The 576716-nt window shown below is 34.9% G+C and overlaps 1 protein-coding gene across 15 annotated transcripts; it reads right to left on the reverse strand.

Annotated features, from left to right (window-relative positions):
- Positions 1–37677: 37677 nt before the first annotated feature.
- NCAM1 (neural cell adhesion molecule 1) lies at positions 37678–476548 on the reverse strand. 15 transcript variants are annotated; one of them, XM_074304234.1, is made up of 21 exons: positions 476054–476424; positions 121830–121904; positions 119533–119751; positions 118254–118397; positions 117063–117200; positions 114499–114616; positions 113697–113863; positions 98094–98236; positions 89856–89885; positions 86090–86240; positions 85567–85751; positions 85129–85225; positions 84589–84759; positions 82317–82448; positions 81148–81162; positions 60194–60318; positions 56515–56692; positions 43185–43392; positions 42502–42618; positions 40490–41287; positions 37678–39176 (listed from the first exon to the last, which is right to left on the reverse strand). In XM_074304234.1, the coding sequence occupies exons 1-21, from the start codon at positions 476103–476105 to the stop codon at positions 39056–39058; spliced, it is 3384 nt and encodes a 1127-aa protein (XP_074160335.1). In that variant the 5' UTR covers positions 476106–476424; the 3' UTR covers positions 37678–39055. The 15 variants fall into 15 exon arrangements, with proteins under 15 accessions (XP_074160335.1, XP_074160334.1, XP_074160340.1 ...); XM_074304233.1 differs by having other exon boundaries at positions 56515–56695; XM_074304239.1 differs by lacking the exon at positions 89856–89885 and having other exon boundaries at positions 476054–476422.
- Positions 476549–576716: the final 100168 nt, after the last annotated feature.

A 576716-nucleotide genomic window follows, 5' to 3' on the forward strand; every position in this document is an offset into this window, starting at 1 on the left:
TCTCTGGCATTACACTATGTAGATTTATCCCTTTAATCTCTTGGTTTATGTCTCACTTAGTAATCCCCATTAGAAAATTTTATCCTCTTTGCCTGCTTTATTTCAATAGACATTATCACATGAGTGTAGCCCGAGGAAACTGACTATACAAAATGGCTTGATTATTTTTGTAGTAGATTCTTAATCTGTGTGTGTGTGTGTGTGTGTGTGTGTGTGTGTGTGTGCACGTGCGCATGCGTGCCATGTACTTTTTTGATAGTCCTGTGAAATCAATAGACCTCTTTTAAAATAATGCTAACATATAAAATAAAATATATCAGATGTCAAAAAATTCAATTATTTTAAATACATATTTTCCCCATACAAGTTCAAGGACATCCCAAAATCATCCATGGAGCAAAATAAGAGAATATGTTAAAACAACTACTGGGTAGAATCAAAATGATGAATAAGCAGGAAGAAATATAGCCTAGCTATTCCAATATACTTGTTTATCAAAAATCTAGAAAACATTCTAGACTAAGTCCTTGTTGGAAAAAACCCCTTTCCAAAAACAAACAAACAAACAAACAAAAAAAAACAAATAACTAGTGAGCAATTTTTCTAACCCAAGTTTGCTTAGGAAGGGTCTGACTAGAAGCATGCCCTAAAGAGCATTCTAGGAGCCAGGGATTCAAAAAAAGATGAAAATTTACACCAGACAAGCATGTTGACTTCAATCATGGTGCAGGAACAAATGCCAACAGGTAGCTTTGTTGTTCTTATTTCCAAGCCGTATATACAAGATGAAGTCAAGATCCATAGATGAAGAGACCTTGCCTCAGGGATGGCATTTCAAGGTAGGTAGCTGTCATAAGCCCTAGACTGCATACTGAGTGAATAACAAGTTCAATGTTAGCAGCAGCTGTGGGTCTCTGACCTTTGGAATTGAGGTCCAACCTAGTCTCAAATCTCAGTGAAAAAACAGAACAGATTAAAGAGTAGCCTACTGTTCTGTCATTCTGAACTTACAGAGCTTCTCTGCTGATTGATAGTAGTTGAACCAAACAGTAGTTTATCGGAACTTCTAACCAGGAATAAAGTTACAATAATATTACTCAGACCCAAAGGCAAGTCAAGAAGTTGGTGAACTCAGAGCAGGTGGGCAGGGATCTTGGATCACTTTAGAACCCTGCAGGTCTCAATCTGAACTGTCCTTGAGATCCTGGAATAATACCGAACTCAATCTCCTAAGAAAGTAGTAGAAGCATCCAGGAGGACAAAAGCTTAGCCCACACATTACTCCTAAGAGTGTGCAGAGCCCAGGCTTTACATATAGTCCAAATTTAATAAGTAAACTGTAAAAATGAGGAAACACAAAAATAATCCCACCATAAAGAACTATTATATTGACATGGATACACAAGAGATATATCAGCAATAATAGATTGGTTCCAAAATATCTATAGATAAAGCCTCAAAGAAAAACACAGTTTGTACAAAAGTCAAACTGATGCGGGCATAGCCCCCTTTAAGATTCCTTGCACCTTTGATTTACAAGATCTGGTCAAAACCCCAAGGGGAAAGATCAGTATCTGAGCCAGTTTGGGCTTGTACCCAGCCCCTCCACTGGATCTGAGCTGGCTTGGATTTTCAGCCCCCATTCTAATGATCTGCTCAGATAACCCAACCCCCAACTATCTGCTTAGGTTTCCCCAAAACAGTTTCTTCCTTATCTGAAAAGTCCACCAAAAATATGGCCTTCCAGGAATCAACCTGAGCTCTGCCCTATGCTGCTTTAAGCAGATAAAAACAGCAAAGGTGGAGTCATCTTTGGTCAGAGAGTTGAAAGATGCCAGCCAAGATGCTTTGCATCAGAGACTCTCTGTCCCCGCCGCTGCTGTCGGTGTGTATCTTCTTCTGTCTAATGCCTTTTGCTAACCAGACTTTAACCTTGCTTCCAAACCTTGCAATAAACCTTGTTTTTACCCATATAGGTTTTCAGGCTTGTAAATTCATTTACAAGTGACTCTCGCCGCCACTAGACCTGATTTAACTTTGTATCCTTGCACTGAATCCTAAGGGGTTGCAGGGGAGCTCCATATGACTCCCTGTACCCCAATCCTGCCACTAGACCTCAATTAATCCTATTGAGATATATACCTCACCATTAGGTATTTACCTCAATTATTTGGGTCCATGTTACCTCATCATGTTACCTCATCACAACCAGAATTTGTGGAAAAGATGAAAGATTTTTTAAAAAGAAAAGCAGTTAAAAAAAACAAGTGAAAGTAATAGATGAAAAATGGGAAAAGAGAACTACAGAAGAAAGATTTAGCAGGCTGGCATAAAGAGTGTCTTACCCAAAAAGATAACTCCTAAAAATTATTGACCAGAGGGAAGCTAATAATTTCATGAGGTAAAAATTTTAAAACAAACTTAAAATTGTGAAAAATAGGAGAAAGTGTAAAGTAGCTTATAGAAAAAAGAAGATAAAAGAAAAAAAAACACCTGGAAAATAGACTGAGATAAAACAAATTAAGAATTATTGGGCTTTATGATGTCATGATCAGAAAAAGAGCCTAGACATTATAATTAAGAAATCATCAAAGGAAAGTATCTAGGTCTCTTAGAACCAGTGAGCAAATTAAAAATCAAAAGGGTCCACTTAATAGGGTGCAGCTTCTAAGGGAAATGTCTAACTCTGGGGTTCCTTGGGCTTAGGAATATAGCAGTACCTCTGAGTCCCCTTGGCTTTAGAAGTGCTATTGTTCTAATAAATAATCCTAATGTCTCCTGATCTAAGGAATATATTGGTAACAACAGATCTGTTGGTTGGATAAAGTTCCTGAGACAATACTGAATGGACCACCTCTCAAACTTACCTGTAAGACAAATAAACAAGTAATATGAAGTTCCTGGTATCTTAACTTTTTTCTATAAATTTATTTTCTTGTTTCTGTTACCTTGCTAAATTCTTTTGGAATTTAGTTTGCTTCAATTGGCATTACAATGATAATAACTGTTGCCCCCTGACTTGGAAATGAGTTCAAGTCTGCAAATTCTTTTTGTGTGTTTATCTCCTCCTATTTCCCACCACCTCTTAATTAGTACTTCTTTTTTTTTAAGTACTTCTTTTAAAGGTGATGATGGCTTTGAATTCTTTTATTCCAGGATAACTGCTTGTATAGCAGTTCTCTAGGGAAATTTAAATTAAGAATTTATTATTGACTTGTTTGTATTCTTTTATTTCTGAGTTAAATTTCTGAGATTAGAATATAAACCCAGATTCCCTCAAAAATGGGAAAAATGGTCAGTCCAGGGTAGAGGCTTCTGCATTCAGAGTATTTGATCTTGTGTTTTGCAGTTTTTACTTTGTATGCTTCTTTTGCTGACAAACACCTTGTCAGATGGGAGATACCCTTTCTGAAGAGAGCATAATAACCCCCCACTTTTTTTACTTTAAGAGTCTCTGATTGTTTTTGTGGTTAATACAGTCTCATAAATTTTGATTCACTTTTGATTCACAATTTCTGCAATTCCAACCTTTGAATGTCAACACATGGGTGGCAGGGGGTGAAGTCTGAGTATTGGTAAACAGTGGGAATTTCCAATCAATCTGGTTCTGACAGGTTGGGGGTAGGACCATAATTTCTGATAAACTGGGGAGTAGTTAGTTAAGAGACAGAAAGTCTGGAACTCAGAGACAGAGGATACCAATTAGGTATCTGAGATAGGACATGTGGAGTTTTATCTTTTGGAATGCTCGATCTCTATAGTCCTAATCATTTCAGTCTTAATAATCAAAAAGTGGGGTTGCAACCAGGGAGAATTGAGACAGAACAATTCAAGGAACTGAGGCAGGACAATTTAGAGAAACCGAGGCAGAATAATTTAGGGAAACTGAGGAAGGACAAGTTGTTTTTGAATTATTTTTTACTCATGTATATATATTCATCTATAATCAATTTTTATTCATGTTTGTAACCTCTTTTTGTTTTTGTTTTATTTGTTTTTCTTGGCAAACATACTAGAGTGGTTTGTGATTTCCTTCTCCAGTTCATTTTACAGATGAGGAAATTGAGATAAATGGATAAGTGACTTGCCCAGGGTCACACAGTTGGTAAGTATCTAAGGCCAGATTTGAACTCAGGAAGATTCATCTTTCTGACTTCAGGCTCAACACTCTCCATTTTGCTTTCATTTAGTTGTTCCTCTTCAAAGAAACCCTCAAAAGAAAATTACAGGAATATTATTGCCAAACCCCAAAGCTTTCAAATCAAAGAACAAAATACCAAAAGGAATTAAAGAACTGAGGAGCCACAATTAAGATCACAAAAGCTTTAGCAGTCATCACCATTAAGGAATAAAGAGCTTGGAAAATTATATAACATAAAGCAAAATATCTAAATTTACAACCAAGAATAACATTTATTAAAACTGCATAAGTGCAAATGAATCTCTAATACAATAGAGGACTTCTAAGCATTCCTGATGAAAAGACTGCAATTGGATAGACATTTTGAAATGCTAAAAACATGACTCAAAAGAAGCTTGAAAAGGTAAACATAGGTGAGCAATCACAAGGCACTAAAAAGGGACAAACAATTTACACTATAATATTGTCAGTTTGTCAGTAAGCATTTATTAAGTACTTACTATTTGTAAGGCATTTGTACTAAGTGCTGGGAATACAAATAAAAGAAAAAAAAGTTTCTGTTCCTAAGGAATATACATTCTAATGAAGGAAGACAGTACATTAGAAAAGCTAAAGGGGAAATATGTGAGAATTCAGGTGAATAACTAGGTAGTCTGGAAGAGTGCAGCCTAATGAGAAATGAAAATTTGGAGAGAGATTACAGACACCTTTCAGAACTCTTATCATCAAAGGTCCTCAAGAATATCTAATTGATAAAATAGAAAAACCTGTGAGTAGTTTTGGTATGTTTTGATGATTAAAAAAAAAAAACAGAAAGATAAAGGGAAAAGAATACTTGTGGAAGGAGAAGAGAAAGGAAGGATGGGGAAAATTATATCGAAGAAGGGACCCCAAAACTCTAAAACTCCTTGAAGGAGAAAATCTTCAACTCTGCTTCAGTGAGGAACCCCACCCGAGGGAAACAAGACAGTTTCATTCTGTTATCTATGTGGGGTTGGTTCAGTCCTGAACAAAAGAACTCCAATTTTATTGAATTAAAGAAATTCATTCAATTCTATTCAAATTACAGCTCAAGCTGAAACGCAGCTTGTAGAGAGTGAACTTGGGACTCCACCCACTAGCCTCCTTCAGCTTGTAGTCAAACCTCCTATTATAAAAAAGCCAATCTAAAATCCTCTTTTTGCAGAGGTTCTAAACATGCCATGCTATGCCATGCTAGGCTATGCCATGCTATGCCAAGGAAGCCTCTGCCTACTGGAATAATATTTTTTTCCAGTGCGACCTTCTCTTTACCCTCACCTATTTCCCTAATGAGACTTTATGCCTATCTATCGGGATTTCTAACCTTACTTCCCAATCCCTATAATAAGCCTCTTTTATCAATCTAGGTTTTTGGGTTTGTAAATTCCTTTACAGAGAATCCCACCACTGCTAGAAGGGGGTTCCCCAAACTCCCTACCCTTGCACCAAATCTCAAGGGGATGCAGGGGAGCCTAACCTCTTCATTTGGTTCCTTGAACCCCAAACCTGCCACTAGACCTTATCATTTAATTCCCTGACCACCAGAAACCCTAATCTCATTTTGGTTCCCTAAATCTAGACCTTATCATTTGGTTCCCTAGAAAAGGGAACCCCAAAACCTAAACCTCATCAATATCACATAATTGGGGTATGTTAAGTAGAAGTCTATAAACAAGAAGGGAGGCATGGGGAACATTTTTAAAATAATAGCTTTTTATTTTCAAAATAATTGGAAAGATAATTTTCAATATTTATCCTTGCAAATTGTGTTCCAAATTTTTCTCCCTTCCTTTCTCTCACCTTCCTCCCCTAGGCAGCAAGTAATCTAATATAGCTTAAACATGTGCAATTCTTCTATACATATTTCCACATTTATCATGTTGCACAAGAAAGATCAAAAAGAAAAAAATAATGAGGAACAAAAAAAAAACTCAAAACAAAGCAAATAACAAAGTTGAAAATACTATGTTGGGATCTACATTCGTCTCCCCAGTCCTCTCTCTAGGTGCAGATGGCTCTCTCCATCTATTAGATGTCTATTAGAATTGGCCTGAATCATATCACTGTTGAAAAGAGAAATGTTTATCAGAGTTGATCCTCACATAATCTTTTTGTTGCTATGTTCAATGTTTTCTTGATTCTATTCATTTTGATGAGGACAAAACTGAGGCTCTAAGCTGAGATGGGTCAGTCTTTTCTGGCTGTCTGATTATCTCTTTCCCTCCTCCTTCCCAAAGTACCAATGTGGGTTTAGGGAATGAATTCACTACTCAATGCTGTGTTAAAACAAAATCTTTATTGATTAGAAAGGGAACTCCACAGGGTGGGGGGGGGTGGGGGAGGGCAAAGAGGCTACAAGATATAAGGCCAATTTTCAAAGAACAGGATTTTGGAGATTCATTTTATACACAAACAAAATCATAAAATAGAGTTTGTATTTGAAAAGGAGTTTTCTGCTTCCTTTGGATATAGAGATGTTTATATATCAAAGACGTTCCTGAGAGACTTGTAAATAAGACAGGAATTCCTCTTAAGGATGCAATATTCTGTTAATCATTTGTGTCTCAGTTTATCTCCTTTAACCTCTTCTAAGACAGGAATTTCTCTGTTAATCATTTGTGTCTGGGGCTATCTCTTTTGACCTCTTCAACTTCACTCAGCATCAGTTCATATAAGACTTTCCAGGCCTTTCTGAAATCATCCTGCTGATTGTATCTTTTAGAACAATAATATTTCATAACATTCATATACCATAACTTATCCAGACATTCTCCAATTGATGGGCAATCACTCACTTTCCAGTTCCTTGCCACTACAAAAAGGGGTGCTATAAACATTTTTGCAATATGGGTCCTTTCTCACTTTTAATAATCTCTTTGGGGATACATATCCAGTAGGAACACTGTTGGATTAAAGGATATGCACAGTTTGATAGCCCTTTGGGCACAGGAACATTTTGATACTTTGTCTTTAGTCTCATCTGAATTGGTCAAAGGAGGGAAGAATATACAGGCAGAGTTGGGAATAGACATATATTTCACTCAGAAACAGGAGGGAAAGGGGAGAGAGGAAAAGGAATAAAATAGCAAAATAAATTAAGGAAGAGATTAGTTTTAAGTAAAACAAACTCTCAAGGAGGGGATGAGAAACAGAAAAAGAAAAATTAAGAGGATACAATGTGATGAGAATTGGTAAAGGGTAACCCGTTTTGGTTCGGGGCAAGGATACATAGTTAAATGCAGTCTAGTAGCTGCACAGAGTCCCCTGTAAAGGAATTTACAGGCCCGAAAACCTAGATTGATAAAAAAAAGTTTATTGTAGAGGTTTGGAAGTAAGGGTAAAAGTTGAAAGACGCCAGCGCCAGAGCTGGTTGCCGGGCAGACAGGAACCGTTAACATGGCCGGAAGGATACCATGTTTGGGGCTCCTGCAAAGAATGGACTCCAGGGTTCCCCCTTTTTATAATGGGGTTGTGGGGGTTGGGGAAACCTGAGCAGATCATTAGAGTTGGGGCTGGGAAAGCCCAAGTTAGCTCAGATCCAGTGGGGGCTGGGAAAGTCTGGATATCATTGGAATTCAAAAGGGTGCTTTTGACCAGGATTTGTGAATCAAAGATCCTAGCTTCTTCACTCATGGAGGGGGCTGGGAATCAGAAAAGAATCTTAAAGGGACCTCAACCCATATCAAATGGAGGGCAAAACACAAACATAACATAACTGACAATACAAATGAGATAAACTCACCTGTAAAATGCAAGAGGATAGCAGAATGCATTAAAAACCCAGAATTCAACAATATGTTGTATACAAGAAACAACTTGAGATAGATATTTGTAAATAGTATGACAATAAGGAGCTAGAGCAACTATTATACTTCAGTTGAAAAAAAAAGATAGCAAGAAAATCACAGAAATTGACCTAATTAAAAGAGAAAAAAGATTTTTCTGAAAGGTAGACAATGAATTAATATTGATATTAGCCATAAATAATAATCTGTCAAAGGAAACAAAAACAATTACCAGATAAATTTGAAAGTGAATTCTATTACTTAAAGAACAGTTAATTCAAATACGACATAAACTTTGAAAAATGGGAAAAAGAGGAGCCTTATCAAATTTATTTGTTCAGTTGTTCAGTTGTTCAGACATTTCCAACTCTTTATGCCTCCATCTGTAGTTTTCTTGGCAACAATACTGGAATGGTTTGCCATTTTTTTCAGCTCATTTTTATAGATAAGGAACTATCTGAGGCCACATTTGAACTAAGAAGATGAGTATTCCTGACTTCAGGCCCAGCTCTCTATCTACTATGCCATCTTGCTGTCTCTACAAGTATACTTTTGAGGTTTAAACAATAAGGAAAAAACATAAAAATAAATTGTTAATATATCTAATGAATATTGAAGCAAAAATTTTAGATAAAATATTAACAAGAAGACTATAGCAACATAACACAAAGATTATACAGTTTAACCAGGCTGAATTATACTGGAAATACTGGACTAGTTTAATATTAGGAAAATTACAAACATATAGACATATAGACAGTTAGGAGAAAAAAAATTAATATATGTGGAAAAAAACTTTTTACAAGACACAGTTTCTGTCAAAAAAACAGTTGGAAGCATAGGAATAAATATTTCTTTCTTTACTATGATTTATTATGATTAGTATTTATCTAAAACCAAGAGCCAGAATTATTTGTAATGGCAATAAACAGATAGTTTTTCCAATAAGATTAGGGATAAAACAAAGATATCCATTATTATAATTACTATTCAAAAGAGTTCTAATAATGCTAGCTATAACAATAAGAAAAGAAAAAGAAATTGAGGGTAATAAGCATAGGCAAAAAGAAAACAATTAGGCATATGACATAATGATTTCTTTATAGAATCCTAGTAAGCAAAAACCTCCAGTCAACTAAAAAGCTAAAACAATGAATATTTCAGCAGAGTTGTAGGATATAAAATAGATATATAAATCAGCGTTTACATATATTAGCCAAAAAGAATCCACCAAGAAAAGATAAAAAAAGGGAAATTTCATTTAAAATTACTACAAAAGCATGAAATACTTGGGAGTTTACCTGCCAAGACACACATAAGAACTATGTCAATACAATTACAAAATAGTCTTTATGCAAATAAAGACATTCAAATAATTGGAAAAAATATTAATTGCTCATTGGTAAACTGAACATAATAAAAATGACCATATTACTTAAATTAATTTGCTTATTTAGTTTTACTGAGTTCCATTTACAATTAATTTCTTTATTCAGTGCCAAACCAATTAAATTACAAAAGCATTGCTGTATAGAGCTAGGAAAAAAAAAACTACAAAATTCACCTGGAGGAATAGAAGATAAAGAATTTCAAGGAAATTAGTAAAAAAGGGGGTAGGTAGAAAGAGACAATATGACACTACTAAATCTCAAACTATATTAAAAAACAATTAGGTACTGGTTAAAAAGTAGGTTGATAGTAGAACAAATAGATATATTATACACATAGAAACAGTAGCCTAATATTATAAATACAAAGATTCCAAAAGCTCATTATTCAACAAAAACTTTTGATAAAACCATAAAGCAGTTTAATAAAACCATGTATATACCAACATCTCAACATACCAAGACAAATTCCAAATAGGTACATGAATGAGTCATTGTAAGGAAGATGCTACCTCTCAGATCTATGATTGAATAAGACTTAGAGAGGATCAAAGAAGATAAAATAAATAATTTTTATTACATAAAGTAAATTTATCATCATCATCATCATCATGCTCTGTGTGGCTCCAAGAAACTGTAGCATGCTCAATGGCCAGTAACCAATCTCAGAAGATGAGCTAAACCAGGTTGAGGGTAAACAATGGGTCTCAAATCTGTCAGTGAATTAGGGGGATTTCTACCCCAAGCATATGAGGACTTCCCTCATTTAATAGGCAGAAGTTAATAATTTGCTCCAATGGGCCATGAAGGCATTAGAAGCAGGCACTGTGGAATGCTTAGAGCTTGGCCAGACATTGACTATGCCAAGGTCATTCAGTGTATCCTAAGCCATTGTCAATCCATCTTGACTTTTGAGTTGTCATTGCATTCTGATGACCGGGAGAGAGAGCAAGGCTAACAATATGGTTCAACTCTGCCTTATTTAACTCTAATTCATATGTTATTCAAAAGACATCACCCAGACCATTGTACCATTTTTACCTAACTCAAAGTCCTGTGGCAGTGGACAAGTGATGAAGCAGCAAATGTAGATAAATTGGTAATTATAGTTACAACCCTGCACTCAGGTGGCCCAGGTCATAAGATCACCTTCTCACTAGACTGAAGTAGCAGTGAGATTTGGAAGCTTTTTTTAATGGACTGCATTCCTGCCATGAGGAGGGGGCTAGAAAAGGTGCCCTAAAAATTGTCTGTTTTACCAATCCTAACCCTGGTCTGCTTATTGGTTGTAGTGGTTGTTGTCCTTTGTTCTTGAAGAGGTTCCAAAAGACATCACTATGTGAGATTCAAGTTATAGTGTGTCCCAACTGTGGCTGATCAGACCAATACAAGCTCAAAAATGCTCTGAGAGATTAGGCACAAGTAGCTCCTATGTGCATTTGGAATGTATTCTTTAACTTTGTGGATCTTGCAATTTTCTGAACTAATTCAATTTTGTCTTTGCATAGTGCACAGCACCTTCTCTGGTGAGGGCATACTATGTTGGGAAGTCTTGGGCCAGTATCTCCCATGTCATACAATCAATTCTAAAGTTCCTAACAGAAACTTTGAAACTGTTCTTGTATTGCGTTTTCTGATCACCTTATAAGCATTTGCCTTGCATAGTTCTTCATAATCTTTTTGGCAAGTGTACATTTGGCATTTGAATGACGTGGCCAGTCCAACAGAGTTGCAGTCTTTGCAGTAGAGTTGGAATACCAGCTATAGTATCTGCCAGTTAATGCTCAGAATTTTCCTAGGACAATTCAAATAGAAGTGATTCCGTTTTCTGGCATGGTATTTGCACAATGACTCCTCTTCCACACTTTCCTTTGGAGCCTCCCAAACACTGTGTTAGCTCTGACAATGTGTGTATCAACCTCATTATCAATGTGGACATCCCTGGAAAGTATATTGTGTAGGTAAGTGGAATTACCCACAGCATTTAAAACTTCTCCATTTGTTATAACCAATGGTTCCACATATGAATAGTGTGGCACTGGATGATGGAGTATCTGTGTTTTCTTGGTGTTAATTGTTAGGCAAAAAATAGCACAAGCAGCAGAGAATTGATCCTTATTTTGTTGCACCTCAATTTTGGAGGCTGTGTTTAGCTTTCATATGTAACCTTTTCAAGTTGAAGAATTTATCTTAGGGCTGATTTTGATGCCATGTTTATCCTCATAAAGGCATTTGATAACATGATTGAAACCATCATGCTCAAAAGCATGGGAGTAAGCACACCATCTTGTCCATTGCTGAATAGGAAAGCTTGAGAATATTGTCCATTATCCAGAACCAAGTGCAACATACTATACTGAAGAACTTCTCTGGGCAATCTAATTTTGACATAATTTTCCATAAGCTCTCATTAGTAATAGTAACAAAGGCCTTGGTCATATCTATAGATGTATACAGACCTGGCCTGCTTACCACAATGAAGATGATTCCACTCATCATTGGTACATGGAATATACGCAAACTTATGAACAAGAAGAAATCCAGTAGACCTGAAAAACAAACAACTCTTGTTTTGAGAGAACTCAGCAGGTGTCTCATCTAAATAGTAACTAAGTGAAATAAGACTGGCAAATGAAGACCAGCTTACTGTAGTGGAGCTAAATACATGTTTTTCTGGAGTAGTTACAGTGATGGGGAGCATTGTTAAGCAATCAAAACTAATCAACAAGCATATATGTCTCCCAAAAGGAGTGAATAATAGGTTAATGAACATGAAATTGCCACTTGTAGGAAAGCACAGTGACACCATTATCAGTACATATGCATATGCTTATATGACAAACCTTAATGAAGACAAAGAAAATTTTATGAAAATCTAGAGACCCTTATCATCTATGTTTCAAAAAGAGAACAAGTGTATAATTCTAGGTAATTTTAACATCAAAGGAGGCACAGACCATCAGATATGGCAGGGAATCCTTGGGAGGAATGTAGTTGGAAATAGAAATAGCAATGTCATTTACCACTGAAGACTTGTTCATCTCATTACTGCATCACCAATATTTCCTTTTGTTCACCTAAAAGCAATAAAACTTTGTTAATACATCCTCATGGTAAGCTTTGCCATTTAATAGACTATGTCATTGTAAGGAGAAGGAGAAGAGATGTTATAAGGAGAAGAGTCATTGTAAGGAGAAGAGGATGTGAGAGTAATGAAGACAATATGTGGAGCAGAGTGCTGAACTGATCACAGACTTATCCTTTCTAAGCTAAACCTTCATATTAAAAAATGGTGGCCTCAAGATAAGACAACTACCACAAAATTTAATGACAACAAATTAGAACACTTCTTGAACATTAATAGTTTGTTGCTAACTTGGAAGGAAAGCAGAGTCAACATATGATTGGCACTTATGGAGCATAAAAAGTGTGAGAAGTTTTCAGAGATTTGTTTACAGCACTGAAGTTACTCATCTAGGCCAAAATCATCACAAACATTAAAACTGGCTTAATGAAAATGATGGGGAAATTCAGAAGCTATTAAGTGAAAAAAGAGAACAACACAGGGTTTACAAGGAGGATGGTTTGTTCATCTCAAAGAAGGCAGTATTTAACTCTATTTACAGTAAAGGGCAAATGAAGCTTAGAGAGATGCAAGATTCTTAACTCAATGAGAAGACAGATAAAATTCAGTTTTACACTGATATTAACAAGCCAAAGTATTTGTATGATGTCCTGAAGGTTACTTATGGAACAAAGCCTTATGGTGTATCTCAATTATTTAGTGCTGATGGAACCACTTTACTTATGGTAAGGATGTGATCCTGGAGAGATGAGCTGAATACTTCTATAGTATTCTTAATTATTATCAATTAGTGCTGAAGCCTTTGACCGTATACTACAGGTTGAAGTCAATCCTTCTATAGCCAAATTTCCAACTGAAGAAAGTTTTGAATGTCATTAGGCTCTCTTGAGTGGCAAAGCATCTGATTCTGATTCTATTCCAGCTTAAATTTATAAGGCAGAGAGTGCACTACTTGTACAAAAGCTGATTTTAGTCCAGGTTACACATGGCAGGAGAAGGTTATACTTTAGGAGTTCAAGGATGTTTTCCTTGTCCATCTCTATAAAAGAAAAGAGTCATTCTTAATAGGCTAATCTTTCACTTGGAAGATAATCTTCTGCCTGAGCTGATATGGTATTTGCTCCCAAAAATTTCAGGAAAAAAGGAAGGAGCAGAAGAGAGGTTGATAGAATATATATATATATATATATATATATATATATATATATATATATATATATATATATATATATATATATATTGCTGAGGCAATTGGGGTTAAGTGACTTGCCCAGAGTCAAACGGTTAGGAAGTGTTAAGTGTTTGAGACCAGATTTGAACTCAGGTCCTCCTGACTTTGGGGCTGGTGCTCTATCCACTATGCCACCTAGCTGCCCCTTTATTTTTCAATTATATGTCAAGACAACTTTTACAAGATTTAGAGTTCATTTTTACAAGTTATGATTTTTTTCTCCCTCTCCTTTCTTTCTAAAATGGTAGGCAGTTTGATATAGATTATCCATGTGCTATCATGTAAAACCTACTTCCATTTCAGTTGTGAAAGAGGAAACAGATAAAAAACATATGAAAAAGAATAAACCAAAAAAAAGTGTGCTTTGATTAGTTTTCAAAGTCCATTAGTTATTTATCTAGATGTGGACAGCATTTTCCTTCACGAGTCCCTTATACTTATTTCTTGAATCACTGTGGTGCTGAGAAGAATTGAGTCATTCATAGTTGATCATCACATAATGTTGCTGATACTGTGTACAATGTTTTCCTGGTTTGGCTCATTTAACTTTGTATCAGTTCCTACAAATACTTCTAGATTTCCCAAAATCTGCTTGTTCATCATTTTTTATTGCATGATAGGATTCCATTTCATTCATATAATACAACTTGTTTAGCCATTCCCCAATTGATGGGTTTCTCCTGTTTCCAATATTTTGCCACCATGAAAAAGGCTACAATGAATATTTTTTGCACATGTAAGATCTTTTTCTTTTTTAATAATCTATTTGGGATATAGATCTAGAAGTGATACTGCTGGATCAAAGGGTATGCATTTTGTTTGCTCTTTGGGCATAGTTCCAAATGATTCTCCACAATGCTTAGATCAGTACACAACTCCACCAATAATGCACTAGGGTCCCAATTTTCCCACATCCTCTCCAACATTTATCCTTTTCCTTTTCTAGTATATTAGGTAAGCTGATAGGTGTGAAGTGGGAACTCAGAGTTGTTTTAATTTTTATTTTCCAATCAAAAGTGATTTGGAGCATTTTTTTTTCATACAACTATATTATAGATAGTTTCAATTTCTTCATCTGAAAACTTCCTGTTCATCTCCTTTGATCATTTGTCAATTGGGGAATGGGTTGCGTCCTGATAAATTTGACTGTTATCTATACATTTGATAAATGAGGCCTTTATTTGAGACACTTGCTCTAAAGATTTTTTTCTCAGCTTTCTGCTTTCCTTCTAATCTTGGTTACAATGGTTTTGTATGTGTAAACACCATTTAAATTAATATAATCAAAATTATCTATTGTTTATTTCATAATGCTCTCTTATTTGGTCATGAACCTATAACTCATGTAACTTCTTTAAGAATTCAGATGTTATGTATTAGTCAACCTGCCATCTGGGGGAGAGGGTGGGGGAAAGGAGGGGAAAAATTGGAACAAAAAGTTTGGCAATTGTCAATGCTGTAAAATTACCCATGCATATATCTGGCAAATAAAAACTAAAATTAATTTTAAAAAAAGAATTCAGATGTTATATACCACTTGGTGGTATTGCTAGCATCGATATTATTTTATTGTGATGTAGTTTCCTCCCTTATCTTTTAATTAGGCCTTTTGTTGCTTTTGCGTTGTCTGAAATCAGGATTGCTACCTGATTTTTTTTTAAACTTTAGATGAAGCATAATTGATTCTTCTCCCAATATTTACTTTAACTCTGTATCTGTCTCTCTGCTTCAAGTGTGTTTCTTGTAATTAAATTGTAAAATTCTGGGTTTTGATTTATTCTTCTATTCATTTCTGTTTTATGGGGAAATTCATACAATTCATATTCACAGTTATGATTACTGTGTATTTCTGTTAGAATTATTTTCTTCCTGTTTGTCCTATCTCTCTTTTCTCCCTTTCCCTCCTTAACAATGTTTTGCTTCTGTCTGCTGCCTCCCCCAGTCTGCCTTTTCCTTTGTCAGGTCTTCTTTTTACTTTATCTTCTCACCTCCTACTTCCCATCTGGTGATATGGATTTCTATATTCAACTGATAGAGTATATTATTTTTTCTTTGAGACAATACTGATGAGAGTAAGGCTGGTTTTAGGGTTGTTCCACCACATTGAAGCTCAGGATTTACACTGGTTTGTTGAGGTGGGGCTTATGCTGGCTTCCTATCCTGGACTGTGTTCCTCTTTTACCTGAGTGAGAAAGACATTTCTTGCCAATCTTCCAAGTTTCTTGGGTTAAAAGATTGTCTCACCCTGTCTTTTTGATGGTTGTGCTGTTATAGGATTTTATGGTTGTTTGGAGATGAATATGGGAGAGTTAGAGTGATTTATTGCTTACTCTGCCATCTTGACTTCAGGAAGTCCCTCTCCTATGCTTTTTTTAACATGATGTTTTCAGTGGCATTGTCAGCTATCTTCAGTGAAAATAAAAATAACATCATTCAAGTACTACATTGATGGTAAATTATAATTGGAGAAAGAGTTGGTGTGTGACCTTTTTTTTTTTTTTTGCTAGATGCAGTTTATTCAATGTAGCTGAAGATGAGATACAACAAAATATACATCAATTATCTGCTGGTTGTGCTAATTTTGGCCCAACAATATCAACATGAAAGCACAGGTTCTCCACCAGACAGCACCTCAGCGTACATATCGGTCAAATATCAAATCAAATCATAAAAAAATAAATCACCAATCAATCTACCAATAACCATCAATCAACTCAAAACCATCAACCCCCCCCCCCCCAGCAAATGGAATAATTTTGAATACTCTGGATAGATTTATTTGGCAGCACACTTTCTACAATTGTACAGGCAGATGATGAGGTTGATACATACATTGACAAAGATAGCTCATTGTTTGGGAATTTCTGAAAGAAAGTATGAGAGAGTACATTAGACTGCTTAGCAAACTGTAGGGCCACAGAATCATTGTGTTGATTTTATTATATGCCTGTGAAACCTGTACAGTATACCAGCATCATGCCAGGAAACTGAATTACTTCCATTTGAATTTTCTTAGGAAGATTATGAAGATCACTTAGGTACAAGATCAGAGGTCCTTTTTTTTTTTTTTTAACTAAACTGCTAATTATACTGTTTGAGACAAATGTGTGTGTTTGCTTAAAAGATCATTTTTCAGAGTACTCATGCAAGCAATACTCACCTCACATGGATATCAAAAAAGGACACTCTCAAGTTCTGACAAACTTTGGTATCGATTTTGAAACATGGTAGACATTGGCACAGAACTGCTGCATCAAAGAAGATGCTGTGCCCTATGACCAAAAACAAAATTACTTAAATGACCTGCTAGGTTCCCTGCGCATCTTAATCTGTGAACCTATGGTCTTAAACCTAGGCATTCCATGAATATGGGTCAGATGTTTTGATCTCACCTTCAACTGAATCGAACTTATATTCCCAACTATTGTTTCACTTGTTTTCTAGAGGATTAATGATAGTCAACTGAAGGACCCAAGGGACTGCTTTCTTCTATGGTTACTTTTTTCAATTCATTTTTCTGTTATGACTTGGGAATTCTGATCCTTTCCTCCAGTCATTTCCTGATGCATTTGTTTTGTTGGCCATATTACATGGAGTCTTAGTCACTCCTCATGGTTTGTTCATTGTAGTAACTGATTCCTTTGGAAGCCCTGGTGAAAAGAAATGACTATTCTATTCCTCTTCCTAATTCTTCATTCCTTGAATGTCTGCACACTTGTATACTGCATAATTTTTATCCCAGAACTTTGATTCTTTGTAGCTTCTCTTGGCACTATTGGCAGTCAAGTTTGATAGGTAGGACTGGCAAAACATAGTGCTCAAGACTAGTCATCTGGGATTTAGATATAACCCCTTCTGGCCTAGTTGAATCTTCTTAGACTAAAGTAACAATGAGGAATTAGACGCGTAAAAATTCTCCATAGTAAACCTAGGTCCTTATTATCTTATGATATTGAACAAATGACTTTCCCCCTTTTTGCCTATGAAGAGAATTTGATTAAGTGACCTGAGGATCCTTCCAAGTCTAAATATATGATCCCATGATCTTGGGAGAATCTTTGGCACACAGATTATGCTGTGTAGGCTTTTTTGCCCCAAATTCTCTTGTTCTTGGCCTCATTGCTTAGTCCACTTTCTTTATTCTATTTCTAATTCCACATTAGATTAAAGACATTATTTTCTAACATCATTTTCAAGTTTATCTTTAATTTTTGGTAACTCCAAAAAGATTGCCTGTGTCAGGAAAGTTAGGTAGCAGAGAATGGCATAATGCCCTTCCTCACATTCTACTTGTAAATCAGAAGATGCTCTGTATAGTTGTCTCAGATCTATGTTCATCTTCTCAGCTGGAATGGTTTTATAGGTAATCAAGTCACTATTTCTGGCTCACTGGATCAGGAACAATGCTGGGAGATGGGAGCTGTGAGGAACTATGTTTGCAGAGCTGGACTACTTGGGCCTCTCCTTGAAAGGACCAAATAAATGCTTTCTCTTTGTATCTGAAGATATCGCTGATTAGTCAGTTTGGCTTAAGGGGTCTAGTACTCATCTCACACAGTTCATAGGGGCTCATCCAGGAACTGTGACTTCCCAGAGAGATGGCTGGAGTTCTGATTCAATCAGGTATCAGGTTGGGTTTTCCTTGACCATTCTTGAGATCAAACTCTCAGGCTCTCTCTCTCTCTCTCTCTCTCTCTCTCTCTCTCTCTCTCTCTCTCTCTCTCTCTCTCTCTCTCTCTCTCTCTCTCTCAAGTATGGGCCTAAAGAGAGGCACTCAAATACAAATCAGAGTACAGATCTCTGAGGAAGAAGTCTGAGGGATAGTGGCCAGTCAGGTAATTTATACATGTATAATTAGAAGGAAGGGGAAAGAGTAGTCCAGATATAGGACTATTGGGCTGCTCTTCCTAGGGCATTGCCTGTGCCCTTGAGCTGTTCTTAGTAGCCAGAAGGAAGTCCTGATAAATGACACAAAGCCAGGGCCACTCTGGATGACTGCTGGATTGGCTTGTGAATGTGAGTTGAGAAAATGGCTCTGTGTATTATAGGATCTCAGGCCATGAGATTGGAGCTTCTTTCCTCAGAGGGTGAAGGGAAGGAGCAGTCCAAAACAAATCTTCAGAGTAAAAGTGCACTTAATGAGATATTTCTGTGAGGGGAAGAGATGGTCCTCTTCCATGTAATCTTTGTGTTTGTGTCTTTGTGAAGAATGTCTTTGTCATGTCTGTTCTCTGAGCTAGGTTTTGTTAAAAAGAGAACAAGGCCTGACTTATCCTGTAGGCTTCAGCTTTGGCCAAGCTGGGGACTGCAGAAAAAGTTAGCTAATTTTTGAGAGCAATGATTGGGAAGTTTGGCAATTGGTCATTTCAAGATTGCAAAATGCTTAGCATAAAACAAAGGCTATATGAATGTTAACTTCTTTATTAGATTTAATTGTTTCATATCGGTAACTTTATATGGGTTTTAGATGTGAACAACATACAACACCAATGTTGAAATAAATTAATTTTGTGTGTGTATGTGTGTAAAGTAATTTGGAAGCAAATTCAACTAAATTAAGGCCTCCATGAGGAAGATGGTGCATATAGTAAAGAGAGTTTCTCTTTTCCTTCCTCCTTCCCCCACTCCCTGACTACACAAGGACACATGGATGAAGGGATGAGAGAGAGAGAAAGAAACTATGCTCAATCAGTTTGGTGAAATTTGTTATTTGAGATATGACGCTAAAAGCAGTTTTATGTAAATTGTAATCCTTTTGTACTGACTTTGGAAAAATATGATGAATCTCTTACAATTATATGAGGTGATCACTATTAAATAGTATGTGCTAGAATTGTGGATTGGTTTATTTTAAGTGCAAGATCGTAGAAATTTGTGTGCAAATACTGAAACATTACAGCTGGAAATTTAAAGCTGTATTTGATTTGATTTTAAGTTAAAATATAGGTTATTAAAACAAAGTTCTGACAGCTTATCTTAGGGGGGTCACATGTTTGTAGCTCCTAATTAGATGAAGTATGTTACTTTCTAAAATATATATTTAGCAATTTGTAAAAATTACGAGTTATGGTTTAAAATTTTGTCAGCTCTGTTGGACACACACACACACACACACACATATATATATATATATGTATATATATATATATAAGCTTTATGAAATTTGGTCCAGAGTTATTTAAATATTAGCTATATTTTGAATCTTAAAGTTAAAAAATGAGTTGATTTTTAATGGAACATCTAGTTAGAATATCATGGTAAAGTACTGATTTTAAAAATAGCCTTTTAATTGGTGTGTATGCTAAAAATGGAAACAACTGTAAATTACATGAGATTCCTATCCATTTTTGTGATAGGCTATGTTATGTTTATTTGGCTATCACATATAAAGATTATGAACTTGCTAATTAAATTATTTTGAGTTATTGGAGTAATATTGAAACCGAAAATTGTTAGATATTATGTGGGTTTATGTAGGCAGCAGATGAAGACAAGCACCAAAGTTGGGGTTTGATCATATGAAGAATTCTCATTGGCCATTATCTTTGGTAAAAGGTAGATTTACTATGGAAAGGGGCAAGCTCCTAGTGGAATTTACCATTTGCCAGGAGAAAAGAGACACCCCATGAGGTTGGGGCATGTCTTAGCTGGCAGGCTAAATACTGGGGGGACTTGGTACCCTAAAAAGAGTTAGCTATAAGAAGTGGGGTCAGGAAGCATTGTGGAGTCAGGAAAGATACCACATGGAGTGGGGGAAAGGGAAGACAGAACAGGAATCTGTTCCACCACACCTACTCTTCTCTCTTTCCCTCCTCCATATGCTTCATCTTCTCCTCCTCCTCTTCCTCCTCAGACCATTGCTCTACTCCCAATCACCAAAATCACCAAAAACAAATAAAAGTGATAGATGAACAATGGGAAAAGAGAACTATAAAAGAAAGATTTAGAAAGAGATTTAGCAGGTTAGTATAAAAGAGTATAAAGCCTTACCCAAGAAGATAACTCCTAAAAATTATTATTGACCAGAGAGAAGCTAATAATTTCATGAGACAAAAATTTTAAAACAAAGTTAAAATTATGAAAAATAGGAGAAAGTGTAAAGTAGATTATAGAAAAAAGAAGGGAAAAAAACACCTGGAAAATAGACTGAGATAAAACAAATTAAGAATTATTGGGCTTTATGATATAATGATCAGAAAAAGAGCCTAGACATTATAATCAAGAAATCATCAAAGGAAAGTGTCTAGGTCTCTTAGAACCAGTGAGCAAATTAGAAATCAAAAGGGTCCACTTCATGGGGTGCAGTTTCTAAGGCAAATGTCTAACTCTGGGGTTCCCTGGGCTTAGGAATGTAGCAGTAACCCTGATGCCCCCTGGCTTTAGAAGTGCTATTGTTCTAATAATCTGTCAATAATCCTAACATCTCCTGGTCTAAGGAATATATTGCTAACAACAGATCTGTTGGTCAGATAAAGTTCTTGAGATAATACTGAATGGATCACCCCGAAAACTTACCTGTAAGCCATAAAACTAGCAAATAAATAACATGAAGCTCTTGGTATCTTAACTTTTTTCCTATAAATTTATTTTCTTGCTTCTGTTACTTTGCTAAATTCTTTTGGAATTCAGTCTGCTTCAATTGGCATTACCATGATAATAATTGTTGCCTCATATAGGTGAGAGCTGGGAGGACAACTTTAACCTTGCTCAAGATGGGATCCTTCTGACTCAATTTCCCAGTTCTATTTCTTTGCTCCCCACCTGATTACTCCTGAGTTTGGCTATGAGGTGGAAACTGCATGATTGATTTTCAGAGCCAATGATGTTTTATCCTGTAATGTATGTGCTCTCAGATTGAGGCCCTAAAGAATGTTTTGATTGATTATATTATATTATAATCATGTTCCTGCTTTTCCCTCTTATAGCAAATTTCTATAATTAGAATAAGTGGGTGTAAAGGCCCACTTTGCCAAGTATCTGGGCCATCTCCCACTTTCCTTTTGCTCACTAAGAGAGGAAGCAGATAATCTTAGCACACCCTGATCAGGTCAAGGTTCTTAGGACCCTGAAAACTAAACTAATTTCTTTCCTGGGCCTTAGACTTATCTACATTGATGGAAGGAGGGCCAGGTCCTAGAGGTCTCTAGAACCCTATACTAGAACCCTTTGTTTACTTCTCAAAGAAACTTGGTATCTTTTGGGTGAACCCTCCTTCCTTAGAGCTAGCTGCCACAGCCTTCTAATTGAGGAAGCTCCTAAGTTCATCCTGGACCAATGGTTGGAGATTCTGGCACCTTCCCCAAATGCTTCAGAGCATTTTTGCCTATATCAGAGCTTTAGAGTTGGGGAAAGACATGAGAATGAATGTCTATACTGACTTCAAATATGTTTTTCATGTTTTCCATGGCCATGGAGGCTATGTGGAAAGAAAGAGGGTTTTTGATGGCCAAACATTCCCCCATTAAGTATGCAGGGGAACAATTACTGCAAGCTGTTAATGGACCTAGAGAGGTTTCTGTTGTTTTCTAAAGAATGGGCAATTCATTTCAGGCCAAGGGAAACAGGCTTACAGTTCAGCTGCCTGTGCTGCTGCCTATTTGCCCCTTACCATGGCACTTTTAATTCCCCAACTCCTATCTCCTGCATTCCCCCATATGGCTCCCAGGAAAGTAAATTCTGAGAGGACTGTTAAAAAGGCCTGCACACAGGCCCCTTGCAGGGGCTTCCAACTGCTTTCGATTTTGTTAACACTTATACTAGTTGGGGAAAAGACCCTCCCTTGTAAGACAAAGGCTCTAGAGTTTTTGCTAACAGAGTATGATAACGGAGATCATACTCACTTAAGGCCATTAATGCTATATCCATTGCCCCTACTTCTCTGAGGAAGCAAAAGCAGGAATTTGGGGAAAACATTCTTTGGTATTTATCCTAGGAAAAGCTGTTTTAATGAGAGCCCTTTATGACAGCCTCATCTCTCCTCCCTCCCCCCAGTCTTCCTCTGAGTGGAGTTCTTTGTTATTATCCCTTGTAATCTCCATATTAAACTCCTGTTTATTCTGTTTATTCTTTTTCTTTTGTCCATATCTAGTCCTTTTATTTTTTTAATACACTTGTGAGAGTTGCTTCTTCCAGACCCTAAGCCTTGATACCTGGTTCTGACATTCAGCACTGATGCTGCTGATGTCACCTACAAGTCACTGGTTCCCCTCTTCAGTCCAGACCCCACTGGGCATCCTGAAGCAGCTCCAGAAGATGCACCTTTGCCCCTTTGTCCCAAATGCATCTGGGTTTGGGCTGCTTGAGGGGGAATGATGGGACAATGGCCCCGACGCCCTCGGGGCCTCCACAGTGCTGCAGTTCTCTGGATAATTGGCTGCCCATCTGTGGGTCTGTGGTGACAGGGTCTCCAGGACAGACAGTGGGAGTTGGTGGAAGTGGGGCCTCTGATTCCTGCTCATTGCTTTAAGCATCTGCTTGCTTATGCACTTAATCATTAGAATAGTTCAAGATTTCTTAGCTAACAGTTCCTGAAAGTTTCCACTGATGTGGGTGTTGGTTTTCAGTGGGAGAGGGAGAGTTACAATGGTTACTGAAGAGAGGGACCAGCTTGGAGTCACAGGTAACAAAGATGTCTTAGTGGAAGAAATACATCGGGATTGGAGTGAGAAATCTTCAAAAAAGAGGAGGGTCTTAAGGGGACTAGGTGAAGATCTCTCAAAAGTCTATGAGATGGATTAGGTGAGGCCCTAGGCCTAAGTCGCATGATCCCTGTTCCCAAAGGGCAGTAGGGCAGGAAATGTCGTATCTACAGGAAGTAGACAACATTGGTCAATGGTTTTTTAGTCTATCCAATGAAATGACTTGGGCCATTTGCTACTTAACCAAATTCATATTTCCAGCTCTCCAGGGCCAGGCGGCATGCTGGGAGATGGGAGCTGAGAGGCCCTGGGTCTACTCGGTGTGGGCTTCTCCCAAGGACTGAATAAATGCTTTCTCTTTGTATCTGAAAGTGCCCCTGAGTAGCCAGATTAAGTGGGAGTCTAGCACCCATCCCACTCCCTGCCATTGCTTTTGGAGCTTGGAAGGTATAAAAGGCAAAGCCCATTCCAAAGCAGCAAGAAAAGGAGGGATCCTCGCTTCTGGAAGCCCAAAGAATATGATTACATCAGAAAACTTGATGGCGGATGTGTTCCCTCTTTTGGACTGTCACACAGGCAGCCAGGAATGGAGGACCACAGGGAGAGACAGCCCTTGTCATTTTCTGCAATTCTCAGAACTGACCACTTGATGGCACTCTCACATCACACTATGTGCTACCCAACTCTGCCTTCTGCCTGGTACCCACTGATCTGAAAGGAAGCTCAGCTCCCTTTTTTTCTTTTCTTTTCTTTTTTGTCTTCTTTCCTTTTCTCTTCTTTTCTTTTTTCCCTTTTTTCCCTTTCTTTTCTTTTTTGTCTTCTTTCCTTTTCTCTTCTTTTCTTTTCTTTTTTTGTCTTCTTTCCTTTTCTCTTCTTTTCTTTTTTTAAAAACTTTTTATTGACAGAATAATGGGTAAGTTTTTTTTATAAAACATTATCCCTTGCACTCACTTCTGTTCTGACTTTTCCCCTCCTTCCCTCCCCCCTCCCCTAGATGGTAAGTAGTCCTATACATGTTAGATATGTTATAACATATCCTAGATACAATATATGTGTGCAGAACTGAATTTCTTGTTGCACAGGAAGAATTGGATTCAGAAGGTAAAAATAACCTGGGAAGAAAAACAAAAGTGCAAACAGTTTACATCCATTTCCCAGTATTCCTTCTCTGGGTATAGCTGATTCTGTCCATCATTGATCAGTTGGAATTAGATTAGATCTTCTCTTTGTCAAAGATATCCACTTCCATCAGAATACATCCTCATGAAGGTGGTCTAAGTGTACCTGATCTAAAGCTATATTATATAGCAGCAGTCACCAAAACCATTTGGTATTGGCTACGAAATAGACCGGTAGATCAGTGGAACAGATTAGATACAAAGGACAAAAAAGGGTACATCTATAGCAATCTAATCTTTGACAAACCCAAAGATTCCAACATTAGGGATAAAAATTCATTATTCGGAAAAAACTGTTGGGAAAACTGGAAATTAGTATGGCAGAAATTAGATATGGATCCACACTTAACACCATATACCAAGATAAGATCAAAATGGGTCCATGATTTAGGCATAAAGAGGGAGATAATAAATAGATTAGAGGAACAGAGGATAGTCTACCTCTCAGACCTGTGGAGGAGGAAGGAATTTATGACCAGAGGAGAACTAGAGATCATTATTGATCACAAAATAGAAGATTTTGATTACATCAAACTAAAAAGTTTCTGTACAAATAATACTAATGCAAACAAGATTAGAAGGGAAGTAACAAATTGGGAAAATATTTTTAAAAACAAAGGTTCTGACAAAGGTCTCATTTCCAAAATATATAGAGAACTGACCCTAATTTATAAGAAACCGAACCATTCTCCAATTGATAAATGGTCAAAGGATATGAACAGACAATTCTCAGAGGAAGAAATTGAAACTATATCCACTCACATGAAAGAGTGTTCCAAATCACTACTGATCAGAGAAATGCAAATTAAGACCACTCTGAGATACCACTACACACCTGTCAGATTGGCTAAGATGACAGGAACAAATAATGACAAATGTTGGAGGGGATGTGGGGAAACTGGGACACTAATACATTGCTGGTGGAGTTGTGAAAGAATCCAGCCATTCTGGAGAGCAATCTGGAATTATGCCCAAAAAGTTATCAAACTGTGCATACCCTTTGACCCAGCAGCGCTACTACTGGGATTATATCCCAAAGAAATACTAAAGAGCGGAAAGAGACATATATGTGCCAAAATGTTTGTGGCAGCTCTTTTTGTTGTAGCTAGAAACTGGAGGATGAATGGATGTCCATCAGTTGGAGAATGGTTGGGTAAATTGTGGTATATGAAGGTTATGGAATATTATTGCTCTGTAAGAAATGACCAGCAGGAGGAATACAGAGAGGCCTGGAGAGACTTAAATCAACTGATGCTGAGTGAAATGAGCAGAACCAGAAGATCACTGTACACTTCAACAACAATACTGTATGAGGATGTATTCTGATGGAAGTGGAAATCTTCAACATAAAGAAGATCCAACTCACTTCCAGTTGATCAATGATGGACAGAGGTAGCTGCACCCAGAGAAGAAACACTGGGAGGGGAATGAAAATTGTTAGCACTAATATCTGTCTGCCCAGGTTGCATGTACCTTCGGATTCTAATGTTTATTGTGCAACAAGAAAATGATATTCGCACACATGTATTGTACCTAGACTATATTGTAACACATGTAAAATGTATGGTATTGCCTGTCGTCGGGGGGAGGGAATAGAGGGAGGGGGGGTAAATTGGAAAAATGAATACAAGGGATAATATTATAAAATATATATATATATATATATAATAAAAAAAAAAGCAAGAAAAAAAATGAAACAAAAAAATTAAAAAAAAAAAACTTAGATTGTATGTAACCATTATTTAAAATAAAGCAATAATTGAACTTTAAGCATATCAATCATTAATTGGAAAATAGTGCTGCCATTAGCCAGTAGGAAAATAAATATTTTATATTGTACTAGTTTTTTTTTTTTTGTTTGTTTGTTTTTTTTTTTTTTTTTTTTTTTTTTTTTTTTTTTGACAATTGCTTTGATGGCTAAAAAAAAAAAAAAAAAAAAAAAAGAATTTTTATCTGGCAGTAAGAAAGCTCCTACCATTTCCCCCTAAATATTTACACAAGCGAGCATTTTTATTTTATTTTTGTTTTAAATCAAAATGCAGAAACAAATTTGATGCAGAACCAGATTTAAGATTGTGTTTCATGTTGAGCCAAATATTGCTATCTTTTGTTCAAATAAAAGTCCAACATTGAAATTAAGTTTATATATAACTATTGCATTATGTTAAACAGATTCCAAATTGTAATTTGTTTTTATTAAAAATGTTATTTATATTCAACAAAATCTGCAAAATAAACAATTTTAATATGAAAAAAAAAAAAAGAATACATCCTCATACAGTATTGTTGTTGAAGTATACAACGATCTCAAGTCCTGCTCATTTCACTCAGCATCAGTTCATGTCAGTCTCTCCAGGCCTTTCTGAAATCATCCTATTGGTCATTTCTTACAGAACAATAATATTCCATAATATTCATATACCACAATTTATTCAGCCATTCTCCAATTGATGGGCATCCACTCAGTTTACAGTTTCTGCCACAAACATTCTTGCACATACAGGTCCCTTTCCCTTTTTTAAGATCTCTTTGGGATATAAGCCCAGTAGTAGCACTGCTGGGTCAAAGGGTATTCAGCTCCCTTTTTTCAATCTCTTAAGTCCTTATGCTTGTCTTTGGTCCCAGATATCAGGAAAGAGGTTTAAAATAAGGAGAATAAAAGAGAATTGGGATATAACATAATGGTTCAGGAGCAAGAGCACTATAAAAAGGCAAAATTGTAAATATCTTTTAAAGTCCACTTTTCATAGGGTATTTTTTTGGGAAATCCCACATCATGTATAATATTGAAGCCTCTGCTTTTTGCATGGAGATGGACAAATAGAAATGAAAGTGAAGATGGGGATTTTGGGGAACAGAATAATTTTATTTCTGAATGTGATCACACATAATTCAAATGACAGGCAGGGGTTGAACAGTCAAGGAATAGAAAAACGTCAGATATGAAAGGAGATTTCAGAGATCCTAGAACTAAAATTATACTAAAATTGTTGCTGTCCAATTGTCTGGCTCTTCATGATCCCATTTGGAGTTTTCTTGGCAAAGACTTTAAGATGTTTTGCCACATATTTCTCTAGCTTATTTTACAGATGAGGAAATAAGGCAAATAGGGTTAAGTGACTTGTCAAGGGTCATACAGCTAATAAGTGGCTGAGGTCACTTTTGAACTAAGGTTTTTTGACATTATGCCTAGCACTCTATCCACTGCCCCACATTGGAAAAGGAATTCCCTTATTACATTTCTAACATACTCATCCAGCCTCTAGTTGAAACCCTTTCAATTTTGGGGAAATCACTGTGGCTAAAGATACCCCAGTTTTTTCATCATGTAGGTTGCTTTCTCCCTCTGTATATATTCCACTTCATCAATATATTCCCTAAAGTTGGATACCAAAAACTGAATACAAAACTCCAGATACGGTCTGACCAGACTAGAGTTCCTTGGAATCTGAAAGTCTCAATCTTTTAAAATTGAACTGTTTAGGTACATCTGCTTTACTTTTTACTTGGGTAATTATTTTTTTTTGGTACCTTAGTTTCAGATATATACATACATATATATATGTACATGTATACATATATATATATATATATATAATATCTGAACTTCTAACTTAATTTTATTTATAAATTTGAGGAGCCAGCTTTCATCTAAATCATTTAGAAAAAAATATAGTTTAGAATTCTATCCTTATAAAATATAGACATTGAAAAAAATTCTTATCATATTAATAACCAGTTTTGTTCAACGGACCTATTTTCCCTCATTTAAATGTCTCAAAGGCATTTCTGACCTTGTCCAAAGAATTCAAACCATTTTGTCTAGATGGAATTCTTACCTTGCCATTGTTCCTTATTCATTGACTGGGTGGAGGGGATTCTTTTGAAGAAATTGTTGGAGGCAGAATGATCTAAGAGTAAGGACATCAAAGTTTGCTCCCAGCTACTTATTAGAAAAACTCACTCCTCATTATAATATTGTTAATTATTAATTATTGTTAACCAATCAGTGTTGATTTTCACTCCTAGGAATACCCCCTTTTCCAAATCATTTCCAAATCATATTGTCTTGATTGCCCAAATAAATTATTGATCTAGATTTACTATTTGCTAACCATAATTAATAATTGGCTATTAATTATTCAGAAACTAAGTCTCTTGGACTTTTCATTTGTCTCAACTTCTTTATGTAATTCACCTTACCCCTACCACCTCCACCCCCATACATCCAATCGGTTATCAATACTTATCCATTTTATCCATATTACCTTTATTATCCTTGGCCACCAACCTGGCCACATCCTTCATATGTAGTATTATAATAGCTTCCTAATTAGATTTGTAGGTTCTAGCTGAGTTAAATGGGAAACTGAGGACTTCTCAGAATAATCACTTGATAATTCCAGATTTAGCACTAAGGGTTTGTGAGGGATTATGTGGTTTCTCATAAAATCACTAAGATAGACTGGTTACCTACCATTAAGATTTTAATGTATGAAGCAAATTGACAAGTTTGGGAAATGAAATTCTTTGTATAAATATCATGTTAAAGAACTTAAAATAGTTTAAGTAAAGTATTGTGACCAGCTAAACTTGAGCAAACATTTGTAATAAGTCAACCAGATGGGTTTGAGTAAGCATTGTAACAGACTGGAATGCTACAAACATTGTAACACTTTATAACACTTTTACCATGGGTAGAATGGGAAACTGAGGATTTCTCAGAACCAAGAGTTTAATCATTAGGTTCTGGAAAGAAGGAAAAGACTTTCCAAGGGAAAACATTTAAGAAACAATTGCTTAGAGAAGAATCTATTTAATGGCCTGGAGATATTTGAGAGGTCTATATACTGGCTAATCTCTATTGTTGATTGAGAAAAGCCTGAGGTAAAACCAAGTCTCCCTAAACTATTTTAATTGATTATTAAACTTAGAAGCAGAATAGACTCTTTTTTTTTTTTTTTTTTTTTGAAACAAGTCTTGTATAACCAAAATCCTGGTGCCACACAAGCCCACTTACATTCCAGAGACAAATAAAGGAATAAACGTCAAATTTGCCACTGATTTTAGGAGGATTAAGAGGAGTGGGTGGGCAAATAGTTTCTGTAATTTTTTCCCCTCTTACTTAAATTATTTTACAGCCTTTGTGAGACCTACCCTCCTTTCCCTGGGACTCCAGTTTCTTGGGAGATCCTAATAAAGCTTCTATTCTTCACTTTGAGATATCACTAAGTATTTTTTTTTAATTGGGGTTTGCCATCCCATGCATTTCTTCATATGTCTTCCTCATAAATTCCAAAATGATCTTTCAAAAGAACAAGCCCGACCAGATCACTTTCTTAGACAATATCCATTTTTATAGATTCCATTTTTTATCTTATCACAATGATTTGTGATTATATCATCAGAATTTCATTCTTCAGGGCTTCTACCTCTAGTGGGCCTGCTTCTCTTATATAATTCCTGAGATGAGTCCCAGACCTCAAGGAGTTTATGTTTTTATGAGAAGAATATGTACACAAATAAAGTAATTTCACTGGGATGGTGTGTTAGCAAAGACTACAGTGGGGAGGAAGAGGATGTCAGGAAAGACCTCAAATAGGTGGCATTTGAATTGAATTTTGACCAAAGGCAGGGACTCTAAGAAGTGGAAGCCAATCCTTTCCAGTCAGTCAATAAACATTTATCAATTACCTTCTAAGAATCAGTCACAGTGCTAAGGGTGAGGATATAAAAAAAGGCAAAAAAATAATTCCTGCCCTCAGGGAACTCAGAAAGAAAAGAAAGTGGAGATATCCAATGTAGATGATATTTTTGAAGAGTTTGGAAATGAGTGAGAGGAAGAGATAGAAACGATTAGGGTAAAGATGGATTGTGGCTCACATATCAGTTTGTGTGAATTTGTAAAGATGGGAAAGCAGTTTGTGGAGTCCATTCTGCAGTATTAATCAGGATGTAAAGTACTGAAACAAGGTCAGAGGAGACTCCCAGGCTACTTGGAGGTGAGCCAGTCTGAAAGAATAGTGGCTGTGAGCAGTGAGATTCCCAGTGACCTCAGGAGGACCATTGTGAATGAGACCTGACTCCTCTCAATTCTTATGGGAAAGAAGGGAGAAAAAAATCAGATAAACTTTAAGACCAGAAGAAATTGACCTGCCAAAAACAGAGGTGAAGGGAAGGCTTAGAGCCAAGAGCAATAGCAGATTCCCCATCCATCCTAGCCTCTCTTTCTCCAAGCCCACTCAATGAGGCAATTAAAGTGATAATTAGACTTTTCAGCCATCTGTAGTAACTATTCAGCTCAGCTTTGCTTGGCAAACCAGTTTCTTCTTTGTCCTTTAATGTTGCCCTACTGGATTGACAGGAAGGAAAGTTTGAGGAAGGGTAACCTGAAGGGACCTACAGCAGCAGACTTCATCTTTGTAGACTATATCCTGGAGCTGTCTCTAGTGTAAGCCTTTTAGAGTTTCTGATCCTTTTCAGTTAAGAGCAGAGAGACTTTATACTTACACTAAAATGCCAAGTACACCTGCCCATTACCTCTAGGACTCCCACTGATGCTGTGATGTCTCCTCACCACAGCTGAACAAGTCAGTTAATTTATAGAAATGAGTATAAAAAAAAGTCTTCAGGGCAGGTAGGTGGTACAGTGGATAGAGTACCAGCCTTAAAGTCAGGAGGATCTGAGTTCAAATTTGACCTCAAACACTTAACAATTCCTAGCTGTGTGACCCGGGCAAGTCACTTAACCCCAGATGCCTCAGCAAAAAGCAAAAAAGAAAAAAATCTTCATTTGTGTCTTATTTTTCAGCTCATTTACATTGCTGGTTAAAATGCCCAGAAATTGCACAGAAACTGGTGAGCCAGCCCAGTCTCAAAAGTCTCTAGTTGAATTCTGCTTCAAGTCATCCAGACTTGATTTCAACAATGAGTAAGGTATGGAGAACAGGGAGTTGTGTGAGATGAAAATCACTCTCTAATCCTTGTCCCCAATATTAGTATAGTATTGTCCATTCTACCTCCTTAGCATCTCAACCCCTTCTCTCAATTCACACAACACTTAGTTCATCATCTCTTACTAGGACTGTTTAACAGTCAACTGGGATATAGAACTATAGATGATGACTCTCTCTTCTCTCCCACCTCATCTAGTTTGAGAGTTTTGCACTAATTCATAGGGCTAGACATTATGGTTTCTGGGGTACTTAGAGTAATTACCCCTCCCCCCACCCCCAAGCTGATTCCCATCCTGCAAAAGAAGGTAGCTAAAACTCAATTCCTGAAATAGAACTTCTTCTTTACTAATTTATCCCTTGTTACCATTTAGAGTCCAGGTGACAAATACAATTCAGATAGTGAGTGGTTAGAGGAATTACAAGCAACTTGTGAATTTAGTATTCACATGCTTTTGTGCCCATGGCATGTATAAGTGCATATGTATATGGAACAGATAATTTTCTACCCGATTTGGTTTAATCTGAGGTAGACTGAAATTTCTCTTCTTCCCCTTTTTCAAGATACATATCTTTCTTGCTAGTCTGCTATAGCCTATAGTCTAAGAAATGTTAATTATTCATCTTTGGAACCAAAAAACCTCTGAAAAATGTAGGTAGTTCTATTTCTAATCACACACACATTTATAAAGAGTAGCAAGTTAACAATAGCTTTGCAGTTTCACGTACAATCATATTTTTATTATTTGTGTTAATGGAAATGCATGTTTTATTTCATAACTTAAAAAATAAAATAAATAATGTAATTGTGTTCTGGAGAGGAATTACATACTGAAGTAACATATGGGAATGGCTCAGGTTTTCAGATTAGCTAACTGTCATCGTAGAATGTGAGCAAAAGATACAAGGCAGCTAAACGTTTATGGAATAAGTCTGGAGCACGGGGTGCTGTCTGAACAGGGCAAAAGAGGGAGAGGGTCCTTGATGACTGGAACAGCAGGTGGTTAGAGGAACAAACAGGGCAATGAAGGTGAGATGTCCCTAATTAATGACTGGGTCAGATTGGCCCAGATCCAGTTGAACACATGGGCACAGCTTCTGCAAATGAGTTCCCTAGAACAGCCAGTTAATCAGCAACTCGGCAGAGCACTCACTATTTTAGGTTCTAGGGAAATAACAAAGATATAGTTGTTGCCCTTGAGGAGAAAATTGTTGTTTTTTGAGGGATCTACATATTTGTAGCAGTCACAGCCTTTGGGGCAGCTAGGTGGAACAGTAGATAGAACATTAGCTCTGGAGTCAGGAGAAACTTAGTTCAAATTCAGCCTCAGACACTTAACTGTGATCCTGAGCAAATCTCAAAAAACAAGACAAATAAAAAAGGAATGACAGACCTTTAACTTTAATGCCTTCTGGGTTCTAAGAAAGTTTGAACTCTATTATTGTCAGCAACTCTTAAAGTCTGATATTTTAGGGTGCCAAAATTATTTGAGTAAGCATACAGTGTGATAAACAGGACAAATTTCAAACTGTTCCCCATTAGTACCTCAAATAGTATCTTTCCCCTAAATTCCTTGGCCTTCCATGTTCCTTTTCCCTCTGCCCCAAACTTGTCCTGTTCTCTCCATTTAATTGGAGTTCCTAGTGCCACGTGCAGGAGTTACTTCTGTGGGCTGTCTCTTCCACTGTTACTTTGGATTTGGATTCAGATACTTGGGCTTTGGATTTAGCCTCTGCATAGGCTGCTTCTGATACTTAGTAGCAGAGCTTGATTATGTGACGAGTCAGCATTAAGTAATCTTTCCTTTGGGCCTCAACTAGTACAATTCTCTTTACCTAAAACTGTTTCTTGGTATTTCTGGACAGAATTGCAGGTGAAAGTAAGAAATAGAAGGTTTTTCTTTGGATCTGTCTTATCTCCTTCTGTCCCATTCAGGTCTTATCCATCCCCTATCTCTAATTCAATTCAATTCAACAAATATTTATTAAATATTTGCTATGTTCCTGAGACTACAAAGATATTGAGACTACAAAGACAAAAATGGCATTCCAGTCTCTAAGTACATCCTATAGGGCCTAGCTTCTTAAACTATGGTTCATGACCCCATATGGGATTTCATAGCTGTGGAGGTCACAAAATTATTATTTATTATCTGTCCATGTTTGATTTGTATATCTATTTTATATATCTATATACCCAGGATTAAAAAAATTCTCTAGTGAAAAGGGATCATGAATAAAAAGTTTAAAAATCTCTGCCACAGAAGAGATATTGGGGCTTTGTAGATGAGTATGAGAGAGGTAAGGAAAGGCAGATATGAAGGGACAAAGGAGAGTTAGTCTTCTAGTCAATGTTTCTAGTCAATGATTATAATTAATAAGCATTTATTAGGTGACTACTGTATGGTAGGAATATTTGATGGAGAGAGTATAAATAGATCTGGAAAGGAGGCAAGGATCAGGGAAAGCTTCATGAAGGATATGGCTCCTGAGCTGAACCTTGATGAAATATAAGAAATCTCAAAGATAGAGATGAGAAAAGGTATAATCCATAGAATGGACATAGGAAACCACAGATTCACAGAATTTCAAAAGTTATCTACTACAATCTAAATTCGAACAAGAATCCCTTCTAGAATACACCCAAAAAGTAACTATGTAGTCTCTCTGTGAAGATTTCCAGTTAGAGGGTTCCCAGTTCAAATTTTGGAAACAGCACTAGGGTTGGAATGTAGAGTGTATAAAGGAGAATGTCTTGATTTTGGGCTTATATTCTGGGTTTTGTTCTACTTTCATACCTTTTCCATGTCTGGAAATGTATAATCAGATAGTAAATGCTAATGAGTGCTTATGGACAGTTATAAACTTATAAACTACCTCTCTGGGGATATTTTCATTTTACAAGCTTTTCCAAAAATGTAGAGAGAAATTTTTCTAATAGTGGCATTCTTAGCTCCTTTGATAAGCTTACAGAGAAAGGTTTTGAGAGAGTACCCTTTAAATTATAACACACAAGAAAAAATTCTTGTAGCTGATATTTTCCTTCACAACTAACTGTTTGTGTGACCACAGATGAAACTGACTGAAGCCCTTCTCTCTGAACATTCAGGATTGGTAGGGTAAACATAAGTCTGGCCTCCACAGGCCTCTCCTGATCTGTGATTTCTTTGGTGTAGGAAACTCCCTCTTCCAATTCACATCACTCATCTTGTCACTTAGAGAGATGCCATGAGATATTGAGAGGTTAGATGCAAGTCCAGGATCATCCATTTATTGTGTATCAGAAGCAGACTAAGCCCTGATCTTTGAGTCTTTGTCCATGTGTCAGGATGCCTCTCAATTTGTGTTATATAGGAAAACTGATGTTTCTATACCACAGATATTTCTGGCTCATCCTACCCTAGATAGCAACAGGCACATGGTTAAGATTCAAAGAATATGGTTAAATCCGCAGAAAGGACCAAGCAGGATGACTTTAAGCATTATTTTAATGGGGCATTAGGTCAGGTACAGACCTCTGGGATTGCAATCATTTCTTGGAGGGTCTGCATGAAAGTTAGAGGAAGGATGATCCAGAGTGGAAGAACCCAGGAAATCTTATCCCAAACATAAATCTAATCCTCTTACAGAGAGAAACTCAGTTCTTCTGTCAACAAAGGAGAACATCCTACTCAGAGGATAAGGACTAGGGAGACACAGAGTAGTCAAATAAATCCCAGAGATAATGCTTGAGAAGGAATCTTCTTCTGTTCTTCTGGAAAAAGTACCTTCTCTTCTACAAGTAAGAGGACCACAAGTGGAATTTGAAACACGAAGACCATAGTTGTTGAATGAAGTTTTGCTGTTTGGGAGGAAAAATATCTACTGGCTATTAGCAGAAGCTTGGGCATTTATGCTATAAAAATCTTTGCTAATGCAGATATCCTTTTATCAGTCTATCTGTTCAGTAGGGTGGGGTCAGAACCTATCCCAGAAACAAGTGGACTACATTTCTGGCTTCTCCAGAAATCATCACCTTTCATAAAAGGTAGAGATTACTCATCTGTTTCTGCCAAAGGGAGCCATATTTCAGTCTTACTCATGTAGAATTTCAAGCTAAAACAATTTTTTTCTTCTTCTTACTAAGTCTTGTTGAGTAAATGGGGATAAATTTTGGATAATCAAAATAGGATTTGGGGTAGAGAACTAGTTGACAGAGGGGCTCTTTCATCCAATTCGCTGTTAAAATTCAAGTGCAGATCATTATTCTAATTAGCTGAAGTGACTTTCTGATCCCCTTTGTGGCTATAATGGAAGTCAACTACTACTACTATCAAGAAGTGGGAGAAGAATTAGAAACTATCCAGGAGAAAACGTATCTAATTTTTAAGAAAAGGACCTGTCAGAAATGAGGTCTCACTAAGCCCCTTCATAAATACCTGAGCTGTTTATTTTTTATATGGGAGAGAAGAAATCAAGAGTTTGACTTCAAAGACTTTTTTTTTAATTTTTATTGAACACAAGTATTCTGACAGAATGCAAAGTCAAAATTCTCAGTTAGTACTCAGTATTTACACCAGTGAGAATGGAAATAAAGGTGGTGTCAATGTTTCACTTGGTAAAAAGATTTATAACAAGAGAGAAGGCCCCCAAAGTAGGGAATGCTGGGTAGGGATGTTAATGGAGGTCTGAAAACCACTATCCAAACAGCCTAAAGAGAAAACCTGGGATTTGGAAGGCTCCATAGAAAAGTGTGAAAATATAGTTCCACTTTGCAAGCTGCACACTCCAATACACCTTTATGGATTTGTGTGGCCTGGGGTGTTGAGTGATTGCTCCACTGGTAGAATTTGACCATTGATGAGTGTTTATATAAATACATATGCATACACATATACATGTATAAACACATTGAAAAATGGATAAAGTTGGTCCCTCCTTCAAAGGATTAAAAAAAACTAAATTGTTCCATTAAAAAAAAAAGATGGATACCATGGAAGTAAAGTAACTCCCTCTGACTTTTTAGAAATATTAAAAAAGGAACAGGAGAAAAAAATAACAAAAAAGAAACTTCGAGAGGTGAGCCATACCTAAGTGTAATGGGAGAAGCAGATCATGACTGCTGTCCTTAATGGGACTGATGTTTGGTACATCCAGAGCCCCTGGTACCTCAGTTCTCCTGTAGCAGAGGTGATAATGCAGGCCAGTTAAGTGCTAAATATGCTTCCACCTATTCCTAGCCACTGGAATGTGACTTCCACTTTCTCATTTTAGTAATCACCTATGAGGTATAGAATGGTGTTGGCCAAATGGGCTGAAGCCATCAGCATCATATCATGAGGGAACTGGTTCCCTTGGATAACTCTGGTAGCACATTTCCCCCCTGTGATCTCAGAGAAGTTCTGGGATTTTCTTTCTTGACTCACAAGCCCCACTCTCTCAATGTGCTGGACATCTTATGTTTCTTTTACTATTATTATTTTCTGAAGGCCAATGCATTTAAAACATACACTTATGCAAGCCCTAGTGGACAGGAACAGGCCAGGGTTGTGCATATGGGGCCTCCATTTCCATCCCCAGGAGCTGAAAAAACTGCAAAAATAAATCCCACAACCCAACTGAAAAAAAAAAGCACCCCACATTTAGCAAATGACAAGACCATTGTTTTTCACAGTTTGAAATCATAATCTAGCATTGCCATTGTTTAGACTACAGAATTGTGAGTACACTGGAGAGTGTGGCTTTAATGGAACGAGCTCAGTTGACAGTCTCACCACCCTAACCTCTTCCCTTATCATACCTTAGGAAAGGAATGCATGCCGGAGTATTGGTTTTTGTTTACTTATAATCACCATCATTATTATTTAATTTTCTTTGTTTAAAGGCTTCTGTTCCTTTTAAGAGTTATTTTATTTCCTGAATAATTTTCTGAACTATCTTCTACACCTTCCACAACCAAACTATGTTGAAGTTTTATTTCAATACTATGACAAAAACACGTTTCACACTAAAATATTCACGCATCCACAGTGCACAAGCTTGCAGTTCTAAAGTAGAATGAGGAAAAAAAAAAAGAAAAATTTCTATACAAAGGGCTGGTCTTACCCTTCTTCCCTCCCACCCCCTTTTAAAGTCACTGTATTTCCCCCCCACTCAGTTTCTAATCCAGGAGAGTTGTATTATGAATCAGGACGGCAGATCTCACTGATGCTGTCCAAGTGAACAGAAGGCCGATGTTGCTTTACTTCGACAGATTTCCAAAAAAAGACACCAATTCCCTGAAGCATACATGCTCTTCCGCTCAAATCTAGATTTATGGGCTAAAAAGTAATTGTTTGCATATACCTTTTCATTTGGTTTTCTAAATAAAGGGGGGATGGTTGGGGTTAAAATGTGTTTGCCAAGACCAGCCCCAACTGTACAATCTCCGCCTCACTTAGCAAAACCTAGGGAGAATCATCCAAGAAAAGGGCCAGAATGCCTAGAAAAGCAGGCTGTTTCTTGAATGTAGCTAGTGGGTAATCAGCAAGCAGACTGCTCCCTCTGCCCAAACCCAAAGCAAAGAGCCAGAGAAAATCTGGTTTTTACCCAGGTTAGCCAAAGGTAGAGGAAGAAAACAGAATGGGAAACAGTCACTGTCAACATTCAGATTTTAAAAAGTCTCCCTGTGTCAAGCAAGTGTGTGAAGAACTTACTACCTCTAGACTGTATCCATTATGTTTAAAAAAAAAAAAAAAAGAAGAAGAAAAAGGTAGCTATTTTATATGGACATTGAAATGCAAACGAAAGTCAAACATTTCTTGATTTGTAAACACTGAAAAATAAAGTTGGCAAAAAAAAAAAAAAAGAAAAAAGAAAGAAAAGAAAAGAAAAGAAAAAAAAAAGAAGTCTGAATACTGCAAATTGAAATCTACCCCCAGAAGCTGCAATTTGGCATTCTTCCTACAAAACGAGTCTACGTGGGAACTGAATTCAGCTAGAAAGGGTGACACACTTTGCATACTGAACAAATACAAAGTGAACAGAAATTATAACTTATTTATGAGGCTTTACATAGTTCAAACTCGACTGAAAAGTATAAAAATAAATTGTGGACTTTGTTCATTCGGTTAGTCATCGTGCCTGAAGAAAGTACTTCTCTGAAGCTGCTCGGGTGCTAAATCCGAGAAAGCAAAGTATTGTCTTCCTAAACCTAGATTTGTTCTGAGCTTCCTAGATTCTTAACTCGGTGGGGTTTTTTGTTGTCTGATTGTTTTTGTTAATGGTTTCAGGGAACGGAGTGTCCTAGTTTGGCTGTGGGCTCAACTTTTTTCTTTTTTTTTTTTTTTTTTTCTTTTAAATTTCCTTACAAGTGAGTACACAACAAAGGGATCCTTTTAACAAACCTACAAAAAGGAGATCCCAATTTGTTTACTTATTTGTCTGATTTTTTTGATTTTTTTTAAAGGCAAAAGACACTAGAGGAATGAGATATGTGTGAGTGTGAGTGTATGTGTGAATGTGTATGTGAATATGTGTGTGTGTGTGTGTGTGTGTGTGTGTGTGTGTGTGTGTGTGTGTGCGCTTGTGCACACAAGCGTGATGCTAGAAATGTTCCGGGGAAATGGTTCTGTCACTTTTTAATTTGATGTTTGCGGTTTAATTTCCCATCACTGATCACGCTTTGCTCTCGTTTCCATTTGTTTGTGTGGCTTCATTGGGGACCGTCTTGACTTCTGCTGGAGCTGGCTGGGTTTCTGTCTCCTGGGGCGCAGACTTTGCTTCTACTGGGGCTTTCCTGCAAAAAGTTAAGGAAACAGAACTGATCAGTGGAAGCTCAGGCAGCCCCCTTCCCCATTAGCAGGTAGCCAGGTCTTCCTAGGAAGTGCCAGTTTGAGAGGTGGTCCCTATCCTATTGAGTCTCTAAGCTTAGAGACAGGTGAAAAGAGGGGCAAATGCAGCCCATTTTTTAGACTGTTTGGTCTCAAACAGCTCCCAATCTTAAGCCTCGGGGCATGTAAAGATGCAGTAATCCTGACTTTGCACCCATGGTATAAGGGAAACTCAAAATGAAGACTCCAGAGGACACTATTTGCCAGGAATCTTAGCATAGTTAAGAAGACCATGATGATCTTAAGGACTCTATCGGAGGCTTTCCTGGGCCAATTGCACCTGTGGTGCTGCTGTGTGTTCCTGGGAGGCCCTGGTGTGGAATGAGTGCTTTGGGCCATTGGATTCCTGCACACTAAAATGCTTAGTTCTTCTGGACTGGGTTGTAGGGTTCACAATACAGCCTGTGTTTATAACACTAGCTGCTCACCATAGGGATCTCTCCAAGGGGAGAATGAAAGTTCCCATGCTCTTCAGGGCAAAGGAGCTACATGAGGCAGGAAGTTTGTATGCCTTGGAAGATCTAAAAGGCACAAGGAGCAGGGCCTAACTGTGGTCCTGGGGCAGGATTCTGCCATGGCCTTGGCTTGACTAACTATCCAGTACATAAGCTGTCTGTGGGGAAACAATGGCTCCACTAACGCTCAGCCTTAAGTCACCTTATACTGGTCCACCCCCAGAGAAGCAGGTATGGGAGGAAGAGCTCTGGCCAGAGAGATGAAATTAGGCTCTTGAAAAAAAAGAAAAAAGGAGATATCTGAATGTTCTTGGCCTTTTAGTAGCATGGCTTCTGGTTGGGTACCCGGGAGATAACAACCTCTTGGTGCCTCCCAGAGAGAGCCCTGGGTAACCTGCCAGAGCACCTCATTTTGCTTCCCCAGAGGGTGGAAGTGAATTGATACCCTTCTCACCAGGGCATTCCTTTCCCATCCAGAAAAAAATAGAAGCTCCTTTCAAAAATTTAGAGGCAAAACATAATTAATGTGGCCTAATTAGTGATCAAGTGGCTGCTCTCTGGGGCCTCCCCATCTCTCTCCTCCACAGCCTTCGCCTGAATCAGCCCTCTGTGAGCTAGCCGACTGTTTCCTTCTCCCCCCTCCCTTAACAGACTAAGAGAACACCAACGTCAGTGGAAAGGCACATCTAACAAGGAGGACACAGTACAGCACCAACGCACAACACCACGGGATATAATCGACAGCAGATTAAGAGAGGCCATACTCGGTCTTTGTTGGTGCAGGTGACAGAGAGTTGTCTGCAGGGGAAGAAGCAAGCTCAGGGGCTTGCCCACTCGCTGCAGGGGCAGGAGCAGGAGAACCCAGGGCTGCAAAGACATCCTTTGCAAGGTCAATCTCTGGGGTCTTGAAGGTCCCTTCGTCCATTTTAAAGTCCTCGCCCTGGGTGGGTTTTGCAGTGTTGACGGAGGCAGCTTCACTCTTCGGGCTAGTGAGGGTCGTGGCTGCCTCTGTCGGGCTCTTCACCGCGCTGGGCGGAGCGGGCTCCGGGTCTGGGCCTTTGGTGGCAGCTGGCTCCTGTTTGGCCTGGGCGGGCTCTGAAACAGCAGCCAGGGGACTAGTGGAATTGGTCGGGGTTGGAGTAGGAACCGCCTTATTCCCAGGAGGAGTCTTGGAGGCCTCAACCACATTGGTGGGGGCACTGGGGCTGAGGACGGCCCCCTGGGTGGCCAGGACACTAGTCGACAAATTGCTAGCTGCAGGAGCTGAGGTCGGGGTATCGCTCAGGTCAACGAGCGGGGCGACTTTGGGGGCGGGCGCAGGTGGTGGGGAGGAGGCAGACACTACTGGGCCCTTAGAGGGAGTGGCCTGGCCAGCTGGCACTGAATTGGAGTCCGGCATGGCTGTGGCTGGAGGGGCAATGCTAGAAGTCAGGGTTGTGGTCTCACTGGTGGGGCTGTTCTGAGCAGTGGCAAAGGTTTCGGTGATAGTGTCAGAATTAGTGGTGATGGTGGTGACAGAAGGCAGCATGTCCTCAACAGTGGCTGTGGTGTCAGCTGGCAGCCTGTGGGGAGGACAGGAAGTAGAAGAGAAGAGACTGAGACGTGACAGAAGAGCAGGCAAGCAGCGCCCAAGCCGAGGAGAGAGGGACGGGAGCGGCGGAGCATGCTGTCACACACACGCACACACACGGACACGGAGAGCCAGAGAGGAAGCGCACCCGCAAAGCGGGAGAAACAGAGAGACGACAGGGCCTGTGTTCCCTGGCCTGGAGGAGAAGTCGGCCTCTGGCTCTTCCCTTCCCCTGATCCTGCCAGGCCCCACTCAGGCAGACTAGGCTCGCTCTGGCTACTTCCTACGTCAGGGTTCGGCCCAAGAAGGCTCCTCAAGTACTAGCCCTGAAAGCTGTCAGTGGGGGTCCACTGGAGAAGGGGGGGGAGACAGGGAGAAGGCAGCACAGCAGCACATCAGATACCTCTACTTATTGATTGGAAAAAAAAAATCAGTCCAATGTTGGAATCAAAGTAAACCAGGAAAACCCCTAATGGCCCACGTTGCTGACAGCTTTACAGCCTTGAAACCAAATTCCATTTAGCCTAATGGTATCTCAAACACCCAACAGGCAGCCACATGTATTATCATCTTGAGAGCTCATTTTTCTAGGCTATAATGGGGTCTACAACTGTCTCGGTCCAGAAAAGCAGGAGAAATTTCCTCCAGATTCAGTTCAAGTGCTACCTTTGACAGTAATGCCTTCCCTACAAATTACCTTGCGTTCATTTTGCATATACCTGTTTATTTGTTTATTTACAGGAGGTCTCGGTTAACAGAATGTAAGTTCCCTGAAGGGAGGGGTTATTTCATCTTTGTCATTGTATTTCCAGGGCCTAGCAAAATGCATCCAACATAGCAACTGCTCAATAAATATTTGCTTGACTAAGGCACCCCACATTGGAGGGTAAACCGGCTCTCCCTACCCCCAGAGCAATGGGCTGCTGATTTTCTCAATTAACCTTCTCACATTTTCCTGAGAGGTTATTCTCCTGAGATCTAACAAGAATGGGGGTGGTCACATTTGACTCTGGGTAGGTGGGTTTTCTCAACCAAATTGCTCTTGAAGTTAAAAGTGATTAACTTACAGTTTAGTGAGAATTGTTGTTTCTAGTGTACCCAGGAGATGTGGTGAGGGATGGGTGAAGAGCAGGAATTAGGAAGATTTGTGGTCCTGCATTGGAAACCCAGACCCCACCCATGTTCCCAGGTCCCTTGCCCACATACTCTGGCTCTGTCAGTGGTGTGGTCTCATTTGGCTCTGTGTGTTTCCCTCCATCATGGTTTGGGGTCCGTTCCTCTTCTGTCCGCACCTCTACTATGGGCTCCTTGGATTCATCCTTCCTGTAAAGAGAGAAATTGCTGGCTAGATCCCAAGGCACCAACCCAAGGAGAGCTTCTGATCCAGAGACTTGTTACAGCTACAGGGAATTGAGTTTCTCTCCTGAAAATGAGCTAGTGGGATCCCAATGTTCCTCCTTCTCTGCCCCCAGCCTAATCTAATGAGTCTTTCTAACTTTCTGGGAAGAAGGCAGCATGGGACTCCTGCCGTTGGAAAAGATTCCTTCTCTCAAGAGAAATGTGATCAATAACTGGCAAAGGCTACATTCTCTTTGGTTTCTCCACAGTCTTTTTCTCTTTATTCTCTTTCTCAGACCTGGGTAGCCTCTGCTGGTGACCAGCTGTATGACATTAGGTATCACTTGACTTCTCTGGGGCTCAGTTTCCTCATCTGATAAATGGGGAAATCATTTCCATTTTAACATTCTGAGATGGGTCTGGAACAAGGCTTCTTCACTCCATTTTCTCCACAGGAAAAACTGAGGTCAGGAGAGAGGGATGACCTATTCTGAGAAGAAAAGCCCTTGTCATAGTCAAAGCTTTCTGTCAGGGTGGCTGTGGGTACTCACGAGAATGCAGCTTTGCCTTCCTCCATATCTTTTCCTTTGGCTCCTGGGCCAGCTTTTCCACACAGGTTGACAGCAATGCACATGAGCAGGCCACACTTGTTCAGGAAGTAGCAGGTGATGTCCACAGCCACCAAGAGGAGGACAAAGATAACAATGAGGATGCCCACAATGGCACCGGTGCCCAGGCTGGTGGTGGGGCTGCCATTGGCTTTAGAGGCCAATCAAGAGGTGGAAAAAGAAAAAAATAATGGCTGATGGTTAATGGATGATAAAAGCCAAATACCCTTTAACCCTGAAAATCAGTCCTGATAGGGTCTAAATATAGGATATCAACTTCCAGTGGTAACTTTGACCTCTATTAGGTATTAGATAGTTAGACATCATGACCTCCTTCTTATCACATGCCAAGGAGATCAAAATGGCAAGGGTGAGATTCAGTGGGATCTAGCTATTTGGGAGTAGAGACGGGATCAGAAGCCTTATCTCCCAATTTGCTCTATTTCCTCCAACCAATCTCACCCACCTTCTTCCACTGTTATTGCTGGTTAAAACCAGAGGAACTGTTCTACCTATAATCCCTCAGACAGAGCCCATACCCTTCCACAGTTCAGTAGCCTTACGATGGACTGTACTCCTGGGAGCATACATTGAGCCTGTTGGCTTAATCTCTGGGGTATCTGCTTGTTCACCCTGTGGATGCACTTTGTGCAAAGTGGAATCTGGTGAGGGCCAGAGAGGAAATTTCTTTAGGATCTCTTCCTGTGAGTGCCATTTAATTCCTTGGGTTTAATTATTTCTCACAATAATTTGTCCTTTCTTCCCCTGTTTAGGAAGAACCCAGAGCATTCAGTAGCTAGGGTTTGCTTTGGCTCAAGTTCTGGTCATCCATATCTGGGGACATGAGGACTTGAGCAATTTAAGTAGCGTTTTTTCTGACAGTGTGATTTCCAAGGTCTCAGGGTTTGAGGGGAAGGGAGAGAGACAGTGAGGGTTCTGTGAATACTCACCATTTGTGAACTCAGGCTTGGCTTGGCTCAGATTCCATGTTCGCACACAGATGGAAGCACATGCCCCCATCAGACAAAATATACATGCCTTAGTGGATGACCCCTCACTCACGCACCTCATTCATTCACAGACACTCCTAGATTTGGCTAGGCTTACCTCCAATGAGTCTGTTTCCCAAAGGGCTTTCATACCACTTGGCATTCATTTCTCCTCATCTTGCTTTTTTGTAATCCCTTAAAAGCACAGTTCAAATCCCATCTGCTATAGTCTGCCTTTTATTGTTCCAGTTGTTACCTCTTGAAACTATTTTGTATTATTCTATTTTATTTTTGACTGGACCCATTAACTTCATCAGTAGTGATATACAGTATTAGAGAGGTGACTGGGGTTCTTGCTCAGGAGGGTCACACAGTCAGTGTCAGAGACAGAAATATGTCATTATATCTGTAAATATCTCTATATAGTATTTGCTTATCCTTGTATATGTTATAGAAAGAAAAATTCTGGTAGAAAGAAAACTTCAATGGCTAGAGCTTTTTTTTTTGCTTTTGTGCCCCCAATAAGTAGCCCAGTGTTTCTTTGAATGCATTAAATGCTTAATGAATTTTTGGTGAATGAATTCCAAACTCCTCAGGGCTCTTACATATCATCAAAAAAGTCCCTATCTTTTACTTCTGAAGTCATTTCTCTCCTGACTTCCTTACACCCATCTTTTTGACAATGTTACTATATCAGTACTTGGGAAAGTCTTGTCATCATGCCCAATTTCAGCCTAACTCTAACGAATGAGATGATTGTATGTAAAGAATGAAGACCATATAAGTTGACTTTAAATAAAGGGTAATGGGCAGAAAAGGATGAGAGAAATCAGAGACATAGAAACTACTTCCTAAGGAAGAAAAAATTTTTTTTCCTGGAAAGATTGTGGCTACAAACTTCTCTTCCTTATCCCTACTGATTCATAGCGTCAAAGAATAGAAGAGTTGTAAGTTTAGTCAGAGTACATCTATTCAAATTGACATCTATAACATTCACCCTTTGTGTGAAGATTTCCAATGATGGGGTACCCATTATCTCATAAATCTGTACATTTCACTTTTGGATAGCTCTAATTCTAATTCCTGATATTAAATTGAAAACTGCCTTTCTCTGCCACCTGTTATTTACTTCTTCCCACAGAGCTAAGCAAAACATATTTTAAAAATCCTTTCCCACTTGACATCCCTTCAGATATTGGAAGATATCTACCCACTCCTTGGAGGTGAGAAGCTAAGCAGGACACTGGCCCAGAACTGACTACCAGTTGCAAATATTGCCATAGCCCTTGCTTCAATCAGCATCCCAACCCATTATATCTCTTCAGACCTGTGCCAATGTGCCTAGCAGTATTCCAGCCCCATCTATCATGTAGGATAATGAAATGAACACAGTCCATGGTCCTTGGCACCAGAGGTTGGGTCATATATCTTCCTCTTTTAATGTAGTCAGAGTTCCTGAGAGGACTATTCAGTTCATGGCAGACTCCTCCTCTCTGACTCTGCAAGTGGTTTATTTGTGGATAGTCACATTACTTTTCCTCACTTCAAAAATTGAACTTGCATATGGCCCAGAAGCCAATTTCCTTAGAAATATACCTTAGGGATATTGATGAGAAACCAAATTCTGTGATGAAGGGGAGCTCCAGATATAACCTGCTTCTTAATCTTACAGCTGTAGGCAAATGTGTGAGGTCTTTGGAAATACATCTGATATCACTGGGTTTTCTGCTGGGTACAACTGTAAAGCCTGCCTTCCTCTTTATTTCCAGAAGTTTTTTCTCCTCCCCAATCCTATCTTTTCTCTAACATGCCAGAGAAAGACTGGTTAAGAATCTTTCAGTGTCACTTCATTTACTAGGCCTCCAGGGCCAGTAGCACAGATGTTGATGCCCTTATGATTTTTGCTACAGATTAAAGAGTATTCTTAGCCTTTTGCCCTCTTTAACACTTTATTAGTGAAATGCTTTTTTGGTAGTTTTAAGAATATTTTCAGTTATTTCTTCCATGTCCTTATCTCCCATTTACTCTCAACTCCATCTATAATCTAAATAAGAGAATAATAGTATATAATCCACCCCAGTTGCTCTTAGGTAGGCCCTGTTATGTTTCTCTGTATGTGAAAATTATCCTGAGCTTGGGATATTTTTCCATTATCAGGGAGACACTTAGGGGATGGAGCTTTTAAGTGACTGGTTACTATTAATACCAAATATTCAGCTTAGACAGAAGCCCCAGGTGCCAGATAGAACATCATTTATTGAAGAAAAAAGAAAAACTACTTGGAAGATAAGAGTTTGGTATACACATTTTTCTCTTTTATCCCCCTTATGGTTATTGGACAGGTGAGGAGGGAATGTCTATTATATGTATTTATTTGTACCATCCATCAGTTCCAGAGTTCAAAAAATGAACATCATCTTAACTGGGTAATGTAGCTTTGAAAAGAGATTATTTGAAAAATTATATTCCAGTACTGAAACAGTAAATGCTATTCACCGCTCATGTGTAATGGCCCATTGAGATCAGTCTCTGTTATGATGGTTACTTGAAGGGGGATTTCCCTGTTGATATTAGACAAGGGATAAGAACTGGATTTGTGATTTCACTGATTATAGGGCATTCCCGGATGAGAAAACTCTACCAATGCAGGTCAGCACCTTTTCTCTAGCTTATGGTCTAGAACAGTGATAGCAAACTCAAATAGAAATAGAAGTCACTAAACCCTTCTTAAGGATCTCTGAAAACTGCATATTGACTTACATTTTTATTTTAATGAATGTTTTATTGTATGCTTATTTATTTTGTTAAATATTTTCCAATTACATATTAATCTGGGTAGGCCAAATTAGAGTGTGTTGCTGGCCCATATTAGACCTCTTTAGTCTAGAGCACTGAGAGCTTAAAGTGATTTGTATGTGAACAACCAGTATGTATAAGGGACAGTACTTGGACCAGAGTCTTCTTGATTTTGAGGCTGACTCTCTATTCATTATATTATGTTGCCTATTAATATTGAAGAAAAAATATCTGTTAACTGTTGTCTACAGACCCCAATAATTATTCCCCTCCTTCCTCAATAAGCTCAGTACATGATTCCAATTTTTCTCTCTTCTCTAACTACTATCCTTATACTAGGGGTTTAACACATAATAACTCTCCCTCAAACATCCTAGTCACTCAGTTTCTTGACTGAGATTCTTCTCCAACCCACCTCAGCCACACATTAAGATGGCCATAACCTTGATCTTGCTATTACCGATACCAGTACCATCTCCATATTAAAAAAAATTCAGAAATCTCCTTATCTAACCATGATGTTGGTTTTTCACCTTGATTTCTGTTTTCTAATACAAAACCCCGCTCTTTATCCACACCGTGACCTCTGATCCCATGGGCTTTCAGTTCTCTTCTAGGCCATCCCTGTACCAGTTAATGTCTCTTCTTTTCTCTATCCTGAATTCTTGGGTGAACTAATTTAATTCCACATTATCCTTATCATATTACTGATTTTACCCTGCTACACTGTAGCTTTGGATTAGTCCCACCATTCACTGCCTTTCCTCCTATATATGTGCTGCTGAATAAAAGTGGAGAAAATCACACAACTATTCTGATCAGGCCATTACATAGTTATGGTTCACAGACTCAAATGGACCCTCCCTCACTGATGTTTGGCAGTCCTACTATACTTACCTTGTCAACCCATTATCCCACTCTCCACAATGGTTCTTCCAGACTTTTTCTTCCCTCTTCAAACCTCCTGTGATTCCCTCCCCCAGTCTTTTCATCTGGGAATTTTGCCTTATAATAACCAAAAAAAAATTGAGGTAATTTGCCATGAGCTCCTTCTTCTCCCTAGTTCCTCATCTATTATTCAGATATCTTCTGCCACTATTTCCTCCTTTGCTCCTAACTCACTTAATTCCATCTCATTTCCTCCAACAAATTCCACCCCAAGAAATTCCACACTCCTCCATCCCCACTTTCATTTATTTTAAATCTTTCATTTTCTACTGTCTACAAACATGCCCATGTCTTCTCTATCCTGAAAAAAAATCCTTCAATTTTTCTTCAGACTCTATTATCATCCTATTTCTCTTCTGCCCTTTGTAACTCAAAAAAAATCATCTAAGAAACATGTCTTCACTTTATTTCCTCTTTTTCTTTTCTTAACACCTTATAATTTGACTTCCAAACTTATTATTATTCTACTGCAACTGTCCTCTCCAAAATTACCAATGATCTCTTTGTGGCCAACTCTAGTGGCCTTTTCTCAATTCTCATTCTCCTTGACCTCTGCAGCCTTTGATGCTGTTGATCACTCCCTCTTCCTTAATATTCTCTTCTCTCCAGGTTTTCTTCTATCTCCTAATTTTCCCCTACCTATCTGACCATTCCTCTGCTCCTTATGAGCCAGGTGATGTCTTCTAAACATAGGTCTCTCACAAGGCTGTCCTGGGCTCTCTTCTTTTCTCTTATGCTATTTCACTTGGTGATCTTATAAGTACTCATGGATTTAATTACCACTTCTATGCCAATGACTTCCAAATCTAGCCTTCCTTTCCCAATCTCTCTTCCTTCCTCTGATCTTGCCTTTCAGACATCTCAAATTCAATGTCCAATATACATTTTTAACTCAGTACATCCAAAACAGAACTTACAATCTTTCCACTTCTATTGTCCCTCACTCTTACCTTCAACACCATTCTCCCAGTTCCCCAGGTTGTCAATTTAGGATTTATCCTAGACTCATCACTTCCCCACCCCCGTATCCAGTCTTTTAATTTTACCTTTGAAATATCTCCCAAATATGCCCGCTTCTCTTCTCTGACATTGCTCCTACTCATTCTAGTGCAAGCCTGCATCAACTTACACTCTGACTATTACAATAGCTTACTGGTGAGTCTGTCTGTTTCATACTTCTCCACACTCTAATCCAATGTCCATTTGGCCAGTAAGGTGATTTTCCTAAAGCACAAGTCCAATCATGTCACCTCTGCCTCCTCCCCACTCAATAAATTCCAAAGGCTCAGGTATTACCTCTAGGATTAACAAAATGTGGCCTGCTGTTCAAAGCACTTTTAAAACCTCACCTCCTACATTTACAATCTTCTGACTGTACATCCTCTTCCATCCAGTGATACTGGTCTCCTGGCTCCATGGTACTCTAGTTCTCTGCTTTGAGCATTTTCTCTAATTATCCCACTGGCCAGAAATGCTTTCTACTGACTTCACATGTAAAATCCTGCATTCTCCAGGAAGTTTATGCCAACCCCTTTTAACTCTTGTGCCTTCCCTCTTAATTTTATTTATTTTGTATATACTTTGCTTTGTCTGTATTTGTTCCCATATTATCTCCCCATTAGACTGTAAGCTCACCGAGGATAGGGACTGTCTTTGTGTCTTTTTGTATACGCAATGCTTAGCTCAGTGGCTGGCACATAGTAGGTACTTAATAAATTTTAATTGATTAATTTCCAAAGTTCCAAACTTTCTGATTATTTCCAAAAATTTCAAAAGTCTCTGTCAGTTATTTTCAAAGTCCCCAAAGGCTTCTGACACTGCACATCTTCCCTGCTCTCTGGACTTGAGGCTAAGGTCCAAACATGAGTTTTGGTGGCATGCAAGTGCAGCAAGTCTGGTCTTTTAAAGGAGGGGCTAAGCTACTTCAGCTGGAGAGTGAGGGAGCACTTGTTCTACTAGTGAGAAGATCTAGGTATTGAAGACATCAGGCTTGCCAATGAAACACTCTATGATTATGGTCTCAGGAGAATGAAGAGTCTACAAATGCTAGGTAGAAGAAAGCTTGTCCTATGCAAAATCTTATAAAAGAATGAAAATACTAGACCCATCTCATTGTAATCTCCCCTCCAAGTCTTATTTCATGAAGCTTTGTGAAATCTATCTAAGTATTAGGAGAAATCTAAAGAATCCTCCTTTTATGAATTCCCTACTAACTGAAGAGTTTAGAATTGTGCTCTAGTGTCAGTATTTCATGGCCCAGGACCTCTTATCTGTTAGGGGTTGTTGTCTAGAAGAAGACAGTATTCTATTTCTCTAAATTAATTCACAAATATTTATCTTCAGTAACTTCTCTAAGCCATCAAAGCTTTAAAATAGGACCTGAAGGTGCATTGACCAAGCTTATTATTTCTTCCTTAGAATCAGGATGCTGAAGGTTTGTTACATTAGTGCAAGCAATACAACTGCTAGTAGCTAGGTACATGTAGGGTTGTAAACCGTAGTCTCAGCCTCACTCAGGCAGAATGACTTTACCCCAAAGTCTGGAACCTGAGAGTTACTATTTTGCCTCCATTATAAATTCTTTCTGCTAACTTGGGTCTTTGGGTAGAAATCATACTGATTAGGCTACAGGCTTGGAAAGGAGGAGTCTCTAACAGTGGTGGGGAGGAGGAGTTGGTTTGCTTTGTTAGACTTCTGTCATGGTGAAAAAATGGTCTATGAAGTTTTGAAATTTGGTCTTCTGGGTGTCTAGAAACTTTCACTTCTCAGTGCTGTAAAGGCATCAACATTTTTCTTTCCCATCAGGAACTAGAAGAGGCCCAGGAAACCATTAGCACACCTAGCCATTAATGATAGTCTTTTTATTGGCTGTCCTTTTGGACAGAGCTTCACCTAGGTTATAAATAAGGTTCAATTTAAATAATAATCTTAGTATTATCCAGCGATCCAGGAATCCAGTTATACATGAAGAAAACCAGGGAACTAATAAAACTCTCTAAAAGACACAGCTCCAAAATAAACTCAAAACACACTGGGCAGTTCACATGAATTGTTATTTCTTTTTAATAATGCAAAGGTGTAAACTTTTAGAAAGGCCTCACTGATTATCTACACATCAACATTAGCATTTCTTGTTAGTAGAAAAACATGATCCAAACCTGCTGTATAAATATTCCAAGAGTGAGCATGGGGGATCTGGGGTTTGCCCAGTGTATTCAGCCCTGCTGCAGAAAGCAAAGGCAGAGGCTGCACAGCCAGAAGGAAAGCACCCATTACTTCAGTGCTCCATGGGAGACAGTGGTCCCAAGGACTCTTTGCAGGGTGGGTGGTGGGTGTGCTACTGTGGGAAGCTAGTGCCTTCACCAACCGGGTATATGTGTTTGAGGGATCTGCTGAATGTGCGCTAAGGATGACCGCTTCTGTTATAGGGCTCCAGTGAGATTATATATGCTGGTTTGAATAGGCTTATAGGCTTGACCCTGGAATCTTTTCAGACAAGGTTCTGCCTGGATCCCCAGGGTGGCAATGGGAGGCAAGTTCTTCTCTCAACATTTAATTTATTCAAATGTACCAAAGGATCTCTATTGTCAGAGGTACCTGGAGAAACAGCTGCATCCATAACTCCCACAGCTAAGTAGGCAACTGGTTTTGAAAATGAACATTTCCTTCCATGCCCATAAAGGAAGAAATGACGTTTTTTTTTCCCGCCCTGGAAAGTATCTTTGAATTATGCACAACTATCAGTTCACCCCCAAGATTCTGCATGTGTATCTATAGTGATGACCTGTTCAGATGGTTTTAGATTTGTTGTTGGCCTAGAATGTGATGCAACCCATGTGGATTAAGCAGCTTCTAACTGTCTGGAGGGATAGTGAACATGTGCCTGCACACATTTGCAAATAGCACCCATGAGCAGGGGTGGTCTAGGAGTAATTGGTGTGTGAGTTCTTATATGTGAACATCTGTTTCTGCAAACATGAATTTGTACTGCAAATAGACAGAATTGTGCTGGTAAATGTTGAACAAGCAGCTGTCCCAAATCAAGATATACTTTTAAGTTTAATTTGTATTTTAAACATTTCCTCCATGACTTTGTGAAGTCTGGACAATCAACAAAACAATAAATCAAGCCCTTTTTGGTAGCGTTTGCTGATTTCATTGCTCACACTGAAAATTTAACAACCAGCTCTCATCTTGCTCGTTACTTTGAAACGGCTCCAACAGACCCTTAACTATAGGACTGTTACCTTTTTACATTTCTGTTTGCAACCTATCTGCACTATGAATAATAATCCCTGTTTTCATGTAGTGATGTTTAGAGATGAACTAAACAAACGTGGGGATTTGGTCATAATGGGAAGAGTTTTATTAATCAGAAATGCTGAGAATACTGAACAAGCCTCCCTTTCAGGGGGTCATTTTTACAGCTTAACTCACAAGCATCATTTGCTTTGTTCCCTGCCTTCTCTCCAGGGCATTAGAAGAAAGTACTCTTCCCAGCAGGAGGGAGGGCCAAGGTAGACATGTTCCCTGTCATACTACTGTGTGAGAGAACATTAGAAAAAAACAAAACAAAACAAAACAAAAAAACCTCACTAGAGTGCTTAAGCGCAGCTTGAAATAGCGTGGGTTTGCTTAGGAAAGGTTGGCTGGCTACTAATCTGTTCATCTGTGATTATCACACTTGGGCTGAGGACTCTTGGAGTCAGGATTCCTCCCAGTTCTTTAGAGGAGTGGGATGCTTCAGTGGTAGGTTAGAACAGCTATAGATAGCTAGCCTGGGAGATTTAAGCTTGCATTGAAAGCCATAAGTCATTGATGGACAATAACCCCCCCCCCCAAATACTGTTGCTCTCTGTTAATCCATGACATGAAGCAGGGGATAGTCACCCAGAACATTGGACAAATACTTTACAAAACTTCTGTCTATAGTTTTACTTCTAGACCCCAGGCCTGGGGAGCTTCACAAAGAGTTTCATCAACTTTCTTCCATGTCTAGTCCATCCAACTCAATCTTTGCTATATGGGCAGACAGATGACTTACTTTAGCTCAGGTGACCCCTCCCCAAAGTCTGTTCTCTTGTAACTGGCACTTAAAGAAAAGAAAGCCAACTACTTGTTGTGGAAAGGAACTAGGGATCACTTGGGAAACAAGAAGGGAAGCTATGGTGGTTCAAAAAAAATCTGTTGCAAGTTTTAAAAAGACCTTGGAAAACTTCTTGCAACATCATTTGTCTGTGTGAAAAAATATGTAATCAATAACAGATATGCAAGAATTTATATAGACCAGCACGAAATGGTTTTAAATATTGTACTTTCATATGATTTCTTTTTAAAAGGGTTAATGATGGATTTTTTTTACATATATTAAGAAGGGGAAAAACTCATTATAAGCAACACATAATCTCTTAATAGTAAAATTCCTGGGTATAAACCTTTTCCCTTCAAAACCTTCATCTTCCAAACAGAATGCTTGTTTGTGTTTGTTGTGATGCTGTACTGACATGGTCTTCCAAAGAGGGTATTATCCATTTTCATGCCTTGGTAAGAATTGAGCTTGTAAGCAAATTTGATTCCCCACCTGACCCTCCAAACCCTCAAGTTTCTAACAGAGCAAAAGAAGAGTCACTGCAGAGAGAAGCAATGAGACAAAGGTATACGAGGCTGAGGAGCTGCCCAAGGTTGCTGCAGGTATCAAACAATGATTCCCCAGGGGGATGTGGTTGTTTTAAAACAAATATTGGTGCATGTGGCAGTGGGGATGTCCAGTGACGTCCAGGGTGACATGTATGACGACAGACACAGGAAGGGAAGAGGGAAGGAGGAGAGAGAGGGCAGAGACAGAAAGAGAAAAAATAGATAAAAAAGAAAAAAAATTAGGTCAAATATAGAAAACATAAGAATTAAAGGTTAATTTAACTTAGTAAATTAAAATGACAAAGGTTAGAGAAGAGTTCAGTGCAGTAACCACAAGAAAAGGCCAGTTCAGAAGCTCAGCAATGCCGGAAGCAGCACAGCAAGGTTAATCTGAGGGATTAGGAGTTAGCAAGCAAATGAAATTAAAATGGTGAAACAGAAGGCTCCAAATATAAAATGTAAGAACATGATCAGCTTTACTTTCAAGGGCAGTGTTATGTTTTATGAAGTTAAAGGCCTTTAGGTATCAAGAGGCTCATAGTCATAGCCTGTACTTAATACTTTCCACCTCCATATGTAGAGATGCATTTTGAGTTTTGCATTGGATGTCATAATGAAATCCAGATACAGGCAAGGTATTGTTTTACCTGAAAATCAACTTTTTCTATTGCAACCAACAAATACTCTGGGACACTCTAGAAATTGTGAATTTCATCTGAGATTATTCAATTTAACCTAGATGAACCCTAGAATTCTCTTAAATATTGCAATTGTCATTCCAGGATTATATCTTCATATCCCAAAGCAATAGGGGAGCCAGAAAACTCAAATCTAGGAGCTAAGCTTCATTAAGAATCCTTCTAACACCTGAAAAGAGATTACCAGGAAGTGCCTTAACTGAAATATGGATCCTCATGACATTTTCCAAAGCCTTAAAGAGTTGAGCTCAGCACAGCTTCCCATCTATAGAGCCCATCTCAACAAGAAGAAAACATTTACACATCAAGGAAAGCTACTGACTTTGTCTTAGGTCCTCATTGTGGAATCTTCTCATATCCATGGGCACCTTAATTTTGATAGAACTCAAAGCTTCTCTATGTCCCCAGAGCTGATACTGGACATCAAAATAGGGGGCCAGTATTCTAGAACACCAATTTTACAAGTGATGGGGAAGATTCCATCCCCTGGTAATGTATCTCACACAGAAATATGCCTTTCTGTTGTCACTTTTGGCCTTTGATGCCTCCCTAAAGTTTCACCATTCTGACTACCCAAATGCCTAGCAAAAGTCCAGGAAGAGCATAGCTTCATCAGGGCTGAAACTTGTTGACACTCATTCCAGGCTACTGATTTCAAAGAAAGATAAACAAAAGAACCATAGAAAGAGAAGGGACTAAAGGATCAGACTCTGCTCACTATCCCCTATAAATCTGTTTGGAAACTATAACAAGCAAGCAATAAGGAAACTACACTGAAGTTTGTTATTTTGACAAATCACTCAGAGTCTTGTTATCTTAGCAGTCTGCAGAATTGTTGCCACCCTGCTGTGCTCCTATGAGCCCTCTTGTCTGGTAGAGGTGAAGGCAAATGAACATTTTCCATACAAAGTAGGTCCACACACATTCTCCTGACACACACATTCATGCCACAAGCCATCTGTAAAAAACACTTGCCCAGCTGTTGAATCTGCCTGACCAGAGCTCCATTTATCCAGGTGGAGCCTCTTACCTCAGGCTGCCCAGATTTCAACTAGTCCTCCTCTCTCCAAGAGGGGGAATCAAACCAACCAGGCCAACTGCTTCAGTAAGCACCATGGACAGGGCAAGGAAGACAGAAGGATATTTCTATAAGGAGAAAAATCGGTTTGCTCTTGCATAAAGGAAACAAGGCAGGAGGATCTTGTGGGAAGCCTTCTGCTGTGTCTCATATCAGTCTCATCTGCCTCCCTTTTGTATTTGCATGATCAATAAATGACCAAACGTGATTTCTGAAATAGCCTTTCTGTTCTGTAGGAGTTGGTCAAGGGGGAGGAGCATTTGGCTGTCTGAAAAAAAAAAGGTAGCTGGGCCAGAGATAATAACTATTCTACTTCTCTTGTAGGCTTGTGTCTGGCTTCCTGGAGATAGGTCTATAAAATCAAGTAAAGGTTCCTGAGACAAGTGCTTCCACTGGGATATGTCAGACCTGATTTAATTTCTTTTAATTGACAGTGTTTTGTGATACGACTGTCTTATTCTTTGCTTTGGTTAATTTTATCTTTTTTTCCTCTACATAAACAACCATGGCAGAGGGAATTGTTCCTTTCATGGCATCAAAATGAGTAGCATTTTGTTCAAGATTGTGCAGGAAAAAGAAGTATCAAATAATTCCTGAAACAGTCTTGTGGTCTTGGGACAGAATGTCAGATGATGTATGACTGTTCTTCTGACCTGGTTTCCATAAAGGATCCCACCTCTATTAACTTTCAAGCCTACAATGAAGATTTGATTTTTCCTCATTTGAAAAGGCTTCTGGGTTTTTTCATTAAAAACTCCGGATGCAAGGATTTTATAATATTTCAAGATTTTATCCCTAGTGCCTAGCATAGTGTCTAAGAGAGCAGGTATTTAATGATATTTATTGATTGACTTTGCATTAGATTGAGCAGTGAGACTGAAGTCAGTCCTTCTACTCAAGATGAAACCATTCTCCCCAGGATGCCTGGACAAGCTTATCTGGAGGGCACTCAATGTATTTATTACACAGCTATGTACAAGGCAAAACTAAGCTTTGCATGGGCAACCGATTATGAGAATGGCTTTAAGCAAGCAAGTTGTCAGGGTTTGTTCAGGCACATTAGGGGATGCAGCACTTTTGCATTAATTCAAAGCAGGTCAAGAAGAGAAGCAGTGGTTGTTTTATACCTGGGATAGCTGTGGGCTGGGCAGAGGTCCTAAATACAAAATGGGCTGCCTTGGATTTTCCCTGCTGGTTCTCGGCCACCACGAAGACCTCATATTCGGCATTCCATTCCAGGGCTTTGAGCATGACATGGTCACTGCCTGAGGGGAGTCTGATCTCAGGTTTCCACTCTGAAGACAGCTTCTGGGAGAAATGGGCAGAAAAAGATACAAAGCAGTAGATAGCTTTAGTATTTAAAGACAAATTGACAAGTGTGTCTTTTAACTGATTCCTATTGGAACAAAAGAGTTAAAAGGAGAGTGTAGTCTTATTTATTATTTATTATTATTTAAATTCTAAATATTGTTTTCAAATAAAATTAGCACCATATGGCCAACACCTGGGTTCTGACACTTCCTCCCCCTTCCATTACTTCCATACACATATATACTGAGCTGTATTCTGGTATGCTAAGGGGACACATGGTATGAGTATTGAGGGAAATTAAACAAATACCTTATTTCCCACTGAGTTTCTCTAGGCATATACCTAGTACTTGTCTATGCTCACTATGATTCTTGAATCACCTCATATCCCTGACACATCAGAGTGTCTAGACTTAAAATATTTGAGATATAGAAACAAAAGCAATAATTCCACATTTCTCCTAAGAGAAATCCTTGATAGAAACATTTCAATTTCTAGAAGTAGAATAGGGCAGAGAGGGCCTTCTTTACATAAATTCCTATTATGTTGCTGGTTCTAGGACAGAGTTGTTCAGCACATTCATGGAAAGGCTGACCATAGCTCAACAGAATTCATGGAACGTTTTTCAAGTAGGAGGCAATGAAAGGAAGTATGTTGCCTTTCTATTGCTGAATATTTCCCCTACATATCCTAATGAACCACTAGTAGCTTCTGGATCCATCAGTGATTTTTTTGCCTGGGCAGGAGACTATGTGATCAGAATTGGATAAATACCTTTCTCACATATCATCAGTATTGTAATAAGATTTGATGGTACACAGAAGTCAAGACACTTTATACAAGAGACACTGAATTGTGTCATCAATCTCCTCAGAACTTTTGACTTTTTAATAATGATTTTAATAATAAAATTTTCCTAGAAAGTATCATAGTTTTACTTGCCCCACAGTACCTAGAACGATATTGGGCATATAGCAATTGTCTGATGAACATTTGAGGAGCAGTCAAGTGCTAATATTATGCTTTAAAGGCTGAAATTCAGGCAGGTTAACCTGGGCTATCCTATAGCTCAGAGATGTCATAGATGAAACTGAATCAGATTAAAATATAATTGAGAAATATTTAACAAAATAAATAAAAATGTACATTATATTTTAAAATTAAGTCAATGTGTAGCTCACAAAGATGGTGTGTGAATGAATGGCTCTATTTTACCTTGAACTTGATAACACTAATGAAGCTGTTAGGTAGAGAAGGATGTCATCTTACTATGAAATCATTTTCCTATGAAACAATTTTCCATAGAATTGTCAAGATATCTTTGGAAATTCAGCGACAGAAATTTCATGTGTTTTGTTGTAGGAGATGACGAAGAGAATGCTAATTTTATTAAAGACCAATGAGGGAGATTTTTAGCTAACTCTTTTTGTCAGCCAAACTTTGAATATGTCATTATACATTACATTGTCCAGCTTTAACATGGAATAAAGCAAATTCATAAGGTTTATACACACACTTGTACATGTATATTTTCTTTTATCTAATAAACACCATTAATATGCTGTCTTGCCAAGACATGAAGCATGATAAAAAGGCAAATATGTGAGGAGGAGGAGGAACTGGAAGGGCAGATTGTTTCAATAAATAGGGGACTACACAGTGGAAATGTCTGAATGTCTCTGGGTTTTATACAAATCTATTCAGCATGGCTATTAAGTTGATACCTTAAAAAAGTAAATAAGATACCTTAAATAAGAGACCAGCTAAGGACATCTTAAAAAGCAGAGTTCAGATTATTTAAATTATCCTAATAAATAGGCTAAATATTTTATATGAAAAGAAAATTCTTTTTAAAGAGATCTCAAAAAATCATCATCTAAAATTCTCATTTTACAAATGAGGATCATAGCTTCAGAGCTAGAAGGGCCTTCAGAGATTTTCTATTCCAAATAGTTCATTTTACATATGAGAAAACTTAGGGAGTTTAGATGACTTGTCCAAGGCTGCACATATACTATGCAGTCAAGCTGAGGATGAACCTAGGTCTCCCAACTCCAATCTAGAAATCTCTACCACCACATTGCTTTTGTTTAATAACATACAGGCAATGATCAAAGAGCTGGGAAGCAAACCCAGGTTTTCTAATCCCAAATCCAACGTTTTTTCAACTATATCAAGATGTTTCCTGACTAATCGGAGGATAAAAGTATCAACAGCCAACCACATTCTCATTCTGTAGAAAACATGAGGTCACAATCAATCTTGATCAGGGAGAAATGAAGAACTGTCAGCTTGCTATTCTCTACTTCTACACAATGCTTATTAGCATGGATTATCAAGGGTATTTGTGTGTGTGTGTGTGTGTGTGTGTGTGTGTGTGTGTGTGTGTGTGTTTGTTACCTAGTTAATGCTTAGATTCTTTAGAAGCTGACATCTGACAACTCAACTCAGAAAACTGGAATTAGAGTTCTCTTCCATATGCACTCTTATTAGCTGAGAAGCATAAATATAGAGTTCTCTATTATTCTCCGTTCTCTTCCCAATCAGTTATGGGTTTGCTCAGTGATATCTTAAGAGGCAAAGAAATACGAAAAATAGATTCTATGTAAAATATACTTCTGGTGCTCTAAAATCAATCAATTAACCAATAGGCATTTACTAAGTGCCTACTACATGTCAGGCATTAAGCTTGGTGCTAGAGATACAAATACAAAAATTGGAAAGTACCTGCCTTCATGGAGTTTACATTCTACTGATATTCTATCAACACTTAGTTCTTTATTCCTTACTTTACAAAGAAACCATTGGAAGAGGATTCCTCCACTTCTCAAAGACCTAAGAGTCAGATATGGCTTGCTGTTGGGAATAGTCAGTACTAGGCTGAAACTAGAGTAAAAAGCAAAAGGATGGGCTTCTAGCTACTTAGGAAATGAACAGATTTCTAGGATAGAGAGCAAACCAATAGGGGAAGGTAAAACTTGTGGCTATGTTCCACAGTCAAAGGGAGACCAATTAAGGTCATCCTAAATAGCAGAGTTCAGATTATTTAAATTATCTTAATAAACAGACTAAATATTTTACATGAAAAGACATTTTTCATAAAAGAAAATAAAAATTTTAATGAAAGTTTTGGGAAATGGTTTGAATATTAAGATAACACCTTTTGTAAAATAACAACTCAAATAGCTTTCCTGTCACTGCAAGTTCAAACTATATAATCAACCAATCAGCCAGTATTTACTAAATACTTACTAGGTACTAGGTACTATACAAACTACTGTGGTTATGAAGACAAAACAATCTCTTCCTTAAAGAGACATGGGACATAATGTAAAATTTTTAAATGATTTAGAAAGCCAAACTCATATAAACTAATCTTTCCCCTATCCCTTATCTTCAACAAATCTTTTTTTCTAAAATAAGACCCTGTTTTATTTAAGAAGAGAATAAGTTACTGATAAAGAAAGCAGGAAAATATGAAGGAAGAACACTCACCGCTCTGTACTTGACCAGATAGTGTCTAATGGGGGATCCTCCGTCATCTTGTTTGATCAAGTTCACTTTAATAGAGTTCCCATCTTCTCCCATCTGACCTTCTAGCTTGGGTGCACTGGGTTCTCCTGTATTAACCATTCAAATCAAATATAATTTGCAACCATATAAGGGACATCAGACCCAGGCAAAGAGCATTGTAGCAACTGAGATGTTTCTGAGATTGGGTTGATTCCCCTCCCTGCCACCCTGTTTTTCAGAAATTCGAAAGGTTAATAAAACAATAGCTACTAAAACTCAAGTGCTATTACAAATGTCACAGACTGAACTCAAAAAGGTGAATTTTGACATTCTTAGAGAGGTAGAGTGGGTTCATATTTTCTACATAAGTGACACTTGACTTGCTCAATGATATTGCCATTTGCTTGAGGTTGTTCTGTTGATTAAACTTCTACTATTTACATATTTTCAGAATCTGATTGTCTAAAATAGATTATTAAATTTCCTAATTTAATGTCCAAATACACTCAGATGGCTCCTAGATGATACTGCTCCCCACATGTCTAGCTGGTTTGGTGCATCAAAAGGGAAGCTTATGACTCTTATTGGGTAATATTCAAGTACATACAGCTTTGTTTCAACTCTATTGGCAAATAAGAATGCATTCAGGTGATCCATCATCTTTCCACTTAACAAATTTATGTTTTTAATTTATTTTTCTAAAATCCAAGTTCCAAACTGGAAGAAACAAGTTTACTTTGTCCCTCTTCCTTGCCCCAGTCAAAAGAATGATAATTCATGATGTCTCATTTTTAAGTGCTTATCATTAATGTCATTTGCTTTGTAGGATTTGAGAGGAAAATGCATTTGTTTTCAATCTTCTAAATGAAAAAATCAATGTGAATCTTTACTTGTAGTTAAAAACTCTGTCTGTAGCCCTATGAATCCAAGGTCTAGAAGAAATATAAGCTTGTATGTAAAAAATAAGAGCTAAGGTATTGCTTCAGTGGATTTGTTTGTTTTTAAGATATTAGTTGAGTTGAATAAAAACTATTTGATTAGGGAATACTGAAGGAAAAGAGGGAGGATAACATATGATGAAAAGAATTAAAAAAAGATATGAGGCACCTATATGCTTTTTTCCCAAGGAAAGTTATTGTCTCGCCCTTTACTCTTTCTCATTAATGGCAGTGATAGGTTCTATAGAAAGTGGGTATATTCCACACAAGGACATAACCATAAAAATCAAAGAGAAGTGCATAGGACTGAATAATTATCTAGTTGTGGACATCACTAGTGAGATAATTAAGTCTTAGAATTGTCTTCAGTTCCTTATGTAGATGACATGATTTTTGGGCAGAGACATCAGCATCTCAAAAGGATGGTGTCTGTTGTTGTTGCTCTGGTTGTCACTGTTTTGTTTTTACAATCCCTATTTGCAGTACACTATACTCTCTCCTTAAGCAGATGGAAAGGAAGTCAGAGAAAAGGATGTATGAGAAGAAAAATAAAAGAACAGAGAGAAAAAATAACCTCAGAAGTCTGAGGCAGGAGATACTTGGAAAAAGCATGCTTATAGTTTTAAATTTTCTTAATTGAAGTAGAAGTTAAGAATTAAGTGAAAAATACAATGGATCTTAGATATAAGGAGAAAATTACTTAGCTATATTTCATCTACTATCTGAAAAGCAATCACAACATTCTGTGGGAAAATATTTGGAAATTTTGACTTGCACAGTAAGTACCAAATTGTGCTTATTTTGGGTCCATTCTGCAAGATTGTTGGGTTCTACAACACAGTTTAGTTATATCTACACTGTTAAAAAATTTTATGCCAAACTGAAACAGTTTAGCATAAGTGACAAAGTATCTTTTAAAAATATAACAGGCGGGTAGTGTAGACATACCAATTTTTACATATGAAGTGCAAAGAATATAAAGTTGAGATTTGGAAGTCCTTTTATTTTCTTACAGAATGGATATTATTCATTCATTCACCTTCCTGCATTTAAAATTTCAATATTGACCACAATGAACAGCTTCTTTGTTATAGGGGAAGAATATTTTTATCAGATAATTTCTGTATTCCATCAATATGTATCAAGTAAGTCAATACTGAAGAGTTTCTTCAGTTCTATATTGATAAGGTGAATAGGTATCAATCCATAGAGATTGATCTTGCTATTCTTCTCATTATTTTCAATAGTGATATTAAGAGCATAAGGGACATCAAGGTTGCTAAATCAATAACTGAAAAGAAATCTTTCTCTGTGTTCCACCTTTTCAGGCTGGAACTAATATGTATACTTGGAAAAGGCCTTTCTTGCAAAATTTTCTAATGATACTTCTGCCTTTGCCTTTTGGGGGTAGTGGTATACATAAACAGACCATTTATGGCCTTTACCTTCAGTAATTTACACTTACAACATGTTACCAATTATATCCAAATTACTACTCAACACACTGGGAAGGCAGTGCAAAATCAATTTTGATATAGTACATTCTAACTTCCAACGTGGCAAATGACCACTCTTTTGATCTTTAATCCTATACTTTTCACAGGGAAATTGACAGTGAATAAAAATAAGCAGAGATATAAATACCCTTGGATTGGTTCCCAAAAAAGCTTGATGTGGCTATATACCCCATGCCCAAAGTTTCCTCAGAGATATCTGTGAAAAACTTCCTCCAAAGCCCTTGATGGAAGTGTTCCTTCACTTTTTGCAACAAAAATAAGGCAAAAATAAAAATAAGATAAAACCTTTATATAGTACATTGATTCTATGTCATATTCATATAATTCTATGTAACTGGTTACTGAATTATTGTTTAAGTAATTTGTATACAACTTAGAAAAATGTGCATACTAAATAAAATATTATTTATCACGTATCAGGAATAGTTTTAAACATAAGTGGAATATAAGTTCTCTGAAGGAAAGATCTAGTCTCATTCTTATCTTTTTATCACCAGTATAATATATTAGGTACTTAATACAATGCTTGTTGGTTTAATTAACTTTGTTGGCACCTCTACATAAAGCTGAATATTTGGTCAAGAAGATAACATTCTATTATTAAAGAATTTTTCAATAGGGAAATCAGATTATTCATATTTTAACTTAGTCTTTTCCAGATGCTTAGATCTGCTTTTAAAAGTAAAGTCTCATATTTACATTTGGGGAACAGCAGGTTTACTTTGTTTATTTAGATTTGCCTATCTCCAAATGTTTATTTTGAATTTTTTCCTTATATAATCATAAATGACTTTAAAGTACCTCCAGGTCCTTCCTTTGTATTACAGAATAAATTCTCTAAATCTTGGGGACCAGGAAAGGAGTTGCATCTGAGGGCACAAGCTATGGGAAAATTTAGTACTTAGCATTCAGGAGGCAACTTACTGCTTTATTGCACACATTAGGAGGGGAAATTATTTAAAGGGTCCAGGGCTTGCCATTCTCAGTCAACTGCTCTGATTGAATTCATTATGAGTAATTTCAGCAAAACCAATATTACAATTATTTGTAAATGGTGGTTTGTGATTCAGCTGCAATAGGCAGGTTGCTCCAAGAAAACCCCTGGGGTTAATTATATCCTCTGATTTAGCTTAAGCCATGAGTCATAATTTTTCCCCAAAATATTGCATGTAAAGTGTTGTACCTTAAAAAATAAATATTGTCACCAACAATTATGTAGGTACCAGGAAATTCTAGTGCATTTTAACTTAATGTAAATCATCTACTAAAGGCAAAAAAATATTAAACAACTAATCACAGTGGATAGAGGCAGGAATAACTAAAGGGCGGTCCTATGAAATTTTCTCTATAAATTATGTTCCTTAGGATCTTAGGACTGCTTTTCCTTATCAATCATGAGCCTTCTATTACTTAAATAAACAAGAGGGAAACTTAAGAGTGGAAGAAAAGAGAAGCCTTTCTCTTACTTCTGTTCCTTGAAGCTGTAGCATCTAAAAACCATGAAACATTAGGGATCTTTTAATAAAAATCCTAGAAATACAGAAGCTTCTGAGTGACACATGCAAATTTAGGGAAAAATGAAAATTTAAAATTCTGGAAAAATGTCAAGAACTAAGAGCTTATTTCTCTTAATGAAGTATCACCAAGGAATTCAAGCACAATCTTTATTTGCCCTCTTCTTTCATATCTTTTATATTATCTGTTGCTTCTGAAGTTTTTTCTCTTGTAGTTGTTAGGTGCAAGTTTAGCTTCTGAGGGACCTTTTCTGACCCTCTTATTGCTATCTGAAAGTCACATTGTGAAGGCTCTCTCCTAGGAGATCAAATGTGCAGCAAAGATATGGACAGGGACTTTGTCATCTATGTTTTCCTTTTTAAAATTTATGATAAAATACATCTTATTTGCTTTGTATGTCTGAAACTCAACCATTTCTTGTGGATTATTTCTTGAGACTGATTTAGATCTTGTGTACACATATGTTTATACACAAGTTTACATGTAAATGATTATGTACATATCAAACATATATTATATATAGATCAAATATAAAATATCAATTGGTTCCCAAACTTAAGTTATCATTCTGTTTTTTTTTTAAATGTATCATATTAAGGACCTTCATTTGTGCCTTTTTGTAGTGGCTAGAAACTGGAAATTGAATAGATGTCCATCAATTGGGGAATGGGTAGGTAAATTGTGGAATATTATGGAATATTATTTTTATGGAATGTTATTGTTCTGTAAGAAATGACCAACAGGATGATTTCAGAAAGGCCTGGGAAGACTTAAATGAACTGATGCTGAGTGAAATGAGCAGGACCAGGAGATCATTATACACTTCAACAACAATACTATATGAGGATGTATTCTTCAACAATGAGAAGATCTAATTCAGTTCCAATTATTCAATTATGGACAGAATCAGCTACATCCAGAGAAAGAACACTGGGAAATGAATGTGGACTATTTGCATTTTTGTTTTTCTTCCCAGGTAATTTTTACCTTTCTGAATCTGATTTTCCTTGTGCAACAAGAGAACTGTATGGATATATATACACATATATTGTATTTAAGATATACTTTAACATGTTTAACATGTATGAGACTGCTCGCTATCTAGGGGAGGGGGTAGAAGGAGGGAAGGGAAAAGTTGGAACAGAAATGATTACAAGGGACAATGTTGAAAAATTACCCATGCATATGTTCTGTCAATATAAAGCTATAAAAAAACCCCATAAAAAACACAAACAAAAAAACCCATCAAGTACCTTCAACTTCATCAGTGGGAATTCCCATAAAGATTAATTTCTTCATGGGGGTCACAAAAACCGCTAAAAATAGGGTTTGTAACTATATTTTCTTAGCTGTAGGTTCATCCTTGTATCCGTTATGCCATGATGTCTGTCCTTTATCACATTTATTACCCTTCTTAATTTCCTCGTAGGCCTGAAAGATTGGATGATACTCAGAGGGAACAACAATCTTTGCCTGTCCCAGGAATTGAGGTTCAACCACAAATCTCCTGACTCACACTTTACATTAACTTTGAACACCTTCCACTTTATTCTAATTCTTGGCCTCTGAAAAATCTCCCTAATATCTCCATATAGCTCGCTGATTTTGGTATCTTGGGAATTAATGAAAAAGAGCATAGTGGTTACATAATATAAGAATGGAGCAACTATTTTTTGTCTTCCAAATTAAATGTCTATGGTTTCTTTCTACCAAATGCCATGGATCTTGGCAATGTAGCCATTATATTTTTTTGGAGAAGGCCAGAGCCAAAGGAGAAAATATGAGACTGGTATGGCCTTCCATTAAAAAAAAAAAAAAAAAAAAAACTAAGAGATGCTTATCATTTCTGTGGACAACTTATTGAAATAGTGCAATCCACAAGCTCATTTCAATGCCAGCTTCTCTAGGAATTATGATATGTGTGGGGAGAAAGGCAGCACAGAGTGCAAATTAAATGAAAACAAATGAACTCCGACAGACAGAACCGCAAAATACCAATTCTCTTCTCCTGGGTGTCATGAAAATACCAACAGATTAATTGATCAATTATCTTTGTTTCATCACCCTAAAAAGAAAATATGACCAGGAAGGTATGGCTTGTGGTTGTGGGGCTCATCCAAGCTGAGGAAGCTTTGACAGAAATAAACTCTATTCGGCAACAATTAGCTCAGCTTCTGCTACTGAGCCAAGTTGTCTCTTAAGGAAGATTTGTGCATATTTTCAACAGTTTCATGGATGTGAGATTAGTTATTAAGATGCATAAGGCTCATGGGAAGCTAATTTTTAGAAAATTATATTATCGAAGACCTCAGGGAAACTAGGAGAGCATCCCAAACCAGCAAGCACCCCCCAGGATTCAGGATATCAACTGCTGTTTTCCTAATATTCCTTCATATTAACCTTACTGCTAACCTACTAAGCACTATGAGAGAGGTCCCTAGAAACAAAGAAATCATAACGTAAGCCCTGGTGAAAAATATATGTTGATCTGTCAGAGACTGTTGCAATCCAGACACACAGCTGTAGGGGGAAAAAAAGGAGGGTGGGATAGTTAGTTATGTTTCAATCTAAGAAGGAAGATTGGGTGTTAAGGCATTTAGTCGACCAGAACCAGATTTCCTAGCAAGAGTCAGTGTCAGTAGCTGAAGAGAAAAAAATCATTATGAAGGGTTTGGAATGAATACATGCTCAGACATGCAGCTCACTTCCAGGGAGAGCTCTGGAACTTGAGAAGGTACATTACAACTACTTGTTACACACATGCAGGGGGGAATCCCATTTACATAGAGTCCTCAAGGGGGCTGCTGCATGCCCCATCATTAGGAGGAACCAGATGGCAGATCCTCATTGCCCAGGTACTTGCTTCAATACTTGAGGGATAGATAAGAGCATGAACGGTGGATATTTTCTGGGCCATGTGGCTGTGATTCTTGGACACTGTAATTTAGTAGATGGTCTTCATGAGTTGTGGTGTCTTCTGCTGTCTGACAAATTTATCACCTGGGGGGATGTTTTGGTGATAAAGACTCTCTTAATTTAACTAAATTGATTCTTAGGAAAAAATATATGTATATGTTCCTATTTACACTGATCAATTTTTTAATGCAAGCTCCTTTCTGTGGTAATGTAGTATATGCTGAAAACCTTTAATTTTAGGGTATGGCAAAATGAAAATCTTCAAAGTATAAAGCTTATAGGCTGTGTCATTGACTATTCTCTGTTAGATTATGAATTGTGAGTGTAGGAATGAGGTGGTTCAGTGGACAGAGTGCTGGTCCTGGAGTGGGAAGACTTGAATTCAAACTGGTTTTAAATACTTTAATACCAGGTAAGTAAGTTAGTTTTCTCAGTTGTAAAATGGGGATAATAATAGAGCCTTCCTCCCAGCATTATTATGATGATAAATGTAGATACATTTCCATGACTGATACATATTAAGTACTATATCAATGTGAGATATTATTTTTTTGTATTTTACATAGAGCTTAGCACAATACTCAGTAAGAAGCAGATATTTAATAGATGCTTATTGAATGTGATTTTATTTCCTATTTTAAATTTCTTTTTTGCTCTGACAAGGCCAGGAAATGTATTTGTTTATTCTTGGTTCAAACTCTGCCCTGACCCCCTGGTCACACCCCTGGTGAGCTTCTCTGTTCTTTGAGGAACTCTCAAGACTAAGTTTTAGAAAAGGTGCTAACCTACACTGTTAATGAGCTCCCTATACCAATGAATTTATAAACCAGTCCCTATTGATATCCCTTCTTTCACTAGTTTATTCATTTATTCAACATATTTCTTAAACATAAGCTAAAGCACTCTGGGCACTGTAGAGAAAGAGCAGTGTATTACTTCCTAAGGGGGATGATCTATTTTAAGGAAAAAGATCTCCCTTTTTTGTGACATATTAAGGTAAAACATTTCCTAAATTTTCATCAGTTCATAGCTGAAAAGGAGGAATTACTAGATTTGCTAAGGTTCTTCTATAAAGTTTATTTTCTGCTCTCTTCAAATTTCTATAAATTAATTATTAAGGGCCTTTTCATTACTTTGATACCAAACTGGATTTCAGGTGACAGTTATAATTATTTAGTATAGTTGACTTTCTCAATTGCTATCAGGATGCTTCCAAAATTTGTACAACCTGGGACACACCCTCAACTCATCTTTTAAAATAGATGACATATCTTTATATTTTCCAGAGGTGATGATGCCTTACAACATTCAAAACTATTCTATGGCTCCTTATTACTTCTAGGATAAAATAAAATACTCTCTCATATCTTCACAATTTGATTCTAACTCAACATCTCCAGTCTTATTTTATATTTCCCTCCCCATCCCTTTTGCAAACAGAATATTATCTATTCTCTGAATTCACTATTTTGTCTTCCACATTCAGACACAGGCTGTTTTCCATGATTCGAATGCATTCTCTTCTGATTTTCACAAAATTATTCTCTTTCTTCAAGGTTAAGCTCAAGTGGAATCCTCTTCAAGAAACTTGTCCTATCTTAGTCTCAATGGTTGTTCTCTCTTATTGATTTTGTCACCTACCTCAAATCTAATATAGTGCACTCATGTATCAAGTGTTTAATACATGCTTCTTGAGTGAATGAATGTCATCCCTGGAAGACAGCTAAAAAGATAGCTGTTCTGTCAAGGCAAGAATAAGATGTGATGAAGACCAGGTTATCAAGGCTCTTGGTTTTTCCACAGAGTTTGCTATAATTTTTTTTAAAGTACTGGCTCAATTTTCTAGATGGCTAATGCCAACTCTATTTTATGTTTCCAGGGTAACACACATAGAACTTGCCAAGTTTCCAAAATCTGGAATGAGTCTCTCTTTAGGGATTATGGTACTTTTTTCCTCTAGCATTCCTTGTTTTTTTGCTAAATGATAGAGCTATAAAAATAACAAAAGGGAAAAATACAAATGGCTTGCACAGTCTATAATTTAACAGACAGCCTTCAGTCATGGCTACTATCCAAGGAAAAGGTCTTAGGCTTTTTGTTGAGTAAACTAGTCAGGAGGTACAGGTGATCATAGGGACCCAAGGAACTTCTGGTTCCTACAAACTGAAGATCAGTTTGTAGGTAGAGTTATTGAAAAAGGTTTTGGGATAATATTACAAAACTTCATTGTAATTTTAGAATTTTGAAAATTTTAGGTTCATGATATTTATACTCTATAATAGTTTTATAGTTAGATCATATAAATTAGTACTGAAAATAATTCTTACAATGACTTTTAAAATGTATTAGTTTAAATCCAATTGGATTTTCTCTTGTTACTGTTTGTTGAGAACATTTTACTTCTAAATACAATTTAAATATCAAGGATCTTCTCAATGGGAAATTAGATCAATATTTATCCAAGTCTACCCATTCAGGAATCTTGTAAATGGGATCAAATTAGGGCAAAGTCTGCCATTATTTGGACAATACATTCACTATGTCTACAAAGCTGAAGCTATCACAGGAAAAATACAATGGAAAGTTCTGTAACACACAAGGAATACAAAACACAGCACAACAAAACAGGAACAAAGAACATGCTCGACATGATATTCATGCTTTTGTTCCTTATAGATGTCGCCCAATCAGCTCTCAGAGAAGTGAGGTCAAACAGGGACCACTTTCATGCATGCAGTGATGCTGAGGGTTACTTGTGTTAGTTTTCTTTTGGTGAAACACCCAGGCAACTTGCTTCCCAAGTTGCGATTCAAGGCAAAGACTCTGTAGACACAGAGAGGGATGGAAGCACCTATGGATTTTTAGGGCAGATCTGAAAATGGTGAATACCAGGGGAAGCAATGGGGAGAGATTTTCTTTCTTTCCTTTTTTTGGTAATTAATACTGAAAATGTTCAATAAGGCTACTACAGTAATAACATTAACTGATTCTCTTGTTGCTGCTCAAAGCTTAATCAGGCTGTCATTTTATTTCCTGTGATATATGGGTAAATCATTTGTTTCTTGATTAGACAGAAATCTTCACTAAGAGCAAATTGCTCAGTAGGCTAGGCTAATTATTTTTTCTGCCTAGAAAAGTCACATTTTTGAAAAGTAGTACATTAAGAAGGACAGTTAGATGGCTTTGAATTCTTTATGCTTAAATCTTAAGATGTTACAGAATTTTTTTTAAAAGCCAACATTTAACATGCATGTGTTTCATGCTCTTAGATATAAGTCCTCTTTTGGATCAGGGGTATTTGAGATATAAGGGCCCTCAGATTTTATCTGGTCTAATTTTTAAATTTTATACATGAGGAAATGAAAACCTAGAAAGGTGGTGTGACTTTCCTATAGTTTTGAAAGTAGTAATAGAGCCCAGATTGGAACCCAAATCCAGTGCTCTTTCCCCTTTTGTATTGCTATTTCATACATTGTTCTTTTGATAAGAGGTTGCTTTTCAGTTTTCAAAAAAAATTTTTAAATGCATATAGTTAGTTTTAAAGCAATACCAGATCTTTTAGTACTTCCAGACAAAAACTGATGATGATGATGACGATAATAACAATATTATGGATATGGAACCAGGTAGTGACTATGTGTCTGGGACAAAGTAAGAACTTAATAAATACTTGTTGATTGACTCACTTGGTGGAGGTCATATTATTCCAGAGATAGGATCACTCAAGCTTGGGTTCTGGGATATGATTTATACCTACCCTACCATGGGCAAGAATTTATGATAGCCAAATTCACTGGGGTAGGTGATAGGTCAAAGGCAGCCAAGGCATCAAACTATTTCATTTTGGCAGCAAGGAGAAATTCTGAATTCTGCATGCAAATTTAGGGCAGGAATGATGCCATTTTGGGGGAAATTTGAGAGAGTGACCATCCACAGGCGCCCAGTAATGAGGGTCTGGTCCCAGGTTTATATTCCACGAATCAGAACAAAGAATTTTACCTTCTGTTCACCACCGTGGACGACATCGTCAGCACCATGCAAGCCACATGACAAAGTCACATGATACGCACGTACATGATTTGGTTGAAAGGAAAGTAGAGGAGGTCACATGGAAAATACAAAAAAATTAAAAAACTGATGTAAACAATGGGCAGGGAAAATCAATCACAAAAATCACACACTGAATAAAAAGGGGAAACCAAATTAAATCAGCAGCATATATCATATACATCCAGAAAGACAGTAAAAATTGCCTGGAAAGAGAAGAAAACTGTAAAACTATGGAAAGCGTTAACAGTTAAGGACATCACTAGGGGTTAGGAACAGCAGCAACACTGCTTATGGACGCCACATCGAGGAGGAGCGAGTGAACTTTTATTGGGATGGAGAGGTGTAATTCCACCAAGGCGCGGATGTCAAGAGGCATTCCAGGAGACTGTTAAAGGAAAAGAGAGAAGCAAGACATTATTTAGAGATTTCAGCAACACCCTCAACATCCTGGAGAAGAAATAGTCATGGGGACTATCCATTATTTATCAGTTGGGAAACTCAAAATTTTAAGAAATGGTTTACATGTCTCTTGACTCAAATGGAGAATGGGGAAGAAGAAAGTCTAATTTTACCATGGTGGTAATGGATAGTATGCTTGGAAAGCCAGGAACAAGTCTGAAGCAAGGAGGGGCAGTATTGATTAGAATTCTCAATGTCTTTTAAATGGCCCTTGGTTTACTCTTTGCTCCCAAAATAATGGATAGGTCCTACTCCATGAACTCTATAGGTGAGATCATGGGATTGCAGAAAGGTGCCAGATCACAGGCTCTAAGACGGGAAGGCACCATCTAAACTATCCCCTCCCTCATTTTGCAGCTGAGGAAACTATGTGGAGATGTTAAGTGCTTTGTCCAAAGCCTTATGGAGAATAAGCAGTCAGAGACAGTATTTGAACCCTGCTCATTTGAATCAAGTCATCTGACTAAGCCAGTGTTTTTTTTTTGTTGTTGTTGTTTTTTGTTTTGTTTTTTTCTTCTTCTTCACTGTATTGGGTATAGAAAGTCAATGTGCCAGGACACATGGCTAAACAGATTGGATTTTATTGGTAAGCTCTTTAAAGCTTTGTTTCTTGTCAGTTTCTCCCCCTTTTCATTATCTACTAGCTTTATTGCCAATGCTTTTCTTAGTCTCTCTAGTATTTGGCATAGCGTCTGGCATACAGTAAGTGTTTAATAAATCCTTGCTGACTGATCCCTTTCACCTTTTCATCTCTACTAAAAAGATGTCAATTTCTAATTAATCACTGGTAATTCTTTTGGTTAGCCCTCATAGTTTAATATAGAGGTAAGGGTCCCTTCATGCTTTTTTTTTTTAATAAAACAATTTTAGGACCATCTTGTGTATATACAGACAACCTTCTTATAATCCTAAGATCCTAGATGCCAAGACTCAATGAAGAAGGGGTCCAAACTACAGTTTCTGTCAATACTGTGGAGGCCTAGGACAAAAATGCATTGTTCTTATCTACGCTACACAACAGAAATTTTACTCTCAGCCCAACTGAGTTGGCTGAAAATTTGTTATTTAAACAAATACAAGGGACTGCAGATAAAATGTTTGATAAATGTTTTTAGATGAATGCTTATGTTGTCAAGTTACCAATTCAATATTTACAATATGGAGGATGAAGGGAATGGATAGTTGCCCTTGGCTGAATTTATCCTAATACCACTTTGTTCTACTTATGGAGTGAAGCTGATATTTCCAAACATATTTTAGGCCTCAATCCCCTTTAGTTTGTATAGGCCATGGGCAGTTTTAGCAGTATTACTTTGTAATGTGATGGTCAGGGAAGAGAAATATTGGGTAGCTGTTAAGTCAGACAGTACAGGTTCCTTCATAAGTAGTATACTACTATCTTTAATAAAGGCAAACTTCCCTAAGATTGTTCTGAAGAGGATAGTTACTTAGTTTTCAGGAGCTAGGACTTATTAGTGTACACAGTAAGACAGTCTTGAAAATTCAAATGGTCGAAGATGTCTAGAGGAAGACATACTGTGTCTCCTTTCATCTGGGTCATTACTAATTATAAAAGGTGCCAAAGAAGAAAAAAAATAATAATAGCAAATAGATTATTTATACTCAAATCCCATTTTCTTTTACATTTTCCCACAGGTATCCTTCTCTTTCCTGTTTTTTTGGTTGTTTGTATTTAAATTTGTCTCTCTGTCATTAGCTATGATTATGTTAAGCTGTCTCTTTATTTTGGCACAATCTTTATGTGGAGTTACAAGTCTGTGGGTCAAATTGCTGTAAAAATAAAAACAAGGAAGGCCACATTCATACAAAGTCTTGATACTACAAATATTTAAATTCGTTTAGAAAAGAATGATTTGAACTTGTCTTCCCTCTAAAATAGATGAAACAAAATCAAGGCATTTCTTCTAAAAGGAAAATCTGGGTACATTTCTTTTCTTCTAAGGAGAAAACATTTAACCTAAAATGATTCAGTATGTAATATGTAAAACAACTTGTACAAACTCAAGTGTAACATCTAGAATTCTATTACTTTATGACAGACACACATATTGAACTCAAATTGAAAAAGGACAAGAACAAAATCCTTTTCTGTAAGAAATGAAGGCTCTGTTAGTTATAGTCTTTATCCAAATGCAAAAAGCCATAGCCTGAATTCAGCAGAGATACACACACACACACACACACACACACACACACACACACACACACACACTCATTGCTTCTCTCTGCTCTGCTCTCTAGCAAAATGAAACACTTCTACTTCAAAAGCATCAGAAATTAAAAATTCTGTGTGGTGCATACACACAGGGATAGAATGCTGAGAAAGGAAGATGTAAGCCATGTTCTTGAGCAGAAAAGGGACGATTTCATGCAACACATCAAACCACAGAAATCTTCTTATGCTCTGTTCATATGGAATGGAAACTTTGAGAGTAGAAAGAGGGGGTGGTGGAAAGATACATGCTTTATACCTCTGGTTTTTTTGGCTTTCCACATTCAAGCAAAAAGCATATACTTGTATAAGGATGGATATAGTTTAATTTCACTCCACACTCACAGCTAATTTTTAAAAACACAACTCCACTGTTTTCCTTATAGGTTATTCACTGCAATGCACACTCATGCTTTCCTGTCATGGTATCTATGTCCACAACATCCACATCACTATGAATAAATACAAGCTTGAACAGAGTATGTCCCATCAAACTTAGCCCCTACTAAAAGCTTGGCTAAAAATTAAGGGATATGATCTGTGTATGCAAATATAAAAACAACTTAGGATTTTCTTACGAATGGGGAATTCATGGTACTAAGATAGATTATGATCCATCTATAACTTAGTAGATAAACCTCAGGGGAATTTCTTTAAAGATGCAGTAACTTAATAGAGGTTACTCAGCTAGTAAATATTAAAAATTTAAATTCAGATTTTCTTGACTCTGAAGAACAACACTAATGTCACAATGCCTCTCAAGCTTGCATATATGATAATGTTTTTTGACATAAAATACTCTTCTTCTGTAGATATAAATATATCTATAGATATATATGAAAGAACTTGTCCTCTAGTACTTCATGTAGCTCATAACAAATAAAAGCTCAGGCTATTGGCTTCTCTGTATATTCCTTCTTGATGACAAATAATATGAAAGCTTGAGAGAGATAAAATACTCCTCCTGACTAATGTGAAACTCCTTCCAAGCTCTGTTCCTGTGTCCCAGGCACAAAGAGACCAGGCAGAACATATTTTAGGAAGCCGTTATTCCTCACTCTGCCCTGATTCTCACATCACTTTTCACAAGATGTCATTTCTCCCTGACTCTCCCTCCCACTCTCATTTTAAGAACATTTTTTTGCATTTGTTTTGAGGAGAAAACACTCCAGGAGGTGCTCTTCTTTTATCTCATCTCTCCTCCTGGCTCCTTTCTCTGTTCAGCCTGAGTGTAAATATAGAATCTACATTTCGTATGCAGGGTATCCTAGTAATGAGCAATCCAGGTGTTCCCTGCTTAAGGAACGTTTGTCTCTTTGACAAAGGAGGCAGAGCAGCATGCTGGGATGACCACGCCAGGCTTAGAGTCTTCATGCAGTTATAGCTCACTGCTTAATGAATGAGTAAATCAGGGTGGGGGAGATTCATTGCTTTAAACCTGAAGTCTGCTCTCTATCAAGTGACACGCAGAGGTCTGGTGGAGAGCAGCTATTTTGCGTACTCACTAGTTGGTTCTGTGGCTGGAAGGGCAGAAGAAGGCCAGGTTGCTATGGGAACATGAAGGATAGATAGGACATAGAAAGGTGAAGCAAAGCATGGAGATAAATTATAGATTTATACATGTTTATATATATATATGTATACACATGTTTAAATGTATTAAATAATAAGGTAAAGACAGTGACAGTTAAGAAGAAATTTTCTTTCTTCTCCCCAGGGAAGGATTTCTAAGTATTAAATGCAAATTTTTAAGGAAAATTATTTAGTTATCTTGATGAAAAGGCCTGGAAGTAATAGGAAGAAAATATGAGGCGATGGGATGATCCTAGAGCAACATGAGAACAGCACAGGGGTTCCCAAGCAGGCTCTCCATTGTCTTCCTGTTCCCAATCCCCCACACAGCTGCAGGCTTATTTCATCCCTCCAGCAGAGAAGTCAAATTCTAACATTCTAATTGAAATTCCCTAGCGTTTCTATGGCCTTCTGCCGCGGTAGCAGGCACCACCATTATTTTGTACCTACCCTAACTATCCTTGCATCTGTTTTTGCCAAAGCTGACAATTTGGAAATCACAGTGTTGGGGGCTCTAGAGTTAGCAGAGCAGGTGACGGAAAGCAACAAAAATCATAAAATGTGGTGGAATCAGAGATGGACAAGATTCAACTAGAGTGACCAGGAAATATTGTTAACAGGTCTGTGGGTACATGGCTCAAGGAAGGCAAAAGGGGATTTGAAAACTTTAGATTCAGTTATCATCATGATAAAATAACTCAGGAACGTTACTCCCATTTTACAGAACAGGAAACTGAGGCACAGAGAAAGTAATTAGGATGACTTGTTTCTAAGTAAACTTATTCCCAGAGACAACTATGTTCAAACACTAGGCCAGATTTTCCTTTCCTATGCCCTTGACACAAATATTAATGAGAATATATGTTTTTGTAGTTAAGAGAAAACCCATATGACTCATTATCTACTTTTAAGTTCTGAACTCAACTATGTTAATTAAAATATGGTATAAAAATCCACCCCCAAATCTTTTTTTCCCTATCCTCCCTCCTATAACTCAGCCTGCACATTTCTCTTGGCTATTGGGGGGGCAGTGGTATTAAGCAAATTATGAAAAATATACCCCCAAATGATTTTTTTCCTGTTCCTCTCCCTCTTGCATCTCAGCACATATATTTCTCTTGATTATTTTTTGGAGGGGGGAAGTGTTATTGAGCAAAATACTGTATGAAAAATATACCCCCAAATGATTTTTTTCCTGTCTCTCTCCCTCCTATATCTCAACAACACATTTCTCTCGACTGTTTGGGGAGGGGCAATGGTATTAAGCCAAGTTTCTCTTCCAAATGTCAGTTCTGGTCCTATTCTGTTGAGGATATGCTAGATGCTGTAAATATAATGGTGGTGTCGGAGATAGTGCAGGGGCTTCCTACACAGAGCAATGCATTATAACTATTGTTTTCCTGGGAAAGCTCATTTCCCAAGAATCTGAGAGGCCTGATTTCTTTTTGTCATAAGGTTTACTTCCCTCAAGCCCAACTTGAGGTACCTACCATCCAGATACCAACTGAGTTTAATCATCACCTGGCTAAGGAGACAACATTAGGCAGACTATACTGCAGCTGGTAGAAAGCAACATGCAGAGAGATGGATGGGGGAAAATGATACTCACTATCTGAGGCAGACAATGGAGCATGGAAGGAAGGACTAGCGGGAATCACTAAGGAAAGAGAGATGAAGATAAAAAAGGGAAGACATTTCACCAAAATACAATTATCAAATGGAAACCAAAAAAGGAAACTAGGGATGCCAGTATGAGGTGGGGAAGAACCAGGATGTGCGGGAAAACAATGCTAGGGAAAAAAAAGTGAGGGCCACTATCTTTAAACCAGAAAATCAGGAAGGTGCCAAATACTGTCATTTAGGTAAGAGGTTTCTTTTGAGAACATCTGCTGGGATCATTAAGAACTCACTTAAATAAGGAGCCAGTTCCACAGAAGCAGCTGTCACTACAACAATATTAGGTTGGGGATGGAGTAGAAAGGGGTATAAAAGATTATTTCATATTCATTCTAGGATAGGTAGAGTTAGGAGGAAAAGAACTTTCAGCTATTTAGCTTCTTGTTTAGAGTCAGGTCATATTCCCACTGAACTGAATTACATGTTTTCTTCCTTTAAATTTAAGGATTCTCCAGATATGGCATCTAAAAAAGTTAAACTATTTAAAATTTTTATCATTGAATGGGTAGACATTTAATGTTTATTTCTAATAGAATTATTTATAGTTTGTACTATTAAGGTATACATCTATCTCTTCACCTCTCTACCCTCTTTGTCCCCCATGATAAACTTTGAATACTTGAATAACCATGGTATAAGACTTGTGATCTGAAAGATGTTTTCCCTGCGCTTTTCCTTAAGAGAAAGGTGGGAGGAAAGACAATCAATCCTGGCTTCTTTTTATGTGAGCAGTGTTTAGTAGCTTTCACATTTCAATGTTAAATATGTAAAGCATGTCCCATAAGATACCAAATGGCTGAGCTCAACTTGGTCCAGGTAGAAGGAAAGGTCCATTAACATATAACCAACACATCCCACTGCCTTGATTAGATCAAGAAACTCATGATTTGGTCTTCATTGTGCCTCCAGAGGAGGGCACCTCAACCATGAAATTAAAAATCCACTCAAATCAAAACAAGTAATGCAATTACCACAGTGTGGATTTTGAGATTTAGAAAACACAGGCAAAAGTAAAAATTTTGGCTTCAATTACTAAGATAATTGCCTAAATGCTTGACTTATGCGACGTGCTAGATTTTTATGTGCTTTTACCACAACACTCTGCTCTGCATTTTATTCTTATTTAAAACCACGCAGTCTTGAGGGTACCATGCAAAGACAAAACACTAAATTACAGAGTCATCCTGGATCTCCATCTCCAGTATAGGAAGCCATTTTTCCTGTTTTGTTTTGTGGCACAGCAGCAAGTGATAAGGTAGTATCCAAGTAATTAAATTCTAAAGGTTAGTGACTCAATCATGGGAGAAGATTCTAATGACAAATTTCAACACCATCTCTTTAGTCTTGCTTTCTCTTAGCAGTTTCAAAAAGGCAATCAGCCTCTTTATAATCAAGTCTTAATCATGTGGTTTCCATCTAGAAGGAATCTGTTGACACACGGGTGCTTGCTAAACACAAAACACAAATACTGCTTTTGAACTACTTCCAAAGCCAATGTTTTATTTAAGTTTTTGAAATTACCATCCCACTTCTCCCCAACCATCACCACCCTGAACTCATGGGGTGCAATCAAAGGCATCAGTCTACAGGTAAGTGATACCCAGTAAGCTGGTATTTCAGGAGGAGTACGGCAGTGCTGTGATATGTTAGCATTCTAAATTAAAGCTAGTAAGGAAATGGGCACTTTGAGAGCACCTCACCATGTTCTAAAGATAGCCTGAGCATATATGGTTTGGTTCATACTAACTCAGACAGCTCTCTTGTTTTCCAAGGAATTGAATTCAATATAATTCAGCCATACTGGAACTTGTTATTCTCTCCTAGAAAATGCAGGTAGGATTTCCTCACAATCATGGGAATAGTTATTCGTCTAACTGATTCTTCTTCATGATAGATGTGGATAGCAGCATAATATTTCCTGGGTTAAGTTTTCTCCTAAGCTAAATGGGAAAGGTAAGATACTTCCTTAAAGTACATTTTTAGTTCTGTCTCTCAAATATATCTTCTTTATTCCACTTTGCCTCTCATCAGGTTACTCTTTGCTTTGCTGAAATGAAAAATCACTCTCTTATCTCTATAACTATGACTTGTGCAGTTTCTTTTTAACTCTTTAGCCATAATTTTAAGATATGATTGAGAGAAATCTACTTTTATTACTCAGCTAATGGTCCTGAATCTAAAAGCTATTTAATTCCTGCTGCCTCATCAATTTTCATGGTCAGCATAGACTGGGCAGATGACCCCAACAATTTCTAAATCAGACTTTTGAAGGCTTGAGCCATCAATTTTCATCCCATTAGAAAAACTAAGAATTTAAATGTCTTCTTTTTATCAGTCTTTTAACATTTAGTTAGCTATTTATGAGTTTTGCTTAATCAAGAACTAGATTAGCTTTCTGAGAAACTAAATTTTTTTTGCTGACATTTTCTTGCACAAAATCAAAGATATAGTAAGTGATTTGGTATTAAGCGATAAGTTACTGAACTAGTGATTCAGAAAGTCTTACCCCCCTTTTTTTTTTTTTTTTTGACATATCTGAGACAACATTCAGTGAAGAGATGAAACCTGGGAATTTCGTTTTAGGAATAGGCAACCCTGTTCATTCAGGAAAGATGTTCCCTCTTTCCTTCTCTATCTCTGTTTCTATGTCTGTTTGTCTGTCTGTTTCTCTCCCTTTCCTTCCCTCCTCCAGATTATTTACTTAAGCCTACTAAGAGAATAAAATACAAGTCTATAACCACTTTGGGCTGTCAGTCTAATTTGACACCTCCTTCTCCTCCATTTTGGCTTCTTTCATATTTTTGTCTTAGGAGCCAATTCTGATGAGAGAGTGAATTTAACACTTACTAGAAATCTGAGGACATTCACACTTAGCTGCTAAGATTTTGTGCTGTTGCAGTATTCTGGAATAAATTAAGATAGACTAATCTGAAATCTTTGGGAATACCAACTTTAACACTAGAGCTTAAGGTGTTTTTTCACAATATTTCCTTTGGTATGGTTTTACATTAAACTTGCTTCCTCTTTTCTCTGGCATACTGCTTCTGTAGAAAGGGTAAACCCAACCTAGAGAGCAAGAGTGGGTTCATCTATATTATAGATTTCCCTCCTTAAGGTTCATATTATAAAACTGGCACTTTGAAGAGTAGGATGCCTTCTTATTTCCTTGTCATTGTGTGTGTTCTCTTTACTTAAACCTCATAAGATTGGCCAGTCTTATTAATGCCATGAGGCTGGCCTGGTTGACCAATACTAACTAGGTTGAAAATCAATGATCACCATTTACTACATAGCAGAAAGCAGAAACCAGAGAAAAAATTGTTTGGAACTGAAAGGCTGAATTCCAATTCTACCTGCATAATGCTGTCCCCATATCTTATGTTCTGTAATACACATGCTCGTGAACTCAGTGTTTATACAGACAATTACAACTTCACAAATCCAGCTGTTGCATGGACCCTCCACAACCACCGCTTCTTCCAAACGAATTTCTATTACCTTGAGTTGATGCCTCTTGGCTGCCATGAGACGGTCTATAGTAAATGAAGTAGCAACAAGTTCATTTCTCTCTTCTAAGAGTGAACATGGAAATCTCCCCAGATTGCTATGACCTTTGGGTAACTTTGGGTGACATACTAGGACAGGGCAAGAGAGAAGAAAAAAACTGTTCTCTTTTCTGGACAATCAGCTAACATTAGGACGAGTGATGATATTCTATTTGGTTATTCTTCATATTGTGAGACATCCTTCTGCCACACACTGCAGGTAAGCAGTGGTTTTTGCCATAGAGGAAATGTCACAAGCAAAAAAAAAATACACATTAAATACTGCATGCTCTAAAATGGGAATTGTTAGCCTCTTGGTATAACCAAGACAGTCACATTAACAGGAACATGATGACTACACTAGTGTCAGTTTTGTTAGAACCTGGACAATATAATCTACTTCAATTCCTACAGGGCAAAAAGTGAGGTTTCAAGCTAAATTAAAACTATGACAAACATATGTTAACATAACACTATGGAATCAACAGGCAGAGAGGTATGAAGAGGCACTTACGTGAAGGAGGGGTGTCTGCAATTTCCCATGGATGGAACACGGAAGAAAAGAAAAGACAAAAGACAGACCCAAGGGGAAAAAAAATATAAGATGTAAAAGAGATGAATAGAATTGGCAGAGTGTAGGGAGCTGGAAATCCAACTCATCTGTGTTCAGTGGAAATTCAGCTAAAGGTACAATTATTGCAGAAAGAAGATATGGCTGGCTTTCTATTACTGGGCAGGGGGTGGAGCTAATTATTATTATGGATATCCTATGTATTCATAAGAAGGGACCTGATGGATTCCCATGGATGTTCTCTAATTATAGCAATCAGAGGGAATGTCCTGGGAACCTTGAGACCATTCAAGAAAGGTCTAATAGACAAGGACATTTCTAAAGCTTGGGAAACATCCAAGACAAGGGTCTTTGTATAAAGAAGAGGATATGTTCCAGAAGGATATTGCCAAAGCAAAATGAGAAAATGGTGGTGAGGAGAGGAACAGCATATGGGATTTTTTTCTGTATTTTCCTTGGGGAAAACGAATAGAAGGAAACGCTGAAAGGAAACAGTGAAACCAGGAAGAATTACTAACTGGAAGGGATATCAAACAAAATTAAATTCCACTATTTTGGGGGGGATAAGAGGGGAAGATAGTAAGGAGTAAAAGTATGGTCCTTCCTCATCTTTTTATACACTCTTGACAGGTTTTTTTTTGCCATTGTTCATATATGCTTCAAGGGTATTTGGTTTTATGGCAAATTAGTATCCATGCTATTTCAAAAACCTGAGAAGTGATGGCTTCAGGGGCCTAAATTCACTCTTCAGAAAGTGGGATATTTGAGGTACATGTGAGATAGTTAAGTTACAACTAGCAAATTCCTATGTGATGAGCTATTTAATCTCTTTTTGGCTCTGCTGCTATGCTGCTGGATTTTTCCTGTCTGCCATTTTAACAAACTGCACTAGCTAATATGAAAACATTCCCTTGAGAGAGGGAGAAAATTAAAATAAGATGTACATTCACAATCAATGTAGGCCAGAGAACTGAGAGGTGAGCCCATCATGAATGGGGAGATCTGAAAAAGAAACAGCTTGTGGTCTTCACTTCCAGTCAGGGTAGTTATGTACCCATGAGGAAAGGAAGTATGACAGCAGGGAGAGAGATGGGTGAACTGGCTTTACTTACGGACTGGCTGTGTTTTGAACTCAGAGATCCCACTGATCTCCCCTAGTCCTTTTCCATTGAGGGCAGACAGTCGGACGGCATAAGTTGTTTCTGGCTTCAGGCCCATGATGGTGATGATACCTTCCAGGTTTGCTGTTAGGAACACATGAGAAAACAAAAGGGAAGAGGAAAGGATCACTAATGAACCAAGAGATATGTGGTCAAATTAACCCCAAGGAATAGATCAGAATATCACAGAGAGCTTAGAGGTTTGGAAGTCCTGACACTTTAGTTGCTTTTTAACTCTAACCTTGAGGTCATTCCAAATATGAAACCTAAAAAGGTTGATGAAGGTATCTAGAGTAGGATTAACCTTCAATACAAAGTGTTTAGTTGTCTCTGGCTATGGATTTTAATCTTAGGTCTCCAAACTTATTCTATCTCACTTTCTTCTAAAACCACTCTGCTTCCATCCTGAGACTGCAGATTCTCACAGGAAACAAAACCCTTTGTACTAAAACATTAAGATAGAACTTGAAGGAAGTTAAAATTAGGAATAGGCTATATAGATTAAACAAGAAACAAAACCCACTTTACTAAAACATTAACATAGAACCTGAAAGAAGTTAAAATTAGGAATGGGTTAAAAAATGAATCTTGTCAATCGTGCTAGAAGAGCACAATGTTATCCTAAACAGTTCATCAATTAATCAAATGATACACACACACACACACACACACACACACACACACACACACAGAGCCTATTATGTGTGAGGTACTGCACTAAATTCTGGGGATAACAAAAGAGGCAAAAGGCAGTCTCTGCTCTCATGGAATTTACAATCTATGGATGAAAAATATATACAAAGCAAGCTATATACAGTATAAATAGGAATTAATTAACAGAATAGGAATTAACAGTTAATTAATTAATTAACAGAATACTTCCTGTAGAAGGTGGGTTTTTAGTTGGGACTTAAAGGAAGCCAGGGAGGTCAGAAGTTAGAGAGGAGGAGGGAGTTTTCTTGGCATAGGGGAGAGCTAGAGAAAATGCTCATCCAGGAGGATTGAAGAATATAAACTGGGGAATAAGATGTAACAAAATGAAGAGGAGAGCACTAGATTAGAAAGGGCTTTAAATGCCAAACAGAGCATTTTGTGATATGATCAGACTTGAGCACCAGGAAAATCACTTTAGTGGCTAAATGGAGGATGGATTGAAGTAGGCAGACTCAACATTAGGCTATTGCAATAATCCAGGCACGAGGTGATGAAGGCTTGCACCTGAGAGATGGCAGTTTCAGAGGAGAGAGGAAGTCTTGGCAAGAGATTGGATATGGGAGGTGAGATAGTGAGGAGTGCAGAGTAATCCTAGGTTAATGAGCCTGAGGAACTGGGAGGATGTTGTTGTCCTGTGTGGTAATAGGGAAAGCAGGAAGAAAAACAGAGCTTAGGGGAAAAGATCCTCTAAGAAGTCACTGGAAAAACTTTATAGCACTGTATTATGCTCACTTCAGCTGATTTATCTTGTGCTGTGTGTGTATAATATTAAAATAAAATTGCATTTGCTAAACTCATATTACCTCATAACTGATGGTAGCTGTGAATGTGTAGGATGGAAAGATTTATGAATTTGTGACATATATTTTACAATGTAAATCCACAAGCACTGATTAAACCCCTAGTCTGTGCCAGGCACTAGGGATACAAATACAAAAATGGAACAATCCCTACTTTCTAGGACCCTATGAGGTGAGGCGGGTAATGGAGAATGTAAGATAAAGCCAAGTCTTTTGTTATTGCTCTTGTATCTGGGTCTACCACATAGCAGACTTTTAAAAATACTTGTGGGAATGAATGGTAATAACTTTTATAATTCCCATTTTACAAGGGAAAAAACTGAAGCTTAGAGAATAAAGTAACTTGCCCAGAATTACACAGGAAATGTCAGGTCCAGGCTATGGAACTGGATCTTCTAACCTCAGAGTTAATGCTTCCCTGGGTCCCTACTTATTGGCTTTCAATGCACTTGAACTTGGATCATAAAGGCCTGATCCTGACTACTGAACTAAATACTGAAGCCCTGTGAGGTCTAGGTCTGCCTCAAGTAAGGCTGGTAGCATTTATGGCTATGGGCAGTGAGATGCATGACATATGTGCTCCTCTCTCTGCATAGGGACTAATCATCTGAGCAAGCTTCTGGGACCTGAAGGCCATTCAGAAAGTTGCCTATCCCTTGATGAACAGTGTGTAAAATTCTAGATGCAGCAAACGATCTTTCTCATCTTACCTTCCTTGGCATCATACCACTTGAAATGCCACATCTCCTCACCCACTGCTCTCCACTCGGCTTTGTATTTGAGGATGGGCACTCCGCCTGTGGCCTCAGGCTCATCAAACTGAACCTGTGCCGTGCTGGAATACGGCTCCACTTCATCAATGGATGGTGAAGACGGAGTATCTGTGGAGGGGATGGAGCTGATGAGATGGAGAAATCCCACTGTGACTCCGGGCCTGCATTGCATTCCTGCTCACGGCTTCCATTAATAGAATATTCTCTCCTTAAAGTGTGTTCCTTCTGATTTCAAGGCATTATAAAAGCTATTAACCCTCATGGCTCTCAAATTCTGCCCAGACTTCTAGAATATCTTATCCTTACTATCCCAAGGATTCTAAAGTTTCTCTCTCCACTTATGAGCCCAGGACTTGGTTCCTATTCTTAGCAAAAAGAGGTCTTTCCTCCCCATTTCTATTTATTTACTCTTGCTATCTTATTTATCCTAAAACTCCAAATGCCTTTAAGATACAAGAGAGATCCTGGGATATTCACCTGCTTGGACAAGGATGAACTCTAAGGATTCTTGACCAATACGATTCACTGCAGTGCAATTGTAGTTTCCAAAGTCATTCTCAGAGTCCGGCGTTACCTTTAAAAGGAGAAATGAAGGGTCGGGCTTATCAGTTACCCGTGGTAGTAGCCATAAGCATTGCTGGTAATTGATTAGTTTTACCCTATATTACCTATATTTCTTTTTTCTTTTTTTTTTTTTTTTGCTGAGGCAATCAGGGTTAAGTGACTTGCCGAGGGAAGTGTTAAGTGTCTAAATCCAGATTTGAATTCAGGTCCTCCTGACTTCAGGGCTGGAGCTTTATCCACTGTATCACCATAAAGAGAATCCCCAATGGCTGTTGTAGGTCATGTGGGGTCAACCTTAGGCTCTTTTCCAGCCAGTAATCATTGTCCCTACTTAAGTGATGTGACCCTTACCTCTAGGTAGCTAGCAGAGGGGCTATTGTATATCTTGATATTGCTGTAGTTGGAGCTCGGCAGCAGCTGCCCATCTCGGAACCAGGAGATCGTGGCGCTGGGATAGGCAAACACCTCACAGGTGATGTTGACCTGGTTCCCTTCCCAGGTGTACACAGCCACAGGACCCTGAAGCTTGGGGGCATCTGTAACAAATGAAGACGTCAGACTTTCTGTTAGTGTAGTGGGGAGAACTCATACTGATATTAGAGCTGGGGCTTAAATAAGGAAGGGTTGGATTCAGGGCATGTGACCTAGAGAAGTAGCATAAGCACACTCAAAGGAAAGAGAGTTAGTCAGCTGTTTAGGTTGTTGTTTAGGGCTGGCAAAGAGGTAAAATCCTTTATGCAATAGTCTGAATGATGAGTCCAATCTTCTCCCTAGGATATGAAGAAGGGAGCCCCGAGGTTAAAGTGGCCATGATGTCCAAATCCCAGTAATGCCCCTTCCTTCTCTGCCCCTGCCCCTTCCCCAAGTTTCTCACATTGTACTTCGAGGTACATAGCTTGGGAATCCTGGCCAATGGTATTGCTGGCGGTGCAGATGTACTCTCCGGCATCTGTGTACTGAATGCTCTTCAGTGTCAGGGAAGACACCCGCACGTGGCTGCTCACCACAATGTGCCCGTCCAGAGTCTGAGGGGAGGAGAAGGGAGAGAGCGTCAAAAAGGGAGCTGCACAAGGTGAGTGACAGGAAGAGAGAGGGAAGGAAGGAAGGGAGGAGGGAAGGAGTGGACTAAGAGGGTAGAGAGTTCCCTCAATTTGATAAATTTCATATCCTCTGACCCTCCCCTTGCTGCCCCTCTCTAATGGGTCTGAGCTGCACACCAAGAAATTATGGGAGGCTCAAGATGGCACCCAAAATACTGAAGTGATGTGGCAGGAAATCTGAGTACCAATCACACTAGCACTAGATGGGGGAAGCGCTTCAAGGAAAGGAAAAAGAGCCTACAATCCGTCAAGTTAGGTAGATAATGCTTAAGACAAAATTCTGACTGGTGGTTTTCCCACTGACTTTACAAGATTCAAAAAACATCCCTATGTCCCTCTCCTTTTTTGAGAGACTGTAAGCTCAATAAGGGCAAGAATTACTTTAGTTTTCTCTTTGTATCCTCAAGGTATAGCACAGTGCCTAACATGTAATAGACAACAAATATTTATGGATTGATTTTCCAGCAGTCTGCCCATCATTTTCAGTTCCAAGGAGTTGGTGTCCTTCAATAGAAAACTATGATATGCTTAAAACTTCCAGGGAAATCCCTGTCTTCATGAGATATTTCTATTTTCTGTCCCTTTCATTTTTTCTATCAAAATATTCATTTAGAAAAAATAATGCTGAATGTAGAGCCAAGAGAGTAATTGGTTCATCACAGAGTTCATAGTAGCAGAAAGTCTTGGGCAAAGATTTGAAAATCTTAATCATTGCCATACTCCTCCTTGGAAATAAGATGCTGCAATTTGATTCTGAAAGTTCTGAAATTATAATAAGCCAATAAGAAAAAAAGAGAATTTAACTAAGTGGATGTTGGAAGAGCCTTCAGGATTTTCTTAAATGTGTTAAAAAGATAAATTTATTTGACACAAGTGGGTTTCCGGGCATGCTACCCAAGTTTACATGATTAAAGAAGGTGACATACTGAAGGGTAGTAGGTATCCTGTTCTTAAGACACCTTTCTGATTAGGTGTTAGAATGCTTTCTTTTGAACTTCTAAGAATGAAAACCTCTCCTGACTTTGCAGATGACGAGGCTTGACCCTCAGCAGTCCAATGTCACTGACTATCTGCTATTCCCTTGAGCACCAAGGTTCTATCAAGGCTTCAATTGGAGATTGAAAAAGAAGTTTGGGAATGGGTAGGATCTGTTTTAGGATATCTTATTCCCTGTGTAAGAAAAATGTCTCTAAAAGATACTGAAGTTAAAGAGATAAAAATAATTTCCACAAAAAATGGAACAGAGGGAAAAAACAGCATAAAGGAAATAGGGGACAAAGCTCAGGCTATCTGTTTATTTAAAAAGTTTAAAAGAACTTAAAATATAGTCTACTGGGCCTCCTTTCCTCTCCTCAACTTTCTCTGTAAGAAAATTTCTTTAATTTCCTATCAATAGATCTTCTGGGTATACCACATGAGACAATTCTTAACAGATAACAGAGATGGGAAAAAACCTGAGAGAGAAATGATATGAGAATTTGTATCCAATGCCTTCAGGTTTCCCCCAGAGAGAATACACAAAGATTTCGTTGCTTCTAGGCTTGTTTCATGCTGAAACACTTTGCTTGGGCACTAGGATTAACCTGGGAATATATTATCCAAATACTTTTTTATGGTTCAACACTGAAAGAAAAAAAATTCAAGCCTGGATGAAAATGGAGGGAGAAGGCTACAAGTCAAAGACATGGAAGGAAGGATTATAACTATTCCTTCACTCAAACCACTTTCCTGCCTTACTTCCTACAAAGTATATGAAAACAAAACATCCTAGCACCCCACATCCTGAAAAAATCAGTTTTCTTCTACATTTTGGTCTCATTCTCTAAATGAGAGAAAATGGAGGGGAGGGAAGAAGCAACTCCAAGGTCCCTGGGGAATCATTCACCTGGAACACAATTATGCAAAGAGTGAAATATGCTACTTAAGGGCTCTTCTGGAAAATCAAAGATTTTGCCTTCTTTGGGGCTGAGACCATCATTTATTTAAAATAATAATGCTTTTAGTCTCTCCCTCTCCTTTCACATCTTTACTCCCTTCCTCCCTTCCCCACCAGGCTCAGAAAAAGGGTCCAGGGTCAAGCAGAATGAGATTTGTAGCTGTCCATGAGTGGCTAACAACTAACAGCTCATTTTTCTTCTTTCCCATAATCCCAATAATTTCATGACTGAGGTAATAAATCATCCTGCATATGACAGCACTAAGCAATTCCTGTGGTCAAAGAGGGGAGGCATTTTAGAGAGGAAGTGCACTTAACCACACTTCTTTTGACAGAAAGGAAGGTATGATACAAAAAGAGGACATAATGAATTAGATACAACTATGGCAGCATGTACAAATGCAGAAATGAATGTTAATGCCTGGGAGAAGGCAGTAGGTTCTAAATATTAAAGCATTACATATTTTATTTTACCTATGATCTGAACAGGTCAGCCATGTGTCTGTATAGTTATCAATACATCTGAAAATCTAGGAGGATGAATGCATGCACTTCAGCGAAAATAGTATTTCGGATTTCCATAGTTTACAAGGGCTAAAATATCAGAATTAATCTGAAAAAATACTGGGACTCTTTTTTTTTTTTTTGCCATTTTTGGGTGAAATGGTAAGTTTTATAAAGCCTTGACCTTTATCGGAAGCAATCAGTTTTTAACCTGAACTGAATTAAGATAATAGAATGAGAATGATAAATGTGCTCACAAATGGGGTCTTGGGGATGCAGCACTTGGAATATAGTAACTAATAATTGTATTCACTTTTAGAACTCTAGATCTCTCAAAATAATAATGGGAATTTAATAGGCTGACATTTGATGTTAGTATTGGAACTATATGCCACATTTCCCCAGTCGGATGTAAGAAGTATCTTTGTGAATAGCACATCAAATCAAAGTAATTTTTTATAAAGTACACTTGTGTGAAAATATAAAACAATTAGCACCAAAATCACCCTAGGTTTGTGAATTTAATTTTAAAAGATAACAGATAAATTTATTGGTTTCATAAAATTTATATGGTAAAAACACCTACTAAGAGTTGCCATTGTATTATTTGGGGGATGGAATGTGATGCAAACGTTTTAATAAAAAGATTTCTGGTAATAAGGGATATGAGCAATGAGATGAGTTGAGCTGGAAGGAACAAGGATAAGTTGTCAGATGACTGAACTATTACATTTTACGATCCAAAGCCATCCCAGCCAGGTAAGAAATAAAATGTTCTGTAATTTTAAAAGTCCTGGGTCATGAATTGGATAAATTAGTTTCTGTAAACTTAATTCCAAGGATATAATTTCCCTGGCACACTAGGGGATATGGTAGTTTCAAAATCATAGCTTTGGAAAACAAACCTCCATCCACTCCCAACACAACTTTCTTGCTCAACTCCAAATGACACTATTACCAAGGAATATCTATACTATTGACCTATTCTTTAATCAAACTAAATCACTAATTAGTTGAGTATCTAATTATTATAGTAATGTTGGGTTAAGTTATAATGCTTTCAAATGCTAAGAACTGGCTAGTGGTCAGATAAGCTATACCTCTTGCTTCTCTGGTCGAGTCCACGAAGCCTGGAGAGAACAGATATAAAACACAACAAGAAAGCAGTAAAATTTTACAACATGTTGCTTTAGGTAGTAGATGCATCACACTGCATTCCGTGCACATGCAGCTTCCTTTCAATTCAGGACTTTTTTTTTTTAATTTGTCAAGGGCCCATTTTCAGTAGTATGTTTACTTCCCACTTTGTTGTTTAAGATTTTCTTGTTTTAAATTGAATAATCTTTGGAAAACTAAAAAAATTCAAAATGATATGCTCTGTTCTTTTGCATTTTGTATCCACATATATGTATGTATGTGGATAAGCACATAAAACATTAGACTGAACATTCAGAACATCTATAAATATATCTTAGGAGTGCCACTGGACTGTATCTAATAGTCCTGAGCACACAATCCTGAGATATTTATAGAGCAGGTTTCCTTTCTTTTGTTTTATTATATGGTGTCACACAGACACAGTAATAGTGTTGTGTGCTCATGCATTGTACAATTTTTTGCATGCATTCTATCAGAAAAAATTAAATTAATCCCCACTTATAAAAAAGGCAAAAACCAAAGAGAAGAGCAATGAAAATAGGAATTGTGTCATTCCTAAAAATGTGGGATTGTACCAATTAATGGTACAATGAGGCTTTTAGATTTTTCCTGGTGTTGCACGAATCTACCAGTCTCACAATAAGACTGTTTTTAGCAAGAAACATTGATTTCTATTCTGGAGTGAGCCATCATCCCTAATAATGCCAACTCATAAATACTAAGATTTGTATTTGGACTTTTATCCTACGAATATCTAAGTTCTTTGATTAATTTAGAATTGGGGATCTATTTCACTTAGCCAGGAATCAAAAGTCACCTGCTAATATCACAGCTGCAGTGCTCTTTTTATTGGGTAGTATGGATTAATGAATATCATTGATGTTCATATAGCAAGAAGACAGAAGAAGGATGAGAAACACAGAGATGGAGTCCATGGAATATCAGTTAGCAAACATATTGAAAGCCCACTCTAGACAAGGAAGGCATTGTAGGTAGAATGAAAATACTAATGTTGTGTTATTTTACATGATTTTGAAATGAAGCAGAAAAGGTGACCAGAGGAACATGCAGAGCCTAAAAAAACACACTATGCAGTGTGCAAAATATTAAACAAAATCACCAATTCTACATCATTTGGAAGCTTATCTGTCACATGCCAGGGCTGCGTTTCTAAAGAACCTGTGTCCTAATATTTTTATGTGAGGTAGGCCTTCTGGTCTGATACTCCTTCTACTGCTCTACATTAATAGATTTTGGGGGAAGGCAATTGGGGCTGTCTAGGGTCACTTAGTAAGTGTCTGAGGCTGGATTTGAAGTCAGGTCTTAACTGTAATCGTATTGTTTGATTTCTGTAGCTTGACCAGTTATTTCCCACATACCTAGGCTATGCCTTGGTCTTGATAAGACAATTGGAATATAGATGTGACCCATTTTAAGAAAATATATGTTGCAGATAACCAAATTTAGAAAAATTGTTTTATAATTGAAATTGTAAAAGAATTCATCCATGTTTAAGTGAAGCATTTAGGAATGGATATACCATAATGCAGTCTTAAATGCTGAATAAAACAACTCAGGTTGCTATAGATGACTCTCCAAGGTTTAAGAAAAAAAATATAGTAAACTGATTTGATTTTCTTCATAATCACATCTAGTTTATTTGTATTATTCAGACATGAACTTTTTCCTCTAAGCATTCAATTCACTAGAACAGTTTGCCTTCTTTTTTTTTTTCTTTTTCTTTTTCTCTTGCTCTATTCCCCCCTGCTCTGTAGCTCCAGGAAAATTTTCTTTCCCTTTCTTGTTGATTCTTTTTTGAAGGCACATAAATGGTCAAGTAAACTCTTAATGACGAAACTAAAAACTTATTTTGAGAATGAGTTCACTCTTCTGGGTGTTTGAAAGGACAATAAATCATTATTTGAACATTTCTTTGGTATCCTCTACTTCAGTGTCTCATCCTGGCATGGAGGTGATCCTGAGCTTGTGCAGACTGTCAGCAGAAACTAATAAGCAGGAAATTGGTCACCTGATATTGAATGTTGTGGGAGTATTTTTTCCCTTGAAAACTGGAACCCATGAAAATTATTTTGTTTTAGATAGATTGACTAATCAACACTGATTAAATCACAGATATTTCTAGGTAATTAAGAAATCTGTTTGATATATAACACCATATACATTTTAAAATGTGGCAAAATTACAAATGGATCTGGATAGATGGGGATGTTATGAAGACTATGGAAAACACAACTTGCCATGGATCTAGATAATTACAAGGGACCCCCCTTTCTATACATGACCAGACTAACAATTACAATTGTCAATTTAGATTGTGAGAGGTTGTCATGGTGATCATGGAGGAATCAATTGCTAAAGAATGGGTTCTGATACAGTAATCTAATGATTCAAAATAAAATATTTGGTCCAATTATTTCAACAGTTCAGGTAAAAAAAAAAAAAGAAATCAACTCAACTAAGTAACTGTCTAGATATCAATCTGTAAACAAATCAACATGTTAGAGTCATTTATATGAAAAAAAGATTGGGGGCATACTTAATTCCAGGCTTAAGGCACTTCCATAAAGAAGGCACCAAGTATTTGATTAGGAAGTCACTTACTATCTAATTGTAACTGAAACCTTTATTATCTATCACTTAAGCTTGAGAATAATACAAGGCTTAACTCTAATGTGAAGCAAAAGGACAAAGTTGGTCAGAATCTGCGCTAAAACCCTTGTGAGCTAAAGATTATTTCAACTGGCTCTTATTGTAATTCACTTTATTAAAGAAAATTTTTAACATTCCATTGAAGTAATCAGAGCCTATTTAAAACTGCAACATGTGTATATATATTTATATATACACACACGGATATATATAGCTATGTATATATACAAACATACACACACACATATATATATATATATATATAATATTTATTTTTTTCTATAAAATTTTTTCTCTTTCAGAGAAATACTGGATAAACTAATTTAAATGGCTTGGATACATACATGCATGTATATATGCATACACATACATATGCATATATGTAATGTATATCTATATATACATGTGCATATTTATATTTATAGAAATATATAATTAGGTCCCTTCTAAATCTTAAACCCTACAATTTTATGATTCTTTGTCTTCTAGAAAAACTGTTTTTGTTTGTTGCTTTTAATACACTGTAAACACATCATTCTGACTTTTTTCTTTTTCTTCCTTCCTTTCATCCAGACACTATTCAAGCTAACTATAGAGGTATTGAAGGCAAGCTGGAAAAGGTAGGAAATACTTTGTTTAAGATGGGATTGAAGCTCATGAGTAGAAAGGAGATAATAAGGATAATAATAATTCCCTTTAAATAAATTCATCTTTAGGCCTGCATGAATTTCATGCTGGGCTACTACTTACTTTAAAGATCACTGTCTATAATCTTTAATAAATCATAAGAGATGAAAAAGACTTTGTAAAATATGTCCTGGTTTTCAAAAATTGAAAAATGAAGAATAATACAAACTGCAAACTGGCAAATTTGGTAATAACCCAGGAAAATTTTAGAAGAGGTTATTATTGTTGCTCTTGTAGTTGTCACTATTATTATAATTTTATTTTATTTTATTTTTTGAGTCTTGGTCTCCCTATTTCTCTCAGACTGGAAGTACGGTGTTGATGCTGTATTCTGTATAATGCCATTGAGATTCAGGACTCCTGAACCAAGTGACTCACCATCTCAGCCTCCTTGGTAGCAGGCATTATAGGTATGTACCACCAACTCTGGTTTATACAGTTGGATTGTGAGCATGTGGAAAATAAGGTAGTAATTACCAGGAAGCAAAATGGGTTCACTATGAACAAATCATTCCAAACTCAGTTCATTTTTTTACATAGATCAGAGGAATTCTGTATAAATATTGTATTTGGATTTCAGAAACTGAATGATAGTTTAACTAGGTAGATGAGTATTTAATTAAATGACTATACCATAAAAAATGTTGATTAAAGTACAATATCAGCCTACAGAAGATCCGCGGAGATATGCTGTGTAGTTTTATACTTGGTCCTGTCCTGTTCAACATTTTGGTAAATTATTTATTTGAAGTTAGAGACATGTTGATCAAACTTACAAAATGTTGAAAAGGATAACTATTATAGTATATATTAGAACCAAGATTTTAAAAGGTGTTGACAATCTGTAATGAGCAGCAGAAGCCAACAACAAATGCAATAGAAATGACTATAATGCCATACATTTGGATTGGAAAAAAATCATCTGTACAAAGAGAGGATGTAGAAATCTTGGCTTGATAGAATTTTATAAGAAAAAGATCATAAGTACAAAATAACCCAGTAGGGTAACTTGATAACTGAAAAAAAAAAGCAAAAACCAAAACCAAAACCAATTATTCAATCTCATGTTAGATTAGTAGAATTATAGTGTCCAGAATAGCAAAGCAGCATTTCCACTATACTCTGCACTTATAAACACATTTGAAATATTTTGTTCAGTTCAAAGCATCTTGAAAATGTCCAGAAACATTTATAAGGAGTTGCTGTTCTGTCATGTCAGTTGTGTCTGACTCCTTGTGACCTTATTTGGGTTTCTTTTGGCATTGACATTAGCATGATTTGTCATTATCTTTTCTAGATCATTTTACAAGAGTATTTGAGGAAACTGAGGCAAATAGTTAAGGGACATGTCCAAGGTCACAAGCTACTAAGTGTCTGAGGCCAGATTTGAACTCAGGAAGATGAGGCTTCCTGAGGGACATTGAGCACTGATGACTGCTTGATGCATATGGCGCCCACCTACCTGCTCTCAATTAATATTGCCCCAATGTTAGTCTGGAGAATTTGAGACAATGGAGCAAAAATTTATGAAGGCAAGTGTACTTATTGTGCCTCAGAGAGACAAGGTAGAAAGTGATGGGAAGGAAGATTTTACAAGATTGGTGGTTGCATACCTATTATTTAGATTATTTAGAATAATCCCTGCTCCAGAGGAGGCTGAGGCTGGTGAATTAATTACTTGGGCTCAAAGGTCCTGAACCTCAATAGCATTTTACAAAATCTGACACCTACACTGTACTTACAACCTAGGTGAGACAGAAAGATCCTGTCTCAGAAATAAAATAAAGTAAAATTGCAATAACAATAGCTACCATCACCACTTCAATATAAGGAAGAACTTTCCAATAAGGAGGTGTCAGATAACAGAATGGTCTGACATTGTGTAACACTGAAACTCTTCAAGGAGAGACTAAATGGTTATTTGGTATTGATTAATGAAGAAGGATTTTTTGATTTGTGCTAGGTGTGAAACTAAGTGCTGTCTATGGTCCTTTACAGTTTTAAATATGCTGAGGGTAGTTTGTTGGTGCAACGGATAGTGTGCTGAGCTAGAGTCGGAAAACATGAGTTCAGATCCAGCCTCAGATATGTGATCTTGGGCAAGTCATTTAACCCTATTTGCCTCAGTTTTCTCATCTGTAAAATCAAATAGCAAACTACTATCTTTGCCAAGGAAACCTCAAATAGGGTCACAAAGAGTTTGACATGCCTGAAATAACAACAAATATGCACAGCATTCTGTCTAATCCAATCCTTAGTATGTTTCTAAGTAGCCTTCCTTGCTTGCATAATTAGTAAAAAATATGTCTTTTCATCTGCTTGGAACATGTCCCTGAATTTAATGAGGAAAAAGTATCTTCTTTTATAGAAATTTGGATCAGTTCTAATGTTTGGTAATATATTATGTGGTTAAAAGTAAAAAAAAAAATGAACCTTCATTTTGTCTGCAATTAAACCTGTTAAACAAATTCCTATTATAGCAGATAACTGGTAGCCCATATTTGAATTTTCTTAAATGTCATCCACATAACGAGGTTAATCATCCTTCATCTATGCCTTTACTATAACATGTAAGGCATTCTGCATTTTTCTCAAAGGTAAGACATGTTAATAATACTTTGTCATGATATTGAGTGGTTTAGAGAATTTCTGACAATTACTAATGCTACTTCCCATAAAAGTTAAGGCAAAATATATTCAAATAAACTATAATAAAACTAGTGTTATTAGGGTACTCCTAATTAATCAATAGTAAGAAAGATTAGAAATATAATTTGATAAGGTAAGCAGAGTCACATCAAAAATGATTTCATACTATGCTCAAGGCACATATATGTATATACCTATATATTCATATCTATTGTTTACCCACCATGCCCATAGTTTTAAATTAGGAACTTGGTTTCTTGTCTCCATTCTACAAAAAACAGATTTACATTTTTAATTCAGGACTGTCAGCTCATTAATTCAGGCAGCATGGACACAAATCCTAATGGTTTTTCTGGTCTGTCTTGGCCTATTAATATAACTCTGACCTAAGACCTTGAGACTTTAGAAATTAATTAGTCTATGGTTTTTCACCTGGGACAAAGACACATTTTGGTATCCTACTGTGGGTGATGACCTAGATCAAAGACATACATTTCTTCAGTTATTTTGGACATATCTATTTACTAAGCAGTAGGTTAAGCCCTAAAACAGACACTCAATCCATATAACAAACATGCTTAGAAGTGAAATCTGAACTGGAGATTTAAAAACTCCAATTTGAATGGAGGAATTTCTCAAAATAAACACCAAATTTCCTTAATATTCTTTCTTTCTATGATACCAAACAGCACATGTGAAAGTCCAAAAATACTTAGCAGTTTTTCAGATAAGCATCTAAGTGGAAAGGACTCTTTGGAACAATGGGTTTTCTCTTTGGCTATCTGTTGTGAAGAAGGAGATTTCTTCAAAAGTATAAATGTCAAATGGAAATTCCTGATATTATGACTGCATGATTCCTTTTTGTTAACTTGATCCTAGCCTACAGCTTTTAAAGAGAAATATTAGTGAAATTCTAGGATTTGTGGTTTTCTAGTCTCTAGGGAATCCATTGCCAATGTTTTATATAGCTAAGATAATTACTCATGAATAGATGATAATGTTCTGAGTGATAATAATAATAACAAGATAGCTAGTATTGATGTAGTGCTTTAAAATTTGCAAAGTTCTTTCCATATTAGCTCATTTGATTCCCCCAAATTTTGGGAGGAATGTGCTATTATTACTCCTATTTTACAGATGAGGAGACTGAGAGAATTTAAATGGTTTGCCTAAAGTCACTCAACTAAGAAGTATCTGAGATAATATTGGAACTTAAGTCTGGCTGATTCCAAGACCAGAACTCTCACCATTGTACAATCTATCTGCTGGCTAAGAAAAATGGATTCCCAAAAGGATGTGGGAGATGAAACTGGTTAAATGGCAAAAAAGCAATAACATTTTGCTTTAAAATTATATTTCTACAATTGGCATCTTTAAAACCAATAAGAGTCAGATGTAAATGAGATTACTTTATTTTTTGGGGGGAAGGATGCAGATTACTGATAACAAAAAGTAACTTTTCAGAGGCATACAAGTTTATATGCCCTAGAGGTAAATTTTGCCAACTGTTTTCAACTATTTTTTCCATTGAGTTGTAAAGGGTGTTTAAATGTTCCCCAAACCTCTATGAATATAGTAAAGAACACTGTGTAACAAATTATGTGGGAAAAATACTATTTTGAAACTGCTAATTATTTTTGCCTTTAGAACAAAATGATATTGATATGTGACCAACAATACAGGCAGACATGTAGGCAACCAAAGTTTTGTGCATTCATTACAGAGAGAGCATGAGCATACAATATATAAGGAATAGAATTAACAGGTTCATTTTGGTCCCTGTGATGATGGAGAGAAGTAGCCTGATGCTGTTATTTAGTATGTCAGGGTTCTTGGCTTTTCCTCCTCCATCACAGCTTTATAACCCCTGAAGTTGAAATTCCCCAGCCTCTTTCCCCCAAATCTTCTCCTTCTCCCACAGTCTTTCACTCTCTATCCAGTAGCTGCCTACCTATTTGATTATACAGGCAAGATTTTGCCCCACTCTGTTGTGACTGGACTTTAAGGAGATGACATACTGACAGTGTGGACAGAAAGGCACTGGGGCTACTCTCTGTGTGTCCTGATGACAAAATCATGTCTTTTGGCTCACCAGAGAGGCCCAGGCACTGTGGCCAACTGGAACTGTTTCAAGTCTAGGTTCCAAGGCTCTGACAGCCTGGGAGACATTATACCTTTTCTTCATTGCTGATGTTTCTTGTGGAAGTTCTCCAGGTGATAGAGGGGATAGGGTCTCCCGAGGCTTCACAGGTAAGAGTTATCTGCTCCTCCAACTCCATGGCAGTTTTATTCTCCACATAATTAATTTTGGGTTTTGCTGTAAAGAACAAATATTTATGTAAGTTAATCTGAATTTTTTCATCTTTGCGGCAATAAACACACAAAAATGTTGAGACATGTTCTCTACCTTTAATGAGCTTACAATCTAGTAAATGAGACAGTGTGTGCATAAATAATATATATTATCACACATTACATATATTATAGCTATATAAGACAATAGTTGGTAAGTGTCACATAAGTTGGATATAAAACTATTGTGGTAGCTCACAAATGAAAGACCACTTTCTACTGAGAAGATATCATGGAAGTGACATTTGAGAAATTGATAATACCTCAGTAGGAGAATATTTCATGTGGAAATAAAAGTATAAACAAAGAAAAAATAATAAGACAATTGGGGGGTTTGTTAAGGATGTTAAGTTTGTCTACTGTGAAGGGTTCATATAGGAAAATAATATGAAATACCATTGGAAAGATAGATAGAGCCAAGTTAGGGACGGGGCCTTGAATTCCAAGCTAAGACTTTTGGACTTTGTCTCATAATAATTAGGGAGTCATGGATGGCTTATAAGGAAGAGAATAACATAATAAAGACATTATTTAAGGAAGATTAATTTGTGATTGGAATGAGTAAGGAAGTCAGCAGAATGTTTGAAATATCATTGCAAAAATTGAGGTATGAGGTAGTAAGACAGAACTAGGGTTGTGTCAGATGGAATAAAAATGATAGAAAAATATGACAGACCACAAAAGAAGAAATGGCAGAATTTGGAAAATAAGAAACTCATAAAAGATGATTTTGATGTTTTAAATCTATATGACTGGGAGAATGTTTCCAACATTAATGAAAATAGGAGAGTTAGAAAGCAGAGCTGATTTAGTGGGGAAGATGAGTTCATTTCCTAAATGTTTCAGGTGTATGCACATGAATACAAACATTTAAGAGCCAAATTAAACATTAGAGAAAATTGAATTTTCTCAATTTAAAACAATCATACCCTGAAAGCACTGAACCTTTCCCATAAGAACGTGATAATACTGGAAAACCTCGCTAGTTTCACTCATTGGAGAGGGAAGGGGATTAATGAAAATTTTGAGTTCCAAATTGGAGTAGTGAAATGAAGATGAGAGTTGAAATCAGGAGAGAACTAGGTCTGAATACTGGTTATAGCAGGACTTCTTAAACTTTTTGCCTTTGCAACCCCTTTAAGCCTGAGGAATTTTTGCATGACTCTGAGTATATAGATATATGAAATGGGTAAATAAATAAAACATTTACTGATAATATATCATAATTTTGTGACCCCCCCAAAACTGTTATGAGAACCCATGTAGGGTTGAAAACCATATAGTTTAAGAAGCTAGGGCTTACTGCACTCACCAGCTGTGGATCATAAAAAAGCCACACAACTGCTCAATCTCAATTTTCTCATATGAAAAATGGGGATACTCTGTACTTTTGACTATCTGACAGGGTTAATTAATCTCAAATGAGGTAATGTTTATAAAGTACTTTTCAAATCTTAAGAGTGCTATAGATATGGCTTATTAAATTATTTTTCAACAATGACTTTTCAAATTTAATTACTTTCAGGTCCATATAATATTTCAAACTAAGTTAAAATATCCTGCTAAAATATATTTTCTGTGAGATCTTTTTAATTGTAATAAAATGGTACTTGTAAAGTCCATAAAGGTTTATTTCCAAAAGCAGTTTAAATATGTCCCTAGGGTTATATTGACAAAACTTTGCTTAGAAAATCATGTTTTAGTTAAGTAGTAAAAATATAGTTGTCCATCCATTGTGACAAATGATCACAAATTCCAAATTAATGAGGTCTTAGTTTGTCAAGATTATGCTTTTAATCATGACAAATTCATGGTTGGTACTATCTTGGATTTATAGAAACTTGGGTTTAAATATTGGTTCTGTTGCTAACTACCTATGTGATCTGAGACAAGAGACCTTAGGCTCTCTCAGTTTCAATTTCTTCTAAGGTTTTATCCAGTTCTATATCTACAATTCTATGAAAGAGTCATTCCTAGAAGGTGGTAGCTTCTTAGAGATATTTTATCACTGATCTTCAAACCCTAGAAAGATCAATGTTAAGTATTGTCACACAGAGGGTAATATTTTTCTATGCCTATCGAGAACAAGATCAGTAGTTGTCAAGGTTAAAATCCAGTCAGCCACTCAGTTATTTAAGTATCTAGAATGCCAAACACCTAGTTTGATAATTTTTTTCTTTGCGAACCTGTTGTTTTGGTGTCTGGAGATAATCTAGAGATAATCAGAGACAGAGGTTTCTGGCACCAAAAGAATATGGAACTGAGAGCTATAGGACTAGCCTTAGTCCTTACCTTTGAGACTAATTAGTTTTGTTGCCTTAGAAAAAGTTACTTTAATTATTTTGAAGTCAGTTTCCTCATTTGAAAAAAGGAGGCCACCTAAATGGTATTTAAGACTGCTGTCTTTCTCTTCTTCCCTAATTCTATATGAAATATAGAATTATATGACACTATCTATTGTGAATCTGATTTGAACCAAAATGCTTTGGTTTTCAAAACAGAAACAATGAGAAACATAGAGAAGAAATGACCATGGCATTTTAGAATTTGCAATAAGATAAAAAGGGAATGGCAGGAATAGTGTAACATGTATCCGAGATATTAAGAAGATAGATTTCATAAAAGTTAAGGAAAAGATATGTGTAATAGTTTGACCTAAAAAGGGACGTCTACTGAAGAAAACCTTTCATAAACAAAATTTTGAAAATATAGTTGCAAATGATTTCTATATGGATCAAAGCAAGAAGATATTTAAAGAGATGACCATAAGAAGAACTCTGCACTAGACTTGGATTTTTTTAAAAGGATAAATGTTAAAGATGGAAAGGAGAGCAAATCATAGAGACAAATACAAAAGACTGCTATATTCCTAAAAAAGCATCAATGTTGTGAAAAATACAAAGGATATAAAGGGTTTTTTTTGGTAAAGGTTAGATTATGGGCAAGAAGGGATTGACTTGCTGCTTGGGATGAATAGGATAATGGTAAAAAATTGACACAAAAAAGCAGAAATGAATTCCTGATTTGTTTTTCTTTTCTCTATCTAGAAAATTATCTTCATATAAAGAAAGATAAAATAAAAAAGTTAAGGAAATAGTGAAATTCAAGGTAATTGAGTTGATGGTAAGAGAGCACCTGTCCTAAATGAGCACAACCCATCTGGCCTAAATGAAGTACATTTTCGGGTACTGAAATAACTTGTTTATGAAGCATGTAGAGTAGGGGTGAAGTGCTTTTGGAACTGGAGACAGACACATGGCCTAATTGTCAAAAGTGAAAGAAAGTAGTCTTCAAAGTAACACCTAGGGGGCATCTGAATATTCAGAAAAAACAACAACAACAACAACAACACCCCAAAAAACTCTAGAATGGATGAGTAAATGTAACATTTCTCAAACGTTGTTTTGCAGAACTTTGGAATTCCAAAAAGTAGTCAGGAGCTCTACAAAGGGAAAAAGAAAAGCTGTATTGGCATAAAATCGTACCCAACAAAATAATCTAATTTGCTGGATCGCTTGGAAGTACACAATCTGTATGTTGCTGCAATGTGGAAATACAATCATCAAGTATTTTTAAAAGTGTATTGTCTTCCAGAAATGGAAATACAAAGACAAAAACTAATTTTTTTCAAAAGCCCAGATGTAATTAATTACCAATCCAACCCTTTATTGCTATAGAAATATTATTTGGGTTCAATAGGAATGCAATAGAAAGCACAAGGGATACAATTATTGGCAGACTGCAAAGCTGATAACTGTAGGCAAATAATAATAATGATGACGCTATGGATTTAAGACTTGCAAAGTGCTCTACACTTATTACTTCTCTTGATCTTCCCAACTCTGATAGAGATGGAGGATGCCTACATTCCAAGCATGGGGACAGTCTCACAAAGAAAGACAAGGAAAGAAGGGATAATAGCATGTCTGGGGGACAGCAAGGAAACTATTTAATCTAAAGCATAGCAGGAATGAAGAGCAATAATATAAAATAAGAATGAAAGGGCAATCTGGCTCTGGATTGGGACTGAAATGCCAAATCTTGAAGGGAATAGGAAGGAACTGAAGCTTTTTGTGCAGGGGGATGGACTAGTCTGACCCTGTGCTTTAGGAATATCACTTTAGCAGAGAAAATATATTGTTACTGCAATCAGTCACGCATGAGGAAATGAAAATTTGAACTAGAAAGACATGAATTGAAAGAAGAGGGCTATGGGAATGATGTAGAATCATATGTGATAGGACATTTTGTATGGGGAAGAATAAAATATTAAAGATGACTGAGTTACAGAACCTATGTGACTATAAGAAAAGGACTGGTAACAATTATGTGATCCCCATTTTTTACCTAAATCAATTATGGAGCAGGTGTAAAATTGTAGAATGCAAAGATACAGTTGATCCTTGGTATTTTTCAGCAGAGTGCTTGTAAAAGAACCAATAGGCATTTATTTATTAGTGATATTTTTGACTCTAATTTTTTGTACCAATGTCTATATTAAGGATAATTGGGTAAAATCAGGAAGTCTGAAGAGACAGGAAGGCAAAAGTGTTAATAATCAAGGCTCTGATGATGAAACAAACATCTGCAATTGTAGCATGGAGTACACATCCCAAATAGAAGAGAAATGCAAATAAGATGATAAGTCCCCAGGGTGGGTTTACTTCTAGTTATCTCAATGCAGGAAACCAACACAAGGCAAATGGTCACATAGTCAGAAGAAGCAATACAAGAATATTCTCAAGCACTCTCTAAAGAAATTTGGAATTGATTGTGAAAAATAGGAGACAATGGCAACGAACCCCCCAGTATAACTTGTATCAAATAAGGCACTGTGTTCTATGAGCAAAACAGAATTGCAGAAGTTCAAAAGAAATGTGAGATGCACAAATTCAGAACCATCTCCACTCCAAATCTTTGTATGGAATATTTGAGCCCTTTTCTGTGATGGAGTCTTCTAGGCTTGTATTGGTTTGACCAGCTATGCTTAGAAATACTGTATATTGACCTTGATGTGATGATGTCATTGCAGTTTTCTTTGAGAATGAAGGACAACAGCTATGTGTTATGTAAATCAGCTAAAAAAGTGATTCCTGGAGCATTACAAAGACACTCGTGGACAAAGCACAATACATTTACAAAAAAAAAAAAAACAAAACAAAACAAAACAATACAAAACAAAAAAAAAAACCCTCAAGTTTTTTAAAAAATGAAAGAATGATAAACCAAGATGATCTCAAGATATGTTGGCTCACTAAGTAAAGGAGAAAATCAAAAGTGGTTGTGTAATATCTTAGAAGGAGATTATCTAATTTTCCCAATAAAAAGGTTATTGTTAGCAAATCAACATACCCTTCAGGATTCTTAGGTTTGGGAAAATTGGTATTAAAAATTAAAATGTTTTGATTCTTCAAAAAGTCTTTGTTATTTGATGTCAAAAGTAATACACACTAAAACAATAATATAGATCCTGAGTTGGAAGGGACCTTAGAGGCCATCTAGTACAAACCTCTTATCTTCCAGCTGAAAAAACAAAGGCCCAAGCAAATTATGTGATTTGCCTAAGGTCACATGGGTAACAAGTTGCAGAACTGAGATTTTAACTGAGATTCTCTGTGTCCAGAGATAATGTTTTGATCATGAGAGTTTAAGCTGAAGGGTCTCTCACCATAGAGATGCTAAGATGAGTGATTCATCTTCGTGAGCACTTAGAGGGGGAATGGCTATCATCAAAAGGCAATAGTGGTTCATTAAGAAGTTATGATAGACCGAACAAGCTTTCTTTTTTAAATACGGTTTTGAGACTAGTTGAGAAGGATAATTAGACATAGCATATGTGATTTTGGCAAGGTATTCAACAAAATATTTTATGATATTTCTGTGGGCAAGATGGAGAGATATGAGCTAATGTTAGAATATTTAATTAAATTCTGAGCTTGCTAAATGATCATACCTAGAGAGTCTTAGGTATTGTTTGATAAGGTTCAACATTTTTATTATTAACTTGGAGAAAGATGTAGTAGGTATATTCTGTGAAATTGGAAGAATTCTAAATATGATAGATGAAGATTTAGGATTCAAAAAAAGATTAGTAGTCTACAATGATGGTTCAAATTTATAAGGGAAAGTGTAAAGTCCGATATTTGAGTTTAAATAACAATTGTAAAAGTACAGGATGACTTAGACATCAGTGTTCATAAAAAGGAGACTGATGGAATGAAAGCTCAATAAAAGTCAAGTATATGAGTAATTGAAAATTGAATTGAAAAAGAGAATTCAGTCTGAGGCTAGATTAATAGAAGAACAGTGTTCATAATGAGGAAGAATGATCGAAGCAGTCTTGCTTGATTAGACTTTGTCTAGACTATGATGTTCATTTTTGGTTCCTACATGTAGTATAGCCATTTACAGTCTGGAATTTGCCTAGCAAAGAGTAACCAGAATGATGAGGAGATCTTATGTCATGTCATGTGATGATGGTCTGAAGGACCTTGGGAGGTTACCCTGGAGGATGACATTACTATGGTATTCCAATAGAAGAAGGTCTGGATGTTCTGTTTTGGCTCTGAGAAGAGAACCAGGATCAAAACAAGGAAGTTACAAGGGACTCATATTAAGGGTCAATATAATGAGGAACTTCAAAAATTTCATGGGGTGTCCTAGGAAAAAAGGGAAGATACTGCAACTGAAACACTTTAATCAGGTGCTGGATGATTCCTCATTGGAATAAAATTTATAAGTGATAGGGAACTCTAATCTAGGCTGTTCTCCAAATACTGGTACTTGAGACAGAGAAAGAATTAAGAATTTGATGGCAGGGAAAAGGAGGGAGAGCTTTAAGCTTGTCTTGCTACCATCCTTCCCTCTGTCTGCTAGATTCATTGACAGCTAAAAATAACAAGAGAAAGAATCACAGAATATCAGGGATAGAAAGGATCTTGGAGACTAGCTAGCCCAACCAATATCTGAACGAGAATCTCCCCTACACAATATGCCTGAAAAATTGTTGTCCATTCTTTAATTCAAGATCTCCAGTTAAATGGAACATAGGACTTCCTGAATCATCTCATAAATTTTTCATTTATGTGAAGCTTAAATCTATCTCTCTCCATTGTCCACCTATTTTTCCTGATTCTGTCTTCTGGAGGAAAGTAGAATTGGTATCATCATTCTTTCACATGATATTTTTTCTCCAAAAGATCCACATGAAGGTAGCTCATGTCCTTGGAAGAGCTTCTTCCCTCTAGGGTATTCCTTCAAGTCATGGTGTCAAGGCTCTTCCATTTTTTTTGCTTGACCTCCTTTCATCCCTGTCTAGCTTACTGATGTCCTTCCTAAAAGGTGTTGCCTAGAACTGAACACAACTTCCTGACTCCCGTGGACATAGAGCAATAAAACTAATGACTATCTGGTCCTGAACATTATCTTCTTTTATTGTAGATTAAGATTGCCTTGACCCTTTTGACTTTCACATCATACTCATGTTAACTTATATTGAAATGTGAGTCCACTAAAATCCCTAGACTTTTGATTTGGTTATTCCTCCCATACTTTGAACTTGTGAAGTGGAGTTTTTGAAACTCAGAGCAAGATTTTGCATTTGTCCCTAACAAATTGTATTTGTTAGATCCATTCCAACATTCTTGGATCATAGACTTAGGGCTTGATGAAACATTAGAGATCATCTATTCTCTTTTGTTTTGTAGATGGGGAAATTGAAGAGGTTTAGACAGGGCAAATTACTTTTTTATATCAGGCAGCTAGCAAGTAGTGAAGTTGGGATTTGAACATAAATTCTATGGCATGAAATAAAATATTATTTCTGCTTCATCAAGGGAGATAATACTTATAAAAGGGCTTAGCACAGTGGTAGATGATAAATAAATCTTAATTCTCTTCCCTTCTTCTTTCCCTGTGTGATGTATCTTTCAGCATATTATACCACACTTTTATGTGATGACTTTCAGCATATTAACAAATCTTTGTAGCTTCATGTTAGTTGCAAACTTGATAAGCATGACATGTATATCTTTACATCATTAATAAAAATCTTAGAATGGAATCAAATCTGAATCCTTAGACATTCCATTTAAAAACTTCTTTCTTAGTCCCTAATTATAAATCATGAATGAAAAGGAAGGGAGAACAGAGAAAGGATAATGACCTGAGAAAGTATTGACAGGTGAAGAGAATTACAGGTTCCAGTGAGAGCAAAGATTGTGTTTAAGAGGAGGATATAATGAAATCTAGAATGTCTGAACATCCTAGGGTATGACTGAATTTGCATGAAGGAGCAGGATTTAAAGAAACCCTCACTGGAAGGTGAGGGATTTAGAAGGAATGTCAACAAGTATAAAGAAAAACAGATGAGGAGAAAAGCATATAGTTATCCAGGTGCTGTACTCATTAAAAATGAGGGACCTGAGTAGCTCCTTTTCCTTTTTATCATCTAATATCATCATCATTTACTTCAAGCAAAGGTCCTATTCATTTTTTTATCCTCTTATATTTGTTCCTCAATATGTAAAAAAAAAAAAAAACTATAAAAACCATCCAAACTGTTTTATTGTCTTTAGCTTCTTTCCCTAGCTTTCGTACATTCTGATGTTACTCTTCTCCCCACTGCCAATTCTTTAACATTTTTATTTAAAGTTTTGAGTTCAATATTTTATCTCTTCCTCCCTTCGTTGCCTCATCCCTAAGCAGTCAGATATATGTTACATGTGCACAATTATGTAAAACATTTCCATATTAGTCATATTGTACAAGAAGATTAGAACAAAAGGAAAAAAATGTAAAGAAAGTGAAAAATAGAATACTTTAGTTTGTATTCAAACAATACCAGTTTTTTCTCTGGAGGTGAATAGTATGTTCACCAATAGTCTTTTGGAATTGTCTTTGGATCACGGTTTTGTTGAGAATAGCTAAGTCATTCACATTTCTTTATCAAATAATATTGCTGTTATGGTGAGCAGTATTCTGGTTCTGTTCACTTCACTATGCATCAGTTCATGTAAGTTTTTCTAGGTTTTTTTCTGAAATCATTATGCTTGTTATTTCTTATTTCATTACAATCATATAGCATGATCACTTTGGCTATTCCCAAATTGATGGGCATCCCTTCAATTTCCAATTCTTAGCTACCACAAAAAAAGCTGCTACAAATGTTTTTGAATAAATAGATCCTTTTCCTTTTTGGGGATGTCTTTAGGATATAAATCTAGCAGTGGTATTGCTATGCACAGTGTTCTAGCTCATTGTGCATAATTTAAAATTACTCTCCAGAATGGTTGGTGCTGTTCATAATTTCATCAATAGTGCATTAATATCCCAGTTTTCCCATATTCCCTCCAACATCCAACATTTTCCTTTTTTGTCACACTAATCAATCTGCTAGATGTGAAGATGGTACCTCAAAGTTGTTTCAATTTGCATTCTTTAATCAATAGTGATTTAAAATATTTTTATATGACTATAAATAGCTTTGATTTCTTTGAAAACTGCCTGTTCATATCCTTTGACCATATTTTAATTGAAGAATTATTTATACTTTTTATAAATTTGATTTAGTTCTCTATATATTTTAGAAATGAGGCCTTTATCAGAGATATTTGTTGCAAAAATGTTTCTCTAGTTGTCTGCTTTCCTTATAACTTTGCTTGCATTTATTTTATTTGTGCAAAAACTTTTAAATTTTATATAATCAAAATGATCTATTTTATGTTTTTAATCTTCTCTATATCTTCTTCAGAACTAAAGTCTTCCTTTATTCATAAATATGACAGGTAGAAACTATTTCATGCTCTCTTAATTTGCTTATGGTATCACTTTTTAAATGTAAATATTGTACCCATTTCGACTTTATCTTGTTATATAGTGTGAGATGTTGGTCTATATCTAGTTTTTGCCATTCTGTTTTCCGGTACTCCCAGCAGTTTTTGTTAAAGAATGCATTTTTTGTTTCAAATCCCTGGGTTTGGGGGTTTATCATAAACTATATTACAATAGTCATTTACTATAATTAGTTTGTACATAATCTATTCCACTGCCCCAAAATTCTAGATCTTAGCCAGTACCAGATTTTTATGGTAATTACTACTTTATAATACTTCTTGAAATCTGGTACAACTAGACCACCTTCTTTTGCATTTATTTTTCATTGATTCATTTGATATCTGTAAGCTTCTGTTCTTCATGATCTCTCTCAAATAATTTTTGATAGGTATGGCATGCTGAATAAATAGATTAATTTAGGTAGGATTGTTATTTTTCTTACATTGGCTCACCCTACAAATGAACAAGTAATATTTTTCCAATTGTTTAGATGTGATTTTATTTGTGTGAAAAGCATTTTATAATTGTGTTCTTACAACTCCTGGGTTTGTTTTGGCAGGTAGATTCCCAAGTATTTTATATTGTCTACAGTTATTTTAAGTGGAATTTTTCTTTCTATCTCTTGCTGCTGGACTTTATTGGTAATATATAGAAATGCTGATGATTCATGTGAGTTTATTTTGTATCCTGCAACTCTGCCAAAGTTCTTATTAATTTCAAGTAGATTTTAGTTGGTTCTTTAGTATTTTCTAATCATGCTTTTATATTCATTTTCCACTACTTACCCTTGCTTCTATTTTCTATATATACACTTTAATAAAAGCTAAGTTAATTGATAAATTCCTGTTAAAATAATATCAATCTAAGCAACTTGCTCATCAGAAATACATCTCTTCTTGAATACAGAATCAATTCACAAGCCCTTTCTATATCTCTGTGTTGACTTTCCCTAAAAGATTTTAGTCCATGGGATCCTATGATCCTAGACTATTTCTAAACCTTCAAATATCTGCTCTTCTAAAATCTAGGTGTGGAGAAGACTATGATTGGCTTTCTGCTCTTTTTCTCTTACAAATTCTAAGGAGAAAAAGTAATTTTACCCCAGGATTCCTCCCATTTCTATTTCAGAAACCAGTTCTTTGCTGATGAGAATTACAGTAGAAATAATATCACCAGTAAAAGAAACATTTGTAGACGTTTCCCTCTTTGGTTCCTCCCTCTTTTGAGGGAGGAAATTATTTTAAGCCAAGTGAAAAGATTATTAACCATTCTGCTTCTGTCAGTGAGTGAGATAAATTTCAATTTAGAGAAATATCCAGAGACATCCAGAGATGTCTATTACTGTTATTATCACATCTCTGTTCTAGGCCTGTGCCCTATTTCCCAATTACCTTTACTATTTCTCCTTTTGGTCTATGTGATTTATAATGTACTTCAATAGTGAGTTCTGCCTCTTTCACCTCATCTTTCATCATGCTCCCCACTTGGGTATCTGAATTTTCTTATATATATATATATATATATATATATATATATATATATATATATATATATATATATATATATATATATATATATATAATTGATAAACAGTGTTGCTCTACTCCCCTTCTTCAACTATATTGTATTTTGAATAAGGTGTCCCCTTCTAGGTCCATATGCAAATAATGGCTTCATTCCACTGAGATTCAGTGATATCTATTAAGTCAAATTGAATCTTACTGCGTGGGATCTTAAGTAGATTTTCTTTGTTACATATTTTTTGTTGTTTCATCATTTCAGATATATCCAACTCTTTGTTATCCCATTTTGGGTTTTATTGGCAAAGAAACTGGAGCTGTTTGCCATTTCTTTTTCTAGTTCATTTTACAGGTGAGAAAATTGAGGCAAATTGGGTTAAGGTCACACAGGTAGTAAGTGTCTGAGGCTAGATTTAAACTCACAAAGATGAGTTTCCCTGATTCCAAGATCAGTGCTCTATTATACCTCTAGTTATCCTTTGTTACACATATTTTATTATTTATCCATATCCTTACCCAAAGGTCCTGAATTTTTATTGTTGGTTGATCACTGGGCGTTGGGTCAAAAAGACCTGAATTCAAATCCAATCTATCATTTTACCTCTGCCTGTCTCAGTTTCCTCATCTATAAAATGGGGATAATCACAGCACCTACCTCCCAGGGTTAGTGTAAGGATCAGATAAAATAATATTTGTTAAGTATTTTGCAAACCTAAAAGCTCTATATAAGTGCTAGCTATTATTAGCAAAGCATTTGAGAAATATATATTGCCTTGACTGGTTACTTTTGCTTTCGGTGGCTCTTTTCTTGAAATCTATCTTCTGTGTTCAGGACCTCTATTGCTACTGTTCTTCCTAACATCTCTGGAGGCATCTAGCTTGGTGATTATTGGTTGCTAACATTCTTCAGCTTCCTTTCCTTTTCAGTATGAGAGTTGCAAAATTCCAAACATTTTTAAGGAGAGTTTTGTAGAGGTCCTCCCATCCTAGCTAAGAGACCATTAGTGCAACATTTAAGCTGGGTGTAGAATTTCAAATTTGATTTTCAGACACCTTCCCTAACTAGCTACTTACTTTCCCAAGCAGCTCTTTTCTTTTAAAGCCCTTGTCTTTCACGGGTAGAAAATAGTACCTGTGGTCTTAAGGGCTTCAGTTTCTTATCCAAAACTTTATAATCTTCACAATACTTTCTAAATTCCTTCTGGAGATATCATTTACACCCTTGAGAGTCACCAGAAGTTAGTAGCAGTCATTCCGGTTGATGAGTCTTGGAAGATTTTCCAGCATTTCCTGGATATCTGCCCTCAGAAGACGGCAGACCCCTCCACTGTTAATAGTGAGTTGACAAATAGCTGCCTCATTATCTCTCAGCAGGGAATCCCCAATCACCACAACTTGTTTTTTTCTGCCTCTGAACACTTAGTGGATGCTGTCTCAGGGGATGGCACCTGTAGATGCACATTGTCATATTCTTGGAGAGTAAGCAGCTGCTTCATCCTCAGAAGGTCTGGCTCCCTTGTTTTTTCAGCAGAGACTCAACTTTGCTACTTTGCTTCACATCAATCAGGTGAATTTCTTTAAAGTACAGAATTGACCATATTATCCCCCTTTTCAGTACACTCTACTGGCTTCCTATGTTTGCCTCCAGGATCAAATACAAAATCCTTTATGCGATCTTTAAAGCATTTCATAATGTGTCTCTTTCTTGTCTTCAGAGTTTTTTCCCCCCCTGGATTTTAAATCAGATCCTCCTGATTCTGGACCAGTGCTCTATCCATTGCTGCCCCCTCCTCACCTCCCACCCCTATTGATACTTATTACCTGCCCCAAAATTCCTTTAACCTGTTATTCCTCTTCATTTAGTATCCACTCACTTCTTTCCTCCTTTGCCTCCTAGGCCCTCATCACTGGGCTTTGGCCCTAACCTTAACTCTATTGGAGTCCTTGATCTAATGAAGAGAATAGGATGTGAACAAGGAGAACTTAGCAAGCCCCCTGACAGATCAGATATTAGAGAACACGGGCTCCTTGACATTCCATCTTGGACATCTGAACCTAACAGAATCATTACCTGTGGTGGTTATATTCTGGAGAACCAATACAGCCTTGTGCTACCTTTTGGGTTAAATAAGCTCTTGTGGGCTGGCCAGGGAAATCAAATGCCATGTATAACATTGTTTCTATGGGGAAATGCATTCAGATTCCAAACATCTGATTGTTTTGTCAGCTGGGGACTGCCTGAATACAGTCCTGCCAATTGCCCAAAACAACATGGCATAGGAGATAAAATTCTGAATGAGGAGTAAGGGAATAAAGGTTACATTTCTGCTCAGCTTGATGTTCTAAGCAAGTCACTTAGCTTCTCGGTAAATCAGCTTTGTGATCTCTACAATAAGGATTTTATTTCTTACTACATGATAGTCTGTGATCACAAAAAAAATTTTGGAAAAGTTCCACAGATCAATGTCATCTGAATGACAGTGGTTATTGTGTGTTTGACTCCTATGTATCATGTTTTTGTGAAGATGGACTACTTTTGAATACAAATATTATCTCTAAAAGAAGATCTCTTTGAAATATTCATATGCTATCACTTAATATCTTGGTGCCTCTGTTTCTTCATCTGTAAGATTGGGATAATGATATTTAATAGGAGCTAACATTCATATAGTCTTTAAAGATTTGCAAATATTATCTCATTTTATTCTTAAAATAATCCTGAGAGAAAGGCAGCATTGCCATCCCAATTTTATGAGGAAAATAAGTCATATATTGGCTGAGTGACTTGCCCAGGATCATGCAGATAGTATGTGTCTCAGGTCAGATTTGGACTCAGGTTTTTCTGATTCCAGAAAGTGCTCTATCTACTGCACCATTTAAATGCCATATAAATAATACTATACTGACTTTCTTGAAGGGTTGTTGTGAATCATGAATTTTTCAAGTCTTAATATGATGGATTATTTAATTTTTGTCTTTATACCATCAGCACCTAGGGAAGTATTTGGTACATAGAAGGTGCTTAATAAATGCTTGTTGAATGATTGATTTAAAGTTCATATAATAGTTGAATCAAAAATGTTTCTAAATCCAGCTTTGTAAGTCTCATTTGTTATTAATAGTAAATATTTACATAGGAACAATGGAAGTTCCTAAAAAGGTTTATTTTCATGCATGAACTAATAACAATATAGTTGTGAAGTGCTGTATTGTTTCCCCTGCTCAAATTAAAACGTGTTGTTGTTTTTAAACTAAATTTATCTGTCTTGTTATATGTCAGAGCAGCCAGGGATGCTTGATTTCACATATTGTTAAATCCTTGACTGAGACTTGCCTAAGATTTTTAAATTCATTGGTTTTTCTTCTTCACTCACTGAGAAACATGGTGCTGTGGTGCAGGATGTATAAAGCAGCTCATTTACTAGTAAAAGTTAACACGGATTAAAAGAAAATAAAAATTTTTAAGGTTTTTTTTCCTTTAAACATTCCCTTTTAATGTAATATTTATTACTCCTTTATTTAATATATCTTTTCTTCCCAAAGAGTAAAGAAAGGATATATATATGCTGTAGAAATTTATATATGTATTTGTTGTTGCTCCCAGGGAAAGGCAAAATTCAGTTCCTACATTAATGAAGTTGTCTCACAGTTATGAATACAAGATGATAATAGCACTAGATCTTTTGCTAGTTACAATTTGTAAAGCACTTTCCCATACATTGCCTAATACAATCTCCCACTTTATAGATGAAAAAAAGTAAGGTACAGACAGTTTCCATGACTTATTCTAGGCTAAGCAGGTCTAGATTAATTCTAGGTTAGCTGTAGATCTAAAGTCTCCTAAAAGTCCAGTGCTCTTAAAGATATAGGAGTTTCTTTCATTCTTTCCCATGGAATCACTCCATATAGAGTGCAAACAAGGTTAAGTGACTTGCTCACAATCACACAGGAAGTGAGTGTCTAAGGCTGCCTTTGAACTTAGATTTTTCTGAATCCAGAACCAGCACTTTATTCACTATAGCATCTATTTGCCCCTCAGAAGAGTGAAAATAAAATCCTGTCGACACTTACCAAAGACTTTCAGTTGGATGGAAGCATCTTGCTCTCCTGCTTTGTTCTCAGCAATACAGACATACTCGGCTTCATCACTCTTGTCCACTCTCCTGATAGTCAGTTCAGAGCTATCTTCATTGAATCCATATTTATCATCTTCTTCGATTTCAATTTGTTCTCCATCTCTACAAGACCCAAAAGCATAGAGTGAATTTTATTTAATTTAGTTAAAAATTTCCCATTTATCTTTATACAATATAGCATAAGCCAGGAGGACTACCTGTGCTTCTAAGTAAAGAAGATTGTATTTCTTCTTATATTCTTGTTTATCTTCCTATGATCCCCTGATATTTTTCCCAGTAATAGTCAAAGTGATTTCACCATCCCTAAGATTAAAGGATTCAGTTTTTGTCTACGTAAGAAAATTTAAGGAATCCATTGATTGCATATAGGAAAAGGGCATTATCTTCTGCATGAAGCCTTTCTGGAGAATGATTGCTCATGCCCTCCCCACTAAGTTACCTTGAATTTAAGTCCTTTTATATATGTTTATATATTTATTTATTCACTTCATATTTCTACTATATAAATCTGTATATGTATTTATTGTCTTCTCCATTAGAATGTGACCTCATTTCAAATAGAGATGGCTCCATTTTGACATAAGATATGTTGACATTCATCAGAAGATCCTGAAGTGCCCTAATCTTTACAGTGTTACCTTCCTCCTGCTAAAATGCCCACAGGGAGTGGGTTCTGTACATTGTCTTCTCTACTTGTCTTCCATAATCCCAATCAACAGGACGACACACTTTCTTACTTTGTCCAACTCATCGTTGGTTCTGGATAACCTTTTGCCTCACACATCAGGATGACCGACTGGCCAAGGTTTGCTGTTGCATTCACTGTGCTCTGCCTGGCCTGAACAGTGGGTGGTACTGAAAAGGAATGAGGTAATTTAGGGTTAGTTGCAAAAAAATGGAAGGCAAAGCGATTTCCCATTTTTACCATTAATTGGTTACAAACATGGTCAATATATCTTATATTCTAGTTGTAAGAGAAGAGTGTGGTTTAGAGTCAGACGTAGAAAGACCTGAATTCAAGTCCTATTTCTCACACATACTGGCTGTGTGATCCTAGTTGCTTAACATTTCAGAGCTAGCCAGCTCTCTTTCTCATTTTTTCCTCAATAGCATTTTATTTTTCTAATTACATGTAAAGATAGATAGTTTTCAACATTCATTTTTGTAAGACTTTGAGTTCCAACTTTTCCCCCTTTCTCTCTTTCCCCCTCCCAAGACAGTAAGTAATTTGATGTAAGTTATACACGTACCATCATTTTAAAACATATTTAATCATATTGTGAAAGAAAAACAAGAACAAAATGGGGAAAAAAACCAGGAGAAAGAATAAGCAAACAAAAACAAACAAACAAAAAAGGAAAACGTATGTATGCTTTGATCTGCATTTGGACTCCATAGTTCTGCCCTCTGTATGCGGATGGCATTTTTCCATCCCAAGTCTATCACAGTTGTCCTGAATCATCGCCTTGCTGCGAAGAGCTAAGTCTATCATGATTAATCACATAATCTTATTGTTACAGTGTACAGTATTCTCCTGGTTTTGCTCACTTCACTCAGCATCAGTTCATGAAGTATTTCCAGGCTTTTCTGAAATCAGCCTGCTTATCATTTCTTATAGAACAGTAGTACTCCATTACCTTCATATACTATAACCTATTCATTTATTCTCCAATTGATGGGTATCTACTCAATTTCCAGTTCCTTGCTACTAAAAAAGAGCTACAACAAACACTTTTGCACATGTGGGTCCTTTTCCTTCTTTTATGATCTCTTTGAGATATAGAACAAGTAGTTATATTTTTAGCCAGCTCTCTTAAGACCCGAGGCTGCAGAATGGGCTCAAACCTACATTAGTTCCTATTCTAATGGAATTACAGGTAGAGTTCCTACCTTGTCATATTCTAGCCACAATGGATTCTTTTCCATTTCTCAATTTTACCTGCCCTCTCCAACCTACAATTTTTTGCTCATGTTCTCTCCCTTTGCTGGAATGGATAACATTTCTTGTTCCCTACTCATTATCTCTGTTTGTCTAAGTATTCTATCCTTCAAGGTTCTATGGATGGGCATCTTTCTTTGTGAATGAACTTTTTCTTGATCACCTGTCCCTGAATGAAAGAAATTTCTCTCATTTCAAATTTCTCATAGCATTTTGTCTGGTAAGATTTCTTTGTACTTGTCTGATCTCCTGTGTTTAAATCTTTTTCATTCATACCATTCCCCCCCAACTCTGTTCCTTCCCATTGGATTGTTTTCTGCAATCAAGGATTTTGTTGTATTTATCTCTATATTGTCAGTGCCTCATACAATACTTTGCACATAGAGTTCTTAATGAAAATTTGTTAAAATAATAATAGCTAATACTTACATAGTATTTACTACCTGCCAGGCACTGTATACTTTCCAATTATTGTCTTATTTGATCCTCACAACAACCCTGAAAGGTTATTATGAAATCATTATCCTCAATTTTATAGATGCAGAGGTTAAATGACATGCCCAGTATCACTAGAAGTGCTTACAGTACAGTACAACTAGAAGTACTTAAGGCTAGATTTGAACTGAGATTTCCCCACCGAAGCTTGACCAGTACTCTATTTACCGTACAACCTTGTTGCCTAGCAAATTACAATAACCAAAAATATACTTGTCCAGCAAGGATTGTTTGGCTAAATTCCCCTGGAACTTTTCACAAATCATTTTGTGTAGAAATATCTCTTAGCAAAGAAAAGAGTATGGTAGGGTTAAGGTTGAGAAAAAATATATCACAAGTCAAAATAATTCAAGTATGATTTGTTTATTTTCTTAATACTGATATTGTAATTTTCTGTAAACATCTTATAAATATCAGATGATTCTATTGGTGTTTATTTGACATTGCAAATTAAGATTAATAAGCCCATAGGCTATGATTCCGACAATTTTAGAACTTGAATTGACTGAAATACTTTCTTTGAACTTAGAACCAAGGGGACTTATTTGCCATTATTATAATGAAGAGAGTAACAATGACTAAAATTTGTGATTTAGCACAAGCAAAGCTTCCAAGGCTCTTGGACAAGATAGGAAATAAAATTACTGCACAAAGCTCCATAATTTAGGCCAAATACAAAAAGGGAATATAGCTGTGGAAGGCATTGAAGTTTATGGTAGAAACATTCTGAGTGAGGTATGTGTGAAATAGTGAAGGGATTTTTATTTGTTTTTTTTTTTTTTAATAGGTAATTAAAGGAAATAATGAGTGTTAAAGTGAGACATGGCTAGAGATATAGGGAAAAAAAACAACAACAGATCTTCTCACCATTTACAATGACTTGAATGTCTTTGAAGTTGATCTCCCCACGGGCCAAGATCCTACCCTCACAGCGATATGTCCCCTCATCTGATTTCTTGATGCCCCGGATCTGCAGGTAGTTGTTGGACAGGACTATGAATCTGACTAGAAGAGACAAAAGACAGATTCACCCAAAGATAATTCAGAGAGCTTGGTCATCTTCAGGCACTTACCTGACCCTGTCCTTTCTCCTTGTTTGATATTCTCAGGGCAGTATGATTAATTTGACATATAGAAATGGGTCCCTTTCTGCTCCACCCTAAGAAACTACCTCAACAACAATAAAATTCTTTGTTTCTGGGGAAAGTAAGGTATGCACAGGCTTTAGTAGTGTGACATTTAAAAAATTTGAGACATGTTTTCTGAATAATTAATTGTTTTATTAATAATGTTAGCATATTATTAATAAAAGGAGTCAGTGACACTCTTAAATGTTAAAGATCCCTCATGGAACTCACATAATGCTTATATATCCTTAAAAAGGTGGGAATTCAGGAGGGTGGCAACTAACTCTAACTGTCTAATAAGTAATGAGAGAGAATGAATGCTACAATCAGAAGTGGACCTTATTCTAATGAGGGGCTAGGGAAGTTGACTTTTGATCATGCTATTTATTTCCAAATCACCTTTAGCCTGGGGCAATTTAATCAAAGAATTTATCTTTACCCTAGCCTAAATAAAACATTATGGTCAGGAATTCACCTAGATAAGATGGTCTAAGTGGGGTAAATTTTTGGCAGAAATCAGTAATGTCTTTTAAAAGCTGGGCTTCAAACAAGAAAATAGGACAGGGGAAAACCTGAGCTTTTAATTGACTCCATTATGTTTATTAATTAATGATCATGATTGTTTTTTTTTTTTCCCCTGAGGCTGGGGTTAAGTGACTTGCCCAGGGTCACACAGCTAGTAAGTGTCAAGTGTCTGAGACCAGATTTGAACTCGGCTCCTCCTGAATTCAGGGCTGGTGCTCTATTCACTGCACTACCTAGCTGCCCTCATGATGGTTATTAATGATCACTTCTCTCAGGTAGTCATATGGCCATGGTATTAAGGAATTAATATTTGACTAGTATGACTCAGAAATGGCACAATTGGCAAAATGTAGACCATTTAAGGGACTTATGGAAAAAAAGTAGCTGCTGGGAGCAGGAATCTCACCGTCTTTTTTCAGAATAACATCTCGGCCTTTATGCTTCCAGATGATGGTAGGAGGCAGTGAGCTGACCACATCACACACAATCACGGCATCTTCTCCCTCTCTGAACTCCTGAGGAGTTGGTGCATTCTTGAACATGAGTTTCTCTGAAAATTAGCAGAGGAGGGAAAATAGTTATGTTCTCCACTTGCCAGTGTAAGAAGAGATCCTTTGAAGAGATCTTTAGCAACAAAGGCTATGCTGGATGTTCTGTACCCCTTGAAAAAATTCACAGTCCCCAGATATACTCCAATGAGTGGAACTCTAACCACAGACAAGAGACTATATTCTTACAGAGCAATACCTATCTGTATAGAATACAGAACAAATCTGGAAACTGTCTTCAATTCATGAATCTAAAGATTAATGAGGCATGAGGAAATGATCTGGACTCAGAAGCAATCAATCAATATGTATTTGTTGACTGAGTGATTGATCTACATGAACTCTGATAGGAGGGCTCTTGGGAGGGAAAATAGAATAAAAAAATCCCAGCCTTGGTGGAGCATGAGAAAGAGGAACAATGAATGACATCCTCTCTTTTTTTGCTATTAAATATTTCATCAACTGGTAGAAGTAATAATTCTCTCTTCTTCCTTGCTACCTATTGCCCTATGATTTCCTACAGTGAATTCTGATGAAGGAACAGAGGAAAAAAAAGATTCAGTGGAAACAATACTGGCCACAAGTGCTATGGCAATCATTGCTGTTTCATTGTCACCCACCGTTAGGCAGGCCAGTGGGACAGATATACCAGTAACTAGATAATGAGATGACAGCTCCCAACAAAGTTTCACGTGGAATAAGATTTGTCCCCACTGCCTAACAATTCAAAAGTCATCCTCTTCTCTAAAGAGTCCAGCAGGATCCTGGAGGATTAAAATGAGAAAGGTCTAACCTGAATTATAGAACATGAACTAGATGACATGGGGCAAATTCCTGGAGGAAATGCCCTTAATATTTTTGGGGAATTTGTTGAATTGAAGGATACAAGGCAAATAGGAATTAGTTCTAACAAGTGTCCACTAACAAGTACAGGTTATTTGGCTTATCAGCATAGCCCTGGGACAAAGGGGAAAGAAAGGGGGTTTGTTATGTCCCTGATGCATGCTGGGACCTGGAGGCAAAGAATTCAACTGGTTCTTTCATCACCATCCTGAACCTCTTTACTACCCGCCTACTATCTCCTACTTTCCTGTTCCAAAGAAAAGGACTTGAGGTGGAGAAGATGGAGGCCCTTACGGAAGATCTTCACATTGACGGTAGCCTCTGATTCACTGCCATCCTCTCCTGAAACAATGCACTTGTAGATGCCGGCATCATCAATGTTGGCGTTGTAGATGGTAAGGGTGGAGGAAAAATCATCATTCCGTACCACTGAGATCCGCTGCTGGTTTGGGGTCAGCTTTTCTCCATTGGGGGAGAACCAGGAAATGTCTTTATCCTTAGCTTCTCCAGCCACTGAGAGAGAGAGGGAGAAAGAAGAAATATTTTCCAAGTATTAGGCATGGGACATCCAGATAAAGAAAGAAAGGAGCAAGCTGGGTGCTCCACACATAGTGACCACTAAGTAAATGCTGTTAGCTGAAAGAGTATGAAGGTTGGGAGAGTGTATTGGATATTTTCCTACTCTGACTTCCATGCCATTGCATGGGACTTTCATAGTAGTACCTTATATAGAATTTGGAAAAAGATGAACAACCCCTTGGGTTTCATATTTCTCAGACTAGCCTTCCTATTGATGGACGAGAAAAGGAATTTCTTTCCTCAAATTGTAAGGATTTACAATTTTTAAAATTGTAAAAAGAACTGCCTGAACTTGACATCTCTGGCCATCTTCTCTTTTGAGAATTATCTTTTCCAGAACTGAGGATAAGATTTTGGCTAAGGTAGAAGAGTATGGAGCTCTTCTCTTGTGAATTTATTGTATGGCTACCAAAAAAAACCTATGACAGTCATCTCTAACAAGCACATTTTCATTTTCTACACTGCAGCAAAGCCAGGATCCATTCCCAGGTGACTGTCTTAGAAAGAGAGCAATGCTTTCCTTTTTATCTGCCTCTAAAAAGACATGTTTGCCACTTGATGAGTGTTTCTTTTGGAAGTGGGAATAGAACCAGAGTGGATGGTCTCTGAGAACAGGTGGAAAGACCTTCACAATGGACTCTGAATGTCTCTGTCTCCACACCACCCCTCAACCCTGCACAGCTGCTAAGCATGGAAATAGAGCATTCTCTCTATTCAAGGCCCATCATGTTTTCAATAAATATCGCTATTTGCAAGATGTGCTGTGGGCTTTGTTGCTTCATCTCCAGATCATTTAAATTGTTGTAATGAAGGAAAAGCTGTGTCTAAAAAAAATTCACCAGCTACAAGTTACCGCATTCAATGCAAATCAGATTGATTTTTGAAACCCATTTTCTCACTTATCCCTCTCCCCCAAACAAAAAGATAAATAAAAACAAAACCCCTTCTCTTCCTATACAATTTAAATACTTTCTTTTTTGGGGGGCTATGTCTTAAAATTAACATCACCCACAGGTTGTTAATATGCTAAAACAAACCTGCTGCCTATCCTGGACATTGCTTGAAAATGAATCAATCAAAAAGCATTTCTTTAATAGTTTCTAAGTACCAAGTATTGTCCATATTACTGGGGACATGAATAGAAAAGCAAAAACTTTTTTTTTGTCCTCAAAGAATTTATATTCAAATGGAGGAAACACACATATACATATACTCACACATATATGTATAATATTTGGAGAAAAAGGAGAGAGAGAGAGAGAGAGAGAGAGAGAGAGAGAGAGAGAGAGAGAGAGAGAGACAGAGACAGAGAGACAGAGAGAGGTGGGGGGGGGATCCAAAAGCAAAAACTTTTTTGCCCTACAAGAATTTGTATTCTAATAGGGGAAACAATATGTATATAGAAGAAAAGGAGAATGAACCATCATTAGCTCTCTGAAGAGATCGTGGAACTCAGATGTTTTTAAATGAATTTGTAGAGTCTTCTAGATACTAAAAATCTTGGCAAAACCTAAAAACAAATCTATATACAAATATCTTGGCATTATTGAACCAACTCTGACCTTGAGAGAGCCAGTGAAAAAGTAGGGAGCAATTCTATGTATATAATAAGTATTTAATACACGTTTGTTGAAATGAAAATTTTAATTTATAAGCACTTAGAATGTAGGTGGAAAAAATAAAAGTCCAGGTAAGGGTAAGCACTGAATCAGAGTTGTTCGTCTTTCATTCTTGAAGAGCAATTGAGAGGTAAATGGTTTCCCTTAGATTACCTCTAGATTGTAGAAATTCAGAAGACATATTTTGGTATGGCTTGAGGGAGGTAGATGGGAGGATACTAGAAAGTTTAGAAAGAGTTTCTGATTATTTAGTTTCCACAAGTATTGGGATACCTGGGGCAATATGACCCAAACATATCCATGCCCTACTGTCTCCCAGTCCGGCCAATAGATAAAAATGTTTCCAGAGCAATCTTGGTTCTACCTTCAGCCCAGGGGGACCAGACTACTTACCTTGACATAAGAAGAATTTGGATTCTCCAACACTGATTTCCCCTTGGCTGGGAACAATATCCACCTGTAGAGAAACTGGAAAAATGAGAATTCTTGTTAAATTTCTGAGTGTGAATTGATATTTCTGAGAAAAAAGTCTTGCATTGTTGTTTTGCCACTAGAGTAAACAGGGAAAAATACAAGAAAAGGGACTGGGTCTTGTTGTTATGATTAAGATACTATGCCCATCATTTGCTGAGCACAAACTCTAACCTCTGGTTTTGAGAAATTCTGACCCTCTGCCAGACTGAAAATCTTTGAGAAGTTGAATAACCGCTGCTCTCTCTGCTTTTGACTTCTTGAAATGGCCCACAGGACTCTATAAAACTACAATACTTTGGGGATTCATGGTTTTGGCACTTCACAAATTCTTTCATGCCAAAATCCTGAAATGATTCCTCAGGCCTGCTATGATGAGACATGTCCAAATTGGTTAAGTAAATAGAACAGGGCAGCTACTCCAGAATTATTGGGTGGGTGGATGGGGACTACTCTTTAGCTGATTCTTTAAGCTCAGAAAGTCTCTTAGGGCAATCCACCATGTTTTTTAAAATTCCTCAAAACTAGTCCTAAAACAAAAATGTCAAATAATTGTTTTCTTGACCTTCTAACAAAAAAGACTAAGATGCATGTAGCTAGATCAAATACCACTGCATTTCTAACCCCTTCAAACTAGACACTCTCATAAAGGCCTATGGAGTCTACTAAAAGTTCTGTTTCTTGTCAGATGTCTTTGATCTCCCTAAATTATCCTTTGTTCTATAACATATAAGATAGTTAAGTTGAAGGCAGGGCCCTTGCTCAATTATTATTTTTTTAAATTTTCTTTGGCAACTAGTAAGAGGACTTGCAAATAATAGATGTTCAACAAACATATGGTAAATTGAATTTCTCTTTGTTATTTTTTTATAAAATAAAAAATCACATACAAAATGAAATGGCCTTTCCTCTTGTGCAGACCAATTCCACTTTTATTGATGTCAGAGTACTGGAAATGGTTTAAGTTGCTTTGTTAAGACCATCTTTAAGTTTAAATTTGGGTGTTGGCACCTTAAATGTAGGATCTCTGTCTAATGATCAGCTAATTGCCATTCTGCTGAGAGAAATCAATCATATTACCCCATAATATTGAAGTATAAATGAAACCAGAAGAAAGAAAAATTGCAATTATAGGAAAGCAGTTCACAAGTTTTCCCTGGAGAAGCAAACACAGGATGGACAGAGTTAGTTTTATTATGTGTGTAAAAGCAATAAGAAGCATCATTTCATGGGACATTTAGTTATCTTTTTGCAGTATGTATGATAAATATTTTCAAAAAGGCATAAAAATCATTGTAGCTTATGCATCAACATCTGTTACATAAAATGAAGGTAGATAGATTCTATGAAGAACTAGGTAAGAATCTTCAAATTAAATCTTCCTATACTTTGAAACTTGGTGACTTCAATCCAAAGGTGGGATGGATGGCAAGAAATAGATTGGAAATCACTAATGAGGAAAAGGAAGAAGAGAAATCATTAAAGACTCCGAGAATACACAGAAAGCTCACACCTGTAAATCATTACTACTCTAGAGAAAAAGTTGGAGAACACTGAACAAATAACATTACAAAACATCAAACTGATTATATTTTGACAGAAGGGAAGTAACTTGTTACAGATGTGGGAGTCATTTTTGAATTAGCTATCTGTGTACAGTTAGATAATCAACTTATTGTAAAAGAAGTTCAAATTTACTACAAAGCTAAAAGAAAGAATGCACATAAGAAAAATATGGAGTATAATTAAAACAACTTCGTCCTGACCTAAACAAAGAAAAAATTGATGATGAAAAGTTGGATATGGATGGAAGAAATTATGTAGCTATAAACCACAATAATTTCAACCATTAATTTAACTGCTGTGAATCAATTATCAAAACAAGACTCATAGACCCTAAAAACACTCCTTATCCAGTCAATATGATTTACTTGTCAATTAGAGAAATAGGCAGACAAGGACAGCACTGGTTTAATGTAGTTCTTTTGTAAAATCTTTGAAGAAGTGCGGTAAAAGATTATAAGGAGTCTTTTCACATTAAACAGAGGAGCAGTGGATGATAAAACCAAATTTAAGAAAGCTTAGTGAGAGATCCAATTAAATAAAATCATTCTGAGGGCATTTAAGGATGAAAATGAAAGTACAACAAAGGGAAGGGGGAAAAATCTGCCAAGATTTTTATAATAAACTTTTTTGACCATTAGGGACAGTAGAACCATCACATTTGGACAGTCCTATCACAGTTCTAGATGTTCTTATACAGAAAATAGAGATGTTGCTAAGGAGAACAAAGATGGGAAAAGCAATACTACACACAGAAGATACAAGTATGAAATGACATAAACGTGCTAGAATTATGAGTACAATTCATAAGGTCTCTTAAGGAAGAAAATATATCAAAGATGTAGAAAAAGTTTTCTGTACTTTACTAACACTTTAGAATGGGTAGCTAGGAGGTATAGTATATAAAGCACTGTCTTTGGAGTAAAAAAACAAAACAAAAAAATGAGTTCAAATCCAGCCTCAGACACTAGCTGTGTGACCATGGGCAAGTATTTAACCCTATTTGCCTCAGTTCCTCATCTGTAAAATGAGCTGGAGAAGAAAACTGCAGATTACTCAAGACTACTTTAAAAAAACAAAAAAAACAAATAGGGTCACAGAGAATAATTAAGACTGAAATGATTCATCCACAATAAATATTTTAGAAAAGAGAAATTTAGAAAACAGAATTCATATAAATATATGTCTATTTTCCATCTATATAAATTCTTATGAGAATAATCTATGTACATATTTAGAGCATACTTGACAAGTATAATATTTGGGAAACATGAAGCTTTCTATCTGTGTTATCTTAAGCAAATTTTCCGAAACAAATGTTGGCCCAGACTTTCTTAAGCCTCACTTTCTGGATCCATAAATCGAAGGGCTTGGATTCTAAGATCTTTTCTAGCTCTGAGGCCTTTACCATAATAAAATAATAACTAAAGATGTGGAGAATGAAATCTTCTACTGCACTTATTATTTATTGGTTTTAAAAACAACATTTCATTTGGTAGAGCAAAAGGGTACCCTAAAGGCTCTCTTCCAAGAAGGTATATCTCATCCATATAGCAAACCATTCAGGATTCCTTGAGAAATTATAACAACAGAGATAACCTTGTTCAGCAAACTCCTGTTCATTAATATGTGACACATAAAAGGCAAGATGTATGTTTACTAAAGATGTTCACTACCGTCATGCAGAAGAATCAGAATATAGCTCAAATTGAAGAGGAATTTCCCTAAGAATAATATTGTTCTTCAGATACTCTTTTTTCTTGATGATATTATTTTGATTGTATCAATCAACTGAACACTGTAGAGCTTCAGTAACTACTTAAAAAGTTTGGGGCAGAGCCAAAATGGCAAAGAGTGAACAGAACTTTGCTTGATCTCTCTCCAGCTTCCCTCAGAATCAACTCTAGATCAAGCCCCTGAATGGGTTTTGGAGTGACAGAACCCACAAACATTCAGAGTGTAATTATTTTCTAGCTTAAGATATCTTGAAAGGATCTTGGGAAATGTTTTAATTGGACAGAAAGAAAAGTGGCTTAGTACAAGGGAGCTGTGGGGAGGCCCAGAGCACAAAGGCCTAGCATGGGGAATCTAATGGGAGGCTTTAGGCCAAAATAAAGCAGTGTTGGCTACTCTGTCCTGGTGAAGAAGTCCAGTGGATCAGCAGACCAGCTGTGAGAGCTCCAACACAACTACAAAAGGCAAAAAGTGAGCCCATGAACTCCAGTCTAGGAGATAGGACTTGGCCAGGCTACTCAACATGGTAGGGAAGCCTACAGCACTGACCCCAGTACAATCACTGAGAATCCTGTCACCCTGCAGAGGAAGCTCAGGATAATCTCCCCTGTATCCTAAGAGCAGACCTCAACCTTTAAAAATGAACAAAAAAGTAAAAAGAGCTTTGTCCATACAGAGCTACCAATGGAGACAGGGAAGACCAGAACACAAATCCAGAAAAGGACAGCAAATGTAAAATGCCTGCAGATGAAGCCTTGAAGAGCGATATAAATTAGTCTCCAATTCAAAAATCTCTCTTGGAGGAATTAAAAAAGAATCTTTTAAAAAAAGGGGAAAATGAATGAAAGCTTTACAGGAAAGTTTGGAAAAGGAAACAGAAATGGGCTGAAGGAAATAACTCCTTAAAATTGGTGAAATGGGAAAAATATATAGAAAAAAAACATCTTTTTAAAAAAACAGATTTTGTGAAATGGAAAAAAAAACCCCACAACTCTTTGAAAAATAGAACTGGTAAAATGGAAAAAGAGAACAACTCCTAAAAAACAGAATTAGTAAAAAAAAATCCAATGAACAAAACATGTACATATAAATTAACTTTAATGTGATGATATAAAAAAGAAATTAGGGTTGAAAAGGAATTGTATTGGAAGAGAGGGAAGGGAAAGTAAAATATAGTAAATTACATTACCTGAAGAGGTAAAAAAGACCTATTACATTTGAGGGAAAGAAGGAAAGGGAATGAGCATTGTTTGAACCTTAATTTCACTGAATTTGGCTCTATCTAAAACCATCAGCAAGCATTATTTATAATGGGGCCAGACTAGAAGCATTCCCAATAAGAAACAATGTTGTCCACTATTAGTGGTTGAAAGAGTTCATGATTTAAATATAAAGGGTGATATTGTGCACAAATTAGGAGAATAAGGGATAATCTACCTCTCAGATCTGTGGAGAAGGGAGGAATTTATAAACAAAGAACAACTAGAGAACCTTGTGAAATGTAAAATGGATAATTTTAATTATATTAAATTAAAAGTTTTTGCATAATCAAAACTAATGAAGTGAAGATTAAGAAGGGAAACAGAAAAATGGGGGGAAATTTTTACATCCAGTATTTCTGATAATGGCCTTGCTTCTAAAATATATAGAGAACTGACTCAAATTTATAAGAATAAAATCCATTCCCCAACTGATAAATGGTCAAATGATATGAACATAAAATTTTCAAAGAAATTAAAATAATTTCTAGTCTTATGGAAAAATGCTCTAAATTATCTCTGAATAGAAAAATGAAAATTAAGACAACTCTAAAGTACCCCTTTACACCTCTCAGTTTGGCTAAAATGACAGGAAAAGATACTGATAAATGTTGGAGGGGATGTGGGAAAACTGGGACACTAATACATTGTTGGTGGAGTTTTGAACTAATCCAACCATTCTGGAGAGCAATTTGGAACTATGCCGAAAAGGCTATGGAACTGTGTATATCCTTTGATCCAACAGTGTCTCTACTGGATCTGTATCCAAAAAAGATCATATAAAAGAAACCACATATTGCAAAAATGTTTGTAGTAGCCTTTTTGTATTGACAAGGAAATGGAAACTGAGTGAATGCCCATCAGTTGGGGAATGGCTGAATACATTTTGGTATATGAAAGTAATGGAATATTATTGTTCCATGTGAAATAATGAGCAACCTGATTTCAGAAAAGCTGGAAAGACTGGCATGAACTAATGCTAAGTAAAGTAAATAGAACCAAGAGAACATTATACACAGCAACAAGATTATGTGATGATCAAATGGCTTGGCTCTTTTCAACAATGAGGTAATTCATGGCAATTCCAATGGACTTGTGATGGAAAGAGCCATCTGCATCCAGAGAGAGAACTATGAACATTGAATATGAACAGAAGAATAATATTTTCTTCTTCTTGTTTTTGTTTCTTTTTAATGTTCTTCTCCCCTTTTGATCTTGTAAAGGGCTAGAACTGAGCAATGCACTTGGATAATGAAGCACGTGAGACTAATTGACAATTGGACAGTTCCCTATTAACTTGTTTGAAGGTTGACCCTTCCCACCTGTTCTGTGCTGACTTGATTGGTTGGACAAAGAGGGAGAAGTGACGTGTATGGGAGGAGTAGGAGGAGGAAGAGGAAATTGAGACGCTGATGCTGAGTCAGTCTCTCCTGGCGTTTGAGGGAGGAAAATGTGTGAGATTGCTAGACCTAATCCCCTGACCTTGACCGTAAAAGATCAAGAATAAAGACATTTAGTGATCCTGACTCCGGCTGATTTCTGGGAAGACAGAGTTCCAGCAGATCTGATCTGATTTTTCTTGCACAGTGTGACAAATGTGGAAATAAAGGGATTGCATAATGTGTAACCTATAGTGGTGGTCTGCTTGCTATCTAGAGAAGGGGGATTACAGGGAAAGAGGGAGAAAAATTTGAAACATGAGGTTTTGTCAGGGTGAATGTTGAAAATTATCTTTGCATGTAATTTGAAAAATAAAAAAGCTATTATTATTAAAAATTTTTAAAAAGTGAAAAAAGGATTTGGTTTTACCATCCATCCAGGAAAACCCACATGGATAAAGAATGTATAATAATCAATTGAATCAACAGGACTATAAACTTTTCTATCAGACCTAGACCAAGAATTTAACAGGAAAGGGGAAAAGTGATTACTTTCCAGAAACTACAGAGCTCTTCTGATGAATCTATATTCTGCTGGAAACAAAGACCCATTAGAAAAACCGTAAGCAATTGGCATTATTATAGGGCTCTGTGACATGAATATGTCTCTGAGGAACTTAAAATGAATATTACCCAAAGGTCAATGAAAAGGCTTGTGATAGGAAGGAGCAGACTGCAATATACAAAAACTAAAGAAATAGGAGGGACTGGAATATAGGATATCATCACTATAACATATACTCAAAGAATGAGGTGAACTTTTATTGTAGTGATCAGGTAGGGTAACTTTTGAACAGACCTCCTGTTCTATTGGTATCTTTGGAATATTAGGAGGAAGCAAGGATGGTCCTCAATACATCAATTTACTTTCTAGGGATGATAGCATCAAAAACCTAGAGAATTCCAAAGCCCTCTCTCCCAAACTACAAATTTTACAAGTGAAGAAACCTTCGAAATTAAATGAGGTAGGATCTGAATCTATTATTGTGCCTCTCAGTAGGTCATGCTGCCTCTAATACTGATACCCTCCTCTTACCCCAACAAACTTATGGGAAGATATAAACGAGAATTTCACAAGATGGAACCAAGTATGGGAGGATGAATAGTTTTCTGCATCACCAGAGTGGGGGAAAGAGCATCCACTTCATAGAAATGGCAGGTCCATTTGAGTAGGCAAATACTATAGAATTCCTTGAATAAAGACAGATTTGCTCTGCTCACATAGATTCCTGTGTTCATTCTGTCCTCAACTGCAGCAATTACATACTGACCTTATAGATTTAAGGTGGAGAGATGTTTTTAATCAAATTTAATACCTTTCTGCCTTTCCTTCTCTTTCTCTCAGAAGTTTGAAACAAAAATGTTACAAAAGAGTAAAACTCCAATTGTGAATCCAGTTTTAGTTCAGTCAACTTTTGGGGTAGAGGAGAAGGGCATGAGGGAGGAGAGCTCTGGACAGAGAGCCTGGGTAATAGAAATTTGTGAGCTCCCTAGAGGAACAGCCATTTTCTTTTCACAATAGAATGGGTAAAGTGTTGGTTGCCATGGTGACAGTCTTAGAAGTCAGAATTAGGGTAGGTTGTGGGTCTAACCTCGTTTTTATGGAAGGACCATGGTTGTGGCATAGTCTGCTCGGCCGTGGCACAGCAAGGGGGTTTAGGGGCAACTCGGCCACTAAAAATAGCTTTCTGTGCTATTCAGCCAATGGGGAAACCCAGCAAGGTTTAGAGGCTGCTATGAAATGCAGGGTGGGAGAGGAGATATTTGAAAAATAGGGTCTCAGGGGAGATAGAATGGAGGTGGTGAGCTCTTGAGGTGACAGAGAGGGCAAACTGCCATTACTCAGTTAGATCCGACATGGAAGAAATAAATGAAACCATGTCCCTCATGTAATCGCTCTCCTACTGAATAGTTCGAATTTTCAGGACCTTAGAGCATCCACATCCAAAAGCTGATGAGTGAATGACATTTCTTAGGGCAGACTGCTCCCCTAGTCAGCGGGGCATCAGGAGGCCTTCCTTAAGAATTTATGGGGAATTTTGCTTTTCTTAACTTTTTAACTCTCTCCAGACCAACTTACCACAAAACAACAACTTTTCAGGACAGCCTGCATGGGCAATTGTGATTCTTATTTATACTTGTGACCAAATGTGACCCCCTTCTTCCCCATCACTCTCCCCCAGGTTAAGTTCTGGGTGTGAAATGTTCCCTGGACAGCATAACCAACCTAATCCTTAGCACAGCCTAGAAATAAACTGGAAGAAAGCAGGTTCGTAGAGGAAATAATATATTGAGGTACACAGAGATTTGGAGACTGTACAACCTTCCAGGGTTTGTTTTGGAAAATGTAGTTCAACTCCCTTCATCTTAATGCCCATGGGACTGCATTCCTAGCAACCACACCCGTATCTGCCACTCCTTTTATTATATTATATTGCAGGGCCTTGTTCTCTGTGAACCAAGGAATCTATAAAACACAGAAGCCTGTGTCTAAGCAATAGATTACAAGAGCAACCTTGGTCTCATAAGTTTTATTGGGATATTCTTTTCTTTTGAGAATTAGAAGCACATTTTTACTTGAAAAGTTCACTGGCCCATATGCTGAGCATTATCAGTCAGTTTAAGCATATGGATTGTGTTACTTTCCTTGAGCTCTTGCCTCTCTGTGAAGAATATTCTTATCCCAAGTGAAACAACAATCTTTTTTCTCTCATCTCTTTTCAAACAGAGTATGGCTCTCAGGGGGTGAGGAGAGCATTGTGAGGGCAGAAGGTTTTCAGATTTGACTGAGGCCAATTGCTGTTCTAGGGCCAATAAAGAAAAAAGACAGAGCCAAAGAAATTCCCAACTCCACTGATCCCAATTCCACATTTTAAATCTAAGCAACTTTAAAAATAAAGGAGTTTCCATCTTAGATTTCTGACAGTTCTGTACATATGGATAATGACTCTGTCCAAAAAAAAGGATAATGGCAAAAATTGGCCAGGGTCAGACTTTATGAGAAATTGACACTTGGATGCTTGCCATGATCATACATTTATTATTGCTTATTACTCTTCCCTCAACATTAAACCTTGAAATATTTGGTTTGAGACTAATAAATGGAAATCCTGGTATGATTAGCAGCTGGCTGCTGGTTCTCTGTCTTTCCTTCCTTCTTTTAGGTCTTTTTTCCCCCTAGTCACTTTTTGCACTTACAGTGTTTTCTCTCAAACTTTTACCTTAAGCTTTTCCTTTTTTCCCCCAATTTTAATTCTTTTTAAAAAAATAATAGCTTTTTATTATCAAAATACATGCAAAGATAGCTTTCAGCATTCATCCTTGAAAAACCTTGTGTTCCAAATTTTCTCCCTCCCTTACACCCACCCCTTCCACAAGACAGAAGTAATTTAATATATGTTAAACATGTGCAATTCGTTTATAAATATTTCCACATTTGTCATCCCAGATCTAATTCTTTACAGGGCTAGGTGCTGCAGTGGATAGAGTGCTAAGATTGGAGACAGAAAGACCCGACTCAAATTTGATCTCAGATACTTATTAGCTTGTGTGATCCTGGAGGAGTCATTAACCCTGTTTGCCTCTGTTCCCTTGTCTGTAAAAAGAGCTGAAGAAGGAAGTCTTTGCCAAGAAAACCAAAATAGTGTCACAAAGAGTCTGACATGACTGAAATGATTGAATGATGGCAACAATTATTTAAGGAATTCTATTCATATTCCTAAGTGGAAAGCTGAACGAAAAGGAAAGAGTTAAGTCTTCAGGAGGTATATGAGCTTATTTAAAAGGATGGAGATTCAAAACACTACTCTAAGGAAAGGTACCATTTTCTGCTTACCTATAATAATATTAATGATAATGATAACAATAATGATAGCTAGAATTTATGCAGAACATACTATGTACTAGTAATTTTTGGAAATATTTTAAAGTTGCTACCTTTTTAAAGTTATATCCAAAAAGAAATTTTGGAAATATGTAGGTCTTGAATATATTAAAAAAAATTAAGTCCTAAAATAGAAATCAATTAAGAGCTATCTGTGGTAGTTACTAAACTACCTTTTCACAATGTAATAGTTTAGCTCAAAAAAACATGAGCCCCACATATCAAGAGAAAAATTACTGGATTTTGGAATTAGGTACTGCTCTTGTTTGGACATTTTTCATCATGTCTAATTCTTCGTAACCCCAACAGGTTTCATGGCAAAGCTACTGTAGTGGTTTGTTTATTTCCTTATTTCCTTCTCCCGCTCATTTAATAGATATGGAACCTGAAGCAAATAGGATTAAGTGACTTGCCTTGGCTCATATAGCAAGCAACATTTGAATTTAGAAAGATGAGTTTTCATGACTCTAGTACAACACTCTATCCATTGCCCACTTGGCTATGAGACTTGGGCTCAAGTCCTGGTTACTCACTATATAACTACTGGCAAGTTACTCAACTGCTAAAACTGTTTTCTCCTCTAAAAAAAGAGGTAGAGATACTTATCTTTTAGGGACATTGTGAGGAAAGGCACTCTGCACACCTTAAAATGCTTTATAAATGTAAATTATAGTCATGGGTCAAAAGATGAGAGTTCTAGTCTCAGCTTTACTATCAATAGTCCTGGCTCTCAGTTTCCTAATCTGACTAAATGATGGATGTGTAAGGTCACATAAAATTTATAAGTCCTCTGAACTTGTATCCTCAGCCACAAAATGTGCCCATGTTTTTCTTCTCTCTCTCTCTCTCTCTCTCTCTCTCTCTCTCTCTCTCTCTCTCTCTCTCTCTCTCTCTCTCTCTCTCTCTCTCTCTCTCCCCCTCTCTCTCCCTGTGTCTCTCTCTCTCTCTCTTTGTCTCTCTGTCTGTCTCTCTCTCTCTCTCTGTCTCTCTCTCTGTCTCTCTCTCTGTCTTTCTCTCTCTGTCTCTCTATCTATCTCTGTCTCTGTCTCTGGTTTTCTCCTGTTTTCTTCTTCTCCTTTTCCCCTCCTTCTCCTATTCTCCTATCGTCTTCTTCTCTCTCTTCTTCTACTGCTTTCTCCTATCTTCTTCTCTCTCTTTGTCTGTTTTTCTGTCTCTCTCTCTTCTTTCCCTCTTCTCTTTCTCTGTCTCTTTTTCCTTATCTCACTCTTTCCCCTGCTCTCTATCCTCCTCCTTTTCTCTCCTTCTTGTCTCTCCTCTACCTCTTTTCTTTCTTCTCTTCTCATTTATCTATTCTCTCTTGCTCCCTTCCTCTCTCTCTCCCCCTTTTTCTGCCTCCCTCCCTCTCTTCATTCCTCATTCCCTCTCTTGGTCCCTGCCTCTCCCTTTGACTCTGTCTCTTTGTTTCTCTCTGTCTCTCTCTGTATCTCAAATGTATATCCCATTATACCCTAAATCCATCACTTGTCAGGACATGAAGAACATTTTCATCATGGTTTCTTTGGAATTGGGTCATTGCACTGATCATAATTATTATATATTTCAAAGTTATATGCTTTCACTATAATTATCAATGTTATGTTACCTGTTGTTCTTTTTCAAAACCAAATATTGGGGAAAAATAAAACACATTTTGCAGTCAAAAATCTTACAGTGTATTTGTGTACTTCTTTCTTGCCTCATTGGTAGTAGCCAAGAAGATATGTCCACTTGCTGAGAGTCCCCAGTTCTACAAACTAATTTTCTAATTTTCAGAGCTTGATTTCAGCATTTTAAAGGCAAGTTGGAGAACAGAATCTGTTCTTTAATTTTTCTAAAATAATTACGGTAGTAGTGGCAATTTAGATATCTATTCCTTTTATTTTAAATCATATATCTTATGATTCACTGCAGTGCTTTCTGATCTCAATTCTTTCTTTTCATTAAAATAAAATCTAATGTTACAATGTCTAAAAGTAATTCAGAGATAAGTAGAGGTAAGGGGACATGAGCAGTATGCACATGTATCTAATCTCTTCTTAGATTATCAAGGAATTGATCAACAGAGTTGCGAGAAATTCTGGAAAAAAGGCAATAATCCATAGAATACTAATGTCAAGAATTGTGGAGGACATTAGTACTCTATTTTAACTTTTTTAACAGATGAGGAAACTCAGACCTAAGTGGCTCAAATTTATGCAAGTATTAAGTAAAATAACTGGTATTCAAAGTTCTAGGTTCTCTTATTACAAATCCAATTGCCTCAATAATTTTTAGATTGTAAAAGAGTAAAACAATTTTTAAATAATAGCTTTTTAGTATCAAAATATATGCAAAAATAGTTTTCAACATTTACCCTTGCAAAATCTTGTGTTCCAAATTTTTCTTCCTCTCTTCCCCCATCCTCTCCCCTAGACAGCAAGCATGTTCAACATGTACAATTTTATACATATGAAATAATTTTAAAAATAATTCAATGATTATCCCTATTATTTAAAATATATACCTTTTTCTGATGGTGAAATTACTTTTTATTGATTTCAAAATCCTGTTAGTCTTTCATCTAAATGTTGTTTTAAAAGTGATAAAAGCCCATATCTTATTTATCTTTGTTATTTCTTCTTTCACTTAGAATAGCATATTATACATAATAGGTGCTTAATTTGAATGAAAAAATAAGCTGAGATTCTTATAACTCAGAAATGAATCAGTAATAGGCTGTTATACTGCTGGTTGCTAAGGGATAACCAAATTCAAATTTTACTTCAATTAAGACAACACTTCCCACATTTTGATCTGCTAAGTCCTGGCATTCCATATGATATGATTTGTGTAAGAAAATTTCCATGCTAGTCATATTTTCCCCTCTGAGATATAAAATGTGACATGATGACAAAAATGCCTTCTTCATAAAGTCCTATTCTCATACCTGAGGATGGAGCAGAAAGTACTCAAGAACTAGAAGACTGTGTCAATCAGTCAGTCAGTCATTAAACAATTAGTAATTAATGTAGTAAATAATTATTAAACCTAATATATGCCCGATATTAACCTCTGGGGATACAAAGAAGAGCAAAAGACAGTCTCTGCCTTGAAAGAGCTCATAGTTGAATCAGGGAGAAAACATGAGGACAACTGTGTAGGAAAAGCAAGATAAACTAGAGTTAATCAAGTGAGAGAAAGTAGTAGTATTATGGGATATCAGGAAAGGCCTCTGGCAGGAGGGTTTTAATGAAACTTGTAGTGGATCCAGGCAGTAGAGATGAGTAGAGAGAATATTCTAAACATGTGAAACATCCACTAAAAATGCCTGGGGTCTGGAGATGGAGTGTCTTGTGTGAAAAACAGCACAGATGCCAGTGTCATTGGACTGTGGAGTTCATGATGAGGTGGGAGGGCAGGTTAGTGGAAGGAAGATAAGGTATAAAAGAAAGTTGGAAAGGTAGCAAGACACCATTGCATGAATATCAAAAAAATAATTTTATATTTGACTTTAGAGGTGATAAGAACCCCTGGAGTTCACTAAATATGGGAACAACATGGTCAAATCTGTGCTTTAGAAAGATTAATCTGACAGCTGAGTAGAGTATGGATTGAAGTAGGGAGAGACCATGTAAGTGATACATATGCTCTAACTGGCTAGAAAGAGTGGATCCAACAAGAGAAAATCTGTTTTCTGTTCAAGGACACAACTAAGTAACGAAGGATTCATCACAGGAGGTTTGATTAGCAAGTAATGATTTTTGAAACCACATGAACATGTAAGACATACAAAAAACACATACAAAATAAAAATCTTTTGTTCCCATATGGTCACTTCCGCAGTGATGGTGGTAGAATAGGAATTATAAGAATTAAGTGATAGGATTTAGTGTGAGTGTGAATATATGTATATATGTAATGCATATTATATATATATATTTATAAATGTATGTGTATTTACACACTGAGAAACTATAGGTATAACACATAATACTCAGAAGACTCACCTTCCTGAGTGCAAATCCAAGGTTCTTTGAAATATACAAGACTAGAAATAGAAAGTTGCAGGAATCATACAATTCTAAGTTGGTTTTATACACATGAATTTAACTGTTGGTCATAAATGGGAAATCTTGGTACAGAAACCAAAGAGTTGACCTATGACTTCTCAGTCAAATCCACATTTGTCATTCTCACCATAAAGAAATGAGCACAAAAAGATGCTGTTGAATGAAAGAAGGTCTTATAAGTTCTCTGTCATGAGATAAATATATAATATCATGGAATACTCTTGGTCATTTTGTGTTACAGTGCTTACAGTGGTTGTAAATAAAGCCACTGAAGAAAATCATATCTTATTGCCAACATCAGCTGCAGAGAGTGAAAAAGTAGAAAATTTATTTGAAGAACTTGACAAAACCCTCCAAACGAAGTTAATATGTACCTTAATACTAGGGACTTCAGTGAAAAAGCAGCATAGAGAGAAAAGCAAAATCAATATTGGAAAATATAGTTTGGGATCAAGAAACAACAACAACAAAATAGATGAAAGGCTTATAATTATTCAGATTTCTTACATCTGTATATCATTTATACTTTCTTTAAGAAGAGTGGTGAAAATAGCCTTGAATGACATCATGGCATATGAAAATGACTTTATTTTCATATATAGAAAACAATTGGTTACAGGCAGAATGGTCATTTCAGAAACAACTGTTTGTATTCAGGGCAATCAATTAACAAGCACCAATTAAGTCCTTGCTGTATACTAGGCACTAGAGATAAAAGCTCTCAAATTAAAAAATGCTTTTACTTAATTATATTCTATCAAGTGACATATGAAGATAAAATAGCCACACATAAAATATAAACAAAATAAATTCAATGTAAATTTCTTGGGGAGATTGGGAAGAGGGTTCTGTCAGCAAGGAGGGTCAGAGAAAGCTTTGTATAGAAGGTAAAGACACTCAGGAAAGAGTTTTGAAGAAAAAAAGCATTCTGAGAGACAGAGATAGGAGAGAATGAATTATGGGCAGGAGAGACTGCCATAGGCATGGAGATAGTAAATTTGTGCGTGAAGAAAAGAGAAGTCTAATTACTCAGGATCACAGATGTGAGAAAAGAAATAATGAATATCTAATAAGTTAGTTTGGGTACATCCTATGAAGGACTTTAAAAGTCAAGCAAAGGAGTTAATATTTGATCCAAGGAACAATAGAGAGATATTGGAGTATTTTTTGAGTTTTTTGGTAGATCTATATTTTTAGAAAATCATTTTGGGAATCATGCATGCTATGGATTGGAAAGGGGAGAGATTTGTAACAGGAGACCAATTAGAAAGATATTACAATTGTCTAGATGAGAGGTGATGAGGGTCTGAATTAGCATAGTGTACGTATAAATAAAGGAAAAGGGTTTTGTCAGGCTTTTCACATAAAGGAAAAGGGATGCAAAAGATATTTTGGAAGTGGAAATAACAGGGTTGGTTGGGCAAATTATCATATCTGTGAGGGAAGGGAAAGTAAGACACTAAGGATAATACCAAAGCATTGAAAATGAGTGACTAAATGCACTTTTTAAAAAGTTGGATATTGTGGGCCTTTTGAGAAAATTGAATGGGAATAGATAGGAATATATCTTTTTCTTAGCAGTACATGGCACCTACACAAAAACTGACCATTAGAACACAAACACCTCACAACTAAATTCAGAAAAGTAGAATTATTAAGTGCATCCTCTTCAGATCATATTGCATATTACAAAGACAGATTAAAATTAATCTTCAAATAAATAATTCTAAAGAATAAGTGGGTCAAAGGACAAAAAAGAACAAATCATAAAAACAATAATTTCATTAAAGAAAATGGAAAAATTGAGACAACATACCCAAAATTTGTGGGATGCAGTCAAAGTACTAATTAGGGGAAATTTTATATCTCCAAATGCTTACATTAGTAAAATAGAAAAAAAGCAAATGAATGAATTGGGTGTGTAACTAAAATAAAATTAGAAGAAGAACAAATTAACAAACCCCAATTAAACATCTAATTGAAAATCCTGGAAATAAAAGGAAAATTGAAAAAATTCAGAGTAAGAAAACCATTGAATTAATAAATACAACTACAAAATAGTTTTTATGAAAAAAACCTATAAAATAGATAAACCATTGCTTAATTTGATTTACACAAGAATAAAAACAAATTATCACATTAAAAAATGAAAAGGGTAAATGCACCACCAAGGAAGATGAACTAAAACAATGTTTAGGAGTTATATTGCTCAAATATATCTATGTATTTTACAATCTAAGTGAAATGAATATTTACAGAAATATAATCTTCTCAAATTAACAAAAGAGGAAATAGAATACTTAAATAACACCATCTTTAAAAAAGAAATTGAACAAGCCATCAATGAATTGCCTAAGAAAAACCCTAGCATCTGATCAATTTACAAGTGAATTTTATTAACCATTTAAAGAACAATTAATCCCAATACTATATAAGCTACTTGAAAAAATAGGCAAAGGAGTCCTACTAAATGTTTTTTCAACAGAAATATGGTGCTGATATCAAAACCAGGAGAGCAAAAACAGAGGGGAAAAACATAGACCAATTTTCCTAGTAAATATTGGTGAAAATTTTTATTTATTTATTTTATAATGATGCAAAACTTTAAATAAAATATTAGCAAGGAGACTACAGCAATATATTACAAAGTTCATGCTCTACTATCAAGTGAGGTTTATACCAGGAATGCAGGGCTGGCACAATATTAGGAAAACTATGAACATAATTCACCACATCAATAACAAAATCAGCAAAAGTATAATTAACTCAATAGGTTTAGAAACAGCTTTTGATAAAATACAATACATCTCTATTTTAAAAAAAGTATTATTTATTTAAAACCATCAGCAAGCATTGTTTATAATGGCAATAAGACTTCCCAATAAGATCAGGAATAAAGCAAATATGCTCATTAACACCACCATTATTCAATAGTGTGTTAGAAATAGTAGTTATAGTAATTAGGGAAGAAAAAGAAGGAAATAGAAAAATAATGAAGAAAGAAAACTATCACTCTTTGCAGATGATATCATAATATCTGTAAAGAATCCCAGAGAATCATCTAAAAAACATAGTTGAAATTATAAACAACTTAAGCAAAGTTGCAGGACACAAAGTAAACCCACATAAACTGTCATACATATATATATATATATATATATATATATATATATATATATATGTGTGTGTGTGTGTGTGTGTGTGTGTGTGTGTATGTATGCGGGCCAGATGCAGTGGGCTGAGGACATTTATGCAGCCGTCTGGGTTATTGCAAATGGGAAGGGGTGGAGACAGAGTGTGAGTTTTTGTTTTTACTATAGTCCGACCCTCCAATAGTCTGAGGGACAGTGAACTGGTCCCCTTGTTACATATGTTATAGTATATCCTAGATGTATATGTGTGTGCAGAACAGAATTTCTTGTTGCACAGGAAGAATTGGATTCAGAAGGTAAAAATAACCTGGAAGAAAAACAAAAATGCAGTTTACTCATTTCCCAGTGTTCCTGATGAAGTTTTATTTAATTGGTCTTGGCCCATAATATTAAACAGGCTCAAAAGATCAGCTTTTCAAATACATAAGAGGAAAGGACAATTGATCTGAAAAGAATTCATAGATGTAAGTAAATTCAAGATTCAATCCAACAGAATCAACCAAAAAGTTAATGCAGTCTTAGATTACATTATGAGATGCACAATTTCTAGGGCTGTGGCAGTGATGATAGTCTCACTTAATATGTCCTAGTAAGACCATATCTGGAGTGCTGAATTTAGTTCTGGGTGTCATATTTTAGGAAAGATATTGATAAGCTGGGCAGAATCCAGAGAAGGGCAATTAGGGCTAGAAGTACCTCAAGATCAGGCCATTTGAATATCATTTGAAGAAAATGGTAATATTTAGCTTTGAGAAAAATGACTTAGGGGTTCATGATAGCTATATTCAAATACACAAATATATGTATTATATATGCATATATACACATACAATATTATATATAAATATATAAAATTATATTATATATAATATATGTATTATAGAAGATAGATTAGAATTACTTTGGTTCTAAGAGGGGAGAAATTATTTTTGGATCCTTAGTCTTTAGCACAGTGCTTAGTGCATTTGGGGATGGACTAGAGAGGAGCATTCTAGATCTTTGATTTCAACAATGTAGGACCCTACTCTGTCATCAAAAATTAGAAACTAGTCTGCAAAATGCCTAGAATGCTGAAAGGTCAGAAGACTTGCCACACTTGACATAGCTAAAATGTGTCAAAGGCAACTACTAGGATTAAAGTTGTCTGGACTTCAAGCCTGTCTCTCTAAGTAACTATACCATGTTAGTAACTTGCTCTTAGCACCAGAAGCAATACGTAGAAGTTTTAGAGAAGCAGAATTAGGCTGACTATAAGGAAAAACTTCCCAAACCATTAGAGGAGACAGTGAAGACTATTCCCATTGGGTCTTTAAGCACTTGTTGAATATAGTGGAGAGGAGATTCTTGGTCAAGTTGTATTAGATAGTCTCTGAGGTAACATCTGATATTGAAATTTTGTGATTTTGAGGGAGATCTACACTTTTTATACAATTATAGACATATAGACTTAGAACTATAAGGGATCTCAAAACCTATCTAGTCCAAGTCCCTCATTCTACAAATGAAATGAACACGTGAGTTCTTCAGCAAAATACTCAAGTATCAAACATACTTTATATACATTTGTGAGGGGTGAGAGGGAAAGGGGGTTTACAAAAACAGATGGAATTAATTTTATCTACTTTAGCCAAAAAGTTTCTCTGATCCCCCTTAGTCCTGGGTATATTCCAGACCTTTAATCCTATATACTAACATTTATGAGTCCCATCAATACATTTTAGTCCCCAAAGTGTTCCATGGTCAAAACCCTTTGGAAAATGCTAAGCTAAGGCATGGCTCAAAGCTAGCAGGGAAGCTCCCAGCCTTATTAAAGAAGCTGACTGAACAATTGTAGGCATACTAGGAACATATTTTGCCTCTAAATCACAGGAATATAGTTAAGTTACAGGTATGTGATCTAAGAGATGAGGACAAATGTAATTAGAAATTACACTTATTTTCTTATTTATTATATTAATATTTATATATAATATTTATTATTTTTCACTTATACTTTAGTTTTTATTTAAATAAGTCTTATGCATATATTCAAAATATACTGTTCCTTAATGATATAATGCATATAAAACTCTTTGCGAATCTTCAAGGGCTATTTTAATGCTAACTATTATCACTCTTATCATTAATGCAAGCATACTTAGCTCAATAAAAAAAAAAAGTTGTTTTTTTTTTATTTAAAAAGATCATAGAAGAGAAAAAGAATACCAATCTCTCTTTTTTTGTGTCAACCAATCACCTTTATAAGGAGCTACAAGAAACCAAATAATCTATATAATAAGGCTAAAAGCAGGCTTAAAACCTGATGGCAACTTATAATTTCAAACCAAGTACTTGAGGGTGGGGGGAAGTGAGGAATAAAGGACTTGTTCTGTGATGAGCTAACAAAATTAAATCTGTAGATTGAAAGAAGCCATGTCACACTGTGAAAAAATTGCTCTTTTAGCTGTTGTTTCAGAGAATATCACAATCTTTGTTATTTTTGAGAAAATGATTATTCTTGCACCTAATCCATTAATTTTTCATATAATCTGATTCTACTAATTATACTGCATAAAAATAGCCCAGTTCTCAATTAGAACCTTGTAGGTATTAAGAAATGGATTCAACTAGGGGCTAATAATCTGTTAATGTTTGACAATAAGCAAGAAAAAATAAGAACTTGATTTGTGATCTTGTGCAAGGGATGGTCTAGCAGCTGTAAACATGTTTGAGAAAGCATTCATAAGGAAAGAGAAAAACATGGGATGAAAATGCAAATAGGAATGAAGTTTTGAGACAGGAATGGCTCCATGTTCCTGAAATGTGCTCTGATATTTTTCCCCTATAACATGTACAAGTATAAATAAATGAATAAATGGACACATGTATACATGTATATTCATATTATATATATATATGTTTGCATGATATACACATATGCACATATACACACAAGCATATATAATATATATATATATATGAAAATACACAAAAGGAATGAGAAATTTTAAAGGGATGTATATCTATATCCATAGATATATCCATAAACATATATATATATATATATATATATATATATATATATATATATATATATATATATATATATATATATATATATATATATATACACATATATATACACACACACAGATATCTCTTCCTAGGTTTGGATAGCACAGGCACATATATAAAATATATTTATAGGTACACACAAATAGAGGAAAAATGATTGACTAACTTTCAGGAGATCTTTCTGAAAATCTCTCAAGTATGCCATCATTTTATAAAGGCACTAAAATTGGGCCAGATTTGAAGCACAAAAGCTAATAGTCCTGTAACAATAGGGGAAGCCTCTTCAATTTCACATCCCATATGATTTATATAAACAGGATGAGCTTTTGGGGGAAGAAAAATATTCTGGCTTCAGGATTATACCATGTAGCAATAAGAGATATATAGTGATATGACAATATCATAACAAAGAAAAATAATTAATATTTATTCATAGACAAATAATGCTTAGTCTTTGTAATCTTACTAATAAACCATGACCCCCAATTTTCTGCTTTGTGCAACTCTGGGAGCCAGTGGACAGGAAAGTACTTTCCAAAAGAGAGGAGGCTCTTTTTCTTAGCATAATAAATTATATAAGCTATTGGGAATCAGGAATAATTAGATACTGGCTCTCTTCCATTAGACTGGCTTAAAATCAGAACAAAGGGCCAAGCTAGATAACGGCCTCAGTTCTGCTGGTCTCCTGAGTTTCCCAGGTCAGATCAGTATTTCATTCAGTCTGACCTAACAAGACTGGCTTCTAAAAGACAAAGCATTTCTATAGAAGGCAGACAATTGTTTCAAACCCATCTTCTTCTCTCAGTTAATAGTGATCAGGATACACTTATTTCACATTTAAGTGAGTTATCAGCATTCTGTTTTGCTTTCAGCTATAGATGAGACTATCTGTCTTGTCTTAGTTTGCTTGGCCCCTGACCCCTCCATTCTTTGCATCTACCTGAGAAGGTTAATAACTCTTACTAGGACAATTCTGGTGTATGGGTAATGGGGGCATAAAAAAAGAACTCAAGGGGGTATCAGGAAAAGGTAGGTACCAAAATAGTTATATATACTGAAGAACTGAACAAATGAAATCTGTGACAGAAAAAAAGCACATTAGTGTTCAGCATACTGCCTGTCACATGATAAGTACTTAAATACTTGTGCCATAACTGCCTTTTTATAATTAGCCTCCTACAGAAAGGGAATATTCATATTCTAGATACATTTCTTCAGTCTTATCAAAGATGTTTTTCCCGTTTTTTTTCTTTCCATTTAATACTTTCTCAAGCATATTTGAAAATATGTTTTTCTAAAACTACCATTCTTAGGACACAAGTCGAGTTCCTATTCTCATGCCCATTGTTAAACGTGGCCAGCCCAACAGAGTGTATTTACTCTTTGCAGTAGAGTTTAAATGCTCAGCAATTTAGTTTGAGAAAGGACCTCAGTGTCTGATAGTTTATCCTATCAGATGATCTTCAGAATCTTCCTAAGACAATTCAAATGGAAGTGATTCAGTTTCCTGGCATGGCACTGTCAAACATATTGTCAAACATAAGAGATTGTTATGTTAGTCTCTGATTGAATCTATCTTTTTATGCTTACAAGATTCTAACAGCTATTTTAGTGCAGTATAGTTAGTAGAATCAGACTACATAAACAATTAATGGATTAGATATAAGAATAATCATTTTTAAGTAATGAATTAAGAATAAGATGTTTGAAAGAGCAACTAAAAGTTTTTATTTTTTTCTGAGTCATGACCAAATCAGGAAAATGGGGACAAAGTGCCTTTGAAGAAGGCAAGAAATGACCAAATTCTAAGTCCAGCAATGAAGTATTTCTAGGTCAGGTATAAGCTCAACAGTATATATTCCCAGAAAGGAGAAGCTGCCAGAATGATTGCTGTCCCAGCCCTAGAGAGCACACAGCTGTGTGCCTGAGGATACACAAAAATGAAATAAACATAATCTATTTATAACCTTGTTTTTCAGGTTTCTAAATTTGATTTATTTCTGCCAGGTTCCTGATGTCATTTAAGATTCAACTCTCCTAATAACCATACAACAAATAGATAGGTTATTTTTCTTTTTGTTCTCACATCTCAGAAGAGAGAAAATGGCTTGGCTTGGGTGAGTCAAGAAAATTTCCAAATCTGCCATCGTTCAGTCAAATAATATGTCACTTTATTTTACTGGCAAATAAAAGACAGTTTGTCGTGATCTGATTAAAGTGCTCCAAACTTGCAATGCCAAAGTCACTTCCAAAAGAAAGTCCAAGTCCCTGTCCAAGAATCTTATGATTCTTTTCTCTTAGCAAGTAATCTGTCTAAAGATCTGTGCCTTGTTTAGGGCTGACAAGGACAGGAATGGATGTTTTGGAAGTTACTCAGGGTCCTTCAATAAATAATATATGACCTAAAATATATTTTCATAAAATAAACCCCTTTTATAAATTGTAAAGTATTATCTGATTGTTCTTAGGATGTCTTTGCCATGTTTCCTGCACTCCCCTCCCCAGGCTTAAGCTCTGAGAATCTTGTCTTAGAAAAATAGATTTCATTAAGATTCTTTGTTTTTCCTATCAAAAAGGTGCTGGAACAAGGAGAGTATTTTTCCTCTCCCTCCAAGTAGCTTCTGCCAACATGACTAGAACTCAGAATATTATCTTCTATTATAGTTCCAGCTGTTATGCAGATATTTGAATGTTTACAGCCAAAAATTATAGAAACTTTTGAAGGACACTATTTTCAAATATGTTCCCTCACCTTGACCAGCTATCCTTTGTAACAAAGATAAAAAAGTTAAAAGGATATGATTAAATCATTCCCCAAAGAAGAAATATGAAATGTGAAAGAAAGTTTCAAATCATTAACAAGACAAATGCAAATTGAAACAACTTTAAGATTTTACTTAATATCTAGCAAATCAGTAGATGATGAAATATGAGAGTGGCCAATATTATAGAGACTGTGGAAAGATGGCCACACAAATGTACTAAATGGAAGACCTGATATGAACTGATCCAATAATTGTATAAAGCCATTTAGATTTATGCAAAGAAACCAACTAAAATGTCCATAAACTTTGATCCGGTGATTCCATTGCTATGCATGTACTTGAATGAGGCCAATGATGAAAAGGAAAAAAAATATACACACCAAAATATTTTCAGCAATCCTTTTTATAGTAGCAAGAACTGGAAACAAAGTAGTTTGTTATGACCAGAGAGTGGCTAAGCAAATTTTGATACATGAATGTAGGAAACAATGAATATGATGAATACAAAGAAGCATATGAAGACATGAATTGATGTAAAGTGACATAAGATAAATCAATTAAAAAACATTTATCAAGTGTCCTTTATGATCAGGCATTGTGAGAAATACCGAGTTTACAAAGAAAGGCAAAAGATAGTCATTGTGCTCAAGGAGCTCATTGTATAATGAGGAAGAAAACATGAAAGCAACTATGTATAAACAAGATATAGACAGGATGAAGCATTAAAGGGGATTGAGAAATGCTTCCTTTACAATGTGGGCTTTTAGCTGGAACTTGAAGAAACCAGGGAAGCGAAGAGATGGAGAAGGAGAAAGGGAGTATTCCAGACATGAGGGACAGCCAGTGAAAATGCCTGAAGTAGAGAGAGGGAGTGTCTTTTTTTGAAGAATAGCACTAGATTGTGGAATATATATTAGAGAGAGAGAGAGAGAGAGAGAGAGAGAGAGAGAGAGAGAGAGAGAGAGAGAGAGAGAGTGTGTGTGTGTGTGTGTGTGTGTGTGTGTGTGTGTGTGTGTGTGTGTGTGAGATAAGGCATAAGAAGATTAAAAAAGTAGGAGGATGCCATATTATGAAGAGTTCTAAAAGCCAGAGGATTTTATATTTGATTGGGAAGGTGACAGGGAACCACTGCTGAATAAGGAGTGGGAGTGGGGTGAGTGACATGATTAGACCATATCTAACTTGACTATACTTTGGGGAGAACAACTTGACAAATGTATAGAGAATGGACTAGAGTGGAGAGAGAGACTTGAGGCAGGGAATACAACCAGAAACTATTTCAATAGAATAATTTGTGGTGATAAGGACCTCATACTCCTATCCATGTTGTACCATGATGATGGAGGGACCAGGAAAACTATATATACAATGACTACCCCAATGCAAATGGGGGGAAAAGGATAGCAAAGCAAATGAAAATGGATCCTGTGAGATTATTATTGTGAGGAAAGAATGGCTTGAAAGGGGATATGAAGACAGTATCTCTCTCCTTTCTTTAGAGTGAATGAATAAAAAAAAACTAAGCATACATTATGTGTAATATTCTCTGCTAATTTTTGGAGATGCAGACAGAAAAGCTCCCACTCTCAAGGGGTTCCTATCTTAATTGGGTAAGCTAAACACAAATTGTAAGTTTAAGTTGCAAGTCATATGGAAAGATTTCATGTTCCTTAGAGTAGTGGCAAAGGACCTGATATATATGATGTAATTTCCACTGATGAAAAACTGAATCTATTTCTGATGCTGAACCATTTAACAGTTCTAAGTCCTTTAGTAGTGAGAATATTCTATCTGCAAGTCTGACCTAATAAACTTTCAGAGATCTGGACCAAAAAAAAGTTCTTAAAAAGAATATGCTCTCATTTGGTATACAACCCTCTTTCTCTGCCCTTCTTTGTGTACTAAACTATTCATATTTGCTAAGTTCATAATAAAATGAATTTATCCCTTTCCAAAATATTATCTATTGTCTGCGTTTTTTTACTTTAAAAATGAGATTAGTCTAAAATATAGCAAACTTGGAAAGAAAAATGTTGATTTTTCAGTTTCAAACTAGAATGTCAACTGAAAAGCCAAGAGCCCTAAAGGCTAAAATGATTACAACTTGGGTTGGCAGAGCTGTGAATTTCTGTGTTGAGAAATTTGACTTTCAGGAAATCCCTCTCAAAGGTCTGTAAAATGAAATACAAGCTGACAAAGTTCTCACCAGACAGCCAAAGTCTTAAACACTAGTGATTCATGATTGCTAATGTGTCTGCCTCCTATAAGAAGACCCCCCAACTCTTAGTCAGAATGATTATGTACTCATGAGAATGACTAAGCACGTTTTCATTTGAGTCTTAGTAGACTGAAAGTCTTATATCCCCAAGAGTCCAGGCAGGAAGATCATTTGACAACATTTGGCTCTTGGATCTCCCAGACATGTCTGTCTGCATCTTCTCTTGTCTTTCAAGATCATTTTTCTGAGCTTTCTATCTTTTTAGTTGGCCTTATTTTCCCTGAGTCTTTTTGTTAGATGAAGTGACTAAAAAAATTTGGCCAAGAAAAAGGAAGAAGAGAAAGCACTCGTACACATAAACATCTATCCCCATTTCACATGATTTGCCTTATTTCTGAAAAACCAAACAAGATGTCTTTATTTCTATAAACAGGTTATTTCTATCTGCACCACCGAAGCAAATTTAATCATATACTCTATATTTTGGGAGAGCAACTAAATATTGGTAGGGTAAATTTTGTTTATTAGAAACGTTTCAGATTCCAATATGAATATTTTAAATATACAACGAAAATCAGGAAAAAGGGAATTGTTTACGAAACCATAAAGAAAGCAGATTTCACAGAATGAGGGAAAGGACTAGTAGAAGATGGTTGATTAACATGCTACAGATATAGTCAACATATGAGAATGAGAATTCTCAAAAATAAAAATTTAAAGAAAAATTAAATAATTTTCTGAAGAAAAAGTTGAGTGTATTCCACAAAGAGACTGATGTGGATACACAGGGAACTCATTAATTAATTCATATTTTTAAAAAGATATGTATAAATAATAGAAGCAAGGCTAGATAATTGAGTATAATATATGAATATAAAGGATAAGCATGGCCCTATAAAATAGTGCCAGAATACAGAATGAGCTGAGGCTGGCAGTGAATTCTAAGGAGGAAAGAGTTTCTGTAACTAGGAATCAGAGGATCAAAGAATGGATAGGAATAGGATTGCTGATTAGGACAGTAGGAATGGTGCCAATGTACAATAATGAAAAGGTTAAATTATTCAAATAAATTTGCTTCCATTTTCTCTTCCATTGGGAATTATCTTTTTTATTTCTAAAACTAGAATAACAAAAGTTTACCCAGGAGTTGAAACTCAAGAGTAAGAAAAGAGTTCAACTATGCCCAAAGATATCTCTACTGGGTCTCTATCCCAGAGATCATAACAAAGGGAAAAGGACCCACACGTACAAAAATATTTGTAACAATCCTTCTTGTAGTGGCAATGAACTAGAAATTGACTGTATGACCCAGTAGTTGGGGAATAGCTGAATGAGTTATAGTATATGAATGTAATATATATTATTTTTATCTAAAAAAGATGAGCAGACTGATTTCAGAAAAGTTTCATGAACTGATGATGTTGAGTGAAGTGAGCAGAATCAAGAGAACATCATACATAGTAACAAAATGATTATGTAATGATCAAATGCAATGTATTTGGCTCTTTTCAACAGTGAGATAATTCAAGGCAATTTCAAAAGACTTAGGATGTGAAGTGCCATCCACATACAGAGAGAGAAGTATGGAACCTCAATGTGGATCAAAGCGTAATATTTTTACTTTTTGTTGTTTGTTTATTTTTTTCTCTTTCTCATGTTTTCTCCCTTTTGATTAGATTTTTATTACTCAGTATGAATATAGAAATATGTTTAGAAGAATTGCACATGTTTAACCTATGTTGGATTGCTTGTTATCTTGGGGAGGAAGAAGGGAGAAAAATTTGGAACACAAGGTTTTTGGAACACAAGGCCAGAATAACATTAAAATGCAGGTGAGGAATCTTTAACAAAATGAATAAAATACCATAAAGCACAGATGATGTTGATAAATGATTTTCTAAGTCTGTAGTCAGCTAGTAGGATTCCTTATGTATGGTTTGGTGGCCCCCATTTCTATTTTACTCCACTGAGCTCCATGATAAAGCTAGGCAGATTCAGAATGGAAGACTAGAGTGATTAATATGCTGATGACAAATTGGAAAAACTATCTTAGAATTTTTCCTTGGCTTTGTTTTAATCAAAATGTTTCTTCAGTGACTTGAGACTATATATAGCATGCTGGTTCAATTTTTATATGATATTAAGTTGACTAGGATAGATAAACATGATGAAAGAATCTGGATCCAAAAGATGTATTTTAACAAACTGGAAAATAGGCTAAATCTAATAAGAAAAAAATTAATAGATATAAATATATAATTCTATACATGGGTTCAAAAAATGAACATCCACAATTTAGCTTGGGGAATAATGCACGGTTAAATAAAGTTCCTGAGAAAAAGATATGAGATTTTATTTGAAGTTCAATATAAATCAAAATTGATATGACAGTTAAAAAAAATCTAATGTGATTTTAGGCTACATTAAATGAATTAGAATTGTATTGTCTTTGACCTTGGCTAGACCTTCTAGGGAATAGTATGATCAGTGGTAGGCATCTTATTTTTTAGGAAATACTTTGTTAAATTGGGCAATGACCAAGATTTTGAAAGGTCTCTAGGTCATGCCTGATGGCTGTTTGATAGGAATGGCTAGCTTAGAGAAGTCTTGATGTGAAAGCATGATTGTAATCTCACAGGCTTTAAAGATCTATCATGAGGAAGAAGACTTAGAGAGTTCTACTTCTTGACTCTAGAAGGCAAGAGGAGCTAAAAGCAATAGATAGAGGCTGAGAGATTTTGCCTTGGTGTGTGATAAAACTGCCTATTAATTAGAGCTATTCTAAAATGAGATAGGTTGAATGAAGAGGAGGTGAGTTGCTATTTCATCTGTGTTGTTCTATCAGAGACTGGATAAACACTTGTCAGGGATTTTGGGTTCATATTAAAAATGAAAGGGATCCTGGCTGTTATCTGGTCCAATCTTTTTTATTTTAAAGGTAAGGAAATGGGGGACCAGAGAAGTCCCAACATCATAAACTAGTAAGTCTATCTTTTATAGTATCTTTCTGTCTGGCACAAATGGAATACTTAAATGATTCAAATTAGGTAGTGCTTTATTGAGTATGTCCCTCTATAGCTTCCCTAAGCCCACTCCAAAATCTTGGGTGAAAATGACTTACACAGTGATCTAGTGAGATCTAAAGAACTCTCTGGATTGGCAGGACAACCTTTGAATTTTCCCAGAGATGACCATTTTCTTCATCCAAATGGTTACTTATGCAATGGTCTCTGCCTATGCTCCTATTACTTTCCTGAATGCAGCTCAAATTTAATTAAAATGTAGTCTCTTCTGATTTTAATATATTGCTGTATTAATAAAAATCCAAAGAAACATGGTTTTCCAAGTCAATATAAAGCCTATAGAACCCTTATGGATAATTTCTATGTGAGTTTGATACCAATTCTCCAGATCATCCATATAGGGACATCTCATTGTTACCTCATTGTAACGTGCTCTCCTGGCAGTTACAATTACTAGTCTGTCCTAGACCCACCAGAGTACCTTTTACCACTGTCCTCTGCAGTGTGAACTCTACCCGGCTCTCCTCCTCTGAGGCCTTCAAAGATCTCTGGCCACAATCTCTTGAATCTATAGCTTAATAACCGGTAGCGCACTCAAGAACAACCACGTGTAATCTTAAAAGCCTTTATTATACCTACTCACATAATGCCCTGACTTGATGCCCTGACTTGTTGGTTCCCGAGTGAACACCTGGTCAGAAGACCCACGTGTTCACTACCAAAACCCTTACCTCTTTTGGCTACCCACCTCAGCTTGGCCACCCAGGCTGGGGAGCCAGGGTGAAGAGCACGAGGTTAAAGAGGGCGCTTGCTGCCTTCAGTGGGCTTATATAGGGCCTGTGAGGTCACACACACAGCCAATCAGCGAGAGAGTCACCCATTATGGCCAGGATCCCGCCCAAGGGCAGTCCTAATATCCACAGAAATTACTTCCGGGCCTCAATCTCCCGATGCACTGTGGCACCCATTTAAAGGCCCCTTACACCTCATGTCTGCTGAAACATGTTTGTCTATGGCAAAATTCTAACCTACCATAAAATGACAGTGGCAGGATTAGAACCCAGATTTTTTTTTATCCCAAATCCAGAGTTCTTTCTATGGTGTTATATTATAGTTGGGATGCTTGGTCAGTAGTGGGTAGCTTGATAGATAGCTATTGAAGTACTTTCCACTCTTACATTTTATGATTCTGAAAGTATGATGATGATGATTTTGTTTTCCTCTCCCTCTTTTTTTCATCTAGACATAGTTCCAAATTTTATAGTACAATTTCTTATTAAGAACCTTTAATACAAAGAGGATATTTCTTTGATGTCTGGATATATCAGTGATCTCATAAATGTGGGTATACCCCCAAACATTCAGACTATAGTTTATCTATTCCTTCTAATTCTGTGGACTCTTATTCACATATTCCTGTAAATCCTCCATAAGATGGTCATCTAACTTTTTGGTGCTTGAGATCCGGGGTGTAGAAACACCTAGTTTACACTGCCATCTGCAACAGTCCTGAGGGCCACAGAATCATTTTAAAATGTAATTGGGAAATATTTAACAAAATAAAATAACTTAACAAATTAAAATAAAAATGCATAGATAGTTAATATGTGATTTTATAATTCAATATGGTGTCTACAGGAATCCTTATATGCAGTATAGTGGCCCTATTGAATTTGACATAAAATATCTTGACATTATGTATGGCTAATCACCATCTATCACAATTCATGCTTGCTATACAATGGGCCCACCTCTCTTTCTGGTTTTATATCTTTTTGATGACATATTTTATTCTGCTTGTGATACCACTTACTCATCCATGCTTTAATCTGTTTAACCTCATCATACATCTTTATGTTGCTCTTCTGAGCAACTTTCATTTTTTTGAGTCTGTGGTATTACATGATCTTTAGCAACAAAAACACCTCTTCCAAACTGTCTCCCAACCCTTGGTATTCAAATAGAACAAAAGGGATCATTCCATGCTCCTGCAATGGGAGCCTCCAATCACTGGATAATAATGTCTTAGACTAGTCTTTTTGCAATGAGGAATAAGGAGGTAATCCAAGAATTCTTCTGGAATTGCTGGATAGAAAAGCCTAATTGGCAAGAATTATTAGATCTCGACAATCATTTCACCACAAGTGTATATTGAATAGAAACAATATTTTCCTTTTTTTTTTTTTATAATGTTTGGCAATTTGTTCTTAACAATAGTCAGAATTACATCACATGGAGCCCCAGGCTTGCAACCCACCCCTCCCAATTTTGGCATAAGGGCATCAACTAAACAATTCAGACCAAATCAAAGATTCTTTTGCTGTAGAGATCCTCCTGTAGTTGCTGAGATTTAAACCATCAGCTATTCTTACATTCATTCAACAGTATTCACTAGGACACTATGCCAAATGTTGAGGATACAAAAATATTAAACAGTCTCTTCCCTGAGGAAGTTTGCATTTAACTGAAGCAAAAGAACATGTACATAGAATAGTTAATACAAAACATATAGTTAATACAAAGTATTTTTAATTATTTAATATAATGTAACAAATAATGTAAGCTCCTTGAAATCAGGGATTATTTTAGTTTTGTCTTTGTACCTTGAGCACCTAGCACATTACCTGTAGTAATAATTGTAGTTGTAATGGTAGTGGTGGTGGTAGTAATAGTAATAACTAACTTTATATATAATGCCTCTGATATGTCAGGTATAAAAATTTATGCATGATAAATTTATTAGTAAAAGATGGAATTTACCCATAAAGAGTATCTCAGCATCCTCAGCAAAGTTAAGAGCCCAAATGAGGGAGACAACTGTCTTTTATAATTTTGGGGACAAAACTGAGGACAGAACAAAGAACTGACTTCCCAGGCAGGAAACAAATTATTATTGGTTACAAGAGCTTAACACCACGAATAGTGAAATCAATATGGTGATGGCTACGTAGTTGAAGTAACTGAAGTATGGGAAACAACATAATTGGTTGGAAATTGGAAATAACACCCCCCTCCTTCCCTATTGTCACTAAGAAGTGCTCGTTGTTTGAGTCCACCTGCAAGCTTAGAGATAATGGAACAGACTTCCTTGCATAGCAAAGCAAACATCCCTGAAGAAGGATAGCTTGGCAGTATAAACATGCTAGACTAGACTCCCTGCTGTCCACCCAAATACCCCAAGGATAACAGATTCCTTAAGGCAAGAATAGAACAGTGATTAGCAAGAGAACTAGAATTTTAAACTTAATTCTCTATAGGCCAGCTGAATTTCTTAACTAATTTTAGAAACAAAGAACCACTATTTAGGCTGTCACAGGACAAAATGAACTAATTGTAAATATGATCGATTAAAGTAAAGACAAAATCAATCTAATCATTTCAGTAGTAATGGTTGTTGTAGTTGTAGTAGTAGTAGTGGTAACTTTTAAATGGGGCTTATGATATTCCAGAGACTGTACCAAGCACTATAAATGCTTGTTGAACAAATGAAATTATTTTGGAGGGCAAAAGGAGCCCACTAATAACTGGAAGGATTAGGAATGGCACTTTCCAAAAGATGACTCACACAGGGATAGACACAAAACAACAAAACTTAAAATTCATTTGAGTGGAAGCTAATTCTTGGGCTAACACTCTTCTATAGTCTAGGTCAGCTTTTCTCAACCCAAACAAGGGCAAACAGTTTGCTTTTTTAGCACAAAGTCATCAATGAGACATCAAGATATTGTCTGTTCTCAGAATTACTGTGTCTACTTGCAGATAGGACAAAAATATTCCCCATAGACCTGGAGCATTGGGAAGAGAGGAACTTGGGGAGGCTAAGAAAATGACTTTGAATGTTAGAAGGGAGATGTCCTTCCTTTAATTCAACAAAGAAGTTAAGGCACAGATAAAAGATGGACGAGGGCCACAGTTTACCTAAGAACAAAGTTGGATGTCAAATTAATGTGACATGCTTGTTGGTACAAGTCTCAATGTTGTTCACATACTGACGGAAACCACCACTGAAGCACACCCAGCGTGCTTTAGTTTCTCTCCTGCCCTTTCCCCCTTGTTGCCTGCTCTGATCTCAGAGACTAATCACTAGAGTCCTTCTTTATTGAGACTTCTCTATCAAGACTGGCAGTTACTAGCCTGGATGAAGCAGTTGACATTTCCCCTGTGGTTTCTGAAAGGCATAATTCTTGAATTCTTCTTTCACTGCCAGATAACTCCATCTGTCCCTTTCATATATCTACTTTTGTTTCTTACTGTGACCTGGAAATCTTAACTGGATGGGCACTTCAAGTTTAAGGGTTATGAAGGTCATTATGTATGACTCTCTTTCCCTCTTCTCCCCCTCTCTTACTTCTCTCGCTCCCTTTCCCTCTCTCCTGCATCTTTCCCTCGTCCTGCCCCCCTTCTTCTCCCAATACTTTGCCCCCCTCTCTGTCTCTTCTATCTTATCTGTCTCTCCTCTTTCTCCCTCCCTCCTCCTCTTCTTCTTCTCTTCTTCTCTCTCCTCTTCCTTCTTCTTGTTTTTCTTCTCTCTCTCTCTCTCTCTCTGTCTGTCTCTCTCTCTCTCTCTCTCTCTCTCTGTCTCTCTCTCTCTCTCTCTCTCTGTCTCTCTCTGTCTCTCTCTCTGTCTCTCTCTCTATGTCTCCTCTCTATCTGTCTCTGTCTCTATCTCTCCTCTCTCTGTCTCTGTCTCTCCTTCTCTCTCTCTGTCTCTATCTCTCTGTCTTTCTGTCTTTGTCTCTGTCTCTGATATCTCTCATTCTCTCTCTCTATTTCCCTTTACTCCTCCTCTGCCAATTTCCCATATGGTTATAAATTATAGGCTGTGAGACTGTCGACCCTATTTAAACTGTTCAAACCTTCATTTGAGCTTCTGGTACTTTATAATCAATATTCTGTGGTCTTTATTGCTCATGTCATTATCATATTAAATAACAGTGAAGTAGCTCTACAGAAATCTCTATTTCATGTGTGCAATTTCAAGATTGTCCTATTAACTCATTAGGGAATCTAATATGAATTCTTGAAAATCAACATGTTTTAAAAGCGTATCTCCTTTTTAGAAAGCTTATGTACCTATCCATGCAAATAGCTATAGCAGGAAGCAATAGATTTTTACTTTTAGAGAAAGTATGGGCTGTTTTGAACATGAGTGTGGCCTATTATGGCAGCTTGTATGTTGTAGAGTAGAACACAAAACATGCCTCTAAACCCTCTAAAATAATATATATTTGACTGGTTTGTCAATCTTTCTCTTTCTTTGCTAATGCAGATCAATCTATCGTGTTCCCTGAATAAATCAGGACATTGTACACAACCCCAAAATAGGCACCAAAGAATTATCGTACCAGCGGACCAGATATCATATCTCACCTGATGGTCACTAAAAATAAATACAAATTGAAATCTCAGAACTAATTTCTTTTGTTAGTAAAAGAAAAGACAGTGGAATCAGGGGAAGGTAGAGGACAAGAGAATGACAACAGAATCTTCTTCATCAGAGGTTGTTATTTTTGTTTTTGTTCTTGAAAAGGACAGTAGCATCAGGGAGGTGATACCCTGACATGGAAGTGAACTGGATTTAAGGGTGAGAGAGAGCTGTGCAAAATCATTGGCTTACTTTCTCTTCCCATGCCATCTGGGTCAGTGGCCATAAACTGATCAGAACCACTGGAGATGGCCTTGGATGCAGTGGGAGATCTTGATCTTTTTAAGCTAAGGACTTCAACATGTGGCAGTCTTAGTGAGATTGAATCTATCAGTGATTAAGATTAGGTAGCAAATTTAGGTTAAGAAAGGTCTCTTTCACCTAGTTAAAAACAAACAAACAAACAAACAAACAAACAAACAAACAAACAAACAAATAAATAAATAAATAAATAAATAAGGGAGGGATGGTCAAAGGAAAGAAGAAAGGAAAAAAAAGAGGAAGGAAGGAAGGAAGACTCTGAAAATGAATACACACATATATTTTATACATACGTTCATATACACATGTATTCTAAATTACCAGTCAAACTATATCAAGGAGTTAATTCCAATTTTATTTGTTCAGTCTAGAAAAGTTCTGTGTTCCACAGGAAATATAATTTCATGTTTATGTAGCACCTTAAGGTTTACAAAAAACTTTCCTCACAATACCTTTATGAAGAAGCTAATGTTTTATACATACAGAAACTAAGGCTAAGGAAATTAGGTGACATAAACTAATAAATTTTAAAATCTATTTCTATGTGGTCAGAATGCCTTCCACTATACCAATCTTCCACTGAGCATGACTCTCCTCTTTCTTTTACAGTGACTTCTGTTGATAAATTTTAAAGTTCTTCCTGAACACTAATTGGATGGCACAATCCCCTAAAGAATAGAGTGAAAGAAAACTTTAATTATCTCAAACAATTCATGACTGAATCTATCTTGCTTTCAAAGTGGGATAGATTCTCAAGGACGAATACCCCTCTAAAATGTAAAATATTATTATTATTATTATTAATCATCTTAAAAATTCCCATGGATTTTTCTCTCTTTCCTACAACATATGCCTTGCTTTTATGTAGGAACAATTAGACCAGTTATTCATTAATTCTCTCTCCCATTGTGGGAATTCATAACTACTATTTGGATGCAGATGGTCATCAGTTATAACTCTGACCTTCTCTGTTTCTTTCCCTCTTTACAATTGCTTCACAAATAACCAAGTTTTATAAGAAAAGTAGTTTAAATAAATTTTCAAACATTTTTCATTTTAAAACTATTAAATATAAATTACATAAAAATCTCATAATAACAGTCTTATCCCTTATACTTTTAGCCAGCTAAATCAAATGATCATACCTTATTCAGATATACTGCCCCCATGGCAGCTGTGCTTTTTGCTATATATTCATTAAATTGGAAGTTTCATACCTTCATTGGAAAGCCCTCAAAATCCAGATCCTATAATATTTAGAAATTAGCAGCTATTTGGCCATTGCATTAAGAAGATGAAATTAATATTTAGTAATTATATCATTTAATAAAATGGGGGGAGGATTGGAAAGAGAACTGTATATTCAGCAATGAAATTGTAAGCTCTTTAAGGATAAGGTCATGCCTTTATATAGATCCATTGTAATCAGTTTTGCCTATAGTAAAGACTCAAGAGCTAATACTAAAAGACTATAACAAGAACCACTTAATTTCCTAAAGTTAACTATTTCTTAAACTGTGTAGAGAAATAACCTTATGTATTTTGAATGGAAAATCTAAGGAAAATATAGGTAGGAAATTTGATTCTTGTCATGATTGGGATTTGGGTGTAATGAAACTGCAGCAGACAAGAGATCTGTTTTCTAGTTTCTACGCTACTATTAAGAAAGTAAGTTTTCTAGTTTCTACACTTCTACTAAGACTGCTACTATGCCATCTTGGACATTACTGTACATTACTGCATCTGTAAAATTAGAGTATTTAACTGAAGGGTAAAGCAGGACCAAAATATCTCTTGAGAACCTTTTCAGCTATAAAATCTTTAAACATTATTACATTAATCTTGGTGCCAAAATCAAAATTCAACAAGACAATGAAACAGTCACATAAAGTTAGATGAGTCTGGCAGACCAATGCACCCCCTCAAGGATACTCATTTGTTTCTGAGAAACAACTGCAACTGTCAACACAAGTCTATTTTTTGAAGTGAGAAGGTAATTAGGATAGAAGTCACAATTCAAATTCCTTTCCTAGGAAAACTTCAGTTATATGACTTAAGATGATCATGAATAGCAGGCAGGTCTTTTCTATTCGGGACCCAAACATTTATAGTGGTCAGACAGTCTAAATATCACTCAATAAAACTCAGGACACTGAGCTCCCTTAAGCAGCAGGAAAGTGGGCAGCTTGTAACTGCCGAATCTGCACAAAAATCTCATGCCAGAGAGGCCTGCCCAAGACTCTCCTACACCACATATGGTTTGGCCTGCTGTTTTCATTAACCTGAATTTCTTAAATATTGTCCATAATAAATTCTTTCTCTATTGAAATCCCTAGTTCTGTCCCCCTAAACTCAAGGAGTTCATTCCAGTGGCTCTAGACCAAATGAGTGAATGATAGTTCTATCAATGAGAATAATAATGAGAAGTTATCCTTTTGATACCTATAGTTCCCATGTTGGTTTTCCCTTTATGTTCTAGTCTATCGACTTCATGATAAGGGCCAGGAGAAGCAGGTAGGAGGAAAATGCTGGTTTTAGAGTCAGTGGACCCAAATTTAAATCTTTGCTCTGCCACTTATCTCCTGTGTGATCATGGGTAAATCACTTAACTGCTCTGGGATATATTTTCTTATTTGTAAAATAAGGACTTAGTTTCAATGGCTTCTAAGATCCCTTTTAGCACCCAAATCTATGATCTATTTTTGGTCAGAATGAGATGAATGACTGGAAATGAAGATATGCTGGTCTTGTGACAAAAGCAAGGGATGATCAATGAACAATTCATATACTCAAAAGATCTAGAGGGAGTCCCAAACCTGTCCCCTCCAGGATGTTGGGTAGACCCCTGTTAATACATCAGGACACAAAGACAACAATTGCACATGATGAGACACTTTGAATGAAGCCATTTATAGTGTTGTCAGTTATATGTTAGTAAGATCATAGAACCCAGACAGTCAATTAGCATTAATTAAGCTTTTATTATGCTTTTTTACTGTGTTAAGTGCTCAAGAAACAAAGAAAAAAACAAACTAAATCAACCAATGAAACAACAACAACAACAACAAAAACAACTGCCCCTTGATCTCAAGAATCTCATAATCTAACAGGGGGAGATAACATGGAAATGACTATGTACAAAAAAGATATATGCATGATCAGTAGGGGCTAGTCTTAGAAGAAAGGGACTATCCTTAAGATGTCTTATACAAGATGGAACTTTAACTGAGATTTGAAGGAAGACAAAGAAATCAGGGGGTAGAGATGTGCAGAGTGAATTCCAGGTAAGGTGGACTGTCAGGGAAACTACTCAGAATTGGGGAATAGAGTTGCTTGTTTAAGGAACAACATGGAGGTCATCATCACTGTGCTGAAGAAGATGTGGAATGAAATAAGGTTTAAGAGCTGGATTAAGAAGGGTTTTAAAAATCAAATAGGATTTTGTATTTGATTTTGGAAATAATTGGAGGCAACAGGAGTTTATTGAATGAAAGGGGAAATGGGGAGGGAAGACAGATATGGTTTGACCTATCCCGTAATATGATCTCTTTAACAGCTTAATAGATGGATTAGAGTGGGGAGAGATTTGAAGCAGAGGAACCAACTAGAAAACTCTTGCAATAGTCCCAGTATGAAATGATGAGGGCTTGAACAAGATACTAACAATTGTGAGAGGAGAAAAGGGGATGTGTGTATATATACATACAATATACATATATACATGACTTTGACTTATGGCATATATACACATGTACATATATGCATACATAATATACTCTATGGAAGATGGAGGATGAGAAAGAAGGGAAGTTATCAGTGGCACCTAGATGGTGAGACTGAACAACTAGGAAGATGCTGATACCCTTAATAGTAACAGAAAAGTTAAAAAAGAAGTAAGGATTTGGGGAGAGTTTTAAGATATTGGGTTCAGTTTTGGTTATGTGGTGTTTAAGATGTCTATGGAAGAGAAAATAAAGAAAAATTACAAGGGAAGCACTATTAGGAAGACTCTACAAATGATCTCTAAAGTCACTGCCAGTTCCCAAATCCTATAATTTCATGAAAAAGGAAGCAACATCTTAGGTACCAGACTGAGTTCTCTTGCTCTTTTTCCCTCCTCTTCTTACAATAAATTCTTAACAAGAGCTGTGTTTTGGTATTTTTATTTAGAAACTTTATAACTTTGGATGCTACAAGTAGGCAGGGAGGTCCATCACCTGTAATAATATATTAACACTTCACTCCCACACCTAGTGAAGAAAAAAACAAAATAAAACAAAACAATAACACAGCATTTCGCTGCTACTCCACAATTTTGCATTACCTCAGCATAGGATAAGTAAAACTTCCTTTTAGAGAATTATTTTTACTATAATTTTAGCATTTTTAAAAATTGGATGCTAAGTTAAACCTTGCCTTAAATCTCTTTAGGCTATATTTTTATCATTCAACTAATGTATACCTACACCAGGGTCAAAGACATCATTAATTCTCCTTTCTCCAAGCCCCACCCCCAAGTCCACCAGGCAAAATTAGAAAAGGGGTATTCAGGTAATAGTTATATGCAACAAACACTAGCCTGCACCAATCACTGCCAGCAGGAACTGACTACATCAAAATGAGATTAAAAAGCAAAGGAAATAAGCATTTTGCACGAGGGGGGGGTTATCAAACATCTGTATCTTTCCAATCACTTTGTGTGGCTTAATTACAAAACAGGGTTAGCTTCTAAATAGTTATTTCCAAACCTTATGGATGCCCATTGTGCATCCTAAGACCCTGACTAAGGTGCCAGTGGGAACAGTGAAAAGTATTGATATCAAAGCAGCACAATGGCTTCTTGGCAGTTATCATTCATTAAGTGAAGCAGACAGATCGGGAGATGGCTAAATCATACACCCACTTCTCCCCTGGCCACTATTCAGCTGAGTTCCACACAATAGACATTTGGAAGCAGCCTAGTTTTCAGCCTCATTCCCTAGCACAGTGGGTGAGCTGAGGCAAAGATAATTTTCCAGTCTGTTTGGCTATCAACAGACACCAAATTGCTTAGCTGCGCAGACATGATTTCCTTCAACTTGTTGCAAAATTCTTAAACAGATTCTTGCAAATGGAAACGTGCTCTTATTTTATTTCTTAGCTAAAGGATGTGAGTATTCTGCTTAAGCATCATCAATAAATAGTCAAAACAGACTTTAAAAATATCTTTGTAAAAAAATTAAAATATAGCTTTCTAATGATTAACTTTTATAACATATAGAATTTATTTTTGTATAATTTCTGGAAGCCATGTCCATTCACCCTGCGCTCAGGTCATAGTAATATGAAATGGTTAAATGGTCTTTATTAAACAAGTCATAGCTATTTAACTAACGTAGAATTTGTCTATTCCAATATGGCATCAATACCATATTCCAATATGGTAAATAGGATGACACTTTTAACCATATGCATTTAAAATGTTTAAAGACAGAATAGGAATCCTCACATAATCTGTGGCATGTTGTTTTTGTTTAATTGTTCAATTGTGTCCTATATTTTGTGATCCCATTGGGGGGTTTTCTTGGTAAAGATATTGGAGTGGTTTGCTATTTCCTTCTCCAGATCATTTTACAGATGAGGAAACTGAGGCAAACAGGGCTAAGTGACTTTCCCAGGCTTACACAACTAGGGTATGTCCAAGGCCATATATGAACTCAGAAGATAACTCTTCTCACTCTAAGCCTAGCACTCTATCCATTCTGCCACCTAACTCTGTGTGTGTCTGTGTCTGTGTATGTGTGTGTATATGTGTGTATGTGTGTACATACAGATAGATGGATGGATAGATAAATAAAGATAGATATACACATATACATATACATACATATATAAAATATACATATACATGATAAAATATATTAGCCTTAATATCTTGCTATTTTTAAAAGTTATTTGGTTCTGTTTTTAGAAAAATTTATATTTAATTGCCAAAACATTGCAAGGATAAGAACCTTTTAGCAAAAAAGAGCCTTCTAGTTTTAGGCAAAATGACAATAGCATAGGAAAATTATAGAGGGGAGAATGGCACAGCATAGCAGGAACCTGTCTCGCTTCCTCAACTTTCCATTACTCCAGCTTAACTCCCACCACCCTCCACCACCACCAATAAACAAGCCATTCATCTTTTAAAAATATTTTGTTGCTTGTGATTTTTAAAGATCTTTATGGTTTGACTGAAAAAAATTAACTAGACATATGTACTGTTTTATGAATTGTTCTCGCCTCCTTTTCAAAAATCCATTCTCTTCTTCTCACATGTCTTCCATCCTCTGTTTTTTTTTCTCACTTAAAAAAAATCTTCCTGCTCCCTCATTCCCTCTCCCCACCCCCACCCCCATTGTCAATTCTCTCTCTGACCTACTTTTTATCGTGGCCCCTTCTTTTCCCTCTTTTGAGTCAGACAGAAAAGAAGAGAGAGATGAAAGGGGTAAAGATGGCTATGTATATATATATATATATATATATATATATATATATATATATATATATATATATATATATATATATATATATATATATATATATATATATATATTACAAGAGTCTTTATTCTGAATTTATAATAATGCTTATATTACTGGCTTTATGTCTCTTGGATTTAAGAAATGACATGGATGTCATTTGAAATAGATGTCTTTTACTAGGAAATCCAGACATTTCATTTGTTTGGAATTTCCTTAATTTTCTTTCATTTAAAAAATATGACCCTAATTCTAGTAAATTCTCAGAGAAGAAAAAGGAAAAGGGATGAGGACAATGGGTAGAAATAGGGATGAATTATGGGAGCCGGTGATTCTGGGGCACAGTAACTTTTTAGTCTTCTGGTATTCTCCCTCTTCCTCTACTTCTATTGTCTCTTGTTAGAACTTTAAGTGACCTCTTATTTTCCCAATAATGCTCCACATCCCAGAAAGCTTTATCAGTATCTTTCCCAAGAAAACCCTAAATGAGGTGATGAAGAGCCAGATATGATAGAAAAATGACACAAATAAAACCAAAACTATATACCTTTAAATGTACATGCTTTCTTCCCCATTAAAATGTTAGCTCATTGTGAGAGCCATTTTGTTGTTGCTGTTTTGTATTTATAGTATTTAATATAATACCTGCCACTTAGTAAATATTTGTTGATTGATTAACTTATCATTATGATTCCAAACCTAATTCTGCATGATTCTTGATTTTCTATCTTCTTTTCCCTTCTCTATTATTTCTATTTAAGACAATTTGTACTATTTGAACCTTTTCATGGCTCACAATGACTTGCAAGATAATAATTAGCTAAATTTATAAGGTAAATTATGCTAATGGATAAAAGGTAGACAGTCTCACACTACTCTCAAGTAAAGTGCATTTTTTCAAAGAGATCTTCTACAAATAATGCAGTCTTTTTGTTTTCTAACTCAGAACTCCTTGTAAGGATAGAAATTTCAGGCCAAATAGGAGAGGAACATTTCTTTAAAGAATATTGGGGCAACAGACACATTCATATGGAGATCACTTTCAAGTTATAACAAGAGCTAGCTAGTAATGCATGCTGACCTTATCTGGATATCATTAATATTAGAACCTCATGTATATGAATTATGTTTAAATATACAATCTGAGACATAGTATAACACAGGTGACATACTAAAGATGATGTGGTCACATTAACAACAATATGAATCTTGGTCTTGATGTCAAGAATGTACTAGGCATCCTATTGAAAAATTGAGAAGAGAAGCAGGACAGCACATTTTGAGTCTTGGCTCTTTGGGGAAACAGTTTTATCATTACTGATAAGTTCAATGCAACATCCTTTTTATTTTTCCAGCCTGTTAATTCCTCATCTGAGAAGCAGCCCTTTTATAGAGACTAGCTCTCCTGTAACAGTCTGGGAGATTAATGTTATTTCTCATGGTATGATGAAAACAGTTGGAAAACATTTTCTGTATCTGCCTTTAGGAATTTGTTAAGCTAAATCTGGCCCACTCCCAATTACCACAGAGAAAGCCACAGAAATTAAATACACGAAAACAAACAATGGTTTTGGCTAAGCTAATCAGAGGGATTTACAGATGTATTACATCAAAAAATGTAATTTGGTGAGAAAAGTCATCTTTGAAAAACTCATATACCTCTAGAAAAACAGAGAATATTTCATATTTACACAGTGTGCCTAGTAGAAGCCCAGGTAAGGTCATGTTACTTCCTTAGATTAGACCAGGCAATATTTTAGGATGCCTAACCACAAATAAGTATGGAAAATGTGGTAGGGATAGAGAAGTAAGGAAAAGAAGAAAATGAAGTAGTTGTAGGAGATGGAAAAAGAGGAAAGGAAAAGATAGAGGAGAAGAAAAAAGAGGAGAAGGTGAAGAAGAAGAGGAAGGAGAAAGAAGATGAGGAGGATAAGAAGAAGGAGAAGGGAGAAAAGAAAGGAGAAAGAGGAGGACAAAAAGGAGGAGGAGAAGAACAAGAACAAGAAGAACAACAAGAAGGGTTCTATTCAAGAAATAGTAAATATTTTTATATCAAAGCACTATGAAACACCCTTTTTATATCAAAGCATACTATCAAAGCACTATGAAGCACCCTTGTAGAAAGCCAGAACTCTGGAGAAGTATATTTGAAATAAGGTGTTAACTCAGTGGAATTGATGAGATGATTGTTCTCTAGTTCACATATATACTTAGTACTTAGCATGGTGATGTAATGGTTCTATTAAGTTCACACATAATCAGTATGCTGCAATGATGTAATTACAATAAGGCATATAAGGGCTAAGTAAGATTGGAAGAGAGACATTCTATCTTTGACCAACCTTGTGGTGGCTCTCATGCACTAAGATCAAAAATGGGCCAAAATAAAGAATCTAGACTCTATTCTTGACCATTCTCATGGTGTCTATCCTGCTAAGACCAAGGCCCATTGGAAAGACCTCCAGAAAGCTAGCCTGGACATTATACATCCTAAACACCTAATATTTCTGGGATTTGGGGTATGGTTGAAATAAATCACTGCCTTGCTCCCTTGACTAGAAAGTTCTAAGAGTCCCATGACTAGAAGAATTAGGCTTCCTGGATTCCACATCCCATTCCACTCCCCATCCCCCTATACCTTTACTACCCAATTGAAACATTAGTAAGTGAATATAAGGTGCTAATTTAGTTTTACCTTTTGTGTCTTTTTCTTATAAGAAGTATGATATCCTTCTCACTAAGATCCCTGAATTCCCAGCCCTAAGCTCTTTTTTTTCAGGGACTCATGATTAAATTGCATTATACCAAGATTTGTTGACTATCTATCATATTAAACACTAATACCTACTAGCTGATCATACATTCACTCACTTTCTTAACTGGTCTCTGTCATTTACTTCCTATCTCCTCACCTTGGCCTCTTAAAATCTCTGTACACTTTCATATCTCAGTTCAAGGCCCTATTATGAGTCGTCTTTTCTGTTCTCCACCCTCTTTCCCATTATTAATGTCCTATTCTTGAATGCAATAATATATTAAAAAACTGGGGCTATCCCCTCCTATTCTTAGAAACAATGCCTCTCAATGCAGCTTGAATTTTTTTTGGCTGATTATCACACTATTGGATCACATTGAGATGGAAGTCCCCCAAAATCCCAGATCTTTTTCAGGTGAATTGCGTCCTGGCTATGCTTTTATCATCTTGTACTCATGAAGTTGAATTTTTAAGCTCACCTACTAGCTGTCCTAAACTCTTAGTGCAGCATTAAGAAATTAAGGTTTAAAACTGCATTAAGACTTTGAGATCTAAGACGTTATATTGAGCTCTATTAAATTTCATCTTATTCAATTTAGCCTTATGTTCTAGTTTGCAAACATCTTTTTTAATACCAATTATAGCATGAAGGATGTGTTAGTATATTTAACAACTGACTCCTTGGGGAAAAAATGTAAGCATGACACACTCCATTATTAATAATTTTTCTATCACTTTCTAGATAATCAATAAAACAATAAATCATGTCCTGATTTGTAGCATTTGCTGATTTCCAAGATATAAATATTTATACTAAAATTTTAACTACCCACTCTTCAATTTTGAGTTGGTTCTAGAATGCCCTTATCTATTTTTCAGCAAGTTAGTTGTTCCTTCCTTATTTGTGTCATCTATAAATTGTCTTAGCATGCTATCTATGTTCTATTATCAGTGGCTTGCATAAAAGCAAACTGAATATGGTCAAGTATAGGTGGAGATCTTATTACAAGATGAGAATGAGCCATTAATGATTACTCTTTGGGTATGTCTGCAAATTGATAATTATCAAAATATTTGGGATCAAATAGCAAATCATTGGAATAAAACTAGAAATTACAAAAGATACAGGAACGGCTATGGAAAATGATATTCCATTCAATAAAATTAAGAAAACAAACTATTAGTGGAAGCACTGCTGGAAAAATTGGAAATAATTTTGATAAGAAGCACATTTAGATTAGAATTTTGTACCTTCTACCATAAAATTTTCAAGCAGACAACATAAATAGGAAAAAAATCCCATTATGAAAAATTAAAATATAATAGCATTCTGGACTTTTCATTGTGATGAATTCTGGAAAATATTTAGCTAAAGATTTTATAGAATAGATTTAAAAAATAAAAGACTATCTTAATATAAAGTTAAAAACTTGGGCACAAATAAAGGCATTATAGGTCAAATCTAAAGAAAATATATAGTTTAGAGAAAAGCCTTTGCATTAAATATCTGTGATAAAAATCTGACATTCAAAACCTGAAAGGAAGTTTACAGAAATAAGACTAAAGGGCAATATACAAGTGGTCAAAAAATTTGAATGATTTTAAAAAAGAAGAAACAGAAATTTTCAGGAATTAACCAACAAAGGTCTAAAATCACTAATAACCAGACAAATGGAATTTTTTTTAAAAAGCAAACAAACTCTTAAGATATTATCTCCATCATCAAATCAGCACAGAACTAAAAGATAGGAAACGTTGGAAACACTATCAGAAGATGGGTATGCTGAATTCATTGCTGGTATAGCTGAGATTTGGTTTAACCATTCTAGGAAAAAAAATGTATTATTGAAGAAAAACTACTAAACTATTTATACCTTATAGGTTGACAGCAAGATATGTCCATCTATATAAAAATGTTCATAGTGACATTATTTGCAATAACAAAAAGCTGAGAACAAAATATATGTCCAATGATTGGGGAATGGTTGAACAAATTTTATCATATGAATATAATAGTATCAATCAATCAACAAGTATTTCTTAAGCATCGACTATGTCAAGCATTGTGCTAGTCACTGGAGATACAAGTAGAAAAAAAATAAAACAATCTCTACTTTTAGTGAGCTTGCATTCTAATAAGAGAGATAAAAATATATGTGAGTATAAACAGCATACATATAAAGTACTTAATACAAATATATACAAAATAGTTAAATACAGTTAAATACAATTTAAAAGGGAGGGCACTAACAGTTAAGGAGAACAGGAGAGACTGCATATAGAAAATGATGACAAAGGAAGAGAAGGATCCTTTGAGATAGAGGTTAGGAGGGAGTATATTCTGTTTTAGATATGTTGAATTTAAAATATATCTAGGATGGACAATTTAAAATGCCCAATAGGTAATTGGTGATTTATAATGAAATTAGGGAGAGAGACCCAGGTTAGATATATAAAAGTGAGACTCATGAGGGTTAAATGTAGAACATCATAAGGAAATACAAATATGAAAAATTCAGAGAAATATTTGAACTTCTGCATGGAGTGATTCTGAGCAAAGAAATAACACAAATGAATAACATGCACAATGACTTCAGCAGTGTAAAAGTCAAATAAAGAGGCAACAAGACCCTTGGAGTCAGAAAAATATGAGTTCAAATTAAGCCTCATACACTTTCTGGGTGATGTTGGGCAAAAAATTTAATGTCTGGCTGTTTCAGTCTCCTCGTGAATAAAATGAGGATAAAAATAGCACTTACTTCCCAGGACTGTTGTGAGAATGGAATGAGATATTTTTGAAGTTTACACAGTGCCTGACACACATTAGGCACTTAATAAATGCTTATTATCTTTCTCACAAATCTAACATGAATCTAAGTATTGTATCATATTTTCAAAATGAAGAGAGGTCTCTCTCCCTCTTACTAATTCATAAATTAATTGCTTTTTTGAAGAATGTGCTTTGTGGATTTTGAGGGGGTGTTTTAGGGAAGTAGGTTTAGTGTCAAAATAAAATGCTTTACACATTTTATAAAACGAAATAACCCTGTATCTAACTTTGTGTGCATTACATTCTGTTAATAGTATATATATTCCTTTGACAACAAAGCAATTTTTTTCTTTGTCCAAGTGTCTAACACTTAATATACTACCATAGAAATTGGCATTCATCTCAGGAAATCCACTATCCGAAGACCAGTACTGTCCTCACTCTAAGAAAAGGATTGAGTAGAAATAAGAAAATGCCATTATTTATTTATTTTGCAGGGGACATAATCAACATCACATGACTTGGTTTGGGTCATATAGCTAGTAAGTGTCTGAGATTGGTTTTGAACTCAGATCCTGCTGACTCTAGGACCTGTGCTTTATCCACTGCAACACCTAGATGTCCCCAAATAAGCATTTATTAAGCATCTACTATGTGCCAGGCACTATGCTAAGCACTTTATAAAAATTATCTCATTTGAATCTCATGAAGACTTTGGGCAATGAAGTGGTATTATTATCCTCTTTTTGTAGTTGAATAAACAGAGGCTCAGTGACTTGCCTGCATCATACAGCTAACTTGTGTCTGGGACCAGATTTGTCTTCCAATCTTCCTGACTCTAAGACCAGCACTAAACTAGAACAGATAGGACAATTCAGGAAAAGTCTGATGTCCAATAACATCCTTGATCTATAACAATGAGTAAATGCAGATCTAGTTAACAGACTCCTACATTGTGTGGGTTGCAAAGAACCTTGGGAATAAGCCCTCTCATTTTATAAATAAACAACTTAAAACCTGGAATAGTATAAATATGTGTCCCAAATTGCACAGATAATTAGTGACAGGAACTGAAAATCTACTAGTAAAATCTAGAATGTAGGAAAAATTCTTGATTCATAAACATTTTCTGCAAGTTGTATAAGCATATCATGGATTTACACTTGACCAATTGGGAACGTTTTCCTAATGGGGACTGAATACAGACAGTCCAAGATATTTCAAAACAGCAAAAGAATTCATGGAGTCTCCTTCATTCCATCAATACACAAAAGCCAATTCTCAGGGCAAAGGTTATTGTGGTACTGATCTTCACCAATCAGTGCAACTGGTGAATTCTACTACACCTCCATCAATTTCTCATGTTTCATTAGAAACCTTGGTTGCTCTTTGACAATAAGCTTACATGTGTCCATGTGGTTAGGGAAGTATGTCCAGACATGATAAAATCTCTTGTTCAATTCATCAAATACCATGACATTTATAAACAATTACACTGCAAAGTGCTTTTTGTGGGGAGAGTAGAGGGAAGAAGTAGGGTTCTATTGGCCTGCAAGCTCTACCTTCTTCAACATCACCCAGATATTCCCTATAATGTGCACACATGCACTCATATACATATACACAAAATACAAGTGGCAAACTAATGAATTAAATAGTTCATCTGAATTAATCTGAATAAATTCGAGAATTTGTAGAGTCCAACCTTCCTAGATCCTTTACTCTTCTGTCTTTACACTTTCTTGCTGATTTCATCAGTACCCATGGGTTCAAATATTATATACATTCAGATGACTTCAAGGTCTATATTTCTAACTAGTCTCTCTTCTAAACTTCAATTCCCACATCACTAATTGCTTGCTGGCATGTATTTTCAATTGGGTTTCCAATAGACATCTCACTTTCAATATTTCCAAAACAGAACTAATTTGCCTCTAAATTCTTCACTTTTTAAAATTTCTTTATTTCAGTTAAGGGTACAAACAGAATTCAAGTTACCCAGGTCTACAACCTCAGAGTCAGATTGGTTACAGGTGGGAGGAAGGAAAAGGGAAAAGAAGAGGAATCCAATCATTTGTTAAATCTCTTAATCTCCACATTTCCCAAAGTCATCTCCTTTACATGATTTTACCTTATTATTGCAACAGTTTCCTGATGGATCTCTCTGCCTCCAGGCTCTTTACTTTCCAAACCATCTTACACACCACTGTAGGTGGATATTTTTAAAGTACAGGTTTGATTCTATTATTTTCTTAGTCAAGAAGCTCTAGTGATGCTTTGTTGCCTCAATGATGAAAAAGACACACATGCTTCTGTTAGAATTTTGAAGCCCCAGTAGCCTACCTGACCATCATTACTGCACATTATTCCGCTGGATACCTCTGCACCACAGCCTAATGATCCTACTTGCTATTTCATCTCTATACTAGTCTGTAAGCTCCACGAGGGCAGGATCCATGCATTATCTAAAACTTGTATCTCTCCCAATCACCTAGAACAGATAACAGGACTTTGTACATAGGAGGTATTTGATAACTGGTTAAACTTTATAATGACTAAGTAATATAAGTAATAAAGTAATGTCTTTATGTTATTTCTTTCACAAAAGCCTTGAAATTATATTTTGCCACATGCAAGGCCCATTTCTATACAAATTGCACTGCTTTGCAGAAACAGCTACCACACTAAATTAGGATTGCATAGAAACATCTGATATTTGATGCAAAAATAGAGTCTTGCCCCTATAACAAATTTTAGTAAGCCATAAACACAGCAGTCAGGGAGCCCTGAAGGGGCTGTGATGCTGTAAAGTCATTGCAGGGTGAAATAAACTCCCCTTTAGGCCTTCTCAGCTGCTGTTTGTGCTTTATTGAAAAGGATGGGCCTGCCAGGAAATCTTCAGAAGGGACCATAAATTCAGGATTTTTGAAGTCTGATCTGTAGATTAGAAGAGGCTGTGATAATGACATCATCTTCCATCTACAAGGAATAGTTTTTGACTGTGCCATATATACACTGTTTATACTAAATACATACTAACAGTTAACAGCTGCTTCGTAACATTTTAACATTAAAGGCATTCAACTGTGCTATGCTATGATTTAGAAAGAGCAGTCACTGGTGAATCAGGCTGAGGCTTCAGAGAGCAAAGTTCAGAGATTTAGCATTCTGAGCATTCACCAAATTCTACCTTCCAGACACACAAGGATAAAAATACAAGCTCCACAAAACACATCATGGTAGAAAGGACAAGCTCTCTACAGGCTAGCTACTCATCCTTTATCCTCTCAGCCCCAGACCATTTGGATGTACATTTTCTGGGGAGTAGAAGACATTTCTCTGGAAAGAAAAGTGTGGATGTTCCCAAATAACATGCTAATACTTTAGTGTCCATTTCCCAGCACCTAAACTAAATGGCAACGGGCCTGATAAATATATCTTGACAAACTACTGTCATTAAACAGGGGAGGTTTCTAGAGGCAGACAGCAGGACTACACACTTAACAGCTTCTTCTGTCCAGATACTCGTTCCAACCCACCATGCCTATAATTTACTCTATAGCTCTGTCCTCTTCTCACTGTACTTCTAGGGCTGAGGTCCAGGGAACTAATTCAAATAAGAATCCAGGTTTGCTAAGATCCTTAACATGGTTATAAATATTCAAATCAGGGCCAGATCTTGGCAGAAATTTTCTAATTAAAATTTCATTCAAATTAAATCAACTGCCTTTTGACAGATAAAGGAGACAAAAAGCTTTGTGGTTTCAAGGGCTTTTTTGCCCAACTAATCAAAAACATGGTTAATGTAATAACAGCAAGGAGCTGCCTCTGCCCAGGCGTGACAGTAACATCGATAGAAGTTATGTATGAGTATCCAAGGAAAAATGCGACCAGGAACCATTACTTTCCCAAGTTAACAACACTTTGAAATTGCCTATTACGTAAAATCTAAAACTCAATAGACCCTGTATATACTCTGGAGCTGCCACAAGCAGTATTTTTAAAAAGTAAAACTTGACAATATCATGGAGGTATCTATTCGCTATCATTTGCATCTCCACTAACTCCCAGATTAAGCCTTTAAAACACAGCTGCCAGGCTCAAATTTGCAAATACACATACGAATTTCCTTTTTATAACAGTCAGACTTGTAAAAGGCAAACAAAACAGACAATGCAGCATTTAGTGCAATTCCAGCAAAGAAGAGGGGGGAAAACCAAGCCTATTCAAGAAACATGGCAAAATACCTACTTTTCATGGTAAAATAGCTTTATTCATTTCCACTTCCTTCACAGAACACAATTTTAACTCCACATAATTTTTTTTTTGCCATGAATCCCTCTCCTACAGACAGTAACAGATAAAATGCCAGTCTGTCTCCAACATAATTAAGCAAAATGCGCAATCTTCTAAAATCTGTGAATAAACAATATAAAGCAAAATAAAAGACCAGACAAAAGAATAACTGTAGATCAATCCTCATGCTAAGATATCTTGACATGCAGCCAAAAAATACTTAGAGAATCTATAGCCCCATACAAAAATAATAACTCTAAAGTACAGCAGGGATTAAGTAGCCTGATAGTGACTAGTCACTAGACAGAGGAAGAGGTGAGGAAATATATTATATTACAAAGCAATTCCCTGTATAATGAGGTGAAATAGAGGGATGACGCTTATATACAGTTCACAGAGCTGATGATGAAGAAGCAAGGTCAGATGAAATAAGTTCTCATAGCCCCATTTGGCTAAGGATAAGCTATGGAGAAGGATAGCTAAAAATGAGGTGATACAAGGATCATTTCAAATGCTATCTCTGCAGCTGGGAAACATTTTTTCCTCTTTTGAACTAAGATTCTAATTTGAAAGTTCACATCCATAACTCCTTATAGTTTTTATAAATTCATTTGTGATTATGCCATAGCTAAGATTGTAAGTTCCTTGAGAACAGGTATGGTTGTTTTATTTTTATGTATTCCTTAAGGTAGAACAAAGTACACTCAATACATATTGTTAAAGGTATGACTCAGAGTTCTAACTAAGAATTGTCTGAGTAAATTCCAATATTAGAGAAGAGGTACATCCTGGAAGCATGGTGACAAGGTGATGGGATCCTAAAGGCCTGTGGTCAGTCTATAGAGAAGGGGAAGTTGCATAGCATCAGTTCAATGGATGACTGAGAGACAGATACAGTGGATCAGAAGACTGCCATAGGGAAGAAGCATGAAAAAAGTGTCCCTTAGATCTAGATTGCTCTCTACTCTAATTGCCTTATTTATGTCCCCAGAAATGAATATAGAATAAGCCACAATTTACACACAATTATAAAATGAGAGACATTATGAAACAAAAGAATAATTGAAGACAATTTCAAGAATCTTGATTTGAGATGGCTGAATTATAAGAAGATAATGTAATTATGAGCTTTGACATGACAATATAAAACTTAAAATAGGAAAAATATATCCTTTCAAGAGGTCTCAAAGACAACATGACAAGATCTAAAGTACAGGAAGTTGTTCTAGCTCCTTGAACTCTGAACACCATGCATAAAACAAGACATCTGCAAATTAAGCTATTTTATTTGTTTTTTAATTAGACTATTGCAAATTTCTTGAATATAAACACAACTGAGCAAGAAAAACAATAATAACCTCACCTGGCCCTTACTTATTAGAGGCATAATTAAATTCAATTAGCTTTTAGCAGTATCAAAAGATGAGCTTAATAAATTCTTTCTCCTCAAGAAAGTTGACTCCTGTTTTTATTTCATATTTAAACCCTTAGAAAAGAAGTCAGACTTTTCCTTTTATACTCTTTCATCTATCAATCCCACTAGATTATATGCAGGCAAAGAAGCTCATTCAGATCCTAGACCAATACATTTGGGACTGGATTGATATATTTAATAAATGTCTATTTAGAGTCTGTTGTGTGCAGAGGAGTGGACAAGTGAAGATGAATAGGATATAGAAGGAAACTAAATACCTCAGAAAATATATTATAAATTAAGATGGGTCAGAAATTACACTATTGACTGATAAAATATGAAAGAATTTATTAGGATATAGAATTTGAACTGGGTCTTTAAAGATGAGAAGGATGTTAGGCAGAGAGGAACTGGCATGAGGAAAGGGCTCTATAGACTTAGAAAATGGCATGTAGCAAAAATGTAAAAGGAGATGGGGAAAGATACTTGGAAAAACAACATGCTAGAGGTCAGAATAACAAATTAGTATAAAGAGGGTTAATTCTTAGGCCTTTATATTTATAAAATAATACTTTCAATACCTGCCCCCACTAGTTTGGGAAAGAAGCAGTTGGAGAATCTTGGAGAACTCAATTCTCAGAACTCTTCTCTGTGGCTATTTACAAAATATTTCTATACATAGGCAGCTATGTGTCACAGTGCAGAGGGTAGGTCTCAGAACTAGAAATATCCAAGTTCAAATTCTGCCTTAGACACTTACTAACGGTATGATCCTCAGTCTCCCTGTGCTTAAGTTTCCTCATTTGTAAAATGGGAATAATAATAGCACCTAATTCTTAGAGCTGTTGTAAGAATCAGATGAGTTAATGTATATGAAGCACCTAGCAAACCTTTAAGAGTTAGCCATGATGATGATAATAATGATGATGATACATCAAACAATGTGCTTGGTGCTGAGGATATGAATTGAAGAGAAAATTCATCCCTGCCATCAAGGAACTCATATTCTAATACGGATGTAATTACATTAAAATACAGTCAAGATATCATATAGAGTATATAAAGTAATCTAAAAGAAGAAGAAGTAGAATCAGAAAAAAGGTCTGCCAAGGAGGGTGGATTTAAGCTGTGTCTTGAAGCTCCTGCTCCTGGTAAGACCCTGGGTATGTATATACTGAAACAATGAAGCTATAAAACCAGAGCATTTGGATTGGTCTTGAAGGGTGAGTAGATTTGAAAGGAGAATAGAAAAGAGCACAGAATAGTAGATATGTTGGTATTAACCTGATATGATGGAATTTTTTGTGGTAAAGTTTTTGGTGGAGCATCTCAATGCTAAATAGAGTTCTGAACTCAGGAAGTAAGAGCCATAATCATGAGCCAAGTAAAAGAATAATTAGAGTCTCCTTAGGACTCCAGTAATATATTTACTGTGGATAGATATTTATATCTGAAAAAAAGAAACCAGATTGTAATGTTCTGTTGTCTCTAGAAATTGTGGATCATTCTCTGGAAGGAGGTTGTAAAATCTTTTCCTCTGTGAGCAGGTTTCTTGGGAGGCTTCTGGAACCTCCAGCCAGAGTGAAGGTAGAATCTCGAATCCTCTTCTTCCTGAATCCTGGCTCTGAATCTCCTCGAGCTTCCCTGAAGTTCTCCCGGGAAGTCTTGCTCTTATCCCAATCTAGACTCTCCTTCCAGACCACCGTCTAAACTCAATGTCTCAGTCTAGACTGACTCTTCAGACTCAATGTTGCCTTCTTTTATCCTCGAAGAGAATGGGCTTGTGAGAACTCTCAGGTACTTGTGGGAACTCCTTCAACCAATGAACTTGCTCCTTTTAAAGGTTGTGTAAACTCCTTTTCAGAACTCCTTTTAAAGGTGTGAACTAAAGATGTGAACTCTGAGCTAGAGAATTGTTTAGATAACCTAAGTTATCACCTTGTAATCCTAACACCAGATAGGAGAACAGCTATTTGTAATGACTATAGCAGGTTTCCAGGGAGGGGCTTACAGAGGACCCCAGTAATAGAGAGCTCTTTTTATTGTAACTGACATTGAGAATACTCACCATAGGACCTTTTTGCATTTGAAGTTACTGTAATTCACTTGTCACAGAATTAAACAAAAAGCATTTATTAAACATTTGTTATGTGGTATGAGTTATGCTAGCCTCTGAAGATTCAAATATGGAGAATGAAACAACCCCTATTCTCAAAGAACTACAAACATATATACATACACATATACATATGTACATAATCCCTATTCTTTTTTTAAAAAAATAAAGTATTCTTCTTGTTTTCATTTTGGTTTTTTAAGGCAAGCAATTGGGGTTAAGTGCCATGTCCAGAGTCACATAGTACATGTCCGAAGATGAATTAGAACTCTCAGGTCCTCCTGACTCCAGCCCAATACTCTATCTACTGTATCACCTAGCTACCTCAAAAAAATATTCTTTTTGAAAATATGGACAAAATGTTTGTGTGTATAGAATTTCTGGAGTCCTACAACTGAGCACTCCCATGTTGAGCTTTCCCAAGGGGATTCCCAAAATTTCTCAAGGGGACTTGAGAGAAAGAAAATATAGGTCCTACTCCCCAAGATAAACACAAAGACCTGAAAATTGTTTGGTACCCCATTACTGTTGCCCTTTAAGAAAGAAAGAAACAACTTGTCCTAAAAGTACAAGACTGAGCTAGTCATGGGGAACTTGTGGAGAGCTGAAAAATCTAAATGAGATGTACTCTGATGTGAGGCAAGGTTCAGGCAGCCCATATCTGAGGTGCTCCAGTGGGGAAATAGGAGGCGGCAAATGCCACCCATTCAGTTCCAGCATTTTCTAAACAACAGATTTTCTCTCTGCATTATTAATGTGGAACCAATCTGCCCTAGTGATTTTACACTAGAGAGAGTTCAACCCTAATTGTTCTACCAATAAAGGCAAGTTGAAATCATCTGCCAACATCATAACTTGGGTAAACAGGTCTGTTTGGCTTCCCATTAAACTACATAAACAATTGTCTCCAGTTTCTGGGATGAGTATATGGTAGATATCAACTAGGTCGATCTTTTCATGGATTTCCCAAGTTGATGTTTATTCCTGCAAAGAATTTGGTATGAGAAGGAAAGGTAAAAGACAAAAACGGCAAGCTTTCCTCTTCTCTTTAATAGGCACACAAGCACATTTACATTCTGCCTCCAAGTTCATGCAATAAGGGCCTCTTTAGTATCCCATAATAACTCCATTAAAAAGCTTATGCTTAATCACACAGTAACATTTTCTTGTTGAATTGGTTCCCTGCCCTTCCCCCTCCCCAATCTGGATGCACAGCTCCACACCCCACATAAGTTAAACATTTCCCATTGATTAAAAAATGCTGTTAGTGCAACTTTTCTATCATCTGTGGTTAAATATAATTTACTCAGTGCTTCAACAAAAGAAACTGGATCAAATTGCTTTGCAATTTCTGGTAAGAAACAGGATTTCTTCCCACTGTGTTAGGACTAAACCAGAAGCAGCAGGATAGACCTGAGAAGTTAATAACACATCACTAGCAGAAGTGGAAGAAAGTGCATTAATTACTAGGTAATGCATATCAACAGTGCCTCTAACTACAATTACACATGCTGAAGAGATGCTGAGTGTAAATTAATCTTGGAGAATACACATTTTCCCTTCTTTTTTTCCAAAATAAAGTGGGTAGGGATACATCAAACTTTTAGAGAGATCAGCTGCCATGATGACATCTACCAGCAAAACATCCTATGTTAGGTGAAGGGAGAGTGAAGTGTCTTTCCAAGTACCACCATTAATGGTAATACAAAGGCTATGTTCCAGAAGCCAAAGGACCACATCTCAAGAGGATCCAAATACAAATGGAATCCATATTGTACCATTTAATCCTTCCGTGGATTGAGAGCTGAAGCAAGGTTTGGATAGCACCTTCGCACAAAACAGAATCTTTCTGGAAAAACTGATCAACTTTATGATGTGGATTGACCTGAAAGGAATTTAATTCTCCCATGTTACAAAATCACAAGATGTGAGAACTAGATAAAAACCATCTAGTCCAACTCCTTTACAAAAGGAATCCTAGAACTAAAGCTTGGCCAAGAAAAAGTGAAGACCTCCAAGGAGAGAACACCTCACCTCTAAATGCAGGGTCTCTCTGACTTTTTTATTTAAACAGCTCTAACTGTGAACAAATTTTCTTGATATCAAGCCTAAATTGGCACTTCTGCAATGTCTATCGATCGTTCCTACTTTGGCCCTCTGATATCAAAGAAAACAAACCTAATCTCTCCTCCATATGACAACCCTTCAGGGTTTTGAAGACAATTATCATGCCTTATCCTGAATCTTTTTTTTCCTGAGACTAACCATTCCCATTTCACTCAATCAATTGCCATATATTATGGCCTTAAAGTTCTGACTTTGCTGGTTGCCCACCTCTGGAAACCCCCAGTTCATCAATGTCTTTCTTTAAAAACAACAAATATTATTTAATGTTTATTTTATAGAGTAAAACAAGCATTTTCATAGTATAGTATAATAAAAATGATTGCTCATAAAATTGCAAATCTATTATATACAACTTGATACTCCTTTAAAATACATAATAAAGTTATTATGCAAATTTCTTTTTTTCCTCTTACACATACACACACACACACACACACACACATATATATATATACATATATATGTATATACATACATACACATAAATACTTCATTATTGTGAACTAGAACTAGGTTTGGATTCCTTTCAAGGAGCACTGCCAAGAATTAAGCCCTCTGCATGCTTCACACTACACAGCAGTATTCACTCTGGGCAGTTACTCCACACATAGTGAGAACAAATACCTACTGTCCCCTGAACCACAGGCTTCAAACCTAGAAACAGACCCTAGGCCTTGCATATCAGAACATTGGCCAGCAGTCAGGCTACCTAATTCCAACAGTTAAATTCCAACACAGCTTTGTGGCTTTCTCTTCCCACTCACAAACCCCCTGTAGGGGTTTTAAATTAACTGCAGTTTGAAAACATGACATTTCCTTTCCATGTTCTAAAAATCTGGACTATAAAATGATATGAAATATGTAGAACATGTGAGTTTTCTCTAAAAGTTGATTGATGAATCAGAGACCATGATTAACACAAAAAATCTTCACATAGTTTATTGAAATTAACAGATTTATAATTCTCACCGACTCCTCTGTTATTGATAAGGAGAGAGAAGTGTTTACACAGTGGTCAGTTATCATGATAGTATGTATTTTATGTTGTTCTGACATATTTAATATGCCTAGCTCAGTTTGTGAATTTAGAACCCTTACATATGGATTAAATCCCATTATAACTAACCAAAGTTGCCATGCAATTTTTGCTGTTGAATTTTTTTTTCTATTTTTGAATACTGCTTTGAAAGAAGTCATTGGCTGTTTTTTTTTTTTTTTTTTTTTTTTTTTTTTTTTTTTTTTTTTGTTTTAATACAGTGGTTTGGATTAGCATGGGATCTAAAATTTAAGTTAAAATTAAATTGCTGATTATGTGGATATTGATTATTACAAATCAGTGGTAGATCTCAAGACTTCTGATCTGTTACAAATATGAAAATATGGGGAGAAAAGGAAGGTTGAGAACTATTCTCTTTAATTAATGGTTAGCTCTGGGCAGTTTGAAGACTGGAAGTTTCTTCCCTCTCTACAACCAACAAATAAGAGTTAAATGGCAAAGTCCCTACTATGAAATGAATGGAATTTGAGATTTTCTTTAGCATATGGTGTTCTCAGATAAGGACACTCCTAACTCCTACTATAGCTGTGTGAACATTACTGCTGTGAATTTACACCCTTATCCCTCATCAGTAACATGGACCCAAGTATGGCTTTGGTCCCATGCTTGTGAGAAGATAGGACAGAATAGTGAAATGATTGCTCTTGCCACACATACTGTTTAAAACTAGAGGTCTTATTCTATGGTCTTCCTGAACACTTATTACCTTTGACTTTCCCTTTTCCATTCAAATCAATCAATGAGATTAGGACTGGGCCACATCATTAGAAAGATTCTTCACAAAATAATTCTAATTAGAACTTTGGGACAGTTTAATGTACCAGCTTCTTTGGAAATGATAATTCCTCTGTTCTATGGCTAGTTAATTTATACCTCCAGATTTCCTAATCCTTATGAACTAGAATTTTAATTTTACTAAAGGTCCTTTCCTCTGCTCCTTATTATCCCTACACTCTTATCGCTAGCCTCCTCTGCTTCCCCTTCTACTATGTCCTCTATTATCCCAGTTTTCTTCTTCATATCTAATATTTACAAATAATGGGCTTTCTTCTGAAGAGAATTTATCCCTTGCCACACTATATGCTGGATCAGTCCTGTCATATTCCCCAACACATTGGGTCAGAAATTAGCATAAGCTTTGTTTCTTATTTCCACAATCTTCCCACCACCATATGCCATTGTAACTAAACAGACTTTCCTCCTCTACAATTCATTCTATTGGTTTAAAGATTTATTTATTCTTGTTCTTGGATTCACTTTCATTCTAGGATTGACAGTCCTCTTAATCTCACTTCCTGCCCTCAATACTTAAGTTATTTAAATCGGGATTTCTTAAACTTTTCTCACTCATGACCCCTTTTTCCCCAGGAAATTTTTGTGTGACCCTGAGTATACAGGTATATAAGATAGGTATATAAATCAAACATTTACTGATAACAAATAAATCATTTTGTGACACCCACATTCAGTTCTGAGGTCCCATGTATGGTTACAAACCACAGTTTAAGAATCTGGGATTTAAATATTTGATGCTATCTAGTCAGACTTTCTGGTATCATAATTCACCTTCTTACACAAATCCCATGAGACATACTGAGTAAGTCATGGTGCAGTGAATGAAGTTCTGGGTCTGGCACCAGGAAAAATAGAATTTAAATCCAGCCTCACATATTTACTAACTTTGAAACACTAGGCAAGAAACTTAACCTTTATCTGTTTCAGTTTCACCAACTCTAAAATGGGAATGACAATAGGTTGGGATGATCAAAGGAGATATTTACAACTCCTTGCACATACCAGATATTTCATAAATGCTTCCTTCCTTCCTAGGTCTCCATTTTTATTCTACCTTAATCATACCTTAGACATCAACATTACCTTAAACTATTCTATTGCCCTAATCCTGAATGCTGAAGTTGCCCTTCACGTCCTTCCACTTTTCCACTTCTGCCAGTCCTCCTAACTTGCTCTATGTCCTGACTGTACAATTAGTGCTTCTGATGGGGGTTGAGGTCCCTTTAAGATTCCTTTCTAATTGTCCAACCCATGGCTGACCTTGATCCACAAATCCTGGTCAAAGGCACTCTTTGAATATCCAGGCCCAGTCCCCACTCTCAGCTCACCTTCCCCCAGCCCTGATCTGAGCTAACTGAAAAGCCCACCGAGAACTTAGGGGTACCACCCATCATCTTCTAGGTATAAAAAGGGCCAAGCTGGAGCCCTCTTTGCAGGAGCCCCCCCACCAACACATGGTATCCTTCCAGCCATGTAGGGGTTCCTGCCCGCCCAGCGGCCACCTCTGGCCCTGGCGTCTTTCTACCTGAACTTTACTTCCAAATTTCTACAATAAACCTTTTATTTATCAATCTAGGTTTTGGGGCCTGTAAATTCATTTACAGGGGACACTGCGCCTCATGGGATTATCTTACTATCTATGTGCCGAGAAATGGGGTTCCCTCTTTCCTTTCCCTCATTACTTCCATTATCCAGTTCTGATTCCACTTTTCTTTTCCCCTCAAAGCCTAATCCTTTAGTGAATCAGTTCCACAGGACCTTTTTCATCTCTCTTCTTCTCCCACTATTCATACTATTCCTTATCCTGGAATCATCTTTTCTCCTTCCCCTTCTTTGTTTTTAACCGCGAGGTGCTAAAACTGCTACACGAAGTTATGAAACTGGAATTCCTGCTCTACTAAATTCATATTATCTAGCCTTACTTGGTTCTAATGGTTTCTTGGAGACCTTTTATTTAGCTCTGATTTAAAGTGTATCACATTTTTCACAGAAGCTGTTCCAAACTTCTCTTTTCTCCTCAATACCACCTTGACCACTTCTACTTTCTCAGTAAAGATCTACTTTACTGAGAAAATGGAGGATATCCATTATAAGTGTTTCCATTTCCTCTAGTACACATTAAAAACCCACCTCAACCTTCAATCATTTCTTCCTCCTCTGCTTTAGTCTTAGAGCATGAGTTAGCTATTCTCCTTATCAAAGCTAGTATATTACATGTACCTTTTATCCCATTCTTTTCCATCTTGGTCATTCTGCTTCTAATCTTCAGTCTCTATTTACTTGTTCCATCTTTACTGTGTATGAAAATACTTAAATCTCCTTATTAAAAAGGAAAAAAGAAAGAAATTCCCTTAGCCTTGTGTTTCTTCAAAGTTATGTTTCTTATATCTATCCCTTTCTCTGCTAAACTCCTAGAAATATAAATATATGATTAATATCTCTATTTCTTCCTCTAATCTTTTTTAATTTGGCTCCAGACCCTACCATTTTACTGAAACTGGTATCTCAAAAGTTTACTAATTATTTCTTAGTTTCTAGATCTTATAGCCTATTCTCAATCCCTAATTTTTGTTTACCTCTCTGTAGCTTCTAATACAGTTGATTACTCCTTTCTTCAAAACAATTTTTATCCTGGTTTCCCTATTACCTGTCTAAATCTCCTTTGTTGGCTCAGCACTCACTGTCTGTATCTTATGTATATGTGTTATCTAAGGCTTTGTCCTCTGCCTTTTTATTTTATGTATTTACATATTCACTTTTAGTGATTTCATTTATTCCCATTATTATTGTAGTTGTCTAGTCATTTTCAATTATGATCAGTCCTTCATGACCTCCTTTGGGGTTTTCTTAGCAAAGATATTGGAGTGATTCACCATTTCCTTCTCCTCCTTCCTTGCCTTCCATCTTTTACCTATCTTCTCCATTTCCTTCATTCTATATGAATTGTATATTTTATAGATGGAGTAACTAAGGCAAGCAGTAGTAAGTGACTTGTCCAGAATCAAGCAACTAATAAGTGTCTGATAATGGATTTCAAATTAGCTCTTCTTCACTCCATGTCTAGTAACCACCGAGCTTCCCCATTTACTCTCATAGATTCCACTATTACCACTATGCAGATAACTCCCAAATCTATAAATCTATCACAATCTCTCTTTTTATTTCTAGTACTATATTTCCATTTCCCTTTTTAAAAACTCTCTTTATATTCCCAACCATTTCAAACTCAACATATCTAAAAGCAAACCATTCTTAAAACTCTTCCTTTTCTGAACTATCATTATACTATCTCTGTTGAAAGTAGCTCCACCTTCCTAATCATACAGATTTAAAGGCTAAAAGTAATCTCTGATTCTTCTATATTCCTCGCCTCCTTTAGTTAGTCAGTGGGTTGCTAAGTGATCAATTTAATCTTCACTCTCTACCATCTGTGCCCCTTTCTCTATTTGTATTTGTATTTAAATTGGTCTCTGTCACTTTCCTTTCTGCTTTCCAATCAATCTTTCACCTGTAATTAGAAAAACAATATTCTTGAGGCCTAGGTCTGATCATGACATTTTGCTGTTTGAAAACCTTTAATAAATTTCCATTGCTCTGGAATAAAACCACTAATTCCTTTTCCTAGCAATTAAAACTCTTCATAACATGGATCTCACCTATCTTTCTTCCTATTTCATTTAACACCCCTTCAACACATGCTATATTCCAGTTGGGTTGGCCTACTAGAGGCTCTCTAAGCTTAATATGCAATGTCAGGTTTCTGTGAATCTGTATACTCACCCCCATCTCCATATGTGTAATGTGCTGCCTCTTCATTTCCATCTTTCAAAATTCTTGCCTTCCCTCAAGTCAAGATTTGGTTGATTTGGAACCTTTTTATTCTTTTTTCTGATTTTTTTTTCTGATTTTCCTAGTTGATAGTGCTCTCTTCCTCTTTGAATTTTATATTTTTTGGCCCAAGCTTATATTATACCTATCTGTATACATGTCATACTCCTGTCCCCTCCAAAGACTGTCAACTCCTTAAGGAAAGGGATGATCTCACTTTGTCTTTGTACTAATTAATCATTCAATCAATTAAACAACAGTGTACTATGTACCTACTGTGTGCCAGAAATTGCATAATAAATAAATAGAAGAAAGCTCTGCATATATTAGTTGCCTAATGAGTATGTCAAGTTGAAGAACAAGCAGTGGACACATTGTACATCACTGGAGAGAAGCACTGTGGGACAGGGAGCCAGACAGCCAGGAAGACTTACTACATTCAAATTCTGCCTCAATTATATCCTTTCTGGATTAGACAGGTGATCTTGTGATCCCAAAACACAGATACTGTGGGAACTGAGTGAGTCATAATCTCTCAAGACCCCTAGGTAACTGTCTTAAGACTGACTATAGAATTCAGAGCAGGTGCTAACCTTCAGTGGTAGTTTCTTACACAGATGAAATCATAGGCTAAAAAAAATGCATCATTGGATATGTCATGCATTTATCAAGGTTATAAACTGGCAAATTCACACAGAGATATTGAACCCGATGTTATCAGCACTTTCCCCCTCTCCCAACAGCCATGTAATAGATGGTGCAGGGGTCATAACTGTGGCTCTGTTTCTACCTCTTATTACTGGACTTTTGCCATTCTCTGCTCATTAACAGCTCCCCCAGAGTGAGGGCAGAGGAAATAAAGACATGAAATCCAAATCTGTCAGTCTTGCTACATGTGAGCAGCTGAAGCATGGACACAGGCAAGAAGCCAGCATAGCTAATGGTGGCTTCCCTGCCATCTGGGGCTTTAGACCCAGGAAGGATTCACAAGATTTTGCGTACCTTCCCCTGCCATGCAGACTATAACCCCTCAGGAAAGTTTCACCCCTTAAAAAGCAAGAAGTCACCTCCACATTGTGGTCTGGCTGTTGTTGGGGTTATGGAAAACAATCTTAATTAGAAACAGGATGATGCATACTGACAATCTCAGAGCCTACTTCTGCCTGTGGGCATTGGTTTTTTAATATGGTATTAACTCCCCTTTTGATTTTCTGTGGTTCATTATATACTGAGGCTAGTAATTCTGGGATGTCACTGTTAACTAATATGCAACAATGAAATCTTTTGGTCAGGCCTGATTCTGCAGGAGGCACTAAGACATTTCTCTGAGCCTTTGCAGAACTTCTGGCTTGGAGGAATTTCTCCTATGCAAACTAATCTGAGGAGACATGTGGTTTTTCTTTTGTGCTCTTTAAAAAAAAAGTCACTTTTTTGTACTTGTTATTCTATGTCTTTCAAACATTTAATAATAGTAGATGAGGCATCCAATATCTGGGAAGAAGGCTTATCAGAATAGGGGTTCAAAGGCTGTCTTCTATATCCAGAATTCAAGGCAATTTATTCATGTTCTTCCCTTTACATTTCTACCTGTTGATATCCTTGAAGACCAGTATGCAAATGTTAGGGGTACTGTGAAGCCCTTAGTGATTCCCATAGTCTGAGGAGGCTTTCTCCCATGCCCACTTCAAACAGGGTACTTTGGGTTTTTCTCCTGGCACTTAATACATTCTACCCAGTATTATTACAGCTATATGCAAACTTATTTTATGCCTCCACTTCTACCTCCTACAAAACCAAAAGTTCTTTGAGAAGAGGGCCTCTTTCTTATTCAATTATTGCAATCCCTTACATTATAAGCATAGCATCTTGAAGACTATAAGTGCTTTATATATATTTGGCTGTGTGTGTGTGTGTGTGTGTGTGTGTGTGTGTGTGTGTGTGTATCTTTCTATTTGTATTAAATTGAAAAGTAGCCTAAGACACAGGTCTCTTATGCAATAGGCTTTTTGGTTTTGATAAACTTTCATGGAGAAACCAATAGGTCAAATTCAATGTCATATTCTTATGGGGGGGAGAGAGACAGAGAGAGAGAGAGAGAGAGAGAGAGAGAGAGAGAGAGAGAGAGAGAGAGAGAGAGAGAGAGAGAGAGAGAGAAGGAGCTTCTATTTAACAACCACACTATGACTTCTGTTTGGCCAGGCAGGTGTCTGAACCTGAACTAATATGAGATAGCAGATAGTTTTCTTTCCTTCTGCTTTTTTGTTTTTTTTGGGTTAAACAACTTGCCAGGGTCACACAGCTAGTAAGCATTAAATGTCTGAGACAGTATTTGAACTCAGGCCCTTCTGAGCATCAGGGTTGGTGCTCTATCCACTGAACCACCTAGCTGCCCTTCCCTTTTTTATTTCTTTCCTTTCCTTCCTTTCTTTTTCTTCCTTTTACTCTTTTTCATTCCTTCCTTTTTCTTTCATTTTCTTCCTTCCATCTTTCTTTTTTCTCTCTTCCTTTCATTTTCCTTTGTTCATTCCTTTTTCTCTTTCTTTTTGATTTTCCTTCCTTCCTTCCTTCCTTCCTTCCTTCCTTCCTTCCTTCCTTCCTTCCTTCCTTCCTTCCTTCCTTCCTTCCTTCCTTCCTTCCTTCCTTCCTTCCTTCTTTCCTTCCTTCCTTCCTTCCTCCCTTCTTTCCTTTCTGTAGTTAGTTATTTATTTGTCAACAGAGGGAGAAAATGATTAACCAAAGACAAAAGTCAATTCTGACCCCAACCTCAGAATTAGAGGATTTTGCTGTAGGAGGTTTGCAGGCTTTGTTCTGAATAGCTCTCTTCAGAGAGAAGGAGAGTCCCAAGTGAAATGTGAAGTGAGGAGGACTCGTCCTTCCTGCCTGAGCTGCATCTCACTACTTCGGGAAAGCAGCCTTTCCTTTCTTCTCTGTGTTGGACCATGTGTGCTGTGTGGCCACTAGGGGGAGTTGTGTTGAAAACAGTAATGAGATTCTGTCTCCATTACTGTGGCTTTGTTTGCCCTCCTCCGCTGAGTTCTATGCCCTGTGACTACATAAACAAAAGAGAGAAGAGGCTAGAATCCAATAACATCTTCTGACTACCACAAACATTTGGGCTGTCCCCACATTCATTTTCTTCCCATTACCTGGTGTCTAGCCTATTCAGTGATTTCTATTTGTTGACGAAAAGCTGTTAAGAGATTTATTATTATTATTTTTTGTTATTATTACTTTTCAGGGACAGTGACGTAATGAGATCTCTTCACACATATTATCAGAGAAGAAAAAATGGATCCTTCTCCATTTATCTCACAGGCTATTTATTAGGCCAGGAGTCTGGGACAGGGGAACAATCTGTGCAGATAACAGCAGGTTCCTCTCTCCTCACTCACATAAACAGTCAGCTCTGGCTGCTTATTATGCATGTGTTACAACCCCAACACTGCAGTATTCAGTCAAAGATTGAGCTGTTTTTTTAACAAACTGGTGACAAGACAAGGGACTTGCCTCAAGTGAACAGGAAGTAAGCAGACAAAGGGATTGCTGAAATATCTTGTTTTGATATTTTTAGCTACATTTTCAAAGGATAAATTATGGGAGAAATCTAGACTGATTTTTTTAGCAATTGCATTATAATACACCATAACCATCCTGAGCCTCCCCCTTCCCCAAAGACCTTCAATTTAAAATTGCAGATTGTACTTAAAGGAAACCCCAGAATTGCTTGTTTGTTTGTTTTACTTAAATAATTCAACTCTTCCTAGCATAACACTCCTGGATTCTTAAAATATCCTGAACCACAGCTCTGGTGCACGAGGAGGATTTCACGTCATTCACAGCAAACAATCCAATCCAATGTTCCAGAGAAAAATCATCTCAGGGAATGGACAAATATCTAACAGCTGCTCCTGAGAATAGAATATTCAAATACAGGGTCTTGAACAGATCCTAACCACAATTGTGTTTGCCTTTCTTCCCACTCCTTTCAGTAGTTATTTCCCCAAACGAACTCAAAGCCAAATCATTCCAAACTGTGTTGAACGAAGGTAAAGCAAAAAAACAAAAAACAAAAAACAGTTAAGAGTTTCTACTATTGTATTATCTTTGTTATGGACTAAGAGTCAGAGGTCCTACAAGGTTTTTCTAGGCAGTGGGACAGGATGATTTCCCAGGTTCCTCTGAACTATTAGATTCTAATGTTAGAAACAACATGACTGACCCTCCTTAGAATCCTAAGACATTGCCGTGGGTGATTTGGGAATACTCCAAAGGCACCATTACATCCACAGTGATCACTCAAGAAAGAGACAAAAACTAGAAGAAGGGAGGAGGTGGAGGAGAGGATTACTGGAAATACACTAGGTTTATTTGTGGATAAATGCACTACAGCTTTTTCCATTAGAGTTTTAACATGATTACAAGATTGATCCATCTCAGGTTTAAGCTGGCTAGAGCAAGATAACAGTCTCAAGGTGAGGAGACCCAATTATCTTTGATGAATCAGCAACTGGATGTTATTTTTCAGTAACAATCCTTTAGCAGCTTCTATGAATTTCTGAAATCATCTCTTATAATGTGAGGTTGAGCAGTAAATGAAAATTTGGGGTTCTAAATCTAAAAGATCATCATTTTGTATTAACACTCCTCTTTTCTGTTTCATATTTTTCTGCTTTAAAGGAATCAGGAAAGTGTTAGCATGCTGAGACAAGTTAGACAAAAGAGGCTAAACCAAGAGATTTTTGTTAAAATGGAAAAAGAAGGAAGCCATTTGAAGCTGTCAGTTTAGAGCACACTGGCATCATCTGGATAATTCAGATCTCCTTAAGCATTTCTCCCAATCATTGTCATAAATAAGAATTTTTTTTTTTGATCTGGGGCCAACACTACAAACCACATATGGGGCAAGTAGTATATTAACCCTAACAATAGCCCTTGGTAGAAAGCCAAAAAGGACCTTGGTCAAGTAATCTGATTGTTTTAGACCTATGTTTCCTCATTTGTAGCAAGAGGAGGTATGACTTGAGAGTATCCAAGGTCTCTTCGAACTCTAAATCATAAGACTAACGATGTTGCTAACAATGTGAATGACCCTCTTTAGCATCCTAAGACATTGCCTGTGGACCATAGGGCATACTCCAAAGGTACCATTATCTCTATAGTCACTCAACCAAAAGACAAAATCTGAAAGACGGCAGCAGAGGGAGTTACTTGGGGATTACTAAAAGTAGACTCAGGACCTCTAAAGGAGACTTCTGTGGTGGAGGAATACGTACTATAGAATCCTATTTTAGCTAATTTTTCTTGATAACTAGGTACTAAACTCTGCTGCTTTTATTCTGTTTGAAAAATACTAGTAATATCAACAGTGTCAAAATTTTCCGATTAGGATAAAGTCCCAGTTACCACACCTTAGTTATGACTCTGCCTGCCCCTCCCAATTGCTGCAAAATTGTCTTTTCATGAATGATCTATGTGGATTCAATTGCTGTGTGATTTATCTTCTCCTGATCTCAATGCTCTTATTTGTGAAATGGAAATAGAGAACTAGAAGACCTGTCAAAAAAAAACCCCAAGGCATTAGAATAGCAAGTGTTATATGATTACATACATAGAAAGCAAAAGTTGCATACCTCAGCAGACAGGAATATATAGCTTAATCCAAACTCTCATAGAAATGCTAGTGGAACTCTTAAGGCAAAGAGTCAAGACAAAAACAGAATTTATGTTTGATTTATCCTAGTAAAAATTCCTGTGGTTCAGCATGGCCCAATAGACTTCCTTGTTATATTATGTGGTGAATTTCTTCCAGAAACCACACTATATAAGCAAGACCATCTCTGACCGATTTGCTTATAACTAACTCAAACAACTACAACTGTGAAAGCAATCTTTTTACATTTTCATGGTGGACACCAAGGGCAATGACTGCCACGGTAAAGTAAGCAGTTTTCTGACTAATGATGTTAGATGCCAAGTAGATTCTACACTTCATAGAATCTACTGAGATATAGGCATATATCTTGTTCAGTAAGGAAAGAAAGTTATAGTGTTTCTTTTAATAGGATATCATGGTTCAAAAGCTCACAGTCAAGACTCTATCCATTTTGTTATAAACAAACAGAAACGAAATCAGGAGCACTGATTGTGTAGGATTGTTCTCCAATTTCTATACAGTCCTATAGAAACTAGTACCACCACACAAAATCAAAGCCAGAGAAATCTGGAAACCATATAATGGACCAGGGACCTCATGTTTTGAAATGGGGGTAGTAATGGGGATTGAAGTAGAACTAAAGAGGAAAACAATATAATTCTTTGAAATGCCATTTGGCTACATGATCATATTCATGCTGTCAACTTCAATCTAGTAAAAGATTGTCCAATTCAGTGTTCCTAACCCCAGTGTTCAAAGATTTCCTTAGGAAGCTCAGCATGATATGCTCCCATACAGGATCACTGGGGCCAGCAGGAATCATAGAAGCTCCAAATCAAGGCATTCCTAGGGAAGACTAGAGCATTTTCAGTGTTTGGGGCAGTTGGAAGATATAGCTACATGACATCTAACATTAAGCTGAGAATTCAGTCAGGATTATATTTTTGTGTACTTGGTATTATCTATATAACTATAAAGGGCAGCTAGGTGGTGCAATGGATAGAGTTCGAGGCCTGGAGTCAGAACGACCTGAGTTCAAATATCATCTCCTGTTTGCCTCAGTTTCCTTATCTGCAAAATGAACTGAAGAAGGAAATTGAAAACCACTCCAGTATCTCTGTTAAAAAATGTGTGACTCCAAATGAGGTCACAAAGTGTTGGACATAATGGAAAAATAACTAAATAAAAACACAGTAATACATAATAGGATCAACTGAACTCAAGTTGAAAGTCAAAAACAAATAAAAGTCAATGACTTAAAAAGAGAAATTGTCATTAAAAACAGATTTTAAAAGTTAGCTGTTTTGGTTTTATAATTTTTATTTAGAAACACAACAGATCCCTAAAATAATGAATATTTCTAGGGTTCTTCAAAATTTGCATAAGGAATTTTACTTATATTATCCCATTAACCCTCATAATAATCTTTTGGGCTGGTATTATGGACATGATTATTCCCAGTTTTCAGAGGAAAAGAGGTCACTCAGAGAACTATTTTTGTTTTATTTAAAATTCCACAAATAGGAAAAAGTAATAACTGGGAATAAAACCCAGATTTTCCTGACTCCAAACCTGGTAACTCTTTTTATTTAGGGAAATAGGAAGAAAACAAGCATTTATTAAATGCCTAGTGTTTGCTAGGCACTGTGCTGAGTGCTTTATTTACAAGACACCATGTCTCTAACATCCTATTTAGTTAAATACCCTCTGAAGTTCAAACTACAATCATGACCAATGAATTATAATTTCTAATTCTAGAAAGAGCATGGTGTAGTGGATAGAAAACTGACTTCAATCAGGAAAACATGGCGTTCAAATCCTGCCTGTGATCCTGGACAAGAACCTTAATCACTCAAAGTTCAAGACAACTCTTTGAGGCTCCAAAAAAAGTCCTGACTTGCCAGTATCAGTAGAATGAGTCTCCTGATTTGCGAGTTTCTTATATCAATGAAAGAACATATCTAATCTCTGTTCTTAAATATAGACTTAAATTGAGTTTTTATAGAAGAGAAGATTTGAAGCAACATTCATGTGAATTTTAAAATTTATATATATATATATATACATAGGTTGTAACAAAGTATTGATTTTACTAGAGACATCATCTTCCAGATATTTCTACATATTATTTTAAAAGATTAAAGACATCATTCCATCCAGTGAGTTAATGAATCAATGAATTAAAAAAAAATGTCAATACAAATAAATGCTTCTTTTCAGTTCTTAATTGGTGGACTGGTGTTTATAGATACAACCTGTTTGTGAACAGTGCTATATTGCGATTAATTATTGAGAAAAAATGCTTATAATACAGTCAGCCCAAGTAATTTAAATGTCTTATTTTATTAAACCTCTTCAAAGGATATGGTAAAAATTCCATAGAAATAATCATAATTAATTTACTGAAATAGTTATCTCTTCATTTCCTCTTTATTTCTAGTGCTTCCACCCACATAGCTCTCATTATCACCTGCTTAGGCTACTGTACTAGACTACCCTTTAGAGGTAGTCCTGCTTCCTCTCCCCCCCCCCCCTTGCTCCAATTTAGCCTCCATATATTGCCAGAATAACTTTCCTTCTGTATACTTCTAGTCATGTCAATCCTCTGCTCAAAAATTACCAATGCCTCCCTACTGCCTCCCCGTTAAAATTTATACTTCTTGATTTGGAATATAAGGAGTTCCAAAACCGAGTGCCACCCTATCCTATTCCAAACTTATCTCCTATTACATTCCTTCTAAAAATTCTATGCTCCAGGTAGATTGGACAACTCTGCTTCCTTATATGTACTATATTCTTCTGAATCCATGCATTTATTTGCTCTGGTTGTTTCCTTTGGAATGCCCTTCCCTTTTCTCAGTGTAAATTTTATAATTTTAGATAAATTTTATCTATCCTTTAAACCCCAATTCAAATACTAGCTCCTCCAGGAAAACTGATGTTCTTGTTGCTAATCACATCTCATCTCTTCAGATCTCACATAATATTCTATTTTTGCATTCCTGGTAATATGGTCTAGAAAAGGAGTTCAGTAACCAAAAAAATTAGCTATAATAAAACACAATTTCTATGAGGGCAAGGACTGTCTACCTAACTTTCCCCCAGCACTTTCTTCAAAGAGCTCTGTGTAGTGGTGTTTGTTTCTGTAATCTACAAATAACTATTAAGCATAATTTATCTGCAAAATACCATCAGCATTGGAGTATGATTCCCACTATCCTAATTAGTGAGTCCCTAGCTGAGATCACCAAGAACATTTCACTAACAGTTAAACTCACACTCCCTATTCCTCTAACTCTTAACCAGTAAATAATCACTACTCTAGCTCCTCTTAAATTTTGGAAGCTTCTTGATAGTAGAGACTGTCTTATTTGTTTAGATTTGAATTTCTGGTGCTAAGTACAGTGCCTGGTACATAAGTGCTTAATAAGTATTCTACCTACCTATCTGTCTGTCTCTCTATCTACACATACTAAGAAGGCTAAGAGTTATTCCTTGCCCTTGCAATGAGAGGTTCGTGAGAGAGTTGATGATGAAAGGTCCTGATCAATGAGATCAGATTACAGTAAGCCTTATGGGTTATTTGAGTATTTTATTGTTCTGAATGGGTTCATATTAATCTTTTGCATTATACACTTTCTATGATGGATAAAATAAAGGTTCCCCTACCAAATACCTATCTTGCTTAATATGCCTAAAGATATGTTAAATGGGAGTTAGGGCCTTCTTACATATATTTGCGGAACTTAAATATGAACCTAGGATTTATTTTGAAGATTTTTCCTGAGTAAACTATAGGACAAGAATTATGAACCAAAGAGAGAAACCAAGAGTCAGACCCCAAGACCTAACTATGTAAACCCAGAGTTATGGTGCTCTGGTGCATGAGTTTTACCCTCAAAGATTTTATAGTCTAATTAGGGAAACAAGACATATGGATAGTTAAATAATATAAATACAATTAATATTGTAGACAGTATTATGAGAGTTCAAAGTTGGAAAATAACAATTGACAGGTAAGAGATAACAGAAAAAAAAAGATTTCAATTGTGAAAACTATATTTTTACTAATGTTAGGAAATAAGATTTTTTATTGTGAATATTTGAAATTTGAGAAGTCAAGCAGCATAAAAGATAGAATGTTGAATTCAAGAAGTCAAGAAGATCTGGGTTCTAACATTTATTGTCTGTGTGACAATGGGCAAACACTTAACTCTCTAAACTTCAGATAGCTCCCTCTATAGATATTTAAGTTAGAGATTCTACAGAGATGTGAAAGAGTTTATCACTAGATTAAGTTTTTGTCTTTTAATTTACTACTTCTTTGCATTTAGTAGCATTTTAATTTGGTTTTCTATATTTACTAATTGGTCTTTGTTCAGAACATAAAGGAAGATAAAAATCTTTGTTCTCAAGGAAATTATCATTAAAAGGAGAGGCTAGAATAAAAGTCAGTTTGCCATATAACTATATTACTGTCTATAGCAAGAACATCAAAGAAAGAACAGAAGAAAGAGGAATAGTTTGGCATCTGTTACAAATGTAAAATAATGTGAATATTTTAAATTGTATTTCTGTTGTTTGAAACTTGTCATTCTCTTAATTTGATGCTACCACTTTGACATGTTTTCTATTTTTTTGTGTACATTTTGCATTGTTCAAATTAGCTTAATTTTTATGAGCTTTAGACATTTTACCATTATTAGCCCAGCTTTAGAATAAAGGACTCAATTCTTAATATAAAAATATAATTAAAAACCTTCCAAAACAAATATGTCAGGATAGTGTGTATCTTTGTCAGTTTTAGAAGCAGACAGTTTCTAATTAACTGGATATCTTTTGTGTTTTCAAGATAAAAGGATTGCCACCAAAGGTGCCTGACAAAATCACAACAGAACAATCCATGAAGCTTATAAATTGAATTTCTTGAATAATAATTTTTACATATAGCAGAGATCATATTGGATCATGTCCTTTGAAGCTGGCCATATTGGTCTAGCCCCTTCTGGTGGGATACATGCTGCCCAGCTTTGGAGGAATACATCAAAGATGATTGGTGATTGATCCAGGAAAATGACCAATTTAAAAAAATAAATAAAGGTTGGATATGGCTTAAAAATATCTTTTCTAGAATGAGTATCTAATATTCACATTGGAACTCAAGCACAGGATAAGATAAGTATTTATTTCCTTTTCTATGAAAGAAATCAAACTTTTTCATAATGCACTTGTTAACAAATATTTAAAAACAAAACAACTCATCACACCAGTTACACTATCTTGAAAGACTAAAAGAAGACCCAAAGAATTCAGCTCTAAAAGAGGAAAGAGCATTTTTTCTTCTTTCTTTATAATGGGTAGTTTTCCTGGATCAGTCACCAATCATCTTTGATGTATTCCTGCAGCTCCCAATAACAACTGCTGAACAAAGGGATAAAAACAGGTGCTAGGGGGCAGCTAGGTGGTGCAGAGGATAGAGCACCAGCCTTGAATTCAGGAAGACCCGAGTTCAAATTTGTCTCAGACACTTAACACTTCCTAGCTGTGTGACCCTGGGCAAGTCACTAATCCCCAGCCTCAGGAAAAAAAAAAAAAAAAAAAAAAAAAAGAACAGGTGCTGGTTATCTAGGTGAGCCTGACACTGGACCTCCAGTCCTTGAGATGCCTGTTCTGTTTTGTGTTTCTTTCCTTGAGTACAGAAGTCTAAACTATGATCTTGATAGGTGGGTATCTACTTTTGATCCTGCCTCAGTAGTCTGAGAGTTCCTGGTTTCTTGAATTTGTGTGCCCAAGAGGAGATGTTTTCTCCATATTCAATGCTTTTTGGAAGACTGAATCTCTGTCACCAGAGAAACACTGCAGGAAGTGCAAACCATGACCTGGCTGACTAAGAGAAACAGATCTTGGGAGTTGCTCAGGACAAGTCTGAGATGAAAGTGAAATATATACTCCAGAGTACCACAGAGTACTTTTAGTCTTTCAAGAGAGTATAACTGGTATTATGAGTTATTTTGCTTTGTTTTAAAATATTTAACAAGTTAATTATGAAAAAGTTTGATTTCTTCCATAGAAGAAGAAATAGTTAACCTATGCTTGATTTCCAATTTGAATATTAGGTACTCATTCTAGAAAAGATACTTTTAAGTTTTATACAGGAGACCCTAGATGTGAGCCATATCCAACCTTTATTTTTAAAAAATCTCCAGAACAAAAACATAATTCTGCCAGAAAGTTGTAGAAAAACCTGATTTTTTTTTTCTATTTCAGGTCAAGTTCCTCCAGACCTGAACAAGTCTTCTTGAGCCAAGAGCTAGAGTCCCTTATGGAAGTTCCTCATTACTTTCCCTTCACTGCTCCCTTTCCATAATATCTAATGATAAGAAAAGTTATAGATGTTCCACCCTCCATTTAGAATAATAAGTGAGAATGGGGTGGATGAAAGTATCTTTATAAAGATGAGGCATACTCTATCTTGTATTCAGATGAAATGAATGACCTAAAGAAATGTTATAAATTTGGCAACTGTTGCCATAGAAGCTGGTTTTCATTTTCCAAACTAAGCACACTTTCTGAGAAAAGAAACACAGAAGGAAAAATAAAACAAAAACTTACTAATTGGATCATAGGGTCACAGTTTGTAAAGGGTCAAATCATTTAACTCCTTCTTTTTACAAATAAGAAAACTGGGAACCAGAAAGATAAACTATTTGACAAGATCTTGGTTCTATGATTACAGATCTAGAATATCTTTTGTTGAACCACTTATAACCCTTCTAAGCCCATCTGAGTTTTTTTTTTTTTAAATGCTGAGGCAATTGGGGTTAAATTACTTGCCCAGAGTCACAGAACTAGGAAGTATTATGTATCTGAGGTCAAATTTGAACTCAGGTCCTCCTGATTTCCAGGCTGGTACTCTATCCTTTGCACCAATTAGCTGCCCTCAACCTGGGTCTTTAGATACAATATTTATTATTGGGTTACAACAGTAAGTTCACCTTGTCCTTTATATTGCAATCAATGTTTTTTTAATACTGTGAGCTGCATGAGAGCAGGGGGAATTTTTTTTTAATATCTCTTAGAGCTTAGCAAAATTCAGTGCATAAAGTTAGCACTTAATGAATGTATATTTAAGTGAACTAAATATTAGTAATATGTAATATCCACATATTCAGTGCATATAAGTCAATTTCAAAACTTAAAGGGAAATACAAACAAAAGCAAAATCAATTTGTTACGAGTGTAACTTAAATATCAAGTGTGGAAGCATATAAGAGAAATTAAATGCTTTCCAAGATTAAGTGCTTTGAAGAAAAATCTAACATTAAAAATTTTAAGCATTATATAATTAGAACAAACATTTTCAGAGTGGTCTGTGGAAACCCAAGACCCTTTCAGGGGTTCTGTAAGGTCCAAATTATTTTCAGTGTTACAAAATTGTTTTAATTTCTAATATGGTAAACATTGATAAATATAACACATACAAATAAAAGCTCTTTGAGAAGGGGCTCCGATAATTTTTGAGACTAGAAAGTTTTGAGAAATGTGGAAATAATAATAACTAATAACTATATGCTAGATACTTTTCAATTATTGTCATCATGACTCTGGAGGTAAGTGCTGCTATTACAAATGAGGAAACTGAGATAAGCAGAGGTTAAGTGACTTACCCAGCTAAAACATCTCTGAGACCAAGTTTGATCTCAAATCTTTCTGACTTCATTCCCTCTAACACTCAGATGCCTTACATAGGATCATAAATGTTGCTCTGGAAAGGATTTTAGAAGCCATCTAATTCTACTCCCTCATTTTACAGCTAAGGAAACTAAGGCCCACAGAGTTTAAAGGATTTGTCTAAGGACATAAAGGAAGGAAGTAGCAGAGTTTGGCTATGACTCCTGGTTATCTGCCTCCAAATTCAGGGCTGTTTTCACTATTCCCAGCTGTTACAATGGACAAAGTTGCTTCATGTGCTATTTCCTTAATTAAGTGACTGAAGGAGTTGGATGGTGGATGCAGCTTCTTCCTATTTTGTCCCGTGGTGGTTTGGAAAAAAACAACCATTATCAGAGTTAAGATATGTGACTAGCACATAAAGCATGGTGCTTTTTGCAGCCTTTATGAGTCAACACAGGAAATGCTTAATAAATGTTTGTTCAAATAAATTGAATCAGGTCTTCAGGAAATAGCCTTGGGATCAAGAGCTGATTGTGGGGTTCTTGAGCAGGAAGGTGCCTGCCATGTGTTATATGGAATGGGTCACTGGAGGTTTTCAAGGCTGTGGAGCTGGGGCTGAACTAGCTTCTGTTTTGGTCTCCAAGCATTTGAGGGAAAGGTGGAAGGCTCTGCCTGCACTTCATTAATAAGGTTCTTAAATGGAAAGCTGTTTCCTAAGAGATGCTTTAAGCCACTTCCTATTTTTCCCCAGAGCCTACTCCAAACCTGTAGTCTCTCACTTAAGTAGCTTCTTCTTCTTTTTCTTTTTTTTTTTTTTTAACCCCCTCATATGTCGCTCTAGAAGTCAAAGTGGATCCGGTTTTATCAGGGTGCAGTAACTGAAGGTGAGATTAAGTTCCTATTCTCAGTTTTGTGGGCTGCTACCTCTTCTTGAAGTCCCTGCCTTCTTTCCCAATGGATAGGGTTCTTGTTACCTTGTATAGTCCATCTCATATATCTACCAAACTAGCTCTGTCAGTAACTCAGTAAATCAGTCATAATTAATTAAGCATCCATCACATGCCAAGTACTGGACTAAGCACAGGGAATATAAAAAGAGGCAAAGATAGCCTTTGCCCTCAGGGAGCTTACAATATAATGGGGGAAATTGTAAAAGGCTAGAACTGAGGGGATGTACTTAACCTAGATGCAAGGTAACCAGCACTTAGGGCTAATTACCAATTGGACAATTCTCTATTAACACAGTTTGGAAGATGACCCTACTCAACTCCACGCTGGCTCCATCTGTGGGGGTGGTGAGAGAAAGGAGGAGAGATCAACGGGTGCAGTAGGAGGAGAGAGAGGAAGGAGTTGTGGAGATTGCTAAATCTAATCCCCTGACAATGACCCCAAAAGGCTAAGAATAAAGACTTTTGCTTATCCTGACTCCTGTGTGTATTCTGAATATGTTAAATCACATAATACCTCTTCCCCTCAGTCCTGAAACATTTCCAGAACCTAAGAAAATATGAAAAACATTATATTACTATGTTTTCACATGATTGAGCTCACTTTACTTGATTGGACTTTTTCTTTGACAGCTCTATAGCTTCAGGTTGTTTCATAAAGATATCTTATCTATTTCTGTATTTTTTCATTTGGTTTCACCTTGTATATTTGGGTTAAAGTGTTTTCTATTGGTTCTAGAACTAAAGATACTAGATTTCACATTAATATTTTTAGATAAGCCAGTAAACCAATTATTCTATTTTTCTTAACAAAACTTTGAAGTAAAATGGGCCCCAGATTATGACGGGAACCATCATGTTATGTCACTGATTTATGAATATATTTTCTATGATATCCTTCTAATGTCTCTTGGGTCAAGGGAAAATTCTGTCACTGAGGGTGTACCATAATCTGGAGGATTACCCCATAATGATAATCTAGTGCTATTTCATGTAGACCCTGAAAATCCAAGTAAAACCACCTCTTCATTAACTCTCTATCAACAAGGATTAATTAGAGTGCTCAGAGGAAAATGGAAGGTTGTGATTTCTTAGAAACCAAGAGAAATGAACATCTGAAAGAAGGGAATGGCCAACTATGTCAATGATTAAGAGAAGTTAAGGATAAAAACTGGGTGAAGAAGTTTGGCTTTTGCAATTTAGAAGTCCTAGTAATTCTTGAGAATCTGGTTTCAGTGAAGTTGTTGGACTGGAAGCCAGATTACAAGGAGATGATCAGAAAGAAGAAAAGGAATAAGGTGGATAACAAGGAAAAGCAAGAGATAAGATGATAGCTCAAAGTATCAGAAAATCAAGAGGCTTTGGAGGAATAAGAAAGGTATGAGCAAATATTTACATAGACAGGAGTCAGAATGTAGCCTGAAGACTAATAATGTAAAACAGAATGAGAAAATGGAACCAGGACTAGAACAAGGGATTTAGTCTTAATGTGGGTGAACAGTGATACCCATTTCTCTGAATAGGACAGAGTAATGATGAGAACTTTGGAAATGTAGGAAGGAAGGAAGTTGCAGGAGAAGTTTGATAATATGTTTGTCTGTATGTGTGTATTTGATGGGGTGAAACTATACAAATTCGATCTTTGGTAGAGTGAAAAAAGTTAGAAAATATTTCTGTTGGGAAGGATATATCCATGTAATAAGAATAGAGGAGAATGATTAGTAAGCAGTAGTGAGAGGCTGCCTGAAATGAGATGATATCTTACAACTATTTCTATTTTAAAGCAAACATTAGTGTTGATTAGTTTTTGTTTGTTTGTGTTTGATTATCTGTAGTTATGTCAGTCTTTTGGTGGGCCTGCATCCCTCTTTTTAAATTCCTACCTTTATGTCTATGTTTATATTACAGATACTTTCTTACTAATTCAAAGCTATCCTCCCTCCCAATATTAAGCATTCCACCTAAATATAACATGAATCTTTTAAGGCCTGAAATCAGGTCTCCTTTCCTCCCTCCCTCCTTTTCTTCCTCCTTCCATCCTTTCCTCCCTGCCCCCTCATTTCCTTCTTCCCTCCTTCTTTCCCTCCCTCCCTCTCTTCCTGCCTTTCTACCTCCCTTTTTTCCTACCTTGCTTCCTTCTCAATCAACACTATTTCTTTCTTAACTTCTCCAGTTCAATATTACCTCAATATTACCAATACTATGATATCATTGTTATTGTTTAATGTGTCTGTTTTATTCACTTAAGCATGTTCTTCAGAGAGGGGACCATACATTCTTTTAATTTTATATATTCCCATAATGCTTTTTTAATCCCTTTTTCATGTGTGTGTATGTACATATATGTGTTTGCATGGTCATCCAGTATGAGTCAGAAGTGACTTGAATGCAGATGACTTCTTAGTCATCCCAGGTCTGCCTGATACATATAGTATAGCTCTTTCATATATTCAAATAAACTTGGGAAAAGGAAATATGTCGAAAAGGTCAGACAATAAACAACTTCATCAATAACAGGAAGGTTTCTGGAAAGGAATCAAAATTATGCAAATCTATCCCAAAAGGAAGTTTCCAAATAATTGTAATTATAGCACTGGTCTGGGGAGTCAGAAAAACCTGAATTCAAATCCAGCCTCAGACACTTACTAGCTGTATGACCTTGGATAAGCTTTTTAACCTGTTTGCTTCAGTTTCCTCATCTGTAAAATGGGATAATAATAGCACCTTCCTCTCGGGGTTATTATGAGGGTCAAATGAGACAATAATTGTAAAGTACAGGACCACAAGGTGAACACTATATAAATTTTAGCTATTATTATCCTTCTCATGAGGAATCTGTACAAACTTATAAAATTAAGCATACATTAAAAAATACATACATATATGTATACATACATATACATATATATATACATACATATATATATATATACATATATATATATATATATGTATATATATATATATGTATATATATATATATATATATATATATATATATATATATATATATATATATATAACAAAGTAATGCTGTATGGTGCAGTGCAATAGACTGGAAACCAAAAGAACTGAGTGTGAACCCTACCTTCACTACGTAGTAACTATGTGACTAAGTAAATCATTTCATCTACATACACTTCAATTTTCTCACCTGCAAAAAGAGGGGTTGATAACCCCTTCACTAACAACCTCCCTGAAATGTTGAAAAGAAAGAAATCTGTAAAGAAAAACTATGGACATATATATGAATAATAATATAGGAGAAGCAATGTTGAACAATGCTTAGAGGGAGAGTTTTGGAGCTGGTAAAGACCTTATCTCTGCCGCATTCTAGCTATGAAACCAGAGGCAAGTCACCAAGACTCCCCATCATAGAGTCATTACAAACCATCTGGGTGGCAGGTATTTTCCCCAGTTATGGTCACATCAGGGAAATCATAAGTTTGAACCCCCCCCAAAAAGGAAAGCTGCATAGTTTTATTTTTTTAATATATTATATAGGTCAGAACCTTGAACAGTGTTTCCCTATTATTTAACAATGTTTCCCCCCCTCATTGAGGCAAATGCTTAAAGTATCTCCTTCCAGTGTGAGCTCAGAGACAAGTAGGGTCTTCCCTTCCCCCAATATTCTCCTTAAGGTGGAACCTTGCGGTGAAAAGAGAAACACTGTCTAAACATTTATGTAGAAGATACATTTAGGAATTAATATGACAGAAAGACCAAACAAGATACTGAGTCTGTTCTGGTTATTTAAAGAGGAAAAAAAAAAAATAGGCCAGTGCTCAGCAGAGGGGGTAAAATCTTAGCGAGCTCACAGATCTAAGTCAGTAGCTGTTGTCATGGTAACCCCCTTATAGTAATCCCAGGACGAAGGACTGGAAGAGAGAAGAGTTTATAGCTCTGGGTAAGACACAACAGAGAGATTCTGAAAACACGAGCCCCAGCTAGCCACATCAACGTGCCGTTAATGAAGCAAATATGGACAAAGCTAAGATACAGGCTGGGTGCAAGAAACTCGGGCAATATGCATCAAGAGTTTAAGGGAAAATTGCTTCTTTACTTCCACAAAGAAAGAAAAACAGTCAGAATGCCTGGGCATAGCAGCCCTCCCCCCACCACCCTCCATCTCTACAACAGTAAGAGTAGATTGATCCTCTTTCTGCTTTTTTTTTTTTTTTTTTTTTTTTTTTAAGAGTACAGTTACCATCTTACTAAAGATACCAGCTGGACCTTTGTTTAACACTTTCACATTCATTATCCTGTCTTCACAGGGGTCTTAGCTCCTTTTTTGTAGATGAGAAAAGAGTGACTCCTCTGTCATGGGACACACTGGTGCAATCTGGATTAAGGTTTGAGTATCTTACTCTTACTTAGTCTGATGTGCCTTCACTATGTTGCACCTGCCCTGTGTCAGCTATTTTATAAGTGAAGCACCTATGGATTGAGAAAGTTCCATATGGGAGTTGTCCTCATTTCTAGCTCTGGGGATGAAGCTGGGGGAGGGGAAGGAGGTCTGGAAACAAAGATTTTAATTACAACCAGTATTTCTGAATCTCCCATTAGCAGAGCTTTCCCACCTACTGTGCTGGGAGGTGACCTCATTAGGGATACTGAAAACATCCCTCATGGCTCCTCTGACAACTAGTTCAGACTGCTGCCAGGAAAGCAGCATCGTGATAGCCTCTGACAATGGATGGTAGTATTCCACTTCTTCCAAAACAATGACAATGCCTACCCATCCCTCCCTGCACCATCACCCCACCCCTCAAGATGCTGATAACAACAAACTGGAAAAAGCCAGAAAGTCATTAAAATTCATTTAAAAATATGCTGCATGAGCAGACTGGTGAGTTAAATAAGCTAGTTTTGTCATTAATAAATCCAAAAGGATACTTAAGTGGACACTTTGTTGCAACCATTCTAGGAAAAGATGCTGGAGGTAAACGGAAGAATTCTGATACAAAGAAAATCTGTAAGGATTTTTTAGATTGTTTTTCTTTTTTATTAAAAAATGTGTCTGGACAAACCATGCAAATGTGCTCAGAAAGAAAAAAAGAAATATTTTTTTAAAGAATCTAGTCGCTTCCTAACTGCCCACCCAGGGGGATGTATATGCATTCAGGAATCATTTGAATAATGGATTTCAGAATCCAGGATTTCAGAAGTTATTCTCATGAGGTAGAGGAGAATAAGGGTAGTGTGAGGAAAGGTTCATAGTTATTACAAATTTTCCAAGGGCTGCATGTCCCATCTTTTATCTTTCCATCTTCAACAATAATAAAGCATGATGTAATTTGCTTTGCTTGTCTGGGGCAGTGGGTGGAGGGGTGTGGGATGGTATAGATCTGTGATTTCATCAGTATGAGGATCTCTCTGATGTTTTAGGATCTGTAACTCATCAGTAACTTAAAAGTCTTACAGACTACATTTTGCATGCTACTAACACTGTCACAAAGATGTTTCCAGAGAATCAAGGGAACAAGCTTGCATTCCCATACTTTCATTTGGTTCCAAAAATCCAATTATTTTATCCACCTATGTAATACCCTGCCAAACATTAAAACAAAGAGCAATAACAATCTGGTCACAGAGCCATTTCTAGCTGAATTCCATTGAACATAAAAGTGAAAACAAAATAGTAATAACTTGTATTTATAGAGTGTGTTCAAGTTTGCAAAGCACTTTAATGTATATAATCTTATCTTAAATCCATAGAAACCCCTACTCATGTGAGAGATGCTATATTACCTTCTTTTTCCAAAGGACAAGATTCTTTGTTAAGTAGATTTCAGATTGTTGTAGAGGGATAAGGGTAGGTTTAATACATATCATTGCCTCTAAGAGGACACTCAAAAGGCAGGATCTGCAGGGTGACTAACTGTCCTCTCATCTCAGCCTCCTGATCCATTACCACTCTCGGCCTCATGCAGAGAAAATTAGTATACTCTTGTAATCCTACAAAATCTTTTCTCAGGTTAACTCTTGACCTGACTTAGTATTTAGGTTTGAAATCATCAGATCGTATGGAAAGATAAAACTGTGGCATCTGGACCAAAAATAAAACCTATTTATAAAAAAATCTAAAATCTCTTATTATTTGTCATGGAACCCAACTTACTTTACCTCTGATAACAAACTGACTTCTTGCTGCTGTTAACTTTTATCAGGGAAAGAGAAGAGGTTAGATAGTAGACACAAACATTTCACTATGTATCTTATACTGAAATTGCCTATGTGGTTACAATTTACAATTTTAAGAAATGGAACTCTTAGAACACTGATTTTCACACTTTTCAAAGTATTATTTTTTGCAGTGAGGAATCAGAAGAGAGAACTTCATCTTTAAATACTAAGGGCAACAACAGGAATAAAAGAAGCATGAATTGGACTGTTATGGCTTTATTACAGGAGAGGATTTTTCCCCCTTCTTTAAATATAATTTTACTTTCTCCCAATTATGTGCAAAGTTAATTTTCAACATTCATTTTTAAAAAGATTTTAAGTTTTAAATTTTTCTCCCTTCTTCCTTCCTTTCCCTTTTCCTCCTCCCTATATATGTACGTATGTATATACAATCATGTTAAAATATTGTTGGGGGATTTAGATATTTATTCAGGCATAATCAACAATTTCTAGGAGTCACACTTAGTAGCACATGAATTTAGTATGAGGTTCTTAAATTTCTGAAACACCTAATTATGACAGCTTACATTTATATATTGCTTTAAAGTTTAAAAAGCACTTGACATATGTTATCCTCAGAACAGGTAGACATTATTATTATCTCCATCTAACAGATGAGTAAACTGAGGTGGGGGTTTAAGTAGTTTGCTCAGGATCACAGTTTAGTAAGGATCTGAAGCTGAATGCTAACTTAGATCTTCTGACTCCCCATCCAACACCCTGCCCATTCTATCCTTAGCTAGTCAGCTAGTGAGCACTCTAGACACATTATTATGCTCCAGTATATCCTTTGAAAAATCCCTGTCTGACAGATTGGTTCCAAGAGTTAAGTCATTTTCCTGTGGCCTTTCTCAATCCAAGCCTATCATTCCTATCTACTAGATCGGGCTGCCTCTATATGATAGATTAAATATTGTTAAGGGATATAGGGGGTTAATTGGGGATGGCTTTCTAAAATGGTAAAACTAAACTGTGCCTTAAAGAGTTTAACAAATGGTCTGAGAACACATCCCAACTTAAATTCTTCTCAAATGATTCCAAACATGGCTACATCTAGAAGTAAGCATTATAAAACTAGAGAGATAGCCTTTGGAAGTCATTACTATGCCAGAATATAGTGAGACAGAATATTCTGTCATATTATGACAGAATATAGTGAGACAGCTTTGAATTGGATCAGAAAATCTGCATTCAAATTCTGGATTTATTATAAATCTTTGTGATGCTGGCCATGTCATAACATCTATTGGTCTCAGGTGTTTCATCTATAAAATTGAAGGTGTTAGATTCTGAAATCTCTTCCAGCTTAAAATGTGCATAGATTATTATGTGATGCTTCCTGTGTTCAGTTTTATAGAAAATATTGCTGGTCGACTTGATGATAGTAAAAACTAGATGAAGAATATAATAAATCAGGATCATTTAGCATGTCAAGTTATATTACGAGTATCACCACATTTTCCACTTTTATTCCTAAATTTATATTCCATTTCAGGATTAACAAATTGTTTTCTTCAGATACTATGTTTTATGTACAGAGTAACTCTTGCTTCAACTTAGGAAAGAACACATAATCAATTCACTTTTTCCCTCTTCTCCCATCACTGGAAATAAATGCCAAGTATTTTAAAGTGTCTCTATGCTGTCAATAATCTTATTGAAAGTAGAGTTTTTAATGTTTTTTAAATATATTCTTTGGGGGAAAAAAGCCCTTTAATGCTTTGGAATAAGCCTATAACTACAAATTGTGTTGCTGTTGTTCAGTTGTATCAAACTTTTCATGACTCAGTTGAGATTTTCTTAGCAAAGATACTGGGATGAGATGCCATTTCCTTCTCCAGCTCATTTTATAGTTGAGGAAATGAACTAAAGGGGATTAAATAACTTGCCCAGGGTCACACAGCTAGTAAGTATGTGAGGCTGGAATTGAACTCATAAGATGTGTCCTTCCTAATTCCAAGCCCAGTGCTCTATCCATTGTGCCACCTAACTTTGATATTTTTCACAGCAAATATTTCTTATTAATTTAAGGTAGAGTAAACCAATGTTCTTTGTATTATTATTAAGCTAGACCACTGATAATTTAGTTAAAAGCTAACCATATAAAATGGAATGTGACAAGATGAAATCATGTTAATACAGGCACTTGAGATGAATATTGAGACTGTGAGCACAGATCGAACTATGTTCAGAAATCTTCTATCATCTGTGTATTTGGTATCAATTAGACCCATATTATGTTATGACTGCTCATGCTTCCTTAATTTTTCAATAAGAAGAAAAAATAATTTCTATATTTTCAAACACATAACATCAATATATTCCTGACCTCAGTTAGCATAAACAAAACTCAAAAACATTTAAAATTCTTGTACTTTGGCTAGAGAATTAAGAAAACATCCTTCCTCCCCAAGTTGAGAAATATGCTAGTTGAATGAATAATATATGTATATATATATATATACACATATATATATATATATTTTAAATCAATGGAACTCAGAGGAATTTTACTTTCCTTTTTTATATCAATATATTATATTTCTTAATAAAAGAGGATGTTTTAAAATTTCTAAGGTCAAAAATTGGGCTCTGGAATCCATATTTTAGGAAGGAAAGTGAATAGCTAAAGAACATCTAGATAAAGAGGATAAAAATGGAAAAAGAAGTCACCAACATGTCATGAAAGGAAAAGTTGACAGAACTGTGGGATATAGAAAGATAACTTAGTAGAGATAGCTTTTATTAAACTTTCATTGAAGGACCACCATGTAGAAAAGAGATCATACTTGTTTTATTTGCCCTTAGAAAAATTAGTGGAGATGCATGTGAATTATCTGAAATACCCTTATTTTTCCTACTACTTAGATATGTCCAAAAGTGGAATAGGATGTCTTGGCACGTGACTGAATTCTCCAAGTATTCAAACAAAGGCTGAATGGCCATTGGTTAAGATATGTGTAAGATCCTATCCCATCTCTAAAATTTTCTGATTGTATTTACCTAAAGGTCCTGACATTTCTTTTCATAGCTAGCTGTTGTGTTCCTGATTATTGATTAGCTTATGACAGTAAAAATATTTTATCTAATACGTTATCCATGAATATACTGTGATTCTGGGGGTAGAGGGAAAGGGCTAAAATTCACTTTATAGACTATAGGTTTAGACTTTGCTGCATATTCTCATTATATTAGGGGAAATATAATACAGCCCAAAGAAGTTTCCAAATTGTCCAATAATAAAGTCATATTATAGCCCCATCCAGCTTATGCTTCCTTTATTTCTAGAGTTATCTTTAGTATTTAAAGATGAAATTGGCTACTACCCATGTATTCAGGGAAGCTAAAAAAAGGTTAATGCATAAGGTTACAGTTCTTTTAGCAGTAAGTGCTTAGGTAGGCTTAACTGACCTCACAATTCTGACATTAAAGACTCTGTGACTCTAATAGGATTTCAGATCCATCTTCAGGGTGAACAAATAAGAGCTAATCTGTGAATTAAGGTACATTTCAGTATAACTCACAGCATAGGCTCAAAAGAAAAGGGTTCAGACTTTGGATATGAAATTCACCAGAGAAAACCTAAGTAATAAATTCCATAAGAAAGTCTTTGAATCCAGGAATTCCTGCAACTTTGGGGTAGGGTTTATTTCATTATCATCTCTGTATCCTCTCCCTCCTTTCTCCCCATCCCCAGCTCCTAACACAATGTCTGGCACAGGGTATTGATTGATTTAATCCAATTTTGCTAAAGTAGGGAATGTAGCTAATTACCTTTAATCAATTTCCTTGGTTTGTTTCATAATCATAGAATAATAAGGAGCTTAGTGGAGTGCTCAGCACATAGTAGGTACTTATATAAGGGTTGAATTGGTGTAAAGATCTGGCAAATTCATTTCCTATGATTATATACCTGGATTGAATCCAGGACCCAGTAAGACTACTTAAACCTTTTCTAGCATGACAACCTTCAAAGCTTTGTGAAGTCAGGTAGTCTTTGAAGACAAATCTCGTTTATACATTAAGTAGCTGTGTCTGTACAAAGTAAAGTGGAAGACTGAATACTTTGATCTAGAGTTGCCTAAACTACCATTTGGATAATTCTAGACAAAGTATCCCTCCATATTTGCTTCCTTAATATTCTGGGGATTAATTTATCCATAGATTTACTTTATGCAGTTGAAGAACAACACAGATGTAAGGTTAGGCATATCTCTATTAATTACTCCATGAACCTTTAAACTCTATAGAAAAGCTGTAGGAATTTTTCTAATTAAAATTCATCATAGCAGAGACTTGGGTAATAGTGGAGTCAAATCTTTCCTTTGCTTTGCTGAATTGTTGCAAATTAAGGACTTTTAAATAGTAAGTTAATTAGTCATTATTCCAAAAGGATAGCGGAAAAAGAGATAGGGCCAGTGATTTCATTGGTATAGGGAGTTCCTGGTGAGGACTTTTCCTCCATTATTAGCAACAGTATTTCTGTGACTTATGATCCTAATGAGGTTTTTTAGAGTGCTGGGAAATGAAGTGATTTTCTCAGGATCAGACAGTCAGTATGTGTCAGAGATAGAAGTCTCCCTCAATTCCAAAGCCAGATCACTATCAGCAGCTTCACACTATAGGTAGGCCAAGGTTCAAGCCCCACTTCTACCCATTTATTCCATGCTTCTCTCCTGTTCCTAATGTTACATAATGCAGTGTAGTGGAGTAGAATCCTTTGGATGTTGAAGTCAAAGGAACTGGATTTTAAGTTCTCACTCTTGCATTACTTATGTGACCTTGTCCAGTCTCCCTTGGGTTTAGTTCCCTTAGCTGAAAAATAATGGAGTTGCACAAAATATCTTCCTAGGTCCCTTCTAGTACTTGGTCTCTGCTCTCTCTGTTATCCAGAATGGTGGGAGTTTTGTGGCTGATCAAAACTTTTGGGTTAATAGAATTACCAAATATTCTATAAAGAGATTGCTGATTTTTGAACAATTAGAATAACACAATAATACAAATACACTTAATAATAAAAATAACTCAATTTTTCTTTGCTGTCTCAAAAAGCTCCTCAGAATGTTACACTCCTTTCATTAAACCCTCCTGGAATAGAGAAACACTTTGAACAAGGATCAGCAGTCACAATCATGTCCTCTTTGTTTATCTTAGATTACCTAGAAAAAATATAAGATGAGTACCAAATAGGAAATGTACTATTCATTTATTCCTTTAACTTATTTTTTCTAAGTGACAATGGATCTGCTTGTTTATGTTTTCCTATGACAGCTCAATTTTCTGGTTCTTTGTTTTTTTATTGATATTATTTTCACAGTGCTATTAATATACATGGTGTCATGCCACAAATAAGACCCAGTAAGAGACAGGCCCTTTCTCATTTTCTTTCTCTTTTTAAATACAGTTTCATTAAGGCTAAAACAAGAGAGTAGCTTTTGCCAAGCATTCAATTCTAACATCACAATATAACTTGCCAGGTTTAACTGTGGGATGATGAATCAATTATTTACTTAGCTAACACCATTTTCCTGTCACCTAAATCATATTTAATATCAATCTATTATTCTCCATTATCAGCACTGAGCCAAAACTCTTTATGCACTGTTTGCCTATGAAATGGTTTCACACTTAAAGCATCAAAGTAGTAAGTGGTCTATGTACATTTATAAATGATGTACTGTCTCTGAGAAGATGTGGTTCCCAAACACTTTGGAGGTTTCTATGTTTTAAAAGTTTGACATATCCGGAGCCATTTACTACCAATGAAAAACCACCGGAACAGTTTAAATCAATACTCTATTTAATCTACAAATTAATCTTTCATGTAAAATGAGGCTTAAGCATTTTCTGACAATCACCCAAATATCTTCTTTCGCTTCCTACATACTAAAATTCATAAACTTTAAAGACACATTATATCACACCAAAATGGGCATTTTTATGGAGGAATATATTTGGTTTATACTTATTGGTACTTCTAAACTATAGATGGGGCAGCAAGGTGGTAAAGAAGATGGAATTCTGGGCCTGGAGTCAGGAAAACTCATCTTCTTAAGTTCAATTTTGGCCTCAAACAATTACTAATTATGTGTCCCTGGGCAAATTACTTAACTTTCCTTGCTTCAGTTTCCTCATCTGAAACATGAGTGGAGAAGGAATTGCAAATTCCTCAAGTATTTTTGTCTGGAAAACCCCAAATGGGGTCAAGAAGTGTTGGACATAATTGAAAATAATTGAACAATAAAAATAGATGAATACTAATGCTTATCAAATTATGATCAAATTTAAAGTCTGCACCTCTTTACTGATACCTACTTATGTCTTTCATGGATCTTAAAGGTACTATATGATCTATATTGATTTTGATTACCTTTTCAAAGAGTTCAGGTTTCTCTATTTTATTACAATTTTTATTAAGTCTCTACAGCATAGATTAGTAGATTAGTTAATTAACTCTCATTTCTAATTCAAGGATTCTTAACTTTTTTGCATGTGTCACGGACACCTTGACAATCTACTAAAGCCTATGAATGCCTTCTCAGAAAATATATTTAAATAAATAGAATAAAATACATAAGATTACCAAGGAAACCAATTCTCTTGGTCCATTAGGTCCTGAACTGCCGGAAGGCAGGAAAGTCTTTTGCTTTTCTTTAGGTACTTATTAAATGTTTAATGATTAACTGATACTTATCAAGACATTTTTAAGATTCATAGATACTAGGTTAATAAGTCTAATCTAGATATTTAGATTTTCTTCTCCTGTATCCAGGTGTAAATGTACTTTATGATAGAGGAAAATAAGATTTCAGGGAAATTCTTTTATTTTAGGCTTAATAAAATCAGGATTTAAAGGCAGAAAGAAAACTTTTTTCCTTTTTCTAATGAAGTAGAGGGGAATGGAAAAGGAGAAAGGATTAAAACAGAGGGGGAAATCATCCATTGAGTTTCAAAGAGATGCCCAAAACGAGTAGGCAGAAAACAAAGGTAAATATTTATATTAATACTGGGTGGAATAAACTGAGTGAAGACTCTCATAAGAATGTGGCCTCAATTGTGACTTGAGACTTTGCAATAAGAATTTGAGGTATAGTTATAAACTGCAGGTGTTCAATATCTTAGATAAACTTACATTCCTTTCTTGTCCCTCCTTCCCCTTTTTATTAGCATTAAGTTCCTAATATGGTTAAAAAAAAAAGTGTGTTCATTGGTTAGTACTCTTTATTTTAGGGTAGATTTCTAGTCTCTGGGTAGGTTTCTACACCTAAGGGGAAAAAAGGTCAGAAGAAGGTGGAGGGGGACCTGTTAGGGTCTATATAATCTTGAGTTGCAGCTTGTGCTTTGAACTCCTGTACTGACAACACCTTCGTCTGTGACAGTTGCCCTTTCTCCCAAGATCATAATAAAGCCTTTTTGCTTTTTACCTTGAGAGTCTCTGATTTTAATTTGGGTAAGGATGATTGTCCCATACAATATAAACGAAGCAGGAGAGTGGCTGTAAATTTGAGGTAGAGGGAGTATCAAGGTCAGTGGAAGGGTTACTTTAGTTGGCTGATTTTGGGGATAGCAGAAAAAATCACTACTATCATATATCACATTTATATAGCACTTAAAGTTCACACATCAAACAAGCTTGCCTTACAAGATTCTCATGAAATAATACAGCTAGTATTATTTCCTTGCTTCACATATTAGGAAACTGATTATAAGAAATTAAGCATTTTTATCAATGATCATAATATTTGGGGTGGGATTTCACTGTAGAATTTTATGATTCACATTGGATGATAGGATCAGCATCTAATTCTGATATTTAACTTTCATATCCTGATTTTGAATTTTGTGGATGTTCTGAAGGGAAAGGAAAGAGAACTGAATATAAACACTGTGAGATAAGTAGTTTTAGATCAAATAATATAATAGCTAGCATTCAAGTTCTGTGGAGTGTTTCACAAATATTATCTCATTTTATCCTTGCAAAATCCTGGGAGGTAAATTCTATTATTCCATTTTAAAGATGAGGAAACTGAAGCAGATATAAGTTATGTGCCCTGCCTTAGATTACACAGTTAGTGTCTGTAGCTGAATTTGAACTCAGTTCTTCCTGACTCTAGATCCAGAGTTCTATCCAGTGCATCACCTAGTCTATGAAGTACAGTCCTTATGACCTAGATGCTATCTTTGATGTGCTCAGTCCCATTCTCCAATCAGCATAGAATGTGACTGAGTACTTATAAGCAGACTAGGACTCAAAAGAAAAATGAAGAAGAGCCATAGACTTGAGACAAAAAAGTGAGCAGTTTTTCCCATCATGTGAGGAGCCAGGGTAAACACAGAAGAAAACTAATAGGCCAGAAATGCCATATCATGGAGGATTAGCCCTGGCAAGTTACCAGCTCTAATCATTCCTTCACGACCTTCCTCTTCCAAATAGGATACTGTGAATCTCAAAAATGAGAGGCTCTAATATTTTTATAATCATATTGACCTAAATCTGTCTATCTATCTATCTATCTATCTATCTATCTATCTATCTATCTATCTATCTATCTATCTATCTTCTTTAGCTCCTACAGCAAGTGCTAAAATATGTGTGCATAAAGGGCAGGTAACAAGCTGCTTCTTAATAAATCGACAGCACTGACAAAATGACAAAGTTAGTCTTTTATGATGAACATTTCCACCTGAAATAGCAAAACCTGGGAACAAAAATTCTTTGAAGTAGCTAAGCTTACTCTTTGAAATGAAATCTTAAGAAGGATTCCACCTAGGTTTCATAGTGAGTAGAGCACTAGAGTTTCAAGAAAGATCTGAATTCAAATACTGACTGTGGGGCCCTAAGCAAGTAAGTCACAACCTAAGCAAGTAAGTCTCAGCTTCTTCCTTTAGTGCAGCTGGACTTAATGGCTTCCATGAGAAGTTGCTTCCAGCTCTAAATCTATGATCTCAAATAGAAACAGATGGCGAGGTAAATCATTTGCCTAATCATATACCTAGATAGCACAGTTGATAGAATGCTCAAGTCAGTCTCAGATAATTACTAGCTGTGTGAACTTGGGAAAGTCACCTAACCCTGTTTACCTCAGTTTTCTCATCTAAAATAAACTAAAAAAGGAAATAGCAAACCACTCCAGAGTCTTTACTAAGAAAACCCCAAATGGGATCATGAAGAGTTGGTCATGACTGTAATGATTATATGCCCATAATTAAAAATAATAGATACAGTTTAGTAATAATTCCTCCAAGTAATATTAAGTAATCATGCATTGTAGCTATCACATCAAATAAAATTTCTTAACTTTTGAAAAATAAGTACTACACAAAGGGTCTGATTTCCTGTCTGCCAGCAATAACTTGATAGCAATGATGTGTGTACAGTATTTCTAGATGACTTTAACAACTATAATTCCAGTTAGGATAATAGATTTTTCCTCTCAAGAATCTCCTCTATGAATAGTTATACTATTAAAAAAAAACCTTTAGAAGAAACAGAAATTCTTACTATTATCCACATGAGTTTTGCTTATGCATAGTGTGTGTTTGGCATGTCTGAGAAAATTAGCCAACCATACTTGGAGTTTGCAATGATAGATATTAGCAATAACCAAAAAGGAGCAGAAGATAGACTGCCATCTCTCTGAAATAACACAGATATAATTTCTGCACTAGAGGGAAGGATGGATTAGATGATCTCTCAGATTCTTTCCAACTTTTAAAGTTCTATAACTCTCTGACTGATTCTGAGATGGATAGTATACCATGTCCAAGAGCTTGGATTAAGCTTCATAGAGCCTTCTAGAGTAAAACCTTTTAATTTTTTTTTCTCATGGACCCCTTTGGCAATTTAATGAAGCCTACTCAGAAGGATGTTTTTAATTGCATAAAATAAAAAACAGGATTTTAAATATAAATACATGTAATATTTGGGAATGAAGCTTTTTTTCCCCTTTATATAAACCAAAAGAACAGTAATAAAGGCAAGAAGAAGGGACGTCATTGAAATACAATTATAAAAACAGTTTTTTAAAAAAATTCATCAACCACCAGGTTAAGAAACCCTAAGTCAAAGAGTGTAGAAAACACAATTCTTGTACTGAGTTTATAAGCCACAGGACAAATAAGCAGACTGCTCCCCCCCCTCATATTTACCATAACCAAGGCAAATTGAAAAAAAAATAAAAACCATGAAGACCTAAGCCCCTGGAAACCCAAGTGAATAATTTAAGCAGGTGTACAGTCTAAAAAAAGGCAGCGATGGAGCCGTTTGGAAGGCGGCAGAGCATGCTAACCTTCATGTCAATATGCAGCCTAAATGAGCCCCCTCCACAATCTGCCCATTCCTGCCAGCAGCAGTGAGGCTGCCATCCCCATTGTACCCTCTTCTAAAGAGTCACGTAGATGGGAGAGACACAGGCAGCGCTGTGGATCCCCATGCAGTCACAACGACAGAAGCTTCTTAGCCCTGCTTACTGACAGATGCTGGACTGAGATAAGCGGAAAGAATGGGAAACACACAGAATAGCAGCTGGGCCAAACAAATTCAACTTCCCACCTGCTGTTGATTTACACAATCATCTTTCAAAACCGATGCCTGTCCATATAAAAAAAAATCTGCCAGCAAGTCTAGAAATTAATCAATTTTGGGAAAGAGAGGAGTTATCCATGCTCAATTTTATATTCTTTCGGTAAACACATTTGGGTAGCACAGTGGCAGCTGATCCAAACATCAGTGGCTTTTTTTGCTCTTTTCTGTAATCACCCATACACCTGGGACATGCACAGCTCTCACTGCTGTTTTCTTAGATGAGAATTTTTTTTCCTGGAGTAAAGCTGGCTTTAGAAACTAATTAGATTTGTGTGTCTGTGGGTTTTTTTGTTCAACTTCAGAGTGCAATATGGACATCTCATTTGCATTTCTGTCTTGTCCCTTCTTGTTGCCTTTGTTACAGTCTTTTTGGTGTATATAAAGGAAAACAAGCATCATTTCTAAATACTACAGGTCAAATACAATATTCAGTTTGTGTCCATAAATTATATTTTGTGTATATGTTGTGTATATACAACATACACACGCATGTAGTTGGCATATATATATATATATGTAAGGCTTTAAAGTTTTCCAAAGAGCTTTCTTCACATATCTATGTGTGTATGCAATATGTGTAATATTCAAGTGCCTCATTTGCTGCAAAACAAGCTTTATTCTAAAGAACATTTTAGATTAAGAAGATGCTCTTTAAAATGTCTAATTCCCTACTGTGATTTCCTTTAAAGTTCTAATTAGTTGTGCACAGTAATGAATTCTGCAAATTGCAGTGTTCATTTAAAGCTTTTAAGGTACAGAAGGATCTAATAATGAGTTCGCCACAATCCAATGTCTTTGAGGAAAGTCATTTTGAAATGTAGGTTCCATATTTTTGGTAGATTTCATACCTCTCAGAAACAATCACAATGTTGAGTCTCAAATTAATATTTGTTGTTTAATGCCATCAAAATGTCAAATTAATGAGTAATTAAGGTTTGTACATAGTGTTATTTCCCTCATTATGCAAAGGCCAAAACATAATGCAGAATTCATCACATGAAAACATCTTTCAACAAAAATATGCTCAGTTTTAATTTAAAAAGAAGTTATCATTGCTAGTTCTGTAAACTGTCCTCTTTAATGGTCAGCACACAGCTGGCTGTTCAGATAACACAAAGAATAGCTAATATAAGTGGTATTTAATTTAATTCTATAATTTATTAGCATTCTCATTAGCTAACCTAGAGAAGACTTTATTTTATAATTTATATTTTTTTTTCAAAAGAGGGAAGAGAATAAATTCTCCCTCATCTGTCTTTTACTCTCTCTCTCTCTCTCTCTCTCTCTCTCTCTCTCTCTCTCTCTCTCTCTCTCTCTCTCTCACACACACACACACACACACACACACACACACACACACTCACACACAATTGTGACATTCATACCCTCTAGAACAAAAGTTCATCCTACAGTACACTTCCATTAAACTCTATCATGGCAACCTAGTTTTCCTTTAATCCCAAATTCATCAGTATTAGTTCCACTGAGAAATTTGCTTTCATACTCCCCTTGTCTCCAAGAAATGAAGAAGAGTGTCATCATCTCTTCACTTCCCAGTGCCATTATTAATAAAATAAAAATATAATAAATATAAATAATAATAAAATAAAAATATAATAAATATAAATAATAATAAAATAAAAATAGCACTCCTCTTCACATCATTTAAAATTCAATCTGTCCATCACTAGCACTCTCTTCAAATAATTACTAGTTATCTATAGCCATAAAATAATCCTTCCTACTTTCTTATATTTCTTCACTTCCTGGGTTCATTCTTTTGTTTTTTTATAAAATATCCCATTCCACATTCATGTTGAGGGTTCTCTGGTTCCTTGAATCTCTTAAGAATTTTATCTCTGCTTCACTTCAGATAAGAATCTGAATGAGTTCTCTGGGCTTTATCATCATAAAGCACTATTAAGCCTTTGAGATCATTTAACTTATCCTTTTTCTTCTGACCACCATATGCTTACCTGTTCATCACTTCTATTTCATCCATTATACTTGTTTTCTACTCTTACATACAACGATTGAACTTATATTTACCAATTCCACTACCTTATTACCTCCACTACCTATTTTGTCACTAGATGCCTTAATCCTAAAACACTCTCACTAACAACTTTCTCCATTTCTGCTCTTAGGCATGGCTGGTCCAAAAAAAAAAAACAACGGCATAGACTTGGCCCATTACAAATCGCTAATGTCCAACTTCCACTATTCCTTTATATAATTATTACTATATTTGCCGGCTTCTCCCCTCCACCCCCACCAAAAAAAATTAAATTATTTGTTCCAAAAAAGGGTACATACTACTTAAAGGCCCATTAGAAGTATACTATCTTACTCTGAAAGTAAAATTCACACTGAAAACCCAGGATATAGGTCCACAGCTCACAGAAGCCACGACCTCCTTCTTCTAATCTTCACCCACCACTAATGTCATACCCATCCAGCAACTACTTGGGTGGAGACTTACATAGAGATCAAAATCTTGCTAAGTATTATGTGTATTATCTTTAATATAATAAAATCTTTAATATAATAAAATCTAGAAATATTAATGATTTGATGTCCATTGTCATCTGCTTTTAAAATTGAATAATTAAAAGCAGAAGAGATTCATTTACAATATATTTCCATTCATGCTATTACTCTCCAAGAAAGATGTATTCCCTAGACTCTTATAACTTGAAGGAGATATGCTTTTAGGAAGTCATCTCATCTCTGAACTCAAGGAATACTCATCCCTGGAGTACTTATCAAATATTTTGGTTATTAAATTAATTTGTAAAGCTTAATGCTGTCATCTTGCTTTCAATACTCAGCAGATAGATTTGGGTGCTTTATATAGTCAGCATAGCCCTTAATTTTCTCTGAAGATCACAGAGGAAAGGCTATCAAAATAACAGAAGTACTTTGAACTTTCTCCACAGGTTGAAAGTACTACCCACACTAATCATGCTGGGAATGGAGCTGAGTTAGATGATTGAAGAGCCAAGAAATATATTGCACTAGTCTGCATAATGCCCAAATAGGCATTTTAATATTTTTTACAGAGGGGGAATAGTCAAGAGTATTATAGAAATACTAATCTAGCATTGGAAAGATACCCTCTTGAGGGCACTGAGACCCCAAGAACTAAGTCATTTGTCCAAGGTTACAGAAGCAATAAACAATGGAACTAGAATGTTAGATTTTAATTATACCTTCATTTGTTCCTTTGTGATGATGGCAGTATCACCAAAGTCATGAGAACCTGTCCTCAAAGTGTCAAATTCCCTATAAAGCAATTTTATGTTAATTGCTTAAAGCCTATTTACAATGCTTTCTTATAAATTATATTTAGAGCACAACATAATATTAAAAAACTGTAAGCTTTCTAGTAGGGAATGGGTTGGTTATTGTACTTACTAATTTTGTCACTTTAGGCAAGTGTCTTGAAACTCTCTAAGGTCTTCATTTCTCCTCATCTGTCAAAAAAGGGATTGAGCTGTCTCGCTAAAATCTCGTTTAGCTCTAAAAAATTTTGACCAACTATTTAAAAAATGCACATGCTGATTTTCCATTTTATAAACACTTGCAAATTTGTTCATTCAGAAGAGAATCCTGTAGATTTTTCCCTCAATTCCTTGCCTAGGGGATTCTGGTAAAATAACACATTAAAGTTGTTATAGTTTAGTCCAGATGGGAGACATCATTCCTGAACTCTCCCCTTAACTTGATGACGGTATATCTCATCTCATCTAACACTTTTGTCAATTGGTTCTCAGGACCCCATAGGTATTCTAAAGAGTAATTCTTTTCTCTAGTAGAAAGGTCCTAAGCTAAAGGTTAAAGGTCCTAAGAATAAGAAAAGAGGTGACATTGTCATAAGAAACCTTTGCCAAGGCCTGGCACAAGATAAAGAACATTGTGCAGATCCACCCATCTCTTAATAATACTCCAACAATGCTTTTTTCTTCCTAGTATAAAATAAAAACAAAATTTCTCAGATAACCAAGAATTAACAGTAGTTATTTCAAAAGTATAAGAACTTCAACTAACTCCATAGTTATAACAATTACACACAGAGATGCACTTTACCCATATCTCTTTGTTAGTAAAAGAAAACTCCCACAAAGATGTAGTGGAAGACTTAATGTGAACTATTTAGATATCCTTTTGCCTTTAATTCAAAAGAACAGGAGAAAAAATAATCTATCATTTTTGGACAATGGATAATTTCTGCTGGTACGAGAATCTCACTAACCTATAATTTTAAAATTTCACCCTTTATAAGAATTATCATTGGAGGAATTGGTGATATTGAAAATATAAATATGACAATATATGTACAGACACAATTATAGAATCAATATAATCAAAAGCTAACATACGTTTGATTGTGATTGTAAGTCATACCATAATCTTCATAAATTGTACAAATCAGACCTGTTTAATCATTCAGTCAGACTGATTATGTTTCAGTGTGTGGCAACACAGCCAGATTGCTCTTCTCCCCATATTACATCTGTTTTTACTTTGTAGTCATGTAATGGTTCATTTGTGAAATATCTTCAAATTGTTACAATTTTCTCAAGCAAAGGTTATGTGGGAGCTAAAGATGGAGAAAAAAATTGTGAAGACAAATGAAGAGCTTTGAAGACCAGAGATTACATTTGAAGAAAGGGTATTTGGGAGATCTTGAAGAGAAAAAGTCATACTTATGAAGGAAATGTAATAATAAAGGGAAGACTTGAGAAGCAGACAAAAGAAAAAAAAAAGAAAGAAGGAGAATTCAACAAGGAGAAAAAGAAATAGAGGAAGAATAAATAAGTAAGGGAAGACAAGGTAAATGAGGCAATGTAGGTAAGGCAAATTATAGGACACAAATTTAAAATAAGCTAATAGTCAAGATGGGGAAATGAAGTAAGGGTATATTTGCTAAGATATTAATGTGATAGAAAGAGTGATAAATATGGAGTAGAAGACTTTTATAAGCAATTTGCCAGAGAATTCCTCCAGGGAGCTACTAGCAAGAATGACAAAGGCCTGAGAATCTCACTTGCAGTAAGCATAGAAAGCTTAAGTGAATTCTGTAGTGAGCTGCATCAAGTACGTATTATTTGTATTTCTGACATGGCCAAGTATATGCTAAACGCAGGCTAACTTTCTTCTGAAAAGAGAAGATAGAAAGGGCTTAAAATCCATTCCCATGTTCTTACAGTTATCAAGGAGAATAAAGGGCTCCCCTTTTTTTAAAGGGAAAAAAAGACTTTAATGTGAAAATGAAAAAAGACAATTCTCTAAAGAGACAGAATCCTGTTTGTTGTCAGGGTGGGTAGATTCAATGTCACATAAATGAGAAAAAAAAAAGAAGGTCCACTGGACAGAACACTTAGAGTTTTGGAAGAGAAAAAATGAATCTGGACCCTCTAAGGAAGCAGTGGCTCATCCTCTAAGAAATGATTATGTGGATCCACAGGGTTGTCAAATAAAAAAGAAACCAATAAGGGCAGAGCTAAAAGAGATGAATTGTTGTGGATGGTGACTTTTTGCTGAAGGTTACTGAGACAGCTAGCTACCTAAGGATCTGATAACAGAAAGAAAAAAAGTTCTGCTATCTTCTTAGAGAATGTGTTCAAGTTAAAAAAAAATATCCAAGGACAAATCAAATGATTATTACCCATTTCTGATAACTCACATGGGTACAAATGTTTTTGCCTAAAGAAATTCAGAAAGCATCACTCATAATTGTGAAGGGGGTGAATAGAAAAGCATTAATGATTCAGTGTCTCCAGTAGAGTGCCCCAGAGATCTCTGCTTGGCCCTATACTTCAAATATTATTTTTAATGACTTGAATAAAAATATAAATCCAATTTTCATTAGATTTGTTAGGTGATGTTAAGCTGGGAGAAACAGATGGATGACCATCAGGATCTGAAAAGATCTTAACAGATAGAATACTGGTCAGAATTAAATAATATAAAACATATGATAAAGATAAAATTTCAGTCTTATAATTACATTTAAAAATCAACTGCAGAAACACAATACAGGAGAGACATTATTAGAAAAGAGTTTGGCTGAAAAAGATCTAGAGCTCTTAGCAACTGAAAGCTTGATATGAATCAACAGGGCTTTGAAAATGTGATATTCAACTGAAGTAAAAGAGGTACAAAATTTAAGATGAGAGATAATTATATTCTGCCATGATCAGTTACCATATGCAACATTGATTTCATTTATGGGGAACATATTTTAAGAACGGCATTGATAAATTAGAAGATGAGCAGAGACAGGCAGAAAAGATATTAAGAGGTCTGAAAAAACCATGTTATTGTATATAAAAATTGTTTGGGAAAAAATAGTCTGGAGAAGAGAAGAATGAAAAAGGAAAACATAGCTGTTTCCTGGTATCTGAAGGGCTGAATTTGTTTTATTTGGCCCCAGAGAAAAGAACAAGGAATGGATGTTGCAAAGAGGCAAAGCTAGGACTGGTTATCAGAAAAAACAAAAACAAAATCTACTAAACATTCTGAATAATAAGAGGTATGTTTTTCCTTGGAATATGATAGGTTACCCCTAAATGTTGTCTTTAAGAAAAGGCCAGATGGGGCAGTTAGATGGTATAGTAGATAGAGTACCAGTTCTGGAGTTGGGAGGCTCTGAGTTCAAATCTGAACTCAGATACTTGACACATTAGTTGTGTGACCTGTGCAAGTCACTTAACCCCAATTGCTTCAACAACAACAAAACAAAGACCAAATGATCACTCACTAAATTCTAAAGATAATTCTCTCTTAGTGTCAAGTGAGAACCCCATTGGTTCTCATCTCTCCTCTCTTAATCTCTCATTCAACATTGAGATTATTTTCTCAGTGTTTATGACACATTACCAAGTAAATGCAAAGACCTAAATGCCAACCAGTCATTAATATAAGACTGACACTCAATATGAACAAAATCAACAACAGTGGCTCTGAGATTAAGATTTCCATAAATATTTTTTTCTCCACTCGACAAAATTCCAAACTGTCATGATGGCTCTGTTCATGAATTATTGAATTAGTTCGTGTTCCTCCCTGGCATGTTAATATTTTTATGGATCCATGATCCCACCATTGTGGACACTCATTTAATTGGTATGGATCTCAACTCTCATGACTTCTCATTTTGTGAGATTTTGATTAATTTATTTCTGTGAATGTCCCAAAAAGGATCTCCCCAATGCACAGAAAAAACTCCTCTAGTTTATTTACGAGGCAATGTCAATGGGATTTGGACTTGAATCCTGATTCTGCCACTTACTACCTATGATTGACTCTAAGCTAGTTACTGAAGATCTCTGCGCCTTGTTTCCTCCTCTGTAAAACAAGAGGGGTGGACTAGGTGACCTGTAGGTCTGTTCCAGGTCTAAATTTCTAATCCCGTGATTTACATCCTCTAAAAGGGCATCATTTTGTTGGGCACTGGAAAAAGATTGTCTATTAAAAGTACTGATGACTAAGTTAATGCCTATAGATAGTTATTAGATCACCTAGAAAGTTAGATGGCATAATTCTTGGCACCTGCTACTTAAAGTCATTTTGCTCTTTGTCTGTTTCATGAATCTCTGTGGCCAAAATGTTCTCCCTATTGGCTAACATTTGAGTAACAAGTTCAATCCATCTTTTGCTTCCAGTTTGATGGAAGCTGCTAAAGCTTGTTCCCCCCATTGTCATACATAGACTTCGAGAATCTACCATTCCTTCCCTCTGTACCCAAGACAAGGGACTGGAAAAGAACTGTAATGGAGTCTGTAATGTTAAATATATATAATTCCTTACCTTTGTGTTGTGATGTGCAATAGAAGCAGGTAATTTTATTCCAGCAGGAGACAAAAGAAGACAGGCCCCATTTGAAAGCAAAATAGGAGAGAAAAGAGAAAAAGACAATTGTTAGTTTATATCCTTTGGAAGGAAGGACACAAATATTCACAAGTGACCCATTTCACATGGAAAATAAATGCAAAAAGAAAGCAATATAAGGCATCTGAAACAGACATAGTTTAGTGCTTCACAATAGTAATGTTCCACCTCTCATAATTAGAAACCTATAGTTTCTGGCACAAGGCACAAAAAAACAGAAGCTTAAATACCTACCTAAGGACTCTCTGGGCTTTTCATGTTCGTAAATGTTGATTCCATTACTAAACCCACATATGGCTCAACTCTCTCTTCAATAATATAGAACACATGCTTCTTGTACATGGATGAGAGAAGCCTCACTCTCCTGCCACCCATATTCTCTCCAAGACCCAGGTTCATCATCATTTCAAAGGATTGCTCTTTCTGATCTGGCAGCCTAAATTTCCATGAACTTTAACAATTTTATGCCCTGTTAAAATCATACAGAAAACTTCACACAGCTGCCCTTGGGCACCTAGGTAAATGTGAAGAAATACAAATATGTATATGTATGTAACGAGCTCTGATATAAGTGAATGGTGCACCATATTTCACAACTAATACATGATAGCAATTGATCTTCAAATATTTATTAAGCAACTACTATATTCCAGGCAAACTGACTGGATGCTGGAAATATAATTACAAAATTATAAACAAACAAAAACCAGTTTCTATTCTTAAAGAGACAAGTCTATATATATATATATGTGTGTGTGTGTATGTATGTATGTATGTATGTATGTATGTATGTATAAAAGTAAAATAGAGAGAATAATTACAAGGCAGTTAAATACTAAGAAGTTTGGGAAAGAAGGGATTAACAATTGTGAAGATAAGAATCCCAGAAACAGAAGTATTTTCTGTCATGTAGGATTCTGCAGATGGATAGTTCCTTCAAGAAAATCTTATAGAGGCTAAGTTAGAGACATTCCTTCTGCAATGGATTATAATGTGTAATTGCTTCAGCTCATGTTATGAGATGAATAAATAGAGGGTAACTAGATGTCATGGGAGATGGGGCACTAGGTTTGGAGTTAGGAAGACCTGAGTTCAAATATTACCCCAATCACTTAGTAACTGTTTGACTGTGTGGGAAAATCACTTAACTCCTGTCTGCCTCAGTTGTCTCAATTGTAAAAGAGATCATTAATGACATCTGTCTCATAGGATTGTTGTGAGATGATATTTATAAGGCATTTAACACAGTGTGCTAAGTTGCACATAGCAGGTACTTAATACATCTTTATTCTCTTCCTTATAGAAGGTGATGATTGCTTTTACATCATTTCCTAGGATAACCAAAGACATTTCTATGTTGGAACCAAAACCCTTTTTTGTAGCATCTGTACTTTTTGAACCATTCTTAGAGGTGTATGATAAAATGTGAGAAATGGAAGCTGCGTCAGAACTTTACTTAGTGAGGAAAATCTAATTTCAGGAGAGAACATGGAAGGAGGGCAGATGAAGGTCCTTTTCCCTCAGGAATCAGTGAATGTGCATTCCCCAGGGCTGAAGGGAAAACAAAAAGATAGAGCAGATATGGTTTTATGAAATCAATTTTCTTTACTTTTACAAATTTTCTCCTTCAAAAGGGCAAATCTTACACACTGCAACAGTTCAAAATTCAGGATAGAGTGCCTTGGGAAAATTGTCCTATATTTTATATTTATGACTTCTATACTCACTGTCAGTCATATGTGGGAAAGCTATGCACATACTTGTGAACTCATCTGAGCTTGACATCTGACCACTTGCAAAGGTAACTAGGCAATGATGGACACAATTACATCCCCATACAGATGTTCTAAAGTTTGGAAATTGTGTCTACACAGCAGGAACTAGAGTAGCTGTGCAGTGATAGAGGCTTCCTTTCCTGCCTCACAAAGAACAACATCTTTTCTATTTCTCATCTTAACAGCACCTTACTATCTGAGCACAGAGGGAGAGTGTTTTTCTTTAGGGCTATATCACTCTCCAGACCATTTTTTTCCTGATTGGTATTTAAACTGAACTCTGGGACACAACAAGAGCTTTAGGTAAAAGAGTGTTACTAGGCTGCTGAGTAAAATTGGGTCACTCTCTGAGTGGTTCTCCTTCAATTCTGGGGTTCATTACTGAAGATAGATGTGGAGAAACTGGAGAGTGCTTGGAAATAATCACTAAATTATTAAAGTTTGGAAAGTCATACCTATGAGTGAATGGGATGTCTCAGTATAGAAAAGGAGAAGATAATTTGGAAGAAATTCTAGGAAGAATTAGGATTCCTGTTAGCAAGGCTCACAGAGCCTCCTGTTTTAGAATAGACACAATTTTTCCTCACAGATTGACAGTAATATGTGAGGTCTCAGTTCCAATCTTAGGACCATTTTGGGGACTGTGGTGGATTATTCTTGGAGTTGTCTCTGATTTGCCTGAATGCTTCTGCAGGAAATAAAAGCTGGCCTTTGGGCCATATCACATGTCCTGCAGCAAACCCTCAGTGTAGTCTAGAGAAGCAGGACAGAAGGATCTCTAGGCATGACTTGGAGGGACATCCAAAGTGCCTGCTGATTTAGGTATTCGTGCTTAATGAGAGAATACACTAAGGTGATATTGTCTAGTTATTTTCCAGTCTTCCTAAAGGCAGAGCAATAGGGAACAGGCTAATTTAGGTATAGCAAAAGAATTTCTGAGAGCTAAAACATTTGCAAACATTGCAACAGATCAATTAATCAGTCAAAAAGCATTTATAAAGACCTTACTATGTGCTAGTTACTATGCTAAACATTAGGGATTAAAAAAAGAGGCCAAAAACAGTCTTTAACCTCAAAGAGCTTACAATCACCGGGATGTAAATTTCTCTTTTTCTCTTAATATATTTAGGGCTAAGGGAGTCTAATGGATCTCAGTTGACCAAGATCAACTCCTTCCCCTAAATTCCTGCTTGCTCTATGTTTCTAAAGGCCCAATATTTTCCTTCTTGTGAAGATATGTTTCCTAAGGACAAAAGAGGGAAGTATTTTCTGGCTTTTTTTCTTACTTAACCTCAAGAGAAGATATGGAAAGGGACCATATGTGGGGAAAATGCCCAGAAGCATTTATAGACTTCTTATCACAAGGAGAATAGTTAATCTCAATTCATGGTTCCCATCCATGTGCTGTTAACCTAGTTGTGCAAAAAAGACACATATAAGGTAAAAAGCAGTTAAAGACAATGCCAATTATCAGATAGCTAGATGATACAGTGGACAGAGCTCTGTACTATGAGTCAAGAAGACTTGAGATTAAATCCTGTTTTATATTGTAATTGGTTTTGTGATTTTGGGCAAATTATTAACTTTTGTAAGTTTCTATTTCCTCATCATGAAATGTGGATAATAATAGTACCTTTGTAAAAGATCTGTTGTGAAGATCAAAACATACATCTGAAAAATATTTTGCAAACCTTTAAAGTACCACAAAAACATTAATGACAACAAAATATTAATGAGTTTGATGATGAATTATGAAAGTGTTGCAGGTCATCAAATTAAGTGTCAAATGAATGGTTCAGACAATAAATACTATAAATTATAATTTTTTCCCTCTCTCCTCCAGATTTTGACTCCACAGTATTTCCCACATTCACAGCAGAAGACATAGCATTTTCCTATACTGGCATGATGTCAGAGAAAAGAAACCTTAATTTTCCCTCTCTACAATTCAGAACCTGAGTATTTTCACATGTTCTCTAATTTTCTTTTATTTTACATAATAAGGTATACTCCTTAAATATAGGAAGTGTGGTTGATCCTTACACTTGTTCCCTTGATCATCTTTTTCCAGCTTCACTATAGATCTTCATTGTATAAGCATTCCCCATTCATCTCAGTTGAAAAAAAAAAACAAAACCAAAATTGCCTCTAAACCCTTTTTCTATAAATTCAATTTAACAATCCTGTATTAAACGCATTCTATGAGATTTTCATATTTTTTTATCCCTGTCTTCCTCAAATGTTCCCCCTCTCCCATTTACTTATTTCCTACCCACCCTTTCTCTACTACATTGACTGTTCCTTTATCCAACACACTGATCATGAAAGAGGCAGTCAGGATACTTCTTGCCCCCAGGGCCATTTCTAAATACTCTTTTTATCATCATGATTCAGCAAAATTTTTTCTCTGCAGTTCTTAGGAATACATTTTCTGATCAATACAGGAAACTGGCCCTTGAGTCATTCTTTCTTTCTCCAGGAGTTTAGCACCTGAGTCACTATTTCCTTCACATACCCAACCTTTACTCTTATGCCAAGGGACTTCAGCATAAACCTTGATATACCATCAAACTCCTAACTTTCTTGCTTCCTAGACTCTTTAAATTCTACTTAGAGATAATAATATATCAAATCCCACCAATGCTTTGATACACCACTATCTGACTATTATCTCCCATCATTTCATATGCCATACACCTCCTAAGCTAATTGTATGTCCACCTGGAAACCACCAGTTTCCCCATCACCTCAGGACATTCTCAGGTCATTATTATTTCTCTTTCTCCCAATATTGACCTCAAGCCTCTACTAAGTTAAGCATTTAAGGGAAAAAATGGAAGGAGGAAAATGAATAGACAACAATTAGAAAATATCTGTGTAGTTTTCTATATCAAAGGTAATAAAGATGCCACATTTTGATTCTAATATTTTAATTCATGATATGCTAGAACAGAAATTAGAAATTACATTACACAGAAGAAAGATCAAACAGATTTATAGTCAGAGGCCCCAGGTTCAAATTCTACACAACATTCTCACTAAGTGTATGACTATTGGGAAATCACTTAAACTCTCTGGGCCTCAGTTTTCTCATTTGTATAATAAAGAGGCTAAACTAGATGGCCACTAAGGGCCCTTCTAATTCTGAATCTATGATACTATAAAATGATACCAATCAAGGTAAATAAAAAAGAAACAATTAGATTATGCCATATGTACACAAAATACTTTGTGGGAAGAAACAAGTTTTGAATGGCTTGGTGGATTTGATGGATTGCTTCTCAAGATATCCATAAGAGGATAGGATAACAAGTTCTTTGGGAAAAAATCATGGACAATATTATTAACAAAAAAAGGGGCAAATATATATATATATATATATATATATATATATATATATATGCTTATTGTCTCATCTTTATAAAATTTTCATTGAAATGATCCATATGCTTATAAGGTCAATCTTGATGAATGAATAAGAAAGGAATAAACAAGCACTCATAAATGATGCAGGACATCATCTTTACAATAATATGATTGAAAGCTGCTGAGAAAACTTAATCCTTTTGTACTTCTTGTTTGATGACTATAAAGTAGCATTTGATTAATGAGAAAATATCAACCTTAAAGCTTTCTTCCACTAAAGTGTCTCTCACACAGATGTCAAAATGATACAAGATTTCTGAAAATATAATGAGATAACTTTGTTTGATGACCTTTGATTACTAATGTCAAAGTAAGGCATGATGGGGAGGCAGATGCTTGCCAAAGCAGTTTGCAACTGTCATGAAGATTTCCCATGTGGAATCCAAGTGAAATCAAGATTCCCGATAGAGAGTAAAGTGCTCTAAATGTCTCCTTATGGATGATATGGCTCTAACTGCATCAAATACTATAACATTACTGAGCTTCCTAAATGAAATATATAACTGTCCAAAAGAGTTGAGTTTAATGTTCCATCAGAAAAAAAATGGATGAAGAATTAAATGTTATCAATCAACAAGAATTAAGAACTTTTTTTTTATTTAAAACTTCAATAGAAAAAAGACATGACAATTCTGCCTAAACTGTTTTACTTATTCAGTGGCATACCAATCAAACTGCCAAAAAATTATTTTATAGAACTAGAAAAAATAATAAATTAATCTGGAAGAACAAAAGGTCAAGAATATCCAGGGAATTAATAAAAAAGTCAAAGAATGGTGGCTTAGAAGTACCAAACCTAAAATGATATTATAAAGCAGCAGTCATCCAAACCATTTGGTAGCTAAGAAATAGAGGTGTGTATCATTGGAATAGATTAATCAAAGCCTATAATAAATCTAGTATTTGATAATCTGCAAACTCCAGCTTCTGGAATAAAAATTCAATTTTTGACAAAAATTGCTGGGGAAACTGGAAGACAATATGTCAGAAACTCAGCATAGACCTACATCTCACATCAAAATGCATACATGATTTGGGTATAAAAGATGATACCATAAACAAATTAGGAGAGTAAGGAATAATTTACCTATAAAATCTTTGGAGAATGGAGGAATTTATGATCAAAGAATAGAGAAAATTATGAAAGACAAAATAGACAATTTTGATTACATTAGATTAAAAAAAGTTTTTGCACAAACAAAACCAACAGAAACCAGATTAAAAGAGAAGTACATAGCTGAAAAAAAAATCATTACAGCCAGTATTTCTGATAAAAGTCTCATTTCTAAAATATATAGAGAACTGCATCAAATTTATAAGAACAGAAGTCATTGCCCATCTGCATCCAGAACTATGGAATCTGAATGTAAATCAGCACATGCTATGTTCACTTCGTTTCTTTCTTTCTTTCTTTCTTTCTTTCTTTCTTTCTTTCTTTCTTTCTTTCTTTCTTTCTTTCTTTCTTTCTTTCTTTCTTTCTTCTTTCTTCTTTCTTTTTTTATCTTTCCATGTTTGTTCCCTTTTGCTCTTATTTTTCTTTCCCAACATGATTCATAAAACAATGTGTATTGAAAATAAATTCAGAAAAAAGGAAATAGAAAAAGAAAAAAATTGTCATGTACACAGCAGAATATAAGAGAAGATTCAAAATTTGTAATAACAAATTTCCATTTCAAAAAAGCTTATATAATAGTAGAACATATTGTATTCAGATCTGTCCATCTTTTCTTTGCTTCATTGTAAGATTTCTTTTGTTCACTTTTCTCTGCTTTTTACTTCATTATTTTCTCCTTTCTTCCTCTCTACTTTCCCCAAGCACAGACATATTTATATTTACACACACATGCAACCACATACAAATATACATTTATACACACACACACAATCTCTTGCTTTCTATCTCTGCTAACTCTTCTACTTCATTTCTACTACTAACTAGCTTTGCTTTTATTTAACCCTTCTAAGGATCCTTCTCTTCTCACCTTTTCCCTCCCTCTTTATCTCTTTCTCATTAATCTGTTATCTTATTTACTCTAGTTAATCTACATATCTTTCTATATGCCACTTTATTTGATTCTCTCTCCTCTTTTTTTTTTTTTTTTTTTTTTTTTTTTTTTTTTTTTTGAGGCTGGGGTTAAGTGACTTGCCCAGGGTCACACAGCTAGGAAGTGTTAAGTGTCTGAGACACTCGGGTCCTCCTGAATTCAAGGCTGGTGCTCTATCCACTGCGCCACCTAGCTACCCCCTCTCCTCTTATTTCTTTATACATTTTGGAGGGTACTGTAAATACCCTTCTTGGTATATTTATGTATTGTTCCCTCTTTAAGCCATTTCTGGTGTGAGTAGGATTCAGAACTACAAGCTCTTCTCCATCTGATTCTTCTGTGTTTTTTTGTTTCCTACATCTCATTCATAAAGTATAATTAATATTTTTACTTTTTCCTATATGGCTTTATATTTTAGAATCACATTATATTTACCTCTAACCCAATCTTTGTTTTGGGCTACTCAATTACTAATGACAATCTTATACATATGGTTTCCATTTCCATGTATAAAATATAAAGTTTGTCCTTATTGAATCCCTTGAAATTAATCTTTAATACTGGCTCTTATATGTCAAATTTTCTATTGAGTTTAGGTCTGTTTACAACAGAAATCTATTCAGTTGTTACAACTGAAAATCTGACAGTTCATTGAATGTCCATTTTTTTTCATTCAAAATTATACCTAATTTTGCTGGATATAACATTTTAGCCTTAGCTCTAGTTCTTTTGATTATTGATATATAGTATTCTAGGACCTGTGGGTTGGTGGGTTTTTTTTTTTTTTTTTTTTTTTTTTTGGTAGCTGCTGATATGTCTTGTGTGACTCTAATTATAACTTTGGCACATTTTAATTTTTATTGTCGCTGCTACTCTTGTAAAAATTTCTCTTTATATGGGGATCTAGATATTCCTGCACATTTTCCTATTTTCCTTGTAGATCTCTTTCAGGCGGTGATCAGTAGATTTTTTTTTTTTTCTATTTCTACTTTTCTCTCATTCTATCACTTGATGAGATTTTTCTTTGATTATTGTTTTGTATTATTGTTTCAAGGTTCTTTTTTTTGGTCATAGTTTCCAGGTAATTCTATTATTCTTATATTTTCTTGATTTATTCTCCAAATCTATTGTTTTTTCTTATATTTCACATTATTTTTTATTTTTTCATTCTTTATATTTTGTTTTATGATTTCTTGGTCTCATAACTTCACTAGCTTCCCCTTTCATGAAAGTCTCTGTTGCACACAGTAATAAGCTGCACATTCAAAGATTACTTTTCTTCTTTGAGACTCTAGATCTCCTTTCTAGTTGGCTGATTTCCTTTTTATAATCTTCTGGTTTTTCTTGGATTGTTCTTACTCATTTTTTTTCAATTTTTCTCAATTAATTTTAAAAATATTTTTTGAATTCTTCTATGAATTCTTTTTGAGCAAGTAACCATTTAATCATTACTCTGGGTTAGGAGAGACTTTTTTTACTTTAATATCCCCCTTTGAAGATGAAACATGATCTTTATCGCCATAGTAACTTCCTATAGTTGGGTTCTTTCTCCTTTGCCTGCTCCTATTTTAAGAGCTTGTTTGTGTAATGATCTCTAGTCCTGGAGTAAGGAGGCAGGATCTTCAGCTCTTTCTTCAGTTCTTCTGCCTGGAATTCAACAATCCTACTCTCCTATAAGTGCCTGCAGCCAGCAGCTACCCTGCCCCACTGCTTCTGAACTCACTGGGTGTGTGTCCATTCCTTTTTACCCAGTGTAGTGTTTCAGCAACATAGCTGGGCTTGGCATTCCTTGTCAGCCTTCCTAGAGGACTTCCGAGAGGACTCAAACCCCAGACTTCTCAAAAGGTTTGGGAGGTGAAAGTTCCTGTGGTTGGGCCTGAGGCCACCTCCAAATTTAGCTAGCCCCAGGATTCTCTGGTAGCTATTTCACAGGAACTAACTTGGAGGGGGTTATAATTCATACTGGCCAAACATCCCTCCTGGCATTTTTTTTCTTTTGGATCTGAGGAAGATCCCTGCTCTGCCCCAAGTCTTATTTGTTTTTCACTGATTTACATTTGCCCTGAGGCACAATTTTGTTTTGTTTGTGGGGAAAATCTGGAGAGCTTGGAATTCTCTGACCCATTCTGCTATCTTTCCAGAATCCCCCAACAAGAATTTTTAACGCCAAACACTCCACTATGAATGTCTATTATCTTTTCTATGATTAGCAGTTCATGGGTAACTCATAAAGATGTTCCATTTGTACTTGTATTTTAGACAAATATACACATCCTCAGTGATCTGGTGGTCTTGAATAATATATAATTGAATAGGAAAGGAAAGACAGATTGCCTTTGGGAAATTGTGCAATGCCTTCAAAGACCCCAAATTTGTTATTTTTCTTTTTTCTTTTTTGTAACATAGAGTGATCCTATTTACATTATTATGCCTTAATGATGGTAGCTGTATCTCTTTGCATCATGCAGTATCATTGTTTCTGAAACTGATTAAGTTGCAAGACATTCACTCAAAAGGCAACAGAGGGGTACAAGATGGTAAATAAAGGCTTGCAACATATCCAAGAAAAATCATATATAATTGGCATGAAGTCATACAGGTATGTTATTGGCAAAGGTATACTGGTCAGAACCAGAGCTAACTAATAAATAGCTTCTGTGTCAATGGATACAAACTTCATTTTAAGAGATCTAGAAAACTCCCCTAATACATTGGTTATACCAGCTGAATAGGATTTATAGAAGAGACACAAAGGATTAGATAATTTTCATGGATTATAATTTTTACCAGTAGAGAAAATAGCCACATCAATGAGACACAGATCCATTAAATTTAACTTAATCATTAAACATTTATTAGGTACCTACTTTGTGCCAGGAACTATTCTAAAAAAGATGGATACAAAGGAAAAGAAAAACCAACTCTCTTTGAAACCCAGTGATCATTTGCCAAAAACATTCAACAAGGACATGTGAAAGGTAGCAATTGGTTATCTCATTCTGTCTTTTAAATAATGAATACCTTAAAAATAATTAAAACTGTATTCTCAATTCATACACATTTTCTACAAGTTTACATGCTTTGAAGCAAACCATAAATTAATTCCCCAAATCTGTATGCTTTAAAGTCTTCATTAAAATTTTTCTTCCTCTCCAGAAGGTGGTATCTTTTTTATTGTTTGAGATTCATCCAGAATTGTATTGGAACCAGCTCACTGTGCCTCACAAGGACCAATTATCAATTTTCATTGTGAGTATTTACAAAATGGAAATGGCTAAAAGCTATAAATCAGGGCTTGATTTACTTTAACTTTTTAGATTTAAGAACATGATAGAGAAAATGTAGAAAAGCAATTAAAATTTAAAAGTTTTTTTGGGGGAAAGAGGGAGCTAGAGAAAGTATTTACCAGTATTGCTTTTGTTCCATCATCCTGTCTGATTTTTCATAACCCCATCTAGGATTTTCTTGGCAAAGATACTGGAGTCATTTGTCTTTTCCTTCCTGATTTTACAGGTGAGGAACTGAGAGAAATAGATTTGCCAACATACCTCCAATTGATCCCAGCATAATATTCTACCAGCCACTTGCTTCATGATTCCAAGAACAACTGGTTGGGAAAAAAGGATCCCTTTGTAGAGGAATATTTATAAAAGATTGGCAAAGAATGCAGAGTACTTTTCATAATGTCACTACCAAGAATACCTAGAAGGAAAGAGCTTTGAATTTTTTGTTGATGCTAGTGTGTTGATTACTAACTGTTTAATATTCAGTTGTTGTGCTAAGCTAAGCACTTCTTCTAAAATACTGATTGTTCATTGGATTAGAAATGTTATAACAAGAAGGCAGTTCTGGGACTACTCCAAAATTTCCTGAGGACCAATAAAGACCATTAGTGTCACAAAAATTGAAAATCCTTGCCCTGAGTAAAATATACATACTAATGCAACTCAAAGTGAAGGTACAAGAGTAGCTAGGCAATTTTTGCTAATTCACTGGCCTATTTATTTAACAAGCCAGGGACTTGAAAGTACCTTTAGGCCAGAAGGAAATGAGGTTGTTTTCTACCTTCACATATTAACTTGAGTCAGTGTTTCCAACTGTGCACCTCGCAGAGTCTCTCAAGGGATCTTGAAAGCTAAATTCCTGCCTTCCTCCTAGCAACCATGTTGCCACATTTATTTTATGTTTTGTGATTATTACAGCATACTCGTGTAAGGATCAGTTTGAAAGAGTTCTTCTAAAACAATCCCTTGTTTAATCACCAGAAGAGATGAACAAATCTTGGCTTGGCTGAACTATTTTGTATATTCACATCACAGCTGTGACTGGGTGGGCATTTCATAAAGTAAATGCCAAATGTGGCACATGCCTCCATCACTTCCCTGAGAATAAGAACGTCTTATACTGATCTTTGTAAAGAGTCCGGGAAACCCCCCAAAAGAGATTCCTATCACAGTAAATAATAAAACCAAGTCTATGGGCAGGGACAGGGATGGCAGCTCTGCACCACACTATACATGGAAAACTATGCAGAAACCAATTCGCTGAAAGACCACAGCCTGATTTATGAAAAGACCACTTGACTTTCACTAATACCAAGCTAATAATAGCTTTCTCCTGGAAAATTCTTAATACACCAGGCAAGAAGTTTCCTTATGGGAAATAGGAAACATCTAGGTAAGACTAAACGCAAAGGAACAAATCAGTAGCCTTGAGATCTTCCCACTAAAATACTCTTCAATGTGAAAACTATATTTTATTTTTATATCTTTATGAAGACTAAAAACAAAACAAATAAACGATAAAAATCTATTCCAAAAGTTAAGGGCTGTTCTGAGCATGTTCTTTGGTAATCTGATAGTTCGTTTAATTTTTTTTTTAATAATTATACACTTAGGACAGGCCTTACTTCATTAACTTTCCAAAAGCCTTGGGAAGATCCTTAATGATCTTCAAAAGCTCTTCAAGTGGAATTGTTTCTAGCTATTAGAATCATCTTGCCTTACAGCGTTTACACAGATCCCACTGTCCCTCCTTGTTGCTCTACCCCTATGGATTTATAGTTTTTCATGGCTAAGGAAATAATTTCCAAAGCAAAGAAAACAGTTGGGTTTTTTTTTTTTTAAGGAAATGCCCAAAGAACTCTCAAATCAAGAGTTTTTAGAACAAAAGTTATTAGTTTGGAATTCATGGGCCCCCAAAATTCACATGGATAAATTATAGGATTTTGATGAACTTGGGTAGGAAAAAAATACACTTTTATTTTCATTATTTTATAACTCAAGGATTCTTAACTGGGGGACTATATATTTTTTAATACTTTGATAAATTGTATCCAATATAATTAGTTTTCTTGGTAATCTATGTATTTTATTTTATACATTTAAAAATATTATTCTGAGAAAGGATCTGTCTACAGACTTCACCAGGTTGCTAAAAGTATCTATGATAGAAAATAAAGTTAAAAACCACTTTTTAAAGTGAAATATAGTATTTCCTTCAATTAGCTATATAGACAATAAAGCACATTAGTATGGGTAGTACTGTAATTAGCAGATTTGCTGTTAGATTCCATATGACTACAATATGCTTGTCTATAGACTATATTTATATTTCATTGATTTTCTTTGTAATCTTATTATTTATTTAATTTTATGTATCTATAAGCATAATGAGGAGTCCATAAGGTTCACCAGGCTTATCTAAGATCCATAACATGTAAAGAATCTCTGTTTAAAAAAAACAAAACAAAACATGAAGTTTCAAAAGTGGAGAAAGAAAGGAAGTTGTGAAAGACATAAAAAGTTTGGAAGAACTGAGCTTGAAGACAGTCTTCCAAGTAGGTTTATCTATTTGATGGCTTTTTTGTTTTGAAGTAACTTCTTCCACAGAAGCTAAATTTTTCAGTTTATTCAGTTATACCATCTGAAATTTCACTAATTAAAGATTTGTTTAAGGTAACAGGCATCCTTTAAAAATGCAAATACCAATGGGAAAGTTAAGGAGCAAAAGTCCCTTTTTGTGCTTCCAGAGAAAAGCTTCAAATTAAATCTAGAGCTTTTGGTCTAAGGTTCTCTTTTGTCCTTCCTCATTTGCATGGTGTTTTTATATATGCATGTATGTATATGTATATATTTATATACATATAAATATGCGTATATACACACATATATATTTAAAAATAAACAACAAAACCACAGGTTTAGAATATAATAAAAATAAAAGTATCTTTATCTGGAAAATAGACATAAAATCACATACAGCAAATAAACAAGGTTTAAAGAGAAAAGGAAACTCCAAAAGGGCAAGTGACATTGACTCATCAGATAATGATATGGCAATGGGGAGAGGAAATGAGGTAGGGATAAATTCACCAGATCCCAGTAACAGACAGACAGGAAAATCACAAAATCCTACCCAGCAATATTCCTTAATTAAGAATGCCAGTAAGACAAACAAAAATAAAATTGCTTATAATTATATTATATTTGGGGAAGTGACATGACCTTCACTGTTAGTTGGCTGGCCTTGATGCTTCAAATCCCCTTGGACCTTTCTACTCTCCTCAGGGCTTCACAATTCTCAGTCTTCCCTGGTCTGTGACACTTCCCATAAACCTTCAGAAATCTCTCCATCTAGTTGGGGAAACTACACTTCCCATTAAATCCCTTGACAAAAAGAGGTCATCAGTCATTCACACAGTGCTGTGAACAAATCCATTTTGCTTCAATTATTAGCTGAAGACTTAGCTCCACTGAATGAATGGGATTTTTGATCAAAGTTGGAAGAGAGGTAACTTTGAAACACAGGAGTACTTGGGGTTACAGAATTCCTAGATGGTTCACAACATGGAACTTAAGGCTACTTGTTTATATGGAAAGAATATCTAAATTCAGGATCCAAAACAATTATTTTACACACAAACTTTTGGAATAGGACACATTACTAAGTTGTGACCTTGCTTGCATTTAAAGAAAATGTTTTCATTTCCCAATATTATGATAGTTCTGCATACTCAATTTTCTACATACCAATCATTTTGGATAATTGCATCATATGAAAAATTGAACTCTAAGAACTCTTCTTATTCTTTTGCTTCTGTGATTTCTGTCTCATTAGGCTTCCTTCAAATGCTGCTGTTCATCAATAAATAAACCAACATTTATTAAGAACCTGCTATTTGCTAGGAACTATGCTAGTGATATAAAGACAAAAATGAAATAGTCCCTGACCTTAAGAAACTTGCATTCTAATAGAGGTGACAACATGAATATACATGTTTAGGCATATAAAAAATATATAAAATAAATAAAAGATAACTTTGGGAGAAGTATACTAAGAGGTAAGGGGCTCAGAAGAGGTTTTACATAATAGTAATTACAATACTACCAATAATATGGCAAATCACTGAACCTGACTACATTTACCAAATACCTTTAACAGCCCCCAAGGGTCCCTAGGCTTTGTCACAAACTGACCTTCCCATATATATGCAATGTCTATCAGAATTCGAGATCATTAAGAAAACCCTTCTCAGTTTTCTATTTATAAGTCCATTATCCGATACAGAGATAAGTACATCTATACACTTAATACATGCTTTTTCATTCATCCATCCATTCATCTATTCATTCCTAGTCATTCATTTATTCATGTAAAAGGCAGTGTTTTAAAAGATAATCCCTGCCTAAAAAGTCCTTACAATTGACTTTCAGTATCATCTCTCATTTTCACACTCTCTGTAGAACACATATCATTTTAAATATCTGCTAGACAGAAAACAAGAGATCCGAGGCCCAGGAGCATCTCCTGTCTGGGGAGAGTAGCTGATGGAGCCTCAGCCTGCTATTGAAGGCAGAAGAGAAACTGTTGGTTCCTCAGTAGCACAGATAGAGCCTTGTTCAGTGCTAATGCCAAGTTATTCTAATGGATAAGGGCCAGTGCTATAAAGTAAATGCCTCAGGCTGACTGCACATATCACCAAGTATACTGCTAAAGAAAATTGGGCCATTCATCCACTCCACAAATATTTATTGAAGTCTACTATGTAAAAGGCACTGTACTAGGTCAGTGTGAGGAAGATGAATGACACGATCCATCCCTTCAAGTAGCTAACTGGTGATCATTTACCCCCATTGAAGCTAATCTGGCCTGATACAAAGTGAGCTATAATTAAAACAAAATACTCTTACGTTTGTATGCCCTTTACAATTTAAAAATCACAAACAATTTATTTGATCCTCATAAAAACACTGAGGTGCTACTTCCCTCACTTTCCTAAGTACATACATATTGTACTTCCACCATGAAATATGTGATTTAGTGACACTGACCTCCATGCTTTTCCTCAAACAAAAAATTCCATTTACTTGCTCTGAGCATTTTCACTGACTATGCCCTATAACCAGAATGCTCTCCCTTGTCATCTCTGCTTCTCAACTTTTCTGGCTTCTTCAAGTACACAAAATCTCACTTTCTGCAAGAAACTTTTTCTAATTCTCCCTTAAATCTCATATTTTCTTTTTGCTGATTCCAGTTTATCCTTTATATAGTTTATATGTACAGAGTTGTTTATCTGGTGTCTCCTTCCTTCTCCTCCTCTTCCTCCTCCTGAGGGCAATAACTCTTTCCCCTTTTCTTGCACCCCTTGTGCTTAGCCTGGCAAATGCTGTTCATCCTTTTGAAGAAAACCAGTGACAGCACTTCTGAATGATGTCTTGACTTCTTCATAATTTGGATTTAAGAGGCATAGTTGTACCAAGTCATCAGCCTCACTCTCTCTTCCAAAGTCATTGAAGTCCAGTGCTATGACAAAAAATTAAGACAATGGGTGATGGCTCAGGATGTAGTGGTTGACCCTGGTATTTCTGATATCTCATCAAGGTCTAAGTACTCCACAAGTGCCAGCTTCATGACCATTGGAACAAATTGTTCTCATCCACTCATTCTACCTGGGAAATCTGTCCATGATTGGAGAAGGTATCCCCTTAACTCACTAATAGGTTTAATGTCTGTTTGTTGCCTTCAATATGGTTTAGCCCATCTGCAAATACGGCTTTACTGGAGTGTGGCCCTGTGCATGCTGTAATTTCTTAGAGTCTTAGGTGATAGCTGGGTAACAGATAGATGCCAACAGTGGTGAGCAGCTCTGAAAAATGCTTGGCAAACCCTCTTATTAGAGGTGTTAGTTCTCCTTGAACACCTCATACATTCTGGCACATAGTAGGCAATTAAAAATATTTATTGACTAAGGGGAGCAGGTTATATAAACCTCATTTTACAACTGAAAGCATTTTAATTGACTAATCAGAGCAGGTAATTATTGCCTCATTTTACAGCTGAGGAAGGAAGATTCAGAGAGGTGACTACTGTTGGTAAATGTCAGACCAAGTTTCAATTCTTTCCACTGCCATACTACCTCATAATTTTGATTATAACATTATTTTGTATCATTTAAAGCCTAAGAACAAAAGTAGATGAGTAGTAATCATAAGGAAATTAGGAAAAAAATGTACATGAATTTGCTTTGCAGAAATATAAGAAACCTATTTTTGAGAACTATACTCTCAAGTCTCAGAAATGTAAAGTCATAAACTCATAGCCTTTACTTAAGAAAGCTCATGAGCAGCACTAGACTGTGGGAGAAGGGAAAGTCCAAAGAAAATTTTAATTTCAAAAGATCAAGTGAATTTATCTTCCAGCCTAGCAGCTCTGTTTAAAGGCTTTCTATCTTGAAATCTTTCTGGCTTGCTCCAAGGAGATTCTCATTCTTCCTCAACCAGACCATAAACTGCAAAGGAAACTTTTTAGTTTCTGTATTGGGAGACATGTGGTTATTTTGTGAAACAGGAAAAAAGTCATCACAGAAATCCTCTCTTCTCTCAGATCGTCCCAACTTGGCAGTTAACATTAGGTAGCTGAACTCCTACTATTTTGATATAATGGACAAAGTCGATTCACAAAATTAAGAAAAGTGATAGAAATGCAAAGAGTGGAAGCAAGTTTATTGAATTAATCCCTTCCATGAATATGTAGTTCATTAGAACAAAGATGCTGAGATTTTATCCAATTTATTAAAGTGTATTCTTTCCCCTTTTTGCTAAACATGCTGCAATTTTTCAGCAGGAGGAAGTTGGCAGAAATTAGAATTCCCCTGCCATTGCATTGACCATTCCAGAAGAGATAATCAATTAGTTAGTGGATGTAACTAAGAAAAACAAAGTATGTCTATAGTCTTCAAGGACATTTAAAGAAAGACTAATTTAATATGAATCCTTAGATAAGAATTCTAGGTCTTTTTTAAATGGTAAATTAGATGCTTCCAGAATAAGTCCCATCATTACTAACTTACATTTAAACAAGACTTTAGAATTAACAAAATTATTTTTCTAGGATAGGTAGCCTCATGAGGTAGGTAGTGAAAGTTTGGAGCAGAGTAGGGAATAGATCCTCCGTCATCTGTGATTTTACTAGTATAGGATCCTCAAAGGGAGAAAAATCCCATAACTAATGGCCCAGCAGCTATTCTCTAACTTATTCAATTAGAGAATTAGGAGGTAGTTAGAAGTCAAATAACTTATCCAGAGTCAAACATCTATCTCTTTCTGACTTTGAGGCCAGTATTTTCCATTCATTATGCCAGGCTATCTCTTTTGTGCAAGTATTAATACTCCAATTTTACAAATCAGGAAAATTCAGAATACATAGAAGAACTTAGTAAATGCTTGATGATTAACAGTTGAAGTAATTGCCCATGGTCAATACTAATTAGCCAGAACTTAACCCCAGATGCTTTGGTGCTAAATCCAATAAACCAGGCTACCACTAATAAAAGCAAATATATTTGTCAGGCACAAGACAGTTAATGTCCATTATATTCCTGATAATACCATTTTTAAATTGTTCTAAATAGCCCAATTTTTTAAAAGGCTGATTTATTTAGGAGGCTTTTAAGAGATATAACAAAGATTAAATATGCTCAAATGCGGCTGAGACTGCATTAGGTAGAAATCATAAATCAGAGGTGTGATGCTGAATAGATTGTAAGGAATTAATTAGCAATAACAGGAAGTTTCAGATAATTGACATAATTTATTCGGTAACTTTAGAAAAGCATCAGAAGAGTCAGCTTATACTTTAGTCTTGTTTTTTTCTTATGCTCAAATCAATCAGTCCACAAAGTTTGATTCAAACCTTGATCTAAAGTCCTGGATGGCTATGCTACTGCTCACATGCTCTATGAATAATATAACATTCTGATAATTATGAATTTAATTAAAAATAATAGAACATGCTGTCTTTAATAACATCAGTGAACATGCAACACTAATTGCAAGTTTAAATTGCAAAAATATTAGTCTCCATTGCTTTGTAACACCAGATAAAGCAATACTTAAAGAAAGCTTTCTAAAAATCAATTGTGGTCATTACAAAATTGTTCTGTGGAATACAATAAAATCTGGTTTATTGTACACAGTAATTTGTCAGGCAACATTAGGGCTATAACACAAAAAATTTTTTTGAAATAGCTCATGCTTCTGTTAGGAAAGAAAAGAGTAATCTTGTCCTGTCATTTATAGAAAATAGAGCACCTTTTCCATTTCAGCACAAACTTATCTATTCCTTATCCAGTTCTAGCCCAGGAGGCTCCTGGAAATTTTAATTCATTTACATATCATCTATAGGTCATATATACATATACATACAGAGACATATGTGTATGTGCAAATGAGAAGCAACCTGGTATAGGCAACAGTTTGCCTTTGAGCCAGGAAGATTTGAATTCAAATCTTACCTCTCTGATATTTACTATGTGATCCAAAGCAAGTCACAATATCCTAGAAAAAAGTTACAGAGGAAGAGGAGATCTGCCTCAGTAGCAGGAATTTCCTCATCTAGAGAGTTCTCAGACAAATAAGATCACAAGTCTAGTTCCTCACCCTACTTGTGCATATACTCATGCATACATACATAAGTATGTAGAGAGAGCAAAGAGGAAAGGGGTTATTTTAAAATTTTATTATGGAATATACACACATATGTATTCCTTAGATAATGGAAAATACCAGACTGGTGGTAAAGGCAAAAGTAGACAAGGAAATATATTTATACATATAATAATAGCTAGCATTAATATAGTGCTTTAAGATTTGTAAAGATCATGTATGTATATATACACACATAAGTGTTCATATACATACACATGTGTATAAGCATGTATGTAGGTCACATGCACACAATGCATATGTATATGAGAACACCACATGCACACACACATACAGAGCTAGGTAGCACAGTGGATAGAGCACCAGATGTGGAGTCAGGAAGAGCTGAGTTCAAATTTACCCTCAGACATTTATTAGCTATATGACCTGGTTTAAGTCACTTAACCCTGTTGGCTTCAGTTTCCTCATCTGTAAAATGATCTGGAGAAGGAAATAGTGAACCACTCCTGTATATATTTGCCAAGAAAACCCCAAAAAGGGTCATGAAGAATTAGATATAACTAAACAACAAATGTGCGTGTGTGTGTGTGTGTGTGTGTGTGTGTGAAGATGCTATTATTGTTCCCGTTTAACAAATAAGGACAGCACAGCTGACAGTAAATGCTTTGTTCAGAATCAAATAACTAGTAAGTGTCTGGGGCAGGATTTGAATTTAAAAGATGTTATATAATATATATGAATATAGAAGATTCTATATAATCTTCAGTATTTTACGTCATTGATGGGAGTGGGGGGGTAAGGGAATCAAACTAGCATTTGCCAGAGCAAGGTGCTGGCTTTGTTTAAATAAACTCTTTTGAGGTTTTATGAAAAGTGAATATGATTACTCTAGCTATAGCTATAGGACCCCAGAACTTTGGGATTCTTTAGGCTAAATTGAAAAAAAAAACTGTTAACAGGTTTTGGTTTTATTTTGTTTTGAAAATTGTGGGTAGGTAGTAAATAAACTAATACAAATTGGGACAAAAGATTTATAAATGCAGCTTCAAATATTACTATTCTGTCCAGGTAGTAATCTTTCCAATATAAGACATTATTTATATGATAAGCTTAGTTATTTTTTATGGTCAACACAGAAACCTCAGGAAGCACACTAACTTTCTTTTTTTCTAACTGGGCCCATTATTTTTTCTTTTCTTCTGTCCTACTTTTCTCATTGTAGTTCATCATTATCTGGAATTGACTTCTGATTCTCCACTATTAACGTCTGACCTGGGTAATTTCTGATACTTGTGATTTGTGGATCCCAGAGGTGGACAAAGACAGTGTTGTGACCTCTAAGTGTCTTTTAGAATGGAGCCTCCAAGCCCACAGTAAAATTTCCTCATTCTTCTCCCCTGAGAAGTAAGCCATTGTTATTCTCTCCCAAGAAGACCTTTTTTCTGGGGGTAACATTTGTTCCCATAGTATTATGGCTGCTTTCTTCCTTCAGTGATTTTGACCAAGGAATAGCTTTGTCTTAGTTCAACTTTATCTTCTTAGGATAATAAAATCAGTGTGAGAAGTGAGTCAGTAAATATCCTGACTGCTGCAATGATGCAGGAGGCCTGTGGTGTTCTTAATGAGCCTGGGTTATAGTTTTATTTAATAGCTGGTTATTACATCTGAATAAAGCTAAATCCCTCTTTCAAGGACAACTCTTGGTTTCTTCCAAGGTATTGAGGTATGCATGATTACAGTTACTTTTAATTGGCTGGGCCCTACAAAGGATATGGACACCGCTGCCAGGCAACCATCCAATTTTCCAAAATGAGTTCACTCCTACCATAGTCCACAGATAATGCCAACCCATAGGGAGTTAATAGTGATGTGAAGCTACTTAAAGTAAACAATATTAATGTTGTAAGTTGCTCAAAGAGGAAACTAGCACAATTCAAAATCTTTCCTACGACTTCTTTTTCTTAATAACCCAATAACTTTTTCCAACCTGGCAGAAGTCAAGGCTCTTTTAGACAACTAAGAGAACATTTTTTGATTTTTTTGGGGGGAGGGGGTAAAACTGTGGGACCTAATTAAGCTCAGCAGCCAGAGTTGTAAATGCGAATCTTGCTTCTCAAGCAATTTAGTTTAAGTAGCAAAGCAACTTATTTTCCTATCTTCTTACTAAGTATTTTATCATTATGAATTGAAAAGCATAGTAATGAAGCCTGCCCTGGTAAATGTAACCAAGATAAGCTACTGGACTGGAGATCTATGGGGCTGACATTAATAAAATTCTGTTTATCTCCAATACATTAAAATAGTATTTTATAGGAAATTTTCAGCATGTGGCAGAAAGGAGACATGCTGAACCCATTGACATTTTGCTAACAGAATTTTTAATAGAATTGAGTTGCCCTAGTAAAAAGGAAAAATAGGAAAGAAATGCCAGATGGATGAGTCCCAAGAGAAAAATTCATTTTGGTTTTATGTGATATTAAATATCACTTCTTCCACCAAGGTTAGCACCTATATTAGTCTTAACAAAGCAAATTTCCGGACTTATTTCACCCATCCAAAATATTTCACAGTAATAACCCACCATTCACAACCTTGGAACTCTATTACTAGCAGTTCCAACAAAGGCAAGAAAAAGGATATTAATTATGCTGTGTTTATTTATCTGTATCCAACTTCACTAGACCAGAAAAAATAGAGGACCTCCTGAACAAAAGTCCCTGAAGCTTGAAGAGAAATGTTTAGAAACCACTAACCAATTGGTAAGATATCTATATTTTCAATATTAAATAAAAGAGTTGGACTGGGTTCCTGCTTATGAATCTGTGAGTTAGGCACTGACTTGATTTTTATGAAGTTCATCGTAGGTCTTGAATGATGAGCTAATTTCCTGGTCTAACTTTCTGCAGCCTGGATAATTGCTGTCTTCCATTTCTCTTCTCACATCCTTCATTTTTTTTTTTCCAATGAGAAGCTCTGAGTATAAACTTTGATTAATCTGATAAAGAGAATTTCAAAGGGCAGGGATAGCAAGTGGCAAATTATTCTATTCCTTCACAAACTAAGTTAAAAGAATACTCAACTCAGATTCTACTAAGGTACTTTTCATCTTGTGTTTCTTCCTTTTTTTTAACTGATTTTCTCTCCCTATCTTCTTGCCATTCTCTTTTCTTTTTTTCTTTGCTTTTCTCATGTGAATTTCCTTTTTATGGTCTTTGAATTCTTCTTCTATCCTCTTTAACATGGCCATAATATGAAATACATATATATGTATATAATGTTCACATATATGCATAGACATACAGAAACATATTTGGTATCACTCAGTAAAGACTTAAGCCCCTTTCATAATTTGAAACAAGTTGGATATTTTATATTTTTCTCAAATAATTTAAAATACAAAGTTGCATTTTTACTTAGGACCCACAATATTTTTTTCCCTTTAAAATATAAGCATCTCTAGGGAAAGGAATGTTCATTTTTTTCTTTGTATCTCCAGGCTCAGTGAAGTACCTGTTTGTACATAGTAGGTGTTTAGGCAATATGTGCTGATTGAATGATTTTGACTAATTAACTTCATTACCATGAGTCAGTAGTTTTTGAGAAGAAACACGTTTCCCATTCTTTCTACAGAAGGAAATAAGAAAAACAATGTAGCTATATTCTACTTTCATATCTTAGCAGGGAAATGTTCATAAGAAATCTACTGTCTCTTTAAAGTTACTCACACCCTTTTAGAACTATCTATAGAAACTATGTCAATAAATAATCTTTCATCCAAGAAATACTTTAGGGAATTCATAGAATGTTTCTCTCAAGTTTAATCTAATTCTCATATTCTTTGAAGAAATAACTAATCACAGTTAGTTGTTTTATGTATATGGGACAGCTCAAGGGCCAGTGAGTTATGGTATAGAACAGCTTAGCTTAGCCAAGCATCTCTGCTTCTATCTATTAGGCAAGAAAAGAAAGAAAGGAAATGGATCATATAAAAAAAATCATAATGATGATTGTAACACTATAATTTGGTATGCTTTCTGCAAGAGAAAAGCAGGGTTCCAGGCTGAGAAAGCCAACTATAAATTCATATTAACACTCAATGCTTCTTAACTATCTCTGTATTTATTTCTTGTTGATTTCTCCTAGTATATTCCTCATGGTACATATTCTCAACCTTGGATACTTCTGATTTTTTCAACTTCTAAGTCCTTTGACAAAAATCAGCAGAGGAGTCTCTGACCTGTTTAGTTCCTACCAATACAGTATTTAGCTTGCACATATCTAACAGCACGGGTCCTTCCCTTTCTAATCTTGAAACTGCTTCTGGCTTCATCCAACTTATTTGTAGAAAATAGATAAAATTAAGACTGCAGCTTACAAATAGGACAACACAAAGTAATCTGGAAGATGTGAGGGGTAAGGTGGGGAGTGGTGTTCCTGGTTACTTGAAATCATAGGGTGAGGTTTTTCTAAAAAAAAAAAATAAATAATAATAATAAATGAAGTGCTTTCCCTTAGACTGTATGGTAAATTAGTAACAGAGTTAAGTCTAAATTTCAGGTTTGTTTGTTTTTTCAATTTATTTGGCATTGAGCAGGAATTTCTTTGAGTGCTGTCCAGCTGCTGAAAAATCAAACCTGCTCAAAATAGAGGCAGGAACTGCAGTCAATGACATCTAACAATCTTCACTTGCTCCAGGCTTTCAAAGTCAAATGAATGCTATAAATACCAGTGAAGCATTGGAGTATTCTATGACCATACATACATACATATATGTCATGTCAGGCTTTTCAGAGATTTTAACTAATAGCCCTTCAAACACACTCTATCCCAATGTCAAAATGTTTTTTATCTAGGGTCATCCTTCCTCCCTTCATGGGAAGCAATGGAAAAGAGTACTGTCTCAAAAGTCAGAGGACCTGAGTTCCAATATTGCCTCTTGACCTTTGATATGTGAACTTGGATAAGTTATTTAATTACTTTGAGCCCATCTCCTCATCAATAAGGAGTCTTAACCCGATAGATGCTGAGGTCCCTACCATCTTTGACCCCTGGTGCTTCCAGTATCATCCTAGAAAATAGTACTTTTATTCTTTTCAAAGTCTGACTCCTCCACCAAGATTTTTGATCCCCTGCCTTTTAAAGTCTTGTTCAACTTTTACTATTATCATCAATTTCCCTCTCTTCATTGCCTCTGAAATTGCTAAATATTTACTACTTTGAAAAACTCTTCATTTGACCCAATTGAATATTCTAGCTTCTACTATTCTTTTAATAATAATTACAGTTATTATTATTATATTAATAGTTATGGTGATCACAAAAATTTCAATAATAACTGGCACTTATTCAGTACCTTTAGATTTACAAAATTCCTTACTTGTAACATGTAGCAAATACATATGTTTCAAAAGTCTTAGTGTAAGAAGATTAGAAGCTTGAAACTGCACAGGTACTTTGGGGACACTTTGGGCCTTTGTATTTCACTAGAACAAAGTAATGAATTTCTAATTATTGGGTATGCTTAAAAGAGATCACAGAATGGTCCCTTCTACTTCTGAAGAAGTGAAGAAGATATTTCGGAAGCAATATGATAACATGGAGACAATATTATATGATGCATGAGGAGAGATATGAGTTCAAATTCAAACTGTGACATTCACTATGCATATGAAACTAAGTCATTTCATTTTTCTGACCTTAGTTTCTTCATCTGTAAAATGGGAATGATAATGTTTTCAATACTGATCTTGCAATGTTACAATGAAAATATTTCTTAAAGATAAAATTGCCATTTAAATGAGTTATTTTTGAATAAGGAAGCTTTTCTGATTCCTACCCTTCATTCAGTGAAATCATTCCACATTGTTGTCCATTTTCTAGATGGCCTTATCTAGAATCAAAAGTCATGGTTTCTATGCAGATGAACCAATGCTGTTTCACCAGATATATACAGACAATTAATAGGGATGTCTAGGGATTTTTGTTATTTTTCACCCTCCTTGAACGTCAACTCCTACATTCTTCTTGAGAACAAAAAGCAGTTTGTTTGTTTTTCTGCTCTCTTTACTTCTTTAACCATCATTTTATTTCTAGAATTTTTGACCCCATTCTTCTGGGGAAAAAATTTAAGACTTTAGGAGCACAAATCATATTTTCATTACAATTCCTGATTAAAGATAGGGAGTCCAAGAGAAAGACACATATAGGAAGCAAAAATCTGGTTAAGTTGATACTGGAGAATAAGATTTGAATTTCTGGCTCGGTGATTAAGCTTTTAGAATAATGATATCTTAGAAAGAAAGGTGATATATCTAAAATGGGTTGGCAAAATGTATTTGCCTAGAGACCTATAGATCTTAACAAGAATGTTTTAAAATTGAAAAATGAAAGGAAGAAAATTGCCCACATATACTAGCTAAGCCAGATGCCACAGGGAGTTACAAGTATTACCCAGAAAGAATATTCTAATATCAAAGAAGAGAGCCAGTAACTGAATCAGTGGCTTGAGGTCTATATATGGATATTTTAAATATGATTAATAAAGAGACTAGAGATCTTAATGAAATTGAATAACTGTGACCTCATAAATATTACTGAGACTTCATCAAGTCTCACTTCATTTCATCAAATGTGAAAAGGAAACCTTCTTCCAATGCAACAGTTAGATAAAAGTAATTGTGAAATATTATTGTGTATCTTGAGGATATAATTGAAATTAATGAACTGGACAGAGGAAATATAATGGAGAACATCTCAATGGAGATAAATGGAGGAATAAATATAAGAATTACTATGTTAGAGTATACTACAGATCATCCAGTCAGAAGGAGGAAGTGGATGTTAAGATCTGAAAACTTATGAAAATTCTGGTGGACAAAATGTATCCTCATTGCACTGTAATATGGGACTTTAAATATTCAGGTAACTGCTGGAGTTCTCTTTCCTTTAAACTAGAGCATTCTTAACTTTCCTTGATAATTTCATTCTTCAAAAGATAGAAAGATCCTTAGAAATGATGAAAAGTATTTTTTATTCTATACTTGATTCTCCATAAAGAATTGACTGCTAAAGTAAAAATGTAGAGAACTTTGAGAGAAAATTACTATAACGTCATAGAGTTCATGAAAGATAAGGGGAAATTTTAAAAAGGAAGACAAAAGACCCAGTTAGGATCTCTTGGTCTAAAATTCTACAGAAAAGTCAGTTTAAAGAAGGATGGGATAGTTTCAAAAATGAAACACTGAAGATGCAAACATAAATGATTCCCATGAAAAAGAAGAGAGGAATTGTGATTCACACAAAAAGTCTTTAAAAGGACACCAACAGAAAAGGTAAAGAAGAAGCTAAGAATAAATACAAAGTCAATTAGTCAAACAACAATTATTTATTAAGTACCTCTATATGCCAAGTACTATATTAGGGCTGGTGATAAGGATAGACACTAAACATGTGATTACATTGATATACAATGCAGGTTGGAACTTTCTCTGAAATTTATAATCTTAGATCGCTGACTAGTACACTGAGAAATGAAAGGAATTGTGAGGTATCAGTTAGGACTATTGAGGGCCATACTACTTATGTTTTTGTTTCTCACTCCCACTAAATTCCTAACTAAGCTAACATACTAGAAGACAGAATCTAGATCCAGAAAGAGTCCAGTGGGATCAAGTAATTGATGGAATTTAATGAGCTGAAGTTTAATAGGAATAAATGTAAACTATTATGCTAGTGTTAAAAGAAAAAAAATCAATTTTATATATACAGAATGGGAAAGATGTAGTTATACAATAGTTTATAGGAGAGGAAGATCTGGAGTTTTAGTGAACTTGAAAATTAATCCAAGTCAATGAATAGGTAGTTTTCAGATGAAAAAATTAAAACTATCTATAGTCATATGAAAAAATGATCTAAATTACTATTGATTAGATAAGTGCAAATTAAGACAACTCTGAGGCACCATCTCATATCTGGTAGATTGGCTAATATGATACAAAAGGAAATAATAATTGTTGGAGAAGATGTGGGAAAGTTGGAACACTAATGTGTTGTTGGTGAAGTTGTGAACTGATTCAACCATTCTGGAGAACAGTTTGAAATATGCCCTTTGATCCAGCAATACCACTACTGAATTTATATCACAAAGAGATCACAAAAGAGGAAAAGGACCCATACATACAAAAATATTTGTAGCAGTTCTTTGTGTGATGGCAAGATTTAGAAATTGAGGCAATGTACATTAATTAGGGAATGGATAAGAAACCTGTATTATTTGAATTAATGGAATACTATTGTTCTATAAGAAATGATGAACATGAGAATTTTCAGAAAAATCTTAAATCTTACATGAACTGAGGCTGAGTGGAATAGAACCAAGACAACAATGTACACAGTAATAGCAACATTGTCTGATGATCAACTATGATAAACTTAGAATTTCTAAGCAATGATCCAAGATATCCCAAATGACTTGATAGAAAATGAAATGAAACTAGGAAATCTGAATGCAGATCAAAGAATATTATTTTCAATTGTTTTTTTTCTCATAGTTTTTTTCTCTTGACAACATGTGGATATGTGTTTAACATGATTATACATTTATAACCTATATTAGATTGCTTGTGGTCTTGAGGAGGGAGGAAGAAAGGAAAGAAGAAAAATTTGAAACTCAAAATCTTACCAAAATGAATGTTGAAAACTATTTTTATATGTAATTGAAAAAAATACTATTAAATGTATTTTAAAAAGGAAAGTTAATCCAAGTCAATAGTAAAATGAAGCATTCCCAAACACTAAATTCAGTCTTTGGCTGGATTATTAGACCTCAAGTGACCTCAGGGTCTGTCCTGAAGGGATCTCATTTGCATGAGATTACTAGCTGTGTGTCCTTGGGCTAGGAATTTAACTTCTGCTTCAGATTTCTCAATTATGTACTTTTAAGATTTGTTGTGGGGATCAAATGAGATGATATTTTAAAGCAGTTGGCACGATGTCTGCATATCATAGTAATTAAATGTTTATTGTTATTATTATTATTATTATTATTATTATTATCATTATTGTTTTAATCCACATTTAGTCCCATCCTCATCTTTCTAGATGTAGATGGCTCTCTTCATCACAAGTCTATTGGAATTGGCCTGAGTCGCCTCATTGCTGAAAAGTGCCAAGTTTGTCAGAATTGATAATCACATAATCTTGATGTTGCCCTGTACAATGATCTCCTGCTTCTGCTCATTTCACTTAGCCTAGGTTCATGTAAGTTTCTCCAGGCCTCTCTGAAATCATCCTGCTGATCATTTTTTAGAGAGAAATAATATTCCATTTTATTCATATACCATAATTTATTCAGCCATTCTCTAATTTATGAGCATCCATTCAATTTACAATTTCTCACCACTATAAAAAGGGCTGCCACAAACATTTTTGCACATGTGGGTCCTTTTTTATGATCTCTTTGGGATAAAGGTCCAGTAAAACTGCTGGATCAAAGGGTATGTGCAGTTTAATAGCCCTTTGGGCATGGTTCCAAATTGCTCTCCAGAATGATTGGATCAGTTTACAACTCCATCAACAATGCATTAGTGTTGGGGGCAGCTAGGTGGCGCAGTGGATAGAGCACCGGCCTTGAATTCAGGAGGACCCGAGTTCAAATCTGGTCTCAGACACTTAACACTTCCTAGCTGTGTGACCCTGGGCAAGTCACTTAACTCCAGCCTCAGAAAAAACAAAACAAAACACACACACAAAAACCCCCCAAAAACAATGTATTAGTGTGTCAGTTTTCCCATATCTCCTCTATTTTTTTATCTTTATCTTTTTCTTTATTTTTTCCTGACATCTTTGCCAATCTGAAAGATGTGTACTTGTACCTCATTTGTCTTAATTTGCATTTCTCTGATCAATAGTGATTTAGAGCAATTGTTCTTATAACTAGAAATAGTTTTAATTTCTTTATCTGAACATTTTCCGTTCATATCCTTTGACCATTTATCAATTGGCAAATGGCTTCTATAATTATAGATTTGAGTCCATTCTCTATATATCATATATATACATATATATATATATACATATATATATATATGTGTGTGTGTGAATTTATTCCTTTATCAGAACACTTGGATATAAAGATTTTTTCCCCAGTTTTCTGCTTCCCTTCTAATCTTGTCTGAATTAGTTTTATTCATACAAAACTTTTAAAATTTAATATTATATAATCAAAATTGTCAGTTTTGCATTTCATACTGAACTCTAGTTCTTCTTTGGCCATAAATTTAAACGATACCTTCACCTCCAATTTAACAGAAGAAATTGTACTAAGATTCACTTTTCCTATTACGTACCTCAGAACCTCTCAGTTTCTTACTTGGCTTTTAACTCTGTTGTAATAGGGCTCTGATTGCAGGGTGGGTGTTGCACTATTACAAGTTGATTTTACAGATCCTTCTAGGGACTTGAACCATAAGCTCTTCTTTCTGCCCTGGAATTTTTAGGAATATTCCTGCCCCACTGTAGCTATAAGATTTAGTGTACTAAAAGCAACAGAATCCTGCTTACCTGGCACTAGGACCAGTGCTGGGCTGGCACAACTTCTAATAGGATTTATGTGCTGGATTCTGGACTCCCACCCTGTTGCTACTTCCAAATCATCTTTGTTGTCTCTGGGCTGAACAGTCTAGAAACTGCCAGTACTGATGTTGATTCAGAGTTTCCTAGACCCATTCCTACTTTACTATAATGGAGCTAGGGCTGGGATTGAGGGTGGATCCGGGGCTGTGCTAGCAGTGTTTGAATCATGGTTTTGAATCCAGTACTGTATACTGGGCTCCTACCCTGGGACCTTGTAAATTGTCTTCCAGTAGAAAATGTTCTATTCCATCTTTTGGGGTTTTCTGATGCTTTAAAATTTGTTTAGAGTCAATATTTTTAAAAATTTGGAGCACTTTGGGGGAGAGATTGGGCGAGTTCCTGTCTTTATTCCATCATCTAGCCTATTACTCAAGATCTTTAAGTGAAGGATGGATAATCCCTTGTGGGATATTCCAGAAGACATTCCATTACAAATACAGATTATGACACACAGTCTCTGAGTTTCCTTCTAAGTGTAAGACTTATTATTTTACAACTCAAATCACCAAGCGCTCTGTAATATTTTCTGAATCAAACTTTTCCTACTCATTTCTTAAATCCTTACTTTGGCTCATATCTCAACATCTTATATCAGTAATAATTTCTTTTTCTTTCTTTCTTTCTTTTTTTTTTTTTTTTTCCAATATTTGCTTTATTTATTTATTTTTTGCTGAGGCAGAGGGGTTAAGTGACTTACCGAGGGTTACAAAGCCAGGATATGTTTAGTGTCTGAGTTCAGATTTGAACTCAGATCCTCCTGACTTTAGGGCTGGTGCTCTATCCACTACAACAACTTACTACCCTCTAATAACTTCTTTACTGGTTTCCCTGCTTCTACTCCAAAACATCTCAAGCTCAATTCAACCTTTAAAACACAAGTTTAATAATTTCCATAAGGTAATTTCTACTTCTTTCCCACTAACCCCCAATACATATACATATATATATATATATATTAGGCTAGTGCCATCATGCTTATTCCTATCGCTTTTGACTTCATTTATGTTATTTCTGTCTTACAGATATTCTTCCATTTTCTCTTATATTATCCAAAATATCCTTCAAGAACTATAAGTTATGCTTCCGATGATTTCATTCATGTAGGGAACTTTCAGGTAAGGAAATTCCTTCTACAAATGTAGGCTAGCACTTTGTCTGCAATTTATAATCTTAAGGAACTGCCCAAATATGAGTAATCAAATGACTTGTCTAGATCAACATAGGGACTCACATGTTAAACAACTTGAACTCAGATTTTCCTGCCTTCAAAATCTGCTCTCTAGGAGCAATTAGAATTCACATTTTGTTTTGGAAATTTAAAAAATTATATTAAACTTGCATAAAAGCATTAAGATAATTATTATCATCTATATCAATTATTATACAATTACTAAAAATAACTAACTTTTGCTTTGCATGCATTAATTTTGGGTGCCCAACTAGGTTCTACATTCCTTAAGAGCAAGGATCATTTTTAATACGTCTATATCCCTGGTAGTGCCAAGTTTTTTATGTACTAAATAAATACTTAATCATTAATGTGTACATTAAAATTTTGTTAACTAAATTATACGATGATCAATTCTGAGGGACATGGCTTTTTTCAGTAGCCAGGTGATTCAGGCTAGTTCCAATGGTCTTGTGATGGAGAGAGCCATCTGACCCAAAGAATAATATATAATATAATATAGTATTTTCATTTTTTTTGGTTGTTGTTTACTTGCATTTTGTTTTCTTTCTCATTATTTTTCCTTTTTTAATCTGATTTATCTTGTGCAGCATGATAGTTGTGGAAATATTTATAGAAGAATTACACATGTTCAACATATATTGGATTACTTGCTGTCTAGGGGAGAAGGTGAGGAGAAGGGAGGGAGAAAAAATTGGAATGCAATTGTTTTGCAAGGGTGAATGTTGAAGAGATTATATTTAATTTTGAAAATAAAAAAGCTTTAAAAATTTTTTGTTAAGTGACTTCTATAAACCAAATAACAATTTAAATCTATTAGTGATCTTGGGTTTTAAGGAAATATTCATTTGGGGCTTTTTGTAAAGCAAAAAAGATCATTTAAGAGATTGCTCAAAGCAATACAGGCATACAGATAGCTCAGAAGATAAGTATTAGACCTGATGTTAAGAATATTTGATTTCAAAATCCAGCTCCAGACACTTCTAGATGTGGGATGCTGGATGAGTCACTTTAACCTCGGTCTGCCTCAGTTTTCTTATCTATAAAATCAGGATAGTAATTAAACTTACCTCTAGAGGTTGTCATGAGGATAAATGAGGTGATATCTGTTAAGTACAATGCAAGTCTTAACTATATAAAAGGTAGATGTTGTTGTTGTTATTAGGCTCTAAGTAAATAGTTTCTCTTAGCCAATAATTTGTTTTGTAAAGCCAAGTCAGTAATTCCATTCCTGTATTTACCAAATAACACATAACACATTTATAAATGTCAATTTATAAAACAACAATAAAACATCTTAAAAAAAAAAAGCAACAGATAATTCTAATAATTCTAGAGGCACCTACTCAATAGCACTGAATTTGTGAAACAGATATCAAGAAAACTCTTATAATGGCAAATTATCCTTTCATAGACAAAACTTTTAAAAATATAATACATGAATTCCAAAAACAATAAAGTGAATAATGATTAATGTTAATGCTTCCAGGGGCTGAAGTCTATTCATTTGTGAGAAAACAGGAGATCTGATAGCCATTTTCAGGGATGGAAGAAGGAACAAGGACTCTGATCTCAACCCCTTTATCTATTTTGACCTTGACAAAATAGTCTTCAATTCTTCAGGGGCCTCTGATTTCATCCATGTAAGTACTTACTCACATGATACAGATGTGGTCCCTTCTATACTTTAGTAAATAATCTTTATGATTTACTGGAGCTGGAAAAAAAATCATTACTTAACAGTAATGGTGATGAGTCTCTCCAACCTTAATTCCCTAAATGACTGACACATCAGTGATAATAGGATTTCCAGCTTCAAAAGACCTAGCATGATCTTTCAAGACTATGGGTGTATCTCTATCCCAGAGCTGGGCTTCAGTGAACGATGGAGGAATCAGACAGTCAAAACATTATATTCTTATTACTATGATATAGTCTTAGAAAACAATCTCAGGACATACCCTTAATCTTTGATTCAGATATTAATCAATTATTCAACAAGCACTTATCAAATATTTATCCTGTGTCAGGTATTGTGCTAAGCACTGAAGATATAAAGAAAGGCAAAAAACAGACCTGGTTCTCAAGGAGTTTACAATCCCATATAATACAAGACATATACAGAATAGAAGGAAGGTCACCTTGGAAGGTAAGGCTACATCTTTTACTCTCTCTGGTTGCCTAAGTCTTCTTTGCAAAGAGATGAAGGACCTCTGTTTTGTGCTTAGTCCCAGTCTTCTGTCACCTGTGCATTTCCTAGGTTCTCCTTTGGACCACGCCAAGAGAACGCAATTTCACCTTCACATTTTTAAAAGAAGTCCTACCTGTGACAGAAGGAGTGAGATAAAAGTACCAATATCATCACAGAAAGGGCTTGGCTTTACTTTAAAAGTCTGTTTAAGTCTAAAAACATCTCCCAAACAAGAAAGATAGTCTTTTCTGATGCAGACAAGAGAGAACAATCGCTAATTATGAGAGAATCATTTGGGCTGATTTAGGTTCTTCATCAAACAATCTCATTCAGCCCTAGAATAACAGCTGAACAAAAGCACTACTTCTCTCCAACAATGAAATGGCAAAAGTACAAATACTTAAGGAGTAAGATTAATGTCCTCTGAGAGCACAAGGAGACTGAAAAGATTCTAAAACCTTTTTATAGATTTTTAGACCTAGATACTGTGCCTGAGAGAGGGGAAGATTAAATTGGAAAAATATGACAGTCATCACTGTAGTGGGTTATTTAAAGAGTAACACTAAGTATCATGGTAATGTCAGAAATGAAAAAAGAGGGCCAAGGATTGTGTACCAGTATTGGGGGGAAAATCCTCTTAGAATTGCTGCTGTTAATCACTCTAAGGTTTAAGATGTCCCAAGGGGATAATAAAAATTCAATTCAGAGCAGGCACTTATCTAAAATGCAAAAATATAATATTCTGTTTTGTTTTTTAATTTCTCATCATTAAAAAAATATATTGGAGGTTGTCTTTTTCTCCCAGCAATGTCACAGTATATGATATTACCTTTGAGCCTTAACTAAAATTGCAGTGACATGAACAAAGTCCTCATTTGATTGCTCACAAATTTTCATGGTTTGGTTTTCTACCAGCCACTATGCCACTATTTGTATCCACTTCAACCTTAAGAATAGTGTTAAATTAAAGCCACAAAAAGGTCTTATAGATTTGTATCTGATGTACAACAACCTTGTTTTGTTTTTTACTATTTCAACTTTCTACAAAATTTAGTTTTCATTATGTGCCATCTTTGCAAAGGAACTAAAGGTGAATGGATATTTTTCATTATCTCTCAAGACTACAATCCAGAGAAAAATTATTGGATATGGACTAAAAAAATTCATTCAGTCTGATTGGTAACAAAGTAAAAATGCCAAGGAGATATTTTGCATGGCACAAGAAAAAGTAGAATTTGTTCATGCTCTCCTTCAAACAGAATGATGGAAGGCACTTTATTAATTTAGAAAAACTTTCTCACTTAGTATGTGACCATCTATACGTAATATCTTACATTCATATGTCACTTTGAAGAAGAAACCCCAAAACTCTGAAAAATCCTTAAAGGAAAAAAACCTCCTTCCTCTCTGCCTCAGGGCAGACTCCACCCAAGCACAAACAATTTCATCTTTGTTATCTGGGTGGGAACAACTGCTCAGTCCTGAAACCCATTGAATTCAATTCAAATTCTAACCCTGGCTGAAAATCAGCCAGGAGCCAATCTGGGACTTCACCCACGTGTCACTTTAGCTGAATCTCTCATTATAAAAGAGCCAAGCTGGAGTCCTCTCTTTGCAGAGGGTCTAAACATGCCATCATCATGCCTGGCACCAAAAACTCTCTGCCCACTGGAATCCTATTTCTGGTGCCCTTTTATCTCGACCTTCACCTTTTACTAATTAGACTTTAACTTTACTTCCAAATCTCAAAATAAACCTCTTTTACCAATCTAGGTTTTCGGGTCTGTAAATTCCTTTACAGGGGACTCTTGCGCCACTACTAGAACTCATTTAACTCGGTATCCTTGCGCCGAATCCAAAGGGATTGCAGGGGAGCTCTATTTGACTCAATGTACCCCAAACCTGCCACTAAACCTCAATTAAACCTAATTTTATTTAGGTACCCCCAATTCTAGACCTCATCAACTTGACTCAGAATACTGTCTTAAGGAAATCCACTATGTAAGATCACTCACCCTTCTAGCTCTAATTTTGTTTTATTCTCCATAAGCACATCAGACTATGCCTCAATTTCTGTTGAGCATTTGTAGGTAAAACTAAATTGTTTCTGTGTTTGGAGGACTTCTGAGTATGAATTTTCCTCTATCAATGCAGGTCAATATATGTTCTGAATTCATACAGTTAGACCTAGGACCACTAAGAGGTTAAAGGAACTTTTTCCAGAGTCATACATGTAGTAAATAACAAACACAGATCTTGATATCAGGTCTTCTTGTCTCAAAGGCAAACTCTCTATCAACTATCCCATGCTGCCTCAAAAAGAAAAAAAAATACAAAAATATCATAGATATAGTAAATGACAGTAGGATCATTAATAAATTTCTCTTGAGAACTTCCTAAGCATTTATGCCTTTTGTTTATGCAAAGACTAAACAATACAAAATGCTTAAAGGTCTCCAGGAAAAATAATTCCACTGTAATGTACTTTTCTTGACAATAATTAAACTGAATGTCTATATGGAAAAGGAAATAATTTATTTTGCAGAGAGTAGCCCCACAAGAATCAAGAAATTCAATTCCCTTTATTTGTAAATGTAAAAAGCAGAATTTTATAATTAATTTCCTATAAAATCATGCTAATCATTATTCCTCCCTCATTGCCTAATTTTGCTGTGATTTTTTTTGGGGGGGAGGAGTCCTTTTCCCAAATGCAGTGTAATCTTTTTCAAAGGGCAAGAACCAACTTAACAAGAACCCTAAATAAAGATCAAAAAATGTTGCTCCCGAATATCAAGTTTACAGTGAATAGGTACTCTTTGTAAACTACCTTGTTTGACTCTAGTTACTATCACAGGTGAATAAGCATTTGTTCCATTCTGAATTGAGGAGCTAAAGTAAAAGATTAATCCAGAAGCTTTTCTCTTATCCAGTTGATAAGTTTTGATAAGGCCCATCTTCAAGTCTTTGAGGAACATCATTAGAAGATACCCAAAAGAGATTGTCTCTTTGTTCACAATGCCTGGATCATATGAAAAGTTTGAAAAGGTTATAGGTCTTGATCTGGAAGGCACCCAAGAAGCCACCTACCAGTACCTTAATTTTAGGTATATTACACACAGGCAGTAAGGGGTGGCTTGAGGTGGGCTCTGACCCCAGATCTTCTAACTTTAGAGCCTCTGTACCACAATGCTTGTAGTATTGATTAAGTGCTTATTATGGGCCAACCTGTGCTAAACTCTAGGGGGAAAAATAGAAGACTTAGACAAATACAAGAATGAGATCCTGATCTCAAGGAGCTCACATTCTAAATGGGGGTGGGGGTAAACATAAAAACAAGGATTCGTGTTCATGTCCATCTCATGACCTGTTGGGGAAATCCAGGGAATACTCAAGTCAGAAAGATAGAGGGCAAATGAGAGCTTGCTCAAGACCTGGGGGGAAGGGGGGGTGGTGAAGCAGTAAAGGTAAGAAGCTAGAGTGAATTTTACCTCCAAAAAATAAAACCTTTCTGAAGTACAAACTTATTGTTTTTTAAACTCTTTTCCCCATGTTCCCTAATATTCCTTCTCAGTTGAGGATGGTAAGATGGAAATAATGGAGAATAGGTAGTTTTTGTTTTGTTTTTTTTAAATATTGGAAGCTCTTTGAGGTCAGAAACTGTTGCAACATTATGAACCCAGTACTTTGTTCCTAAGTTAAAGAATAGAAAATTGGGAAGTTTTGTAATTGATTGTTTTGACAAAATGTGCGGGAGTAGAATACTTTGGCTTAGAGTGCATGCTATCTCATTCTAACTTCAAGTTGATCTGCTTTTACTCTGATTATTTCTACCTGCAGGGTAACTTGAAGGTGTTCCTTGAGGTCACACTGAAAATATTATTTTATATCTTTAATATTCCCTACCTCTATGCTTCCATAGGGACTGGATAATACTAACAGCAATCCATTCTCAGATCAATTATAAAGAGTGTAATAATTGTCCACCAGGAAATATTTGCTGCATGCGTTGTGAGTGTGTAAGGCACTGTGCTAGGAATCATAGAGACCACCCCCCCCCCACACACACACAGACAGAATCATTCAAGTCTGGACATTGTCTCTGGAGATTTCCCAAGCATTAGATGCTCTCCCATTTCATCTCTGCCTCCTGGCTTCCTTTTGTTCCTTCAGGTTCTAACTAAAACCTCCCTTCTAAAGGAAGCCTTTCCTGATCTCCTCTTAATACTAGTGCCTTCACTTTGTTGATTATTCCCAATTGTGAGTTCCTTGAGAACAGGGATTTTTTTTTCACCATTTTTAATGCTTAGCACAAATATCTGGCAATACAGCGGTCATTTAATATTTATTGATTGATTGAGGGAGATTTTTCAGGTCCCAGATATATACCAGTGGACAACTGCAGGTGCCAAGAATTGTCAGAGAGGTTGGCTCTATTAATCATCAGCAAAAATTCTGAGTGTGGGGGGGTTCTGCTTAGGTCTTTATGTTTGATACTTGTTAAAGCCTTTTTTGGGATAGATCTCTGACTTAATTTTACTCTTTTTTTTTTTTTTTTTTTACTAAAGGGGTACTTAGCCCCCTTATCAGCAGAATATCTAAATTTCTTCTGCCTGATTCTTCAGTTTTTATCTAAATCAAATGCTACCACAAGTAATTTCCTTTGAGTCTTTGAGACTTCAGATTTAGACAGCCACATCCTGACCTCTCAAATTTATACTCTTGTACGAATAAATATAATTCTCATACAGTTTCTACTTGTCTTGACAATTTGCACCTCCACCTTTGTCTTTGACCTTTGATTGAGGGGCTGGAATTCTTGAGAATAAGGACTTTCTACTTCTTGCCCAGTACCTCTCAGCCTTTCAATTAATTCTTTTATCCAATGAGTACATAGAATAATAGTCCTTTGTAGAACATTTAAAGAGGGAAACAAAAATATGAATAAACCAAATTCATAGACCACGAGGGAACTTTTGTTAGTTTCTGAATTCATAATTTAACATATTTTTCTTTTTCTCTCTTTATTCCTCCCTTTCTTTTTGTTCTTTTTTTTTCTCTTCCACTTTTCTTTCTTTTGCTGTACCTCTCTCAGGTTAGAAATGCGGGGGCTATTCATGGTACTGATACCTCTATTGATTGGAGCTTTGACCTTACTCTGTTTTAAATCTAAGCTAGTTTTCCCTTCCTTAGGCAACCTGGTAATACACCTGATCTCAGAGGTTTATCCTAAAGGCTGACATCTGATCAACATAATCTACTGAACTTCAAAACACCCCAGCTTGAGACCCTCTTGCCTCAGGCTCCCTGATAACTATGATTATAGTTGTATACCTTCACTGCTGGAGGTTTAATATTTCTAAGGCATTTAGTTATTTTTTTTTTCAAAAATATAATCCTTTTGCCAGAAATTGTGATTACAAATTTGAAAGTAAAAGTCTTTGCTTTCAAGAAGCTTACATTCTATCAAGAGAGAATACACACACACACACACACACACACACACACACACATATATATATATATATACACACACATGTGTAAATGTATGTGTATACATATATCACATGTGTATATTTTTATACATATAGTTTAGTGTATCATATATGTATGTATATACACATACATATATATGTGTATACATATACATACAAAGAGTGAGAAAAAACACAAGTATAGCTATAGATAAATAGGTATCCATACAAAATAGATTTACTGTGCTTTGGGAGTAGGGCAGTAGTGACTGGGAAGATCAAGAAAGATTTTGTGCAGATGGTAGATATTTAACTGAGTTTTGAAGGAGAACAAAGATTCTAAGATGCAGAGGTAAGGGAAGGGTGAGATAGGGGCATATTCCAGGCAGTACAAAGTATTAGAGATTAGAAATGGAATATCTTGTATAAACAAGAAAGTCAGTTTGACTGGGTCCTAGGAGGGAATATGAAAAAATAAGGAAAGAAAGGTATATTGAGTCCAGATTGTGAAAAAATTTTAAAAGTCAAATAAAGGAATTTATATGTGATTTTAGAGGTCACAAGGAGCCAGTGGAGTTATAATGTTATAATGATTACTATTTTCCATAGCATCCCAGCTGTGGCAGTATTAGTTCTATCATTAATCTTGTATATATAGAAAAAATGAAATTAACATGTTTGAATCAGAAAGTTATTTCCAGAGCTAGTAGGTTTCCAGTATAAAATGGTTTAAATTTATTAGTTTGGCATTAATTTGGCTCAATCCTAACTTTCTAGCCTCAACTTACCCTACCCCCATCTCACAGTTTTTTATTTAATAAAATCTGGATTAGTCATTGTATGTTAGCTATATCCTGTACTTTCCTACTTCCATCTACCATTTCTTCTTACCAGAATACTTACTTTCTCTCAATATCATCTCTATCTACTGAAATACAATCCATTTTTCAAGACCACACTATAATACCACAATCTTCATGAAATCCTCCATGATACCCTCAATTGAAAATGATCTCTCTTTCCTCACATTTGTGATGTGGTAGCACGTGTACTGGAAGTGGAAGTAACTGCCAACAAATTGCTCAAATTCTCTGTGCCTGATTTCTCATTTGTAAAAGAGAAATGAGATAAAAGGTCTTGGGTGATCTTATAGAGTTAGTATGAAGAAAGTGTACAGGCCTATATATCTGTCAAGGTATATTAAATATTGGACCTATGTTCCATATTGCATTGGTCCTTTATGAAGTGTCTTATCCCCTTACTATACTGTAAGCCTCATGAAGGCAAGGGCCCACTCTTATTCCTCTCTCTCTCCCCTTGCATCAGCATAATACCCTGACTATAGTTGCTATTAATTATTTATTAAATTTAAAGTCATAGATTGTTTTTTCAGTAGTGAAGAAAAAAAATGCCAACAAAAGCAAATTATTCTTCTGCAAATCTGTCTAGATGTCTACACTAAGTGTAGAGATACTGATAATGTGGAGGAGGTTATTATAGTACAATTATTTATATTTTGCTCCTTTATATGCAGGAAAAAGTACATTTGGAGTTCAAATGTTTCCCATAAGGGAAGACAATGAAATTTTATTTATGTAGTACTTATGTATAAGAAATTAAAAAGTTGTACAAAGTATTTGTAAGAAGGAAAAAAAAAAAAACTTTCTAATCCAGATTCCTGCCCATTCCATTCTACCTTCCCAACTCTTCACCTCTTTCTATGCAAGGTAGAAAGTTTCTGAACTCAGGAGTTTAACAGCTCATGGGTTCAGATTAAAGGCATGTAGATAGTCACTTAGTGATAGTTTGACTCTGGGAACATAGGGTATTTATGGTTATATTGTATGGCAAGTCCTCCCAAGATTCAGAGGTATTGAATGTAGGTTCAAGGATACAGTGTGTTTACCTTTTCATAGTCAGTTAAGCCAAGTTTAGAGAACCTCAATCAGTGGGTGCTGAAAAGATGAGGGTCATCAATTAAGGAGCATTAATAGTATACATCAGTAGAAGGGAAAAATGGTCAACACCAGAAGAATTGTAGATCTTTGAAGTACTGAATTATATCACATCATATCTATTCTAGATTATCTCTATTCTGTAGGTCAGGAAAGAGGTGTGAGACTGGGCTGTAGACTCTATTGGGTCATTTTACATCTTTTATTTGACTTTCACATTGCAAACTCCTTAAGGGACTGAATCTTATACTCTTATCTCTCTTAGTACAATGCCTTATACCTAACAGATTCTCCATATTTGCTAAGGCTTTGTCTTATGATTCCTGATTCTTTAATTACTGCTAGTGAAGCATAATCATTACTTCAAAGGGAAAAATTATTCAACTGACTACCATGTGTGGTGGCAATGTGACGAATGTTTTCCATAACTTTATTTCTGCTTCACAGAAGAAATATTGATTTTTCCTTTGCATTGTAGACTGAAGGATTCCACTAGGGGGAGCAGGTAAACCACAACAATGGAGGAGAAAGCATTTGGCAACTCACCACCCACAGATATGTATAATCTAGGGAGTCAGGAGATAAGGTTAGCACAGGTAGAGAGCTCCCAAATATCTAGAGTCCTGAAGTACATGGAAGGAGAACAAAATAATGAAAAATAGAGCAGAGTAATTAAAGAACAACGGTGAGAATGTTTTTCAGAACTGAAGCATAAAAACCCCTTTCTCAAATAGACATTTTTGTTCCTAACTACTAAATGACTTCATCATGGAGGATATTTTATGTAAATTATTGCATATAAACTTCCCATACCATGAGGTAGGCAGGATAAGAATCATTATCATCATGTCCATTTTACAGATGATAAATTGAGATAGAGAGTTTAAATTGGCTGTGTATCCTTAGGCAAGCAGAAACTACCTTGGACCTTACTTTCCTTATCTCTAAAATTAAGAAGTGGAACTAGATAGTCTAACTATGATGGCTTCAATACTGTTGATTCAGAAATTGAGATTTTACTTGTGCATTTATCTGTGCTTTAGGTATAATTTTACCTGTTTATCACAAAATATCATTAAATCAAATAAGAGTACACATGAATCACTATATAACAATATTTCTTCTTTACTTTTCCAAAGTCAACTTTAAAAGGTAATAATCATTGTGTAGTAAGCTTAAAAACCCACTAATGTCAAATATGATCATCTGATAGGCTTTGAAAACTATATTATAAAACTTTTTTAGTTTTTTAGGCTCTCGGAGTATTAACTCAAATGAGTAGGCTTTGAAGAAGAGGTATACCCCAGAGGAGAAATGTAGATAAGAGATGGCCACATGAATTATCATGAACACCATATGACATTTACTAAGAATGAATTGCAAAATACTCTCTCCATAAGTTCTGGAGATTTTCATGAACTTCTTTTCATAAATTAAAATAAATTATAAATCTTAAATTTCATTTAGTTAATGAAACTTGAGAGGGAAATTATTCTTCCATAGTTGTTGAAAAAGGAAAAACAGAAACCCTCTCAATTTTTCTAAGTAGTTTTGCCTTATCAAACTCTAGAAAGAACAGTACAGACCTCCTGACATTTAATTTAGGAAGTTCCTGTGAAGCACATTAATAAAATATAACTGCTAGAAAACTAGGGATCAAAAAAGTCTACAAGTGAGTGGGATAATACTTCATCCTTGAAAAAGTTAAGCTCCATAGACCTCTATATGATCATTTATAAAGTGAAGGGGTTGAATTAGAAGGTCTCTGATATCCCTCCTAGCACTGAATTGATGATCCTTTATGATCTTTGAAGTCAATGCTCAAAAAGACAGTAAAACATAAATAATTCAGGGACAAAGGAGAAAAGCCTGTTGAGGGGAAGGAAGCATCATACTTTGTATCTTCCCCAAAAGCTAACACAGTACTGTAAACATTGGGAATGCTTAATGAACAATCACTGACTGATCAGTCAATGGGTTGTCATTGGGCAGGGTCTCATCAGATGAACAGACATGGACAAATTATGTTTTAAATGAATCAAAAAGCATTAAGTGCATACTGTATGTCATTATACTAAGCATTGGGGATACAAATACAAAAATGAATAAAGTCCCTGAACTACAAGACCTTAAATTCTAATAGAAGGAGATGATGTAGATACAGGGAATGGTAGGCATTTTGATTCAGAATGTCTTCTATCTGATTCTATATTATTTCTAGGAATAATAGCAGTATTGATTTGATTATGGTTCCAGAACTGGAGAAGTGTGAAGATGCATAATAAAGTCTGGCAGTTGGTGAGAAGGTGGCAAGAAAGTAGAAAATACCATGGCTGGGGTCTTCCAGAGATAAAAGTCCCTAAAAAAGAGCTCACCAATCAGATCAGTTTTGCATCATTGTAGGAAATACCCAACTATTGAGTAATAGATCTGATATTCAATGATTCATAAATAAATTAAAAAAAAACTATTTGTCTAAAAATAGATTTAAACAGAAATCTGTTCCTCCCTCCAAGTGCATTTTTTGTTTTGCTTTGTTTTATCTTTCCCTCTCCCCCAACAAAAGCATCTGTACTGGACATATAGTGATTTCAGATTTGAAGGTGGAGAGACAAAACAAAAGAAAAAGAAAAAGAAACAGATTATTTAACCTGAACTGCTTCAAGTCAAGAAAGCACTTAATTTTTTTTTTTTTTTAAGTTTCAGTTTACTGAATTGAACTGAATTGAATTAAAATAACCTTTAAAACTTAGGAGTTCCTGAACATGAAATAGATTTTCTCCTCTTTCAGTCTCCCCCTACCAGAGGGGAAAAAAAAAAAAAAAAGCAGATATAACTTTCTTTTTAAGAGGCTGGAGAGAAAAGGAACAAAGAATGTTTTAACTGCCTAGAAATATGGAAAGATGGTCATATTCAACCAACATCCTCCTGCTTTGTGGAAGGAGATTTATCTACATAATTGTAAACAATGAAACTTGTCAAATTTTTCTTATTATTTTATTACAGAAAACATTAGGTGTCAAAATACTTCAAGAGCACATCCTGAATGGAAAACAGGATTTCATTGCGACTGCATGACAGGGCTAACTCAAGTGTTATGTTTGGCAGGTGGAATGTCATTAGCTCACATAGTGATCTCATTGATGTCACTTTGAAACAGAAACGGTTGCATCTCTTTGAATTTATAAGCAAGGCAATCTATTTCATTTTCTACTATTCGCTTTTAGCAGTCCAAAGAGAAATTTACTTGTTCCTATTAAAAGAAATAGACCCATGAAACAAAAGCATAACATTCATTACCCTTTCAATCAAGTGAGCCAGTTGTTTGAAAACAGGCAGGAGGAAGGGGGAGGAAAGGGGAAAGAGAGATAGAAGGCTTGAGAATGAGTCCTCCTTCTGTCCTTTCATCCACGAAAAGCATACAAAAATGAATGGTCAGGTCAAGGTGAAGACAAGTATATTTGAGAATATACTTCAATAGATGAAATGGCTAAAATTTGTTTCTAAGACTTTCCTTTTCCAGGTGCTCGAATGCCCTTGATCCTTTATTTAGAATTAAAGACACTGTCATAGGGTTTGGATCTTTTCCCAAGTTGTCAATTTGGAAAGCTGGACCCAAAACGGATACTTTATCTGGAAAACAGGGGGAACAGAAGTACCACAACCAAGCTGTTCCAAAACTCCCTGTTGAAATATACTTAAGCTGCTAGGTAGCACTTTCCTATGCTAAACATTTTATACTCCTGGGGAGAAGATTAACTGTAAAGTCTCTTTATAGAGTTAATATTTCCATTGGTGAAACATGTAAAGTAGTTCATTCTTAAAAGTCAAGCTTTAGACATCTGCCATCTGCCAAAAATAGATGCCACATAGAGTAGTAAGGTAAAAATAGCTTGTAGGTTCTGTATCTCCTCTCATTGGGTTTGTATCCTGTATTACATGTATACTAAGACTTTCAGATTTGGAGAGGATCTCAGGGTCATTTATTCTGGTGATATCAAATTCAAAGAGAAGCAGATCCTTGTAGAGTGACATGATGATAGAGAAAAAACTGCAAATTAATACTATTTTTATTTATCTTGTTAAACATTTCTACATTTATCTGGTTCAGCTCAAAAAGCCAGCTGCAAGTTTGATCTCTCTGATCTAGACCAACAGCTATTAAAAGGAAAAATTCCATTTCAAGCATCATCAACAACAAAATAATTCTGTTTTTTTTTTTTTTTTTTTTTGCTAAGTTGGGAACAAAAGAAGATCAGAGAATGGACAGTCTTGTTGCTGGGGATGGATGAGATCATGTGGAACCTAAGATGAATCTCTTGAGGAAGAAAATGCAATTCTTGAATAGTTCTAATTGTTAGAAAGTTGGAGTTTTTCCCTTTGTATCAAGAAAAAGATCTTCCTCTCTGCAATTTCTAACCATTTCTCCTAGTTCTGCCCACTGGCATTAAGCAGAGCTTGCCTAATCTTTCCTCTACATGACAGCTCTATAGCAAAAATCTCCAGTTCCTTCAAATGGTTAAAATATGAAATAATTTCCAGTATTCCCCTTATCTGAATAATTCTACTTGGATGTGTGATAATTTGCCAATGTCCTTGTTAAAGTGTAGTATCTAGAACTAAAATTAATTTTTTTCACATGAAGTCTGTCCGAAGTAAAGTATGGGGAGGTTATAATCTCTCTTGATCCTGATGTCATGTTTACACATAGAATCTAATATCTTGGTACCTATAGTGGGTTACTGTGTCATGTTGTTAATTTATTTTGAGTTTATAGTCTACTAAAATGTCTATATCATTATCAAACTATTGTCTATGCTTTGTCCAACCTATATTGTGCATTATTTTCTTAAAACCAAGAATGGCCTTCCATTTTTGTTTAATAAATTATTTTTATTAAATTCAGTTTACAACTCTAGGCTGTCCAAATTACTTTTGGATCTTAACTACTACATATTATCACTCTTAGTTTTCTGTGATTGAAAAGTTTGAATAGGCACCTAATCTATTCTTTAATATGTCACTGATAAAAACATTGAACAAAACCAGGCCAAATACAAATCCTTGGGGCATTCTAAGAGAGGACTTCCCTAAAATGACAGCTATCTATTCATTTCTACACTTTTAATCTCATCATCTATATTCTCCTAAATCTATCCTCTCTACTATTATCTAGCCCAAGAGTATCAAACATGCAGCCCCAATCACAAGAATATATATTTAGAAAATATTTAACTAGATAAATAAAAATTCATTAAGACATGAATATTGTTAATAATGTGGTTTTCTAAGTCAATATGTGTCCACAGAGATCCTTCTTTATGGTTGAGTGGTTCCAGTGTCTACATGAGTTTGATACTACCACTCCAGCCCATCTAGGCCTCTTGTCCACAAGAATACTCTAAGAGACATTACCAAATGTTTTCTTGAATTACGTGTATGGCATACTTGTATTTTACCAGTATAGTAATTTATTAAAAGGAAGAATAAAGGAAATGAGGCTGGCCTGGGATGATCTGTTCTCAATGAAGTCATGTGTACTATTGTTACTGGGCTTTTTCCTGTCTCAATATTTAATGGCCCAGCTTTCTTTCTACTTCTATTATCACAGACACACAGACACACAGACACAGACACAGACACAGACACAGACACACACACACACACACACACACACACACACACACACATATTATCCCATTTTGTTTTCTTGCCTTTTCTAGCAAACAACTCTCCCCCACTTTTTTTTTTTTTTTTTTTTTTTTTTTTGCCTTAACATTAAATGATAATCTCAGCTGCTTTTGACATTCAGGCAGGGGTCATGCTCCATTGTTATAGAACTACATCCCTATTTTATATTTATCCTCATTTACCTTAGGAGAATGTTTCTATCTTTATACATATTTTAAAAATTGAAGTAAGTTCTCCTTATGTCAATAGGGTTTTAGTCTGGCTCCATAAGAGGTAATATTGCTGATTAAAGAGGATATTTTCTTTGGGAGTCAAAATACCCCAGGTTTCCTTTGTTATGTATCTATGTGATGATAAGCAAGGCAAAACCTCTCTAAGCCTAATTTTCCTAATATGTAAAAAAAGGAGACAATAATAATACTTGTACTCTTTACTAATGGAATTGTGATGAGGAGCACTTTAAAATATTATGAAAAAATGTGAGCTGTTATTATTCTGCATTGGAACCATTTAGGATCATAGGATCATTGAAATAGAAATTGAAAGGGCTTTTGAAATTATTTAGACCAGCCTCTCCATTTTGTAGACAAGATATTAAGTGAGTTGCCTACCTAAAGTAGTAATTAGCAGAACCAGGATATGAATCTAAGTCTTCTCATTCAAAGCCCAGTAGTCTTTCTCCTATATTATGCTATTTTATTTACAGTAGATTTTTGTTCTTAACAATGTCCCATCTGTTGTGAATTCCTTCAAAGATTTTATGCCCTGAAATCCTGTCTATCTTTTCATGCTGTTTCAGAGATCCTAGATTCAAATTTTGATTGTCTCAGCATAGCCACAAATCTAGAATATGAAACCCTACACCAAAATTTAGAATCAAGAAGATGTGTTAATGAGTTAAAGATTTGGTCTAGAAAAATAGAAGATGACATCTTAAGACAGAAGTAGATCAAAAACAGAAATTCACAACAAAATCTAGGATAGGCATTACTGGGAAGAAAACTCTAAGATTAGGGCTATAAGAATTTGTTAATGGATAAAAGAGTTACGTTAAATAAAAAGTGTTTGTTCTTTTTTTTTTAATTTGGGCCATGAAGATTTCATACTTGAATTCAAGTTTTAGATCTTCAGACATTTTGAGAATCTCCTTAAATAGAAAACTTGCTATGTAGTCACCTATTAATATTAATAACATGAATTTCATGGAGCAGCAGAGATCTTTTTCTCAACTCTCTGAAATCAGCTTCCAAAATCTAGGATAGGTAAAGTACTGGTCCTAGAATTAGTAAGATATTAGACACTTGCTAGCTGTGTGACCTTGGGAAAGTTCCTTAATTATAAGGGGGTCCTATAGGATTCTGTTCTGGGTCTTCTGTTCTTTCTCTGTGCCACTTCACTCAGTGATCTTATCAACTTCCATAGATTTAATGCTATCAATTCTCAAATCTATCTTTCCAGCCCTAAGCTCCAATTTTGCACTTCCAACTATCTTTTAGATATCTCAAACTAGATGTCAAGTAGAAATCGTAAACTATGGCTAAAAGAATTCACTGCCTTTTCCCCTGAACCCTTTTTCTCCCCTAGCTTTCCAGTTACTGTTAAAAGCAGCTCCATATTCCCAGTCCCTCAAACACACAATATATATGTCATCCTTGATTCTTCACTCTTTCTTACACCCAAAATCCAATCTGTTACCAAGCCAGGTGATTTCACTTTTGCAACATCTTTTGAATATGCTTCCTCCTCATCTCTAATATTTCCACCATTATAATATAGGCCCTTATCCCCTCATCCATGGATTATTGTAATAACCTGCTGGTGGGTCAGCTGACCGCCAGTATTTCTCTACTTCCTTTCCACCTTCCATTCACTCACCAAAGTGAATTTCCAACAGCATAAGTCCAACCATATCATACTTCTCTCAATAAACTCAAATGGTTCCCTATTGCTTCCATGATCAAACAACTCTATTTAGCTTTCAAAACCTTTCATACCCTAATCCACTCCTATCTTTTTAATATTCTTATTCCTCTCTTGACCATCTCCCAAATATTCTTCAACATGCTATCTCCCATGGATAATATGATATAAATATTTAATTTTGATATACAATGATCTTCTAATGTCTTTTATACATTCATTTCTTTTTGAATAAGATATATCCTTCAGCCCTGTTTCGTTTTTGAGTCATATATGAATAAGTTTTATTGATTCTAACAAGACTGAATATATCTATCCACTTGTATTAAGATATCTAGTTAATCTTGTATATTTCCCAGTATTCTGAGAATTTATATGCAGAAATAGCAATAATTTTTATTATTGATGTTTTGATATTATTGGCTTTAAATTATTGTTTCTCTTCACTGATACTCTTTTTCTTATCTCATACTTTGTATTCCCTGTGCTATCTGGTGGATGAATACAGGTAGTTGTATCTCTTTTCTTCCACTTCAATTTAAAGCATTCTTTGTTGCTAGAATATAGTTGCAGTGATAATAATGATAATAATTATTATTACAATATTACAATGATTACAATAATCAATAGTTTTGAGAACTGAAAAGTTTTGAGGACTTTTCTTACACCAGTGAAATAGGGAGTAAAAGTTAATACATTTCCCAACCCTTCTTTCCTCATTTTTTCCCCCTTTTTACCATTAATGTAACATCATCTGAGAATTCAGGCTATATGTGCATAGTCATGTAATGGGTAAAATATATGGTTATGAGGTCCTTAAAGGTAGAATTTTAAAATTTTATCTTTGGGTGCCCAGCACCAAGGACGGTACCTTGCAGCTTCAATAAATTTTATAAATGTTTGTTGAATTAAACTGAATCAGATTCCTAAGTCTTTAAGACAAATATATTTTTATCAGCCTCATTATATCCAAGGCTAAGAATGTATTAATCCTTTATCTTTTATTATGGTGCAGGAATCTGCATTCTTCTTCTAGGCAATATCTTCCTAAACAAAAACAAAAACAAAAAACAAACAAACCAAAAAAACAGGTTAAGATGCCCCTTTGTTTCTTCTAATAATTTCCCCTCTATCTTTTCTTTGAATCATTCTTCCAATCTTTCAGGGAACATTTTACTCTTTCTGATTACCTGATAAGTGGCAAGAAATTTTTCTCTGGCTCTTTTCCCATTTGCTTCTGGAAGAGAGAACAACTTTTGTCTACCTAGAGCTGTTATTTGACATAAGCAGAAAGGCAAACATAGTGCATTCAATGCATATTACTGGAAAATTCCTCTGACATACATGCCTGATGGAACCGATGTCCTCAGTTTTCTACTGGCCTTTCTACTAACTCAGGTGACTTATTTTCAGGGTTAATTCTTGTGGGAATTGCCTTTTTTGTAGTATAGAGACAGTTACAAAGGAGTCTCTAGCAAAGCTTTATCCATAATTATTTTCTTGACTTTTAAAAGACCTTTTCTTCCATGAAAACTGATTAATTTAGCTCTACAAAGTTGAATACCAGGATTTTAACTATTTGTGCATGTCTGTGTGTTTGTGTGTGTGTGTGTGTGTGTGTGTGTGTGTGTGAGAGAGAGAGAGAGAGAGAGAGAGAGAGAGAGAGAGAGAGAGAGAGAGAGAGAGAGAGAGAGAGATGGTCCCCATGAACAGTCTAGTATTATAATAAAATCTACAAAGTTAAAAGGAAAGCCAATTATATTGAAATACAGTTATCAAAATTTTTCTAAAATTTATGGACCCTAGTTTAAAATCCCTGTCCCTAATATAAGGAAGAGCTGACATCAGCTATAGAAATCGACAATTAAATTCTAAGAACAGCTACTGGTATTGGTATAACTGCAGCTAAATGACAACTGGAGTAGCCATCTAACCAGAAGCAGTATTTTCCTCCAAAATTTACACATATACCTGGCCAATTATATTACTATTCAGTCTGTGGCATGACAATAACAAAAATTCACAGACCTTTGATATTTAAGAAATAAAATTCAAATATTTAAATAAATATAAATAAAAATTTAAATAGAATTTTAGAAAATTTAAATAATTTTTAAAATTTTACAAACAAATTTTAGTTCTTCAAGTTTTATACTTTCAATTCTAGAATCAAAGTCTCAACATTTTGTTATAATTCACAGTAGATTCAAATGCCTGTGGATTTATAATTGTAGTTTTAATATCTTAAGTCTTTTTCATGGGACCATAGATTAAAAGTTGTAAAGGAGGGACTTCAGAGATCATTTAGATCAATTATCTAATTTTGGAGAAGCTCAAGATGATTAAGTGATTTTTTTAAAGTTATATAAGCAGTTTGAAGAAGTAGGATTTGAAGCCAAATCTTTTAATTCTAAGTCTTGTGCTCTTCATACTATATTCTGCCATTTACCTCTTTCCCCAAAGGAGTTTTGAAGAACATAATCATAAAGCCATAGAATAATAGGATCTCAGAGTCAGAGAGGAACCTAGAGGTTATTTAATCTAACTGATACTTAAACAAGAATAACACACATATAAATGCTAAGGTTTTATACCACATTTTCATTGTATCAAGATATCTAGGGATTCTTTTGTGAAAATAAGGAATATCAGGTTCCCTACCCCTAATCTCTCTCACTGCTTTTTACTGCCATTTCCTATGAGATGATGGCAGTTTATCACAAAGTTACGGTTATAAAAATGAAGATTTCAGGTCCTGAGATTTAAAATCAACTGATGTTTAGGCCAAGACATCTTAGATGCTTTCCCCTGCAGTCTTTCATATGTCAGGGCCTTAGAGATGATTTTTGAGTCCATAAAAATACAAATATAATCCATCTTGATTTTCCTGAGGCTGGAGGACATGCCAAGAAGTTAGTAAATCTGTCTCTATTCCTAAATGTTTTTTATTAAAATAGAATGTCTACTCTAGTTCTTATCCTCTGGGATAAATTCATAATTCACTGAACCAATCCTGGATTTTACTAGTATGACTACAACGAGATTGGAAACAAGTTTGTTGACCTGCCATCCTTTGGCTAAAGAATAATCTTTGAAGACCCCTCTATATAAAACATATATGCATATATTCCTATATATGTAAATGCACATATATACTATATATATCCCTATACACATATATATCATATCATACAGAATGTACATCATCAAATAGAAAAATCTCATTGAAATTTATTAGGAAGAATTATAAATTATTTCTATGTCTAATATTCAAGATCCTTAATCTAGCCCAATAATCTGCCTTTAAAATTTATGTCTTCCTACTACCCATCATGAGAGCACCTGGCATTGAGTGCTGGCTTCAAAATCAGGAAGATGGGTTCAAGTCCCATTTTTGACACACATTAGCTCTGTGTTTCAAGATAAACGCTCTGACATCTGAAAAAGTGTAAACTGCAGAACAACTATAATCCGCATTGGTGAAGGGAGTTTCCTCATCAGGAGCTCTTGATATCAATGAAATCAGAGATCTGGGACCCTCTTCATGTATCCTATATTCAAAACCATACTGGATAGCTTGTTATTTTTCCAAACATGTCCTATGATTTCTCTCTTGCTTATTTGTTGTGCCCAAATTAGTACCCTGGATATCTTAGAATCAGCCGGAGTCAGGGTAAGCAAAAGTCTTTATTTTTGGTCTTTTGGGGTTAAGGTCAGGGGATTAGATCTAGGAATCTACACACCTCCTCTCTCTCCCCACCACCCAAGAAAGATCCTGCCTGTCCTACTCTACCCTCTCATCTCTCTTTTCCTTCTTTGTGCACACCCACCTATCAAGCCAGTACAGAATAGTTGGGGAGGGTCATTCTCCAAACATATGTTAATAGAGAATTGTCCAATTGGTAATTAGCCTTAAATGCTAGGTTATTTCAGTTAAGTGCTTCTACTCAGTTCTAGCCCTTTACAAATGCCTAGAAAACTCTTCCAAATATCCTTCTCACTGTTTAAATCTCATGTATTTTTAATCAGTCACCTGATATATCATTTATTCCACAAAGCGTTATTCAGAATCAGAATTACTTATTATCATTGAATCTCAGGGTTCAGGTCAATTTGTTCCTAAAGAAAACTCCCCTCTAAAAGCTATATAACAAATATTAATTCAGATTTTGTTCAAAAACTTAAATTAGGGTATTTGTTCATAGAATTTACTTTCATATTTGTATTTCTATAATTCAGTATTTCTATACTTCTGTGACACCTTTCATTTTAAAGAATACTGGGATGACTAAGCAACTATAATATATGCTGGTTCTTTAGGGATAAAGTTCAGATATTCAACATAGGCAGGCATTAATAAGCAAATTAGACAACTGCTTAGGCTACAATACAACAGGGAAGGGAACAAGAAGCATTCACATTAAATAAATAAATGTACATATTTTGATGGCAGAAAACCTTATTTTCTATAGTACCTTGTATTTTTTTCTTATGCACATTAAGTCAAATTGTATGGGTTAACATTGGATAACTAGGTGGCACAGTGGATAGAATGACAGACCTAGAATGAGGAAGGCTCATTTTCCTAAGTTCAAATCTGGCCTTGGACACTTGTTGCATGATCCTGGGCAAATCTCTTGACCTGTTTGCTTTGGTTTCTTCATCTGTAAAATAAGCTGGAGAAGGAAATGGAAAACCCTTCTAATGACTTTGTCAAGAAATGGGGTCATAAAAAATTGGACATCACTGAAAGGACTGAATGATAGTAAAGACTCGAAGCTTCTGCTGGATAGTAATATTTTAGGGATCGATCAGTGTTCAAATGCTGAAGATGTGATTTTTCAAATTTCAAAGAGGCAGAAGTACAGTAGAAAGAAGAATAGTCAGAGGACTTGGACTCAAAACTTGCTTCTAATGTTTATTCCCTGTGTGATCTTAGACAAGTTATATGGCCTCCATTGGCCTCAATTTACTCATATGAAAAATGAAAGGATGGATGTGATAATATATGGGGTCCCTCACAGCTTTATATTTATGATCTATGAAATGTACTTGAAGTCTTGAAATAATACTTTATCCCAGATCTGGCCTTTTTTGGTCAGCTTAATATAATTCCTTACTTTAATGATCCTTATTTCTTATTCTTCTTATTGTGCTTTCACACTTTATTTTTTATTATATATTTCTATGACATTACATATTATAATATAGACATCTTTTTCAGGATTGTGAGCTCATTGGGGGCAGAAGTTATATCTTACTTTGTATCCTCCTCAGTACCTTGTTTGACCTCATACATAAAGCACATGTTTCATAACATTAAATGAATTAATGAATCCATCTCTTTCTTCTATACGCTATCCTTAGATATGTTACCAAATATTTTTCAGGGGCAGAGTTTTGCCAAGGATTCAGTAACTGTTTTATGGTATTTTCTGGGTCTCCTTGTAGAATTGCTAAAGTGCTCCAAGTGATAGGATAAAGCATCTAATCCTTTGGCCCCACTCCGATGGGACCATGATAGTATGAGTGGCAAAAGATTAGAGAGGAAGTTGATGTAGCTGGGAAAAGGATGACTTTTCAGAGATTCTTCCCAGTGGCTTAAGGTTGTGCCAGTTTTTCATAAGGCAGATTTTTTCTCTACATCAAGACAGCCTAATCCAAGGGATCAAGGGGAGCTTTTAAGTCATGATCGATTAAAAGAACTTGTAAGGACTGAAGGAGTACATGTATATCCATTTGAGCTACATCAAGATAATTCTTAAGGGATAATTTCTCTCCAATATCAGGGAAACACATTATAGAAATGCCATAGAGATTTATAGAATATTCATTGGGACTGTTTTTTCTTTTTCAAAAGTTTTAAAAATTGAACATGAATTATTTCAAAATAGGAGGAACAAATTTAGGGCACATTTTTCATTCTTAAATCCCTACATAAAAACCTCTGCTTAATGTAATTAACTTAAGCAATATTTTATGTTTACCTTTCATTCTAAACCATCTATCTACTTCCACTTCTTGAAACCCTGTCTTTCAAGATTGGGCTCAACTAATGCTTATTCCACGAAGCCTTCCTTTAATCAGTCAATCACCATCATTTATTAAGTGCCTATTATGTGTCAGGCACTGTACAAAGAGCTAATGATACAAGGACAGAATCAAAGGAAATCATCCCTCATTATTCAGATGAGGAAACTACTCCTCCAAAAAGTTAAGTGACTTATCTAAAATCAAACAGCTAGAAACACAATTGGAATCCTAACTCCTCACTCCTATTTTATTAGAAAGTAATTCTATGAATTAAATTACTGTAGGAAGCTTTTTAAGGTGGAGCAGACATCTTACTCATCAATTCATACTGGAAAAGAAACTTGAATTGGGGAACCCTTTCTTATACAAGTTCATTTGGCACTGGAGATTACTATATAAAGTCTCTGAAGAATAATACTGAAAAAGCAGAATAAATTTAAGAAAATTTCTTTCAGATTATATAGTTTTAAATTGTAGAATCATAAAATCTGAGTTGAAGGGAATCTCAGAGTTAATTTAGTTCAACTCATTTCCTAAATAGAAATCTCTAAAAAAAATCCTTTCACAAGTGATCACCCAGCTTCTCTTTCATAAAACTTCCAGTGGAAGGAATGTCCTCAAGAAAGTCTACTCTATTTGTAAACAACTCCTATTAGAAATTTTTTCCTTCAATTAAACTGAAACCCACTTTTTTTTTTCAACTTCCCAAATGCCTTGCCTCATTCAAGTGCCCCTTCAATTTTTCCTTTGTGTCTTGTCTTCCTGCAATAGAAGATAAACTTTTTGAGGATAGAAACCAATTTTTTGCTTGTATTTGCATTTCCAGCACTTAGCATAATATTTGGTACACAGTATTTAATAAATGTCTATTTTTTCTATCTCTGTGTATCTTTATCTGTCTTTCTGTCTATGTCTGTCTCCCTTTTATTTCTCATCTTTTCATCACTCTCCTCTCTTCTCTTTCCTCCTTCCTTCTCTCTTCCCCTCTTTGTCTCTCCTCTCTTTCTCTCCTCTTTTTGTCTCTCTCCTCTTTTTCTTTCTGTCTCCTTCCCAACCTTTCTCTCCTTCAACTTTTTTTTTTTTTTTTTTTTACTACATCAGACAGCCTCAATCCATTGCTGAGAAGAATTTATTAAGAAACTACTATTTGGCAGGCACTATTCCAAGTTCTGGGGATAAAAAGAAAGACAAAAAAAAAAAACCGTTTCTTCTTTCAAGAATAGGAAACTAAAGGACAAGACATGCAAAAACTATTTGAAAACAAGATATACACTGGATAAACTGGTTATAATCTCAGAGCAAAGTCACTAGCATTTAAAAGCGATCAGAAAAGGCTTCATGTAGAAGGTAAGATTTAGATGGGAGCAGAAGGAATCCAGGAAGCAGAGAATTAGAATTACAAGAGATTAGCAGTGAAAATGCCTGCAGTCAAAAGATGGAGTTTCTTATTTAAGGAACAGCAAAGAGATCCCATCACTTTTTCAGAGTACAAGCTGGGGTATGAGAGAGTAAAGGTATGGTGGTAAATTGTAAGAAGCCTGGAAAGGTAAGGGGATCCTTACTCCATCTGTTAGTGACCTTTCCTTTAATGTGATCACAATGTACTTTTTAAAATTAATTTATAGTTTTCTGATGAATTATTATGCATGCTTTATAATGTTCATTATACTATAAATTCTTCAAAAGCAGGAACTACCTTAGTGCATCACATATAGGCACTATTGTATACTCCTTAAAGTAAATGACATACTACCAACATTTCTTTCTATTAGTTGATCTATTTTAGACTATTAAAATCTGAGAAGTAGAAAGTAGCACTGATTCTTTCATGTAAAGTTAGTCTATTTTCTTCTATTTTATCTCTAGCCCAGACATCAGATATGTTGGATTGTAGCATTTTGTGATCTGGTTAGTAATTTACTTCATATATATATATATATATATATATATATATATATATATATATATATATATATATATATATATACATACATATACATATATATATAGTTCTTTTTCATGAACAATCCAAACATAGCTTCTAAGAACATGTGTATTAAGTTGATGTAAGTAGAATAAAAATTTTATGAATAGAAAAAAGGGAAAGCACCAATTTCAAAAACGTATAAATTCTAACTGGCTAATCACAGCCTAATATGCTTTGTGAACCCAGGATTACTATTAACAACCAGTCAACATGCATTTATTATGTACTCAGTATAATCCAAGCATTTAGACAAACAAAAAGCCCTGCCTTTAAAGGATTAATAGGGAAAACAACACATGCACACAAATATATAGAAAATATATACAAGATAAAGACAATTTTTTTTTATTTTGAGGAGGCAAGATATTGATAGCTATATCTCACTCTGCTTCTGCCTTTCAAGACTTTGCTATATACCATTCATCATATGTCTAACTCTGTCTAACACCACTTAGGACTTCCTTGGTGGACTCTCTCGGCCATGCAGGTCCCTTTCCATCACTGGTGAATTCATCCAGGGCCCTCTTCTTCATGGAATGTCCCAGGCAGTCAACCTATATTCTTTCTCCTAACTCTGTTTCGGACTTTTCTCACATTAACACCATTTCCCCTTGTGAATACCTTCTCCCATCTTTCCCTTTCTATTTACCTTTTAGGAGCTGTCTTCCTCCTTTAAAATGAAGTTTATCAAAGGCAAGGATTGTCTTGTTGCATTTATTTGTATCCTCAGTGCTTAGCATAGTACCTAGTACATAGTAAGACTTGTTGCTTCCCTGACTGGTAGCTGAGGGATCAAGAAGGACCTCATTAGGAGGTAGCCTGTGAGCTAGGTTTGAAAGAAAATAGTAGAAGACCAGATAAGGAGAGAATGAATTCTAAGAAAGGACAGAAGGGATTGGAGATGGAAATACCATGAATAAGGAACAACAAGATGATAAGGCACACAAAGGGCTTTAAATGTGAAAATAGAGATTTTTATCATTTGATTCTGAAAGTAATAGTGAGCTACCAGAATTTACCAACCAGGACCATGACATTATTAAGTGTGTTTTCAGAATATTACTTTGACACTTTTGCAAAACTGCAGTTAAAGAATGTAGAAATTTAAGTCAGAGACCAAATGGGAAGCTATTACAATAGTCCAAGCAAGTGGTTTTTAAAGGCTTTAACTAGGAGTGTGAACTTGTGAGTTGAAAAAAAAAAAATGGACAGACACAAGAGATATTGTGGAGTTACAATGAACAAATTTTGGTAATTGACTGGATTTGGCAGAATGAAGATAATTATGAGATTGTAAACCTGTGTGACTACGAAAATGTTGGAGTCAATGTTAGAAATTGGGAAGTCTGAAAGAGGAATGGGTTTGGGGAAAAGAAAATGTTTATTGTGGATAGGTTGAATCTGTTGTGTCAACAGAAGATCCACTATGAGGGCCACAATATGCACCTTTCTAAGTAGACATAAAAGGAAGTTCAGTCAATAACTGCAGCCAGCATATTGATTGGGTCAGATATCTGAACATAATGAATGCTAAGGAGGAGAGCTGGCTGAGCAATGGGGGCAAAGGGAATTTAGGATTATACCAAATCCTTGATTCAAATATCTCTGCATTCCAATCTATCTTCCATTCAACTGTCAAATTGATCTTTTCAAAGTACCAAATTTGATCACATTAGCCATCCTGTCCTATAAATTCCAGTGTTTCCCTAACATCAAACATGAAATCCTCTAATTAAAGTTCATAACCTGTCTCCTTCTTACTTTTCTTGTCGTATAACTTACTCTACCCAGTGTACTCTGCAATCTAGTGTCACTGGTTTCCCTATTCCTTGAACAAAACATTTCATCTCCCAAATGTTCTTATTCAATAGCCATAACCCATACCTACAATTTTTTTTTCCCTCCTCAACTCCAACTTCTGACTTCTCAGATTTCTTTCAAGAATCCCACTTACAGTAAGCTTTTCCTAATCCCTTTAAATAATAATGTTTTGTGATAATCTCTAATTTATCCAGTATACAACTTGTTTGTACCTTGTTCTTTGTATACTGTCTTACTTGGCAACTTTGCTTTTTAAGAGTAACTTTGTTTTTAGTGTTGTTTTGTTTTGAAGTCCTCGGGCTTTAGCATTGTGCTTGGCACACAGAAAGTGTACAACACATACTTGTTGAATTGATTTGTTGACTCTAGGACTATTGTACATGATAGATGGTGTAACCAGTTGGTTGGATAAGAATTCAATGTTTTCTAGGGAAAGCCAATTCTCTATATATGGCAGAGGACAGAGTAAGGTGTCCATAAAATGCACTATCTAGTTATCATTCAAGATAAAACTCATTGTTCAGAAGTGAGGATGCTAGTTCAGACTTGAGCAATGTGGACTCACCAATAAAATATCCTTCTGATAACTACTTAGAAAAATACAAGAAAATCAGGAGAGGGAAACCACAAGCAGATGCTGAGTATGTATTTTTATCTCTATCACATTACTGCCCTTGGCAAACAGTTGCATTTTTCTGCAGGCTTCTTAGCAACATATGAGTTCTTGACTAGAGTATTATCAGCTTCAGTCTACATAGCTTGGAGTACCCTAGAATTGAAGAAATATCAATCTTCTTAATAATTCTCCCAGCCATATGAGAATTCCTATGGGAAATAACTGGGGCTTCTATTGTAATAATCCCTTTAGTGGATTTAGAGAATATTCTTCCAATTCCAAAAATCCTTGTTTGATTTATTTTAAACTATACTCTACGTCTATGATCCACAATGAAATGTTTCAAATATGGAAGTTCCTTGAATTTTTTTTTTCTCCATCATGTGTATAAACAGGATGATGATTACCCAGGCCAAATGATATTTAATTCTGGGCTATCACAAAGAAAGAAAGAGAAAGAGAGTTATCACACTGTTTTTTTTTTCTTCTTATATTTCAAAACTAACAATTCTCAAGTTTTAGGGTATTATTCTACATTGCCCATTGTAATCTAGGGTATTACATTACAACTACAAACATTTATTTAAATTTGTACCTATCTAAAAGGTGACAAAAGATATGAGTGAAATCAGAATGGAACAAAGCAAAGGGCATTCTAACACAATGGCAAAACTTACAGGGAGAGATGGAAGAAAGAAATTCAGGCAATTGGCATTTAATGGTCATGTTCCCTACAGATACATGAGAGATCTTTGTTTGGTTCCTGGCCAATAACTCATCCCCATCTTTTCTCAGAGTACCTATCACAGTGCTTTGCACACAGTTGGTATTCAGTAACTATTTATTTAGTGAATGAATAAATACCAGACATTCAGATGTTTTCAGATACCAGAATATTTGTTACTGTGAAAATGATTGACTGAATGTTTTCCTTTTCATAAGAGTACTCTGGGATTATGTAGACAAAGCCAGAGTAAAGTAGAGGGTGACAGTAATCTGGCATACACACAGGCAATCTTGATAATTATGGGAAATAAAAAGAAATTTCAGTAATAGGAGTAATGAATGTCGCTTAGCTCCTTGGGGATGAAAATTTTATTTTCTAAATCGTTTATACTTAGGAATACTGTCAGAGCTTGAAGTTGTGTGTGTGTATGTGTGTGAATGTGTGTGTGTGTATTCCTGTGAAAAAGCACATTATAGTCCATGTAACTGTAAGGAAATCATTGCATTTATATTGACAGCAAATGTCACAATAAGAAATATTTCAATTTTCTACTTTTAGAATCTCTTTATTGAAATAACCTATATCTGAAATATAACTCAAATCATTATTTATTCTATCAAAAAAGCACAAGCCACCCAACTATGATTATAAGAGTGAAAGTCTGACAACATGAATTATTGAACAGCCTATGGAAATATGATCCAGTAGAATTCAGAATTGTGACTGAAACATTTGGCCAATCCCTACCCCTGAGGCAGCCTTGCTAGTGCCTCAGTATCAACATTAGTGTGCTTGGGTTGCTGTTGTGATATGGGAGCCACCTGCCAATGGCTTGTAGAGGTCTAACTCAGAACTATAGAATGGTTCTCTTCATGTGAGAGGATGACGATGATACAAGGAGACTGAGAGGCAATTGCTGTCCTCTGACCTCTCTCCTCTTCCCTCCAATTTATTTTATTCCCAATCCACAAGGAACATCTGCTGTGATGGCTGCTTTACAACTCCTTCAATGTTATGATTCATAGCAGTGGAGGCTCTTGGAGAATTGACCTGCTCCTTCATTTAGGCATGGTCCTTAACAGGTTGCTATCTACTTACACATGAACTAGAGGAAACTACTGGAGGGATCACTTTGGTTCTTCCCAGTGCAGCTGTAAATGGCCATGCTTTGGGCAAAGCATTCTGACATAATGCCTAAAATCCTCAAAAATTAGTCTCATTCCCTGGATTGTATAGTGGAAATGAGGGCCAGAGTCAAATGCTGGGAGTTTCTGCAATGGATTCTAATGAGGACTGAAGTGAACTCCAAATACATAGCAGGCATGAGGACCCATCGAAGGCACCTTTTCCATTTTAGAAGGTGAGCAAATATAACAACTACTTGACTATGTTTTATGAAAGTGATCCTTACAATGATGCATAAAGTTAAAATGTATTTTATTGCTTGTTGATTAAACATCAAAGGTACTTTTCAAATGTCTGAAGTATAGTCAAAGAAGTCTTGTATTAGCTCTTTCACCCTGAAGTAAAATAATGTTACAGATTTTAAGGGCATAAAACTCAATTTGTTCCAAAACTAGAGGTTCAGAAGAACCTAATTATAAGGACCTGAAGTAGAGGGAGATGTTTTTTATTCTCCCAATAACCAAAGGCAGGTTGCTATTGCTTTTTGATATCATGGAGATGTCACTCCTAATGTAAATGTGTTCCCCTTAAAAGGACCCCAATCAGCAGAAAGCAATCCTGCAGACATTTTCTGTTGTCTTAAAAAAACAAACAAACAAACAAGCAAACTCCACCATGCAAATACTTGATTCTCAAGTTTGGAAAAAATATGAACTCATAAATGGAATATTCATACATGAAAGATTCAGAGGTGGTTATAAAAAGTACTCATCAGCATTGAGAACCTATGAACATACTATGATATAAAAAAATGGCACAATAAGAGTCACATGATGGCCTAGTAACTTGAGTCAGAAATACTTTAGTAATATTGATAGTAAATTTCAAAAGTTAATATTGCATATATTATCTCATTAGATTTTTAAAAATAAATGCTATTACTATCTCAATTTCACAGACAAGGAAACTGAGGTTGAGAAAGATTAAATGAGTGGAAGTAAGGTCTTAATAATCCAAATTTAGTGCTCATTATCTACTATACTCATCTATCTATACCATTGAGGGCTGTATAAGATAATTATTTTTTCCTGAAACCCAAATATGAAAAAAAAATACAGACGATGACATCTAATCCAGGCTCCCAAAAGCCAATAAGTTACAAGGAGGAGAATTACAAACAATAAATGGGTGGAAAAGGCTGACATTATTAGGGGATGTTCCCTTGACTAAGGCTGATATAAAAGTACACAAGATGAAATGCAGTTCTCACCTAATCAGGATCCCAAATATCTTAAAATTGTATCAAAAACACTGAAACACTAAGGGGAAAATCATTTATAATGAATCGAAGTGACTTGAATAGAATTTTTTGCTCTGAAAAACATAGAAAACAACACAAGACAAGTTTTCTGCGTTGAGAGTTTTTGTAGCTAAAGACTTGCCTCTTTTAAAATTTATTTCAAAGAACCTAGGCTTATCAGTAAAAACAAGAACACATTTGCTGCATGCAAATTAGCATTTAGTACAATTATCTACAAAAAATGACAAGAAATCCATTTACATTCCAAATTTTCTTCATTTAGTCTGCAACTTTCTAAAATAACAAACATATATAGGACTGATAGATAGTTCTACTTCATCATCAATTTGTATTCAACATCTTACTCGTTTTTGTTTGCTTGCTTGTTTTTTAACAAGAGATTATTCAGTGTGTGAAAGTGAAAGATGCTCTAGCCAAGAAAATAAAAAAAAAATCAATGAATACCATGAAGGGAAGGGCCAAAAGGGAAGAACCATAATTCAAAAGTCCAGAATGTGACAGAGTGCACAACTGGTATGAATAATGGAAAGAGCACTAGTCTTGGGAGCTAGAGCATTTACTACAGCTCTGGCTTTCCCACTTAATAACATCATGACTCTGGGTAAATTATCTAATTTCTTGGGGCTCCCATTTTCCTTCTAAAATTATAGGCCCACCATTTCTTCCCAGGTTGTTGTAAAGAAATGTCTTTGTGAGTTCTAAAATGTACTAATTCCTCTTATAAGTTTAAAAAATGAATGTTAGTTCTATCTATCCTAATTGCATGACTGAAAACTGAAAATGAAGGGAAGTTCATGATTAAATTTTATAAACTAATTTCCTTTCATTTCTATCTATATTCCATGATCAAGCAAATGAAAAATTAGTAGAGTTGGTACTCGATTGGGATTAGGAGAATTTGGTTTGAATTCTAAAACTGCCATCTGCCTCTGTGACATTGGATGAATTATTTTTCTGTCCTTAGACTTTTCACCTGAAAATAAAGTTTGGTATAAGGTGATTTCTAAATTTCCTTCCAATTCTAAATCGTAAAACCTTGTGCTATGTATTTTTCTCTGAGAAACTAAAGGAATAGCTATAGTATGAGATCCTGAAAACTTTGGAAATTAATACTGTTAATTAAAATAATTTGAAAACTGACTTTTTCTCTAATACATTAACTCCTGACTTAAAACAAACAAACAAATCTTCCTAACTTCCCATAATCACTACCATCCATGATTCAGTTTTAGTATACAATTTAAGTAAAATGGATGGATGAAGGTTTGATTTTTAATCAAAACTGTTAATGTTTTAAAAAGTCTTCTGCTACTTTTAAGCCATTAAAAGTAAACACCGAGTTTCAAAGTGGCACAGATGGCTAAAAAAATTCTCTGAGAAGTATAGCTTGGCATATCAATGTGTTCTACTAGTCAAGAGTCATCTACTGTAAGCTTCTAATCTCTTCCAGGCTAAAATCAGTACCTGTCTCTAGAGCCCCCTCATGCCAGTTGAGGAACTTCTCCAGAGCTGCTCGATCTAACAAAGGAAAATGGTGACTGGCTAAACCATTGGCATAGCAGATAACTAATCTGCCTTGAAGTTTACTATGGACCTAAAAGGATGCTTGAAATATTATCCCACTTATTTAAGACCAATCATTCCTCCAACAATTTAGTTGTTAATCTTATAATCTTAAATTTTTTTAAGAGAATAATATTCACATCTGAGAAATCTCTTTTACTATTACACAATACAATAAGGTAATTCTTTATGGATTCTTTCCCACCCCTTTTGAGAGGACACATTATTGAAAATGCAATCACTGTTCCCAGCATTACAGGTTTTGGCTAGATAATGAGATATGTAGAATTAGGAAATTAACAGATTTCTTTGCTTTTTAATAATCCTAAAGCTTACACTTTATTTTTAGAGAAAGTAAAACATGAAAAACAGAGTATATAAAATGGAAATAAAGCAAAACAAAACCCTTTTATTTTCAACCCAACTGGCAAAGAAAATACATTTAAAAACAGAACAGAATCTTGTTATCAACAGGCCAATATGAACACATAAAGAAGAAATATGCAGCTTTACACAGTTAATAATTAACATTATGAAGTGACAGCTTTTTTCCCCAAGATTATATTTTGGAAACATTAAAAGGGAACATTTTTCCTAGTATTTCACAATATAGGTGTTCTGAAGAATCTTACCTTCATGATGCAGAAGACAGGAAGAGAATCCATGGTTCATTAATTAAAGTAAATCCACACCAACAGAGGAGGATGGCCAGGTAACCAGATGAACAAAACCACAAAGAAAAACAGAGAAGTGTTTCATTAGTATACTAATTAAGTAGCAATACACAAAGCAGCCATCACTTAGAACAGATTACAGGGGAGCAAAGTTAAATATGGAAAAGAAACAGACTCCAAAAGTAACCAAGGAAAATAATGACACCATTAAAAAGAAGGTCAGACTTTGAGCAGTGCTAACAACTAACATGGGAATTCAGGCCATTATGGGAGAATTTGCTGGCTCTTTTATATTCTACTTTTAGGGATTTGATAATTATTCAACCTTCCTGGCACCATCACAACTCTAGTGGAAGCCATTTGTACTTTGGAAAGTTTACCAAAAAAGAAGACTCTTTAAGTAAATTAGTGCCAATACATTAAAAACATTACACAATAACACATAAAAATGCCTATAAAACTTCTGGTTTATAAGCAAATTGGGGAACTCTTTACTTATTTTCCCCAAAGCTGCAAATGTATTCTATCCCACTAAGAAAATTACAATATAAAAATTGAATTCTATTCATTGGAATATAATCAAGAGCATGTTCTTGCCAGGAGAAATAAGGATAGACAAGGGGAAAAGTGACCTCCTTTAGCTTGTCACCTCTGGTTGCCTTTTAGCAATGTATTCAAGGCTAAGAATTCCAACATTCCAAAGGGGATATCCCAAGGGTCACTATGGCAACTCCTCAGAGATGTGTCCTAGACTCAGATGGTGACAATTAAAATGGGAGGATTTGGATAGCTTCAATTACCAAGGAGGCTGTACAAATTTCAGGACATGAAAAAGTTGGAATATCAGAAGCAAATAATGAAGAACTTATATCATTTAATCTTCTTGATAAAGATTACAATTTACTTTTGAAGCAAAAAAGCTTAAGTACCTAACACTTTTAGTATGTAACTTATAGGTTTCAGAAGTACTGCTTTGGTTCCTTTTTCCTTAGCTTCCAAAATAGTGTTCTTTTCTGATTTTCCTCCAACTTCCCTAATGATATTTTTTCCCTATCCTTCCCTGGTTTTTCTTCCTTCTCCCCAAAGCTTCTGTCCCTAGCCCTCTTCTTTCTTTATACTCTCTCCCTTGGCAATTTCATCCACTATCATGCCTTCAATTATAGCTCTCATGGGAATGATTCTTCAATATGCATATCTAATCCTAATTACTGGATTCCATTCTTCATAATTCCAAATGTCTGCTATTTATCTGAGCTATATTTCTAGCTTCACATTCTCTAAGCAGATTCCTAGTTTCTTTTCTAGGTGTTACATATCATTCCTTTCGGGCACAGATGAGGATAAAATGTCCTTCCTTTCCCCATATCTCTGCAATGGAAATTCTTTTCTTGTTTCAAGACTTCACACCCAACTGACTCCTTTTTTTCTCAAAGATTTTTTGATTTCTTCAAGTAGAAATAGTCTCCTTCACTCATTGAATCTTTGAGGTCTAGGCTACCTCTTCTATAAAATTAATCATTTTCCAATTTGTATTTCAGCCATTTGGATGAACATTTTGTCCTCCTACTACATTATAAATCCACTATGGACAATGCAAGTGTGTTTTAAAATTTTTTCTAGTGACATTCTGTAGCTGGGAATAGGAACAGAGATGACAAATGACAATGAGAGGTAAGTAGGGTTAGAGGCTTAAGAGCATGTGAAGATATGATGAGATTTGAGTTGATGCTTGTAAGTTCCCTTCTAAATCTAAATCTATGCTCCTATAGCATGTGGGCAAGGAATTTGTAGGTAGAAAGAAATTTAGGATGAAAATTGTCAACTTCGGGGTCAAAATTGTGAAGGGAAGAAAGTGAATGTAAATGGAAAGTCACGTACTGTGAGACCAGAAAGAGATAATCTGTCAAATTAAGGGTACTGCCTATTCCTATTTTCAGGCCAAGATGTCTGAGGGTACGAGCGAAGGAGCATCAAGCCTTTCCCTATTCCATGACACTCTATTCCTCTATCAAATTGATCTTCCAAAATACAAATGTGGCCAAATCACCTTTCTATTCAAAAAAACTCTAGTGATTATAACCTCCAAGATCAAATATAAAATCCTTTATTTGGCTATCAAAGCCCTTTATGAACTTGATCATATCTATCTTGCCAGTCTTCTTTACCTTATTCCCTTCCAAATATTCGCAGTATAAATCCTCTGCAACACTGGAAACACTGCTGTTCTTCATACCTCATCTCCCTACCTCTAGTGTTTTTCATTAGGTGCACAGTGCATATAGCACTGAACCTAGAATCAAGAGGACCTGAGTTAAAATTTGGCCTCAGATATTGAATACCTAAATAATCCTGGGCAAGTCACCTAACCCTGTTTGTTTCAGTTTCTTCAATTATAAAAAGGAAAAGAGAAGGACATGACAAACCTCTCCAATAGCTTTGGCAAGAAAAATGGGATCATGAATATTTGGACATAACTAAAACAAATGAATAACAAACAATAGCAATCCCCCATACCTGAAAATTATTTTCCTTTTCATCTACACCCCATGCCTTCCTTTATATCTCAATGTAAGTCCCATCTTCTACAAGAAAACTTTTTTGCTTCTCTGTAATTTTAGTGATTTACTTCTTAGATTATCTCCAATTTATTCTAAGTACCATTTATTTGTACATAGTTGTTTGCATGTTGTCTTCCCCCAGTAGATGGTAAGGTCCTTGAGAGCAGGGACATTTTTACCTTTCTTTGAACCTTCTGTATTTAGCATAATGAATGGTACAGAATAATCTTTTAATAAATACTAGTTGAATAGCTAACTTAAAAAAATCTAAATCTGCCATTTAACCCCTGGTGATTTACATTGATCTCTTTAGACAGTTTCTTATTTTCTTTATCAACAGAATTGTTTATGTGTTTTTCATTTGTTTCATTATTGAAAGAGTCCCCTCCTTTCCCAGTTAACTTTCCCTCGTGAATGTTCAGTCACAGGATCAATTAATCAATAAGCATTTATCAAACTATGCAATATGTATTTTGTTAGGTGCTGGATTTGCACAGATAAAGCAAAAAAATCTATGTCTGCAAGAAAATAATATTCTACTGGAGAAAATAGCAGGTGTATGGATATATATATATATAACTGGGTAACTAGTAACTAGGTAGTGCAGTGGATAGAGTGCCAGATCTGAAATCAGGAGGACTTAGCTTCCTGAGATCAAATCTGACTTCAGATACTTATTAGCTTTGTGACCCTGGACAAGACCCTCAACCCTGTTGCCCTCAGTTTCTTCTTCTGCAAAATGAGCTAGAGAAGGAAATGACAAATTCCAAAGTCACTTCAGTGGCTTTGCCAAGAAAATCCCAAATGAGTAAGTAAGAATAAGGAGAATAAGACATGACTGAACAGCAACATCCATGTAAATAAAGTCAGTATAGTGTGAGAAGAAGAGAATTAGGAGAATGGGAAAGAATCACTAGTATTTGAAAAAATGAAGAATGGTTTCATGTACGAAGTAGAACTTGAGCTAAACTCAAGAGGTAGAGTTAAGGTAGAAGTGAATTCCAAGCATCAAGGACTTCCTGTGCAAAAGGACAATGACAAGGCATGGAATGTCATGTGTACAGAAAAGAAGTAAGGAAATCATGTTGGACCTTAGAATGCATGAAGTAAAGTAAGGTGTTATAAGTTAGAAAACAATCTGTAAGTAGATTGCAAAAATCTCTAAATTACAAAAATAGGGCAATTTGAATATGATATCAGAGGTGTTAGGGAGCCACTGAAACTTTCTTATTAGGGGAGTAACATGATCAGATTTAGGATTATCACTTGAAATCTATTAGGGGGTGATGCAGAAGTCTAGGTAAGAGATTATAAAGGTCTGAGCTCAAGTAGTGGTTAGGTGAGTGATGAAACAGATGCAAGAGATTCCATAGAGACATAATTGATAAAACAGGGACAGTTGATCGTATATAGATTATATTTATCCACCTAAATACACAGGCCAAATATCTACCTTATTCACAAGGAAAAGTAAATACTCATAAGCTTTAGTTATCTGAATAGTCTGGAATATGCCAGTGGCAGCAGATAAATGATGTGTTACTGTATTTCTCTTTTTTAAAATGCTTAATGGCAGCCACATGTGCAATTAGGTGCTTAATGCTTTCCAATGATGATAATGATGAGGATACTACTGCTGCTGTTAAAGTACATATGTTGGGACTAATGTCCATGAACAATCAACAAACGAGTAGACAATGCCTAAGATGATTTTCCTATTCTCTTCTCAAAGGATTCTTGTTAAACTATTTCCAACAGAAAATGCCTAAAAAGTGTAGAAGCAAACAAATATGAGTTTGGGGGATGAAAGAGTAAACACAAGCACAATTTATTACTTTGACAAGCTCAGGAAATGCCATTTTGATGTGCTTAATAAAACCATCTGATAAAGAATAGATTATTATGGTAAGAAAAGAACACAAACAATTTCTACTTTGACAATCATTAAAGAACATTGCAAAAATAATAAGATCACAGCATTTTAGAGTAGAAAGATGCTTAAAGATAATTTAATCCCATGTCTTTTAGAAGTGAGAAAATATAGAAAGATCCCAAAGTCACACAATGACTTGGTGGCAAAGGAGTAGATTTCCAGATCTCCTGACATTTTGTCCAGGGCTTTTTCAAGTATGTTGCATAAACATTTATGCATTCTGCACATATTAACACCGTCCAACTCAACAAATGTTTATTAGAAATAATTCTCATGTATAAAATTAAACAAGACAGATTCTGCCCTTAAGAAACTTATAACCTGTGTTAATATGCACATTGTGAGTTTGTTTATAAGCATAAATGCAGGAGTGTGTGTGTGTGTGTGTGTGTGTGTGTGTGTGTGTGTGTGTTTTATAGTGTCCCAAAAGTCTTAGTGTAGTTCTAAGTTTTAACAGCTTGAAACAATTATTTGCTTACTAGTGCTTGAAGTTTTAATTGCTTAAAACTGCACTAATAACGTTAGTGTTCTTATTCTTTCTAGCTCTCCACATATAAATACACACACACACATACATACACAATCACACACACATACATATAAATTCTAGTTACCATATATGTGTATATATGTGTTTCCTTTGAGACAAAAATATAGAATAACAGAAGGGACAAGATATCAAATAGACTGAGAACAGGCTGAACTTAAAGTATAGTGAGAAAGGTGCCCAGTCTAAAAGAAGGAATTAATGTCTCCCTTTACTCTGATCTGATCAGACTACATCTACATTGATTGTGTTTAATTCCAGGAACCACATTTTAAGAGGCACATTGAGAAGCTGGAAAACCTCAAGAGATGTGTGAAGACTTGTGGACATTGTGAAGACAATAGATGGGTTTAAGCATTCAAGAATCTCACATATTAAAGAGAGAGAGAGACAGACAGACAGACAGAGAGACAGAGAGAGACAGAGACTAAATTTGTCCTGCTTAGCTCCAGAGGCAGAATTAAGATGAAAGAGGAAGAAAGGGCAAGAAAGCAAATTCTATCATTAAGATTACATTAAACAATATATACAATTACATTTAGTAAGAGAAAACATCCTAGTGGAATGATCTAAAAGTGCTCTCACTGGAGCACAGGCTGAACTGCCACTTTTTTGGCACAATGTAGAAAGAATTCTTCTCTAGATTAGATAGTTTCTGGGATTCTTTCTGCCCCTGCAACGCTGTAGTCCAGGTGAGGTTTGTGGAAAGGGTGATGAAAATGGACATACTGGCATGGACTGAAGAAGAATAACTGGAAGAGCATATAAAGTGGTCATTGCTCCAAGGGAATTACTTCATTCTCTGGACACCTCCTTACAAGCTGGCACATTATACTGTGCCATGCCATGTGCGCTGGAACAGAAACCAAGTCCTCAAGGACTTAAACCTTTTCAAGCCTAGAACTCTCATTCTGCTGCCATTGATGGCTGCTTCAGTCACCCAATATTTAGCCATGTTTCATTTCACACCTTAGCTCTTTCGTTTTCTCCAAGCCCTCTGCACCCTGATTCCAGATGTGGGACCATCTGGAATTACCTCTTTCCTTTCTTCTGGAAATGTTATATCAGTTGACTTCTCTATAGCTTCATTCTCTATTCCTTTCATTTTCCAACTCAAAATTCTCCTTCCTGGTCAGTGCTCTCTTATGTGTTATCTCTCACTATTAGAATGTAATCTCCCTGAAGTCTATGACTTTTATATTTGTATTTATAGAGTCTGGCACATAGTAAGTATTTAATAAATATTTTCTTTCTCTCCTTCTCTCCTTCCCTCCTTCCTTCCTTTTCTCCCTCATTTCCTTTCTCCCTTTTTCCTTCCCTCCCTCCTTCCTTCCTTGTGTATATAAGAAATGCCTAAAGTAGTACATTATTTTGCCCCCTTTGGGTATTCTACATTCTACTCAGATTGAACAGCTGTCCTTTTATATATCTTGCTCTCACATGTTTTGCTTAGGCTATTCTCCTCAACCTGGAATAGATTTCTTTAACCTATACCTGTTAAAAGTCTCATCTGAGATATCATTCCCTCCATGAAACCTGCACTGGTTCCCTCCCTATTTCCAGTAAATGTAATCACTGGTGCCTTAAAATGTTCACTTTGACAAAGATTTCCATCTGGTTTTGTCCTTTATAAAAGTCTCATTTTCTGATGTATAATGGTTGTCTAAGTGTATGTCTTTCCCACATATTGGATTACAAACATTTTAAGAACAAAATATGTCTTTGTTTTTTCTTCTAGTACCAGGATGATGTCATATATAGTAGACACATAGAAATGTGTTAAATTAAGTCATAAAAATTAGAAAATACTTAGCAATACCTACTGATTGAATGCAGAATAACTAAAAGTGTATAATATAAGAATATGAAGATAATTTGGCACCATATCATGGAGGGCTTTTGATGCCATAAAAAATAAATTTCTATTATGTCTTATAGGCAATAAAGGGACATAAAGGATTGTGAAGAAAAGATGGTCATTTCAAATCATGGCCACTAGTAAGATTTGCAGGACAGATAAGAGAGAGGAAAGACTGAAAACCTCATCTATAGCTTCCACTTCTGCCTAGTCCCTATTACTAGCAGGCAGTAATGGAGATAAGCAACAATCTAACATTCAGTGGCATTCATAGAAGTCATAATATTTCTGGAGCACAGAAAAATCAGAGATCACTACCTTGGGAAGAAATTTCTTGGGTCATCTAGTCCAATGCTAGAGACAGTTGTGTGGCTCAGTGGATAGAGCTCTGGGACTGAAATCATAAAGGCCCGAATTCAAACACTGTCTCAGATATTAACTAAATGTGTTACTCTGGGGACTCATAATGTCTTACTCTTGTATATTCAACTACAGAATGGTGATAATAATAGCACTCACCTCCTGTAGTTGTTGTGAGGCTTAGATCATATCTGTCAAGCACTTAGCCCAATACCTGGCATATAGTAGGCATTATTACCATTAGTACTATTATTATTAGCATCACCAATCCGTGCCTGAATAGCAATCCCCTTCAGAATATACTCCAATAAGGGATCAACCAGTTTTCACTCTAGTGAAGGGAAATACACTATCTCCCAAGGCAACCCATTCACTTGTTTTGATGAATTTACTAGTTAGTTTTTTGTTACATGAATTTCTCTATGCAACTTATATCATCATTATCATCATCATCTCAATAACTAACATTTAAACAGTATTTTAATGTATGCAAGATATCTTATTTAATACACCCTGGGAGGTAGGTTCTATTATTATTCCCTTTTTACATGAAAACACTGAGGCAGGTATCTGCCCAGGGTCACAAAATTAAAAATTAAAAATTAAATAAATGTTTTAAGACTGAATTTGAACTCAGGTGCAATTCTATCTGCTGTGCCACCTACCTACTTTCTGGGCCTGCCTTCTAGGGACAACCTAAATAAATCTAAATCTTTTTTCTGGGATTTCTTCAAATATTTTATTTTCCAGTCTTCATTTTTTTTAGGTGCAACAGCTCCAGTTTTTTTTTTTTTTTTTTTTTTTTTAAGCAAACCCTATAAATATTAAGGTTTTTGGCTCTCCTAGATACTCTTCTATGAATATTTTTTGCTTATTAATGTCTTTAAACCCAGAATTGAACACAATACTGTAGATATGGCCTGAACAACAATCCCATCATTCCCTCAGACCTATTCATTATCTTTTTTCCTTAGAGTAAGGCTTGGATTGGCTTGAATTAATTTTTTTGGCCACCAAATCACACCTTTTGACTCATATTGGATGTGAATTCAATATATTCTCAAAATCTCTCCCAGATGAACTCTTGTTCACTCATTCCTCCCCCACTTTGTACTTTGAAGTCTGTTTGCTCAAGTGTAAGACTTTTCATTTATGCCTATTACATTTCATTTTATTAGATTAGTCCCAATGTTCTATGCTATTGGGATCACTTTGGGTTCTAACTGTGTCATCCGGTGTATTAGTCATTCCTTTCAGCTTAGTGTCATTTGTAAATTTGATCAGCTACCTACAAGTTCATCTAAGTCACTGATAAAAATGTTAAACAGTATAGGGCTAAGCCACATGGGGGGAGACCCTGAAGCTATCCTCTGACTTTGGGGGTAATGCTTGAGAAACAGTCCTTGGAACTCACCTGGGAGAGGCATGCCTCAGGGAATCAAGATAAAGTGCTTTCATTTTGTTATCTTGGTGGGACTAGTTGAGTCCAGGACCACTCCCTACTTAGCTCAAACCTAGGTAATCTCATTTAGCTGGAGATCTAGATTCTTTCCACCCCTATTGAGCTGAAGATTGGCTCCAGACCACTCTAGTAAATGGCCCATTCTACTGGAAATCTAGGCCTGGGGGCAGTTACCTCATTCAATTGAAACTTCAGTATCAAATCTCTTTTAAAAGAGAAACTTTGGGGCTCATTTCTTGGCAGAGGGCCAAAGCAGGACAATGCCTTGTCCAGGAACCTCTCTCTCTCCTTGGCATAGTCCCTGTGAGGACCTCCTGCCCTCTGAGAAGGCATTCTCTTTTCAGCATTAACCCCTCTTTATCTCTCTGCCAGCATTTCTCTACACCCCTTGTTTATCTCTCTGCCAAGATTTCTCTTCTAGGAACTTTATCTCTCTCTGTCAGGACCTTACCACTGAGGAAGTCAGTCTTTGTAGCAAAGGCAGACTTCTCAGTGCCTACAATAAACTTCTTATTGCCAAACTAATTTTCAGGTTCGTAAATTCTTTTGACCAGAAGGGGTTCCCATAACTCTCTGCCCTGCAACAAACATCATCGTTTGGTTCCCTGATCGGGAATCTAGGGGACCTGAACCACATCATTAGTGCTTGGGCACTCCCCTAAAGACCACCCAGTTTATATGTGGTACTCAGAATTTCTTTTTTTAATAAAATGAAGGAAAAAAGAAGATGGCAAGTATGAATTAGGATTCTCTGTCATCATCAATCAGATAAAAGTGAAATTTAGATTTTACTTTTGAAATTTTTAGAAATTTAGAATTTTCTAAAATCATTAAAATAAACCTTGAGACATTATGTATGATGTATTTTTGTATCAATGTATGTATCGTAGCATGTGAAATGAACTCTGGAATTAGAGGTCTTGGGTTCAAATCCTGTCTGAAGTACTTATTGAATATATGATCTTAACGAAATTGCTTAATATTCCTGAACCTCAGTCTCTTCATCTATAGTCCTCCAATCATATTACCAAACTTTAGCCTCTTATTCTTTTGCCTTTCATCTATGACATATACAGTTGTTTGTTTATTATAAATGGCACAATTTTGTTAGACAATCTATAAAGTAACCTTTAGCTGTAACATGTGATAGTTCTAGGACAAATTTCCCTTTAAAGGAAGTCAGGAATGACCTAGTTGATGTGACTTGGAGTAATTTTCTGAATTGGAAAGAATGATTAAGAAGCAAAAAGAGAGAAAAAAAAAATCTAGTCTTCCTTAATTCTATTTCTAGAAGCTTTAGATACTCATGCTGCCTTCATCAGTTACTATCTCATCAGTCATATATATATTTACAAAACTATACTTCATAATAAAAAGGCACAGAAAAAGAGCTGTAAACAAGAATTCGAAGGTCACATTAGTAAATCACAGTCTCTTTTCTTATGTAAAACAAGAGGAACATTATACAAATGAGCTTCAAAGAAGTCTTTGTTGTTAGAGAATGGGTTGTTCACAAGAAGGGGGTAGCAGATAATTCTGAAAGCCCAGTCTTTTCATGTTTACCTTTCTCTGTGTGTTTCTGTATATGTTGTAAGTGTATATATAGAGGGAGGGAAGGAGGAAGGGAAGAAGAGAGAGAGGGAGAAAGACAGAAAGAAACATAGACAAAGAGATAGACTAAGACAGAGACACAAAGGCAGAGAGAGACAGAGAAAGAGACAGAGACACAAAGAGAGAGATATGTATATATATACATACATATATATATATATATGTATATATATATATATATATAAAACGATAAATAAACAGAAAATTAGATTAGTTTATAGATGGAGGGATAGATAGATATAGTACATACATATATAATAACCACACAAATAGAAAATGTCTGAGGCCAAATTTGAACTCAGACCCTCCTGGCTCCAGACCTGGTGCTCTATTCACTGCACCATGGTTCAATTAAGTCAAAATCCACTTTCTTTCACCATTCACCCAAGAGCCTCAGCACTACCTCACAGGATTACACAATATGGGCTTTCCAGGTTGCCTGGTATCCTAGAATCCCTTCCATATGATTATTCCCTTCAACTAGCTAAAAAGTCACCACATTATTCTTCCCACAAGTCATTTTTCCCAAGTTGCCATATCCTCATGCTGGGACTATTCCTTAAATGACATCCTTTCCAGATTCTTCACAATCCTGATCATTTTCCTTTGGACTTGATAGTATTAGTGAACATTTATTTCTCTTAAAATGTGGTACCCAAAATGGAGAACAATACTCTTCCTTTTGTTGTTCAATTAGTATGAGGGATAGAGAAAACACTTTTGTTCTGAATACTAGAGTAAGATTATTTAAGACTAAATTAGTTTTTTTGGCTCTGACATCATACTCTTGATTCATATTGAGTAAATGATTCTGTGGAACTGAACAAAAAGCATTTTGCCCTCCATGGAGTTGCACAAATCTGCTCTGATATGAGGATGGAGAATTGGGCTCAAACATAAATGAGACAAATGCAGATTGCCTAAATAACCTGAACAAGCATCTCATATTAGGCAACAACAACTGCAGGAGGTCCTCCTATTATGAAGGAAACATTTTTCATGTTGCCACAGTTATTACCTATTAAGTAAAAACTAGACTATTTCACCTTTCTTAAAAACAACAACAAAAACCTTTCCATTTTCATGGGAAGAATATATTCTTTTAAAATTATTCCTCCTTTAAGGGAAGCAGCTAACATGATTAGCCTTGGAATGCTTTACACACCAAAACCTCACTAACTAGAACTAAATAGTGTCAAAATCAGTTTAAATTAGTTCCATCTTTCCCCAAATACATTCAATTTTTCAAATTAGGTTAATACATTGCTACCCATACTTAGAGTTTTAGAACACTATGGCCAATCAATCAATCAGTCATCAATCAACAAACGTGATTAGCATGTACTAGTTTCCGAGGATACAAAACCAAAACTGAAACAATCCTTACTCTCAAATCAATGTCTATAAAATAAAAGATAACTATTTATAAATATGGCATTAATTATTTACTGCAAAACTAGTGGCTTCAATGATTCCAAGGATCTTTGAAAACAAAGAACATGGACAAAAATTTTTTTTAAAATGAAGCATTCTTAGAGTCTATTTAGTGCAATTTCATCATTCTAACAAGGAAAATTACAGCCTATAGTCACACAGTTGGCAAATAATAAAATCAGCATTTGAAACCAGGTCTTCTGAGTCTTAACTTTCTTAACTGTCTTTCCCACTATTGATTTATATTTGATATTCAGGTGTTCAAATGATCAGGGCTGAATGTTAAATAGTACAATGCATTCCTGGAAGAAAAAAAAAAGTGAGGCAAAATAGAAGAAAGATACCCTTTTTTCTACATGGATGTGTAACAAATGGAGAACTCTTTACAAGAAAATAAATACTATCTCAACTTCAGGACCAACAGAGGACCACTATTACTATCAACATTATCATAAGCTCATAATATTGTTACTCATTCAGCTATCAGTGAACATAATTCACCATCAATTCTTGATTTCATTTTTTCTGCCTGAGAATTAAAGGTTTTGTAGATTATGCATGTTAAATTTTTAATCCCAAACTAACTGCTACCCTTAGCCATTTAGCACAGTTCATTTCTAGGATATTCTCTTCTCATCAGCAATTACTTAGGGACTGAAAACTAACTTTAATATTTTATATTTAAGATGAAATTATAAAATCTTAATCTCATCCTTCATATTGAGAAGGAGGTGACCATGAGACATTGAGAGCCAAGACAGCTGAGTATAAGATTGGCAAATTCTACCAGAATAAAAAGGATATGAGAGTGGTCCTGAAAAAAAAAAAAAAAAAAGATTTCTACTGTCTGATGATCAGCTAAGTTAAGAGATTAAAGACTTATTGATAGAAATTAGATAACTAAATAGTAAGGATATCAGAAGGAAAGGAGTTTGATAACATATGAATGATACAGAAATACAAAGTGGAACTTAACAGGATAAAGTCAGGAAAGAATAGACAGATCTGACCAAATTAAAAGGCAAATCATCTATATTAAAGGTAAGAGATACACTTTTGAAGGTACCTGATATGGATTTTCAATTTCATAAAGGAAGAATAAAAAAAAAATTGGATCATCCTGTTAACTTCTCCTATACCAAATCACCTTGAAGATATCAATCACAGATTCAAATACCTATAGTCTAAGGTCAATAAAATATTTATATCAATAGTATATGAATGCATAAATTATATTATTCATAAGAATATGAGAAGAGAAAAATAGTTTTTTGAAAACAACACTTTATAGAAGATCACATCTTTGGAGTTAAATAATAGACTGAAATACATAAAATAAGAAAGTAAATTAATTCTACTTTCTTTATTGGAGGGGGAGAGCACCTTAGATGACAGAGCCAAACACAGCTTTAAATATTATCTTCAAAACAAAGAAAAGAAAAAAAAGACACCGCTTACATATTTGACAAGAGCACACAAAACACCATGAAAAATGTGACAATAAGGTTATTTGTCCAATAATCTGCTGAATAATAATATCAAAAAGGATGCTAAAAAAGGGGACATATGCTCATCAAAGGTAAACATAAATTTCATGAGACATCCTGTATAAAATCCAAATATAAGACAGGTTCTTTATTGATAGAGAAGGTCTATAGATGGTTCTGAAATTGATAACTACCTGACAACTTATAAATGACTTATGTATATATGTATATGTGTATATGCATACACATATTACACAGACACAATTATATAAATAGCTGATTTTGTTATACTCTGAAATACTTTAATGTATTCTCTGTGAGATTCATGTCAACTTGAATGAATTCAATCTAGCCATTCATCTATGAAAAATATAATAGATTGTCAGTGACATGCAGTTGGATAAGCAAATGACTGGGCTAATCTATCTGTACATTTAAAAATCTTGGATAAGAATTATAAATGATCAATGAGCTGAACCCATAAGTTAAATGAGAGGCAGTGTTATATACTGAAAAGAGCATATGGTTTGGAGTAAGAATTTTTCCATTTGCATACTAACTTTAATTGCCTCTGTGACATTATGCCTCCATCTATAGTTTCTTGAGTAAGCCGGTGGATGAGGTTGTATGAGATAATTTCTAGGGTTTATTAGAAATGTAGATAGGACCTTAAAAGTCATCTTCTTTTTACAGATAAGAAAAATAAGGCAAAAAGCTGGAATGATTTGTCCTAAGTCATAAAAGAAGAAAGTAGTAAAGCTGAGAAATCCATGATTGTAAGAAGAATTTTAGAAATTGGCCATTTTCAATGATCCCATGGTGCTTAATCCCACTAAGTCACAATGTATGAATTCTCCCAGACATGTCATATGATGGCAAATCTTGGAATGCTACAGTGTCATAAGTATTTGAATTTCAGGCAATCTGAAAGGTAGGAAAAGGAGAACCTCAGAAAAGTCAACGCATATAATGACTGAGAACAAGAGAGGAAAAACTCTATATGCTGGGCCAGAAAAGGGGAGATGTTCCTTGAGAAAGATGTAGGGTGATCAAGAAGCTACAGGGTGGAGACTTCATAAACTCTTGGATACAACAGATGGGAGCACCAGTAATCTAATTACCAATATGGTGTCATAGTAGTCAGACCAGGATACTGCAGACCCAAGGATTCTCAGGTCTCTAAAACTTTTTCTTGAGTCACTAGAGAGTAATATGATCTATCCTTAAAAAATCCAGGTGGGCCAAACACCAGGAGTTCAAGTTAGGACAAGAATGTAGGAGACATAGGGCAAAACTAAGCATTCAAAAATGTATTAGAGGGGAGATATTGCCCCTGAGAAAAAAGCAAATCAAAGCTGGAGAGATAAGGAATTTAAAAAAAAAATTTCAACCAGTATTAAAAATTATTCCAAATCTGATTCTAATAAATGCAAGGACAGAGTTAAAGGGGAAAAATGAATTTTTCACAAGGGCTACCATGAATACATAGAAGAAATGAAGCAAGATAAAAGCTTTGAAGGAAAACACTGGGAGGAGAATAAGTGGCTTAGAAGAAAAGGTATTAAACTTTATTCAGAAAATGAACTGCCTGAAAGCTAGAATAGGCCAAAGAGAAGTCAATTACTCTATGAGATAGCAAAATATTAGCAGTCGCAAGACTAAAAAATAGAAGAAAATAAAATCTGACAAAAACAAAAAAAAATTGAACGGGAAAATAGGTCAAAGAGATTTTTTAAGAATCACTAGATTCCCTGAAAATCCTGATTAAAAAAAAAAAAAAAAACCTAGATATTATATTTCAAGAAATTACAAATGAAAACTTCCCAGCTCTATCAAAACCAGAGAATAAAATAAAGTGAGAAAGAATCTATCAATAATCTCCTGGAAAGAACCCTAAAGGAAAAGTTCCAAGTTTATCATAACTCACATCAAAGAAAAAATATGGGAAGTACTCAATAAGAAACAATTTAAATTCCAAGGAAATGCAATCAGAATCATATAACATTTGCAGCTTCTTTCAAAAATGAGATAAAATTTAGAATACAATATTTTCTCTAAAGTAAAAGAGACAAGGACAGTGAGGTGATATAGTGAGAATGTTGGGCGTGAAGTCAAGAAAACTCTTCTCCTGAGTTCAAATTTGGTCTCAGACACTTACTAGATGTGTGATCTTAGACAAGCCACTTAACCATGTCCACCCAGTTTCCTTATCTATAAATTGAGCTAGAAAAGGAAATGGCAAACCACTCCAGTATCTTTGCCAAGAAAACCCCAAATGAGGTTAAGAAGAGTAGAATGTGACTGAAAAACAACTGAACAATAACAAAAAGATAATGGCTAACAATAGCAAAAAGATATTACTTATACCCAAGAATAAATTAGCCTGCAAAACTAAGTATAATTCTGTGCTTGGGGAGAAGAAGAAAAGGGTGTTGAAAACAATCCTTTAATGAATTAGAAGCTTCTCAAAAATTTCTGAATAAGAGCAGAATAAAATGAGAACTATGAAATACAAATACAATCCTCTAGAGAAACCTAGAAATATAAATTCATTGGAACAATTGAAAGGGGTTGTATGATAATACAGTACTAATATTTTAATAAAAGTAGAAAAAAAAGTCCCTTCGATTAAGGATTATAAACAAGGAAAATGGGGTGAAATGAATCTGTTTCAAAGCATTTGAAGAGGAAGAAGAGAAGGAAGGGTAAAAAGAGAAATATACTGATATATAAAGGAAGAAGAAAGGCAAGGAACTTAATTGGGATATATGAGAAGAATATGCTAACATGGAGGAATGGGCATAAGATGTACCTCACTCCTCTTATCTGAAATAGATAAATAAGGATTGAACACACACACACACACACACACACACACACACACAGATTTTGGGATGGAAATATGGCAAACTAAATAGGAAAATAAAGAAGGCTGGGGAAAAGGAGTAAGAAGGAGGATAATATTGAGGAGAAAATCAATGATTACAAGTACAAAATTTAAAAAGAAATAATAAAAACCTTCCTGATATTGAAGGGGAGATCAAAAAGGCATGGGAGAAAATAACTAGATGTTTCTACTGGGCTTTTATCCCAAAGAGATCTTAAAGGAGGGAAAGGGACCCACATGTGCAAAAATGTTTGTGGCAGCTCTTTTTGTAGTGTCAAGGATATGTGAAGGTTATGGAATATTTTTGTTCTGTAAGAAATGACCAGCCGGATGATTTCATAAAGGCCTAGAGAGACTTATAGGAACTGATGCTGAGTCAAATGAGCAGAACCAGGAGATCATCATACACAGCAGCAACAAGATTATACAATGATCAATTCTGATGGACATGGCTCTTTTCAACAATGAGGTGATTCATTGAGGTCAGTTCCGATGATTTTGTTTTGTTTTTTGCTGAGGCAATTGGGGTTAAGTGACTTGCCCAGGGTCACACAGCTAGGAGATATTACATGTCTGAGACCAGATTTGAATTCAGGTTCTCCTGACTTCAGGGCTGGTCCAATGCACCACCTAACTGCCCTATCAGTGATCTTATGATGAAAAGAGCCATCTACACCCAGAGAGAGGACTATGGGAACTATGTGGATCACCACATAACATTTTTACTCTTGTTGTTGTTTGCTTGTATCTTGTTTTCTTTTTCATTTTTTCATTTTTGAAGTGATTTTCTTGTGCAGCAAGACAATTGTATAAATATGTACACACATGTTCAATTTAACATATATGCTTAACATATGTTGGATTGCTTGCCATCTAGGGGAAGGGGGGGGAAGAGGAAAAAATTTGGAGCACAAGATTTTGCAAGGGTCCATTTAGAAAACTCATCCATGTTTTAAAAATAAAAAAGCTTTAATAAAAAAAAATGACTAAAATATAAGAAGATAGCTAAGATCAACTCTTAGATAACTAGGGAATGGTTAAAGAAGTTGTGGCATATTAATGCAATGGAATATTATTTTTCATAAAGAAATGTTTAAATAAGAAATTTCAGAGAATCATGTGTAGTTTGAGTTGATATAAAATAAAATAAGCAGAACTAGGAGAATAATTTCTATAAGAACAATAATATTGTGAAGAAAAACAAGTCTGAAAACCTTAAGAACTCTGATGAAAACAATGAACCATGTTTCCAGAGTTTTTACAATGAGGTATATTATGCCGTTAAGACATACAGTAAATATAATTCACCAACCTTGCTAAAGCTTTCAAGAGACTTTTTTTTTGCATTTTGTTTTGAAGATCATTTGTTTTTAACAAAGAGTCTCATTTTCAACTTTAAGCCCAGACTATGAAGAACTTCCTTTCCTTCTCACTTGGAAGCTCAGGTTTAATGACCCTATGTATAGTTTAACAAACAAAACATTTAGACTAAGAAGTACAGTTGGCTTTTCTTCACATAATTTCCTCTCTGCAGTTGCTGCATGATAGTTTTGTAGCAACTAGTTGGGGAAGGGTGGGGGTAAAAAAAAAAGGCCAAAATATCATTCTCAGGACCATATTCTCCTTAACCATCATGTTTCACAATTCACTAAGAAGTCAAGAGTTCATGCATTGCTTTTCCCTTGGAAAACTTACAAATTTATGTTGCAGAAAGTGAAATAAAGAATGTGCCTATGTAGTCTAAAACCTCCTTTTCCACAAGCTATTCTGCATTGCCTTATTGTTCAGTTATGCACAGCTTCCTCTTTACAGAAGATGTATTGTTCTTGATCCCATTAATATGGGTCAGTAATACTATAAGTAATAATCCATGCAAGGCAAAGCATCATGAATGTTAACTAAAACATACTACCAACCACATAAAAAGTCTTTCATAACCTAACACTCTAATTTATCAAGTAATAGTCCATAGAAAAACGTGATACTAATGAGGTCAAAGAGGTTGGTTGAAATTATTTTCATGAAAAAAATGTATTGAGATTCAGAAACAGAACATTTCTAAACCACTCTTCCCAGGAAACCTGCTGAAATAATGTTTTAAAGGGACATTATTCAATAGGTTTATGTTAAAATAACATATTGCATTTACATTTTAAGGATGCTACAGCCATTGGCATATACATAATTATCCTACTTAATAAGGTGCTACATATTCTAAAAACCAATTAAAATGATACCTCATTCTATACTATTTGCATAAAGTATGATATAGAAGGCAATTCTTTGAGTCAAAATATTTGGAAAACATTCATCATCAAAATTCTAAGCTGGAACTTTTTTGATCAGTTCATGAAAACAATAACTCTTTTTAAAAACCCTTTGAAATATGTTTTAGACTTTTTATCTTTTCATTTCCTCAACTCTTTTATCTTTTGCCTTTCCATGGCTCAGAATCTCATTTTTAGTCATAATTTTCTCTCTACTTTAAACTCTTTTTATTTCTTCCCTTCCCCTCTAGGTTTACCTCTATAGATAGCTGAATTCTGAAAAGGAACTAGACTTATGATTTCACTGATATAGTATGATTTCCAGATAAGAAAACTCCCTCTACCTATGCAGGTTGATACTTTCTCTAACATATACTAAATGTGATCTAGAACCCTGAGTGATGTTTTCAGGGTCACACAGATCCTTCTATCATCAAGGTCAGTTCTTTATTCATAATGCCCTGTTGTCTCTCTGAATGAGGCTGAATTCCTTATTAGCCCCAACCTTGAAGCAAAAAGGACAGAAGAAAGCTACTATACTGATACTATAGCCATTTTATACTATTAGCTCAGTTATAATTAAATCTAATTAATACATTTCTGCACTAATGAAATGTATTTATTCCAAAAGCTAAAAGCAAACCTATTTTTAGAAGTCTTCTGACTATGAGTCTTGTACCTTTTATCACACTAAATAGAAAATATATTTTTAAATAGGAGAGAGGAAGAGAGAGGGAGAAAAAGAGAGGGAGATGAGGCAGAGGAAGAGGAGAAGGAGAAGAAGAAAATGTAAAAGAAGAAAGAGAAAAAAGAAGAAAAAGAAGGAGGACGAGGAGGAGACAAAGAAATAGGACAAGAAGAAAAAAGTAGAAGAAGAAGATAAGGAGGATGAGTAAAAAGAGGAGGAGGGGGAAAAGGAGAGGAAAGAGAAGAGGGAAAAAGAAGAGAAAGAGAAAGAAAAAAAGCACCTTTAGCTAAAGGAATAAGGGAAAATTTTGTGGAAGAGGTAGCATCTGGGCTGGGTCCTGAGCAGAATTTCCATAGGTAAATCTTAGAATATAGAGTGAGGAGAGGACAGTTTCAGGATGAAATCATATACATAAAAGAATATCCAGAAAAGAAAAGAGGGCAGGGCAAGATGAGTAAATATCTAGTCCAATTTGACTGGATCACAGATATACAAAAGAGATTACTATGGAAAGAATATTTGAAACTTAGACTGGAGACACATGATGGGGTACCTTGAATTTATATGTTTATCCTACAGGCAATAGGGAACCAATGACATTTCTTGATCAGATAAATAATGTTCATCAGGAAGATTACTTTGGAGACAATGTAAAGGATACAATTATTTCCTTTACTTTCCTACCCCAGCTAATGTCATAATTTAACTATAGTATATAGGCAGTTTTTAACTAAAGTCTTCTGATATTTTATCAAAGTGTGAAGGGGAGACTCCATGTCTGCAAGCTCTAAAAGAGCTTACCAATATAGAAAGACTACCAATAAGGATTTAATGATGAATTGTGTTCAGTGTCTGAGGATTAACTGGATTAAGTTCAGCTAACTTTATCCCTAGGTTGGTCAAAAGATATTTAAAAACAAACAAACAAACAAACAAACAACAACAACAACAAAAAAAACCTCTCAAATTTCATTTGTTAAGTCAGGAATGTAATAGAACCTCAATCATTGGAGGTAGTCCCCAAACTGACAAAATCCCATACCCCCAAAGCATTAAATTATTGTATATAGCATACATTAAGCTCATATCCATCCAGAAAAAACAAATGAAGAACATAAAACCAAAAACTTAATCCTGGCAAAATATACCAATGTGAGGCAGTATAGAAAGAACATCAGTACTGAAGTTAGAGGTGTTAGGATCAAATTCAGCATCTGACTATATATATCTATGTACTTAACTTTCCTGAAACTCAGTTCCCTCATTCTTAAAATACAGGAACTACTCTACATTACCCATGAGATTCCTTCTAATTCTAAATCCAAAATTGTGTCATCCTATCCTTAACCTGACTTTTTAAAATTGGTGATATTATTAGAAATAGTACCAAGAGAAACTGTTCTTTGGGCAGGCAATTCATTAACATACATAGAGGCATCCATTAAATTGTTGAAGTTCTACAGTTTTATTCATGAGGTTGTCCCTGTTTCACTCACATCTTACAATTTGCTAAGCAAATAATGACACTAGAAGGCCCTTCAGGTTTTAACTGTGTAAAGACAGCAGCCATTGGATTGTATTTATTGCATTATTACTCTCTTTTTCCACTGACTCAAGCCATCTTTTCATCACCCCAAAAAAGTAGGTACAAAAAATAAAACTGGAATGAATTTGTTATGCCCAAACCAATCCCACTCTGATTTTAGCTCTAATTAAAGTTATGCCAATCAAATAGAGTGATTGTTTTTTCCTGTAATCATTATATAAATTGCCTGTTAAAAATAAACTGAAATTTCACAACTATTGGCCTAACTGAGCAAAATAATCCAATTGGTAAGCGCTTTCTCCCACTCTGTTTTTGTCATTTGCTCATCTTTGATTATTACATAAGAGCTTTAATCACATGACTTATGATCATTGGACAAATCATTTAGAGCTGGAAGGAACCTCAGGGGAAATTCATTTATTCCAATTCTCTCATTTTATGAAAGTGAAAACTGAAACAGGTGATAAGTTACTTGTCAAGGAAATTTCACTCCCAATTAGCCCCTTTTTATTATTTAGAGCAATGTGGTATCTTTTAATATTTGTTTAAATTTAAGGAGTTTCAAATACAGGTAGGATTAATTTATGATTCCTCTTTGAGTAAGATCACTTTCAAGACATATCATTTTCTTTCTTAAGTTGATCTACTTGCTGGTTGCCATGCTTATTGTTGTTCAATCATTTCAGTTATGACTGACTGACTCTCTGTGACTCCATTTAGGGTTTCCTTGGCAAAGATATTATATACTTTGCTATTTCTTTCTCTAACTCATTTTATAGATGAAGAAACTGAGGTAAACAGGGCCACATGATTTGTCTAGGGTCACACTGCTAGTAAATGTCTAAAGCTGGACTTGAACTCTGGTGCTTCTAATCCAGACTCTGTGTTCTATCTCCTGAACTACCTACTTGTCATGCACATAGGAACAAAAATCATCATTTGCAATGGGAAGTGAAGTTTCATTTGAAAATACTGTGGAAGCAACACAATGATACATGGGAAAAAAACAAACATATTGAATGGGTAACAATAGTAAGAAACATCCATTATCATGACAATAAGATAATCTTATCCATTATAGCACTAGCACATCTAGCCAAAGAGTGAACAAGCAATTATTTTGGAAACCACTGAACCTGCTGCTTCCCATAATGTCATCACTCCATGTCTCAAGTATCTCAAAATGAAATAAAACCCTCCCTAGATCCACCAACCCCTTAGCTGATGTCCTCTTTATGTATGTGTTCTCTCCTTTTTAGTCAAACTTAAAAAAAGCTCTCTAAATTTGGTATCTCTACTTCCCTCTTTTCACTTGCAATCTGGCTTTCTCGTGATTCACCTGAAACTTTTCTGTCCAAAGTTAACAATGACCTCTTAGTTTCCAAATCAAAATGTTTTTTTCTGATCCTATTTCTTGGCCTTTTTGCAACTTTTGCCACTAATGACCACCTTTCTTCCTATATAATCTCTTCCCTGGGTTTTTCTGTGTTTATCTTAGTTTTTCTTTTACCTGTCTAAGCACTCATTCTTAGGCTCCTTTGCTCAATCTTCATTCTGGATATTCTCTGTGATTTGCCTCAAAGGCACTCTCCTAGGTACTCTTCTTTTATAGCTAGACACTTTCTCTCTATGAATATCTCCATTTTTGTATTGCTTCCCTTTGTAAGATCAATCTTCTGAAATCTTTTGTTTCCTTAAAGACTCTACTGAGACACCATCTTCTTCTAGAATAGATGTCTCTTCTGGTCAACCTAGATGTAGGCTTTGTTTCCATTTTTTTATGCATTCATCTATATGCTGACCACTTCAGTTTTGTCTTTGTGATCAGGGCTTAGCACATTACCAGATATATAATATCTACTAAATAAATCTAAGTTGAGTTAAGGGTGTATGATGTGTTATCTTTGAAAATTGGGATTTATTATTGTCTGAAAAGAGCCCAATATGATTATAATTTTATATTATAAATTGTAAATATCATAATGATTATAAACTTTTTGAGGATTAGGTCAGGATTGCCATTTTTGTTTTAGTATCTCTAAGGAATAAGACAAGGCATGGTGCATAATAGATGTTTACAAAATGCTTTCTAGATGGTGATGATGATGATGATAACAATGGGCTAACCCTAACCCTAAATTCTCGCCTTTTCGGTCACTAACAAGTATGAGAAGCAATAACAAATAACATCCAAAGAATTATTCACTTGTTTTTTTCTACTAGGTAAGCTTTTCAATTATGATATCCCCTGTTAATATGGAACAGTAGTCCTTTTTATACACTAAATTGATAAAAGCAATATGTGATACTCATGAGGTCACTAATATTTGGATTAATGTTAAGAAAGGATTAGAGCTACATGGTTCGATGAAAAAAATGATGCAGTAAGGGAGAGAGGGAAGAGGAATAATTATGAATCAGAAGGAATATGAATCATGTATAGCAAAATCTGATTGTATTTAATTATATTAATATAAATTACATCAGTTTGGGTATTTACAAGTAATATTTGAGGAAAGAACAATGATAAAAAAAAAGGATGGATTCCATACAGATCAAAACTATTTATAGCAACTCTTTTAATAATAACAAAGAATTAAGATGAATTTGATAACCATTGATTGAGGAAACAGCTAAGCAAGCTGTACTATGTGAATTAATGGAAATGATGTAAAAATCAGTTAATATGAACTGATACAAAATGAAATAAGCACAATGAGGAAATCAATACATACAATGATCACAGCCACATAAATGCAAGGAACAACAATTAAATAATCAAAAATTAATGCTGTTGAATATAATGATCATGTTTGGCCCCAAAGAAGAGCTATGAAACAACACTGTGTATTCTTTGCAGAGGTATAGAATCTCTGGGTTCTATGGGTGTAGATTATTTATATAATAAATATTATTTTGGTTTTATTGGTTAGCTTTACTGAACCTCTTTCTTGCTTATTGTTACAAAGGATAGCTATCCTATTTGGAGGGAATAGGGAAAATGTAAAAATTATGTAAAAACAAGTTTAAAAATAATATTATAAATATTTTAAAAGATATAAATAAGAATTTAATTGCATTTGGATAGTTTTTTTTTTTTTTTTTTTTTTTTTTTTTTTTTTTTTTTTTTTAGTGTATAGAAATTTCCTAACTTTGATTAAGAACTTAGAAAATATAATCACTTTAATTAAAAAAAGAAGCATGGTAAGCAGGCCTATCAGTTTCTCAAGCATACTTATCACACTGATAACGACAGTTATGAATATTATTTTTATTATAAGAAACACAGAAATAGAGATATGGACTTTATTCAATTCAATTAAAATTATTGTTGCTTGAAGCCCGGTGTTAATTAAGCAAAACTAGGTCTCACTAATGTACCTGGCTATGTCTATTAATGTCACTATTAAAATATGCAAGGAAATATTTCAGTTTTTCATGAAAAGAGAAAAAAAGTAGACAGTTCAAAATTATTTATATTTCCTAGATCACACATATTAAATGTTGTTAAGCCATATCAATAAATTCTGACTTCTCATTTCTCCATTTGGGATTTTCTTGGCAGAAATACTGGAATGGTTTGCCATTTCCTTATCTAGTACATTTTCAAGTGAGGAACTAAGGCAGGGGCAGGTAGGTGGCACAGTAGATACAGCACCAACCCTGAATTCAGGAGGACTGGAGTTCAAATCTGCTCTCAGACACTTAACACTTCCTAGCTGTGTGACCCTGGGCAAGTCACTTAACCCCAGCCTCAGGGAAAAAAAAAAAAAAAGGAAGTAAGGCAAATAGTTAATTTAGTGACTTACTCAGGATCTCATAGCTAGTAAATGTCTGATTTGAACTCAGGGATACAAGTCTTCCTTCCTCCAGGCCCAGCTCTTTATCTAATGTGCCCCCTAGCTACTCCACACTAACAAGGGTTATGATATTTTGTGAAGTTTGGTATGGAGTAGGGCAGTGGTTCTGAAACTTTTTTTTCTCAGTATCTTTATACTATTAAAATTATTGAATACTTGTCCAAAAAGTTTTTGCATATGGGGGTTCTATTTATTGATATTTACTGTATTAGAAACAAAAATTAATTTTTAATTTGCAAACAATCTGAAAAGGTTTTAGAGACTCCCAGGATTTTCTGGACCACAATTTGGGATCCACTGTAGTAGTGGACATAGCACCAGTCTTAGAGCTAAGCTGGCCCCATATTCAAGTTCTGCCTTTAATATATACTGTTAACCTTGGAAAATCTCTTAACTTTTCAAAGCTTCCAGGGAATAGTTTAAGTTGCAGCAAAAGAGATGACCTGAAAAGCTAGAAGATGTTCTTCATTCATGAGTTTCCTATATCAATGAAATTATAGATCCCTTCCCTACACTAAAAATAGGGAATATATCTGATATTTTTAGAATTCTTTTTATCTTTGACTTTATAATTTTATCTCTGTATGGAGCTTTTGAAGATGAATTCCTTCAACAAAAGCAGATGTGCATATATTCAGTAACCTTAAGTTTTCTAGGCACTGACAATGTAACCTGACAAGGTTTATTTCAAAGATTTTTGGGCTAGTTCTTTAGTTATTATACAGTCCAGCCTCTGATTTTGGGAATCCTTGAACCAAAATTATTTTTAATTCTATTAGTTAACATTTGGCTCAGGACTAGCTGAATCTGTCTAATTTCTTCACAATCCCTTCCCATTCAAAATTTTACTCTTCCCTGCTCCCCTGGACATGATAAAGATTACTTAGTAGGATCACTTTTCAGAAAGACATGGAGTACCAGCTGTATATTTCACACCTTCTCTAATTTGAGCAAGGTAATTTCATTAATAATGGACTTTCCCATGTGTTCTGCTTAATCAAATTAATAAAAATTTAAAAGACTTTTAACAATGTAAAATTGAATAATTTTCCTATTGACTTTATAATATCATAGCTTATAGAAATATATTCTACCCAGCCATATTGTAATCTTATCAAAATTAATAAGAAAGAGATCTGTGGTTTTGGTAGCATGGAGAAGTCCCATTGTAGGAATTCCTTTTTTCTTTTTACCTATACAAATTGTAACCTTTCTTGTTATGTTGATAAATAATTCTTATAATGCTTAGCTTTTCTGCCAGTCTAAACTCATTCTAAACTTTAGCACTTTCCCCCTTTCTTTAAAAAAATTTTTTTGGGTTGTTTTTGCAAAGCAAGAGGGGTTAAGTGACTTGCCTACAGTCACACAGTTAGTATCAAGTGTTTGAGGCTGAATTGGAACTCAAGTTCTTCTGACTTCAGACTGGTACTCTATCTACTACCCTACCCAGCTGCTCCTTTTTGTTCTTTTCTTTCAGGATAATATTAGTTATACTTTTGTATTCATCATATCACTTCATTGTTCTGTCCATATCTTTTTAAAAATCTAAGTTGGTTAATGAATATAAATACATGCAGCTGTATCAACCTCTTCAGACAATTCTCATTTTCACCTTTTCATTGGAATTGTTTCTTTCTGTGTTTTCAGATTTAATTTTCAAGAGCTTCTCATACCTTCTATATGAATGATCTCCATAAAATTCCAATTCATGGGATTCTATCCATTCTTTCTCTGAACTCTTTGAAATTTATACTCCCCCAAATCTTGGGAACAAAATAGACCATGTTTAGCTTTCCTGCCCATTATCATAAACTTCGAAACACTGGTCATTTCCTCTCAAGAGTATCACCATTCCCAGCCTAGCAGTTATTTCCTCTCTGTTAGTAAGAGCCAGATACAAGATAGAATTTTCCTCTTGTAAGTTCCTCTACTTCTCTGAAGGATAAAGTTATCATTAAGACAAGTCATTTCAGTTGTTTTGCTTTTGGCACAGTGCGAGTGGATACCTGGATAAATGAAGTCGCCATTACCACTACATCATATCTCTGTGATGGGCTCCTAACTTTTTTCCTGAATTCCTAATCTATTTTTTTTCCAGGTGGTCCTATATCAGAAATGTCAAACTTGAAATTCAGGGGTGGGCTAAAAATGACAGCAATAGTATTAAGGGAACCAGGTTAAAATGCAATTGGGGAATATTTAATAAAATAAATAAAAAATAACAAGATATAGACAATGTTAATTAATGGTTTCTAAGTCAATAAAAGCCCACAAGGTAAAAATCCTTTTTGACTTTGACAGTACTGGTCAATAGTATATTCTGAGAACAAAATTATTTCTTTCTCTACCTCATATTAAAGTGATCAGAACCAAAAGAACAATTTATACCACAGCAGCAATATTACAAAAACAAATAATTTTGAAAGACTTAAGAACTTAATCAACTAAATCATCAATTATAACTAGAGGACTAGTAAAGAAGAGCTCTACTTACCTGATGGCAGAGAGATAATGGACTAATATCCATTCATTGATGTTTATCCATATACACTACTATGCTTTGGTGAAACATATATAGCTTTAAAAAATAAGGATAGGAATAGGGATATAAGACTTGTGATTTCACTGATGAAGGGAATTCCTGGATAAAGAAATTCATTTTGCTAATACAGGATGGCCCCTTTTCTGCAACTTATAGTTTTAGAGTTACTTAGAACATGAATAGGCTGTGGTTTGTCCATGGTCACAAAGCCATGATTTGTCAGAAACAATAATAGCAACAGCAACAACAATAACTGTTAATATTATATAGCACTTCATGTTTACATAGTGTTTTCCATATTTTAGCTCACAGTTATTATGCACATTTTGTAAATCAGAAAAATTATGGTGGGAGAGGGCAAGGTTATGTAACTATTATGTATATGAAGACTTCAACTCAGATCTAACTGATTCTAAATCTAGTGTGCTCAATCCAACATGCCAAGATACACACATAGTCTCTGTACTTGTAAGCTTAGTGGAATGATTCTTTGCACTATCCATTAACAAATTTGAAATGAACTAATGGAATGAAAGAGCCCCTCAGGCAGTGCCCTGCAGAACAGTCCTGTGTTGTTCGTTCCATTCCTACCACGAAGGACTTATTTCATTTGATTACAGACATTCTTTGAGAGAAGACTACCATGGAGGCAGTGGAGGGAGACCTTTGAATAACTCTTCCTTTTAAATGACACACTAGAATTCTTAAAGTGTTAGACATGGTTGTTCATGCTCAGCATTCTACCTAGTCGCAAGCCCTGGGGCATCAAGGAACAAGATTGGGGAAGCTTCCCATCACTATCTATAGTCCCAGGCTCCTAATCTGCCACATAAAAGTTTAAACTATTCAAAAGTCAATCTTTCTCAATTGCCTTCTTAAAGGTCCCCTCTTCAAATATGTCTGCAACCAACTGAAATAAATACCCTAGAGTAAGTAACCAGCATCATACTATGTATACTCTTAGTCAATCAGAAATTACTTTGCTTTCTGTGTATAAAGCACAAGACTGTCATTCAGGGAAATGCTCTGGTACTACAAATATTACTAGCATTTATATTCATCATAATTGTATCATACAGGTGTATTACTGTTTTATAGGCTCAGTACAAATACATTCATCACGATTCCTTACTATTTAAGTGAGAAATAACAACCACAAATGTATCCCATAGATTCTAAAAATCACACACACACACACACACACACACACACACACACACACATTATGAAAACTAAAAGGACTGGTTGAAATCATTATATAAAATTATATTACTGGCCTGTAATTTGGCTCTGCTTATATTATAGGCATGTACCATTCCTTCCTAGGAATTATCTACACTCTAGGTAAGTAATCACATATAAAACAATATACATTTTCTATTTCCCAGACATCAGTTTCTTTTAGCTCCTGTCTACCTACGCCATCTTCAAATGCCCCATGCAAGTCTGGAAGGGATATTGTCTTGATATAGTGATAAAACTCACAGCCAGGGTCACAGACCAGGCTGTGTTTTTCCAGCTTGTAGGAGCTTCTGTATCTCATAGGTGTCAGTGGAAAAACCCCAGATGTACAGTATTTTTCCACTTAGCTTCAGAAGGTTATTAAATCCCCTCAGACTCAAGGGAAGGTGGACATATTCAGTATAGAGTGGTGTCCTTCTGACCGCTACCTTATATTTTCAATGTTATGGGGCTTGTTGAGTGACACAGAATGGGAAACCTGGGACCTGAGATGCAGTAAATAATTAATAGGGTTCTCCATGCCAGTACCTATAGTAACTGTAGTCAATAACCATCAAATGAGATTTTATATTTATGTATATGTATACTTAATATATACATGTATACATACATACACATATATATATAAATATGTGTGTATACACACATGTACACATACACATGTGTGGATATCTATGTATAAAGCAGATAGGTGGTACAATACAGTGACAAGTCTGGAGGCAGGAAGACTTTCCTTACTGAGTTCAAATCTGACCTCAGGCACTTAGTAGCTGTATGATCCTGAGTAAATCACTTAATCCTGTTTAACTCAGGTTTCTCATCTATAAAATGAGTTGGAGAAGGAAATGATAAGCCATTCCAGTACCTTTGCCAAGAAAACCTCAAAAAGGGTCATCAAGAATTAGACATGATTGAAATGACTAAACAACAAAATTTGTGTATATATATATATATATGTTTTAGATTTATCATATACACACATATAATCTATAATACACATCTATGCCCTATAAATATCTGTATATATATGCATGTAAATATATGAGCTATAGGGAAGTATATATGAACACATCTGCTCTATGCATAGAGTATACATACTCATAAAGAGCACATACATGTATATACATACATACACATATATAAAATACTTTTCAAACTTTAGAGCATGATATAAATGTTAGATATTTATTATTCCTATTATTAGCAATTGAAATTTGACTCCCATTGGGAGTCTTTGAACAAGCTATCTTTTGCTTTGTAGTCTTAAGTCTCAAGTACTTGTTCTGCACAAAAGAATTACAGTAGATGCTAGAGATACAAATGAAAAGTGAATGAAAATCTTTCCTCCTATGAGTCATTTCTTAGATTCTATAATTCTAACCTAAACTATCTGGACCTTCAGAATACTAAAATTATGTTAAGAAAGGGAAAAAAAAAAAAAAAAACTTCATTAGGAAAATGAAAAGATCCTGTGATTGAAAGTTAGAGGACAGGGGCAGCTAGGTGGTGCAGTGGATAGAGCACCAGCCCTGAATTCAGGAGGACCCGAGTTCAAATCTGGCCTCAGACACTTAATACTTCCTAGCTGTGTGACCCTGGGCAAGTCACTTAACCCCAGCCTCAGGGAAGAAAAAAAAAAAAAAGAAAGTTAGAGAACAAGTGAGATCACTTTAGATATAAAAACTCCCCCTTACCTCCCCATCATTTAGAATATAGTTTTCATCAAAAATATTTCACAAATTTGAGTTAAAAAGTACCAATATCACAAGATGTAATTATTTGATGTCATTTTAACTAAATGAAAAATAGAAAACCTCCCGAGAGAATGAGCAAATATGATGATGTTTTTATTTGTTATTGTATTGTAATGTTGAATTCTATTTTATTCTCAGAATGGGCTACTCTTAAATATAGGATACATCCCTAAAATGAAATTGCTTAAAAATAAAGATACAAACTTTAAGAAAGAAACCATTACTCTCAACTCAGGTTTTATACAAGTCAGATTTAGGACCATGATTGGACCAATATTCAGAGAAATGTGCATATTTTCCAAGAATCCTTCACATCTAAAAGCATTCCATTTAGTGAAGTTGAAATGTTATAACGATGGAATATATATATATATATATATGGTTTTATTTTCAAAATACATGCATGAATAGCTTTTAAATTCACCCTTGAAAAGTCTTCCCATTTTTTTCTCTCCCTTGCTTCTACCCTTTCCCTTAAACAACAAATAATCCAATATGTTAAACATGTACAATTCTTCTATACATATTTCCAAAATTATCATGCTGCACAAGAAAAATCAGGTGAAAAAGGAAAAAAAAGTAAGAAAGAAAACAAAAAGCAAGCAAACAACAACAAAAAATATGAAATTGCTATATTGTCCTCTATATTCAATCCCTATAGTCTTCTCTCTGGATGCAGATGGCTCTCTCAATATGTAATATATTTTAAAGTAAATTTTATAGAAGTTAAAAAAATTAAGACATAACCATTTCAATAAGTAGTAGGTGATTTTTAAGATCCAAACTTTTTAAAATTCAAAGACATGAAACCTCCATCTTCTACTAAAGGAACTGAAATAATCAATTCTATTAGAATTATTCAAGTTAATGCTAAAATTTCTTTTGAAGAGGTTCAGAGATTGCTAACAGACAAATTTCATTCATTTCAAAGCATGACAAATGCACTTAATTTAAAAAAAAACTTTATTATATTATTTTAAAACAAAAATTACCCTCCAAACTCTCATCACATAACCAAGCTCCTTGCCAGGAGTGATTTTTTCATTTTTGTACTGCTATCCTTAGAACTCTGCACAGTACCCTGTATAGAATAAGTGCTTAATAAATGTTTGTTGATTGATTGCTTGGTTTATTAACCTAAATTCCTTATTCACTGGAGTATAACAATGATGAAAGTGAAAGGAAAAATTTTAAAAAGAATCAAGTGGGAAACTAATGCATTATGTATATCCTCTATATTCAGGACAAATATATTGATTAGATAATTGCAGTGTGATTATCATTGTAGATTATTCACAAATATGAAAAAAAAATTACATGCAAAAAGTATAAAAAAAGGCATAGTTATAAAATAGGTATGATGAGAGAACTATTTCTTTAATACCCTGGCAATAGAAATTTATACCACCACAGTGATGAAAGAAAGAATTAAAATAAAACAAAGTAAGTGATCTCAAAATACCACTTGGTCTACCTCCCAGGCAGGCCAATATTGATATTACCCAAAGAAAATTTTTGTGAATGTTACTTCTGAAAATCTTTAAAGTGGGGAGGGAAAGGTGAGACCCACATTGGCAAAGGAAAAGCCACAAATGCCGAATTTCCAACTGAGAAAACTTTCTTTCTGTTAATCTAAACTCTTTTGATTAAATGTAAATAGTTTTTCCCTTTGGGGGCTTTTATAGCTTTAGAGGATAATAAACCTATGTCTTCTGTATAATAACCCTTCATTTGTTTAAAGTTACTTCAATTACACATTCCCAATTCTTTTCCTATTCTATGCAGGTAATCATTTTTGTTTTTTACTTTGTTCCCTTTCTATCCTCTTCAAAGAACTTTATGATATATCTGTGTCTGTTTGGCTTAACTGGTTCTGTACTAATAATAGATCACATTTATATAACCCTTTAAGATCAAAGTCATGACTGTTTTGTGAACCAGTGAACTCTGCTTTGTTTTATGAATGCAGACTAGCATTGAGATTAGCTCCTTAAATGTATACCAAAGAAATCTGAATAATAGGATGTGGGCAGATCAGTGTAAATCCATCATTAATGTGGGAAATATAATTCAAGATCTATGCCCTATTGATGCTAGTGTCCTCTTCACAAATGATGAGCAACATTACTGAGATATATTGACGATCCAAGCTGGCATATGGGAGAATGTTCTGAATGTAAGCACAGAATGCCATCATTTTAAGGCAATAAGACTTTATATAGAATCTTTTACTAAGAAACTAAATAGCATAGATTCATTTGAACAAATATTTATTTTTAAGTTCCTTATAGGAAATAGGCTTTACATACACAGATGTAGGAAGAAAGGGACACTCTTGGCTACAAAGAGCTAATAATCTAATGGGAAAAAATTTAGGAAAATGCAAATGGATACTGAGGTTTAAATAAATGACTGAATGGATTGATAAATCAATAAATTAATTAAACAAACAAACAAATAAATAGATACATATAAAGCTAAATGGGATGAAAGATGAGCTAAGCAATTTGGGAGCGGAAAGAATTTCATCTTTGTTATTACTTTCACCTAGCACAGGATTTGGCATTTTAAAAAATCTAGTTTCACTGTTAAAAGAAACTCTCTTTTATCAATGCAGATGCGCAACTGTTCTGCAACTTGTAATCTTAGAATTTACTGAGTTCTGAAAAATTAAATTCATATAGCAAAGAGTATGTCAGAGATAGGTCTTGAACCATGGCATTCTCGATTTGGAAACTGCTTCCCTAACCATTATGCAATAATATCTCTCTATGTACCTTTAAAATATTATATAGAAAATAAATTCATAATGAATTAAGTCACAGGAAATTAAGAAGTTAGAAATTTAATTAATTATGAAATTAAGAGGATTCATCAAAACTTCTATGTCGTTTGATGTAGAATCAGGAAGTTTGGAATTTAAATTTGACCTCAGTTACTTACTAAATATGTGATCTAGGCAGGTCATTTAACCATTATCTGCCTCACTTTACTAATTTGTAAAATGAAGATAAGGATAGCAACAACTTCCCAAAGTTTTGTGAGAATCAAATGTGATTCTATTAGTAAAGCACTTTACAAACCTTTAAGTGCTACATAGATGTATACATAAAATCATCAGCATTATTATTATTATTATAAGAATATATTTAATGAATGTAATGGCATTTAATATTAAGCTTTACTTTGTATTTGCTACTTTGCCTAGTTTTGACTCCAGAGAACAAGTCAATCTCATAGGTTAAGGTCATCACTTTTAAACTGGAGATTAACTAACTATATGATTAAGGAGCTAGAGGGAAGAATATCAAACTCTTGTTACTGCTTTTCATTATAAAGGGGGATAAACTGGACCCTCAGATCACTCCACTTTGCATCTGCTGCCCTATTTGGTTTCAATTTCAAGATAAGTTCACTCTAGGTGAAACACTCTGTCACATCCTGCCCCTAGCCTTTCTGCTTTGTCTTTGTGTTATCTCTCTCTCCACCCCTTTTAGATTATAAGCTTCTTAAGGGTAGGAACTATTTTTCTATTAATTGTATCTCCAGCACTTAGCACGTTTCCTGGCACACAGCAGGCACATAGTAAACATTTTTGAAGTATTGGTTTATATTATTGGATTGAAAGATTTGTGAGATTTTAGTGGGAAGAAGTAGGCAAGAAGGTACTCTAAGAGGAGAAAACAACATGTGCAAAAGTACAAAAATATGAAAGCAGAGGAACTATTAAACATACTAAAAAAACAACAACAGCACCAATACTAAGCCATCCAGTTTGGCTAGGTATTGGAAACATTAAAAGATAAGAAGAGAAATAGTTTGGTGCAAGTTGTAAAATGGGCTCAGAAAGTCCCTACCTAGTGTCTCTCTGTCCCAATCCATCTTGGACACTGCTGCAAGATTTGTCTCCCTAAAATATATCCCCAATTGTACTCTTTCCCTTCTCAAAAACTCTCTTTGGCTTCATTCAAGTCCAAACTCATCAATCAGACTTTCTGATTGAAAGTATGTAGAGTGGGAACAGACATAGGGAAGTGTTGAGAGAGAAGGGTAAAAGAGAAATCCAAGGTTTCAAACTTGAGGGACTAGGAAAATACGGATACTATTAAATGAAATAAGAAAATCAGGAAAAGATACTGATTTGTGATAGAAGATGACAGCCTTGACCTTGGATATGGTAAAAGTTTAGGATGTCAACAAGATATTCAGATAGAAGTGTACTTGGGGAAATTATAAATGTAGGTTTGGAACAAAGGGAGTAAGACTACAACTAGTGATATGTATTTTGGAATTATCTATATGGATGGATGAGGACATAAAATAGGTAATGTCATCAAAGAAGAAATAACAAGAGAAAAACACTAAAGACAATCTACTGGGAAATACTGATCGTTAGGGGTCAAAAAGGTGAGTTAGAAAAAAAAGTAATCAAAAATAAGAGCAGGTTCGGAATACTGAGGTGTCAAAGAAGCTAAAAGAGTTTCAGTAAGTGGGTAATAAGGAAAGATTCTGGGAAAATGGCAGAGTAGGTTGGTAAATTTCAAGCTCTCCAGATTTCTCTCAATAATGGAACAAGTTTGCACTCAACAGCAAACATAGACTGGTAAAAAATCAAATAGATTTAGGACAGAACAGAAGTTCTTCTGATAAACCCAAGATCTGAAGAAAGATCTCTGAAGTACAGATACCTCCAGGATAGCTCAGCAGAAACATCATGTGGAGACCCCTCTGGCTAGCTGGGTATGACTGGATCCTCAGTAGGAACCACAAAGACTTTCACCTCCTAGACTATATGGAGTTGGGATTTGAGTCCAGGAAGACTGAGTGAACTTTGGTTGATTAGGAATGCCAGGTCCAACTGTGCTGCTGAGACATAGTCCTAGGAGAATAGGACCAGTACCCAGTGAATACAGAGGCAGGGATGCTGCTGGCTTTGGGCACTTGCAGGAGGGTGGAGCTCTTAGTTTGGGGTTCCTGGTCAGAGGGGAGAGCTGAAGGGAAGCTTGAATCACCATCCCTTCCCACCCCATGATTTGAGGTGCTTATGGTAATTTCTCTTTTTTAAAAAAAATTAATCAGCAAAGAAGAAACAACCCCACCACTGAAACATATTATGGAATAGGGAAAACCAGGGTTCATCTTCAGAGGAAGACACTTTAGTTTAAAAAAAATAAAAAAGCTTCTACCCCAAAGAGCAATGGGGAATAACTCCATGCCCAGAATTTATAGAAGAACTAAAAAAAAGAATTTAAAAAGCAAATTAGAGATATTGAGGAAAAACTAAAAAAGAAAATTAAAAGCATCCAAGAAAAACAAGATTATGAAAAAACGTTAACTAGAAAAGGAGGTACAGAATAAAAGATAAAAATAATTCTTTGAAAATCAAAATTGGGCAAGGGAAAGCCAGGAAAGCCATAAGAGACCAAGTAGTAACAAAACAGATTATAAAGAATGAGAAAATAGAACAGAATGTGAAACATCTTATAAGAAAAAAGATAGATCTGGAGAACAGATCAAGAAAAGAAAATATAAGGATAAGTGAACTGCCAGAAATTTGTGACCAAAAAGAGAACCTTAATGCAATAATGCAGGAAATAATCCAGGAAAATTATCCTGGAGTGATAGAACATAAGGAGAAAGCAGAAATAGAAAAAATACACCCATCACCAACTCAAAGAAATACTTTGTGAAAAACACACAATATTATTGCCAAATTTTGAAACCCCCAGATCAAAGAGAAAATTTTGCAAGAAATTTAAAAAAAAACCAAAAACAATTCAAATACACTGTAGCTACAATTAGAATTGTACAGGACTCATAAGCAGCTATAATAAAAGACCATAGGTCCTGAAATCATATCTACCAACAATCAAAAGAACGAGGCCTGCAGCCAAAAATATCATATCCAGCAAAGTTATTATACAAATTATCAGTTATTATAATTATAAAGTTATAAACTTAAATTATAAGTTATTATATAAAATTATCCAATAATTTTAAATGAGGAAAAAAATGGACTTTCAATGGATTTGCAGATTTTCAGGTCTTTCTATCAACCAAAATCTGAACTTAATAGAAAACTTAACATATAAAATAAATATCAAAGATCAGTTTTAAGGAACTCAACATGGACAAACTGTTTAAACCTGAACAAATTATGTTGTTTGTTGTTTTTTTTACATGGGAAATATATACTATATGTTTAAGATTCACATCAACAACAGGGTAGCTCAAAAGAAAGATTGGTAGAATTATGGTAAAAATAGCAATCATGTTCTACAAATGAGGTGCAGAGAAAGAATAGACAGAGACATTAGAGGGGAAAGAGCTCATAGATCTGAAAAAAACACTCACATTGGGAATGGGTTCAATAAACAACACTACCTATATACCATGAAGGGCACTTTCCAAAATTTATTAAGAAATAAGGGGGGGATGGGCAAGATAAAGAGATAAGGGAGGAATCCTTTGGTGGGGGAAGATTAAGCAATAGCAAGGCAAATTATGGAGCAGAATTTAATTAAAGAGTCAGCAGAGATAGGACAGATGTGTGTGGGTGGGGGTGGGTAGGTGTGGATGTGAATGTGTGTCTGTATATACATATATATATATATATATATATATATATATATATGCATATGTATACATAAATACATCTTTTTTAACTGTAGCTTGCTTGGGGGTGATGGGAGGGATGAAAGGAGAAAAAAAGAATGAAGTAAATAAGGTATGCAGCAGAGAACTAAAGGGCAATTTACAAAGAAGTAAAAAAATGGACATTTATGAATATAATTTTTTCTACTAATACACACACACACACACATACACACACACATATACTTTCTTGATCTGGTAATTTGTAGTTATACAATTTGAATCCTTCCTGATGTTCTGCTAGACACATGACAATGTTCTCTTTTGTTTTACTTTATTTTGTTTTGTATTGCTTTTCTGTTTTTCTTTTTTCCTTACTCTGTTTTTTTTTTCAAATAAAATAGATTTTAAAAAATAAATAAGTGGTCAAGAGTGTCAACTGGCATGGATATTAGAAAGAATGCAGATGGAGAAAAGGTTGCTTGATTTGGCAATAGTAATACTTTCAGTGGAACAGTAGGAGTTAAAATACAAAAGGAAAGGAGTTAAGAGCTGACTAGCTAGAGAAGTAAAATCACTGAACACTGACTTCTTTGGTAAGAAGCTTGGCAGCGAATGGTAAGAATTAAATAAGTCTAGAATATGAAATCAGTTGAAGGAAATTCCTCCCAGGGGAAGGAAGGAATTTACTTGTAAATATTTAACAACCATCTCTCTGAGATGAAAAGATAAGAAATAAACACATTCATATTTTTAAGTTTAATCTGCATAACCCTGGACAGACCTTATTTCATAGGTTAAGTGATAAAACTCAGTAGCAACCGAGAAAAAGGAAAGGACAAGTGTAAAGAGATATTAAAAATAAAAGAGAAAAAAAGGAGATAATTAATGGAGTGAGATTCTAAAGAAGCAAATATAACATCCAACATCTTGGAAAGATGAAAATTTCTTCTGGGGCAGTAGTGGAAGAAGAAGATAGAGATATAAAGAGATTCTGGGGGTAAACACCAATTAGAAGAACTCATGTTAGACAGTATTGACTTTTTCAAGACACTAGGAGATGAAATGATCTGTGACCTGGAGATCCAACTGGGAGTGAGGAGTGAGGGTTGAGTGGAATGTGAAAAAATTGAAATTACATTTCAAGAAGATAAGAATAAAAGAATTCCTGAAAAGCAGAAAGGACAAAGAAAAAATCAGATACCATGGTTATATAGTACATTCAATCAGAAAAGTAATATTGTATTCTCCAGCAAAATTTGCAATTTGGGACCAAGAGAACAATATGGTAGAGGTTACAAAAGATTGCAGATTAATTAGATGGGGATATATAAGGCCAGGCAGAGGTAGGAATTCTGGGGTGGGACCAAGCACAACATTAACTGATCATAGGGTCTAATTCCCTAAACTGAATAGGGAAATAAATGAAAACCAGAATAAAGATAATGGATTAGGAGAACAGGAAAAGAATAACAGGGATGAGGTTAAGAATAACAAGACTGGAACAAGTTAATGAGCTAGAAAGTAGCAGAAGAGATTGAAGACAGAATATTGTAGTTAATTAGAATGTAGAATGTAGAATTTCAGAGATCAATATTTTTTTCCTGGTCAGAACAGACGTCTTTACCTAGAAAAAAGGAGAATATGTAGACAGAAACTGCTAGAATGCTAGTGAGGTGTATGAACACAGCCTTCCACATCAAATCAAATTTATGAACCCAGGTATTTTTTTTTATCAAATTTTCTCATAATTAGTGTATTCAAAATGGATATTATCTATTTATCCTACACTGGGGCATTTTTAAAAGGTTCCAAGTCCCTCTGTTCTCCAGAACATTTAACAATACTAGTCTTACCTGGAGTGACTCAGAATGAACTAGCAGTCTGAGGTAGGACTTGTGTTGATTGTTTTTCAAAAGAAGAAGGGCACAGGTAACTGACATACTAAAGGGAATGAGAAATCCAAGATCTCTACAAAGTAGGATAATAAGATGAATCCACTATTGTAAATAAATAAAGTACTATATTTGGATTTTAAAGAATCAGTATGTAAGTAAGGTTACACAAGAATTCATGTGGGGATTTCATGAACTCCTACTTCAACATAAATCAACAGTAGACATATTAGTCAAAAATGCAGATTATACTTGGGCTCATTAAGAGGCTCATGAATATCCAAAATGAAGAAAATTATAACACTACTTATCAAATCTGTCAGGCTACATATAGCTGGATTATTTTGTTGAGTTGTTGTTAGGTTCTTACTAAATGCTAAATCAGTACTTAACAATTCTCTAGTTCACACCTTTGGTTCTGGCCTTTAAGGGGAGTTTACCCCTTTGAACTTCTGAGGAGGAGTTTACACAATCTTTAAAAGGAGCAAGTTCATTGGTTGAAGTAATTTTCCCATAAGCCTTTGAGTTCTCACACACCCCTTCTCTGGGAGGATAAAAGAGACAACATTGGGCCCAGAGAGGTCCAGTCTAGGACAGAGTTGGGACTGCTCTCTGGAGGAAGAAGAGTCTAGTCTGGGATTGAGTTGAGACAGCAGAACATTACAAGTTGTGATTGCCACATTCTAGGGGAATACTAATAAATAGGAGGCTATGGAAAAGAGGATTAATAACATGGTAAGAAAAGTGGAGACCACACCATAAAATAGTGAGTGAAAGGGATTAAGGGTCAAAACTAAGAAAATGGTGGAAACTGCAGAGACAAATTTAGACTCCATGTCAAAAAAAAAAAAAAAAAAAAAAAAAAAAAAAAAAAGCTTTCTAAAATTAGCATCATCCCAAAATGGAATGGGTGATTCATCAGGCAGTAGATCTCCTAACGCTGGAAATTTGGTCTTAAAGGATAACAAAAATGACCATTTTTTAGAGATTTGGTTCAGTTGTAGGTAGGAATAGATGAACTTTGAATTCCCCTCTAAATCTGAGATTCTGTGAACCTCTAGAGTATGTGAAAAAATGCAGGAGTGTAAAATTGAGAGCTTGAAAGGACCTTAGAGTCCATTTAGGGTTCAACCTAATTACTTTATAGGTGATAAATTTCAAAAGTTAACTTTCTCAGAGTCACACAAGAAGCCAACAAGAGCAACAAGTCCAGCACTCAAGCCACTATCCAGAAGCTTCCTCTAAAAGGGGAGCTGGGGATAATGTGAATAAAAATGGAAAGGTTGAAGATAAATTGTGACAGGCCTTGCATGCCAGTATGAAAAATTTGTATTTAATATGGCAGGCAACAACATCCCAGTAAGTAAAACAAAATTAATGGTGTTCAAAGAAATAGAAATGGAATTGAAGATCAGAGTTTTATATTAGGAAAACTATTCAGGTAGCAGTGTGAAAGTAGAACTAGAGACAGAATTAAATGGAAGCAGAAAGACCAATTAAGAACCTACTACAATCATCTGGATGAGAAAAGACAAACAGCTTTAAAAAGTTTGCAACAGATTGGAAACGAGGTGTTGGGTACAAGCAATCACCTACTGTTACAATCAGCCTGTGTATTAGGGCAGATAGTGATGTGATTCTTTTAAAGAACAAGATAGGAGAAATGGTAGATTTAGGGGTAAAAGATAATGAATTCCATCTTGTATTTGTTGAATGAGAGTTACCAGTGAGGTAAATGGATAGGTTTTTAGATTTGATTAGGTAAAAGAGTTTGTATGATAGAAGGATCATCAACACAGATTTCTCAGTCAACTTTTATTATGAATTTCAGGATCATAAGATTTTATGCTACAAGGCAAAAATGTCAAACTCACAGCCCAGGCAACCTCCCCAAATAAGTAGAGAGGGAACCAGATCAAAATGCAATGGGAAAAGTTTAAGAAAATAAAAGCACAATACAATATAAATAATGTTAATTTGTGGTTTTCTAAATCAACTCGCAGTCAGGCATTTATATTTCAATTTGAAATGACTTCCCAAAGGATTTGGAAACATGTTCCAGCCTGTGATAAGCCCTTTCCAAATATATGATTTGAGTCTCACAATAACCATGAGAGGTAAGGTGTTATTATTTTCCATATTTTGCAAATGAGGAAACTGAGGAAACAAATTAAGTGACTTGGCTAGGGTCATACAGCTTATAAGTGCTGTACTTGAAGTCAGGTATTCTGGGTTCCAGACCTGGAGTTCTAATACCCTTCTCCCATACATTCATATACCTATGCAATATATATTGAGTTGGGCTACTTGTTGCAATTTTAATAGTCCTTGAAAACACAAGCCATAAGCAATAAGTTTTCCACATGGCTAAATATACTTAATCTAGTCACCTTGCTTATTTACTGAACACCCAGAAATAGAGAAGTTGCTTTTGACAGACCAGTTTAAAAAAAAAATAAAAGCACTTTTGGTTGCTGAATAATTGAAGCTATTTTTATTTGACCTTGCTAAAATAGGTTTTAGTGACCGACACAATCTAGCATTGTTCTGTGGTCATTTGTGTGAGGTGTCAACCGTGTTCACTGTGTTGGGTACTTTCTTGCCTTTGTTACTTATATAAAAGGTTTCATTCATTTGCTTATTAAAACGGCTGTATATAAAGCCACTCCTTTTAGAGATTTCTCTGGCTTGCATTCAGATCTATTAGCAAGACTCCATTCAACTGATGAAAAGTAATAGTCAATATCATATTGTAAGTAACAGCCATTCAAAAGAGAAATTGAATTAGATCTTGGCAACTCTGGTTATATAACAGAAATTTTCAGTTTTCCTGTGAATCTTAACGAGTCATTTAATTATGACAAAACTTTCCTCAAAAGCCTATCCAAGTCATAGGAAATATGTACACAATTTCATATGCTTTTAAAAATAATTAAAAACTAATAATTATTCAGTGTAAATATTAATTAGTCACAAAACCTGTTGGGCACAATTTATAAAATTCTTGATTGATCTTCTCCAGTATTTCCCTATTGAATTAGCAATTTTTAGTGACTATAGTCAAAGTTAAATCCCTATTTCTTTGTCATCAGTCTGACAAATTTACCTTTAGTCAGTCAACATCATTTATTGAACACCAATTTTAGACTAGAGTGTCATATGACATAGATACAAAAGAAACAGAAAAACACAGTTACAGCTGTTGAAAAGTATAATATATATTTAAATGTGATATTTACAAGTATCATATACAAATATATGTCAGTAAGTATAGTACAAATTGAGCATATGACTGGAAAGGAATGGGAGGAATTAGTGAGTAAAAAGGCAGTAGATGTTGATTTAGATTTAATGAAGGCTTCCTCAAAGAATTTTAATAAGGCACTTGAAGGACATCATTTGGCAGAGTGAAAAGAAAAAAAAGATTGTGTGAAATGCCCATAGAGGAAGAAGAGAAAAGGACCAATGAAAAACCAGAGCTAAATAGCAGGCTTAAGAATTTTCTTGTGGAGAAAATTCATCTTTTGAGGAAATTCAGGTTCTTATGTTTTAAGAAATGATGAGCCTGCTCCAAAGTAGTATCTAGAAAGAGTTCATCAAGTAAAGTTAGTAAGTCTTTAGTGATAAGACTTGTTCACTATTATTCAACTTATTGTGAACCCATTTGTTGTTGTTTGGCAAAGAAACTGCAGTAGTTTGCATTTACTTCTCTGGTTCGTTTTTGCAGAAAAGGAACTGAAAGAAAAAAAGGATTAAGTGACTTGTGCAGGGTCACAGAGCTAGGAAATGTCTAAGGCTGGATTTGACTCATGAAGAGAAGATTCTCTGACTACAAGCCAAGTTCTCTATCCACTGTGTTACCTAGCTGTTTAGTGATGGGGTCTAATGATTCAGTAATGATGGGTAATAAGGCAGTTAAGTGTCAACATGGCCTTAACAGAAGAGGATTCTGCTATCTTCCTGGGAATGCATTGTAAGGTTTGTCAAGTCTGATGATCACTTCCAATTTTTAGTGATTTATTTCAGGGAAATGAAACTGCTAGAAAGAATCCAGAAGGCATTGTTAGGACTTATGGAATCCTGGGGGGAAAAACAAACAAAAACTTAGGAAAAAGAGATATAATTAAATTACTAATTAAAGGCAAGAGCTTTGAGAAAAAGAAGTTAAATTTAGGAAGGATAGCATTAACTAAGAAGATATTTTTTGAGAAAAAGAAGACATTCCTATCTTATATTTGGGAAGTTGATTTTTTTGTAGCCAACCCTCCTAAATTTCATCTTATTAAATTCAGCTCACTGTTCTAAAGTGCCAAGGATCCTTTTAAATCCTTCCCTTTTCATCTAATATGTTAGCTATACCTTTCAGCTTCTTGTTTGGAAACATTTTATAAGTTTCCTTTTTTACGACTTCACCCAAATGATTGATTAAAAAAAATAAAAACACAAGAACAAGAAAAGACACCTGGGGCACTTGATCAGAGATCTACAAGCTGATATTAACTTAATTTTTTTGGTCTGATCATTCAATTATTTGTAAATCACTGAATCACACTACTTTCTGCCTAAGATCTCTTTATATTATTCACATAACAGCACTGAGAAAACTTTGTCACAGATTTGTTGAAATCAATGTAAACTCTATCACATAGGATTCTCCTGATATAACAATGCATTATCCAGGATAAAAAACACATTAATTAGTTAATAAAAATAAAGGATATGAGCTTAAATTGGTAGAACCCTGCTGGATTTAAATGATCAGTTCCTCTTCCTTTTCTAGATGTTCATTAACCTGCCTTTAAAAATTTATGATATATAGTGCCATTTTGCTTAGCACATATAACTGCATCCACAAGCCTTTCAGTCAACCAGCAAGCCTGAGGAACAATAATAGTCTACTTGTGTTTGCATGATCTCAGTTCTTCAGCAATGCGTAGTCATAGTCTGAGTACTAAGATCTCTTCCCAAAGCAAAATTCCTATTTTGTGATGAAGAGCTTTAGAAATCATATCAGTAATATCTTCCAATCAAATAATTTGCTTAATAACCCATCTTACCAATTAGATGCTCAATTGGACAGCTGCTTGCTCTTCTATACAAAAGCAATGGTGTATGTGCATACAGCAGACATCAAATTCTACTGACACTCAGAAAAATGGAAAAGAACCTTTTTAGAGTACTTAATTTTCAAGTTTTTGTGTGTCTCCTATTGATAGACTTTATTGAAATGCAGTCTTTTGTATTTTCACTTTTTTAAAAAAACTGTAACCTTGAAAGAAAACAGTGTTTCTTTAGAGATACCAGTATCTAGAGTAACTTGGATACTTATCCAAAAGAACTATTTCAATTATCAGGTAAATCAGTTTTTCCCCAAAGGGCTTTTTTAAAAAAAATCCACACCCTATATTACTAATTCAATAAGGTGTAAATTTTCTGACAGTTACCCTTTTCATTATTTCATAAACTAATGATAACCCATAATTCAAATACTTCACATTCAACTCAAAATACAAGAACACAATCAGAATTGCAAATCTATTTATGCAAATAGATGCTCACAACTTAGTACAAATGATTGAGTATTTTTTAAAAGTGGAAGATTCAAAGTTATACTACACTATACAGCATTGTGTTTGTACATAGTTGTTTAGATGTCATCTTTCCTCAAATATATTCATTGAAGGGAAGGACTGGGTCATTTTTGCTATTTTTTTTGCATCCCCAGAACTGTGCCCAATATCTGGAACATATTAGATGTTTAACAAAATACTTGCTGACTGGCTTTTTGGTGAAGCTCATTTTGTTTAGCACTAGTGCCTAGCACATAGTAGGCACTTAAAAATTGTTTATTGTTTTGGTACATCCATTCACTGTTGCTTGTCGAAATAAAATAATGCAAATCCTACATCCTCAAAACAATCTTTTAAAAATTTGAATGCAGCTATGATATGCTCCTTGGGTCATCTATTCTCCAGACTAAATAGATTTAGTTCCTTCAGTTGGTCTTTATATGGTATGGTCTTGAGTCTATCCAACCTTCTGCTGTGTCCTATGTGAAATTCATATTTTGAACTCAAGTCTACCACTTTAGAGTTATTTCCATTAAACTTTGATAAATAGATTTCATTCAGTAGTCTAACGTTTAGTCTTTCTGGAGACCTACTAACATTCAATCTGTTAGCTATCTGTGGCTTTATGTTATTAGCAAATATAATAAACATGCTACCTATGTTTTCATGGATTTTCATAAAATTTCATAAATTTGACATTATTATGATAGATGAAAAGAGATTTGGAATCAGATAATCTGGGCTAAAATTGCAACTCTGTCAAAACCCATGTGGCCTGAATGACTTTTCAGGGCCTCAGTTGAACTAGATGGCCCTCAGTTATTTCTGTATCTAAATTTAATCTCTTTTATGCCTGCACACAGTCTCATTTCTGGAATATACTCTTCTTACTCTGCCTTTTAGAAGCCCATACCTTCCTCCAAGTTTTAACTAAAAAAATTCCTAAAAAAAGCATTTTCAATTTTCTTAGTGGTTAGTAATTTTTCCCACCTTGAATTCACTTTTGCATGCTCATCTTCCTATGTGTTGTCTCTCTCAGGTAGAATATAAGATGTCTGAAAGAAGTAACTTTTAAAAATGATTCTTTATAGTCTCAGCAGCAAGAATACTGTTTTGCATATAAACACTTGTTAGTTTATATTTCCCTAATCTGTAACTCTAATATTTTTAGCCAAAAAGGAAATAAGATTTATCTATCACTACCTTTTTGTCTAGGGTTATTGATAAAGGCATTATGATTTTTGTTTTCACTGCTTCATTTTTAGACATTTATTATTTTATCAAGAATTGAAGTAAAGGTCACTAGCTTGTAGTCTTTTTGAATTCCAATCATTTCTTTTAGAAATAAAATCATGACAACATTTGTCTCTCTCCAGTCCTTTGGAACCTCTACCATTTTCTTTCTAGCTTATAACATAAGAGCTCAGCCATCAAGTCATGTAGTTAATTCTTTCACTACTATTTAATGTAGTTCTTCTTGGCCTGGTACTTAAAAACCATCAAGAACAGCCATATTCCCTCTTAATATACTTTTTTTCCTTGGGTATAAACTTATATAAACCATTTTCATTCTCTTATTTCCAATCCAATAATCATTCTTGGATGAGGAAATAGAAAACGAGAATTATCTTTCTTCTGCATCCTAATTCTACCCAACCACAGCAAACATTCTACCTCTTCTTTTATATTTTCTTTTCTTCAATATAGTAAAAACACTTTGGGGATTCCTTATATTTCCATAGCAACCTTAGTCCATTCAGAGCTTTAGCAGGTCTCATATAATTTTCATGAAACTTTGATGGAATTTACATTTATCCTTCATCATCAGTCCATGGTTGCATTTTGTGTACACATTTTTAAAAAAATCCTAATATATTAATGAGTTCCTTATGCATCCATATCAATCTCTTTTGAAAATTAACTTTTCCCTCCTCAATGGAATTGTTTCTTTGAAAGTGATATACATTATTCCTATAGAATTTTGCTTCAGGAGATCCTGAATAATTCAATAATTTCCCTAAAACCTTTCAAATCTGTCCTAGGGTAGAAAGCTAGTGAGAGATAGAAAGTGAGAAACTATAGTGTTGAGTTTGGAATCAGCAAGATCTGAGTTCAAATCCTGTTCAGACTCAATTTATCTATGTGGCAATACTTAATCTCTCTCAGTTTCCTCATTTAAAGGAGGATAATAGCAGCTAATTCCTGAGGTTGTTGTGAGGATTAAATGAGATTAACAGAAGTAAAATATTTTGGAAACTTTAAAGTTCTATATAAATGTGACTACTAATGATGATAATGAGGAAAATGGTACATGACAGACCATATCCAGTTTTTATTTTCTTCTTTATCACATATTCTAAAAGGGAATAGTTACTTCTTCAGGAGAAATCCTCTTCCTCCTTCCCCAACAAGATTTCCCAGCTAAACCTGAAAGTGGAGATCTAAGCTCTTCATTTTTGCAGATAAGGATATTAAATTACATATATGAAATGCCTTGTCCAAAGACAGAAAAAAATTACTTATATGCAGAGCCAAGGCTAGAAAACAGTATTTCCTGGTCTTGTCATATTGTGTTTACAGCCTTCTTAATAGTTGTTTATTTTGAAATTCATGGTACAAGTGAAATTATATCACTAAAAATTAATTTTGATACCATATGGACAAAGGTTGATATTATTTTAATATTTTATTTAATATTTTTATATTGAGGAAATAAAAAACATTTTGAAAACCTATAAAAGTTATATTTGGCTAATCAATGAGTAAATATATATTAAGAATCTACTTAGCCTTAGACATTTAATGTGATGAAGGCCTTGTCTCAAAATGTATTTGAATTTCAAAAAATGAATGAAATACAGCTAAATTTCCTTAAAATCATCTTTCCTTCAACCCCATCACATTGTTATGGAAACGATATTTGAAAAAAGCTGTCTCATATAGCACTCTGCTGTCGCTGGCTAAGACCCTTTAAATTAACATCTGTGTTGCATAAAACATGAAATAAGTACATTCAACAAGCAGATCTTGAGTAGAAATGTGAAGAATCATCATGCAATCGTTTTTCACAATGTCACGCTCTTCTGTCTAAGGACAGGAAAAAAACTGGCATAAGCAAAGCACATGTCTAACATAAAATAGCAAAAAATGATACTTTATGACCAGGCTCCTGTTGCTATACAGATTCTCCTCCTCAAAGAAAAAAAAAGACTAAACTACTTCAACATGTGATAGGACATTATCTAATATACAGCAGGCATTTAATAAAAGCTTGTTTGTTGATGTGTGTGCTTACACAATCATATGTATTTATACATTCATGCAAACTTAAAGTGAGAAGTTTAATTATTTTTATGAACAGAATTCTTTAGGTTAGATAATTTATAGACAGCCTGAACCATATTCTAGGATCCAAACAGTATAAGTTTTTAGTCATTCTCAAGCTATTTCAATGCCAAAGTCAGTATCCAAAGAAGAAAAAATTATATAAATGAAGTGGCCTAGACAAGCTGTAGATAATACAATAATTTATCAGTTTTCACTGGACTGAAGAGTTCTCAAATATGCAAGAAACTAGTCTTTTATATATTTTTTATCTTTTATCTTTTTATCTTGAAGAAAAAAATATACATGTAGGTGTCACCCCCTATTTTTCATTTGCATGGAAGAAATGGTTTGGATTCAACAGCTGAGTAAGCAGCCTAGCAAAAAATTTGGAACTAAGGATTCAAATTAAAGAAAAACATATTCAGCAAGTTGGTTTTGTCAGGTTCTGTTCTGTTCAATTCTTTTCTCCTGTATTCCAGGAAATGTCATTACTTATTTGAGGGGCAGGGAGGGAAGGAGGGAGACTTTTGCTTTCCACTTCATTTTCTCTTTTGAGAGCAGGTCTAACGATGTCACTTTCCTATTCAATAAACACCAGTGGCTACATATTACCTCTATGATCAAATATAAACTTCTCTTCAGTCTTTAACACTCTGCACAATCTGGTCCCTTCCTATCTTTCCAGTCAGCTTACACATTATTTCCTCAATGCACTCTATGGTCCAACCAAAGAGTGTTTCTTTCCATTTTATATATAGTCCATCCCCTGTCTGCACTGGATATCTCTTATGAAAGGAATGCTGTCTTTTTTCTACCTCCCTTCTTCAAATACTTGGCATGCTTCAGGGCTTAGCTTAAGTAACAACTTACCAATCTTCTATAGGAGTCAATTTTCATTTTGCATAGTACCTGGTACATAGTACCTGGTACATAGTACCTGGTACATAGAAAGTTAAATGCATAATGGATGAGTCAGTCAATTATGATTTATAAAGTCTTTACTGTGCTATAGGCACTATTCTATCACTGTAGACAATAGTTATTTTTCATCCACTTGATCTTTCTTGTGTGGGTATATAAACCAAACTCCTTAAAATGATATGGATCTCATCAGGAGTCTGGGATTTTTCCATGACTCAATGCAATCAGTACAATGTCATGCAAAACAAGAACATTAGGAATTCAATAGCTTCTACTTGAAGACTCTTCTGGATCTCTGCCATCATAGTAGTGAACACTTCTTCCTAGCATAAATTTCCCTATTTTGTGCCTTGATTGATGTTTATAATAATCAGAGGTTAAAAAGTTACTCCTTTTGTTACATCTTTAAGATAATATTTTATGATTTTGACATTCGATACACTATTGGAAGAGAGACTTTAAAATAATGCATGATTCTATCAAAATACATGTGTAGTTTTTTTTTTTTTTTTAAAGAATCAACAATTAACAAATACAATGGAATCTCGTATTCAATACTTTTCAGTTAATTGTAGGATTATAAATATGTAGTCATCAGTAGAACATCATTTTGAAAGTCTACCTGTTCTTTTCTCATTCCTTCATAAAAAGGTCCATCAGTGCAAGAGTAGAATATTTTCAAAAAAATGCAGCAAGAGAAATATAGGCAAATGCAAAGGTAGTTATTGATACTTTATTTCCTTTTTTCTCAGAATAATGTCTGAGATTTTTCCCCCATACATTTTCTTTCTTCTTCAAAAATTCATGTTTCTCTCAATTAATTTTCTTAAAATTTGTATTTTTTTTCCTCTAGGTTTCCTCATTTTTTTTTTTTATTGAGGAGACATTGATCATATTTTCCTCCTTTTTCTTTTGTGATATTTTTACAAATAGCTGAGAGATTTTCTAGGCTCCATAACTTTTCTAGCTATGAACATTATAACCATTTTATGAAGAAGTTTAACTAATTAAAATCAGTATCCATGTCTGTTGGTCATTCATCATTTTTAGGCTTATTCAACTGGACCAAGTTAAAGTCATGTTAATTGCATTCCATATATTTTCTCATTTTTATTATCCTAGTTTTTTAAATTAATTTTTACATTTTAAATTTATTCTACTTTTGTTTTAATTTAAAAGTTAATTATTTTAATTCATTAATTAATTTATTTTATATATAAACATATTTAATTTATTATATTAATTTAAAAATTAATTAAAAATACAGAAATAAATCAATTGTCTGATTATATAGAAAGCTGATTTGCTAATGTCAGTCACATCTGTATAATTTGTTATGTTTTAAAACAGAATCCATTTCATTTCCTTTCTTTCCCCTCCCCCCCCTGTTTTGTTGGAGTGGAAGGAAAGAATGCTTGCTTCATCCAGTATCTCTTGCCTTTCATCTTAAGAAAACAGTCTTGATACATAGTCATGAGCCTTCCTCACAATCTATTAGTCTTTTCAGTCTCTGAAGTCTATAAGCCTATGTTTACTTTAAAATAATCTTTTTAAAAGGCAATATTTTAGATATGTTTTTCTTATTCTACTCCACACCTTATGCTGTTGGTTTAGTAAATTATAGTGATTTTCTACCACAGACATTTATAAACATGTTGCATATGTACAGAATTTTTTAAATTGTTTCATTTTCCCAATAGCAAATTATAATTTCAGTGAAATGTTCCCATAAGAAAAAAGATTATACAAAACATTTAGAATCATATTTAATTCTGACATTTTAAAAGTTATCAACAGAAAATACTTTATAACAATATTAATGATAATAGCAAATAAAAATAATCATATAATTGAAAGACATCTAAGAAATGTCTTATCCACATCTGAACAAGAAGCCCCTTACAACATGTCCATCAAATTTTCCAACAGTCCATGCTTGAAAAACTCCAGTGAAAGAGAACTCATTACCTCAAAAAACAACTGAATGTTTGGACAATTCTTGTTGTTCAGGATTTTTTTTTTTTTACTTTAATGGATTCTAAATCTGCTTCCTGGAAACTCCCATATATATATATATAGTATATGTATATATATCATCTTTAATCAATTCCCTCTTTATCCTGGTGTACCTCATCTGGATGCATGATAGTTTGTTATAGTTTAACTTAAAATTTGTTGCCACAAACTAAACACAGTACCCCTGATATGGTCTGTCCAGAGGCAAAACAGAAGATAATGCTATCACCGCTATAAATGTCACTTAATATATTGTTTATTTTTATTTTTTTGCTGACTTTGTCATATTATTAACTTTGATTAGACAAGCAGAAAATTAAAACTCTCAGATTTTTTTTCATATGAATTGTGATTTTACTAACATAAATGCTTATTAAATTTCATCTTAACAAATTCAGTTCATGCTTTTAGCCTACTGAGATGATTTTGGATTCTGAATCTGTTTATCTCATATGTCTGCTCTCCCCTACCTCCCTATCTTTGTGTGATCCTCCAATCTGACAACAATAATATAAATAAAAATGAAAGAAGTTACCAATGAGGAACCTGATAAGGTTTTCTTGAATCACTTCTATGTATAAATCTATTGTCCTAAACAAGGTGCAAGATTCCCTTGGTAAAGGCAACCTCCTTGAAAACATGATGGATTGATTGATAATCATTGATATCATTTTTTCTACTAAGATATTAACGCTAACTTCTCTTAGGGATCATGTAATGTTTAACTACAGCTTGATGATGTAATTCATGGGTAATTGTCAGTAGTTAACATTTCATTGTTGATGAAGCTAATACCTGAACTTATATTCTTAAACTTGATTCTTAATAAGAGCATAAGAGAAGCAGAACTAGAAGACTACAGAGAGGAAAGTGGCCACATCATCCATCAAGTGATAAGTGGTCAAAGAAAAGGAACAAGTGATTCTCAAAGGAATAAATCCAAGAAATCCACATCAACAGTTACATGTAAAATGTTTGAAATCATTAATAATTAGAGAAGGTCAAAATTCTACCTTACATTATCAAATTGGTAAAACTGATCAAAAGAATGATTAATATTGGTGGGACTTCTGGGAAAACAAACATATTAATGCACTTTTGATGAAAATGTTAATTCTGGAAAGGAATTTGGAACTATGCCTAAAAAAAAATCTGCACATTTTTTTGACATAGTGATCCTAATACTAAGGCCACATCTCAGAGAGATCAAGAAGAGAAGAAAAAGAACTATATCTACAAAAATATTTATAGTAACTTTTTATAGTGGCAAAGAACTGGGAATCAATGAGGTCCCCATCAATTGGGGAATAATAGAAAAAATTATAGTATATGAATAGAGTATTTTACTGTGATGTTAGAAATGAAAGGGTTGGTTTTGGAGAATTTGAGATTATTGTGAACTGATGTAGAGTGAAATGAACAGAATCGGAATAATTTATATGATAATAACATAAAATATTTAACTCTGAACAATGCAATTATCAACCTTGATTCCAAAGGATAGAGGATGAAGAATGCTACCAATTACTCTTTACAGAGAAGTAATGTATTAAATATGTAGAATAATACTCATCTTTGAACATTTCAGTGTGGAAATTTGTTTTTTGTGACTATGAATATAGTAATTACAAGAAAACTTGTAGAAAGTTGTTTCAATTGAGTGAATATGGAAAGAAAAAAAACTTTAAGGGACTAAGACATTAGTAAGAGAAAATAAAATGGAAACAATAGAAAGCTTTTCCCCTCCCCAGAAGTTTGAGCATGAAATGGAGAAATAAAAGGATTATGTGAGATTTTTCTTCTTCTTTCCTTTTTTTTCCCTTAGGATAGAAGAAGCCTTAATATGATTTCAGATAGGAGAGCTCTCGATTGAGGGGAGGAAAACCTCCATTTCTTAACAAAATGTGAGATAAAGTCTTTTTTTTTGAGAGATGTTATAGAAGGATTGAAGAGCAAGATTCTGGAAAGAAGGCAGAGCAAGTTGGTAAATTTCAAGATCTTCAGATTTCTCCCACAAATAGAAAGAATTTTGTACCTCAACAGCAAATATAGACTGGTGAAAAATGAAGAAGACTTGGGGCAGAATCTTCCTGATAAAACCCAAGATTATCTGAAGAAAATCCTCAGGCTGGGAATTAACCTGTCTGAAGTGCAGACACCTCCAGGATAGCTAAGCAGAAACAATAAGTGGGGACCCCTCTGGCTATCTGGGTGTTACTAAAGCCTCAGTAGGAACCAGAGAGACTTTCACCTCCTGGACTGTATGTCAAGTTGGGCTTTGAGTCCAGGAAGAATGAATGTACCTTGGCTGATTGGGAATGCCAAACCTAGCTGTGGTGCTGAGATGCAGCCCTAGGAGAGAAGGAACCAGCACCCAGTGAGTGAAGGGGCAGTGGGGCAGGGATGCTATTGGCTGTGGGCACTTGCAGGAGGTGGAACTCTTGGTTTGAGGTTCCTGATAAAAGTAGAAAACTGAAGGGAATCTTGAGTCACCATCCTTCATCCCATCCATAGGTGCTTATAGTAATATCTCTTATTTAAAAAAGAATCAGCAAAAAAGAAAGAATCATTGAGACATATTATGAGAATGGGGAAAATCAAGGTTCATCTTCAAAGGACAACACTTTAGTAAAAAAATAAAATAAAATAAAAGCTTCCATTCCAAAGAGCAATGGGAAATGGCTCCATGCCCAGAGAGAATTTATAGAACTCAAATATGAATTTAAAAATCAAATGAAAGACATTGAGGGAAAAAATAAAATAAACTAAATAAAAATTTAAACAAAAAATAAAAACATATAAATAACATAAAATAAAATAAAAACCATCCAAAAGTATTTTGGAAAAAAAGTTAATCAACTAGAAAAGAAGGTACAAACTCTCAAAGATGAAAATAATTATTTGAAAATTAGAATTTGGCAAGGGAAAGCCAATGAAGCTATGAGAGACCAAGAAATAACAAAACAGATTATAAAGGATGAAAATATAGAACAGAATATGAAACATCATATAAGAAAACCAGCAGATCTGGAGAAGTGATAAAGAAGAGAAAATATAAGAATAATTGGACTGCCAGAAAGTTGTGACCAAAAAAAGAACATTAACACAATAATGCAGAATAAATCCAAGAAAATTGTCCTGGAGTGATAGAACACGAAAGAAAGTAGAAATAGAAAAAAAAATCAGCCACCACTACCTCAAAGAGATCCTGTGTGGAAAACATATTGCAATATTATTGCCAAATAACCCCCGAGATCCAAGAGAAAATTTTGCAAGAAACAAGGAAAAAGACAATTTTAATATCCTGGAGCTATAATCAGAATTGTACAAGACTTAGCAGATACAATAGAAGACCATAGGTCCTGGAATTATATCTACTGATAATCAAAAAACTAAGTCTGCAGCCAAAAATATCATACCTAGCAAAATTATCTATAATTTTAAATTAGAAAAAAAAATGGACCATCAATGAACTTGTAAATTTTCAGTCAAACCTGACTAAAAGAAAATTTAACATATAAGAGCTAATATGAAAAATCAATTTTAAGGAATTTAACATTGGACAAACTACTTAACCATGGACAACTTGTTTATTTTATTATATAGGAATATTTAAGATTCACATCAACAATAGAATAGTTCATATGCCCAAAGGGTTATCAAACTGTGTATACCCTTTGATCCAGCAGTGTTTTTACTGGGCTTATATCCCAAAGAGATCTTAAAGAAGGGGAAAGAGATCTGCATGTGCAAAAATGTTTGTAGCAGCCCTTTTTGTAGTGGCAAGAAACTGGAAACTTAGTGGATGCCCATCAATTGAATAAGTTATAGTATATGAATGTTATGGAATATTATTGTTCTAGATTATAGATGATTTGAGAGAGGCCTGAACTGATACTAAGTGAAATGAGCAGAACCAAGAGATCATGGCAACAAGAAGATTATATGATGATCTATTCTGATGGATGTGGCTTTTTTCAAAAATGAGATGATTCAGAAAAGTTCCAATGATCTTGTGATGAAGAGAGCCATCTGCACCCAGAGAGAAGGAACTGAGTGTGGAACACAACATGACATATTCACTTCTGTTGTTGTTTGCTTGTATTTTATTTTCTTTCTCATTTTTTTCCTTTTTGATCTGATTTTTTCTGTGCAGCAAGATAATTGTATAATTATATTATATTTAACATATATTATTACCATGTTTAATATATTTTGGATTACTTGCCATCAAGGGGAAGGGATGAGGGGAAGAGATGAGGGAGGGGAGAAAATTGGAACATAAGGTTTTGCAAGAGTCAATGTTGAAAAATTATTTGTGCATACATACACACACACCCACCCACACACACACACCCCCCCACACACACACATATAATTTTTATTTATTTTTTTTGCTGAGGCAATTGAGGTTAAGTGACTTGCCCAGGAAGTGTTTAGTGTCTTGAGTCCAGCTTTGAACTCAAGTTCTATTGACTTCAGGGCTGGTGCTCTATCCATTGCACCTCCTAGCTGACCCCATACATATATTTTAAAAATAAAAAGCTTTAATTAAAAAAAAATAGGGTAGTTAAAAAAAACTGGCAGAGGCAAGGTAAAAATAATAATCATTTCATACAAATGAGGTACAGAGGAAGAATAAATACAAAGGCATTAGAGAGAAGGATTCTGAAAACCTATTCATATTGGGAATGGGTCCAATAGGCAATATTACTCATATAGTAGGAAGGATATAGCACCGTCCAAAATCTACTGAGAAATAAGGAAGGAGGGATGGGTAGATGGAAAAGCAAAGGGTGAGGGAAAAAGATAAGGGAGGGATCTTTGTGATGTTCTGTTGTCTCCAGAAACTGCTGATTGCTCTCTGGGAGGAGATCTGCTGTCTCAACTCAATCTCTTGGCTGCCAACTCTGACCTAGAGTAGAGAGTTCTTCTCCTCCAGAGTGCCGCCCTCTTTTATCCTCCTAGAGAATGGGCGTGGAATAACTCAAGAGCTTCTGGGGAAAAATACTTCAACCAATGAACTTGCTCCTCTTAAACATGCAAACTCCTCCCAAGAAGTTTGAAGGGGTAAAACTTCCCTTAAAGGGCAGAACCAGAGAATTGTTAAGTACCGACTTAGCACTTAATAAGAACCTAATATCTCTCCCTTTCTTTTGATTTAGAACATAGGGTGGTCATGACCTTGAAACATAAATCCATCAATATAGGAGGCATTACACATAATTACATAGATTACATAAACACATAGTAACATAGTAACATAATACATACTAGAAATATGTAACAAATAACATGATCATAATCATAAATTGAGAATTTATAAATGTCTATAAGTCCATTGTCCATTAGTCTCATCTTGTTTTAGGAAATCCAATGATTCCTGCTGGTTTTAAAGTTCTTTAACAGTCTTCTTATTAGCCATGCTCTTTCAGTGTCAGATGTTTCTTAGATTTTCTCCTTTGTTTTGAGGTCTTTCTCTTTTTCTGTCTCTCTCTGATGGACAAGGTGAATATGACTCATTGGCACCCATCTGATTCCTTCTCCATCTGAAGAAATACAAGTAAACCCTCTCCCCAGGCAGTTAACCTATCTGGTGCCTTCCATTTACCACTTTCTGGGTCTCTCCACATGACCTGGCAATTATCTAAGGACAGAGGAGCTGCTCGCACTAGACACTGCCCTTCTGGTGGGTTATAAAACCTGTCTGCCAGAACCAGTGCATCTTTGTCAAAAATTAGAAAATTAATGGTATAGAGAACTAAATTTAGAAGTTCTCTAGGGTTATCCCCTTTCTTTTGTTTTTGGAGGAGTGTCTTAATGTCTCTGTTTCTTCTCTCTACTATTGCCTGACTTTGCAGATTAAAAGGTATTCCAGTAGCGTGTAAAATCTCATACTGAGCACAAAAATGTTTAGAAGAATATGCAGGTCCATTATCTGTTTTTATTTCTTGTGGCGCACCCATAATTGCAAATGCTTGGATAAGAAATTCAGTGACCACTTGGGCTGTCTCTTTTGCTGTTGGCATTGCAAAAGTGAATCCTGAAAAAAAGGTATCTACCACCACATGGATAAAAGACAGACGACCAAAAGATTTATAATGGGTCACATCCATTTGCCAGATTTCATTGGATCTCAAACCACTAGGATTCTTTTCTGGAGGGAGTGTAGGAGCGTGGAAAGGAAGGCAAGTTTACAGCTTTTTACTATGCTCTTAGCTTCCTCTCTTGTTATTCCAAATTGTAAATATAAAGCTCTAGCAGCCTGATGATATTTAGAATGAGATTCTTGTGCTTCCTGAAATAAAGGAGTACTGTCTAACATAATTAAAAGGCTATCTGCCTTTGAATTTCCATCAAAAATAGGACCTGGAAGTCTACTATGTGAGTGGACATGCAAGATATAAATCTTGCCTGGATGCTTTCTCACTTGCTCTTGAAGTTCCTTAAAGAGCTGATAAGTATTAGAGGCTGCAAATTTTATTTGGGCTGTGGCAATTCTTTGTACTACACCTACTGAATAGGCTGAATCAGTAATTATATTTACATCTCCTGGGTAATAAGTAAGAGCTAGCATGATAGCAAATAATTCATTCTGTTGAATGAACTGAAAAGGAGTCCTGACTATTCTCTTTATGGTTAAATCATGAGAGTATACAGCATAAATATTTTCTTTGGAGGCATCTGTAAAGATTGTTGGTCCTTTAAGAGGAACCTTAGAAACCTTTTCTTCAAAAATCCATCCCCAATTATGTAGTAGCTGGGTTATCTTTAATGGAGACCCATGTGCAAAATTTGGAGCTGTGGCCAACAAAATTTGCCATTCTGGGATGATCTCACAGCATACATTAATTTGTGCTTTAGTATAGAATGTGTATATTTTTTCAGGACTTATCCCAGATAATTGTATTACTCTCTTAATAGCCTTTAATAAAATTCTAGCCACAAGCACTGGGTAAGGAGTAAGGCTTTGTTCTGGTTGTGCTGGGAGGTTCACCCACTCAATCACACTGTCTCCTTGATGAAGGACTGCTGTGGGTGCCTCTTTTGTAGCAAAAACTGATATTTCCAAGGGTTTTTCAGTGACTCTTTCAACCACATTGGATAAAGCCACTTCAACTTCTCTCAAAGCCTTTTGTGCTTCTTTTGTAAGCTGGTGTGGTGACTTTAAAGTACTGTCTCCCCTTAAAATGTTATATAGAGGTTGCAGTTGATTGGTAGTTAAGCTTAACACTGTACGCATCGATTGGATATCTCCTATTAATTTTTGGAAATCATTTAAGGTGTTTAACTTCTCTGTTCTTAAAGAAAGCTTTTGTACTCTGTCTTAGGATATACTTCATATCCTAAATATTGAAAAGGAGCATGTCTTTGAATTTTTTCTGTAGCTATATGCAGTTTGTAGTACTTTAGTGTTTCCATGGTCTTTTATAGACATGCTTCTAACATCTGTTCCTCAGGTGCACATACCAAAATATCATCCATATGATGTAACAATATTACTTTTGGAAATCCTTTTCTTACTGGAGCAAGAACAGCAGCAACATACATTTGGCACATAGTAGGGCTGTTTTTCATTCCCTGTGGCAAAACTGTCCATTCATATCTTTTATAAGGCTCAGCCAAATTAACACTAGGCACTGAAAAAGCAAATCTTTTCATATCCTCCTTATCTAGAGGGATAGAATAGAAACAATCCTTAATGTCTATATCCCAAAGAGGCCATTCTCTTGGCAACTGAGTAGGAGATGGAAGTCCAGGATGAAGAGTTCCCATAGTTTCCATCATTTACTCTTCTTAGATCAGTTAACATCCTCCATTTTCTAGATTTCTTTTTCACCACAAATACTGGGGAATTCCAAGGACTTAGAGAAGGCCACAAGTGTCCTTGGTGAAGTTGTTCATTCGCTATGTCTAATAAGGCCTAAATTTTATCATTTCTTAAGGGCCACTGTTCTACCCACACTGGTGAATCAGTCTTCCACTGAATAGGAACCAATGAAAGTGCAGGTAGGCTTTCAACAGCAGCCCTACCTAAAAAGCCAAAATGCTTATTTGTAATCCTATCTGCTGTAAAATGTCTCTTCCTCACAGATTGATGGGGATTTTTTCTTTTCTTTTCTTTTCTTTTAAAATTTTACTTATAATTTTTGACAGTGTATATGCATGAATAATTTTTTAAAATAACATTATCCCTTGTATTAATTTTTCCAAATTATCCCCTCCCTCCCTCTACTCCCTCCCCTTGATGACAGGCAATCCCATACATTTTATATGTGTTACAATATAACCTAGATACACTATATGTGTGTAAATGTCATTTTCTTGTTGCACATTAAGTATTAGATCTCCGAAGGTATAAGTAACCTGAGTAGATAGACAGTAGTGCTAACAATTTACATTCACTTCCCCCGTGTTTCCTTCTCTGGGTGTAGTTGTTTCTGTCCACATCATTGATCAACTGGAAGTGAGTTGGATCTTCTTTATGTTGAAGATATCCACTTCTTGATGGGGATTTTTTCAACCACAAAAAGAGTAAAAACTCCTGTTTCTCCTTCAAATATCCATCTCAAAGGCCTAGCCCTAACTTCTGCTGCTATTGATCCTCCTACCCCAGACATGTAGGTCTCTGCCTTAATCTTTGGCCAGTGACTGGGCCAATTGGCACCTCTAATAACTGTATGATCTGCACCTATGTCTACCAATCCTTCAAATGGTATTCCATTTATATAAATAGTAAGCATAGGTCAGTCAGCTGTCATAGCTGCGGTCCAATATATTCATGGATTTTGTTCATTGGAGTCAGAATCTGGGCAACTATCACCAGGTTGCTTATTAGGGGTACATAACAATAAACCTGATGCTACTACTTCTCCTGGTTGATAAATCACATGCTGTCTACCTGTGTTAGTGACTGATATATTAGCTACATGTTCTCCAGTTTCCCACATCAGTGTATGGATGGACACTGTTTTGTAGGCACTCTCAGAAGGTGAAATGGTCAAGCCTACTGTGCCTGGAGGCAAAGGATCCATAGGCTGAACAGGAACAGATTTCACTTCTCCAGGGATTATCTCAGTAGTCTCTCAACTCTATTTTTCCTAATTTCAATCCCTTTCTTCTATCTGATTGCCTTTTGGTTGACTGATCATGTCTTAAAATTCTATGATTGTAACCTTGGCTGCCATCATGCCCCACTTAGGGGGCTGAAGCTGGGCCCCACCTCTCATTTCCCTGGGTCAATCTACATTCGGAGGCCCAGTGGAGACCCTTGTGACATTTTGGACATGGCATTTTAGGTCTTCTCTCATCCTGTCTTCTCACTCTATCTCCATATCTACCCTGAGCTCTTAGATGTCCAATTTTTCTACATTGAAAACATCGCCGAGTTTCTCTAGAAGTCCCTTGCCAGGAGGGACCCTGTCTTTCCATGTTCATAATAGTCCGGGTATAAAAAGCATTTGTTCCCACTGTGGCACATCGTCTTATGATCTCCTCTAAAGGAGCATCTTTGTCTAATCCCCATATAATTCTTTTGCAAATCTCATTGGCATTTTCCTTAGCCAGATGTCTGGTCATTATTTCTGTAGCTGCATTTTCTCTAATAGTTCTTTTGACAACAGTTTGCAAACGTCTCACAAAATCCGCAAAAGGTTCATTGGAACCTTGCTCTATTTTAGTGAAAGCCCCCCCCCCCCCGATCTTTCTGTACGGGGGAGGACACCCCAAGCTTTTATTGCAGCCTTAGCAATTTGCTCATACTGTCATGGGATATTTAACCTGTTCTGAATTCTCTCCATAGTGACCTTCACCAGCTAATTGCTCAAAAGTGAATTGTGTGTTAAGTCCTATTTCCAAATTGCATCTGACTTGAATTTTACATAATTCATGAAACTCTGCAAGCCATAACAGGTTCTAGACATGTCCTTATTATGGATTTCCAATCATTTGGGGTTAGGACTTCATAAGACAAACCATAGTAATATTTTAACATAAGCTGATGTAGCCCCATAAAGGGTACAACCTTTTTTCAAATCTTTAATTTTATTCAAATCTAAAGGTGCATATCTTCTCCTCTTTTGACCTACAGAATCAATCTCTTCAATCATAGGATATGCATGTATAAAATCACTTATATCCTGTCCTTCTCTCTTAGCTTTAACCAATGCTTTTTCTAATCTTGTCATAGGCTGCTTCACAGGTGATTCTGTTTGTGTTTCTTCCTCTTCCCCTGCTCCTTCTTCCTCCACCTATGAAGGTGGAGTTGATATGGGCCTGTCAATAATCTGCTCTCTTGGTGGGGTTGAAGCTTCTTCAAGAGAATCAGAGTCATTACACCCTAATTCCTCATTTAAATCCTCTTGCTTTTGGGCAAGATCTTGATCTTTCCTTTTTTCCTCACACTTCCTCCTCTGTTCATTTTTAAAACTTTTTCTTCTCCTACAACTTGCTCAATAGTTTGAGGCCCATTTTTTGTGTGAAATTCTTTCATTTCAAATCCCACCAGCTTCCAGTTATCTACATCTATTTTTTCTTCCTCTAAGAACCAAGGGGACATGCATCTTAATGCATCCAAGAGTTTAGCAATCTGTACCCAGGTTACAAGTAAACTCTGCTCCTTAATTATCTTAGTTATACTCTCTATAGTACCACTTCTGATTGGGGGTGGAGCTGAGGCTGCCACTGGGGCTGGGGCTGAGTCAGCTGAGGTCGAGGGAATGTCTTTAGCTAACATCTGCCCCATTTCATCTATAAGAGATTGCTGGTCCAGCCTTTAACAAAGTAAGTTCCTTATTTGTGTATTAGAACACTCACTTAATCTTTAACAAGTTTCCTTGTTACTCACGGTTATTTCTGCATCAGAAAGTCTTTTCCACTGGAATCAGGATCATGTCTGTCCCTGATCAGGTGCCAAATTGCAAAGGTCCAGTCTAGCTCCTCTGAAGAGCTCAGAATAAGTCCTTGTCAGGATAAGCAAAATTCCTTGTCCCACATTGGCCACCAGTATGTAATATTCTGTTGTCTCCAAACACTGCCGATTGCTCTCTGAGAGGAGATCTGCTGTCTCAACTCAATTTCTTGGCTGCCAACTCTGACCTAGAGTAGAGAGTTCTTCTCCTCCAGAGTGCCACCCTCTTTTATCCTCCTAGAGAATGGGCATGGAATAACTCAGGGGCTTCTGGGAAAAAATACTTCAACCAATGAACTTGCTCCTCTTAAACATGCAAGCTCCTCCCCAGAAGTTCAAAGGGGTAAAACTCCCCTTAAAGGGTGGAACCAGAGAATTGTTAAGTACTGACTTAACACTTAGTAAGTACCTAATATCTCATTATCTCATTAGCACTTAGTAAGAACCTAACATCTTTGGGTCATGGGAGATTAAATAATAGCAAGGCAAATTGTGGAGCAGAATTTAATTAAAGCATCAGCAGGAATAGGAAAGACATGAGTGTGCAGGGTGAGTGTGTGTATATATGTATATATCTACATATGAATATAGAACTATATATTTTTTTTAACTGTAGTTTGCTTGGAAGTGGGGGTGGGGAAAATGAAAGAGTGAAAAAAGAATAGAATAAATAAGGTATGCAGCAGAGAACCAAAGAATAATTTACAAGGAAATAAAGAAAAAAATGGACATTCATGAATATAATTTCTTCTACTAATATATACATTTCTTGATCTGGTATTCTGTCATATATTTTGAATTCTCCCTGATGTTCTGCTGAGAATATGATAATGTTCTCTTTTATTTTGCTTTATGCTGTTTTGTATACTGTTCTGTTTTTTTTTTCTTACTGTTTTTTTTTCCCAAATAAAATATACTTTATAAAAGAAGGATTGAGGAAGATTGAGAAAATTTTACTTTTTTCCCTTCAAGTATTAACAATCATTGGGCAAAAGTAAGATTTTAAAAGTAGGGCAAGATAAAATAACAAAACCAAAACTTAACACCATTTAGTCAGCTTTGGAGAAGAAAAATCTAGGAAAGAATTTATTTCAATCATTGATGAAGGATAAAGGAAGACTATTCAAGCAAGTTGATGACCTACTTGGTAAATGTACCAGGTGCACTTACTGAATCACCTAATATATAAAGCTATTCACTATGTATCATAATTAAACTCAATGAATATGCACATATTTCATTTACTAAATGAGATTGAAATAAAATAAAATTTAGGCTCCATGTTGAGATATTGCATGAGCAATACAAACATACTACTGAGTTGCTATTTTCACAAATAAAGCAATGATAATTTATTCTTTACTGGAAGAGGAACATTTTACATTAAGGCATATGCTTTTTACTCAGCTCTACTTGTCACCAGTGACCCAATAAAGTCTACAGGAAATATGTTTTTCCATACTGCCCAACCTGTTGACATGGCAACACTGATCAAGCAATGTGACTATAACACACTTAACAGACTATTTCATTGATGAAAATTCTAAAATATGGTGATGCCCTTTTCCTTACAAAAGAATGATTACTTCTAATTTATCCTTCACTTTCACCTCTTTATTAAAAAGCTAAATCAAAACTGATGCAACCATAGGTCAAAGCAACATTAAATCCAACATTCTTAATGGCAACTTATGCAAAATAGTAGTTAATTACTAACAATGAAACTTTACCAAATAACTGACAGATTCATCTTCTCTAAAAGCCTTTGGCATTAAACTCAAGAAAATTTATAAATTGAAAATGAATCCCACAGCCTGTCTACTCTTACTAAAACATTACAGGCTAGTCATAAAAAAATCCAGGCTCTCTAAGAATAATCCATACTAACAGCTATAAACCACTGAGCAATAATACAGAAAAGTAATGTGAAAATGAAAGGTCTTGTGGGACAATCAATTTCATTTTGTCCATCCATTTATTCATTCAAAAATATTTGAGAACCTACTGTGTGTAGAATGTACATTATTATTCAAATACATACCTCAGATGTGAATTTATACACAAATAGCAAGTTTATACTTTGCTTACCTGTCCTCCTTAAGAATTGTGCTATTTACACAATTATTCTATAGACGTTTAATAACTACTCCTTAAATACAAGGTACCAGGCCAAGAACTGCAAAGATAAAAAAAAAATAAGTCCTTGACCTTAAAGTCAAGTTAAGGGAAAGAGAGGTATAAAACAAATAACAATGATCCTACATAGAAAGTGATTAAATGTCAAAAAGAGGACAAGCAGAATGATCTGCCAGACCTTTATGAAGGAAGGCATCACAAGTAGCCAGAGTTATTGGAGAAAATTTCTTGAATAAGGTACCCACTGAACTGGGATTTAAAAGGCAGAAATCTGTTAATAGGTAGAGGACTGAGGGGTGAGTTCATTCTGTGCAAAGGGAGTATCCTGAAAAAGAGACTGAAATCAGAAAAGGACAAAACAAGATTAAAGAATGATGAATAGTTCAGATTGGCTGGAGCCTAGAGTGTGTGAAGGCAAAGTATTTTGAGCAGAACTGGGAAAGAATTTGAATGTTAGCCTAAGGAATTTATATTTTATCTTATAAGTCAGTAATATACTATTAATTGTGTTAGAGAGTAGGGAGACAACATGACCTATGCTTTAGAGACATTACTTTGGCAGAATATTACTTTTGGATGTTACTTGGAAGGTTGATATAGTAGCAAAATATAAGAAAGAAATAATGGAGGTTAGATAGTAAGCAAAAGAGAGTGGAAAGTCAAGATGGGTAGGAGACATGTCTTATTCTTAGATTTAAAAGATCCTAACAATTAAGTAGATATGGTGATAAAAGGAAAAGAGTGAAGACCACCTTTAAATGAGAAATTCTGAATCCTTTTTTGGCAGTCTGGTGAAATCTATGACTCCATCTCAGAAAAAAATGTTTTTAAAATCATAAAATACATAAGAATATGAAAGGAAAGAATTGTGTTAAAATATAGTTATTAAGAATTTAATGAATCCCAGGTTAAAAAAACTCTACTTTAAATTTAAATTTCTAAAAACATAGACTATTGGGAGAAAGGTGGTACCAGTAATATAACATGAAAAAAAAATTAAGAGAAAAAAATAAGTTTAGATTTTGTTTGTTTTTGAGGGGAAAATTCTGAAGTTTTCATTTTCGGATTCAATTCTGAAAATGTTTAATGTGAAGAGATAGTAGCACACTAGGCGGATTTATCCAGGGTACATTTGGCAATGTGAGACTAGAACTCAGGTCGCAGTTTGAGGATGGAGATGTTAACTTTAGGAGTCATCTGCATGAAGGTGATAGATAATTGAAGCACTGCATATGGACAAAGACAATGAGAAAGAATATGGAAAAGGAAGAAGTAGTTCACAAATTAAGTCTGAAAATGAGATTCCAAAGGCAACGAATCTCAAAGTAGGAAGAGATCTCAGATAAGTAGTATTCAATAAGAATTCCTTCTACAACTTGATACTTTATTGGGTAAATATTTCCTTTCTGTGAAGACTTTTAACAATGAAAACCCCACCAACTCTTCAAAAATTCCATTCCACATTTGAGTAACTTAAATTGTTAGGAAGTTTTTTCCTTAGTCTGCCCTTTAGTGACTTCCACACATTGCTCCTCATGGCTTTTTCATGAATAATTATCATGTTACTGTCTAAATCTTTTTCTTCTATAGACAAAAATCTCCTTTAAACAAAACTTCATATGGCATAATCTATAGGTCCTTCCCTTGCCTTCTTTCCATTTCCTGTATACTTTTCAAGTTATAAATGTCCTTCCTGAAATTTAAAACATAGAATTGAGGAGAATACTCCAAATGTAGTCTGAATAGGACATAATACTCCTACTCCTAGTCCTGAATACTGTCTTTTTCTTAGTGAATCCTTAGATGCCATTAGTTTTTTAGTTATTAAATATTGACTCTAATTGAACTCAGTCAACTAAAATTTTCACATCTTTTTCAGACACATTGATGCCTGATATGCCTCTACTATATTATATTTGTGAGACTGATGTTTTTGAGCCCAAGTGTAAAACTTTGCATTTATTCTTATTAAATTCTATCTTGACACAATCAGTTCAACATGCTAGCCTATCAAAGTATTTTGGTATTTTAGTTGTCACCCAATGCTATCTCTCCTAGATTATGTGTTGTCTGTAAAATTGATAAGCATTCATATGTCATTATTCAGATAATTAGAATTTTTAAAAATGTTAAACATAGATCCCTTGGATTATTTTCATTAGACATGTTATTCCAAATGGGCATCAAGTCATTAATGACTATTCTTTGGATTTATCCACTGAACTGGTTTTTTAATCCAATTAACTACTATATTCTAGCTCATATTTCTCTGTCTTATCCAAAACCACTGTCAAATTCTTTGCTAAACTCTAAGCAAACCAAATCTGTAGTATTCTTTTATAAGAACTGAAAAAGGAGGTACTGGATTTTAAAATTAGGTCATTGGTGATATCAGTTTCACTGAAACAAAGGAGAGAAACTGGAATGGAATATGCAGTTATGTTATATATACACTATACTTATGGCAACTGCATTTACTGAACTAAAAATTGGTTCTGACAAGGGAATATTTCTTTTATGAATCCATGTTAAAAATAGACTTTCTTTCCTTAAAATCAGGAGTGTTACAGAAAATTTTGTTTTTTGTACTACTGAAATTATGCTAGTCTGACAGGAAAACATGTACAGCATCATGCACAGCTCACAGTTATAAAAACACTATTTAAAAGTAATGATTATATGACTAGAAAAATTATCAGAGGCAGTGGAGACAATGGATAGGGAGCTAGACTTGGAATAAGGAAGATCTGGGTTCACTTCCCATCTCGGACACTTACTAGCCATGTGATCCTGGATAAGTCATTTAACATCTGCTTGCTTCAGTTTTCTCCTTCCATATTCAACAGAGGAAAAATGCTTATAAGAATATATAATCAGAAAAAAAAAAGGTATGAGACCACTACTTTAAATCTAAAACCTCTGAAAAGCAGATATGCTTTTAGGGACAGAACAGTAGGTAGAATTAGGCCTATGTGTGTTGGAAAATCCTTTCTCAGTTTTCTCATCTATAAAAAGGGATAAACAATATCCCCAAACCTCATAGATGACCCATGGAAATGGCTCTGCATATGATTAAGCCAGAAAGCAAAACTCAGCTGATTGTAATTTCATTTCAGAGTAGCAGGACCAGCTTAATAAGTGTGATGTTCTCATTATGTCCTAGCACAAATGTCAGGTCACACATCAAAGCTGACATTATATGTGAGCATAATGAAAAATAATTCCTATCTATGGAAAATATACAAAAGTATCCTTGAGCTAATCCCACAAATAGCATTTAAGAAGCCCATTTGCAGCAAAGTCTGTAGGAAGCTATTTTTCCTGAAAGCCAAATCTCTCTAACTTTTTAGGCCGCAAAGCCTTTCGTATTCTTTTTCTATGCCCTGCAATGCCATCTTTGGTGGCATAATCTTTTTCTTTAATAGGACCTACTATAAATGCTAAAAAAAATAGCCTAGCAATGAGTGGACATAAGGAAGTTTGTTTACTTCCTTTCAACTCTAAAATGATATGATCAAAGTGATAATGGAGCAATACAAACTAATTAAAAAGAAATGAAACATATTTGTTTTTAAAGCCCATGAACAGATGAGTTTAGAAAGAAGTTTTGACACTAGAAGACATCATAAGACATATTAATTAGAAGCTTATGAGATCACTTGCTTTTATGTCTATGTAAATAAAGATTATTCTGCTCTGGTCCATATATATACATAAAGGATGAACTAATATAAATGCAATAATTAGGGGGGAAATCATTATGCAATTACTAATCCAAATATGGAATAGGAAAGAAATTGACTCAAAAAAACTGTAAAATACAACCATCCAAGAAAACTAGGCAGGATGGTGTATGGGATAGGTATGCTAGTACATTGGCCCTCACTCTATATATGCTTATGATGGTCCAGTGGATTAGGAGACAATTTTAAAGACAAGAACTGGATTCAAGTCCATCTTTGACATATATTGACTATATGACTCAGTGCCCCAGTCAAATCTCTTAAGGCTATAAATAGAACAGGTACCATCTTGCACAGGTAAAAAGACTTTTCTCATCTGCAATTCTTTATGTCAATGAAATCACAGGTCCAGTAAAAAAATAAAAAGGAAATACTAAGATTCTTCTAGACATGTAGCCTGAGTAGTTTCAGATTAACTTAAACAAAATTTAGAATTATCCAATCTAGAGACCATCTAAGCATTAATAATGTAATTTATTTTGGTACTTCTCTCATCAATCCTCTTTTCTATGTTAGTACAATATTCAGATGACTTAACCAGAGTGAGGTAGCTGCACATGCACAACTTCTTGGAGCCATAAGTGAGAACTGTGTTAATCAATTCAACATCAAAGGGCTCAGCAGGCCTTATACCAGAAGTACTTGGGCTTTCTTGTGTATGCAATATATGTATATGTAGACATATATGTCTTTCTATGTATGTTCCCTTTCCCCTGCCTCATGCCAAGTCTAATAGTCTTTAAACTCAATGACAAACCTCTCCAAACTTACCTAGACTGGTTTTAGAACAATATATATTGAATCCATTATTGTTGGGTCCATACTCAAAGCCTTTCCAAGGTGGAACTTTCAGAACTGCTTTTGGGAATCCATATGCACCACAGTATCACAGTATGAAACATATGTATAAGAAGCTTTTAACAATGAATTCTGAAGACAAAGAAATTATTCCAAAGAAATGACCATAATTCTGCTAACTAAGGAAAGAGGGAATTTTAATGAAAGCAGTATGGATGTGGATACGTGTTGAAACTAAAGCAACAAGATACATAGTGGGGACAACAGAGAAATCTGAGTTTCAGTCTTGCATCTGATACTTTTTAGCTGTCTCACTTTATGCAATTTACTCTCAGTTCTAGTTGTCTCATCTGAAAAATGGAGAAAATAAGAGCCTCTACTTTACACCCTGGTTGCAAAGATTAATATATAATTATGTAAATGAATTTTGTAAATGTTAACTTTTATTTATATACATATATTCAAATAATACATCACTGCAATAGTCTCTTTAGATTATATGGACATATGTATAACTATAACTATCTCTATGAGTTTGTGCATACGATCATAGATTTAGTATTCTTAGGGATATTTAGAGATCATAACTACAGACAAAGTCAGGCTCAGAGAGATTATGTAAAAATGCAGATATACAGGTATAGAAATACATAACGATAATTTTTAAAAGAATACTCTTCCCATATGAACTCCTGAAGTAGTTTTTTTAAAAGCATAGTTTTGATAGCACTTATTTGTGAAAGTATTTGTAATGAAATAAAACCTAATCTTATATTTTCTGACCTTCTATTTGTAGTAGGAATGAGACATAAGCATTATGTACACAAAAGATCACTTGGAAACCAGCTGATCCTTCCAACACAACTCACTTGATGTTCAAATATTCCTATCTTCTCACTCAAAGTAGGTTTCAAACCCTCTAAATATTTCTATATGAATTATTTCACTAGTAAATAGCTTACCTGCCTTTATATTATCTCTGACAACTTGCATAATGCCTTTTGTAGGTGTTCAAAAATAATTGTTGAATGTATGAAATAAAGAGAATTACATACCAAAAATGAAAGCAAATATTAAATTGAAGTATCTGTTATCCTTCTAATTTTGAGCTTAATATTCTTAGAAGATGGTATGATCCTTCCATACTCATCATCAGTCACTCATCCTTGCTTTCATCCACACATTGAAAAATTTTACATGGGTTGATGGAATCCTTATACATCTCTACTGGTTTGTTTATACATTTAATTTCATTCTTTATTCAATATCATAATCATTTCTTTTTGAGTCTTAAGAATTTTATCATTGAAACTTCCTAATCTTCTTGTTATAATTTTCCCTGTAGAATTTCAGGCCATAGATTCTACCTGTCTTTTATCTGTATTTAATATTCCTAGATTTCCTTCCCTTCTGCATCATCAGTTATAAGTTGGAAAAGCCATTTCCTCCAAAAGTTTCCATTTGTGTGTGTGTGTGATGCGATATATATCTATATATCTATATATAGATATATAGATATAGATATAGATAGATAGATATAGATACAGCTATATCTATCTATATCTATCTATCTATCTATATCAGCAACTGGCTCCTCATTATTTTCAGAATTAGAAGAAAAAGAGCATTTTCTGGAAACCACTGATTGACCAATTTAACATTGATCCTACCTATAGGATCATAAATTTAGGACCTATCTAGTCCAGTTGTATCATTTTACATATTAGAAAACCGAGGCCCAGAATGATTGAGTTAAGGTCACACAGATTAAATAGGCAGCATAGCCAATATACCTGGCAAAGGTTATCTTGTTACATGTTGTTATCTTGTTAGGTTAAATTAGATTATCATGTTAGGTTATTTTGTTTTAGGTTATCTTGTTACAATGCTATTGTATTAATTTATTACCTACAAGTTAATAATTAGATGATTTCAAATCATTTGAAAAACATTGTCTTGATACATAGATTCATAAAGAGCCAAACAAATCAGACTAATATATTTTTCCCTTTCCTTTTTAAATAAAGTCACTAGGTCTATAAATTAGATACACACAAAAGAATAATATGCCTCAAATTCAACAAAACATGTCAAATTTCTCATGATAATTTGGTCTACCAGAAGATCAGATGTAGGCCATGATAGATGATAAAACTGCTATATAGACTCACTAACAGATGAACAACCCAAAGGATATTGATTAAAGTCCCTCTGCTATATAGGCAGAAAATCTGAGCAACTGGATTCTGTCCTTGACCACATCCTTATTGATTAGTTGTTTCAGTCCTGTCTTATTCCTTGGGATCCCATTTGCAATTTTCTTGGCAAAAGTACTACTGTGTTTTGTCATTTCTTTCTCCAATTTATTTTACAGATGAAGAAACTAAGACAAACAGAGTTATGTGACTTGCCCAGGATCACACATATAGGGAGTGTCTGAGGCCTGATCTGAACTTAGTGAAATGATTGTTCTTGACTCCAAGCCTGATACTTTATCCACTTCATCACTAGCTACCCCTACAGATATAGTCTGCTAGATAAATTACTTATACAAAAACTCTTGATGGAAGATTTATTAAATAAATATGAAGATCAAAACATGCTAGAAGGGACAGCCACTATGTTGGATGACAGGTCAAAGATTCAAAAATATTAAAAGGTTGAAAACTATGTTGAAATCAGTAACATGACATTTAAAATCAATAAATGTAAAATTCTACACCTGGCTTAAAAAATAACAGCACAAATTCCTTAGCAATATTTCATGTGTGGAAAATATGTGCAAGTTAATTTCAAGTGGATTCTAAACAAGCTTAGAGATTACCAAGAAACTATAACTAGAAAGCACCTAAAGAGATTAAAAATCCTTATACTAATCTGTATTAATTTATTTGTAAACACGTTGGATTCCATTCACATTTCCCTTATAAATAAATTTCTTGAGGTAGAGGCTGAGTCATTTTTGTCTTTGTAGTTAAAGGACCTAGCATAGTGCCTTGAATGTAATTGCCTCTCAATAACTGTGAGTTTAATGAAAACAAGCTTCATTGGGCAGCCCCAAGAATTCCTGTCACTAGAATGCTAAAGTAGAATAGAGAAAATTCTTCAAGCAATGACATAGCCTAGATTTAATATCTCAAAGGGCTACCAATTCCCTTTGCTCTAATTCCATTCTCAACAAGCAATCATATAAAGACTAATTTGTCTTTCCAAGTAACTGGATAACTGGACAAGCATACTAGAAGTAGTAAATATGAATATTTGATCTCCTATTGTAAATCAACATACTGGCATTCTATTGTTTATGAATAAAACTCATGAATTTGATTAGTGGAATACATTCCCCTAAATCTGATTACCCCAGGGAAAGTAGAACAACTGATAAACTCTACTTAACTTTTGTCATTTTGTAAATATCATTATTATTACAGAAAAGTTCTGTAGGTTAAGGTACACCAACATTTCAAAACTCTCAAAATACATTTTCTTGGAATGACTTTTGTTTTTGTTTTCAACTTAATATCTACACTTTGTAAATATTACCCCCCAAAAAATTAAGCAACGACTTAAATACAATATTGTATAGTTAGGTATTGGGGCTTAATGACAAACATGACACAGTTCAATAGAGAGGAACTTGTATTCTCCTAAGGGGGGGAATGTCAAATGTACTAATAACAACAATAATAATGGTACAAATTATAGGATGTAGGAAGGACATCCAGACCAAACACTCTAGGAATATCTAAGGAGAAAAGGGCCACCTTTAGCTAGCAGATAATGGTTGTTGTGGCAGGTGAAGCAGGGGCAACAGCAAGAGGAGGTGGCATTTGAACCAGATCTTGAAAGAAAATAAAGATTCTGAAAAATAGAATTAAGGAGGCCATTTAACTTTGCCCTCTAAACCTGAGGAAATCTGTTCACAACTGCCCTTACATTAGCATTCCTTAAGATTTCAGTTTCATGCTAAGTTAAATTAAAACAAAATCATACAAATAAAAATGGCAAGTAAAACCAGGAAAAATGAAGCAGATTAAAGAAAACCATTTTGCAGTTATGGGTACCATGACCTTCCCTCTTTAGAGCTTTAAAGCAGCATTAAAAATTACTATCAACAATTTATCAATCTACAAATAGCAACTGTATCTGAAGACAATAAAAAATCCAATGATACAACTTGCGTGTTTCAGTCCAGCTCAGGAAGGGCCAGATTAAGCATGGCTATTACCGCATAAGACTGCCTGAAGTCATGAGCTTCAGCCACTTATAAATCACTAATATTTTTGTTTTATGTGATTATTCCTAAACCTGCCTAATGTATACATTAAAAATATCTACACTGTCTAGCTTGGTCATAGGACTGGACATTTTGAAAAATAAAATAGCTTAATTAACTATTCACTTCAAGTACTTCTTGTCTAAAAATTCCTCTCACTATAGCCTAGAGACCTGAATTGGAAATTGTAATAAATTTTCTCATAGAAACAATGTTATAAAAGATTATTAGATTGTATATGGTCACATAGTTCAACTACAATACATTGTAAATAGGTTTTTGTTAGATTGCCTGGGAACTTAGCCATTTATAACATTGTTCCTATAGAAATATGTCTTCTGAATTCTAAGCAACTAATTTAGAAAGAACTTTAAGAACAAAACCCATATCTAAAAGTAGGAGGTTCTTAAACCACAAAAGACATTTAACACTAAGGCTATTGATTCAGATGCAAGTCAGCATCTTGTAGGGCAGTTTTCCCAAACTAATTTGACCACAGGACACTTTGGGGCTTAGGTTGCAGTCCATAAATACTGGTCCTTGGAGTTCAAGAGTATGGAATAACCTTGAGGATAAAGAAGGCTTGAAGAAATTCTAAAGCATAACAAAAGGAAAAATAAGCCTATTCTCATGCCAAAATAAAGGCTGAACATAACAAGTATTTTGATATATATATAATTCCACAATTAGGTAAAGTGTAAAATTTGGGGGGGGAATAAAAATTATCTCCATTGATATTGTTTCACAGACTCTACGGGAAGATTATACAACCTTGAAAGTTTATGGATTTTAATTTGAAAAATGCCATATTTCTGAATCTTCTTTAGAATCAACTTGCAGCTCTTTATCATGCAATAGTAGCCTTTTTACCCTTAAAAAGTCAGATTCTTTTTATGGGCTTCTCACTCTTAGAAGGTCATTTTGCAAGGCCAATGTTCTATCTATTCTATTCCACTGCTTAGCCATGTATTTATTTTTAACAACTAAGATTGTGCTGCTAGCCACTGTGCCAGGCAACATCTAACAAAAGAGTAGAAAGTGGATTTTTCTTCTAAAATGTCAGTCCTTCACCAATAGTGGAGAAAAGATAAGATCTAAATAAGCAATGATTTAAAGGCCATTATAGGAATAGGAACAAGTGTGTATTTTTTAAACTTTCCCTCCCTAACACAACAAAAAGTAATGTATTCAGAGCAGAAAGGAGAAAAAATGAGGAAGAAACCTAACATTAAACATTTCCAACTGTAAATGTAAATATAAAATGTAAAAAGTCTCTAGGAAGTCATTTAAGTTTATCAGAATAAGAATAAATTCCCATTTGATAAATGGCTAAATAGAAAATTCTCCAAAAAAATACAAAAGATCAATTATCACATTTGTTTAAAAAAATCTTTAAAAAGAAATGCTAATTTAGAAATTGAAAATCCACTGGAATCCCATCAAATTGGCAAAGAAAATAAAATACACAAAAATCAATGCTGGCAAAAGTAGGCTACTATTATTAAAGTAGTAGTGGAATTTTTATTTGATCTAACCTTTTTGGAGCTGATACAAATTATACATAAAAATACCAAAAACGTACATATGTTTTGATCATTACTAGGACTATACTCCAAGTGATTATTGATGGGAGAAAAAAACCTAATTTTAGAAAAATGTTCTTAGCAGTACTATTTGTAATAGCAAGAAACTACAAAACTAGGTATCCTTTGACTAGGGAATGACTGAATAAATCATGATATGATGCATAATAATATTATTTCTTTGTAAAAAACTATAAAGTATTCAAGAAAAAGCTGTAGGTCACATGAAATGATACCAATTAAGTAAAGCTGAAGTAAAAGGGCAACAGCCATGTTGACTATAACCAGTGGAAAAAAGTAAGTTCATATTACACACACAGAAAAAAGGTAAAAAAAAAAAAGATGAGGAAAACAATAACAAAATAGATAGTATGATATTAAAGTCCCATTATACAGCTCCCCTTTCTTCTTTCCAGTACCACAGAGATTCTGGTTCCAGGCTATAGAAATGTATTTATCCTTTCTAGAGCAAACAGCCAGTACAATTATAGGAACAAAAGCTGATTAGGGGTCACACTGCATAGTATTAGAGCTTTGTAACTCTAAAATACCAGAGCCAAGCCAAAGAATTAAGGAATGGGTCAGGTCATCATATACATATACAGTAAACCTGAGGAAAAGAGCACAATATGCAGACTGAACAAGGTCTGAACATCCCCAAATCACTTAAGAGCAGAGACCTATATATTAGTGAATCATGAGTTGCCCAGTATTGGAGGAAGCTATGATGCTTTGAGTTATAGACCTGAAGGAAACAACTATAGAGAGGAGGGAATCAGAAAATGAGGGATAATGGAAAATAAGGGGGAAGGAAAGGCTGAAATTTCCAAAGATTTCAGGTGAAAGAAAACTCAAAGAACTTGAACATAAGCGATAAATCATCAGAGAAAACTTTTAACAACAATAATAAATATGGCTTTTAAATCTAATAAAAGAGTTCATGCATCTATGAAAGATTACTGCAAATCAAAGGAAAATGATTCAACTTTTGCTGAGTTGAAGAAAATATGGAATCACAATACACTCTTCCTGAGTAGTTCAAAAGAGAAATGAGAATTATGAAAATAGAAATTATAGTCTGCACTGCAAAAATAATGGGCAAAATAGAAAAACTGAAATCTGCAATGGCAAGCCTCACCAAAAAAAAAAAAAAAAAAAAAGAAAGAAAAATAGATTGGGAATGAAAATACACAGAGTAAAGAAGAAAAACAATACAATAACTACTTTTGCTACTATTACCACCATCACTACCATTACTATTACTACTACTACTAATAATAATAATATTAAACAAAAATATTCTCATTATGAAAGTTTATTCAAAGACAAAATGCATAAAACAACCTAAAGATGACAGGTCTCCCAAAAGAACAAACAGGACAAAAAAATAAGACTATAATAAAGAACATAATAGAAGTGAACTGACCAGACCTTCTTAATATTCTTCTGTGTCTTTTCCATAGGATTTTGGATATATATATATATATATATATATATATATATATATATATATATATATATATATATATATATATATATACTTTATAAATGGAAATCAAAAATAAAATGTATGGACATAGAAAAATATATTTAGAAGTAGAGAGGATATTAGAATGATTCTGATTCAATATATTCCTTTTATTGATCATAAGTTCATGGATCTACATTTTGAAGGCACTTCAGAAGCCTTCTAATTCAATCCCTTCATTTTACAAGACTCAGGGAACTTAGTCAACTTGACCATGGTTACAAAGATAGCGCAAGAGGAGCTAGGAGCTGAATTAATGTCCTCTGACTCTGAATCTATTTTTTTTTTACCATGAATTTTTTTTAGATTTTTCTTTTATCATGTTTCCTCTCTGGCTTGATAGAATTCATACTTTTTAATGGGAAGGGAAGTTAAATAAAATAATCATTTCTTAATATTGTGAGAGTCAGTTGGATGGCCCTTGATAGATCTGATTATCATAGTATACTGGATATAATGGTAGCCTTAGAGTAGGGAAGAAATAGGTCCAATTTTTATTTCCATCATATGATAAGTGGCCATGGGAAAATCTCTTAACCTGGCAATACCTTCAGGAGACTTTCAAAAAATTTCAAATAAATTATTGATCTTTGGTGATCCTGATCCAAATAAAACCATGTATATAGCCACTAAAATATATTTTTGGCAAGGCAATTGGAGTCTAAAGTGACTTGCCCAATATCATACAACTAATAAGTGTTAAGTGTCTGAAGCCAAATTTCAACTCAGGTTCTCCTGACTTTAGGGCTGATGTCTACTGCACCATCTAGCTGCCCTAGACTCTATAATATAAAATAAATGGGATTAGTTTACTGAATTCTTTCAATTATTCAATTTGTGGGTTTCCTTTGTATGGAGACTTCAGTCTGGTAGAATTTGAATGGAAATATGGAAAGCTGAGTCCATATAATACCTAAAATCCCATGAGGATATATTAATTTCCTGAGATAAAATAGAGTGAAATAAATAGTGCTACAGTTGTCTTATGCAATTCTGTTATTGTTCTGTACTTCTTATTCTTCTTAAAGTTAGTTTTCTAATCTAGTCAAGGCCTAGAAGGGATAATATACAGAAAAATGTAAAAAGAAAAAGCCCACTTAAGATGATTTAACCATATGCATAACTAGTTTAAAAACAGGGACTGTCTCACTAACGTTGCCTATCTTTGATAAGCACTATTTGTTTCCTGCCAAGTTTTTGGCTTTATCTTCCTTACTTCATTGTGTGAGATGCCCTATTGGAATGCAACCCCATTATAAAGAATTGTTTATATGGGAAATTAGACTTTGAGAAATGCTGTTTTGAATAAAGCTCACATTTTCTAGGGATAGAGCCAGATTGTTATTCAAATAAGTGGTGTACTTACTGCTTCCATTTCCATCTTTGATGTTAATTTGTTTGCATGTCATCTTTTCACAGGTTCATAACTTTGGCACTTTCATAATTAGTGAATTATATGCCACCCATATTTTTCCCCTAGATTCAACTTGCAGAGCCTCCATAAGTAATTACAGAATACTGAGAGTCAATCTCTAACCATCAAAACTGAATGCTAAATGGAATAATTTCTCCATATGGTGAGACAGGATCAGAGATTAAATAAATGGGGTCTTAGGTATTTTTGGAATAAGAGAAAATAGTGTCAATAGGAAAGGAATATAGTTCTATACCTTTTATATTTTTTATACTGCTCTTACATAACATTCTTTTGTAAATTGCTAGAATTGCTCATGATGATTTTGGTGATTTTCCAAATATACAATTTCATGACAAATAGATACTTCAACTTCTTAATTAATAAGTTAAACTAAGAGGTGAAAAGGAGTAGGTAGGGACAGAAAAGAAAGACATGGGAATGTAATATCTGAATTTTTCAACCACATCAATGTGTGGGTCATTTAACATCCTATGGGTAATTTAAAAACTTTCATTTATATGGTGGTTTTATAGTTCTAAAACACTTTACATACATTATCTCATTTGAGACTCACAAATACTATCTGAGGTAGGCAATACAAGTATTATATGTCACATTTTTCAGAAAAGGAAATTAAAAGTAAGAGATGTTAAGAGACATGCCTCAAGTCATAAAGCTAATAAAAGCCAGGAGTCCAGGGGTCTTTCTACTAACTATAATTTAGTTGGATTCTCATAGCTTGCTATAGCCACTCTTACCTGCTTAGCAGAACCCTTTCAATAATTTAAAAACATAAAGTCAAATGTGTTCAGAAATGTCTGCCATTTCCCAAAGGAAACATGTTTACGATAGGTTAAAAAAATCTGTCAATGAAATACTAAGTTGGCTAGAATTTAAACACATTATAAGTCATACTGAAATCAGATTTCTATATGCAACTTGAGCTAAGAGATAATATATAAAACTCTTCATGTTTTTTTTTTTTTTTGTTTCCCTATAACTAATCTGCTGCTACATAAGAGTTCACTTAAGAAATATTCAGAAGTCTGTAAGTAATAAGATTGGGTCCATAAGGTCACAGGATCATGAATTTAGAGCTTCAAGAGGCCATTTAGTCCAAACCCTCTCATTTTCCAAATAGGGAAACTAAGGCAGAAAGGAGTTAAGTGACTTGCCAGCATCACACAGCTAGTAAGAAGTTAAGATAGGTTTGGAATTCAGGTCTTCCTGACTCCAAATACAGCATTCTAACTTCAACCTGTTTGATAGAATGCCCCTCCCACCAAAAATAAAATAACAGTCCATCTACATCGTTATGACATACAAAATAGACAAAGAAATAGTTCCAATACCTGTAAAGATAGTCATATGTACTTTAAAAAAACAAGAAAAACAAACAAAACAATTATTTAGGCTTCATCCTAATTCATCATCATCATCATCATAAAGTTCTCATCTGGTACTGACATAGCAGCAAATAATCTAAATAAAAGGTAATTATAACATTATTTTAAATAATGAGGAATGGCCAACCAAAATTATTTATTATTATTATTATGTTTTCTTGGGTGGTTGTAGTACAAAATAACAGGTTTGAGAGTGTGTTTTCAAGAAGATTCATTAGCCAGAATTGGTAATTGCTGTCATAATATCAAAGAGAAAAATAACAGTTTATCAGGGGAAGGAAGCAAAAGACAGAGTGGATGGGGCATTTAGGTAGTGGGTGCGGGGGATGGCATACTGAGCCTGATGTCAGGAAGAGTGAGTTCAAATACTATCTTAAACATTTACTATCTGTGTGACCTTGAGCAAATTATTTATCTCTGCCTGCCTCAGTTTCCTCTTCTGTAAATGGGATGACAAAGCATCTACCTTCCCAGAGGCATTCTGAAGATCAAATCAGGCAATAAACATGAAACATTTCGCATAGTATCTGTCATACAATGTTACACAAACGTTAACTATAATTGTTATGCTGCAGAGGAGTCCAGACTAAGGGACAGCTGCCTGATGCCTAAGGCTGCAACAATCACCTAACTTAAAGAATCAGGCAGAGGGAAATCATGTAACTGTGGGGGACCAGCTACAATTTCTTTCAAACTGAGAGAATTTAATATGCAGTGAGAGAGGAGGCAAGTTTTGCTAGCAAATCTGGGCAGTAAAGACTTCCTTGTGTATGCACTTAGGGACTTTGCAGACTGCCCTTAATAGTACAGCAAGGGATCTGTGACTTTCATATGAATTTCTACGTCTGTACTGCCTGCTAACAGCAGTGTTTACAGCCTCACCTTAGAGAAAAGACTGATAAATGTAAGTGGTCTGAGTCACTGGAGGCTACCTTACTGAGCCTCCTCAACATCCCTCAGATTAAGTTTGGGCTAATATTCATACACTAATATTATGAACACTATTCCATTAATGGAATTTCAGGATACATCTAACACTTCTTCATTGACATTGTTATCAATCCCCTTTTTATTTGTAACAATAAACATGCACACACATATGCATAACATAAACAAAAGAGAATTACAGTTGAGATAATGAAATTATTTTTAAAGTATATCTTTTTAATGTTCTATTTATTCTATTTTTAATTTGTGGAATTAAACAATCATTTCCATGACCCAGTATAATAAAAAATGAAATATTTTTAAAAGATGAAAAATCATTCATATGAAATAACAAACTTATTATGTATAATTTGCTATTCCTTTTAAATACATAATAATGTTATGAAGGAAATTTATTTTCCCCCCTCTTCCATTCCTTGTCCTAGACCTTGTTTCACCTTCTCTTAAGATGTTAAATAAAGAGTTAATTGAATTTTGTTGTAGGCTGAACCTCACTCAATAAATAGACAATTTTGTTTATAAGGTAAGGAGACATGTTAAAAGACTTAGATACACATGGATATTAAGTTCAGTATAAACATTGCAAATTTATTAAAATGATATGAACTCAAGGTATAATTTGAACATAATCCCCTAAAATAGACATAAAAATAACATTTCTACAAGCAAATAAAATGTGATTACACATCAGTATAATTCCTAGTCCTAAAGTGGTGTCTCTGCATATACGACCACATAACTTCTTTAAGAGAATGATAGCCCCTTGGTGGTCTACTCTCTAGAAGATAGACATGTTTCTTCTACAGTGGCCATGATCATCCGAGGAGAAGGCAAAACTAACTTCCTACGTGTCTTTAGATAGATCACTCCATCTCTCTAAGCTTAATTTCCTTATCTGTAAATTGAGGTCAATAGATTGAATAATCTCTAGCAAGTCTTCCAACCCTCAATCCATAATCATATGATTTCTACATCCTTCTATTTATAGAATAATTTCCTCTTGCTAAAACTTCTAAATCCTGATCCTTGGTTGCAAATGAAGCAAAATTACAAACTGTGTATTACAAAATCTATGTCCAATTTGAAGGTCATATACAGATTATCCCAATACAGAAGGAACATAGAAAAGAGTGTCACACTTTGGTCTGCCTCAGTCTTTTTAATGATGTCCAGTCAGGGCTTTGTGGTAGCAGCTGTGCTGAATAGAAATGTGGATTAATTCACTTCAGCCTAAAACTGTCTGGCTTAATTAGTGGAAAGGATTAATATGAAATCCTGCATGAAATTAAAGTAATACATAAGTGAAGTTTGAGGGGGTAAAGCACTAATGGACCCAAAATGTTGTTGAGAGAAAGTTTTTTTTTAGTATTTTACTGATGCAGACACTTCAGCCCCCTGTTCTCTCTGGACTGAACCCTCTTTTGTAACAAAGAAATATGATTAAGCAAAAAACATCTGTTTTCGTGATAGCATCTTAAAATATATGTGACAATCTGTCCTAGTAGTTACCATCTCCTTCCTTTGCCTTAACAGACTTGGGGTGGTTAGGAAGAGATTGAATTTTTTCATCATCTGTTCTCCAGGACTTTCATTTTATATTGCTCAGAATTCAGGTTCTTTTAATGGTCTTTTATTAAATTGTTGTAGTCACAGGGCATAATTGTTTTCATTCTGCCTAATTAGTTCTATATCAGGTTATAAAAACCTATATCCCTGAATTCATCATATTTAGGATCTATAACATTAAAATATTCTTTAACATTAGTACACCATGCTTGTTTTTTTATTCCCCAAATGAAGGATTTTTTCTACTTTCTTGATTAGGTTTCTGAAAGGTTCTGGAGGCTGCTATGTGATACTGTGGCAAGACTGCTGGACCTGGAATCTAGAAGACTTGAAGTCAAATTCTGCCTTAAACATTATCCGTGTAACTTTGGACAAGACAATCTCTGCCTCAGTTTCTTCAGTCATAAACTGGGAGTAATAATAGAACTTTCTTCCCTGGATTTTTGTGAGGATCTAATGAGTTTTTGTAAATCCCTTAGCATAGTAAAGCACATAATAGGTGCTTAATAATTGTGTGTCCTCTTCCTTTGCTACCATAAAGATTTTCTAAATCTTCTATTCATAAATGAAACTTTTTTTTTTTTTTGTCTTTGACTTGTTTAAGGTTAACGACGGTCTTTTCTTAGTTCTATTAGCTCTAATCCTTTTTAACATATCTGCTCTTTTGATACTGTTAAGGATTCTCTCCTCTTGAATACAGTCATCTCTCTGAGATTTTGTAACACTGCTCTTTCTTGGTTCACATTCTATTGATCTAACTGCTCTTTCTGAAGCTCTGGGATTTTCATCCAGATCACACCCTCTAATGTGGTAAACTCCTCTGCTCCTAATCACCTTGATAAGATGACACTGAGATCTATATATTCTGTTTTAGTTTCTCCCTCAAGTTTTCAGTCTCATATTATAATTTAACTCCAGGTCAAAAAGATATCTCATAGCTATCTTACACCTGACATATCTAATTGTTACCTTTAAACTCTTCACAGTTTATAGGGGCACTGAGGCTGAAATCAAGACGATTCATCTTCCTGAATTCAAATCTGACCTAAATACTTACTAGCTATGTGACTCTGGGCAAATCACTTAAGCCCATTTGCCTCAATTTCTTTACGTGTAAAATGAACTGGAGAAGAAAGTGACAAACTATTGTCATATCTGCCAAGAAAACTCCAGTCAAAATGACTAAAATGGCTGAAGAACAAGAGAAATCTCTCCTCTTCTAAATTTCCAATAATCATATTATTCTCCTAGATTCATGCTCTCCTCATTATTCTAAACTACTCATTTTCCTTCTCTCTCTCACTCCCATTTATTCAAATCTTGTCATTTCTACTTCTATAATATTTCTCACCTGCAAGCCTATCTCCACACTCACACAGCTAAAAACTTACTGCTATCATCATCTTTCACCTAGATTATTGGAGCAGTCTCTTAATTAATCTCCCTCCCTCAAATCTCTCTTCACTCCAGTTCATTCTACACACTGTTGCTAAACAATCAACTGCAGGAGCTTCTTATTGTGTTTAAGATCAAATATAATCCCCTCTGTTTGGCTTTGAAATCCCCACTCAACTTGACCCCAATCTATCTTTCCTTTCTCATTAAACATTTCACAAGCTCTCTCACACACTCTGTATGATCCAAACAGAGTTTTACTAGTTCTCCTTTGTTCCTTCATCTCCCATCTCCCTGATTTAGTACTGACTATTCCATATCCTGAATTATATCCCCTTCTTACTTCTACCTCATACAGTTCATCTCTTCCTAGAAGATGCAATTCAAGCATCATCCTCTGAATGAATCCTTTTCAGACTTTTCCAAATATTGGTATTCAACCTCCTAAATCACCTTAGATCTAATCATATATGTATTTGTTTACTATATACTACATTTATAGGTATATTCTTGTTTTCTCCTCCATTAGGATATGTGGCCATTATGAATAGGGAATGCTTCAATTGTATTTATATCCACAATACCTGGTAACACAGTGGTTCATAAACAATAATAACTTTTTAATACTTGTTTATTGGTGCCCACTAGTGACTTGTTTCAGGTCAAAATATATGAATGATAGGCACTTTTTCCAAATCACTTCATATTAATACCTAGAACTGCAGCAATCTATTACCACCAATAATGTATGTCATCCTTTCTTTTCATATCATCTCCAAAATGGACTCTTGTTATTTTTACCAATTTGCATGGTGTGAGAGGAAAAAAAAATCAGTCTTTTAAAATTTTCATTTCTCTTGCCAATATGATTTGAATATATTTCTGATTTATAATTTAAAAACTTTTTATCTATTACCATTTATTTATTAAGGAATGATTTAGCCATATATATTTACACATTTTTGGCATAATACAAATTTATATGCACATATACATATATATATATGTATATATATACACACACACATATGTGTTGAATATTTTACTTTTGACAAAAATTTTGTGTAAAATACTTTCTCTTTAAATTCTATATTCATTAAATTGTATCGTTGCAAAAACTTTGTTTTAAGTCAAAATATTCTATTTTATTTTTAGAAATCTGACTTTCCCATATTTCGTTAAACATTTATCTCCTAGCCATAGTTGTTAAAAGTATTTGATATAATTTCATATTTAAATGATGTGATCTTTTATATAAATCAATCAACAACAAGCATTTATTAAGAACTTATTATATGTCTGGTACAATGTTAGGCACTGGGAATACAGAGACCAAAGCAAAATAATCTCTACCCTCTTGGAGTTTATGTTGTAATTAAGGAAATATCATGCACAAAGTCAAAATATTTGCAAAATAGATAAGTTCACTGAATGATGGACTGTAGTTTTTAATTGCTTTTCTTTCTTGTTATTTTTGTATATGTCAATGATCTATTTTTTTTTAAGCAGCACCAAATGATTTTGATGACTTTTGCTTTATTACACAAAATGTAAGACCTGGTAACGTTGTGGCCTTTTTATTTGTACTTTTCTGATTATTTCCTTTGATATTCTAGACCTTTTACTCTTATTCCCTCAACTATTTCATTAGTATAGGACTATAAATCTGTACTTTAACTTATTATTGTAAATCCATTATATTTACATGGAACAACCATGAATCTTCATTTACTTCTGTAAAAAAGCATTTTCTAAATGAATTGTCATCTATATGGTTTATTTTTTAAAAGTTCTTTTGAATAGAATAACTTGATATTATTTCTCTCTGATTTTTGGTGGTACTATGTAGAAATGATAAAGATATTTGTGGATTTATTTTGCATCTTTTTACCTTGCTTAAATCACTACTTACTATAAACAGTTTCTTCACCAATTCTTTTTAGTTTTCTGAACACATTGTCATATTACTGGCAAAAAGACATGCTACCTTTTGTCAATATTTATAACTTCAATTATATTCTCTAGTTTCGTTTTGAATTGATTTCATTTGCTATAGACATCATTTCTAAAATTATGTCAAACAGTAAGGAGAATGGGTATACTTGTAAACCTGTTTGTAGTGGGAAAGCTTTTAATGTAATTTTTAACTATTGACAAAGATTTGAAGAAGGTGCTCATGTTGTAATCACCCAATTGCGTATAGAATCAATGAACATTTTGAAAAAGAGATCCAGGTTACCTAAATTGATGACTAATTATGGGAATGTTGACTAAAAATTTAAAATCATATACTCTGTGGAAAGGGGAAAAATAGATCATTGCATGATCTGGGGCAAGTTCCCTCTACCATAGCCCTAAATTTCTTCATTTATGAAAATGAGGGGAAGCAAATTGGACTGTCATTTCTGCTGTCACTTCCACATCTAAAATCCAATGATTATTTGATTCTAAATTCTAGCTGTGTTAGCCACAGAAATCTATCACCTTAATCCAGTCTTAATGACTGACTTATTGCTGCCTACTACTTCCTAAAAATGTATTGTTCTGGTGAGGCATGAGTGGGTTTACTACTGAGAGACACAACATTATCATATAAAGGAAAATTGATATTATGGGACATTGGATTAGAACTGGATTCAGGAAGACCCTGACGAATTTTGTCTTAGACACTGAATCTATGACATTGGCAATTCACTTAATTTCTATAGTGATTCAGTTTCCACATCTTAAAAAAAGGTAGATAATAGAATATGAAATACCTATTGTATAGGGTTATTGTAAAATATAAATATATATATATATATATATATATATATATATATAATTCTTTGGAAAAATATAAGAACTTTATAAGTGTCCCACATTACAAATAAATAATTTATCACAGGATTAAAAGGATTGAGCTGGAAGGGCTCAGAAGTCATCTAGTCCAAGTCCCTCATTTTGCAGATAAAGAAAATCAAACCCCAGGAAATTAAAACTTGTCCAAGGTCACACAACTAGAAAGCACAAGAACTAGACTCTGAATCAGAACCAGAGCTTTTTCCAATATTCCATTCAACTTCATGACAGGTAATAGGCTGATAATGAATAGTTAGATTTTTAACAAGGCTGGTAACGATAGCTAATCAGGCAGTCTCCTAACAATGGCTATAAAACAAAAAGGATACAATACTGGGCTGGGTTAATAGGAAATCAAACTAACATAAGATAAAACCCAGAAATCATAGTCAGGGAAGATACTCCAAACAGAAAATGGATGTGAGTTACTGCAAATTCTAAGGGACAAAAATAAAATTTGAGGGTGTCACACAGTAGTGAAGTGGAGAGAGTGCCAAAGTCAGAAAGACCTGAGTTCAAATCTAATCTCTGACACTAGCTATGGGACTCTAAGCAAATCATTTAAACCTGTTTGCCTCAATTTCCTCATATGCAAAATAAATTGGAGAAGGAAATAAATTTTCTAGAATCTTTGCCATGAAAATCCTAAAGTTGTCCATGAAAAGTTGGACATGACTAAAAAAAGACTGAAGAAGAACAACAAAATAAAACAAAACACAACTGGAGGATGTCTCTATGACTCAGAATTTTTAAATACATGTTAGATTTGGCATTCAGAAATTCAATTCAAACAGGGAAACAGAGGCAGAGTTTGAATGGTCTGAGGTTCAAATCAATCATAAGAAGAAAATGAAACTTGGATGTTACAAAGAACACTTTAAGATCTAGAAAAGGTATGCTTAACCAGAATATATTTAGGGTATGACTAATAATCCCAGGCCAGAGACTTTCTTCCCTCTTCCATGATTTTATGCAGCTTTCATGATGTGGGTGGATAAGAGTAAGGAAGAATGTATGGTGCCCAAGAGTAAAGCCCAGTTCGCCAGATGCTAATAATTATTAACAGAGAGCCAAATCCTCTGGAGAGTCCTTAAAGTTTTTCCAGAGACAATTCAGGCCAAGTGTTCCACTGAATCATCAAGATGAACTGTCTGTTCTGATCAAATTAACTAATCCAATAATAAGTGAAGCTACACTTTGGTTATGGGCAGACATTGCCTAATAGAGAAACCTTAGTCTTTGTCTTACACTAGGGACCAAGTCAGATGACAGTATAGCCCATCATTTCATTTGAACTTCTTCACAATAAATACTAATCACCACTGACAAATTAATTGTAAGACAATCTTCACTGATTGCTAAGGAAGACAAAGTGAACACATTACTTGTATTGTAGTCAATTCATTTCACATATGTAGATAAGAATTTAAATTTCACATATTTGTGGCATAATCTGCTCAATCAAGCAAATTCTTAAGGAACCATGCAAAGGAGTGAAAGCACTAAGCAGCAGCAGCAATAAGGTGATCTCAGGGAAAGTACTAGCCAAATTAAATACTTTCCTCTTCACCTAACCTATTTCCATTCATAGGTTATTTTGGTCCCCATGCAAACAATGATGGATCAGTGAGGCATAATTGATTTGTATAACACTTTCTCTTTTCATCAGATGACTAAAAAAAGAAATGGGAAAACTATTCACATAAATCTCAGCTACAAATATAAAGTGATAAGACATGTAGGCAGACTTGGTCAACCAATTAACTACAGTTAATGTCTCTTTATGGCCATTCTTCCAAACCGGGCAATTTTTATTGCTTTAAAATATTATATCCAAGCTTTCAAAGTAATTACTTCAAACAACTACAGCCTAGTCTGCTTAAATGTGATGGGGTTGAAAATAGCAGAAATTACTTACTCCTCAAAATTAAGAAGGAAATGAGGTTAACATACGCATTTATTACTTTCAGGATATTTTAAAATATGTTCCTTTTTTTGAATCACAATTTTTAAAAAAATCACAATTTTGATGGAAAATATTCAAAAAATTCTAACTCTTGCTTCCTTACTTACAACTACATAACCCTTTGAGGATGATGAAAAAGAAAAAATGAGTTTTGTAGGTCTTTCTGCCCTCACCAATATTTAGGAAGGGAATTATTTGACAAATGAGACTTTATATTTATCAAACAGGTTTAATACAAAAATCTTGCAAAGAATCTCTTAAATTACTCAATGCTTTTAAATTAGTAAATAGTAAATGAATACAAAATGTACAAATTTATTTCATAAAGCCAGAAATGAGACACATTTGCTTCTCAACAATCTAGAGAAAATGCATAAAATAAGATTATGTGGAATGGTCAAATATGATATAGCCAACAGAAAAAAAAATCATTATATGGTAAAATATCTTGTATCTGGAACATTTAAAAAATAAGGCAGCCATAGCTCCAGAAAAATCAACTCTAAACTCCCATTTAAGCATAGAGTTGCCCTTCAAACATAATTTACATATTATAATCAAACTGTTTCAGAATTATGTGTCTATAGCAAGTGTACTTTTATTATTCTTATTCTTCTATTCTAGTCTGTAGAATATAACTTATATTTTCTGTACATCCATACTTCCTGCAGCATCAAAAGGAAAAGAAATTCTTTCTTCTGATCTGACTTTGTATTTCCCTTCCTGAGAGTTTTTACTTGGAACCATACATGTTCTCAGTTTTAAGAGATTCTTAACAGGGAAGCTGTGAACTCTTTTTTTTAATGTACACTTCGGTAAATATATTTTAATATAAGCGGTTTCCTTTGTAATTCTATGAATTTTCTTTCATGAATTTAAAAATGTGTTCTAAAAGAGGAATCCATAGATTTTATCAGGCTTCCAAAGTGGTCTATAGCACAAAAAACATTCTGAACTCTCATTTTAGAAGAAAAAAACAACAACATTCAATTCAGTCTTAGAATCAGATTTTATAACTGAAAACATCTGAATTTCAAAAAAATAAAGTGACTTGTCCAAGATCACAGCAATAATTAGGAGCAAAAACTGACTAGTCTTCTGACTGATCATGATGCTATGCTGTGTCTGATTTTGAGCTAGGCCTTTAACCTTCTCTAGGTCTTCTTTAAATAGTCAGATAACATAATTATATGATCCATGATTGAAGGAGAATTTTTTTGTCCTGTTTCTGTCCATGATACCCAAGTGCTTCATCAATTATAACATCTACCAGTTCTGATGATTTTCTGTGTCAACTCCAAAATGGAACATGAAAATACAAGCAAAGCTTGTGAAGGAATACATTCTCATTCATCACAACTTAACATTTTAGAATTTAAATTTTTTTTCCCAAAATTGTTATTATTATTATTATTATTGTTATCTTGGTACTGAACTTTACCCAAGCCTGCTCTCACAGCTACAGATCAGAACAGCTTTCCCCTAACCTACTACAAAAACAGCTGCTAATGGGATCAGGGATAATGAAAGGGGAATGAATGGGAAAAATCAGAATTAGGGTGGTCTCAAATATTAGCAGCTGCTTTCAAAAGCTGGTTAAGGGAAGATCTGAAACAGGTGTTACTCAGAACAACTGCAGGATGAAGATAAATTTAGATAGGAAATACTGGAAAAGGCTTGAATTTGTATACAGACAAATTCAAGTTGACTTTCAGAGCAGATCAACATCAAAAGCCTTCAAACAAGCTGTCTGACCTTCAGGCCAGGAATGCACCTTGACCTTACTTTTTCCTTAGAGGGACTCTCTCTTCCTTTAACACTAAAGCATCATTTTCTGCATCTGTTTTCCCCAACTGTTAAGTGCACTCTCTCTGAAACAACTATTTTATATTCAGCGTGTGCTAGAGTGATTTCAGTGTGAGCATCATTCCTCAGAAATAGGCAAATGCTGATTTATTGTTTTGTTGATTGTCTAGACTTAAAATGATGGGGAAAATGAAGATAAAACTTAAAAATATGTCATGCATATATTCTCCCCTCCTCTGTATCTGGTTATTAAGCATACCAGAATATACTATCTACTTTTTATGCATTTGTATTTATTTGGTTTATATTTATCCATATATATTCAGATATGTGCTTATCTTCTGATTATAATAATGATGACAATAGATAGATAGCATTTATATAGTTCTTTAAGTTTTGCAAAGAGATTTGCAAATATTATTTCATTTGATCTTCACAATTACCCTACAAGGTAGGTATGATTATCATAATTTTCCATATTTTATTCATAAAAAAACTGAGGCTGATAGAGATTGAGTGACTTGCCCATCACTGCACAGCTAGGAAGTGTTTGAGCCAAAATTTAAGTAGTCCTTTTGGCTTCCAGTGTCTCTATAGCATCTAGAATGTAAGGAAGGGAGGGATTATTTCATTCACTGACCTTACATCCCTAGAACCTGGCTCAATGTTTGGCATGTAGTAAGCTCTTAATAAATACTTGCTAGTTGACCGACTGATTAAAAGGGTTCCACAAACCTTGTACACCTTTACATTGCCACAGGATTGTGATGACTCAGAAGGACAGAATAAGGCTTGATGACTTTGCACAGTTCTGCCTAGATTAAATCTAACTCACTTGCAAGTCAAGACATCACCCTCCTGATGTTATTGATTTTCTTCAAGAATGAAGATTACAAGCAACTAAGGAGGGAAGAAGCATGTTCTGCAGAGAAAACAAGGGCTTTGGAGTAAGAAGACCTCAATTAAAATCCATCTTCTGTCATTTACCACCTTGGTGACCGTAGACTGATCACTTAATTTACACCCCCCCAGTAATACAGAAACCAACAAAGAACACCCCAAACTATAGAACAGACACTAATTTGGCCCAGAAATGCTATTCTTGATGTGAGTAATGAATGTGGTGAAGTTGCAAATATAGTAAAGGATTCCTTCTTCCCTCCATTCTCGTCCCTTTTCATATTTAGAAAATATGTATTCTCTATGATAGTAAATAGATCACAGAGTCTGATGCTGAGTGAATCTTTCTCAACCACAGTTTCCTCAAAAGCAAAATAGGAATAATCATGACAATCATCTGAGATAATATATAAAGCATTACATAAATATAAACATAAAGTGCTACATACATTTGTTGTTGTTCACTATTTCAGTTATATCCAATCATTCAAGACCCCACTTGGGGTTTTCTTGGCAAAGATACTGGAGTGGGTTGACATTTCCTTCCCTAGCTCATTTGACAGATGAAGAAACTGAGGCAAACAGGACTAAAAGATTTGGCCAGAGTCATATAGCTTTTAAGTATCTGAAACTAGATTTGAATTCAGGAAGATGAGTCTACCTGACTTCAGGCTTATATACACTGTACCACTAGTGACCCCATAACATTAGCTATTAATTATTGTTATTAAATTAGCTAAATATTAGCCATTATTTTTGGGTGAAAACTGGAAAAAATTATATGAGTAGGGATATTGAATTTCTTATACCTCATTAAATGTTTTGGCCTTTTGTTTTCCTTTATAAGCAAAGGACTTTTAGGCTACTCAAGAATTCTTCAGCTGATGAAACTTTCTATAATATACACTCCATAATTTAGTGCAGGCACCCATTTAAAAATACTGAAAGCTTTATACTTATACATTTCTTTGAGCATTATTACTTTTGTAACCTGCTGTTTTTAGAACCAGCTAGTACCAGCTTAAATCATTTATTTTTCATCTTTCACATGGTGCTCTGGGCCTTGAAGACAGGGCTCTATTTAATATATCTCAATAATTTATAGCCAAAAATACACTAAGGAAAATGTCAATATCATAAACTTGAAAATTTAGTATGTGAAAAATGTTTAAATTTCCCTGAGAGTAAAGAAAATTTATGAAAATATAGCCAAAAAAAGGAAGTGCATCAAAACATTTCAAATTGCAACAAATCAGGTAAATGCTTCAATACTCTTTTAGCTATGTTCACATTGGATATGTCATATGTATAACAAATATGGCAGTGCTATAGCTAAGTGATGACTGAATCTGTCATTCTCCTGACAAATCATTATTGAATGCAGCAATGACAGAGAGGTCATTACAAGACATAACTATGTCCCTAAGGCCTTCATTTGTTTTCCCCTCAAAATGTTTCACCACTTTTCATCAGAGATTCGGCTCTTATGCTTCCTCTAACTTGGGTTTAATCAACATCCATCAGCAGTCATAGCAAAAGGCTAGAAGCTCCTTTCAAGAATGTTTGTGAAAAATCACAAAGAAATGTTTCCTATTTTCTTCATTTCTCTATTGAAAGCAAAAAACAAGATTTTTTTTTATCTTTTATCTTGCCTCCTTCAAAGATGAAAAACAATAATCAATAAAAATCAATAATCAATATAATAGCAATTAAAAAAAAGTAAACCTGGTCAAAATCAGAAGTTCAATCAAGTAACATTTCCTTACTGAATATAGTCTTTTATTGCTCAGTTTTTCAATTTTCCTAATTTTTTTCTAATTTTCCTGAAAACCAGTACAACATGAATGAATTCTCTAGACAAATGCTTCATCTTCTATAGCATTTGTTATGAAACTTAACAAGTATATTTTTTGAATAAGGGTAACTAGATGGTCTGGTAGATAAGAATACTGTGACTAGAGTCAGGAAAACCTGAGTTCAAATTCGCCTCTTGACATTTAACTTCTGTTTCTCTCATTTTCCTCAACTATACAATGTGGGTAATAATAGCATCTACCTCTTTGGGTTGTTATAAGGATCAAATAAGGTAATTTTATAAAGCTTTTAGCTTTCTACATAGTAGGTTTCTTCATCAAAAAAAATTATAAATGTTTAGGATCTGAAGTATAGTGGACATAGGTATAAAAACAAACTAAATCACCAAGACCTGAGGGGAATTAATTATTGGGGTTTGGGGATTTGTGTAGCACATGTGATTAGACTTTTATTGTCAGTTCAAAACATAATGCCCATAAACTCAATAGCCCAAGCACCCCAAGATAAAATATGGAAAGTACATTTTGTGTGTATGTGTTATAATTTCCCTGTTCTTAATCTCTGAATCTTTCATGATTCCCACAGCTAAAATTAAAATTACATCTTATAGAAAATGACTTTCAAAGAATATAAAATCTGCTTTCCATAGTGAAAGAATTCTTCAAATTTTATTGTCAATAGCAAGATTGAAAGGTCATCTAGTCCCACCCTCTCCACTCTATCAATCAGGTTACTGACAGCTAGAGAAGTCACAGGAGTAGTGTGAATCAATTGGAGACTCAAACAAAGGTCTTCTGACTTCAAAGTTAGGCCCTTTCCTTTCCAGTTCAGATTGCCTCCTCTGTCTGTCCTTTAAAAATCAAGAAGGCAGGTTTTCTTCCATTTTAAATTGCTTTATTGACTCTACTTGCAGTTATTCCCTAAGGTAGGCACTACCGCCACATCCGATCCAGCAAGGTAGGGGATTCGATTACTTTCTGGTAAACAACTTACTATCCACATAGATTTGGTCCCAAATGAAATTCCTTTGTTATTGAATTGAGCAGTTTTCTATGAACAAAGACACAAAAAGCTTTGCTATTAAAAACAGCATACTCTGTGCTTTGCCATACAAAGTGGCAGCACAGCATAGACTTTTAGAGGTGATATTATAGAAATTATATCTTAGGAAACTGAAATCTAAAGATCTGTGTTGATGAAAAAGATCAGCTATATATTCTTTACATAACTGGTTCTTGAAGTATGACCTAAGGACTCCTGGGAATCCCTTAGGCCTGTTTAGGGACTTCATGAGATCAGAAGTATTTTCATAAAAATATGAATTTGTTTTATATTCTAACTGAGTAAATATAAGTAGATATAACTTTCAGAACCAAAAGCATTTTTAGGGAGATTCCTCAATAATTTTTCAGAGTGTAATGGTGTCCTAAGTCTGAAATGTTTAAAAACTGTTGTTTGATATAGTTAAATATTGAAAGTGATTTATTTGTGTTGAATGTAGAGAAAATGACAAGTGGAAGTATAAACTTTATACTTAAATTTTCACACTAAAGTTGTAGAAACAGATGTCAGTAACCACAGAGTTCAGATTTAGATAAATGACAAATGATCATGAAAAAGGAAATACTATGCATACTGATGTCACAAATTTCAGATCAAATTACAAAGAAATTGGAGAGGAAAATATACCCTCCCATGGCCTAAGATACTACAAATAAATTGTTCAAGAACATTGGGAAATTATCAAAGGCAAATTTCTAACCACACAAATATAAATGGTTCTAATGACAAAGTAAAAAAAAAGCCTAATTGAGTAAAGAGATTGATATTGTACAGGAAATTTAAAAAAGGCAAATGACATTGTAAAAAGATAGGTATTGAAAAATGGAAACAAAAGTCAATATAAACAAGGAGAATAGTACTCTTTAAGAAAAATGCCAGGAAAAAATCCTGAATGTTTTTTGAGTTTTAAAAATGAATGCAACAAATGAAAATGTATTTTTTTAAAAAATTAGCTATGACAAGGACAATAGGATGGTCAAAAAAGGATGGTGCCCTAGCTTCTGGTAGCTGGAATGGTGATACTGAATGATAGAAAGAAGGCAGAACCAGGACACTGTAAATAGTGAACTAGGTAGGAATCAGTACATCTAGGTTTGTCAACATCTTTCTGATGATCATCCTCAGTTTTTTCAGCTATCAAATGGAGAACAAGAGATATGCCATCTAGTTCCTCAAAGGTTATTTTGAAGAAAATGATTTGCAAGCCTGAAAATGTCATACCTTAACAAGTTATTATTATTACTACTGGTGTTATTACTCAACTTGCATTTTCCATGTTTTGTATGTGTGTGTGTGTGTGTGTGTGTGTGTGTGTGTGTGTGTGTGTGTGTTTTACTGAGTCAATCAAAATTCATTAAGTGTCTGCTATATGTCAGACACTGTGCCAGGTGCTCAGGATGCAGCTATAATAATATAATAAATAATCTCTAATGCAAGTTTATATTTTAAGCTTTTGAAGATTAGAAGAACATACATAAATACAAACAGCATCATTATAAAGCAAATTAATATAAAGACAAAGCAGTTAAATTGCAAAAAGGATATTGGTGTTTGGGAGGCACAAGAAAGGCTTCACAATACACAAGGTTGAATCTTAAAGGTAGAAAAGAACTCTGGGAGGTAGCAGTGAGGAAGGAGTACCTTCCTAGTGTGGCATCACCAGTACAAAGGCAGATGCAGTGAAGGAGAGAAGCTGCATCATAAAATGTAGATGAAAGAGTAACATCAAAACAATAAAAAGATAGGTCATGGTCAGATAGTGCAGTTTTATAACCTAAAACAAGATTGTCTTTCATCACAGAGGCCACAGAAAAAGCTCAAAATTGATTGAGTAGAGAAGTCACATGGTCATTTCAGGAAAATTACTTTGGCAAAACCATATAGAAGACTGTAATTGTGGAGAAGAGGTGGGGAAAATCAATTAGGGACTGAATTGAGGTGGTAGCTGCATGCACAATGAGAAGGGATTGAAAGTGAGAAATACCATAAAGGTAGAAATGGCAAAATTTGGCCACTGATTAGATTATGTGGGGTAAAGGAGTGAGGAAATCAAGATAATGCTGGAAGGAGGGTGGTGGGGCTTGAAACTTAAGATAAATTGAATAGATAAGGGTAGCATTTAACTGCTTCAATGAATGAAATCACCAAATTATAGCTCATTGTAATAAAAGAACTGGCCAATGGTATTCCTGAAATATTGTCAATATATTTTTCAAAAGCAAAAACTAAAGAGGCTCCAAGGAATTCCTGATGGACAAATGTTCTGGTTTTTGAAGGGAGACATAACTACTGAAATTAGGCAAATGTACTTGACTTCGGTTTCTGGAAAAAATTCTAAAATAATTTTATTTAAAAGCATGGCCTATGAACACATAGAAAGGTTACCAGTAATAACAGAAAGCTGACATAATTTCTCGAAAAATTATACCATATTAATTCCATTTCCTTTTTTGACAGTTATTATTCTTTTAAATCATTGGAATATTTAAGTATATAATATAAAGCGCAACAAAGGCACAAGGCAACAATATGGAGAGAGGTAAGATGAGTGGTAATACTGAAGCTGACTCAGAAGGAGTTGAACAATTGGACCCAAAGACTGGTAATTTTTAAAACTATGTCAGCCTAGACATAGCTCTGCTTTTAGGTGCACAGTTTTATCAATCATTTAGATATAAGTAATGGTTGCATGACTATAAAATTTTCAGATGGCACAAAGGCAGGAAGGAACTACGATGCTGTCAAATCTCTTGACAGGTCAGAATGATAAATCAAATCTAATAAGATAAAATTTAATAAAGGAAATGTAAAAGTAATACATTGAGCTAAAAAGGAAAAATAATTTCAACAATAGAAGATGGATTAAAGGTGAGGGGGTTACATGGTAATTTATATGTGAAAGATCTAATGGTTTCAGTATACTATAAGCTAAAGATATTTAAGTCAACAATGTTTTGGAGCAATTAATAATAAATAATTTAATATGACTCTAAGTTCTATGAATAGACATTAAGTGCCCAGAATGAGAGGGATTGCAATCCCATTATACTGTGTGCCCTCACTAGAACCTAGCTGGAATATTATGTTCTATTCTGAGAGTCAAATTTCATGAAAGACATTAACAAAAGACAAGATACCAGTTTAAATAACTTTAAAATAACACCTGAACTCAAATTTTAGGACAGCAAAGCCCACTAAAGAGCTGGTTAAAACATTTTTCTGGCCAAAGAAAATTGAAGAAATTGTCAGGAGAAATCTTTGACAGTAGGATGGAGGTCAATCCAAAGTCCACACATAAACTGGCAGCAATTATAAGGTGTAGCAGCAGAAGAAGCAGATTTGGGAACTCTCAACCCATACAGGGTAAGGGGAGAGGAAAACTGGTTAGATAAAGATTACCTAGGACCCTTTTTGCTGATATTGGAAAGAGGTGAATCTGATTACCAACTCTATTGCCCATATGCAGGTCCAAGCAAGGGGACTACTGATGGTTAATTACAAGAAAGCAGAGGACCTGGTCACAATTCCAAAGCAAAGAGGAGCATTAGTACTTAGGGTTGCCATGGATTAAGGATCTTTCCTGTGTAAAGACCAGAGTATAGATCAGGAAAACAGCAAACATATCTCTCCCATGATCACTCTACTTGGAAACAACAAAAAACTTGCAAACTCCAAATTTAACTCTGAAAAGAACAACATGAAAAAGCCTGAACCTTGGGTGGAGTCTCCTCACCTCTATATGATCAAAGCCCAACTTTAGTATAAGTTCAAAGTCATGAAATAGGCTAGAAAAATATAAAACAACAACAACAACAACAACATGAGCAAAAAAATAAACATAAAGAGCTCCTCTAGTGGCAGGGAAAATCAAGACATGAATTCAGAAGAACATGTGAAACAATGTGAAAATAGCTAAAATCAAAGCTTCAAAGAAAATGCTAATTGATTTCAAGAACAACAAGAATTCCTGGAAGCTATAATAAAACAATTGAACAATAACAAACAACCACAAAAATTGTGTGAAATAGGCCATACTCTAGAAGAGATTTATATATATATATAAAGTTACACTAATTGCTTAAAACCAAGTCTAAATAAAACTAAAGAATTAGGATAGCTTCTTAAAAAGTATCTTACTGAGTTTGATTAATGAGTAGAAACTGAGCACCAATTGGTTGGCATAATCAGAAGCAAAGCTGAGAGAAAATTGAATTGAATTCTTTGCATTAATGGACTACAACTCAGCATTTCTGGTTGAAAATTTGTTTGATTTGGTCAGTTGGCATACGTTCAATAAGAAACTGAAATCAAATAACTTCCAGTCTCTAGAAATAACAACAATAAAACAAAATCAAAGGAATGCTTTTTTAAAAAATAGAAGAAAATGTGGCATAGATTATTTTATTTTATTCTATTTTATTTTATTTTTTTGAGGTTGGGGTTAAGTGACTTGCCCAGGTTCACACAGCTAGGAAGTATTAAGTGTCTGAGACCAAATTTGAACTCGGGTCCTCCTGAATTCAAGGCTGGTGCTCTATCCACTGCGCCACCTAGCTGCCCCCAACACAGATTATTTTAGCAGAGATTTGGAAATTGAAGAGGTGTTTATCAATGGAGGAATGATTGAACAAGCTGTGGTATATGATTGTGGTAGAGTATTATTGTGCCATAAGAAATGACAAGGGCAGGGTGGTTTCAGAAAAAAAAAAAAAAGTGGCAAGATTCATATAAATTGATACAAAATGAAGTGAGAAAAACTGGGAGATCATTGAGCACAGTAACAGTAATGTTTTAATGATGATCAATTGTGAAAGACTTGGCTATTCTGATCAATACAGAGACCTAAAACAATTCCAAAGAACTCATAAAGAAAAAAAGTGTTATCTACCTCCAGAGAAAGATAACCTCTGAGTGCAAATTAAAATATAATTCTCTTACTATTATTTTTCTTGCTTTTTAAACAAATAAGTCTAATACAGAAGTATGTTTTGTGTGATTTCACTTGTATAACTGATATCATATTACCTTTTCAGAGAGTGGAAAGAGTGTGAGCAGGATGGAAGGAGAGAATTTAAAACTCTAAACTTAAAAAAGAAAAGATATTGAATATATATAAAAATATAATAAATTGATTTTTTTTTTAAAGAAAGACATTAATAATCTGGAGCAAGTGAAGAATAGGATGATTAAAATAGTGAAACGACTCTAAGGTGAGGTGAAGGAAATAAAGGTGCTTATCTTGCAGAAAAGAGAATTTATAATATATAGTACTAGTAATTGGGTTCTGGTGTAGTCAAAGAGAGTCAGGGATCAATGGATAAGAGTTGAATAATTTTATATTGAAATTCAACACAAGGAAAAATTTAAATCAAATCAACAAATATATGTTAAAAGTCTATTATGTGTTTTAGGTAGAAAGAAAAAAAGAGCAAACATGAGTGTGAAGTTATCTTTTTAAGACTAGAAGGATGGGATCAGTGACAGAAATAGAAAGGATTGGTCTTAGCAAGGACAAGGATAATAGGATAATCTCTTCTGAGACTGCAAAGAAAGAAGACAGAAAGAGGAATGCACATGATAAGAAAGGGTTTGAGATAGAGTTTAGAAGAAGAGGAAAAATCTTTGTTTTTTCCATAAAAGTTGAAGTTAGATATTCAGGATCACTAAAGAATGTGCTCTATCCATTAACCTAGACCTTCAGCTATGAAAAAGTCTCATACCCCATATACACCCATATACAAACTAGTGAATAAACAGTGTACATATGCCATCTGACAAATAGATGGAAATAAAGTTAGAAGAACTGGGGCAATCTTAACAATTAGACTGGAAGTTATTTGATTTTAGTTTCTTCTTGAACATATGCCAACTGACCAAATCAAACAAAAATTTCAACCAGAAAGCCTGATTTGTAATCCATTAGAGCCAAAAATTCAATTCAATTTCCTCTCAGTCTTGCTCCTGATTATGTGCTAACTGATTGGCATTCAGTTCCTACTCATTAACCAGATACTTACTCAGCAAGTTAACTTTTTAAAAAGACATCCTAACTCTGATTTTATTTAGACTTGTGATTCCATTTGGAGGATTTTTAATTTGTTTTGTTTTTATTTTTTGCCAAAGATACTGGAATGGTTTGCCATCTCCTTCTTCAGCTCATTTTACAGATGAGGAAACTGAGGCAAACTTGCCTTGGGTCACATAGATAGTATCTGAGGCCAGATGTGAACTCAAGAAGATGAGTGTCCATGATTCAAAGTCCAGTGCTCTATTCATTCAGTCCTTTGCAAATTTAAGAAAGCCAGCAAATGATTATTAAATAAATTAGATAATGAAGTTAGATCAGTCTTATCTCTAGTACTACCAGATTTCACTTCTCTGCTACACCTAATTGCAGAACCTCTTTGTCCAAGAGACCCAACACCAGCCACTCTAAAGTCTTTTGAAAAATGAAATGATAAAAAAAATTCCCATTAAAAGTTTAGAAATTTAAAAGTTTTCCCTATCAGGAGCATATATATATATTCTAAAGAAGTCAGATTTTTTTTTTCAAAATGTAAATGTAAATGTAAAACAAAGAATTGGTAATTGTGGAATTCTTAAAAAAGTATGGATAAATGTTACATTCACTTAAATACATACATATCTTTCACCTACTAAATGTAAGACCTCTTAAATCTGAAGATGACCTCCTTCTAAAGACAAATCTACTGATATTTCAAAGACAAAATTTCAGTAAGCCCAAGCAAACAAAAGGAAAGATGAAGGGGGAAGTAATGAGGGGGATAGTATAGGATCCTGGAGTAGGTTAGGAGGAGGGTGAAAATAAAAAAATTCCAGGTTAATTTGCAAGGTCAGGTGATGGGTTAAAATCTGAACATGACAACTTAAGGATGAATAATTCTATGAATGGACGAATAAAGGTAAACATCTTAAAGTATCCTCAAAACAAGGATACACATTCATAAAATCAAAAAGACAGTAGGGATATGTCCAGATATATACAAGAGTTGGGGAATCTTTCCAAAGAAGAACAAGGGAGATGATCAGCAGAAGTCTAAAAACCAAAGGATATTTAAAGAAGTTTGGGAAATTGAATCAGGGACATGACAGAAAGAATAGAAATTTAAAAATAAGATGTGCAGAAAGTAGGAAGAAGTAGGGATGAGGCAGAAAGCCCTTCACTGAGAAAATGGAATGATCAAAGTCAGAGCAAAAAACAATTTAATTCTGAGTTGATGAACTCCCTCTTTGGCCCCTGCCTAGGGACAGAATTGATAGTACTAAGCCTATAGGTGGTTTTAATGGGTTTAATTAGAAGAAACAGGTTATAAAGTGAAGCAGTAGAATTGATCATTACCATGCCTATTGGCACATCTATTTAAGAGACTAGAGGGAAGAGAATTCTAGGAAGATGGTGGAATAGTTCAGTAAATTTCAAGCTCTCCAGATTTACCCCACAAATAAAACAAATTTGTATTTCAGAGCAAACACAAAATTGGTAAAAAATCAAGAAGAGGGAGGGGTCGAATAGGGATCCTCCTGGTATAACCCAGTATTAGCCAGTGTGAAATGCAAACATCTCCAGATTAGCTCCACTGAAACAACAAGTGGAGAGCCTGGGGGAGGTTGGGTATAGATGGAGACTCATCAGGAATCACAGAGACTTTTACTTCTAGGACTATATGGAGAATCTATGGTCTGAGTGTGGATACACTGAGGGAACCTAGGCTGATCAGGAACATGGGCCCAGCTGTATTACAGGGACAGGGCCCTGGGTGAGAAGGAGACAGCCCACTCAATGAGTGCATGGACGCTGTTAGCTGACGGATTTGCAGGAAGGAGGAGCTCTGGTTTGACCAGAGGGAAGAACTGAGGTGAAGTAGGGACACCACCCCTCACCCATGATTAAAGGAGCTTACTCTAATACTTCTCATTTAAAAAAAAAAGAACCCAATCACAGAAACTTACTAAGAGAACAGAGAGGACTGTGATTTATCTTCAGGAGGACACTGAAGTAAAAAAAAAAAAATCTTCCTAAATGGTTCTCTGCCCAGAGAGAATTTATGAACGAATTCAAAAAAGAATTTAAAAATCAAGTGAGGGACATTTAGAAAAAAAATTCAAAATAAACAAGAGTATGAAAAAAAAAAGTTAACCAATTAGAAAAGGAGATAGAGTCTTAAAGATGAAAATAACTCCTTGAAAATTAAAATTTGCCAAGGAGAGACCAGTGAAGGTATAAAAGACCAAGAAATAACAAATCAAAATATAAAGAATGAAAAAATAGAAAAGAATATGAAACATAAGAAAAACGACATATCTGAAGAACAAGTCAAGAAGAGAAAATATAAGAATAATTTGACTACCTGAAAGCTATGACCAAAAAAAGAACTTTGACACAATAATGCAAGAAACAATCCAAGAAAATTATTGAAGTGACAAAATATGAGGGAAAAGTAGAAATAGGAAAAAAAAATCTACCAATCACTACTTCAAAGAGAGGAAGAAGGGCTCATAGTTCTGAAAAGTTAATCACATCAAGAATGGGTAAAATAGGCAACACTACATGCATGTGTCTGAGTATATGTACATATGTACACATATTGCTCGATGTATGTGTATATGTGTGAATGGATCTGTAGGTGGATGTGAATATATATGTACATATATATGGGTATACCTATTTGTATGTATATGATATATATCTGTGCTTAATTATAGATTGTTTGGGGAAGATAGTAATGAAAGGGGGAAAAAAAAGAAAGTTAAAAAAAGTTATATAGAAGAGAACAAAAGAGTAACCCACAATGAAGCTAAAAAAAAAGATGGACACTCACGATATAATTTCTTCAGCTATTACATATCCTTTCTTAAACTGTTAATTGACTGTTACATATTTTGAATCTTCACTAATATTCTGCTAGGCATATGACAATTTATGGTCTGCTTTATTTTGTTTTGTTTTTCTATTCTGTTTTTCTTTAATAAAATAAATTAAGGGGAAAAAAGAGACTAAAGAACTTAGGATGATCATAGGTCTCATACTCATTTTATCTAAAAATTCAGACTTGTTAGTCATGCTGTAAACTCTCAATTACATTTAGATTTTCACCCTATCAGGAAGGATTTAGGTGTTTCATTGAATAGACCATTGGGGCTAGAGTCAGGAAAACCTGAGTTCAAATTTAGCATCAGACACAGTAGCTGAATGACCCAAGGAAAATCACTTAGTTCTATTTGCCTTAATCCACTGGAGAAGGAAATGACAAACCAGTATCCTTGCCATGAAAACCCCATCGGCAATATGGTCCATGGAATCATGAAGAGTTGGACACAACAGAATGACTGATCAACAAATTGCACCTCAGAGCCCAGATTACTTTACTAACTCTAGCCATCCAAGCAGTCTGAGACTGTAGACAGTAGTACCATCCATTCAGCTTTTTTTTTTATTTTCCCTGTACCAATATGGTAACTGCCATACTTCATCTGGTATAATACTATGAATCTTATATCAACATATAGTCATTCACATCTCCCCCCCAAAAAAAAAATGTTGAGTGGAACTATAGTTTAAAAGGTGAATTTTAACATAGCCTAAAATTTATGTAATTTAGTATTTTATTTACTGTTCTATTAATACCTTTCCTTAAAAATTAGCCTAGATAATTTCAAGTCCCCATCTTCAACCTCTGGGATTCTGAATTCTGTAAGATATTAGTTGTAAACTAAACATATTTGATTCTTTTTTTTTAAGGGTCAATTTTCTGCAAATCTGTAGCTAAAAAGACCCAACTTCCATGGAGGTCAAGTGATAGTTACAGAAAGGCAATTGGTGCTAGGATGAGTTAGAATAAGAATGTGTTCATTATACCAGGAAAAAGGAGACATTTTTCATTCTAACAACTACAGAACATTTTATATCTGAATTTTAAACAGTCAGCACATTTGTATAGATTAATAATAATTCACTTGATAAATAATAAGCATACTTTTCTGTCCTTCCCACATTATTTCCTCCAAATGCCATTAGCAGTCATTCTGTGGAAACTCAGCATGGTACATATTTTTTCATAATTCACCTACAGTTCTTTAATTTTATTCATCTTACTCCAGAGCCACACATGACAGAATTTTTTCGAACATTGGCTAGGTTGACTGGCACATAATATAACCTAGTTAAAAAAGACAAAAAAAATAAGGCTTTTTTATTTTTTAAAGACAAAGATTTTCCTTGAGTCAAGTCATTTTTCTCACTTCAAAGAGAACAGCCTATTTCTCTTTCATGCTGGCTCTATTTTAACAGACAAGATAAAATAAAATAAAGGGATTTATTCAGTCTGAATCTGTCATCAGGGAAAAAGGAGAAATAATTTATCCCTCTCATTTAAATTCATTTGAGATATATTTTTGAATCAAGAGATATAAATAATGCATGATGGCATTCTGGAATCTCAGATTAGAGCTTCAACATGCTCTATTACCTGATACTTTGCAACCACAGTGAGCATGATCCTAAGGTGAGTAGAATGAATACAGCTCCCAAAAGGGGTAAAATAAAAAGCCTACTCTCTCACCCAACAGCTCAGTGTATATGGGTGGTTCTTCTCATCTCTTTGTATTTTGACTGTTAAAAGTTGTTCTCTTCCCCTCTTGTCTTGTTTTGTGAAACCATACATCCATATATATATATATATATATATATATATATATATATATATATATATATATATATATATATATGTATGTATAGGTACATATATATGTTTGAAAGAAAGATTAGTTCAAGATTTATCATTTAAATTTAAATTTAACTTTTAAAAAAAAGATTTCAGGAGTTTATGGGTTCTAAAATTAAAAACTAGAGTTATACAAATACATTGATTTCAATGGAATGAATGTCTCAAGAATGGCATCCTATAGCTCTATTCTATTTTTCATCCTATTCATTTTTTAATTGAGGTAATATACAATTTTACAACAGATTTATATAAAATATTCATTAAAATCCTCATGATGGGATTGCCCATTATATAACTAAATAGTCATTCTATAATACAATAATTTAAAAGTTATATATTTACATAATTCTTGCTTCTCACTTCATCTAGTACCATGATACAAGCTCTAAGACCCCAGAACAAAGAATACTTCCTATTATTGCTTCTGCTAGGAAACCAGAGAAGCAGATTCTTTTCTTTCCTTTTTTAATTAAAACTTTTTATTTACAAAGCATATGCATGGGTAATTTTTCCAACACTGACTCTTGCATAACCTTTTGTTGCAAAATTTCCCTTCTTCCCACCACCCCCACCCCTATCTGTCAGGTAGTCCAATATATGTTAAATATTTTGAAATACATGTTAGATCCAATACGTGTATATATTTATACAGTTATCTGGTTGCACAAGAAACATCAGATCAAGAAGGAAGGAAAAGAAAAACAGAAAAAAAAAAAGTAAGCAAATAACAAGAGAGAGAGTGAGAATGCAATGTTGTGTTCCACTCTCTGTTCCCAAGGTTCTCCCTTTGGGTGTAGATGGATCTCTTCATCACTAAAGCAGATTCTTTTCTAGTTAACAAACCCTCACAAGTATTCCTTCATGAGTTCATGACAACCAACCTTTTTTAATATGTCAGAATTTTCCATTCAACTCAATTCAACAATAAAACATTATTCTTAATTAAAGTAACTCATATTTTAATGACATGCTTTCTAAGATTGCCTCTGTGAGGCAAAACTTAGGAGTATTATTATTCTCCTTACTGACTTGCTCAAGGTCAGGAAGAAGTAGGTCTCAAATGTTTTATCTCCTAACTCTCACTCCAGTATTTTACTATTTTAGGCCTACTGTGTACAGGGTATAATGCTTAGCTGAGGATACAATTAAAAAACAAAAACAAAAACAGTTTCTGACTTCAAGGAGCTTAACATAATTATTATACAAATTAATGCAAGATCAGAATATAGCAAAAGTCCAGATTGTTATAACAGTTCAAGAGGGAAGAAATCTTCAGAAACTGGAAATCAGGGAGATTTTCAGGAACAAGATTGAATAAATTCTGTGCTAACTCATTTAACCAGTTGTGTAATAATTATAAAAAAAATTGCTTACACTAAGACAGAGCACATTTACTCAGACTTGATTTGGTCATGCCCACTGAATATTCTGCATCTGTTTATTGATACCTGACAATAAAATGAATCATTTAAAATACATTTCTGGATTTTTTTATCTCTTACATTGTTTTTGAAAAAAATAAGTAAAATTAAAATGAGTTTTTGTAATATGCTATACAAACTTTGTGAGTTCATTAAACCTAACAAAAAGTTAACAATGGAATAAAGCATTCTTACCTTTGATAGGACATAATCATCAATAGCATATAAATGCCACAGCCAAAACCACCCAGAGACACAGTGTTCCAAGGAGAGGCAATGTTCAATGAGAAAAGAAAAAAGAAGAGAAAAACTGAGATCAGTCTTGGGCTCATCACAATGCTTTCATTTTCAAAAAGCGAGGGGAAGGGAGACAATCAACAAAAATAATACTACCATTATTATTTTAAGAAAGGAAAAAAACAAACTATAATAATGTTAATATTTGTTTTGCTGAATTTTCATAGTTGTTAAATAAGAACAGTACCATAGAATATATAAATAAAACTGCCAAACGAGGATTGATTTCCTATTTATAAGACAGAACAAATTATATTTTCACTGATTAATAAAACATCTTTTCCTTTGTCTTCCCCCACACAGGCATCCTCAAAATCAATCAGAATAAAAAGTGTTTTGTAAAAATGGAACCTTATATAGGACTAATGCTTCAGTGAAAAGTTAAAATTTTTCTGTCTAAAGTTATAACTTTATGAAAAAGAGTAATACAAAGAAAAATAGTTGATCTTGTATTTTTACCTATCTTAATAACTGAAATAGGCTACCTAGTTGACCAGCTTGTTCCTTAAGATGATCCTTAAGATATGCAAATAACTTGACTTCCATGAGCCTCAGTTTCCTCATCTGTAAAAGGAAAATGTTGGGCTAGATATCTCTATGGTCTCTTCCAGTTCTATGATTCAGTGAATCCCTGAAATTTTGATGTTAGTTGCCAGGGTCAGTCATGCTGTCTATGGGTAATAAACCTTGATGAGCACCAATTATATTCTTCTATCTTCCCTCATTAGACGGCTGAATGTAATGCAGGCTCTCACCTGCAGTGAGCATGCTACTGCATATAAATAAGTAAAGAAAGGAAAAAGCAGAAATAACTCACAGCCAAAAATAAAGCCCATTTTAGTTTAAACTTGCTTAATGCAAAAATAAATCAGAGATGCCACAGTCCTCAGTGAATACCCACTCATGTTAATTATTAATGCAATATCACACATTCTGCTCAATATTTACCTCACTTCTGATCAAACTCTATACCCATGACCCACAAATAAAGAGTGCAAATACAACAGTGGCAACATCGGTTAGTCATATTATTTACATGTAAAACTGTGCATTATAATTAGAACTAATTAGTCAAAAATTGCAGAAATTATGAGAGTTTTGATGATTAGTAAGACTCTTTTAATAACTGTATTTTTGGCATGTCAAAATAATAGGTCTTTCCTTCATTTACACACATACATACATACACACATACACACACACACACCTTCTAAGGAGTTAAAAAATTTAAAAATCCTCTAGTATAAAAATTGACTATAAAGTATGAAGATCTTAGGAGATAAGTTTCGAAAGCAATTTTATAGTTCCAATTTTTTTCTTTGATGGCCAATAAGGTGCATAGTGAATAGAATTCTAGACCCAGTATTGAGAAAATCTGAGTTCAGATCTTAGGCCCTTATTATTTTTATGGTTCTGAGCAAGTCATTTAACTAGTTGGCTGTGTTAGTCTCCTTGGGATTAATGGGATTAATAATAACATTGCTATGAGAATACAGTAATATTTAAGTAATAAAGTAAAAAGCAGAGTATCTAGCATATGGCATGCCCTTTATAAATGCCTATTTCCCCCTTCTCTTCCTTTAATTTTACATAAAAATGAAGGAACAAAGAGGTTGCAACCTAGATCATTCAAGGTTTTCACCAATTTTTGATAAAGGCCAAAATTGATTCTAGAACTCCTTGTTATTTTCCTAGTTCCTTCTTATATAGCCTTTTTGTAACTATGTTCATTTGTTTTAAATGTATTGAGCATCTACATCATGCTATGGGCAATATTAAAAAGATAGTATCTACCTTCAAATAAACCTACATTTTAATAAAAGGGATAAGGTATGAGCAGGGGAAGAGCTAAACTTGGGAACTGAACAAGTCTAGAACAATAGTTTAAAAGATGGTTTGATAGATGGTCAACAAAAGATAGTTAAACTACTGAATATTGGAGTCAGAAGGATCTTTTGAAATCATCTAATTATATCCTCACATTATAAATGAGAAATCTGCAGTCCAAAGACTTGTCCCATGGTACCCAATGTAATCACAGAATCAGAACTTGAATACAGTTCTGCTGTCTTAGAAGTTGCTCTTTCCAAAACAACATAGCTAGCTAGTAAACTAATCATTTTGGTTCAGCTTCGTTTAGAAAGTATAAGTTTATATTGGACCACCACAGTTTTCAGAAAGACTTGAAAGCATAAGAATGAAAGCGGAGTGAAAAATACACAAAGGGCTAAAGATTTTCAACAAAGGAATTTAAAAGGGAACCTTTCCTACCCTGGCCTCAAACCCTTGGAGTATGTCTAACATGAGTTTTTCAGTCAGTCCAAAGACATTTATTAAGTGCTTGCGCTGTGACCAAGCACTGTGTCAAGTATTGGGGAACTAATTTTTAAAAAATCCTCTACAAACTTATAATACTTTTTAATTTGATTTTTAAAAGTAAAGCTTTTTATTTTTTCAAAAATATGCATGGATAATTCTTTAACATTAGTCCTTGCAAAACCTTGTGTTCCAATTTTACCTCCCTTCCCCCACATCCTCCCTTAGATGGCAAGTAGTTCAACATATGTTAAATGTGGTAGAAATATATATTAAATCCAATATATGCATATATATTTATACAATTATTGTGCTATAAAAGAAAAATCAAATCAAACCAGTAAAAAAGAAGTAAAATAAAATGCAAGCATGTAACAACAAAAAGAGTGAAAATGCTATGTTGTGAACCATATTCAGTTCCCACAATCCTCTCTCTGGGTGTAGATGGCTCTCTTCATCACTGAACAATTGTAACTGGTTTGAGTCATCTTATTGTTGAAGAGAGCCATGTCAATCAGAATTGATGATCATATATTTTTGTTCAAATTTATAATCTGATGAAGGAATTTCCTTTGACGACATTCAGTTCAAAGGCAGAATGGCTTAAGCAGCCAGTAACACAAAAGGCAGAATATGCAAAAGAAAGCTAAAAAAGGGTAAGAGGTGGGGGGGGGGGAGAAAGACATCCCTCTTGGGGGGGAGCATGAATAAGGGATGATAGAGAAGTCCAAAAGAGTGTAGCTGAGTGGGAAATAAAGAGATGGCTGCTTTGAGCATCCTCCTTAAATGGAGGGTCTGGAAGGTGCTCTCAGCTCCATTCTTAATCAGAGGCACTGAGTATTGAGGAGGTATGTTTTTCCAGGTCTGATGCAGTCTTGAAGGATGAAGAAGTTTCTAGGCAAAAGCATGATGGACAAGTTCAAAGGAATACAGCTAGGTGGGAAATGAAGGGGCACTAATGACCTGCAAATCACCAAAGGCAATGACCTTTTCAATTATAATGTGCTGAAATTCAGAGATGTCTTCTTTCCATGTGTGAAAGCTCCCAGTCCCCTCCTGTATAAGAACTGGCTGCTTATAATCCAACTGCTGTGCCTCCCTAGAAATGAAAAATTGACTATTGCCAAAGGAGATTATATATTTTTCTTTTTCCAACTCTTTAATCTCTACTTCCAGTATTATATCTAAAATCTATTCTTTGCAATCTTCTCCCCCCCCCCACATTATCTCATTTGGAAACATCATTTACTTCAACTAATCAGATGTCTCCTAAATCCCTGCCTTTTATCTTGACTTCCCTTTTAAGTTTAGACCCTTATGTCTACTTGATTACAGAATATTTTCCCCAGAATGGCCTATCAGCAACTCAAACTCAATGTGTTCAAAAATATTTATTTTTCCTTCTTAATCTTCTCTTCATTCTGATATTTTTTAGACTCCATAATGGGTAGATGGCGCAGTGGATAGAGTGTCAGGGCTGGAATCAGGAAGACAAATCTTCCTGATACTTAGATACTAGCAGTGTAACTCTAGGCAAGTTGCTTAACTATTTTTGCCTCAATTTCCTTATCTGGAAAGTGAGTGGAAAAGGAAATGGTAAGTCACTCCATTTTTTTTTTTTTTTGTCAGGAAAATATCAAATGGGATCCAGAGAACTGGATAGGAATGAAAGGACAACATAGTAATGACAGACTTCTTCAGGAGATTCATTATTTCCATTAATCAGGATCTGACTGTATAAACTTTATTTAAGATACAGGACCTAGTCTCATAATTTACATTTACAGTTTGGCTGCATCAAGCACTGTCTAAAAATTTATGACAGCTGTTGGCAGTACAACAAATTAATCTCATTTCTCATTTTTCAAAACTTTAGAATTATTTTTTATTCACAAAAGTTTGGGACTTTATTCACTAACAATGGAAAATTACAGAATTATAGTTGAATGTGATTTCAGAGATCATCTCTAAACAACACTGAACAGAAATCTCTTCTACAACACTCTTAATTCTATCTAGAGACTACCAGTAAGTAGATCCTACCATCTCCTGACAGCCCATTCAATGTTTTTCCTTCTGCCACGCCAAATTCTCTCTTCCTGCCACTTCCATCCACTGTTTGTATTTCTGCCCTGTAGAACAAATTAGGGCCCATCTAACTCCACCTTTCATGTTACAATTCATTAAATATTCAAAGACCTCTATAAGACATTCCCCCTGAGTTTCCTTCAATTAATCCTTGCATAGTGTGGTTTCCAGTTTTCAATCTTTCTCTTTTAGATATACTCCAATTTGTCTATGCCCTGGGTAACAAAGGAATCTCAAGACTATACACAAAATTCCAGATGTATTCAGACCAAAATAAAATGATGTTCCAAATGCAGACTGAGATGAAGTTAGTTTTTTGGTCTGCCATATCACATTGTGGACTAGCTTCCATCAAACTAAATGCCTGGAATTTTTTTTTTTTTCACATGAATTTGGAAACAGGAGGGTTTTGTTTGGATGTGTTTTTTTTTTTTTTTTCCTTACCTGAGTGTGGAATAGAAAAAAGGAAAAGCTTTGGATAGACAGTGGTAACAAGAGTGTGCTAGGTACTCTGGAAATGGATGGAGAGGGTATGAATGTAGGACAAATAAGATAGTAGGCAGAAGGGAAAACCAGAAAGTGACTGGGGAACAGGAATCAAGTGACTTGTTATTTTTATTAAGGCCCAGAGAAATAAATAAGACAGTAAGGTAAATTTAGGAGGCAACAAATCTCAGTTTGTTCCAATGGAATAAGTCATTATTCTCCCTAATAATTTCCCTCGTGCATAGGAAGAAAGAGGAAGGAAAGAGAAAACATGGAGAGGAAGAAATGACCCTCCATAATTCTTTCCTCCTTTCTTATTAAAGTTAGCTAGGTGATACAGTGAATAGTATTCAGGACTTGGAATCAGGAAAACCTAAGTTCAAATTCTGACTTGAATATTTAACTAGCTATGCTACCCTGAGCAAATCATTTCAGAAGTACCAAATTAGAGTCAGAAGATTGATCTTCTGAATATGTCTGGCTTCTGACACTTATTAGCTGTGTGATCCTGGGCAAGTCACTTAACCCTGTTTGCCTCAGTTTCCTCATCTGTAAAATGAGCTGGAGAAGGAAATGGCAAAGCACTCCAGTATCTTTGCCAAGAAACACCAAATGGGTCATGAAGAGGAGTTATGCACAAGTGAAAATGACAGCAACAACAAATAATAGCAATAAAAATAGCACCTATCTCACAGCACTCTTGTAAGGGCTGAATGAGATAATAATGCTTTGCAAACCTTAAAATACTAAATAAATGTTGTTTATTAATAATTATAATAATGATGATGATGATTATTATTGTACTATATTCAAAGGATGTTCCTATAGCCAGTCTTTAACCTCCTCATCCCTCTGCCATATCATAAAATGAATTTGTTGAGAAAGACCAGTGAAAAGCAATTTCATCTACTTGATGCTAAATGTAAATATGCTTTCTAACAGACATAACTCCTACAGCTAGTTATGAAAGTCTAGTCATTCCTACCTCTCCATTCTCTCACTCATCTCTTCTTTATCTTCAGGGTCACTACCCTAGTCCAGACCCTCATTACCGACCACTACTGCAACATTACACTAACATGTTGTTCTCACCTCTATTCTTTCCTCCCTCCAATTTGTCCTTAGTGTTGTCAAAATAGTGATCTCTGAAGTACAGACCATCATGTCATTCACTTAAAAATATCTAGTGGCTCTCTATTATCTACCAAATAAAGCTATTATTATTATTATTATTGTAAATTTACATTATCAAAAATCAAATTATTTTCCCTGAAATTCAAACCCTTTATAAGATACATTTGGTGGGATTCTATTTATAGTTTAGGTTATATATGGCATGTCCAAAGTCTTGGGGTAGTTGTAAGCTTTAATGGGTTTGAAAAGACCCTGAATACTAATGTGATGTTATTGTCTTCTGGGAGATTTATGCTAATTAATTTACCTGCTCTGTGACCACAAAATAAATCGTGAAAAATTCATGTCTGTAATTTGTTTTCATTGTTCCTCTTGTCCAGACTATTATCCCTCCTTGTCTTTGACTGTTTCTTTGCTATCTTTCCTTCCAATGCTAGCTCCTCTAAATGCCTTTGCTGATCTATGCTGTTAATACTCTTCTCCTTGGAATCCCACCTTCACCATTCTCTAATACAATCAACATTTTTACATTTTATTTTTTACTATAAATATTATATAAATATATCAGATATAAATTGATTGTACTATAAATAATACATTATTTTATAAGATATTTTATTAAATGTCCATTTATTTATATTTTATTAGATTATGATTATTATTATGATCCCTCAGGAATAGTGAAATGGGGGAAGGTTTCAACGACAAAGCATTGAAAGAGAAAAAATATTAGGATCTTGACCTTAGATCTCTGCTATAATTAATATGTCCTAATAACATTTATTTGTTATATTTATTAATTGAAGAGTTCTACATTTTTTTTCTTTCAATACACTCTGCCACACTGATTCAGAAGGCAAGAATCCAGAACCTCTCTACTGAAATTATTATGTAACATTATGTCTTATAATTACTTATTTCATATTGTTTTTCCCCTTCTTCACTAAACCATATAAAGGCAAGAATCATGTATTAGCTAAACTTGGTATCTCCTCCAGCATATTGACTGAATCACTAGGCTTATTAAATTAGCTATTTTCATTTTTTATATCTGAGGGTTTCAAAGTGACTTTACATTAATCCTTTATTACCTACTTGTAACATTCCAAGACCTTTGTTTGGTTTTAATTTGTATTGCTCTTTTGTTTTTCTAACATTTTCATTTCCAAAAAAATATTCATTTTCTCTTTATTCCTCAAAGAGGAAATCCTTATAACAAGGAATAAAAAAGAGATGAAAACATTGAACCTAACAATATATAAAATCTACTATACCCATAGACCAATGCAATGAAAGGAGAAAAGTATATTTTCTCTTTTCATTTTTTTTTTATTTTAAGCCTAAACAAAGAGACAGAGAGCTACACAAACAGAGGCAGAGGGGCAGAAAGAAATAGAGTTTTGAATTTGTGGTTGAGTTTTAGATGAGGCTGCTACAAGGTTGATTGCCTAATAGATGTGGCATTACGTACTCATGGAAAAAAAAAAGTTAGAAGATTTCAGTTGTTAACATTTGTCAACAGAATCCTTGGATCATAGATTCCTCACCCACCCCCCACATTATTTTTCTAAGTTATTGGAGAATTGTTCCATGGATTCTCAATGAATAAGATAAAAAAGAAGGATCTTTTCAGCCTTGAATGTCTTATCCAAAATGGCATCAAGATAAGCTAAAAGTCATGGATTCAGGGTTTGGCTAATCATGCTGATGCTTTCCAATAATGCATCCTTTATTTAATATTTATAAACCACAACCTATTTGCAAAACCCTAAAGCTGCTGACAACTAAGAAGAGGGAATATTACAACAATATTTCATCTTTATCTATTGTCCTATACTACATCATTTAGCTGTTAACAAATTCCAACAGTCAGTAAGTCTCCCATATTCTAGGCCTACAGCCAGCTTGGATAATAGAAAGAAGCAACAATCACAACACCCTCCTTAACAATTTCCATATATAAATGCATGACCTTACTGCTGGAAGAGTTTTCTAACTGTTCAGTTCCTAGAATGCAATAAAAACAAAACAAAACAAAAAAAAAAAAAAAACTTCCTTTCTCAATAAAGGAAAGAGCTTTGGTCAAGACCACAGTTCCCCTCAACCCATCCATTAGTACCTTTTTTTCCCTTCAACAGACGCCTAGGCTACAAACTAGGCCTTTGGGGTTTTCATTTCAATAGATTTTCCAAATTCACAATCCCTCAAGGGTGAGTGAAAGGGGAGGGAAAATCCATTCAGTCTCAAGGACAAACCACTGACTAAAACAAATGTCTTAGGGTCCTTACCTTAGTTCCTAAGCTAACACTATTTAAATGAACAAACATCAAGAGATGTTGGTCTCTAGGAGATACAGCTTGAGATGAATCAACTGTAATTATCAATACTGTTTTGGAGAAGGGGAGGCAATAACTTTCCTCTCTTGCCAACAAGAAATAACTAAAAATTGCTCATCAGTCATATAAATTAAATTAAGGTCTACAGTCTCAAAGAAATTGGGCCAAATCTAAAAGGAATCTGATTGCAGGCAAGAAAAAATCTTGACAACGTCATAGTACTGTTATATTTCCAAGCTATATGTTTGTTAGCAAATGCATTAACTCTGGTCATTAGGGTAGGAAGCAGTTATAAAAATTTTTCTACATATTAGATTTTGTTAATCTCCCTGCAAGATAGCTTTATAATCAGTCAATAAACATTTATTAAGCAACTATTATATGCCAAGAAATTAGCAAACTTATCAAATTAGTTATTTTAGCTTATTCATGTTACTCAGTCACATCTGAATCTTCAAAACCCTTTTTGGGTTTCTTGGAAAAGATACTGGAGTGATTTGCCATTTCCTTCTCCGGTTAATTTTTCATATAAGAAAAATGATTTGCTGGTCACATAGCTAATAAGTATCTGAGGCCAGATTTGATTTTTCTGACTTTAGGGCTGGCATTCTGTGCTAACACTGTGTCATCTCACTGACCATTTAAGTCCTCTGGGAGAATGAAAAGAGGCAACTGAGCATGGAGAGATAATGCAGTTGCATTCCCCAGGGTTTAGCACAGTACCTGGCACAAAGCAGTTGCTAAATAAATACTGACTGATTGATAGAGTCTGTCCCAGACACTTGCTAGAAGTATGATCCTGGACAAGTCAATTAACCTCCCTCAGTCTCAGTTTCATCATCTATAAAATAGTAATAACATTAGGGTTGATATGAAAATAAAATGAAATAATATTTGTGAAGTGCTCTGTGAACCTTAAAACCTTATAATAAGCTCTAAATATTGTTAGTCTATGTGCCACATTAGAAACTTACAGTAAGTGTTCAAGAAATGCTTATTTACTAAGTATGAAAAAGTGAAGGAGATGAAATGCTTCTTCTTATAGAACAGTGAAACCCAAATTTTAGAAGCCAGCAATATCAAGGATGTTATTTATCTTTTAATGAATGCTACAGATACAAATCCTTTATCCTGCTTTTATTAGAAAGTGGAAAGGAGAGGGAATACATCTTGTGGAGGAGAGGAGAAAACTGTTCATCATTGAAAACAGGAGTCGACAAAATGTATCAAGGAAACTGTTTTATTTAAACAGTAGAAAATGTAGTTTTATAGGTCACCTGAGCATACTAAGCAGTTCAGTCTACTGTGAATACTCATTGAAAGTCCAATACCCAATATGGGCTTCACTCTCTCAGAGGTGCCTTTAGGGACACATTCTTCCCCATACATACGTAAGAATCGCTAAAATGGCCCTTAATGATAGTTCCTGCAGGAAGAACAGATCAATAGCTATGTAGCTTGTTTGTCTGCTGCTACTGCAGACTGAAATTTGTCTATGGTTCATGGTGCAGACAGGGAAAGGAGGGATGTTTTCTGCAGTGCAGAAAGAAACACTGTGGCAATGAAGCAAAGTGTGGTTTTCAACATTAAATATTTTTTGCCTAGATGCTGCTCTATGCACATTTGTTCTGTCTTTACTTCATCTTTTGGATCCAGAACCACATTTAACCTCAAGCCTTCACCAGATGTTGCTAAATACCTTCTGTTAAAAATGCACTGCCAAAGTTCTCAAATAAACCTCTTTCTCTTGATAACTTAGTCACTGATGACAGACCTCTTTGCCTTTGGTTCAAAGGTTTCACTTGCTTGCATTCCTATGAACTAATTTGTGTTGTTTATGCAGAGAGAAGGGGGAAAACATTTTCCTATTAAAGAGAAAATCCCCACATTATTACCAAAGAGATGACTTTTAAAAAGAAAAGAAAACAAGTCCTAAGAAAGCATTTCTTAAATTCATCTGGTCATAGAACTTTTTAGGGCTTGAAACACAATGATGAAACCTATAATTAATTATCTTGGGATGAGGAACAGCTTTGGGTAAAAAGAAAGGTGGAGGAACTAAGAAAAAGAAATTAAACCCATATTTATGCCCCCCAGATGGTTGTGCACCACAAGTATTTTTTAATCTATGTATCCATCAGCAACTCCCATACTGTGTAGAACCTAATATTAATGATCTAGCCTCCTGGAATTGGGGTAGGGAGAAATGTCAACAGGATTGTCATATATCAAAATTGACAAGAAAATCCAGAAATAGAAGAAGCTATTTATCAACGGATGGTTCTTTTAAAGGACCCTTGCCTCCAACCTAGTTGCCTAGATATAGTTTGGTACTTGACCTACCTTGACAAAGAGAATATCAAGTAGAGATTTATAGAAAATGCACTTAGAAATTTCTGTGCCTAAACATGGAAAGTTGATTAAACCATAAACTAGAGGGAAATGTTAGAGAAAACCTCTAAAGGACAGAATTGGACTAATCCTTGCTAGACATATGGAAATATTTCTTTTTTTCTTTCCTTTTTTTTGTTCCTTCTCTTTCCTTCTCTCTGTCCACACATGGTATCCTATCCTTTAGGTTCTCTATCCAAAGGACTTTTGATCCCTGAAACTCCTCAAGATACTTAGAATTTAAAGTAAGGATTTCTTTCTTAAACATCAGGCCTTAAACCCAAATCATTCTGGCTTTCATTGATAATAGGTCCCAGGTCAAGCCCCACTTGGTCATTGTTTAGGCCCCTATTGATTGAGAATGAATGTAAATAGCAATTGTTCCTGTTTTGGCCAGAAATCCTGAGGTTTCTTTCTCTCTGAGATTGATTTTTTTTACTAGCTAAAAGAAGCCATTCTTTAGCTCATTGCTCAGGTGTTCTTAATCACTGATTGGGTGTTGCCTCAGTCAAAGTGAGTCCGATTAAAGACCTTGGCTTAAAAAAGCCAGCTTTCCCACTGCATTTAGGGCTTTTTCCAGCCATCAAGATCTATATCTTGCCACAGGACCCAAATGGCTCTAGAAGAGAAAGTGACTTTGCACAGCCCTCCCTCACTAAAATACTTGCATGTCACTGACATTACTTCCCTGATGTCTTGGTCCTCTACAACAACAAAGGACAAACAACAACCCAGATCCTTTATTACCATGGTATATCTGACCAACACACATGAGGACCCTAATGGCCACACTTAAAAAAACAGATACCTGGAGAAAATAGAGAGATAAGAAGAGTCAAAAGCCCAAAGTTAGCTTGCTTTCGAGAAACTAAAAACTCAAGAAATATTTTTCCAAGTAAGGTAGCACATCAGCACTGACAATTTCTCATCAGCTTTTATTTCCACATGCCACGCATAGGTCACATCAGAGTATCAAGAACCACAATTTGGGAATCATGAAAAAGCTTCTGAATCCCTTTACAATCTCCAACACAAAGATATATTTGAGAAAGCAACAAAAGGTACCTACTTGCCTGGTTTTATCTAAGAATGTCTATTTGTAGGTTTCACTCTCCACATGGAAAAGATTTTTCTTGATTTCAGTTCATCTGACAGTTGCCAATACTGGTCTTAATTTGTGAGGCTATAAGTAGTACGTGTCTGGATTTTAAGGAGACTACTGAACTAAAATTCTTATATCCAATCACCATGTACATCTAAATTATTGTGGGTGCCAATCCTAGCAATTATCTCAAAAGTCAATGTAAAAGCATTGCAATCAAATGTGTTATTATGCTTGTGCTTAATTATAGGAGTTAAGTGTCTGGCTGTGGAAAGTTATATAGGAACAGGGCATATAGGTAACTGTTTTAATTTTGGATCAAACCATTTCATTTGTTAAGACATTTCATCTCTCCTGGAGAAGATGTTAAATACACAGTGAAGTAAGAAAACCATCTGCTCTGTTTTGCCTTATATACAAAGTTCTCCATGCAGCAGAAAATTAACTTAATCCTCACTTCTATCTTTTATTCAATATAGCAGTCAGAAGCTACTGTTTATAATGTAGGTGTTCAAGAGAGAGAGAGAGAGAGAGAGAGAGAGAGAGAGAGAGAGAGAGAGAGAGAGAGAGAGAGAGAGAAGAAAATCATTATTGTGATTCTTAGAAAAATTTGATCTGTGAGCTACAACTCATTTGCTTCAGCACATAGGATAGATAAATGGTGTGAACAGAAAAATCCCCTAGAATTAGGAAGATTTGAGTTAAAATCCTACCTCAGAGATTTATTAGCTGTATGATGATGGACAAGTCATTTAGACTGTCTCAGTTTCTTCATTTATAAAATGTGAATAGTAATTATCTCCTACTTTGGGGTTGTGGGGAGGGGAATAGTATACACAACACACTAAATTCAATATACATTTTTAATCTTTTTGCTATCACTTTCTTAAATCTATATAGGCAACAAAACAATAAACACGCCCTGATTAAACATTTGACAAAGTTTAAAATGTGAATGTTCAGAAATGTATATGTAAATATTAATAAGTGGCCCTCGAAAGCCAGTACAAGTTGGTTCTAGTATCCTCCTAACTATGTCCCAGGGTTGTTACAAGGATCACATGAAATAAAGTATAGCACTTTACAAAGATTAAAACATTATATAAAGGCAAGTTATTATTATTATTACTTCCCAAAAGTTATTATGGGCAACAAGGTGGCACAGTGGATAGAATAGCCAGGTCTGAAATCAGGAAGATTCATTTTCCTGATTTCATATCTGGCCTCAGATACTTAGTATCTATGTGACTCTGGGCAAGTCATTTAATCCTGTTTGCCTCAGTTTCCTCATCTGTAAAATGAGCTGGAAAAGGAAATAGCAAAGCACTCCAGTATCTTTGCCAAGAAAACCCCAAATGAGAACATGAAGAGTTATACACATCTGAAATCACTGAACATGTGATCCCTCTTTTTTCAAATATTTTTACTTTTTTCAAATTAAGTTTAAAAATGGAGGTCAGGTAAAAGTGAGGAAGAAACTAGAGGCAAACAGACTCAGCAGCAGGATCCTGCAATGATCCGTGGGTGAGGGGATGAGGGCCTACATCTGGGTGCTGCCTGTGTGAGTGAAGAGAGGGGAATGTCTATAAGAGAGGTTGTGAAGGCAGAAATGATAAGATTTGGAAATGAGTTGGCATGTGGGGTGTGTGAGAATGAATCTTTATGGTGTCTTTTAACCAGAGTAACAGGAAAGGACAGGAAAGGTGAGGATGTGAGGAGAAACTACTCCACTACTATGTATAGTCTTCTCAAGGGATACTTGTTGAATGAATGAATCCTCACATCAAGGCTTTCTCTGTAACAAATAAAGTTCTCCTCACTTTTCAGTTTGGAGAACCAAATCAGACACCAGGATAAGACTTTGTTGAGACCACAAAGCAAGAGAGTGGATGAAACAGGTCTAAAATTTCTATGTTTTCCCCTTAAGATTGAAAGGTTTTTGTGATACAACCTACAAGAATAATTTAAGTTATAAAGCTGTCTTTCTTTAGTTCATCACTTTACTCAAAGTTATTAGTGATGAAACAATTTCCAGTAATTATGATGATGAGAAACATAAGTACTTTAAATGATGCCATTTGATATTAATTGCCCTCAAATCTCTATTACATGAATTTTTCAATATTAAACTAAAAAACACTCATCTCTGAAGTTTATATTAAATCGAACAGCATAAACTCTAGTGGCAATGGGAATAGTTTGAGATGAGTTTATTTTCAAGTCAATTCCTTATTTGATTAATTTTAATAAATATCACAAGGCTAAAATCTCAAGATTATTAAAGAACATTTCATAAAGGTAACTTGCAAAATAATTTAAAACTAAAGACATTTGACTATACTCTGTGAAAAAGTACAAATATTTCATATAAACAAAATATCCAAAGAAAATAAAGTAAAAATAATAAGAATAAACAGATATAAGTTATTAATCTATAGTCTAGTCTTTCATTTGTTTTGTATATTTATTTCTATATTGCCAAAATGGAGTGTAGAGGATCAAGAAAAATTATGTGTGTGTATGTATGTGTATATGTGTGTGTTTTTAGAGAAGGAAGTGGAGAAATATTGTCAATGTGAGAAATTGTCCAAACTAAGGATATTCAATAATTGAATTCACCGGAAGACATGAACCTGATGTAATTTCACTGAAATTAGAATGGAAATAAAATTATAAATTTTAAAAATCTATTCTGTAGAGTGTCATTATATCAAAGATATGGTAGATCTATGCCAGAGAGTCGGACATGATTATACTACATCTTCCTTTAAATAGAACGTGAAAACCATATCATCTGGTGCCATAATTGTCCTCTGACACTATTATTTCAAGATGTTTATGGTGCTAAATAAACCATAGATATATTAAAAATATTTAGTACTCTCCTATGTATTAGACACTATATATTTTATGCATGACATTCCTTATACATGCTAAATACATTTTCAATAAGTTATATCAATGTCAAAATCAGGATTATAAAAAGGTTGATTTACATATATATGTACATATTTACATATATATGTATATAATAAGTAATAAAAGTCAACATATTACTATACAAAATATATAATGTATTATATAATATATTTAATAACATCATATAAAATGATTTATATGTGACAATGAGAGCTAACATATTTATATAGCATTCTTAAGCTTTAACAAGAAGTTTAGATATATATTTACATATATACATATTTTTAAAAACTCATTTGATTTTCACAACAATTCTGTGAAACAGGTGATATTATTAACCTCAGTTTTCAAATGAGAAAATCAAGGCAGAGAGGTTAATTTATTGCCTCACCTAGTTAATGCCTGTATGAAGAAGTAGAGTTTGAATTCAGATCTTTCCAACTACTAATCTGTCTTGCCTGATTATCATTTCATATAAACTGAAATGATCTGATTATAGAAACCCCAACAATTTGTCTTGAAACTAGCTTTCTTCTGGCTAGAAAATTCAAGTCACTATTTTTCTTAGAAATCCATTCTAAAGAACTGTCTCACTTTTACAGTATTCACTAGACAGTTCTACATTCATAAGAAAGCTCACTACTGATATTTAGATAACAATTAAAATGAAGTTGTTTGAGATCATCCTATTGTGCCAAGTGCATTCTGCTAGCTAGGAAGATTTATAAAGATCTTTTGTCACTGGCATTGATTCTGGGAGCTAAAATCTGGTAGTATTTTTTAAAGGATCTTAATTTTTACCTACAACAAAATTTGTCGCTTATAGAAAATGATAGCTATTTGAAGAAGCTTCACTCGTTGACCATTGTTGATCTAAAATTCAATGGACAGTTGAATGGATATTGATTTTTAGTAGTGAGTGTATGTGACTGCTTGTGTGTGTGTGTGTGTGTGTGTGTGTATGTACAGAAAGAAGCATGTGAGTAAAATATATATCTATATATGTGTATTCAAATATATGTATAGCCATATACATGTTTCTCTGTGACTATGCATATATGTGTATGTATGCGCACACACACACACACACATATATATACATATATATGATTTTGAGTTAAGACACTTATTTAGCTTTCAGTAACTTTCACATATCTTATTAGTTGAACATAATTTGTGCTTTGTTTTAATGGACTAGTTTCCTCTGCTGGGAACCAATTAAGACAAGCCTATAAAGATTCTTGAGGTAGGAGGAGGATATACTTTTAAATTTCATGTTTATGCCCTTAAAATTAATTTTTCAACATACTGAATGGCTCCTTGGTGCACATCAAGCATTGAAAAAAAATTAGCCAAGTTCCTTGGATGAATGAAGATGAAACAGTAATGAAACAAGGTTTGCCTTTGTGCTTTGTGATCCCCACATCAGCATCATTCTTCCCATATGGTCACTAATTACTAGTTTATGAACTCTGAATAAAAATGAACTGAAGAAGTCCTTCCTTCTAGAATAGAACTGCAAAGTATGGAGCTCATCAGAAATACTGGCCAAAAGGAAATGAAAGAGAATTAAATTAGGTGGTAGCCAACAAACTGTCACTTAAATAATAAAAAGCTCTCTCAGCTCTTAAAGCTGATTCCCTTCCTTAAGTTAAATGCTTAGTCAATAAGCATTTTAAAGGATCTATTATACCTAAAACTTTATATGCAGTTCAGTAGGAAAATAACAAAAAAATTAGAAGAAACAATCTCTTCCCTTGAGGAGTTAAAATCTACTGGGGAAGGAGGGGGGAAGAGGACCAAACATACTATCATGGGGTCAAGACAGTTGGAAACATTCTCAGATCAAGAAAATATGAATATAGCATTAGTTGAAAGAGTTGAAAAGGATTCAAATTAATGGAATTATCAGAACCAGGTGTAGCTAGTCTAAGAAGCCATAATGGAAGAGGTAAATTCTTAAATAAGTTTTAATTACAAAGTCAAGAAACTCAAAGGTGAAATTCATAATGATTAAGAAAAAATAATAATTTCTCTGAATACCACTACCATTTCTGAGACAAATAGAAAAAAAAGAAGGCATTTTTTTGTCATACTCTACACTTCATAACTCCAAATAAGGAATGAATAATATCATTGCTATTCTTCCCTCTCCAATCCATCTTTTACACAAATGCGAACAATCTATTTAATATACAAGCTTACATAGAACAATCCTTGTGCTAAGAAGTTTTCCAGCTTTATTTCATTCTACTGTCCATCACAACTCTATTTTCCACTAGGACTAAATTATTTGTGTTCCTCAGTATCATCCATCACTCTTCTACCTCCAACCATTCATGTAGACTTTTCTCCTTCTCCATATCAAACTCAATATGTCCAAATCATATCCCCCAAGCCCAAACATCTTTGCAACTTGAAGTCAGCAAGCCCTGGTTTCAAGTTCTGCATCAGAGTATTACTAGCTGACCTCTTACTAAGTAAGTCACTTAATTTCTCAGCCACAGTTTCCTGACTTGTAAAAATGACAATAGTAGTGTCTCCTACCTCCTTGAAGTGTAGTGAAGATCAAATGACATAACATGCAATTGAGAATACTTTGTACATGCTATATAAATATTAGTTTTCATTATTATTTTACTATTGTCATCATTATTTGTCAAGGATACCATTTTTCTTCCCATAACTAAGGTGAAGTGATTTACCCAAAATCATACAATTAGTAAATGTCTGATATTTAATTTGAACTCAGGAACTCCTCAGTCTTCTGGATGTCAAGTCCAGCACTATACTATGCCATCTAGCTGCTCTATCTAGAAGCTACAAAGACATTTATTTAGATTAACTATAAAGAAAGATGTTCTCACTATTAGAATTCTTCCCAAAGTGGAAAAGATTTCTTTAAAAGAACTAGGCTGCCTTTTACTGGAGGTCTTAGGGTCAAGGACCACTTGTCAGGTAAGTTGTGAAGATATTTTTGTTCATGCCTAGATGGCCCCTCTTCTACTATGATTTGATCCTTACAACAACCATATAAAATAGGATCATGGCATAATAGATTTAGAAGTGAAAAGAATATTAGAAGCCTTTGAGCTCAACTTTATCATTTTTAATGAGAAACCTGAGACTCTGAAATCTAAATGCTTTGCTCAGTTACATAGCTTTTAAAGATCTGAGAACTGGATTTGAATCCAGGTTTTTTCTGACTCTGATTCCATAGCCCTATCTAAGATGCCATGCTGCCATTCTCGTGGATAAGGAATTATCTTTATTGCCAGTGTTCCAGAGGAGATAACTAACATAAAATTGAAGTGACTTTCCAACTGCATACATAGTTCATGTTACAGCTCTACCATGAAGGTTTTCTGTGATGCAAACCTACTGTAGTCATAACTAACATTGTCTCAAGTTGTGCTTTTGAAGAAAGAAATAATATTCTAAAACTTCATTTCATGTTTAACTAAGCTTTTCATTCTTTTTAGTGAGTTCCTTAAAAACGAGACAAAAAATGATACATAAGTGAATACTGAATGCTCTTCTAGTTCTTTGTCATATTACTATATTAAATCGATAAATTAAATAATTGTGGTTCCTAATTAAATTCTTGTCATTACTCTTAAATCTATGCATTGAAAAGCAATTGGCAATTTCTTAAATAAAACACAGGTGATTCTGAATACATATTAATAAAAGAACATTCTTCATGCTCTCCAAGAGCTTTGAATAGGTTGCCTTTGTTCAGGGTGTTTTCTCCTGGAGATTTTGGTCATTGAAATGAAAGAAAAGTGGACAACTTCAGCCAAGTGAATTCTTGGCTCTAACTTACTTGGGAAGTGTTTTGTGGGTAGGCAGCTGAATGAACTGCTATAAAAGTCATGGCATGGGCATTTAATTATTTCCGTTTTTCTGTTCTCTGGCTACATCATCCCATTTCAATTGTACCAGAAATGTCACGCTGCAAAAAAAGGAAGTTGGGTTTTAAATGTCCAGTTTCAGCTAAATTCAAAATCTTTCTTTTCTTATAAAACAGAACTACTTTCCCCTTAAACATCTTTGTGAAGCTTTCTTTTTTCTATAGTGGGGAAAAATGTCTTCAATACTTTTGTACCAAACTTCACTGTAACCTTTTTTTTTTTTTTTTAGTAAATATAAAATATTAATATAAAGTAATATTCATAATGACTACAGTAATATAAGCACAACGATAATAATATAAGAACAACAATAAAATAACCGAAACTGAATGTATTGAGATGAAATTATAATGACCAAGTTTGGCTCCAAAGGAAAACTATGAAAAAAGCTTTTCCCACTCCTTCCCAACTCTTCTCACTGCCTTTTTGGCAGATGTCGACTGGTATGAATGCAGATTTTTGTCAGACTTTTTCAATGTGTGACTAAGTTTTCCAGAACCTTTTTTTTCCCTCCTTTTTTCTTTTCTGTTATAAGGAATGACTTTCTGTGAAAGGGGGAGGAAAGACTATTGAGAAATTTAGGTGATGTAAAGCAAAAAAAAAAAAAAATTAAAACACAAATAATATACCTGAATTTACTCTGCACACCTTGGAATATATATAAACCAATCACAACAAGGAGAAAATCCATTTCCATCAGTCTATTTTCAGATCCAGCTTATCCCCGGTTCAAAAATAGAATCATTAAATGCTAGTTAACACCCTTATGTAAAACCAAGGGCTAAATTGATTCACTAAATAATTCCAAGAGACACTCTGAAACTTCACAGAATGGGGTTGGGTGTTTTTGTTGATATGCAAAAGACTTTAAAGTGCATAGAAGGTTCTCTGTGACCCTACCCACTTCCCATCTTCCTCCAAAGGGAAAAGAGCAAAGATAGGAGAACTGCTTTGTTCTAGTAATGAAGTTATAACTAATCCTTCTCTCTTTACCTCCCTATAATTTTGCAAAAGATTTATATGCCTTTCCTTTCATTCACATATTGGCTAGATAATTATGTTTCATACCAAATAAATATTTCTATGTTAAAAGAATTATAGTAAATAAAACTAAAAAAATAAAAATAAAAGGAAGATAGGTAGAAAGGAAAAAAAAGAAAAGAAGGAAGGAAAGAAGAAAAGAAGGAAAGAAGAAAGAAGAAAGAGGGAAGGAAGGAAGGGAGGAAGGGAGGAAGGAAGGAAGGAAGGAAGGAAGGAAGGAAGGAAGGAAGGAAGGAAGGAAGGAAAGAAGGAAGGAAGGAAGGAAGGAAGGAAGGAAGGAAGGAAGGAAGGAAGGAAGGAAAGAAGGAGGGAGGGAGGGAGTGGATTGCTGGCTTTAATCAATCTCCAATACATAATCTATACTCATTCACCCATTTCATGCTCAAGTTTCAGGTCACTGGAGTAATAACATCAGAACATACTTTTATTTGAATGACTTCATGAATTCTAACAAATCCCTGTTGTACCATACTTTTAAAAATCACTCTCTGCATCTTGATAATGAGCTGGTTCTGTTTCAACCCATTATCTCATCTCTACAGCTATAGAAACTATCATTGAGGTAGCTGCTAGATTGACTTAATTCTTTACCTTTGCCATTCCAAAAGTTAAGTACAATCTAGAAAATGACACTATTACCCCAAAGGCTAGCCAAGCAAAGCAAAATTCCAGCAGGCTGGTGGTGGGTTTTTTTTTTTTTCTGCAAAAATCATAAAGAATTTTCATAATAAGCAAAATTATGATTTACTTTACTCTGCTACATGAGTTAACTAGGAGCTACAGTAATTAGAAAATAACAATAGTACCATCAGTAGCATTTTACATGAAACATTTTTAAAGCTTTCATTAACATATTGAATACATAAAAAAAAAATTCCCCATGATCAGCACAAAAAGTCTGGAAAGGATTTTTTTTTTAACTGACTCTTAAAAAAAATGACAAAGGATCAAAATATCTATGGAAAGCAATACAACCTAAAAACAACAGGTAGGCCATAAAAAAGAAAAATAATAGTGGCAGTAGTTCATTACTTCAGACAAACAAACAAACTTAAAGAGAAACAATACTCATGGAATCAGAAACCAATATGCTTAGTAAAAGTAATAAAATTAACTTGACAATTCAACATAAAGAGGTGAATGTGAAATCAAAAGTATGATGTATGTAGATCAAGATTGGAAGGGATTTAATTCATGCATAGAGTAAATCAAGAGATTACTTTAAATTATCTTATTTTATTTTAATACCTACTTTAAAAAAGGGAGAAAGGATAAAGTTCCACTATATGTCAAAGAGGAAACATATTTATATTGCATTACTTAAGGTTTTTAAAAAAAACCATTTTCTTCACAATAATGTTGTGAGGTAAACAGTGACAATTATAATACTCCTATTTTCAGATGAGAAAACTGAGGCTCAGAGATGCAGTGCCTTTCCTGTGGTCACAACAATTAGTAGGTATTAGAGCAAGAATGTGAAATCAGACCTCCAGATTCCCAAGTCCAAAACTTCCCCACTATATCATGCTGTCTTGTTGGGGCTTAGTTGTGATCGGAGACTTTCCAGACTTTTGCTAAAGGCTTTTCTTTCTGCCAAAGATGAAGTCTGATAAACTTTACTCTTCTAATTTTCAAGATTATTTCTTATATTCTAGATATCCTACTGTTACTATTTTCTAATTATGGTAGCTCTTAGTTCATATAGTTGTATAAGGCATATTAAAATTCCTTTAGGATAATATAAAAAATCTTCGTGATTAAAAATATCACTTTGCTATATAATCTTCTTAGCTTTGCTAGCTTTTGGGATAATAGTGTTATTTTCTAGATTGTAAATAGGTTCTGGAATACCATGGATAAATGAGTATTATATTAATAAAAATAAATAAAATAACATCAGTTAATTAATTTTTCAAAAAGAGTGGTGAGGTCATGCACCTAGAAGAATGAATTCTTACTCAGTTCTCAAATCCCTCTAACTCCTCAGATTTTTCTCCAATATTCCTTCAACCTTTACAACTTTTAACCAAAATCTGGCTTTTTCTTGAAGAATATATCAGTCCATTGAGGAAATTTCTCCCATTCCTCCCTGAACTCACAGTGCCAGAAAAGTCTGGTAGATTCTTTGGCTGTTCCTCCCTCTAATCCCCCCCCCCAATTCTTGTTCCCCCACATACATTCTCCTTTCCCTTCCAGACAATTTCTTTACTGCTGTATCTCATGAAACTTTGAAATTCTGGAAATTAGCTTATGGTGTCCTCTTTTCTAACTCATTTCTATCCCTTACCAACTTTCTGTTCAATATTTACAACTTTCTAACAGTCTTAACATTTCATCCAAGTTCTTCCTCACTATCTATTAAATAAAGTATCCTTACTCATACTCTAGGACGCCTACAACTTGGATTCAAAGCTACTTTTCATTCTGATTATACATTATTTCCTTTAAAGTATTCCAGTCAGACTACAACTCTTGTTAACATCTCTCATTCTGCTGTCTTACTGAATCCATGCCTTGGCTGTTCCCCCTCTTAGCAGACTAAAATCCTTTCAACACAGCTGCTATTTCCTTCATGAATTCTTTCCTGATCCTCCCAGCTCAAATGAGCTCTCCTTCCTCAGGTTACTCATAATAGTTCATCTAAATATCTCCTTTTCATTGCGGAAAATTTTCCATGTATTGAGAATACTTATCTTAGACTTTTAAGTCTAAGGTCAGGAACTATTTCTTTTTGTATCCCTTGTATCTAGCATCAAACTAGACAGTCCAAAAATGTGCTGATTTTTATATTAAAACTCACCAAGTCTGATAGCAGAACTGTTGCTAGTAAATAGCACCCATTTAAAAATACAACAAAGAAATCAAAACCATAAGAAATCCAATTAAAATTTCGGACAACTGATCAGTGTAGCAAATAGCATTATGAGCTTTAAATAACCTAAGAAATATATACTAATCTTATTCAATAAGTAGAAGCTTACTATTAAAAAAAATAACTTATACAGGGAAGTTAGAAAATAACCGTAAAGTCTTATAAAGGGCAAGAGGGCAAAAATGATAATATGATCTTATTAGTGTCTTTGTATATGTCCAAATATGGATATAATCAATCATTCTCTTCAGCTGGCTCCACAGGTGCAACAAAAGACCCTATAAACAATGCAGCCAGCACTCTACAGGCCTCTTTGAGTGTCTGCCACAGACTTGGTCTAATGGGACTTAATTTTATTTTTAATGATCTGGATTAGCTCCATACTTTGATATCAACCAAATGACAGACAACAATGGATGTGAGAGCTACTAACAATTTAACAGATTATTCAAAAAAGCACTGAGCGATGTTGTCAATATCATGGTATCAGTGTGGATCACAATACTTCCTAGGGATGACCAAATGTCATTTGGGCACATTTAAAGATGGTGAGTGCTTATGATTTCACCCTTTAATCTCAGCCTCTTCCTCTATGGAAATGAGAAAATCTTTCTCTGCAGCTCCTATAAAGATATAAAAAGTAAAAGCTACTATTTCTATGTAAATATGAAGAAGGTGAGATTTCCCCTTGTATGTTTGCAAGAGACCAGTGCTAGTTTCCAAAAGAGGAAGCCTGGCATAGAGCCAGCCTGATACTTGGAAAGTTCAATCCTGCCTATACCAATTAGATGTGTGTTCCTGGACAAGGAACTTAACTTCTCAACCCACTAAGTAACTCTTAGACTTTACACTGTAAAAAAAAATGGGGCAGAGCTGCATTGGTTTTGAGGAGGTTTACTCACTGGCTGTTCCCCACACCAAAGAAATTAGATGAAAATAAAAACAATCAATAAAAGAAAAGTCTAACTAGGAGGTTCAATTTTGCTACAGTGAATCATGGCCATCAAAAATACTGCTGGAATAAAACAAAAACTATACATCATAACTATTTTTTCAGTATGAAGCTATGATCATTTTTAGATTGATAGGAAATTACATCAATACACACACACACACAAAACACAGACACACTAATATTTTTAAAAGGCTGACTCAATTGATCAAGTAAGTACTCTACAGTCAATCATTAACACTAAATAAAATTCTATACTGGTGAGGCTGTAGATGATCTGATCATTTTGGATAGCCATATGTTAGGATTAACTGCCCCAAACTGAAAGATCTTTATTATAATATATTGGAAAAGAGTTCTCCAATTTCATTTACCTATTAAAAAGATAAATTGGCTGGAGGGATTGAGCAACATCACCTGAAATCTCTGATGTGATCACAAATGGGCCAGAATCTAAGGTCATCAAATTACCATGATAATAACTAAATAGTTACATTTTGGTCCCAAATGTTATTTTAAGTGCAATACATAAAGCAAGAAGTATATCCCTTTCAAGGAGAACAAACAAACAAACAAACAAAAATACCCCATCATTTGAGTAGATCCATTTCCATAAACTAAATGGTCCTATCACAATTGTTTTTTGAGATGTTAGTTTCAAAATCAAACTCAACTCATGCCCTGATAAACACATGCACAAATAAATTTCCTTTCAAATTTAAGATTCATTAAGATATTCAAGTTATTAAGGATACAGTAATTATATGTCTAAAAGATCCTAGAAAATTAGAGAAATCCATTGACACTGTCTAGACTCCTTAGTGCTAGGGAGAGGAAAGTGGTCAGTTCTCATATTTCAAAAACCTACTAGTAGGGGGACAATATAACACAAAATATGTTATCAAAGACAAAGTTGGAGAGGGGTGGAGGAGGGGCAAAAGGCAAAGGGAATGTTAACTTATTTGCTCTTTGCACATTCCTTCCAACCTTTAGATCAGCTGTTTCTCATATGCATGTCGCCAGAATTCTTTAAAGTAGTGAGGTATTATCTTACTCAGAAAAGTAGTCTGGGAGCCTAGCTCTTCATGAAGCATACAAGGATTGAACTTCAAACTAAGCATGGCTGGTATTTTCTTTAGTATCAGCACACAGTTCCAATAATTACCATGTATTTTTAAAATACAAGTTAAGAATGGTGTTGTTTGTTCCTCAAATTTGCCAATGAAGTCATCAGCACAGCTCTGGGAATTACTCACTAGGATAGATAATTCTGCTGTGATACCAAGGGAGTATAAAATATTGTTTTTGTTAAGGCACAATCATAGGAGCTATTTTTAATTTATTCTGATTTTTAAAATATTATACTATATTAATAATATGTATTAATCCGATGAGGTCTTAGTGGCAGGGTAAAAGAAGAAAGAATACTGAACAAATGCTAATTTAAAAAAATTATTAGGTGGGAAAATTATATTGAACCAGTTTATCCAATCTGATTCCCACCAAAAAGCCTCAACACCAAAACCTCATCATGTTAATATCTAGATGAAATCCAATGTTAATTCTTATTCACCTTTATTGTAAAATTATTCTTTAATCTACTTCATTCTTTCTTACTACAAAGTGTAACCTTTAAGAGCTGCTATGTTCAGAAAAACTCTCTGCTCACCTTTCCAGAAGAGAAGCGAGGAATTCTTTTTTAGTATTTCTCCACATCCCTTCCATACAAAGTTTACATAAGTTTTCCTATGCAGATCAAAAGTATCCAACCTTTTCCCACCAATAGATAAGGAAATCATTTCAGCTTGTATGGATATGCTCAGAACTATATATTAATGAACATAATTTTATTGTTTTTGCATTGGGAAATAGGTTAACTATATAATTGAGTGACCTTAACAAAATCATTTCTCTTTTTGAGACTGTCTTCTCATCTATAAAATGAGAAGGTTGTACTAGCCAAAGTCTAAAGTCTCCTCCAGATCCTGAAAGTATGATTTTAAATCCTTTCCTTTGATAAAAAAAAATCCAGTGGAAATTCACCCCATCTCCCCAAAATACCTTAGCCAGCTGTCATAGTCAAAGAGACTTAGGTATAAATCTATTTGCAGGACCACAAACTAAACTTAGTTCCTAAGCAACTCAGGAAAGATGATTAGAAAATTAGACAAGAAGTAGGATGTTAAATGTTGTTCCAAAACCTTGGAAAGGAACACTGGACATAAGAGTCAGAGAGCTTGAATCCTGGTTCTGGAACTTAGTAGTCATGTGCCCATGAACAAATCTTTTGGACTTTTTTGAGACCCAATCTGCTCATTCATAACACGGAGTTGATAATACATGGTTGTTGCAAAGAAAATGCTCTATAAACCATGTGTCAGTCCCGTCCAAATCTCTGTGACCTTATGGACCCCATTGTTCATGGGGTTTTCTTGGTAAAGACACTGGAGTGGTTTTACCATTTTCTTTTCCAAGTGGATTAAGGCAATGAGAAGTTCAGTGATTTACCTAGGATCACACAGCTAATAAATATCGAGACTGATTTTAACTCAGTTCTCCCAACCTCCTTTGGATTGTAAACTACACAGTGCTATAAAAATTGATACTGTTTTTGTTGCCCAAAGGCTGTGTAGTATAATAGTATGCTAGAAATTAATCCCCAGAAGACTGCATAGAAGAGAGGTCCCACCTTACACCAAACTCCTCTGACACCTGAGCTATAAACCTGGGCAAGTCATCAAATCTTTATACCTTGACTAACTCCTAATACTTATCTACTAATTCAAAAGCAGCTCTTAATCTGTTTGGAGAGCATACAGAAGACCTCTGTATTTTATTTGGCTATTACCATTACCGTTATTATATCATTATAGTATCCCACTCCTGGACAGATTTCTCAGTACACCATATGCTAGTAATTGAACAATGTCTTTATCTCATTATATAGAACTAGGAAGGAAAGAATATAGCATAAGGTCCCTTCCTACACAAACTTTTTAGAAATTATTCTCTCCATATTAAAAGGAATCCAAATTCTAACCCATGGGCTGGAACTAGAATTGAGTTGAGCCTCTTTAAGGAAAACGATCTAGAAAGCCTTTCAATAAAATCTTTAGAATGTGGCACATGACCAACTACCCCAGTCTAGCTTTCTTTAGAGCTACAATCTCAAGTGGCTAGCCCAGGCCTGTTAACTTTGAGCTACTAAATCAAAATTTCCCATTTAAAAGGAAGATTTTTTTCCATATATAGATAGGAAAAGCCTTGAGTGCACTCTCACATTTAAGATACAGTGCAATTGTCTAACTATATACTCATCTTCATTAGTAGCCTAGATTTATTAGCTCTGTAATGGCTTAAATTGATTGCTTTAGGAAATCATAAAAATAGAGAACAGGTAGGATATTTCTCAATATCTGATTTGCTTCTTACCTATTAAACAGCTAGCCAATTGCCTTTATTACTTGTTCTACAAAATATAAGGTACATATATGTATAAAATCAGAAAATTCACTCCAACACTTCAACATCTTCCATGACATATTTTGTACTATATTGTTTTGTAGTTCACTAAAATATTTTAAATATTACATTTTCTATCACTATTTAATGCAATTACTTTAACACCAATAGGCATTTATCTTAAAGAAATGAAGAAATGACATGTCTGTTTTGTTCATGTCAGAGGTGACTCCAGGCAGAAGTGAACAAGCCCTATTGGGAATAACTTTACAAGCTGGCTCTCTTGCCATTAAACTAAGGCTCTGCCTACAAACAAGTCCCACTGGTCCTATGCAGGACAATATGGCGCCAGAGCCATCTGCTTGGAGAGAATGTTATTTCCATCTAATAGTCTGGCCCTCAGCAAAGTAGTCCCTATCTTTCAAAGTGATCACACCATATTTATATCTTAGACAAAACACTTTTTTTTTTCATGTTTCAGGCAGTAGATATGTATACTAACTTTTATTCTAAAGATAATCCCAAACATATTTTAAAAACTCTTTCCTTGGGGCTATAATCATACTCCATAAATATCCTAAGTAAGTAGAGAAAATTGAAATGTATTAAAAAATCCTGTTTTTAAAGCTACATTATTTCTAGTATTATTTTTTTTTTCTTTTGAAACTATTCTTCATCAGTTTTTTTTTCCAAGTACAAAGCCTATTTAAAAATTCCAAAAGATTGTTAGGACAGTTACTGATTACTTGGATTTTTAGTTCAATATTAGAAATATTTTGTGTAATAAACAGAATTTAGATGATCACTAATCCCAAATGTTGTACAGGGAATTCATGCTTCATTTAAGGATTAGATTAAGTAACTTCTGAGGTCCTTCCAACTCTTAGGTTCTATGAGTCCTATGAAATCAGTCTTTAAAATTCTGTTTAAAATATTCTAGTCTTTTATATTTGCAGATACAACAGAAGAATGCTAAAGTAGCTTTTTTGGCATCTAGCTACAAATCTTTCACTTTGATACATATGCTTTCATTGAAACTGTGCTTGATTCTGTCACTCACAATGTCATGTACTCGAAGTTAGCAGGTTCAATCATTAGAGTAAAATTATAGCTTTTAACTTGGAGGGACCTTAGATAGATTTCATATCATAGATTTAAAATTTTAGAAAACAGGAAAATGAGGCCCATATAGATGAAATGAATTACTCAGAGTGTAAAACACTATTTCCTCAACTAGTTTTACAAGCTGCTTCTTCCCTAACACTGAGCACTAGGTTAGGCATTTACACCCTCAAATATATATGTTGGAAATTCATTAGTACAGAAAAAAAGAAAGTTCATTAAAATTTAAAATAATTTATTACACAATTTAACACTTGGCAAACATTCATTTGGCTTCCTCAGATTCAACTATAAAAAAGAACAAATAGAGTATCAGAAATTAGTCATCATTCTACAAATCTGTAATTATTTTTTGTAAAGAACAATTATTCTTCTTGGTATACAGCTGATGTATGCTCATTAGTAGAATCTACCCTGGAGAAAAAATTCTGACTCATAATAACAAGGAAGGTGATTTTGTTATTGGCTGTTTTCTCAAGGGAATAGCTGAACCTTTTACTTCATCTGAATAAAGACAATGCAATATAATTACAGTCCCAGTCTCACTAATTCATACCCAGGGAAGGCCCATTTGAATTAGTGAAAAGTCTGAATGATAGAATATAGTTAAAGATATGTAAAATTATTGTTTTCAAGTCCAGAAAAAAACCTAAAATAGGCTCAAGTATCCCTCAGGGACTATTGGGGCAGTTAGGGAATAGAATGGTCCAGCCTGGCAGGAAGACTCACCTTTCTGAGCTCAAATCCAGCCTTAGACATTTACTATTTGTGGGACCCTGGCAAACCAATTAACCCTGCTTGCCTCACTTTCATCATCTGGAAAATGAGCTAAATAAAAAAATGACAAATATTCTAATATTTTTGTCCAGAAAACCCCAAATGGCCACAAAGATAGATCCAGACAGGACTGGATCAAATTGCTCAGGACTAGATTCTGTCACTGAAAAGATCTAATCTATTTGTAATTAGTCTATCAAAATTTCAGGTTCAGCAGATGAGCATTCCGATACCCATTTTTGTTCTGGTTCAATAATTTTGGAACATTGTCATTTGACTCATATCTGAAGTGGTTTCTAAATGATTTTAAAAGAAAAAAAATGGCAACTTGATTGTTTAATGTTTAAAATCTAGGCTAAATGTTCATCAACTAATTTTAACTTGTTCCTATGTGGAAATTCTGCCTGGGTTTGAGGTTAGTTTTCCAATCAAAGCTCAAGCCTTGGCATAAACTAATTCTAGTCTCTGTTTACATTGCCTTTACATAATGTATATGTAATAGATACCTCAATAGTGCTTGCTTGTGGTTGTAAAAGGACAAGTACTCAATCTCTTTTAAGTTTTATTTAAATTATTCACCTCCCAAAGCAAAGTCTTTTGCTCATACATATGAACATAAACCTCAGGATGTTCTCTTTTGATTTGTCACAGTGAATTAGTAAAGTCCAAAATTTTGAAAAAGTAGGCTATCACAATACTGATGATATTCCATGAAAGGAAAGTTCTCTTCCATATGAACATATGAAAAGAAAGGTGTCTCTTCAAAGTATACTTTTTGTGTTAAATAAAGTATAAGAAATTACCACTTTCTTGAATTTATACTCTGGATATATACCTATCCATCAAAGGAGTAAAAGCAAAAATAATTAATCATCCTTGTATCACAAAATTCATCTGTTTATGGGATTTAGAATATATGTTTGCCTTAGAGATCCTCTAACTCATCCAACCTTTCTTATGATATCCCAGAAAGTGGAGGGCCTAGTGACTTTCTAAGATTATATTAATAATGAGCACAAGAATTACTATCTGAATCTAGTTCTTTCAATCCCAGTGTTTTTACTCTTATCCCACAATGTCCCTTATACAAGGGCTAAACTGTTTAAGTTGAAAGACACTCATCATCTGATTAAAGGCAGAATGTTAAATTGCTGGGTCACATAACAGTTCTTCAAAAAACAAACAAACAAACCCTTATCTTTTGAATTGTATTAGTGAAGGGCAAAGTTGTGTCTCTTCTAACCACAAAAGTAATAAGGACCTAAACTGCTCACCACCCCTGTTTGTTCATTCACCTGCCTCTTACCCCTGTACAAACAAAGGCAACATCTCAGGATCCAGTGTGTAAGCAGAGAGGGATCTGCCTTATTGCAATCTGCTTTAAGAGGCTGTCACTAATAATGAATTATGTCTAAAAGGAAGACCGACCACCTGTGCCAATATGGAAAATTATTAGAATGTATTCTGCTGGATTCTCCCTGATGCCCTAGAAAAATATACAGTTGCCACTTAACAGATGGGGAAACACTCTCTCCATGTACTACTCCAAAAATTTATTCATGAATCTAAGATACACATAGAAGAGAAACATAAGAATCATTCAGGGGCCTGCCCTCCATGCACACACACACACACACACACACACACACTTTCCAATTTTGCTGGGCGTGGGAAAGCCTTTGGAACAAAGCTGGTGATGTGTGAACACTTCCCTGGGAGAAGTTGGATATATGGATAGGAAAGGAAAATGATAAAATCTACCTTATCCTAAAATATAAATCCATAAGGGTTATAGAACCAACTAGGAAATATCCTCTGAAGATAAAAACCCAAATTGTGAATAAAATTTGCTACACACACACACACACACACACACACACACACACACACACACACACACATGAAATTTGTGTCTAATGGTAGCCACCTTTGGAGAGAAGGAAGAAAGAAAAATAAATTTATGTGATAATTTTATTATATAATGTACATTTGAAAGAAATAGCAAGTTGTGCATATACATCTGCACTTTTATGAGCAATCCTTTTTTATTGTTCTATGTTATAGAAATGCTTGTTTAATTCCATAAAATAAAAAAAAATAATATTTTAAAAAATTATCATGTTGGGTCCTTCACTTTAGTCAAGTTTTCAGATTAAGCTGACACATTCAAGATATAATGACTGTTAGAAGTTATTTGTTCTCATGCCTTCTTTTACTGTGTGTAAACCCACAGGCGGCTTTTCTACTTAGGCATATAGCAGCCTGTTCTCCAGCTTGCTGTCTGAAATGCTGGGAAGGTTACTTGTCTTCCATAATCACAAGCTAAGTGTCTAGATTCTATGGGGAGAGGCACAGAACAAATATATAAATTGGAGTCCCATAGGTTCAGGGACAGAGCAATGAGGAGCTTAATGCAGGAGTATAGTTATAAATAAAATAAACCACTGTAAACAACCTTCCTTTTCCTCTCCCTTAGCACCCCTGCCCTCCTAGTTTGCCAAGAGCAGAGAATGAAGCAATATAGGTAACATGCTTACTTCATGAATTCTGTAGAAATTGTAATTTTTTTACCTCAGGGGAGGAAAATGAAGATAAACCAGGAATACAGAAAATCCCTGGCCCCATTTAAATTCACACAGTCATGTTTCACACTTCCCCAGACTGAATGCACTATGACTAGAAACTTGTTCTACAACTGGCAAGTCAATCAGCATTTGAGTCCTAACTGTACCAACCTGGGCACAGTACTAGTTTGAAAATAAAGTATTTTTTTTTCATACTGAGAAATTTAATTTACCAAGCTTGTCCTGGTGACTAATTTCTACTGTGATAAATATTATGTATAAGAAGATTTTAGTTTTCTTTTATTTATTTAGTTTTCTTTTATTTCTTTTATTTTAATTGAGCAATACAGAAAACATGGAGGAAATATACAGTTACAATACATTTCAAATAGCACTTTTTAATTCACTTTACCAATCCTACCCCCACTTTCCCCTCACTGCCCATAGCACAGCTGCTTGTGATGGGCATTGTCTCAGGGGAGACCAGAAATCCCTTGCCTGAATATGATTAGTGGGAAATGACATCAAGATTTATGACACTATTTTCTAAATTCTAAAGCTGTAATTTATAATGAATTAGACAAAGCTCATCTGGGACCTGCTTAGCTTCTAATTGGCAATAACTGCATTATTCACTTCTACTTTTTTATGCAAAAAAGAGCTAGCCAACTCCCCTTCAAAACTAAGTATAGAAAAGCAGACATTTAAGAACTTCAAAATCAATACTAAAGGTGAGAAAAAGAAAATAAGACATGATTTTACATGGTTTATCCATAGTTCACTAAGGATATAGTCAAAATATTCTAGGGAACATGACGTATTCTTTCGACTGCAACTTTATTTTTTGGTGTTGGTCTTTCATGTCAACAAAAAGGGGAAAAAACAACCTGAACTCTTGGTAAAACCAAAAAACAAAGACTATTTTCACAGACTAGCTTCACAAGCAATTCTATAGTTATTTTTCACCTAGAGGTAAAAAAAAAAAAAAAAAAAAAAACAAAAACAAAAAAAAAAAAAACAACCTTTGAAGGAACCCTTTTTATATAATTAATATAGACAACTTACTTAGCATTTTGCATACATACACAAATATGTCAAAAGAATTATACAAAATAACCTGCAACATATTTTTTCATTTTAAAATATCTGTTTCATGTCATTCTAATTTATCAAAAATATACCTTCAGAAGGATATGAGGTTTCAAGAGCTAACCTAAAGACCCTATAAAAATAATATAATAAATCCCTGAAAAGGGGGGATTATAGGTTATGCTGCTTAGCTACCAAGAATGATTTTCTAATCCAAAATTCTAATACTATGAAAAAACTCAGAATTTTAAAAGAAATATATTATCTTTCTTGGAGTTCTCAAAGGAGAGAAAAGGAGAAAAAGAAGAAGGGATAAAGGCCTAGTTCCTTCAAAAGGCCAGGTGATAAAATAAAGAAATTGCTCACCAAAGGTGGGGCTTGCAGTGAATATGAATAGTCGGTGGCAGACAGTTACATTATGGTGGGTATCTTTTCAATAGGCAATTCAAAGTCACTAGAGGAAGAAGTGGGGGAAGGAAAGGTGGATAAGATGTAACTGATGCTGGCAAGAGGAATGGTTTACATCAGAGAAAATTAAGAGGAGTTGGGACATTTAGTACTCAAAGGGAATAGAAGAAAAGTGTTAAAAAAAAAAAAAGTAATTAAAGCCTGAGTTACAAATAGCAGCTGAGTACTGGCTAAAACAGAGGAGGAAGGTGAAACATAAAGCAAATATCTGGAGAAATGTAATTAATAACAGTTTTTAATCAGGTACTTAAAATATATGATTGGGAAAAGAGCAGCACTGTTTCTTTTAACATTTAATCCAAGTAAAATGTTAGATGGACTCTGTACTACACCAAATTTGATGTAGTAAAGAGCCTATTTCAAATTCAGGAAGATATAGGTTTGAGTTGTGGTGATTTTGATACATACCGCTGGGTGACTATGAACATTTCATCAAATGTCCAAGTTACTTGGGCAACTAAGACTAAATTGTAGCTGAGGTGCTGCCTTGAATTGGGAGAAAGTGTTTTATTATTTTCACCTCTACTAATGAAATTCCAGATCTATACCCTATCCCCCTAAGTATAATTTAACTGGATTATAGTATTTGTTTAAAAAGCCTATATAAATTTAAGAAATAGATGAACATGTTGAGAGGTGTGTCATAGTTGCTGTCCTCAAAGAGCTTACAAATTTAATTGGGGAAACAACAAGGAAAAAATATGTACACACAAGCTTTGGATAAATAAGAAATAATCAAGACAGGGAAGGCACTAGAATTAAAAGGGATTGGAAAAGTTTTCCTATAGATGAGATTTTAGTAGATAGTTAAAGGAAGTCAGAAGGCCGAAATAAGGAGGGAGAGAACTCCAGATCTGGGGGACAATGAAAGTAGATAGAAGAGTTTGTGACAAGGGGGAAAACTGGAAAAGTAGAAGAGAGCTAAGTTATGAAAGTGTTTGAACACCAAACAGTAGATTTTGGGAGATGACTAGGAGCCAGTGAAGTTTACTGAGTACAGGAATGGCATCCCTTGCTCTGGATTCACATTTCTCTTTTCCTAATCTTCCCCTCCTTGATTTGAGTTAAGGAGAGAGAGGAGCCACAAGAATGTCATCAACTCTATCCTCAATCATTATTAAATTTTGAACCACTTTCCCCCATATTTTATTGTTGTTCATTCATTTCTGGACTCCAACCCTGGATCATCATCACAACAATCTTTGCCACTCCTGCTCACATGGTGCTGAACAGAGATGGAGGAAATCACATAATCACAAAGATTGGATCATTTGCAAACTGTTTTTTTTTTTTATCTAAAATGGGTTTTTACTGCTGCACACTAAAACTTCTTACATCCTCTAAGTTAACTATTGAAATTCCCACAGATGCTGCTTCTAACTTTCTCTTCTCAAGCCACCTGCCAAGGCCACCTAAACTCTTTCTTCTTCTTCACAGTTCTATGTTTTAAATTATTTTAATATCATCCCCTATCTTTTCATTTCCTCAGAAGAAGACTAAGAAAAAAGAGTTGGACCTTCTCTTTGTCAAGGCCAACATTTCTATGTGTGTACTTTATCCTAATACCTCATGTCTTATTCAGTAACTTGTCTTCCCAATTATCCTATCTCTCCATAATAATAATTTCTACTTGGGGCTCCTTCTGTCTTACAAATATGCTCATCTTTTTCCCATACTCAAAACATTAACAAACCCGACAACCCCCTCAAGTTCGTAGCTAAGGTAGTGACTCCTTTTCATATCCAAACTTCTAAAAATCCAGCAAGATTTGCCTCCACTTTCTTACTTCCCACTTACTTTTCAATTCTTGTAATCTGGCTGCTCTCCACCACTAAAGGAAAACTCTTCTCATCAAGGTCACTAATGATCTCTTTATTGCTGAATAATTACCATTTATGAGTCCTCACACTTTTAAACACTTCTATGTAGTTTGATACCATTAATCACTTCTTCATTCTGGATATTCTCTCCTCCCTAACTGTTTACAACAGAGATCTTTAAGGGAGGCACTGATATATATTGGAAAGAACAATGATTCCAGTCAGAGGCTGGAATCAAATTCTCCCTCTGTCAATTATTATCATTTATTCTTGGGCATATCAACCTCCCTAAACCTTGATTTTCTCATCTATTAAATGAGAGCTTTAGAATAAATAGCTTCTGAAGTTTCAGCAACATCTGGATCTATATTCTATAGTTCCTCCTATCAAACTGATCATTCTTAGTCTTCTTTACATGTTAATTATCCAGATCTCACCACCTATTTGTGGGTATATATCAAAGCTCTCCTCTAGCTCCTCTTTTTTATAACTTTCCCATTAATATTACTATCTTTTCTAGGAGGATGACTCTCAAATCTACATATCAAACCTTATTTTTTTTTCTCAAGTTCTCATTGTCTGATAGGCAATGTGGTCCACAAGTATATAAACTCAACATCTCCAAAGAGAACTGAATACATTTTACTTTGAAGCTATACTTGCTCCTAACTACCCTAATTTCTGTTAAGGATATGACCCTTCTTCCTGCACCTCAGAATCACAACCTGTGAGTCACACTTGCCTCCTTAGCCAATCAGTTGCAATGTCTTCTCAGTTTCACACCTTCCAGTCCTCATCACACTTTTGGAGTAGACTATTACACTACCTTCTTAAAGCATCTCTTTGCCTCAATTCTTTTCTTTCTTCATTTTATCTTCTCCATTGTTGTCAAAGTCTCATGCCTGAAGCACAAGTCTCATCATGCACTCTCCCTACTCTAGAGGTTTCAGAGGTTTATCAACTGCATTGAGTTAACATAACAATCTCTCTGTTTGGCATTTAAAGCCCTTCACAATATGATTCTATCTTGGCATTTCAGGATCATTACACATTATGCCCTCTTCACAAACTGCTAGCTCCATCCAAACAGGACTGGACTATTGGCTGTCCCTCATGTTTTCTTTTCTCTCTGCTTCTTGTAAATCTACCTCCTTTCAAGTTTCAGCTTAAGGGTTACCTGCTTGTCATTTCCCCCTGTTATTAGTATTTTACCCAAATACACAAACACACACACACACACACACACATGATTAATAATGGACAGAAGGCAAAACTATCCAACTCTTGTTTTGCTCATTTTTTCCCTACAAAATTGATAGTCCTAAAAGACATCTTACTCTTTAAAAAATACTCTTCAAAAATAAACTTCTTAGTCTACTTAAGCTTTCCACAATCTGGTCATCTTCTCCTTTTTTCTTCTTATTTCATCATAATCTACTTTTTCTTGGGAATCTTTTAGTCTATCAAACTAGCCTCCTGTCTGCACCTTGCAAATGCATGAAATTCTACCACCAATTTTCATACTGTTAGACAAGTGCATCTTTATGTTTTGTTCTTTTTTATCTTATAGAATCCATAGTATTCTTCAAAGTCCATATAAGATGCCCCTGCTTTAGGTCTTGTCCAGGCCTTCTAATTCTAAAAATAACAGTTCATCCGCAAAGATCTGGGAGCTTCAGTGAAAGACAAATTTAGGATGAGCTTTAGACTACTAAAGCTAAAAACTACACTAAGACTTTTGGGATACTCTTTTATAGATTTATTCAGCCTTGTCCAACAAGGCAGAAATAATGTATTTGGAGGTAATATTTATTCAATGGCAATTGAATGGATAGAGGGGGTTAGGGGAAGAAGAAAGTCAAAGATACTTCTACGTGTGTGATTAATCTATTAATAATATTAACAGCTAAAAAAGTTGTGTCCTTGCCAGTCTAATTATGTTCATACCTTTTCTATAAAATAATTAACAAGGTTCAATGGAATATGTATTTTCCATATCATATTCCAAGTATTAACATTTTTCTTACTATAATTTATAATGGAAAGTAAAGTAAGAAGGGCTGAGCATTTGAGTACAACTGCTACTCCAAACCTTTCACTTGAAAACTGGAAAGAAGGGTTTTCCAAGAATGCTCAACAATAAATTAATGCTGCATTTTCTGTTCTAAAAATTAGTCCCCAGTATACTTCTACTTATCTCAGCAGTCAGACAGTCCAACAGCTAGTCAGAGCTTTATATTGTTTGGTATCTTTGGGAATGAATTATGCTTATATTTGTTGTGTACCCAATGATCATAACAGAAGGTATTATGCCTGAAATCTGTCTTTACCATCTCAGCAAATCATAAAATACTCAAATCTTTATACATTATTACAGAATACTTTAGTTATTCAAAGTTCACAATAATAAATTTCAAATTAATTTCTCTCTTTTCAATCAGGATAGGATATATAAGATTTCAAGATTACATAGAAAAAATCCTATAACACTAACATGGCTAATTGATGTTTGAATATGATGCTATTCTGAAATATAATTCTGGCTGCTTCCATACCACGACTTACCACCTGCCTGTTTTTTCTTATTTAATATTCTGATAAAATCACAATTAAAACAGAGTAACAAGTTCAGGCTGCTTCCAAATTCCAAGGAAAACAAAGAACAAATGGAAGCAACTCTAAGAAATACTGTATGAGTTCAACAGCTTTCATTGACAACTTGGATGATCATACTCCAGAATCTAGCAGCCCTCCATGGGGTTTTATTAGAACCTACAACAGGTACAATTTGGATTATAAAAGCTTCAGATTGTCTTCATAAAGACCTGAGACTACAATCAAGAATTGCCGAGAGTCTACTAGGCTAACCCAGGTCAGCGTTTGTAACCTTAAATATTAAATTTTCATAGGAATCCTTGAAGTTTGCAGTTGGTGGAGAGCTAATGGAAATCTCATATCTTCTGGTTTAGGATCTAGATAAAGAAGATTCTCAGATGACTCTGGTTATTATTTCCTAAACACACACGCACATTCTCTCTCTCTCTCTCTCTCTCTCTCTCTCTCTCTCTCTCTCTCTCTCTCTCTCTCTCTCTCTCTCTCTCTCTCTCTAACATAAACCCCCACCCCCCACAAAACACCATTATTGTCCATAACTGAGAGAAGTACCAGTTATCTTCCCATAGAAATTAAATAATTGAGAAATGTTGAGTATTATGACAACTTCTGGCAGGGAAAAATAGTGATTCATTTGAGATTGCATCTAGCTAAGGCTTTAAGAGTCCAACCAATAGTTTGAAATTACTAATATTAGAATGAAAGTCTATATTAAACATTTTTTTTTCCTTTTCCAGACCACATTCCAGAAACAGCCATGTATAATAATTAACTTGATCCCTCTTTGTTGCCACTAGAGCTGCTACTGCTAAAAAGTTATGGGAGCTTATCAATGAATTGTTTCTATGAAAAGTTTGATATGTCTCTGTGCTATTTAACTATAAGAAGAGTAAAGTTTCAAAATGTATACCTGAGAATTAGACTAGTGAATGAGGGAAAGCCAAAGGATGGAAATGATAGATAACCCCAGACTTCAGAGTAGTTTTGGTTGTAATGGTGTTATTCAGCAGACATGCAAAATCTATTGCAAACTTAAAACAACAACACAGAAAAAGGAGAAGAACCATTCTCAAGAAAGCAGATGTTGGAATGAGGGATATTAAAAAATTCTTTTAGACATCTATATAGTTAGACTTTCCAGAAAGTTAAATTACTGGTTCTAAAGAAAAAAAAATAAACTTCAGAGCTTTCTAATCTTTTATCACTTTGCTTATTTATTACCAGTACCTAAAGATAAAATCCAAACAATAAAACCCCATGACCTGAATATAAATTTCTAGAATAAAACTAGCTAACATGAATGAACAAAAACAAAGGTAAGAATTCAAACTAGGGGCATGGTTTTAAAATAATTCCTTCTGGTTTAAATTTAGTTTATTAATACAGCTTTTTATTTTCAAAACATATGCTTAGACAGTTTTCAAATGCACCTTTGCAAAACCTTGTATCCAATTTTTTTTTCTTCTTCCCTTCCCCCTACTCCCTCTCCTAAATGGCAAGTAATCCAATATATGTTAAACATGTGCAATTCTTCTGTACATATTTCCACAATTATCATGCTGCGGAAGAAAATCAGATCAAAAAGAAAAAAAATGAGAAAAAATGCAAGCAAACACTGGTTTAAATTTATTGAGAACATTCAAAAGGGTAAATTTTAAGCAGCTCTATAGTTAACTCTTCCCCCTTAATATGTTCACTTGTTATTTAGCCATGTCTGCCTCTTCATTCTTCTTTTAAAGAGCTGTCAGGAAGTTCTATTTTTCTGCAACTTTTAGCTACTGCTCCTAAATCTACCCTCTTTGCCAATATTGGTGCTGTTCAATTGTCTTTCAATCATGTCTGACTCTTTGTGACCTCATTTGGGGTTTTCTTTGCAAAGATATTGGAGTGATATGTCATTTTCTTCTCAAGCTCATTTTATAGAGAAGGAAACCGAGGCAAACAGGGTTAAGTAACCTGCCCAGGGTCACATAACTTGTAACAGTTTGAGCCTAAATTTGAAAGCAGGTTTTCCTGTCTCCACCAAGCTTTCTATCCACTAAGCCACCTAGATGCCTCCTAAATATATTCATTTATTAGGATACATTGGTGGAGATTGTCTGAAAACTTCATCCATACTTTCATATTCCAGCCATTATTTCTATATGGATTATTCCCAATTCCCCATGTCCAATCTTGTTTTCCTGTACTTGAGTTTGAACCTTGGTTCTACTACTTATTACTTATGTGAGCTTGACCAAATCATTAAACAATCCTGGAGGTCTGTTTCACAAAGGGTAGCTAGATTAACATAGGATTTAGAACTCTAAGGAATCATTTGAACCAATTCCCTAATTTTACAGAAGAAGAAGAAACAGATTAAGTAATTTGTTTGAGATGACAGCAGAGCCAGAATTGGAACACAGGTCTTTGGAATTCAAACCCTTACCAGGTTATCAAAGGATCTTCCTATGAACCTAGATTTAGAGTTAGAAGGGACCTTAGAGCACAGTATTCTCATATTACAGATAGGGCAGATAGGACAGAAAAAAGTTAAGGGCCTTGCCCAGGGTCAATCATCAAGCATTTTTAAGTGCCTGTTATGTACCAAGCACTAAGCTAAGCAATGAGATACAGAGAAAGGCAAACAAAACAAAGCAAAACAACCAAAACCAAAACAAAAATGCAGTCCCTATCCTTGAGAAGCTTTCATTCTAATAGGGGGAAGACACCAAACAAATAACCATGATAGAGAAAGAGACAATATTAATGGACCACACAACTAACAAGTATCTAAAGCAAGATATGGAATCCAGGTCTTCCTAAGTCCATGCTTATTTCTTCTCTCAACTGAGCAACTGAGCTCCCTTTACTATAACAGAGTTGAAAAATGGGGGGGGGTGACCCCTTCCTCCCCTCCCACTACTACTACAACATCATTCACAAGGTTCAAGCCTTCTGCCAATCTCCAACTCTGCCTAAGTTTGTTTGCATTATGTTGATATACTAAATGAAATTCCAAAGACTAATCTGAGTTAGCAAACATCATCAGTTGGGAATGAAAATACTTCTTAAGGAGAAGGGACCAACAGTCAATCATGCATTAATATAAATTAATTTAATCAATGATTTCATCTTAATGCTTAACTAAAATAAGCTACACTGCAAAAATAAGAATTTTGACTGGGAGGAAAGAAGATAGATCACTTTAGGCAACTCATTTAACTTTTCTGTACCTTAGATTCCTCATCTAAAAAATAAAGGGGCTATACAGGACGACTTGTAAGTTCCTTTCCAGCTCCAGCCCCCAATTTTGCAAACCTAGGGGGTATGGATCACACCGAGAGCCTGTAAGAGGGTCTGTGAGAATTAAAAGATGGTAGAGAAAAGAGACTTGGTTTGATATTCACGGAATATCAGAGCCAGGAGGGATCTTAAAGACCATTTCGTCCAAAATGTTACAGATAAATACACTAGGGTCAAGAGAAGTTAAATAACATTGACAAGGTCATACAGAAAGCAAACTGAAACTAGAACATGGACTCCTAGATGGTTCTTCCCATGACACCATGGCAGTCTCTCAAAGACAAATTGTACTTATTTCAAAATTTTACCTAGGAGTAGTTTATCAAATATTTATTGAATAACAATTCTTTGCAAAGAACTGGAGTTAAGAGCATCAAATGAGACATATGCCCTGCCTTCAAAGGGTCTGTTTGTTTCTTTCTCCTCAATGTTTTCTCATATCTAGCAAATGGATCTTTGTTCCTCATTAAAATTCAGACTATATCATTGGCTATAAGATATTTTATGAGTGATACTGGACATCCAACCACTATTTGTGTTTGGATGGCCTCAGTTCTTTGTTTGGAGACAGGTATCATTTTTCAACATAAGCCCTTTGGGATGTCTTGGATCAATGCACTGCTGAGAATAGTTAAAATCATTCACAGTTGTTCATACAATATTTTTGTTAATCTGTACAATGTTGTTCTGGTTCTGCTCATTTCATTCCATATGAGTTCATTTACGTCTTTCTAGGTTTTTCTGAAACCATCCTGCTTATCATTTCTTATATCACAATAATATTCCATCATAGTTATAAAACACCAGACATCATCCAATTGATGGGCATCTCCTCAGCTTTCAATTCTTAACCATCACAAAAAGAGCTGTTATAAATATTTTTGTACAAATAGATTCTTCCATTCTCCTTTTTAAAAAATCTCTTTGGGATATATACCCAGTAAGTGGTTTTGAGGGATCATAAGATACACACAAATTTACAACCCTTTAAGCATAGGGAAACATGTATTTTAAATTCCAAACAACTGAACTTTGTTTAGTCACTCCATTTTCAGATGAGTATTCCCTCTATTTTAAAATTCATATATCTAAACATTTATTATTTGTTTATTATTGTTTATTCAATAAACCTCAACACTAAACTCTTTATAAAAATGAGTGTCATCATTCTGGAGAGCGGTTTGGAACCATGCTCAAAAAGTTATCAAGCAGTCCAGCAGTATTTCTACTGAAATTATATCCCAAAAAGTTTTTAAAGGAGGGAAAGGAACTCACATATGCAAAAATGTTTGTGGCAGCCCTTTTTGTAGTGCCTAGAACCTGGAAACTGAGTGGATGCCCATCAGTTGGGGAATGATTGCACAAATTATGGTATTAGAATGCTATGGAATGCTATTTTTTCTGTAAGAAAGGACTAGCAGGATGATTTCAGAGAGGCCTGGAGAGGCTTACATGAACTGATGCTAAATGAAATGAAAAGAACCAGGAGATCATTATACACAGCAACAATAAGACTGTATGATGATTAATTCTGATGGACGTGGTTATTTTCAACAATGAGAGGATTCAAACCAGTTCCACATGTTCAGTGATGAAGAGAGCCAGCTACACCCAGAGAGAAAACTGTGGGAACAGAGTGTGGACCACAACACAGCATTCTCACTCTCTATGTTATTTGCTTGCATTTTGTTTTCTTTCTCAGATTTTCTTTTCCTTTCTTCTTGATATGATTTTTCTTGTGCAGCAAGATAACTATATATATATATATATATATATATATATATATACATGTATTGGATTTAACATGTATTTCAACATATTTAACATGTATTTGGACTACCTGCCAGCTAGAGGAGGGGGTAGGGGAAAGGAGGGGAAAATTTGGAATAAAAGATTTTGCAAGGGTCAATGTTGGAAAAATTACTCATGCATATGCTTTGCAAAAAAAAAAAAAACAATGAATGAATGAATAAATAAGTGAGTAAATAAATAAAGAAATAAAGAAAAGAAAAATAAATAAAGAGCTGATTTGTTAAATATAAAAAATGAGTGATATTTTATAGGATTCAGTCAATTTCATTTATAATATAACTTTTGACCTAAATATGTCTGTTCAGAAATCTCTTTTAAAAAATAAAATGACTCTTATCTGATAAATTTTAAGGGTAGTCTTATCCTATGAGAGGAAAACCAAGAGGGACTTGATGGGACTTTTCAAAATTCCCTCAAGTTTTTTTAGTTCTAAAAAGAATTGCCACCTAGAAAGAAACTTCTTAAGAGAAGATTCAGGAAACACTGTGGACTCCACCAGAATAAAAATTAAATCTTGTATTATACTAAGAAAGATTCCAAAGAAAAATCCTTTTTGATCAACAGGCCAGTACTCTCACTTGGCTCAGAGCCACTAAAAAGAGGTCCAACACCTTTTTAGAGACAATCAATTCATTAGTGATTCTCCACCAGCTTTCTGGAAAGGTAGTATAGACTTTGCCAAGTACAACAAATGTCAACTGAGAATTATGTGTTTAGAAACTTCCATATTAATCACCAATGATACATCACTGGCTTATCTAATATTTATTTAGAATCACTGATGAATTCCTAGACTGGATGAAAGATAGCATTTAATTTCTAACATAGGTTTATATTCCTGGGATCCCAAATTCATATGAACATGATTCCAAAAGTTAAAAATACTTTTATTCCTCTGAATTATAAATAAATATTTTTGTACTTATCATGGGACCAAAGAGTATTGTATTTGGAATACATATGGCCCCCAGATTCTAATCTTTCTCAATCATTTGCCACTACATAGAACAAATTACCTCTTTGCATCTCATTTGCTCATCTGTCAAATGAGATTTGGATTAGATAATCTCTAATGTTGCTATTAATTCTAAATCTATAGATGGAGAAATTATTTACAGATCATTTTTTCATGAATTAAGCTTTTTAAAAAAATTAATGAAAAACCTATTCTTCCTTTCTTCATATACACAATGAAAATAATCTTTAAAAAATATAAAAGAGGGAATATTATCTACCCCTTGCACATAAAGCATAAGGTCAAGTGCCTTGGAAAAACCAATAAAACAGTAGTAAAGTAGTATGCTTCAGCTACATTTTTACTTGGTTTCATAAAAGGGAAAAAATCCCTTCCTCAAAGTAAGTATGATAAATTTATATAGTACTTTAAGCTTTTTCAAGTAATTTCTTCCCAATAAACCCTGTGAGGCAGGTAGTGCAGCTTTTATCACTATCCCTACTTTACTCATCAATTCTGGAGAACTTATATGATTGGTTTACAGCCCCACAACTATGAAGTGTTCAACCCTGGATTGTAATCCAAGTTTCCTGACCCCAAATCCAGGGCTTGTGTCTCATTTTCATTTTTTTCTGTCTCTCCAATTAAATGTAGCCAGAGTTGGAAGCCTCCTCATTCTAGGTATTTTCCCTTCCATCCAGGTTCAGTAGTGGCATATGACCATACTGAAGTAGTTCTTTCAAGGAAATCAAATTATTTTTATTTTGAATCATGAGGATGTGAAGCACACAATTTCAGCACTAATGGGAGTTAAAAATAAATTAGCAGTTACTGACTGAGATTAAAATAAATCTTCACATTTACAATGAAGAGGTTAGTGCACTTTAGATTTCGATGTGAATGAAAAGCCACATTAGACATAGTATAGATCTTTAATAACTGTCATATTATGTTTTTCCTACTAATCTGGTCATAGTTACATTTAAGTCTTTATTTTTTAGACTGCTACAGTCCAGTATTGCAAAAAAAATTAAGATTAAAATATTATCTTTTTACCTATCAAAACATTATTTAAACTAAATGCATAAATATTGATGCAATAAATCATAAAAGATAGCTAGCTTACCATTTCTCATGCCATTCAAGGTAAAATAATTGAAATCATAAAGATAATTCAAAAACTGTGTAAACTTCTAATCTGTGCCCTTTAACCAATAAAGATGTAATATAACTATAAACATACATATAAACATGGATGTATATATATGCACACATATGCTTACATATAAATTATGTGTATCTATGTATATGTAGACACAAACAACTGTGTTCAGCTTGAATGTAGTTTTTTGGTCATCAAATGACTTCTGCACAATACATCTGACTTGTTAACAAGTTGATCCAATTCAGTTGCTAGCCAATTTCAAAAGAAACACAACAAATCCTTTTCAACAGGCAAAAAATTCCTATGATTCTACCAATTCAGGACTCAACACAAAAAGAGAAAGTATTTTTCCTTAAGATAAAGACCCACATTATTGTTCCAATTTTACTGTCAATTTTCACTTTGTGTCTCAAACAGAAATCTTAGCTAACCTTGTAATAAAAACGTTACAGAGGTATTTTTCACTAAATATGGATGTATATTTTACCTCCTTATTTCCCTAAATAATATTTTATAGAAATCCTAAAGGTCTGAATGAAACGCTCAAAAAAAGAAGAGAAGCAGAACTATTGAATAAATGAGTTAGTCTACCGACTGACAAAGAGACTCCTGAATAATGAATTGTTGATTGCAATAATATTTTATGATATGTCCAAAAGGGGTACACTGGCAGGCTAAACTATTTTAAATTCTAATTGATTTATAGGGATAAATGCCATAAGAATCAAGAGCTCTGTCTCCCATCCCTTTAGCTAAATCCTTATGGGTCCTCCAATTTATAGTATTCAACCAAGGAGGAAAAATGAAGAAAAAAGAATAGAAAAAAAATTTGTACAATCAACCAAAAAACATTTATTAAGTATCTGTCATGTGCCACACAAGGTACAGCCAGTTTTCCTTATAACTTCAACCTTATGTCATCAACATAAGATTTGAATATGTCTATTAATGAAAAGCAGTTTCAGGGAAGCTCTCCTTATTACTGATTCCTATCTTCTAATGGCCATAACCTCCTCCCTTTTCAACCTACCCGCCCATCATCTTCTACCTATTTTGTATATACCTATATAAATGCATGTTGTATTCCCAGGCTAGATTTTAAGTCCCTTGAGAGAAAGGACTGCTTTCACTTTTGTAAAGACAAAAGTATTCCCAGAGCCTAGCATAGTTTCTGGCCCACAATAAGTACTTAATAGATTAGTAGATCCTTTATATAAATATTAAATATATAGATATAGATGAAGATGTAGATATATGTGTGCTTTAGGATTTTAGGAATCAACTTGGTAAAGATTTCGTGTAAGTGAAAGAAAAACTAACTATAGTATAGAACCACCTACACCATACCTGAAATATCATAGGAAGAATTCAGGGGCAGGGGAGAGAAAGGGGGAGAAGAATCAAAGGCAGTCTGCCCAATATGCAAATAAACTTTTCTAAAATGCTTTCTCAAATTGATAACTCCATAACCATATGTACCAAATCTCTTTTCACTCACCATCCATCTTCAAAGTATATCTTTCCATGATTAACATGACTTCATAAAACTTCATTCCCAACAGATATAAAAGTCCCTTATATTTCTTAATGAGGACGGTTCCAAACACATTCACCTATCTCTAGGGCTTTGTTCTGGCAGTTCTCTAACCTTCAAATGTCCCATCTCTTTCTCTTTGCCTGGTGAATTCCTAATCCTTTAAAATCTAACTGAGCAGTCATTTCCACCAGAAAATATTCCCTAAAATTCAAGCCTGGTAATGATCTTTCTTTCTTAGAAATGACACTATTTTTCTGTAACTCCAATTCATTTTTCATGTGACATTATGTAATATATATATATATATATATGCATATATATATATACATATAAATGTTTGTGTGTGTTTGTATAATGTATGGATATCCATATGATCTTAATAAATGTTTATTATATTTCCTGTATTTGTATTGTTTATCAACAAGCATCTTAAGTAGCATTTATGATCATAATTCACTTGAAATTTAAAAAGTTTCATAATACAAAGGGTTTTTTTAGATAGACAAGGTAAAATAGAGCTGAAAAATTATTAAGGGAATTTCACCAGTGTAGATAATTCTCAGAATGAAGTTTTTCAACCACAGCTGTATTAATTCTGAAATACATCAAACACAAGTTCAGAAAGGGGAGAAAACAGTCATAGAATCCAAAGAACAGCTAAATTCCATTCATTTGTATCAGTCCTTTTGCCTAGCTCTAAGATAAAAATAATAAATGCATTATTTTTTGTTACAGAAGCCAGATAAGAGATATGATGCTGAAAGTTTTCCCCTGAAATGCTGGTTTGTTGCCACATTATATCAACTTCAAGCACACCTAACATTTCCTTAAAAAGAGAAAGTATAGGGTACCAATTTGCATTTAAATAAAGTAGGTACAAAGAGGTCATGTTGGATTTCTTTAAATGACACTCTTCTCTTTCCTCCAGAACTCCCCCCCAAAAAAAAACAACAAACAAACAAAAAAAAAAAAAACAAACCACAACAATATTAAAAAATTTGTAACTATAATGACCAAGTTTGGCCCTTAAGGAAAAATGAGAAAAATATTATCTTCTTCACTTCTTTGTCAACATGGGAAACTAAAGGTGGTGGACACTACTTACTTTGAAAATTTAGTTGCAGAATTGGGTAGTTTACTGATTTTATTCCCTTCCCCCCTCCTTTTTAAATTCTAGATAACAAGAGGAAAAATAGGAAAAGGAGGATGTATTAGGAAATGAAAATTACATAACAACAAGAGAGATTAATACTTTTTCTGAAAAAGGAAAATAATAATATTTATGTAAAATCCATTAAAATAGATCCTTAGCTTGTTAGAATGTAATTAATACCTAAAACAATAAGTCTGGTCATTGTCAGATCCAAGGGAAATAAATAATGAATGCTTTTTTTTCCCCAATTTTAAAAGCAAACATTACCTAAGGTCTTACTATAATTTCATTTACATACAATTTTTCATTTGGAAAAACAAAACAAAACAGCAACACATCAGACAAGTAGTGAATTTCTGTCAAATAAGAGCACTGAGGTCACAGAATATTTTCATTTTGCCTTATATATCCCTAGGGTCTGGTACAGGGCCTAGTACATAGTAGGAACTTAAAATTCCTCTTCAATTGCCTATTTGGGAAGTGTCAAAATCATAGCACAAACTCAAGTGAGGCTTGTACTGGGTTAAAGTCCAATTAGGAAATATTTAACAAAATAAAAGAAAAATCAGAGCTGATTTAAGATTTTCTAAGTCACTATGCAGAGGTCTATTTTTATTTGAGTTTGACGTGATTAGCTTATTGGACATTTCAAACTCAACATAACCAAATCACAAATCTTTCTCCCCCAAAACACAATCCTCTGCCAAATTATCATCTTTCTGTTGAAAGAACCACAACTCTGACACTATTCTAGGTTCCTAACCCCACACATCCAAATAGTTGTCAAATCTTACTATTTCCCCTTTTATAAAATTTACTCACTTCTATCCTTTCTGCTCACAAAGATGTCACGTAAATCCTGACCAACATCACCTCTTACCTACATTATTATAGTAGCCTCCTAATTTAGTCCTATTGCAGCTTTGGGCACCAAACAACATTCTTTACACATAGATTTGACCATATTATTCCTTTACCCAAGAAACTCTAAAGGACCCCTGTTGCCTCTACGATAAAACATGAACTCCTCCATGTGGCTTTTAAAGTTCTTCACAATCTATCTCCATCCTACTTTTAAAGCTACATTGTTCATTATTTTCATATTATTCCTCTTCCTACACTGCAACCCAGACAAATGAGCTTTTCTCTGTTCCTCACATATGGCATTCCATCTTTTTTCCCATCACTTCATCTTTGCAAAGACCATCCTCTATCCCTGGAATTGATTTTCTTCTCTTCATCATTATTTTCCTAAAGATAACCTCAAGAGCACCACCTCTCCTCACAAGTCTTTTAAGATCTTATCATCCTCCCTTCCAAACTAATTTGGAATTAACTACTTTTTATTTGCCCCTTATTCACTTAAAAATGCTCTTGTTGCCTCCATATTAGAATGTATGCTCCTTGAAGAAAATAAGCATTGTTTCATTCTTTGCATTTGTATTCCCCAACAACTAACATGGTCTGGGGCTTTGCCACTGTGTCTTGATAAGGGATTCGGATAATTACAGAGGAGGGTGAAGCTCATGACTTTATTCAACTTTGAATCACTTAAAACCAATTCACTTGCAAGTCAAGACATCACCCTCTTGATATCATTGGTCCTTTTCTAAAACAAAGGATGAACAACAATAAGTACAAAGACAACTGACATAATACCTACACTGTCTAGAATAGTGTTTGCTCACTGACATAGTTTAATTGAAGCAGATGGCTTTTGTCTTAATTACTAAGGCTTACTTCCTTGAATTTTACTTGAAGAAAACCTTCAAGTGTCTACCCCCACCAAAGATATTTCTTTAATTATATATACATATATATATATATATATATACACACATATATATATGCATATGTCTCACAAAGACAACATAACTGTAATCTTTTAGGTAGTCTGAGCTTTTTCTAGATCAAGTATTATCACCCAATCAAAACTTATAAGAAAATATGGTTTTAGTCTATGAATGTCTCAATGATTATTTCGAATTTGTCTTTTAACATAAAGTGAACATAATTACCACACAATTGAGCCATTTTAAAAATTTTGCTTTTCTACATAAATGCTATGAAAGATGATAAGCTTGATTGAATAAGATCTTCAGCTAGTATTGTTAATGAATATTTCCAGCATCCATTGTAAGCAAAACAATGGTATGTTCCCATTGTCATACATGACCTTGCTTCTTCATTGGAAAACTACCTGATATTTTATATATAGCTTCAAAGTTTATGAAGCACTTTACATATATTATCTCATTCAATTCTTATAACCACTTCTCTAAGTAGATGCCACAGGATTTTACTAATGAGGAAGCTAAGAAATATCAACCCAGGCACTTTACTCAGGTCTTTCTTGCCTTTAAAGTTCAGCACTCAATGCTGCCTACCTCACTTCCTCCACAATATCAACATTCAATAAATCTGAAACGTTTTTCCTATCTTTATGAATACTACTAGATGAATCTTATGTTGGCTGAAATAATACATTGATACTACCTTAAAATTAATGAGTAAGCTTATTAGTAAATTTCACAGGGTTTTAGGTCAAATGGGGCTTCATCTATCAAATAAGGATAAGAATAGTACCTATCTCTCAGAGAATACAATCAAATATTATCTTCAAAATATTATATAAAATATGTTATATATAAAAGAGATATTATAAAATACTACATACCTTTTATTATGAAGTAGCACAGTATCAGTGGAGGAGAGTGCAAGGGTTGGAGTCAGGAAGGAATTCCTGTCTTTGAATCCTGCCTCAAATACTGATTGGCTATATGACCCTAGGCAAGTCATTCAATATTTGTTTTAGTTTCTTCCCCTGTAAAAGGATAATAATAACACTTGCCTTCCAGGATTACTGAAGGGATAAAAGAAGTTGTAAAGTGCTATGTAAATCTTAAAAAGCTATATAAATGCTAGTAATTATTATTATTATTATTATTAAATTTGAATTATTATTTTTCATTTATTTAATTATTTATTGCTTAAGGGAAGGAACAAAGGGAAATAAAAGACAGTTCCTATTTCCCCCTATGATTGATTCCAGGAGGGAAAGGCTAGCTGACTATATGGCCCTTACTCTTTTAACTTGTCCTTTTAAAGATGCAAAGTAGAGGGCAGGTAGGTGGCAAGCAGGTGGCCCACTGAATAGAGCACCAGCCCTGAAGTCAAGAATACCTCAACAAATCTGGTTTCAGACACCTAACTATGTGACCCTGGCAAGTTACTTAACCCCAATTGCTTCTAAAAAGAAAGATGCAAAGTAAATTGATGAGCAAATCTTTAGGGATCAATGAGCAAATGTGGGAAAACAAATCACCTAATGTAACCACCAGGACAAAATAACTGAAATCCTATTCTTTATGCAGAGAGAAGTGAACATCTAAAATATTTGCCTCCCTGGCATTAGAAATCTACCAGTTCACTCCCTGAGTCCTCATATTTAATTGCATCGAGTCTAATTCTAGACTCTAATGTCTAGTCTAGTGTCTCTCAATATTTACTCTTCTTCTCAATTAGTACTGTTGCAAAATTGGCCAACATCATCTACTCATATACCACTGTAAGTCTCTAATATATAGACTACCTTCATTCAGGCTTTACTCCCTACAAATCATTCTATGGGGAATGATTTTCCTAAAGTACAGATATATAATCCTCTTCCTCCTCAACTAGCAATACCACCATCACTAATACTGTCCCATGTCCCAGTACCCAAAATCCACAACAGCTTGGTTCTGCCTTGTGAATAAAATCCAAATTTTTCCAAGTCTCTTCTCTCTGGGTCCACTCTGCTTTTCTAGGCTGATTTCCTTATATACCCTAAATTCCAACCCAACTGCCCTACTTGCTATTCTATAAACTCCCTACATACTTTTTCCACTACTGTTTCATTTTACTATTTCCTCTGCCTACATATCTTTTTCTCCTTGTTTCGACCCATACAAATTCTGCCTATTATTCAAAATCCAGCTCCTCTCCAAAAAAGTTATATTGAAAAAGTTCTTTATTTGAAATCATAAGAGATCTAGGTGAGTAGACTGACTCTAATGCATACTACCTGTGAAACTCTGAACAAATTGTTTAATTTCTAAGTCTCAGTTTACTCATCTGAAAATAGGAATAATATATTTGTACAATCAATGTTCCAGAAAGATAAAGAAATAACTTTGCAAAATTTAAGGAAAATACCAATGTTTGATTTAAAAAAAAAAAGAAAATAACAATGTTAATTGCAAGTCCTTTGCTGAACTCTCAAAGTACTTAAAATCTCTCTTAAGATACTTATGAAAATCTTTTTTGTTTTTATTGTTGTTGTTTTCAATATATTTACCTTGTCTCTCCTGCTAGGTGGTAAGCTCCTTGAGAGAAAGAACCAAGGTTAATTTGTTTGTATCCTCTCTACAGCCCCAAATAATCTTGTAGCAGAATGGCTATTTGAAAAATGTTTTAAGTAGTGAATACCAAAATGGAAACCACTCCTTCCCATAAATCCAGAGGCAAAAAAAGAGATTCCCCTTTGTGTATTTTTAATCTATTATACTCAAGAGAATGATCAGAAATGGAATTTGTAGACACTGGAGAATAATAAATTTTAGTAGTTTTTTAAGTGTTTTAAACTCAAAGCATAATTTTAAAATCTAATTCTTATTAAGCATTTCATCAAAAAAAAGTTACATAGAAAGCATTTTATGAACAATTTCAGGAATTTTATATATATATATGTATATATATATGTATATGTATATATACACACACACACACATATATGTGTGTGTGTGTATACATACATTTTAAAACCACTGTGAAAAATTTTATTCCAAGATCAATCAAATACAAACAGTATCATAATTGTTAGAGGTATAAAATAAGAAGTACATAAAATATGTTCTAAGATGGTCTTCTTTGTATATTCAAGAATATATATCTGAATCAATAAATACCCAATAATAAATGTTTATTAAAAACCTACTTTCTGTAAATATGCACATATGCATATATATGTGCATATAAATATACACACATGTACATTGTGTGACATATGTAGGTAATCTCACTGCTGTCTCTAATTGGTTTTTCTTGGTCCTCTCACTTCCCTTTTCTTAAATCTCTTTGCTATTTGGATCTTGTTAATAACTTTTTCCTTCTATATATCTCACTTTCATGGATCTTTATTTTCCCTTAAACATATGACTTATTTGTCTAACTATTGCCTGTCAGTAACCTTTGCAGAATATAATTAATGTCATTTTCCATTTGTATGGGTTATTTCAAATGCCTATATATGTTCTGGGAGCTGTTCTTCTCTCTAAGAACTCTCTCTCTGTAATTTCATCTCATCTGTACCATGGATTCAACTATCATCTTCATTCAGAGAACTTTCATATCCCATCATCCTCTCTCAAAAGAACTTTGATCTCACATCACCAATGGCCAGTTGGATATCTTTACCTAAATTTTATTTAGGCATTTTGAATTCAATATGTCTAAAATCTTCCTCCTCCAAATTAACCATTTTTTCTAGCATCCATTTCTGCTGAGAACTGTCATACTTTTAATCCTTCAAGTTGTCAAGGATATTAGTTTAGATCATTATCACAGCTACAATTTCAACAATTCCTTACTTAGTATAGCAGTCAATAGTCTATTCACTCTCCAACCTATTACCTATTCTTCACAAAGCTGTCAAACTGATCTTCCTAAACCACAGGCTATCTGTTGTTTTGAGTATAAAATAAAAATTCATCTTCCTGGTTTCTAACTTCCTCAAATAATACTGGCTCAAATAATATTTCCAGCTTGATTGTATATTATTGTATATTATTCTTTACTACAGTTTTGCTAAACTGATTTACTTAAAGTTCATGACTCTTCTAATTTCATCTCCACCTCCCACTTGTTCATAAGATGTTCTCCATGCCTATAATGCTCTTCCTCCTCAGGTTCATTTTATAATATTCCTAGCTAACTTCCAGATATAGCTAGAATGCCACTCTTACAAGACACTATTCTTGAGACTTCTCCCCAACAGTTACCATTCTTTCCCTCAGTTATTCTGTGTTTGCTCGGAGTATATGTATGTGTGTATGTGTCTATGTGTGTTCATTATTAGGATTATTCAATCACCAATACCAATTCCATCCATAGCATCTCACACTTAAAACAAAAACGTAATGAGCATCTATTGTATGCCAGTTACCATGCTATGTCCTCAAAATACAAAGACAAAACATAAAATAGTCATTGTCTTCATGAAGTAAAAATTGTGCATATACATGTAAATTTAGGTATATGTAAATATACAAATACAGATATTCATGTATGTATATATTTGTGTGTTTGTGTAAATGGGAGCTGAGTTGTAGGCAATGAGAGACTGACATTACATCACAGTAGAAAAGCACAACAGATATTTAGAGGGGCAAGACTGAACTTCAAGAGAGAAAATAGGACTTGAAATCTAGATCTGAGATTCACCTCCACAAAAATTTTAGTTGAAGAAATAAAATGTCCAAGAGAAAAGTGGTAATTTGGCTCTGAATTACCTTCTCTGCTTTATTTTCCATTGCAGCACACCTTCAGACACAGTACTATATTGCTTCCCAGTCATGATATATATATAGATAGATAGACAGATATATATATATATATATATATATATATATATATATATATATATATATATATATATATATATATATATATATATATATATATATATATCTTCCTGCTTTGGTGCCTTTGTTTGTACTATCCCCATTACTATGAGTAATAATAGTAATAATTCATATTTATATAGAATTTTGAGATTTATAAAGCAGTTTATTTACAACAACCCCATGAAACAATTAATACTGTCCTTCTCTTTCTCTTCCCCCTTTTCTTCTCTTTTAAAAATGAGAACACCAAAGTTCAGAGAGATGAAATGATTTGCCAGTGGATATACATGTGATATCATAAAAGAAGTGATAGCTCTAAAGTCAGAAGAGCTGGGTTTGAAATTCACCTTCAATGTTTACTGCCTCTATATTACTTAAGCTGCCTATGTCTTGATTCTAAAAAGAAAAGCATCTATAAATTGAGGGAGTTCAATAAGATCAGGGGTGAAATAAGGTTCCCCACTATCACCATTACTATTCAATATTGTAGTAGAAATGTTAGCTTTAGCAATAAGAGAAGAAAACATATTAAAGGGATTAATTTAATGATGAAACAAAATAATCACTCTTTGAAGATAATATAATGACATACTTAGAGAATCCTAAAGAATCAACTACAAAAACTACTAGAAACAATTCACAACTTCAGCACAGTTGCAGGATACAAAATAAATCCATAGAAATCATCAGCAACTCTCTATGTTACCAACAAAGTTCAGTAACAAGAGATACAAAGAGAAATTCCATTTAAAATAACTGTAGATCATATAAAATATTTGGCAGTCAACATGCCAAGGCAAAAACAGGAACTATATGAACACTATTACAAAACACTTTTCACACAAATAAACTCAGATCTATATAATTTGAAGAATATCAAGTGCTCATGAATAGGCCAAACTAATATAATAAAAATGACAATTCTATCTAAATTAATCTACTTATTCAGTGCCATACTAATCAAACTTCCAAGAAATTATTTTATGGAGCTAGAAAAAATAATAACAAAGTTCATTTGGAAGAACAAAAGATCAAGAATTTCAAAGTAATTAATGAAAATGCAAATGAAGGTGGTCTAGCTGTACCAGACCAAAACTATATTATAAAGCAACAGTCATCATTTGGTACTGGCAAAGAAATTTAGTAGTAGATCAATAGAATAGATTAGGTTCAGAAGGTACAATAGTCAATGACTATAGCAATAAACCCAAGATCTCACCTTCTTAGATAAGATACTATTTGAGAAAAATTGCTGGGAAAATTGGAAAAAAGTATGACAGAAACTAAGCATTGATTAACACCTAACACCCTATTCCAAAATAAGGTCAGGTTCATGATTTAGACATAAAGATCGATATCATAAGCAAATTCGAAGAACAAAGGATAGTCTACCTTTAAGATCTGTAGAAAAGTAAGGAAAATGTAGCCAAAGAAGAATTAGAGTACATTATGAAATGCAAAATAGATAATTTTTATTATATAAACAAAAACAATGCATAGATGATTAGAAGGGAAGCAGAAAACTGGGGAAATTTTTATATATTAGGGTTCAGATAGATACCATTTCTAAAATATAGAGAGAATTAACTCAAATTTTATAAGAATATAAGCCATTTAGAAATTAGATATGGATCCACACTTAACACCATATACCAAGATAAGATCAAAATGGGTCCATGATTTAGGCATAAAGAATGAGATTATAAATAGATTAGAGGAACAGAGGATAGTCTACCTCTCACACCTGTGGAGGAGGAAGGAATTTATGACCAGAAGAGAACTAGAGATCATTATTGATCACAAAATAGAAGATTTTGATTACATCAAACTAAAAAGTTTCTGTACAAACAATACTAATGCAAACAATATTAGAAGGGAAGTAACAAATTGGGAAAATATTTTAAAGGTTCTGATAAAGTTCTCATTTCCAAAATATATAGAGAACTGACCCTAATTTATAAGAAATCAAACCATTCTCCAATTGATAAATGGTCAAAGGATATGAACAGACAATTCTCAGATGATGAAATTGAAATTATATCTACTCATATGAAAGAGTGTTCCAAATCACTACTGATCAGAGAAATGCAAATTAAGACAACTCTGAGATACCACTACACACCTATCAGATTGGCTAAGATGACAGGAACAAATAATGATGAATGTTGGAGGGGATGTGGGAAAACTGGGACACTAATACATTGTTGGTGGAGTTGTGAAAGAATCCAGCCATTCTGGAGAGCAATTTGGAACTATGCCCAAAAAGTTATCAAACTGTGCATACCCTTTGACCCAACAGTACTACTACTGGGCTTATATCCCAAAGAAATACTGAGGAGGGGAAAGGGACCTGTATGTGCCAAAATGTTTGTGGCAGCTCTTTTCGTACTGGCTAGAAACTGGAAGATGAATGGATGTCCATCAATTGGAGAATGGTTAGGTAAATTATGGTATATGAAGGTTATGGAATATTATTGCTCCTTAAAAAATGACCAGCAGGAGGAATATAGAGAGGCTTGGAGAGACTTACATCAACTGATGCTGAGTGAAATGAATAGAACCAGAAGATCGCTGTACACTTCAATGTTGTATGAAGATGTATTCTGATGGAAGTGGATATCTTCAACATACACTTCCAGTTGATCAATGATGGATAGAAACAACTACACCCAGAAAAGGAACACTGGGAAGTGAATGTAAATTGTTAGCACTACTGTCTATCTACCCAGGTTACTTATACCTTTGGAATTTAATACTTAATGTGCAACAAGAAAATGGTATTTACACAAATATATTGTATCTAGGTTATATTGTAACACATGCAAAATGTATGGGATTGCCTGTCATCAAGGGGAGGGAGTAGAAGGAGGGAGGAGATAATTTGGAAAAATGAATACAAGGGATAATGTTATAAAAAAGTTACTCATGCATATATACTGTCAAAAATTATAAATAAAATTTTTAAAAAGAATATAAGACATTTTCCAATTGACAAATGTCACAGAAAATGGGAAATTTTCAGATGGAAAAATTAAAACCATTTCTAGTCATATGAAAAAAATGCTCTAAATCATTATTGATCAGAAAAATGAAAATTAAGACAACTCTTAGGTATCATTACACATCTCTCAGATTGGCTAAGATGAAAGGACATATGATAAATATTGGAGGGAATATGGGAAAACTGGATACTAAAACATTGATGGTGGAGTTGTAAACTGATCCAATCATTCTGTAGAGCAATATGGAACTATGCCTAGAGGATACAGCAGTGTCTCTGCTGGGCCTGTTTTTCAAAGAGATCATAAAAAAGGGGAAAAAGTCCTAGATTTGTAAAAATGTTTGTGATTGCTCTTTTGTCGTGACCAGCAACTGGAAACTAAGTAGATGCCCATCAGTTGGAGAATGGCTGAATAAGTTAGAGTATATGGATGTTATGGAATATTATTGTTCTATAAGAAATACTCAGCACGATAATTTCAGAAAGACCAAAAGAGACTTACATGGAATGAAGAGAAACGAAGTGAGTAGAACCAAGAGAACATCATACACAGGAACAAGAAGGTTACACGATGATCAATTCTGATGGATTTGGTTCTTTTCAAAAATGAGGTGATTCAGGCCAGTTCCAATAGACATGTGATGGAGAAAGCCATCTGCATCCAGAAAAAGGACTACGGGGACTGAATGTAAATCACAACACAATAATTTCCCCTTTTTATTGTTGCTTGCTTGTTTTTTATTTTCTTTCTCATTTTTTTCCCCCTTTTTGATCTGTTTTTCTTGTGCACCATGATAATTGTGGAGATATGTATACAAGAATTGCACAAGTTTAGCATATATTGGATTGCTTGCTGTCTAGGAGTGAGAGTGGGGAGAAGGGAGAGAGAAAAATTTGGAACACAAGATTTCGCAAGAATGAATGTTGAAAACTATCTTTGCATATATTTTGAAAATAAAAAGTTATTAATAAAGAAAAGACAATTGAGGGAATTGAACCAGATGCTCTCTAAGATTTTTTAGTTGTAGATTCACTTTCTAAGAGGCCAAATAAAAATTTCAAGCAAAGTTTCCTACTCTGTAACCATTTCTTTTTACTACACAAGGTGATATCAATGGGGGAATATCCTTTTCTACCAGCTCCATTTGTCTAAATGCCAGCCAAAATATCCATCCTTTCCATGATACATTCCCTGAGCTCTTAGGAAGAAAATGGAATTCAATCTAACCTGAATTTTCTTATTAGCATTTTATAACCATTATTGAATTTTGCCAAGATCCAGACTTTTAATCATGTAGGGAACTCCCAAAGAGAACATATCCTTCACTTATCTGTAACTCACAGTTTTGGAGGGTTTCTTTGGGCTTTGAGATGTTTGGCACATACAGCCAATATTTATCAAAGTCAGTACTTAAATCCAGGTATTACTTCACTTCAAGGTGGCTCTTCCATGAACTATACTGTATTTCATTTTCTTTCTTGGATATATTTCTTTTCCCAGTAAATTAAAACTTCCATAAGAGTAAGAGTTTCGTTCTTTTTGGTATTGTCAACAGCACCTAGTATGGTACTTCCCATATGTGGGTCCTTATAGATACTAAATGAAAGAGTGAATGAATGTATATTAGAGAAGAAAGAACAGGACCTCAGAAAAAGAAGGAAGGAAGGAAGGGAAGGAGGGAGGGAGAAAACACTTTTTTAAGTAACAACTATATGCCAGGCATCATGGTAAATGCTTTGCAAATATTTTGTCATTTGATCCTCACAACAACTCTGGGAGGGATGTACAAAACTTATACTGTATTGTATCTCAGTCAACAGAATGAAAACTAATCTAACCCTCTAAGCTCATGGCCCTAATTCATCAAGTAATCCTACAGCATGAATACACATTTTAAAAACAAAAAATGAGATCTAAAGCATTTTATTTGTCTTTCTTTTCCTGCCTTCATCAGCAGATTAAATAGGCTGATTGAACAAAAAAATGCTTCAGATCCATTCAACTCAGTAAAGACATTAAATGTCCCCTTCTAGGAAGGGTACTATGTTTTAATAAAAAAGATAAAAGAGGATAGAAAAAAATCTTTATATGAAAAAAGGGGAAAAATAGTTTCTCCAAAAACACTTTCATTTAATATTTAATTTGGACTCTAAGTTTCCAAAATAAAGACATGTCATCTGTCATTAAGATATATTTTAAGAAAAACAATTGTGACTTCACAGATGTGCAAGTGTTCATTTGAAAACCATATCCCTAAATGCTTCAGCAGATTGTTTCATTAGTTGCTATGGAATATATTTTTTTCAATTACCTGGAATCCAATCTCCTAATAATTAGCTTTTCCAAATTTAGCTTCCTTTATCCTTGGATGATATGCAATCCTATAAACATATTAATTCTTTAAAATAAAGTGCATTTCATTACAACTGCTAGTAACAGATGGTATAATGTGACAGACTGTGATATAATGGAAAGAATATTAAATACAAAGTCTGAAAATGACTTTAAATCCTACAGCCAGCCTTTAGGTATATGTGACCATGGGCAAATCAATTGACCTCTCAAAATCTAATGAGAATAATTCCTGAAATACTTATCTCACCAGGTTGTTATGAGATCAGTGCTTTAAAAACCATAAGACTTTATAAACACATATGAATTCTTATCATTAGTCTGTATAAAAATGATACATCTTGTTTTTATTGACACAAATAGAAAATATAAAGTAAATCAAAGTATATTTAAAATGTTTACAAATTAAATGACCACTGATAATGAAATGTATACCACTACTAAAGAAAATTATGAAAAACACAGACATTTTTATGTCAAATAATATCAAAATATGTATATTTTAAAAGTTCTTTCTAAAAGAAAGCCAAAGAGTAAATAAATACAATAAACCAATTTTGATCCTGAAGAACAGACCATAAAACATACCTCTCTCCTCTTTGTAGAGAAATAGAGAAATAAAGGGGTAGAATGGGCATAAATTTCAGGGGAGGCAGATCTTGGCTCTTTTTATGTAATTTTTGTTTCATTATTATAGAGAAGGGTTTTATTTTTTAGGATTTGGGGGTATGGAGTTTATCCTAGAATAATCTGTAAAATAAGAAGTACCAATAAAACTTATTTTTCATATTTTACATTAAAAAGTTATTGACACCCCCCAATTATAATATTCAGTAAGTCAACATTATTTATTCAGCATCTTTAAAATTATGTATTGCTATCATCAGTTGGAGATAATTACCAAAAATATTTAAAAATCAGCATATGCTTGATTTTCATAATAACTAAACATTTAGATAAAAACTTTAAAATTCTGTCAATCATTCATATTGTAAAAGAAGAACCTTAAAATGTTCACAATCTAGCTGAGGATACTAAATGTCGATATATTGTCCTTATGACAGAAGTCTCTACAAAATCCTATTCTAGTGTCTTACTGTGAAGGGAAATATTCATGTGTTCTCAAAGGTTATGCCAGTAATGCATAAATCCTAATACTGGAATAGCTTCATATATGGTCCCAGAAAAAGCCTGAGTCTATTATCTAACCTAAGTACAGAAGGGCTTATCACCAGTAGATTACCCACTAGATAATGAATTCTATAATCATTGAAACCCATTAGAGAAAAACTAAAATCGGTTGTCTGTAACCCCTATGTGATAGTGAAGAAGTGTAAGAAAGAAAACAGAGGATATTAAAAATCAAATAGTATTTATACTTTCAATAAACATTAATTTCACTGCAGGTACTCTTAAAATACGATATTTGTCCAACGGCCAGTGAATTGACATGATATTGGAAGAAACAAAGATTGTTAATATTAATAATCTACCAACAAACTAAACAAAAAGACAAAAGAAAGTTGTGATGAAATTAAAGGATGCTTCATAAGTTCTCTATGGAAAGACAAAGACATTTTCAAAATGGTTTTTACCATAAAACAATCCAACGATAAGAAGAAATACCATTTCATGGGATACTAGGTTACTTTGTCTTGATGTGTCAATAGTGGGCATACAGTATTTCTTCTCATCAATTATAGCCACATATATGTGGTATGTCATAAACCAGCAAAGACCTGATATTCTTTTTTCATATTTTTGTAAAAAATTATGTAATACATAATTGATGAGCAGATACTGACAATAAGAGATCCCATTGTGTTGATTTGTTACAAAAATGTTTTGACTCATATAAAAACACAATTTAAAAGGTTCTCTAAAAAGTTTTTCATGCATATGTTTTCATCATATATACTTTTTAAAATGTATTTTATTTCATTTTAAAATTCTGACTATAAGAAACACATAAAACATTTTTTTAAAGTGTCTTGTTGGTGTTTCTTCTCTAACATTCTTTTGTTCTTCTGTGTGCAGTCTTTTAAAATAGTATTTAATTTTTCCAAATCATGCAAAGATAATTTTTAACATTCATCCAAGATCATTTATAATTTTCTAAATGAACCACAGAATTAAATCTGTTCAAAGATCACTTTGTTATTAACATCAAGCTACTTATACAAAAGGTGAATCTATTTTTGACAAAGTCAATCACTACTATGCTGAAGGATGTACAAGGTAAAAGGAAGAGAGAATCCCAAAAGTTGGTCAAGTCCTCTGATAAACCTGCTTTCTTATTATCATAGTGTTTATTATGTATTATATCAATCCTGAAAATATTACTGAGCCTCTACATGCGATTCATGATAAATCATGTAATAATCCTTACATGATAAACCAAGCAGGTAAAAAAATATATTTATTGTTCAAATTAGGATACACAATTGGATAAATCAGTTAATGAGTCAATAGTGTGTGTGTGTGTGTGTATGTGTGTGTGTGTGTATGTGTATGTGTGTGTGAATGAGAGGTTCAGTAGAATAAAGAACTACCCTTAATGTGAGAAAGACCTGTCCATCTAAGCCCTGCCTCTGACTTATACAGGTGATCCTGGTCAAGTTGCTCTCAAAGTTTCAAAGCACACACCAATTTATAGGTGAAGCTACTCATTGAGAGTTATTTGATGAAATTACAGGTGTGATTATGTGATACTTTGTCATTTCCTTTTCCAGCTCATTTTACAGATGAGGAAACTGAAGTAAACACTTAAGTGACTTGCCTGGGGTCTAAAGGTAATAATTGTTTAAGACTTGAATGAATTCATGATGATGAGTCTTCCTGATTTCAGACCTGACCTTCAATCTATATCACCTATATATAATATACACATACGTATACATATACATATAGGTAGAAACAATATGTATACATATATCCATCTGTATACTTGTATATATGTGTGGATACATACACTCTTCAGAATACCTATAAAACCTCAAAACAACCTCAAATGAATGTGGTAGTGAAGTGAAGCTATATTGGCCAAGGAGACAGTAATTCAGAATCAAGTATAAGGGTAAAGAAGAGGGCAGTCTAAGCAGAAAGGGTACATACACATGAAAATAGAGTCAAATGGAAATGAGAATTCTTGCTTGACAACTTTATGAAATTTACTCACTAGCAATAAACTTTAAAAGACCCTCTCAAACAAGTGTTTTGATTAGAGAAATGAAAAAATATTAATGTTCAAAATATAGTTACTTTGCACTATCTGATTAAAAGAAATCCATACTATTATTCTTGCTTTACCTACTCATCTTAAATTATTTTATTGATGCATCAATCCCAAATAAAAAATTCAAATATTTCTTTTTTCGCCTAAGATATCTAATATTACACCATTAATTAGAATTGAATTTTAAATCCTATTTTGCATTATGCAAAAACCAGGATTTTGATATAAAATTACAAATTATCTACAAGGATGAAGATTACATCATACAAGGATGAGTCACTCCCCTGTCAAGACCCAGCGTTCAGGCTTCTTACCAGTAAGGATTGCACCACATGAAATGCTTGGGCCCAAAGGAACTCTTCTTCCACAAAACACTGCACTAATTCTCCAGCATTCAGCTTTTCCACTTGAATGGAATAAAACCCCTTTTCAGCACAACAATTACAATTCCCCCATTTTTTTTCTCAGGCACACTATTGGACTTCGTAGTGCATGCACAATGCAAATAAGGCAAGCTTCTTTTCATAGAGTGATTAATATGCAAAGACAGGCTGCTTTTTTGGGTAGGATGTGAAGAACCACCAACAAGCTTTTCTAAACCCAGAGGTTTCTTCAATTATTTTGACTGTTTATTTTTAAACATAAGATTAGACAATAACACCAACCACTTTGTCTCTAATTTGACAATATTTTGTAAACAATGCAAATTTAGATTTTTTTTTAAACCTTTTGTATCATTTTAAAATTAACAGCCAGTTACAGGAATTCTTATAAACCTGGAATTTCTTTCTTAGTCTAGTTCTTGGAAAAGTGCTTATATGTAATTAAATAATATCTCTATAATATCTTAATAAAGTTATACATGTAGATACAAAATAAGTAAATATATGGGTCATGATTTAGAAAAATCACAAGTTAAACATGATCCATATTAATAATATATGTATTTTTAAAATTCAGAAGAAACCTGTTGAGAGGTAAACTTAGAACAAAAAGAAAATATATGAAGTATTGCTATATGAAATTTGTGTAAGCATCTTTCATTTCATGAAAATATTTTACTGAAGCATTTTAACAATCAGAATATATACATATATAATACATATTGACAGAATATCATGTGTGTGTGTGTGTGTGTGTGTGTGTGTGTGTATGTGTGTGTGTGTGTAGTCTGAGCCTTTAGTAAAATATCTCAAAAGTGTAATTCTTACTGAAAAAAGTTAGTATTTTTATATTTAGGTTTATGGAATTTTTACCTGTAGCATTATCTATTAATATCCTCTAGTCTATAAAGTCACATTGATATCTTCTAATAATATGAACTTTCCTCACAAAGTTTCAATAAAACAAATACTTTGCTCAAAATTGGGTAGATAAAATGTAGCATTTGGAGACAGATTTTTACATTTTAATTAGATTTTGGAAATGGGAAAATATAGTTTTAAAAATATCTTTAAAATAATTTCTGAAGAGATAATTTTATGTAATCTATATTAAAGATAATTTAATTTAATTTATGTTAAACATCATAAAACATAACAAATCAATGGACTATGACAATTCATGGGACCATTGTGAAACAATATTCTGTTGGGAGAAAAAATATAAAATGGTAACAATGCACATTGTGTTTTAAGATTTACAAAGTATTTTCCTTACAATTCTATGACATGGAGGACACACACACACACACAGAGTATAAGTAGTCTTATCTACATTTTGCAGATAAGGAGAGGGAAGTTTGGAAACACTGAATAATTGTAATATAGTTAGTGAGAGGAGGAGGAAGGGAAGTAAGAGCTATGGGAGGTATGCATTCAAATATAAACTTCCTTATTCCAAGTCCTCTATATTTTCCACTATATTAGAGATTCGTAACCTGGGATCCAGAAACCCCTAAGTTATCAGTAGTTATATTTTATGGGGTTTATGTTCTTAGATGGGAAAAATTATATCTTTATTTCTCATTAACCTCTAACCTCCTTTGTAAGGAAATTATTTTATGCAACTATTTTTTTTTCTTTTAATGTTTTTAAAAATATTATTTTTTAAAAATATGATTCTCAGAAGGGGTTGATAGTCTTCATCATATTGCGATAGGGGTCCATGACACAAGAAAGGTTATAAACTACTGCACTATACCAGGATTAAAACATGTAAAAAACATGTGTATATACTTTAACAAGAGCAAAAAGAAAAAAAGGAGTATGTTAATATGAAATTTAATTCAACAAACATTTCCTAGATATTGGAGTGGTAAAGATGAAATAAGAAATGACCTTTACCCTCAATGAGCTCATAACTTAATTGGAGTTGAGGCGCATTAGATATGCTCATAAACTGTAATATAAAGAAATTGGTTATGCAAAGTGTTATGAGGAATCTGAGGAGAAAGAAATCACTTTCACCTTGGATGAACAGGAAAAGTTTGAAGCAAGAAGGTTACACTTGAGTTGGGACTTCTAGAAGTAAGGGTTGGAGATGCAAGAAAGAACTTTGGGCAGAAGATGGTATAAGCAAAATTCTGGAAGCACAAGAGGGGAATTATATTCCTCTAGTTTGGGTACAACTAGAGAACACAAGATAATAGTGCAAGATTGTTTTGCAGAGGTTGGTCAACACCATACTGTTAAAAACCCTGAAAGCCATTCTAAGTCATGGTGTCAAACTTAAATAAAAACAGTCCACTGAACTGTGGGCCACTTGTTGACTTAGAATGCCAGTGAGAGAACTGTTTCTTAAACATTTATCAGCACACCCTTGGGTATAAGCATAGTAATGGTATTGCTATTTTGAAAGTCCAAATCAATATCTTAAGGCCTAGATTTATTTGATAAATCACTAAAAGTGTATTGGAAAGATTGCTATATTTAGAATCATCAGACTTGCAATCAAAGACTTTACCTGCCACTTATTAGGAGTAGGACTATTCTATTTGACCCTCAATTTCCTTAATGCTAAAATGAGTTGAGCTAAAAAAAAAAAGTAATAAATAATAAATGAGAAAGGGACTAAATAAATAAGGAAGAGATTTTGAGATGTCTAAGTAAAGTCAGGACAACAAGCATTTGTTAATGTTAAGAACTGGTCTAAACACTAAAGAATTAATGTGATCGCATTCAACATAGTTTCAAAAGGTAGAAAGAAGAAAAATCCAAGACTCAATGATAATAGCACAATGTGTTTTCTTTTGTGATATGGCCAATATGGAAATATTTTTTGCATGACTTTACATATACAATCAGTATGAAATTGCTAGCCTTCTCAAGGTGGGGAGGGGCAGAAGGGAGAGAATTTGGAACTCAAAATTAAAAAAAAAAAACAACTTAAAAATTTTTACATGTAGTTAGGACAGGTGATGAGATAGGTTCCTGTATCAGAGTAGTTACATTTAGAATAACAGAAAAGAGGAATAGAACAGCTATCACAAAAGTAGAATTGTTAGGACTTTGTACCTGTATGGACATAGGCAACTGAGATATGGAGACTTGCTTGTATAGTAGTAGTGTTATAAATAGTTGGGGGATGGAAAATTTTTGGGGGGAGTTGGAGGAGTAACATTTCATATAAGAAGATGAGTTCAGTTTCAGATGTTAAGTTTGAACTATTAGCAAGAGTTTTACATAAAAACATCCAGGAAGCAGTTGGAAATAAATGAATGAAGCTCTGTAAGATTTCAAGGTCTGATATACAGATTTGGGTAAATCTGCATAGAAATAATGATTAAAGTATTTGGAAATTTGAAAGTGGCTAGTAAAATTACAGGTCTTCAATAAGATATTACACACACAAATATAAATATAGTTATATATGTTAAAAGTGCATATGTACATGAAATATATACACATGTATAAAGGGTCTGGAAAAGCAAAGTGGGGAAGGCGAGATAAATAAATAGACAAAATCTCTTTCCCCATTTTGCTAGAGAGATAAAATGTACATGATACATATATATATATATATATATATATATATATATGTATATGTATATATATATATATTCTTTATAATTTTTTCCTTTTTATACACAAACATAATTATGTACATTTGTATGTGTATACCATATTGTATATAGCACCATTCAAATATTTAATCTGTCCAATGGTATTGGCCCCTCATGCATTCCCATTTTTCCATTCTTTTAAATGGGTTAGGGCCTACTACCCAGAGTTTATTGACTGTCCAGAATTATGCTCACAAGTATATTCTGCAACCATGACATAAACTATGTCAACAAAGGAGTAAAACACAATTTTTGAAAGGATCAATATTGTAGAGCCACAGCCTCTAGAAAAACTAGAGATCCAGGAGCCTAATGAAGCTGTTATGCCAATGACCCAATTAAATCCTGAGGCAACTGGCCTTGAAGCCCAACCAATCCAAATCTGAATGGATTGCCAAAGTCTATTACACATTAATTTTCAAATAAGAATAATCCAAGAAAGATAAATTATCAATCTATCGATAAAAGAACCCATATTTAAAAGATTCCATCTTTCAAATATCACATGAATGATATTGTTTTTGGTACCAGTATCTTTCCAAGAGAAGGGAAGAGAATAAGCATTTCTATAACACCTATAATATGCCAGGCACTGTACCAAAAGCACTACACATACAATCAATGAGATATATAGACATTCATTTGATCTTCTAATTCTTCTGAGATCTAAAGGTGAATCTACTTATTACTTTTGACATCAGAAACCTAAATAAGAGTTAACAAATTAAGATAATCACTAAGTTAGAAAGTTAATAAGAAGAAATAGCCTCTTGAATAAAGGAAGAAGAAACAGAAAAACAGACCTCATGAGGTACAATGTCCCAGAAGTCAAGGGAAAAGAATGTATGGAGAAGGGAGTGGTCAATATGATCAAATGCTGCTGAAAGGTCAAAGAGAATGAGGACTGAGAAAAGGCCATTGGATCAGTAATAATGAAGTCAATAATTACTGTAGAGAGAATTTAGTAGAGTAGGAGAGAATGAAGCCATATTACAAAGGGTTGAGGACTGGGAAAGGAGCAAAGTAGATGGATCAAGTATGGATTAAACTTTCCTGAAATTTGTTAGTAAAGAGAAAGTAAAAGATAACACAATGGTTTGAAAAAGATAAGAGACTCAGTAATAGGAAACTTTTTTAGGACAGGGAAATTTAAGCACATTTGTAGGATAAAAGCAAGAAACCAATAATTAAGGAAAAATTGATATTTCACAAAAAGGGGACTGATTGATGGAGTCAATCAATCAACCAATAAGTATTTCTTAATTGCTTACTTTGTGCTCTATGGATAAAATGAATGAAAAAATCTCTATCAGTAATGAACTTAAATGAAAATAGAAGAGACAATAAGGGCATATCAAAATATATGCATAATAAATAATTAAATACAAACACATATAAAGTAGTTAAATATAAGATGGTTTGAGAAGAACACAAGCAGTTCACAAAATCAGGAAAGGCTTCATGTAAAAGATGGCCCTTGAGCTGAATTTTAAAGGAAAAGAGGATCTCTATGAGGCAGAAAGAAGTGTGCATTTTAGGGATAGGAGATAGTCAATACAAAGGAGTAAAGGTAGTTAATGAAATGCTTTGTATCAGAAACAGTGAATTAAGTTTAGCTGGATCATAGAGTGTTGAAAGGAGAAATAATATCTACTGAAGTACGAAAGATAGGGGAGCGCCAAATTATGTAAGCCTTAAAAGTTAAATAGGCTATCAGTGCACTAAAAAGCTCAAAATTCTTATCCAGACATTCAAGGCTACCTGCAATATGGTCTCATTCAACAATTTTAACATTATCTTGAATAATATCCACAATGCTGAAGTCAAAAATAGATTACCTCTTGAACAACCCAAGTTTTATTGCTAATTATTTGCTAATACTCCTCCTTATATCGCTGGTGCTTTCCAAAATCTAGAATCATAAATCAATCAACAACTTTCACTTGATCATGTCATCCCTTTATAGTTATTGCTTTATACTTTTCCACTTTCCAGCTAAGCTGCTTGAGAAAGCCATCTACATTTGGTGCCTGCACTTATTCTCTTTTCACTCTCCTCTAAATCCTTCACAATCTCACTTCTGACCTCATCATTCAATTGAAATTGCCCTTTTCAAAGATATTAAATGGTCTTTTAATTTCCAAATCTAATGGAATTTTCCCAAGCCTCATCCTTCTTGGCCTTTCTGCAATATTTGACACTGTGGGATTACTTTCTTCTGGATACAGCCTCCTCTTTAGTTCTTCTATGAGTCAAACTACTCCTCAGGTTCCTTTGTTCTTTTTAAATTCACATCATTCCCATTAACCAAGGATGTTTCCCAAGGCTCTGCTCTGGACCTTTCTTTTTCCAATATGCTATTTCACCTGGGGCTCTCATCAACTCCCAAGAGTTCAATTATTCTTTCTATGCAGATGATTCCCAGATATACTATCCAGTTCTGATCCCTTTATTTAACAATAATTCCACATTACCAACTGCTTTTTGGGCATCTCAAACTCACTGTGTCCAAAATGGACTCCTCCTCTCTTCTGAACTTAGATATAACTCTCAAAGACATCACCATTCTCCCAGTCACCCAGACTCACAATCTCACGGCCATTGATGACTCCCCACTGTCTGCCACCCCATATAACCAGCCAGTTATTAAATATTATTGTTTCTACCTTTATAAAATATCCTGTTGATCACTTTTCCCGCTCTTATTTTCCTCCTCTTATACAGCCACCCCTGTAGCAGAGGCCCTCATCATCTATTGATAGACTATTATAACATCCTTCTAATAGCTTCCCTGTCTCAAGTCTCTCCTCCTTCCATCCAAGTTCAAGTCAGCTGCCAAAATAATTTTTCTAAAACCCATGCTTTAAAGCCCATCTCTATCTCCATATCCCACTCAATAAATTCCAATGGATCTCTATTATCTCTGGGATAAAATATAAGGTTTTTTTGTTACCTCTTTATAACCTGGCTACTTCCTATTTTCCAGTGTTCTTACACTTCATTCTATATACCCTATGATCTATCTACATTGGCCTCCTTGCTATTCTTCCCCCACAACAATCTAGCTGCCTGGAATGCTCTATCTCAACACCTTCATTTCTGACTAAAACAAGACCCTTCCTTCTCCTGAATTTCCTGCCTCCTTCAAGATTCAACTCATATTCTAGTTGCAACAGGAGGTCTTCACCAGTTTACCTAACTGCTAATGCCTTCCCTTAGAAGCAGGTAGATGGCGCAATAGATAGAATATTAGGCTTAGAGTTAGAAAAACATGGTTTCAAATTCAGCCTCATCTTCATTAGCTATGTGACCCTAGGCAAGTCTCTTATTATGCAAATATCCATGAATGTTTATTTCCCCCCAAACTTCAAAAATAATCTGCTTTGTTTAACTATTGCAAGCAGATAACCATATCATTACTTGGTTTTCAAATATAACTAAAACTAGATTTTAAAACTTCTTTAAAATGCTTCTATTTTAAAAGTAGAGTTGGGGCAGCTAGTTGGTGTAGTGGGTAGCCCTGAAGTCAAGAGGACCTGAGTTCAAATCTAGCCTCAGACACTTAACACTTCCTGGCAGTGTAACCCTGGATAAGTCACTTAACCCCAATTGCCTCAGCCAAAATAAAAATAAAGTCAATGCCTATCTCTGTTATAAATGATAAATTAAATTAAAAAAAAGAAACAAAGATAATTTTGTGGGAAAAGATAATTTAACTAAATCTTCAACCTAGTTGTTTAAATCTGGCCAGACTATAAATTCTTATTTAAATTAGAATGTATAGATTCACAGAGAATCGGAATATGAAGAGGACTTAGAAATCACTGAAAGCCCAGAGGGACCTACCCAAGTTCAACAAACTACAATGGTAGTTCTAGGTTTGGAAGCCACAGATCCAGGCCTTAACCCAGTTCAAATAAAGTTGAGCCAAATCAAAACCATCATAAGTCAAGGTTGCATGGTTTAATAAAAAGAACACCTGGACAATCCATAGCCTCCTGAGTTTCAGTTTCTCCATTTGCAAAATGGGGATAAGAATACTTTTATGCACTTCTTATGAACTAGTGTGAAGATTTAATGGGAAAATGTATGACAAGCACACTATAAAGTGTTATGTCAATGTAGCCTCTTACTAGGGTCAGATAAAATTAGCTGACTCATTTCAGTTTCATATCCTATCATCATCCTACATGTTGTCTTTTTAAAGCTTCATTTAGACAGCTCATTTTTCTCTAGTGAAGATTTTAAACTTCTGATGAGTAATAGCAAGGAGAGAAAACAAAAAAAGCTGTGTAAGGAATAATGCCCAGTTATCTCTGACATTTTTCAAGGTTGACTTGGGCTTCATTCAACATAAAAGTTATAATGTAACTAAACACTTTGAACAACTCTCTACTATTTGTATTCTTTGAGCCACTAGATACAAAAACTAAATAAATAATGGAGAGAATTTCAAAATGCAGGAGTGAAAATTAATTCTTCAGTTCCCTAGTAATGATAGGATATGTTTCTCACTGTTCAATATGTTCAAACATAGTGGTGTTAGGTGCAGAGCAACTTTTTAACTTGGTACCAACCTACATTTATGTATACTTTAGTGTAAGGGCTAGATATTGCATGGAAATGATATTTTATAGTTTTAAAAATATTCACATAAATCATTTCATCTGAGGTTCACAATGATAGATTTTGCAAGTTATATGGAATAAATACTTTCCCTATTTGGAGATGACAGAGATAAGATTTAGACTCCTTCAAGCATCACATAATCAGCAATCAGTGTATTCAGGATATCTGGCTTTTGTGTCTAGTATAATATCTGATGTATCATGATTAAAGATGGACTCTTTTATAACTAGGTTGCTGAATATACCTGTACAGTTATTTGATAGGGGAGAAAAAGAGAGGAACATGAAGTTTGGTTCAGTTTTAATATTGGGAATCATCAGCTTTTAAGTTTTACTTTTCCTTACTTGAACAAATATGTAAATGTACTTTTCACATGTCTAGAGACAGACTTAATAAATACTTTATATAGTGATTAAAAAACTAGTTGTGAAAACTAGTATAAGAAAGCTTTTTAAAGTAAAAAAAAATCCACTAGCTTAAGAAGTCTCAATTTCTCTTCCTCAGTGTTTCTTTTTTGTCCCTAAATATGTCTCTATCTCTGCCTTCCTGGTTATCTCTTTCTCAGTCTTACTTTCCCTGTCCCTTTCTCTTCATTCACATATCAGATGCTGCTCCTGATAGATCCACACTTATAAATTCCCTTCTCTCACCCCTCCTTTCCTAACATTTCATATATAGACCTGCCCATAGCTACACAATCACTGCTTTCTCCTTGATACTGTCTTCTTCCCTCCTTTGTTTGTTAAAGCTACTACCCTTACTCATTTGAGGAAAGGGTTAATAGGATATTGGCACTCACTTGCTGCTTGCCTATGTCATGCTTCATGATCTGTTTGGAATAAATCAGGAACAGTCTCAAGCCTTGGGGGCACCTAATATGAGAGGCAGCATGATATAGTAAAAACAGAAGACCAGACAGTCAGAAAGACTTGCATTCAAATTCTCAGACACTAGCTGTCTGGCCTTGGCAAAGTCTTTAACATCTTTCTATCTCAGTCTTCTTATCTGTAAAAACTAAAGTTTTTGGACTCTATTGCCTAGATAGTCTATTCCAGCTCTAAATCAATATTATGACTATCTTATTCTTGGAACTCCTGTACAGGCTTGAGATCTATACTTTACATTCCACCTCAGTCCTCGTCTTGCTATTCTCTCTGTCACAGATTTGGTACTTATCTCTCCCAAAGCCTTCCCCACCAATTGTTCCCCAACCGTCAAATCTTTATTGTCACTAATAAGTGGAAAACAAATCCTGAGCAAGAACTTTAATAAATTTATTCATTTAACCAATTAATGAATGCTTTCGGATATCATGGAAAAAAGAATACAACAATTATATGACATGGTCCTTACCTTCCAGGAATAAATATTTCAGACCTAAAGAGAAACATTTCAATAGTACAAGGCAACATATCATTTTGTGTGCAAATAACAGGAATGTGCTACAGAAATTCTACAAAAGGAAGCCATTTTTAGGTGTTGAAGTAGTTGTGGAAGAACTAATATAGATTTGCTATGGATCTTAAATGATGAGTAAAACTTAATCAGAGGTAAAAGGATAGGATAGATAAAGAGGAAAGATAAGGTCAAATCTGAGGGATAGTTAGACTGGATTGTATGGAATGAATGGACAATTCATACTGGGGAATAAGGAAAAATTGACTAAATGGGGTTGGGTTTTGTTATAGAGAATTTTGAATGCCAGAAATAGGGAAATGTTGATGTTTTTCAGACATCAGATTTAACAATATGAGGAATACAATTGGTAGATTAATCTCCTAAGAAATTTTGGATTAATGAAAAGATCACCATAGCCTGAGGAAGAAAGTGACTCTCAAAATGAGGATTCAGGAAAAAAGATACTTCCTTCTGTGTCTGAGACTATACAGTTGAGGGGAGATTAGATGTAAGGTAATTTGGCTGGGTGGGAAACTGATGCTCTAAAGTTATCAGGATTGCCTTAGAAAGCAGATGGAACTTGCCTTACAGAATAGGATGATTCTGAAGACTTACAGAATGGTAATATTTTAGATTCAGAAAGAAACTTAGAGATAACAGTTTAGAGATACATAGTAGAACCAAGATCATAATCCAGGTTTCTTAACTCGGTGCTTTTTTCCTTACATTATTCACAATCAAAATAGATGTATACCACCATAAGAAATTGCCAAGTAAGTCCTAAGTACAGAAAAGATAGATAAAAGGATAATTATTTCTATCATAAAAAGAAAGTCTGCTTTTAAAGAGGGTCTATTAAATGACTCAGGTTGCCAGGTGTACTTGATTATGAGAACTGGAGTGAGAACAATATTAAAACTAACTTAAAAGCTTAAAATTAATGGCAACTAACAGACAATCAGAAATGGAAAGGAAACGAGAAAAATTTTCAAATCAGTCACATATGGAAAAATACTAAAGCAAGGACAGCCACAGTCTTCTCTTATGTAAGCCTCTCAGCTTAGCATCTTTATTTTGACAAATCAAAATATAATTTAAGTGTACTAGTGGAGTTTATTTTTAAGTTAATTTTAAAGAACTTAAATCCTTTTGTAAAATTAATAGTCAACTAGGAAATTGTACTATTCTAAAATCATGTGCGAGCACATGTGTGTGTTGTTTGCAATTAAGATCAACTCATGATGATTGTGCTTTGACTAGAAAGGAGAAATTTTAAAAGTATAACATGGGTTGAATCTGTAGGATTTGATAGAAGTAAGGAGTAAAAAAAGAGAAATCAAAAATTTCACAATGCTGAAAAAATGAAAACATGAAAGAGGCATTATTTTATAGGGAAGTAATTAATATTAACAACAACAATAATAATATTAAAAACGAGGTTGCAAATGATTAGGACTCCAACTTAGGACTTTGAACAATCAGGTCTAGTTAACCAAATCATTTTCCTAAAACACAGATTTTACCATGAGACTCTATGATCAAAAATTTTTAAAAGTTCCCGATTACTTCTAAGATATAAAACCATTTGTCAGCCTTCTTACACAGTTTAAAGTTGAACTGAGTATCCATTTCCTCTAAAAAAATCTATTGTCTTCCCAACTGTCAATTCTTCTTCCCAAATATCTTGTATTTGTGTATCTATGTATATATTACTTTCCTGCCCCTGGGTTCCCAGGGCTATTTCCAGTCATCTTGACCTATATCTGACCACTGAACTCAGCTGGTTCCAGAGGAAAAATTAAGTCTGGTGACTTTATGCAGAACTGCCTCACTTAAATTCAACTCATTTGCATGTCATAGCATCACTTCTCTCATGTCATGGTTGTCTTTGAGAAGGAAGGACAAATAACAACAACCCCCAGGACAGAAACTCTTTGAGGGGAGGCAGTATCTAATCTTTATCTTGTTACTTTCAGTTTTTGATTAAGTTATACAATTCTTGTCTTCTCTCTGACACTGTTTTCACCTCCCATCTATCATTTATTGGTTGTTGTCTCAGTTAAACTGAGACCTGGGAAAGACTTTAGCTTAAAAAAACAGCAAGGTCTCCCACTTTGTCTAGGACCATTTCCAGTCATCCTAATCTATACCTGACTACTGGATCCCAGAAGGTTTCAGAGGAGAAAGTGAGGCTGGTGACTTTGCTCAGCCCTCCTTCAGTTAAATCCAATTCACCTGCATATGCAACATCTCCTTGATGTCATGTTCCTCTTCAAGAACAAAAATCTCTATAACCCTTATCCAATTGAGAGGTTAAGTTTGATGCAATTATTCACCACCTGCTAATAGATATTTTTTACTAAATCAGAAGCAGATTAATGCCCTGAGGAACTTAACCCTCTCTGCTTTGGAACTCTTACTAGTCCTGGGGTCCGTACACCAGCTTGACTGATGAATGTCACATGTCCTCACATTTAGTTGTCTACTACCATGTTTTATATCACCCTTCAGAAACTTTCTTGCTATCTACCCCCTTCAGTCTATATTACAACCCTAATAAAATAGAAAAGTCACTGCTGTGTGGTTGATAAGTCAACAAAAACACAGGTACACTCCCCAAACTGAATCAAATGATGAATAGTAGGCAAAAAATATAAAAGTAATTCAGAAGGAGAGGTTTCTGTGAAATAGAGGATTCTGAACAGGGAGATAAGCTTTGATCTGGGATTTAAAAGAAGAGTTAGGCATTCATAAAAAATGAGGATAGGAGAAAGAGTGAAAGAGGAAACTTATATAGCTTTTTTGGAAATTATGAATAGAGTTTCTTCTTAATGTCTTTTTAGGGCTCAATCCAGCCAGTCAGAGGGATAAAGGGAAGAATAATAACTAACATTTATATAGTATTTTGTTTAATGTACAATTATTTGACTCTCACAAAAATTCTATGAAGTAGGTAGTTTTTATTATCCCCATTTTAAATAGTGAAACTGAGACTCAAAGTGGTTAAGAGCATGCCTATGTTCATGTGTCAGAATGGTATTAAGGAAATCTAGTAGTTGCCAAGTCAAACACCCTATCCACTACTGTATCCTGTCTTTCCATGGCAGCCAAAAGAACTTCCACAGTACCCAAAACAAAAATCAGTACCAAAACAGTACAACCCCCCCCCAAAAAAAAACCCAAGCTTACCAAGAATATTAAGGAGAATAATGACCTTTCATGTTGCTTAAAATGGTTGCAAGTTCAAAGAGAATACAAGGGATAACATTTGTCCCAGAGAAGAGTACTGTTGACTTTGGAGAGAATCATGTCAGTGGAGTACCCATGATTAAACAGGGAAACAGAAGATAAATGAGAGATTACATAGTAAGAAAGTGAAGGCATTATTTGTAAACTCATTCAGATATCTGGGAAAAGGGGAATAAGAGAAAACAATTGGTAACTAAAAAAATTGAGTGGATAGTTTTAAAATGCAGGGAGGAAGGAAAAGATCTTGAGGATTGAGAACAAATCATTGTTTGAAAATGGTAAATTATCTATCATTCTTTAATTATGAAAAGAGTATTCATTTTTATTTCTGAGGCTCACAACAGAGGGACATATTATTACTCCTGTATTCTTTCTACTGATTAGGTCAAAACCTAAATTTTCCATTTAGTTTTTAAACTATAATATTATATAACCAGCATAATTACTGCATTACACAAAACTGGGAACACCACTGCTGACTATCCAGATGTTTTACCAAATAATATCATAGTCAGAGTAAGTGGAGAGTTGAGGTTATTTAGATTAAATATTCTTTAAAATTTTGCTTTGGAAGAGAATTTTCTTTTTTAAAAAATCCTGACATGTTGTTTTTACTTTTACTAATTTTAATTTACCTAGTTTGGTGGAATTAAAGGCAATTTATTCAACTACCCAATTTGCTTGGATAGATATAGCCAAAGTAATTTAGGTTCTAACACAAGATTTATATAGGACCTCTTTATTGGTATAGAGATTAAGCACCGGTCAAATTCAATTATATAAAACCAGAAAATAATCCAAAAAGAGGACAAAATAGATGTCAGGGAATTTGTATATTTTATTATTAATGACCATAATTTAATCTCATAATAACACAGATACTTATGTTTTGTTAAGCACTTTACACACAACAATGCTGAGAATTAGATTTCATTTATGTAAGAACATATAGATTCAATATTATTTTTGGCTTATATAGTTCTAACAAACTCAATCTTTTGATTTCCCATCACATGGCTTATTTTAACCTGAAAATGAGAAGGTAAGGTAAGGCTATAAAAATGATTGAAGCAACACAATACAAATAAAAACATAGGGCTATCCAACTTAACATCATTGCATAATACACTCATTAACACACTACAAGTTACAAAGTATGATATGCATTCTATGTGTATATATATTTATAACACAACAATGAACCTCAATGATAGAGGGAATTTACTCACAAAATACATCAATAACCAAACTCAAAACTTAAAGTATATAGCCAGACTTCCTCCTAGGTAGCCTAGAGCTCTGTAACTTGGTTTGGTCCTTGTTACAAGTTTTATCTTTTTGTTCGTCCAGAGATACAGTTAAACAAATAAACAAACAAACCAGCCCTAATGCCTTTATCTGTAGCAATCCTATTCACTAACAAAAAAAGACATAAAATTAATTGCCCACTTGATAGCTTCTGTAGCAATTAAGTAAAAAAAGAACAGAAACATCTTTCGAACTGAATTCTCCTTCATTACTTTGCTCTCACTTGGTGGGTGTGTCATTTCTGCCAGATTTTCATCTAGAGTTCAAAGATGAGGTTCTGCCTCCACTACAAGAGAAAGAATGGGCTTTACCATTTCTCCTTTATCTTTGCCTTTTTTCTTCCTTCCTTCTTTTCCTCCTTTCTTCCTTTCTTTCTTCCCTCTCTCCCTCCATTCTTCCCTCTCTCTCCCTCTTCTTCTTTTTTAGCTCCTTCTCTTTCTTAGCTCTGTCCACATCAGGTATCATAACCTTACCTATAGGTGCCTTAAACCAAAACCACTCTGATTTTCATTGGCTATCAATACGTTCTAGGCCAAGCCCTATTTGGTCATTGTTTGAGTCCTGATAAAGTCAGATTGAAAGTAAATAGCAATCATTTCTGTTTTGGCCAGAAACTCTGAGGGTCTTCCCCTCCCAGATTTATTCATTTAGATTTTTTTCTTTTCTTTCTTTCTTTCTTTCTTTCTTTCTTTCTTTCTTTCTTTCTTTCTTTCTTTCTTTCTTTCTTTCTTTCTTTCTTTCTTTCTTTCTTTCTTTCTTTCTTTCTTCCTTCCTTCCTTCCTTCCTTCCTTCCTTCCTTCCTTCCTTCCTTCCTTCCTTCCTTCCTTCCTTCCTTCCTTCCTTTCTTTCTTTCTTTCTTTCTTTCTTTCTTTCTTTCTTTTTTTTTTTTTGGACTAGGTGAAAGAGTAGGTTCTTTACTTCAATTGCTTTAATCATTGAATGGGTGCAGCCTCAGTCTAACTGAAACCTGTTGAAGACCTTAGCTTGAAAAAGGCCAAGGTCTCCTATTTCATCCAGGGCCATCTGCAGTCATCCTGTTCTATATCTTGCCACTGGACCCAAATGGTTTTGGAGGAGAAAGTAAGACAGGTGACCTTGCCCATCCCTCCCCCTCATTTGTATGTCATGGCATCACCTCCCTGATATCATGGTCTACTTTGAGAAGGAAGGACAAATAACAAGAAGTTATAAATAAATTGTATATCCACATCAATGCACTAAATTTTTATAATTCAAATCCCCTATACTTGTCAAAGGTTCAGGAATGGCAATTCTCCCCCTTTTGAATTACTGAGCTCTATCTTGCTTTTTTTTTTTAAATACTGTGAATTCCTTGCCACTGGTCAATGTTATCTTTAATATCTAAAATAATTCACGTAGTGTGTGCTAAATAAATATTTATTGAATCAAGGTGGATCTATTTAATTTTATGACTCAGTCCATATATTAAATCACAAAGCAAATATTCAGCAAATGTTTCTGTTGCTTTCCTTGGGAGGATATCTATTGAAAGGCAATTCCAATAGCATTTTTAATGGACTCCAAATATCCTATCCAGAGAAGTGGATCTCTCTTGAGATCTTCAAAAGAAAACTGACCAATTGTTGGCGATGTTATAGACTCTTGAGGGAATTCTTGGTCAGGTATGCTCTGGACTAGATTTTTTTCTAAGTTTATTTGCAACTATGTTATTCTGTGATCTTTCTTATTTAAGCCTTATTTCTCCTAGCATCCAACAAAGAGACAGATACTTTAATAAATGTTTGTTGAATGGATTAACAAAAATGAATTTAGACAAAATAGGCAAGGGAGAGTTTCAAGTAAAAGGGCAAAAAAGAGAAAACAAAACAAAAGGCTGCAAAGGACTAACAACCATTTCTACAAATACAATCATTAAGAAAATGCAATGTGATACAGACTAAGAGTTATTTTAGTCACACCAAAATATAAGAAGAGCACTCACCTTCAGCAAGGAATAATCTAGTACAAAAGGACAACATTCACATGTGCAAGTAATGCACACAGAAAAATAATATGTAACATTTTTCCATTTAAAAGTCTATTTTCAAAAATAAGTAATTGTTTTCTAGACTCATGTAAAGACAATTAAAAACACTGGATGAGGAAGTCATTCATCTATTCATTTTAACCATTTTAAGAACCTAATCTGAACTAAATCAATTATTATTACAGCTGGAAAAAAAAAACAAGATACTGTATCAACTTGGCTTGAAAAACATTTGATTCAATGGCTGCATGTAGAAATAAGACTAAGACATAGACTAACAGTTTATAAGTATAATGTATTGAAACTGCCTGAAAGCCCGCCATTTGGCACTCAGACTAACATCAAAAGGCGATGTTCTTAATGAGCATCTGCAGCTGAGAGGCAGCATTTCAACATCATGAACTGAAAGGGCATAATGGCACTACTGCCAAACCCAAATAATTTACATCCCTTTACATCAGCAATGGTTTTAAGGTTTGGCACTGAGAGTTCCTAAACAAAAGGGGCTACAGCCAGCACAAATCTGACCTTCAAAAGTGTTTCTGTGATTTTGCTGTCCAACAGTAGTCAACATGTCTAAACTATATTTTTTAATCACAGCTTCATTATTTAGTTCTTTTAATATTGAGAAGTCCCCATCCCACATTATTCTTCAGGGAGGTATATGGCAAATGATAGTTCCCTTTCTACACCTCATTTTCTTACCAGGCTGCTCTCAGACTTGTTGAATATTTTAAAAGAGCTATCAAACTGTCTCCTATCAAAATTCACTCAGAAATCCCTGCCTTTTAAGAAAAGTCTTTCATATTCAAAATTCAGATCGCCTTCATAATCCACAAAGGAGACAACTGATAGAGCTTTTCAGTTTTGCTTAACTTGGAAACACTTTATTAGCAATAATAAAAGTCTTTCAACAATCTGTTCCAAGGAATGGCATAGATAGCCTCTTCTTTACAAAGTAGCAGGCATTTCTTAAGTCCATAAATTGGTTAGATCACTCAACTGAAAAACTGTCAGCTATAAAATTCACACTAAAACAGTTTTTTCCTTGAAAACATATAACAGTTGTATACTCAATGACTGAAAGGTACAGGAAAACCTTTTAAAAATGCATTTGTCACTTGCTAGCTTTTCCCTATAGACTGATGATAGCAGGTGCAGTACTTCCTCCTTCCTCACTTTCAATTGAATTGCTTCTCTACAAGTCTCTCACAAGAAAGTTCAAATATACTTTTAACAATAAGGAATCGGAAAAAAAATTAATCTTTTATTTTATGCTAAAGTACAAAGACCTATCCAAAAAAACTATGTGTGTTTCTACACTATTACATATACATATAACCAGTTATACTTTTAATACTCAACACAAAGACTGGAAATAAGTTAATATTAAGTTAAATTCTTCTTTTCTTTTCAAAAGAATCTATTATGTCAAGAATCCTAAGGTTCAAATATCAAGCAATATAAAGTTTCCAAGTAGTTCACAATTTAATAAAGTTTACTTCAAGAAAAGTAGAGAAGCCATCAATCTGGTCCATGCTAGTCTGAATTACAAAACTTCTATTTTAATTTGAAGGGAAGATCATATATAAATTTTACAGACAAACTAAGCCAACTTCACAACATTTAATTCATTTGGTCCCTGATACTTCTAAATGCTCATGTGTGTAATGTTATATATTATACACACAAAGAGTTCCATTCCAACCATGTCACTAATTCCTATGAAAGAAACTTGCTATCAGTTTTTGCAGTCAATGTTTAACCCTAGCTTCTTGCCAAGCAAACATTGAGGTAAACTTCTGTGATGGGAGATTTGAGTTCTTAGTTCTTAGTTTGTTTTTAACATGATATATTTCCCTCCCCCCCCCCATCCAATGACTGTAAAAGAATCTTAGAGGATTCTGGGGGCAAGAAGTCTGAAAAAAGACCATGACACCTATTAATAGTCCCATTACAAAAAGAGTTAAAATAATTTGGATGTAAAGTTTGAAATATTAAGTTTTTTTTTTTTTTTTTTAGGGTGGTACAAAATATATGCAAATTTTCAGAGCTTGCTATATAAATAGATACAGTGAGGCAGTTTGTGGACCATTTTTTTTCTTTCCTTAATTTGATATATTTAATTTTGTTATATTTGGAATATAGTACTGTATTAGTTTCTATTTTGGAAATGTTGCATTTTGCATATTGCTATTATTATAATGACCCATACAGTATAGGTCTGTATAGTGCTTACATCATTCCTAAGTGTAATTTTCTCATAATCAGAGGCCAAAAGTTTTTTTTTTTTTAATTAGGCTTTATTTCCAATTTTATAATGAATACCAACAATAAAATTTGATTCCTAACAACAATTTGTTGAAATGACTTATGTTGTATACACTTTATAAGTTAAATACACATAGATGTGTAACTTTTGTAAAAGATATTAAAGGTACTGCTTTCCAATCACTATTATCTTTTTACAATAAAATCTGTCCTTTCCAGATCCACATTAAAATAAAAAACTAGTACTCACTAACAGATTGCATTACTGATGAATACAGTCCACTATTCCAGATCACTTAAACCATAAAATTCGGAAGCCCAGCTAGAACAGAATCCAAATTCCAGAGGAAACTGATAAACCTTTCACTTTTATTTTAAACACAGTACATCTAAAATGAAGACAGCATTGTAGCTGGGTTTGTGTATCTGATAATAATCAATGAATACATTTTCATGGACATATAGAATATATTTTCCAAAATCTACGAGTTATGAGTAAGAACAGAATGTATACTAATGACAGGACAATCAAGAGACTTTTTGGTTCTGTTCTGTAATTGCAACATAATCCTCTTGGTCTTTTGAATATTGTACATTCCTTTTTAGAACTTGATCAGTAAAACCTGGGGTTAAACTTCTTCCTTTTGTTAAACAACCTGCAAGGTAGGCACTTCCATGCCCAACACACCCCTCGCCACTGGCGAGCCAGAGCTGCTTCCCCAGAAGATGAAGCAGTACTTCTCTCACCCCCCACCCCTCGACAGCTGCCAGAACTGAGAAGTCTAAGTGGAGGTGCTTCCCCCCCTTCCCCCTCACCCCCCGTGGTCGGGAGAGGTCACGCCCGGTGATTTCCAGAGCTGGACACCGATCTAGGCTGGCTCTATGCCCATCCAAGTGGGGTGGGAAGTATCCCTTCCTGGCTAAACTATGCCCAGGGGAAATGTCCCGGCTCTACGGCCCAGTTCAGTTGGGGGCCGAATCTCAGCAACCCTGTTTGCCCACACTGGAAGGGATACAGACTGGAAGATGAGACCCGCAACGCCTCCCAGGCAAGACGGCTTCCCGGTGGGGCTGGGAGGTGGCCCCAGATTGACACGCCCACTGCCTCATCTAGCCAGCCCCATTCCCCACCCCCAACCTTGGTCCCCGCGGAGACCAAAAAAGCTTGAGTTTCTCGCCCCTCACGGCAGCGGCCGGCGGTCCGAGAGAAGCGACGCGCACGCGCGGCTCAGAGGCTTGGGAGGGCGAGGGCTTGGGGCCAGTTCCCCTTTAGCACCAGCCTCGTCCTCTTCCCGGTCCCGGCCGGGGATGAAGGGGAGTAGGGGTGCGCCCCAGAGAAAGTGGAGCGCCAGCCGGGAACGGAATGACTCGGGCAGGGAATTCTTGGGATGACGACCTAATCTCCATTTTATTTTTTCATAAGTTGAAAGAGTGGGGAAGGAAAAAAGATTTGTGTTTGTGTTTTGGGGGGGTCCGCCAGCAGGGCGGGGTTTTTTCTCTTAGACCGTTAGACTCGAAAACCGGGCGACAACCGTGGCAGCTCCCAGCCGCCGCCGCCACCAGCGCCGCAATAAAAATCCTCTCGCTGCTTCCCGCCCAGCCAGCTCCTTTCTGATTGGTCGCCAAGGGAGAGTGGCCGGGGGGTGGGGGGTGGGGTTCACAGGGGAGATGGGGGAAAAGGCGTTCCTAGGTTCTCGCTTACCCTGGGGAAGGGGCTCGTGTTGGATGTTCCCCCAGACCGGGCTCCTCCCTTTACACTCGGGCTGCATTTCCACCCTGCCTCTGATAGACCCCTGAAAGCAGGTCTAATCGCAGCAAGTAAGCAGACAGGAGCGTCTGTGCTTTTTGCCCAGGCCTCCTTCAGCTTCCCTACCCCACCCACCCCCTGAAACTTGCAGCAGCCTTTTCTGCACGCAGCCCCGCGTTCTCTACGACCACCCCCTCCACCCCGATTTTCTGTCAACAAACACGCAGGGAGGGGGTAGTACTAGGTGGGTGGGGGGAACCCGAAGCTTCCTCCAAGGAGACTGTGTTGGAAATATACCAAAAATGAACCTCCCACCTCCACTCCGCCGAGACTCACTCGGCTGCACGTTAACACACTACATGTAGCATCACTTCGGTCTTCTTGCTCCTTCTCTATTGTTTCCACTTTGTAACGATGGGGAACCTCGCCCAAAGCAAAGAAGATAGGGGGCGAGGTGTTCCATATAAGTACCTGCAATTATTTTCTCTTGCACCAAACAACATTAACATCAACGCGCAGAGAAAGGGGGAAAACAGACCTGGCAGCCCCCAGCTCACGCCCTCTTCGCCCTCCGCCCCCCTCTGCACTTCCTCCTGTCAAATCACAGCGCCTATATCATTCCATCCCTTTTGGTTTTCAGGGCACCGCGAGCAGGATTTCCAACTAACCAGCAATTTGGCAAATGAAAAACTCACGTCATACCCAAGGGGGGGGGGGAGAATACAACATCCATACAACCCTGCTTTTCTTCTCATTTAGCTCCAATTTTGCAAACCGTTATCCTGACTACTGGGGGAAGGGGAGAACGAGAAAGCAAGAGGGTTCACTTTATTAGATATGAGGAAAATCATAGAAATGGGGGAAAGTGGTGGAGAAAAGGTCCCCGAGGCCTCATTGTTCGCTTTTCAAGAAGCTGGTGCTGAGGTTTAGATCCGTCTGAGCATCTGGGAAAGGCTGTGCTTTTCCCGGTTCATGTATGTTCGGCACCACCCCAAGCCCAGCGTTCCCCTCTTGCCAGCTCTCACAAGCCCCCTCCACCGAACCTATTGCCTTCGCGGAGAAGGGAGGAAAGAGAGAGAAAGAGGGAGGGGGTCTAAATGCACAAGTGCAGCCCTTTGCCCATCACCACCAGCAGCCCAGCAAGGCTTCCCAAGAACCGTCAGCCCCACTCCGACTGCAGCCGAGTACAAACAAAGTGAAGACTGCAAAGGGAGGGGAAGCCCGGCATTCACTACGTGGGGAGACAGCTCATCAATGGAAAATCCATCTGTATCCCAAAAGGGTGGGAAGGGAGAACGACAAGGCTCTTTTTATATTTGTTGGGGGGCAAAAGGGGTTTTTATTTAATTTAAAGCTTTAGCATTCAATGTTAAACTGCCTAAAATAATAGTTTTCGCGGGAGGGAAGAGAGGGAGAAAGGAAGCAAGTAGCAAATCAGATTTTAAAAAGATGTACCTGCAGTTCCCAGGAAAAACAAAGTCCAGATGAGATCCTTAGTTTGCAGCATTGTAATCTGCTGGCTGGGAAGGATGTTCTTGCAAAGGTAATTTTTTGTGTTTCCCCCTCGCAATGAGTCTGGATGGCGACAGAGCAGAAGTCCTACAGGCAGACAATTGCCAGTCTTGGTATTATTATTTTTGCAGAATTGTTTCCTGCCAGCCGCTGCCGAGCTGCGTTCACGCGCTGATCAGAGAATGAGTGACAGTCCTAGCCGTAGCACACTCGGAACTCTGGGATCCTTGCGCTTCCCTGGTTTTGCTTTGATGGAAATGAGGATGGGAAAGAGGGGCGGGGGGCGGTGGGTGAAAACCTCACTGTGTCCTTCCACCACACCAGCTACAAATAGTGCCGAACATCAAGGAGGTAAGAGAGACAGGAGAGGCAGATGCAGCCGACTGCAAAACGCGGACTGGATTTTGCAGAAGAGTTGGAATCTTTCACACGCTGTCTCCAATGCAGTGCTGGGATTTCTTCTTTTTCACACTTCTCCCCCGCCCTCCCCCACTACGTCTCCGCTGCCTATCCCTTTTTGCCAGTGGGTTTGTTACTTTAATAAACTAAGGGCGATGTGACAGTGTAAGAAAGGCACCATAGAGGACTAATAAGACCTCTCATTTGTATAGAGATTCAGTTTCAAAGCGCTTTTCACATACATTAGGTCATTTGATCCTCACAATACAAGGGGCACCCAGGAGCTGAACTCACCAAAATAAAAAAAAGTGCAGGAATGAGAATTCTTGTATTTTGTTGTTGTTTAGTTTTGTCTTTTCAAGAATGTGAAGTTGGTTCTCCCACAGAGAAGAAATACTACAGAAAGCAAACAAATCCCAAGGGATGGAGGTGGGAAGCAATTTAAGTAGCTGAAAAAGCAGATGTTTAGCAAGACTTTCGGGGAATCACTGGAAGAAAATAGGGGTGTTTTCTTATATGTCGATATACAGTTAAGACTGTGGTTTTCTATTTATTAAGTAGCCAAGCATTTTATGTCAAAGAAAACATCCTGTTTTACAGCAGTTCAATATAGTGATCAAGTATCAAACATGTTTTCAGATTAGACATGTATTAAAACTTTTGAAAAAAGTAGCTGGGAAAATGTATGGAATTTTAGTCACTAAAATGTTAGTACAGTTGTTCTAACCTCTTTGGAGAGGAAATATAGGGAGAATAGCTATTCTGGGAGTTAGAGCATAAGTAATCCTTGACCTCAACACAAATATTTAGGAGAAACAATTCTAAGTTATTTTAAATGTTAACACTAAGATATACTAGGTGATTGACAGTCAAACTCATCTTCCTGTAAAAAAGGCTTCCTCTGTCAATACAGAAAACAAGATCTCTTTATCTTTACAGGTTGCAACTACTATATGTAGACTCACTTTCCTCTTTAAATGGCCCTGTATTAAGGATTTCCACTTGTAGTCACATAATGGGCCAGAAAGGTCAATGTTATTCAATTCAATAAACATTTATTAAGTCCCTGCTCTTTGCAAAACACTGCTGGGAAGACCAAAAACAAAGGAAAATAGTCCTTGACCTCAAGGAGTTTACCTGCGGCTTTAGATTTTATATGACTAGTTTTCTATTATTTAGCAACTATCCCTGTTTTCTATTCTCAAGAATATAAAAGAATAGCGTTTTAGACAGGCAGAGTATCCATGATCTACCTTATATAATTGCAGAGGCAACCTGCAAAAAGCTCTCTACTCATATTCACCCAACACATAGCACATATTACCAGGTTTGGAGTCAGAAGACATAGTGTGGAATTTTACTTCTGATATTTATTTTTCTATGGTGCCTTTGGCAAACCTTTTCCCTCTTCTTCCCTTCAGTAGCCTCATGATTATAAGAAAAGTCAGAGAAAGAGATGAGACTGTAATATGTCATTTGAGGAAATGGGGGAAATGTTACAGCATTTCTAAGAATCTTGTAGCCCCAGACTTTCGGCCAAGATGGAGGCATGGAGGCAGACAGCTGCTTGACCTCCATGTTTTCTCTCAGGACTTACTTCATGACAAGCCTCAGAGTTAATGCTTGACCAGAAAAGAAACCCACAAATAATCACCAAGAGAAGACATCCTTGAAATTCGCCAGAGAAGGTCTATATTTGCTCAGGGGAGGGTCAAACAGACTGGGTGCAGACTGAGGGCAGGCAGCCAGAGTGAGACAGACAGCTCACACAGCTCAGACAAGAGGGGTGAGAGGTACTATCTCTGCCGTTTCTGTGAAAAGGCTTTTACCCCAGTGTGGATGTTCCATCTTGGCAGCAAGCTAGGAGCAGCAGAGAGGGTGTAAACACCAGAGGTGAAGAATAAAACCCCTGAAACCTAGATTCTCTCAGAACCAGCCACCCCCAACCCCACCAGGAGTGACTCAGAGCATTCTCAGAGCCTCAGAGTGCAGACACAGTGCAGTTATCACTTTCCTGTTAGTGGCTCTCTGCTGCCCTACCCCCAGTCTGTAGAAGAAGCCCATTAACACCATCCAGCCCCATCTCCCCCCAAAACAGACCAATTGTTTCTCTTGCCAATTTGTTTTCTTGATTCCGCTCTTGACAAAAAGAACAAAAAATTCAAAAGGGCTCTAACCATTACAGCTTCTGTATGGAGAGAGAGCAGACTTCAAATACTGAGGAGACTAAAAACAGACTGTCCCCAGAGGAATCCCCTAAGGGGGATATGAGCTGCTCCTCAATACAAAAGAACCTCATAGAGGAAATCAAAAAGGCTCTCACAAGAGAGCTAGAAGAGAAATTGGAAAAGGAAAGGGAAGCTTGGAAAGAGAGCCTGGAGAAGTTATCCAGAGTGGATAAAGAGATCAAATCATTGAGAAATAAAATTAGTGAATTAGAAAAGGCAAATAACTCCAAGGAAAACAGGATTAGTGAATTAGAAAATATAAACAACTCCAAGGAAAACAGGATTAGTGAGCTGGAAAAGGTAAACAACTCCAAGGAAAACAGGATTAGTGAGCTGGAAAAAGAAAGCTCTCTAAAAAATAAAATGGATAAAATGGGAAAAAATTCCATAGAAGAAAAAAAAACTCACTTAAAAACACAATTGGACAATTACAAAAAGATATAAAAAAAGTGAGTTAAGAAAATACATCATTGAAAATTAGACTCGAACAAGTAGAAATGAATGACTCAAGGAGAAACCAAAAGGTAGTCAAGCAAAACCAGAGAAATGAAACAATTGAAAAGAATGTCAAGTACCTTATTAGAAAGACAACAGACCTGGAAAACAGATCCAGGAGAGACAATTTGAGGATAATCGGACTCCCTGAAAAATGTGAGGAAAAAAAGAGCTTGGACACTATTTTTGAAGAAATTATCAAAGAGAACTGCCCAGACATTTTGGAAACAGAGGGTAAAATAGACATTGAAAAAATTCATCGATCACCTACTGAAAGGGACCCTAAAATCAAAACGCCAAGAAATATACTGACCAAGTTCAAGAACCATCAGACAAAGGAAAAAATATTGGACGCTTCTAGAAAAAAGCAATTCAGATATGGAGGATCCACAATAAGGATAACCCAGGATCTAGCAGCGTCCACATTAAAAGAACGAAGAGCCTGGAACATGATATTCTGAAAGGCTAGGAACTTGGTATGCAGCCAAGAATAACTTACCCAGCAAGAATGAGCATAGTTTTCTAGGGAAGAAGATGGACATTTAACGAAATAAATGAATTCCATCTATTCTTGATGAAAAAACCAGACCTACATAAAATGTTTGATCTTCAAATACAGAACTCAAGAGATTTCTAAAAAGGTAAAAAGAAATCTTGAGAACTATACTTTTGCCAAAAAAATATGTAAAGAACATATGTACAATTTGTCTTAGAAACTAGAGGTGGAAAGGAAATTATATCATAAAAAAGTGTAAAGTGGTGATACTACATCTCATGAAGAGGCAAAGGTAAACTATTATATGTGAAAGAAAGAAAGGAGGGAGATGAACATAGTGTGTATCAATAGACATATTCTATTTATGGTGAAATTTCTTCCACTTCATTGAAAAGTGAAAGGGAAGGAGTAAGCTAAGGGTAAGGGAATACAGAAATTGTGAGGAAAAGGGGTAAAATAAGGGGAGGAACTTTAAGGTGGGGGAGGGATACTAAAAAGGGAGGGCTGTGAAAAGCAAGTGGTGTTCACAAGTTTAATACTGGGTAGGGGGGTAAGAGGGAAGGAAAGGGGAAAAGCATAAGCAGGGGTTAATAGGATGGCAAGCAATATAGAATTAGTCATTCTAACCATAAATGTGAATGGGATAAACTCCCTCATAAAGAGAAAGCAGTTAGCAGACTGGATTAAAAGTCAGAATCCTACTATATGTTGTTTACAGGAAACACACCTGAAACAGGGTGAGACATTCAAACTAAAAGTAAAAGGGTGGAGCAGAATCTATTATGCTTCAGGCAAAACCAAAAAAGCAGGAGTAGCCATCCTCATTTCAGATCAAGCAAAAACAAAAATTGATCTAATTAAAAGAGATAAGGAAGGGCATTATATCCTGCTAAAGGGTAGCATCAATAATGAAGCAGTATCAATATTAAATATATATGCACCAAGTGGTGCAGCATCTAAATTCTTAAAAGAGAAATTAAGAGAGCTGCAAAAAGAAACAGATAGCAAAACTATAATAGTGGGAGATCTCAACCTTGCACTCTCAGAATTAGATAAATCAAACCACAAAATAAATAAGAAAGAAGTCAAAGAGGTAAATAGAATACTAGAAAAGTTTCATATGATAGATCTTTGGCGAAAGCTAAATGGAGACAGAAAGGAGTATACTTTCTTTTCAGCAGTTCATGGAACCTATACAAAAATTGATCATATACTAGGGCATAAAAACCTCAAAATCAAATGCAGTAAGGCAGAAATAGTAAATGCATCCTATTCAGACCACAATGCAATTAAAATTACATTTAATAAAAAGCCAGGGGAAAATAGATAAAAAATAATTGGAAACTAAATAATCTTATACTACAGAATGATTGGGTAAAACAGCAAATCATAGACATAATTAATAACTTAACCCAAGAAAACGACAATAATGAGACATCATACCAAAATGTGTGGGATACAGCCAAAGCAGTAATAAGGGGAAGTTTTATATCTCTACAGGCCTACTTGCATAAAATAGAGAAAGAGAGGGCCAGCGAATTGGGCTTACAACTAAAATTGCTAGAAAAGAAACAAATTAAAAACTCCCAAACACAAAACTTGAGATTCAAAAAATAAAAGGTGAGATTAATAAAATTGAAAGTAAAAAACTATTGAATTAATTAATAAAACTAAGAGTTGGTTCTATGAAAAAACCAACAAAATAGACACAACCTTAGTAAACCTGATTTAAAAAAGGAAAGAGAAAAAGCAAATTGTTAGTCTTGAAAATGAAAAGGGTGAACTCACCACTAATGAAGAGGATATTAGAACAATAGTTAGGAGCTACTTTGCTCAACTTTATGCCAATCAATTCGATAACTTAAATGAAATGGAAGCTATTAACCAACTTCCTAAGAAAAAATCCCCAGGACCAGTTGGATTTACATGTGAATTCTACCAAACATTTAAAGAACAACTAACTCCAATGCTATATAAACTATTTGAAAAAATAGGGATTGAAGGAGTCCTACCAAATTCCTTTATGACACAGACATGGTACTGCTAACTAAACTAGGTAGATCGAAAACTGAGAAAGAAAACTATAGACCAATTTCCTTAATGAACATTGATGCTAAAATCTTAAATAAGATATTAGCAAAAAGACTTCAGAAAGCCATCCCCAGGATAATACACTATGACCAAGTGGGATTTATACCAGGAATGCAAGGCTGGTTTAATATTAGGAAAACTATTGGTATAATTGACCATATTAATAATCAAATTAATAAAAACAATATGATCATCTCAATAGATGCAGAAAAAGCATTTGATAAAATCCAACATCCATTCCTACTAAAAACGCTTGAGAGTATAGGAATAAATGGACTATTCCTTAAAATAATAAGGAGCATATATTTAAAACCTTCAGTAAACATCATATGTAATGGCGATAAACTAGAACCTTTCCCTGTAAGATCAGGAGTGAAACAAGGTTGCCCACTATCACCATTACTATTCAATATAGTACTAGAAACTCTAGCCTCGGCAATAAGAGCCGAGAAAGAGATTCAAGGAATTAGAGTAGGAAATGAGGAAATCAAATTATCACTTTTTGCAGATGACATGATGGTATACTTAGAGAACCCCAAAGACTCTGCTAAAAAGCTATTAGAAATAATTCGGAATTTTAGCAAAGTTGCAGGATACAAAATAAATCCACATAAATCCTCAGCATTTTTAAACATTACCAACACGGTCCAACAGCAAAAGATACAAAGAGAAATTCCATTCAAAATAATGGTTGATAGTATAAAATATTTGGGAATATATCTACCAAAGGAGAGTCAGGAATTATATGAGCAAAATTACAAAACACTTGCCACAAAAATAAAGTCAGATTTAAATAATTGGAAAGACATTCAGTGCTCTTGGATAGGCCGAGTGAATATAACTAAGATGACAATACTTCCTAAACTAATCTATTTATTTAGTGCTATACCAATCAGTCTTCTAAGAAACTATTTTAATAACCTAGAAAAAATAACAACAGAATTCATATGGAACAACAAAAAGTCGAGAATTTCAAGGGAAGTAATGAAAAAAAAATTAAGTGAAGGTGGTCTAGCTGTACCTGATCTAGAACTATATTATAAAGCAACAGTCACCAAAACCATTTGGTATTGGCTAAGAAATAGACTAGTTGATCAGTGGCATAGGTTAGGTTCACAGGGCAAGATAGTGAATAAAAATAGCAATCTAGTGTTTGACAAACCCAAAGATCCCAAATTTTGGGATAAGAATTCAATATTTGACAAAAACTGCTGGGAAAACTGGAAATTAGTATGGCAGAAACTAGTCATGGGACCCACATTTAACACCGCATACTAAGATAAGATCAAAATGGGTGCAAGATTTAGGCATAAAGAACGAAATCATAAATAAATTGGAGGAACATGGGATGGTTTACCTCTCAGACTTGTGGAGGAGGAAGGAGTTTGTGTCCAAGGGAGAACTAGAGACCATTATTGATCACAAAATAGAAAATTTTGATTATACCAAATTAAAAAGTTTCTGCACAAATAAAACTAATGCAAACAAGATTATAAGGGAAGTAATAAATTGGGAAAACATTTTTACAGTTAAAGTTCTGATAAAGGCCTCATCTCCAAAATATACAGAGAATTGACTTTAATTTATAAGAAATCAAGCCATTCTCCACTTGATAAATGGTCAAAGGATATGAACAGACAATTTTCAGATGATGAAATTAAAACTATTTCCACTCATATGAAAGAGTGTTCCACATCACTATTGATCAGAGAAATGCAAATTAAGACAACTCTGAGATATCATTACACACCTGTCAGATTGGCTAAGATGACAGGAACAAACAATGATGAATATTGGAGGGGGTGTGGGAAAACTGGGACACTGATGCATTGTTGGTGGAGTTGTGAAAGAATCCAGCCATTCTGGAGAGCAATCTGGAATTATGCCCCAAAAGTTATCAAAATGTGCATACCCTTTGACCCAGCAGTGCTACTACTAGGCTTATATCCTAAGGAAATACTAAAGAAGGGAAAGGGACCTGTATGTGCCAAAATGTTTGTGGCAGCCCTTTTCATAGTGGCTAGAAGCTGGAAGATGAATGGATGTCCATCAATTGGAGAATGGTTGGGTAAATTATGGTATATGAATGTTATGGAATATTATTGTTCTGTTAGAAATGACCAACAGGAGAAATACAGAGAAGCTTGGAGAGACTTACATCAACTGATGCTAAGTGAAACGAGCAGAACCAGAAGATCATTATACACTTCAACAATGATACTTTATGAGGATGTATTCTGATGGAAGTGGATATCTTCAACATAGAGAAGTGCTAATCCAATTCCAATTGATCAATGATGGACAGAATCAGCTACTGTAAACTGTGAGCATTGTTTTTTTTGTTTGTTTGTTTTTGTTTTTGTTTTTGTTTTTGTTTTTGTTTTTGTTTTTGTTTTGTTTTGTTTTGTTTTTTGTTTTTGTTTTGTTTCTCTACCCAGATTATTTTTACCTTGTGGATACAATCCTTCCTTTGCAACAACAACAACAACAACAACAAAATTGGGTTCTACACATATATATTGTACTTAAGATATACTATAAGATATTTAATATGTATGGGAATGCCTGCCATCCAGGGGAGGGAGTGGAAGGAAGGAGGGGAAAAACTCAGAACAGAAGGGAGTACAAGGGATAATGTTGTAAAAAAAATTACCTATGCATATGTACTGCCAAAGAGAATGTTATAATTATAAAAATTAATTTAAAAAAAGGTTAATAAAAAGAAAAAAAAAGAATCTTGTAGCCTGCACAGTAGCTGTTATTTGTATAGAATTCTGTAACCAACATGACAGTTGATATGCTTCATGGAAGAGGGGCACGTTGGGTAAGATTAAAACAGTTTCCTTATCACAATGTCTATCAATCACTTGTCTATTTTGAGGAAGAAGAATTTTGGGGAGATATAACTCAGCCAGGGGTATATGCCCTAAAATTGGTTTCTTGCTGCTTAGGTAATAGTTGGGATGAGAAAGTCAGGGTAGGGCAGATCAATTCAGAAGAGAACAGTGATATGCTGGAACCAGCTCTAATAGGCTAGCAATAAGAACTCAATATTAAGTTTTCAGTGCAAAGACATCTTAAAAATCAGTCTACTATAAATTAGGACTTAATTTATCATTCTATTGATTGTCTGGAAGTAATCTGTATTAATACAGATTAAACTTAAAAGTGTATTGCATATATTGTTCCCTCTATTCCTCATAGCCTGGTTGTTAAACATTTATGACCACATTCTTGTATTGCTCTTTAAACATTGCTTCAGTTCATTAGGAATTTCTGTATTTCTGGCTGAGGAAAAGAAAGCTTCACCACCACTATCATCATAACAAGCATTTATGTAGCACCTACTATGTGCCAGGCACTGTACAGAATGCTTTTTTATGATCTCATATCATCTTATTTGGCTGAGACATGCCTACATGCTTCAGAGGTAGTGACTGAGAATGCTAACTGAGGATAGTGGTAGCTTTTAACTGAAAGAGTTGAAGCAAACTCAGAAATATTCACTAAGAAAGCTGGCAGAGAAGAGCTCTGCTAAGAATTACTAAATATAACACCTCCAATAGAGGAAAGACTGTGTTGCAAGTAGCTGTAAGGATAGCACTGCACCTGAGGGCCATAGTTAAGTCCCATAAAGAGGCTACATGAACAGGCTAATAGAAAGAATTGAAATAAGTATAGCCTTACGTCTTTAGCACAATAGAGGCTTATTAATCACAGCATACTCTTCTCTTCTCTTCCTACCCTCTCACCAATGGTAGAGGTAAGTAAATGAATTGGCCAAAGAGCTATAAGCACAGAATTCCCTATTGGATTAGGTGATTACTAAATCATTAAATGATTACTAAATCATTAAAAATGATGATTAACTGGAATGGAGATCAAGATGCCTGACAAGGAATCAGTAGAGAACACAGGAAGGGAACACAAAGACCCAGTATCTATTATTAGGGGAATAACAACAATAACATCACTAAGACATGGTTAGATTTCAATGGTAGAAGCATGAACTGTTCCTCCATGAGTGTGCCCTATATATGTATATTTTCTGGCTATATGTGCTCTGATCTGTGGCTGTGCCACATAAATTCTTATAAAAGTTCAATCTTCCTATTGAATGTCAAGTGAACCCAACATTTATGAAAGGGATGTTCAATGTTACTTCATTTAATTCAAACGTCTTTGTTAAGAACTAAGTGAATCATCTGGCTAACTGGTAAAAAACAAAATAACAGTTGGACCTCATGAGCCATGGAAAGAAGAGAATTGTGACCTGCAAAATACTTAGGATCTGGAATAACTAACTAAGGATCTAACCAAAAGGGACAGAGGCATGCAAAGGCTCTATTACTAAAAATAAAGAGGTTGGACTTGATCTTTCAGATCACTTCTACACTTAAATCCTGTGATTCAATGATTCCACTCAATTCTTAGGAATACAGAAATTCAAAGAATGCAGAAATCATAACAAATTGATTAGGGGAATCTCTGTCTTTATGCTAGCTCTTTTATTATAAATACATATACCTTTGGGAAGGGTAATATGCCAAATTTTGCAATCACGAATAATTATACCACTGCGCCTAAGCAAAGCAGATTAGAAAGGGAAACTGAAGACCCCCAAGACAAACTTTTCCTATTTCAAAATTTTGCCTAGGATAATACACACTTTTTCCAGAAAAAAGATGAAAAATTACTTTTTACAGTGCTTGTCAATGGAATTAAATTCTTTACTATCTTTCTCTCCAAATGCCCCTATTTATAGCTTTTCAATGTGGGCAGGTGTGGAAATCCTATCTCACTGCAGCATGACTGACATTCTTTTTTTCTCCTTTCAGCTCCTCCCTGTCCTGTGTAACTGTTGATCCCTGTTGTAATGACTCATTCTAGAAATCTGCCCCACACAGCTATTCCAATGTACACTCCCTGTCTCTTCCCCTAGCTATTTTAATAGGATTCATCACTTATCTCCAATTCTCAACCTCCCTACTTAGCAATGCCTGCATCTGTTAGTTTCAAGTTCCAGTCATTTCCTGCTTCTGTCTTGTAGATTGCACGAAACTAAAGCTTTCCTCACCCTTGTTCCCATTTGGCAAATATTCTACAAAAGAAACTAAATCAGTGCTCTTTTCCACCTTAATTTCATGAAGAGAAATTCAGACTGGGAAAGCAGATAAATGATTATTAGATTACAAGTTTCTTGAAGACAGGACTTTTTGTTTTACTCATCTTTGTATCTCCTCCAATCCTTTTGATAGAATTGATACTTGACAAATATCTGAAGAATAAATGAATAAAAGAAAAACTTCACCTCTTTTACTTGACAAGAGTGGTTGAATTGCCAACCTTCCTACACCTCACCCTCATGGGAAAACTCAGACCATTCATGCAAAGTAAAATCAGTCTAGGATACAGTATCCCTCATATTGAATATTTTCTCTTTATGATTGTATTTCTATTAACATCAACCTCTAAGAAAAGGAATCCTGTTGTACTGTGGATATCTTCCTTCTTCAGAGGCGCCTAGGGGATTTTATAGACATCCCAAGCACTCATACACAATGAGATTTTAAAATCCCATTTTTATATCTGCATCTGCTGAGGCATAAGGAAATAAAGCAAAGACAAGGTCAGATGATAAGTTGATGTGGAGTGTCATCCAAGAAGCTCTGTCAGGACTAGCAAGGAAGAGATAATGTCTGAGTACTATTAGACTGAGACTGTTTGAAGCCATGATCCAAAACTAGTTTGATTAGTTTCCTATAATGTATTTAATAATACAAGCATATTACTTAACAGTTTAATCTAGAGGTTCTTAACCTGAAGTCTGTGAACTTTTTGGCTATATATTTAGAAAATTATGTTTCATTTTCACTGGTTTTCTTTGTAATTCTATGTATTTTATTTTATACATTTAAGATGTTTTTCTGAGAAAGGGTCCATAACACACAAAAAGCTTAAGACCTGAATTCAGTTTTCTGGAAAACATTAGGTATACAATACATTTCAGAAAAGAAGCGTAACCAAAATCTAAAACTACAAAATGAGATCTCACTAAGTCATAAGACATTATAGCATCTTAATATATTTCTTCTTAATCACTGATACCTCTCTAATTTTAGCCTCATCTTCAACCTCCGTCCTAGAGCCTTCTTCTGAATGTTAAGTTTGTCATTTGTAGCTATCCCTAAAACCACCATTCTACCCTCCACTCATCTTTTTGTTATGCTTCTTTCTCCCTCATCCTGTCCACTTCTTGCTCAGGGAATATTTATCACTTTAATAGCACCAATCTTGGGAAGGGAATACCATCTCTGTGACTTTCCCTTTCCTGGCCACCACTCCCTGATAAAAAGGTATCTTTCCCTATTAGAAAAGGAGCTTCTTGAGGGAAGAGATTATGTTCTTTTTCACATTTTTGTCCCTAGAACTCAACACATTGCTTGCCCAGCATATAATTATCTTTTTTATTCATTCATTTATAATATTCTCATATATATATATATATATATATATGCATTAATGTACCTATATCCATTACTCCTTCAAGCATTTCTTCTTTGCACCACTGTTTTGGTGAAAGATATTTTTTAGGAATCTGAGTTCTAGAAAGGAGAATCTATAGAATAACTGCTAAGAAATTTGCTCTGCCCAGTTAGAAAATTGTAGAGTCAGAACTTTGGAGAAGCATACTTGAAACAAGGTGTTAACTCAGAGAAACTGATGAGACAATGGTTATCTAGTTTGCATATATAATTAGTACTTAGCATTGTGCTGTAAACTAGAGCCCATTCTGGTTACTGTTTGTCTAGGACAATATTAGGATGATACCAGCCCCACTCACTAAAGTTTGGATTCTGACTTAAATAATTTTTTGCTTAACCATCCTAATGGAGACAAAATGAAAGCGTGGGAAAAGTGGAAAATATGTACATATATTTAAGCAAACAGATAGCCTGAGAAGAAGGAAAGAAGAAAGAATAAAAGGAAACTACATGAGAAACAAGCTATAATAATAATAATTAGCACTGTTATGTTCTATCTGGCATTTACAAAGAAGGTGAAATCAAGATGGTAGGGACTCACCTGAGCTCTTCTAAATTCCTCTCTATACAACTTTAAAATAATGCCTCAAAATGAATCTGGAGAGGCAAAATCAACAATAGGTCAGAGTTAAACAATTTTTCAGTCCAAAAAATCTTAAAAGGTCAACAAGAAATAGCTGTCTCACTAGGGTAAGAGTGGAGTTCAGTCCAGAGATGGATGGGCTTGGCAGACCTTATGGGTAACTCAATCAGCACAGGATAGAGAATGCTCTCAGCCCACAACTGCTAAGGGGATCAGACAACTAATCAGAAAGAATTTACAGGGAGTCTTTTGCTCTCCTTAGATCTTATATTCTTGGAAGAACTAAAAACTTCACAAACTCTTAGAACTAGCTCTGAAAATAATAGCACAAGAAACCTGAAGATTGAGTCATCCAGGAGAGAACCCAGCATTAACATAAAGTTAAAGATTAAGAATTACACGGAAAAAAATGAGCAAACAACAAAATAACTTGACCACAGAAAATTACTATGGTAACAGGGAAGATCAAAACTCAAAAGAAGACCACAAAATCAAAACAGCTACATCCAAAGCCTCAAAGAAAATATATAGATTCATCTTGGGCCCCAAAAGTGAATTCCTGGAAGAGCTCAAAAAAGATTTTTAGAATACCTAGAGAAAAGGGGGAAATGGGAAAAAAGAAAGGAGAGTGGTATAAGAAAATCATGAAAAAAATGAATCAACAGTTGTATTTTTTAAAAGACATAAAATATGCTGAAGAAAATAATGCTTTAAAAAGCAGAATTGGCTAAATGGAAAAGACAAACAAAAATTCACTGAAATAAAAGTACTCCTTAACAAAGTAAAATTGCCCAAATAGAACAGAAGATGCAAAAGCTTATTAAAGAAAAGAATTCCTTAAAGATCAGAACTGTTCAAATGGAAACTAATGATGCCCTGAGAAATCAAGAAATAATAGAACAAAATAAAAAGAATGAAAAAGTGGAAGAAAATGTAACATATATAATTGGAAAAACAACTTATCTGGAAAATAAATCTAGAAGAGATAGTTTAAGAATTATCAAACTAAAGAAAGGACCTAGATAACATGTTTTTAGAATTTATCAAGAATGACTGCCCTGATAGCCTAGAACCAAAGAGAAAGCTAGAAATTGAAAGAATCTACATTACTTCCTAAAAGAGATCCCAAAATGAAAACTCTCAGGAAAATTATAATCAAATTCCAGAGGCTGAAAAAAACAATTTAAATATTTTTGAGCCACAGTCAGAATAACACAAGATTGAGCAATTTCTACATTAAAGTATCAGAATATATTTCAGAGAAAACAAGCTAGTATTAAAGTCAAGAATCACCTATTTTCAGCAAAATTAAATATAATTCTTTAGGAGAAAAAAATAGAAAGCCAATGAAATATAAAACTTTCAGTGATTACTGATAAAATAACCAAAGCTGGAAAGAAAATTTGACATTCAAATAGAAGACTTAAGAGAAACATAAAAAGGTAATAGGAAAAGCAAATCATAAAATATTTCATAAGGTTGAAGTGTTGACTTTCCTACATGCAAAGATAATACATTTAACTCCTAAGAATTTTATCCTTAGAGCACTTAAAAGAACTATACATAGACAGTGGGCATAGGTGTGAGTTCATTATGATGGGGTGATAGCTAAAAAGATTAAATTAAGGGGGTGAGAAAGAAGAATAGTATAATGAGATATAGTCAAAAAAATAAAATTAAGTGTTAAATAAGAGGGATGCATTGGGAGAAGGAGGAAGGGAGAAATAGAATGGGGGGTAAATTATCTAACATAAAAGAGACACAAAGGAATTTTTACAGTGGAGAAATTGGAGTGTTGGACAGTGCTTGAGCCTTACTTTCGTCTGAATTGACTCAAAGAGGGAATAATATACACACTTAATTAGATATAGAACTTTATCTTACCCTACAGGTAAGTAATGGGGGAAAGGAGAAACATAAAGGGGATAAGTGTGATAGAAGGGAGACTAGATTGGGACAGATGGTGGCCAAAAGCAAAACACTTTTGAGTAGAAACAAGTAAATAGGGAGAGAGAGACAGAGACAGAGGCAGAGACAGAAAGAGACAGACAGAGAGACATACAACCAGTTTCACTGATAAAGCCTGAGTTTTCAAATATACAGAGAACTATGCTAAATTTATAAGCATCCAACTCATTCCCTAATTCATAAATGATTAAACAGTATGAACAGGCAGTTTTCAGATGAAGAAATCAAAGCTACCAGGGGATGTGGGGAAATTGGTACATAAAAGCATTATTGGGAGAGTTGATTCAACAATTCTAGAGAACAATGGTGAGCTATGCCCAGGCATCTAAAACAGTTTTTTATTTTTTAAAGAAAAAGAACTTATATGCATACAAATATTTATAGCATCACTTTTTTGTGGTGGCAAAGAAATGGAAATTGAAAGAATATCCATCTTTTGGGGAGTGGTTGAACAAGTTGTGGTATATGATTGCTTTCAAAAAATGTAAGGCAGACTTACATGAACTGATGCCAAGTGAAATGAGCAGAAACAGTAGAAGGCTATATATACAAATAGCAATATTATATGATAATTGTAAATTTTATAATTTATATTATATAATATAAATTTTAAAATTATATGATAAATTGTAAATTATATGATAATTGTAAATGACTCATCTATTCTCAGTAATATAATGATCCAAGGCAATTCAGAAGGACTTATAATAAAAAAGTACTATTCACCTCCAGTGAAAGAACTGAGGGAGTCTGAATGCTGATTACTTTTTTATTTTGTTTGCTCTCCTTGGATTTACGATTGATATAAAATATATTTTGCATTGTTGCACATCTATAACCTCTATCAAATTGTTTGCCTTCTTAATAAGGGGGAACAGGAGAGAGGAAAGAAAAAATTTTGAACTCAAATTTTTTTTTATTTTAATAGTTTTTATATACCAGATATATGCATGGGTAATTTTACAACATTGACAATTGCCAAACCTTTTGTTCTAATTTTTCCCTTCCTTCCCCCCTTCCAGATGGCAGGTTGACCAATACACAGTAAATATGTTAAAGTATAAATTAAATACAATATATGTATACATGCCCAAACAGTTGTTTTGCTGTACAAAAAGAATTAGACTTTGAAATAGTGTACAATTAGCCTGTGAAGGAAATCCAAAATGCAGGTGGACAAAAATAGAGGGAGTGGGAATTCTATGTAGTGGTTCATCGTCATCTCCCAGAGTTCTTTTGCTGGATGTTGCTGGTTCAGTTTATTACTGCTCTATTAGAATTGATTTGGCTCATCTCATTGAAAATGGCCACATCCATCAGAATTGATCATGATATAGTATTGTTGTTGAAATATACAATGATCATTTCACTCAGCATCAGGAACTCAAATTTTTTTTAAAAAATAATGTTAAAATTTGTTTTTACATGTAATTGGAAAAATTATTACTTTAAAAATTTATAGAACACTTTACTTTATTATTTCATTTGAAGTATATAACAATCATCTGAAGTAAGTACTATAGCTTTGATTATCCTAATTTTATAGATGAGGAAACTGAGACTCATGATCAACATAGCTAATAAATATATAAGGTAGCAGTTTTCCTGGATCTAGGTCCTGCACTTTATTCACAATGCCATCATTCCTTCTTTAGCAGAAACTATGAAAGGCATTACAAAACTTCCAAAAGAGAACAGCATTAGTCAAGCATTTGTCAAGATGTTGTAGACAAAAATAAATTTGGATCATGCCTCATGCATTTAGTATACATGCAACTTTGGACAAGTCATTTAACTTCCTTGGTCTTCACTTTCCTTATTTAAAAATTAAGGGATAGAACTACATGTCCATCTAGATCTCTTCTAGTACTGCCTAAGAGATCAATATTGCTGCATCAACAATGATCACTAGAAACACGAGACTTGTCAAGAAATAGATCTAAAATCTTAAAATTGAGGTCAGTTTGTGCCTGAACTAATCCTTGTCCACACACTTTTAGTAACTTAATCTACCACCTTGATCCTTGTTCCCATGGGTGCTGTTTTCCACAGAACCTATGGAATCTCAGAGGAGATGCAGGGCTTATTCCAGTCAACCTCCTTAACATATATATTTGCTCTTACATCAGCAAATTAGATTAAATGAGTTGGAATATTGTAATAAGAGCAGCTCCAACCCCAACTTCCACCTATCCTTGCGTCAGCATAACTGAGAACATGACCGGAAAGGAACAACTTACTTTCCATCTATACTGAGTGGGAAGACACTGTGACAAACTATAGACTCCTTGCCCTTGACTGGCGCTTCATTTTCACTTCCCCAAGAATCTTTTCTTTCTTTAGGACTTAAGGATCTAAACCCAAACTCATCATAGGCAGTAAGTGATTCATAATAGCTTACATCCAGGCCATGACTTGTGTATTATGATCTATTTTTCTAAAGAAATGAGAATTTTTAAAAACTCAAAATATATTCAAGTGGCAATTACAGATATAAAGAGTACAATAACTGAATCTAGCTTTGTCCACTTTCGGTAATTCTTACTTAGATTCTTAATCTAGCCTTTTCACTTGAATAAAGCCTATTTCTAGTCAGGGCTTTGTCTCTCACTAGCCATAAAGGGTTTTTTTTTTTATTATTATTATTGCTAATTTATTATTACCACAGAGCTTATCTTAGTACCAAGCTGTACCCATCATTCATTAAAAGACCAAACTAAAAACTTTTCCTACAAGTACTCTCTGGGTGATGTAGGGTTACATACATATGGTAGCAAATCTGTGTGGTTTCCCAAACTAGAAACTGTATTATTTACAAAGAATCAAAGTTGCAGGTGACCCAGGAAGCAATAGAAAAACAAGGTGAGAACAAAGAGAATGGCACATTTCCAACACAATAAATGTCATTCTTCATTCAAATTATTTTGTCCCTATATTTGACAATTTGTCTCCTATGTCTATGCCTTTGTCCAAGCTGTCCCCTCTGCCTGGAATGTACTACCTCTTTATCTCTAACTCTTTGTATCCTAAGATTTTTAAAGTATGAACTCAGGCATCACTTTCTAATAGGAATCCTTCCTAAATCTACCATTCATAGTGCTCTATTTCTCCTCAATTGATGAGCATTTATTTATCTGTGTATGTGATGTATTGCTTTAGTAGAATGAATGATCTTTCAAGTTAGGAACTCTTCGTTTCTTTCTTTCTGTCCCTAGTGATTTAGGCACTTATGAAAAATTAGTTGCTCTCTCTTTTTTTTTTCTATAGAATGGGGTAAAAGATAAATCTGGGACTCAAATTCCAAGTTTCTTATTCTAAGATCAGTGTTAGTTCCATGTTGTACCCTTATAATAATGAAAAATACAGTAAATAGTGTTAGTAACTGTAGCAAAGAGATAACCCAGGATGCTGAGCCCAAGAGCCTTGTGAATAGCCAATATCTTGAGAAGAAAACCCTGGAAAGATTGTTGTTATTGAGGCATTTTGATGGTGTCTGCCTCTTCATGATCTCATTTGGAGTTTTCTTGCCATCTCCTTTCCTATTGTATCTTGGGGACCATGAGAATTTTTCATCTGGGGGTAGCTAGGTGGGGCAGTGGATAGAGCACCAGCCCTGAAGTCAGGAGGACCTGAGTTCAAATGTGACCTTAGACGCTTAACACTTCCTGGCTGTGTGACCCTGGGCAAGTCACTTAACTCCAATTATCTCAGGAAAAAAAAAAAAAGATAATTTTCCATCTGACTGCCAATTAAAACCTTCCATGTGTTGTCACCCCCATTAGAATATGAGCTCCCTGGGAGCAGGAACTTTCTGACTTTTTATTTGTATCTTCCTTACTTATCACAGTGCTCTGCATATAGCCAGTGGTTAATAATCATGCATGCATATAAAAATAAAATTCTATTTTTAATGATCATATATTTGTATAGTACCTTATTCTTTTCAAAGTAATTTCATATATGTGCTCTTATATGGTTTCAAAAAATGAAAACTTCAATCCTTTGTAAAGTGAGCAAAACACATATTTTTAACTCATATTTTACAAAGAGTTAGTATTTACTGTTCATGTACAGGCCTTCCCAATAGTTCAGTATCCCCTACTATCCATAAGAGGACACTTAGACAACATACAAGTAGATTAGTATCCCTTGCTTTGGGTTCATTATAAATAAAAGATTGTGACCTATAATATGCTCAAAAAGTCTTTTTAAAAAATGGTAGAATCAGGTATGATCAAAATTCCCATCCTGCCTCAGGGAAACATTCCCTTAATAAAGGGAATAACAAAGAAAGGGAGAAAAGAAAAAGAAAAAGGGGAAGGTAATTTGTAAATATTAAGTATCTATTATGTGCCAAACAGTGCTTTCAAAATATTATCTCATTTGATCCTCACAACCTTGTGAGGTAAGCGCTATTATTATCTCCATTTTACAGTTGATGAAACTGAGGCAATAAGACATCACCTACTCAGAATCATAAAGCTAGTATGATGGTGCATATGAATTCAAACAGTGTTCTATCGATTGCTGCACCTAGCTGCTAAAGCAAAAAAAAATAAAAATAAAAATAAAGGAACAGTATGCACATGAACCTACTCTTCCAGTCTCTTCCTATTTTTCTTTTTGTATGGCTCCGCTCCTGCCCCAAGTCTGAACTCAAGTAGTGGGCCCTATTACCAAAAGAAAACAAAAATCTAAATTCACCAAACAAACATTTTAAAAACTATCTTAAGTAGCTCTTGTCGTTGTAGTGTATTCAAGTGTTTTAAAGCTCACTTATTTTTTAGCAAGCATAAGTATGGCAGAGAAACTTAAAGTCAGTATCAGAAGCCATAGACAATAGAAAATTAATCATTCAGAAATAAAGACTAAGTATCCCTAAAATTAAAATGTAAAACAGTGGGGAAATGAGATAGGATTTGATTTTCAAAAGCCAGACTGTCAACTTTTCAGGAACACATTGATTATATAAAGTGATGTACAATGTCAGCACACCCATGGGACACATGCCATATAACTGTGTAGCAGATAAGACTTGCTATAATGAGGTCCCTCCAGGACTTTGAATAACCTACTTACATCTTTTGGATTGGCCTATAGCTAGTCATATTCTAAAGAGATTCCAGGGTAAAAAGAAAGAGCCTATTACTAAGAGCCTATTACTCTTCATAGGTTATTTCCTTACTACTTTCTGTTGCAGATCAGAGCACTGAAGACCAGGGCTCATTTCCATTCATTTCTGAAATAATATCCAAGCAATTAGCTTTACATTTAAAAGTCATAAAATGCAAAAGAAAGCCAAGTTCCCTTTAATGGCATAGCTTCTCTCATGGAAAGAGAGATAGGGAATCCACAGATCTACAGAAGGAAATCTTTGCAAGATATATAGCCTTAAAAAGATAGTATCATTATTTCCCAAACACAAATGTTGACTCATAAGTACTCTAAATTAGATCACACGTTTTTTGCTCAACAGCATCACACAAGGTCCCGCTAAAGCAGACATCAAAAACAATATGTCATGTAATAGCTTTCCTATCACCTTATCTTTCTGTTTCTCTTCGGAAAAGAAGAAAAATGCATGATTACTGAAATTGCTCATGAAGTTGTCTTCTAATATCTTGACAAAGTCAAGTATCAGGGCTGCAAAACTGATACAAATACTTGGTAATTTGGCCTAGGCAACCAGGACATGTAGGCTGTTTGAAATAAAGCCACACACTGGTCATTCCTTCTCACCTTCCTTCTTCACTCTCATTTCCCAATATTTGCTTGTACAGAGTAGTTCAAGATTCAATGGATATGTTCATTTTTTTTTAAAGAAATAGTCATTTTATCATCTGCATAAAGATTACCAATAGTCTTAATTATTAGCCAGCCTCCTTTCACAAAGTAAATAGCTGAGCTCTTGGTGTTGGCTGATATAAGGAGACAATTTTAATATCTGCTTACACTAAAGAAAATTTAGGAAGGCAACTTCTAGAAATAAATAGTACTCTGAATCTAAACAGATATGGATTGTTTTAGACTTTCCTTTGCTTTAGATGATCAAGGCAACTGTTCTTCTCCATTAGTGTGAATAATCAGGAGCAAAGGCATTTACAGTAGTGTATAAATGAGTGCCAGACACATGACAACCAGACTGTCTAGACTTGTTCAAGCTTAGTTTATGACAGTATTATTCACTGCTTGATGAAGTTTATGATCCTAATTTGTAAAATAATAAAATAAAAATGAGGCTTTTCTATCTCAAATTAAATCTAAACTTTACCATTATGTAAGTATTGAGTGATGTAAAATAGATGCTGGTTTATTAAGGACACATTGAGATAAAAAGAAAATCTGTTTCTTCTTGTGTTATATAGTCATTTCAGTCATCATTTCAGTCATATCTGACTCTTTGTGACCCCATTTGGGATTTTGTGGCATAGATACTGAAGTGATTTGCCATTTCTTCCTCTAGCTTATTTTATAGGCAAACAGGGTTAAGTGACTTGTCCAGGGTCATACAGCTAGTAAATGTCTCAGGCCAGATTTGAACTAAAAAAAGATGAGTCTTCCTGATTCCAGGCCTGGTACTCTACTGCCCCTCCTAGCTACCTTCTTTATTCTCCTTAATTAGTTAATTTCAGAATAACTTTCCTAAAAACTATTGTGGGGAAAGAATTCTGCCTAATTATAATGGAGGTATTAGTAAAGATATGTTGACAATGAAAATTTCCATGAAACTTGTATAATTATTGTCACAAAGAACCTTCAGGATTCAGTCCTGGGGCTAAAGATATATTGACTTAGAAGTCTGAAGAAACTATATCCTTAGCAGTGGAAAAGGAGTTTTCTATTTCTATTAGCCCTCAAATATGTCTGCCAACTTATTTTAATTAATAGTTGGGATTTAAAAGACGACTCACTTGACAATAGAATTTCAGAACTAAACAAGGGAGCCTGGGAAGGGTAATTATGAAAGGATAGTGACAATGATAAAGTGACCAAGACTCAAAGGAGTCTGGTAAATGGTCTGTAGAAGGGAGATTTTCTCTTTAAAGATACAATTAGTGAAATAATCTGACTGGTATAATTTGCATCAGGGGTGTAGCCAGAAGTAAAAAAATCGGGACCAAACAAGAGTGTACATCTTCTGAAGAGGTCAAAACAGGTAGTCCTAAAAGAACAGTGAAGTGAAAAAAAAACAAGGGCCTTATAGCTTTCCAAGCCAACTGGGCTGAATGAAGGATTTATGGAAAGGTCATATTATAGAAAATAGGTACTAGTCCATTTCCTAGGCTTCCTTATGTCAGGAAGTAGTCTTGGGTCCCAACCTGAGAAGAAATCTTTCTCATTGGGATTGTCCACGGAAAAGCACTCCCACAGTATAGCAGTGGTTCATAGTGAGATAAAATGGTGGAAAGTAGGAAAATAATAGATGAAGAGGTTTTATTTAAATCCTAGAACTTAGAGTATCAAGCCAGAGGCTTTGACACATAGACCCCACAAAATACCCATGTGTGCCCTAAATCAACATAAAATATAATTGGGAAATGCTCAACAAAATTAAAAAGAGATATGATAAAATATAAATAATGTTAATATATGATTTTTCAAAGACAATATGTACCAACTGGCATCCTTATATACGGTTTGGTGGCCCTTGTTTCTGACTTTAATAGCACTACCCTAAATTTTCACACAAAATGGAAGATTCTGTAAGGCTGTCTGCTAGCCAAACTCATGTCTTTGGAACTCCAACTAAGTTAATGGCTAAAACAAGACTTTAGAAAAGTCATTGAAGGTTAGAGGGAAGAGAGAGTCCCAGTTGAATAAATGGAGCAATCTTGCACTTGTTCTTTTGGGGAAAAAAAGAGTAAATTATAAGAATCTGTAACCCTTCTAACTCCTCATCTTTTCTACCAGTTACTAATTGTTCACTTTAAAAGATTAATGGGATTGGTGTATTGTTATGGGAAAAAGGTGAAGGAGGTGGAATATACAAAGGGATGAATGACCTTTTCTTAATTCTCATCCTTCTTGACCTTGCTTTGACTTTTGACATTATTGATTACCTTCTCTTTCTGGACACTCTCTTGGGTCTGTGTTGTTTCTTGTTCTTCTCTAACCTGTCTGATCACTCCTTGGTTTTCTTTGTTGGGATAGTATTCTTTTCCTGTGACTATACTAAAGTATCTGACATTCTTGGAGATATTATAGTCTTGGAGAGGGTAGTCAATTAGATGGCACAATAGTTAACAGCACTGAATTGGAATCAGGAAAACAAATTCAACTGCAGCCTCAAATACTTGCTTATTATGTGACCCTAAGCAAATCATTTAACCATACTCAGCTCCAGTTTTCTCAGTTTTTCAGTAAAATGGGAATAGTAGCTTCTACATCACATGATTGTTGTGATGATCAGATAACACCTAGAGTGTTTTGCAAACTTTAAAGTGATACATAAATACTAGCTATTATTATTTGAGAAATTTTCTGTTGTGTATTAAATTGTCAACTCATTTTTTTTAAATTAATAGTTTTTATTTACCAGATACATGCAGGGCAATTTTACAACATTGACAATTGCCAAACCTTTTGTTCTAATTTCTCCCTTCCTTCCCCCCCTCCCCATGGCAAGTTGACCAATACATGTTAAATATGTTAAAATATAAATTAAAAGTTGTTTTGCTGTACAAAAAGAATCGGACTTTGAAATAGTGTACAACTAGCCTGTGAAGGAAATCCAAAATGCAAGGAGACAAAAATAGAGGGATTGAAAATTCTATGTAGTGGTTCATAGTCATCTCCCAGAGTTCTTTTGCTGGGTGTAGCTGGTTCAGTTCATTACTGCTCTATTGGAACTGATTTGGTTCATCTCATTGTTGAAAATGGCCACATCCATCAGAATTGATCATCATATAGTATTGTTGTTGAAGTATACAACAATCTCCTGGTCCTGCTCATTTCACTCAGCATCAGTTCATGTAAGTCTCTCCAGGCTTTAAAGGATGGAAGGGCTTAGAATATGATATTCCAAAGGAATGAAACTTGGAATGCAGCCAAGAATAAATTACCCTGCAAAACTGAATATTTTCTTTCAGGGAACAATATGGACATTCAATGCAACTGATGAATTCCATTTATTTTTTATGAAAAGACCAGAGCTAAACAAAAAATTTGACCTCCAACTATAGAATTCAAGAGAAGCATAAAAAGGTAAAAAGAAAAAAAAAACATCTCTTGAGAACCATTTCTGTTATGGGCATACGTACAGATATATCTATAATCTGATTTTACTATTATAATATAAAATAGAAACTAGAGATAGAAAGGGGATTATAACAGATAAAAAAAGGGAAAGTGGAGGTAAAATGATGGAAATTACATCTCAGGAAGAGGCAAATAAAACCTATTACAATTGAGGGAAAGAAGGGAGGTGTGAGTTTTACTCTCATCAGATTTGGGTAAAAGAAAGAATATTAGATAAAAATTGGTTTTACTGAGAAACTTTTCTCATCTTAAAGAAAAGTTGGAGGGGAAAGAGGAAAAGGAAAGAGACAGGCTAAATAGAAGGGAAAAGAGAAATAATAGGAGAAAGTTATAAGAAAGGGGAAGGATTGTTTGAGACAAATAGTGCTCATAAGTAAAATGCTGGGAAGAAGGGAAAGGGGAAAGGAATGAGAAAAATATAATTTGGGGTTAATAAGAGGGCAAAAAATACAGAATTAGTAGCTTTAACTGTAAATCTGCATGGGGTGAACTCTCCCATAAAATGTAAGCAGATAGCAGACTGTATTAAAAGCCGGAATCCTACAATATGTTGTTTACAATAAACACATTTAAATCAAAGTGGTACAAAAAGAGTAAAGGTAAAAGGTGGATCAGAATCTATTATGCCTCAGGTAAAGTAAAAAAAAAAAAAAAAAAAAAAAAGCAGGGGTAGCCATCCTGATCTCAGATCAAGCAAAAGCAAAAATTGATCTAATTAAAAGAGATAAGGAAGGAAACTATATTTTGCTAAAGGGTATCATAGGTAATGAAGCAATATCAACATTAAACATATATGCACCAAGTGGTGCAGCATCTAAATTCCTAAAGGAGATGTTAAGAAAGTTGCAAGAAGAAATAGACAGCAAAACTATAATAGTGGGAGATCTCAATCTTGCTCTCTCAGAACTAGATAAATCAAACCATAAAATAAATGAGAAAGAAGCTAAAGAAGTAAATAGGATACTAGAAAAACTAGATATGATAGATCTTTGGAGAAAATTGAATAGAAACAGAGTGCTCTTTCTTCTTGGCAGTTCATGGAACATATACAAAAATTGACCATATATTAGGACATAAAGACCTCAAAATCAAATGCCAAAAGGCAGAAATAGTAAATGCATTTTTTTTTTCAGATTGTGATGCAATAAAAATTACATTCAATAAAGGGGCAAGGGTAAATAGACCAAAAAGAAATTGGAACCTAAATAATCTCATCCTGAAGAATGAATGGGTGAAACAGCAAATCATAGACACAATCAATAATTTCATCCAAGAAAATGACAATAATGCGACAACATACCAAAATGTGTGCTATGCAGTCAAAGTGCTAATAAGGGTACATTTTATATATCTAGATGCTTACTTGAATAAAATAGAGAAAGGGAAGATCAATAAATTGGGCTTGCAACTAAAAAAGCTAGAAAAAGAACCAATTTAAAAAACCCCAATCAAATTCAAAAAGTAAAAGGAGAGATCAACAAAATTGAAACTAAAAACTATTGAATTAATAAAACTAAGAGTTAGTTTTATGAAAAAACCAACAAAATAGATAAACCTTTATTTAATTTAATTAGAAAAAGGAAAGAAGAAAATCAAATTGTTAGTCTCAAAATTAAAAGGGAAAACTATCCACCAAAGAAGAGGAAACTAGAGAAATTATCAGGAGTTATTTTGCCCAACTTTATGCCAATAAATTTGACAACCTATGTGAAATGGAGGAATATCTACAAAAAATATAGATTGCCCAGATTAACAGAAGAGGAAATAAATTACATAAATAGTCCCATTTTAGAAAAAGAGATAGAATAAGCTATTAATCAACTTCCTAAGAAAAAATCTCCAGGGCCAGATGGATTTACCTGTGAATTCTACCAAACATTTAAAGTAAAATTAAGTCCAATAGTATATAAACTATTTGAAAAAATAGGGAATGAAGGACGCCTACCAAATTCCTTTTATGACACAGACTTGGTACTGATACCTAAAACAGGTAAGATGAAAACAGAGAAAGAATATTAGAGATCAATCTCCCTAATGAATATTGATGCAAAAATCTTAAATAAAATATTAGCAAAGAGATTACAGATAATAATCCCCAGGATAACACACCATCACCAAATAGGATTTATACCAGGAGTGCAGGGCTGGTTCAATATTTAGGAAAACTATTAGCATAATTGACTATATAAATATCCAAATTAACAAAAACCATATGATTATCTCAATAAATGCAGAAAAATATTTGACAAAATCCAACATCTATTCCTATTAAAAGCACTAGAGATTGTAGGAATAATTGTACTTTTCCTTAAAATAGTCAGTAGCATCTATTTAAAACCATCAGGAAGCATCATATATAATGGGAATAAATTAGTACCATTTCCAATAAGATCAGGAGTGAAACAAGGTTGCCCACTATCACTATTGCTATTTAATATTGTATTAGAAATGCTAGCCTTGGCAATAAGAGAATTAAAAGAGATTAAAAGAATTAGAGTAGGTAATGAGAAAGCCAAATTATCACTCTTTGCAGATGATATGATGATATACTTAGAGAACCCCAGAGAATCAACTAAGAAGCTATTAGAAATAACCCACAACTTTATCAAAGTTGCAGGATACAAAATAAATCCACAGAAATCATCAGCATTCTTATACATCACTAAAAATATAACAGTAAGAGATACAAAAAGGAATTCCATTTAAAATAACTGTTGATAATATAAAATATTTGGGATTTTACCTGACAAGGGAAAGTCAGGAACTATATAAGCAAAACTACAAAACACTTTCCACACAAAGTCAGATCTAAGCAATTGAAAAAATATCAAGTGCTTATGGATTGGGTGAGCAAATATAATAAAGATGGCAATACTTCCTAAACTAATCTGTTTATTTAGTGCTATACCAATTATACTCCCAAGAAACTTTTACTGAACTAGAAAAAATAACATCAAATAGTAAATGCAGATGTACCAGATCTAAAACTATATTATAAAGCAGTGGTCATCAAAACCATTTGGTACTGGTTAAGAAATAGAGTAGGTGATCAGTGGAATAAGTTAAGTTCATAGAACAAAATATCCAATGACTATAACAATCTAGTATTTGATAAACCCAAAGGCCCCACTTTTTGGGATAAAGATTCACTATTTGACAAAAACTACTGGGAAAATAAGAAACTAGTGTGGCAGAAACTAGGCATTGACCCCCATTTAATACCATACACCAAGGTTGAAATGGGTTGATGATGTAGACATAAAGAATGATATTATAAACAAATTATAAGAACATAGGATTGTTTACCTCTCCAATTTGTGGAAGAGGAAAGAATTCATGACCAAAGAAGAACTAGAGATCATTATTGATCATAAAATGATAATTTTGATTATATTAAATTTAAAAAAAGTTTTTGTACAAACAAAACTAATGTAGACAAGATTGGAAGGGAAGCAATAAACTGAGAAAACAATTTTACATCCAAATGATATGACAAAGGCCTTATTTCTTTTTTTTTTTTTTTTTTTTTTTTTTTTTTTTAATTTTTTATTTTATTTTATAATTATAACATTTTTTGACAGTACATATGCATGGGTAATTTTTTACAACATTATCCCTTGCACTTACTTCTATTCAGATTTTTTCCCTTCCTCCCCCAACCCCCTCCCCCTGATGGCAAGCAGTCTTATATATGTTAAATATATTACAGTATAATTTAGATACAATATATGTGTGTAGAACCGAATTTTTTGTTGCACAGGAAGAATTGGATTCAGAAGGTAAAAATAACAGTTTACATTCATTTCCCAGTCCTTTTCTGGGTGTAGCTGGTTCTGTCCATCATTAATCAATTGGAATTGGATTAGCTCTTCTTTATGTTGTAGAAATCCACTTCCATCAGCATACATCCTCGTACAGTATCATTGTTGAAGTGTATAATGATCTTCTGGTTCTGCTCGTTTCACTCAGCATCAGTTGATGTAAGTCTCTCCAAGCCTCTCTGTATTTCTCCTGTTGGTCATTTCTTATAGAACAGTAATATTCCATAACATTCATATACCATAGTTTACCCAACCATTCTCCAATTGATGGACATCCATTCATCTTCCAGCTTCTAGCCACTATGAAAAGGGCTGCCACAAACATTTTGGCACATACAGGACCCTTTCCCTTCTCTAGTAGTTCCTTGGGGTATAAGCCCAGTAGTAGTATGGCTGGGTCAAAGGGTATGCACATTTTGATAACTTTTTGGGCATAATTCCAGATTGCTCTCCAGAATGGTTGGATTCTTTCACAACTCCACCAACAATGCATCAGTGTCCCAGTTTTCCCACAGCCCCTCCAACATTCATCGTTATTTGTTCCTGTCATTTTAGCCAATCTGACAGGTGTGTAATGATACCTCAGAGTTGTCTTAATTTGCATTTCTCTGATCAATAGTGATTTGGAACACTCTTTCATATGAGTGGAAATAGTTTTAATTTCATCATCTGAAAATTGTCTGTTCATATCCTTTGACCATTTATCAATTGGAGAATGGCTTGATTTCTTATAAATTAAAGTCAATTCTCTGTATATTTTGGAGATGAGGCCACAAAGGCCTTATTTCTAAAATATATGGAGAATTGACTCAAATTTATAATAGTTCAAGCCATTCTCCAGTTGATACATGGCCAAACGATATAAACGGACAATTTTCAGATGAAGAAATTGAAACTATTTGTAACCATATGAAAAGATTCTCCAGATCACTATTGATTAGAGAAATGCACAGACAAATATGAGACATCACTACACACCTGTCAGATTGGTTAAGATGATAGGAAAAGATAATGATGAATGTTGGAGGGGATGTGGGAAAACTGAGATACTGATATATTGTTGATGGAACTGTGAATGGATTCAACCATTCTGGAGAACAATCTAGAACTATGCTCAAAAAGTTATCAAATTATGAATACCCTTTGACCCAGCAGTGTTTCTACTGGGATTATATCCCAAAGAGATCCTTAAGGCAGGAAAAGGATCCAAATGTGCAAAAAATTTTGTGGCAGCCCCTCTTTGTAGTGGCAAGAAACTGGACACTGAGTGGATACCCATCCATTGGAGAATGGCTGAATAAATTATGGTATATGAATGCTATGGAATACTTTTGTTCTGTAAGAAATGACCAGCAGGATGATTTCAGAGAGATCTGGAGACACTGACATGAACTGATGCTAAGTGAAGTGAGCAGAATCAAGAGATCATTATACACGGCAACAAGAAGACAATACAATAATCAATTCTGACAGATGTGGCTTTCTTCAACATTGAGAGGATTTAAACCAGTTCTACTTGTGCAGTGATGAAGAGAGCTATCTACACCCCGAGAGAGAAATGTGGGAACAGAGTGTGAAACACAACATAGCATTTATATTCTCTCTGTTCTTATTTGCTTGCATTTTGTTTTCTTTCTCATTTTTTCTTTTTATTCTTTCTTGATCTGATTTTTCTTGTGCAACAAGATAACTATATAAACATGTATACATATTTTGGATCTAACATGTATTTCAACATATTTAACATGTATTGGACTACCTGCCAGCTTGCATAGGGGATGGGGAAAAGGAGGGGAAAATTTGGAACAAAAAGTTATGCAAGGGTCAATGTTGGAAAAATTACCCATGCATATACTTTGCAAATAAAAAGCTTTAATAAAAAGAGAGGGGAAAAAAAGATAGGATTGCATACATTTTTCATTCTTACTCTCTCTTTCAATACCATTGAAATCCAATGATTACAAAGTCAAGATAACATGTTATGGACCAGAACACAGTAGATAACCATGGTGTCTTTGATGTGTAAGTTCTAAGCATTCCCATTTAGAACTTAATATTTTTAGAGGGGGGGCAGTTTTTACTTACTTGAAACAGACAGACCCTTCCCTTAAGGATCCTACTGATGAGTTTAAGGTATATCAGTTACCCTCACCCTGGTTTAGTCTCTTTTTCTACTAAGATGGCTTATCGGAGTGTGGCCATCATTCATGCTACAGCTTTTTGGAGCTGCAGATAAAAATTGGATGAGAAATGGAGATTAAAGTGGATGAACAGTCCTGAAAAGGGCTCCACAGCCCCCACATCAGAGGTACTAGTCCTTTCTGAACACCTTATTTAGGTCCTCCATCACTGTCTCAGGTGGTATTTGGGAAGGAAGAAGACTTTTACATATGCCAGTCACAGTTCTTGTTCATAGTCTTTTAATTCAAGAATCCCATCAAGTCCTGATACAGGTGCACCTAAGATCACAGAGAAACCCCAAAAAGAATTGCTGAAGATGAAACTGTTTTTCCTCAGGACAATGAATGATCACCACTCAAGCTAAAAGCTTAAGCTGTGCCTTAAGACTATGATCAGTCTGTGATACAAGAAACCTCCCTCTATGAAATTCTCCCCCGAGACACAGAAAGGAGAGAACAACAACACACAGATGATACACAGGAAAGTCAACCAGGTACCAGACTCCCTAGGGTTACTCTGCTTTGCTACCAAGAAGTTTTGTTTCCCATCCTGACACAGGATTGGCTATGCAGTACGAGGAACAAATCAGAAACATTAGGCTGGAAGCTGGAGTTAACTCAGATTTTATAGGCTGGCTAAAAATGAATAAATTAATGATAGAGCATTGATCAGGCATGAACTATATATTTAAAGTACTGGGCTAAGTATTGAGACTTCAAACATAAGAAAACAAGACAAACCCTGTCCTCAAGAAGCTTACATTATCATGGGAAAATACAATGTTTAAAGGAAGATTGATATAGAAGTCTGGTTTAGAAGTGTCCTAAAGTCCTGATTCTGAATAAGATAAAGTGAAAATTCACCTATGAGAACTCAGGATGGCTCCAGGAGTAGAGTCCAAGGATCCAATCAGAGAGGGATGAAGATGATGAGTGTGGTCATAGGAATACAGGTGATATGATTTAGAAATGGAGGCTGGCACTGGTACCCAGTCTTGGTTACTGGAATCATAAAAAAGCTAGACTGGAGACTGGAAGGTATCTCAGAGATCTATTACCAATGAGAAAAATGAACCCCAACATTGTTCTGATGTTATTCTGGGTTTTCATGACCCCAGATGCAGTGCTATACCCATAGTACCACCTAGCTGACTTTGATTAAAGAATGGATTGAGGTTAAAGTTTACAGCTTTTATTTTATTTTATATTAGACAACATGATGGCAGAGGAAATAGAAATGAAAGGTTAAATCTGAGAGGTAAATAAGGTCAATAGAACTTGGAAACTGATTTGGATATAAGAGGTGAGGGAATAGTCAAAAATGATGCAGAGATTTGGGGATGGGTTATTGAATTGATCAATCAATAAGTATGTATTCACATGTATTATACTTAACATATATTTTAACATATTTAATATGTATTGGACTACCTGCCATCTAGGGGAAGGGGTGAGGGAAGGAGGGAAAAATATAGAATAGAAGGTTTTGCAGAGGTCAATTTTGAAAAATTACCCATGCATATATTTTGTAAATAAAAAGCTATAATAATAATAAAATAAGTATATATTGAATATCTAGTATGTGCCAGACACAGAGCAAAAAAGAATTTCATATCTTTGGAGTGAAAAAAGTAGAGCAAATATTGTTAAAAGAAATTTGGCATCAAAGATAGAAAAAAGAGACTATCTGTCAATACTTCAATGAGCTATGAATTCATAGGTATGAGAAATTACTTCATAAATGAAAATTATAATTCATTTATTATTTGATATATAAATCTTACAGATTTGCCTTAGTTGTTATATTCGATGAATTACCTCACTTGGATGCCAAAACAATTCACAAATTTAATATGATTCTTGAAGTAGTGATCAAAATCCTTAAAGAATCATGGAAAATAAAAGGTGGGCAAATGAAACAATACTTAAGAAATTGACTCTAAAAATTATGATTGAATTGATAAATTTGACAAAAATCCAGGCAAAATTTAACACAAATCATTAGAAGGATGATTTGTGATCACTTAAAAAAAAAAAGTGGAAGTCACTAAGGATAGCATGGAAGTACTAAGTACTAGTGATGACAGACTAACTTCATTTTTTTTTTTTTTGACAAGATTACATATCTGGTAAATTGAAAGGAAATGCTATAGATGCATCTAGTAGTCTTAGATTTCAGCAAGACATTTGACAAATTCTGTACTTGCAACTGCCACAATGAAAATCCAAGTCAGCAAAATTTGAAGTAATGGCACATGAAAAGATCATGTAGTCAACAAGATTGAGGAACAGATATTTTCTCTGATTCTTACAACCTCTCAAAACCCTTCAAAATAAGAATTATGTACAAGAGCTAAAGTAATGGCAATCATTACCATAGGCCAAAACACCAAAAACCCTAATGAGGGTATAATCTGATGAATTTAAAGCACAGAAAGCTAATTCTTAATCTCTAATGCTCACTCAGCGTCTCCTCTCTCACAAGCAATCTTGTCTCAAGAGAACTCATGGGTTTGTGCTTGGAATCTAATCAGTAATTCTTATGTTGCTGCTGTAATCTCTAAAAATATACCTTGCTCCTGCCCTCACCCCACTATTATGTGACAAAAGTCACAGAATTTTAAATTAAAACAACTCTGAGGGATTGCCTCACACCATCATATGACCAAGGGGACAGGAAATGATGATAAATGTTGGAGAGGATCTGGGAACACTGAGACACTAATGCATGTTACTGGAGTTTGAACTGATCCAGCCAATCTGGAGAGCAATTTGAAATTATGCCCAAAGGGGCTATAAAACTATACCTACTCTTTGACCCAGCAGTGCCACTACTGTCTCTGTATCCCAAAGAGATCATAAAAGAGAGAAAAGGACCCACATGTGCAAAAATGTTTATAGTGTTTCTTTTTATAGTGGAAGAGAATTAGAAACTGAGTGGATGCCCACCAGTTGGGGAATGACTAAATAAGTTATGGTATAAGAATGTAATGGAATATTATTGTCCTATGAGAAATGATCAGCAGGATGATTTCAGAAAGACCTGGAGAGAATTAAATAAACCAATGCTGATTGAAGTAAACAGAACCAGAAAAGCATTGTACATAGCAACAGTAAGATGATGTGATGATCAACTATGACAGATTTGGCTCTTCTTAGCAATATAGTGATTCATGACAATTTTAATAGACTTGTGATGGAAGAACCATGGAAACAAAATTTATAGCAAAGCATACTATTTTCATATTTTTGTTTGTTTGCTTTTTATTTCTCAATACTTTTTCCTCCTCTTGTACTTATTTTTCCATTACAACATATTTTTTTTCCCCCTGAGGCTGGGGTTAAGTGACTTGCTCAGGGTCACATAGCTAGGAAGTGTTAAGTGTCTGAGATCAGATTTGAACTCGGGTCCTCCTGAATTCAAGGCTGGTGTTCTATCCATTGCGCCACCTAGCTGCCTCCCATTACAACATATTAATATAGGACTGTATTTAAAATGATTATACATATATAGCCTATATTAGATTGCTTACTGTAATGGAGGGAAGGGGAAAATTGGTACTCAAAATCTTACAAAAATGAATGTTTAAAACTGTTTTTATATGTAATTAGAAAAATAAAATATTACTGAAAAAAAGTAATAAAAGAAAAGGAAAAAGTCACAGTATTCAATTCTTCCCTCTTTATCCCCCACAGAGGAAGTGGAAGTAAAGAAAATGTGAAATACAATCTTCCTGGAATGGCAGCATATTATCCTGCAATTGTTCTCAGCCATAGAAACAAAGAACTGAGGAAACTGGAGCAAGGAGTTAGCCCTTTTGTAGGTGTGTACTTGAAGATGTACTGACATCCAATTGGGGCTACATCTGTCTTCCAAAAGTCATTGCTTCTTTGATTATGTGCAGAGAAAAATTAATTCATTATAGTAGGACACTAAAATGGCTTTGAAATCCAAGGTAATGCTCTTTTAAAAGAGAAGAAAGAAGTCAGAAAATGAATGTAGGAAAATATAGGGAAATAAGATTGAAATTACCAAATCTCAGTAGAAAGAAAAATCAGTTTAAAACATTGATTCTAATCAAATAAATCAACAGAGAAGATAACAATAACAGAAAGGAAGATGGCCTCAAGGATCTAAATAAACCTAAATAACTCTGACTAAATATGGCAAGACAAAGGAAAATTAAGATTTGGTAAAATGGAAGATTATATGGATTCTTAAGAGAGCATAGAATTATTCAAGAGAGAAATGAAAATTTTGGAAGCAAAATTTATGGCTAATCAAGTAAAAAAGTATATGACAATACAAACAATCTTTTTACATGGTGGCATTTCCAAAGAAATGAAATAGAGAACTAATCGAAAGACCACAGAAATTAAAGAAATATAAGAGAAAGAAAAAATAATGATCTATGAGAAATATCATGGATTCAACTTAATTTGTCTTGATTTAAAAGTCAATCAGTTTGACACTTACAGTGTGCTGGGCAGCATGTATGCCTTCCTAATTAATTAAATGAAATTTAGTGCTATATAATCTAATTTCTTTAGATCCATTCTCTGAACATGCCTTCTTTCCTGTCCTGCTAATGGACTGCTTAGTTCATGTCCTTAAGTTTCATCTATGCTCTAGGATTTCACTACTGTATAGCTATTAATATACCCTTCTATATTAAGTCAATATATCTGTCTCTGGGCCTTTCAGGATATTTTGGTAAACCTGGTACTGACTACTTCATTATATGAAAAACTCTGACTCCTTTCCCTCCTTAAGTATACTTAAAGTCCTAAATACCTCATTCTAGTAGCATCTTGGAAGAGGGATAACAACCTGCCATTCAACTGAACTATAGAGGTCACTGTATCACATTATCCTTGTGGAAAGGATGGACAATTGTGACCTAAATAAAAGCACCGGTGTGTAGATTTAGGATTTATTCAATTAAAAGACCCAAAGAATACATCAAAAACCTAAATAATTGATTGATAGATCAATGGCAACTGGATGAAAGACTCTGGTAATGTGCCAGTGAATATTGTTCCTGTTTCTGTTCCATTTGTTTTATCAATTATATGGGTAAAAAATAACATTAAAATTTTATGAACATGAAGATGCAGGAAATATGATTAATACAGTGAATGAGAAAATTAGGATTCAAATGCTCTCAAAGGCTGAAATCATGGGCCAAATCTGACAATGTGTAATCTCAATAGTGATCTATGTCATATTCTGCACATATTTTGTTGTTTAGTTGTTTCAGGCGGGTCAAATTCTATAATTTTATGATTTTTCATATTTCTAAGGTCATGTTCATCAGTAGGTGCTTATTTAGGTAGTAGGTTCATTTTAAAAAGTTCTAATCCCAAGGACTTTACCTGACTCAAACTCAATAAGCATTTCCACAAAAATCTAAGTTATTCAAAGGTTATGATATTTGAACATTTTAAAAAATGCATGATAGATTTGAGAAAAATTTATCCCATTAGATGAAATGACCACCACAAATCATAATCATACCATTGGCATCATGGGAACCTTCTCAAATAGTATTTTTAAAAAATAGATAGTAAAATAAAAGGGTAGTTCTCTCAGGATTTATTGGTCAATGATTTCATATATCATCCACTACAATAAACTGCAAATGAAAATGTGACCTGAATATGAAAGTCCACATGATTTTTAAAAGTTAGAAGATGTGTAGATCAGCATCATTCAAAACTATGAGTAGGAGAGAGTTCTTAACTAAATAAGCTATAGAAGTGGTGAAAAACAACAAAATAGATTATTTCAGTTTCTTGAAATTAAAAAAAATGTGTATGAATCAAATGTAGCTAGTATAAAAAGAAAATCTGTTGACTGTAAGAAATAAAATCATTGCATCATATGTTTCTAAGGGCATATTGGAGCCAGTTCTAACAACATTTTGAGAGTCATTATGAAAGTTCTAGTGTGATAGCAACAAGACCATATTATGATCAATTCTGATGGACATGGCTCTCTTCAACAATGAGATGATTCAAACCAGTTCCAATTGTTCAATGATGAACAGAGCCATCTACACCCAGAGAAAGGACAGTGGGAATTGAATGTGGTTCACAACATAGCATTCTCACTCTTTTTGTTGTTGTTGCTTTCATTTTATTTTGCTTCTCTTTTTTTTTCTTTTTGCTGGTATGATTTGATTTTTTTGCAGCACTATAATTATATAAATATGTATGCATATATTAGATTTAATGTATATTTTTACCATGTTTAACATATATTGGACTACTTGCCATCTAAGGAAGGGCATAGGGAAAGGGGAGGGTGGAAATTAGAACACAAGATTTTACAAGGGGTAATGTTGAAGAATTGTCCATGCATATGTTTTGAAAAATAAAAAGCTTTAGAAAATTTACATTTTGAGCATTTACACCTCAGAAATTCATCTACAAATCAGGGTGTGATTTATTGTTTTATTGATTGACAAAATTTAAGAAAGTGTTAACATTGTAGATTAGGGGGGAGAAAGAGAAAAAGAATTTACATAATACATGCTTTTTTTAAAAATATCATCTCATTTGATTTTCATGATGACCTTATTTTACAGCTGAGGAAACTGAAGCAAAAAAAAAAAAAAAAAAAAGTTAATTGATGTGCTCAGGATCACACATCTATTAAGTGTTTAAGGGCAAATATGAATTCAGGTCTTTCTGAATCCAGGCCCAACAATCTATCAATTGAGCCACCCACTGCCTCTTTTAGATTAAATTTTAAAGTGTAGAAAATACATCCTTCACCTTTATTTTCTCTTTGTCCATCCCAATTCAGTTGTTAGACTTTTATCAGCTCATTTCTGTATTTTTCTATAAATCTTGCTTGAACTCAACAGGACTACAGTAGAAGGTTTAGATAATGAAACCACCAGACTGGAGGCTAACAACAACAATTAACATTTATATCTATAGCATTTTAAGTTTTGCAAAATACAACCATTTTTTCTTTTGAACTTCACAGCATCATGTCTTGATATACCTAAGATATGTATGGAATTGACAAATGACATAAGACCAAAAGTCTTTCCCTACTGGATAAAGAATCAACGGATTTGAAAGGGTTCTTAAAAGAAGAATTGCAAACTACTGGCAAATATATGAAAGTTTTTTTTCTTTTAACAAATCATTCATGATAAGATAAGCATAAATCAAAAAAGTTCTTAGTTTTTGTCTCACATCTAGTAAATTGTCAAAGATGTAAAAATAGTCAGTGTTGGAAGTGCTACATAAACATAGGTATAGTATGTTGATAGAACTTTGACTTAGTTATTTAAAAATAATTTAGAATTATGATATAAAAAGTGATTAAAATTTTCATACAATTTGATCTCACAAGAATGTATATATCACAAATAGATTTAAAAAACAGAAATATATCCCAAATATATCAAAATATTTGAATCTTATTGTCTCCTTCAAAAGATTCAACTCAAGTAACACCTTCTATATGAAGCCACTCTTGATTACCCCACTATTAATTCATTCTCTCTCAAATTGTTTTATATATTTGTATATTTATACATATAGATATATCTCTGTGTATGTATATGTATATAAATATATACTTATACATTAAGTATATGTGAAGTTCAACTATTAAAAAACTCAAAGAAATATTGTTTGCATAAGAAAATCTGAGAAATCAACTTGTGAAGACATGTAATCTCTCAAATAAAATCTTGATAAGCATTTTATGTACTTTCAGAATTTTTAATGTCTTGATAGTCTGTACTATTTTCCTTCTTTCTTTTTTATCCTCTGTTGTAACTGATTGCTCGCTTAGTATGGAAAAAGAGAGATATATTCAGAAATGAGTGATTTAAAAATAATGATACTAATACAAATATTTTAATATAAAATGATTTATTGGTCAACTTCTTTTTGATTCTTCCTTTCCTGTCTGTTTATGAAGAAATCATAGTTTTATTAAAAATTTCTAGAGGGTTATCAAAAAAGAAGGAATAGACTTGTGTTTTGTTAAACTATGTACAGGGCTGGAACTCTGGAAAAGGATACTTCAAACAAGGATACTCACTGTGATTGTTGAGATAATGGTTCTCTAGTTTACATACATTTAATACTTAGTATGGTGACGTAATGGTTCTACAGTTGACACATGCTCATAATGCTGTAGTGATGTAATTGTACTAAGGTATAGAAAGGCTGAGAGGACTTGAAATAAGCAGACTCCAGTGAGACTGGAGTGTGTGTGAGCTCTAGCTCAGACACCAGACTAAAGAGAAATCCTCCAGAAAGCTATCTGGGACATTATAAAACACAAAAACAGAAACAAGTATCAACAAATAAAAAAATAAGGAGATACATTCAAACTAACCATAAAAAATTCCATAACAATAAGAGCTGTCCATTACTAAAAGACTTTGATAAGGTGGTGGATGCCTCATTCCTAGACATATTCATGCAAATAGATTACCATCTGACACATATGATAAAGAGGAAATTCTTGAATTGAGCTGGAAGATTGGACTTAATTATCCTAATGTGATTTCTAATACTAAGATTCTTTGATATGAAAATACTGAGAACTTCCCTCAATATTGTAACAAGTATCTAACCTTTGAAACTCAGGAGAACTGGGTTATGTTCTTAAGGTGGAAGACTGCATAAAATCAAGTATTAAGGGTACAAAAGCATTGCACTTTTTCCATTAAAATTGGGGCAGAGGCAAGTTAGAATAGCATAATTGTAAATATAGGGAATAAACAACAAGCAACTGTAAATGTAGGGACTAAAACAACCCCAAACCACAGAAGTGAGGCTCAATTCACTGAAACCCCTCAAGATACAGTTACAACCCATGAGTTAAACATTGGTCTGGTTTTTATTTTCTGTGTTGCATAGCTTGAACCCCCAATCTTTGATTCCAGATCCTTCCCTGGTTTGAGTTTAGGTTTGAATAGTTGCCTAGTCCTACAGTGCAGAATCATGTTTAGGCAATAACTCAAGAAAAGAAATTTAAGAGAACATAAATGCTCAGAAGAACAAACACTGAAATGAGCAGAGAGAAATCAAATTCCATAGCAACAAAATGTCATCCTAAATCACTTTAGCTTCATCAGAAGAGTGTAGACTGGAATAGAAAATATGGCAGGTAGTGGTCCTCATTCAGCAGAAAAGATCAGCTTATTTGTGGCAGATCAGAATGCTTTGGTGAGATAAATAATATGTTCATTTGTGGGGAGTTGAGGTTTTTTTATTCTAATGCTTAGAAGACTTGTCACTTTTTCCAGCTTTCCCTTTCATTCCATGTGGGTTTTTTCTCTCTTTACTTTTTCTTTGCATCCTATTATCAGAGATGATAGATAGAATCAGTACAAATTTGGATCCAGGGAAGGTGAAATTGAGCACTTTTAAAACCTTTGTTGATTTGATTATGGTTTTGCTTATTATAATAACGATTTCAGAGGCTAAAAAGTAGCTAGCAAACATCTGGTGTTGGGGACATTACTTTAATTGAGAAGCTTGCTAATCAATTCTTTTTGTTCAAAAAATGAAAATAGACCTGAAATAAACAATTTTATGTATATATATGTGTGTGTGTGAGCTCTAGCTCAGACACCAGACTAAAGAGAAATCCTCCAGAAAGCTATCCTGGACATTATAAAACAGGAAGACAGAAACAAGTATCAACAAATAAAAAATAAGGAGATATATTCAAACTAACCATAAAAAATTCCATAACAATAAGAGCAGTCCATCACTAAAAGACTTTGATAAGGTGGTGGATGCCTCAGTCCTAGACATACTCATGCAAATAGATTACCATCTGACACATATGATAAAGAGGAAATTATATATATATATATATATATATATATATATATATAGAGAGAGAGAGAGAGAGAGAGAGAGAGAGAGAAGACTTATCTGATCAGCATGGAGTTCTTCCATATTCTCCTGCTTAAAGTACACTAAATCTTGGATAGAAGGGATTTTCCAACATAAATAACCAGCAGAAGTTATTTGAAAATATCCTGATTAGCTATTAAACAGAATAATAAGTTTTCATCTTAAAGCACAGAGAAAAACCACATAAATTGGAAATACTGCAGTCTGAAATGGAATCAGGCCTTAACTTTTGTATGACTGGACAAAAAGTGGGAGGCAAGTCTTTTGTTTAGTAGTAAAGAGAGCATGAAGACATTCTCTTGTACTAGAAAAAGTTTGGAGTTATGTGAAAAAGTCATTAAATTTTTTATATTCTTTGACCCAGTGATCCTGCCACTGGACGTATAAGCCAAGGAGGTCATTGACAGCAATAAAAGACCCATATGGAAAGGGTGGAGCGCAGATGGGGGAATAAAGGCACATTTCCTGAAATCTCCCAAATTCCTCCCAAAAAAAACATTAAAATAAATTCTCAAAATGAATTCTGGAGTGGCAGAACCAACAAGAGGATGGGGTAAAAAAATTTTCCAGGCCAAGACAAATTAGAAGATTTGTAAAAAAATCTGTCTCACTGGAGTGAGAGTAGAGAGCAGTCTAATGCATGCCTTACCTTGAAAAACCAACTACAGACCTTGGGGGAGACTGAATTAGCAGTGGTAACTCCTAGTACTCTCAACCAAAAGATAATGATAAGGGGTCTGACAACTAGTTAGATGGAAGTTACAAGATACCCTTGGCTGGCACAAGAAGCAGGATTCTTGTGTCATATTTCCAGGCGTATCCTGAAATCAGTTCTAAATGGATTGTGAAAGTCATTGTTAAATTTCCAGTGTGAACCTTTACACCTCAGAAATTCAGCTACAAATCAATATTTGATTTATTATTTTTTCATTGCCTAGATTTAAGAAAGTATTAATAATGCAGATTAGGAAGAGGGAAAGGGATAAGCATTCTATATGCTAGCCACAATTCTAAAGTGAGAAGGAAAACTAGCAGGAGCTGGGATCCTAGTCACAGTTTGAGTGTGGAAAAGTATGGTATTGTTCATAGTCCAGAGCACAGGCCAGGAGAAAAGTGACTATACATTTCTTTAGGTCATACCATCTTAGAAGAACTGAAAACTTATATCCTCAGATGTAATTCTGACAATAGCAGCAAAAAACCCTGAAGTTTAAAATGGTGCCCTCACTGTCCAAAACTCAAAATATTGTTTGGAAATATATGCAAACAACAACAACAAAAGAACCTGACCATGGAAAGTTACTATGGTGACAAGGAAGAACAAAATGCAAACTCAGAAGACAACAGTATTAAACTATTATATACAGAGCTTCATAGGAAAAAAAAAATGTCAGTTTCAGATCCCAAAGGAATTCCTGGAAGAGCTCAAAAAAGATATTAAAAATCAAATAAGAGAGATAAAAGAAAAGTTGGGAAAAGACAGTAGTACAAGAAATTTATGGGGAGGGAAAGAGTGAACTGCTTGATAAAGGAAGCAAAAAAAAAATCTGACAAAAATAGCACCTTAAAAAGCAGAATTGGCCAATGGGGGGGGGGAAGATGAATACAAATTTACTGAAGAAGAGAACTCTTTAAAAAACAGAATTGGCCAAAAAAAAAAAGTATAAAATCTCACTGAAGAAAATAATTTCTTCAATAGCAGAAGTGGGCAAATGAAACTCAATGATTTCATATGACATCAAGAAACAATAAAACAAAATAACAAGAATGAAGAAAGGTAATATGACATATATCATTAAAAACACAAATCTCTGGAAAAACAGATCTAGAAAAGATAATTCAAGAATAGCTGAACTTCCTGAAAGCCATTATAAAGAAAAAGTCTGGATGTCATACCTTAAGGAATTATCAAAGAAAAATTTTTTGATAGCCTAGAATCAAAGCCTGGTTCTTATTGTCATACTTCTGTTTACTGATCTGCTGCTTTGTACCTCCTTGGGCATAACTCTGTCATCTCATGGATCAAGTGAACTATAGCTGGTGCTAAAAGTTTAGCTTGGTGAGATGTGCGGTTCCTGCAAAACAAGAGAAAGGGAATTGTAAGGGTCCTTTAAATGGGCGGCCACAGCACATCGGGAGATTGAGGCCCGGAAGTAATTTCTGTGGATATTAGGACTGCCTTTGGGCGGGATCCTGGCCATATTGAGATAGCTTCGTAATGGGTGACTCTCTCGCTGATTGGCTGTGTGTGTGACCTCACAGGCCCTATGTAAGCCCACTGCAGGCAGCAATCTGTCTCTTTAACCTGGCGTTCTTCACCTTGGCTTCCCAGCCTGGGTGGCCAAGCCAAGATGGATAGCCAAAAGAGGTAAGGGTTTTGGTAGTGAACACATGGGTCTTCTGACCAGGTGTTCACTCGGGAACCAACAAGTCAGGGCATCAGTTAGGGCATTATGTGAGTAGGTATAATAAAGGCTTTTAAGATTACACGTGGTTGTTCTTGAGTGCGCTACCAGTTATTAAGCTATAGATTCAAGAGATTGTGGCCAGAGACCTTAGAAGGCCTCAGAGGAGGCGAGCCGGGTAGAGTTCACACTGCAAAGGACAGTGGTCAAAGGTACTCTGGTGGGTCTAGGACAGACTAGTAATTGTAACTGCCAGGAGAGCACGTTACAGAAAACTATCTTGACACATTTTAAAAAAGCTATAAAAGTAAAAAGATAACCTAGAAATTGAAGTAAATTAAATAATAAATAGTACTAAATAGTATAACATCTAAATTATTTTAAATATATTTTATGTTTAATAATAGCTTTTTATTTTCAAAATACATGGAAAGATAATTTTCAATATTCACCCTTGCAAAATCTTGAGTTCCAAATTATTCTCTTTCCCTTCCCCCCACCCTCTCCTCTAAAAGCAAGTAATGCAATATATGTTAAACCTGTGCAGTTTTCTATATCTATTTTTACATTTATCATGCTGCACAAGAAAAATCATATGAAAATGAGAAAGAAAAAAAGGCAAACAACAATCAAAAAGATGAAAATACTATTTTGTAATCCGCATTCAGTCTCCACAGTCCTCTTTCTGGATGCAGATGGTTGTATCCATCACAGGTCTTTTGAACTTCACTTGAATCACCTCATTGTTGAAAAGAGTCACAGCCATCAGAGTTGATAATCAAATAATCTTTTTGTTGCTGTATACAATATTCTCTTAGTTCTATTCACTTCACTTAGTTTCAGTTCATGTAAGTATCTTCAGGTCTTTCTGAAATCATCCTGCTGATCATTTTTAATAGAACAATAATATTCCATTACATTCCTGTACCATGACTTATTCAGCCATTCCCCAAATGATGGGAATCCACTCAATTTCCATTTCCTTGCCACTAGAAAAAGGGCTGCCACAAACATTTTTGCATATGTAGGTATTTTCCCCCTTTTTATAATCTCTTGGGGATACAGACTCAGTAAAAATATTGATGGATCAAAGAGTATGCATAGTTTGATAGCTCATTAGGCAGAGTTCCAAATTGCTCCTCTGAATGGTTGGATCAGTTCACAATGCCACCAACAATGTATTAGTATTCTGATTTTCACACATCCCCTCCAAAATTTATCATTATCTTTTCCTGTCATTTTAGCCAATCTAAGACCTATAAAGTAGTACCTCAGAATTGTCTTAATTTGCATTTTTCTGATCATGCTTTTTCACATGATTAGATATGGTTTCAATTTATTCATCTGAAAACTATCTATTCATATTTTTGACCATTTATCAATTGTAAAATGGCTTGTATTCTTAGAAATTTGAGTCAATTCCTTATATATATATATATATATATATATACATATATATATATATATATATATATGTATATATATATATATATATATATATATATATATATATATATATATATATATATATATATATATATATATATATATATATATATATATATATATATTTGAAATGAGGGCTTTATCAGAACTCTTCGATGTAAAAAAAAAAATTTCCCAAATTTCTGCTTCCCTTCTAATCTTGTCTGCATTTGGATTTGTTTGTACAAATCTGTTTAAATTCAATATAATTAAAATGATCCATTTTGTATTTTCTAATGTTCTTTGAATCTTCTTTGGTCATAAATTCCTTCCTTCTCCACAGATCTGAGAGGTAGACCATCCCTTGTTTTTCTAATTTGCTTATAGTATCATCCTTCATGTCTAAATCATGATCCCATTTGACCTTTTTTAAGTATAGAGTGTTACCTGTCAGATTGGCTAAGATGACAGGAACAAATAATGATGAATGTTGGAGGGGCTGTGGGAAAACTGGGACACTGATGCATTGTTGGTGGAGTTGTGAAAGAATCCAGCCATTCTGGAGAGCAATCTGGAATTATGCCCAAAAAGTTATCAAAATGTGCATACCCTTTGACCCAGCAGTGCTACTACTGGGCTTATATCCTAAGGAAATACTAAAGAAGGGAAAGGGACCTGTATGTGCCAAAATGTTTGTGGCAGCCCTTTTCATAGTGGCTAGAAGCTGGAAGATGAATGGATGTCCATCAATTGGAGAATGGTTGGGTAAATTATGGTATATGAATGTTATGGAATATTATTGTTCTGTTAGAAATGACCAACAGGAGAAATACAGAGAGGCTTGGAGAGACTTACATCAACTGATGCTAAATGAAACGAGCAGAACCAGAAGATCATTATACACTTCAACAATGATACTGTATGAGGATGTATTCTGATGGAAGTGGATATCTTCAACATAGAGAAGAGCTAATCCAATTCCAATTGATCAATGATGGACAGCATCAGCTACACCCAGAAAAGGAACACTGGGAAATGAGTGTAAACTGTGAGCATTGTTTTTTGTTTGTTTGTTTGTTTTTTGTTTTGTTTTGTTTCTCTTCCCAGATTATTTTTACCTTGTGAATACAATCCTTCCTTTGCAACAACAACAACAAAATTCGGTTCTGCACATATATAGTGTACCTAGGATATACTATAAGATATTTAATATGGATGGGAATGCCTGCCATCTAGGGGAGGGGGTGGAAGGAAGGAGGGGAAAAACTCAGAACAGAAGGGAGTACAAGGGATAATGTTGTAAAAAAAAAATTACCTATGCATATGTACTATCAAAGAAAATGTTATAATTATAAAAATTAATAAAAAAAATAAGTATAGAATGTTAGGTGTTGCTTAATGCCTAGTTTCTGCCATACTGGCTTCCAATTTTTCCCAGCAATTTCTGTCAAATAGTGAGTTCTTATTGTAGAATCTGGGGTCTTTGGGTTTATCAAACATTAGATTACTATAGTTATTGACTATTATGTCTTGTGAACCTGACGTATTCCACTGACAATTACTCTCTTTCTTAGGCAGTACTATATAATTTTGATGACCACTGATTTACAATATAGTTGTTTTTTTTTTTAATATGGTACATCTAGACCACCTTCATTTGCATTTTTATTAATTCCCTTAAAATTCTTGAGATTTTGTTCTATCAGATAAATTTTGCTATATTTTTTAGCTCTGTAATTTTTTGGCAGTTTGATTGGTATGGCACTGAATAACTAGAAACATTTAAACAGAATTGCTATTTTTTATATTAGCTTGACCTACCTCTGAGTGTTTGGTATTCTTCCTATTAACTATATCTGACTTCATTTGTGTGGAAAGTCTATTGCAATTGTGTTCATATAGTTCCTGATTTTTTCTTGGCAAATATTTTATATTATCTAGTAATTTTGAATGGAATTTCTTTCTGTATCCCTTGCTACTGGATTTTGTTGGTAATATATAAAAATATTGATAATTCATGTGGATTTATTTTGTATCTTGCAAATTTACTAAAGTTAATTGTTTCTAGTAGTTTTTAGTTGATTCTTTAGGATTCTCTAAGTATACCATCATATCATATGCAAAGAGTGATAGATTTGTTTCCTCATCATCTACTCTAATTCCTATATTTTTTCTTCTTCTAATTGCTAAAGCTAACATTTCTAATAAAACACTGAATAATAAATGATGATGGGCAATCTTATTGGGAATAGATCTATTTCTTCCCCATTATATATTATGCTTGCTGATGGTTTTAGATAGAAGCATCTAAATTTTTAAAAGAAAAATTAAATGAGTTACAGGAGGGACTACACAATAAAAATATACTCATAGGTACCTCAGCTTTCTCATCTCAGAATTAGATAAATGTAACCACAACCACCACCACCACCAATAACAAAAATAAATAATAAAAATAACAAAATAAGTTGAGAAGTTAAGCAGAATTCCAAAAAAGTTAGATATGATAAACATATGGAGTAAATTGAACAGCAATAGCAGTACATGAAACTAACATGAAAATTAGCCATGCAATAGGGCATTAATAAACCTCACAATTAAATGCTGAAAGGCAGAAATATTAAATATATCTTTCTCAGATAGTAAGGCAAAATATATTCAATTAAAAAATCCATGGAAATGCAGATTAAAAATTAATTGGAAACCAAATAACCTAATCTTAAAGAATGAGTGGGCCAAAGAACAAATCATAAAACAATCAATAATTTCATTAAAGAGAGTGACAACGAGACAACATACCAAAATTCATGGGATGCAGCTAAAGAAGTGCTTCAAAGAAAGTTTATATCTTCTAATGCTTACATGAATAAAATATAGAAAGAACAGGTCAATCAGTCGGGCCTGCAATTAAAAAAAAATTAGAAACGAAATAATTAACATCTCCAATTAAACACCTAATTGGAAATCCTGAAAATCAGAGATTTAAAAATTGAAAATAAAAAAAAAAAAGATTAAACTAATAAATAAAAGTAGGATCTGATTTTATTGGGGGAGGTAAAACAATTGGCTAATTTTCTTTAAAAAATAAAAAGAGAAACCAAAATTACCAGTATCAAAAAATAAAAAGGGTGAATTCACCACCAATGAAGAACAAATTAAATAAATTATTAGTAGTTATCTTGCCAAATTTACGCCAATAAATCTGAAAATCTAATCAAAATGGATGAACATTTAGAAAAATATAACTACCTAAATCAACAAAAGAAGAAAAAAATACTTAAATAACACTATCTTAGAAAAAGAATTGAACAGCCCATCAATGAGTTCTCTAAGAAAAAAATCACCAGGACTAGATGGATTCACATGTGACTTCTATAAAACATTAAAATAACAATTAATTCTAATACTACATAAACTATTTAGGAAAACAGATAAAGAGCCTTACCAAATTCCATTTATGATCTAAATGTGGTGCTAATACCTAAACCAAGAGAATAAACATGGAGATAGAAAAGTAGAGATTGATTTCCCTAATGAATATTGATGCAAATTTTTTGAGAAAATTCTAGCAAGGAGATTATAGCAATATATCACAAAAGTCATAGTATATGACCACATGGAATTCATAGAATTTGTGCAGAAATGATTCAATATTAAAAAAAATATTAGTAAAATATCATGTCAGTATACAAAAACAATATCAATAACATAACAATCATATAATAACAAACCAATGAAATAATATAATCATCTCAATGATGAATGTTGGAGGGGATATAGGAAAACTGGGACACTGATACATTGTTGGTGGAACTGTGGACGGATCCAACCATTCTGGCGAACAATTTGGAACTATGCTCAAAAAGTTATCAAACTGTGCATACCCTTTGATCCAGCAGTGTTTCTACTTAGCTTATATTCCAAAGAGATCTATAAGAAGGGAAAGGGACCCACATGTGCAAAAATGTTTGTTGCAGTCCCCTTTGTAATGGCAAGAAACTGGAAAATGAGTGGATGTCCATCAATTGGAGAATGGCTGAATTTATGGTATATGAATGCTATGGAATACTATTACTCTATAAGAAACGACCAGCAGGATGATTTCAGAGAGGCTTGGAGAGACCTACATGAGCTGATACTAACTGAAATGAGCAGAACCAGGAGATCATTATATACTGCAACAAGAAGATGATCAATTCTGATGGAATTTTTGACATTGAGACGATTCAAACCAGTTCCACTTGTACAGTGATGAAGAGAGCTATCTACACCCAGAGAGAGAACTGTGGGAGCTGAGAGTGAACTATAACATAGCATTCTCACTCTCTTTTTTGTTATTTGCTTGCATGGTGTTTTCTTTCTCAGTTTTTCTTTTTCTTCCTTCTTGATCTGATTTTTCTTGTGCAACAAGATAACTGTATAAATATGTATACATATATTGGATCTAACACATATTTCAATATAATTAACATGTATTAGACTACCTGCAGATAGGGGAGGAGGTGGGGGAAAGAAGGGGGAAATTTGTAACAAAAGGTTATCCAAAGGTTAGTGTGGAAAAATTACCCCAAATTTTACTTTGTAAATAAAAAACTTTAATAATTTTTAAAAAAGAAATAATATAATCATCTAAATAAGTTAAGAAAAAAGATTTTGACAAAATACAACACCCATTTCTATTAAAAATGCTAGAAAACAAAGGAATGATGGAGCTTTTCTTAAAATGACAAGTAGAAACACTTTAAAACCTTTAGCAACCATTATTTATAATAGGGATAAACTAACAACCTTCTCAATAAGATCAGTAAAAACAAGATGCTCATTATCACCACTATTATTCCATATTATACTATAAATGCAAGCTATAACTAGCCATAGTGAGAAAAAAATAAATTGAACAAATTAAGGTAGCCAATGAGGAAACAAAACTATGACTCTTTGCAGATGATGGTATATCTGGAGAATTCAAATAAGCTAAAAACTGAGTAGGAAATAATTAACAACTTTAGAAAAGTTATAGGATAGAAAATAAATTCACATAAATCATCAGCATTTCTATGTATTCCCCCAAAACACTATAGGAAAACATAGAAAGAGAAATTCCTTTTAAAACAATTGTAGACAATATAAGCTATTTGGGTGTCTATCTATAAAGACAAATGTAAGACCTATATGAACACAATTATGAAAAAGCTTTTCTCACAAAATAAGATCTGAACAACTGGGAAAAGATTAATTTCTTCTGAGTAATCCAAATCAATATAATAAAATGACAATTTTAACAAAAGTAATTCACTTATGTAATACCTTGCCAATTAAGCTAAAATATTATTTTATAGAGTTAAAAATTGTAACAAAATTCATTTGGAAGCACAAAAGGTAAAGAATATCAAGGGAAACAATGAAATAAAAAATGTGAAGAAATGTGGTCTAGCCATATCAGATCCCAAATTGTATGACAAAGGGGTAAATATCAAAAAAAATTGGTAAGGACTGAGAAATAGAGCGATGGATCAGTGGGAGGGGAATAGATTAGGTATATAATATACAGAAGCAAATGAACATAATAATCTAGAAATTGATAAACTCAAATATCCAATTTTTGGGGTCAAAACTTAGTATTTAAGAAAAATTGCTGGGAAAAAAAGCATATTGTTAGAAACTTAGTATAAATTAATAAGGTTAAAATTAGTATTTGATTTATACTTAAGGGATGATACCATAAGCAAATTAGGAGAGCAAGGTATAGTCTACCTGTTTTCTCTAAGGAGAAAGGAGAATTTAGGATTAAACAAGAGACAGAGAGCTTTAGTGGATGTAAAATGGATAATTTGGTTACATTGAATTAAAAAGCTTTTGCATAAATTTGGAATTATGTTCAAAGGGCCACAAAACTGTGCATAACTTTTTTTTCCCAAAGAGATTGTAAAAGCAGGAAAAGACCCATATATGCAAAAATGTTTGTAACAGCCATTTTTGTAGTGGCAAGGAACTGAAAATTGAGTAGATGCCCATCAATTCAGAAATGACTAAGTTATGGAATATGGATATAATGGAATGTAATTATTCTATAAAAAATGATAAACAGGCTGATTTCAGAAAAGCCTGGGAAAACTTACATGAACTGATGCTAAGTGAAGTGAATTGAACCAAAGAGAACATTGTCACAGCAACCACAAGATTGCTTGAAAATTAAGTGATGGACTTGGCTCTTTTAAAGAATGAGGTGATTCAAGGCAATACAATTAGACTTGTGATGGAAAGAGCCATTCACATCCAGAGAGAAAACTATGAAAACTGAATTGGATCAAAACTTGATGTTTTCGCTTTTTATTGTTTATTTGTTTGCTTGTTATTTTTTCTTTCTCATTTTTCTCCCTTTTGATCTTATTTTTTTTTTTTTTTTTTTGTGCAGCATAATGAATGTGGAGGTATGTTGGGAGTAATCGCACATGTTTTTTAAAAGCTTCTGCATAAGCAAAACTAATACAAACAATATAAAAGGAAAGCAGAAAACTGGAAAAAATTACAAGTTTCTCTGAGAAAGATATCATTTTAAAAATATGAATAACTAAGTCAACTTCATAGAGATAAGTCATTCCCCAATTGATAAAAGCTCAAAAGATATGAACAAACAGTTTTCAGAAGAAATCAAAGTTATCTATGGTAAAATTTTAAAAATGTTCTAAATCAGTATTGATTAAAGAAATGCAATTGAAAACTACTCTGAGATGCTATCTTGCATCTATCAGATTGGTTAATGTGACAGAAGAGTAAAATGATAAATGTTGGAGAAGATTGGGAAAATTGGGACACTAAATGAACTGTTGGTAGAGTTATGAACTGATTCATCTATTCTGAAGAGCAATTTGGAACTATGCCCCAAAATGTATAAAACTATGCATATGTTTTGACTCAACAACATTATTACTAGGAAAATAAAATATTTTAAAAAGAAAAAAAAAAGAAAGGAAAAGATACATATGAACTAAAATACTCAAAATAGCATGTGGTTAAAAAAAAAAAAGTAGAAATGAAGTGTGTGACCACTGATTGAGAAATGGCTGTACAAATTATGGAACATAAATGTAATAGATTATTTTATTGTGATAGAACAACTAATATGAATATAATGGAGTGATGCCAAGTAAAGAATTTTTTATCTTTCATACAAATAAACCATATATTTACATTTTCACAATAATTGTGGAATTTTAATGATTAACAAATCATTTAAAATTAAAATCTTTTCTTTTTTAATTTATTTTGGATTTTGGAAAAGATGTCTGCATTGAAAAAAATCTTTAGATTTATTTTTAGCTTAAACATATAAGCCTTTATGTTCAGAGATGATTAACAGAAGATATATGGTGATTCTGATCTAAATTTAAGTTTCAAATCTACCAAAAAAAATGTTGCTTCTTTCAATGTTACCTACCTTAAAAACCTTTAAAATACATTTACTGGGTTTCACTTGAATTCATTATTTCATTCAAATATTTATTGAACTCCTACAATTAACAAGCCATGATGGTAGGCACTGTCCTTATACAAAATATAAGTATGCAAAGTCTCTGCCTATAAAGAATTTGCTGAATATCAGGGAATATAAATCATGTAAACAAATAAACATAATGAAAAGTAGAATTTGAATGAATTAATTTAAAAAATCAGTTGATCAATAAAGGTTTATTCACCTGAGGCAATTGGGGTTAAGTGACTTGCCCAGGGTCACACAGCCAGGAAGTGTTTTCTGAGGCCAGATTAGAACTCAGGTCCTCCTGACTTCAGGGATAGTGCTCTATTTACTGCACCACCTAGCTGATCTGATCAATAAGTTTGTTAAGTACTTGCCTCAGATTTAAGCACTAGTAATACAAGGAAAGGTAAAAATTTGGCCCCTATTTTCAATGAGCTCACATTTTAAAAGGAGAGACAGCATACAAATAATTATGTACTTACATATTATATACTCTGTAAATGGATGTAAATCTCAGAGGGATTGATTTGTAGATGGAAGGCACTAATAAGGTAGAAGATGGGGAACAGCCATGATCTCTTGCAGAAGATGGCATTTGAATTGAGTATTGAAGAAATTCAGGAAGGCTGGAGGCAGAAGTGAAGAAAGATTGCATTCAAGGTATTAGGAACAGTGAATACAAATATATGGAGCTGGAAAATGAAATATTCTGTAATAGGCATAGCATGTAGATGAGTGTAGATGGAATGTAGGATGCATGGGGGGAAAATAAAGTTTTAGAAATTTGGAAAAATAGCTAGAGGCTGAATTGTAAAGATTTTAATACTAAAAGTGGGTTTTTTGTGTTTGAAATGTTTACTGGGTGTCTCATTTGAGATATCCAAAAGGTATTTAGTGACACTTTTTAACTTGACTTGTCTTAACTTGATATGGGTGCTCATAAAAGAAGTACAAAATGATGTACACTTCTGAAAAATGAGATATGTCTGTCTAAAGTATACCATCAAAAACTGTATGAGGAGATAACCTTTAAACTAAAGGAATAATGTAAGTAGGAGAAATTGCTATGCATTAAGGACATACAAAAGATAGAAATAAAAAAAAATAACCCTTGTGTGGATACTTGGACTTACCTAAGGCTGTCATTTTGTGGGGGGCGGGGGGTAAACATTCTCTTTTTAGAAATCCATTTAAAATGGAGGAATCATTTTATTTGAAGAGATATACTCAGAAATTGTTTAGTCTCTTCCTGGACCCCATTTTGTTTGAAAATTGTGATTCTATATCTTCTTAGCTCTTTACATATTTCATGATGTCCATCACCATGGTATCTAGTAGCTTAAAGATATACTTTAGGCAAATAACAACTTATGTATTTGTTTACAATATTTTGGAGCTTTGCCTTTCATTTTAATGAATCTAGAAATTAAAATCTGACTCTAAAACTTAAGAACAATTATATGTCAGAAGGGAACTGCTTTTAGCTATTTTTCTCCCAAGTAGTAAAGTAGCTAAAGCCCAAGCTAAAGTAGCATCTAGGGAAGGGTTAATAAATAGAAGTTATTCCCTAGAGCTGGAAATAGCTATTTGCTGTTAGAGGATGAGATATGATGATCAAAACTATTATCAAAAATAAGGGACATCTGTCCAAACTGTGAAGCTGAAGAAGAATATTATCTGGTGAGCAGAAATGGAGTCCTAGAACAGACAAATCTGAACATAAAAGTTCAGACAGACAGGCAGGAACAAGGTGAGGTTAGATGAACACACAGACTGAATGATAAGACAAAATCTGAAAATGTCAGAGAAGCTGGATCAAACCAAGGACTTCCATACTCTGCAAACAATGCCTGATTAATATCAGTATGTGCTCTAGACTAGAATGCTCCTTACACTAGAATGTGGACTAGCATATTCACCTTTGGTTTACATTTGTTGTAAGCCAGAATCTATGCACCTAATTCTTAACCATGAAATGAGAGAGTGATGAAGAATAGTTTAGGAGAGTGATGTCACACCACAACCCCAGCCAGATTAAAATATCAATAAGAAATATTTAACAGAATAAATAAAAACATAATAAATGTTAATTTGAAAATTTCTAAGTCAATATGCAGCTTACAGGGATCTTTGCACATGATTTAGTAGTCCCATTTCTATTCGAATTTGACACCATTGGTTTAAAAGGCTGGATGTTAAATTGGTAGAGTATTAAGGGAAATTGGGTTAAAGAGATGAAACTTCTCTTTCTGAGGACAGAAACATCTGGGCTTGGCCATGTTGAGATCATTAAAATGTTTCCTTGATTCAGGCATTAGCTTTTCAGTCATCAAAGAACCAGGCATCACTTTAAACACACATGAAAAAGATCAGGAAAGATATATATTTTTTTCTTCAGGAAACATAGCATTCCAGTGGAGATGACCAGAATCCATGCACCTGGCAGTTTGGGGAATAAGGTTCATCTGGATGTGGGCAAAATGCAACAAAATCTAGTGGCTGTCTTTAGATGTTGAATTCGTCTTGCACCTGTGGTATATTCATTTATAAATACTAAAGTGAATGAGGTGCTGCAAAAACAATGAACTTGTGTATCCCCTTTAACACTGCTCCAATTTCCCCAGTGTGATGATCTGGGGACTTTCAGCTGTTAGACTGTAACAGTTTAAAAGGAGATAAAGAATTTAGTCCTAAACTTATTGGCTGACTGATAAACCACCCAGTAAATCTTTAAGGGAACAGAGCCTTGAAAACAGGAATTCAGAAATCCTGAGTTTTGAACCTATTCAGAAAACACACTGAACTCAATCACCCTAAAACCCAAGTTATTTGAATATGATGCAGCTGAAATGAGGCAGCTGTCCCAGAGTTGAAAAGCTGCCTTGTTTTAGGCAGCTTAGCTGTTTTCCTGTGGTAGGAACAACACTGGGGTATGACCTGGGCATCTGGTGCTTACTCCACGTCTTGAGTCAAGGCTCAACAGCAGCAGTAGCCTCAGCTGGCATTTAGGAGTATAGATGGGAGGTTCTGTAGCAGCTTATTACAAAGGGAAATGGAAACTGGGAGGAGAGTTATGCTGTATGATTCAGGGATAGAGCATATACCCCAGGTAGTGCCTTGTTATTAAAGTGAGACTTTAGCAATAGCTCTGGAAGCTGCAGTGATTTGGACAAGGGAGGTGACCTTTTGGTATAATTACATGAATATCCCAATTAGGTGCTCCACTCCCACACTATTCTGGCTAAAACCCTATTACATTTGAGTTACCTGCTTGCAAGAATCTGCTCCTGTAAAGGTCTGACAGCGCATTGAGGTGGAAAATGTACACAGGCAGGTGAATTTAAAAGATCTGAAGTGATAGGGAACAGGAGCAAGGCTAGGGAATGAAAGAGGGAACTTGGTTAATAAATAACGGGGGCAGAGTGTTGCAGTCATTAAATAGGAACATGAAAGGACAGACTCATACTAGGAAACAGGAGAGTAAAAGACTACAAAGAAGCTAAGTGTCTACATACTAACTAGAGTGAATCCCTCTGTATTCCCAACCCCCAACCCCTTGGGACAGTGATCCATCTTACAGGTACCTCCTAGGCCCCAAATCAAAAAGATGGAGCCAAATAGCCAAATGTATTTAGCAGTCAAGGGGTAGTGAGAAGCAGCAATGATGTAAGAAAATGCAGTATGTATTCTGGGGTGACTACCCCAACAACTTCCCCTTGGGGCTCCAGTGGCAGCTCAGGAGTTGAGGTGGGTAGGGTATGCTACATCAGTGTGATTCCCACCATAATTAATCAGTTGATATCAACTGGAAAGCTAGCTTAAAATAGCTTTAACAAAAGGCCATTTTACTATCTTCCTCTCTTCTCCTGCCCTATCACTCCCTGAAAAATCTGTGAAACATTCTCTTATCAGGATATATAGAATCTAGGGGAAAGTAAGTGAAAGCTTAGGGAGGATAGGTGGTTAAGGAATAACTCAAAGCTCCAGGAAGTCTTTTCTTTTCTTTTTTTTAATTAATTTTATAATTATAAAATTTTTTGACATTATATATGCATGAGTAATTTTTTTATAACATTATCCCTTGTATTCATTTTTTTTCAGATTTTCCCCTCCTTCCCTCTACTCCGTCCCCTAGATGACAGGCAATCTCATACATTTTACATGTGTTACGTATAACCTAGATATAATATATGTGTGTTAATCCAATTTTCTTGTTGCACGTTAAGTATTGGATTCCAGGAAGTCTTTTCAATGGAATCCTCCAAATATCCCTTATACTTATGGGAGCTCTTGTTCTGGATTCTCTTGAATCTTGACTCTAAGTCCAGTCTGACCTTTGCATTGGATGAATACAACATCTGCTGCAGGGATGCAGATGAGAAGATAGCAAATTCGAAATTTTGAGGCTCATTGAAATTTCTTCTCCATTTAAACGGAGGAACAGAATCAATAGCTAGCTAGATCAATGCTAAAGTTGAGGCAGAAATACTTTTATATCCTGTCCTAGCTTTTTCTTCCCTTTCATGTGAGGCTCTTGACTCTTTTTTGGTTCTGAACTGGCCCTTATTTTTTATGTGGGTCCTATAGGTTGTTAGCAACTTTCTTACTCACTTTGATTAAACTTCCTATGCAAGTTCTCTTTAGTTCACATAATAGTTTTCTAATTCTTTTATTTTAATTTATCATTTGTTTTCAACATTCTTTTTCTTAAATTTTGAATTCCAAATTCTCTTTCCCTCCAAATCCACTCCTATCCAATGAAAAGGCAAGGAATATGATATTAATTATACTATAAAATGATGCAAAACATTTCCACACTAACAGTGCTGCCAAATGGAAAATAAGAAGAAAAGTGAAAAATGTTTACTTTAACTTCTGCTCAAAGTTCATTGGCTCTCTCTCTAAAGATGGATATCATTTTTAATCCTGTCTATTGGAACTGACTTTGGATGAATGTATTGCTCAGAATAACTAAATTATTCACAATTGGTTATTATGCAATATTGTTACTGTTTATATTAGTCTCCTGCTTCTGCTTACTTCATTCTGCATTGATGCATATAGATTTTTCCAGGTTTTTCTGAAACCATTCCCTCTTGTCATTTCTTATAGCACAATAGTATTCCATCACAATCATATACCACAACTTATTTAGTTATTTCCCAACAGATGGATTTTCCTTCAATTTCCAAAACTTTTGTCTCCACAAAAGCAGTTGCCATAAATATTTTTGCACATCTAGGTCTTTTTCCTTTTCCTTTGAACTCTTTTGGATATAGACCTAAGAAGTGATATTTCTGGGTCAAAGGGTTTCCACATTTTTGTTTCCTTTGATATATAGTTCCAAATTATTCTCCAGAATGATTGGACTGGTTCAAAACTCCATCAACAATCCATGAATGTCCCTTTTCCACATCCCTTCTAGCATTTATCATTTTCCTTTTCTGTCATGTTAGCCAATATGATGAATATAAGGTATTATCTCACAGTTGTTTTAATTTGCATTTCTGGAATCAATAGTGATTTAGGGCATTTTATATAATTGGAGATAATTTTTGTTTCTTCTTCTGAAAACTGCCTGTTCATATCCTTTGATAATTTATTATTTGGAGCTTTGCTTTTATTTTTAAAAAGTTTGACAGTTCCCAAATGTTTGAGAAATGAAGCCATTATCAAAGAAAGTAAAAATTATTTCCTCATATTTAAAAGAAGATTATGATGGTGTCTCCCAAAGTTGTTGTGAGCATCAGATAATTATAAAATGTTTAACACAAAGCTTCACACATGCTAAGTACTATATGAATATTAGCTTGTTATTACTTATGGAGATGCAGAATAGTGTAATGGAAGGAATAAGGCATGGAGTATCCAATGGGCTTGGTTCAGTCCTGAGTCTGTTACTTTCTATCTTTGTGACTTTAGACAAATCACTAATCTTTCTAACCCCCAGTTTCTTTATCTGTAAGTTGATGAAGGATTTGAGATATTTGATCTATAAGATCTCTTCCAACTCTACAATCCTCCCCTCCACTTTGCATTGTATCTGCCTATTTCAGGATCAAGCTCTTCTGTAACTGGGAATGAACCCTTTTATTAGGTTCCCATGGTTCACTTTTCATGATGCAGTTACATTCACAGCTATGAAACCCTGACTCTGGAGCCACATTTGCATCATGCATGTCTGAAAGGTCATTTGAAGACAACCATGTGCTCGTAGATTCTAGAATAATAGAGTTCTAAACACCCAGTGGAAGTCTTAAAGAGACATGGGGTGCACATAAAAGAAATGTACAGGCTCTTAAAGCCACTGATCCAATGACTGGGGCTATCCAGAAAACAAATCCAGGTCATTGGGGGGAACAGTGGAATGCTTTTTATACCTTCTCACTGCAGAATAACCTTCAGAATTGGTTTACTATATGCCACAGGGCAGATATCTGAAAACTAGCCACCCTTTTCTTTCTGTTTTGCGGTTAATGGGATGGTTAATTGGTTGTTCGGAATATTGATGGTTATGATGCCATTACCTTTCTCACAGGGTTGTTATGAAGACCAAATGAAATAATATGTAGAAAACATTTTGTAAACTTGAAAGTGCTCCATATATATAAAATCTACTATTTCCCTGGATTAGTGGAGTTTACTCCTAGAAGTGCCAGGATCAATTATAAGAGCTTTGAATCCTGGAGACTCCTGGTTTTGACTTTCTTCTCCTCCTTGCCTTTGTCAATTATTTGATTTATTAGCACTTTCACACAGAGTGAGAAACAACAGCAACAAAAAGACAAAAACTCATCACTAGTATTTTTCCTTATTAGCACCTATGTTTAAAATGTTCTCTGGCAAAGAATTCTGAAATTAATTGTTAGGCATAGTGAACTCACCATGCGTTTTATGTCATTCATTTGCTTCTTATCCTTCATTACCTTAGAGAATATCCAGTTGTCTTTAGTTTGATTGAGAGGCATGATGATACAGTATAAAGTACATTGGAATTTGGTTTGAATCCTGGCTCCATCATTTATTTTTATCTTTGTTGTTTAAGCTCTCTAATCTTCAGTTTACTAATCTATAAATATATAATAATATATAAAAGGAGATTACTAGACTTGGTGGTTTCTACTATCAAAGCCATAATGAAAAATGTGTAGATAGATAGATGTTAGGTTCTTACTAAGTGCTAATGAGATATTAGATTCTTACTAAGTGCTAAGTCAGTATTTGACAATTCCCTAGTTCTGGCCTTTCCTGGGGAAGAGCTTGCATGCTTAGGAGGAGCAAGCTCATTGGTTGAAGTAATTCTTCCCAGAAGCCCTTGCATTATCCCACACCCATTCTCTGGGAGGATAAAGAGGGCAGCACTCCAGAGATAGAGAGGCTCTGCTCTAGACCAGGCTTGCTCTCTGCAGGAAGGGAAGTCACTTCTCTGGACAAGAGTTAACGGCAACTGTAGAATAGAAATAGAAGAAATACAAGCAAACCCTCTCTTCCAGGCAGTTAACCTATCTAATTTTCTTCTATTTACCACTTTCTAAATCTCTTCCCATCATCTGACAATTACATTGGAGTTGTTTGCACTGGACACAGCTCTGTTGGTTTAAAAGGCCTGTATTCTCCCCAAGTGTAATCCATTTTTGCAATCTGATTGCCTTTTGGCTGACTTATCAGGTAATCCCTTTCTGCCATGTGATTACTTTTCTGCTGGTTGATCAAATCAGAGTCCTGACCTTCTAAAGGCTCTTTGGGTGTAACATCAGCTGCCATCATGCCCCAAGTCTTTTTTGCCTGGGGCCCTGGACCTGGGCCCCTCATCCCATTTCCCTGAATTATTCTATACTCTGATGCCCAATGGAGTCCTCTGTTGCATTTTGGACATGGGGTTTTAGGTCTTCTCTCACCCTGTCTTCTCACTGTATCTCCATACCTACACTGAGCTCTTAGATGTCCAATTTTTCCACATTGGAAACATTGACGAATTTCTCTAGAAGTCCCTTGCCAGGAGGGACCCTGTCTTTCCATGTTCATCATAGTCCAGGTGTAAAAAGCATTTGTTCCCACTGTAGCACAGCGTCTTATGATCTCCTCTAAAGGAGCATCTTTGTGTAATCCCCATATAATTCTTTTGCAAATCTCATTGGCATTTTCCTTAGCCAGATGTTTGGTCATTATTTCTGTAGCTGCATTTTCTCCAATAGTTCTTTTGACAGCAGCTTGCAAACGTCCCACAAAATCTGCAAAAGGTTTATTAGGACCTTGCTCTATTTTAGTGAAAACCTCTCGCCGATCTTTCTGTCCAGGGAGGATACCCCAAGCTTTTATTGCAGCCTTAGCAATTTGCTCATATGTTGTCATGGTATAATTAATCTGTTCTGAATTCTCTCCATACCGACTTTCACCAGCTAAGTGCTCAAAAGTGAATTGTGTGCTAACTACTATTTCCAAATTGCATCTGACTTGGGTTTTATATAATTCATGAAACTCTGCAAACCATAACAAATTTTCTCCAGGTTCTAGGCATGTCCTTGCCATTTATGGCTTTCCAATCATTCTGGATTAGGACTTCATAAGACAAACCATCTAGTAACATTTTAACATAAGCCAATGTAGCCCCATGAAGGGTACAACCTTTTTTCAAATCTTTAATCTTATTCAAATTTAAAGGTGCATATCTTCTCCTTTTTTGACCTACAGAGTCAATCTCTTCAATCACAGGATATGCATGTATAAAATCACTTATATCCTGTCCTTCTCTCTTAGCTTTAGCCAATGCTTTTTTTAATCTTCTTATAGGCTGCTTCACAGACAATTCTGTTTGTGTTTCTGCCTCTTCCCCTGCTCCTTCTTGCTCCACCCCTGAAGGGTTGATTGAGGGAGGAAATAAGAAATGCTCCTGTTGCTCAGAATTGTACTTAACTTCATTGTTATCTGATTCATCCTTTTCACCTAGTTTAGTTGACACTTCCCCATTTTGCTCCTTCTTCTCTTCCTTTAGAATAACAATTTTTAAAGCCATTTGGATTAAATTGTAGGTATGAAGTGTATCTTTGGAAATTGAGTTTGGTCTGGAATTGTAGTGTTCACCTAATTGCTTTCCTACTAATTCCCATTCATTTGGATCCAATTCTTTTTCCAGAGAAAAACAAGGACATATGACCTTCACAGGTTTTAAAAATTCAGTAATCTCCTCCAAAATTATAATCAATCCTTGTCTTTTCATAACGTTGATAATGCTCTCCAAACATTTTCCTTGAACAGAAGGCATTTACCCCATTTCACTATAAGAGATTGATGGTTTAGCTCTTAACAAGTTAAGTTCCTTATTTATCTATTAGCACACTCAATCTTTTTTTTTTAATTTTTTTTATAATATTATCCCTTGTATTCATTTTTCCAAATTATCTCCCCTCCCTCTACTCCCTCCCCCCGATGACAGGCAATCCCATACATTTTACATGTGTTACAATATAACCTAGATACAATACATGTGTGTAAATACCATTTTCTTGTTGCACAATAAGCATTAGATTCCGAAGGTACAAGTAACCTGGGCAGACAGACAGTAGTGCTAACAATTTACATTCACTTCCCAGTGTTCCTTCTCTGGGTGTAGCTACCTCTGTCCATCATTGATCAACTGGAAGTGAGTTGGATCTTCTTTATGTTGAAGATTTCCACTTCCATCAGAATACATCCTCATATAGCATTGTTGTTGAAGTGTATAGTGATCTTCTGGTTCTGCTCATTTCACTCAGCATCAGTTGATGTAAGTCTCTCCAATCCTCTCTGTATTCCTCCTGCTGGTCATTTCTTGAGCAATAATATTCCATAACCTTCATATACCATAATTTACCCAACCATTCTCCAACTGATGGACATCCATTCAACTTCCAGTTTCTAGCTACCACAAAAAGAGCTGCCACAAACATTTTGGCACATACAGGTCCCTTTCTGCTCTTTAGTATTTCTTTGGGATATAAGCCCAATAGCAGCAATGCTGGGTCAAAGGGTATGCACAGTTTGATAACTTTTGGGGCATAGTTCCAAATTGCTCTCCAGAATGGCTGGATTCTTTCACAACTCCACCAGCAATGTATTAGTGTCCCAGTTTTCCCACATCCCCTCCAACATTCATCATTATTTGTTCCTGTCATCTTAGCCAATCTGACAGGTGTATAGTGGTATCTCAGAGTTGTCTTAATTTGCATTTCTTTGATCAGTAGTGATTTGGAACACTCTTTCATCTGAGTGGATATAGTTTCACACTCACTTAATCTTTAACAAAGTTTCCTTGTTACTCACAGTTCTGGGTCAGAGTGTAAGAGCCCTTTAAATGGGCGCCACAGTGCATCGGGAGATTGAGTGGTCCGGAAGTAATTTCTATGGATATTAGGACTGCCTTGTAGGTGGGATCCTGTCCATTTTGAGATAGCTTCGTAATGGGTGACTCTCTCACTGATTGGCTGTGTGTGTGACCTCACAGGCCCTTTATAAGCCCACTGCAGGCAGCAGTTGTTCTCTTTAACCTAGCGCTCTTCACCCTGGCTCCCTAGCCTGGGTGGCCAAGCCAAGATGGATAGCCAAAAGAGGTAAGGATTTTGGTAGTGAACACGTGGGTCTTCTGACCAGGTATTCACTAGGGAACCAACAAGTCAGGGCATCAGTTAGGGCATTATGTGAGTAGGTATAATAAAGGCTTTTAAGATTACACGTGGCTGTTCTTGAGTGCGCTACCGGTTATTAAGCTATAGATTCAAGAGATTGTGGCCAGAGACCTTAGAAGGCCTCAGAGGAGGTGAGCCGGTAGAGTTCACACTGCAAAGGACAGTGGTCAAAGGTACTCTGGTGGGTCTAGGACAGACTAATAATTGTAACTGCCAGGATAGCACATTACATCAGAGAGACTGAAATCTGGATCAGAGGCTTTTCCACTGGAATCAGGATCGTGTCTATCCCTGTTCAGGTGCCAAATTACAATGGTCTGGTATAGCTCCTTTGAAGGGCTCAGAATAAGTCCTTGTCAGGATAAGGAAAAGTCCTTGCCCCACATTGGGTGCCAATATGTAATGTGCTGTTGTCTCCAGAAGCTGTTGATCGCTCTCTGGGAGGAGATCTGCTGTGTCAACTCAAATCTCTCAGACAGATTCTTGTTCCTGTACAGAATCGTTGTCTCCAGACAGTTGCCGTTAACTCTTGTCCAGAGAAGTGACTTCTCTTCCTGCAGAGAGCTGCATCAAGCCTGGTCTAGAGCAGAGACTCTCTATCTCTGGAGTGCTGCCCTCTTTATCCTCCCAGAGAATGGGTGTGGGATAATACAAGGGCTTCTGGGAAGAATTACTTCAACCAATGAGCTTGCTCCTCCTAAGCATGCAAGCTCTTCCCCAGGAAAGGCTGGAACTAGAGAATTGTCAAGTACCAACTTAGCACTTAGTAAGAACCTAATATCTCATTATCTTATTAGCACTTAGTAAGAACCTAACAAATAGAGGCAAGGTAGAGGGAGGAAACTTATTTGGAATGCAACCACTGAAGTGGAGATCCTATGACATTATAGTTGGGAGACTGGGGAATGGGGTTAGAGGTGGCAAATAAGAGTGAAGGCTTCCATTATTGAAGAGAAGACTGGACATAGAAGAACTTGCCTAGGCTTGTATTTGGGGTGGTAGAGGAAGTGATTGATGTTGGCACCCTTTAAATTTTAGCATCCTGTGATAAAGCTTTAGTTATATCCCACATTAATTACAGCTTTAAGGACCATTTCTAGCTTTAAATTTTAGGATTTCCTATGCTCTCATTATCTTCTTTCTTATCTCACTACTGTAACATCAGGATATTCCATGTGAATACCCAGGAGAAAAATAATGAAATAGAAATATAAGACATAGTATCTTTCTTCTAGGTGTTTATAATGTAATTGGGGTAGTTACTTAATTATACCTGAGAGTTGCTAAAATGAATGATACAAATACTAAGTGCTGTAGAATGTAAGAAAACAGTGAGATCAATGTGAAAAGAGAACAGTCAAAATGGGTTTATGTAGGACATAGATTCACAGTAGCCTTGAAAGATAGGACAGATTTGAATGGAACAGGGAGAAGAAGGAAATGCTACCCCATCCAGGACTGAAATTATATTTTATGTTTTCCTTTTGTATTCATCCAAACCTCATACAATTCATTCAAGTAGTAATCAAAAATGAAAATTGGCTCTAAGATGCTTTTATTATTGCTACTAACCAAATAATGAATTTCCTTAAAAAGACAAGAAAAGTTGAGGGGCATTAAAAGCTGGGATGGAAAAAATAGAGAGAGTTCACTATACTCCTTAGATTTTCAGCATTTTTCTAGAGATAGAAGAATTTGTTTCAACTCCAGCTCAATAAATATTTATTAAGCAATTATATTATTACATTACCAGGCACTATATAAAGTGCTGAAGATACAGACAAAAATAAAAGATGCTTTTGCCTTTATAGGGTTTACATTCTATTTGGAGGATATATCAGGTACAAAGATAAGGAAATTTTTAAAATGTAGGCATAGAATTACTTGTCAGAAAAAAAGCAGAAGTAAATTGGAAAGACCTTAAAGGAAGCTTAGAGGATTTAGGCAAAGAACTAAGAATTTTAATGTGTGCTGTCTTTTGGGTATTACACGTAGAGTCTTTGATCTGTGAGGGTTTTGGGGTAATGAACTCCTGGCAAGGAGTTTGCCAATACAAAGTAAAAAAAAAAAAAAAAAAAAAAAAAAAAAAAAGATTAATTGTAGGATAGTTGCCAGAGAGGTGTGCAGGGCAGTAATTTGGCTAGGGTTACACTTTGCCAGTATGAGTCCATAGTAAACCTTGAATTCAATTCTTCCTGACTGTAGTCTGTCCTTAATTCAATCTGTTACATTTTTATAGCTTTATGCACCTTTAGGAGAAAGACATATAATAAAAGCATAAGTGTAAATGTATAGATGGATTTTAGTAACAATTGTTTAATTATTTCAGTTGTGTCTGATTTCATGATTTAATGTGGAGTTTTCTTGGCAGAGATACTGGAGTGATTTGCTATTTCCTTCTCCAGCTCATTTTATACATGAGGAAACTGAGGCAAATAGGGTTAAGTGACTTGCCCAGAGTCACACAACTAGCGAGTGCCTCAGGTCAAATTTGAATTCAGGAAGATAGGTCTTCCTGACTCCAGGTCTGGTTGTATCCATTGTGCCACACAACTGCCATTGACAGAAGTTTTAAGTTACACTAATTCAAATACACAGATTTTTTTATAGTATGGTGTTTCAACTTACAAAGTAAACTGCTTTAAGTCTACTGGATATGACAATCAACTCCATCTCTCTGCTCTTCCCTGCAGACCAAATTTCCTACTTCCACAAGAGTTTGGAATTTTCATCAGTAGGATGAAAGTAGATCCTGGCTAAGGTTTGTAAAAAGGTTCATCTTTTCCAAGAGGTATTTGATTTAAAAAAAATTAAGTTTCTCTTGTCTTGTCCAAGCAAATTCATAAGTTGAATTCAAGGAAAGAAGGGAATCCACTTTCTTTTTGATCTTTAAGGACATGGGAGGAGTCCTACTTCATAAAAGCTCTGATTCTTTTATTTTTGCACACACACACACTATTAACAACCAGTAGTAATTCTTATAATTTCCTGCTACAACCCAAAATATCCTCATACATACTTTTATTTTCCAATGTACAGCTAATTTAGTGTTGATGATACCTGGGAGACTTCACTAGGAATTAATTGTTAAGCATTGAGAAGAGAAAGGGGAAACTTTTCAAGTGGGATCATGTAGTGGTTCTGGAGAATTAATAAGATCTGGATCCTTCATTGGATAGAAAGGCATTTTCAGTTTTGTTGAAAGCAAACTAACAATAAGATTTAAAAGAGGAGAGAGAAAAGGTAGGAGAGATGAGAATAACAAATGAAGGAAAAAGGACAAAGTTACTAAAATCTCAATTTCTCTTTGTTTTTCCCTATCAGTGCAATTATAGGTTCTTGGAATTATGGACCAATGAATGAGTGAGACATTAGAGAGCACCTAGTCTAGCTCCCTCTTTTTACAGATCAAGATACTGAGGCCCAGAGAAATTAAGTGACTAGCCCAAGATCACATAGGTTATGAATGTTAATACTAACTGGTGAAGCAAAGAAGAAAAATGGCTAAAATGGCTTTGAAACTGAAAGTAAGTGAAGAGATAATAAAATGGCTCCTAGTTACCTAAAAACATTTGAATTTGCATGGCTCAGACATCCTAAAAAATTGGTATGGTTACTTAAAAAGTATAGAGAACAGGAAGTATAAAAGACTATGAAAAGAGAAAAGTTCTCAGTTTCTAGAAAAGAGAATTGGGTACATACTTCAAGTCATAAGTGAGTTCTTGGCAAAGTTCTAATACAAATTATTAAACAACTGGCTTATGAACATTTAGAAAAAAGTAGTGATCATTAAGACCTAATATGTTTTTATTAAGAATAAACTGACCATTTCCTTTTTTTTTTTTTTGACAAAGGTCTAGGAGACTAGGGAATTACTACAAATGTTTTTAAAAGGTATTTGACAAAATCAAACAATGTCCAGAAACTTGGATAGACTCAAAACTGATTGAAAGACCAATGCCTAAGAAATCATTAATGGTTCGATGTTCCCTTGAAGGGAGTTCTCCAGAGAACTGTCCTACTAAACTGTTCTCAATCCTATCCTATTCCAACATTATTTTTCATTAATGACATGGATGAAGGCAGAGAGCACAATACTAGAAGGGATAGCTAATGCATTGAATTACACAATTGAGATTTCTAAAGATATTCATGATCTAGAATAATGGACCAAGTCTAATAAAATTAAATTTAATAAAAATAAATGTAAGTCTCTACGTCTGGGTTTTGAAAAATTTGCTGGACGAATATTAAATGGGAGAAACATGGTTAGACCACAGTTAGGTGAAAGAACTGGCAGTCTTCATGAACTGCAATCTCTATGTGAATCAAAAGAGTAAAAGGATTGCCAAAAAGAGCTAATGTAATCTGACTGTATTGATAGAGACATAGGGTCCAGAATATAGTGGAGACTGGCAATAGATGTTGTACCTTAGCCAGAACAGGGTGTTCATTTCTTGGTACCAAATTCCAGGAAGGACATTAAATAAAGTGGAGTATGTCTGGAGGGGGGTGACCAGGATGCCAAGAGTACTTCTCAAGGCTGTGTTGCACAAGTCACTGAAGGACCTCAGGATGTTAAGCTGAGATGGGCGGGGGCAGGGGGTGGGATGTGACAGTTTTCTTCTACTGCTGGAAAGGCTTTCACATGGAAAAGAGATTAGATTTGATCTACTTTGACCAAGAGAGTGGAGTTAGGAGCAATAGATAAATGTTGCAGAGATGTGAAACTTCTTGAGAGCTTTCTAAAGGAAGAATAAGCTGTCCTGTGAGACAGTGGATTCCCTGTCAGTAGAAGTGCTTCAGTGAAAGCTGGATGTTGGGATGTTGTAGTGAAAATCTTATTCAGAAAATAGGTAGAATTGGATGACGTCTGAGACTTCTTACTGCTTAGAGACTCTGTGATTCTGATACCTTTGGGTTAAGGAAGAGAACTTGAACTATATGGCTAACTTCTTTCCATTTTCAAAAGAGATGATTTTTGAGGAGGCATTTTTTGGGAAAAAACAAACTTTGCTGATTAAATATCTGCTATGTGTGCCAGGTGTTATGTGAGACAGGGATACAGTAACTGCCTTTTATTCATTTTAGGTAAAGCCACAATATGTCCTCATTCATTCTTTCTGGAATAATGGGGGAAATGGCAAGCTCAAAAACTGCACGTACACCCTCCTTAAGATAGAACCAAAGCTCAGATAGACACCCGCTCCAACAATACTATCTCATAATATCGAATCATTCCCAAATCTAATTCTAAGAACTCATGTCCAATATTTGATACACTATTGTATTGGGGGTATTTTCTTTTTAAAAGACTAGAAGGGAGCAAATAAGGTGTTTTGGTAGAGGGAGAAGGTTGCAGGAAGATGGGATTTTTGCCTTCTAGCCCTAGTCATCTTTTTAATATAGATATATTTAAACATCAAATTCTGGACTAGGGGTTAACTCAGGCACACTCTACCTTAGGATCCTAGATTGAAGCTATGGGAATTGAAAATGAATCTTTTTTGGTTGCCATACTTAAGAAATCTCTAGACATTTTTTCCTAGTGCCTTTGGATGCTCTTGGATCTCAGATACTCTTCTTGTCTCTTCCAAGAACAAGACATACTCTCTCTCAACTCTGGGCATTTTCTCTGGCTGTTCCCCATGCTTGTAACATTCTCCTTCTTCTGCTCGGACTATTGACCCCTCTGAATTTCTTTAAATTTAAACTGAAACCCTAAATTCTACTGAAAGCCTTCCCCAATTTCTCTTAACTCTAGTGTTTTCCCTCTGTAATTATTTCCTATTTATTGCATACAGTTTTGTAGATAGTTGTGTTTCATCTCTCAAATTAGATTGTAAGCTCCTCAAGAGCAACAATTGTGTTTTGCCTCTATTTATTTTCACAGCCCTTAGCATTAGTGACTGGCAAATAGTAGGTGCTTAATAAAGGTTTATTGATTGATTTGGATCTGATCTCTCCTGGGACCCTGAAATTTTGATATAGGAATCATTTCTCTCAGAAAAGGGAAGAGACAAAAATGTAACACTAGAAAAGTTTGTCTTGGATACACACCTGTATTGTGCTCCTCTCAGGCATTCTGGAACATTCTCTTTCTTCTGCCACATAATGTAAATTTTGACTGGTTGCTTTACAGGAATCTGATGGAGAATTCCATTGACTACCTACCATGAACACAACCTTCAGTAAACCTCTCCTATCTTCTATTCCTTGTTGGGAAGGAAGAATCAGACAATCAAGTTGAACAATTCTTTTGGGTCTCAGGTAATTGATTGCATAGAATAAGAGCTGTGTGTGTGTGTGTGTGTGTGTGTGTGTGTGTGTATGTGTGTTCATGTTTTCATGTTGGTGTCTGACTCCTATTGGCTTCTTTTTGTTTTTTTCTTAGCAAAGATACCAGAGGGTTTGACATTAACTTCTTCAGCTTGTTTTACAGATGAGAAAATTGGAACAAACAGGGTTAAAGTGATTTGATCAGGCTACACAGTTAGTAAGTTTCTTTTTTTAGGATATTTTATTTATTTTTATTATAGCTTTTTTATTTATGAGATATATGCATGGGTAATTTTTCAGTATTGATTCTTGCAAAAACCTCGTTCCAACTTTTCCCCTTCTCCCCACCCCCTCCCCTAGATGGTAAGTAGAGCAATACATGATAAATATGTTAAAGTATATGTAAAACACAATATAATATATATATTCATATCCATATAGTTATTTTGCTGCACAAGAAAAATCAGACTTAGAAATAAGGTAAAAATAATCTGAGAAGAAAAACAAAAATGCACGTGGACAAAAACAGAAGGAGTAGAAATGCTATGTAGTGGTTCGTGTTCATTTCCCAGAGTTCTTTCACTGTGTGTAACTGGTTCTCTTCATTACTGAACAATTGGAACTAGTTTGGTTCATTCATTGCTGAAGAGAGCCACATCTATCAGAATTGAGCATTGATCTCCTGGTCCTGCTCATTTCACTCAGGATCAGTTCATGTAAGTCTCTCCAGGCCTTTCTGAAATCATCCGGCTGGCCATTATTTACAGAACAATAATATTCCATAACATTCATATACCACAACTTATTCAGCTATTCTCCAATTGATGGGCATCAATTAAATTTCCACTTTCTAGTCACTACAAAAAGGGCTGCCACGAACATTCTTGCACATACAGGTCCCTTTCCCTTCTTTAATATTTCTTTGGGATATAAGCCCATTAGTAGCACTGCTGGATCAAAGGGTATGTACAGTTTGATAACTTTTTGAGTATAATTCCAAAATGCTCTCCAAAATGGTTGAATGCATTTACAATGTATCAATGTCCTAGTTTTCCCACGTCCCCTCCAACATTCATCATTATCTTTTCCTGTCATCCTAGCCAATCTGACAGGTGTGTAGTGGTATCTCAGAGTTGTCTTAATTTGCATTTCTCTGATGAATAGTGATTTGGAGTATCTTTTCATATGGCTAAAATAGTTTCAATTTCTTCATCTGAAAAGTATCTGCTCAAATCCTTTAACCATTTATCAATTGGAGAATGGCTTGATTTCTTATAAATTGGAGTCAATTCTGTATATATTTTGGAAATGAGGCCTTTATCAGAGCCTTTAACTGTAAAAATGTTTTTCTCAGTTTGTTGCTTCCCTTCTAATCTTGTCTTCATTAGTTTTGTTTGTACAAAACCTTTTTAATTTGATATAATCAAAATTTTCTATTTTGTATCAATAATAGCCTCTAGTTCTTCTTTGGTCATGGTCACAAATTCCTTCTTCCTCTATTGGTCTGAAAGGTAAACTATCCTATATTCTTCTAAGTTATTTATAATCTCATTCTTTATACCTAGACCATGAACCCATTTTGACCTTGTTTTGGTGTAGTGTGGGTCATTGCCTAGTTTTTGCCATACTTATTTCCAATTTTCCGGGCAGTTTTTGTCAAACAGTGAATTTTTATCCCAAAAGCTGGGTCAAACACTAGATTATTAAAGTTATCAACTATTTTGTCCTGTGAACCTAACTTATTCCACTGATCAACTAGTCTATTTCTTAGCCAATACCAAATTGTTTTGGTGGCTACTGCTGTATAATATAGTTTTAACTCTGCTATAGCTAGGCCACCTTCACTTGATTTTTTTTTTTTTTTTTAATTTGTTCCCTTGAAAGTCTTGACCTTTTGTTCTTCCAGATTAATTTTGTTATTATTTTTTCTAGGTCATTAAAATAGTTTTTTTGGGGAGTGTGATCTACCACTAAATTTAGCACTAAATAAACAGATTAGTTTAGGTAGTATTGTCATCTTTATTATATTTGCTTCACCTATCCAAGAGCACTTAATATTTTACCAATTGGTTAGATCTGATTTTATTTGTGTGGAAAGTGTTTTGTAGTTTTGCTCATATAGTTCCTGACTTTCCCTTGGCAGATAGATCCCCAAATATTTTATACTATTGGCAGTTACTTTAAATGGAATTTCTCTTTGTATCTCTAACTGTTGGATTTTGTTAGTGATATATAAGAATGCTGATGACTTAGATGGGTTTATTTTGTATCCTGCAATTTTACTAAAGGTGTGTTATATCTAACAGCTTTTCAGTAGACTCTCTGGGGTTCTCTTAGTATACCATCATATCATCTGCAAAGAGTGATAATTTCATTTCCTCATTACCTATTCTAATTCCCATAATCTCTTTCTCAATTCTTATTGCGGAAGCTAGCTATGACATTGAATATGATATTGAATTGTAATAGTGATAGTGGGCAACCTTGTTTCACTCCTAATATTATTGGGAATGGTTCCAGTTTATCCCCATTACACATGATGCTTACTGATGGTTTTTATTAGATTTTACTGATTATTTTAAGGAAAAGTCCATTTATTCCTATACTCTCAAAAGTTTTTAATAGGAATGGATGTTAGATTTTGTCAACTGCTTTTTCTGCATCTATTGAGATGATCATATGGTTTTTGTTAATTTGGTTATTCATATAGAAAATTATGCTAATAGTTTTCATATATTGAACCAGCCCTGCATTCCTGGTATAAATCTTCTTGTTCTTGTATTATCCTGGGGATGATTTTCTATAATTTTTAGCTAATAATTTATTTAAGATTTTAGCATAAATATTCATTAGGGAGAGTGGTCTATAATTTTCTTTCTCTGTTTTTAACCTTCCTGGTTTAGGTATCAGTAACATGTCTGTGTCATAAAAGGAATTTGGTAGGATTCCTTCATTCCCTATTTTTTTTTTTTTGAAATAATTTATATAACATTGGAGTTAATTGTTCTTTAAATGTTTGGTAGAAATCACATGTAAAATCCACGTGGTCCTGGGGATTTTTTCTTAGGGAGTTGATTAATAGCTTATTCTATTTCTTTTTCTAAAATGGGACTATTTACTTCCTCCTCTGTTAATCTGGGCAGCCTATATTTTTGAAGGTAGTCATCCATTTCACTTAGATTATCAAATTTATTGGCATTGGCATGAAGTTGGGCAAATTAACTCTGAATTATTGCTCTAATTTCTTCTTCATTGGTGAAAAGTTCTCTCTTTTCATTTTTAAGACTAACAATTTTATTTTCATCTTTCCATTTTCTAATCAAATTTATCAAAGGTGTATCTATTTTGTTAGTTTTTCCTTAAAACCAACTTTTAGTTTTATTTATTAATTCAATAGTTTTTTTTTTTACTTTAGATTTTAATAATTTTTCCTTTTAATTTTAGAATTTCAAGTTTAGTATTTGATTGGGGTATTTAGTATTTGATTGTCTAGCTTTGGCTGCATCCATAGATTTTGCTATGTTGTCTCATTGTTGTCATTCTCTTGGGTGAAATTATTAATTGTGTCTATGATTTGCTCTTTCACCCATTCATTCTTTAGGATGGGATTATTTAGTTTCCAACTACTTTTTGGTTTATTTACCCCTAGCTTTTTGTTGAATGTAATTTTTATTGCATCATGATTTGAAAAAAATGCATTTACTATTTCTATCTTTCTGCATTAGATTTTGAGGTCTTTATGCCCTAATATATAGTCAATTTTTGTATAGTTCCATGAACTGCCAAAAAAAAAAAAAAAAAAAAAAAAAAAGGATTCTCCTTTCTGTTTCCATTCAGTTTTCTCCAAAGATCTATCATACCTAACTTGTCTAATACTCTATTTACCTCTGTAACTTCTTTCTTATTTGTTTTGTGATTTATCTAATTCTAGGTGCAAGATTGATCACCCATTATTATAATTTTGCTGTCTATTTCTTCTTGCAACTTTCTTAACTTCTCCTTTAGGAATTTAGATACTATACCACTTCGTACATATATGTTCAGTATTTATACTGCTTAATTATCTATGCTACCCTTTAGCAAGATCTAGTTTCCTTCTTTATCTCTTTTAATTAGATTGATTTTTGCTTTTGCTTGATCGGAGATAAGAATGGCTCCCCCTGCTTTTTTTTTTTTTTACTTCACCTGAAGCATAATAGATTCTGCTCCAGCCTTTTACATTTACTCTGTATGTATCAACCTGCTTTAAATGCGTTTCCTGTAAAGAACAAATTGTAGGATTCTGGCTTTTGATCCAGTCTGCTTCTGCCTCCATTTTATGGGAGAGTTCATCCCATTCACATTTATGGTTAAAACTACTAATTCTGTATTTCCTGCCATCTTATTATTCCCAGATTATACTTTTCTTTTTCTTACCCCTTTTTGTCCCCTTCCCCAGTATTAAACTTATGGACACCACTTGCCTTATGCAGCTTTCCCTTTCTAGAATTCTTCCCACCCCCTTTTAGTCCCTCCCCTTTCTTATACCTTTCCCTTATTATTTCTGTATTCCTTTCTATTTAGCTTACTCTTTTCCTTTTCCCTTTTCCTCCCCCACTTTTTAATGAGATGAGAGAAATTTCTCTATAAATCAAATATGTCTAATATTTTCAATTTGAGCCAACTCTGATGAGAGTAAGATTCACACAATGTTCATCCTCCTTCCTCAATTCTCTCAGATATGATAGGTTTCCTTTGCCTCTTCATGAGATGTAATTTCCCTCTTTTTACCTCCACTTTTCCCTTTTTCTGATACAATCCCCTTTCCAATTCTAATTCCTTTTTAAAAAATATTATAACAGTAAAATCAAATTATACACATGCTCTTTATGTATGCCTGTAACAGAAATACAGTTCTCAAGGGTTCTTTTTATCTTTTTGTGCTTCTCTTGAGTCTTATATTTGGAGGCCAAATTTTTTGTTTTGCTCTGTTTTTTTTTTTTTTTCATTAGAAACAAATGGAATTTACCTATTTTGTTGAATGTCTATCTTCTTCCCTGGAAGAAAATGCTCAGCTTAGCTGGGTAGTTTATTCTTGCCTGCATTCCAACTTCTTTTGCCTTTCAGAATATCAGAGTCCAGGTCCTTCAATCTTTTAATTTTGAAGCTGCTAGATCCTGAGTGATCCATATTGTAGTTCCTTGGTATTTGAATTTTTTTTTTCCTGGATGCTTGTAATATTTTTTCATTAGTCGGACAATTCTGAAATTTAGCCATAATATTCCCTTTGGAGTCTCTTTCAGAAGATGTTTGATGAATTCCTTCAATGCTTATTTTATCTTCTGATTCTATTACATCTGTGCAGTTCTCTTTGATGATTTCCTGAAAAATAGTGTCTAGCTCTTTTTTTTGTACCGTGGTTTTCATCATGATTTTCAGGGAGTCTAAAAATCCTTATTATCTCCCCTAGATCTATTTTTATGGCCTGTTATTTTTCCAAGTAGATATTTAACATTTTTTTTCTATTTTTTTATCTTTTCATTTTTCTTGATGTCTCAATGAATCATTCATTTCCATTTCTTCAGTTCTGATTTTTAATGAATTACTTTATTCATTAACTTTTTTTTAAACTTATTTTTGTATATGTCCTATTGAGTTTTTAAATTAGTTGTTTGCTCTATGGAATTTTTTTCCATTGTACTATTTTTTTTAATGAGTTATTTTCTTTTTCCAATTGACAAATCCTACTTTCCTGGGAGATTTTTATTTTTCTAATTCAGAAATTCTGTTTCCCTGGGAGTTTTTTTTTTTTTTTTTACCTTTTCTAATTCTCATTTCAGTAAATTGTTTTCTTTTTCCACTTTATCAAATCTTTCTTTTAATGATTTATATGCCTTTTCTGTACTCTCTTGCAGAGATTCTCTTTCCTTTCCCCATTTTTCTTCTAGCTCTTTTTAAAGACTTCTATAATTTCTTTTAGGAGAAGAACCTTGTGTGATGGGGAACAGGTTATATCCCCCTTTGGGGTTTTGTCTGGAGACTGTCCTGGAGACTGTCTGCTATTAATCTCTTTGGGGTTGAAAACCTGCTCTCTTTTTTTATAGAAGCTATCTATAGTTAGAACTTGCTTGGCTTTTTTACTCATTTTTTAAAAAAGCCCTTGGGGGTCTGCCTTCAGGGCAAGGGGGTTCTCAGCTTCCTCTACAGAACAGGGACAGATGGACAGTAGCTGTCCTGCAAATGGGCTACAGAGAGTGGCTGAGCTGTAGAAATGCCATTGCCCTAGGAAGAGTCCCAGTGTGCAGAAGTGTGACTGCCCTGGGCAGAGCTCCTCCCTGCATACTGTGGCTGTGTAGCTGCCTGTGGTTGTGCTGAATCACTCCCAGTGCTGGGTGGGTGTGGCCATGTCCTGTTAAACATTGGCGTTTTGGGGTACACTCTACCTTTGGCATTTGTATAATTTCTCTGCTGATCTATTTCTTTGCAATCAAAGCAGAGTTGCCAACACTAGTAGAGTCCTCCCCACAAATTCTCCACCCGTGGAGACTGCACCTCACCCCAGTCTGCTCATTGTGCACTAGCCTCCGTGTTCTGCCTCCCTCCCTGCATGGACCTCCTCCTGATAGATCAAGACAGACCTTTTCTGGTGATCTTCCAGATTATCTTTTTCTGGTAATTTGTTGTACTCCCAGTATTCATGCATTCTAGCAGTCAAGCACTATCTGAAGCTGAATTTTGTAATTAGTAGTAAGGGTGGTAGGTGAGCTCAGAATGAAGCATGTGCCCTCTCCACTATCTTGGCTGTGCCCTTCAGTTAGTATGTTTCTGAGACTGGATTCAAATTCAGGTTTTCCTGACTCCAGGCCTGGCACTTTATCGACTGAACCACCTCATTGCACGTAGAATAATAGAATCTTAGAAATGGACAAAACTTCAGTTGTTCCTCAAGTTCATCTCAAGTCAACATCCCTGTTATTTCCAGCTACTCTTCCTAATTTTGCCATCTGGAGTTATGAAAAATCAATCTAACCCTTCTGACATGTGACAGATATTCAAACATTTGAAAATGCCTTTCCCATTTCCTTTGGATAAATACACTTTCATTGACTTGACTTTTCCTCTGTGGGTTGTCCAGATTAAAATATTCAGTTGGATGGCAGCCCACTGAGTTAGTCCTTCACAATATATCTCAGATATTCATTCCAATTAGACAGTGATCTAGATATGGGGTGGAATAGGATGGCATGATCAGACTGTAATGTATTTATGAAAATCTACAGTATTTTCAGTGACCCAAAACTGACCTCTGAAACAAAAGCCCAGAAATATGTTATCTTAGTGATGTTATATGTGTATGAATTGTGGTATGATGAGGTGCCCACAAAATCAGAACTGAGAGTGGTTCAAAGGGAAATCAACAGTGAATCACATGATAGGAGTAAATAGACTACAGGACATTATCAGTGATGGGCAGCATGCAAGTACTGATATAAAACATTATCTGAGACCCCTGGAAACACAGAATGACAAGGGTAATAAAAGCAAGTGGTGACAGGTAGATAGTTCAAGTATTGTACTGGAATTCATTCACTATGAAAAGACTTAGAGGTGCATCTTTGGTTGCATCTTCAATGAAAGATTTATGGAATTGCCTAGTCAAGAATTACCCAGGATGAGATGATGGTGAAGAACTATGATTTCATTGATTTGGATTCTTCATCAAAGTAGAAAGCATCAACATATCATATCCTTCCGGCAGCTAGATGATAGCATAGATAGAATACCAGCACCTGAGCAGTAGTCTCAGACACTTATCATCTACTAACTGTGTAATCCTAGGCAAGTCCCTTGACATATCTCACATCCTTCCTAAGTTCTGTTTTATCTAGGACATATCCTTTGCTTTCTTACTTATACTTCTTTTGACCTGGTTTAGAAGTCTCTTGTTATTCAGATAATGTTTCAGTACAATTCAAACAGATATCTACTAAGTTCCTATTATGTCCAGAACACTTTGTTAAAAGCTGGAAGAGATACAAAGTTTTGATCAGATATTATCATTATCTTCATGAAGCCTTCACTTTATCAAAGGAACAAGATACTTATAAAGATAAGCAAAATTTTCATATGAAAGAGGAAATATTAATTTTTAATTTTATCAAGGTATGTGTAAGTAAAGATCTTAAGATATTGAATGATCCAGTTATACTATTTTGTGTTTAAATGTAGTTTATGAAACAAAATTATACAATCTCCAGTTGCAGGTTCTCACCTCTTTCTATAAACCAAGTGCCTCTGGTTACATAGTTGAAAATCATAGGGGACTTTTCAGGAAAATATAACTAATGTGATTCAGGGTTCAAGTACATTGAATTTTTAAAGTAATAATTAAATTAATCACCTTCTTTCTATCAGAGTTAAGTATGGCTAGTAGTTCACAGCTGATAGTTACAGAACACAGGAACATTTTAAGTGGTAGGATTACTACTAGTCCTAGGCAAACTTGTAAAGTGGGTGGAGTTTATCTAAGATGACTTTCTATTCCCTGATATACTCCAGAACCTTTTAATTTGGCATCCAATAATCTTTTTTTTTGCCATGTTTTACTAAGTTCTGACTTGGCTCTTTACTCTAAATATCTTCCATATTCCCCAAAGAATTTAACTGATCTCTGTTTTAAAACTTTGAGGGCTTGATAGGTGACAGCTAGCAAATCTAACATATGAAGCCATTCTACTTCTTCACATTAAACTATATTTAGTCAATATCATTTGATTGGATAATTGTAAAATAATCTTCATAGTCACAATATTCTAAAGTTGGAATCTTGATATCTTCCTTAATTCACCATTCTCACTTACCTTATTTAGCCAATTAGTTGTCCATTTTAGACATTTCTATCTTTAAAATATTTTTGACTTTTATCCTTCTTCCTCAATTCATACAGCTACCACCTAGTTCCGGTGTTCATCACCTCTCTCCTGAGCTATTTCAATATTTTTAATTGCTCTTCCTGTCCCAAATCTTTCCCCACTGCTACTGAAGTAATTCTTCATAACTGCTGAAATAATTTTTCTTTCCTTCCACCTCCACTCAATAAATTCCAAATGTTTGGCAATTAAAACTTTTTGTAATCTGACTCCTTCCCCTTTTTTAATATCTTTATATGTTATTATTCTCCATACCCTCTATGATTCAGATATTCTGGTTCTCTGTCTCTTTGCATTGACCGTCCCTCATGCCTGGATTTCTCTTTCTCTCATTCATTTCTTAGAATTCCTGGCTTCCTTCAGGATTCCATTCAAATGCTGCCTTCTTCAGAGAGCCTTTTCCTTTAGTCCAAGATGCTACTTTTCCTGTCTAAGGTTATCTTCTCTCTTGAAAGAATCTTATTTGTGTGCATGCTCTCTCCTCCATTGGAATATAAATTTCTTGAAAGCAAGAACTTTTTTGCCTATTTTTTGGGGGGCTAGGGATTCTCTCTAGTGATTAATGCCATACACAAACATAGTTATTGTTTAATAAATTTCATTTATTAATCAATAATTTTTAAATTAATAAGGTGGGAGAGAATAATATTCAATGAATAAACAAGGAAGAGCTGGAATGGCAGTTCAATCAATCAGTCAATAAGTATTTATTAAGAACCTGTTATGAGGGCCAGATAGATGGCCCAGTGGATAGAGTACTGGCCCTGGAGTTAGGAGGAGTTCAAATCCAAATTCAGATACTTAACACTAGCTGTGTAACCCTAGGCATGTCACTTAACTCCAATCACCTCTCAGGTTAAAAAAGAAGAAGAAGAATCTACTATGTGCCAGGTGCTAAACTAAGTGTTGGCAATAATAAGGCAATAATGCAAACATTCTTTTTCTTCCGTGTCTTTTATTCCACCAGGGAAAGCAGCATGTACAATAAATGGCATATACACAGTATATATGTAAGGGAGCAGGACCAGGATTCCCCTTCCTACCTTAGATGGTAGAGTCTTGAGAAATCCCGTAACTCCCATAATCATAAAGCTTCCCATGACTCCCATAATCACAAGTGTTAGGCTAACTGCAAAAGCTATGTCTTTACCTTGATGATCCCTTTGTTAGACGAACACCTCTCTGACTGGTTCAAGAGGGGAATTGCTTCAAATAGCTGAGCAAAGGAATTTGCCATGCCTCTGAGGGCTCTAATCACCTAACCCTTGAATGAATTCCAGAATCTGAGAGTTTGACATAGTTGGGGATGCTCCTTCTGTGCCTGTATAGGGACAGCCAAGAGGAAGAGAGAGAAGTGTTCTCTGTTCTTCTTGGCCCATCAGGCCACTTTGAATTGGAGCTACTGGACCAAAAGAGAAACATTGCATCTGGCAGCAAATAGAGACTGGTAGTCTTAGAGAATTGCTTAAATATAGAAAGAATGGTCATTTGAAGGAGGAAGCAGCTTCAAGGACTGAGAACTTTAGTAATTGAGAGTGAGATGAGCAAAGAGAGTAGACCTTGGGAGCCCAGATGAGGAATTCACCCTACAGACATAGTAAGCTCAAGAGAAAATGGACTTGGGGGTGGAGCCAAAATGGCGGGAGGACACACGTTTCTTTCAGACCTCCACAATCCTCAGACTAACTAGAAAATTAACTAGAAAATCTGGCATTTGAATTAGTTCTAGACAGCAGAATCCATAAATATTGGGAGTGCAACAAATTACCAGCAGAAAATAATTTAGAGATCTCCAGAAAGCTGTTTCAATCAGGCACAGAGGGAGGCAGCCAAGGGCAAGCAGGTGGAGCACTAACACGGAGTGGAGGCAGTGCAGACCTGGGGTGGTGCAAGCTCCAGGTGCTGCTGGAAAATCTCAGAGAGAATTAGTGTTGGCCACTCTGCCCTGGCTGCAAGCCAGTAGATCAGCAGAGAAGTTATAAAACATCCAACACAAACACAAAAGGTAAAGAGTGAGCCCTGAAACACCAGAATCTCATGGGACCTGGCCACACCCACCCAGCACCAGGAGTGAGGACTGCCACTATTTTACTGATCTAGAAAAAATTACAGCAAAATTCATCTGGAAGAACAAAAAGTCAAGAATTTCAAGGGGATTAATGAAAAAGAAAAACAAATGAAGATGGCCTAGCTGCACCAGATCTAAAACTATATTATAAAGCAGCAGTTACCAAAACCATTTGGTACTGGCTAAGAAATAGTAGTCAATCAGTGGAACAGGTTAGGTTCAGAGGACAAAATAGTCAATGACTATAGTAATCTTGTATTGGACAAACCCAATGGCCCCAACTTTTGGGATAAAAATTCACTATTTGACAAAAGCTGCTTTGATTAAAAATAGAAACTAGTATGGCAGAAACTAGGCATTGACACATATTTAACACCTAACACCCTATATCAAGATAAGGTTGAATTGGGTTCATAATCTAGACATAAAAAATGATATAAACAAATTAGAAGAACATAGGATAGTTTACCTCTCAGACTTGTGGAGGAGGAAGGAATTTATGACCAAAGAAGAACTAGAGGTCATTATTGATCACAAAATAGAAAAATTTGATTACATCAAATTAAAAAGTCTTTGTACAAGCAAAACTAATGCAGACAAGATTAGAAGGGAAGCAATAAACTGGGAAAACATTTTTACAGTCAAAGGGTCTGATAAAGGCCTCATTTCCAAAATATATAGAGAATTGACTAATTTATAAGAAATCAAGCCATTCTCCAATTGATAAATGGTCAAAGGATATGAATAGACGATTTTCAGATGAAAAAAATGGAAACTTTTTAGCCATGTGAAAAGATGCTCCAATTCATTATTGATCAGAGAAATGCAAATTAAGACAACTCTGGGATACCACTACACACCCCTCATATTGGCTAAGATGACAGGAAAAGATAATGATGAATGTTGGAGGAGATGTGGGCAAACTGGGACATTAATTCATTGTTGGTGGAACTGTGAATGGCTTCAACCATTCTGGAGAGCAGTTTGGAACTATGCTCAAAAAGTTATCAAGCTGTGTATACTCTTTGATCCAGGAGCCAAAATATTTCCCAACTTCTAATGTTATGAGTGGGAGGTGTTGAATGGAAAGGGGGGAATTCCACATTTATATATTGAATAAGAGATCATTTTAGAGGGAGGACATTAACAGTTTCTGAACTCCCAAAGGTCTCTGCAGGTAAAAGAATGCTCAAAAAGGAAAGCCAGAGTATCAGAATGTATATGAGTGGATGCATGAGTGTTTCTGCCAATTCAATATCACTTGTGTCCTCCTCTTTGGGAGATTGAAGCAAACAAGGGTTAAGTGATCTGCTTAGGGTAGTTAGTAAGTGTCTGAGGCCAGATTTGAACTCAGGAAGATGCTCTATCCACTGTGCCACTTAGTTGCCATTAACTCAATAAGCAATCTTTAAAATGCCTGTTATTTTCCAAGCACTGTGATGAGTACTATGAGTACATAGAAAAGCAAAAATAATCCCTGTACTCAAAGAGTCACAGGCTAATGGGAAGACAAGATGCAAGCAATTACATAAAAACAAGACATATATTGGATAAACTGGAGATAATGGAAGAAGAAATATGTTATTGCAGTGGACCCTGAAAAGGCTTCTTTCAAAAGACGGGATTTTAGCTGGTGACTGAAGGAAGATAGGGAAGCTTGGGAGAAGACAAAAAAGGGGCCTTGGGCCTGATTAGAATCATTGGCAACAAAAGCTGTAGATCATAGGATCAATCCTTCTTTCTTATCAATGATGAACATAGTCCTCTTTATTGAGGCATACATATTATTAACAACAACAAACAAATTTAAATATTTTCTCTGGTAACTGATTTAGGTAAGACTCAACAGTTCCTTTTGTCCCCATTCAAATACCCGTTAACTGTCAGGATTCTACCAAGGATCTACACTGTCCTGGGGATACAAAAAATAAGACATGTCTTCTCTGGACCAGTGCCCAGTGTGAAGGTTTAAAAGGAGACATAATTACAACGCTGGGGAGGAATGAGACCTGCCATCAGCCTTGGAAGGGATAGAGTTCTGCCAAATAGAGCTCTTAGGAGATTTATTCAAATATTCTCTTTCAGAGGCACAGTTCTGGAAATAAGTCCTTGGCAAAATGTGGCAGGAGCCAAATCAAGGATAACTGGCACAGGAGAGACCACTGCACCTAGTTTTATAACCATAATGACATGATCACATGAACAATGTGGAAATGTGCATTCACTGGGCAAAACTGGAAGGGACCTCAGAGCAATATTCTCATTTTACAGATGAGATTGAGGGCCTGGATTTGTTTAAGATCACAGAGGTAGTAAACATCAAAGACAGGATTTGAACTGAGAACCTTCTGACTTAAGAGTCATGGGACTTTCTACCAAAATACATGGCCTCCAAAGAGCTGCATATAGAAGCAGCAAAACTATGGCCCAGAAGCATTTATGATAACTCTGAACTTGCTATCATGAAGTGCTCGGTTATATCTAAAAGGCTTTTTTTTAATTAAGAAAAAAGACCATAGTACAAAAGAAAAAAGTAAAGTAATTTATAGGAGGCAGAATTCAAGAAAAAAAGACTGCAATAAAATCCATGACCTCAGATTTTTATACACAAAAGCATCTTGCATAACAAGCAAAAAGGAACTAAATTGCCCTAATATAAGGAATCAAATCTGGCAGCTCTTAAAACTGGACCCATCACTGGAATATAGACTATTGGAAAGGTTGTTTCTCATTTAAAAGAACAGAATAGATTACAGGGAGGGTGAAGTTGGAAGTATTATACAAGACACTTGCAAGATATACTCATTTGAAAAAACCCAGGAACTGGTTGGGGAGAAATATAGTAGAGAAGATTTGGGTGAAGATCAAGGGAAAAAGAAACAAAATTGATGTTATAGAGTACACTACAAGTCACTTGGCAAGAAAGAGTAAATAGATGAGATTAGAGGAAAGATCTCTAGTCTGGCACAGAAGCATATTTATGAGAAATACTTCAATTATGGGAATACTCACTAAAAAATAAAATAAAACCAAAAAAAATTGAAACCACTTTTTTAATAGACAAAAGACCAATAAGGGCAAATGATAGTCATAAGAAAGCCCTGGTTTCCTGGATTGAGGAGCAAGGCCATGCCCTAAGTGATTGTGTGTCAAACTCTGTCTCTGCCCCAAATCAAGTAACTGATTTCTTAATGATAATTTCTATTTCCCAAGAAAGAGGATGTAACAAGGGAAATTTCTATTCTGGATCTGATTCTCACCAAATTAGAAACTGATAACTGAGGTGGAAATGATGTATATACTTGATTGCATTTGCTCCATGATCACAGACTGAATTTTTAGCAATGAAAACATTATATCTTTCTGGATAGCATGTTTCCATCATCACTAGTACTCTAGAAACCCATTGTCTGAATTAAGAGGAATAGTACTAATACCTGGAATAAGCCATAATGTCAGACTGCTGAGGGGGGAGGAATAGCCTAAGAAAGATTGCCATTTAGGTCTTAATAAAATTATATTATTGCAGGCAGCCATGTAGTCTCACTATGCATAGGGTTTATCCTGATGGCACTGGACTCAGACACTCATAAAAAGTCAGTCTTTCACTAACAGAAATGTGAATTTATTATCAGATATGAAATTCTCCATCCTAGTCCTCAAAGCAGAGATAAGGAGAGAAGGACTGGACCTGGTATTTCACTGGTGTCGGAAGATTCTGGTGAGAAATTTTCCTTTCCATTGCAGGTAAACACCTTCTGTAGCCAATCATCTTAAAACATTACTTTGAGCATTGAGAGGTTTAATATCTTACCTAGGTTCATACAGAGAGCATGTGCCAGGGGCTTAGGACTTTTTCTCCAGGGGACCAGCTCTTTCTTCAGCATATGATACTGTTTCTTAAATACAGAAACTAAAGGCTGAGACAGCAGTAGTCACAATATATTCATCGAATAGTCTCACAGCATAATAGAATGTTAGAGCTTGAAAGGACCTTCAGGTCACCTAATCCAAATCTTCTTAAAAAAATTATTGATGATTTTTTTCACATCACAGTCTATTTCCTATATGTCTTTTACCTCCACTTGTAGAAAAGAAAAACAATAAAGCAAAACCGGCTGACAAAGGAAATTGTGTCTGACAGTGCATGAAATATTCCAATTTCTACTCAGAGGAGGAAGATGTGTTTCATCATTCCTAACATTTCATTTTACAGATGAAAACATTGAGACCCAGACAAGATATAAGACTTTTTTAAGGTCACATAATGTGTTAAGTAGTAGAGTTGGGGGCAGAACATGGGTCTTTAAGTCCAAGTCTAGCGCCCTTAGAGAAATTCAACTGGCAAGAAGCAAGCCACAGGGAAATTTGTTACAGATGGAATTTTCCCTGCTAACTATCTCTTTTATCAAATGGTTTTCAAATGGTGTTCCACTAGGCCCCAGGGTTCTAAGAGATATTTTAGGGGTCCCATTCTACAGAAAATATGGTTGTTACAGCCAAGTTTAATTACCTGCTTTAGGTCCCACCACTACCACCATATCAGAGCTGAAACTTCTAAGGCTTGGAAAAACAGAAGGCTTTACACCTTAAAAAAAAAAAAAAAAAAAAAAAAAAAAAAAAAGGTTGAAAACTCCTTGGATGACTGTAAAATTTTAGTGAAAGAAAAAATGTTTCAGGAAGGAATATTCAACAATTCTCCCTAGCTTTGCTTATCATTAAAAAAAAAAATGCTTGCTTGCTTCTCTCACCTCCACTTTCTGTATTCCTCTAAAACTGGCTTCATATTTTCATTTTGTATCTTGCCTTCTGATTGGCTGTGCCCATATCATGCAAAATCTGCTCATGCAAAACAGGGTGTGGCAACAAGAGCCACATTTTTGCAAACACTTGTCTCCTCTGGATGTAGCCATTGATGAGTCTCTTATATAGGGGGACAAAAGTAGTTTGTAGAGATATAGTTGAATTGTATGCCATACTGCAAATTACTCTACAAACACTTAGAAATGCCATTTATAGCCCCCAATGGGAAAGCATTCTCTCATTGCAAAGAACATTTTAGCAAGAAAATAGAAACTTTCAGGGAGCTGCAGCATTTTGGCAAACAGACTCTCATACTGGACAACAGCTGAGTACCAACTGGCAAAATTTGTAAACAATTATGCAAAACTTAACCATGCTGGAGTACATCTGTTTCACATATGAAGGTAGAAAGAAAGGATAGAATGAAAGAATAAAAAAAGAAAAATGGAAATAATGGCAATAGATGTAAGGATAAACAAATGCCAAATGGAGGCAATTGCCACGGTATAAAGAACAATGAGAAAGAAGTGATTATTATTATTATTTTGATTAGTGACATCAGGCAATCTGATACTATTCTCTTTTCTACTCTGTTTTAAGATGAGTATTCTGGCCCTAGTGCATCCTCTCATCTTCCAGACAGGTGGAGCTTTGTTGCAAATGTATAAACAGTACCCATTGTGCGCTCCTTTGTCCAGTTGCCTCATAGGATCATTGTCACCTTCAGAATGTTCTATTTTAAGACTGCCAAAAGCGTGTTCTGGGATGAGAAGGCACTAGTAACATTTTCTCCAAAGCTGTCTTTAGTCAGGCTGCTCCTGGGGGACTTCCATTGTAGTTTTCTGAACTTTGTGAATGGGATGTATATTCCACTGGGTTTTGTTACACAACATTCTTTAATCTGTTTTATTAAACCCTATTTTGACAAATGCTATTGGTTCCCAAATGTGGCTCAGCTTTGGTTCCTGCCAATTTTAAACCTTTTTAGATTTGATCAACCAGAGGACAAAATTTATTTTTTCTCTTTCATGAAAGAAAAATGAAAAACTTGACTCAGAAAACAGCTCAATAATTTTAGAATCAAGTTGAGCCCTTGTTAGATTTAGAGGGGCATTGGCTTCCACAGGCACGGGATAAAGGAGATAAGGGAGCCATCCTTTATTGTTTGGCTTTAAGCTTTTAAGCAAAAAGATATTTCCCTCATGATACCAAAGAGCCATGTGGCAACAATGATCAAATATCATCTTACTTTGATAGATCCAGAGTGGAGTGCCTGACTGATGACAGGGCATGTGTTTCTGATCTTTTTCTTTACAAAGGACCTTGGTTGTATCCTTAGTTGTATTTCTTTTTCTTAGTCCCACTGCAATGAGGGAAATTAACTGTGACTCAGGGTTTGTGGTAAATAGTCTTATGGATAGAATAAATGAAAGTATAAAAACATTTATTAATCACTTAGTACATATTAAATGCTAGAGTTAAAAATAGAAAAGTAAGATGGTCTCTGCTCTCAAAGGGCTTGCATTCTAGTAGGGGAAGACAACCCATAAAAAGGAAGTCCAGCTACATTTGGAAAGATATACTGAGAGTGTGGAGGATAGAAATAGCCAGTATGCTTAGGCTATCTACATAGATCAGGTGACAGTGCTGGGGGAGGGGGAAATGCTATATAAAGAAGATAATGAGAACTGGTTATTGTCCTTGTTTCCAGAAAAAAAAATACAATTATTAACTCAACTCATAAAAACAGAATGGAAAGAAAAGCAACTAGGAAAATAGGAGAGGCAAATTTTCCTACCATATAGCAGTCTTAGATAGTGTTTCTAGATGGCTCTTATGTGGAAAATGTTAAAGGGCAAAGAAAAAGAAGATAGCTAGAGTATTTGGTTAAAAGCATGAGCTTCATAGACAGAGAAACCACAATATCCTCTTGTAACAATTCTCTGAAAAGTTTTGTGCCTTATCAAGCAGCTTGACTCCTTGTCAACAAAACCATTTTAAGGACTTTGGCCCAACAGTGATGACATTTCTATAATAAGGTATGGACTCTTCTTGGGTACTCATCAACTAGACCTTTCATAATCTATTTGAGATAGTTTAAATGGACCAGGCAACTGAAGCACACTTTTGGACTTGGCTCCTAAAAGGAGACTAGGAGACAAATAGGAAATAACTATAACCGTGACTGCCAAGGAGAAGTCAATTGGACATACAAAGATTCCTGTACCTGTTGGGAAATCTGAGGACTCCAATGGCCCTCCAGAAAATCACATTTTATATATTATATAAATTTTAGAGATGAAACAGACATTGGAAGATCATCTATATAGCATGAAATTGAGAATCTATAGGCAGAAACTGAGGCATAAAGTGAGAGAATTCTTTGCCGATGATGGCAAAGGAAGTAAATAATATAATCAAGCTTTAATACAGAGTCATACTGACTCTGAATGAAATGCATTTTGGTTGTTTTAAATGAAAAATTAAGAAGGTGTATACCAGAGAGAGATGAAGTATTAAAAAAGGGTAAACTTATTCTCAAAGGTAACAATGGAGTGGTAGGTTGTTTCGGGGTTAAGTTGGTTGCTTCAAGAATGAGCTACCTAGACTAAGCCTCCTGGAAGAGAAGAGGAGATACTCTTGTCAAAGAGTTTCTAAATCAAAGTGGGAATTGGGATTGAAAAGCAACAAGAACATGAGGTGGAAGAATAAGCTTAGACTTCATCCTTCTCTGGTGCTGTGAGTTATGTTGAACAATTATGAGAGAAAGGGGCTGGTTCTCTAGCAGCCTTGAGTGCTTCCTCTTATTGAGGGATCCTGAATACAAGATAATATTTTATAAGTCTGGAAGACTACAGAAAAGAGTATGCTGAAGCCAGCTCTTATCAATTTCTGAGTTAGTTGTAAAACTTGCAGTGGGAGTATTTATACTCTGGGAGTTGATAAATGCTACAAATGAAGGCTTGCTTTATTGTTTTATTGATGTCTAAACATACTAAAGTGGTGGAGAAATATGAATAATGAAGATTTAAATTAAAAGTGTATTGTGTATTTTTGCAAACCTGCTTGTTAAACACTTAGTAGCACATGTCTAACTAGAGAGGTCTTAGGGAGGTGGAGACCCATCAAAGAGGAAAGTGTATTTGTTTTGACAGTTCATAAATTTAAGCATAAAACCTACATTTTTTGGTCAAGGGAAATAAAGTCTACATTCTATTCAACCCAAGTGCTTGCATGGGAACCAAGGGTCCCTTTCTCTTTTGTGAAAACCTTGAGTAATTCAAATTTTGAACACCTTCTTTTTACTCTGCATATATCTTGAATGTATCTAGTTTTCCTCATGTTGTCTCCCTTCTTAGAATTTGTGTTTCTTGAGGAAATATAATATCTTTGCTGTTCTTTATTTCCCCAGCACTTAGCATGGAGTCTGACACATAGTAAATGCTTAATAAATGCTTTTTGATTAACTAATTGAAATTTCCAGAAGCAACTTTTATCAGTTGATGGTAGCTATAAAATGTGTTATATTGGATTTTCTAAGGTGAAACCTTGGGTGGAGAGTCAGTACAATGAGAATATAATTACTTAAAAACCCCGACTAGTGACCTGATATATGACTTTAGGTATACATCTAGCTGGAGATTATATAATTAATCTCACTAAGACAATATGAATAATTTCTTATTGTTTGCATATATCTCAGTTTCCCCTTTTATATCTTCTTTTTCCTTCAAAGATGTCTTTGATTCTCATGGAAAACTAAATTTTTTTTTTAATTGAGGGAGGGAGGATACACATTGTATGATTTATTCTGGGACTTTGCATACCATTCGTATGATTGTGATCATGGCCATACAGTCTAATTATTTGAACTTGAATGAAAAAAAATCCTATTCTGAAGTATAGTATAATGGAATGGAAAGAAGACTAGTTTAAATTGTGGTCCTGGCTTTGCCACTGAGTAGATATATGATTTTGGGCAAATCACTTAGCATCTTTTGGCATCCTTTTCCTCATCTGTAAAATAATTGGATTGGACTAGAATTTCTGAGGTCCCTTCCAGCTCTCTGATTGCTATGACAACATCACTAACCCTGGCCAGTTGCCTCAAAAATGTGGGGACATTGGTTAAGAAGGGAAACTGGATGAGAAAATGTCTGTCTCAGCCCAAACTCATCACTACTGTTCAAAAGGAAAAAAAAAAAAAAAAAAAAAAAAACAGTTCGAAGCACATGTTTGTCTCAGCACCTTGTCAGTGGAAGCATCTACATTTAAGAAGGACATGGGACTAAGGGACTCAGTCCCTATAAATTAGGTATTCTGTGTCTACTCTTTTTGCCATGAAAGTCTGGCTGGTCTCTTACATTCTGGTCTATAAAATAGGAGGGATAATAATAATAATAATAACTGACATTGATACAGGACTTTACAGTGTACAAAGAGCCTTAGATATATTGTCTCATTTGATACTCACAAAAATCCTTTTGAGTTATGTGTTATTGTTATCTCCAGTTTACAAATGAAGAAATAGAGATTCACCAGTTAAATTATTTGCCCAGGCTTTCAAAACTATGAAGTATCTGGGTAGGCTTGAATAGGAAGGGAGTCTTTCTGACTCCAAGGCCACCATTTCTTCCACTGTGGCGTTTGACAGTATGTCCATAAAGTGTGGAGCTAGGTTGCACAAAGCATAGAGCGCCAGGCCTGGAGACGGGAAGAGTCACCTTTCTGAGCTCAAATATGGCCTTAGTCACTCGCTAGTTTGCCAAGTCATTTCACACTTTTGCCTCAGTTTCTTCATCTATAAAATGACCTAATAAGGGTAACACCAAACAAGTCCAGCAGTGTTGCTGATCATAAAGTGTCACAAATGACTGAACAACAACAATAAAGTTTCTTTCTATGTCCAGCATTGGGCAAGGTGCCCCATCACCCCTTTCCTGCTAATTCAAGATAAGATAACTATGTATAAAGAAGACTATATATATATATATATATATATATATATATATATATGTATATATATATACATATATATATTCATGCCATCCCCACCATACTGCTTCTACCAAAGTTGTGCCCATGCCCACCCTTGTTGGTTATTCACCATTGGTTTGGTACCAGAAATTGAGTTAAATGAGTACTTAATGGGCTCCAAACTGCTCCTCTGTGGATTCAGCTATGAGATTTGTTCTTGATTTAAGCTGTGAATCAGCTCGCCATTTGCCAGCATACTGATTTGTGCCTTGGCAGCCCTTGCTGAACCATAAGTAAACGAGAGGATTTCCCTGACACAGTCATCGGCCTGGCTGTCTGCAGCCATCACGCATTTTTCTTACATGTTGAATTAATATAGAGAAGCAGGATAGTTGATGGTTTCATTTGTTGTGCCATTAATGAAACATAAAACAGATGTGTGAAACACTGTCTGAGTAATAGAAACTGCATTACGTATTATTTATCTGTAGAAATCATGTCCTGAATATAAGGCAGGAGCAAAATGTAGTTTTTCTCTTGACAGTACTAGGTCAAACTATATTAAAAAACCTATTAAGCATAAAGTCTCTTGCCACAGTTAAATATAAAACACAATTTGTTCTTCCAGCTCCACATAGCATTAACATCTTGTAAAATCAACAGTATTCTGGATCCATTTGTGTGTGACTTCTTCCCTCTGGTCACCACTCAAACAATTTACTTGGAGACACGAGGAGAAGTGAACTTCCTTTTTCTCTCCTGATCTCACTAGCAATACATGAGGTTGAGAAGAAGATACTTTCAAAAGTTGACACTTGGCAGAAGAAATCCTGTGCAGGAGAGAGTGAATGTCTGCATTACTTTTGTGCTCTTTAGCCTATAAAAGGAAAACAGGAAACTTTATGAGTCTACCTGGCTGAGCAGCAAGATCAGCCTTTTAAATGATAATGTTTTTCTTGGCGTGGATCATGAGGAAAGTGAGAGAGAGTCAAAGAATTTCTGAGTGAGTTATAGTGCTGAATGCTGCTCTTCTTCATCTGCATCATTCTAAGGGGGGAAGAGAAGTATCTTTGTGTGAAAATTATGCCTTGATTTAAGCATTAATTCACTGTAATTGTTCCCAGTGGCTATGCTGCTCACCTCTGGGATATCTGTGATATTTCTGGTGACAAAAAGGAATTGAGCAATATTCCTGAATATATTTTTGCTTTTGATAGCATTGTCTGCCATTGTTACTATGTTTAGTAGTTTCTTACTTTTTGTGACCTCATTTTTTTTGGGCAAAGAACTTGGAATGGTTTGCCATTTCCTTATCCAACTCATTTTGCAGAAGAGAAAACTGAGGCAAACAGGGTTAAGTGACTTGCTCAGTTGTGGAAATAATAAATTCAGGTCTTTTTTACTCCAAAAGGTCAAGGTTTATCTTCTACAGACCATGTGCTTGTAACTGTTGCCTGTCCTCCTTTACTTTTCTCTACTTTACTTGCCTTACTTCCACTTACTTCTGCAGATCAAATATTTTCCTTTAACATGAAGAAATCTCAGGATACTAATTATATTGTATCTCTTGATACTAACTAAATTAGTCACTTAACTCCTAGGAGTTATGTGAGTATTAAATGTGATAGTAAATGGAAAGCACTTTGTAATAATAAGATACTATATAAATATAAGATTTTATTACTGTTATAAATTGATTCGGCATGGCACAGTGCATAGAGAACTGGCCTTGGAGACAACAGAGACATGGGTCTAGACCCTTTCCCTATCCTGTTATCATTGTTAGATAATAGTCCTCATAAAATTTATGAGACTTACAAAAGATTTTGCAAAGGATTCAGACCCATTAGTAAGTCCTGTTAGGATTACTAAGTGAGAACTGAGGTTGTCTGGACAGTGACAAGGTGAGAATTCAGGTTTTCTGGACAATTACAAGGTGAGAACTCAGGTTGACTTGATAGAGGGGGCAAGCTCATTGGCTGGGGTGGTTCTTCCCAGAAGCCCTTGCATTATCCCACGCCCATTCTCTGGGAGAATAAAAGAGAGGACTCTCAGAGAAAGAAGAAGACTCTCTGCATTACATCAGGCCTGACGGGGCTCTCTGCAGGAAGGGAAGTCACTAATAAGGACAAGAGTTAACAGCAACTGCCTGGAGACAACGGTTCGTTACAGGAAGAAGAATCTGTCTGAGAGATTTGAGTAGAAGACACAGCAGATCTCTTCCCAGAGAGCAATCCAGCAGCTTCTGGAGACGACAGCTCATTACAATTGGCGTCCACACGTGGGGCAAGGACTTTTGCTTATCCTGACAAGAGGAGCTAGACCAGACCTTCGCAATTTGGTGCCCGAACAGGGACAGACACAGTCCTGATTCCAGTGGAAAAGCTTCCGATCTAGATCTCAGTCTCTCTGACCCAGAACCGTGAGTAACGAGGAAACTTTGTTAAAGATTAAGTGAGCGTGCTAATAGATAAATAAGGAACTTAACTTGTTAAGGGCTAAACCAGGAATCTCTTATAGCTGAAATGGGGCACATGTTAGCTAAATTCAATCCCTGGACCTCAGCCGACTCAACCCCAGCCCCAGAAGCAACCTCAGCTCCACCCCCATTCAGGAGTGGTACTATAGAGAGTATTATCAAGATAATTGAGGAGCAGAGTTTACTTGTAACCTGGGTACAGATTGCTAAACTCTTGGCTGCATTAAGACGCACATCCCCTTGGTTCTTAGAGGAAGAAAAGATAGATGTAGATAAATGGAAGCTAGTGGGATATGAAATGAAAGAATTTCAAGCAAAAAATGGGCCTCGTTCAATTTCTGCAGAAGTATTTTATATCTACAACATAGTTCAATTAGCCTTAAACTATCAAGCAAGTTGTAGGAGAAGGAAAAGTTCTAAAAATGAACAGAGGAGGAAGTGTGAGGAAAAAAGGAAAGATCAAGATCTTTCCCTAGAGCAAGAGGATTTAAATGAGGAATTATGGTATGATTCTCTTGAAGAAGCTTCAACCCTGCCTAGAGAACAGATTATTGACAGGCCCACATCAACCCCACCTTCAGAGATGGAGGAAGAAAGAGGGGAAGAGGCAGAAACACAAACAGAATTGCCTGTGAAGAAGCCTAAGCCTATGACAAGATTAGAAAAAGCATTGGTTAAAGCTAAGAGAGAAGGACAGGATATAAGTGATTTTATACATGCATATCCTGTGATTGAAAATACTGACTCTGTAGGTAAAAAAAGGAGAAGATATGCACCTTTAGATTTGAATACAATTAAGGATTTGAAAAAAGGTTGTACCCTTTATGGGGCTACATCAGCTTATGTCAAAATGTTACTAGATGGTTTGTCTTATGAAGTCCTAACCCCGAATGATTGGAAATCCATAGCAAGGACATGTCTGGAACCTGGAGAAAATTTATTATGGCTTGCGGAATTTCATGAATTATGTAAAATTCAAGTCAGATGCAATTTGGAAATAGGAGTTAACACACAATTCACTTTTGAGCACTTAGCTGGTGAAGGTCAGTATGGAGAGAATTCGGAACAGATTAATTATACCATGACAATATATGAGCAAATTGCTAAGGCTGCAATAAAAGCTTGGGGTGTCCTTCCTGGACAGAAAGATCGTGGAGAGGCTTTCACTAAAATACAGCAAGGTCCCAATGAACCTTTTGCAGATTTTGTGGGACGTTTGCAAACTGCTGTCAAAAGAACTATTGGAGAAAATGCAGCTACAGAAATAATGACCAGACATCTGGCTAAAGAAAATGCCAATGAGATTTGCAAAAGAATTATATGGGGATTAGACAAAGATGCTCCTTTAGAGGAGATCATAAGACGCTGTGCTACAGTGGGAACAAATGCTTTTTACACCCGGACAATGATGAATGTGGAAAGGCAGGGTCCCTCCTGGCAAGGGACTTCTAGAGAAACTCGGCGATGTTTTCAATGTGGAAAAATTGGGCATCTAAGAGCTCAGTGTAGGTATGGAGATACAGTGAGAAGACAGGGTGAAAGAAGACCTAAAACCCCATGTCCAAAATGCAACAGAGGACTCCATTGGGCATCAGAGTGTAGAATAATTCAGGGAAATGGGATGAGGGGCCCAGGTCCAGGGCCCCAGGCAAAAAAGACTTGGGGCATGATGGCAGCTGATGTTACATCCAAAGAACCTTTAGAAGGCCAGGACTCTGATTTAATCAACCAGCAGAAAAGCAATCACATGGCAGAAAGGGATTACCCAATCAGTCAGCCAAAAGGTAATCAGATTGCAAAAATGGATTACACTTGGGGAGAATACAGGCCTTTTAAACCAACAGGGCTGTGTCCAGTGCAAACAATTCCAATGTAATTGCCAGATGATGAGAAGAGATTTAGAAAGTGGTAAATAGAAGAAAATTAGATAGGTTAACTGCCTGGGAGAGAGGGTTTGCTAGTATTTTAACAGACAGAAGAAAACAGATAAAGAAGGAATCAGATGGGTGCCAACGAGTCATATTCGCCTTGTCCATCAGAGAGAGACAGAAAAAGAGAAAGACCTCAAAATAAAGGAGAAGATCTAAGAAACATCTGACACTGAAAGAGCATGGATAATAAGAAGACTGTTAAAGAACTTTAAAACCAGCAGGAATCATTGGACTTCCTCACACAAGATGAGACTAATGGACAATGGACTTATGGACATTTATAAATTTTCAATTATGTTATATACTTCTAGCATGTGTTATGTTACTATGTTACTATATGCTTATGTAATTTATGTAATTATCTGTAATACTTCCCATATTGATGGATTTATGTTTCAAGGTCATGACTGTCCTATGTTCTAAATCAAAAGAAAGGGGGAGATGTTAGGATTACTAAGTGAGAACTGAGGTTGTCTGGACAGTGACAAGGTGAGAATTCAGGTTTTCTGGACAATTACAAGGTGAGAACTCAGGTTGACTTGATAGAGGGGGCAAGCTCATTGGCTGGGATGGTTCTTCCCAGAAGCCCTTGCATTATCCCACGCCCATTCTCTGGGAGAATAAAAGAGAGGACTCTCAGAGAAAGAAGAAGACTCTCTGCATTACATCAGGCCTGACGGGGCTCTCTGCAGGAAGGGAAGTCACTAATAAGGACAAGAGTTAACAGCAACTGCCTGGAGACAACGGTTCGTTACAGGAAGAAGAATCTGTCTGAGAGATTTGAGTAGAAGACACAGCAGATCTCTTCCCAGAGAGCGATCCAGCAGCTTCTGGAGACGACAGCTCATTACAAAGTCCTAAAGCAATTCTCCCATATTTTAATTCTCACAAGGGGAAGTTCAAGGTCTAAGATGAAATAACCAGTTGCAGAAATAGGAAAGATCAAGAATGAGGAGGGAAGGAGACAACAAAGTGGTTGCTGGGATCCAAGGTGGGCTGGTTTTTGTGTCATGACAGGAGGAGAAAGGAATCAAGAGGTCTGCATTATCAGAGAGGCCTCTTTTGGCCTTGGTAGGCCAAAGTCCATTGAATTTTCAATCATTGTTCTAAATCAGTGGCAGCGAGGTGGTATAATGAATAGATTGGTAGACTTGGAATCAAGACAACTTGAGTTCACATTTAACCTCAGACACTAATATGCTATAGGATCTGGGGCAAGTTATCTCAGTTTCCTCATTTGGGGATGAGGATAAATGGGGATAATAAAAGTATCTACCTCCCAGGATTATTATGAATACCAAATGAGAAATCTATAAAGTGCATGGTAAAAATATCTTTATCATCATCATTGTTAGTAGCACTAGTAGTAGAATGGGATGCCTGGATTGTGGCATCGAATCAGTAAAAGGAAGAAGGAGCCATTAGTTTTCCTTTTTCTGAGGTCACAGAAATTGCCTTTCTTTATATCTCCAGTGCTTAAAACAGTGCATGACATATAGCAATTATTTAATAAATACTACTTGACTGAGAGTCAGGAAAGTGCTGAATATTGGCTGGGGGAGACCTGGCTGAAGCAAATAGGAACAACCTTTAGGCAAGGAAGGGCCCAGAAATAGGCTGGAAGAAGGAATATATTCAGTCTGCTATAAATCGTTCTTATGAGTTTCAAAATGGTCCATAGCTTTCAGGGATTTTTTCTTGCCCTATCATATGTGTCTTATATGAACTAACTTGACCTAAATTTAATTTTAGAATCAGACTTTTAATAGACAATTGCTCTGTGTTTTACTTTCAGGCTCTTTATCCCCAATTCTAGTTTATTCAGTCATTTCTTGCTGATTTATAGATGTGCAGCTAAGTTCCAGGTTACAGTTACACTCTTCACAGCAAATCCAGACACTTGGTAATTCTACTTTCTTCTAGTGTCTCACTTATGTAAAATCACAGAATCAAAGAATCTCACTCTAAGTGAGAAGGGAAATATTAAGGACATTTTTTCCAATGTGTACTTGAGCTGATATTCTCTCTGCACGAATAAAGGGCCAGATATAGAAGTCAGGAAGAAAACCACTTTCTACTTAGATGACCAGGTGAAATTCACTTAATTTCTCTCAGTCTCAGTTTTCTTATCTATAGAATAGTACCTGTAGAACCCACCATTCACATAGCTACTACATAGACTCAAATGAAGTTATATCTCTATTTCCACCACACACGCACACACACACACACATATACACCCACATACATATATACACCCACATATGTATATATATATATATATATATATGTATATATATATATATATACACATATATGTAAAATTCTCTGCAAACCTAAAAGTACCACATAAGTGTAAGCTATTATTATCCCTAATAATCATCAAACTGCTCCTTGGAGACTTTCAATGATGGGAAATTCAGTGTATCCTAATATAATCCTTTATACTTCAATAGAGTTGTATTTGTTACAAAGCTTTTCTTTTTATTAATGTTAAATCAGTCTTTGTACATCTTCCATTTGTTGTCCAATCAAACAAATTAAATTCCTGTGATGCATGATATACATTAAAACACTTAGAGACACTTGTCATTTTCCTCTTTCCTCTTTCCTGCCTAAATCTTCTATTCGCCAATATAAATACCTCTAGTTAATTTGACTAATACAAGTATGGTTTCAAATTATTTTGCCATCATAATATCTTATTTCCTCCTATAATACAATTTGTTTGTGGATGAGTTTACTTTGCATCCTCATTGATCTCTTTACCTCCTCTTTTTTCCCCCTTTCATTTGATTTATGTGTGTTTTTGTCATCAGAATTTTCATCTTTAGTCCAAATTCTCCTATAAAATTTTAGACCATGGCATTCTACCTACTTTCTTCTGAACTCTTTGAAATGTTTTCCCTAAAATAGAGATACATTTCAAAACAGATCCACCTTTTTTCCTTTTTATCTATCACAAGTTATAACATGGTATAAACTCTTCATTCTCTTATTGTTTCTAGTTAAACAACCAGTTCTTTCCTATTGATCAGAATGCAGTCTAGAACAGTGCTCCTCATCACTTGTCAGGATTTATCACCTATTCTATATTTACAAGAGAGAGCAATCTTGCAACATTCTCTAAATCCTCTTAAATCTCCACACTGGTGTTATGATTCGTTTTTATAACTTATCATTCATTTTCTTCTTCTGTTGTGTGATCTATAGTACCTTCCCAACATAATATTGTTTTTATCTGCATTGATTCTCATCCAAACCTTTCTCACCATATTTTCCCTGACTCTGGTTTATGGATTTTTTCGTGGATTCCTTGTATACAATGCTATCCCACTACCTCTTTTATTTAAACATAAAACCTTTTCATTACCACTTGATACTTAGATGTCACTAAATCTCTGTGATACCTGGAAGGATAAATTAGTTAACTCATCAAAATTTCTAGCTTACTGTCTTTTTACCACATTATTAACATTTATGTATACATATTAAAACATCTGTTCTAAATCTTTGAATATGGTTTCCTATAAACTACTAGGATTTTTCACTAATATTTTTCTTTCTTTGTCATAATGGCACATGAATTTATCTTAAAGAGTACATTCACATAAGTTATCTTTTTCCCATATATTTTAATTTAACATCTTGTCCAAATTTGCAAGTCTTTAAGCAAAGACAGTCTTCTTAGCCATTGTTAAATAGATTTAATCCCTAGATAAGAGCTTGTCATTCCTATATTTGATGCTATGGCCCAGAAATCCATTTTCCATTTTCGTATACCATCTTTTTAACCATCTGTTTGATTCCCAAATCTAGCTTTCTCTTTTAAAATTTCCCCCCTCCTTACATCCACAGCAATGATTACAATGCCCCCTGTGCTCCTAAAGTTTCAAGTATCTTGTCTAGAACTTCATAATCCCTTGAGAGGGTTTTTAGATTCCTTCTAATTTCACATAAATCTCCAGAAGTAGGAATTGCTCCTTAGATTAGTCAGAATTGGAAGGCACATCTTCATATTCCTGATATGTGCTCCAGAAAGACAATATACCTTGTATTTCTAAATGCTGAGTTAACATGTTTTGGAATACTTCAAAAGATGCTGCTAATCACTGATTCATTTATTCTTGACCAAAACTCTATATTGTTTCTTCTGAATGATATTTGTGAATGTTTATTATCAGTAAAAATCAGCCAATAAGCATTATTAAGTGCCTATATGTTCTAGACACTGTGTAAGCACTGGTGATACAAAGAAAGGCAAAAGACATTTCTGCCTTCTAGATTACAGTCTAATGTGGGAGACAATGTGCAAACATTTATGTGTAACATGTATTACATACATACATATGAAAAGTTGGAAAAATGAACAGAGTGAAGGCACTAATATTAAAGAAGATAAAAGAAAATGTTCCTATAGAAACTGTGGTTCATCTGGGACTTAAATGAAGCCATGGAAGAGAGGAGGCAGTGATGAGGAGGGGCAGCATTCCAGATAGGAAAAGAAGTCAGAGAAAATGCCCACATTTGAGAGATGCAGACACTTGTTCAAGAAATAACAAGATGACCATTGGATCAAAGAACAGTCAGTTAGATATCGCAATAGTTTAGGCATAAAAAAGATTAAGATGTATATCAGCATGGCAACAGTATCAAATGAAAGAAGGGAGTAATTATGATATTTTAAAATTATTAAAATATTTTATTATAAATTTAATGTTAATCATCAATACAAACAAGTAAATTTGTCATTCCCTCAAAGTTTAATATATACTTCCTTCTTAAAGACATCTTAGCCTCCCCTTTGTTTCAAAATTAAAAGTTGTTTTGGACATCAATTCCTATCTGCATGACTAAAAGTCTTGGGGATGATTTGTATTTCTTATGCATATATTTTATTTCTTCTGTGTATAGTTAGAGAGAGATAGAAATGCCAAGACTAGACAATGGATTAGATATAAGAGGTGAGAGATAGTAAAGAATCATGGATGATACCTAAATTTCAAGTCTGGAGGGCTGGGTTGGATCTTCAAGAGCAATTGAGAAATTTTGAAGTAGGAGAGGATTTAGGGGGAAAGATAATGAGTCTACTGAATATCCAACATAAAGATGCTGCTTGACATTGCTAGAGATAGATATATACCTGCAGATCACTGAAACATTCTTCTTCCCATCCCTTATTGTGGAAAACTAAGAACTTCAGTTCTCTGGACTCCTATAACTCTGTAGGAACAAAGTTGATGACTTTGTGTAATTGTCTCTCTTAAATTCAATTTATGTTCAAGCCAAGACGTTACACTCATGTTGTCATTGGTACCTTTCCATAAGGAAGGACCACTATCAACAACAACTGCTGTTGCATCTATTCATTATTTTGGGGGCCCTTTAAGGGGATTCCTGGGTGAAGCTATTTCTTTTATTTGGAGCCTCATTTATAAAACTTATACTATTTATCATAGTGAAGAAAATGCTTTGTAAACTTTAAAATCTCTTCAGTTACAAGTTTCTATTGATGGACTTTCCAGTCATTTTCTGTGATTCAGAGCAAAAAAAAAAATGCTGGATTTGGAATCAAAGGACCAAGATTCTAATCTTTACTCTTTATTTATTACCTGTATGATGTTGGGTAAGTCATTATCTCTCTGGACCTCAATTTCCTTATCTGTAAAATGAGGGATTGGACTAGTCACATTTCCTGCTTTAAATTTGTAATATAATGATGATGATGATGATGATGATGATGATGATGATGATGATGATGATGATGATGGTTTGCTACCTATTGATTTGTTAATCTCCAATCAGTAGACTAGGATCTTTAAGAAAACCAGTGCAGATTTTTTACAGTTTTAGAGTACAGTTTTTAGAGTACAGTTTTCAGCTTTAGATACCAAATGATTAAGAAGAATATTGGTACCTTGAACAGAATCCAGAGGTAGTTATTAGTATGTTAAAAAGACATTAAGTTCACAATATAAGGATTGGTGAAAAAGAACTCAGAATGTTCACCTGAAGAACAGAAGATTTACGGGGCACAGAGAAAGCTGTTTTTATATATTTAAAGAATCATCATGTAGAAAAGAGATTAGATTTGTATGACATGGCTCCAGAGGGCAGAAGTAGAAATAACTGGTAAAAGTTACAGAGCTGCAGCTTTAGGCTTAATATCAAGAAAACCTTTGTAACAATTAAAGTTATCCAAAAATGGAGCAGGTTGCCCGAAGGTTTCCCCTCACTGGTGATCTTAAAACCAATTAAAGCTGGCCTCATGTCAGTTATGTTGTAGAAGGTATGCTCATTCAAGTATAAATTGAATTAGATAGACCCTAAGATTCTCCTGATTTTGGAGATTTTGTCATCGTCTATTCTACTCATCTGCAGAAATAACTGTGTGGAGGTGCTAACCCCTCCTCTTCCAACACATATGAGAGAGAGAGAGAGAGAGAGAGAGAGAGAGAGAGAGAGAGAGAGAGAGAGAGAGAGAGAGAGAGAGAGAGAGAGAGAGAGAGAGAGAGAGAGAGAGAGAGAGAAAGAAACTAAAAATGGTCTTTGGGAACCCATCTCATTTTTGTATTTCTAAGGGAAGGAAAAGTCTTGGATCTAGATCCTGATGATTCTGTCGCTCCCTATTAGTAGTAGACTTATTAGGACAAAAGCATGTGCCATAACCAGAAAAATCTTTAAGTGGAAGGATATTTAACTCTTGTCTCCAATGAGATAAGGCAGATTATGATGAAGTCTAGAGTGATAATGAAGTACCAGTTTCCAAGGCCTGAAATAAGCAGGTTGATGGGTACCAATTAGAGGATTTGAATTTGAGGGATTTTATCAAAATTTTGAGGATCAAAATTCAGATATTGCCATGTTGTATAAACTCAATTTCTTTCTCAAAGCTTAGCTTTTGATGTTCCCAAGGTTTTTGTCTCTTCCTCTGGATGACACTGATACCTAGTATAGTCTCAATCTTCTGTGTCTTGTTCCCTTCTTTGGACTCTGCTACTCTCGACAAATTGCCTATATAAAGGGAGAAAATGGGGACCTGGTTTCCTTTGGTTAATATCAAGTGAAGTTACTATGGATAAGATTTGACCCCAGTCTAGTCGAGTTTGATTTTGATCTGAAAAATAATTTTGAGGTCCTTTCTATCTTTGCTTTTTGTATTGAGTTCAAGAAAGGTGTCAATAACCATGAATGGGTGGACTCCTTTGCTGGTTTTGAT

This window comes from Sminthopsis crassicaudata, chromosome 3 (assembly GCF_048593235.1).
Source record: "Sminthopsis crassicaudata isolate SCR6 chromosome 3, ASM4859323v1, whole genome shotgun sequence".
Classification (NCBI taxonomy): Eukaryota; Metazoa; Chordata; class Mammalia; order Dasyuromorphia; family Dasyuridae; genus Sminthopsis; species Sminthopsis crassicaudata.

Bases quoted from the DNA above. Each gene is read 5' to 3' on its own strand.
- NCAM1 (XM_074304233.1), bottom strand. From the start codon at position 476,105: ATGCTGCAAACTAAGGATCTCATCTGGACTTTGTTTTTCCTGGGAACT. The intron at 84,760-85,128 runs GTGAATATCCCA...TCCCCTCCACAG, and splicing joins GTTCATCCTTGTCCAAGCAG to ATACTCCGTCTTCACCATCC. The intron at 41,288-42,501 runs GTATGTGGGCAA...TCCTCCCCACAG, and splicing joins ACACCACTGACAGAGCCAGA to GCTGCCAGCTGACACCACAG.